Source organism: Pseudonaja textilis, chromosome 3, assembly GCF_049901715.1.
Source record: "Pseudonaja textilis isolate UNSWEBS1 chromosome 3, rPseTex1.2, whole genome shotgun sequence".
NCBI lineage: Eukaryota > Metazoa > Chordata > Lepidosauria > Squamata > Elapidae > Pseudonaja > Pseudonaja textilis.
The window spans coordinates 119,455,837-120,032,552 of NC_141992.1; the positions used below are offsets into that span (position 1 = coordinate 119,455,837).

The following is a 576,716-nucleotide window of genomic DNA, read 5'->3' on the forward strand; positions in this document are numbered from 1 at the left end:
CATGCAAATGATAAATCAGGTGTTGCATGAACATTTATACAAGGGGGTGTTGGTTTATCTTGATGATATTCTTATCTATATGGAGACTCGTGATGAACATGTGAAACTAGTGCGTTCAGTTCTGGAAAAACTTGGAGCTGCTGAACTGTACGCGAAGTTATCCAAATATGAATTCCACCAGGATAAAATTGACTATTTAGGCTATCGCATATTACATGACAGCATAGAAATGGATCCAGGGAAAGTTTGTGCTGTTTTGGAATGGGCCCCTCCCTGCACCAAGAAACAACTGCAAAGTTTCTTGGGATTTGCTAATTTTTACCATCAGTTTATCCTGCTTTTGTGAAGATTGCACTGCCTATTACAAATCTCCTAAAAACCAAAGGGGAATTGAAACCGAAACCTAATAAACCCCTGCAGTGGTCCATGGAGTGCCAAGCTGCTTTTGAGAAGCTGAAATGACTGTTTGCTGCTGAGCCGGTGCTCAAGCACCCAGACATGGACACCCCTTTTGTAATCCAAGCCGATGCGAGTGACGTAGCAGTTGGGGCAGTGTTACTGTAAGCAAATGAGATGGGGACTCTGCAACCATGTGCATATACTTCCCGTAAACTAACTGAGACTGAAAGAAGATGAGCCATCTGGAGAAAAGAAGCTTTTGCAGTTTGCTGGGCTCTGTTAACCTGGATGCATTTTCTAGAAGGGGCAAAACACCCTTTTGAGGTGTGGAGGGATCATAAAAATTTGGAAGCTTTAAAAACGCCTCAGAAACTGTCTCCCAAGCAAGTTTGCTGGGGGCAGTACTTCAAACACTTTAATTTTTCATTGAAGTACATTCCAGGGGGGAAGAACTTCATGGTGGATACTTTATCTAGATTACCTCAATATAATAGTACCTGCCCAGAAGTGGTTCAGCCTATTGTCACCACCAAAGTTGGCAGCTCCAGTGGTTACCAGAGCTCAGAAAAAGAAGGAAGTTGAATTATCAAATGATTTATCTTCCCAATTCAAAGAAGCTCTGAATCTTGATGATTGGTTCTTGGCTCACTCAAATAACTGTATAGTTAGAGATGGATTGGCATGGGTGGGGGCCAATTTATATGTTCCAGAAAAGTTGAGAAACCAAATATTACAGCAAGCTCATGACTCTAAAGTTGCTGGACATTTTGGATTCGTGAAAACCTTACACTTGGTTAAAAGGCAATTTTGGTGGCCTATCTTGAAAAAAGACCTAGGGGCTTATGTGGCTAGTTGTCCTATCTGTGCCTCAGTCAAACGGCCCCTTGGTAAACCAGAGGGCTTGCTACAAAATGTGGCTAGGCCAACTGCCCCATGGAAAGAAATTTCTTTGGAATTACCTGAAAATGGGGGAAATACAGTTATTTGGATAGTAACAGATTTGTTTTCCAAACAAGTACACTTCATACCATGTGCAAAGATCCCACCTGTGAAAACCTTGGCTAAACTGTTTATTTTACATATCCACAGGTTACATGGTGTTCCTGAATGCATAATCTCAGATAGGGGTGTCCAGTTTACCTCAAACTTTTGGAAGGTGTTCCTGAAGTTATTGGGCTCTGCCCAGGGCTTAAGCTCCACCCACCACTCACAAACCGATGGAGCTTGTGAGAGAACTAACTCTGTATTGGAACAGTATCTTAGATGTTATATAAATTATCAGCAAGATGATTGGGCTGACCTATTGCCATTCGTTGAGATGGCATATAACAATTTGGTACATAGTAGTACTGGGTTTACTCCATTTAAAGTGGCTTCGGGACCTATATCTGAGCTTCCACAGGAGAAACCTAACATTCAGTCACTAAATGAGTGGATAACCCAACTCCAGCTTACCTGGCCCATTACCCGTAAAGCATTAGATGATGCTCATCAAGCTCATAAAAAATTTGCAGATAAAAGGAGAATTCCACAAAAACCATATCAAGTGGGTAACAAAGTCTTCCTATCCACCAGATATTTGCAGACTACTCAAAAGTCAAAAAAGCTTGGACCAAAGTATGTTGGACCTTTTCCAATTGAACAAATTGTGAATCCTGTGGCAGTCCAACTGCAATTACAGAAAACCCTCTGACGAATCCACTCTGTCTTCCATGTTAGTTTGTTAAAACCTGAACATACCTCCGACCTGAGACCGGCTCAGGTTGATCCCCCTGTGCCTTTGCTAATTGAAGGTGAGCAGCATTTTGAAGTTAAAGAAATCTTGGATTCTAGGAAACAAAGAGGTCGACTCCAATATTTAGTTGTTTGGAAACATTTTCCTCCTTCCCATTCCAAATGGGTGAATGAGAAGGATGTTCGAGCTCCTAAGCTTGTCAAGGCATTTCGTACGAAATATCCTGATAAACCCTGAACTTTAGTATTATGATGTTATATGTATATTATTATTTTATCTTTTATTCTTTCTCTTTTTAGGACTAACACCTCTTTTTCAGGGGGGCCAAATGTCAACCTTCAAGATTTTCTTCCTTTGCTTTGCATCTTTCGGCTGTCATAAGTAATGGGAAAGGAGGGGGGACATGATTATGGGAAGCGAGCTGAAGTTTTCACAAAACAGAATTGTATAAGTTGCGGGGGTGAAGTTTCTTACTTAGGCTTTTATCCTATGCTATGCAACTCTTTATCAAAACATGTCAAGTCAACAGACAAGAGGCCTCATCACCACCTGGAGATGCCCACATGATGCTATACACAACTTTTAATTGGATGACCAATTGAACTATTGGGGGTGGGAATGTTGTGATTTACGCGCTCATTTTCTCAGATTCAGAATTCTTTTGTTGCTACCACTTGATTTCCAGTAAAAGATATCTTTTCTCTAATTAATGGAGTCTAAGTATTTCTTTCTTGGATTTTGAATGGAGCACCATCTGACACAACGATTTAATCAGAATTCGTGGGCTCATATAAGAACATCATTCCTGTAATATGAATTTCTTCTAGAAAAGTTACTTTCTCCACATTGAAGTATTCCATCAAAAGAAACTGATTAGTTTGAAAAGGCAGCAAGAGACAAAACTGCAGCGTTGTTCATATTTAATTTATATTTAATATATTTAGTGATGTAGATGAATTTGGAAAGAGGGAAACTTTCCTATTTAGAAAGTGTCAGTGATGAACCAGGACAAATTATGGTAAAATTCCAATAGAATTTAATCTCAAACACAAATGTTCTGAGGAAATACTATAAAAGTCAGCAGTAGAAATAACAAAGCTTTTTCACATGGAGGTCTGCGTTACTTTTTAGCTATCTTTCTAAAGATCACACATAGTATTACTGATAATGGGCAAGTCAACCACTCCCCCACCTACCTCCACACATGCAATCTTAAATAATAATATGCTTTATAGTCCAAGTTAATAATTTAGCATGTTGTTAAACCAGGTTAGGATTGGATTGGCTCTTAGCTAATTAGCATATCATTCAGTTTGCAGTCCCAAACTGCAGTTTTACCTACTCGGAAGATGCTCTAAGGACCTCAGACATATTAACAGGGCCCACAATTTATACATCTGTGTTCTAACTTTTATAATTGCATCTCTAATGTATATCTGCTATCAAAAATGATATAGCCACATATTACTGCAACTTCTGGAAAATTAATCCTCATATCCGGTATACAGCAGCTCTTTGGTTCAGACCTACTGTATAATTCTGGGTTCCATGAAGGCTAGTAGAAAAACTTTTGTTTAAAAAGAATAGCTTCTTCTATGTTAAACTTTCTACATGTTCCACAAAAATTACTTGTCTCTGCTTGTAAAAACAATAAAGTTAGTGGACCCAGTGAAGAAGCAGCATCATATTTAAGAAATTCCACTGGAGATATTCTATTACAAGTCTTTCAATGTTCTAAAAGTACTTTATTTACTAGTGCTTTTATTTTAGTAAAGATTTTATCTAAATACCGTACAAGAGCTTTTATTATAAATATTTTAATTATTGGGTTACATTTTATATGTTTGTTATTGAGGGCTATTCTTATCAGTCTTATGACTAAGATAGTTTATGTTTTTGTTGCATATATTTATTATTATATTTTGTATTGTATTATATTAATTATATTACATTATATTATATATTATATTACATTACATTACATTATATTACATTACATTACATTACATTATATTATATTATAAGTTGTTCCCTTGGAAAAATGTATGAAGTAGATCTTTAGAACATAACTCAGGGTAAAAAGAGAGAGAAAGGAATAAAATAATAAAATAATTGTTTTCTTGGGCAGCTATGTATTTTAAATAATACATTATTTTACTGAGTTCTGAGAAGATTAATCTTGAATCCTAACACATACCATCCCCAATCTGGTTAGTTTTGGTCTCCACTTTATATTTCATGAAACTTTTTTTTTCCAAAGAGGGGAGTTTTAATTGAGTTGATGTATCTCCTATAACAGATTTGAAAAATAAGGCTAGAAGTGGACATGTGTGAATGATTTTAATATGTATACTGAGGAAAGTGTGCATAGATGCCAAAAATGAAGCAGTCCCTCTGTACTGTCCAGAAGCAACAACCTGACTTTAATTAAGCCACAAATTAGCCTTCTATTACAGCACTTGTAAAGTATGGGAAACTGTTGAACACATTCTAATTGACTTGGCCTTACCTCATACCCCACATGCAGAACATCCCTCTGGCAAAGTCCAGAATGAATTGTGGCCACAGAATTGGAGGAAATTGTTTTCCAGACTGTGCAAGTCTGCAGCGCTCAGGGTGCAGTGATTGTGCTAGCTCTCTTCTTGCCAGCTGCATTTTCCTTCATGGCCCAAAGCAACGGCTGCCCTGATGAGCTCCATGAGGCGTACATAGTATTGTAACAGACAGGATGATTTGCTGTTTTTCTTCTCAGCCACATGCTAGGCAAGAGTTTTACAAATATCTGAGGTGATTTATGACGGCTTGAGAGAGCTGGAGATAGAAGCTGAGAAAGGAAGCCCCAACTCCTTATCCCGACTGAAAAGGATGTATGGTCTGAGTTCACACATTGCCCTGAGCTGTGATTTGTTTAAAGTATGGATTATGCAGTAGTGAACTATCATACTATTATTTATTAATTAAATTTGTACACCACTTGTCTCTTTACCAAGTAACTTTGGGTGGTTTACAATGTCATAGATAATCGACTAACACAATTACAGGATTAAAACATTAAAAAAATCAGACATTAAAAGATAAAACATTTAACTTAATATTTAATTAAGAGTCTTAGTGGCGCAGTGGTAAGAATGCAGTATTGCAACTAATTCTGCTGATTGCCAGCAGTTCAATCCTTACCAGCTCAAGGTTGACTCAGCCTTCCATCCTTCTGAGGGCAGTAAAATGAAGACTCAGATTGTTGGGGGCAATATGTTTACTCTGTAAACATATTGGAGAGGCCTGTAACACTCTATGAAGCAGTATATAAGTCTAAGTGCTAGTGTATTGCTATTAACTATGTTTAGTGATAAGCCCCAATTTATCAGTACAAATCACAGAAGCCAGTTTAGTTTGAAGTGCCAACTAGTCAATACTGTAGGTTAGGACATTGTGTGAATCCAATCATTGTGGATATGATAACGTACCAAATCATAAACTACAGTATATTCACTCAAAGCCTATCCCACAATGTGAACTCTTTGGTTTTATTTTTTTTTGCCAAGTGATTATAAGTTAACAGGTATAACATAGTTATGAATCCATGACCCTTGACCGCTATGCCAGAGACCTCAGTCTAAAAAGTGGGCAACAATAAGACAAAAAATATTTTAATATTTACTTCTCATTCACATTGAATCTACTTAAATACCATTAATATAGTTATTCTTTTATATATACATTCAATAACTTTTTATTTCTATTACCTCAACAATTACAGTTTGGAAGTAATCTTTGGGAGGTCCCATCTATGACATTTGGATCTGAATGTGCTTCTGAGACCACAATTTACACATCTCAAACAAACAATAGAGCTTTCCAAAGACATTATGGTAGAATGACTGTCTTTTAGCTGCACCACTCAGGTGAGGAACAATATTCATAGATGAGTAGTACATACAAAACAAAAGAATGGAATATTCTTTAAATAGAATAAAATGCATTTCGCGTCAGGGAAACATGCAGCCAATGCAAAAGGTGAAACTAAGTTTTCTTTTCCAGTACTCTTGGATTAGATTTTCTTAAAATAATTATTTACAGCTGGGAAAGAATTAAACATACTAACAAAATCCAAGGACAATTTAAAAAAAAAAACTGCTGAAAATTAAACCATTTCAATGAGATCAGCCAGGACTTTTTAAAAATGCTTTGCAGTAGTGAGCAGTGAAATCACATCATGGAATTGAGCTTTGAGATTACTCAGTTTATAGTTCTTAGACTTAAAAACAAACCATACACACTAAACCAAGAATGGTCATGCATATGTTATAAACTAATTTTGAAATGGAGCTCTTCTCATTTCCTCCACCAGAACCTGATATGCCATTTAAATGATGTGGGAGTGTGGAATAGATGTTGAGTGCAGAAGCATTGTGATTTTTGTTGTTATATAATTTCAACACTTCTTGTAAATTCCCAGAACCAAATACCTATTTTGGTAAACATTTTTCCCTAGCCAGTTCATCAACACATCTGGCAACAGCATGGAAGTAGTTTGGCACTGCCTTCTTTTGTGATGCAATTTCAACTTTCCAGCTTGTCTTAAAGACTCTGGGATTTCCTGGTTGTCACCCATTCAAGATTCATCCAGATGCTACTTGCCCAGCTTTCCTAACTGCCATAGGTTTTCCTAGGAAAGGAGGGAGACAGAAATTATAAATGTTAATATATGTTTAATTAAAGATTTAGTTTAATATATTTTGTTATTTAATATTTAATTAAGTATTCAATATTTGATTAAATATTTAATAACATTAAATGTTTTAGGTAGTACATTTCATATTTTGATAGGACACATTAACAATACAGCTATTTATTTGCAGACTATGTTCTCTTGAGTGATGAGATCTTTGCGGTTCATAAATCATTACACAGAGGCTGAACTTTAGGCGAGAGTGATTGATCTAATATGAATGATTGTTCCATTGTATTTTGTGGACCTCAGATAATTGTCATGAAAATTGTTAGAGTTAAAAAAAATAGGAGTTTGAGAGCACCATTTCTTGCTAACAAATTTTATTCAAAAGCATAAACTTTTACAAACTGTAGCTCACTTCATCAAATGTAGCTTATGAAAGCTGCTGGGTAAGATCATTTGTCACCATGGATTGAAGTATCTGCTGTAGGCTGATGATACCCAGTTGTATATCCCCCACCCCCAGGGATCCAACTCTTGCTGTTACTTCCCTCTTGCAGTGCCTGAAAGCTGCAGGGGCCTAGATGGGGCAACAGGCTTTGACTGAACCTTGGTGAGACCAAATGACTTTAGGTGGACCCCCAGATTCAGGACTTTGTCATCTTTAATTCTGGATGGGATTACACCATCCCAGACAGATCTGGTCCCACATCTTGGGGGTTCTCCTGAACTTGTGACTCCTGCTCAAAAAAGAGAGACTTTGTGCAACTTTGGGTTGCACGCTAGTTGTGGCCTTTCTTGGAGCAGGTGTCCCTGTATTCAATCATTCAGGCCCCACTGCAATGTACGTTACCTGAGCCTAGCCTTGAAGAGCATTCAAAGTCACAGATAGTGCAGAGTGCAACAGTATAGGCAGGCAGTTTTGGGGGCCCCAAGAATGGACTATGTAGCACCACTATTGGCTGACAGTTTGCTTCTGGGTGCAATTTAAGGTGTTGGCAATCGCCTTTAAAACCCTCCATTGTATGTATCCAAGGTACTTGAGGAATTGTCTCATCCCACTGGATTGGCCCATCCTATCCATACCCCACCCCTGCTGATAGAGGAGGCATGCTGTGGTCCCTGTCAACTGATTATTCCGTCTGGTGGGAGAAGGGCTTCCTCTGTTGTTGTACCTGCCCTCTGGAACATCTTACCTATCTTGCCTGGAGTGAGGTTCACTCCAACCCTCCTGACTTTCTGGAGGAGCCTAAAGACCTGGCTCTGCCATTTTGCTTGGGGTTCCAATGGCGTGCATCACAATGGAGGTGGTTGATTGTCTGGCAACAGATCCCACTTCATCTCCCCTCTTGCTCCAGCCCTCCCCATTTTTAATTAGGCTGGAGTGTTTGGCTGTTGAATTAACTTATTTATGTTTTTAGTTTATAGTTTTTAGCTTTTATGATTGTAAGTCACCAGAGTTACTTTGAGGTAAAGTGAGCAGTCTATAAATTTTATAAGAAAGAAAAGAAAGAAAATAAGTAAATAAGTAAGTAAATCAATAAATCTTATACCTTTTTGTAAAATGCATTATTTGGAAAAGGTGTTATCAGACTCCTTCCTTTTATTTTATTTTTATTTTCTTCTTTTTCTTTTTTGCTATATAGACTGTCACAGCTCTGCTCCTATATTGTCACTGCAGGCACTCTTAAGGAAAAGTGGGATAGAAATGCAATGAATATAGCTTTCTGACCAAATAGTAACCTGGCCCCATTCTTCTTAAGTGTCTGAGCCAAGAGTGACTCATGGGAAAAATAAAAATAATTTCTTGTGCTCACGACTTCCCAGCAACATGTTGAAATCTTTTGAATATATTCAATGCGGATTAATGTGAATCTTGGAATATTTTGAGCAACATAATAAAAAAGCAAGTTTTTAGATACAAAAAGCAAGAAGACTGTGATTCCCATTGTTTCCTCTCATGCTTATTTTGGTTCTTGAAAATATAAGACAAAATGAGATCTTTTAAAGGAAATTGAAACTAATAGGAAATTTAAAACACTTTTGTGCCTTAACAGGTTTCAAGATCAACAGGCAGGAGACAAAATGTTAACAAAGAAAAAAGAAAAGAGAAGAAAAGAAAACAGGCTATCAAACAGAATTGATGAATAAAACAGGTTTTAAGATTAAAAAAATCTGACAGTGTGAATTGTATATTATTTCAAAATATTAAGTCACAGAATGAAGTTAAAAATATGTTAAAATGGAATAAGCTACATGTAGAGTTGTAATTGCAGGAATATTCCAATCTTGGATGGCAAACCTCAGATAAAGAATGTTTCCAAGCAAATACAACTCAGGCAAACAAAGTCACTAATCTAAAGGAGGATTAGAGAGAGGAAGTAAACATATGTTAGACTTTAACTAGAGATAATTAATTGTATTAATTACTATACTAAACAGTAACGAAAGTTAAGCAGTAACCAAAGTTAACCAATGATGGGGAATAATTAAAAATGTGTATAAATGCAAGACTAGACTCCAATAAAGATCATCATGATTCAGTTGATCATGATCAAACAACTCGACTGCCTCGTCATTACAACAGCTACAATTTTCACTGCTGTGAAGAATTTCTGTGATAAAAATGAATGTCCTGCCTGCAATGATGTTCTTGTTGCATCAGTTAAACAGTGGCAAAAGGATATGTCTAAATTTATGTGGCAGGGGAAAAACATGGGTTAAGGTTTAAAGTATTATAGAATGGAAAGGAAATAGGAGAATTGGGTTTACCTGGTTTGAAATTGTATTTTGCAGCTTGCTGTTTGGTTTAGATGGAGGCTGTTAAAAACTAGAAGGCTTTTGGCATTAGAAGGATGTGGGACTTGGGAAACATGGGTATCTATGGTACAAAAAGTCAAATTTGAAACAGAAGAACAGGAGAAAGGATACATGATAAAGAGGGATAACATTTTGGTTATAACATACAGATAGAACAATGGGAAAACACAGTTGAGAATCCTGACATTTATACTATGTTATAATCTTAAAGAGAATTTTTAGAAAATAATACACTGGAGAAGTTGTCTGGAATGTATAAAGGCACTTCAAATTCACATTGGAAAGGTGAACAATAACTCATTATGATTAATGCAAAAAAAATGAATATGTTTGGTGTGAATACTGTACCTATTCCCCTATCACATTGGTAGTAGTACAGCTTGGATGTAATAGAGAAGATTATTGGGGAAATAAATTTGACTGAACTTGGGAGAAATGTCATAATGATACGTATGTAGACTGACAGCACTAATAATCTAGTACAAGCTTTAACTGAGAGAGGGATTGTAATTTGTCAATAATGCAAATATTTGCACTGATGAACCCCATTAGGCAATTAATAAATGGGTATCTTCTTCCTTCCCTCTGCCCATCTTTCTCAGTATCTTTCTCATACTTTGATATCCTAAAATATAGAGAATTCTACCATTAGCAGGATGGAGGTAATATTTAAATGAGATTCTTCATCTTGATATTCAACTGTACTACTAATTGAAAATATTCTGTCTAAAAAAAAAAAGAAGGGCTGGCTCACATATCCCACTACAACATATGTTGTTTATTTGGCTTTAGTTTAACAAAGATGTGTAAGCTCAGCCATATTGGATTCTAAAGCATGGTTTGTGGCTCAACTGATGTATGGTTCAGGTAATCATGACTTGGTTAACAATGCATAATTAAACAAACCATGACCTAGTGGGATGTGTAAACATGGTTTGTGAACTTATTCATTCCTCATTTTTGAAGCTGGGAATATTAAACTTATTAAATTTATAAGTCATCTTTATAAGTGAACTTTATGAGACCTCTTCAGGATAGAAACTTGGGTTATCCAGGATAAATGAGACAATTCTATTTGAAATGATGCAGACACAGATACTAAACAAAGATTTCTAAAACATCTTGTAGATTTTAAAAGTATATGGTTACCAAGGCCTTGTGATGGCAGATTAAGAGATGATAAAAATAAAAAAACAGAGAATTTAAATCTAAATTAAAAGCAGAAAACTGAAACTAGACCACCAGCTTGGCTACAAAAGCAATTTTTTGTTTAAATTGATGATTGGGAATTTCGCCCAAAATTGTTATAATCTTGGCTCTTACACACATGCATATTTTCTCTGCAGCTCTCCCAAAGAAATCTGTCTTCTAATTTATCAGGGGGCTTATTAATGAGGGTCATTGTGTGCCTATAATTCTGCTGACTCCTGTGAGGACATTTAAAATCCACCCCCAACCACCCCCAGATGAGATTCGACAAAAGCTGCCAGAAGAATCTTTAATTAAATGTCCGGTTTCAATGGGATTAACTGCTTGATTAATCCTACCTCTGTCTGTGTGTCAATCATGCCTGTCATTATAATTGTCTGCTTTATAGCTGCTAACTATGTGAAAGCTGAGTCTGGCCGCTCTTTATTTAAATGGGTGGTTTTATATTTATTTATTTTTAATTGGCCCACGAGAAACATAATTCTCAGTTTCCACTATTTATTATTGCAGTCTGTTTGTCAGGAAAGAAACCTGACTTGTGTGCATGCTACTTTTTTCCATGTGGCCAGTCTGATCATACCCAGCAACAAAACCTACTTGGTTCAGAACTGGGTTGTTCAACTTTGTTCAAATTACTTGAAATGTGATTGCACAGAGAGCTTCACATTTTTCTTACAGGTGCAAATTCTGTCACTTGGTATGTATTCTGATGTACTAAGTTATATAGGATAATCCACTGGCTGTCTTCTGTGTTCCTAAGATTACTTCCAAATGAAATTTCATGCTCTGTCCTCCCTTTTCTATTCCAGACCGCTCGCATCTCTTTCTCTGCATTTTACCCTTACTAATTCCCATCTTGTTACTCATTAATTTGCTAACACTAGAAAACAGACAGCTATGGCTTTCTCCTGTCATGCGCATCTATCCCATAACTGCCTATGACAACACCAATTCATAACATTCCCCCCCTACAAACAAGCTTGCTTCTTTAATGTTAAACTTATCTCAGCTTTTCTCAATTTGGTATAACCTCAGGTAAAAAGGTTATGTTCTAGCTATTGCAGTAGTAAATCACCTACCGGCAAGATCTTAAATGCAGAAATTCTTTAAAATTCTTTAAAATCCAATTAACTTCCCTTTCCCACTCATGGGAAATGCACTAAATATACTTGGTATGTGGATCATACTACCATGTGTGCCACTCACTCACCATGATGAGTTTTTCTGAGAAGTTGTGTCTTCATTGGTGAAAGACATATTCAGTCTGTTGCACAGAAGAGGCAAAATATAGTATTGGACAATAGCTGAGTACCATGGATAAAACTTATGCAGCCTTGTAGCATCTTTACTGTGGCTGCAGTTAGCCTCAGCCTCAATTCTAAACATAATGCTCTTTCCCAAACAGGAAACAGCAGCAGAGAAAATACAGATTGTAATGTTGGACAGGAAGGCAAACGATGCCAAGTAGACTCTGACTACACTTGGCACAGTCAATGAAAGGCTATTTGATTAACACTGTGGACAGCAAAATGGTGTTTCTTTAGTGAATTGTCCACCATCCTTACTTGCTTTGCTGCCCACTGTGATGGACTGAAGAAGGCAGTACCAATGGTGGGTCCCATGAATGGTTGTGGATCAGTTAATTAATAGATGATCAGCCATAGTTGTTATCTCTATGTAGGAATCTAGACTGAAGGCTAGTATTTTGCCTTCAGACTGCCTAGTATTCCAGAATCACTCTGCTGTTCCATACTCATGGGATCCAAGTCCTAACAGTTTCTCACAACCAAGGAAGTTAGATCCTTTCTCATTTCTCAAAGCCTCATCAGCCAAGTTTGTCAGTGGGATCCCAAATCATATAAACTGCATGTATACTTAGCCTCCTCATTTTCTCTTTATGAAAAGTCTCCTTGATAACTTTATCTTGGTCCTCTTCTCTAATTGAAAAAGAGACAAATAGTTCTGCATGCCCAGCACAGAACTCTTCCATGCCCTACGTGTGTGTGTGTGTGTGTGTGTGAGAGAGAGAGAGAGAGAGAGTTGAAGTTAGAACTGAGGGTGAATTGTAGCTACTGGGAATGGATATGAGTGTGAACAAGGGACAAATACCATTTTGACCTACAGAAGCACCTACAGAGAAACAACAACATATGAACATATAATGCTACTACTGTATCTGTACTAATAGCAATGACTTATTTATCCATAGCCAATGTCAAAAGAACATTTCAGTTCATCCTGCATGGAGCTGGTGATGGAGAAGAGGAACAATGAGCAGCAAACAGCAGTTCTTAAGAAGGAAAGAGCAGAAGAGAAGTCAGGATGGGAGACAAGGCTCCCCAGAACTTTCAGAGGCTTCTACTCACATCAGCTGGTACAGGGTGGGTCTTATGTGCTTCATTTGCATAAGCAGCACCTAATGACTTCAGAGGGAAGTAGCAAGCAACAGTATTTAAGGAGGAAGGAATAACAATACATCTATGAGAGCAACCAGGATGAGACTCAAGGCAAGGCTCCCTAGACCATGGAGAAAGCACCTACTGATATCATCCCGCAGCAGGATAATCTTGCTATGCCTGAAGCACAACTTTAACATAACCAGCAGCACATAAGAACAAGGTACCAAGCCATTTCAGTGATGGAACCAGGGTCCACACATGCTCACAGTCCCCCAGACTTTGAAATGGCATATCATTATGTAATGGGCAGAAGGAAATTGCTGCAACATAGTTTCTCCTCTAAACATAGCTACCATCTTCTTCTAACTCCTTGTGTAAGGGATGTCTGCCACTGCAGCTCTATTCCAAGTAATTGTAGCATGCCTCTGCACAACTATGGAACTTGCCTATGGAAGTTGTTGAACCTTTGTGTAGCTGCTATGAACTGCCTGAGGGACCACCTAATGAAAAATAACAGGGAATTTGTATAATGCATCTTTTAGATGGCTAGATAGTATTGTAGAAACACGGTGCCCACTGCTTCAACAGCCCAAAAGTGGAAGGTCTGCATGCCAGATGTATCCAAACAGAATTCAGAATCTGGACAGATTACAAAAGGATATTTCAGCAACTCCTGTTGTCAAAGCTTGATGAGAATTGTGTTCAACAGAAGGATGACATAGAGCCCAAAATAGTTGTTTTCCATGTGGACCAATTGTTCCTATAGTGGATATAGAAAGTTTACACACCATTCTTAAAATGCCAGGTTTTGGGGATGTAAAAATGTCAGTCCAAAATAAACGACTTTGGACTTTTTTCCACCTTTTAATATAACACATAGGTTGTACAATTCCATTGAAAAACAAACTGAAATAACAATAAAAAAACTAGAATAATGTGGCAGCATAAAGACGCACACCCTTAAACTAATACTTTGTTGAAGCATTTTTTGATTTTATGACAGCATTCAGTCATTTGGGGTAGGAGCCCAGAGCGTGGCAGATCTTGCCTTGGAATTTTTGCCCACCATCCCTTGCAAAAGCACTCCAAAACTGTCAGATTGTGAGGGCGTCTGCTGTGCAGAGCCCTCTTCAGGACACCCTACAGCAGAGGTGTCAAACTCATTGAGGGCCATATCAGGGTTGTGTTTGTCCTTGGGGGGGGGGCGGGGGGCATGGCCAGCTCGATGTCACTTATGTCACGGGTGCATGTGGTGGTCTGAGTGCTCTGCAAGCAAAAACAGGACCCCGAGCTCCATTTTTGGCTGTGAGAGCTCTGTTTTCGCTGGCAGAGGGTTGCAGGAGGCCCTCACAGCCAAAAACAGAGCTTGGGAGCCTGTTTTTGCTGGGAGAGGCACAGCAGGCTGGTCCTTCACTGTTTCCTGGGTGGCCCTGTGGGCCAAATGTAGGCATCTCAATGGCCCCTGGTTTTTGAGTTTGACACCCCGTCCTACAGATTTTCAATTGGATTCTGCTCCAGGCTCTGGCTGGGTCACTCCAATTTTAATATTATTGTGGGGAAGCCATTCTTCTATTGATTTGGAGATATGCTTTGGGTCATTGTTGTGTTGAAAGATGAAAATCCTCTTCCTCTTCATCATTTTAGCAGAGGCCTGAAGGTTTTGTGCCAGAATTAACTGATATTTGGAATTGTTCGTAATCCCTCCACCTTGACTCTAAGCCTCAGTTTCCAGATGGAGACAAGCAGCGCCAAAGCATAATGCTGCTGCCATGATGCTTCACTATGGGTTTGGTGTATTTTCAGTGATGCATAGCATTGTTTTTGGGACAAACTCAAAAATGTGACTTTGGTCTCATCAGACATAACACATTTTCCCACATGCTTTTGTCCATATTGCCATCCTATCCCATAACTCAGACACATGAAGAATATGGGACACTAATGTCACATATAGTACACAATCAGTACTTGCCAGAAATTCCTGCAGCTCCTTTAATTTTGCTGCAGGGCTCTTGGCAGCCTCTTGGACTAGTATTCTTGTTTTTTTCAATTCTGGAGAGGCATCCAGTTCTTTGTAATGTCACAGTTGTGCCATATTTTCTCCACTTGTTAATGACCATCTTCACTGTGTTTCATGGTAGATCCAATGCCTTGGAGATTTTTTGTACCCTTCTCCTGACATCTTCCAGCAATAAACTCCCTTGATGCTTTGTAACATCTTAGCAGACCATGGCTTTTGCTGTAACAGGCAACTGAATAAATGTCAGGAAAATCCTACTAGAACAAGCTGAATTCTATATGAGCTTGATCAGAGTCACTTTAATTGATGACATCTGTGTGCTGACTACTATTTACTATGAGTTTGAATATGGTTTATTAATTCTGAATGCGGCCACATTCCTATTTATAAGGTTTCACATCTATGCAGCAATATTATCCTATTTTTTATTATTTTCCTCTCTAAAATATTTGTTTGCTTTCCAATTGAATTTTATAGCTTATATGTTATATTAAAGGTGGAAAACATTCTGAATTGATTTATCTTGGTCTGGCTTTTTTACATCTTAAACACTGGCTTTTAAACAGAGATGTGTAGACATTTTATGTTGACTGTAACTGTACAGTTGGGGACGTGGCATCATTGCCATTTGCTTTCTCCTCAAGAGAAGGCTACTTGCTAGGTGTCTCCCCTGCCTTGCTGCATTTTCTATGGCCAAAAAATGTCTTGGATATTCATATCTGGAGAAGACACAGAACACCTTGCATGGAAGAAACAATGAGCATCCAGACCCAGTCCAGAAAAAGACGCTGTGTAATTTAGTGGTTGGTATGGATCTAAAATTGTGGCATTTGCATCAACACAGTGGCCATGCCCATTGCATATTGAAGGACTGTCAATTGTTGTCAGGAAAGAAGGCCCATATCTGCAGCCAGGAAAAAAAAAATTAGTTCCTTATGCCATCCATCTGGTAAACTTTTAAGGTTCATTTTTCTCGCCATGTACACGTATACATCCAAACCAGACTGTGTTGTTTCTCTGTGCCATATAACATATGTGGGTATATGCACAATTTATTTATTTATTTATTTATTTATTTATTTATTTATTTATTTATTTATTTAGTCATGTTTATATAATGGATATTGGAGGTGGTGACCCTTTGAGAGCTGTATGCAATGAAATGTCATTTTAATGTATGTCGATCAGTGTACATTCAAAGTGACAATAGCGTTATTCTAAGTCTAAATCTAGTTACACATAACTATCCTTGCTGAAAATATTTCAAAAATCAGGTGAGGGGTTAACAGCCTGGGCTTCCCTTCTCTGGCTCGTGGTTTCCAAGGACATCAAACAAAAGTGCAACCCCTTCAGCTACCACTTAAGGCCCTTCAGACCACATTTAGTGACACAGCAACTAAATGCCATACAGGTAAGCTGTTGATCAGCAAAATATCAACAAGGTTCCCCCTGAGAAACCCAGCCACTTTCTCAGCCAGTCTTATTGCAGCTCCAAAAGTTCCTTCTTATAGCGCCACCGTGACCCAAGGCATTGCTGAAGCAGCAATAGGGGTTTGCAGAGGGAAAGTTTAGGGAACGGCATTAGACATTCATAGGATTTGCAAAACCCTACCCTATTCTGAAAGCTATTTCAGGTACTCTTGTGAGTGATGGGGGATAGTGTCAAATCTACATGTCAGACAATTCAAAGGACCTTTAGCAGTGTCGAAAAGAATACCCTAGGCACATGCAGGATCTTTTGAACTAGACTTAGAGTGCAGAGTTTCCAATTTAAAAGGATTGTATTTAGAAAAGTGCATGGATCAATTCCCCAAACTGCTCAGCCACGTCTTCATAAATATTCTCGAGCTTCCTTGAAATACCTCCCTTAGGTCAGAGAGGAGGTGGAGGAGGAAGAGGAGGAGGAGGAGGAGGCGGAGGCGAGAGAAAGAGAATGTGACAGAGAACACAAGGGAGAGAGGGAGACACAGAGAGGGGGGAGAGGGAGGGAGGGAGGGACAGACTGACCAAGACAGAGAGAAACAGAGAGAAAGAGGAGGGAAGGAGGGAGAGAAACAGAGAGCGATAGAAACAGACAAAGAGGGACTGAGAGACAGAGACAGAGGGGGGAGAGGGATGGAGAAAGGGAGAGACAGAGAGATAGAGACAGAGATAGAGAGGAAGGGAGGGAGAGAGGGAGGGAGAGATAGAGAGATAGGCAGAGATAGGGAGAGAGGGAAGGAGGGAGAGAGGGAGGGAGAGAGAGACAGAGATAGAGAGACAGGGAAGGAGGGAGAGAGGGAGAGGGAGAGATAGAGAGAGAGGGAAGGAGGGAGAGAGGGAGAGAGAGGGGGAAGGAGGGAGAGAGAGAGGAAAGGAGGGAGAGAGGGAGGGGGAAGGAGGGAAGGAGGGAGAGAGGGGGAAGGAGGGAGAGGGGGAGAGAGAGAGAGGGAAGAAGGGAGAGAGAGGGGAAGGAGGGAGAGAGGGGGAGAGACAGATGGAGATAGGGAGGGAGAGAGAGATAGACAAAGAGAGGGGGGGAAGGAGGGAGATGGAGAGAGAGAGGGAGAGGAAACATCCCTTGGAACGGATCACTTCGTTAATCAAGGGAAACTTGGAAGACTGCAAAATCGACCCGAGCATCCTTTGTCTCTAATCGCAGCAGCTTTGTCTGCTCTCTCTGTCTCGCGCGCGCCGTTCGCGCTCCGCTTTAAGGAGAGATTGACACGGGGAGGAGGCGCCTCCCGGTGACCAGAAGTCCGAGGCGCAGGACTCGAGGAGGGCTGGGTTGCCTGGGCTGGGTGGGAGAGGAGCACAAACGCGGTAACTTTCCGGCGAGATTCGACCACCAGGGGGAGGTGGGAAGAAAGAGAACCGCGGCGGAGTTGGAGCGCTTGGTCGAGAACACTGCCATTCCTCAGTCAGCTTTTTTGCCGAAACGAGCGCGCCTCGCCTTCTGTTCCTTCCCGCCTTGGGCTGGCGTAGCCTCCCCGTGTGGATTATCACCGTCCCTCGTTTGCGTTCCTCGTTCTTTGGGGAGACTCGGTTGCTTCGGCTTGTCAAGTTTGCTCCGCTGCCCTTTGCAAGGAGGAGTGTGGGGGTGGGGGAGGGGGGGAAGGGGAAAAGGAGCATCTCGGAGGATACAAAAACCACCACCCCACTCACCCATCCCCACTGGTGGTCTTTCCCACACACCTTTTGTCTCTTTCCGCCTTCCTGCCCAACCATAAAACCTTTTGGCTTCGACATGGTGGCTACTGGAAGAAGGAGGAGGACGAGAGCATGAAGCCTCCAGGATGGGCGCAAACAATGGCAAGCAGTACGGCAGTGACGGTAAGTCCCGCTGCGCCGTCCCCTGGATGTCACCCGGGGAGCGAGAGTCGATTCGCGCGTGCGGCCGCCTGCCTGGGACGGCCAGCCCGGGCGCAACTCCAGCCGCTTTCGAAGGGGCTGGAAGCGTTTTGCAGGCGCTCCTCTAGGAAGAGCGAGGGAGCGGAGGTGCCCCCCCCCCCCCTCCTCTTGCAACGCCGCGATCCGGGACGGCAGCTTGTTAAAGTTCAAGGCAGGGTTTGCGGTTTCCTTTCTTAGTCTGGTGGCGCATCTGCCATTTGTCGCCGCTCCGGAGTTGCTGCAAAAGGGTCCGAAGTTGATGGCTCCGAAATGTTTGCAGTACAACTTGTTGGCGTTTGCCACCCGGAGCGGGACGGACTGGACGGGACAAAGGGCTGCTTTTGGGGGAGGGGGAGGGGGGACTGTCTAGCGGGGTTGTTAAAGTTTTGAGGTTGGAGGAGCTGTTAAGGCTGAATAAGAAACAAGAATTGTATACAGGTAAGTCCTCGACTTACAATAGTTTGCTTAAATGACTGTTCAAAGTTACAGTGACCACTGGGGGAAAAAAAGTGACTTATGATCGTTTTTCACACTTACCATGGTTGCAGCATTCCCCATGGTCACACTGATGTTTGGCAACTAACTCACATTTCTGTCAGTTGCAATGTCCTGGGGTCATGTGATCTATCACCTTTTGCAACCTTCTGACAAGTAAAATCACTGGGGAAAACCGTGTTACTAATTTAACAACTGCATTGATTCAGTTAACAGGTGTGGCGAGAAAAGTCGTAAAATGGCTCGCTTAACAAATGTCTCACTTAGCAACATAAATTTGGGGCTTGATTGTGTTCATAAATTGAGGACTACCCTGTATATTAGGGCAGATAACAGATAATCAGAATTGGAAGGGATCTTATAGGTCATCTAGTCCAACCCCCCCCCCACCACCACCACCACCCAAGCGGGAGACCCTACACCATTTCTGACAAATGGCAGTCCAATCTCTTCTTGAAAGTCTCAAGTGATGAAGCTCTCACAACTACCGAGGGCAAGCTGTTCCATTGGTTGATTGTTCTCACTGTCAGAAAGTTTCTCCTTATTTCCAGGTTAAATCTCTCTTTGTTCAGTTTCCATCCATTATTCCTTGTCTGGCCTTTGGGTGCTTTAGAAAACAGCTTGAATCCTTCCTCTCTGTGGCAGCCACTCAAGTATTGGAAGACCACTATCATGTCTCCCCTGGTCTTTCTCTTTACTAGACTAGCCAAGCCCAGTTCCTGCAACCCGTTCGTTGTATGTTTTAGCCTCCAGCCCCCTAATCATCCTGGTTGCTCTTCTCTGTACTTTTTCTAGAGTCTCAACATCTTTTTAATAATGTGGTGACCAAAACTGTAGTACTCTAGATGTGGTCTTACTAAGGCTTTATAGAGTGGTAATAGTACCTCACTTGATCTCAATTGCATCTCTGTTAATGCAATTTAGGATTGCCTTAGCTTTTTTGGCTGCTGCTGCACACTGCTGGTTCATATTTAGGTGGTTGTCCACTAAGACTCCAAGATCCCTCTCTCAGTTACTGCTATTGAGCCTGGTTTCACTCAGTCTATATGTGCACTTTTGGTTTTTCTTGCCTAAGTGTAGGACTTTACTTTTCTCTTCATTGAATTTCATTTTGTTAGATATGGCCCAGTGTTCTAGTCTGTCAAGATCCATCTGAATCTTGAGCCTATTTTTTGGGTGTTAGCTATTCCTACCAGCTTAGTATCATCTGCAAATTGGTAAGTTCCCCTTCTATTCCCTCATCTAAGTCGTTAATGAAGATATTGAAGAGTACTGAGCCTAAGACAGAACTTTATGGCACCTCATTGCTTACTTCCCTCCATGTAGACTTAGACAATGCATAGCATTGTAGCTTCCCTGGCCCTGTATACCATAAGCTAAATAAATAATATATATCAATAGGATGAACCTACACAAGAGCACCATCATTGCTCATTCTATAACACTGTGCAGGGCATGTCTCCGGTGTTACAGAAATATTGTGTGTCTGTTGCATACTTTTCTTTCCTTTTAATCAAGAGTCATATAGAATTTATCGTATACTCTAAAAAGAAATCCTTCTGGCTCATTCATGTTGATGGTCTCTTCCAGCAGTGATTAGTTTGTTAACTTCACTAACCAAAATTGTGAATAGGGCATTGACAACTCAATTTGCCCCACCCATTTATCAGGAAGCTCAGATCAGAACTATATACTAACTATTCTATGAAGGAGCACATTAGTATTAATTAATTCAACCCAAATAAAGAATACTGTTGGTCTAATTAATGTGAAGATAAAGAACCCTCATCAGAAACCATGGTGTGCTAAACTGAAGCACTTGTGAAAGTCCATCCTATTCATTCAGCCCATTGCTCAAGTCTGCCTAGATTTTTTTCCCCCTCTTCTCTTTCATCTAAAATATTAGCTGCCCCTCACAGCTTTGTGTCATTTGCAGACTTTATAAGCATTGTCTCAGTTCCTCAGTCAAGACATTGATAAACTTTTTAAACACATTGGATCCAGGACAAAGCCCTATGCCACTCCATTTAGTATTTCCCCTGAAGCTAGAGCTATTCATTAGCATTGTCTGAGTTCAGACATTCAGTCAATTGTGAATCCGTTTGCAGTAGCAACGTCTAATCCGGTGGTTCCCAACCTTTCTGACACCAGGGACCGGTTTTGTGGAAGACAATTTCCCCCTCAGCTGGGGTGATGGTGGTTTCATGCGCAACCTAGATCCCATGCATGCACAGATGAAGCTTCGCTATTCATCGACCACTTGTGCAGCCCAGTTCCTAATGGGCCACGGACCATTAGCGGTCCGCAGCCTGGGGGTTGGGGACCACTGATCTAGTCCATATTTTATAATTTTATTAAGGTGAAGGGCTTGCTAAGGTCCTGGTAATGTAAACTAATTTTCTGGCATTCCTCTGATCTACTTGCCCAAAAATTACATCTGAGAAAAAGATATAGATATTCTGCAACAAATTCATTCTGGCATCTGTTAATTGGGGCATGTCTATCCCAAGTGCTCACAAACATGCTATTTACTAATCTGTTCAAGAACATTGCCTAATATAGATATTAAGGTTTGTAGTTTCCTGGATCTTCCTCCTTCCTTCACTAGTCCTCCAGGAGTTCTCAAAGAAGACCAAGAATGATAGGATGTAGTTGATGTGGCCTTAAATACGTGAATCTGTTTAAATTGGCTAAGTTTTATTTTGCCTTTTGCTTATCTGCTATATTTTCAGTTGCAAATCCCTCCTTCCCCCAGTGGCATAACAATGACCAATCTTTCTGCAAGAAGTCAGAGGCAAAATAAAAGCCAAGATTTTTCTTTTTCACTTTTGCTCAGATCCAATTCATTACTTTTTCTTCACAGTGGACCTACACTCCTTTTGGCTTCCCTTTTGATTCTAAACAACCAACAAAACCCTTTGTGGTTTCTAATAGCTGTCACAAGCCTCAGTACATTCTGAGCTGGAGCCTTTCTGATACTTCCTACAATTTCTGGCGACTGTTTTGACTTTTTTTTGGTTATGTATTTTCCTTCCATTTCCATGCATAACCTTTTTTGTCTTTAACATTTTAGAACAGGGGTCTCCAACCTTGGCAACTTTAAGCCTGGTGGACCTCAACTCCCAGAATTCCCCAGCCAGGGAATTCATACCTGGGCACTTTCAATGGGATTTCTTTGTTCTGATTATTAAATTTATATTTACAATGCTGAGTACCATCCCACCAAATTTTAGTGATACCTATCATATCATACCTGTTTTCTTGAGTTTCATTCCCCATATTCTTTGTATTGGTGTAGAAACATCTGAGGTTTTGAGTAGCACCACTAACTGGGTTTTCTGATAGTTCCCTACAAACCCTCGAGCCCACATTTTGGCCTGTTTCTCCCTTTATATTCTCCTTTCCAATCCTTGGGTAGAACTTTGCATCTGGGTTTTTGCCACCCTTCCCCATTTATTTTAGTTTAACGCCCTCCTGATGAGATTGGCACTTGCCAATATTTCTTTCCATATCTTCATCAGTTGTAGCTCATCTCTTCCCAGGAGATCTTCATGAAGGCAGCATAGTTCATCCCAGAATCCAAATCCTTCTGGATAGCAGTACTTATGTAGTTAGTTGTTGACTTTCAAGATTTTGTTTTTGTCTAGTGTCATGGCTTTTGTCTGGAAGTATTATTTAAAAAAAAGAAAACTACCTCTCTTCCAAGTTTCTTCCTGCTTAAAACCTCACAGGGTTTTGTCAAGCTTTCTTCTTCTTCATATGAAACAAAAGGAAAGAATTGGCTTTGAACAACATCAATAACCTCTCTGCTACATCCTGGACACAGACACCTAGAAGACAATATATTTCCCATGACATCATACTGGGCCTGTATATAGTTGCCTTTCTCTCAGCAGGGCATCATTCCCTTATTGGCTAGTTTGGGGTTTATTGTTAGATGCAACTGTGGCATTTAACTTCATTAACAAAAGGCCAATGCTTATTTAACCTTGATGATTTTTTTAAAAAAATAACCCTATCAATACATTTAGCAGAAAGAAAGAGGAACATATAAAAGGTTAAAATCACATTGTTTTGATGTAATATGCTATATAAAAGATGAGGCCATGTGTGCAAAATGACAGAATAATGGAGGATAATTTGACATCTTTTATAAGCTTAAAAGCTGCCTTCAACCTTTGCAGTCTTCCAAGGCTAGTTCTGAATGCTAGTGTGTTCTATGTATTGGGGTTTGTGCCTGCCTCGTAGTATTACGAAATAAACATTGGGACTTTTGTATTAATCATATTATGATGGCAAACATTGAAGAGCCAGTAAAAACCAACCTTTGCTTTGGATTTTTGAGCAAGTACCACTTGCATTCTACGTCACCTTTTGTAGTTTGTTTCTGCTATTTCACAATTCTGTACTGTACGGTATGGCACAGAACTGTTTCCTGACTAAATGGCAAGTTTTTCAACCCCAGGGACAAAGCAGGAGAGAGGCAGTGTTTAATGTACTCCAGCTGTTCTGTTTAAATGCTACCTCTGCAATTTCATTCCACTTACATTTTTTTCTGAGCCTGCATTTAGATATGTAACATTGCCTCATATAGAATCCTTTTAGTGTAGAATTGTAATGAGAGCATTGGAATAATGGTGTGATAGCTCAGTGCATCTAACAAGTATTGGGTTGGGAAATAAATTATGGCATGGCACAAATAATTATTAGAAAAACTATGTTAAAGTCAATCACTTTATTTAGTCCTTTTAATACAGCTAGTCCTTGACTTATGACAATGGAGGCCAACATTTCTGTTGTTAAGCAGAACAGATGTTAAAATAATTTTGCCCCACTTTATGACCTTTTTTGCCACAGTTGTTAAGTGAATCACTGCAGTTGATAAATTAGTCACGCTGTTATTAAGTGAGTCTGGTTTCCCCATTGACTTTGCTTGTCAGAAGGTTGCAAAAGTCATAAGTCATAAGTGTGAAAAACGGTCATAAGTCACTTTTTTCAGTGCTGTTGTAATTTTGAACGGTCATTAAACAAACTGTTGTAATATGAGGACTACCAGTATAGACAAAATACTTCTATGTATGGTAACTTGCCACAGTAAATTAACTTTCTTCCATCATACATGCCTCCTTCCTAAATCAATTTTATTATGAAAGAGGAAAGTAGATTTGAGACACAAACTATCAGAATCATCCTGACTGTAGGCTACAGGTTGAAGCTTTTTGTCTGTGCCTTTGAGCATTCCTGAGTATCCTGAAAGCAGGAATCTGACTGAAACAATTGTTAGTGAAGCAGAAACTCTATATCTATAAGAGAAAGGAAATTTAACAGCTAATACATTACTGGTAAAGCTTAGCACCTAACCAGCTATATCCTATCAGGAGAAGAATCAAGGAACATGGATTCTCTATGTATATGTGTCATGGGAAAAAAGGTAGGAGGGAACAGTCTGTTTAACAAAGAACAGATGAAATGTTAAAAAAAGGACACTGGAGTAAATCCTTAACTCTTCAACTGCATTCTACAACCTGCTTATGGTCATAGGTGCTGAAGAATCTGTGGCATTGGACTTGGATCTCCAACAACATGATTGTTTTACATGACCCACTAGCCATGAGATAGCTTTGCAATTTATCTTGTAAAGCTTTATCAATTGGGCAGCTTGACTTTCCACATGACACAAAAGGAAGTCCCAGTAATTCAATTAAATACCCTTTTTTCAGCTATCATAGAAAATTACTGCCATCAAAACATGGTAAATAAGATAAATAAAATTGCTTATTCCTCCTGGAAGTTTTCCTCAAAGTATTATTTCCAGGACAAGCTGGATGTATTGGCTGGGTCCAAACATGGCTTAACTATGGATGGTTTGGTAAACTCTGATTAATTGGATTAATGCAGTATGTTGAGCCATAAATTTTGATTTACAAGCCATACCAAGTGGGCTCACATATTGCACATGGCCAGAAACAAACATTTAGAGGAATCCAGTTGTTGTTCCTCAAGACTGTACAAAGCCCTTATCTTTCCCCATGCGACTAATAGTACTCTCTGCTAAGATTTTTTTTCCTATTGATCAGATAGCGACTGACTCTACTTTAAAATTTTTGAAGCCATATTCTTTTGCTTATTCCAGAGTTGATCCACCATTTCGCATTTTAGAAGGTAATAATAATTTTATCTGAAGTCTTTTCATTGGTGAAAGTAAAAATACAATAGAAAAAATTATATTTGGTTGCTTTTTTATCTTCTTCCTTGAGGGTTCATCACATACTAAAATATTATTTGTGCCCTTCTATAAAACCTCCTTTGGAAAGGAAATGTTAACCCCTCCATTATACCAGACACCAGAAAAATAAATGTTTCCTGGAATTACACCTCACTTCCTTAGAGGAACAGCTGTGTCTGCTGTGTTTTCCAGCTGTGGAAGCAACAGTGGATGAGAAACCCCAGCTTGGAGGGGGATGGGAGAGCCAGGTCCTTTTCATTTTCCTCACTGCTGCCCCTTTTGTGTCAGTCAAGAGAATCTTCCTGGGCATTGCTATCCCCATTTCCATTATAATATCTGAGAACATTATGTGCTGTTCTTCAACATTCTGTCCAGATGACTTCTGGATGCTAAAGTCCTGAATAGCAACTATTAAGAAAAGTTCTTGCTCCTCCTTCCTAAACCCACATTTGGTTATCTGCTCAACTGATGTCCCTGAATTGTATTATTTCAATATTTTCCACTACAAATGGGGCAAGTTTGCTCCTGTAGGTTTAAAATGGAAGGAATTTGCTGTGGCTTCCTGGGAGGGAGATTTTCTATTGCAAATTCCTCTTTTTCTCTAGAGTAAGGTAAACTTTTTGCCTCAACATCACTAGAATGAGTTCTAGATCAAGGCCTCCTTTATAGATGCAAGTGACCTTCAGTTAGCTCTGATATTTTTTTGGCTGCACTTAGCGTGTTTTGTTTTGTTTTTTAGCCCTTTTGATGTCTCATTTTTTTCTCTTTTATTTGTGGCTCACATGGGATTTTTCTTATTTCCATTCTTGCCTGGAAGATAACCTTCTAGATGATTCTTACAGCAGTATGTTCTGGCCAAGCTCCTGTCTCAAGTAGGAAAGTCAGCCTTAGAATGGAAGCATGTCCTCTTCCAAGAAGAACATAAGCATTTATGGAAAAATCATTTAACTTTTTTCCTCAATATCTACTATTGTTAAGTGAGTTTTGCCCTATTTTATGACCTTTCTTCAATCAAAATAAAATAAATCAGAATAGAGCTGGAAGGGACCTTGAGCTGAAGAAGCTTCTTGGATGAGAAGTATACATCTTCAAAGAAAAACCAGAAAGTCCAGTTGCCTCTTGAAAAAGCACATTTAGAACAGTGCTCTGTGATGTCATGCTGACCACATGACCATGGAAATGTCTTCGGACAGCACTGGTTCAATGGTCTTGAAATGGAGATGAGCAAGGCTCCTTATAGTTAGCAATGACTAGCAGAGTAAAATCCATAAGGACTCCTTTCCCTTCCCTTTACTTTTTAAATTGGTACATTCCTAGATTAGCAATGGCCAAGTTCAGTTTGTTTCTCTACATAATTTTTGGTAAATAAAAAGGGGTTGCCTTTGTTTGTCCTTCAAGTTCTCCCCCATTCTCCAGTTAAGGTATCATCAAAGGAAGGTTATATATTAGCAAAGGTTAACATAGTTAATTTTCTGGTAAGTGCCTAATTGGGAAATAAATAATTGAGAAATGATGAGCTAATTGAGGTGAAGGAAGGAAAAAACTAGCTCGTTGGGGCAAGTCTTTGTGTGCAAATTAAAACAACAGTTCAATTCCATAACAATTGGGTCAGAGGTGTGCAGTTGAACTTAAATGAGAAAAATAAAAATGTGATCATCTCCGTCTCTCCCTCCCTCCCCCGCTCCCTCCTCCCCTCTCCTTCCCCCCATTACCTTTGGTTCCTAGACCAGTTATTTAGGCATGTATAGGCTGGAAGTTTCTTGTATGTCATATGTATGGTTGTTTTTGACGAACATCAAAAACTTCAATTGTTCTAGATTGTTTTTTGAGTCTAGCCAAATGATGTATTCACTCCTGTTTATTTCTGATCTTCCTATCCATTTTAGCAGTAATAGCAGAATGACTGTTAATTGTGACCAAAGGTTATGCAGTGATGACTCCAGAGACTTGACATCTCCAAAACACTTTGATTGTTTGAAGGAAAGCACAAAAAGCAGCACCACACCAAATCTTGCTTCAAAGTAGTATCCATCCAATATATGGGATAACTATAACTCCCACATAATCATACAGTAAAAATAAGTTTTTTTAGACTGAGCTAAAGTTCTATTTCAAGCATAAATTGATTTTATGTAAAGTAGAGCATGGATATCTAGCACTGTTGTTAACTTTTTTAAACGTGCCTCTGGCCTCACATAGGCTTGGCTAAAAACATTAAAATATTCAATGGCTGTAACTCAATGCTTTGTTTGGAAGGGTGCCTATCTATCTATTTTTTTAAAAAAAGACAAGATAGTGAGGGAGATGGCTTCCTCGAAGAACAAGAGAGGCCTGGAGGTTACTTCACCAGCTTACTTTCTGGTAAAGGAGGGTTTATAAGTGACCATCCCTACCATGACAACTATTTTATAAATAGCAAACCCCTCTATTTTGTTAGACCATCCATTAAAAGCTCTCAGATATGCCCAGACACAGATAAGTGAGCCTGTCTAGTTGTACCTCTCCAAAATGGGATAAGGAGGAGGTTGTATCTGACTGAGTAGTAGCTGCACTTTATGTCTCCTGATTATCCAATCTTTCCTTGTTGGTGCTTTCATATATCATGCAATACTGGCTCTGCTTATCTTTACATGAGGCCCAGGGCAATCATTTTTCTCTAAGTACCATAGTTCAGGGAAGACAGCTTTTGTCACATCCATATCTTTCCAACATGCTGTCTGGGCACCATGCCAATGAAGTTGAAGTCCTGGCCTCCCTTCCATTCTTAAATGGGAAACACTTTACTTCATTGAGATTGCTGACTTTTCTGTGTCATTAGGCTCATATTTCAGATTACCTACAAATTGGCTCTAGAAGGCTGTATTAGCCACTATGAACTGACCACTCTCTAGCCCCACACTTAAATAAAATATGCATGAAGTAGTTGAGGTAGTCATCAGGAGTTCTGGAATAAAGCATCACAAGTCTTTGTACCATTTGAATCTGGAGAGGCCAATTAGAGGTTTATATGCAGTAGTGGGCTGAATAAGGATCAGGAAGCTGAGACTGAATCTTGATAAGGTAGAATATATGGACAGTTTTGATGTTGGGGAATTAAGAAAAAATGCATGCTCCAGATAAAAGTTCAACTCCTTCCAGTGGAGCAGTTGCGTAGCCATGCAATGCTCCTGATTCCATCATTTTCAATGGTGAATCAACTAAGTCCCATGGGGTAGGAGCACTGTTTCTTACCTCCAGCTGTTTCTGGGTAGTGACAACCTGGCCATTATGATTCATAAGCCAGTAGGTCAAAACTAGAACTGTTAAATGTGTCCCAAAGGTGTTTTTTTTTTTCAAGAGGCAACTGGACTTTCTGGTTTTTCTTTGAAGATGTTTCACTACTCATCCAAGATGCTTCTTCAATTCTGACTGGAGGATGAAAAATGGAAGGATTTATACTATTTCCCACCATCCAGTCAGAGCTGAAGAAGCTTCTTGGATGAGAAGCGAAATGACTTCAAAGAAAAACCAGAAAGTCCAGTTGCTTCGTATCTTTGGGACAACCATGACCTGGATGACTGAGAATCTCCATAGACAACTATTAAATGTGTTTTTATAGGGCTAATTTTGAAGCTGGTCTGAAAAGTGCAGCTAATCCAGAATTCTATGGCCAGGGGGGTGCTAAAGGGCAAGTGATGATGGACAAATTCGCACTTGCAAAAGCCAGTTATTACATTTTCTAGAATTTTGCGAGTTGGTTGAAAGCAGTGCTGAGCCACTCTGCCTTCCATGCCATTCAGCTGCTCCCTGGCTAATGGGGCTGTGGGCACTAGCAATGGAGCTGGCAAAGCCAGTTCTTAAACATTTACTAGCTCATCCCTGGACACATTATGCTGAACATATTTTGAACAAGGTGCACTAGCCACCTGCATTCTGGTGGTGGGATGTACATTGTTACATAAAATCCTGCATATCATGGGAACTTATTATTGCTGGATGACCTTTTCTCTTGAGAAGTTGTCTGATCAAATAGGATATCTTCTTGAAAATGCTGCCATTTTCAGAAATGGTATTTTCAATAATAATAATGTGCTAATTCGTGAGTTTCCATCCTGCCCAATTATGAATGATATACAGTTGAATTAAGTGTGGATATCATGCTGTTGTGTCATTTAATGTATTTCTGTTGTAATGGTTTAAATTTTTGTAATTTGTATGGTTTTCTTGGTTGGTTGATTTTGGGATTCCTTTTAATGGAAAGGAGACAAAAATTGTGTTTATTTGTTTATTTGTCATTAGATTTTTATCCTAGCTTTATTTTGATTAACTCAAGGAAGCATCCATACCTAATGGTCTTGTATTAGATTTGTGTGTGGAGGGGGGATGTATTTTTCTATTCTATAGGTATAGGAGAAAACATCAAAACTAAGCTGATAAAGAGTAGAATTATTTTAAGATCCAGCATACTTGATACATCTCATTTAAATCCTAGAGCTGCAGTTTCCTAACTAGATTCTCTCATGCCCTTCCCATTGTTCCATAGAAATCCATAATAATGAAAGCTGGACTTAGTAAAACTTACACATACCTATTTGCATTTTATTGAGTCCTTTCTCTCAAACTTTCCTGCAGAGTAGCTTTTCCTGGTTTTTGGCAACTGAAATCTGAAACACTTTTTCCTTATACCTCATTTTACATTTTAGCTGAAGTCTTCATGAGAGTTAGTTTTTTGTAAATTGTACTTGGGAATATGCAAGGGAGACTACTACTTAAAAAAAAACAACTTTGTCCACCTATAATTGGTGGCTGTAGAAACTAAGATAGGTGATTTTACATATATGAGAGTCTCTGTATCATTATTTCCTCAGATTTGTAACCAGAAAGACACCATTGATACTTTGACATGCACAAAGAAATTTAAGATTTGGAGATATACAGGTAGATTACAATTAGTGTAAGTTCAAACAGAGCAATATCTGATTTAGTGCGAGTTATAAATTGATAAAGATTGCACTTAATGTGAACTATAATTTAGTTAATATTACGTGAGTTTGTGTGTACTTGAGGCTAGCACTACATGGTTGCTTTTGGGGTTTTAGACACTAATCATTGTGTGTACAAAATGAAAAAGGAAGGTTCCATTTGAAGAAAGCTCAAAAAAGAAGAATCTCATTTTGAAGAACTGCAGCAGAATATAGCAGATATGCTCTAGCTAGCTTGTTCTTTGTTGACTTTATTTTAAATATTAATGGGATCTATCTATCTAGAAAATACATAGTAACATTATTTAGATATTTCTTTTTTGCTTTCTATAACTACTCAATAATTTTATTAAAAATAAATGTAAGTTGTAAGCAAGCTTTTGTTGTTACACTTTACTAATAAACATAAAACTTAGGTAAAAACATTGACTGTTTCAAGCTGGCACCAATTTTCCTATTTTCACTAGGAATATGTTGAATTCAGTGGTGTAAATTCAAATAATACAACTAATTCATGGGATTTTTTTTAACACTAATTGGGACCTACCTGTTATACTGGGGAGAAAAAAAAATCCTTAAGGAGTTGTCCTTGTAAGATGAGAGCCATGTTAGACTATGGTGGTAAAAAACCCCAAGAGTTTCATATCTCTTTTCCAGCTAATAAATTTTGTTAAAACACATTAGATTTTGTGAGTTGCTGTTACTTCATCACATGTGTAGAAATTGGAAATTGTTGAAGTCATAATGAGACTTGGTTTCCATGGGTACAGACGATGATGAAAACATCATAGTGGAGCTCAAATAAAGTAGAGGCTTCAGAGGGTAAGAGGTTGTAAAATTCTAGGGCAGCCATGAAGATACTGGCATGTGAAACCTTCCACTTACTCATTGACTATTGTGAAGATGTTCAACTGAAAAACGAGAATGGAGAGAATATTAGTCAGCTTAAAGGTAATGGCTGGAACTCCGGAATGTTACATTTTGAAGAAAAGATATACCACAACATTATGGTTCATGTTCTATTTATTTGACAAATTAAGTATTGTTGGTGGTTTGCCATATATTTAAAAGTTGTTGGGTTATGGCATTCTATTTAAGAAACTCATACAAACATGTTGTATTTCCCTCTTTGCCTTTGAGAAAATAATGTTTATTGCTCCCTTTGTTTCTTAATCTAGTGGGAAAGTCAAAGGAATTTTTTCTTCTGTTTTACTGTCACGCAACCACAAAAATGTTAAGTTTTTAAGAAATAAGACTTCTTGCATCCAAAACCAAGGAAGGAAGGGGCAATTTATTGTTTCATTCTTTACTTTCATTTTGCCATCTTTCAATATCAAGTTAGGCTCTTGAAACACAATACTGGCTGTTTTTAGACTGTGTGGGATGGTTATAACAGAGTGCAGGTAGGTGTGGATTTCTATGCTAACCAAAATGTGATGTCTTTAAAAAATAAGCAACATAACTTTTAGTAGGAATAGAACTAGGTCAACCTCTGTAGCCATTTGAGCATTTATTTTACTCTTGAAAGGAAGTGTAGTCTACCATTTTAAATAGATGCAGGTTGTTCTTGAATCTCAAGTGAAAATGGATACCAAAGATAGATCTAACCTGCCAAGGTGATCCACATTTTATATCTTAAAATTCTTCTGCCATAAGATTTAGATGTTTGGGGCATGTGTGTGCCAGAGCTGGATATTCTACTAAGATTGTCATGGGATGGATTCTACTTTATTCTCTGAGGAGGAAGGAATCTAACAACGATGTCAGGGCCAGCATCTTCATCCTGATGTTGACATGATTATTTTTGGGATCACATACATATACATTCCTAAGTCCTAAATTGTATTTATTCATTAACTTATTTATATGATTTATTTTCCACCTCAGTTAACTAGGACTCTTGAAGATATACAACTTGAAATGAATAAAATAGTATAATAACATAAATAATGCAGTGTTCTGGAATTGATAATGTCACACTGGTCAATCTCAAGTGGACTTTCAGAAGAATCAACGTTTTATAAGTTTCTGGCTAGCCATGGAAATGGGGCCCATCCTTGTCTCTTGTGCCAAGCTACACCACAGGAAAGAAACACCTGCCCTACTGTCTATTTTACTTCATAATAGGAAAAAAAACCCTAATAAACACTTCCTGGGCAGATTGTGATAACCTCTAGTCAGGGGAACAAGAGTTGCAGCATTCCTCATTTGGTTTGGAATGTAGATACATAGCTGGGCATCATTTGCATATTGATGATACCACATTTGAACTGGAGGATGACTTCTACCAATTCCATGTAGACATAAACCAGGATTGGAGGAAAAACAGATCACTAGGTACTCATTATGAACTGTCTTGGGTTCCAACCTCCCTGTTCCTCCCACATCAACTAGATTTTCATACACAAGTAGGAAGTGAACTATTCCAAAATAATATCCAACCAATCCAAATATTCCTGTAGATATTGTGGTTAGCAGTACTGAAGGTTGCTGAGTGGTACTTTAGAACAACAATGATCATTCTTATATCAGGTCATCCATAAAAGTGACCAGTGTGGTATCCACCCCATACCCATGCCTTAATTTGGTCTGTTCTAGGTACAGATAAGCTATATCCTCTGAAGCAGTGGTGCCCAAACTTTGCGGGATGGGCTGGTGCACACAACTCGCACAAGTGGCAGGCTGGTGCACATATGCATGCACATGTAGCTCAACTTGCTCTTGTGTAGCCCAGTTCTGAATAGGCCATGGCCTAGTAGGGGGTCACAGCCCGGGGATTCAGGACCCTGTTCTGGACCTCTCAGTAATTTCTTCTTTTCTGAAATAGTATGTTATTTCTTTTGATCTCAGCAGTGTGACTTTGATTGCCTCTGAGTAGCTAAGAAGAGGCTTGGAGCACTAGCATAATGAGCTGCTTCTGCAAGCATATCTAGCTTTTCTTCAGGGGTGGGATTCAACCGGTGTTACTACCGGTTCGGTGACTGTTTTGCATGTGCCTTAAGCATTTTTACAAGCCTAATATTTAATTATTAAATTTACCTCAGTTCTCAAAATATTAATCGTTTACATACTCATGACATATCAGATAAAAGTGACTTTACACACAGATGTGCATTGACTTTGTAATTAGTTATATAGGCCTTTTTTATCACAGATAAGTTCATTGTTGACACGAGTGAATGCCAAATAATAGTTTAAAATACTTGTTTGTTCTAAAGGTTGGAATAATAGTTTCTTGACATACAAGAAATATTAGAAACATACTTTTACACATTTAATTTCAATGAACTGCAGAGGGAAGAGAGAAAAACTAATTTATTGGCAGCCTTTAAAGTGGGAAACATTAACTATAATGTAAAAATACAGGTATTTCAAAAGTGCAGGCTTTTATTTTGAATGCAATGCTGTATGTCATGCTGAGAAAGTTGGAACTTTCTAAATGTTGCTGAACAACACACTAGCTAGTCAGAGGTGGTATTCAGCAGGTTCTGACCAGTTCTGGAGAACCAGTAGCGGAAATTTTGAGTGGTTCGGAGAACCAGCAAATACCATCTCTGACTGGAGATTTTACAGTATCCTTCCCCTGCCATGCCCACCAAGCCACGCCCACAGAACCAGTAGTAAAAAAAATTGAATCCCTCCACTGTAGCTAGTCCCAGTGAACATGGCCAATAGTGAAAGAAGTTGGCAATTAATATTCAGCAATGCCTAGCAGGCCATTGGTTTCTGGCTCCCATTTACGGAGTACTTTCAAATACTGAGATGAGAAACATTTTTCTGTGACTTTCCTCTGTGTAATGAAATGGTTTGTTTGTATTGTTTTTCATACCATGTTGGGCCCTCCTCCTAAGTTAAAGGAGCAAGGATAAGTTTTCCTTTTCATTTTATATTTCTACAACTTTTTTTAACCCTCCCACTTCATGTAAAAAAGGATAAGGGCTGTTTCTCACTTCTGTCATGGGATAGTTGATGGCTTTATTTTAATTGATTTCCTCACCAGAATATATAACATATTTTCAGCCTTTCATTTCACTTTCTAGTTTGATTGTAGTCATAATGCAATATAAAATCCAATACTGTATAGGACTCTATTCATATACAGTTTCTATGTAAGTAGTAAGAAATGAGTTTTTTGAAATATTGGCTTTTCTGAGCCATGCAGTCTGTTCAAGGATTATATTCTCAAGCAAATAGGGCAGAAGGATTCACAGGAAAGGGCCAATTTGCACAATTTATTTTTGCCAGTCATAATACAGCAATAGCATTTTAAACTATTGTGTAAGTGTGATATACCAAAGAGAGAGGTGTATATTAGGGTATAAGATTTGTGCTACAAAAATCAAGATGACTACTAGGTGGCAGCCAAGAACTCAACATCTTGAGATTTTGCTTCCATCTAGTGGCCATTTGAATTTCTGTAATCCAGATCCGGTAGCTCTAGGACAGTGATGGTGTACCTATTGGGCACTGAGTGCCCAAAGTGCACGCATACTCAAAATGCAAGGTGCGAGCCTCCTGCACATGCTACACATGCATGCCCCCCATGCATACACGGCCCCCACACATGCCCCCAGATTTGCCATAGGTTTGTCACCACTACTGTAGGATTTAGCTTATTTCTGAGATTTGGAACAGTTGTTGTGATGAAGCAATTTAATGCTAAAATCATTAGATACAGATCCATTAAAATGTACTTTTATTTTTAGAATGGCTGAACCTGGAACTTCAAGGATATATGTAACCACATTTGGGACTGGAGCATCTGTTGCTAAATTATGCTTTGTTAAGTGAGTCACATCTGATTTTAGATCTTTTTGCTGGAGTTTTTAAGTGAATCATGCATAAATCCAGGTTCCCCCCTTGACTTTGCTTATTGAAAGACCTCTTTGAAGGTCACAAATGGTGATTGTGTGACTCCAGAACATTGCAACCATCATCAATACATGCGGTTGCCAAGTGTCCAAATTCTTGCTAAGTGTCCAAATCATGAGACCATGGGAATGCTGTGACAATCATAAGTCATAACTGGCCATAAGTCACTTTTTTCAGCAACATCATAACTTTGAACAGTCATTAAAATGCTTATAAGTTGAAGACTACCTGTAGAAATCTTCCTTTTGAGTCAGGAGTTTTTAAACTGAGCTTTTTAAATTTAATTTTAAGTTATATTTAATTATATTGCTAATTATTAAGGATTTTAAAAACATTTTTCAACCTAAATGCTCCTGCAGTTCTTAAGTTCTGTATTCCCCTTAATAATCTTGGCACATTTAAAAACAAAGTATTGGGCTGTACAGTATTCACCCATCATTTTTAGTTTTTAAGCATATGTGCTTTCTAAAATTCCACAACCACAGATTTCTTAAAAATTGCAGAAATCCTGAAAACCATAGAGGTTCTAGGTCATCCGGAGTGTCCCTATTCATTTGTAAAGAGCAGACAAACTTTTTCCTTGGCTGGCAAAATATATTGGAGTACAGCCAAGGCTCTTAAGCAGCAGCATTTACATCTTTTGGTGAATTACTGCTGCAATTTACCAGACATTCACTAAAACTAATTAATTTGAAAGCTACCCTAAAATTGCAAATAGTTCTGGCAAAGAGAACTGGTGATGAAAATGGCTGAGCAAACAGTACTTGAGTAAGATCTAAAGTAGATTGTAGGCCTTTAGTTTCTTGCAGGATGTCTATTCTCAGTAGCTAATCTTGCACAAACAATTCCAGCCTTGAGATACTGCTAAACCCCACCTGGGCCTAAAAGGATCTTGGATCTCTATTTCACTGAGCTGAGACTCTTTGTAGCTTATACAGTATTTAAAACAGTAGCATGCAAAAAAAAAAGGGGGGGGTTAACTCTGGGCATTCAGCCACAGTAAACGGGATGGGAGCTCTTTTGTGTTTGAATCTGAGTTACAATAAAATAAATACTGTCACAAATGAGGCATAAGATGAAGCCTGTTGGTTCTGTCTCGTTGAGAATTACATAGGTTAGCTTTTCAATGTAATAAATAAAATGCATGGGTTATGAGTGAAATACTCCTGTGCAACATGCTAAGGTGCTTTTAACAATACAAATTTGCACTTGACCTTGGAGAGTCTGCATTTAAAATACTTGGCTATTCTAACACTAATGAACATTGGGAAAGGTAAAATGAAAAATCCCACTAATTATTTTAGTCCTTTGCCAAGAAGTATTGGCTCTGAATGTTTTAGTTCCTTCTCCTTCTCCAGTTCAGCCCATGGCAACATGGAAGAATTCACTAAAAGGTAACAATTGGTATGGATTACAGAGTCTCACTTTTTACAAGAGTCAACTTAAATGGCACAGAATACCATAATTAAAATAGCAAATGCTTTCTGCTGTTGGCTCCCAAGACTATATTTTGTGAGTACAAATTTGCAGGATAGCAGTGATCCACTGAGCCAGAATAAATGCTGTATTGGGGAGAGATGGGAAAGCATAATCTTGCTCATATTTCTGCCCCTCCCCACACTGTCCAATGTTCATTTCCAAAGCAGCAATAAAGCATTTTGGATGTCGAATCAGCAGTTCCAAGGAATAATTAATTTCCAGGCTACAAGATGTAATGCTAATCACTTCTTTGGGTACTTTTAAAAGGATGGGACTGGACCTACTCATAGAGAATAGAACTAATGATAGCCACTAATCACGATGGCTATAGAATATTCCGTTTCAAGGAAGTATCATTCCTTTGAAAGGAGAGGTCAATTTTCCCCATGTTTATATGGATATAGCCATCCTCCCTGCTCAGGCAAGAGCTATCAGCTGGCTTGGAAAAGTATGCAATGTTATAAGGTGAAGTAATTTCCTGTCCCCCAAATAACAGCTTCATGATATCTTAATGGTTAGAATGTTGACAGATTGAGGGAGGAGAGGAAACCCTGGCCAATGGATGGGAAGTAGATAAGGACTGGACAGGGAGGAGGGTTGGAGACACGTAGTGATTTTTAAAATGTTGAAAGAATACCAGCTCTTTGTATTGAGAAGAACTGGTAACTCTAATGTTATTTTTATGAGAAACTTTCTTCAGGTCCTATGATCTTTCTTATCCATTAAGGAAAGCAGTGTCCTGGCTGGAGCAGAATCAGACTTGTGACCTAACCTAACAAGCTTTTTTGTCAATATTCAAGAATATATTTTGAGGAAAGAAGCAGTTCCAAAAAGAAATATCCTTTTTGTTACTTGGGCATGCAAACCAGAGTTAAAAATCCTAGTTTTCCAGAACTGCATTATTTTTCATTGTCATGACTGACTAACTTCCTTTTCTTTCCTTATCCGGAAGGACAGATTTTTAAAAAATAAAGTGTAGTGATTTGTAAATGGAAAGGTATTATTTCCATTAAAAGTATAAGGCAACTAAATTGTTCATAATTATCTATCTATCTATCTATCTATCTATCTATCTATCTATCTATCTATCTATCTATCATTTAAAATTAGAACTCAGGTTGAAGAGTAATCTTCCTTTGTATTATTAAAAGCATGGAGTGAAGTTTCTATCATCCAAACTACCTTAGTAAAGTTCCCTGACTGTGAACACTGCATCTTATCTGTTTAATCGCCCAATTATAGGTAATCCTAGGGATACGACAGGCTACTTAATGAATGTTTAAGGTTACAAAGGCACCCCAAAACTACATATGACCCCGTTTCACAGTTATGATGGCTGCAGCAACCCCACGATCATTCACCTTTATAACTGACAATAGGGATAGTGCAGCACCGCTTGCTCTCTCTTTTCTCCTTCCCACCCTGATGGGACCCTCAGTGCTTGGACCTGTCTCCATGCTTACTGGAAGCAGCCAACATTTTCAGTGCTCCCACAATTCCTTGCAGAAAATGGTGGCTGCTTTCAAAGCTTTCTTCCCTGTTCAGCTGGCCATTGGGTGATTGCAAACTTCTCTTGCCTCCTGCTAGGCTTTGGGAAACCAAGTCCTACATACTAAGGTGAGAAGCTTCCCAAAACCTTTCCCTTGGTTAATCCGTTCTGTTCCCCAGAAAGCCACATTTCTTCAATAAAATGAGAGATTTTGGGCTTAACGGAAAGAGTCTTGGGGGAAAAAAAACTTTTTCCGACGCCGACAATGGATGAATGATTGATTGCAAAACTTGATGGATTTAGCAGAAATGGCTAACTTGACTGCTTTGATCAAGGAAAAAATAACACAAATATTTTTATTTCTACCTAGAAACCGCTTCTGGACTTTGTGCTAGAGTAGAAAAAAAATGAAACTTTGATTTTAGGTTTTACCGATTATATAGATTTGTTGTTGTAGACATGGCTCGTTTAAACTATTACATAAAAGTAAAAAGTTGTGCTTCTTCCCTATTCTACTGCACCAACGGGAGTCAAAAGTCAATGCCTCCTTCTTTTTCCTTCCTTTTTCTCTTCCTTATTTGTCCTACTATTTGCTTTTATTCCTTTATTTTATGTTATATTATAAACCAATAAAATTGTTCAAAAAATTAAGAAAGAAAACAAGAAAAGGTGGGAGGAACAATTTGTTGATATTTCGCCCCCCACACACCCCCCAAATAGGTGCTAAAACTAAACTCCCCACTTCTGTGCTCCAATCTCTATCCCCTTTAACAACAGTTGTTAAGTTCGGAAAGAAGGGAGGCCACACCAGAGCTTCAGTCATAACACACACTTTATTCATGGGAATAAAGGGGGCTGTCGCGTCTGCAGCTAACAGCAGACCTACCAGTGAACAGCAGCTGGCTCAACCTAGCAGCCGGCTTTTATAGCCGACTGTCGAAGGGAGCCAGCCAATGGGGACTACGAACGCCCCCGCAAGAATTACGGACCTGATGGGGAACTGGTGTCAGCCCCAAGGACATAACAACAGTAATTTGCAGCTAAATTATGGCATGCCTGAAAAGAGGATGTAAGTTACTTACTTTGATGCCAGGCTGAAACAGTAGAAAGGAAAGATATGAAGCAACCAAAGGAAATCTTTCTGCAGCTTTTTGGATTGAGGAGCTGAAGAAAAAAAAATTCAGCTCAAAAACTTTACAGTAGCTTTTCCTGTTCATCAGACTCTCTTTAGGATCTAACTAGTCATGCATAAGTGTACCAACATGCCTACTGTCCCTGTCCTAATGTTCCTTTTTATTTTTATCCATTTCTTGTATTAATAATCATGTTTATAGTTATATCTGTTATCTAGTATATCCTCGACAAATAAAATCAATAAAATAAATAAAATAGTCCTTTGCAAGGACCCAGCTTCTATCCCATTTGCTGCACCTGTGCTGTAGTTGGCTAAAGGTTTTGAGCTGAGTTTTTTTCCTCAGAAAGATTTTCTTTGCTTGCTTCCTTCCTTTCTCTTCAGCCTGGAGTCAAGGTAAGGTTTTTTTTAAAAAGAATAGAGATTGGAGGGCAGAGGCAGAGGGTTTAATTTTAATAGCTAATGTGGAGGAGTTGGGGGGAGAAAGATATCAACAATCTGTCCCTCCCAGCTTTTTTTCATTTTCTTTATTGAAGAAATCTGGCTTTCTGGAGGACAGAGGGGTTACAGCAAGGTAAACATTTTGGGAAGCTGGTGCTGAAGCTGCTGACTTATCATGCAGGTCTGGTTTCCCAAAACCTAGCAAGAACTAAAAATTAGATATATTTTCTTAGATGGGAGATAAATAAGTGTACTTTTTCATGAAGAATATAAATATTTTTCAAGCCTTTTGATCAAGTGTTCAGTTCATATGTTGCCTCCCCACTTAACTATTTTTTTTTAACTCAGAGGTTTTTTATTTCTTCTTTCATTCCTTCCATTTAATTCTATCCTTACAAATCTGCTTTTTAATTACTTTATTTATGGCCCTCTGTAGCCTGCTGTTGACAGAAAATGAAAGTGAAAGTGGCATATTAAAAATTGATTGCAAACTGACTGCTAACATTCTGTAAAAAGCTTAATTTTTGTCAGCCTTGGCCAATGAAACATAAACCTTATTTGGAAGTGATTTTTGATGTGTTGTTTTGAAGAGATAAAAGTGTGTTTTGCCTGCTAGCTGAGCACAGTTGAATGTTTTAACTTCATCCCTGTGGGTGTGGGTGGGTTTATATGTGTATATAAGCCAAGTAACCTTACTCTAAGTGTCAAATGGTGTTCAGTTCTTAATGTTTTATAACCTAATTAAGTGCCTGGCTGAGCCTTTTTCCTCCAAAACTTAGTACATACATTGTTTAATGGGCCTTCCTGCTGGCAGGACTGTACACTTTGTGTAAATAATATTGGCCTTATCTCAGAGGATGGGAATTCTCTATCATCATAGCCTCCATATATATCATCTCTATCATAGCCTCCATATATAAAAAAGTAGATAAGGCAGATCCCATAAATTATAGGTCCAAAAGCCTTATCAATATACTAGTGGCCAAGATCTGTGTGGAACATTCCTTGAATAGGATTGAGGACTAGGTGGTGGTGAAGAATCTTACTTAAACAAAAGGACTGTGAATCCCACTGCCACTTAAAAAGAAGACCAGTAAGGGCTCAGCAAGTTCCAGAACGCTACAGGTAGACCTTGCTTGATGGAAATTCCATCTCTAAGCAATGCAGTCATAACATACAATGTCACATGGCTATGCTGACTTTTGACAGCAGTTGCATCTGTCTAAGTCATCTTGGTTAAGTGAATCCTGCATGGTCACAGGATCCCATGGTGATGGGAATCTGCATTTGCAATCTCCTGCTGGCTTCTCCATTGACTTTGCTTGTTGGAAACCAGAGGTGAAGGTTGCAGTTGGTGATCATGTGACCATGAGATGTTGTGACTGTCATAATCAGCCATTGCCAAGAGCCTGAATCATGATCACATGACTACAAAGATGTTATGATAGCCCTAACTATGAGGAGTGGTGGTAAGTCCCCCTCATTCAGTGGCATTGTAACTGTGAATGGTTAAGTGTGGACTACTACTTAAACTATTAAGTTAGAATTATCCAGTATCATGGTCCCTTACAAGGAAAAAATAGCCCGCTGTACAGTGCAGAATGGTGAGAATCTAGCAAAGGCCTCTACTTGAAGAGGTTTTTTAAAGAGGAGATTTGTTAAGACTACACCAATCCCCATGGTAAGAACTGTGTGAGATCTTTATTCCCCAATAAATTGGTCAATAATTAAAGTATTTAACTATTGAGGGAAGGTTCTCCTTGTGGGCCCTGATAGACTACACAAAATGTGCCTAGCATAATCAATAACTCGATAATATTAACCAATCTGTTAATATTATTTTGCAGCTCAAATTGTCAACACAACATTTACTTTCAGCCAGACACTAGATCAAGGATAATAGAAAAATACCCAACAAACATTTTGACAGTGTCTTACAACAATACTTGTCAGAGCAAGATACTACCTCGCTGGGCTCCAAAGTAAAATACAGGCAATTCCATTTCATACTATACTATGAGAGAAAGTGTACATGTGGAGGTCCAAATGTAGCAGTCAGTGTATGTCTTACTTGAGTGGCAGTTATATGCCCCAGTAAGGCTCAGTATTTAGAAACTTTATTGACAGAACAGCCCACTGTGACTTCAACTGCAGATTGTGTTCTACTTCCTTCAGGGCACTAATAATTATGCAGCTAGCAGAACTGTCATTGTTAGTCAGAAATGTTCATTGGGGAGCCCATTACATGGAAGAGATTGGGGTCCCATGCAAAGGTGATCGTCCTTTATTCCAGAGCTTATAACGATTTTCTCCTATTTTTAGTTAACACCATATTAGGTCTTGATACACTTAATCTTCTAAACTCATAAATACATTATCTAACCAATTAAACCAACTTGTCATTTCTTATTAACACTGATTTCCTATGTTCTTGTTGCTTCAGATTTTTTATTAATAAATCTGAACATGTGCAGATGGAAGCAACATTAACTGGCAAGCCAACCCCGGTGGGATTTATTCTGTTACACTCGCCTAACCACCAGCAGCTGTGTACTTTTGGATGACGGCTAATTTTTCCAGTTTGCAGTTTGCCATTGCCAAATAATAGGATTCAAATGGAATTCATTCCCACTGACCAACCCATGCTTACACTCTGATCATCTCCATGCCTTTTTCAATATGGTAAGATGAAAGCCAACATTTTACAGATGGTACCAATCTTTTCACAGCTTTCAACTCCTAGGATTTTCTGAAGAAGCAGCGGGAGGAAAAACACTGAGAGAAGGAGCATGGACGATTTAAGGGATTTAGAAAGTGAAGTTTATTTTGAGGTAGAAAAAAGTTATTAGTCTGGAACTGAGGAAAGATTCCCCTTAAGTTCGCTTAGGGGAAATTTCATTCCAGGATTTTAATCATCTTCCCAAAATGTGTAATTTTATCTTAGTTCACCATGTTGTGTTTCTAGGTTTTAGGGTGACCTATCTGGCCTGATACACCATGTCTTGATCATGTTTAATGGCTACATAATCTTGGTTTTAAGAAATGATTTACTGCCTTAATGACCTTACATTCTTTTGTGCTGATTCTGCTATATGTCAGTTGGCAAGCTTATTTAGGCAGATTGGGGGGTTACCTATCAAGCCTCTGCTGTCAAGCAGCCTGTGCTTTTCAATAGTGCAGTTTTCAATTGCTATTAAAATTTTAGTCTAATCATAAACACATGATTAACTACTTGCCATTTTCTCCTAAAAAAAAGGAGAACTCCCTGTGCTCACATGTATCCATTTGCTTACCTTTTGCATTTAATATCCTATACTGGTTTCTCTATTTATACTCATCCTATTGTCTAAGGTTTGGGTTTTTTTTCTTTGATCAAAGAACATGCTGCCCTTTGTGTATTTTGACTGACTCATGCACGCATATATGTTTTTATAAATAAAATCTGGTCTCATCACTTTGTGGACCAATTCATTCATACCTCTCAAATCATAATTTAGCATTGCACACATGAGTCAGAAAGTGTCCAAATGAAGCTATGAATCAGCATTTTCTCCTTCCCCTTACTTCATCATGAAGCAATTAACTCAGATTCCATTTCAATTCTACAACAATCTAGCATGTTGTTGTTACATAGGAACCAGGAGTTTTGGTACAAAAGGAACTCCAATTTGCTAAAGAAATAACAAAATATTCCCATAATTTAAAGCTGATTTGTTTATAAATTGACCTAAATTTATTTTAATGTGCAGCTCCTAATTTGTGTATAACGTTGAAAATGGAAACTGTAACATGTGATTAATGTTTTATTTTCCAAGCTAAGCAGACAAGTCCTGCCTTTTAATAGCAGTGCTTAGAGATTGTGGGGCATGAATGGGGCACAACAGGCTTCAGCTGAACTCAAGCAAGGCTGAGTGACTTTGGGTGTTTGGACTTTCCATTGCTGGGGATCTTCCATTTTCAGTCCTGGATGGGATGGCATTGTCTATATCAAAGGTCTCCAAACTTGGCAGCTTTAAGACTTGTGGACTTCAACTCCCAGAATTCTCCAGCCAGCTATGCAGTGATTCCAATGATGTCTGGGAGTTGAAGTCCACAAGTCTTAAAGTTGCCAAGTTTGGGGACCCAGGTCTATATAGTGCACAATCTGGTCCTCCTGAAGAGCTTCATGGCTCCTACTGGAAGAGCAGGTGGCAATTGTGATCCAGAGAGCTTTTACACATCTTTGGGTTGTATTGTAGTTATTCCCTTATTGGACCAGCAGGTGCTGCTAGTTCTATACTGGACCCTCAATGTTTGAAGGGTCCCATTCCTGGTTGGGTTAACAACTATCCATTATGACCTCTTCCTCTCCTGTTATGCATTTTAATTTTTATATTTGTAGTGGGATTGTTTTTCATTTATTTTAAGATTGTTTGATGCCCAGAATTACTTGTTGAGAAGGGCAGGTAAACAAATTGAATAGATGGATAGATAAAAGATAGATAGATAGGTAGGTAGGTAGATAGATAGATAGATAACCATACTTTAATATTTTCTGTGAATAAGCACTTGTGAAGCCAAAATGGAGATGAAAGAATGTTCAAGTCTGTTCCATTGGGAATAAAAAAAAAAACCTTGTAACATTATAAGGTAGGCTTATATTACAGCCACCACAGAAATTTGAGCAATCAAAAATTTCCTATGCTTATTTTAGCAAACATAAATAAGTACATAGTATAAAATGAGTATGTCATAGGTTTGCAGCTGAGCATATCAAACTGTCAAATTAGATCCAGACTAAATAAATTGAATTATTCCCACTGATTGTAATGGGTGTTAATATCCTGGCTAAGAGAGCCAGTTGGGGTTGTGGTTAGAGGCATTGGGCTAGAAATCAGGAAAGTGTGAGTTCTAATCCTACATGAAAGCCAGCTGGGTGACTTTGAGCCAGTTGCTTTCCCTCAGCCCTAGGAAGGAAGCAAGGGCAAACCACTTCAACTATTTCTGAAAATGTTGCCAAGAAAACTGCAGGGACTAGTCAAGGCAATCACCAGGAGCCAAGACTGACTCAAAGGCTCCACATGTCCTGGCTAAACTCAGTCCAAACCTTTTAGGGTTTTTGCCATCTCTTACATCTGTTCCTTCCTCTCCTTGTTCACTTATTTAAACCAGCTTCCTGCCAGTGAAAGGAATAATTTAGCTGCTCCAGGTTAAAAATTGATGAAAAGATAAAATCTTCAAGCTTCAAATGGGTTTGTTTGCTAGGAGTTCTGGTGTTGGAAAGAATTGACACCGAAGGCTTCCACAAAAACCAGGAAGGATTTTTGCAGATTGATATTACTCTAGCATGATGGATGGAGCCTCAGGAACTCTATGACTACAGCTTTAACCAAATTGCCTACCACTATTTGTAAGGTATTAAATTGTCAACTAAATGTATCAAAAAACTTGCATCTGAAGTGCTCCACAGCTGCTCTTGCAGAACCATTTGTAAGCTGCCAGTGGGATATCACAAGCTGCCAAGCATGCAGTTCTTTTCCTACCACGTCGGGAAGAAAGTGCTTTCTTCTGTATGGTATCAAGCCTCTACACTATGACCAGAGTCTCCATTAGGCCCTGTGCTTCCCAGCATACTATTTACAAACTGCAGGAAAGGAAGTGCCTACGAAGATCAATGGCTTTGTTTACTTTCTGTTCCAAAGGCTGGTATGATAGTAAATTTTATAAAATTTGCTGATGTAATTTGTTGTATAGTACAGTGTTTCCCCAAAAATAAGCCCTACCATGTTTTTTGTGTGTGAGCCCAATATAAGTCCTATCCCCAAATAAACCCTACTTAAGTCTGGTTGCTTACAGGACCATAGCAGCAAGGTGGGGGGTGGAGCTGTCTCAGGTGCCCCTCACCAGCTTACCTCTGTGTCCCCGCAGCCAGGCCATCCATGCCCTGACACTTGCCTTACCTCGTGGTTGTGGCTCCACCACCCCCTTCAAGCAGGACCTTGCATGGCCACTGGTCACTTCTGCTTGATCACATGGCTGCAACAGAGCAGGAAGCTGAGTGACATGATGGTGCCACAGCTGTGAGGTGAAGGTGTTGGGGCATGGATGGCCTGGCTGCAGGGCTCCTGAGTTGAGCCAGTGTGGGGTAGCTCCACCCCCATGCCTCATCTCACAGCTGCGGCACCAGCACATCACTTATCCTTCTGCTCTGTTGCAGCTGCACGAGCAAGCAGAAGAAGTGGGCTGGCGGACACACAAGGTCCTCCTGGACAGGGCTGGTGGAGCCACCACTGCGAGATGAGGCAGGTGTCAGGCATGGGTGCCTTCAGTGCAGGGTCTCTAAGGTAGGCCAGTGTGGGGTGCGTGAGGCAGCTCCACCCCTCCTGCCTCATGGTGGCAGCACTGGTGAGCTGCTTGGCCTCCTGCCCTGCCACCAGCAAGTAGAAGAAGTGGTCCTCCCATGTACTCTTAAAGTACACGGGGGAAAAAATGACATCCCCTCAAAATAAGTCCTAGTGTTTATTTTGGAGTCCAAAAAAAAATAGACCGGGTCTTATTTTGGGGAAAACACAGATGTTGAGTAAGTGACTTGAACAAGTCTTCACATTATGTATCTGCTTATTGAGTGATCATCAATGCATCTCTGAACTCCTCCTAGTTCTCTGGTATATTACTAAGGAGCTGTTATGATGTTGATAGATCATTAAGTACCCACTGAAGGTGACCAAATAGTAACATTACACAGTGGATTATGTTTGCCACAGAAGGATGCTAAGATTGATGTATCAATATGCATGATGCTGTTGCACTTGTGGTACATAACATGTAGCTTTTAAAAATGGGTCTTCTAAGGATATCTATCTATTAAAATGTGGACAAGTGTATCAGGTAAGACTTCGGCTGCTGTTACATTTTAATTTGTCTACCTGGAATCAGCTGATATTTACAGAATCTACTTTCAATGGACTGAATAATGTTTTAATATCAATACATTGTGTATTTTTTTATAAAGGACTTTATAAAACAATGCACCTCTTTGCTATGGAAATTGATAGTGATTGCTAGGAGGAATAAAGTGCAGATTTTTTACTTTGCATCCATACAAGAAGCTGTGACATAACTTTGTTGGGATTTTTTGTGTTGGGGTAGTTATGCAGAATTATGAATAAAGTGAAGCTGTAAATGCTGATTATTGGAAACATCAACTGAATCCCATCTTGGCTTCAGAGAACTTATGTATTGATATGTTTCCAAGCTTGTAGTTGCAAGTGCAAGATTTCATACAAAAATGGAGATTATCATAATTTTTGAGTTTTGTGGTTGTGAGAAGTTGCTAGATACAACGTGGTTTGAATTCAATTTGTGATTACTCACACTCAGGTAATAAGAGTCCCACAAATCAGAACCAGATAAATGTTTTTAGAAATGTAGAGAAATTACCAAGACAAGAGGAGTAACTAGCCATTTCTTTCTGTTTCTTATTGGATCAGATTTCCAGAGGGAGTTTATTCAACCCCTTATGACCTTGGATTGGAAATCTCCTATTAGCCAGCCTCTTTTAGGAGTTCATTTCAGTTTCCAGTTAGTAGACATATGATGACCAGTCATTGCAGAGATTACAGTTGATATGAAGGACTCATGTGGTATGGTTGGTTCTCTTTTAGGTTTTCACGGAGTTGAAAAGTGGCATGTCAGTAGCTTTTTATATACAGGTAGCCCTTGACTTACAACAGTTCATTTAGTGACCATTCAAAGTTACAACAGCACTGAAGAAAAATGGCTTATGAAGGTTTTTCACACTTATGACCTATGCAGCATCTCCATGGTCACATGATAAAAATTCAGATGCTGGACAACTGGTTCATCATATCTGTGACGGTTGCAGTGTCCTGGGGTCAGGGGATGAGCTCTTGCATGGGACCAGCTTTTTTGATAAGCAAAGTCAGCGGGGAAGCCAGATTCACGTAACAGCCATATTACTAACTTAACAACTGCAATGAATCACTTAACAAAGGTGGTAAGAAAAGTTGTAAAATGGAGCAAACTCACTTAACAGATGTTTCACTTGGCAACATAAATTTTGGGCTCAATTGAGGTCGTAACTTGAGGACTGCCTGTATATAGCTTTGGGATAAAGTTCTATTGCACAATCAGCAATATGGTCTACATAGAGCAGGAAGGAGGCTTTTGGAAGAAGGTTTGTCTGGGACTGGGTGATTGAGCTCTCTGCATTCCACTCGTCTTTCTTTCCCAAATAGTTAGCTGGTGTTGGAAGTTTAATAATAAGAAGTAGGAAAAGAAAAACAAGGCATCTTTTTTTAACCTAAAGCACTTTTGTACAAAAAATCTAGACCAGTTCAAAGTTAGGAGGGCCATTCTTTCACAGCTAAGTAGATTTATTCACTTGCTTTACAGTTCCAATTATAATAAAAGTCTTTTTTTGTTGTTGTTCTGGTGAAGCTGCAGAATTTACCAATTTCCCTGCTGTAGAAACCTCCTTTCTCATCCCTTCTGCCTCCTGAATTTAGCCATCCTCGCAGATCCTTTAAGGCAGGGGTGTAACCCCTAATGCTCCCTAGCTCCCCTACTGTATAAAAATTAAAAAAGAGGAATATAAACTCCAGGCATTCGCCAATGATATGGCATTTATATTAGAAGAACCCTTAGAAACAAGCCCTATACTACTAAGAGAAATAGAAGAATATGAAAAGGTGGCAGGGTTAAAAATTAACAAAGAAAAAACAAAAGTGTTAACAAAAAACTGTACAAAGGAGCAGAAGAAAGAACTAGCAAATAAATTAGGTATGCAGGTGGTAAATAAAGTAAAATACTTAGGGATCTGGTTGACTGCTAGATGTTCGTCGATTAAAAAAGATAACTATGATAAGTTAATAACGCAAATAGTTAAAGATTTAGATAATTGGGCCAAATTGCAGTTATTGCTATTGGGACGTATTTCGTCAGTAAAAATGAATATTTTGCCAAAACTGTTGTTCCTGTTTCAGTGCCAGTCAAGTTGGAAAAGAACTTTTTTGTAGAATTAAACAAATGGATATTTAAATTTATATGGCAGAGGAAAGAAACCCAGAGAGAAATATAAATTATTACAGGATGCCAAGCAAAAAGGAGGATTTGGCCTTCGAGATTTTGAATTATATTATGATGCTGCTATAGTAAACTGGCTTAAGGATTGGGTTAAATTAGAAAATAGAAGGTTATTAGTATTAGAAGGTTTTGATCTCCAACTTGTCTGGCACACCTTCATGTGGGATGGAAAATCTAAACAACATTCATATTTCCAAAGGCACCATGTAAGAAATGTGTTGTTCAATATCTGGGGAAAGATTTAAAAAAAAACACTACCCAAAGGTTCCATTGTGGCTATCTACTTGGAAGCAGTCACATATCCAAATCTATTGGATTATGAAAATATTGTCAGGTATAAAGATTTACTATATGATACTGGAGAGCTTAAAAATAGGAACCAAATATAAATTCAAGGAAAGGAGATAGCATGGTGGCCCTTTGCACAAATACAAACCCATTATAAAAAAGATAGAGAACCATTTGGCTTTAATATGATCCCACAAGAATTAGATAAAATATGGCTAGGAGAGGAAAAGAAAACAATTAGTAAAACATATATATATCTTTTGGATTACAAATTATAAGAAGAAATAGTCACAGAATCTATGATAATTTGGGCTAAAAACGTGGGTCATAGTATTGAATTAGAAGTGGGAACACATTTGGCAAACAAATTACAAATTAACCATGTCAGTCTCATATAAAGAAAATTTATATAAAATGGTTCATTGTTGGCACTTACCTCCTGCGAGACTGGCTAAGATGTTCCCCAACCTACCACCCAACTGTTGGAAATGTAACTATGCACAAGGAACATATTTTCACATGTGGTGAACTTGCCCATGTGCTCAGAAGTTTTGGAGAAATATTAGAAATTGGATTTTAAATATAATAAAACAAAATTTAAAACTTGAACCTGAAACCTTTCTGCTAAATATGATAGATTTAAACATGGAGAAAAAATATCAATATTTAATTTTGCACATCATAACTGTGGCCAGAATAATCTATGCAAAAAACTGGAAACTGTCTTTCATTCCTTCAGAGGATATGGTAATTAAAAAAATACGTGAATGTGCTGAGATGGATAGCCTAACCAAATTGTTAAAAGATAAACAAGATAGTGACTATTATGAAATATGGACCATTTGGTATGATTGGTTAAAAAAAGGTAATATTTGATATTTGGATAAGTTATGGAAATGACAGAAGATGTGCATTTAATTATAAACTATTATATAGAGAAATTAAAACATTAAAAGAATGAAGGAGTTATTGTAACAAGGCAGATCACGTCAATGATAAAGATAAAGAAAAAAAAACCATTGCTCAATATACACTGTAAAATGTATGTGTGTGTGTGTGTGTATGTTGATTTGTCTTTTAAATGTATGTCAAATGTTTTTTGTGTAGAAAAAAAAGAGGCAGGGGTGTCAAACTTGTATCATCACAGCATCATCACGTGACATGTCACAACTTTTTTCCCCTTTGCTAAACTGGGCATGGGCATGGCCAACATGTGATATATACGGCCTGTGGGCTGCCAGTTTAACACCCCTTTAATGGGAATGCTTAGCAAAATGAGTCCACTGTTTTCCCCTTCCTTTGGGCAGGGAATAAAAAGCTGTAAAAAGTCCCCAACCTGCTTCACAAATGGAAACAACGCAGTGCAGTATGGAAGGAGGTATCCATAGAAAAAGTTCCAGAAATATTCAGAATTCACACAACATATTCCAGTTCTCCCAGAACTCAATTTTGAGGTCTATAAGGGCATGGTTTCTAAGCCCAACCCTAATTGGCAAATAGAGAAATGAGGTTCAAACTTCCTCTTTTGGCTCTGGAATCATTGCATGATTTTATTATAAGAAATCTGAAGAACTCTACTGTTGTGTTCTTTCTTGTTCAAGCCTGCATTCCTTCCTTCCTTCCTTCCTTCCTTCCTTCCTTCCTTCCTTCCTTTTATTATCATATTTATATTAACAGTACTATTTCAGTTCCAGATTTGGCTGTAAGCTGATCCTTGTGTGTCCAATCACACTTGCCCAATCTATTCTAGTCTATTCAGATTTTGACTCTTTTATCATAATTTGACCATTGTGGATCTTTAATACATTTAATGTATCAGCTCAATATGACTCCTTATACCTGTACCTAAGAACAAAATCTTCTAGAGCAGGTGGAATAACCATATATTGTGAGCTTTTTCTGTGCTAACATTATCTGTCTCAGAAATTTAGAAAGTGCTGGCAGGGTTGAATCCTAGTTTGAAATTCTTATTATGACCCAAGATTTCTGATAAGGAATAGACAGAAGCTGCAATGTTGTAGTGGTTCTCATGCAGTTTGACATTGAATTGAGAAAATTTATGATGCATGAGGATTTAAGCTATCATAGTCTTGTGTTGTTTTTATAGTGGAGAAAATAACTTCCTGTGTGTCTCTCCCTGCCCTCTAGCCATAATATATGCCTGTATCTATCTCTATAGCTCTTTATGTAAACATAAAACTGAACATATATGCATGCGCATGGATAAAATACCTAAATATTTGTGCCTGTGAAGTTGATTTCATGATGAATGCTTATTTCCCTCAGTTGCTTGCATGAATTATGTAACAAGAAGGAAAAAATAAATAAATACTTACTTTTAATATCTAAAATTATGAGTCAATTTTCTGGGGCAAGAGGCAGAGATATTTCTTTTAATTTATGCTGTAAACATTGGTACCTACTGATTTATTATAATTTGAAAATATGCTTCCTCAGATGCCTGACCCACAAAATATTTACCTGTATACTGTACCAACATATACTGTACCTCAAGTATATTAATTAGATAAGATTCATGGCTTGAAAAAAGAAGTAATTAGTTTTCTTCCAGTGTACGGGAGCTTCCATATGTGATCATCTAGAATTAATTAATTTCATGATTTGCAATCGAAAAAAAATGGGATACCTGATCTACAGTAGTTTCCTATTTATAGCTGCAATTGACATGTACTGTTGCATCAACCTCTATTCAACTAAAATGATGTTTCTGTTTACTCTACTTATACCACCTTCTATGTTTAGGAAACTTAGAGAACCAATAGAATATTTTGTTCCACACAAAATTGGGAATAATACCACAAATCATATTTAAGCTCATATTTGAATGCTCCTTTTTTGGGGAAACAGGACTACAAGACTTATCAAATCCTTTGCATTACAAAAGAAGGCCAGTGTCTAACTTTAAAGAGAGCCCTTCTTCTTATATATGCCAGTTGATGGTTCAATTCCAAAGAATATGAAGGTTTGTTTTAGAACTTTAGGACTGAAATGCTGATCCATATTACAAAGTTCTATCTGATAGATCTAGGAAGCATCTTATCTTTATTCCAAAGCAGTGCTTTGAATGATGTATACATTTACATATCCATCCTCTATTACATATATGTATTGCTATCCTTTTCAGTTTCCATACTGCCTTTTAGTTGATCCACATTCCCAGTGGTGTTTATGAAATTATGGACCTGCTAGCTGCTCAGCTCCAAGTGTTAATTCTTGATGTCTTACCATAGATTTTCAGTGATCTCCTGGTTGTCTGTTAGTTGCTTAATTACATTCTAATTACTCTTTAAAAATGTTTGCTGCTTTGACTTCTGTGTCAGTCTGCAATATATTTTTTTCTATTCATCTCATTGCTCATTATCGAGACATCAAAGCAAGCTTGGTTTGCCACTGCTTAAAGTAGGTGAAATAATATATGCTATCATCTAAAGCAGAAATGTATCCCGGGTGGCAGCTCATCTATCATAAGTTGAAGTGAGAGTTGTGTGATCCATTTTTTCTTTTACCACCAGCCAAAGATCCATTAGTTTAAGCTTGATGCAAACAACTGAATTACATTGAATTAAACACTGAAATAGAATAAACCTTAAAAAACAAGACCAGTTCATCATGAGAACCAGACAAGACCCAGACTGAATTATTTCCTTCATTCAAAAGTCAACTTCTGTTTATTCTTACCTTCATCCAACTCAACAGAAGAGCTTAGGGCAAGCAGAAAGGTAATTGTTGCATCTACAGTTAAGTAATTGAAAAGCAAACATTCTTCCTGTTTTAAAAATATTGAGATTTAGTTCTGCACACTAATTAAAAGAGTCGTCTTCTTCTTCTTTTTTTTTTTTTTACAAATAAAGCCAAAATCTAAAATTGCTTAACTATTCCAGTAGGCTTACAAGCTGCACTACTGTGATTGTGTTTAGTGATGGTGCTTAACATATAGGAATATGTGAGCTTCCAACATAAAAAATGTCATTGTAAAAAAACCTAACATCTGCCAAAACGCTTTATTTTCCATTACAGAGAACCCTTCAGAGCATATATTTCTAAGTCTTGTGCAGAATAAATCTTGGTCTGCAGTGCAGAAGGAAAATCATCTTCCTTTCTCACTCTTTTTTTTTTAGTTTCTTCTAAGTAGGTGTAAATTAGGCATCAGGGATCTATCTGAGACTGGCACCAGACAGTTCTTCCTTGTCTTGACTTCAGAGAATATTTCCATCTGTTTTCAGGTGTTCTCATAGAGTAAGGGTGGGATGTTTTTGCTTAGTATAGTTTACAGTATTTTTTCAGCAGAGGGTTTCATGAGAACCATATGCTGGGCAGCATATAAAATGGTATCCTAGCATTATGTTATACAGCAAAGGTTATGTACATTTTCCCTTGTGCATAATGGTACTTCTGCTGGTGATGATGATGTCTAAAACTATATACTAAATGTAAGGAATGAAGCTGGCAGGGCAGGAACCAGCAGTCTCAGAAAACAAAAAACAAAATTATATTAATAAAGAGCAGATGCCTTTGCATGAAGAGAAGAGCTAAGCATCTTAGATGTTCAGAAAGCAGGAAGATAAAAATGAAATTCAAAACCTGGAACATATAGTAGACTAAGGGAAAAAAAACTTTTCTCTATACTGAAGTCTGCTTAATTCTTGTCTATAATAAAAATAAATAAATAAATGAGAAATTTCTGATAAATAAACAGTCTCCTGAATGAGAGTCTCAGCTGCTCTGTAGGTCAAATGCGTGGATCAAAGAAAATACGAAATCCTCGTTTTGATAAACAAAAAGTTTTAATTCCTTCATCTGCAAGGACACCATGAAAACAGTCAAGTAAATAAAATTAAAGTCAGATCTAAACTGGGTTCAATGGAACCCTGTATTTATGGTAATTTCCCCCTTATTACCCACCATTATCCATTATTACCCCTTATTACCTAATCACATTCATGGTTAATTCCTATAGCCTAATGTTCGGGCAATGTTCCTGTATCAATCATAGGTTGAATAACCTCATCTTTACATAAATTGTATTGGGGTAGTTGAGATAGTGCATCTTCCGTGATGTTTTACCTCCAGGAACATATCGCAGTTGGAAATCAGAACATTTAAAATACAAAGCCCACCTCACTTGTTTAGGGGACACTTTTCTCAGCTTTTGTAGAGCCTGCAAATTTTTATGATCTGTCCATACTTCGAATTTGTACTTTAATCCTTGTAATAGGTAAAAGTTTGCGAAGCCTAGAAAACTTTGTAACTGCTTTCTTGTCTTTGGGCTTTCCAGTTGACTACCGCTTTTACTTTATTGGGATCCATCTCTAATGCTTTATTTGATATTCTATACCCCCAATTAATCTAACGACGTGCAATAAAACTCGCACTTTGAAAGTGTCACATACAGCTTAGCCTCAAGTAATTTTTTCAGAACAGTTCACACCAATGCTACATGTTCTTCCATTGCTTTAGTGTAAATCAGGATGTCATCTAAGTATACTAAAACGCCGCGATATAAATTTTCTTGCCATACTTCATTTATAAATTGCATGAAGATGGCAGGTGCTCCCTGCAACCCAAATGGCATAATGTTAAAATGGAAGCTTCCAAGGGGGCAATTGAAAGTAGTTTTCCACTGATCCCATTCTCTAATCCGAACTCGATAGTAAGCTTCACGTAAATCCAATTTAGTGAAATAATGGCCGGTTGCTAACGTTGCTAACAAATCGTTGATTAACGGTAAGGGGTATACATTGTCTACACAAATGGCATTGAGCCCATGAAAATCAACACAAAGGCATAATCTACCATCCTTTTTCTTGGAGTCATGACGTACATTCTTGGTTTCAGAAACTTTGCCCCAGGAATCAAATCAATCGCACAATCCGTTGTTCTATATGGTAGTAATGTTTCACGTTCTTTTTCACTAAATACATCTGACAAATCTTTATATACATCAGGGTAGGGTATTGGTTCTAATTCAATCACAGCTGTTATAGCTTCCCTATTTTGCATAAGGAGGAGGCGTAGGGCCAACTACAATTCATAACTTCCAGAACCCATCTTCCCACCATACCGTGAGTTTCCATTTGTCCAACCATACTAAACCCAAAATGAGCACCTCCCACATGTCTGGTACCACAATAAATCGTAAAGATTCCCAATGATTCCCTATCTCCAGCTTTATAGGGGTTGTCATTAAGTGGCAGGACCCCCACCCGATAACGAGACATCCACTTGCTCAAATCACACAGATGTGGGCAAATCCTCCACTGATAACTCCAATTCATCAACTATTCATTTACTAATTAAACATCTAGTACATCTGGTGTCAATTAATGCTCCATACTGACCTCTTATTTTTCTTATCTGATTCTCCAATACTACCGGTATAATAAATGGTCATACAGGATTACTCACCGAATCCTCCTCTTCCGGAATGTCCTCTCCGCTATCATTTAACCCCAAGACTACTCTGGGTGGTTGGGCATCATGTATCTTCCTCCCACGACCACTCATCATTACATCTGTATCCGCCTTTTGTGACACACATTGAGATTTTTCAGAGCTACCCAACCCTTTTCTCGTACCATGTGCCATACCACTACTTTATATATTACTACTAGTGGGGCCAGGAACCCTAGCTACTTGCTTTCTATAATCAGTTTCTATAGATGGACACTCTATCGCCTGATGTCCTAAACCTTGACACTGAAAACACCTCATCAAAAACTCTTCCTCTAACATTACCTTTACCCTCTTCTCCCGTCTTTCCTCTTGCTGTTAATGCTCCCTTATTTTGTTTTCTGGGGCCTTCGAATGTAGGGCAAAATTCCCGTAACCCAACATCCAATTCTACAACCGTTTTACAACATTTCCCCAGTTTCTGGGGAACCCCCACTGTAAAGACAAGCTTGCCTCAATGCCTTATCTAAACCAGACCTAAACTCCCTAATCAATAATCTTTCAGGCCAGGTGTGCAACCTAGTTGCCAACTTTCAAAAATCTCTTACATATTCTACAACAGGTGTGCCCTCCTGCCTTAATGACATTAACACTTCTTCATACTGATGAATCCTAGACCTATCTTCAAACTGAACCCTAAGTGCATCCAAATATAATCCAACATCAATCAATTTCTTTGCATGCACACTGTGCAATTCTGCCACCCAATTGGCAACGTCACCTGTTAAGACCACCGTTATAGCGACTATAATAGACCACTGCGAAGGGTAGCAATTTGAATATAACTCCAGGTGGTTCACAACTTGGCTTAAAAATAATGCCAGCCTGTCACAGTTCCCATCAAATGACGTGTTTACAGGAGGTGGTCCCCAAACCATGCATTGGGGCCAATATCCAGATGCTCCAGATGGACCCCAGGATGAGACTGGTTGCCTACTCCCCATATGCCCCTCTCTACAGTCTACTCTGGAGCTTACTGGTTTAGAAGTTTTTCTGCGAGCTCCCGATATTCCTACCACTTCTGCTAATGATTCATCTACCTCCGCAGAAAATTCTCCCTCTGACGTCCTACTCAAATCCCTACTTTCTCTTGTACTTGAACTGAAAAGGGATGTGTCCTCAGTTCTAATTCCCTGCCCCAGAGTTTCCCAACCACTCCGGGGTGTAGAGCCTCTAAGGCTCAGTTCACCATACTTGACACAAAGCAATTCTAAAGTACTAGTGTTTAAGCTGATGGTGGAAGTGCTCCACTTGTCCTCATCAGCAATCTGATGTTCCCGCCATTTGTCAAACATTCTGGTAGCCATTGACACAAAAATGGGAGGCTTCTCTTGCAAAGCCGTCCCCACAGTATCTTCCTTCAACTCCAATCTTGACTTCCATTCCTTCCAGATTTTCGGGCGTACCACGCCTTGAGAATCCTTCTCACGCCTTGCATTATCAGAATGCACACTTTCAAGGGGGAAAACAGTATCATCCAATTGGGTTGAGGGTTGCTTAGGAAGCGCTTCAGCTCTGCCAACTGCAGCATCCGCCCCCACCTCCGAAATGTCTGCCAACCCCCCATCAACATCGGTACCTTCAGCCATGATATTGTAAAGAGATAATGGAGTAAAGAGCTGACTTTCCTCTCAACCGCTCTGTACGTCAAATGCGTGGATCAAAGAAAATACAAAATCCTTGTTTTGATAAACAAAATTTTAATTCTTACATCTGCAAGGACACCATGAAAACAGTCAAGCAAATAAAATTAAAGCCAGCTCTAAACTGAGTTCACTGGAACCCTGTATTTATAGTAATTTCCCCCTTATTACCCACCATTATCCATTATTACCCCTTATTACCTAATCACATTCATGGTTAATTCCTGTAGCCTAATTACTCCACCATTAGCCACATTAACATTGCCGTAATAAAAAGGTTCTCTCAATACACCCTGCGTATTTATTGTTCAGGGTCGTTGCTGGTGAATTTGAATCACCCTCCTTCTTGATCAAGCCATCACTGGAGTTCTGTTGGACTTTTGTGTTGAGTGGTCATGACAGAGAGGTTAGGTGTCTGGAGAGTCAAGATTTACAACCAGGCCTGATGTAAAGATTGATCTTATTATGTTACCTTACATCTTAGTTTTATGTTACTTATGTCACTTTGATTTGGATTAGGAACAGGAGGAAATAGGATGACATGTTCCCAAGGGATCTGGAATATACAGTAGCTGGCGTCAGAAGCAACTTCAAGGGAAACAAATTATGATGTGTAATAACACCATCATGCAAATGATATTATTTGTGTGTTTGCATCAGACATTGTATCATTACATATACATATCATTTGTGCAATGACACATCATCACGGCTTGTAACAGACATTGCTGAATAGCATTAATCTGCTTTCTGAATTTCTTACAAAATGTATTGGCCCACAGAATTTCTTACACTTATCAATGCACTGTCCTCTCCTGTGGAAAAGTATCCTCCCACCCCCCATCTCCCAAGATCTAAATGGCCTTAACCTTGTTGGCCTTTTGTAAGGTAATCAAGACTTGGATATTCCCACAGGCATAGGGCCAGGAGGATAAGCAAGCCCCATTGCCTGGTTACAGTCTCAACCATCTGAAGTGGAACTCTAGGCATGTACACTCCTCTCTCTCTCTCTCTCTCTCTCTCTCTCTCTCTCTCTCTCTCTCTCTCTCTCTCTCTCTCTCTATATATATATATATATATATATATATATATATATATATATATAATTTTTGAACTTGCCATAGTTTTTGTTTCTTTTAATATTTGTACTCTTCCCAGAATCCAGAGGTGCTCCAACACTGGAGATTTTCAAGAAGAGATTGGATAAAATATTATAGGATTTCCTCCTTGAGCTGGAGGTTGCACCTCCAAGGTCCCTTCCAGCTATGTTATTGGGGAGATGAATGGCTATGTAAATTGCTTCAATAAATGCACCGTGGGGGTTGAGCAGTCAGTTCTCCCAATAGGAACTAATCTCTCTCTCTCTTTACCTCTCCCCCCAGATACAGCCTTCTGACTTGGATAATGAAAATACTTTTTTCTGTTTCTAAAGTAAGCTGTGAACGCAGAAATACATTATCTTCCTCTCTTCTAGTATTTAAAAAGATGCTGTGTTTTTTGTCTTTTTAGAAGGCTTTTGGTGCCTAGATTATTTGGAAGAGAGCATTATATATTGTGTTGTTGTTTCTTGTGTTGTTGGATCTTTCAGGTGGTAATTGACACAGTCAGAATGCCACTTTCGGGTCATTTTCTATTGTTTCTATTGTTGTACCCCACCCAAGGTCTTGGGATTGGGTGGTACAGAAATGTTTGAAATAAATCAAATTCATAAATGATAAACTTCACTATGAAGTCATTGTTGGGATTTTCATGAGGCCCCATTGATTACCTAGCTGGCTGAAGGGAGGAAGTGAACCTCATCAGACATCTGTGAGATGGGCCTTACGTCTCCAGCTTCCCTGAAGAATCGGTCTTTCACAATGATTTGTTCTGACATCCTGATGCTGCAAGTGGTCTGTTCTCTCTGTATGAAATTCTTGTCTGGTTTGCAAAAACCCTTCAACATAATGTTATAAAAAATGCAGATTTATTTATTTTTTATAAAAAAAGACAAATGTTGTATATATGACTTAGATAAAGGACTTGCAATCTCTTCTTCTGGAATCTGTATCAGATGTTACTGAAATGTATGGTATCAAAACACCTATCCTACATAAAACCATTTTTTTTTTCAAATTTGAAATGAGATTAAAAAAAACAACATAGTTCTTCTTCTACCCTTCTTGTCCATATTGCACAGTGCTGTTTAGGGTGGCAACTTTTTTTGGAGGGAAAGCAAAACTCTATTTTTTGGCAGACATTTTGATGTTCTGCTTTTTTAAAAACAGAGGATTTTATTATAACACCCATTCTGTGAACTCCCTTTCCCATCAAGTTAGCTTTCTTCAGCTTAAAATAAGAAAAGACAATGAAAACTTTAACTCACTATGATGTTTTAGAATTAATAAATGAATTATTTTCATCTGAATGCTTGTGATCCCATTCTTTTAAAATCTTGAATTTCATATGTTGAAATGTTGTATTGTACCATAAACTGGGTTTGAAATTCCACAGCAAATCAGTTTGTCTCACAGGTGGCTGAGGTTGTGGAAAATGTAGTGATTACAACAATCTAGAAGAATAAGAAATGGTTAATGGATCTATGAGGAAAATCAAGTGCAAAAGTGGACCATATTTTTATTTGATTTTTGTATTTGATTTTTATATTCGTATATGTTTATATGTTTTTCCTGTTGTGTTTTTTAATGTTTATTTTATGCATAGAATTTTAATAATGTTTATAAAAACATTTACAGTTCTGTGCTATGGCTCTTAAGAGCCTTTTCCTTCTCTATTTTAGATTTCCAGAATGTGCCTTATGATCTAATTTTGGAAACCAGATATTTGGTGATAATTAAAGCCTTGTTACCTAAAGTAAAAGGGTTTTTTTTAAAGTTCCAATCTTTCTTTGCAGGTAAAGGCAGCTCAAGCATCTCATCCGACGTGAGTTCAAGTACAGATCACACTCCAACCAAGACTCAAAAGAATGCCGCCACTAGTGAAGGTACGCAAATGAGTGTCCTTTTTCTGTTTGGTCCTGGGACACTTTTAGAACCACTAACAGTTCTCCATTGATCCTTAGAAATCCCTGTCTCTGGCAAAATCAGGCAAGAGCCCAAAAGCAACATCATGCCTTCTCCCAAGTTTAGTTTGTCATAAGTTATATTTTAATATGTTATACTCCTCCAATAGGGGCATTGAAGGAATACTTTCCAAATATAGGTAGTCCTCAGGTTGCAACAGCAATTGGAGCCAGAATTGCTGTCACTAAGTGACAATTGTAAAGTTCAATGTTATGTGACTGCATTGCTTAGTGATGGTGGTTCCAGTTGCTGTTGTTAAGCTAGAATTGTTCAGTTCACTAAGCAAGGCCCTCATGTGACTTCGACTTCTTCCTGGCTTGTCCATTGACTTTCCTTGTGGGAAGCCAGCAGGGAATGTCAGAAACAGTGATCAGGTGAGCACAGTGATGGTGTTACACCTAGAACTCTGAGGACCAGCCGTAAGTACCCCTTGTTCAGCACTGCAGCAAATTAGAGCAGTTGCTAACCAAGAGTCTGAAGCCCAAAGACTCCCTTTAATTCTGTATTAGTGTGGTTCAATTTTCTTGCTACATCTTATGTTTAAACAAAAAAAGATTCTTTCAGGATTGCGCTTGGAAGAGCTGCCATTTATTGCTAGAAAAAAAGATAAAACAGTGAGGATTCACCCAGACTCAGTGGCACCTAGCTAGCTACATTTCTTTGGATAGAAATGGCATTATTCTGGAAGTTGATCTATAGATAACATTTTTTTGCTTCTTAGAAGTGTATGCCAAGTGAATTAATGTACATAAAACTAGAATAATGGGTTGTTGGAAAACACATGGATGAAGTGCTTTAGAGTTGGGAGGAAATTTGGAAAGCTCTATGCTTAAGTGGAGGAGTAGAGAGTGAGATGGTGAGAAAAAGTCACTTTAAGAAAATATTTTATTTATTTATTATTTTATTTTATTTTATTTGCTTACAATTGCTTACAAGATAACAGGTATAAGTAAAAACATAGTTATGAATACGTGGATACATATAAGAAAAACATTATATATATATATATGTGTGTGTGTGTGTGTGTGTGTGTGTGTGCATATATATATATATATATATATATATATATATATATATATATATATATATATATATATATATATATGAATGAAACAATAGGACAGGGACGGTAGGCACGTTGGTGCGCTTATGCATGCCCCCTAGGAAAAAAAAAAGATGCAAAGCACACTGACTCTTACAACTGAGTAAGTCATTCAGGCATAATATATCCAGTTATGTTTATATCAAGAACTGATACAAAAATTATACAAATACTTTGTAGCGTTATTATTAATCTACACATATTGAGCACAGTTGAGTATAATTAACAGTACAACTAAAGTACATGCTCTGATTGTTAGATGAGAATGATCAATTATTCTCTAAAGCGTGCTATTTTATTAGCAGAATGAATGCAACATCTCTCATGATCATTTGCTTTATTCTCTATTTTTCCTTTCATAGTGTAGAAAGTATGAGAGGAAATATATTTTCCTCTATAACTTTCAAAGCTGTAGGCCTTAGATTTATGGAATTCCCTGGTGGGGAACTTCCTAATATAGTAGGAAGAGAGTTTTCTGTGATTCCTCATCATTACTGTTTCTTTACTTTTCTAAATGTGTGAAAAGCTTCTATTGAAAAGTGTTATAAAAATACATGCGTAATTCATCCTGAGTGATCAAGGCCATTGCGAGAAATTATGTTCTTTTATGATTTGATTTACAGTGAGAAATAGTATGTTCTTTCTGGAAGGTAAAAATATGTATTTTGCCAATGAGTAATCTCAAAAAGTCTGCTCTGAGAGTTTCAGCTGGAATCTCAGTTGTTTTTTTTCCAGATGTGTTAAAAAAACAAAAACTGAAGAGTTTTTTTTTTAAGTCTATGGAACTTTCTCCACTTCTTTTCCCTAGAACTCCAAATGTATCCCTTTTCAGTAGAATTTTATACCACATTAGTATGTTTTGGTTTAATTTGATATCCCTGTTTTGTAACAGCTGCCTTATGCTTGCTTTTAAAAAATTTCTCCTATTAATCATAACACTCAAAAGTCATTAAGCCAAATTTACTGCAAAGGGTTCCCTTTCTGAAATAGGAAAAATGCCCCACATCTATATATTATAAAAAATAAAAGGGACACATTTGTAGCTAATTGTTAAGTTTGAGCAATGAGAGGCTGAACCAGAGCATGAGTGCAACAGTACTTTATTTTACAAATAAAGGGCTGACCGTGCTTGCCAAGCCTGGAACTGGCTCGCAGCAATCAGCAACCAGTTGGACCCCGCAGCCTGCTTTTATAGCTGGCTGCTGGGGAGAACCAACCAATGGGAATGGGGGAATATCGCCCACACAAAGTGAGTGGACCTGAGTGAGAACTCCTTGAGTCCTCAGGACATAACACCCCTTCCCCCCAGATGCGAACATGCATAGTCCTTGAGGTAGACGGGGGGTTTGTGTTGGCGCCCGGAGCGGCGCAACTCGGGAACATTGACTGTCCGTTCGGTATCAGTCTGTGACGGTTGAGCTGGCATAGTGTCGCCAACACTCTCTCTGGACTGGGCATCCTCGGGAACCACCGGGTTGGTTTCTGGGTCGAGCTCTCGTGGGTTGGACCAGGTTGGTCAACTCTCTGGGCGCTGTTGTCCGAGTTTGGGCTGACCGGAACGACCGCTGGCGCAGACTGGTCGCTGGGTGCGGTGTGGCTGGGCGGCGGATGAGACGGTTCCCCTTCGACTGGAGGCTCTGGATTCTTGTTTGCGAGGTTGCTGAGGCGCCTTCTGAGTTGGTCTATGTGCCTCCTCCAGACGCGACCATCCTCCAGCCTGACTCTATACGATCTCGGCCCGTGACGGCGATGACCTCGCCCGGAATCCAAAGCGGGTCCCCAGCGAAATTCCTTGCGAATACCGGCTCCTGTAACATAAAATGTCTAACCCCCGAAGTGGAAGCGAGGGGAGAGTCAGGGCAGTATTGTGGGTGCAGTCTATCTAATACAGTCCTCAGGCGCCGGCCCATCAGAAGTTCCGCTGGGGACTTATTGGTGACTGCACAGGGGTTGAGTGCTGGCTCATCAGGAACCGTGAGAGTTTGTGGTGCCAGTCATCTCTGCCAAACCTAGCGAGGGCCTCTTTGGTGGTCCTGACGGCCCTTTCAGCCAACCCATTACTCGCAGGGTGAAATGGGGCTGTGAAAATGTGGCGAATGCCAAGGTTGGCTGCAAAACGGCTGAATTTCTACTGATGCGAACTGTGGGCCATTATCGGAGACCAAGGAGTCGGGTAGTCCATGTGTAACTAACAGGCGCGTTAACACGCTGGTGATTGCTAGTGTGGTGGTCGTGGATAGCTGTGCCACGCCTATCCACTTGGAATAAGCGCGTCACGACCACTAGGAACATCTTTCCATGCACGGGCCGGCCAGATCGATATGGATTCTAGACCAGGGCGCTGGCGCTCTCCCATCTGGTAGGGGTGGCGATGGGGGGAGCAGGACGGGATTCCTGGCAAATGCTGCAGGAACTTACCCAATTGACAATGTCCTCGCCTAGACCCGGCCACCACACGTAGCTGCGTGCCAACGCCTTCATTCTCACAATGCCGGGTGTCCCTCGTGCAACGCTCCAGGACTCGGGTACGCAGCGAGGTCGGAATGACCACTCGAGTGCCCCACAGAAGACAACCCTGCAAACTGGACAGCTCCTGCATGCGAGTCTTAAAGGGTGCGAATTTGTTATCAACGTTGCCTCCCGGCCACCCCTCCTCACCCAGTCGAGCACCTGGGCGAGCGTTTGGTCTGCCTTGGTTTTGGCGGCGATGTCAAGGGTGGTGATGGGCAGGTCCAACTGTGTGATTTCAAAAATGGCATTGACAGGAGCTGGGTCTTCAGCCGGAGCGGGTAAGGGGCAGCGACTGAGCGCGTCAGCGTGGGATAGAGTTTTGCCCGGGCGGTGGATAAGTTTGTATGAGTAGGCCGCTAGGAAAAGTGTCCACCGTGTCATCCGAGGGGAGAGGACTTGAGGTGTCTGTTTGTCGCCGCCAGTAGGCCCAGAAGGGGCTTATGGTCGGTGACCAGTTCAAGAAGTGGCCAAAAGGAATTCGTGAAACTTTTTCACGGCTGCAACAGCTGCTAGGGCTTCCTTGTCAATTTGGCTGTAATTTCGCTCCGTGGCGAGAGCGTCCTGGAGAAAAAGGCGATGGGGGCCTCGGCGCCATTGGCGAGTCGGTGACTAAGGACCGCCCAATTCCAAAAGGGGATGCGTCTGCTGCCAGTACTAAAGGAAGGTTGGGGTCGAATTGGATGAGCACTGCCTCTGACGTAAGTAGTGATTTGACGGCGTTAAACGCCTGGTCTTCTTTGTGCCCCCAGTGCCACGGTGACTTTTTGTCTAGTAATCTGTGTAGGGGTTCGGCTACTGAGGCTTTATGGGGCAAGAAGGATGCATAAAGTTTAGGAGCCCCAAGAAAGCTTGTAGCTCCGTTTTGGAGGTCGGTGTGGGAGCTTCGTGGATCGCCCTAACCTTGGACTCCAGGGGGTGAATGCCAGAGGCGTCAATTTTATAACCCAGAAAGTCCACCTGTCTAGTGGCAATGGCGCATTTTTCTTTTTTTTTAACTTGAGGCCATGCTGTCTGAACCTCTCTAACACTGCTCGCACTCTCTGGAAGAGTTGGGGTCTGTCCCTGGCCGAGACCAAGATGTCGTCAAGTAGGGTACTACACCAGGGAGGCCCTGTAAAATCCGCTCCATGAGGGACTGAAAAATACCCGGGGCAACACTTACGCCAAATTGGAGACGCTTGCATCGGAAGGCACCCCTGTGAGTGACGATGGTCTGAAGTTCCGCTGTTTGGTTATCAACAGGGAACTGTTGATATGCTTGAGACATGTCCAATTTAGCAAAAATACTGCCCGGTTCGAATGTGTGCAATAAGTGCTGAATGACGGGCACAGGGTAGGCGCTAACTTGTAAATATTTATTGATTGTTGTCTTGTAGTCCGAGCAAATTCTCAGGCTACCATCTTTTTTGAGGGTGTGACAATGGGCGTCTCCCACTTGGCGAAATCTGTTGGCTCAATGACCCCTTGTTTTAGTAGTTTATCCAATTCAGCGTCTAGTTTTGGTCGAATAGCAAATGGAACTCTACGTGGTTTTAATCTGATTGGGACTGCCTGGGGGTCAACGGTGAACGAGATGGGGTTCCATTATAACACCCCAGCTCTTCGCTGAACACATCTGCGTAGTCAGCGAATAAGGAGTCAGTGTCTGAGGTTGAGACAGCATGGACTCCTGTTAACCCTAGGCCGAGGTGGGGAAACCAATCGAGCCCCAATAAGGTGGGTAGATTGCCGTTAACTACCACTAGAGGTAGGTGGCCTTTAAAAGCTCTAAAACTGACAAAGAACTTGCCTCTGCCGATCACGGAATGGCCTTCCCCTGGTAGTCCTTCAGACCGAACTGGCATCTCTGAAGCCGGGTAGTAGATAGGCTGGGGTGGAGTCTCTTGAGGGTGTTCCACGAGATTATTGAGAGCGCTGACCCTGTGTCAACCTCCATGTGGCACGGTTTACCTTCTAGGGAAACGGAGAGAGAAATTTTACTAACAGTGTGGCCAGTACGCCTGGCAAGGCGGTGCGTGCGACAGTTTAATACTTGCCTCTGTGGTCCCGAGTGCGAGGACGGGGGTCTGTGTGCAGCGCTTTGGGGGCTTGGCAGACTCTCGCAATGTGCCCCCTCTTATGGCAGTTGTTGCAAACGGCTCCTTTAAACTTGCAGGTGGCCCTTTGATGTGATCCCCCACAGGCTAGGCACAGCGTGATGTGCTTGGGTGGACCGGTGTATTCTTGTTTGGCCCCTACCTGCGACCGTCTGTCATTGGTGAGGCGATGGACATCGTTCTCATCGTTGTGGGCTTCCTCCGCTTCCACCTCTTCGGAATGGACTGGGAACGATGCTAGCTTGGCACTTGGGCCCTGAATTTCGGTGGCTGAGTTCGTTGCTAGCTCGGCTGCTAGGGCCTCCTCTACCGCTTGCGCAAGGTTGAGGTCTTTTTAGCTAGCAGTCGCCTCTGTAGGTTGAGATCCTTGACCCCACAAACTAATTGATCGAGGAGCATGTCCTCCAGGTATGTTCCAAACCCGCAGTGCAGGGCTGCTGTTCTGAGGGCGGCCATATATTGATTGATGGTCTCCTTACTTGATTGCTTCCTCATACGGAACGTGAACCTCCTGGCGATTTGTGAAGGTCTGGGAGCGTAGTGGTTAGTGAGGATCTCAAGCAACTCGGACCACGGAACGTTTTTAATTCTCTCGGCGCTACGAGTGCTGCGGCGGTATCGTAAACAGTGGCTCCGCAGTAGATTAAGAAATAGGATTTTTCCGATGCTCTCCCGCATCCGCCAGGCCGACCGCATCGATGTAATGATTGAAACGGTTCTTATACGATTCCCACTTCTCTTCGTCTGGTTTAAACGCAGGGAATACTGGGTTGGAACTCATGGTGCTGGAACGGCTGGGCTACCTGCGGAAAAAATCTCTCTGGGACTACGAGCGCTCGTGAGTTACTAGTGAAATCAGCTCTGGAGAGGTTTTTTGCTAACCTCTCTTTCTCTCTCTGGTTACCACGTTGGCTGCTAGCCGTTGGAGGTGTCTAGATTCGCGCCAAAAAAGTGGGCGTTAGTGACTCTCACAGCGCTGTGCTGTGATTCCTACTGGCTCGAAATTCAAATGACACCCGTTTGAATTTCGCGCCAAATGCAGAGCGGCTGCGGCTCGCAGCGCTTCACTTTCCCCGTAGCGGGCTAACAAGCGGCTACAGACGCTTCTAACTTTTGACTCAGACCGCTTTCTCTGGCTGCGGATCTGCGTTTGCTCTTTTTGATCGCTCGTTTTGTTAGCTGACCGCTCTCTCTGGCTGCGGATCAGCGTTTCCCTTATCGCCAGCCGATCGCTCTCTCTGGGCTGCGGATCGGGTGGCTAGTGACTCAGCGGTTGCAAGGTGCATCTGGTAGCCATCCCACCCTCGTCGCCAGTGTTAAGTTTGAGCAATGAGAGGCTGAACCAGAGCATGAGTGCAACAGTACTTTATTTTACAAATAAAGGGCTGACCGTGCTTGCCAAGCCTGGAACTGGCTCGCAGCAATCAGCAACCAGTTGGACCCCGCAGCCTGCTTTTATAGCTGGCTGCTGGGGAGAACCAACCAATGGGAATGGGGGAATATCGCCCACACAAAGTGAGTGGACCTGAGTGAGAACTCCTTGAGTCCTCAGGACATAACACTAATACTGGTAGAAGCTTTTATAGTTGCTGCATTATATATGAAGCAGCTTAGCAAGAGATCAGGAGAGGATCTTAAACTTGTACAATATCTTGTTTTCTCCCTAGCATCCATTGTGGGAAAAGTTATTGAAATTAATGGGGAAGATATTGTCAAACATAAGAAACCAGGAGTTGAAATAGAGTTTAAAAGTACTGCAAGTTTATTCCATGCTACCTATAAACAAGAATTTGATCTACTGATGGCCAAGGCAGATTCGTGCTAGATCACAGTCAGTGAATTTCATCAGTTGTCATTCATGAGGAATTGGACTTCGATCTCTTGTGGGAGCATAGTGGCTCCAAACTGATGATGCGTTTGATCCTGCCCTTGGGTTCAGCCTGATAGGTTTCTGGATATTTGGGATCCAAAATCTAAGCATGATAAATCCTGCTTTTTAAAAACAAGTTTAAGAAACTGCTTTCTGTTCTTATTCTGTTTTTTAAAATGTTTAAGATAACCTTATGTTGGCCTAGGACAAAAACCTTATTTATGTTGTACTGAATTATTTAACATATGTGGATATCATAATATATATGATATCATTGCAATAATCAGTGTGCATTCCTTCTGTAGTTAAAGTAATACAGGATAGACATGGTATTGAATCGGTCTCAATTCAGCAAGAGTTTGTAAGAAATTGTACCATAACCTGAGATTGTTATTTAACAGTCAGTCCTATTTTTTTCCATCCCCTTTGAATCACCAGGAAATATAGAGTTAATGTACTCTCTTCTAATTACAAAAATGGAATGTTCAGGTTCATTATAACTTTACTCTTGACTTCATTTATTTAAACAAGCAAACTGGTGGAAATATTTTGTTAACTTGTTCAGCAAATTCGTGTTAACATATTACCAATTGCAGCGAAACCTGTAAATGTTTAATCAAAATAGTCCCCCACTGTTAGTCATTTTCAGAGTTAACAGAGTTGGAAGGGACCTTGTAGGTCATCTAGTCCAACCCCTCCCGCCCAAGCAGAACCTACGCCATTATTTTACAGATGGCAGCCCAGTCTCTTCTTGAAAGCTTCCAGTGATTCAAAGCTTCAAGGTAGGTCAGATCAGGAATCAAACACAATAAATGCATTTGGCATTCTATTTTATTGTTGTAGGACATATTAACAGAATCTTGAAAGTCTACCAGAATTTCAGTTTGTTCTCCCTTATATTACACAGAATCCAAGTAGGGTTATTCTGAATCATATTCTTATGCTTATTTCTTTTTCAAAGCTAAATTTCATTTACTGTCTCTTTTTATTGGTTAATAGCTTTTTCATTCCACTTCTTTGACTCTCTAGTGTTATTGAGAACTTATTATTTTTGTCATTATTTAGTCAAAAGTCTTGTTACATATAAGATACAAACAACTAAACAATAAAGCACATTTTAGCCATAAAAATGTCAGAGTATTATTCAAATAAGACAAAGAGTGTTTCACACAGGAGTGCTGTGACTCTACTGTGAAAATCCTGAAGTATTTTTTTCCATAGAGTAATTCCTATGTGCACCGAATATGCAACATTCACTAAGTAGTAAATTTATGGGGGGAATATATTCTTGTCAACATTAAATAAACCATTATTTAAGAACTGTCCTCAGATTCACATAACTGGTTAACCTCCACTGAGTGAGTGAGTGAGTGAGTATGTGTGTGTGTATTTATTTATTTCTGTAGCTGCCCATCTCTTTAAATGTACAGAAGTATTTGTTGAGGTATTCCCCATTAGGAAAATGAGTGCACTCAGGGAAATATAGTGAGAGTGGTGATGAATAACACACAACCAGCACACAGATACACTGAATAGTAAAATGTAAGTTTTACTTTCTGTAAATGAATAAACAAAGTCCAACAAAAAATCCAAATCATACGCAGTTAAAGCAGTTAGTATTCAAAATAATCAGTCCAGGGGTAATCCAAAAATGAAATCCTTTTCTTTACCAGTATCATAAACAAAGTTCAGTAAACAGAGTTTGCGAATAGTTGCAAGACTCACGGCAATTCAAGCAGAATGACGATCCGTCAAAAGGCAAAAAAAAGCAAAAAAGAACAAACCAGGTTTCTGGTTCCATCTCATGGCTGTTGGAGGAACCTCAGCCAATCATAATTACAACATTCTCTTAAAGATACAACAGTATTAAATGACTATCCTGGTTTATATATTGCCAACCCAACTGTTAGGTGACCATCATTCCTAACATTATTGATAAAATTAATTGTAAATATAAATACATAGACACACACATATTGTATTTTATATTGTATTGTATTTTATTGTATCATATCACACTGTATCACATCTTATCATATTAGATGTGAATAAATGCCAGATGCAACATTTGGACAAAATCTGAAAACTAAAGATGTTGCCAAATTATTAAATTATTCTATTTCCTGGGCAAAAAAATAGTGTCCCCCTCCCCCAATAATTATCTACCGTGTTTCTCATAAAATAAAGCTGGGTCTTATATTTTTTTGAGCCCCCCAAAAATGGCTAGGCTGTCTTTTTGGGGGTGACTTAATTCCCCCCCTTGCATCCTCATCTAGAGTGTCCCACAGGCAGCCTCGCCACCAGCCACTCCTAACGGGTGATCATGGCGAAGCGCAGAGAGCTCCCTACTCCCACCAAACACCTTTGCTGCAGACCCAAGACCTTTGGCACCCGCCACTGTTGCTTTCCCTTCTGCCCATTCCACTGCCACGTTTGGAGCTGCCGCTTCCATGTTTGGAGTGCTGCTGCCATTTGGAGTGCCGCCACCATTTGGAGCACCGCCGTCATGTTTAGAGATGCCACTTCCGCGTTTGGAGCTGCTGCCGTGTTTGGAGTGGGGGCGGCGCTCCAAATGGCAGTGGTGCTCCAAATGGTGGCAGTGTTCCAAACATGGAAGTGGCAGCTCCAAATGCAGCGGCAGCTCCAAATGCAGAAGCGGCAGCTCCAAACGGCAGCGGTGTTCCAAACGTGGAAGTGGCAGCTCCAAACACGGCGGCGGCATGGGCAGAAGGGAAATCAACAGTGGCGGGTGCTGAAGGTCATGGGTCTGCCGCAAAGGTGCTTGGCAGGAGTAGGGCGCTCTCCGCGCTCTGCCATGATCACCCATTAAGAGCAGCTGGTGGCAAGGAATTGCTACCCATGGGGCGCTCCTAACGGCAAGTCCCCCCGTCCTTCCCCCCATTTTGCATGTTTTAAAATAGGCCTAAATTTGGGGGAGGGGCTTAATTTCATTTTATGCCTAGAAAACATGCTGGGTCTTTCTATTGGGGGAGGTCGTATTGTTGGAGAAACACGGTATGACTTAAGGAGGACTGTTTTACATTCCCTAGTAAGAGCAGAAGAGCTGTTGAACACAAAGGAATACTAGTGGTACAAATAACTGTAGGCATCTCTTCTTTCCTTTGAAAATCAAATTAGTCTTGGCTGGGTAGGTGAGGAGCTGCTGTTTTCACACCACAGATTTTCTGCCCTTTTCTAAATCCCACAGCAATGTTTCTCTTTGTTTCATTCTTTCCCTCTCTAACGATCTTGTCTCTGTTTTAATTTACTGTGAGTTTGTTCTTATCTCAATGCAGCCACCGCCTTCTCCATCTTAATCACCCCGCTTTTCTTTTGGTTGTTGGTGAAAGAAATATTGTTAAAAACATGAAGAATGTAAGATAGCTATGTTTTATTACTTCATTTTCAAGAAAACCTCAAATAAAAATGAACTCAGAACACATAAAGAAAAAAGGGAAAATAACACAAGAAATAAAAAGGAAAAAGAAAAAACAACACAAGAAATAAACAAGTAAAAACTCAGTGTAATTATCAATATACTACAAGTTTATGTGATTTTATAATCTTTGAAAAAGCAAACTAAGCTTTCAATAGTCATCAAATTTATCCAAGAGTTTTTTTTCCCAAGGCAGAGACAATGTGATATTTTCTGATTGACAGAATATATAAATGAGAATTTATTAAATGTACTATTGTATGCCCCCCCAGAGCCATGTAACATGAGAAGTCTGGCTGTATAAGTTTGATTAATAAATAATGTAAAAATAAATGAGATCGGGTAATTTAAGACTCCAAATCTCTTGGAAAATTTCATAAATATCTACAGCCAAATTGTGTATTTAAAATGTATTTTATTTGAATTATTTCTTTATGTGCAAGAATGGTCTTGTCTTCAAAGTGAATTAATCATATAAAAACAAAAAGAAATAAAACTGCTCAAATTAATGTAACTTATAAACAAGAACAACTGAAATATGTGCAAGGAAGCATCATCAACCAGTCAAAACAAAGCCACAAAAGGAAATCTTATTGCCTCTTGACAATAACTAAACAGATCAAATAATGTTAAAATGGGATAAGGTCAGTGGTGGGATTCAAATAATTTAACAACTGGTTCTCTGCCTTAATGACTGGCTGAGTGGGCGTGGCCATGGTGTGCGTGGCCAGGGGTGTGTGACAGGCAGCACTCGGCCTCCTGCACCCCCCTGGGAGCAAAAATGGGCCGCAGGGAGGCACTGCCCCCACATCCAGTTTTGGGCCTAGTAGGCCTCCCTGAACTTACCTGGGAGCCAAAACAGGCCACATGGGGACTCCTGGAAAAGGAGGGGTGAGGAGGGGAGGGGCCAGCCAGCAATTTAACAATTGGTTCAAGCGAAGTGGTGTGAACCAGTTGAATCCCACCACTGGATAAGGCATCTAAATTTCTTCCAAAGAGAAATACCTTGGTCATACAGCAGAAGTCCATAACAGTATAATTCCTTCAAATAGGAATAAGGTATTGTCATTAATTAGCTGTATGAGTACATTCAATCCTCATTATCTGTGGTGGTTTCATTCTTGAAAATCTCTGTGGAAATGAAAACCACAATTATTGAAACATTGTTCCTAGTGAAAACACATGATCTAGTATCAGATGGGAATGGAGAGTTAATAAACACCACATGAACAAGAACATTAGTGTAGCCCATGTCAGCACTGGGCAGGAAGGCTCTCAGACATTATTCTCTACTGTACATGACTGTATAGCTGGATTAAGGCTATATTTGAAGATAAATGGGTTGCACTTTTATAGAAGTCTATAAGTGAAACCATGGAAGCCTAATTCTGGAATAACAAGAATTGAATGTATATACAAGTAGTTCTTGACTTACAACCACAGTTGAACCCAAAATTTCTTCTGCTAAGCAAGACAGTTTGTGAGTTTTGTTCCATTTTACAACCTGTCTTCTCACTGTTGTTAACTGAATCACTACGGTTGTTAAGTTAGTTACAAAATTGTTAAGTGAATCTGGCTTCCCCATTGACTGTGCTGTCAGAAGGTCACAAAAGGTGTTCACATGAGCCCAGGAAACTGCAACTGTGATAAACGTGAGCCAGTTGCCAAGAGTCTGAATTTTGATTACATGACCATGGGGATGCTGCAACAGTTGTGCGAATGTTTTCAAACTGCTAGGTTGGCAGAAGCTGGCACAAGTAATGGGAGCTCACTCCATTACATCTACAAGAAGATAATTCAACAGTTTATTTATTTATTTTTTATTTTATTTATTTATTTTAATTTGTCAATCACTTACAAGATAATAGGTATAAGTGTATACATAGTTATGAATAATGAAATGGGTACATATAAGAAAAATAAAAGAAACAATAGGACAGGGACGGTAGGCACATTGGTGCGCTTGTGCATGCCCCCTACAGACCTCTTAGGAAAGGGGTGAGGTCAATAGTAGAAAGTCTAAGGTTAAAGTTTTTGGGGTTTGGGGAAGAAACCACACAGTCAGGTAGAGTATTCCAGACATTAACCACTCTGTTGCTGAAGTCGTATTTCCTGCAATCAAGTTTGGTGCGGTTAACCTTGAGTTTGTACCTATTGTTTGCTCTTGTATTGTTATGGTTAAAGCTGAAGTATTCATTGACAGGTAACTCATTGCAATGTATGATTTTATATACCACACTTAGATCAGACAGAAGATGGCGTAATTCAAGGTTTACTAGGTCTAGAATTTCAAGTCTGGTGGCAAAAGGTATTCTGCAATGAGTAGAGGAGTGGAGAACTCTTGTGAAATATTTCTGGACTTTCTCAACTGTGTTAATATCAGATACGTAATGTGGGTTCCAGACTGATAAGCTGTATTTGAGTATTGGTCTAGCAAATGTTTTGTATGCTCTAGTTAGTAGTGTGATATAACCAAAGAAAAAGCTACGTAGGATTAGGTTAACAACTCTTAATGCCTTTTTGGCTGTGTAGTTACAGTGGGCTCTAGCACTTAGATCATTAGAGATGAGTATTCCAAGGTCCTTGACAGAGCTTGGATCATCAAAAGGTCTTGACTATTCAGCTTGTATTTTATTTTCTGATTTTTTTTGCCAATATGTAAGACAGAGCATTTATTTGTTGAGATTTGAAGTTGCCATTTGTTTGACCATTCTGATACATGGTCAAGATCTTTTCGAAGGGTAGCAGTATTGCCTGTGGTATTGAACAGCTTTACATCATCAGTGAAGAGAATGCAGTTGCTCTTAATATGATCACAGAGGTCATTTATGTAGAGTATGAAGAGAGTTGGTCCTAGAACACTGCCTTGGAGGACACCACTATTGACAGGTACAGAATTTGATAGGACACTCCCAATTTTGATCATTTATTGTCTGTTTGACAGGAATGCTTCTATCCAGTTATGAAGGTGTCCAGTGATACCATAAGATTTTAGTTTTAGAAGTAGTTTGCCGTGTACAACTGAATCAAAGGCTTTACCTTTGATAGATTGTGTCTATTGCTTTGCCCTGATCGAGTTGTGTAGTCCATATGTTTTTGCAGTGTAAGAGTTGCAGATTACAGGATAGTTTTTTTCTGAAACCAAATTGCTTACTAGAGAGTAGATCGTTTGTCTCTAAGTGGAGGATAATGGATTGGTTAATAATTGATTCCATGATTTTACAGGTGATACAGCATAAGGAGATTGGTCTGTAATTTTCAACTAGGCTGGAGTCTCCCTTTTTGAAAATGGGGATGACCATGGCTTGTGACCATAGGTTAGGCAAGGAGCTGGTCCTGAAAGATTTTTCAGAGATTATGCTTAGAGGTTTGGCTATGGCAGTGGATAGCTTTTTTAAGAAGTAGGCACATATTCCATCCGGTCCAATAGCTAGAGATGGTTTTAGATTCCATAGTTCTTTTTCAACATTGTCTTCTGTAAAATCGATATATATTAGATCATTGTAGTTGTCTGTGGTTTGACTAGGAAATATTGGGCATGATCCATTGCTGTTTACAAATACTGAGCCAAAGAATGTGTTAAAGAGGTTGGCTTTAATGGTGTCATCATTGCAGTCTTTACCATTAGGTCCTATCAGGGGTGGGATGGACTTTGAGTCTTTTAGTTTGTTGTTTACAAAATTGTAAAAAGCGCAGGTGGAATTGGTGCGTAGAAGATTGTCCTCTTGTTTAATGTGATAATTGGTGCATTCAGTCTTTATCTGGTGGCATAAATTTTTGTATTGCTTTTTGAAGTTGGCAACATGACCAGATTTGTTTTTCCGCCAGAGTGATCTCTTTTTGGATTGAAGTTTCCTTATTGTTATGGGTAATCTGTTTTTTTGTTTGTTTTGGAAGTTGTTATTGGTACATATAGTTTGATGACTCTTTTGACTTCAAGTAAAAATATGTTGTAATGGTATTTTACAGTACTGCATCCAGTGAATAGAAATTGCCAATCAAGGGATGAGAGATCGTTGTCTATAAGATCATCGTTGCCTTTTTTGAAGTTATAATTGGGGATTACATCATTGTGATGATTTTTGTGTGGGCATATGTTGAGACAAAAGTCAATCATATTGTGGTCACTGTTGGAAAAGGGTTCTTTAGTATGTATTCTGTAAATTAAATTCAAACCATTGCAGAAGATGAGATCGAGGTAGTTGTTAAGTCTAGTATTGTTGGTTACTAGTTGTTCCAGTCCCAGATTTGTAACAGCATTGTAGAAGGTTGCATGTGTGGGTTCAGTTGTACATTCATTTAGGGTCCAGTTAATATGAGGTAGATTGAAGTCACCAAGAAAGATAAAGTGTGTGGGCAGGATGTTGCCCATGTTAGTGAATTTAGCTTGTTTAAATGTTTGATATCATAATCAGGGGCTCTGTAACATAGTAAGAATCAAAATGTGATATTTAAGGTCAGTTCACAGATGATGGTCTCAGGAAGAGCAAGCTCCTGGGTAACTTGGATGTTTTTTAGATGCAAGGACTTTTTATAGAAGATAGCAACACCACCTCCTCTACAAATTTCATGATCTGATCAGTAAACATGATAGTCTCTTACTGTGATAATGGAGTCAGGGTTTGAGGGTTGAGCTCTTGAATTCTTCCATAAATAATTTTGCCTTAATCTCAGCCTAAACGGGACTGTGAAGGATATATTGAAAATTATTTTCCTCTTGACTAGTACCAGAGAGATGCTATTTGACAGGAAGCTTACAAAATTTTCCTTCAAAGTATGCCAAAAGCATGGTCTAAAAGCTTTTCTCAGTGGGTCATTGGTGATATTAACCAGATACTGGGAGAGGCTTCTTTGTTTTTATAGTAATGCAATCAAGATGAAAATTTGGATGTCTGTACTGTAGAAGTGGTATTGAGGGGAGATGAGGGGGGATGATGGTTCAGCAGTTAAAGATGCTGATTCGAGACTTGAATGCCACGCAATGAGATGAGCTCCTGTTTCTTGACCCAGTTCCTGCCAACCTAGCAGTTTCAAAGCAGGCAAATGCAAGTAGATAAATAGGTACCACTTCGGTGGGAAGGTAAAAGAATTCTGTGCACGTTGGCACATAGTCAGGCTGGCCACAATACAATGGAAATGTCTTTGGACAACATTGGCTCCCTTAGTAAAAAACAGAAATGAGCACCATCCCCTGGAGTTGAACACAATTGTACTTTTTACTATAGTAACATTTGTATTGCATCCTTTTCAAAAACTCTAATATTTCCTCTGTTCCAACAGTTGTATATACTCAAACAGTGGTTGGGAATACATATGTAGGATAGGTGACAAAAGTTTGTTTATCAATATGAAGAAAATAGTTTGGCAAGATGGCTTTCTACCTGACTTTCCAGTTCTGATCTTCATCCTTAGATAAGGAGCAGGAATGCCCTGGGAGACTTCCCAGAACTTCCCTATGAAGTTGTTTTGGTCTATATTTAATTGGGCAACAACCTCCTCATCCCACCCTTGCATCTCAGCATACTACAACATCGGATCTATCACCTTGGAATACTTTAAATGCAGTGGCTCTAGAGCTTTGTATGCATAAGTGTGTGTACATTTATATATAATAGGCACCTGGCTTTATCTTTCACTTAATAGCAGATTATCAAGCCTGCTAAACCACTAAAAGTTTTATATGTCATTCTCTTAGTGCACTGTGTGAATCTTACTATTAGATGTTGCAAACTGTAGCTTGTGGGATAATATGTGTCAATTGTGGTTGATCTAATAAAACATGATTAACAATAATATGGCTTAAAGTGATTTATGAACCACCTTGACTTGTACATGAAGACATGTTTTAATTGTTATTTTTAAATTTTAACCTCAACTGGTTCGGGTTGTATATATTATGAACCATGGTTTACAATCTAAAGTGGAAGAGTGTTAAGCCAAGGCAAAACAAACCAGATTAACGCTTAGTGAGATGTGTGAACTCATATTTGGCTCTCAACCTGTAGGTGCAGGATGCTTTAGGAGCAATTTGAAATAGCCAGCAGAAGCACAGAAGGCTGGGGTGCATCATAGTTACATAAATGAGGGAAGTAAAAGCTGTTTGCTGCGATCCTCCATCCTTCTTTTTTTCTATTATTTTAACTGTCCTTTAGCAGCCAATGTTCTGTTACAACTTATTGTATCACAGAAATCCCTGGAATGTTTTGCTCAGGTGTAGATATCCTGATTCCCTCCAGATATTTGGACCATCTCCCATCAGCCACAGACAATTTGGCCACAGTCAAAAGAACTCAAAAACATGGAGAGAGCACCAGATAGCCTGTTTCTTTCAGCCGATCAGGGAAGCAGGGATTCTTTCATATGGATGAGGTGATCTAGCTCTTCAGCTACTGAACTGAGAGATATATGTCTCCAGCTAAATTGGCTACTTACTGACTCTTGGAGTTGCATCACTGGCATATCTGCCTGGTGTGTGGTCAATATTTCTTTCTGCCTTTAGTATAGTTTTGAAATCTGTGAGTTATGATGTGTACCTTGAACTTAATACCTGCTGGACCAAAGGATATATTAGGCATCCCAAACCTCTAAAATATTATCCATGCTTTAAACCTGCAACAAGAAACTGGTTGATGAGAGAACCAGACCTCTATGCTGAGCCAGGATGTCCATGTTGTTCAGGCTTGCGGTGATTTTCCGTTGAGATTTTTTTTTTTTCAGAAATACTTTCTGAAAAGCAAGTAAGAAGAGCTTGTAATTAGTTTGTGGTAAGGACAGAAGTCAGATTTGTTTTTTTAATGGAAAATGACTGGAATGTGGAACTGAGGTTTTTAAAAACATGTTTGCAAATCATTCCTTTGACACTATTTGCATCACCAAATCTACTTTTGATCATACTAACCCTAACCGAGTCACTGAAATTAGAGTCCCAATGTACAATAGGAAGTGAAATCAAGGTGTTTGCTAACATCCTTATGTCTCGTCCTGTCTGCGTCTGAAATAAGCAGATTTTAGATAAGTTTATACATACTCCCTCCCCCTCTCTCTCCCTCCCTTGCTCCCTCCTTCCCTCATTTTAAAAAACTGTTCATCTCACTCACAGAGCGACTCTGAGTACTGTACAATTAGAAATGAAACAAACCATATAAATCTTATATCCCACTAGGAGGCAGCTGCAATCAGAGTAGAATTATTAGAGAAAAAGGTTGGTGTAGGGCCTTCAGGGCTCCAACTAACCCAAAGGTTGTGTTCTACTCTGCAAGCCCTCAGGGATTCAGCACAGTTAGGTTTTCAGATACTTCTCAAAGGCCAGGAGAGTGGGGGCCTGCCTTGCCTCTGGAGGGAGAATATTCCAAGCTATGACTGTCACCTGTTCTTTGAGCTGTTTTGTGCCCAGGAAGGATCGTGACAGAAGGGGAAAGTCTGTATTGTATATTTCCACCACACTTGATAGTTGTTGCTTAAACAATGAATCTTGAATCTTAGACCCGGAGGTAGAGAAGGTCTGAAGAGTAGTGCAAGAAGATCTCCAGATGATTATGGTCAGATGCTCTAAATCCTAACTCCGGTAGAGTAGATAGAAGTAAGGTATAAAGAAAGAAGAAAGAACCAGGGGCTTCAGAAGAAAAGTGACATTATAACAGGAAGGCATTTAGGAAGGATTGAGAGTGAAAAAGAAGAAAATTAGTCTAAGGAACTCATTTAGAAAAGGGAAAGAAGGTGGAAAGAGAACCGAGAGAGCTGTAGAAACAAGGGCAATATCCATTCTGATTTGAAAGAGCAAGGCAAATCCTTAACTGCAAGCTTCTTTTTGTAATGTTAATCTGTAGAGTATTGCCAGGTTCCTTGCTGTAAATACTGGTATGTTTACAGAGAGGAGCCATAAAGCCTTGTAAAATTACCTTATTGAAAAATCAAACATTTTTCTTCTGCTACCCTTTTCCCACAATGAAAGCTCCTCTTGTTTAATATGGGAAATTGGGCTTCATCCATGGAAAACACTAATTGCAATAAAACAGGGTGGAGATCTCTTTTAGGTGAAAAATCTGTTTCACAGTATGTATGTATGTATGTATGTATGTATGTATGTATGCATGTATGTACTTTTTCCCCTAAGATCTGTAAATTGAAGCTCACACATTTAGCCACTTCATAATCAGGTAGCATGTCGTTTATTTGACTGCTGGAGTTTTATCTGTTCTGAGCATCCTATATGGGGATGAGTCTTGCCTCCATTTTTCTAAACCACAGCCTGCTGCCTCCCGAAAGTGGGATAAAGCTTTCCTCGCAGCCTGCTCATTCGCTCCTTGAAGTGCTGGCCAATTTGGCTGAATAAGGCAGACACAAATACATATTACATTTCCCTTGCTGCCAAGTTCTAGACTGCTTCAGCAATATTGTGGAGAAGCCAAGGCAAAGAAAAAGAGAGGAAATTGCAATTAATTTAATCTTCTCCAAGGCTATATTAAAGCATGGCCACAAGATGCAAAGATGCTGCATTGGAAACGGGAACGTGTTGACGTGTGCCTATGTTGAAAACCATTGTAGTTCATGGTGGCAACATGACAGACAGAGGTCAGACTTTAGAACAAATGTGTCAAAATGAATATAGCAAACTGGTCATCACAGCAACAGCTATATTTATGGGAACCCTTTTTTCTACAGCCACTGACTTGTATCCTGAAATATACCAAGTTATTTTGGCATGATGAGGCAGAGTTGGCTCCATTTGGCAGTAAGAGTGATACAATTATGGTACAAACGTGTTCAAGCCAGTCTCAGAAAGAAATGTGATATTAACTTCAGTTTTGTTCTCTTTTCTGCTCATGAAGGAAGGCACAGATTATTATTTAAAATTTGCTGCTGCTGATGCTTTGGAAACTAAATCTGTTTAGTATGCCACTAGAGACCTAATCTTGAAAGAGGTAATTGTTTACTTCATTATAATAGTAACCACAAAGATAAATAGTAATTACAAAAGATAAATGATTAAATAATTACAAAAGAAAAAATAACCAAATAAATTAATTCAATAACTAATAAATATCAAAATGATAATTATATTACTAAATAAATCAAATTGAAAAATGATAGCAAAAATATATCTGTTTAGTTTGTTTTAATTTTCAATTTTAGAATTAAAGGGTATAATGCAAATGTTCTATTTCAGTGTATTTTTCCTCCTCTTTAGATGAGCAAAGCTTACTCAGCCGAGTTTGCCTCGCCTTACTTTTATACTGGGAGCCCTATTCTTTTCCCAGCACTTTGCAGATATCAGTTTCTCATTGCTCCCTTTTGAGTACATATGTTTTGGTACAGATTCAGAAATATCTGGGATGAAAAATAGTTCACCTTAGACCTGAAGGTCTAAGCTCTAAAATTCCCTAATATTATCAGGCTCAGGACTGATCGTAACGTTCATTTTTTTTCAGAAGCTTAATCTCAGGATTGCTAGTGCAAAGATGTACTATGGGTCATCCATTTGGATTTTGAAGCAAAACACAGATTCTGCCATCTGTGTTTACTGCAGATTCTTTCCCGGCTGAGGTACAACAGAGCCTATATACAGCATATTCTGCCTTTTTCATTTATAAGTATCCTGTTTGAGGCAGGTAACTCAGCTCCATTCTTCCATTCCCATTGCCAATTGTTACCATAGCATAGGATTTCAGTGAAAATAGGGTAAAAGTCACTTGCCAAGTCTTGAGCATGAACTAGGTTTCAGTTTTCATTCTTCGGATGCCTAGGTAGAGAATGTGCTAAATGAAAATGTGGAATGTTTTCACTGTCGTGGACTTATTCAGTGATTAAAGCAACAAAATGCAGGTTCTGGATGGACGTATTACATAGAAGTTTTAAGCTTCTCTACACCCTGGAATTCATCTTGTATTAATCAAAGTATAATGGGAAACATGAATTTTGACACAAATTCATACTTCTCGTTACACTTTGGTTAGCATAAACATGTCCAGATGTTTACTCGAAATGGTTGAGACATAGCTCAGGGACTGATCACCAAGTTTGAAAAGTTGAACATCCTAGTAGCCATTCCTGGCATTGGAGTGCAACACCATTTCTCAAAATAGTTGCTACTTCCTTGTTTTTCCAAAGGCTGAAAGATAGCGCCTGGTCAGAAAGCAGGTCAGAAAGCAGTTTACTAGGACTTCAGAAGTTCAAGGATCAGTTATATCATAAGTAATATATTACTGTCATTACAGTTTAAGAAATGTCACAATGCATACTTTCCCCAAACACTGCTACTATTTTAGTGTCTGTATTTTATATTCCTTACGTTTCATTTTTATAGAGTTTTAAATTTTACCTTATTCAGACTCATTAAAAGAGTAGATGGCATATAGATTTTCTAAATGAAGCATATAGAAAATTCACACAATCCCTACAGTCTAGCTGTAGTGAGTTGGGAAATAATCAGCAAAGGCATAGGATGCCACTTATTATCTAATACAGTTTCTCTTTTAGTTCATCTTGCCTTTTTCTTTTTTGGTGAGGGGGTAGTAAATAAAAAGTATCAAATTAGTATGTTAAGTGAGTGCTATTTCTGTTGGGAAAAACAATTGAAGGTTTACTTAAATGAAAGTATACTCAGAAATAATAATTTATGTTGCTGTTAGTCTGAGGCACAAATAGATTTTGAGAGATGAAGGGAAGAAACAATTCATTTCCTGCTTGTATACTACTATTATGGAGTCTATTGGTAGAATAAGCAATTCCCATTAAAGTTCCACAAAAAAGAATTTCCTGCTGCTGCTGATATTGTATTACGCTGTTTAATTGCAAAAACCAAGCATTTTAATGTTCTGTAATACACTTGCCCATTGTTCAGTTAATGAGGTGTAGTAACCCTGCCAGTGATCCAAGAGAGTTAATTGCATACTGGGTAACTTCCAGTATTTACTGTAAGATTTAATATAACAGCAGATTCTAAACCTTGGGTAGGTCGGGGGTGGGGATGAGGGTAGAGAGGCTGGTGAGCAGGACTGATCTACCAGTTCATGTATTCATTTTATGCACTTAATTTATGCCATATGATATTTTCATTGGGGAAACTGGAGAAAGGGCATCTTGGAGAAGATCAGGACAATTAATTTGTTGGGCTCAGCCATCTCAAATCATTTTTTTGCTCTGGAGCATTTAAACAGATTTCTAGACTAGAAGAGGACTATTTAGGGCTGATTTGTCCCCATTGCAGAAAAGTGGAAAAACCAACATAAAGGTTAGATGAGATGAAGCCACTTGATTAATGTAGAATACTTTTTAAAAAGCCTGTGATGTTCTGTCCTTTATTCACTTGTCCATACTTTCAGTATGAAGTGTTTTTTTCATTATTTGGTATCTGGCATGCAAAGTCTTCTAAAAGTTTGGTGTGCAAAGGTCAAACATTGCAATGTCTGTTATTGTATAAAGCAATTTCCTGTCACAAGAAAATATATAATTCAGCTTGTAGCTGGCTGCAGGCCTTGAACCATAGACTTTTACTACTCTTCAAGATAACCATTTGAGAAAGCATGAAAAAAGACTCCTCATTTTCTCCTATTCCCACTCACATATCATGCAGTAAGGACCATGGATTCTCCCCCCCACCCACACTCCTGTTAACGTTATAGGAATAGCAGTAATTACTCAAATATCCGACTTCAAAAAGCTAAGCAGGTTTGGACCTGATTAATATTTGGATGAACAATCCTTCAATTGTAGGTTTAAAAAGAGGCAAACAACAGGCATTCACAAACCTATATTGTTACCAGAAAAACCCTACCTGGATGTGTCCAAGAAGCTATCAGAAGTCATCCTCAGATTATTAGTGTATACAACTTTAAATCCTTCAGAATACTAGGGGATTCCTTTTTCTTCTTTGTCCTTCCATTTTCATTTTTCCCTTTAGCTGTCAACTCAGCAAACAGTCTGTCAGAACATCTTATAACATCGCTTGGGGCTTTTAATATTTTTCTTTTAATTTACAGATTGCTAATAAATGCCCCTTTACTTGCATGAGAATTCATCCACTTAAATTCATTATTAGAATGCAAAATATACAGGTGAAACTCAAAAAATTAGAATATCGTGCAAAAGTTCATTTATTTCAGTAATGCAACTTAAAAGGTGAAACTAATATATGAGATAGACTCATTACATGCAAAGGAAGATAGTTCAAGCCATGATTTGTCATAATTGTGATGATGATGGCTTCACAGCTCATGAAAATCCCAAATCCACAATCTCAGAAAATTAGAATATTACATGCAATCAATAAAACAAGGGTTGTACATAGTACAATATTGGACCTCTGAAAAGTATAAGCATATGCATATGTACTCAGTACTTGGTTTGGGACCCCTTTGCAGCAATTACTGCCTCAATGCGATGTGGCATTGAAGCTATCAGTCTGTGGCACTGCTGAGGTGTTATGGAAGACCAGGATGCTTCAATAGCGGCCTTCAGCTCTTCTGCATTGTTTGGTCTCATGTCTCTCATCTTTCTCTTGGCAATGCCCCATAGATTCTCTATGGGGTTCAGGTCAGGCAAGTTTGTTGGCCAATCAAGCCCAGTAATCCCACGGTCATTGAACCAGGTTTTCGTGCTTTTGGCAGCTGGACAATGAAGTCAGCATCCCCATAAAGCTCATCTGTGGAAGAAAGCATGAAGTGCTCCAAAATCTCCTCATAGATGGGTGTGTTGACCCTGGACTTATTGAAGCATGGTGGCCCAACACCAGCAAATGACATGGTTCCCCAAATCAACATAGACTGTGGAAACTTCACACTGGACTTCAAGCATTTTGCAATGTGTGCCTCTCCATTCTTCCTCCAGACTCTGGGTCCTTGGTTTCCAAATGAGATGCAAAAGTTGCTCTCATCAGAAAAGAGGACTTTGGACCACTGAACAAAAGACCAGTTCTGTTTTTCTTTAGTCCAGGTAAGATGCTTCTGACATTGTTTGTTGTTCAGGAGCAGATTGACAAGAGGAATACGACATTTGAAGCCCATGTCCAGGATCCATCTGTGTGTGGTGACTCTTGATGCACTGACTCCAGCCTCAGTCCACTCCTTGTGAAAGTTCCCAACACTTTTGAATGGCCTTTTCCTGACAATCCTCTCCAGGCTGTGGTCATCCCTGCTGCTTGTGCACCTTTTTCTTCCACACTTTTCCCTTCCACATAACTTTCTATTAATGTGCTTTGATACAGCACTTTGGGAACATCCAACTTCTTTTGCAATTACCTTTTGAAGCTCTTCCTCCTTATGGAGGTGTCAATGATGGTTTTCTGCACAACTGTCAGATCAACAGTCTTTCCCATGATTGTGCTTCCTACTGAACCAGACTGAGAAATCATTTAAAGGCTCAGGAACCCTTTGCAGGTGTTACAGATTAATTAGCTGATTAGAATGGGACACTTTGAGCCTAGAATATTGAACCTTTTCACAATATTCTAATTTTCTGAGATTGTGGATTTGAGGTTTTCATGAGCTGTAAGCCATGATCATCTCAATTATGACACATCACAGCTTGAACTATCTTGCTTTGCATGTAATGAGTCTATCTCATATATTGGGTTCACCTAAGTTGCATTACTGAAATAAATGAACTTTTGCACAATATTCTAATTTTTCGCATTTCACCTGTATGATAGATTAGAGTGGATCTCCACTAATCTCCACTCCATCTCCAATTAACTTACCACAAGGTTTGTTCATTTTTCCAAATTTAATGCTGAATTGAAAGGAATGCTTTTGTACCCACTTATAAAATGGATTGACTATTTTTCCTGTCTGTTGAACGGAAGCAGAATCCTAGATCTTTCTTTTCAAAGCATTTCGTTACATTATAGTATTATTAATCTTGGATTCCTTCCCCATCATTAAATTTATTGTCCTTGTATTATTCTCCCATTTCTGTTAAAACAGATGATAAATAACATTGGACATATTGTAGAGCCAGAGGGCTTAAGCCATCTCTCTATGTCAATAGAGCTGTAGTGTTGTTCAATTTTTAACAATCAACATGTGGCTCTGTGCCATTTTTTTGTATAATGAAAACTAGTAAGACAGAGCTGCTTTTTATTGTTGTATAGTGGAACATTAGTGCTACATTGATGCTTCAGTATAAACATCTAGTTATATGGATGTTCCATATGTCTGCAACAAATCACTTCTGAAATCTTGCCAAGAAAACTGCAGGGACTTTTCCAAGCAATTGCCAGGAATCATAACTGAATTGAAGGGGTGGGGGGGCAGCATAAGCCACTCAGAATCTTATTCAGCAGCATGCAAAAACTTAGTAACATAAATAAATAAGTCTGTTATTGCTCATAAGACATCTTTCATGACTGTGACCAAACCAATACTGCCAAGTTACATGACCTATCAGGCAGTATAGACTTGAAACTAGAGCCGCAAACCATATCCAACACTTTTACCTTAGTTCTGTCAGTATCTTTTGCATTACTGGTTATGGGCACTTGCTGTTAAAAAAAATTAAACAAATCCAAAACTAACATTATTTGAGAACAATTTTGACATATGTATTTACTAGAAGATAAGGCGCTTGAGATATTTGCAGCTTTAGTGGTCTGAGATTTGAAAGAATAGATTAAGGCCTAGTATTCTAAAGGTTAATTATATTCTGATACACTTCATAGACATTTCTTATGTGGTTAGTTTTTTTCCTGATATACTAATATACAATAAAAATATGTGCCTGCATACATATTTTCAATTACTCTTTTTCTCCTCAGATTTAGCCTTCAGGTTCTCTCTAACAAACTTGATTCCTCTTAGGCTATGTAATATGTAACAAATTGGAACTTTCTGGCTTTTCCTTAACCCAAGTACACATAATTGGGCAAGAGAGTACAGTACAGGCAATCAAGCAGTATCTCAAGGACATTGACATTCAAACAGACTTGATGTCCTTTCCCAAAGATATATTTTTAAGCAGTCCTCACATCCCATACAGACCTACTAGTCAGGGGTGTCAAACTCGGTTTCATTGAAGGGCACATCGGGGTTGTGTTTGACCTCGGGGGCCAGGTGGACATGGCCAGCTCGATGTCACTCATGTCAGGGGCACATCTCCCAGGCTCCATTTTCAGCTGTGATGGCCTCCTGCAGTGCTTTGCCAGTGAAAACAGAGTGGCCCTCCCAAGCTCCATTTTCACTGCCAGAGTGCTGAAGGAGGCCGTCACAGCCAAAAATGAGCTTGGGAAGGCCACACACGGCACTCCATTTTCGTTGGCAGAGGCACTGTGGGCCAGTCCTTCCAGGGCGGCTCTGCAGTCCAGATCTAAGCACCGGATTTGGCCCATGAGCCTTGAGTTTGACACCCCTGCACCAGATGCTTAAACTATCTAGTGGGTTTGCATGCTTTAAACTAAGCTGGTCCCTAAGGTGGTTTTAGAGGTAAGATACAAACAGATTGCCTTCAAATCCAGTCTCTGCCTGTGTGGTAAAGGAGCCATTGAAACCATCGAACATGCCTTACTGTATTCTCTATTTCTGCCTATTTCTGTGCTTTTGATTGGGACTTTGCTTCTTAGTTTGAGAGATGAATTATTATCAGAAGCAGTATAGCAAAGATATCTGGTTTCCCTTACCAGCTGCTTACCAAATGATTCTGCTTCACATTGATCATGAGAGTTGGCATAAGCCTTGGTGCTTTGGCAGAATGTAAGAGGGAGAATAAAAGGGGGCTATCTTCAAAGGTACTATTCTAAAAGAGTGAAGCATTCCTGGCTGAAAATCTAAGGAAATGTTAACAGGGTACATGTGAATGTCTGGCAATTCTCACCTTGCAATGCATAGGCACTGGTGACATCAAACTAACATTATGCTTGCATGAATTTTAACATAAATTCAAATTGCTTTGCCCTTTGGCTGGTTACTTTAAATAAAGAAAAAAAGAACTAAGTAAAGACCTCTGATGGGGTACATGATGAGTACATAATAAGTGAGATTAAGTGAGATTATAAGTGAGATTATCAGATTGATATTGTTGCATTAAAACAATTGTTTTTGTAGTGGTGACAGAATAAATAAGCAAATGTAAATGGACTATGATACTGAATGTGCAAATCATGCAACATTTGAGTTGTATCCAAAGTCTGCTTACAGAAAAATTACAAGAAAATATGTTTGGCAAATAGTTATGTATTTGGTTTTCAGTTGCTGAACTACTAGTGTAACAAGACAAGAAACTAGTAAAATAACACAAGAAATAATACAAGGGCCTTTCACATGTTCCATTACAACTTCAACTGGCCAGAGTGCAATCACTGTAATGGAACATGTGGATGATCTTATGGGACAAGGGGAAGCTGTGCTGCCTAGGAAACAATCTGGCAAAAGAGACAGAGCCCTCAGTGCTTTAGCAATCAGAGAAAAAGACTTAGGAAGGAGACTTCTAATGGATCAAGTGGTTAAAAATAGTGGTGGGGACTTTTTACCTTCAGACTTGTAAGATTCTGTTAGTGTCGCCTTACAATAAAGTAAAATCAGTTCATCTGGTGATGTATCTTGTTTGGCTTACCTGGGAGGGCTGGCAATGGCCGACATATTTCTACCACTGTGTTGCTTTGCTGCTTCAGGAGCTGCAGTGGCCGCCAGTATGCTTTCAAGTGCAATTCCAGGTGCTGATTACTCCCTTCAGAGACCTATATTGCACTAGGCCTGGGTATCTAAGAGAGCCTCTTTCCTGAATGGTCTCTGCTTATTTGACCTGAGTGATCAAAGAGCATCATACTAAAGTTCTCCTCCCCCATCTATCAGGAGGTGAGGCAGGAGAGGGCCATAATGTCAAGCATTCTTGACGGCAGCTCCCTTCTGTGGAGCTGTTTACCCTCTGAGATACCAGGCGTTACTAAAAACTTGTTTTTTCTAGAAGTCTGTTGGAGAATGACTGTAGAGCCACAGGTGTCTATTTGTGTACATATATAAATGTATGTGCTTATTTTTCACCCAAAGTTCCCACTCAAGGCACAAATGACCAGACACAAATTATCCTATTTCAGGCACAGTATGAGAAGACCTAGCTCTCTGGAGAAGGATCTAATGTTAGGGAAGGTTGACGGAAAGGAAAGAAGAAGACAGCCACCGGCAAAAGTGATAGGCTGTTACAGTAGGTATGAGTGTACTGTTGGAAGAGCTATATAACCAGATTAGAAACAGTTCATATGAAGACAATCTATATGCTCACTAGGAGTCAACAATGACTCGATAGCACATAATCAAAATGTGTATGTTTTCTTATTATTTTGTTGTTAGTCATTATAAAATAATTTTGTGACTGAAGTTTTACAATATAATTTTATCTATTTCTGCTTTGTTACCATTAAACCATTCACAGTCTGCAAGATTGAGGCAACAGATTATTTGCAGAAATAAATAAAAACAAATACATAAATGCCAAAAACCATATCAGAAAATTCCAATTCATGGTTGTTCTTCCAGATAATAGGAAAAACAGACTAATTACAGTTTGCTATGGCTCAAAACTGTTTTTTCAAGGAGTGACTAATGAGCATAACAGATTGTCGTAATTCTGAAGTATTTTTTATTTTGGAAAGAATACTATTAGGCAATTTATCCTTTTCCTCTATAAGAATTAGGACAATACTGCTGTTCTGACAACTAATTATATAGCAGAACAATTTGATTTGATGACTGCCCACAGCCAAAGCCAAATGAAGCCACTTTATAGTGTTTACTCACTTAATAACTTTATGCTGATGAACTTTCAAGATTTCAGAATCATACAGAGAATCCACATGAGTCTGTAATGGACTTTTTGGTCTATTCAAGTGATCTCCATTCTATAATGACCTAGAACCAACTATCTGCTTGTACAATGGCTCTTTGTATGATGGGCAAGATAAATCAGTTCAAAGTTGAAATGATTTGAACTGAGAACTTTATATAAAAGTAGATTGAGAGTAATCCTCTCAAAGGAATAGTGATAAAAATATTTTAATTTGAAAAATAAGAATAGGAATAGACCATATCCTAACTAGTCAGAAAAGGCAAAGGGCTGTAGAAGAAAATGGACAATCTACTTGTCACTGGAAGAAAAACTATGGAGAAAATAGTATGTCCATTCATTTCTGTGCTCCTGGGGACTCCTGCTTCTGAGTCAAGCTAGGGCATTGCTTTATTGTATAAAAGAACAAAGGCAGAGCAAACAATGAAAAAACAGTCATATGAGGAAAACCAGGAAATATATATATAAATCCCTGAATACAAACTTTATAAAAAAAAAACAGAGAAAAACATACTGTGACTTGGTGTCATTCTATACATCAAAGAACATAATTTGTGCTCCCTTCCTAATACAACTAGGCATATGGGTGGGTGTCTTTTACAGTAGCTGAGTTTACAATTCACTGAGCTATCTGGTGTGACAACACTGTCACTCCCAGTTTAGATCCTCATTAATATTGTTTGCGTATGCATTTGTGTGAGAAAAAAAGGGGGAGTGAATTATTATTTTGCTAACATGTATCAGTTTGCACTGCTTTACACTGAATTGCATTTTACAATTTTTAATGCTTATTCACACAATTTGAAGATTTCCATCTATAGTTCTTTACAATCTCATTTGATTGATTTCCCTAAACGGATCAACAACCTCAGCCAACATGGCTATCTTTCTGTTCATAACTAATTCTAGATTATAAAAGTAATGGCCCAAACATTGATTTGGGCATCATTCTGCATTAAACATTTTTTCCAATTTGAAAATTGTCTCTTTATTAATACACTGTGTTTCCGTTCTTTACCACTCATTAAAACATGGGTATTCTTATTCCACAGGAAATCAGGTTTTAATATCTTAAACTCTTTGAAAATCCAAGTATGTAATATCTTATCTGTCATTATAGATTATGTGCTAATACTAACCCTAATATACATTGTTGTTAATGGAGAATCCTTATAATGCAAACAAACCTCTCTTACCTTTCGGGGCAATTAGGTCTATGACATCCATTCACTTTTAAAAGCCCTCAAAAGCTGAGATGAATTCACAGGCATGGGTCTCTGAAGATTTTAAACATACTGTATATGACTAAAGAATATATGTTTCTCTTTAATTCATTTGCTGTGGTTTTTCTTCTTGTTAGCTCTGCTCACTCTTCCCAGCCTTAATTGTTTCTTCTGATTCTACCCTTTCCCATGTCTTTCCCCCTGTGTTGCTGCATTTCTTTCCTTCGCTTCTGGATGCTAGCTCCTCTTGTTAGGGCTCTTCCTATGTTTGAGGTGCAAAAAATGAAAATTTGGTTTTACCAATTAGATGAGTGTGTTGTTATAGAAATGGCTAGTTTATACTGTTATGTAAAAGTAAAAAAAATGAAATTTGATATTATTCTCTTATTCTACTGCACCAAAAGGAATCAGAATGCCTTTTTCTTTCTCCCACACTTTTTCCTATACTTTTCCCTTCTTTTTGCCCTCCCCTATTTTTTCTACTATTTTCTTTTGTATGTTTGTATTTTATATTATAAACTAATAAAAAAGAAAGGCTTTTCCTGTCTATAGGACCATCTCACCATCTCTTCTGTCTGAACTATAGGGTTTGCTCTCAAGCAAGCTTTCGTTGGCACAGATTTCTCCAATGTAAGCCTTCTCATGTGACTTCTCTTCCAGCTTTCAGAAATAAATGGCTTTTTGATGTGGTTTTTAATTGGAATACAGGTAGTTGCAGATTTTTCTCAGATGTTCATGTCCACAGAATTCTGTGCCATATTTTTTATGTCTCCATATACAATACCAGCATCTAGGTTACTGTAGGCTTGGATTTGTCTGTGAATAAACAAACTAGAGTAGCAATAATACATTTGTTATCAGAACAAAAATATGAATATCAGATAAATTAAGAATTCAGGAAGCCAGTTTTAGAACTGACTAGAATTGAAGCTAAATGAAGTTGTAGTGTCTTTCTTAGCTAAAATCACAGAATCCATCAAACTCATTTTTCCTCAAAAACTTTTCCAACTCGGTATTTTTTTAAAAAGGCAGGAAATGCAAGTATTATGAAGGTTTTTATAATTATCTAAATTGTTAAAATGGAACTTTCTGTTTCAACAGGGTCTTAGCTAAAACTAAAATTATTTCATTTGGTGAGGCAGGAGAAAGGAAGAAATTAAATTAAAAAAACCTCCAAAAATGCTGGATATGTTTTACAACCATAAATGGTAAAAGCACTCTTGTTGTTCTGCCAGAAAGCAGACCAATAACGTAAGGTTTTGATTTACAGAAACAGCTTTGCACAGACCCTTTAGAGAATGTTGTGCCTGTTATAAGAATGTAATTAACTTTTTTTCAAAATACTGAGATTTTTTTTTAAAAAAGTAGATTCATATTTTTGACAATGTTGGGAACAAATCAGAGGAACAAAGATGACAATCAGGTTAGGAGATACCCTGGGACTGAATTAAAATACATTTTTTTTCTCTCCCAGAAATAAAATATATGATTCAGGATGAGTTAGGTCACTACACAGAGTTTCTAATCCATAGGCCCATTTGTTCATGACATAATCTCTTTGGCTACAGACATCTACTGTTGAAATGCCTTTTTTTTTTACTATCTTGCTTAGGCTCACTGTTTGGATTCTTGTGGTTCCTCCATTTTAAACCTAGAGTGGACTTGAAGTGCCATTTTTAACCTCTCATTATATTTGGAATATCATAATGTTCTTCTGAATTATCAGAGATAAAACCAACAGTGAAATGTTAACTATCTGTTTTAAGCTAGAAAGCAATGCTTAGGACTTGCCCTCTGGAAGAAAATGCTGTCCAAAGTTTGCAACTGAGAAAGCATTATACTTCTTCCTTTGGCATAACTAATGTATAACCTAAAACATAAGATAATAATTTTATTCTTTTTTTAATAAAGTTTTATTTGGGTTTTCACACATACAAAATACAAGTAAAACATCTTTTTTGAAAATAGCATGGTCCCGGGTTGAACTTCTTTATACAGACACAAAACTCAATTTCATCCTCCTTTTTGTGTTCTATTCCATATCTTATATTATTCTACATTTTCTATATAGTTTTTCCCCTCTTTTAATTTTCACAATTTTATTGTGATTATCTCACCTCAGTTCAATATAATTATATTTATACTTTTGTCTGTTCTGTTTCAATTTCATATTATCTTTTCTCAAACAAATTTTCTCCTGTAGTTACTAATTGGAGTATGACACCTTTATATCTTTTGATTACATCTATTCAACTCTTATTTAAACTTCAATGTATACCTTAAGGTTATGACCTTCAATATAATACATAATACATAACTTCCAACCGAATTCTGCTTGGTACATTCTTATAATACATACTATATTCTTTTTTTAAAAAAGATTATAAATATATATATAATGAAATAGATAGAGAACTGTGATGGATTTTGCCATATCATTGATCATCATGAAACTGATGTTATTTTGGATGCAGATGATTTAAGAGATCGTGAAGAGTTTGTCTGTGCAAATTGGTGTTAGTTGGGAATGGCAAATAGTATAATTTAAGGAGCAGAACTTAAATTCAATATGTGTGAAACTTTAAATTACATGTGACTATATTTAAAGACATATTTATTTATTTTATTTTTATTTTATTTGGTTTGTCAATTGCTTACAAGATAATAGGTATAAGTAAAAACATAGTTATGAATACATGGATACATATAAGAAAAATAAAAGAAACAATAGGACAGGGACAGTAGGCACGTTGGTGCGCTTATGCATGCCCCCTACAGAACTCTTAGGAAAGGAGTGAGGTCAATAGTAGACAGTCCAAGGTTAAAGTTTTTGGGGTTTGGGGAAGAAACCACAGAGTCAGGTAGAGTATTCCAGACATTGACCACTCTGTTGCTGAAGTCATATTTCCTGCAATCAAGTTTGGTGCGGTTAACCTTGAGTTTGTATCTATTGTTTGCTCTTGTATTGTTAGGGTTGAAGCTGAAGTATTCATTGACAGGTAGGACATTGTAATGTATGATTTTATATACTATACTTAGATCGGACCGAAGGCGGCATAGTTCTAGGTTTTCTAGGTCTAGAATTTCAAGTCTGGTGGCATAAGGAGAAAGAAACGAATAAAGGAGTGGAGAACTCTTCTTGTGAAATATTTCTGGACTTTCTCAACTGTGTTAATATCAGATACGTGATGTGGGTTCTAGACTGATGAGTTGTATTTAAGTATTGGTCTAGCAAATGTTTTGTATGCTCTAGTTAGTAGTTTAATATTACCAGAGAAAAAGCTATGTAGGATTAGGTTAACAACTCTTAATGCATTTTTGGCTATGTAGTTACAGTGGGCTCTAGTACTTAGATTATTAGAGATGAGTACTCCAAGATCCTTGACAGAGTTTGGATCATCAACAAGGTGTTGACTATTTAGCCTGATTTTTTTTTTTGCCAATATGTAAGACAGAGCATTTATTTGTTGAGATTTGAAGTTGCCATTTGTTTGACCATTTTGATACATAGTCGAGGTCTTTTTGAAGGGTAGCAGTATTGTTGGTGGTGTTGAATAGCTTTACATCATCAGCAAAGAGAATGCAGTTGCTCTTAGTATGATCACAGAGGTCATACATACACATATACATACATACATAGATACATACACACACACACACACTTATTTTACTCCCTTTTCTGAGTATCCCAATAATATTTCACATTCCTAGATGAAGTAGCCTCTACTTGTTTTGTGAAGTAACCAAACACAATTCCTTGGTGCTCTTTGGAAAAAGGAAGGGACAGCCTCAATGTGTGTGGCCACAACTATTTCTGCATTATTTACTCTAACAACAAGCTAGACAGATAAATCAGGTTCTCTTCAACTTTGGCTGTCTTGAGCTGACAACTGGATAAACATTAATTACATACAATGATGTGGGGTTTTTTTTCTGCTTGTGTTCCATGTCAGTTGTGTTAGAAAGGTATGTCAAAGTTTACTAAAAATGCTGATGGATGAAGGTTGAGTTACTGAGGAGTGCTGAATAGATAAAATGGTTATTTAAAGCCTGATCCGGAATGACTTCATTGCAACACTGTAGGCGCATTTCTTGGAAGGATGATGTTTCAAGGATGATACTTATGAATTGCTAATATTAAGCTTAGAGATAGATATTGTCATTTTACAATCCCAGCACTCATTTGTTAACTTATTCTTTAAAAACACTTAAACAAATCATTCTTGTAATTCTCAAGACTTATTTATTTATCACATTTATATCTCTACTTTATGGTGACCTATGTGGTTTCAGATAAAACTGCTGCATGACTTGCTGAAAAAATAATATACAATGGAATGACCTTTTAGAATCACTAATATTCACACTGTTGCGGAGACAATCTTGCAGTAAGAGAGGAATTTCTGGAATTAGCAGTCAAGCCATTGTCATGTAAAGTTGTCTTACAAGAAACATACATAGCCAACAGGTTGAATGATAGAAACATACATAGCCAACAGGTTGAATGGTAGGTACTTTGATGTACATTTTTTTTTTTTGCACAATGGTCTAATGAATCAAGGGGAGTAGCTATCATATTTAAAGCTAGCATAAACTTCAAGACTGAAAACATTTTTAAAAATAAGGATGGTTGAAATATATTAATGGAAGGGGAACACAATGATAAAACATTAACTCTAGCAACCATATACGCTCCTAATCAGGGTAAAATTGGTTTACTATAAAAGGTTATGAATAGAAAAAAAAGCAACATTAAAACAAAAAAAGCATTTTAAAGGAAGGTGCTGTAATATTTATGCAGTGAAATCTCAAATGTATCAGAGTCCTCTGAAATTAATGTATAGAAAACTTTTGCTAACTGATCTAATGGAAGAAAAGCCAAGAGAACTTAATGTGTAAACATCACGTTATTATTTATTTTTATTTATTTTATTTATTTAGGAGATTTATTTTTATATTTATACTATAGAATCTGCATCCCTGTTTGACACCCTTTTTCATTGGTGCTGATTCAATCTTAACCATGAAGCTTCCAAAGAAGATGTAAAAGACACAGTCATAGATAATAACCTGAGTTTACACCAAATTTTATCCCTGTGAATAACATTAAAAGCTGCTTAAGGCCAATAAAGACAACAAATAGCAAGGCATGGAGAACACCTTAGGAAAAATCTCTTACAAATTTCCCCAATAATTTATTTAAACTGGAGACAGGACACAATATACCATTGAAGCTCAGATGTTTTATTATGGTACTAGAGGAAACAAAAGCAAAACTAAGAAGGATGAAGATGCAATAAAATACACATTTGACTGACTCCAATAAGTCTATTGAATATGATTGGATATGGGAGCATCTTATATATTAATGAGGTCAAATGTGGGATGGATTCTATGAGGCAAAGGGGTGGAGCTCTAAAATCAATGGTGCATTGAGAGTACAAACACAGAACTGTATTCTCTGAATTTGGTCACTTCTAGTGAGCTACTTTTAAGCATTTATCTTATACTGGCTTTGTTTCAGGAGCTATGCTTGCTTCCTAGTTTCTTCTCCCAGCTTTATCAACATTCCTTGGCAATTTAAATGTTTTATGGCTGAGGTGACGGGATTTCTTGTCCCTGGAAATGTCATCAGGGAGAGTTATGTTTTGCTTTGTCCTAACCAATACCTTATTTTCTTTCCGTGGCCTTATGACTTATATACAAACTGGACTCTGGCAACATTCTCTCCTGCTGTGCCTTGATAAGCTGGCAACTGGCCTGCCCAAGCAAAATTCAGTTTTAACAGAAGGTGTCTGCTCTTTATCCCTTCTTCCACCCCCCTGGTCAATAACAGTTACATTTGGTGGAGGAAAGGATGGGGAGAAAGAAAGGGGCAAATGAAATTTGGGGTCTTTTCAGCCCCAGAACTATAAGTTTATTAGCTGGCATTTACTTTTTTTGGCTTGTCCTTGACTGTTTCTTGACTGTTTACTTCTCTTTGAAATAATAGAAAAATGCTTGCCTTCAAAAAAAATCTCTGGGAAGTTTTCTCTGAGCTGTTCTTCTGGAATAGCATACTTCTTTATTTTGTTTTTGTTTGTACTATTTTACTATAAATTAATGACTTCTATTTGTGTTCAACCTTTCATCCACCGATAGCTTTTATATAGATAAAAGATTCTGTTTTATATGCTGCATCCTGTATAGTGAGTCCAAAGCAAATCTTCCTCATCAGTTACCTGAGTCCACAGGCATGTTATCTCTTCTTGAATATACTATTTATTTTTCACATGCCCAGATGTTCAGACTAAACGGATTGAGACTTGTTTTATCTAGGAAATCTAATCATGGAATTTTATAAACAAGCAGTTGTGCTAATTTTGCATGTTGAAAAATTTTGCATGCTGAAAACTAAGGAGCATTTTACTTTATTTCAGTAATTCTATGCTGTCCTGTCCCATCCCATCCTCATTCCATTCCATTTCATTCCATTCCATTGTTCTTAGTGATTGCTTTTTTTTTCTTTGACATCCTGTGTCTTCATCTTTTTTAACTTTGAGCTTCAGGTTATTTACTGTGTATCACATAAACTTTAAGCATATTTTCTGGTTCTATTACTGCTATCAAATTACTGAAAAACTGAAGTTGTAATTGAATTTATTTTCACAATTCTATCCCAAAGGATTGCATTCAGCATTGGAGTATATCATACCTCTTTTGTTCGTCTTTAATTCATTCATTAATCCTTGTCACTATGGCTAATTCAGCTTTCCTATTAAAGCTATAGTATTGGGTATTCGGTAGTCTTGGATTAAGCAGTAAGGTACAGATTGGATATTGGATTCAGAATAAAAGTAACACATTTTACTAAGTATCCAAAACTGTATGCATACTATTAACTGACATTTTAAAAAATTTCTTAAACTCTTTTTGTTGTATAAGTGCAGAATACACTGGAAGTAAAAATATCCCCTTTGGAAATTTATAATCTAAATTGTGATTCTTTGGGATACAACAGAGACAAGGGGAGTCAGGAAATTCCAGAGTAACAGGAGAATGCTATCAATAAATACAGCTATCTATAGCTGAGTTTGTTTGGATTTGAATTTGAATAGTTTGACATTTTTGTCTTTTGCTCCTCCCTTTGGAGGAGTCCAGATCAAAGGGTAAGCTTCCCAATCAATGAAGCAACCACTTATATGTTGGCAAGCCTGCAGGAATAACCTCAGAATAACCTCAGAGCCAAGGCCGATGCCTCAACCTTGAAAGGGGTTTGGCAAACCATACCTGGTCAGGAAGACCGGCAAGCAAGTATGCCAATAGTTGCTTTGCTACCGACCAAAATAAAAAAAACAGCTGAACATTAACTGATTAAGCATTAGTTCTGCAGTGACATTTCTGTGTATAATGCGAAGGAAGAAGTTTTCCAATTGACAGTTCTTCATCTTTTCACTATTTCACTCTTTTTCCATTAAAAAGAGAGAGAGAGAGAGATTTCTGAACTTAGAAAATCATTATATTTATCAATGTGGGCTGAGTCTTCAGTATATCTTGATATGGTAAGAGATATTAGGTAAGGATAGAGTTGCTCAACTGTATTTGTGTTGTTATATGTGACATGTTCTTTGTATGTTGTCACTTTGCTGTATTGAGTGAAGGTTGGCTGTTGATGTTAGGGGAGAGGTTTTAGAAGCTCAGAATACCGTTCCTAATGATAGCATCTCTTGTTTAACAGAATTGATGTGAATCATTAAGCTACTTTTTAATTTATGTTAGGTATTTTTCTGCTAGCCAAAGCCTTTCAAGCTTATGGAGTGAGGCAATTTTCTCATAGAGAATTATTTTATTCTTTAAATCTGTTAAGATCTAATTATTATGAAGTGCACTAAATCTCAAACCCAATATTTATTATTTGATTTTTGCAAATTATCTTCATAATGTCTCAGTTCGTCCTCTTTGTTATAGTAGTTCTTGGTTTGTAGTATTATTACAATTGTAAACATGTTGTGCTTTGTAAGGTTCTTTGAATGATGCCAAGCTTACTTTCTTGTGTGTGTAGATTGCACTATATTCTATTTACTCAAGAAGAAAACTACATATAAGTTAATATTTCGGGACAGTGGGAGAGACAAACTGCCTTACATTCCTGAATAGGACCAATTTAAAGGCATTATTAGGAGGAGCAAATGACTGCAGGTTAAAGGGAAATGCCTGAAGATGGGCTTGCTTCCAAGTGAATTTTAACCCTTTCTATCACACATATGCAGTGTTTTTGTTTTTACGTCCAGTTGTCTCTTCAATTTTCCTTTTTAAATGATGCAAGATTGCCATAGAAGCTTGGTCCACTGTGTGTGAGTTCCATTGTATTGCAGTGCAGTAAAATAAGGCTTCGTTCTATTAAATTCAGTTTTATTTACTTATATCCCACATTTCTAAATTCAGTTTTGAAATACAACCCATTCTTGCAGTGGCAGAGCTCATGTAGCATGAACTGGAAATAATCAATAAAGCTCGGTTGCTCTTTTCAAATAGTTGGCTGCTCTAGTCTAGCCATATCCAATTCCTGAAACCATTTGTTATATCTGGGAGGACGGTTCAAGAACGGAGGCAAGACTCAGATAGTAACTAAAGCTCTTTATTTGTGACTTCAGATCTGAGCAACTAACCCCAGCTGCAGCAGCCCCTTATATAGGGCTGGCTGCGGCTAGGCAGCCAATGAAGGCGATTTGAGTTTGCCGCTCTTGGCAGGGCCAATCGCGGCAGCCCGTTTACTGGCCAATCGCATCAGTCTATGGCGACGAATCACGATCGGCTTTCAGCGGGCCAATCAGATTTGCAGGCTACAAGCCTGCTAGTCCGGAACACCCCTCCCCTCTCGGTTCCGTTTAAGGGGTGGCGTAATATAGTCTCACAGGTAGGCAGGTCTTCACACCTGTCTGCCTGACTTACGCAGTTCCACTTGACCCTGTTCAAACCCGGGTTCAGATGGACTGCTTGCTGGATCAAACAGGAACGGTGAACCAGTGTCATGGTTAGGGCTCTCCTCTGGTGCTCCCGGGGTGATGGAGTCCTCAGCCTTGCTGTTACTGCCATGGCTCCCGGGGCTCGCTGAACCTGCCTGGCTGCTGCTTCTTGGCGAAGCATTTGACTGTCCAGTCTCAGCTGCAGCTGGTGAGTGTTGCCAACCATGGTGCGGTGATCTCGGTGTTAGCTCGGAATAAACAGGTGTTGGTTCTAATTCTGAGTTCACTGCTTCCCTCCCCCAGTGTCAAAGTTAGGGTCAGGGTTGGAAGATGTGGTTAGTCTGGAGCGCAGTTGGTCAATATGGCATTTCCATGGTCTGCCATCAGTGGTGAGTAGACGGTAGGAGCGGGGCCCCGTAACTTGAGTTACCCGGGCAGGAATCCAAAGGGGGTCCCCAGAAATTTTTTTTTGCAAAAACAAGGTCTCCTACCTTGAAAACACGGTGCTTGCTGCTGGAACCCAGGGGCTTTTCTGGGGTGTAGGCAGGGTGCAAATGATCTAGAGGCGATCTGAGTTTCCTGGCCATCAGGAGTTCAGCTGGGCTCTTGTTGGTTGTGCTGTTTGGTGTGATGTGTTGCAGGAGCAGCATTCTAGTGACTTTGTCGTGGATGTTGCCTTGATCCATTTTCTGCAGGGTTTTCTTTGTAAACTGAACCATTCGTTCAGCCTTACCATTCGCCGCAGGATGAGCCGGCGATGTGAGTGCGTGTCAGATGCCCCGTTCTGCTAAGTACTGTTCAAAGGCTAAGGCAGTAAATTGGGGCCCATTGTCAGAGACCAGGACATCTGGTAACCCGTGTGCGGCGAAGAGTCTGTTTAGTTTTTTAATGACCGCCTCAGTTGTGGTTGCTTTCATCTTATTGACCTCAAGCCAGTTTGAGTAGGCATCAACAGTTATTAAGAAGGTGTGGCCTCTCGTAGGTCCCGCAAAGTCAATATGAATGCTGGGTGTTTCCCATTCTGTTGGTGGGGCTTTAGGTGGAGCTGAGTGTTTTTCCTGGCATTTGTTACAAGAGGCGACCCAAGTTTTGATTTGTTTGTTTATACCAGGCCACCAGGCGTAACTTCTTGCCAGCGCTTTCATGCGCATGATGCCCGGGTGTCCATTGTGTAGCATTTGCAAGACACTTTTTTGTAACTTAGTTGGTACAACAACTCGGTCTCCCCACAAAACGCACCCTTTTTGTGAAAAAAGTTCAGTTTGTCTGTTTTTAAATGGCTTAAACAGTTCCTTAGTGTCGTAATCTGGCCATCCCCTTTCTACCCAGCCAAGAACTCGTGCCAAACAAGAGTCTTTTTTAGTTTCAAAGGCGATGTCTTGAGCCGTTAGTGGAGGCGATGGCATTGTCTCTATTTGCAGTACCGGGAGTGTGGGAGCTGGGTCTTCCTGTGGCTCGGGTAGTGGTGAGTGGCTCAAGGCATCTGTGTGGGAATAGATTTCCCGGGCGGTATTTTAATTGATAGTCGTAGGCGTCGAGAAATTCTGACCATCGCGTCATTCTGGGGAGAGAATGTGTGGAGTAGGTTTGTCGCCCGCCAGGATCCCAAGTAGTGGCTTATGATCCGTTATAATAGAAAACGGTCTCCCATAAACATATTCATGAAATCGTTTTATTGCAGAGACAATAGCAAGGGCTTCCTTATCTAATTGGCTATAGTTTCTTTCTGTTTTTGATAGAGTTCAAGAAAAAAATGCAATTGGTGCTTCTGAGCCATTTGGTAGGACGTGGCTCAGGATGGCCCCTACCCCAAATGGTGAGGCATCACACGTGGCAGTCAAAGGTAGTATCTCGTTATACTGAATTAGTACTGCCTTTGAGGTAAGAGGTCTTTTACTTGCTGGAAGGCATGTTCCTCCCGACGTCCCCAAATCCAGGATGCCCTTTTATCAAGTAGTCTATGGAGGGGCTCAGCAACAGTCGCCTTCTGGGGTAGGAAGATGTTATAAAAGTTAATAAGTCCCAGGAAGGCTTGGAGGTCGGTTTTGTTTTTGGGTCTTGGGGAGTTTTTGATAGCTGCCAATTTTTTTTTTGTGGGGTGGATTCCTTGCTTGTCAAGGAGGTAGCCAAGAAACTCCACCCTTTCTGTGCAAAGCTGGCACTTTTCCTTCTTAACCTTGAGGCCAGCGTTTTTGAACCTCTGTAGGACTGTTCTGAGACGTTTTTCTAATTGGTTTTTGTGGGTGCTGCTATTAATACATCATCAAAATAGGGCACGATCCCTTTTATCCCTTGTAATAGTCTCTCCATCAGGCTTTGAAAGATGCCTGGGGTTACACCAAACTGGAGCCTGTTGCATTTGAATGCACCACGATGTGTGACTATAGTTTGGGCTTCTGCAGTCTCAGGATCAACTGGTAGCTGTTGATACGCTTGGGCCAGATCTAATTTTGCGAATATTTTGCCACCCCCAAGTGAATGCAGGAGATGTTGAACAACTGGCACTGGGTAGGCGCTCTGCTGTAGCACGTGATTGAGGGTGGCCTTGTAGTCACCGCAGATTCTTATGGACCCGTCAGGTTTTATGGGGGTGACAATTGGTGTCTCCCATCGGGCGTGGTCAATAGGTTCTAACACGCCTTGCGCAATTAATTTGTCCAGTTGCTCGTCAATTTTGGATTTAAGAGAAAAGGGAACTCGGTGTGGCTTTAGACGAATGGGTGCTATGTCGGGGCGAAGATTAAATGAAATAGGGGACCCCTTGTTCTTGCCTAGGCTTTCGTTGAACACTTCTTGGAAGTCGTGGACGAGGGCTGCCTCCCAGTCATTGTCTTCAGTGTGATGGATGCCAGCCATTCCGATTCCTAATGGCGCGAACCACTGAAGACCCAATAGACTTGGCCGGTCTCGGTCTACGACGGTGAGTGGTAGAATTGCCTTATGTCCCTTGAACGAGACCTGCACTTGGCGGGTACCTGCGACTGGAATCCGGTTACCTTGATAGTCTTTTAGTATGAGTCTCTGACTGCTGAGGTCTTGGCATCGGATGTTGGGGATTAGCTGCTTGAGTGTTCTCCAGGATACCATGGATAGAAATGACCCAGAGTCGACTTCCATGTTGCATGGTTTGTTTTCAATCGTGACCTCTACTCGGATCTTTTTAGCATCAAGTGATGAAGCATGGCCAATGGTGATGGTTTGATGAGCCTCCTCTCGTCTGGGGGCATCGTTAAACCTTCGGGGTCTGCTGTACCAGTTCCACTGATTGCTAGGGTGGTCCCTCTGCGTGGTGGCGTTGCCATCGTTTCTCTTTGGGCTGCTCCCTCTCCATCTGGGGCTGGAATTTCTCTTGTTTCTGCATACCTTCGTGATGTGTCCCCGTTTCTCGCAAAAACGGCATATGGCATCTAAGAATCTGCATTCGGATCGGGGGTGGTTTCCCCCACATCCAGCACATTGGTAGTTGGACTTGCGACCCCGCTGGTCCCATTGCTCATGTTCTGACCGGAGCCTGTGGACTTCTTCCTCGCTGTCTGAGGATGACTCGACGTCTTCATGATGGGTGGTTGATGTGTACTTGTCTGAAGGTTTCCCAGCATCATTGGTGGGTTGGCGGTTGGTCCTGCTGGTTCGACGCATTCGTGCTGCCGATTTACGAGTGGCTTCGGCTGCTGTGGCGTCTGCTATGGCATCTGCAAGCGAGATGTCTCCCTTGGCCATGATCTTGCTCTGGACGGTGGGGTCTCTGAGGCCAAGGACGATGCGATCTCTCATGTCTTCTTCGAGGTTGGTGAAGCCACACAAACCACCCAGGTTCCTCAGGTCTGCCACAAATTCCCCAACGCTCTCACCTTCACGTTGGTCCCTCTGGTAGAACTCATGCCTGCGAATGAGAGTTGGCACGGCTGGGGCATAATGGTTGCGCAGGATGGGAGCAAGGGTGTCCCAATCCATGGTTTTAACTTCAGCTGGCTTGGCTAAGGCTTTAGCCATCTTAAAAAACGGCTGGCCCACAATGGGTTAGAAAAACGGCTCGTTTCTTGCTGGGCGTGGCATCTTTGAGGTTGTTGGACTCCAGGAACATTTGAAATCTGTCCAAGTATGAGTCCCAATCTTCGCTAGCTGGATCGAATGGTGCGGGTGGTATAGTGCTGCTGGCCATGTCGCCGTCATTGCGCTCTGTCAGCCACGTGCTCCTTCGGCTAGCTCAATTTCAATAGCTTTCGTTGCCTCCGCATCCCATCCTCGTCGCCAGTGTTATATCTGGGAGGACGGTTCAAGAATGGAGGCAAGACTTAGATAGTAACTAAAGCTCTTTATTTGTGACTTCAGATCTGAGCAACTAACCCCAGCCGCAGCAGCCCCTTATATAGGGCTGGCTGCGGCTAGGCAGCCAATGAAGGCGATTTGAGTTTGCCGCTCTTGGCAGGGCCAATCGCGGCAGCCCGTTTACTGGCCAATCGCATCAGTCTATGGCGACCAATCACGATCGGCTTTCAGCGGGCCAATCAGATTTGCAGGCTACGAGCCTGCTAGTCCGGAACACCATTCTTCATATGTTTTAGTCTCCAGACCCCCAGTTATCTCTGCTGCTCTTTTTCTGCACTCTTTCCAAAGTCTCAACATCTTTTTTATAACGTGATAACCAAAATTGCTAACAAAATATACAGGTGATGTATTTATTTGTTTAGGGTGCTTATAGAGTCACTTACAAGAGGCCCAATTAGTCACCAAGAGAATCTATTGCTAGTCTCTGCTGGTGTAATTATAGCCATTTACAACTTTTTTGAATCAGTCTTGATTTCAATCAGTCTTGATTTCTGGTAACTGCCTGAATATGTCCCTGTAGTCTGTAGAGATTCTCAGTCATCCAGGTCATAGCTGTCCTTTGGGACATATGCCATTAGTTTTCTTTGCAAGATTTTGGTTTTGCCATTACTTCTTTCCTAAGACCAAGAAAGTGATTGCTTAAAGTCACTCAGCTGACTTTTATGCCTAAGGCAGAACTAAAACTCGCAGCCTCTTGGCTTCTAACCTGGAACCTTAATTAGGGAAGGGACTCAGAATGGTACATAGGAAATCGCCCTGTCTCAGCATCAGTCTGCCTGTGCCACCCCACCTTGCTGTGAGTGACATCGAGTTGGACATGCCCACTCAGTCACATGACACCCCCCAGCCATGCCCAACCAGTCACCAGGAGGAACCGGTTGCCCAACCAGTCACTAGGAGGAACCAGTTGTTTAATTACTTGAATCCCACCACTGGTTTTTGTCCTTGTATTTTTAAGCATGTGACTTCTGGTCCATAGCGGTATGCATTGGTATGTTTATAGATGATAGGCAGATGGGCAGGCAGGCAACCACACTTGTAAAATATAAAAGACCAGGACAAAATAATAATAATAAAACATAAATAACTGTTAGTTGAAAGTAGTTGCCTGTAAAATAAGAGATCCATTCCTAAAGGAAATTGATTGCCTGTTTGTATTTCTTCTTTTCTCTCTTTGTACAGAGGCAGATACATAGATGTAAAAATACAGACAGGCTATGTGCCCCTTCTCCTTCCAGTGGAAATAACATAAAAGAGGGGGAAAGCAGATGGGGGGAAGGAAAGGGGGAAGATCGACTGCGAATGGAAAGAAAAGGGAGAACAAAACTGGAAGAGAAGGAGGTGAGAGAAGGAGATTACTGGCCAAGGATGGATGGAAAAAAAGAGATTGCTATCTACAAGTAGAAAGTCAACAAACCACGGATTTGCTAACTGAAGGAAGAGCCCAGGTGTCTTTGGCAGTTCAACTATTACTGAGCGTTGCTGCAGAGAGACAGATGGCCATTTGGCTAAGAGATGTGTCAGCTTTGATGCTTACAAGCTTTCTTTTAATGTGAACAAGTTCAATAATTGTCTTCTTAAACAGTACTGTCAAATGTCTGGGCTAATTGCAATAAAGATGATTATCCTTTTGGATCGTCTGCAAAAGTTGAGGATTAGAGGTATAGTTTTGCAGTGGTCTTGCTCTTTCCTGAGACATCATATCCAGGCGGTGTTACTGGAGAGATATCCAACCCTTGAGCACCATAATGTGGGGGTATTTCCAACCCCCTTCCCTAATTTAACCTCTTCATGAAATACCTGGCAGGATTTTGTTCAGTTTTATAGAAGACAGCAGCAGATTTAAATGATTTTAATATTGACAGATTTTGTTGTTTTTAATGCAACTGTTGTAAACCATCTAGAACAGTGTTTTTCAAACTTGGCAACTTTAAGATGTATGGACTTCATGCCTGTTGGCTGGGGAATTCTCAGTTGATCCACATATCTTAAAGTTGCCAAGATCGAAAAACACCGACCTACAGTCATTTAAATAGGCAGCCTACCACTAATCATAGCTATTAACTAACTAATCAAATATACTAAGTGCTTTAAAAAGAATAAACAAGACAAACTTTGTATACATTAACATATTTCAGGAGTAATATAATTTGTGGGATGTGTTTATGTAGATCGAGGATGAAACTTGGTATAAGGAAATTCCCCAGTTGGCAGGACCCATGAAAAACTGCTTGGTATTCATATGTTTCTCAATATTCATATATTTCCTCTTTGCTTTCCTTGGTGAACTGGAAGTATTAATTGATACATCTGTGGTAAAAACAAGATTAAAAGCATGATTTATTTCTTAATTACTCAGATCTTAAATCAATTCTTCATCCTGCCTGATTTCAAACAGTATTTTTTAATATTCTTTCCCCAAAGGATTTGTATGTGTGTAATACATTATTCATAATTAATGTGGTATCACAGGATGACTTACATGTATGAAATAATAATTAGAGATCCAACAGCATAAGACTGTTTTAAACCCACATGTTGTTCAGTGGCAGCATATATATTTTCAGTTAGAAGTGAAGTAATAAAGTGGCTTCTTCAATTAATAATATCAGGTTTACTTCTCTTTAAACAAATTCTTTGTCATTAGGATTACATTTAATACGTAATCAATTTATTTCTCAGTAAGCTGTTTAGTGATTCAGCCCAACTGATTTGTTATTTGTTTAGCAATTACTGATATACAAAATTAGTTTAAATAAAGCAGCAGTATATCCGTATATAAGATTTGTAGACAATACAATATAGGAGATAATATATTAAATTAAGATAAAACCATAATAAAACCAATAAAATATGGAGCCATAGAATTGCATAGAATTATCCACCCAACTGATAATAAACAATGAGATTAATATGATACTTTAAATTCTGAGGATTTTCCCCTCCCCCTCATATTCTCTCACAGCCGTTCTAACAATAGTTCAGTAAAGTAGATCAGTGTTGTAACTTTCTGAGATTTATATGTTTACATGAATTCTGAATTGATAGCAAAAGTTGAAAATTGAATCAGGCAGTTGATTTAACTCAGTTTTTAAGGCAAAAGCACCTTACCCCTATCCCCATTTCTATGGTTTAATCCTGTTTTGCTATAAGGAGCCTTTTGTAGGATTAGTTCACAAAAAACCATTGCAACTTGAGTTCAGAAGAGTAGTTTGCCACCCCTTACTTCTCAAACATAGCTAGCATCTTCACCTTCCATTAACATCATTGTGGGCATCTCCATATGAGTCCAGAATGGATTCTTGCCAGAATTGAAATATAGAAGTGGAGGGGATTTATGTCATGTGACACACAGCAGGCCTTGCTTGGTGAAGGCTGTTGCAGCATTGCAAAAGTTAAATTTAGATGTGTTGGAAAGAGCAAGTGGGCCTTGTCTTTCATGAATTTCTGCCTTGCTTGTGACCGTTTCCTCATTATTCTTTTTTTTTTTAACTTAAGAGCATGAAACAGATTTAAATGAATGGAGACAGGAGATGTGGAAAAGAGGAAATGAAGCTGGGTTCCGATTAAATTCTGGATACCTTTTAGCCATTATTGATGTCTGTAATCCTCAGTCACCTGCACTGTTCATTGTTTGAGGTAGCTGTACTTCAAGTTAGACTAGGGAAAATGGGACTTTATAAGAAGTAACATGCTATGTTGCTGTTGGAGAGAAACCTGCTTCTTAAATTTCCCTTCAGTGACTTGGGTACACAGCTCAGCAAGCTGAAGTCTTAATTGTTTTAGCAGGTAATTTTCCTTTTTACTGCGAAAAAAATACCCCCCCCCCACCATTACATTTTGTGTGTGCCAAAAATATTACTGCCTTAGTTCTAAAACAGATATGAATAAATAAATAGCCAGGTTATTACAAGCTACAACCAAGATGATAATAGTTGAGTGGTCTTTACATATGTATGAACAAGAGCTTGGGGAACATTTTCTGCTGGAAAGAAAATAAAATGTAGAGAATTCTTGCATTATATACAGTCAGTTACATTGCAGCAGCATATAGATTGATTGATAAGGCAACACCAAATCCATATAGACTCTTAGTCCCGTAGATAGACTGCGTCTGATATGATTCATCCCCAACTTTCAGCCTTTCTAACAGTGTACTTATGTGTATTGTAATTGAATCCATCCATCTTGCTGATGGACATTCTCTTTTCCTTTTGTCTTTCCTAGCATTATTGACCTCTCAAAGGATATGACTTTGCAAAGTATGCCTAAAGTAGGATAATCTGAGATAATTAAGTGGCAGGATTGATTTGATCTGTTTGTTGATTTTCTTATCTAGCCAGAGAATTCTCAGCATCTTCTCCAAAACCAAATTTCAAAAAAGTTAATGCTCTTCTTTCTTTCTTCTTCAGAGTCCAAATTCACTTATCTAAAGTGTCACAGGGAAATACCATGGCTTGCACGATTCTGATCTTTGTAGGTATAAACATCATGATCATGATATCTGAATGTCTTTTTCAAGGGTGTTGTGACTTTCTTGACTATTTGTTCCTTTACTGTTGATGTATGATCCTAAAAGGCAGAAGATAATCTACCACTTCATTGTCAATTTTAAGTCTGGTTTTTGTACCTGTTGTCATTAGTCTAATCTTCTTTATATTTAATATTATTCCCCTTTTTCACGGTATTTCTTGACTTTCATGACTAGAGCTTTCAGATAATTTGTGTTCTCGGCTATTATAGTATCATCAGCATACCATGGGTTGTTGGTATTTCTTCCTGTAATTTTAAGATCATACTCATTTTCTTCCAGTCTAGCCTCTCTCGGTATATATTCTACTTATAGGTTGAATAAGTAATGGAAGAGTATGGGGCCTTGTCTTACTTTTTGATCAATCTACGGTCAGTCTGCTTCACCATATTCCATCCAGAGAGTGGTTTCCTGAACTGTGTATAAATTTTTGCATGAGAACAGTAAGATCTTCTGGGAGTCCCATTTTCCTAAGAATATGACATAGCTTGACATGATGGATATAATCAAAGGCCTTTTTTTTTGATGTATTGATTTGTTTGGGGTATTCCTTGGCTTTCTCATTATCCACTATGGACTAGCAATCCCGTTTGTTCTTTTTATCTTTTCTAACACTAGCTTAAATATAGGGAATCTCCTTTTCTAGATTGAGCTCTACTCTATATTGAATTATTGTAAGCATCATTCTGAATTAAGGGCATCAAATTTTGTGTATCCTGTTAAGCCTTATTAACGGTTTTTTAAAAAAATCATTTCACATTTCCTCAACTTCTCTATCAGTGCTGCTGAAAATGATGGATATATGGTTGAGATGATACGTATTTCCCACTTTACTAATGGTAGAGCTTATTTGATTTTTATGTAGTCATATTGTCATCTACGCATATAGCTGCTATTTTGGCTGTTTATATTGGGTTAATAAAATTGCCAGAAATTGGAAAATCATTATTCTGCTTCATTTCTGTGTCATAGGCCATGCAGTCAACTATATTTTCCTCCTTATTTCCAACTTTGACACTCCTGCTATAATCATAAATAGCACATCAGATTTCAGATTGACCCTTGACCATAAAACTTGTAAATTTTCTCTTCTTCTGCATCTGTAGTTGGAGCATAAATATGAATAGACTTCATAGGCACATTAAAGGGTTGATGCCTAATTGATATTATTCAGTCACTGACTGTAGTGTACTCAAGTACTATCTTTGTTGTATCTTTTCTGGGTACAAGACTAATGCAATTTTTTCTTCTTTTTCAGTGGCTTGAGAACTAACATCTTCTGAATGAAAGTGTAAAGTTCTAGTCTATTTTAATTTCCGATGCCTAGCATGGCAATATGCTGTTGATTCATTTCATCTTTTGTTGTGTTGAGCTTTCCCATGTTCATACTACTTGCATTCTGTATTCCCACATTAATTCTGTCTTTTTTCAGCTTCAGATTCCCTACATGGCACTAAATGTCCTGAAGACTTTCATCTGTTCTTACCATAAACATCCTTGGCACTAAAAAAGATTCATAGTTCTACCTCAGTAACATGTGAAGACAATCCAACCTAAGGAGCTCACCAGTCAGCACTATATAGTCAGGAACAATATTCAGTATGTGTCCAGAAAATAAACAAATATTGGGCATGGAAACATTAATTTTCCTTGGAAATATATCTTGGACTATAAAGAGTTTAAAGTGGAATATAATAAATGTGACTTTCTGAACATAGCAGGCAGATGAAACTGATTGTGGGGGGGATATACAATATACTAGAAGGATGAGCTCAAGTTGCAGCGTGGACCATCTGTAAGACATGGAATGAAGCAGTCTTGTGGTCTTTGAGGTTAGCTGAGACTGCCATTTATTCTATTCCTTACACCCAGTCTACAAATGAAGAGAACACTGAGGGAATCCACCAATTACATATATAGAATTTCCCTTTGTTGAAGAGTTGCCAAATCCAACTCTGATTATTTTAAGAGAAGGTTTTGACATACCATAACTGCGCTAGTGCTGATTGGTATGTATGAAATATTTTTAAATGTATATATTGTGGATACAAATGAAATGTTCAAAAGCACACTTATACAGGGGTTATCTTCTATCTGCATGACAGATCAGAGCATTGTTTGGTTTAAAGTATCATCTGCATTAAATAAGATGTAATAAACAGCAGATTTTCAATTAGGTATAATTAGTAGACAATTTTGCTACATAGTTCTTACATCTTTGTATTCATATTCCTCTGTAACTATTTATCATTTTACTAACATTGAGATTTAGATCTCCAACCACCCCCCACCAAACATCAATGAAATCAAATTGTATTTTGCTAATTGTTACTGGAAGGCATACCTAAAGATGTATTTATCTGTAACTGAAAAGGCTAACTAGCAAGCCACATACCCCAATATTGTGGTATCTTGTCCTTTATTCTAAATATGTGCTTCAATGTCCTCATAAGAAACATGGTTGTGTAGAAAGAATGTTAAATGTTTTGTAGCAAAGCATGGTCTAAAAAGAGTTTTGATGGTCTTCAGAAGGCCATATCTTTCTATTTAAGACATGGGTTTCTTTTCTAGCCAAATAAAGTTTGAAACAAGATTATATAGGACAGGGCTGTCAAACTCCCAGACCCTGGGCCAGATGTTTCACACGCTGACCATGCCCACACCCGGTTTAGCAAAGGGAGAAAAAGTCCTGATACATCACATGACGCCACTGTCACGACGTGAGTTTGACACCTGATCTAGGGGTTGGGAGGGTGGCAATGTCACATGCATGAGTATGGCTTGTATCACAATGACCTGCCAATATTGATACACACAAACTTGGACAATGCTGGTTTGCAACCCTTGAAATGCTGTGTATCAGAGGTAACAGCAGGATGCATGTGCATTAGACATCGGTCTTCCTTTTTCAGGCAAGCTCACTTCTCTCCATCACTCTGTTACTAAAACTCCTTTTCCAAAACTGACAACTCTTTGAAAAAGGCACCCCCAAACCTTTGTTTGCAGGATTGAGAGGACTGAGGACTGAAATGGGTAACCTAGACATTGCAGAGGCCTAAGGCCCTTAAACCTCTCCCCAAATGTGGGTGATACTTTCCATTCCTTTTAAATCTAAAAGAAACCAAAAATATATATTCCACCCATTCTGATAAGAACTTGGTATTACTGGCCCCAATCACTGTGCCTGTAAGAAGCCAAAATAGTAACCATTCTTAAAATGCATAATGAGAAGAAACTGCTGCATGTTTGATTCATACTGTTAGGTAAGGTTTTGTGATACTGAATGGAGACAGGCACTTTTTAAAAAATTCCAGTATTGGTTGTACAGATTTTCAGGGGCTGAAACTTGAGTTAGAGATAACATTCTAAGATTTTAATTTATTTAAAAAGTTTTAAGTATTAACTAAAAGTATAAACTAAGAAGGAAAATAAGAAAAAGTATCTCATATTTTATATTTATCAATTGTCACTGGTTTACTAATGAATTTATTACTTTAATATGAACAATATGCTATTTGTAAGATATCACAAAATCTCTGCCTCCTTTTTCAAAGCATGCAGATCACACATTTCCAAAAACCATTCCTTGAATTCTGGAATAATACCACTTTCCAATGTTTAAATAATACTTTTAGTCACAGCCCATGCTCAAAACAACCATAATTCCTGATAGATTCTGAAGCTTTGGTATATAATTCAACTTTACAGAAGATGGACAGCATTCAATTTAATAAAATAAATAAGCATCTTTAACATTTAAATATTTTACCATAAATCTTTAAATGTTTATTATATTTAATATACCATCCCCCCCCCCAATACCAAATGTTTATATGACCTTATCACATCAGTCAGAGAATTTTCAAATTTCTTACATATCCAGCATAGAAAATCTGCTGTCCATCTTTCAGATACATTCTTTGGACAGTCCAATACACCTTAAATACAATTTTTGGCTAATCAAACTCAAATCCATAGATACCATTTTAACATTTCTAAGAACATAAAGCCATTGATGGATTTTGTTAGAAATTCTAGTTTTTTAGTCCATGCTTGAAAATATCCCAGAAATGTCAGCTTTAAAATATTTTTGATAGACATATAATATAGGTTTTATTTCTATTATTTCTATTCATAATTGCATTTATCTTCACTTTGAGACATCTCCATGCTTTGTGGACACTGTCAGCCACAACAAAACATGTAGAAACCAGAGATGTTGAACATCATGTAAATTAGGGATCAATAATGAAATGGTTTGATCTTCTCAATAATATCGCTTATCTTTTTTTGTTTTGAAATAGCACCACCTGTTGTAAACAGGAAGCATATTTTTAGATTGCACATGGTAAAAGCTGGCTCATGTCTGACATAGGAAAAGGTTCAGACAAAGAAAAAGATACAAACTGCACGTGTACAGGAAATATAGTCTCTTTATTTCATCAGCCAGCATGTCTTGAGAATTTCTTTTGATAGATTCATATAAATACCACCTGTGATTTGTAGCGTTCCATTAATAGAATTGAATAGGTTCAGATGTCCTGTTATTGAAAGAACACACACAAACACATATGCATACATAGACACATACATATATACATAAGTATACATTAATTCAAGTATTCTAACTTCTTGGTGGTAATTGTTTTGATGCTGCTACAAAACCAAGATATTCAAAATATTCAAACAAGATCAGAGAATATTGAAAAGAGAATAGAGAACATTGAACAAAGAACAAAGAACATTGAACAAAGAACAAGGAAAACCAATGAAAAAGTGGAGAACATCCAACAAATGATGATGAAGTATGATGGGAGACTCCAAAAAATTGAAGAAGAAGATAAACAAAGAGACAAGAAGATTGGAGACATTGATAACAGATTAGCTGTGGTTGAACAAGATAAAAGTGGTATGCTGAGATAGGACATGGACAGATCAGAATTTTATCTTAGATTTCAAAACATAGAGGAAGAAAAAGGACAAAATCTAGCTGAGATAATGATAGAAATATTGGCTGAAGCTTTGGAAATAACTGAAGAGAAGATGATGGATGGAATAGATGAGGTTTATCGAGTCTTCACAAGATATACAATGAGAAATAGCTTACCAAGAGAAGTTCACATCAGATTTACAAAGATATGCGATGAGAAATAGCTTACCAAGAGAAGTTCACATCAGATTTACAAAGAAAGCCATTAAAACACAAATATTGCAAGTGGTAAGAGAGAAAACATTGAAATACAATTGTGGTCTTGAAACAAATACCCAGAAGAGTGAGAGAGATGAGAAGGGAATACCGATCCTTGACCAAATTATTACTTTAAAAAGAGGTGAATTATAGATGGCTGATTCCAGAAGGTTTAATGTTTACATGGCAAGAACAGAGATATAGAATTGACTCAGTTGAGAAAGCTGAATCATTTTACACAGAATTTTTCAGAGGGGAGGAAGAGGTAGAAAAAGAAATTTCACTGAATTCCAAGAGGACTGCCAAATGATGACTGAAAAAGAAGAAGATGCAGTAGGTGGAAAGGTGGAAGCCAAAGAACAACGTGAACCAAGATCTACGAGAGCTGCTAAACCTAACTACAAAATATAACCATGGAAGAGAAAAAACTGATTACAATTAATATAAATGGACTTAACTCAGCCGTTAAAAGAAGGAAAATCTTTCATAAATTAGAGAAATTAAAATTTGATATAATCTGCCTATAAGAAGTACATATTAAAAAACAATATGAACAATTGTTGATACAGCCAAAATCAGGGAAAATATTCACTTCCTTGACACAATGTAAGAAAGAGGAGTGGTTTCATATATTAAAGAGACCATCTCAGCAAAATTGATTTATACTGATGACGACAGAAGAATATTAATGGTGGAAATAATGGACAATAATATGAAAACACTCCTGATTGCAATTTATGCCCCGAACGACAAACAAGAAGAATTCTATAAAAAATTACATATGAAAATAGTTGAACTGGACTATGTTAATATAGTTATGATGGGAGATTTTAATGGAATTGTAGAAAATAAACTGGACTACACATCACAGAAAACAATAAAGCAAATTAGAAAGACTCTCCCTAAATCTTTTTCTAAAATGGTAGATGAAATAAACTTAAAAGATACATGGAAAGAAAGAAATGCTAAAACTAAACAATACACCTTCTACTCAAATAGAAACTTATCATGGTCCAGAATAGATATGATATGGATATCAAGAGAATTATTAACTAATATTCAAGAAATAAATATTGAAACAAGTACTTGGGCAGATCACAATCCAATGACAATTAAATGGAAAGGACCAAGAAAAAGATCTAGATGGACGTTAAATAATACTATTTTAAAGGGAAATGGAGGATGGAATGGTTGGAGAAAGAATTGGCCTTTTTCTTTGGAGAAAACAAAAAGGAAGATACATCAATCCAGAATGTTTGGGATACAATGAAGGCATATGCCAGAGGCTTGATAATAGACTATACAAGGAAATGAAATACCATGAAAAGATTAGCCTTTAAGGCATTAGAAAATGAGTATAAAGGACTCGAAAAAGAGCTACAGAAAATGCCACAGAGAAAGGACATTAAGTTAAAAATGGATATAACCAAACATAAAATGGGTCTAATAGAAAAAGAAGAATTAGCACAAAAAATTAGAGGTGCCAAAGAGAACTATTTTGAAGATGCAAATAAACCAGGTAGATGGTTAGCATATAAATTGAGAAAGGAGAAAGAATCAAGGAAAATACTGCAATTAATAGATGACCAAGGCCAAGTGTGTTATGGTAGTAAAGAGAAGAAGGAAATTATTCGAGATTATTATGGGAAACTATACACACAAGAGAATATTGATGAGGAAAGAGTTAAACAGTATTTACAGAATGCTAATTTACCCCAGATACCTAAAGAGATTGAAACAATGTTAGAAAGCAATATAACGATGATGGAGTTAACTGAAGCACTTAAGAAACAAAATAATGGAAAGGCACCAGGCCCAGATGGACTTCCGGCAGAATTTTACAAAACATTACAAGAATCATTGAATTTTCCACTGCTAGAAGTTATGAATGAAGTTATGTTAAAGAAGAGGATACCTAAATCATGCTCAGAAACTTATATCACACTTGTTCCAAAAGAGGAGACCGATCCATTACAAATCAAGAATTATAGACCTATCTCCCTAGTAAACGCAGATTATAAAATCTTTTCTTCAATATTGGCAGAAAGACTTAAAAAATATTTAAATAATTTTATCCATCCTGACCAAAATGGATTTCTGCCAAAGAGACAAATCAAAGACAATATGAGAGTAATCTTGGACACTTTGGAATACTACGAGGCACATCCTGAAAAACAAATGGCTTTGATATTTCTAGATGCACAGAAGGCATTTGATAATGTGAATTGGCGATTCATGTTATTACTGCTGGAACAGATGGGCTTTGCTAGAAAATTTATTCAAGCAATAGAAGGTATATATCATAAGCAGACGGCAAAGGTAATGATAGAGGGAGAACTGACAGAATCTATTGATATAAGAAAAGGAACAAGACAAGGGTCCCCACTATCACCTTTGTTGTTTGTGTTAACTTCAGAAGTGTTAAACAGAAATATTAGAGATGAAAAGAATATAAAAGGGATGAAAATTTAAAAGAAAGAATTTAAGTTGCAAGCATTTGCAGATGATCTGGTTTTTATCTAAGAAGACCCACTAGAAACAGCATCAAAATTGATAGAAAAGATAGAGATATATGGAAAGGTGGCTGGTTTGAAAATAAATAAAGATAAGGCAAAGATCTTGACAAAGAATATGCTATCAAGACAAAAGGAAGAATTGGCAGACCTATTGAAAATTCAAGTCACAAATAAGATCAAGTACTTGGGGATATACTTGACAGCAAGATGCAGTACACTAAAAGAGAATAATTATATCAAATTTAAACAGCAGATAGCGTTAGATTTGGTGAAATGGGAAAATTTACAACTGTCATTAATAGGGAGAATATCAACAATCAAGATGAATATATTACCCAGAATTTTATATTTGTTTCAAACAATTCCAATTAGGCTTGGAAAAGACTACTTTGAAGATTTAAATAAAATTGTGTTGAAATATATATGGCAAGGTAAGAAGGCGAGAATAAAGTTAAAGCTTTTGCAAGATGCTAGAATAAGAGGAGGATTTGGTTTGCCTCATTGGGAGTTGTATTACCAAGCTACAAATTTGATGTGGGTTAAGGAATGGACAACATTAAGAAATACTAGATTATTGACATTAGAAGGACATGACCTGTTGTTGGGATGGCATGCTTTTTTATGGTATAAAGGAACTAAAACACAGGGGTACTTTAGAAGACATTATATACGGGAGTCTCTGTGGTTAAATTGGGAGAAGATTAAAAGACAATGTTATTTGAAAATTCCAGTCTGGCTATCGACTATTGAAGCATTTTCTTATCCTGTAATATACAAAAAGGAACAGTTAGATATGGTAAAATATTGAATGAAAAGGGTGAACTTAAATCTATACAAAAACTAGAGGAACAAGGTATAAAGATGAATTGGTTTTCATATACGCAAATACATTCAAGGTATGATAAAGATTCTAAAACAAAAGGTTTCTATGATAAACTGACTGACTTAGATAAGATTTTGACAGGTACTGATGAAAAGGTGATTAAAAAATTGTATGGATATTTATTAGAAATTAAACTAGAAGAAGAACAAGTTAAAGAAACTATGATTGTTTGGGGGAAGAATTTTGGATATGGGATTGATCTAGACAAATGGCAAAAATTGTGGTCTCAAAATTATAAAATGACAATGTCAACAGCATATAAAGAAAATTTGTATAAGATGTTTTACAGGTGGCACTTTCCCCCGACAAGAATAACAAGAATGTTCAAGAATAAATCCAAAAAATGTTGGAAATGTCATCAGATACCTGGCTCATATTACCATATGTGGTGGACTTGTGCGGATGCTGGACTAAAATCCACACGTGGTTGGAAAAAATGACAAAAAAAGCATATAGATTTGAAACCAGAGATATTTTTATTGGGAATTTTACCAGAAATATATAGTAAAGACTTGAAATATCTGATTGTAAATGTATTAACAGCGGCTAGGACTGTATTTGCTAAAAACTGGAAAAATGAGAAAATACCATCACAGGAGGAAATCATTAAGGAAATATTGGAATGTGCTGAAATGAGTAGATTGACATTTGAAATTAGAGAACAAGATGATAAACAATTTTATAAAATTTGGGGTCTATTCTATCAATGGTTAGACAATAAAGTACAGTAATGAAATATGTAGACTTTTAGAAAATAATAAATATATAAAGATGTATTCTTTTCTTATTATATCTACAAAATGATTCTAGGATAGATCTGGGATGATAATCTGAATTGCCATAAAACAAATTAAGTAAAATATGATCATTTTGGAAAACATGAATGAATAAAAGTATAGTGAAATGATTGATTAATAATGATATTAATGTATTTAATATATTGATTGAAAATATGAGATTATATACAATGTAATTATAATTGAAGACTATGAAATGGAAGCACAAAACAATTTGTAAACCAACCGGCACACTGTATGTACATATATGGAAGATGATTTGATGTTTGTATGTTTTGTTTGTTTATGTTTGTTTAAAAACCAATAAAAATTTATATATTAAAAAAAAAACACCAAGATATGTTTGGCCAAAAATGTACTAGTATGCTATATAATCTATAAGCAGTATGCCCCAAGGTGATTTTAAGGCCTTTTCTTTAAAATGCTGCTGCTTCCCCCATTCCCCCTCACCCCAAAAAAGATCAGTAATGCAAACATTGGTGATCAGTCTTATGTTGCTGTTATCCCCTCTTGCAGAATCTGTTCTTTTATGGGCTTCACAGCATCTTTAGTCATAGGCTGTAATCCTTTCTATATCCCATTTTTCTAAGACAGGGGTGTCAAAGTGGCGGCCCGTGGGCCCGGATGCATCACACGCTGGCCGTACCCACTCCCAGTTTTGCAAAGGGGGGAAAAAGTTGCGATATGTCATGTGACGATGTGTCATCGCAAGTTTGACACCCCTGTTCTAAGAAAATGACAGATGATTAAAACTTTCTTTAATAGTAATGTAGTAGGATTGTACAAACTATGTATATAATAGTTTCCTTTAAAGAGGTACATCACTAAATCTACCCTTCTCTATTGACAGAAAGATGGGCTGCCGTGTTTTTTCTTTCTTCTCTCTCTTCCTTTAGCTTATTCCATATCCCTTTTCATTCCCCCCCACACACACCCTCTATTCAAGAATAGTCAGTTCCCTTTCTCTCCTCTCCTCTTCTCTGACTCTCTTCAGGCCTCTGAGCTTTCTGGCAAACTTCTTGATAAGCAATTCCACTTAACCCCTTATTTGTGTTCTGGCAGAATAAGAAAGTGTGTCTGTGCCACCACCACTACTGCAGTAATGATGACATCTAGGTTGGTTGAAGGTTCAGAATGTATCTCATTTTGTTCAGTGCATTCATGGACAAACAAGCAAATCTTGTTTTCTTGGATCATCATAACTCTGAAATAAGGAAACCAGCTGTGCAAATGACTATAATCCTGGTCAGTCAGAGAGGTAATCGGGAATCAGTGAAGGATGTCATACAGTTCATGTAAACTCCATAACTTCATTCCTTAAAGCTAAACTAAAGGGAGAGGAAAAGCTTTTGATATTGCTTCAGGTTTTATAGGACTGTACCATGACTGAATGCTGGTAGGACTCCCTCTGTTCAGATGCTGCCCAGTGTTAACATCACAATAACAGAAATCTCTTGGCTTACAGAAAACTCTCAGACTTTTCTTGATTTCATATTTGAAAATTTGGGGATTCTAGTTTAAAAATCATATTCTAGATTGCAATCCCTCCCATCATATTCTGGGCAGTTATTTTAGTAAGGATGAAGTTGTACAGTTGTAGGCATTTTCTGAGCATTATAATGGTTCTAAGCTTGCTTTCACAGTGGCAAAATGGGAAAGAAGGTATATTTTTGCCAAAATCACCTGCGATTGTCTCCTTTTGTAAATCTGTGATGCTGAACTGATTTTCACTTCCTGCTTAGCCTTAGTGCAAAGCTTTAGAAGAGCATGAAAGGATGACATATGCCTCAGCCTGCCCTGTCCTGCTGAAAATACAATCACCTTGGTATCAAAAGTAGTGATTTCCATCCCTGCACTGGCACAAGCTGGGCAGGCCAGCCTCCTGCTGCGCCTCATTCCATCTTAGACAAATGTCTCTCTTCAAGTTGGCTGGCATACGCTCTAGTGGGCATAACCCTCATCTCCATTTTCTGCCTTCAACAACCATTTCTTATTGGACTGCTGGGCTGCCTGCCCTGAAAAGCTGAACATTTGTTTGGATTTTGTTCTTTTTTACAGGCTCCATAGTAAAACGGTGAAATGCTGTTTCTTTGTCCTCCTTTTCCTTTTTACTGGATAAAATAGACAACGGCTGTGCCAAGTTTTGTCTCCTAGCCCAAGTGACAAGAAGAACTGTAAATTTGTTGTCATCCTGAATAAACATGCCCACAGAACAGAAAGTAATTGGAGCTTGCATGGGGAAAAGAAGCAAGGATTCCAGCAATGGGGGATTGCATTAACCTCTCTTCGGGCAGAAAACCTGGCCATCCTGCTGGGCAAAGTGGATGAAGAGATTGAAATTCTGAAAAGCACTTCTTAATCTGGCTTCATTTCCAACCGTTTTATACGCAGGAGACAAGCAACTGAAGGTTGCAATATAGAAAAGCCTGCAGATTTAATAATATTACTAAATCAAGAGATTCTAAATGTTAAGGGGAAGGAAAGATAATAAATGCGTAAGTGCAATTAGCTTCCCAAAATATTCTGGAATAATTAAAATTAGAGTTGACTTTTACAGTAATAGCAGGTGATTGTACTGGATTGGTTGTTTTAGGAAGTAAGCAGAGGCAGGGGTGGGATTCTACCATTTCGCACCTATTCGCTAGAACCGGTTGTTAACATTCTAAGCAGTTCGGAGAACCGGTTGTTAGAAGAAATTACTGGCCTAACTCTGTAAGGAAGGCAGGAAGGATACATTCTGGTGTTGCTTACAGAAACTGCCTCTCCGTTAACCCTTATTACATTCTTGGCAGGACTAGACTTCCTGTCTTTGGAACTTCTCTGGAGTTTTTCCCCCCTCCTTTGCTGGTACTTTACTTGTGTGGAGTGACTATTCAAAGTTACAATGGCACTGAAAAAAATGACATAACCATTTTTCACACAACTGTTGCAGCATCTCCACAGTCATGAGAGGCCAGGTGAGGAGATGAGTGCCTCAATGTGAGTGATATTGAGTTGGCCACACCCAGCCAATAACATGACCACTAAGCTATGTTCACCCAGTCACATGACCACCAAGCCATGCCCACCACTTAAGCTATGCCCACAGAACTGGTTGTTAAAAATTTGAATCCCACTCCTGAGCAGAGGGAGTGAGAGAGTCCAGGCTCTGAGCTCACTGAGGAAGTAAAGAGGGAAGCTAACAGGAGTTTGCTAGAATTGTTGAACAGGAGGGGCAAAAAGGTCTGTGTGTGTGTGTGTGTGTGTGTGTGTGTGTGTGTGTATGAGAGAGAGAGAGAGAGAGAGAGAGAGAGAGAGAGAGAGAGAGAGAGAGAGAGAGAGAGAACAGTGTGTCCTGAAAAATTGTATTTTGAGGAGAAAGAGAAAAAAAGCTAGTTGTTGATTGCAAGGAGTGTATTCTGAGAATTGTCCATTGTCCATTGTGGTAATTAAGTGATTGCCTTCTTCTCAATAAGAAGGAAGCTAAGAAGAAACAATTAGATTTAATAGGGACTTTCTGGGGGGAGAGATTTAAGGCAAAGTCCATCACAAATTTTACCTTCACAAGGGAAATGCATTTGGCTTAAACTTCAATAAGAGGCCTTTAAATGACTCCTGAGGGGAATGGAAATTAAAACCCTGAAGTAAAGACTTTTCTGTAAGTAGTTTCAGAGTCCCATTTCATCCACTTCTCCATTTCTACATGTATAAATCTTTTTCTAAATAAATTCTATCATTAATATTAATATTCATTAAAGTCTTAACATCTTTAACATTACTTTTCAATTAAATATCATACTTCTATGGAAACAATTATAAGCTTTCCATAGTTAATTCCACCCCCCTTCACTTATATTTTATAAAACATTAACTAATTAAAATGTTCCTGTTCCTTCCTAATTCAATTTTCTCACTTATTTTATTTCACTTATTTTATTCACAAACAGTTCACTAAATTACAGTATTTTATCCCTGATTTTAATAATACGCTGTTTCCAATTTTCTAAAGTTATTTCTATTACTAATATAACAATACAATCTTATGTACCTTTACAGAATCCCTTTTTCAGTTAGATTTTCACCCATTATCTCTAAATAAGTCCTGTTTCTCTATATCTTGCTCCGGTCCTTTGTAACTTCTTTTCCTTTCCTTCTTCCCTCTCTTCTTCTCTCTCCCCTTTTTACCCCCTTGTCTCTCTACCTCTATTTCTCTCTTCTGTATTCCCCTTTTCTGTTGCTTTCCAGTATTATACTTATTTTTTGAATTATTTTTCTTTTCTTTGGTTGTTTTTTTAAGTCTTAAATTCTCCATTCTCTTTCCCCCCTTTCCTTTCTCTTCCCCACATAAAATTGCTTGTTCATTAAAGATGGCTTCTTCTTTGTCCCAGTCTTCTTGTTTTGCAGTCGTTTCTTGTTGTTTCTCATAGTTCCAAATCTCCATTTCTAAGAATTGAAAAATGAAGCCAAAAGAACCCTTCCCTTCTTGTACATCTTCTTTGTACTTTCTAAGTTCCATTTCCAATTCATCCAGAAGTGTGCCATTGTATAAAGTTTTAAACAACCACCTGATTGATTTTAGTCATTCAAATATAATAACCCAAAATCCAAAGATCACCAAATAATCCAAATACACGCAAGCTGTTTCTTTTTTGCTCTTTTTTTTCACTTTCTCTTCCTGGGGTTACTATTTAGTTGCAAAGTTTCAATTATCTTTTAGAAGTCTTGTTGAAGTTTTACTGTAGATTCTTTTTAATTCCAGGCAGTCTCCTCCCTCTTCCAGATCCTGCCCTTATTCTTTTTCTCTCCCTTCCTGCTTATGAAAAAGAAAAATTTTAATGTCCAGAAATCTTTATTATCCCTTTGGCATTTTATTTTATTTTCAGCTTAATTGCCTATTGATGTCAAAGCGGATTTTTCCGATTTCTTATTTAAGTCTCTTAGTTGTCAGTATAGGGAAGGAGAGAGAAGAAAAAAAAAGCCAAACCTTTCCCTTTTCACTTTCCTTCACTGCTTCCGACTCTTCTTTGGGAGCAATGTTATTTTTTGTAAGTTTAAATTCCAGGTACCTTGGTTGTTGCTTTTACAATTTAATCCGGTCAGCCAAAACTTTCACTTCTTATCTTCCTTCTGCACATTCTTTTCCAGTTGAGTTCTCCTTTGTGGTGGCCATTTCTGACCACCGCTGCAACCGCCTTCAGGAAAGGGAGTAATGGCCAGCTGAGGAGGAGAGATGCAGCTCTCCTCAACCCTGCTGGTGGTCTCCCCCCTCTTCACCACCTCTACGGGGTGGCTTAGCCCCAAAACCAGCTGGCTCGGGGCACTCCAGTGGTGAGCCCAGATAGAAACTGTGCACAATCACGGATTTCTGTCTGTTGCTGAAGCCCTTCAAACCAGAAGTTCCAAGTGCTGTCTGTGTTTAACATCCTGCTGGTCTCATGATTTTCTTTATTGGGCAAAGTAAAAAATGCATTAAAGCATACACTCATTCATTATTCACTATGTATAATATCAGCAAAGAATGTGTGCAGTATCCAAATTTGACAAAGCATGTGGAATTTGATATTAGGCTCATTTTATTACCTCCATGGTGTTCAGTATCATAAAATCACCTCTGGTGATTTTGGCCTCTGTTGCCAAGTGGCAAATTTGTTTGATTTATCAGTCAGAGTAGAGAGAGTGTTTCCACACCCTCCATAAATCAAGTCCTGTGTTTCTTTTTCTAGTATCTTATGGCATACATTTTGTTTAAACCTGTGATTTAATTTGGTAGAGTGATATCCTCAGGTCAGTGTTACCATGGAAACACTTGATCAGAAACCCTAAGCAAAAAAAAAGTGACTATACAGCTGCCAAAAAGTCCCCAAAAAAGAAAACAAGAAAGCCAGAAAGAGCATATATGAAATTGTTGGGCTTGCAAAAGACTGTCAAAAACTTTGCTGGTTGGTGCCAACTTGCCAACGCTCCTTGCCAGCTATTTTGTCTTCTTGAGCTGTTAGTATATTTTTGAGTACACATCTTGCACCCATTTGGTAAAAGCACCATCTGTAATGCATTTTGAGAGGATAATTGTATCTGGTTCACAACATTTGTGATTTTTTTAAAGGCTTTTAAAAATCACATTCTGAGTATTGCTTCCCTCATATGTTTTCTATAATATTATGGCAGCAGTAATGGAGAAATCAAATCTGGGAGTGAGGGGATCTTGCATTCTGTTTCACCCTTTTCCATCAACAATATTTTAAAATATTGCTCAGACTTTTTCATCTTTCTGCATAGAGTAAGCAGAGTAATTTTGAAGTACTGGGGTCTGTACAATTTTCATTTTTTTGCTTAGAGAAGCAGCATTGAAGGTTGTAGCAGGACAGCTGGAAGTTGGAAAGTCAGGAAGAAAATCTACTGACAAATAAATGACAAAAAGTATGTTAATCCAATAGAATAAGTTACTTCACAAACTGAAACATTGCGTCCGAGCTACAGTGATACCTCATCATTAATCAGTTCTAGGAAATATGATTAGTACCAAAAATGCTGAGTACCTAACAATTTTTTTCCACAACAAATAATGTAGTGAATCACAAATCACCCAGCACCAACAAGTTCTAGCTTGTGTGTTTAGTACCAAACAAACAACGAGTACTGGGACAAAATGTTCGTGTCAAAATGCACTGAGTTCCAAATTTGATGAGTTTCAAAGCAGTTGAGTACCAAGGTACCACTGTACTTATCTTGTTGATTTAGCAATTGTTAAATTTGCAGTCTAATAAATTACTTAGTCTACTAGTCTCTTTACCACTGAGCAGATAAAGCAGTAATTGAGCGGTAATACGGGTGAAAATTAAAAAATTAGAATATCGTGCAAAAGTTCATATATTTCAAGTAATGCAACTTAAACGGTGAACCTAATGTACGAGATAGACTCATTACATGCAAAGCAAGTTAATTCAAGCCGTGATGTGTCATAATTGAGATGATTATGGCTTACAGCTCATGAAAACCCCAAATCTACAATCTCAGAAAATTAGAATATTGTGAAAAGGTTCAATATTCTAGGCTCAAAATGTCCCACTCTAATCAGCTAATTAATCTGTAACACCTGCAAAGGGTTCCTGAGCCTTTAAATGATTTCTCAGTCTGGTTCAGTAGGAAGCACAATCATGGGAAAGGCTGTTGATCTGACAGTTGTGCAGAAAACCATCATTGACACCTCCATAAGGAGGAAGAGCTTCAAAAGGTAATTGCAAAAGAAGTTGGATGTTCCCAAAGTGCTGCATCAATGCACATTAATAAAAGGTTATGTGGAAGGGAAAAGTGTGGAAGAAAAAGGTGCACAAGCAGCAGGGATGGCCACAGCCTGGAGAGGATTGTCAGGAAAAGGCCATTCAAAAGGGTTGGGGACATTCACTAGGAGTGGACTGAGGCTGGAGTCAGTGCATCAAGAGCCACCACAACAGATGGATCCTGGACATGGGCTTCAAATGTCGTATTCCTCTTGTCAAGCCGCTTACCTGGGCTAAAGAAAAACAGAACTCGTCTGTTGCTCAGTGATCCAAAGTCCTCTTTTCTGATGAGAGCAACTTTTGCATCTCATTTGGAAACCAAGGACCCAGAGTCTGGAGGAAGAATGGAGAGGCACACATTGCAAGATGCTTGAAGTCCAGTGTGAAGTTTCCCCAGTCTGTGTTGATTTGGGGAGCCATGTCATCTGCTGGTGTTGGTCCACTGTGTTTCATTAAGTCCAGGGTCAATGCAGCCATCTACCAGGAGATTTTGGAGCACTTCATGGTTCCTTCCACAGACAAGCTTTATGGGGATGCTGACTTCATTTTCCAGCAGGATTTGGCACCTGCCCACACTGCCAAAAGCACCAAAACATGGTTCAGTGACCGTGGAATTACTATGCTTGATTGGCCAGCAAACTTGCCTGACCTGAACCCCATAGAGAATCTATGGGGCATTGCCAAGAGAAAGATGAGAGACATGAGACTGAACAATGCAGAAGAGCTGAAGGCCGCTATTGAAGATCGTGGTCTTCCATAACACCTCAGCAGTGCCGAGGCTGATAGCTTCCATGCCACGCCGCATTGAGGCAATAGTTATTGCAAAAGGGGCCCAAACCAAGTACTGAGTACATATGCATGCTTATACTTTTCAGAGGTCCGATATTGTTTTATGTACAATCCTTGTTTTATTGATTGCATGTAATATTCTAATTTTCTGAGATTGTGGATTTGGGATTTTCATGAGCTGTAAGTCATAATCATCTCAATTATTACAAATCACAGCTTGAACTATCTTGCTTTGCATGTAATGAGTCTATCTCATATATTAGTTTCACCTTTTAAGTTGCGTTACTGAAATAAATGAACTTTTGCACAATATTCTAATTTTTTGAGTTTCCCCTGTATATTTTGCACTTTTTATATTTTTAAACACTTGGCCTGATCAGGGTTTTATTGAAGGCACTTATTATGAACTTTGGGCTGAATAAAGGAATTATTTTGCCTTTCCTTCAAATTCTGAATGAAGATGAAGACATTGAAGAGGAGAAATGTTTCCTTTTAAACAAGGATTTTATTTGCTTTCTTGATTTTCTTTTTTGTTTAATATAATCTTTATTAAGAATTTTTGCTATAAAAGTGAAAAGTAATACAAATTAACAAAGAGAAAGAGAATAGAAAAAAAGAATAAAAACATAGGAAAAAAGAAAAGAATATAATATAACATGAAAAAGAAAAGAAATATGTGGAGAAGTGATTTCCAACCATCACACTATGTTTAAACAAATATAGTAACTTTTCACCCACTGTAAGGTTACTGATAGAGTTCTCTTCAACCTATATACCATCCCTTATCTATAAGCAAACTTATAAAACATCAACTTTTCAATCCTGGTATCAGTAAAAAGATTCACCAGAAATTCACAAAAAAAGGTCTTATTTTAACTTTATTCAAACCAACTTTATATTCCTTAGTTTTGCTTCTAACAGTCTTAATCTTTCATTCAAACAAATATTGTCATAAGATTTCATTTCTCTTTCATTCTTATTTTCCCCATTACACAGATTTCTTCAAGCTCTAACAAGCCTCTTTTATAAATCCAACAAAATATATTTTCCAAGTAATTCTCTTGGTTTGTTATTGTATTTCCCTTTTACTTTTTAAAACTTCAGCCAGTTTCTTTTGTGTACATAGTAAAGTATCTGTTTCCAAATCATTCTCTTGACCTGTCATTTGTAGTTCCATTGCTGGTATTTTTTCTTATCAGATAAAATTTGTTCCATATCTCTCATTTCTTTATTAACCTCTTTTGGACATAGTCTACCAAGGAAGCAAATATTATTACGGAATGAATATGTTGATATGCTATAGGTAGTCCTCATTACCCCAATTGGGACCAGAATTTTCATCATAAATCAATGCAGTCAATCAAGTGAGTCATCAAGTAACTGGACCTGGATTTATGACCATATTACCTTGGTCATTAAGCAAATTATTGCAGTCGTTAACTGAATCCAACTTTCCTAATTCACATTGCATGATGGAAACCAGCTGAAAAGATTGCAAATGAGGATTACATGAATGCAGGACATGTAAATGTGAGTTGGTTTTCAAGTACCTAATTTGCAATCACATGAGTGCAGGGATGGTGTTATAGTTGCAATTGTGAGGACAGGTCATAAGTTACTTTTTCTGAGATCATTGGAACTTTGAACCATTAAAAATGGTCATAAATTGAAAATAACTATAAATTGCTAATTTTTGGCTCCATTAATCAAAGATCTCCTTTAATGTTTCCAATGTTTTAATGTTTTGGGTCATTTTAAAGTCTTAGTACAACATCAAAAACAGGCTTTTATTTTTATTTTGTTCCAACTGCTTAGTAGCTCTCATCCTTCTAGTGTCCAGTTTCTAAAATCATAAAGTAACATTTATTATGGCTTACAATAGCCAGGATAGCCAAAATAAGACTATTTCCCACAAGAAGCTGTTTATTTTTTATTATTAATTCCAAAAATTTATAGTAAAAGTTGACCAAACAAATTTAACTGTCCCTCTAATCCATTTATAACTTTCTTAGATCAAAATCTTATTTAGCTTTTTGTTTTTCATTTCATATTCTTTTAAGTTATTAAGCTTATAATTCATTTTTGTTTTGTTCAAAGTTGAAGATAAAACTCATCTATTGACTTTTCAAATTTGTTCCAAAGTTCTGTAGTTACTTTTTAATATGGTTAATAAGCCATTTCCAAAAGTGATTAGAAAGTGTGGTTAGTGTTGTTGTTTTTAAACATCCTGCTACAGTTGTGAGCAAGATGGCTTATCCCTTCTACTCAGTACTCAAATCCATGGAAAGCCCCTGTCCTGTGTACTTGTCAGAAGGAGCAGCCTTAATAGCCCAGGCAAGAGATCCCCCATCCTCTCCTTATCTGGAAAGCTGTTTAAAAACTGCTCTACTTTCTGTTTCCTTGGATTTTGCTGCAGTGGTTGGCTCTTTTATGGAGAGGTTTTCAATTCACCATACTTCCTCAAAAGGTTCCTTGCCAAAACTGACTTTGGATGTCTTTAAATGATGTGTACAAGTATAGATGTCCTGTCCTAAAATTTTAAGGCTGCAGTGTTTTCAGATATGTGATTTATGCAGCAAGGATTCCAAACATTTTTTAGGTTTGGTTAGGTTGAGGAACTCATCTGAGCAATATCTAAATTTTCCAGATTGTGAATGACTGAGGTGGATTTTAGGTTTCTGTTCTTGAGAAGAAGATAGCAGTAATGACTTTGATAGATAGTACTGTAAGGAAGAATGTATAATGCAGATTATGTCCAATAGATTAGCATATAATTATAGAATCACATTATTATTTCTATGTAAATAATGAACTAGATCAGATATCAGTGATTTTGAATTATTTGCATATTGTGCTTTTCATTAGGATAGCCCAATGAACCGATAAACTAATATAGCGAGTATATAAGCACAAACTATGTGTGAACCAATTGCATGCTTCCTGGTGTGTTCTTTTGCCAGTTTGTGTTGTAATTGTAAAGTCGTCTTGCAGGGTCTATATCTGGAACACTCTTTTTTAGATTTTTATGCTTTAATTACATTGTGAGTTTTTCATTTTGGCAACAACGGTTATCATAAATCTAACATGAATAGCCTGCACTGCATGTATACATTCTATTCAAACTCTCCTGTCTCTTTGTAATCCTTAATTGGGCAAAACGGTGCATCATATAGCAACAATTTTTGAATTGATATAAATTAAGTGGGCTCACTTAAAGAATGTGCCCAAAATCTAGGACTCATTACACCCAAGGAATTGAAGTGTAGTGAAGTTGTGTCTGCTTCAGTGCTCCCATGCTGCTGCATTGCCACACTGCCACAGTCAGCCATAGGCAGGTAATTTTCATTACGAGTCTGCAACCTATGGGCATTCTGTTTCTCTTGTTTACACAAGGAAACATCTCTGAAATGATGACCCCAGTGGTTTACAGGCTGTCCAGTTCTTCCTGTAAGCCATTAGACAGAAAATATCCTCCATAGCTAATGTTGTTGATACAAGCATAATTCTAGCAGAAAACCAATGTGTGCTTTTCCAAATCATTTTGGAAGTGCTGCTCCTAAATTTGGAATTAAAAAATACATTTCACTGTTCAGTCAATATACTTGAACACATATTAGTAGAAAAAGTCCATAATACAAAACATTATGAACCCGCTCCCCCCTTAGCTACATTTACTGGCAATATGAATCTAAAGTAATTCCAAAAACATCTTGTTTAAAGTTCGAACTTGGTAATACTGGGAGAAGGTTGGGAAACCGAGCCCACATTGGCTCCTTCTTATATAAACTATAATTCCCTGAGGTCCTATATTGTTCAGACGTCTCTTCCAATGTAATATATTTTATATTTGTTAGTCCATTAAAGTTTGGCTATTCTGTTCTTTATGCTGTAGTATGTATTTATAGCAATGAGCTTGTTTATGGTGATTACAGACAATCAGCACTGGGATAAATATATTGAGTTATGGCTTGGTTAGAGAAGGTCTGACATCTTTTCCTTAAGAAAAATTCAAGAATTTTGCAGTCAGAGAATAGGGTTGATTTTTAAAAATGTCTAATCAACCTAAAGGTGAGACCGGTAGTAAATTCCTATTCGAATGATATATGTCAACAGATATTTTCTTTAAAAGGCAGTGTCAGCTGACATTTGATAGCAGTTTTCTTTGTGAATTGGGAAAATGATCCCTTAGCATTTTTTTTTTTACTGTAATATAATTCAAATAGTTGGGAGAAGCTTAGAATGACTGATATCCTCAGAACAGTATTTGATATTATTACAAAACAGCTAAAGATGCAGCATCAAAATTTACTGTAGGCAAGGAAGCTGAATGACTGAATATAGAAAGTAATTCATTGAGAAAAGCAGAATTTAAAAGGAAGGCAAAAATTACACGATTTTAAGTAAAAGTAGTACAATCAGCTATTTAAACTTAAATAGGCCAGTTTGGATTCAGTGCCTGTTCAGAATTTATTGCAAAGAAAATAACTGATGACAGATCATCAGGTCTTCTTCCTGTTTGGATGTTGTTAGGTGGGTCTTTGCTTACCCAGGATTCCTTGACCATTGTTATTCTGATATTATATTCAATTTTACAGAATATAGAAGAGGAGTGAAAATTTGAGCCTCCAAGAGACTATTGTTGTATCAAGCCAAGGGTTCCACCTTGATGCCCTTAATCATTCTAGCCAACTAATCGGAAATTCTGTACTGGCTGAACTCCACGACCTTCTAATAATGCTCTAGCAGAAAAAGAAAAGCAGAAACTTCTTTTTGCCAAGCATGTCATTGTATAAAAAGGATTGCATGGAAAAAGATTGTTGAGAGAGGGAGAAATTAAAAATGGATTCTAGCTATTCAGCACCATTACTTTGAGTTGTGACTAACTCCCCAAATGTTTTAGAACAGGGGTCCCCAACCACCGGGCCGCTGGTTTGCTGGGTGCCGCCATCTTGTTTGACGAGAAAGTGCTTCCGGGTGAGCTTTTCCGGTTGGAAAGCGGCGTTTGGGTCCTGAAGGAATCCTCACGCCTTAGTTTCATCAAAGGGGGGGAGCTTCGAATGAAACTAAGGTGCGAGGATTCTTTCAGCACCCAAGGCAAGGCGAGCCGAGCGACTGTCCCGAAGCCGTCCCGAAGCGAAGCCCATCGACAAAGGTACAAAGGAGGAGTTGAAGGTGGCGGGAGAAGCGGGGGACGGCTGGCTGGCGGTCGCTCGGCTCGCCTTGCCTTGTCATGCGTGCTGATGCCGGTACCGGGCCATGGATCATTTTGTGATGCCGGTACCGGACTGTGGCACAAAAAAGGCCACTCTTTTAGAAGACATCTTTGTGCCATGACAAAGGTAGAAATAGGCAATTTATTTTATTTGTTATATTTCTACACTACCATCTCATCCAACTGACACTGGCAAGCAAAACAACACATTTATTTATTTTTTATTATCCATGTTATGCAATTACAGGTAGTCCTTGACTTATGATCACAACTGAGCCCAGAATTTATATTGCTAAGTGAGAAATTAGCTAAGTCATTTTTTCAGTGCTGTTGTAACTTCAAACGGTCACTAAACGAATTGTTTTAAGTCGAGGACTACCTGGGCTCTGATCATCCAGAGCTAATTGGATAGACTTTTTAAAAATTGTATATACATGCATGCACATGCAGTGTTTGATCACCCCTGTGTCAAGTTCAGTCAGTTATAACTGAGAATGCAACCTATAGGAGTACTTCATGCATGAATATTCACTGCATAATGAATTCAGTCTTAACCGGTGGTGGGATCCAGCCAGTTCGCACCAGTTTAGGAAACCGGTTGTTAACTTTCTGGGAAGAAATCATTAGGGCAGAGAACCAGTTGTTAAATTATTTGAATCCTACCACTGGTCTTAATTATCTAAGAAAGACAGATTCTGAAAGTTCTATGATGGATAAAACATTATAGTAAATATACAGATTCAACACATGCATATTTACATCTAGAGTCACTGGGATTTAAAACCATAGCTCAAGAAGGATTGTGCATAATGTTTTTCAACATCTTCTGTTTTGTTGAATTGAGAAATGAACTGTGTGAATAAGGTCTAAGAAGAAAGTTGTGGCATCATCTATTTTGCTTCTGAGAACATCTCTAACCACATCTCAAATGGTGCCTGTGCTAAAATAAACACATGAACACAGAATTTCCCAAAAAATAAATTTCTCTTTACTCTCTCTTATTTACTACAATGCCAGAGATTTATCTACAAAGGAAGGACTTTAAGGGTCTTCCTCCAACCTCCTGTTCTAAAACATTATTATTGTGTGGAGAACAATGTCTCCGTTGTTTTATGTCAAGAGCACAGGAGATCTTGTATCTCGGTATACAATTGTGTGATCATCGCATATGCTTGTGTCTCAAGTTGTTACTTTGGTGTTGGCTGCAAGATATTGTCAACTGAGGTTAATGAGAAGAAAAAAAAATAAAAAGAAAAGAAAAGCAAGATTTAGCAATTTTTGCTCCTCCCATGCTAGATTCATAAATGTTTAAATGCTTATTTTTCTCTTTTGGTCCTTTCTGCAGTCTTTTCTACTGAAGTAGAACAGGTGTGAATTGTAAATGCATTGTATTTATATGATTTATGACTCTGACTGAAGAGTAGTAGGATAAACAAAAAATGCAAACTTGTAAAGCCTTGAAACATTTGGTCGGTTTCATTATTTTAAATAGTATCGTGTCACTAGATATTTCTCTATAGCGGGAAGAGCCTAGGGTTTGATTTGTAAAATGCTTATTCAGTCGGATTTTGTCTTTGTGTCACTCAAAGGAGTGTGAAGAAGTGCTTCCTTTTATCTGTTTTAAGTGTCCTTCCACTTGGAAGACTCTTAGTCCTAGTGTCTTAGAAATGGAGGTTTTTCTAGGAAGTTTTATTTTATTTTATTTGTTTCCCACCTTTATTGTTTATTTTTTTATAAATAAGGCAGAAAATATATGTAATACAGGTAGTCCTTGACTTTATTTTTTATTTATTTTATTTATTTATTTTATTTGGTTTGTCAATTGCTTACAAGTTAATAGGTATAAGCAAAAACATAGTTATGAATCCATGGATACATATAAGAAAAATAAAAGAAACAATAGGACAGGGACAGTAGGCACATTGGTGCGCTTATGCATGCCCCCTACAGACCTCTTAGGAAAGGGGTGAGGTCAATAGTAGAAAGTCTAAGGTTAAAGTGTTTGGGGAAGAAACCACACAGTCAGGTAGAGTATTCCAGACATTAACCACTCTGTTGCTGAAGTCATATTTCCTGCAATCAAGTTTGGTGCGATTAACCATGAGTTTGTATCTATTGTTTGCTCTTGTATTGTTATGGTTGAAGCTTACAACAGTTCATTTAGTGACACTGACAAAAGTGACTTATGATCGTTTTTCACATTATGACCTTCACAGCCTCCCCATTCTCATGTGATCAATATTCAGATGCTTGGCAACTGGTTCGAACTTTATGACCTTTGCAGGGTCCCAGAGTCATGTGATCCCCTGACAAGCAAAGTCAATGGGGAAACTAGATTCACTTAACAACTTAACAACTTTACTAACTTTACAACTGCAGTGATTCACTTAACAAAACTGGCAAAGAAGCCATAAAACAGGGCAAAACTCACTTAACAAATCTCACTTAATGAGAGAAACTTGGGCTGAATTGTGGTCGAGGACTACCCGTATTCCTTCTTTCCCACAACAATTCTGTGAGTGGGTTGGGCAAGAGAGTATGATAAGCCCAAAGTCTCCCAGCTGGCTTTCATAGCTAAGGTGGAACTTGAACTCACAGTCTTCCATTTTCTAACCAGCTATCTTAACCACTCAACCAAACTGGATATCATCTATCCACTTTCTCAATGTCATGCCTGATTTTGTACACCTGGTCCTGTCCCCCTCAATCAACCTTCCGCCTCAAGTTAAAGGAGCTCAAATGTTCTACTCATTTCATGTTTTTAACCCCATGTTTAAACATTAAGATCATTAAACAAAAATTACCCTCTTTTCCACTTTATCCAGTTCTGTATTATTATTATTATTATTATTATTATTATTATTATTATTATTATTATTATTATTATTATTAATTGAATTTATATTGTCACCTATTCATCCATGGCGACTCAAGGTGGCTTACAGAATGTAAAACCATATTTTAAAATAAATAAAAACTAACAAAAAGAATCAAATAAATTAATAAAGTACAATAGAACAAAATCTGGGGGGAAAATCACCCCCCCAACTCCCACCCCCTGCCCAATGGTAGTAGATCACATGAGTCATTTGATGGGCTCCATCCCTCTCTGGGTTCCCCAGGCCCACTTGGCAGAACAGTGAACAGTGCTTCAGTGCCTTCCGGAAGAGTATTAGAGTGGGGGCCATTCTAATCCCTGGGGGAATGATGTTCCAGAGAGAGGGAGCAACCACAGAGAAAACCCTTCTTCTGGGTCCCACCAGGTATATCTGCCTCAGGGATGGGACCTGCAGTATTCCCTGCCTCCCTGCTCTGATGGGTTAGGTAGATGTGATATGCATTTTAAAATATGGCAACCAGAACTGCATACCAGATATTAACATATGATAGATTTGTATACAGACCTTACAATCTGGCACTTTTATTTTCAGTCCCTTTTTTAGTAAACAATTGCCCAGAATTTGCTTTTTTAACAGTTACCACCTGCTAAGTTGGCATCTCCATTGAGTTATCCCCTTTTCCCCCAAGCCAATTATCAGCACTCAGAGACCACTAGGGAATACATGAACTTTTGCCCTAAATTTCTTATTTTATACACTTACATAAACCACATTTGTCATTTAATTGACCATTCAGTTTGAAGACATCCTCCTGGATTTCTTCTCAATCACTTTGAATTTTTACCTCACAGAATATTATATTATTGTCCATAAATACGGTCAGCGTACTGTTTATAAAATAAGGCAAGATATTTTATGAATAAATAAAAAGCATCAGCCCCAATTCTGGTCTTTGAAGGGATCAATTTCTTACATGCCTCCATTAATACCGTTTTCTAATTTTTCCAATTAGTTTTATTTTTAAACCACTTAACAATCTGTAAAAGGATGTATCTTGTTAAGCCCTGGTTGCTAAATTTACTCAAAAGCATTTGATGAGCAATTTTGTTAAAAACTTTATGAAAATCTAAGACTTTAGCATTGATAGTTATCTCCATCCATGTGCCTGTCAACACTCTAGAAGAAAGTTGGTGAAGTAGGATTTACTTACCATCCAGAATAACATTTCCTCAACAAGGCTTATTTCTTTGTGTGTTGAGTTACTTTTTCTTTGAATATCATTTCTACTAATTTACCTGGAAGAGACATTAAGTTAACCCGCCTGTAATTTTCCAGATTTCCCCTAGTTCCCTTTTTAAAGATTGATATCACATTGGTTACCTTCTAGTTCTCTGGCACTGAGCCTGATTTCAAGGAGAAATAAGGAAGTCAGCAGTTTCATGTCTGTGCTCTTAAGAATACTTGGGTGAATGCCATCAGGACCTGGTGATTTGTTATTTTTTAATTTCTCAAAATGTCTTATAATATGGTTAAATGAAAAAATCATGCCTCCACCTCTATAACTGTAGTTTAAATTGGGATGTTTTAATCAATTATACAAGAAAATAATCTTGAAATTAGCTCTTTTGTCATCTGTGCTTATTTCCACACATAGTCTTTGCTACACTTCTGCCAACAATGTGCATGTTTATTAAAGCCATCACAAAAGAACTCCCCACTTTACTCCTTTACTTAAGTCAGCAGATCCTATGAAGGCATTCCTTTAACTTTGGGAAAAGATGGAAGCCCCATGGCACTGATTTAAGACTGTATGACAGATGGCCTAAGATGGTGAGAGCCAACTGTACAATTGCTTCATGGGAGGTTCATGAAGTGTGAGGCCTAGCACTATCATATTGCATCAAGATTTCCTTTTTCTGCTTCCAAACTCTGCTTAATCATTGATGCAAAATCCTGAATGTTTCAAAGGAGCGCTCTGAGTTGATACAGTACCAGATCCAAGGAAATCCATTTGAATAACACCATCTGTGTCTCCAAAAATTGAAACCACAAGCTTCTTGCTGAAGCTTGGATTTTTTATTTTTTATTCCACAAGTGAAGCTTTGTGATGATATGCCATGGGCTGATGCTTTAATTCTCAATCGTAATAGTGATTCCATGTTTCACTGGTTGTCTCAATATTTGGGAGAAATATTATGGGTTACTGTTTGGTCAAAGTAATAACATAAGCATGTGTATACTATATACCGTGTTTCCCCAAAAATAAGACCTATAATGTTGTTGAACACATGCATTAAAATTAAGCCCTACCCCCAAAATAAGCCATACTTAAGTGCCTGCCCAGCAGGTTGCCTACCATTTCCTCTGGTTGCTTGCAGTGCCAACAACACAAGGTGAGGAGGCAAGGGGGGAAGGGGGAGGGGGGACTTGATCCATGTGCCATGCATGCCCTTACCTAATGGTTGCACCAGCCATCCATGTGAAACAGCCTCATGGAAGACGCTTCGGCAACCCTGGCCACCTGGCTGCTTCTGCTGTGTAATTGCAGCTGCAAAAAGACTGGTAGGCCGAACAATGCACCGGCTGAACTAACAGTTGCACCAGCCATTGTGGCAGTGGCCATTCCAGCAACCCTAGCCACCAGCTCCAGCAACCCTAACCACTGGCTCCTGCAACCCTAGCCACCATAATTAGGTAAACCGCTGTGAGGCACATTGGGCATGTCGTTCTGCCTCCCGGTCTTTTTCTGGCCACAATTACATAGCAGAAGTGGCCAGGTGACTAAGGTTGCTTGAATGGCCACCACAAGGCTGTTTTGTATGGATGGCTGGTGTGACCATTAGTTCAGCTGGTGTGAGGAGCATGGGGCATGTTGCTCGGCCTCCTGGTCTTTTTGCATCCACAGTTACACAGCAGAAGCAGCCCAAGGCTGTTTCACGTAGATGGCTGGTGCAACCATTAGGTAAGCCGGCGTGAGGTATGTGGTGAAGCTTGCTCCCCCCTCATCTTATACCAGTATATTTGGGGGGGGGGAATTAAGATATCCCCTGAAAAGAAGCCCGAGCCATTTTTTCAGGGGCAAAAGAAAACAAGACTGGGTCTTATTTTGGGGGAAACACAAAAGTACATCAATATCATGAAATTATCCATTATAAACTAACAAACATTTTAAATTTTTAAAAGAATTATTCCGTAAGCCAAATTTTGTGTCATACCATTAACTTCTTCATACTGATACTCTTGATCCTACATATGCAAATTACATAAGTAGGTAAATTTAAGAGATTGATCTAGTGAATTACCTGATCATTGCCTGACAGAAGAGGCAACCATCCTTTAAATTAGCAGCATCAGGAGGAGAGGGTCCAGTGAAATTTAAAAAAAACAGGATTAATAAGAACAATATAGATTCTTAATAAGAACAATAAAGACTTTCCTATAAAGGGCAGTATAGTATGGTATGTTCTACTACAGCCTCAACTTCATGGTTCCCACGAGGACATGTAGTTGGTTATAGTTTACTGTTTAACTTCATCAGGGATAGAGCATTATACCTGATACATGCGAAGATACAAATGCTATTTCAATAATGTAATGTAAGATGAATATATACTTATCAGTAAAACTGTCCTGCTCATTCATTCTCCACAATAATTTTCTTTATTTCCTTTGGACCAAGTGGCATAATAAATTTCTAGAAAATCCATAGAAATGAAGATTATATTTTTCCCCCGGCCTAAGAAATAAAATTTCCTTTGAGACACACTTAATTCCTAGTGACTTAAATGGTTGCATCCATAGATTACAGATAGTTCTTGTTTACTGACCACTCATTCAGCAACCATTCAAATTTATGATGGTGTTGAAAAAAGAAACTTATAACCATCCTTAAAGTTATGGCCATTGCAGCATCCCTGTAGTCATGTGATCATCATTTGGATACTGCGCATTGTGTAGAGTTGTAATTGCAGGAATGTTCCAATCTCAGATGACAAACCTCAGATAAAGAATGTTTCCAAGCAAATACAACTCAGGTAAACAATAAAGATCATCATGATTCAGTTGTTCATGATCAAACAACTCGACTGCCTCGTCATTACAACAGCATTGGTACAAATTTATGACAGTTGCAGTGTCCCAGGGTCTCATGATTTCCATTTGCATCCTTCACATCCAGTTCCGATAATGTCAGTGGGGAAACTAACAGAAAATTGCAAATAGCAATTAGCTGAAGTCACATTTAATGACCCATGGTAATTCACTTAATGACCATAGCTGAAGCAATGCCATTAAATCAGTGCAATTATGCAAAATTCCACTTAACAATGGTATCCCTTAGCAAAAGAATTGCCAGTCTAAATTAGAGTCCGTGAGTGAAGATTATCTTTATTCTAATTACATGAATTAGGTTTTCTGTAAATTATCAGCTGGGATTAATAGTTCAATTAGCTGGAGGAAAAGGAAAACCATCCATTCTAACCAAATCCATATCCTGATTTCTACTGAGATATTATTGTGTATAAACTCAATATAATATTTGATACCTGCGGGCAAAATTGACTGATGAAGTTTGGCTTGGCGAGCTTCTCTTGGGCTATAATCTTTACATATATAAATTTGAATGTCTCAAAATCTTTGAAAGCTTCAAGGATGAATAACCACCCTCTCACCAGAAAAAAAAAGGTTGAATAATAGCTCAGACTTCCTTTGGCATTTTTAGTTGTATAATGGAAATAGAGTTTCCATATTGCTGAAAATGGGAAAGCAATCCCAAGTGATTTAGAGGGTCTCATGTGATTTAGAAGGTTCTCCAGCGATAATCTTTGGTTTTACCTCTTGCAAATATGTGTCTCTCTCTCTCTCTCTCTGTGTGCATGTGTGTATACTGTATACATCCCTCCCCCACTCCCTCTCTCTCCTTCTCCCTCTCCCTTTCCCTCTCTCTGAATACATAGGTTTCTTTTCATTCAACCAAAAGTAAAGAAGAGGATTGCCAAATAATTTGCATATAGGATACCAGCCAACTGCTTTTTAAGCCAAAGTAAGAGAGTGATTTTTATTTTACATCTGAACCTAGACATATAAGTTTCTCTAGTAATTAAATAGCAAGGAGTTGTAGCCATGACTCACCCCCTTTGGGCTGGATCACTTCTGTAAGATACCCTTGTTGAGAATATCCATTTCTTGATGTATTTCAGGTAGACTTCTTATAAGCAGGAGGATACATTTATCAGTAGAATTTTCCGTTACTGTATTCCAACTTTTTTCCCTCTAGAAATGAAAAGGTGATTTAAAGTTAATGAAGGCCATATAAAAAGGTGTTCAATCTGGAAGCCTCAGTTAATTTTTGCCATCTCTCCATCTGGGCATTTTTCTTTTTCAGCTTGAGAAATGCCATATATTAAGATGTAAAGAGGAAGGGATGTTCCCTGTAGGTTTCATAAATGCCAATGACTTTTGGCATTCTCACTCAAACCAGTGTGGAAAATTATATAAAAGAAGTAAATGATAAGTGCCAGACACCGAAAACTGAATTTCAGGGAACTGGTTTTCAACAAAATTCTGTGGGAAAAAACACCAGGAATCTTGAATATTATATCAGAACATACTGTATAAAGATGTGCGTGTGTGTGTTTGTCAATTTTGAGTCCTGATGACTGCTTGCCACTATCTCTTTCTTAAGGCTGAGAGAGAGAGACTGGCCCAAGGTCATCTAGCTCAGGGGTCTCCAACCTTGGCAACTTTAAGCCTGGAGGACTTCAACTCCCAGCAAAGCTGACTGGGGAATTCTGGGAGTTGAAGTCCTCCAGGCTTAAAGTTGCCAAGGTTGGAGACCCTGAGCTAGCTGGCTTTGTGCCTAAAGTGAGACTAGAACTAGAACTGGTGTCCTGGTTTCTAGCCTGGTGTTTTAACCATTACACCAAACCGACTCTCGCATATGAATCTACAGGTAGTCCTTGACTTACAATGATTTGTTTAGTGACCATTTGAAGTTATGATGGCAATGAAAAAGAGACTTATGACCAGTTTTCATACTTAACAACCCTTCTAACATTCTCACGGTCACATAATCAAAAGCTAGACTCTTGGCAGCTGGCATGGATTTATAACCGTTGCACTGTCCTGGGGTCATGTGACCACCATTGTAACCTTCCCATCCAATTTCCAACCAGCAAAGTCAATGGGAGAAGCTAGATTTGGTTAACAGCCACATGATTCACTTTAACAACTTTACAAATTTAACACTTTAACTTTGGAAAAAGGATCATAAAATGAAACTCAATTCCAGGGGTGGGATTCAAATTTTTTAAAAACCGGTACTGTGGGTGTGGCTAGGTGGGCATGGCCACGTGACTGCTTTTTTTTTTTTTTTTTGCAGCATTTCCCCAAACTCCGTCTTTGGCCTTCTGGGCCTCAGGGAAGCCTCCTAGGCAGATGTTTTTGCTCCCAGGAAGCTTCCCTGAGGCCCAGGAAGGCAAAAAATGGATCATGGGTGGCCGGGGTGCTACACAGTTCTCTGAACTGTGCAGTATCATAACAACCAGTTCTATAGAACTGGTCTGAACCACTAGAATACCACACCTGCTCAACTCACTTAACAACTGTCTAGTTTAGCAATGGAAATTTTGGGCTCAATTGTCATTGTAATTTGAGGACTACCTGCAGTACTTTTTATAGAAAACACAAGAGGTGTAAAGTCCAGATATGTAAAACCAAGCATTAGAATTATTTATGCTTTATGCCTCTCTCACTCACTGATAAGTGATTTGCACACTGTATGTTGCACAGCCTCAAACCTGAACACTTCCTAAATTCAGCAGTAGGTATCTCTTCAGTAACAATTAGGATTGAAATTAATATATTTCAGTTGCTTTACTTTAGTATTTCTGAGTTTAAAATATTCTCATTGTGAAGAAAAACAGCCCATTAAATAATTGTCACTTTCTGACTGTTGTGTTCGCTTAAAAATTGTGTTCACTTTACAGCCACTGCAAAAAAGGGCAATAAAATTGGGTCAATCATGTGGGTGCCTCAACTTATTACCATTATGACTTATAATAGAGCAGGGGTGCTCCAACCTTAGCAACTTTAAGACTTGTGGACTTCAACTCCCTAAGTTCCTCAGCCAGCTTTTCTGGCTGAGGAACTCTGGGAGTTGAAGTCCACAAGTCTTAAAGTTGCCAAGGTTGGAGACCCCTGTAATAGAGAATCCAGGCTCTATTGTGGTCCTAAGTCAAGGACTACCTATATTTAAAAAGAATTGCTTAGCCATCTCCCTTCCAGCAGGTAGCTATCATGGACCAAGTTACCTAAACTCCTACTGGATACCCTGGTTTACAGACTATGGTAATTTACCTTGCAATTTACTTTAAACGGCTCTAGGTTTTGACTTTTTTATCTTCTACTGATAGATTGTCAACAAAAAAGCAGGAGTTGTTGGTGAAAAAGTCTGAGACAAATTGTGGGAAAAAGAGTGGTATCATCTGTTTATTTACATTTCTCTGGAAATTTTTAAAAATCCATAAACATTAATATTTTGTCAGTTGTCTGACAATACAACTGACATAATAGTTTGTGCTTTGTCAAGTAACAAAGCCTTTTAAAAATTACATGGCAACATGCTGTCACAGTAAAAGTCAAAACCAAGGTCTTGCTTGAGATAAGCTCTTTCAACATGTTATATGAGCGGCTGGAAAACTCTTGCATTTTTGTTTGGACCCCTATTGTTCTCTGCTATTGGCAGGCATCTTTCTCTTCTGTTTGGAATGGCAAAATGCCAAACACTGCTAAACACCCATCCACCCACACCACACAGAGCATTAGATTTGCCAGATTTCATGCACAAACCTTGATTTGGAAATTTCCCATTCTCTAGAGTGCTAAATTCAGTTTACAGGAGAAACAAATCATCATAGGCTTTCCCCACTCCTCATGTAACAATATATTGTTTTTCTATATTATATGGAATCCGTCTCCTCCATGGTCTGTGTTTGTAGATAACAAATACTGGTGTCTACAATTGTTCCACATTTAAGGAGGTACGGAAAGGATTGTATACTTTAGGACAGTTTAGTTTTGCTTGAGTATTTTACCAGTAACTTCAGCTCACAGAATAAAATATTCTTTATGGATAAAATAATTTCTAAAAAAAATCACTTGTGACTTATGAAAATAAGTGTATTGTAGGTTCCAGAGTCCTTGGCTAAGAGACCAGCAAGAGATGAACTAAAACTAACAAATGCTGTTGAGTTTGGGTATTGTCCCACATCATTCTAGTTGTGCTTTTAAAGTTGTAGCAATGTTTCAGCAGAATCTCATCTGCCATCATCAGGCTTCTGTATTGTGTGAGTCTGTGACGAACTGTGACAAACTTCTGCATTGTGTTCGCCACAGACAAACACAATAGCAGAAGTCAGATGATTCATGAGTCCAACGCTGTTACAACTTTAGCACAACTAATGATGGAAAACCAACAAAGCTGAATACCATATACATATACATATACATATTTTCTTAAGTTTTCGCGGGTACTTACATGTATGGCATTTGGCTTTGTTCGGGTATTTTCCCACGTCATTGTAGTTGTGCTTTTAAAGTTATAGCAACGTTTCGGCAGAATCTCATCTGCCATCATCAGGCTTCTGTATAGTGTTCATCTGTGAGTCAGACTTTTACAGTGGTTTCAGATTTAAATTTGGGGCAGCCTATTGCTGTGCCAGAATGGTTTTTTCTACATCCTGATTGGTTGGGAGTCTTGGCCTGTTTTTATCGGTTTTGGAGTTTGCTGTGTTCTGCTTGATTGGTGTTTCTAATATCTTCTGTCTGTTTTTTGGCTCGTTTTGTATCTTGTATCTTTGTATCTTGTATCAAGATACAAAAAGAGCCAAAATATATATATATTTGTTTTCTGAGGTTCTCGCGGGTATTTGTATGTGGATCTTTGGTTGTTCGGGTTTTCTCCCGCGTAAGATTCGAAGTATCTAGGCAACGTTTCGATGAAGTCTCATTCATCATCTTCAGGCTTCTGTCAGAATATTGCTACAACTTTAAAAGCACAATTACAGTGACGTGGGAAAATACCCGAACAAAGCTGAATAAGCCTGAAGATGATGAATGAGACTTCATTGAAACGTTGCCTAGATACTTCGAATCTTACGCGGGAGAAAACCTGAACAACCAAAGATCCATATATATATATATATATATATATATATATATATATATATATATATATATATATATATATATACACACACACACACACACACACACATACATACACACACACACACACACACATACACACATACATATTTTCTTAAGTTTTCGCGGGTACTTACATGTATGGCATTCAGCTTTGTTCAGGTATTTTCCCACGTCATTGTAGTTGTGCTTTTAAAGTTATAGCAATGTTTCGGCAGAATCTCATCTGTATATATATATATATATATATATATCACATATGCAAATAATGAGTTTTTTTCTTTTTCTTTTTTCACGAGTCATTTGCACATAAAATTCAGTCACCTCTGAGAACTGATTTCTGCTGGGGAGCAGAGATAGGGTCAGTCTAAGTTAGTTTTGTCTTTGATGCCTCATGTTTTTCAGAGTCCTGATCCTAATTAAAGACCCAATGATTATTAAGGGTGTAAGAATATAGGTAGTTCCAAGAAAGGGTTTGTTGTTCGTTTGTTTCTAAAAGTAGGGTGTTCAGGTTTGATAAATTATTCTGCTGATTAATAACCATAGTAAAGTTATTTGATTTGATTCGGTAAATTCAGTATTTCAAGATATCAAAGGAGTAATTTAGATATTGCTCACAGGGCGATAGGAATAACGATAGATTTCTTTTTCCATAAGTGTTCATCTTCAATCTACGAGTATTTCATAATTTTTTTACAATTGTTTTCCTCAATCCTAGTATTACCAACATAAATGAACCAGACTACAATAATTATAAAATTATAAGGCAGAGATGACAGTAAAAATATAAATGATAAGCAAGAGATGAAAAAAGATCTTTGATTGGATTTACAAAAGTTTTCTGAAGCCTTTAACAAAATATTTGAGAAAAAAATTGTTGTAGATTCAATCCTACTACAGCAACTTGGTGAATTAAAGATCAAGACTGTCAGAAGCAAAAAAATAAAAATAAAAGGAGTATTTTGTTTGATCAAAGTTAAAGTAAAAATATTTCTTTAAACATTCTATTTTCTTTTCCTTTTTATTTCCTTTATTGTGTACTTTTTTCTTTATGATACCTGTTTGTATTATCTTTTAGTAATGTTAAATTCTTCAATACAAAATAGGATTATCATAATGCAAAATAGGGAACTACGTATAGTGCTTGACCAAACCTGAGAGCTAACAGACGTGGGTGGAGAATGGTTGTGAGAATAGCAGAAATCCATTGATTAAAAGCCAAAAGATACAGGAAGATAATGTGAAATATTTGTAACTGAAGAAAACATTTTGGAGATGATGAAAAAAATTCCAATATTATTCTTTTCAAAGAGGGAGTAACACTATAATGATATCCAGGTTTGGGTTAGTTGGAAATTTTTGTTCATAGTCCAGCACATTCTCTTCCTGAAGAATAAAAGACAGAAAAGAAAAAGAGACCATAGTAGTTAATTCAAGTCTTTATTAAGCTCCTCGTTCAAGTTTGCTCCAACTATCCATTGATAGGTCAAGAGCTTCACTGCCCATTAGCTCTTCTGTCAACTGCAGAAGAGGTAATGTATGGATGGTGGTTATCATATGGTTGTTTGTATTAGAAATGAGAAGTGTATTAAAAGGGCAGCTTACAATCTCTGCACCTGTATAATTATTGTCCTCAGTGACTGCTGTACCCACTAAGGATAGAGATCTTAAACAAGCTTAAGATCCACCTAGTCTATCACCATCAGTCAGGAAGGTGAAACAAACAAGTTTATATTGGCAATGAAGAAAAATTGCTTTGTAAGAAAGGGTGATTGAAATGTGGTGGGATTGAGTCTCCAGTTGTTTTAAATTTACCATTTGACAGGTCTGTTCAGTTCACTAATTTTCTCCATGCAAAGCAGATTGATCCGAGTGACAGGCTGACCTCAACAGTAAATATGCTTAAGATCACCCAGTTTTGACTTGTGCATTCTAGGGGCCATACTTAGGTTGCTGGTTACCTATTCCTGCCTTAGACCAATCAAATGAAAGAGCGGGATTCCTGGGTGGTTTTTCTGAATCAGTCACTGTTTTCTGCACTAGAGGAAAAGCTGTTCATGCCAATCAACTCCTAGGTTCCTTTAAATCAGTGGGATGTCTTAGATGAGGTGGAGAGCATTATCTTGTTAGCAGTATTATATTCAACTATCTGTCCAGCTGGCTCAGGAAGCAAAATAGCAAGAATCTGATAACAATTTTGCCTTGCACAAAAATTATTCCCTTCAAGCTTAATAGTAAATTCTCAGGTTTTAATAATCAGTCATTTGTAGTTTGGACCTTCAGTTTCTGAATTTTCCTTTTGATTGGAGATTCTGACCAATCAAGGGGAATGTCTTCATCTGTTTGAATAGGTATCCATAAAATATATTCCAGCACTTTTTGAAACAAATCACTTTTCTACTAAGCGTAAAACTGCCTTTTTGTTACAGAGAGAAAAGTAACTAATACCACATTTGCTTTTATTGCTGTTAAATTTTTATCAGAAATATGTGGCTGAAATACATAGAGGGTTGTATTGATTTTTAGGAAAATGGACTGTTTTTTTTTTTTTCTAGTGGAATTCTGTAACTAAGAATGTATTATAGTTTCCATAAATGAATGCTGTGTGTAGAGCAATAGCGTGCATAATTATGTATTCATGTTAGGAAGTCAGAATAATACTAACATAAAGTGCAGTTTATTCAGTGTGAAAGTCTTGAGTACTTTAAACCTCCAACTGAGCTGCACATACCAATTCAACGCATGTAGAAAACCGTCAAGTCTTTTTACTCTATTATATAAACTGCAACTTTGTTTTCTTTTTAATATATACAAATGTACATTGTTTTTCTCTTAGGAATGGTCTTAGACACATTCATCACTGAAGATTTGGAATAGCTTTAGAAACTTCATAATTTGTTTTGCTTTTAATTTTTATGAGATCATACACATTTATGAATGTAGAAATAAATAACTGATCAAAATGTGCTTTAGCTAACAAGCTTGTCCTGTAGTTTCATTTCAAATCTATTTCTGATATAAAATATGATACAGAATAATTATACTCAAAATCCTGTATCAACTGGAAGGTCAAATATTCCTCAGAAATCTATAGTAACTGGAGTACAAGTGTGTTTTAGCTGCCTTGAAGTCCTGAGAGATCTCAATTCCCTCATGATGCTTCACTTCCATATTCTAAATATATGCAGATTTTTTTTTTTGCAAGTTCTGCAAATAGGGATTGGATCTGATTAATACTTGGATGAGATTCTTCCAAAGGGTGGGACTATAGATAGAACAGGAAGTTGAAAAACATCTCCAGAAAAAGTAATGTGGAACCCAAAATATTTTGCTACTCCCATTAAACTGACACAGAAAAATAAAACATGTGCATTTAAGATTAATTTGAAAAATGGTATTTAAATTTATTAATTTCCATACTCTGCTTACATCCTGTTAAATTCCATTTATTGTGAGAAAGGAATAACAACAATTTTCCATTTTTACTTGCTTCTTAATACTACTATAAATACTTGGAATTACTTGTCAAAATAGATTTGCAAACCCTTTTATAACTCTGATGTTTAAAACATATTTTATAAATTACTGGTCTTTATGATGCTTTAATTCATTATGATTATTTGTTCTGTTTATGCTAAAAGTATTTAGCATTTCTGTTTTAGGGACTATTTTGAATTCAACTATCTATAAGTATCTGCAAGCAATTAGCATCTTATGGCCAGATCTAATGGCAATTCTTAATCAATGACTCCTAAGTGAATGTTTTCATCTGTTTGCAGCAATATTTTTAGAAAATATATTGTTGTGCTCAGGCATCCTTCCTTTCCATCATCCAGTTCCACAATTCAAAACACAATTCAGGCAGCAGTTGAAAAACTAATGACACATTTACAGAATTTGGAATGAGAATTAACAGTTGATCTCTTTTTCACTAGTATGCATCTAGCTAGCAGATTAGCTAAGGGAAAAAAATGAAAACAGTGTCTGGTTGCCATATTAAAAAATATAAACCAGAAATTACCCCAGCATTCTTTTCTTGCAAATCCAGAAGTGTGAACAGTTTTCAAGATGAATGGTGGGAAGGATAATCTCATATTAACTGAAAATAGGGTACTAGAGAAAGATGAGTTTAAAGTTAGAAATTAGGTTGGAAGTGCAGTTAACGAAAGCAAGAGACAAAACAGTAGTAGGACATGAGGAGAAATGGCTTCCTCAGCCAAGCCACCTAGCTCTGTTCTTTTGTGGCCCTTCAAAATATAGGGAAATCAGGAGTCTCAATTGATAGAAAGGCTCCCTGAACAAAAAGAATGTTCACTGTGGACACTCAGTCACTTTTTTTTTTAGCATATGGCATACATGGCCAAGGAAGTCTACAATGCTTTTTACCACAGAGTAGTTCTGGCAGCCTATTTTTGCTAGTTCAATTTGTTCACACGTCCATGGTGCATCACAGTGGCAAACTAGTTTCGCACCAGCTGGCTAGCAATGTTTGCGGGATGTCAGGTCATCCAGGTTTTCTTCTGCCAACCTCTTGCCTCACATCCGGGCAGAATCAGTGCCAGGCCCCGCTTCCACACAGATTGCTACTAGCTTTTCCCATCTGAGTGGCACCTACTTGCATTTTTACATATTTTTGAATTATAGGTGGGCAGAAGCCAGAGGCTAAAGATGGGAGCTCACTCCACCACATGATGCCATGGGTTCAGACCACTGGAATGCTGATCACCTCTGGTCAACAAATCCAGCATATTGAAGCTGCTGCATCACTACAAAACATAGAGGGAAAAGTATAGGGGGAATATTTGACAGGGTCACCTTACATTCAAGATTATATTTTACATGAAGGAATTTTTTTCATATTCTTTTAACTGTTTTTCTTGGGATAAGGCAGTTTCCCCTTGAAGTTGGGTTGTTATGAGATAATGATTGTAAATGATGGTGGCTACTCACCATCATCTTCTGGGCCATTATTTTATAAGGTTTGTAATTAATATAGTTTCTGTTGCATTATGCAATGTCCTGCCAATTTCTGGATATTATCCAAACCTTTAAAACAGTTTTCTTTTCTAGTTCAAATAGTTCAAGAGATGACTTCATATAAAAGAATAATAAACAGAACAAAGTACACAGATCAGGATTCAGGGTTGAAAGCTTTTGGACTAAGACCTTCCATTTTTCCATCTTTCTGGTGGCTATAAATGTGGTCAGCAAGCAAGTATTATTTTGATGCAGAAGATGTGCTTTGTAACAGAGCAACATTTTTGCAAGGAAGTTTAAAAGTTTAAGGATTGCCCTAATACTGAGCCTGTTTAGAGAGAGATATTTTTTAACTCGCTAAAGCCGGGTCCTTATTTCATAGTTATTGCCAAAAAGCAAAAACTTAATGTGTCCATAACAATAGCCTTGCATTAAAAATTTGGATGTTCTTCAGCATATACAATAGGGTAAGAAGCAGTTAATGGCAATTTATGTTGATTCAAGTGGTACTAGTATTATTACTACACAATTCAGCCAGAGAAAACAGCCTCAGAGCCAGAAAATAAGTTTTCATTCCATTTCTTCTGAATCTTTTCTCTTTATGCAAAGGGATTGGCAATGCATAGCATTATCAGAGCCAAATACAATTGAATCCTGTGCAAGATCTTTGCAGTTTAGATCATTGCTAGGGAACCATTAGTTACTTAACAACATGCTTCATTGTAATTTAAGTGGATTTTTAATTGGAATCCTAAAGATGTAGGTACTTAGCACTATGATAAGAAAAAGTGTTAATTGAATTAAAATAGTAAATTTTCAAACTGAAAAGTATTTCTAGGTAAATACAGTTTGATTTATATACAACACTTTTATTTAAATAAATATACTGATATTTATAGTATTTTTGTTGAATAGTAGGCACAAAAGAGTAGTTGTGCACTAAGGTTAATATGGAAGTATACGCGCATAAAACTTTAAGAGGAAATACAGTCATACAAACATGAAAGTCCATCAATATATTTTGTTTGTTAAACTTGATAAGTCATAAAAATAGGCAAAGCAGTGGATTTTATTGCAACCCGATTTAAGAAACATTGTCATAGAAGGGTGAATGTAGCAATTTATAACTTGAATAACCAATTTGTTAAAGAATATGCTTGTGCTCCATGGAAACATAATTTTTAATTCTGTAATGCATTATGTGTTAAGCTCCTTTAATATCATTTTTTTGAAGTTCTGAGAATTCATGATAATAGTAATTTTCATTTTCACTGAGTTGATAATCCACTCATAGATTCAGAAATACACTGTTTAAAAAATCTTATGTGTATTTTTTAACAAAGTAGGAACTTATGAACAGCTCTAAGAGAAGCTTCTTGGATTAGAAGTGAAATGTCTTCAAAGAAAAACTATAAACTCTTGCAAAAGCACCTTTGGGATTGCTTCCCATTGTTACCATTTTACAATATTAAACATTGGTTCCTCCTCAAAATGGTTGGACCAATGTATATGTAAAATGTTTTAGTTTGGCTATCCCAAAGATTAACCACTAGATGTGATTATCTCATATTCTTATTCTAAGAGCTAGATTGAGCAAGCATGACCATAATTAGACCAAGCTTTACCAAGAATCACTTGGACAGTTTTCAGTAGACTCTGCATAGCATAACTTGTAAAGATAGTTAGCTATCACTTCTTCCAGCAGTCTAGCAAGACATCTCTTTATTAAAGAGGAGTTTCTTGGACGACCTTTAACATTCTTTGTGTAGGTCTGCATTATTAAAAGATTGGTATTGTTTTGTAAATTTGAATCAGTGGACTCATTTTCTGTTAAAGCACCTACTTCTTTTAATGAGGGACATTCAAAGAGACCCACTATTAATAAGAAGGAGATTTCCAACAAAGATGGATCCAGGGTATTGATTAAATTTCTCTACCATTCCAGACTTTACATCTTTCAGAGTCAGTATAGTTTTCCTACTTGAAGAGTTGATTGATGATTGCTAGCTCATATTTGTACTCTGTGGGATTTGATCGAGACTGGTATCCCTGTAATGAGATTTTACTAAGTCCAACCAACCAAGTACATGTTTGCTTTAGCTTACATTGCATATTTTGGCGCCCAGCCCCGATTTGAAATACCTTAGAGCTTTCTGTGATTACTAATAATGTGAATTCCTAAGGATCATGCTTTCTGAATCCAAAATGCTGTCATGTTTCTGTAGGTGATCATAGAAATTAATAACTTTATTTTGGCCTGCCACAATGTTTCACAGCAAGATCCTCACATAGAGCAGTTGATTAAAACCTGATTTCACTATCAGATAAAAGGCCTCTATCTTTAGTCCAACACTTTATACCGATACCCTTATCTTTTAGGCATGAAAGTAAGTTAATTTCAAAACCACCTGTGCTATCGGTAATCTAATTTTCTTTGCTATCCTTTTTAATAGGAAATTAGCTGGCTCCTGAAAAGAATGAAGTAATATGTATAGCAGGGAATGAGTAATTCTTTTCAAGTGGTAGAAAACAGTTACAGTTTTGAAACACAGGACAACTTGTGTTCTGTTGAATCTAACAGTATCAAGTTTTGGGGGGGCTGGTAGAGTTTCACTTAGGCTAGAAAAATGAGATGCTTATCAACATTCTGAACTTTAACTTTTCACATTATTTTAGCCTGTATCTTAATTAAAGGGACTTGATTCCAGGGATTGGATTTTCTGTTTCCCAACTGTGTTGACACAGGGCATTTTTGACTGTTTTCAAACCTATTCAGAGTTCAGACCAGGGAAATTTGCTTGCTGAAATCTACCAATAGTCACAGTTGCTCATTCTGTCCATAACTCAGAACAGACAACTGTCAGCCTATCAGTTCCCATTTACTATCTAACTTCTGACTGTTGGTAGGTTTGCCAATGAAGCAAAAGTCCTTCAAAAAAACTAAGGCAGTTGTGCATTTGAGTTTCTTTTCCTTTTCCTTTTTACATGCTGTGTGATCCAAGAAGCTGGGATATAGCAGTTGCCAAGCATCTCCTCCAAGAACAAAAAATGCCCTGTCAACATAAGCAACGATATTCCAACAGGGCCATTGGACCCCTTGAAACAGCATTTCCTGTCTTCAGATACAGTGCAAGTGGCACACAGATATATTGAAAATATTCACAATGGCAACTCCTCCCTGACAATTACAGCAACATGGGCCTAGGATACTTGGCGATGGCCACATTATCTCAGCTACTTGATCATGTACTCCAGGTTCTGGAGAACAGATAGCGGAAATTTTGAGTAGTTCAGAGAACCGGTAAATACCACCTCTGGTTAGCCCCGCCCCCATCTATTTGCTGCCTCCTGAGTCCCAGCTGTGCGGAGTCCCAGCTGATCGGCTGGGTCTTCTTTTGCTGCCCTACACAGGAGAACAAAGCTGGAAAGCAGGTTAGTGGGGTGGGGAGGAAATGGGGATTTTACAGTATTCTTCCCCTGGAGTGGGATGGAAATGGAGATTTTGCAGTATCCTTCCCCTGCCATGCCCACCAAGCCACATCATGCCCACCAAGCCACACAACACCCACCAAGCCACACCCACAGAACCGGTAATTTTAAAAAAATGAATACCACCACTGCATGGACCCCTGGCTCAGGTGATCCGCTGTAGCCCCTGTGTCCTCAGTGCACTGCCATGGCTACCCACTCAACCCCTGCTTCACTACCACAAAATCATTTGCTGTATTGCTATAGTGTTATCAATAATTAACTTTTTTTAAAGCAAGTGAGGTCTTTTAGAACCTAATGCAAGCGACTTCTTGAATAATGCAAAGTATTTTATTTGACTTTCACCAAGTTCTTCAACAGGGAGCAATTTGATTTTTATGGATCACTTCTTCATAACATAGTTCATATGATAAGACTCAGCTGCCTAAAAAGTGGAATGTTTGTAAGCAATTTCAGTAATATGTGCATTTGGCTTTCCTTATTTTGGAATACGTTAGACATACATTTCAAATGATTGTATTTGGACTGTTCTAATGCAACTTTGTGAGGATCTTTACTATTTTGTTGATTTTCTTCCCTGCAAGTTGAAGTAGTGTTCTTGTTATTCTTGGTCAACTAGAGCCTCCTTATTGAAGCCCAGCCACTTACAGTCCTATGGGTTAAAAACTGGATAATCTGTTTGGTAAATGAATCATACAGTATTATTTACAAATATCCCAGGCAGCAGCCCAATCTTGTGTTGAAGTTGTAGGTTCTAGATTTGTAATGCTGAACACCATCACATACTTAAACTGCATAACTATGAGAATACCCCTCACTAAAACTGAAAAATAGAATTAGATAAAGATATACAATTTTAAGTTCATGAAATCCAGCCTGTTGACTTTTAGTTTATTGGAAATTGTAGGAATTAAAGCTCAATATCTTTGGACAGCATCAGGTTATGGAAAGAATCAGCCTTGTTTTCAATGGAAATTTAATTCTGAATAGCATCAATTTTATTGTTAATTAGGCTGATATTGTCAGGATCTTGCAAAATATAATAAGAATAAGAAGCCATTACATTTTCCTTTGTTTTTGTGCTCAGAATATGTCTGTGTCTGTTATGGTCATACTGTGGAAGTGCTTTATGTGAATGGTATTTGTGTGGTGTAAATAGTGTACTAGGATACATCAGCACGTGTGAGAATCCTGATCTAACTTCATAGGTGTTATAGTTCCTTCTCTTATCCATATTTATTCTCTCATTTTATGAAGTTTGTGTGTATTTGCTGCTTACTATTTTATTATGTGGGTAGGCAAAATTGTATTATTCTTCCATTTCCACATATTTTTTTAAAAAATCAGTATTTTTTTAAACCTTCAATTGGATTCTTCTTCCCTGTAAATTAAATTTGTTGTTTTGTGGCATACACTTGGCAACAAAAGAAAAAAGATTTTGACCTACTCTGTGACATCTTTTGGTGTATTTGAAGAATATTAGCCTATCCCGTCTCAATTTTGTTCAATTCTCAACACTCTTAGTTCATCAATCTCTTTGTAGAACTTTGTCTCTATGTTTAATTCACTAATTAAACCTTGTGGCCTTTTTGCTGAACTTGTTCCAGTTGTCCTGAATCCTTCTTAAGTGTGATGCCCAGCACTGGACACAGCAACCATGAGAGAATCTGACTAAAACAGCAGAAAGTAGAATTATTCCTTTCCATGATTTGGAATCTGTAGTTCTGTTGATGCAGCCTAAAATTGCATATGATATTTTTCCCCAGCAATATTATATTATTGTCTGAAATCAAAATTTCAGGCAACTAATATTTCAAGATATTTTCCACACAAGGACTAACTCAGTTATCTACTATAATTCTCCCAATGTATATTTGATTTCTATTTTGTAAGCAAAGAAAGAATTCACATATGTTAAATTTAACTTTTTTACTTTAAACCCATTATTCTTTATTCATCAATATCTTTTTGATTTATTTATGTCTATCTCATTCAGTCTTAATTCTTTTGCAGTCTGGTGAGAATTCTCTCCACTTTTTCATCCAACTCATTAAAAAAATTTTTTAGTAGAGGACACAGTACCGAACTTTGTGGCAGTCCACAAAATTCCTCTCTACAACTTGATGAAAAACATTGAGTACACTTTCTTTGAGTACAGTTTTCAAGCTAGCTATGTATTGACTTAATTATCATGCCACTCAGCTCACGCTGAGCTAGCTTGTTGCTGCCTTGTTGTTCAGGACCATGATGGGAGAGTAAAGCTTCTTTATATTGCCTACTTCAAAAGTATTTGTTTTTTTTTTAAAGATTACTATTCTTAGATATAGCTCTTTATTTGTTCAGGCTCAGACTAAATCTGCATCTGTTCTTAATCATTTGCCAAGATGTTAAAAATAGTTAGAGTGTTAGCATGATTTCATCTTTAAAAACTACTATATTTCCCATTTAGTAAAATAGGCAGATGGGCACTCCCCCCCACCTTTTCTCGCTCCGTTCTTGATTTTTGGTTAAGTTTCCATATACATTCTTGCTTCTATTGCAAATCCCTTTTTCTCCCCCCAACTTTGGATAGTTTTTTTTAGTTTTAAGAGCACTTCTATTTATTTAATTGCTTTTTATATTATGACATTCCACTAAAACATAGCATTTAAAAATATGGGAATTTTGATGGTATTCTATAATATATAATTAAAATGAGACTATGATGTATTTGCATACTGTCTTAATATTACATATGGTACTCAGATTCTAATTTGTAGCCCAGAGTAATTGATCACAGGATTCACTTGTGTTTAATGAGGATTAAAATGGTTTTGGTTTAATTTGGACCAGCTTTAAGACAAGTATGATTCAAGAAAAGGCAACACATTAAACTATTCATCGAAAAGGATACTTCTTTAGTGTGCATTTGTTCTTTTCATAATTTGTTAAAGGCTCCATTCTGCATATCTAGGCCAGAGTAGTGCTGAACATTCTTTTTCCAAGTTTTTTTGTTGGTATGTTGTAGAACATTTATTTATTCCAAAAAAAGCAGCACATAACAATAATTAACAGAAGAATGTGGAAGAAAAAAACAAGAATGTTTTGAATTGATTTTGTTTATTTCATTTTAGTTGTGTTTCCTTAAGCAGTTTTCTCCTAGTGAGTTTATACGGAAATTATGAGGTAGCCAAGCTTGTAATTTTTCTCATTAGAAGCACTTTTTGCTAGGGATATTCATCTTGTTACCAGGGGTATCTATCCAGCCTTTTTGTGGTGGACAGTCTTGGACTTTTGAAGGCATATCTCATAAAATGGGTGTGGCACCAGTCAAAACAAACTGGTGAGACCAAAATAAAGCTATCTCTCTATTGCATATCTTGAAACAATGCAGTCATTTCTTAGTGGGAATTCATCTCCTTCCAAAGCAGTTAGAAATCATTGATCACTTTGGAACAATCTATATTTGAAAGAGGAAACATTTTTAACAAAGATTAATACTTCACTTTTATTTAAATGATCTTAAGGATATTGGATTTTCATGCCAGGAATGAAATGACTCAGTCAGCCAGCAACATTCTGCCTAAATTCAGTAGTTAAACTAGTGAAGACTAAACAACATTACTCAGATTGTTTTTTTAAAAATTTTTTAAAGGTCTTTGAAAAACTTACCAGATTTCAATTAAATCTGATGTGGCTCAGATTATATACTACTATACATTTGTTCCCATAATCTTTAACTGATTTTAATGGAAATGATGTATTGCAGGGCAATGAATTTTTAATCAAGGTACCTCAAATTATGCCCAAAACAGTTAGGTGACATGCTTAAAAAAGGATATTTATAGAGAACTTACTCCAACTGGGCCAAAATAGTAATTGTAATAATTCCGTGACTACCATTGGTTTCTTGATATTTGAAAAGAGTGGCACTTGAGGACATACAAGATCAGCCTAACTGCATTTGTGATATTTATAGCTTTTTGTCCTGAATGTAATTGAAAAAGTAATAATACAACTGAGATTTCATTCTAGAGATTAAGACTTGTAGCTCAAACATAATATTGAAGCAAATTTAACTGCAGCTATTTTTCTCAATTATGTATCTTTCTGTCAAATTCAGTAATATTTATTTTTCTATTCATCAGTCTTATCAGATTTATTTTCACCTTCATATTAGTACAATTGTACAAGCCAACTACATTCTATAAAATGAAGGGCAGATTTTAAGGTGACTTAATAGGGATCATATCAGGAACAACAAGAATTCATCCAACACCCAGAATCAGTTTTTAAAAGTAAACTACTGAAATCAGCATGTTAGAAGAAAATATCCATGCTGGATAAATTATATACTAGTGGATAAAGAAACCAGCAAATCCAAACATCAAGAAGATCCTCATAGTTAATGTTCAACATTGCATAATCATTGCTTAGCTTGGATCAAGCTGCTTTCAGAACAATCCCAATGATGTGGATTCAGTTGATTTTGTGAATGAAGGTAAACATATGTGGCCATGGATAATGTTTCAGGATCCAATCTGAGTTGGTTACCAGAACCAAAGGTTTGTCCTTCCAAGCTTTTAGGCTTGTGCTGGAACCCATCATCAGAGAACTTCATTTTCTCCAGAAAATGATGTGTTGTGGGATATTCTAAGTGTTGAATTTATATGGTTGTGTGTAGCTTTTAGTTGTTAATTAGGTTATTGATGGCTGGAGCTGTGGTGGTGCAGTGGTTAGAATGCAGTATTGCAGGCTACTTTTGCTCACTGCGGCTGCCTGAAATTTGGCAGTTTGAATCTCAATAGGCTTAAGGTTGATTTAGCCTTTCATCCTTCCAGGTCAGTAAAATGAGGACCCAGATTGTTGGGGGCAATATGCTGACTCTGTAAACCACTTACAGAGCACTGTAAAGCACTGTGAAGCAGTATGTTGTATAAAACTGCTATTAAGTCATTAGTTGTTGTTTCCTTGTGCCACCACACCCCAAAATAGTCAGATAAATGTTTGAAGCTTGGGAAATGGCCTCTTGTCAGTCAATAGGAGTGCTGATTTATCAACCTATCAGGTAATTTTGGAGCCAAGGGCAGACAGCATAAGGAAACAACAGCTAATGACTTAAATAGCTATCCATCAACCCGCTAATTAACAACTAAAAGCTACTGCACAACTAGGAACCATATAAATACAATGCATAAAACAGCCCAGTGCACTTTTTCTGGAGAGAGGGAAGTTCCCTGATGATGGGCTCCATCATAAGCTCAAAAGCTTGGAAGAATAAACCTTTGGTTCTGATGATGGACTCAGACTGGAATCTCAGTTGATTTTGTTGTAAATTCTGTTGTAACTATTAATGCTAGAATTTATACTTTCAGTAAGGCAAGGGATGTTCCTTCTCCCCAGGAAACTTTGGGAGAATTCCAGGGGTAATGTAACAAAAATATGAGCTTAATGAAAGTCTAAATAAGAATCAAATAATGAACAGTAATAATCTCTCCTTAATAAATGTCCTCAATCCAATTCAGAATAGAAACTGATGCAGATCAGCCCAATTTCTCTCCCTGTTTTTGTCACGGCTGAATTCTTGGAAACTCTAATACTTACAAGTGTTTGTAATTCTATATATTTAAAATAGAATTGTAATTACAGGTAGCCCTTAACTTATGACCACAATTGAGCCCAAAATGTATGTTGCTAAGTGAAACATTTGTCAAGTGATGACCTTTCATGCACATCTGTTAAATGAATCATTGCAGTTGTTAAGTTATAATATGGCTGTTAAGTGAATGTGGATTCCCCATTGACTTTGCTTATCAGAAGCTCTCAAGTATTGATCACATGACCCTAGGACACTGCAACCATCATAAATATGAATCACTTGCCCAGCATACAAATTTTGGTCACGTGACTGTGGAGATGCTGCAATGTTTGTAAGTGTGAAAAACAGTCATAAGTCACTTTTTTCAGTGCCATTGTTAACTATGAACAGTCACTAAATAAACTGTTGTAAGTCAATGACTATCTGTATTTACTGTTTTTTTTTCATTTTTCCATTGTATTTTTAAATTATTTTTGAAAGCATTTTCTGTGAGTTTTTTTTCTGTGATCAGGTATTTTTATTGTAATTATCCTTGTTTTTCCTCTTTTCCTTTTTTGTCAGTTTAAACAATAAGAAATATTTAACTTTATGAGCAGTCAACCTTTTCTTCACCATGGACCCCCTTAAAATACCTATTGTGACTACAGACCATGGCCACGGACCCCTCCCCCCAAGACTTAACTCCAGCTTTAAATCACAACATTTCTTCAAGCCTCCACAAACCTCCTCTGACAACATCATGGCCCCTCAGGGGTTCACAAACCACAGGTTGAGAACCACTGCTTGCAAAAATTTTGTGAAACCTGAGTTGATTTCTTAAAGATACTGTTTGTCATAATTTTAAATGTAGATAGGGGAAAAGCAAAACTATTCAAATGTCACATTGGGGATTATTTGGAGGGGAGAGTTTGCAGATTGGAAAGTGGAGTTGGATGCGGCCTTATAAATTGGAATTGTTATGCAGAGGTAGAATGCGGTTGTATAAACTGGAATTGCTATGCAGATATACTGGGAGACAAAGCAGCTGGAAATCCCAAACAATGCAGAGGAGAAGCAAAGGCCCATAGGAGCAAATCAGATACAAAAATGTAGATACAAAAATGAAAATAAAAGATCTGTTTCTAATAGGTGATAGAGGCTTAAATGATAAAAAACAATCAACATTAATGGAAAAGAAGAACTTATGATTGCCACACCTATTTCCCTAGGTGTATTCATTTGGCATGAATGCTTGATTTATAACATGCATTGCCATTGCTTGTAAAATATGATATTGTGGCTTGCCTGCTAGAATGCTTTTTCTATATAAAATTCACTGCATTGTTTTGCTTAAGAGAGAACTATCCTGCGTCTATATTGCTCGATCTGGACACTCGTTCCCTACTATTCCCAAATGATAAGCAGACCCTATTGCCTTAAAATATTGCCAGCACTCAAATGAAGTCGAACATGTCTTTCAACACATGTTTAACAGAGTACCACAGCATTCAAAATATTTTCTTTAAAAAAACAACAAACCTGGGAGTCAGGGCTGCATTTATTTTTCTCCCCAAGTCACATGGGAAAGTCTTCAGAATGTGCTGATATTTTGTTGGTTGCTTTCCTTGGCAAGGATGTTAAAAGTAATGTTGTCAAGAATAAACGCGACCTTTCAGCACTGATAAAATAAGGTCAGCCTCAAAGGTCAGTGGGAACAATGCACTGAATGGCCTACTGAAGACAACAGCTGCACATGGAATTCTGTCTTTTAAAAAATAGACATTATATGAGCAGCTTTATACTTTGTGAAAGGATTGCGTGAGCCTAATAAAGCTATACTGTATTCCAAAGGAGCCATCCCATTCATAAGAAAACCATAATTATCCTCATGGACTTCTTTCAACTTGTCTTGCTGTCAACCTTTATTAAAACAAGAACTGATGAGAGTCTCTGTACACAGCAATAGTAGATTTCTAAATAATGGACACTGGGGTGAGGCTGCCACCTCCTTATGCAGTGTGTGAGTTTCCATAGGCTGACTGGCTGCCATTGAAAATCAATTGTGGGTTTGCATGCTCAGAGAAAACTAGCAACAAGTTGCCTCTATGGTATTAAGTCATTAATGAAGCAATAGAAAACATGACTGCCCCATACCAATAATTATAACTCATACCTTTGGGTTAAACAAACCATGAAGCCCCTCCCCTCTAGCTTCATCCTTGTGTAGTAACTCAGTAAACACATCGTTCCTTTGTTCAGGCTCTAAAACTTCAACTCTGCCCTTTAAATGCTCCGTTCCTCTTAGTTCATCAACGGTGTAGGGCTCTGACTCTGGGGGCTTATCTGTCTAAGAGAATTTGTAATGCAAACATTCTTCCAGTGAGGCCACAAATGAAATTGTTGCATATGCCTGAGACAGAAACATATGTTCTCCTATTGAATCTCCATGTCAAATTGGCATTGCAGATTGCCTGAAAAATTCAATATCTCCATTTCATTTTGGAAGTTAAAGACATCTTGGGATGTGAAGCAAACATTGTCTGTGGCCAGCTCGTAATTAAAAAATATAAACAGTGATTTGTTTGCTTTAGGCAAAGAAAATGAGAAACATTGAAAAATATAGGAGACAGATAAATACGTCTGTCTAAACAAAAGCTAATTGCTCTCATAAATGTAGGGACCTTGTTGTTTAAGACCAAGAGTTTATGTATTCTTATGAGAAAAAGAGTGGACTTAAAAAAAAACGGATGAAGTTGCATCTCATAAAAGAGTTGGACTCCATGGGTCCCTCAGTTGTTTTGTTATACAATTTAGGTGCCCCGCCAAGTTTACATTCTCAGTGATTTCAGTCTATGTATTTATAATAGCACAAAAGAAATGGCTCCAGAAATTTCAAGGGGACGTCAGTATGGTTGGTAGTGTAACTGAGAGCCAAGCAAGAGAGAAAGCACTGGGTTGTTTGTTTATCAAACAGCTAAGTGTATCTGTGAGGGTTTATTTTTTACATTTTCTTTTCCTATGCTGAAGAACAAAGCATAGCAAGTCTACTGAGATCCTAATGAAGCATTTCTAAAAATCTCCCTTCCTCTTCCCCTTCCATGCTTTAACTGATTATAATTATATAATTATATTCAGTAAGTCTCTCCAATTTCAGTGACTGTACATTCACCATGTTCAACCAGTGTACACATATTTATTTTATTTTTTAGATTTATATCCTGCCTTTTATTCAACTACTCATCCTAGCATACACAGTGCCCTCTTCTACTTTTCCTCACAAAAAAGATAAATATGATATATTGGATTGAGAGAGAATAACCAGCCCAAAGTCACTCAGTGAGCTTTCATGGCCAAAGGTGGATTAGAATCCTATGTCTTCTAGTCCACTATGCTACACTGGCTCCTAAAAGATGTTCCTGAATCAAATACTTTAATAACTTTACTGCAAATAAATCCTATTGAACTCATTGTGACTTGTTTCCAAAGCAAAAGAAGTGAAAATAAATAATGAAAATAAAAGATTTGACGAAGAGATAGAGCTGGTTTACATGAGCAACATAAATTTGGGGAAAAAACATCAAAATTAAGATCTAGCTGTTTCCAAAAAAAATTTATATATAACTTAAAAAAGATTTCTCTAGACTATTCTAAAATCTGTGTCATTAATTTTGATGGACACCTTTATATTTCTGGAGGAGTGTATTTTTATACTGCTGGGCTGCACCATTTTTATAGGATCTACATTTTTAGCTGACTGACAACATTTATTTCCTATCTATTTCCTACCTATCCACTTTTATTGATCTATACAAAAGACATCATGTCACTTTTCAGATTTCTTCACTGTTCATGCATACAAATCATGGCAGAGACATGAAAATAAGTACTAGTGGTACTGAAGAGAGAACTCCAACAGAAATTATAATTAAATCTAGTTCTAACAATAAACTCCCCTCTGTGAAAGGGCATGTCTATCATTTGGATATATATACCAACTTCTCTACTGGACTAACTTCAGAAGAAATCACTCGTTCCAGTTGGTTACAAAAAACCACTGATTGATTGGTGTTCATCATCCTGATTCATCCTGGAGAAATTACTCCAAAACTTGAAAGGTTATGACTATGCCCTTTAGAGATATAAAAATAGAGGGGAATAAATATCACTGTTTAGTAGTAAAGTCCTATTCCTGCTTGAAGGTACCGTCTTATGGAATTAAGCCCTCTGTTCACTCTAGAGGTAGAATATTTTCTTCGTTTCAATTCATATGAAAGGTACAGAGAAGTCTAAGAGAGAGGATACATCAGATTAGATAATTTTCTGGAGGGTCACAAAGAAAATCCTCAGAGGCTAGCATTGTTAGAAACAAATCTTATTCTTCACTATGTATTGAAACAAATTCATGGAAGCCAGTGATGGTCTCACATTTTATGAATTGCAAACTAGAATCCATGACCAAGCACGATCCAAATGTTCTGGGACTGTAAATGGGAGACCTCCAGGTGGCTGGGGAAATTTGAGAGTTTCATCCAAACATCCCTGGAAGGTTCCTGTCACTAATATATGCTAAGGAAAACTTGGGCGTTATTGTTATATGTGTTTTCTGAAAAGAGGAGAAAAATAAGAAAGTGAAATCTACTGGGCCAAAACACTACACTAAACACAATCCTCAAATACAACCCAAATAAGGACTAAGAATGCTTTTTTAAACAGAGAATTTGATTATTGGGAGCGGTATACAGAAAATTGTGAGGGAAGTTGTCCAAAAACCTTCTGTAATTTTTATTGAGATGTATTATGGAGATGCCATTGCTTAACTCTGTAATGCTCTGCTCTTAGGATACTGGACCCAGGGCCCAGATTTTAGTCTGCCATGGAAACTCTGGTGAATTTGGGCTGGATGAATTGGTTAATCTGAGTCAGTAAATTGGCTTTTTTCCTGACCAAGCTTCCTCACAGGATATCATTTGGGGGGGGAGGGAATACTGCTAAGGGTAATGTTGAGCATCTGAACAGAAGGCAAGACAGGAAGCAGATAAATACAGTTTATTTCTCTTAGAGTTATGCCAGTATGATAAATTTTCAAGGTTCGTCCTCCCTCAAGTGTATGGTAATGCAAACGTATTGTATGTGTAAATGTATCATTATCCTCCCTGTTTCTAAGCTGAAAGAATGCATCCCCTTCCCACCCTACTGCCTTTTCCTTTCCAAGGTACTTTGTGGTAGTGATAGACTTTTCACAGGCTTGTCATGTTGGCAGAAGCAAAGATGCTGATGCAGAAACCAAATATGTCTTGGCAGACCTCATATATGCCGATTGCTGTTTTTTGTTTGTTAAACAAAGGCAACTGTGGTATTTTTAGTTCTATTCAAAATACGGGAAGCAAAAATCATTTCTGCCAAGTGGCAAGGGACAGAACTGGCCAGGGGCAAGAAATGGTTTCCATATTTCTATAAAAGAATTTGAAAGCTTCAGTCACATGCTTCAGTATATTTCCATCATACATATTAAAGGCAGGTTCTTGCTTTTAACTCAGGGCCACATGGAAATTGCAGAGTTCATGTCCCCAACGTGTGAATCTTCAACATAATGACGTGTTTGTGTGGTGAATGTCTATGGAGATTCTCAATCATCCAGGTCATGATTGTCTCAACGGTGCTTTTGCAAAAGGCAACTGGACTTTGTTTTCCCTTGAAGATGTTTCGTTTCTCATCCAAGAAGCTTCATTGGTTCTGGCAGGAGTGTGTTTATGTGGTGGTGGTGGGATAGGAGATTTTGCTGCCACTCTATGAGGTTCTATGCATACATACACATTGATGTACAGTCCTAGTGTTAGAAGTAATATATCACTGAATACCCATTGCTGGAAATAAAAGATGTAAGATAACATTATACCTGTTGTCTTATGTTCTTGTTGATTTCTCAGAAGCATCTGAATGGCTTGGAGATCAGAATGCAGGAGGAAATAAGCCTTCAGCCAATATATCTTGAGGGTGAGCACAGGGGAAGAACTCTCTTCCCTTATATCTTCTCTTCTGCTTCTGCAGTGAGCATGAGGGTAGCGCCAACCTATGCTCAGGATAATGCTCAGGATAATGGATTAAGGAGCAGGAAATTTACTTATTTACTTCTTAAATTTGTTACAAGAGAACAAGAACATTCAAGCATCCTGACCTCAGGCCTAGGAGCAAAGCCAAGTCTTAAGGGACATCTGGAACACTTGAAGAACATATCCTTCCTCAAGTGTGCTTATTGGTTTGCTTGTTATATGTATATTACATACAAGGTGGCATGCATAGTATTTCCTCCTCTCTGACTTTTCTCCAGAAAAGTAACCTCATTTTTAATGATGGCCACTAATCCACACAACTGACATCCATAGCTGAAAATGAGCATAAATTGCCTCTCCCACAATAGTCCATTCCTGTAACCATTACACCACATTGGCATTGGCTTCTGCCATCCCCAATAGTCTCTTCTGCATTTTGTCTCTTCTTTTCTCTTGACCATCTTCCTCTCTGTATTTCTGTTTCTCTTGGTAACATAGAGGTCTATCCTGTTCTCAGCTATTCCCTTCTAGCATCTTATTATGCTTTGAGTTCTTCTTCTTATGGATCATTATTTTTCCTTTGGTTGAAGTGCTAAACCACTTCTCCTGATTCTTTCTGTTGGAAAGAAAATCCATCTGGTTCAGGTCCAAGGCAGAATAAAATAAAATGGAGGCTGATTGGAAAGAAAGTTTAATGATGAACAGGACCAACAGCAGTTCTGGGTCAGCTGAACCAATGGTTTGATGAGGTTGTGCAATGTCTGAAATGCCCCTAGGAGATTGTGCAATGTAGTGAGTTCTGCTGTCTTCTGCTAAATAGTAGTGGATTAATCCTATTATGTCCTGAAAGGTCATGTCTTGTTCTTCTTAATCCCATCATCCTGGAGCTGAAGGTCTTTTGTTTTGTAGATAGGATGGCCCAGTCTTTCTTAAGGGCACAAAATATCTGCGGGGGGGGTGTGGCTATTAAGAAAAACTGAATCTGCTTGGGCATGTTTCTCCATTTCTCTCTTTGGGGAAATATAATATTCTGCCTTTTTAATATTTCCCAAAATATTTCCTTCTTCCAGCCCAGGAGGGAAGGGTGGGGGCTTCTCACAATTCAATTATTTTCAGCTTGCGGATGATCAAGCTTCTCAGATTTTTCTTAAATTTAAAGAGATTAGAAATGAGATTCAATCTGCAGCCATCCCATAGTTGCTAGCCTGATCAAATTTTCAACCTCTGACTTTGATGTCATGCATTAGCACTTGTGGCTCTTCTAGACTTAAGCAGGGAACTGCATGAAGATTCAGGGAGCAAATCTATTGAGGTATCTGGGTACTGGCATCAACAATAGCTGATTGTGGGTTTGTATTATGTATTGTGTGATGGTAGCTAAATGTCGGCCATTTTTCAACTCTGCTTCTACTTCTAAATATTTTTATGATTTCTTAAAATAAAATTCATATTTCTGACTGCTGTTGATTACAACAATCCTGTTAAGGAGGAAAATAAATGTATGATAAGGTTATGCATCAAATCCTTTTCTTTACCATGGCATTAAGACTCTGAAATTCACATCTGAACTGAGGATGAGAGCTCTCACAATAGTAAAATTGCAGGTTCTACAAACAACCACTGCTCTCAACGGTCTTGTTTCAGCGTCAACAAACAATCCTGGGAATTGGAAGGAAGCTATAATTACAATCATCCTGCACTAGAGGATTGATAATCATAGAGGAGTACAATAATAGTCTGGTGTTTTTTTTTTTCAATGTTGAATTTCTTCGGTCACCATAATATAAATACACATTCCCCTGGACTTTTTAAACATGTGGCAATTAAGTGTCTATTTGAAAAAAATATCCAATTATATTGTTCAGTAAAAAATAACATTTAATGCATGCATAGCCATCTCAAATTGCCCTCCTGCTATGCTTTACAGAATCCATACTGTCATTAAAGGTCATGCTTTTGATGCAAATGTTGCTTAGGTAGGTGTGGGTAAGAATTATGCAGTGGTTTAATATTGGAGGCTTAAAGGTATTCATGAAAATAAATGTTGGTGTTTTCTTCATTCATGCAAATGGAAGAGGTTGTTCTCAGCTTCTTCCTTTTCACAGACTTGCCTTTTCTACTAAACAAAATGAGTTTTATGTGTACAGTTGTTCTGGCAAGGATTTTATCTGGTTTGGATGCACTTTAACATTACACCAATTTGCTTTTTTTCCCTTCATTTTCATCATAATTCTCTTTCTTCAGCCACGAAATTGGCATTTTTATTTACTTAATGAACATGATTAAAGATTCATAGAAGGGCTTTTTGCAGATCATTGCATCCCCTGCACAATTCAAGTTGCCTAATGCCCAATGTTTATATAGCTGTTCTTAAGTATTCAAAGTACTTTACGCATATTCTTATAATGAGATGATCATTTTACTCACTTTCCAATAATAGTGTCTATGAAGATTCTCGGGCATCTAGGTCATGGTTGTCCCAAAGGTGCTTTTTTCAAAAGACAACTGGACTTCCTTGTTTTTCTTTGAAAACCTTTCACTTCTCATCCAAGAAGCTTCCTTAGGTCTGACTGGATGGTGGAGAAGGATTTCTTCCATTTTCCACCATCCAGTCAGAGCTGAAGCAGCTCCTTGGATGAGAAGCGAAACATCTTCAAAGAAAAGCAAGAAAGTCCAGTTGCCACTTGAAAAAAAAAACACCTTTAGGATTTCCACTAGGAGGCGGATGCTACAGCCGAAGCAGTAGATAAAAGGGACTTCAGCAGAAGTGAACATAAATGAGGAAATAATCCTTGTGGATCACTTGTGTTCACACAAGAAATGCTGTACAGTGTTGGTGGGAAGAATCACATCAGTTTATGACATGTCAGAAGTTCCCTTTCCAGATGAAGGAGCAGACACTGAGACAGGAGAGGAGATTGTTTTTGTCAAATATATTTATCTTTTGTGGAGGTTTAGTGATATTATACTATATATGTGGTATTGGATCATTTGAATTTTGTGTGCCTGTTTTGGAGCTTTGTTGGCAAATGCAGTCATACTGTTGACAGCTCTAATCATTGTTTTTTCTGTTTGGAAATCTCAAATGAATGACTAGAATTGTTTTTAGATACAGATAGCAATAGTTAGCCCTCCTTCCCCCTTTTTTTAAGTTTCAAGCAACTCACTAAATTATTTTTCCTTATATGTATTTGTAGCTTCATTTCTTGAATATGGCTAAAACCCTTTCCTTGCCTTCTGGTTAAAAACTATAGGTTAACAAGACCCTTTCCACCCTGATTTGACTGCCATTAAAGTCTATGTAGAAAATTGGCCAGATCTATTAATCCTCACCTTTGTTACCTTTATGAAAAGAGAATGCATAGAGAAGAAAGCCAGAATTACCCCACAGTTGCCTAGTTGCAGAAAAGAGTTGTAGTGCTAAGCTATCTTATCTTCATTCATCTTTTTTATTGAAGGTGTTGTGAATTTTAAGAAAATTCCAAATACTTTGGATCCCTGAATTGCTGAACTCTCAATAATCTCTATTCCAGATAATAATTACTTTTTTAAAAACCCAGGTAGTTAGATTTCCCCAATATATTTTTGTTGTTTTCAAGCCTTATTCATACATTTCCTCCACTCTGATCCAAATTATTATTATTTAATAGCAAAAGGATACCCTTTTTTATTTCATATACATTAGTTTGTATTTGTTCTAGGATTTCAATTCTAGCGTCATATTTCCATAGTTATATGGAAATATCTTTTGGTAGTGGAGATAATACCATAATTGGAAGTAAACCTCTTATAGCTTTAAATAATCTCCATGACGAAGTGAGATTTCCTACTAGTACCCTTTAGATATACTGGGAGTCCAGATCCCAGAATCTCCAACTATATTTGTCTTACAAAAATTCTGGCTATTGTAGTGGTGACCCATGTGGAGGGGATTTGAATGAAGAACTCTGATTTGGGTGTTGCAGGGTATCTGGCAATACTGTTCCAGGAAATCACTCATGCTAAGTACTCAGCAAAGCACTACTGTGTTTCTCAGTTCTAAACTTAACATGTATTTTCACATTGTTTTGCAAAATAATTGTAGGAAGCAAATTGATAAAAAGTTGGTGATACTTTTTTGTTTGTTTAAAAATCCATCATCAGGCACTAGTCTGAGCTTGGCAACTATTGATAATAAATGCAGACAGAATCTGCTTTTATACATGCAGCCTTCTTTTAGTATGAACCATCCTTGGGAGCCCTTCATGGCCATGCAGAATGTGGCTTCCAACTTATGAAATAGTCTCCTCATTGTGTCCTTTGGTGTCTTTCAGATTCCGACCTGAGCATGCGCACTCTGAGCACTCCCAGTCCTGCATTAATATGTCCACCAAATTCACACAGCTTGCACAATGGAAAAGAATCTTCTACATCTTCCTCTTCGGTCACCGGAGAGACCATTGCAATGGTTCACTCGCCTCCTTCCACTTGCCTCACCCACCCTTTCATTCATGCTGCCTCTCGACTTCAAAAAGAACAGGCCAATATCAACCGGCTTCCCGACCTTTCTGTGATCCAGATATTTTCTTTTTTGCCCACCAATCAGTTGTGCCGCTGTGCCCGTGTGTGCCGCCGCTGGTATAATCTTGCTTGGGACCCGCGACTTTGGAGGACTATCCGTCTGATGGGTGAGACAATCAATGTGGACAGGGCTCTGAAGGTGCTGACACGACGACTTTGCCAGGATACCCCAAATGTCTGTCTCATGCTGGAGACGGTAATTGTTAGTGGCTGCAGGCGTCTCACAGACCGAGGACTTTACACCATTGCTCAATGCTGCCCAGAACTGAGGCAACTGGAAGTCTCTGGTTGCTACAACATTTCCAATGAGGCGGTTTTTGATGTAGTATCCTTGTGTCCAAACTTGGAACATTTAGATGTATCAGGTAATGGAAAAGTCTACATTTACACTCTAGCTGAAACTTTTTGGATAAAGCATGTGAAATTTAATGGAGAAAATATTCTCAATATTTTTTATCACAGTCTCGATAGTAACTTTTTCACTCTGTAACTAACATTTTTTAGAACATCTCTCTGTTCTCTCTCCCTCTCTCTCTCTTTCTCGGCTTTTTAAAAAATAATAATATTATGGATTTCTCCAAATAATCTTCCATTCAAATCTCAATTTTAATCTTGCATTTAAAATTGTACTCTGTACCATTAAATACTTCAAAGGGTTTGTAATTGAGCATGAGTCTTTAAAGAGTGCCAGGTTTAGCATGTCAGAACAACAAAGGTCCCTGCAACTCTTTAAACAGTCACATATTATTGCATAAGCATTTGTGGATCTCAGTCCATTTCATTATTTGTGACAGTACCAATGTATTAGTGTTTAGATGAAACAACACTTTCCAAAAGAAAACAATGTGATGTTGTGGTTAAGATTTCTGAACTATGAGCAAAGAGATCCAAGTCTACCCACATGGAAATTCACAGGACACATTAAGAGGGCCAATTATTTTTTCACAACCCAACTGAACCTCCAGATGAGTTGTTGGCAAATAGTGAAGAAGGGAATGCCCTATATGCTTCTGGGAGGTCTTGAGATCAGGCAGGATAAACCAACGAAAAGTTATTACTGTCCTTATGGAAATTCTTATGTGACCTGGGCTCACTTCAACAGGAATATCCAATTTATCCGTTTAGTCTGCTTATAAAGAGAATAAGCAACTTTGATCATAGATTCCTTGTGTGTCCAAACACACTTGGCCAATAAAGTATTCTATTCTAGATTAATTTTCTGGGTTGGATGAAGTGGAAGGCAACATCAGCTAGGAGAGGTTTAAGCCGGTATACCACTTTTGACTTGCAAGTCAAAGAAAGGAAAAAGTAAAAAAAAAGGCAAGTCAGTAACAGTAAGCTTTGATCCTCAGGTCTCTATACTGTCCCAAAGACATGATAGGATCTCTCTAAAAGAGATTGTGTTTTCTTTGCTATGTTTGTAGCCACAATCATCCTTGCTGAATTCACTTTCTCAGTATGATGTTATTGGGAAGCAATGCTGCCCTCTGCTGAGAAAAATGCCCAAACTAACAAGTGTGTGTGTGGGTATCTATGTGTGTCTGTGTGTGTCTCTCTCTGTGTGTGTAGAGATTAGATGATAGATAGACAGACAGACAGACAGACAGACAGACACACACACACACACACACACAGAGGCACAAAAATTCTTTCCCTCAACCTCCCCTCCTTCCCCCCTCCACCTTCCCCAGATTATTTTAATGCATTTCAGCAACCTAGTTTCAGTCACTTGCCAATAGATCAATTCTGTATTTGCACAATTGCAGCTTCCTGAGTCTAGTTTAGTGCCGTATTATAGGGTAGAGAAAATTCAGCATTATATCCTAATGTAAAACACCATTCATTTACTATTGATCCCCAAACCAGCAGTTCCTTCAGACTGTGTCATAAATAAAGCAAAAGCCCTTACAGAAAAACAAGTAGGAAGTAAGAATATTTGTCCTTAGGAGTTGTTGGAAGGGGAAAGAAATAAACTCATCTCACTGCCTGCAAGAACTTTGATTCAGAATGTCTTGAAATCTCACTGAACTGGTTTAGAAAGAATACAGGCATAGCAGCATAAAGCTCTAGGAACAAAGACTGTTTAAAGCCAGAAGAAAACACTATATGGTAAAAGGGTTACAAAATTTACAAAAAAATTTACACAACAGACAGAATCTTTCCATAATCAGATATGGGACACAGACATTTTTATCCCTGGACACCAGTGTTTTCTAACATTGGAAAATGTTGTGAGTATACATGCATGCCTGTATGTAACAGATTTTAGGACATATTCATGGTGCCAACAGATAGCTGACCTGTAAAATATTAATTACAGGCAGTCCTTGACTTATGACCACAGTTGAGTCCAACATTACTGTTGTTAAGTGAAACATTTGCTAAGTTTCCCCCCATCCATATGACTTTTCTTGCCACAGTTCTTAAGTGAATCACTGTAGGGGATAAGTTAGTAACATGGTTGTTAAGTGAATCTGGCTTCCCCATTGATTTTGCTTGTCAAAAGGTTGCAAAAGGTGATCACATGACCTTGGGACACGGCAACAGTCAAAGTTATGAGCCAGTTGCCAAGCATCTGGATTTTAATCACGTGATCCTGGGTCTGCTACAAAGGTCATAAGTGTGAAAAATGATCCTAAGTCACTTTTTTCAGTGTCGTAACTTTGAATGGTCACTAAGTAAATCATTGTAAATTGAGGACTACCTGTATACATAGAGTTTTCTACAGAGAGCCAGTTTGGTGCAGCAGTACAAGATGCTAGACTAGGAGCAGGGAGACTTGAGTTTTAGTCTGTCCTTAGGCACTGATGCCATGTGGGTGACTCTAAGCCAGGGCTATCAAACTTGTGGCTCCCAGGGTGGATGCATCATGCACTGGCCACACCCACGCCCAGTTTAGCAAAGGGGGAAAAAGTTGTGATACATCATGTGATGACCCTGTGACGACGCGAGTTTGACATCCTGCTCTAAGCAATCAATTCTCACAACTCTACCTTGGGAAGTTGAAAAACATCCTTTAATAAAGTATTGACAATATACTTTCAAAAAAATCCTGCCAAGAAAACTGCATAGATCCATCCACATAGAGTTAGGCTTACAATGTGGAACAGAGTTTTTGCCAGCTGCCACCTTTCTGCATATTTGCCGTTTTAAATTTCAAATACATCATGCAAAAAGATATTTATCAGGAAGCATGCGTTCTTTCATTCAGCAACTGGAACAAACATTCTGCTAAATAAGCAAACCTGAATGTGGTACGTAACTTTTCAGTGAAAGTAGACAAAAGAATGTAAGAAACAAAGAGATGAAGATAAATGGGAATAGAAGAATGCAGAATCTTTGGAGTGTATAGCTATAGTGTAATCATTATAAAAATATTCTATAAGGTATAGCTTGCACGTACATATTTCCAAGTGTCTGGGAAGAGTCCTTGGTTTCAGCTGGCTTTAACTCCCCAAATGTTTGGCGTAGAATAAAATGGGATTTTATAAAATGGGATTTTATTACTATTAACATGACAACTTATCTGTTAGAATATTTTGCAGGCCTCACGTGAGACCTAGTTTACTTTGAAAACTCATTGTGGAATCTTATGAATTATGCATCCTAGAAATTATACCATTATGTCAAAAACCACAGAAAAGTTGGATATCAGAGTTTCCAGATTTTTAAAAGGTCTCTCTCAGTTTTCAGCAGAATGCCTATACAGATGGACTAGACTGTGACCCATTATCTCATAACTGGCCAAAGTTCATTCAGACTTTCAAAGTTCCCTAAAACTTTCTCATTTTATTTAGAATCTTTTACATTTTCTCTATGGAAAGACTGTTGCCAAGAGCCTATATGTTTTATTAGTATTAGTATTATTTTATTATTATTACTTCTATTCATTAAACATGAAACGCAGCCAACTGAACAGTTAAAAATGCATCAAAAATATTGACTGGTGCTGATGGTTGACATGGGTCGCTGCCAGCATCCTAGTTTGTTGTTGTTGTTGTGATGACGATGACAATGACAATTATATTTATAAAATGCTTCCAGACATAAGAGTAGGTAAATATATTAAACTACAGAATCTGTAAAAAGAATTGGGATAGACACATTTAAATGGATTCAGAACATAACCAGCCCTGAATTCTGCAGTATCCATCAGGCAAGCATGATTTTACCTTCTGACTTTGCTTCAGGAAGTAACCAACCAACAGCCTGCAGACCACACAGACTGGAAAGCCAAACTTGGCATTACTATAGTCAGCCATTGCCATCTTCTATTAATTCCAGAAGGAGAAAAAGAGAAAGATTAGGAGGCAAATATAAATGTAAGTTTGGAGTGTCAACTCTGGAACACATCAACTAAAGCAGCATGTTGTTATTGGAAAGACTATGCTTCATGACTTTCACATGCTTTATGATTAAACTTGTAAGCATCGTTGCGAGTGTGCCTATTTACCATTTGGTCTGTTTCTCTGTTGTCTTCCTCTGGCAAAAATCGCAAGAAGGTTGCTATGGTCCACAAGTGTCCAGTGAACTGACAACATTTTCATGGAGAATGAAAGAGAAACAAAATTGGGGAACTAGAAGGAGGATGAAAAAGAGAGAGAGAAGAAAAATAGGGAGAAGATTGAATAGATAGATGTATCTATCTAACTAAATAAAGAATATAAAAAAGAGAAAACTCCATCAGATAATGATGATTATTATCATCCCCACCCCATGTGCTTTATTGTTTTAACTCCTAGTTTCTTTCCTACACCATCTCATTTTTTTTAAATTCGTTAAGAGGAAATTGTGGGGAAGAAGCAGGAGGGATGGTTTGAAGTGGTGATTATATCTGAGAACTAAAACAAGTTTGGAGGTGTTTTGACCAGACCCATTGTCAGAGTCTTGCTTTCAAGATATTGTCTCCGGGGACTTTTAAAAAGTTGTTCTTCCTTTCTCTTCCCTTTCTTGATGATGGCAAAAGTCAGTTTTATCATTAGCCCTATCGATCATCTGCACCTTCCTAAGAGTATCAATAGCACGTGAACCAGACTTTTCATTTTCTCATTTTCATGGCCCAATGAATTATGTATAAGTAATAGCCAATTTCTATATTTTTAGAGATTAATTTCTGGATAATAATAGCCCAGGACAGAAGTGAATTTTCTATCCATGCCATACATCAGTTCCCACAATAAAGCATGAAGAAAGCTTTAAACAACTCAGGAATTCAGGTGTGATATTACCTAAAATTGATAGACATTTACTAGATATATTTCTTGAATATTGCCTGCAGTTTAATGAAGGAAATATTACATGATTTTATTTTAAAGTGTGACTCATTGGGTTATCTTTTCAAATATGTTTATCAGATTGCTCAGTGGTTCCTTTACTGGAAAAAGTGGGATAACGTTCAGATATGTATCTGTCTTGAAAATGCTCAATGTTGAAATGTGTAACACAGTCAAACATCAGCACAGGAAATATTTTATGACATTTCTGTTTTATGATGCTTACAGCATAATCCGTTTGATAAAATTTGCCAAATTTTAGTTCCATGGGAATAATTGGCCTCAGATTTTGGAGGCATTCTGTAAATTAGCTCATTTGAGGTACCTTGATTCAAAATTTGTTGCCCTGTAATGCATTGTTTTGCTTAAAATTAGTTTAAGGTTACGGTAACAAGTGTATACAGGTAGTACTCGACTTACAACAGTTCATTTAGTGACTGTTCAAAGCTACAAGGGCACTGAAAAAAGTGACATGATTGGTTTTCACACTTATAATCTTTGTAGCATCCCCTTGGTCATGTGATCAAAATGCAGATGCTTGGCATACCGACTCACACTTATGACTGTTGCAGTATTCCAAGGTCATGTGATCACCTTTTGCAACCTTTTGACAAGCAAAATCAATGGGGAAGCCAGATTCACTTAACAACCATCTAATAACTTATCAACTGCAGTGATTCACTTAACAATTGTGGCAAAAAAGGTTGCAAAGTGGAGCCAAACTCACTTAACAAATGTCTCACTTATCAACAGAAATTTTGGGGTCAATTGTGGACATAACTCAAGGACTACCTATAGTAGTATATAGTCTGAGTCACATCAGATTCGATCAAAATCTGGTAAGTTTTTCAAAGGCCTTTAAACTTTTTTTCAAAATATAATTTGGGTAATGTTGCTTAGCCTTTATCAACTACTGAATTTAGGCAAAATGTTGCTGGCTGACTGAGTAAGCACTAGTAGATCATTCCTGGGATGAAAATCCTATATTATTATATTTATTTATATAAAGGGGAGATGGACCATCTTTGTTAACAATTTCCACCACCACCCTTTCCAATATAGGTTGTTCCAAAGTGACGTGCATCAGCTTATCTCGCGAAGTTTCCATCAAATTATCTCCTTTACATGGCAAACAGATTTCTATTCGCTACTTGGACATGAGTGACTGTTTTGTCCTCGAGGATGAAGGACTGCACACCATTGCCACCCACTGCACTCAGTTGACCCATCTCTATTTGCGCCGCTGCATCCGCATTACTGATGAAGGCCTCCGATACCTGATGATTTACTGCCCTTCCATCCGGGAGTTGAGCGTGAGCGACTGCCGCTTTGTCAGTGACTTTGGCATGCGCGAGATTGCAAAGCTGGAGTTCCGCCTGCGTTACCTCAGCATCGCCCACTGTGTCCGCATCACTGATGTCGGTCTCCGATACATTACTAAGTACTGCAGCAAGCTGCGTTACCTCAATGCGCGAGGCTGTGAAGGCATCACAGACCATGGAATAGAGTACCTGGCCAAAAATTGCACAAAACTCAAGTCACTGGACATTGGGAAATGCCCTCTGGTCTCTGACATTGGCTTGGAGTTTCTGGCTCTGAACTGCTTCAATTTGAAGCGACTGAGCCTGAAGTCATGCGAAAGTGTCACCGGACAAGGCCTGCAGATTGTAGCAGCCAATTGCTTTGACCTGCAAATGCTGAATGTTCAGGACTGTGAGATTTCAGTGGAAGCTTTGCGATTTGTTAAGCGCCATTGTAAGCGCTGCATTATAGAGCATACTAATCCTGCCTTTTTTTGAAGCGAGAGTCATACTTGGTGCTGAAACAAAAGATTAAAATTGTTTGTATGTACATGTGCACAGTTTGTCCGCATATGCAACTGTGCCTTTCTTGTACCAGGAGTAGCAACATAGACTTTGGCCATCCACATTGGTCCGTATATGAAATCTTTTAGCAGCCTTACTCAACTCTTCAACTTCTGAAAACTGCATAAAGTCATCATTCTCTAGCCTTTCAGGTTATTGACTGAGTGATATATATGTAGAGTTCAGAAATCACAAGGCAAATAGCGAGTCTAAATTGGTTGTTGACATCAAATAACATGGCATCTAATTCAGAGAAAGTTTAATTTTAACTCCTTGAAAACTTGTTGGAAAAGATAGTTATGAAAAATCTCTGTTGTTCTCTTTGGAACTTTGTCATGGCTATCCTTAGCTAAATTGGAATGATAAAAACCTACCCTCTTTTAAGACTGTGTTTGGTTTTACATATTTGTGCCATAATTATTGCAACTAATAAAAGTTACCACCAAAGGGCAATACTTTTAGCACCTCTGCCATTTCTAGCCATTGTAATTATGAAACTATCAGAGATTAAGCACACATGTATTTTAATTGTGGTTCTCAGTTTTGAATGAGTTCCCTACTTTTCCTGCTCTCTGGTGCCTCTCAGGAATTCTAGTAAGAGTTTTTCTCTAATAGAAAAATGGCTGTAGGACACCTTCCTTCAGAGTGTCATAGCATATCCTGTTATTTAAAAGAAGCATATATTTAATCTAATCTATGACAATCCTTTATCTCAAAACATATATAGTAAAGGAGGCCACTTTTGACCTCCCAATCCCCTTTTGTGCCTCCCCCCAAACTCTGATTGACCACGATTGCTGAAAAATGACATCACAGTTTCCTACTCTGTTTGGGCTGGAAACAGATGAAGACTACTGTAAGAAATAAAGGAGAATATTTGTAGCTCAGGGTTGAAATGAGAGGTTCTTTGCACTCTCTGAGCTTGGTTATTTTCTTGCAGATATTTCCATTACCCAAATTAGGTAACATTGCTGATATTAGCTAGTTTGGATAATCAGATGTCTACAAGAAAACAACCAAGCTCAGACTACTGTAAGCCCTAAAACAAAAATATCTCCCTCCTACTTCCTCCCAAATCACAACCAACCTACAGATTATAATTAGGCCATATTCAGCTGCTTATAACAAAAGGTGGTCATTGACATTAAGATCTGGAGGGCCTATGGCACAATGAAAGAATATTCATAAAGTCCACAATCACATGTGTGTGATTAATGTCAGTCATCTAATTCTATAGCATTTTTCCTTGGTTTATCATTCTAGAAACAAACCTCAATTAATGTTCAAAGGACTATCTATGGAAATCCTGTCATGGAACTGACATAAATTTATTAGATTGAGCAACGTTAAATTGGAGCAAAATAACGTGTTTTCTCAATGATTATTCAAGAAAAAAACTTATTACAACTTATTATAAATATTGGGCACTTGTTAGATTTAACAAGAGAAAAAAATAATACTGAGAAAAATACTCATCTGACACTTTCAGCTTAGTACTTAAATCCTCATAGATTCAAGAATGCAATAAATCGATATTAGTATTATAGAATAAGTTTTCCAATCAGTACATCCATCATATTGTTCTCAGTCTGATGAGACAATGAAAATTGTCCTGTTAGGAAGTCTGAAAATTATTTTAGACTAGAGACCCTGCATACTAAGGAAATGTTTTAAAATATGTAACTTTCAGTGCTTTGAGATTTACCTGTATCCCTATTTCAGAGTTTTTCCTTCCCACCTCTCATCCCTGTGTCCTTTATTCTGAGTGCCTTTCAGATGTTTCACAATTCATGATGGATCCATGCAAAACCTTAAAATCCAGAAATATGTCAAAAGAGAAAAGAAGGTGATCATAGGTTATAGTCTCAGCTTCTAGACCAGAGAGCTCTGTTTATATACATTTTTGTAGCATCAATATTTTTTTTAAAATGGGAAAGTTCTATTTCCAGAGTGCTAATACTGGTTCATTTTTCAGACCAATACTATAACCATTACATTCTTCCCAAATATTTCTGATACAATAATTAATTCAGTGTGTCTCCAAGCTCCATATGTATTTGGTCAAATCTGAGCAAAGGTTTTATATATTTGTGCAGAGACTCAGGCTATTTTATTTGTCATGGATAATGTTATAAAAATGCTACCATTTTTTCCATGTCTAAAGCACAGATGACTTTCTGGATTCTAGCTGCTGTGCAAAAAACAGTCCAGGGATTAATAAAGCAAAGCAGAGAGCAGTTTATTCTGTTAAATTTGGGAAAATATTACAATTATTAGAAAAATTTAGAAAAATAAATAAATTTCTGTTATTCTTTTTTTTTACTCTGACAGGAAAACAGGAAATCTGTATCCATAAATCTGTAGAAATAATAGATTTCTCAAAGTTTCTGTAAGAAATAAGTTTTTCTCTAAGCCTTACTAGCATGATATATTTAGTATTTTTTTGTAGAAGTAACAGCCATAATATGTTTGTTTCTCAAGGACAGAGGTATCTCATGCTGTTAAAAAAAAAATCATTTGGCTCACGTTCTAATATTCTTTCTCTCAGACCGAGCAATGTTTTCCAGACAGTAAAGCAATTAATTTTTAAAGCCATTTCCTTAGAGAACAGAGATTTAGGATACTCCATTGTCTAGTTAAAGAAGAAGAAGGCAAATTGTAAATGCAAGCCAATCTCTACTGCGTGTATGCCACACTGGGAAACACAAATACCAACTCCAAGCATCTTATAAGGTCATGAAAAGCTGTTTTGCAGGGATGTTCTGAAAACACTGTTCATATCCTCTAGTAGTGCAAGGCCAAAGCCTGAAAGGTGTGGGACCAAAGCCAAATGCTCTCCATGCACACATATCTCCTTCCCCAGACACCCTCATGTACAAAACACGTAGGAGCTATTGCAATCAGATTTGATAAATACCTCCTGTTGGAATCATGGAAAGTTTACTTTCAAAGTACAATTGCAGAGTGTAAGAGGAATGTTCAGGGAGGCCCCAACAGTCAGCAGTTGCACTGAAATTCTGTACATCTGACCTGCAGCTTGGATCCACAAATCACAGGAAGCTGTAATGTGGTTTGTTTGATTTGGGCTTAGCCTATTATGGCAATGCAGTTACGCAGTTTGACCTGCTATCACTAAGAAAGCATTCTTTTAGTTGCTGAAGATCAACAGATGTTAGGAAGCCTAAAATCATAGCAGAGTAAGCGTCGGTTGTCTCAAGAACCTGAAAGAATTGGAGAATGGCAATGTTGGACATAAATATGGAATTTTCGCTCTTAAAAGCTATGTTCCAAAATCAAGGGTGTTCACATATTTTAGCTTCATTGGTTCATCTTTGGGGAACCTCAGTGAAATTACCCCAGAACTCTACGTGTCATAAGCCAGTGCAGCTTACATAAGAATGCAGAGTTAGTTTTTTTTAGGGCCCTGACTAGGGGTGCAATTCAACCGGTATAACAACCGGTTCAGTGAGCACGTGCATGCTCTGCATTTAAAAAAGCTAATACTTACCTTCAACTGCAGCTAAAGAAAACAGCTGAGGCATGGCAAACTGTTCTGTGCTCTAACAAAAAGACATAAAGCACAGGAAAGATGTCTCCCACATGTTTGTCGGAGCAAACTGGTTGCTGATGGTCAGAACAAGGGGTTCGCCCGAACCAGTCCAAACCAGGAGAATCCCATCCCTGGCCCTGACCGAGCATGTAACTGATCTGTACTTTTTTTACCCACATAAGCTTGTTTCACATAACATACTAATCCATACTGTGGTTTGTTTGTTTTTAACTTTGCACGTTGTAACAACTCAGACATAGTGTTTTATTCAATAAATCAGGTCAGAACCACAGAAAAATTCAACATGGGAATAACCTAAATAACTCTCCTTTAAGTTGTTCATCATAAGAGAAGCATCTTGAATTTTAGAGAAGTTGTCACCTTTATTCTGAATTACTGAAATACCCTAAAATGTCATAGCTTATCTCCAAAGTGTAAATACAATACTTAAACATTGTCTTTTAAAAGTATTTTCATCTTATTGTAATCAAGTTTTTCCTCTGCAAACGTTTTCACAATTTCTATCTGAAGAGGCAGGCTGTAATATGAAGCTCGGCAAGGCTGGTTGTATCTTCATATGGACTTCCTCATATATGACTAACAACTGGGTTATGAGAATTACTGAAAACATCTCTTGAATAGAACTGTAGGATGGGAATCCCCCTGTCTGGTTTTAATTTTTTGAAAAAAAAAAACTTAACTAGAGTGTCTCCAGATGTGGAACAAACATACAGAAAAACATTCACGTCCTAAGGAACAAACAGAAATGCACATCATTAGTAACAATTCTCATTTTTTCAAACCCTTTTAAAATGACAAGTGAGAATGTTAAAAATTGTTTCCATTTTTTATTAAATGAATCAGACAAGTAAACAATCCTTATATATTGCAATAGCAAGTATGCTACAATATTCAGATGTGTTAAACTGCAATGCCAATCAACTTGACCAAGGCAAATAAGGTATTGGTTTTGATCATCATCTAAAGAGCCATAGATTGTCCATCTTGTGTTTACTGTATAGACTTTTTATACATATATAAATGTCTTCTTAGACCAGTGTTTCTCACCCTTAGCAATTTTGAGATGAGTGGACTTCAACTCCCGGAATTCCCCAGCCAAAATACTGGGGATTCTAGAACAGTTGAAGTCCTCACGTCTTAAATTGTTGAAGTTGAGGAACATTTTCTTAAGATACATATCCAAAATACTATTGCCTCTCACTAAAGAATACATTCAGTTTTTTTATTATATATTGAGTATTTATATCAAGCAATAATAATGGTAGAACTCTGCTGTAATCCTAGAGCAAATTTTGAGAAACAACACTATTAATAGCCATTTAATTTCCCCCTTTTTTCATTTATGGGTTGATTATTTTGTACAATATTACCCTTGCCCAAAATAGTCTTCACTATTCTTTGCTCACAGAAAGGATAGCTAGAAATTTAAATTGTGATTTGTGTCTTGAGGAAAACTAATTGTTATCTGAACAAGTCTTTCTTTTTTCAAGGTTTCAAACAAGATTGACGGATGCTTTTAAAAAAAATCTTTTTGAAGTAATTTAGTTTGCTGATTAAGTTACAAGGAAAAAAATAACACTTCTTGATTCCTAAAGGGAGTTAATATGTAGACTGGCTTTTATTGTGATTTCCTATAAAGCCTTAATTCACAACTAGCAAGAAATAAATTAGAATATTAATATAATGCCTTGATTGATCAATGAGTAAAATACAACTCTTTATACAAATAGGGACAATGTCTCACTTTAAGACATGCTTCATTTTACATAAAAAGGCAAGGAAGTGGCAGAAAAATGTGATGTGTGTTGTACATTCCAGATGGCGGGACAACATCCCTAGCTAGGCCATATTTTAACAGAAACTTCACCTAGTCACCCTGGCAATTTGAGGAAAAACAAAAATTTTCACATCACTGGTCCTATTAGCTACCCAAGCCTTTCTGGCTAGGTATGCTCTTTAAGATGTTCAGTTCTCAGGATATTCAACCAATCAAAATAACTAACTTTCATGGCTAATAACCATCTCATGCATATCAGTTACAATTAAGATGTATTTATTTTTTATTATATTATATGTATTTATAATTAAGATACATACAGTTAAGATGATACCTACTCAGCTTCTGACTCCATTTCTCACTTGTCCTTCCAGGCTAAAACTATCTAATTGCAAAGAACTTGGCATTAGAATTATATTTGCAAGAACAGCAACTATTTAAGGTGGCTACACATGCTGATACATGTTGCCTGTTAAATGGGGGAATAGGAGTGGGATTCAAAATTTTTAACAACCGGTTCTGTGGGCATGGCTTAGTTGGTAGGCGTGGCTTGGTCATGTTACTGTCTGGGCGTGGCTAACCCAATATCACTCACATCAAGGCATGCATCTCCTCACCTGGTCCCTCATGACTCTGGGGATGCTGCCACAGTCGTAAGTGTGAAAAATGGTCATAAGTCACTTTTTTCAGTGCCATTGTAACTTTGAATGGTCACTCCACACAAGCAAAGTACCAGGAAAGGAGGGGGGGGAAACTCCAGAGAAGTTCTTGAGACAGGAAGTCTAGTCCTGCCAAGAATGTAATAAGGGTTAATGGAGAGGCAGTTTCTGTAAGCAACACCAGAATGTTTCCTTCCTGCCTTCCTTACAGGATTAGGCTAGTAATTTCTTCTAACAACCAGTTCTCCAAATTGCTTAGAATATTAACAACTGGTTCTAGCGAATAGGTGTGAACTGGTAGAATCCCACCCCTGGAGGATAGACAGATTGTATGGTTCCAGGACAGGTCATGAGGCCAGCACACAGTGAAACCTTCATTCATAAAGGGCCTGGTAATGTTCCCAAACTGGTTATTGAAAAACTTATGTGATGAAATATTTCCCATTATCACATGTATTTTGTGTGATACTTATATACCAGACTATTCATTTAACATAAGGATCATATAATTTTACATATATAGTTTTATCTCTTTTTTAAAAAATATAGCTTTCTTCAACATTTCCTATCCCAGACCCTACCACTATCAACTTTTATTTACTCTTCCCAGACTTTTAAATGTAAGCACTAATTATTTTGCATTTCTTATACAGAATATTCCCCAAGTACTATGATACTATTATACAAGTGCTTACATAGTTGCATTATTAAAATACAACCAATAATTTTTAATATAATTTTAAAATCTAAACATTGTAAAAAGTTTGAAAAAGTGACTCTTTTTTGTTAAGTAGATACTATAATGGTTATGCAGCTCCAATATTTTGGAGAGTAGCCCTGATACATTTTTTTTCTGAGACAATACAGGTAGTCTTAGACTTATAACCACAAGTGAACCCCAAATGTCTGTTGCTAAGCAAGACAGTTGTCGAGTTCTGCCCCATTTTATGACATTTCTTGCCCCTGCTTTTAAGTGAATCACTGCAGCTGTTAAATTGGTGACATAGTTGTAAAGTGAATCTGGTTTCCCCATTGACTTTGCTTGTCAGAAGGTCCCAAAAGGGGATCCCATGTTCCTGGAACCAACATGAGCCAGTTGCCAAGCATCCAAATTTTGATCACGTGACCATGGGGATGCTGCAGTGATTGTGTGAAAAACAGTCATAAGTCATTTTTTTCAACTTCAAAATTTTAAGTGAAGGATTACCTGCATTGATTTCAATGTAATATTAACTTACTGGTCACCATTTTTTATTACTAGTGATTGATTGTGCCATGACACCTCTCCCAAAAACACATTAAAAATATCATATTTATGAAATGAAATGCTCATGTTCTTTTCCTATCAGTAATTTTAAGTTTAATAGTCTGTTGTTCAATATTGTTTTAGCATTGAACCATATCTTGGGTCATTTCCTTGTTTTTTAAAATCGTTTCATTTCAATAACTTTTCTTAGCTCCACTTTCATTTCTACCATGCAGTTCTAAATATCCAGTCACCACTCTTTATTTTGACATGAGAATCTACTATAGATTTTAACCTTGAGGAAATGGAATATGCCCAGAAATTCAATTAGAGGTCTGAAAGCTAAATTATCATGAGAACTACTGCATTAGCCTGAGGGTGAACATTAAAATCCTTTCATACATTGATGCATGAATCTCTACTCACTAAAAAATAAAAGTATGATGGTGTGGCCTATGAACATATTTACTAAATGTTAAAATTTCATCATGAAATAGAGCTACTTGTAAAACAGAGCCATTTCACTTTAGCTATTTTTTCATTAACCAGCAGACTAATATTTGGTTTACTATTAGATTGATCTGATCCAAATCTTCCTTCCTTCCTTCCTTCCTTCCTTCCTTCCTTCCTTCCTTCCTTCCTTCCTTCCTCCCTCCCTCCCTCCCTCCCTCCCTCCCTCCCTCCCTCCCTCCCTCCCTCCTTTCTTTCTTTCTTTCTTTCTTTCTTTCTTTCTTTCTTTCTTTCTTTCTTTCTTTCTTTCTTTCCTTTGGTGTTTTTTCTCATTTACTGTTCCTTCCACTGAGCTGAGCACTGCCAGAAAGCAGAATCTACTATGTAGCATGTAAATAGAGAAGGGTCCTGGAAGATGGTACTGCTCATTGTGAGAGGCCCTGAGATGCTACCATACAGGAGGCGAACCAGTGAATCAGACGTGCCTCTGCCTAAAAGCTGGATTTCTTCCCCTGGCTCAGTTTGCAAATCTTTACAGAACTCAGCTTCCTGGTACCTGCTTGTCCGGCAGCAAGTTTGGTTCCATGTCTAGGTTTAGGTATAGGTATATGTAGGTGATGAAGTATAATCGTGTGACACAACTATCTCATATCTAAAGGACAAGATCCTTGACTGAATAAAATCATCCCTAGAATCTATATCAATAAAACTGCCTAGCTGGGAAACACAACTCATTTCAAAGTAATGAAGGTCATAATCCAGTAACATAACTTGCTTTTGTCACACTACATCACTTTTGACTGCCAAAGGACTACAGATTACATTCCTCTTGCACCAAATTAAAAAAAACAACTACATGTACAATTAATATAATGGTTTTTAATCTGAATATTCATTCGTATGCATTACCATGTTTGTTTATGAGAGCACTTAATCCACATCCCAAAATAATCTAAGATAAATCCATGCAGCATCCAGGTATTAAGTTTCCTCGTTACATCCCAACTATTTTGGAATTCTCTCCTAAGGGAAGTAAATATGGCCTCCATGTTCTTGTTTGAAGAACTGAAGCTTGACACTATTTGTAATGTGTTCAAAATAATGCTGAATGTTTATGGTCTTTTAGGGCCAATAATCTTATTGTTTAATTTTCTGCAGCTATTTTTGTAAATAAACACTACTGTAGATTTCTTCAAGAGAAAAAGTAATATAAAGTTAGTAATTCAGATGCATTCAGAAATGCATCTGAAGAATATACCTGAAAACAAAGTTTTGCATAATGAGAAATGTTCAAGGACTTTTAAATTACCACTTTTATTCTGAGATTCATTGATTTTATCCAATAGCTCTATTGCCAAGGACGTTTTATTTTTCTCTTTGATATTTTATATAATAAGAATAATAAACATTAATGGCCATTCTCTATTTGAGAAGCACCACATTAGGAAACAGGAAATGAAAGAAGAAAAAAGAACAATGAAGAGATAAGCACCAGCACTTCAAGTATAGGGATATCATTCTGGTTTTTTTAAAAAAATAAAACTAAATTATTCCATATTTGGTGGATGAATTCATATCCTGCAATAAGGCATAATGTAACTTTACAGACATAGCTTTCTCTATGAACCAGATCATTGCTTCCTTACACAAATGGTCACTAAAGCAAAATATTACTTAATATGTTGTCTGAAGCTAGAGAGCAAAGGGGATGCTATCTACTGTAGGTTCTACGCTGCACTGTCCAAGCTTGTATTATAATAATTCATATGACACCAGTCAGAGTTATTTTGGAATTAGGAAAGAAAATCCCTTTGACATCTGATACCCAAACCCAGCCAAGGCTTGGCTTTAGAAAGAGGAAGGAGGATATAATGGTATAGTAAAGGATTTTCAACCATGCTGATGAGACTCACTGCAGGTTGTGAATATTTGGCATTCTGTTTCTTTTTACTTCAGCAAGAAATCTATGATGAAACATAGCTCTGTCAGGATATTGTTGTTTAAGCCTTTCTTAACATGGCAAAATGTTAAGCCAAAAAATAATGAGGCTTAGAATATCTGTATTACAGTCCAAATGATCTCCAGCAAAAAGATACCAAAAAACAGCAACCTGTTCAGAGTCCAGTCTATTTCAGTCCATCAATTACTAGTCTGAAACTTCATTTAATCATTACTGGTTATTGACTGCAGCTGTAGCTATTTCAATGTGTAAAAGGGTTCATTCACATTTCTAAGGTAATGATTTATGCAGTGAACCACAGAGTACGTTCCATTTAGCTTAATATGATCCATCCTCTTTCCATTCACCCACTTTTAAACACTAATTCACAATGAGTTATTTAAAGGGGCAATAAAACTCTGCGTAAAATCCAGTGAAGAGCACATCAACTTTCACCTTCCTTAAGGCAAAGTAATTTAATCTACTAGGTATGAAAGATGGATTTAAGATACAAGAAAAAAATTAGCATTTCTCCTTCCATTTAAGAGCTGTGAACAAGAATATTGAAGTTCTAAGCATGATTTGCCTAATTTTAGCAATATTGATTAAAGAATAAACCAATATAAAAACGCAGCCCATGAAATTATACACCACTAAATCTGAATTTATCAATTACATTGACATAGCATAGGTTGCACCCTATTTGCCTACAAATTCTACAGAAATATTTAGCAGAGTGACAAGACACAGAAAATAACAGAATTTAATAATTCTGTAAACAAAGGAATTTTCAGCATATGTAACATCGCATGCCAGAGAGACATACCAAATGCTCCCTTCTACACAAATGTTAAAAATACAAATGTCCTGTCTTATTTTTCTAAATTGATCCAGTCTTTTGAGACACTTGTATTTCTTGCCTTAGAATGAACAATTCTTAATGCCAGATTTTTCTGACACCTTTAGGAAAGACAAGGTCTTTTTGTACAAAAAAACAATTGTAGAGTTAAAAGAATAAAATGGCAAAGACTAAGCTATGAATTACCCCTTTTGAAATCAGTTATACTGTAATTGTTTCATACTTTGTATAAAAGACTTACCAACGCTAACCGTTTTTTGAATTGACAAAATTAGATAGCCAAATAAAATCATACAGCATTTTTCCTTTGCTAATTAAACAAATAAGTTTTTTTTTTGGGGGGGGGGACATTTTCCAAGGTTTGGTGCAGCTGCAGCAGCTGGGGCTTTGGCTTCTAACAGACAATTTGAAGTTCATCTTGCTATTTTTGAAGCTTCCAAGCTTTATAAATTTTTCTGCTTCAAGATTTTGGCTAGTCAGTCTCTTTTCTGTTAATACACAAAATTGCCCAAAGAGATAATATAAAATTCAGCATGCATTCCTTCCAGCATATACTTACTAAACTAGAAAGGGATGATTCCAGTTTTCTAGAATGAGTAAGTTGATGATGACATCTATGCACAGATCTTTCAACTAAGCATTGTGGTTGCATCCAAATTTATTCAAGAACATGACCTGCTAATTACAAGGATCACTTGTGCTGTCATATATCTTGTATGTATATAGTGTTTACTTCAAACTTAGATATCTCTATTTACTCACCTGTAAAGACTATCGGTGCAACAACTTAAAATTAGAGCCACATTTGTACAAAATTATTTGAAGACTTCAAGAAAAGAAGCTATGTCAAAATGCCTGGGAAGACTTGAATAAAGAAAAATTAACAAAAATAAACACTCATTTATAATCCTATTCTTGTGCTATTGTTTTACATGCAAATATTATTTTAATTCTGCATTTTTGAAGCATGTGGTCTTTAACCTGCATTCCCTGGACTATTTGTTTTCTTTTCTTCCTCAACTTAATATTATTCTCAACTGACAAAAAATATTAAAAAGCAGAGATATGGGAATTTTAGTTTGAAACTACAAATTTTAGTACAATGCACAATATACTTAAGAAATCTAAAATTCATACTTTTATTTATATAAGTTGGATTCCCTTTTTCATTGTTAAATGTTATCACAAAGCAGATTGCACACAAATATGAATGTTTTATTTAAAAATGTGTTATTTTTTAATTTTTTTTCCTTATTTAAACTATTGGTTGAAGCAAAAAAATAGGACTTGTAACCCACATGAACTCATCCTATGAAGATTTCTCCCACTATACAGAACCCTGTAAGTATTTAAATTACATATTTTTTTAAAAAAAGTTGATTTGGACCTTGTGTCTCGGGTTATATCTTCAAGTGCTGAAGTGTCACTTGAGGGGAAAAAAATTAGGGGAAAGTGGAAGAAATATAGTAAATATTCTAAAAGAATGGGAACTGATGTGGGCAATTAAAGGTAGTGAGATTTTTAAAGACAGGTATCTTTATGCTACACAAGAATGTTTCAAAAGGAAAAAAAATAACTTTTGTTTCATTGCCCACTTTCTAGAGATATACTTGGAGCAATAAAATATTCATGACTGAGCAGGGGTGGAATTCAAATTTTTTAACAACTGGTTCTGTGGGCATGGCTTATATGGTGGGTGTGGTCATGTGACTGGGTGGACATGGCTTGGTGGTCATGTTACTGGCTGAGCATGGCCAACTCAACATCACTTACATCGAGGCATGCATCTCCTCACCTGGCCTCTTGTGACTGTGGGGATGCTGCAACAGTTGTAAGTGTGAAAAATGGTCATAAGTCACATTTTTCAATGGTCACTCCACACAAGCAAAGCACCAGCAAACAAGGGGGAAAAAAACTCCAGAGAAGTTTCAGAGACAGGAAGTCTAGTCCTGCCAAGAATGTAATCAGGGTTAATGGAGAGGCAGTTTCTATAAGCAACACCAGAATGTTTCCTTCCTGCCTTCCTAACAGGATTAGGCCAGTAATTTCTTCTAGCAACTGGTTCTCCGAACTGCTTAGAATGTTAACAACTGGTTCTAGCGAATAGGTGCAAACTGGTAGAATCCCACCCCTGTGACTGAGGCTTTCCTTGTTCTAGTTATTTTTTAATTATATATCGTGCAAGGGGAAGGCCTCTTTTCTTGAAAATCCCTTTCCAAACATGAGCTCAGGATAGAATTCTTGCAAATCATGCAGTAGACATAATAAAGAAAGAGTAGTTGCTCTCTTTGTCTGGTACACACAACTTAATACTTTTCAGATACAATATTTTGAAAATACAGTGCCCCAGATTCCCAGACAATTTGCTGTTAATTTATTCCCTAATTTATCTGCAGGGCATATGGTTGCTAAAACTGCTATATACCAAACAGTTAATCTTACAAAAAGTCTTTTACATTTAAATGAGAACACATATGTATATATATATTGCTATTACAGAACATTATTACTGTAATGGCCTGGTTTGTTGTATTTGTTGGTTAAATCATAAATATATATTGTAGTGCATCCTGACAGTTTTGTAACCAAAAGATTAAGTTTGAGTTGAGCTTAAATAAAAAGGAAGTAGGATTTTCAACAGAAGATTTACTAAGTGTAAGACTTAGGGCTACACTATAAATATTGCACCGACTTGCCAGGATATATAGTGTGTTAATCAGTGAAACTTGCAACCAAGTAGGACTGCAAAGAAATATAATACTCATAAAAATTGCAAATATCTCTTTCAGCTCAAGCCCACACATTTTTACTTAGATATTTCATTATATTCCACAGGAGTAACACTAATGTAAAAATGTGCAAAATTAGAATTTTAAATATCTTAAGGCTAAAGTTGTAGTTATTTTGGAAATCCTTGAATGTTAAATGAACAAGCATTCTTCATAGTTAACTTCATAATTTTTGAAAACAATGAAGAATTATTACCGTGTTTCTCCAACAATACGACCTCCCCCAATAGGAAGACCCAGCATGTTTTCTAGGCATAAAATGAAATTAAGTCCCTCCCCCCAAATTTAGGCCTATTTTAAAACATGCAAAATGGGGGGAAGGGCAGGGGGACTTGCCATTAGGAGCGCCCCGCGGGCAGCAATTCCTCACCACCAGCTGCTCCTAATGGGCAATCATGGCAGAGCGCTGAGAGCTCCCTACTCCTGCCAAGCACCTTTGCGGCAGACCCAAAACCTTCAGCGCCCACCACTGTTGATTTCCCTTCTGCCCATGCCGCTGCCACGTTTGGAGCTGCCACTTCCACGTTTGGAGCACCACTGCTGTTTGGAGCACCACTGCTGTTTGGAACTGCCACTTCTGCATTTGGAGCTGCTGCTGCGTTTGGAGCTACCGCTGCATTTGGAGCTGCCACTTCCATGTTCAGAGCGCTGCCACTGTTTGGAGCTGCCGCTGCTTTTGGAGCTGCCACTTCCACGTTTGGAACCCCACCGCTGTTGGGAGCACTGCCGCTGTTTGGAGTTGCCATGTCTGCATTTGGAGCTGCCGCTTCCGCACTGGAGCACTGCCACTGTTTGGAGCACCACCGCCATTTGGAGTGCCGCTGCCACTCCAAACACAGCGGCAGCTCCAAATGCAGAAGTGGCAGCTCCAAACATGACGGTGGTACTCCAAATGGCGGCAGCACTCCAAATGGCAGCGGCACTCCAAACACGGAAGCAGCAGCTCCAAACGTGGTGGCGGTGCTCCAAATAGCAGTGGCACTCCAAATGGCAGCGGCACTCCAAACGTGGTGGTAGAATGGGCAGAAGGGAAAGCAATAGCGGCGGGTGCCAAAGGTCTTGGGTCTGCAGCAAAGGTGTTTGGTGGAAGTAGGGAGCTGTCTGCGCTTCGCCATGATCACCCGTTAGGAGCAGCTGGTGGAGAGGCTGCCCGCGGGGTGCTCTAGATGAGGATGCAAGGGGGGGAATTAAGTCATCCTGAAAAGACGACCTAGCTGTTTTTTGGGGGCTCAAAAAAATATAAGACCCGGCCTTATTTTATGGGAAACATGGTATTAATGACAACCACATCTGAAAAAGATCAAAGTGAACAACTACAAATTAGCAAAATTACTACGGTGGCTTTCCAGGATATAATTCAGATATATTTTCAGTCAACTTCACAAATGGTAAGAAATAACACTGAAAATTAAACTGATTTTGCAAACTTGGTTTTTTTTAAAAAAAAACTCTAAATAGTTCCTATTCTATGGTTGTTTTAAGCATAAAAAGGTGTAATAAAACAATGTCACAGAAATTTAAAATTCCTGGATCTTTCTAATGTAAATCAACATTATTTCTTATTACAAAATGATTTTGCTGAAATTCTGGCCAGTGTGCTTAGATATTTTTGTGTGTGAAGAAGTTGTCTCTGATATAATCTCAAAACAGGGTATTATATAATCTGATCCTGCTGCATCCAATTTGTATAGAATTAAGGACAATTTCCCCCCTTCGTCTTCATAGTATGCTATGAAGAAGATGATCAGGTAAACTTATTTGATACAAATTATCTGACCAAGCCTGTGCTGTCTTAATGATTATAAGAATTTTATCAACCTCTTAGATGAGATTATTCAAGGAACATGAAATTTTGAAAGAATACAAATGAATATTATTTTTTTTCTTTTAAAGATATGTGGATTTCAAACAATTACTTTTACTTTTTCATCTTTGAACCATTGAGAATGAATTGAAATGTTAAATGCAGAAGAAAAGATACAAACAATTTTTAAAAATGGGAATAAAGTAAATTTCAGTATAACTGAATTTAATTTAGCTAATTTGAAAATAAAATCAAATAGAACTGTCATGAAAGTGAGAAACAAACCATCTTGCTAAATGCTTACAGTCAGAAATCCTGAAAACAATTGTGGAACTTTTCTTTTGTCCTGCATGAAATGTTTATTTAAATGCTGATTTCCCCTTTTTTCCATAAAAGAACTCTAAATTGCTTCATAGAACCTATTGTCATTAAATATGGATAACAACATCTTGGAACCCAGATGATGTGTAGCTCTGTGAATCATATTTCACAGATAATTAATTTCTTTATTTTCAAGAATGCAATATTTTGTTTTTCACGTCTTGGTTTACAGCACCAGACTCCTATCCAACCCCAAAATAACACTATCTTTGTCCAAAGACCAAAATGAAACATACTTATTCCGAAACTGAAATTATGTAGATGAATTTCTATTGTTTCTTTATCTCAAGTCATGTCATTAATTTAATTTGCTATGACTGGAAAATTATAGATGACTTAAAACTTTAAAAATACATTTAAATCTATCAAAAATAGTTGTAGTTTAAAATATTTGTATTCACATTATTAAAGCTACTGTTAAATTATACTTTTATAAATGCCAAGTACAAATAGATAAAAAGTAATAAATCATGGTATAAAAAGAAAGAAATACTTTCTTGGGAGAATGTATTTGCAATTCAACTGATCATATAAAAGCATAAACTAAAAAAGTTTATATAGTTTTATGTGCTATGGTTTCACATTCGTTGCATTACATTCTAGAATATTTCACAAGTTCTGGGCAAAATGTCCTTGTGTATAAAGCAAAATGATCATAACTTTTACACTGAAGTCACTCTCATAACAACCTCCCCAGAACTGTTGTCATCTGATGAATCCTCTGGAGGTCTCATTCGACTGAAGAGTTGTAATAAAACATAGCCACATTGAAATCTTGGTGAAGTTAACTGTGTTGAATGAACTAAATTTCTGTTTCTCAATGCATTTAGTGGTAGCCACAAAGTCCTAGCTGTGGAGGATTCTCCTTGAGTGCTCTCTTCTATGTCTGTTGCTTTGTCATAATTTTGTACATCCCAGTGCAAATTGACAGCCCTCCAACGCTTAAATACTCTGCAAACTGATGCACCTTCATGTACAATAAGTCCTGAAATTAAAGGAAACAAATTATTGAAGCCCTTAGTTCTGTACATCAAATGTACTTTTTGTAAAGAAATACAATTAAAATTGAAATGCTGGCTTGAATCAAAGCACAAAGACTTGAGTTATGGATAACTGATTCCCACATATCCACTGTATTAAACGTTTACATCCAGATATATCTTTTTTGATAGCTTACAGTATGTATTACTGATAAACAGAAGAAAGATAATGCTTTTAGTTAAACATTTAGATATTAGCCTAAACTGGGGCCCATTATTAATTTTAATAGGTACCATTTATATATGAGAGCTATATGAGAGAGAGATTAGATAGTGTGTGTGAAAGAGAGGGGGGGGGAAGGAGAGAGAGAGAGAGAGAATGGAGAAAGAGATAATAGATGATAGATCGATATAGATAGATAGATAAGTAGATGGGTAGATAGATAGATGATAGATAGATAGATAGATAGATAGATAGATAGATAGATAGATAGATAGATAGAAGAGATAAACAGAGCAGAGATGGGAGAGTGATAATCATTGGACAGGGAGAGAAATTCTTTCCCTCCCTCTCCATCTATCCAAAAATCCAGAGCAAAAAACAGCATCAAACTACTACAGGAAGCGAACAAACAGGAGGCAGTAGAATGGTCAATGCTCAGGAAGTTTTGTTTTATATATATAGCAAAGTTCAGAAAGTTCAGGAACAAGAGACATCACAAGTTCAGTAAACACAGAATTATTTGCATTGTCTGAGAAAGGATCATCTTCAAAAAACAAAGGTGTCAAAATACAGTTGTGCAGTGTTGTTTCAATGTTTAAAAGGACCAAGGAGCAGAAGCTCCTAGTCTCCAACCAAACAAAACTGTCTCTGTTTGAAATGAATTTTAGTCAATGAACTACATGAAAAAGCAGCCTACTTCAGAATAAAATAGTAATCCCAAGACATTTTCCCCCCCACAATACGATATTTATATTTTTCTGTTCTCTGCTACTGAAATGAAAGATGGAAGCATTATTATAGATTTGTGCCTCTGTCTTTCCTTCAGAATCTGCGTTAATGTAAGTAGAGTCAGAGGTTGTTGAAAGTGACTCCACCAAGACCTCAGAGATAGAACTAACTTCCTCAGTTTATACTTGCTAGAATCCTAATTCTCATCCAGTTGTGCTTCTCTTCAGAGGAGAAGTTATTTCCCTTCCCAATGTATATCTTTTCCAGTTGTGTGAAAGTTAGTTTATTTTAGTTTAGAGGAAAATAGTTTGTCAAGCTGAGAGAATGCATATCTAAAGCACTCCAAAAGAGAAGCCGCCTAATCCCTTCCCAGATACTGCACACATCAATAATAGAAATGAAAATTAAAAATCTGCACTACTACATAATCTTCTTGTCCTTTAATTAGCATTGTTAGAGGATAAAAGAGGCTGACATGACCAGGCTGGGAAGGAATATCAAGAACAGATGTGTAGTTATATAAATGTATCTGAAATCCTGTAAGATTAATTTGGGCAGTTATCTTGAAGGCTGCTATGAAGTATGGGCTTAGATTTCTAGTCTGAGCATAAAGCAGTAGATGACTCATGGAAAGTCAGACTTGTTACCAGCTATGAAAAAAAGTTCTATTTTGTTTCTTCTGGTCTGTATAGACATTGCAGTCTTGCTAGGCCATTCTTGTTCTATCCAGGGTATCTAATCCACTGTAATAACTGAGGAAGGAATAATTCTATTGGGAAAAAACACAAATGAAAACCTGAAATGTTACTCACCTACATTTAACAGAGATTATAATGCATTTGATAATTTCTAATTTGAGCCATCAAAGGTCACTGGAGGTACAAAGTCTTGTAGTATCCAAAATGTCCAGAAATCAGATTATCATGATGTAATTTAATTTGATTTTATAATTCCATGGGTTATATTTATTTGGATTTGTGATAAGCAATTTTGGATAGAGTATAAGGTAAAATGGAAACTGGCCTGGCTTAAAATATTCTCACAATTTGACTTGTTAATGATTCTTGTTATTGATAAATGTATATTATCTCAAACATAAGTGGAGGTTCCAGAAAATAATACAAATTTTCCAGGTGCAAGTTGGCGGTTTCCAGGACCTCTTCATAGGTTAAACTACTGAACTCAAGTTTATATGAGAAAATATGTGGTTTTTAAATAGTGGCAAATATCAGTAGCTTGGATGTAGGATGAGGGTGAAGGTTCATTCTCCAAGCTTATGGGTTGGTTTCCGAACATTTCGTTACCAGTCTAAGGTAACATCTTCAATAGAGTTTAGGGGATGCCGGTGTTCATCTGTTTATAAGGGCTTCAGGTTGGGTGTGTCAAGTGATGGTCCGGTGTGAGTCATCAGTGAGTCTTGTGATGGGTCTTATGATAAGGAGATTACATGAGGTCATTGAAAGGTGAACTGCTGGTAGTGGATGGGTTGGTTGAGGGTCAGTGCTATCTCTGGTTGGCTGTATGATTGATTTGGATTCTGAGGGGTTCATTAGCTGGTAGTAGGTCAATATGTCTGTTGATGGAATTGCTTGTGAAGTGCCAAGTTCCGATGCACTTATGAACATGGCAGGTGGTAGTGTGGCCAATGGTTTTTGTGTTGCTGCAATTGAATTGGTGCCATTTGGTGCCAGTGTGGTTAGAGATTAAGGATTTGGGATCATGGCATTTGACTGCCAGCTGGTGTTTGTGGATCCTGTTTTTTAATTGATGTGATGTTTGCCCCATGTAGAATTCACTGCAATGGTTACAGTTGAATTTGTAGATTATATTGTTTCTTTCATCCTTCTGTATTTTGCCTTTGGTTCTGGATAATTCCTGATGGAATGTGGCTGTGGGTTTGTTGCCTATTGTTATTCCTAGAGGTTGGAAGATTCTGGCTGTCATTTCTGACACCCATTTTGGGTACAGTAGGGTTAGTTTTTGTGTGATGGTTGGTTTGAGTGTTGTGTGTTGAAATATGACATTTTTTGGATAGCCATTATGAAGAAAGATGTCAAGCAGCCAAACATCACGTCAATTTTAAAATGGGATCCATGAATACAATTGCCACGATCTCAAATCTTTAATCTCTACCCACACCAACACTAAACAGCACCAATTTGATTGGAGCAACACAAAAATAATCGGGCATGCTACCACCCGCCATGCTTGTGAGGTCATCAAAGAGTGGCACTCCATAAGCAGGTCCATCAACAGACACATTGACCTGCAACCAGCCTACAAACCCCTCAGAATCCAAATCAACTGCCCAGATTGCTCCCAACAATCTGGCTTCTCATGTTACTGACCTTGGAAGAATGGAAATCTGAATCAATCTTGAATTCAGGTTCAAACTTCTGGCTATGGTCACAGTTAGTCTGCAATTCTGCATTCTAACCACTGCACCACCACGGCTCCTAGTATACCATGATAGTTATGAACTACTAATCAGTGTTTACTGGTGTATATATACCTACAGATTTCTGCCCTACACCTATTATGTAAAGGTGTATAATACAGCTTTTCACATTTTCAAAAATCCTTACAAATTATTTACATTACCTTTGCAAAGATGTTTATATAAGGTGTGACAGATTTGGAAGCCGGATTCATCTGTGTCTCTCTCCTGTCATAAGTTATCCAGTAATAGTAAAGTCAACTGGTTTCTCTTTGTGAAATCTTTTGCTCTCAGCATAGAAAGTATGCTGGTCAAGGGTTGCTGGAAATATTTCAGTATTCCCATGAGACTTTCCAGATAGATTTATTCAGAATTTGCATATTGGATGCTTAGATGATGAAAATAGTTAAGCCCCAAGCTGGTTCAACTAACTTTTCATAGCATTGGTGACCATGGCAAAGAGTCATCCAGATCCTTAGAACTTTATCCTGCTATTTAATCTCTCCATCTGTGCTTTAGTGGCTGAAAAAAAAAGCCTGCCCTTTTTTAGTACTACTATTTCGGAATGGTAACTTAAACTAAGAGTTAGGCTTTCTGTGTTTCTTCACCGCCATCTAGTGATCTTTTTTATCTTTCCAAGTCAATAGTTTCTTTTGCTCTGTCATAACAGTGCAAGAGACATAACTAGACAATCCAGGGTGAAAAAGCAGCAGTAAATATTTACAGCAAAAATACTAAAGAAATTCTTAATCAAGATCTGATCCAGAGTTTAAGGAATATTATTTTGTTTGTAAAACAGAATTAGGCAATAATTGTGGGAATGTTCTGTCAGATATCAAGTTATCTGGATGATCAAAGTAAAAATGCATCTCAAGAAATAAAAATACTTTCAATTAGACTTTTAGAAATATTATGTCAGTACCTTATGAGCCCTTTGTCCCAGAAACTCCCACTCTCCGTTCAAATATAGTCAGTACTGCTTCAGTTGAATTGAGATTATAAAGCAGTTATAGAATTGTAGAAGGACAGCCTACTCAAAGCAACATTATTTCTGTGTGGACAAAGTACTCTTCCTAGAAATCTGAAACTTCACTTTTCTGCTCCCAACTTTAAGGAGGTAGTACTCTCTTAGACACTGTCCTTTCTTTGGAAACTTAGTTCAAGGATGTAATGCTGGCAGCAGTAGAAAATGATTTTAGTAAGCTTAAGGCATACCTGGGCTTCAGAATCCAGACCACAAGTTTATACCATTGCACACATAGGATTTTTTTTACCTCTGCTATAACATAGCTGTCCTCTAGATTTTTAAAAATCCAAATATGGGAGTCCTAAGGCCATAAGGTAGACCACAACTCTTTAGGAGTGATCTCATCAGAAACTTTTTTCCCAATCAAGTTAAAATTCTATATCTTTTTAAAAATAAATAAATAAATAAATAGGAATATCCATAGCAATGGAAATAAAGGCACAATAGTATTTAAAATATTTTAATTATTTTCAAGCAAAAAATAATGGTACCAAAAATGTTATGGAAAAGTATTTCAATTCCTGGAAGCACTTAGATAATAACTTACTAGTATCTCACATAGTGAGAAAATAAAGCCTTACTTCACTTCATTGTGTGGATTCATTCTTACAGAAACCTATAAAGTACAGTTGGGTGTAACCTAGAAGAGCCCTTAGCTCTAAAAGATGCAGCTTGCAAAACTGTGGGAATGTCCAGGAGCTTTCCTCTCTCGTCAAATGACTGATAGAGAACTTATTATTATTTTCCCTTTGCTCTTAGCAATAGAAATTGCTTTTCTGTTTCCCATCAGGCATTGATCATGTTGATCAATTGCCCTGTGAAAGTAGATGCATCACTTTCTGCTACTAATGCTAGAGAAAACAGCTTTCCTGCTTTCGGATAGGGATGAGGGATATTCTCTCCATAGACTAATTCAAAATTACTATAAGGGAAAGGAATTGTGCTTCTATTCTCCTTCTCAATACCAGCATCATTCCTGTTACATAAACCCAAGGATCTTGTGAGTTGGAAAGAAGAATACCATCTCATGGGCAGGGAGGGTGGTGAGAGAGGGATATACATGTAGTTCATGAAAATGGAAGAATATCAATATTAATCATCTATTCAAATGCAAAATGAGAATTGGGACTGAAATCATACTATAAGTCAATACACTTTATACTTCTTTTTTTTTTTTTGGCTGGGCCTAGTTAGTTTGCTCACAACCACATTTTGAAAAGGCTCAGTTTTTATAGACACTTAGAAGGCATGATGATGTAGAATATTAATAATCTAACCTGAATGTAATTCAGTCATATGTGATTGTAGCTCAGTGTAATGTTTCTTGGAAAGGCAGTAACAAACATACAAACAAATTTCCAGTTCACCACCAGGCAGGGGTGGGATACGACAGGGTTAACTATCAGTTTGGTGATTTACGAGGTTCAGTGATTTATGATGTGCTTCCCTGCACAGAGTGTGGCTGTAAATCGTCATCAGCACACTGCGTGCAGAGAAGCAGCCTTTGAAACAGTCCTCTTTTCCTGCTTTTTAAACTGTAGCTATGCCTCGTTTGGCAGCTGAAGTTGAAAAATCAGGAAATAAAAGTCAGGTAAGAGTCCAGGTGGGCGGGTGGCCAAAAACATCAGCAGACATAGAACCAGTTTTATGTCTGTTGCTCTTCAGAGCTACCGGTTCTACAGAGGTGGACAGAACTGGTAGAAACCCACCCCTGCCACCAGGGCACCACAAACTGTTTATTCTTTTTCCCAAGTTGCAAACCTGATCAAGATCCCTGATCAAAGATCCATCTACTGTATGCAATATCTTGTTTCTGATTTAAAATTCTTGTCAAGGTCAATCTTATTCAAAGCAAATTGAATATAAAATCATATAATAATGTTTCTATTCATGAGTACTTAACTTCTTTGTTCAATATTGATTCTATATATTTATTTAGGACTTCCTAACCTATTTAAAATCTAATAGAAGAGACAGTGCCAAAAGTCACTTATTAGAAAAAAGTAAATATCCATTTATGTATTCACCAATAATTTCAAATAGTTGTTAAATAATATGATAGACCAGATGAATTGGTGGGATTCCATGGCCTTTAGCTGTTTCTAAGCATACCCTTCAGAAGATTAACCACAAGGAAGAATAATAGAACCACCGAAAATAATATGTCAACATCTAATTTTTAAAAGTGTAATTGAAAAATCAATTGCATTGAAAATTGTTAAGTTCTCAAAAACCAATAGCAATGAAATAGTTATCTGTGCAATTTATAGCTTAGTCTCCAGATTACCCATCTGTAATGAATGGAACTAATGAATATCATTCAGAAATATGTGAAGTTTATTCACTGATCCAAAGACATTTGAGTACCTTGCCACGGGTGCCTTATCTCAGTACTAGACGGAATGTCTCAAAGAAATAAATATAGTTACAAATCATTAAATGTGATGGGATTTTTGTCAATATTTGTATACAAATACTATATATGTATGTATTCAACATGTATAGTACTTGCATACAAGAATTATATATTTTAAATAAAATAATAGGTGGAATTCTTTTTCAAAATAATAGATTAGGTTGAGATATAGTGACATGACTATAAAGATTAAGTCAAATTTCGATCCAGTCTTTCTTCTTTTATGATTTTTGTCACTTTCCTATTTGTAACTATATTAATATGTACTTTTTGTGAATTCACACTGTAAATAATATTAATATTACTGTTTTTAGTGTTTTTTTAAGTTTTTTTAAAATTTCACCTTTATTATTTTTATAAATAAATCAGGGTAGTGAATATATCGAATATTACTTTTTGCTCCTATTTTCCCCACAACTGTCCTGTGTGGTAAGTTGAGCTAAGAGAGAATGACTGGCCCAAAGTCACCCAGCTAATTTTCATGCCTAAGGGAAGACTAGAATTTACTAGTTCCTGCTAATTTTGGGTGGTTCTAAAAGTATGTGACCCATGATCCTCTGATTGATTGCCCCTGATATTCTTTAAGGCTGCTGTAATTTCATTTAACTTGAGAGTATTATGGATCTTTCTATGGGTATTGTGGGTAAGCCTAATTATCAGGCAATTTTTTAATGTTATTGTTTATCTGAATAATTGCATCTTTTATATATATATATATATATAGCCATATTCATTATTTGTCTACTCTTAATTTAATACTGATATACTTAATACAGTATATCTAATACTGTAACATTAACAAAAACAAAAGCCTCATCTTAACCTATTTAATTCTATTGATGTATTTTCTATATTTCACTAATCTGCTTTTATTTCTAATGTTCATATTTATTCTCTAGCCATCGGTAGAATAGTTCCCGTATCATAGAATATTTGGATTGCTCCTTCTCTTTAATTGCAAGTATTAACCTATTCATTTCTGCACATTCTAATATTTTCCTAATCACATTATCATCTGTAGGAATCTCTTCACTTTTCCAATTTTGTGCAAATACAATTCTAGCTGCAGTTAATACATGAATAATCAGATACACACTTTCTTTACTATAAGTTTCTGGTAAAATCCCCAGCAAAAATATTTCAGGTTTCAAATCAATGTGTTGTTGTATCATCTTCTCCAACCACATGTGTATTTTTGACCAATATTTTTTGACTTCTGTACATGTCCACCATATATGGTAATATGACCTGGGTTTCTGGTGGCATTTCCAACATTTAGCTGATTTGTCTTTAAACATCAGTGCAAAATGCCATCTATAAAACATCTTGTACAAGTTTTCTTTATATGCAGTTGACATTGTTAATTTATAGTTTCTATCCCATAGTTACTGCCATTTTTCTAATTCTATTGTATAACCAAACATTTTTGCCCATGCTATCATCGTCTCCTTCACTTGTTCTTCTTCTAATTTGATACCCAATAAGTAGCTATACAGTTTTTTATCAGCCTCTTCTTTTCCTGTTAATATATTATCCAATTCTGTCAATTCCATATAAAAACCATATAGTTAGCACCTTATAGCACCTTTCTCATATCTAGACTGTATTTGCAGCTGTGTATACCAAACCATATCAATCCCTTGTTCGTTCAATTCTTGTTTAGTTTTGAACTCACCATTTTCATTCAAAATGTCTTTGTATCTAATGATATTTCACATATTAATAATATTTGGATGAATAAGTGCTTCCATTGTCCAAAGCCAAACTGGTATCTTCAAGTAAGGCTGTTAAAAATTCTTGTTATATCTAAAAGTGACAATACTCACGTACATTTTATTTTTTCTAGAAAATATCATGTATGTAAATCAGATATATTAAAACATGGTCTCAAATGATATCATACCACATTTAGTAAAATGAATGATTGAATTATTTTTTAACTTACCTATGCATACTAGATCCATAAAACCATACATCCCATAGCAGATTTGAAAAAGGAGGTCCTTTCTTTGCCATACTGCATAGGGACTGAAGGCTGACCACAGAAGCCAAGTTACACTTGCTACTAAGAATAATGATCCCAAAATTACAGCAATCATCTGTACCTTCTCAACCAGTGTTACAGTAATGCTCTGCCACTAAAAGGAAGAAAAAGTAATATGAATGAAATATTAATCAAAAAAATCTACGTCTATTTAAACTCATCATAACAATATTCACAAAGTTCTATTATATTTGTTCTTAGAATTTTTTCATATTCATTCTGAAGAAAGAAACTCTATTCATTTAATTAAATTGTCTTAAATTGAATAACTTTAATAGTTTAAAAATGCCGCAAATCTCTATTTGGACATTACTTTTCAATGTTTGGTAAAAACATGTCCTTGTCAAAACTGGGTTCTAGAACAAACTTTTAACTGGAGAGAGTCTACTGTGTGCAGCACAGTGAAGAATGCTAATAAAAATTGTTATGTTTCCTTTTTGTCTGTCAGGATAATTGTACACATTTAGAAATCCAATTGTAAAGATACAGGCAGAAAATGCTTTCACTTTATATAGAACAGGAAACAAAGAAAAAATGTGTTTGAATGATGTAGTGCTTAAGAATAAAGCTCTAAAAATTTATGAGCATATTTAATACAATACTCTACAATCCCCATTTCAGTTTCTAAATTTATATGAATATGCTTTTTGAGAGGTTTTCAGGAAGCATAACCCTATCACAAAGAGAGTAAAGCCTGCATAATTAAATATATATTGTTTATATACACATTAGTCTTTTAAGCATGCTTATATATACAAATTCATTGTGATTAAATACTGTATAACAGTATTTATACATTCAAATAGAATGTGGAGAATTTTTATTCATGACAATTGTAAATAATTTTCCCTTCAGTGACATATTATCTTTGCATATATAATTTTACACAAAGGGACAAAACAAAGTTTTCCCCGTTCTTCAAAGCAGAACTGTCTCTTATATGAGAGTTATTTTTATTCAACCATATACAGTAGACTCATACAAATTTATATCCCATCATTTTACTCAAATGGGCAACTAACATTTCTTTTTAAAAAATAAAAACATAAATCAAAATTATTACCAAAATTAACAGTTATAGATCTTCTGAAAGAGATACAGAATGGTTGAAGAATGGATGGTAACCTGATTTCTTACAGCCTCATCTTATATATCTGACATAGATTCTATATTTCCATTCTTGGTGACCCAAGTGATGCTGCAGTCACCCTTTCATGGTGTCTGAAGGTTATGGAGGCCTGGATGGGGAACAAAATGTGTCAACTGAATCCTAGTAAGACCAAATAGCTTTGGGTGCAGGAGTTTTGTCATCCTTGACTCTGGATGGGGTGGCACTATCCCAGAAAGACCCAGTCTGCAACTTGGAGGTTCTCCTGGACTTGTGACTCCTGTTTGAGGAACAGGTGGCAGTTGCAGCTAGTACAGTCATTGCAAAACTTAGTTGTGTGCCAGTTGCAGCCATTCCTAGACCAGGATTCCCTGCACTTAGTTGTTCAGTCCCCAGTCATCTCATCACTGGACTATTGTAATGCACTCTACATGGGGCTACCCTTGGAGAGCATTCAGAAGCCACAGCTGATGCAGAGTTTGGCAGCATGAATAGTTTTTGGGGCCCCAAGAATGGCCCCTGTAGCACCATTACTCTGCAAGCTGCACTGGCTATCAATCTGCTTCTGGCTGCAATTCAAGGTGCTGGTGATCATCTTTAAAGCTCTTCATGGCATGGGCCAAGGTTACTCACCCCACTGGGTTTGGCTGGTACCATTCATGCTGGCAGAAGAGGCATGTTGCAGGTCCTATCAGCCCAGGTATTCTGGCTGACAGGGTCCAGAAGGAGGGCCTTCTCTACTGTTGCTCCTACCCTCTGGAATATCTTGCCCCCCCCCATGTGAGGTTGGTCCACAACCCTTCTATCTTTTCATAAGGGCTTAAAGACGTGGCTATGCCAGTAGGCTTGGTGCCCCAGTGGGGGATCAATGTAATTGAGGTGGTTGGTTGAGTAATAAGAGATACCCTATGGTAAGATGGATGGCCAATAAATTTTATAAATAACTAAATGATTAAACAAACAAATAAATAAAATAGACTAAACAAGAAAACAAACAAACGAACAAATAAATAAGAGGAAGATTGCTCATCACACTGTTTGAAGATCCAGCCAAAAAGGAAGAAAACTAATTTTAAGTGCAAACATTTAACTCCAGAAGAAATCTAGGTATTTGTTGTTTTTTGCTGGTTATCAATATATTTTGGCTATTGAACTGAATAGTTCAAAGTTTATATGAATTGCTTATCATTTATATGAATAGGCGCATACCAGAGAGCTAAAGCAGTAAGAATTTGAATTTCTAGAAATTGTTAGAATTGTGTAAAATAGTATCATGGATGAAATAGCATTGCCAACATTTCATATTCTAATTCTTGATAAGGACACAAACATTATCATAAATACTGATATTTTACTTTAAACTGTGATCCATATATTCCTCAAAATATAAAATTTTACTTGAAGAATATTACAGTTTCAAGTTGATGATGCTACAGCAAGAATCTCTGAATTCAAATAGCTTAATTAACATAGAATGATGTACTGAAAAGGATGATGCATCATGATATTTCAAAGACTCAGTAGTATAGCCATATAAATGAAAAATGATATTCTACTCACTCTAGCAATAGGGCATTACATGCTAATTGAGTTGTATTACCAGACTAACTGACTGGAATTAACCTAATGTACTTTTGAAAAAAAAATTGTTTGTTAGTTTGTGTTCTGCTTTTATCACTGGACTAACTCAAGGTGGAAAACATATCCAATATACCTTCCTCCTCCTATTTTCCCACAACAACAATGCTGTGAGGAAGATTGGGTTGAGAAACAATGATTGGCCCAAAGTCACCAGCTTTCATGGCTAAGATGGTACAGCTTCTCACTAACCATCAGACCAAAGTGGCTCTTTACACACCATACTAAAATTGGGAGATACATTTATGTAGTTTATAGGCTATTCAATTCATAAATAATTTTGGGTAACAAGTTTACAAGTTTAAACCAATGCCTGAGAGTAAAAGGGGGAGGAGGAGGAGGAGAATGATAACCCATGGACTAACATACCCAACATATTAATAAAACCCCTCCCCCATGCTTCTTTACCCAGAGTCTGGGAAAGAACTAGATTTTCAAGGCTAGTTTAAAGGACAATAGGGTTAGGACAACTGAAACCACCAAAGGAACACTATTCCAGAGCATTGCTGCCATAACAGAGAAGGCATACTATCTGGATCAATAACTGTTTTAACTGACACCGTACTAGAACATGTTCAGCATTTAGTTCAACACTCAAGTGATTACCAAGTTTGCTAATTACAGGAATTGATGAACTATCTATAGATATATAGCACAGTTACCACAGATTGAAAGACATTAGTCAATACCAAAGAAAGGAGACTTAACAGAATATGCAATCTATTACACAATTTCACATGCTAACAAAATGATGCTTAAGGTTGTCCAATACAGATTAAGGCCTCACATGGGAAGGGAGAGATGCCAGATGTTCAAGCTGGTTTTACAAATGACCAAAAAACAAAAGGCATTGCTGTTGATGCACACAAGATAATTTAGAAAGTCAATATATGCCTCATTGGTCATAGAAAGGACCTTGATTGTATCAGCCATGAAAAGCTACTTGGGGAAAATGGGATCCCAGAACTTCTCATTGTCCTCATGAGAACCTTATACACAGGAAAGGAAACCGTAGTCAAGAAGGAAAAAGGATAAAACAGACTGGTTCTAAGTCAGCAAAAGAATGAAAGAAGGTTGTATACTCTCCCCTTATTCATTCAATATATACACTGAATATATATTGAGAAGGGTTGAGCAAGAATAAAATGAAAGTCTGGTTTTAATACTAGAGGAACAATCATGAATTACCAGTGCTAAATTGAGGATACTAGTCTGATAGTTTATCACATTTTGGGCCCATTACACAAAGACCCAGAACTCTTCAGAAGTCTAAAATGCTGGGAAAGGAAGAAAGAAAAAGAAAATGATTAGCAGCAAAGTGGATGGACTCAATTACAGCAGCAATGGTTATACCTTTGAAAGATCTGAAGGGCCAGGCTGGGGCAGGTCATCCTGGAGAAGGTTTCTCTGTGTAATTTCTAAGAGTCAGCACTGACTTGTGTCATCATTTATCAAAGCAGGTGCATTCTAATTAACTCCTTTTTTGTTTTGGTTCTATAATGTTGCTCCTAGAATTTCTCCCTTGGAATACATTCTGGGCCCAATTTTAGAGAATAAAATCACTGTTTATTTAAACAGAAAGTTATATAGTAATAAATAAAGCAACATGGAATAAATAACTGATTCCTGAACTAGATGTTTCAGACTACAGTGACTATAGTTCCCAGCCATTATAATTTGGGATTAACCAAATAGTCCAAAATATCTGAGAGTACCAGCTATGGGAAAGCTGGAGCAATTAACAACATTTTGAAATCAAAGTAGCCCAGTAGGAAATGAAAACTTTGCATTTGCAATTTGATGAAGAAATAAAGATTTCACAGCAGGATTTTAATAAAGTGCTTCCTAAATTGTAGAACCTCTACTGTGGGGGAGCCTATATGACTATCTCACCACTGGCATTTTCGCGAGCAGTTAAGATGTGGCTTTTAAATAATATTTCTGGCCTAGCTTATTATCATTATTTTGCTTTCTGCTGTCCATAGTTTTATATTTTAAATGATTGCTTTTAAATATTGATTATAAAAGGAATTTATGGTCACTGATAAATTAGAGAGAACATGCATAATGTGGCTTTTGGAATTCTTTCCAATCCCTTAATAGCAGCTCCGCATTGGGCCACATGATCAGGAGAGAGGAGGGAGGGACTTAAGAGTGAAGAAGGGGTGTTTTTTTCTGGCATTTTGCATTGAAATCAGGTCCAGTCCGTTTTCAGACTAGATATTTCTACTGGTGTGTGGGAGAAACAATTCAAATATATGAATTATATCTGTCTTAACACTGGTGCTCTGTTTTGGGAGGAGGGATTGTGTATATGTAACCACTGCATTTTCTAATTGTTGTGAGCTTTTCTTTAAGAGTCAACAGAAAAACAAAATATAATGCTACTAAACAAATTAATAATTAACATTTGTCCTATTACTGTAATAGTAATAATATTGAAAACATGGCAGAAATGACCACAACATAAGATATGCGGGTAGGCTTAGCTTAGAAAAAGAAAACAGAAATCTTTAATACTGCCCTCTTATCTCAGCTAAATTCACCCGAACAATTTAATGGCCAAAATATGGAGAGCATATGTTATGCATTCTTTTTTTAGGGAATTACAATGTTGAAAAAAATGATAAGAGATTTTGGATGTTCAGAATATATATGTTACAAATACTAGATGCCAACTTCATTGTGTATGCAAGAGATGCAAAGCCAAAAATAATTTGCTTGCAGCATGCAGAGAAATGAGAAAACCCAGGGATAAGAAATGCTTATCCCCTATCCTATTCAATCAGCTGAGTTCCATTAATCCTACAGATTTAACTGAGTAATGAGGAATAGTCAGACTTGTAGAACTCTGGGTAACTGTTACTCTCATAAATGTAATAGAACGTTCAGTTCAGTATAAATAAAGATGCTATACAATTTTAAACTAGAAATTGTGAGGTATAATTTAATTTTGTTGTATCATTTTATTCTATTCTAACGTAGGTATCCTGATGCATTTTAGGACTGCAAAAATATAGATGACCATTAACCCAGAGAAAAGAGGTAGAAAAGTCTGTACTTCTTTTCTGATACTTATGATAGCTAAAGAAGATGGATAAAATTATTTTAACTGACAACAAGAAGCATATTAATGTATTTGCTTAATTAATAGCAGTGCTTAATTAAGACTTGAAGAAAAGCTAATAGCACAGTTTAATGAAATTTTCCTTTAACATTAAGAGTTTATTAAAGTGAACTAGTAGTAAGAAATAGTAATAAGTGGTTGTAATTGGCTATTCTGAACCATTTGCTTCCCCCATCCCATGCAGTTCAGGTTGTTCAGGCTCTAATCTTTGGTCCCTCTCTGCCTCCTTTCTAGGAAAATGCAGTACTACTGCCAACATTCCCCCTCACTCCTTCTTCAAGTACATTCCAAATTAAATTATATTCCAAGTTAAGAAGCAGTAGAGATGGAGGGCTATTGGTTAGAGAAGGGATTGCAGATAGTTAATATGCTATAACGGTGAGTTGGAAATGGTTTAGAGAGATAAAAAGAAAAGGAACAAAGGGATAAGAAGAGACGTCACACAGAAACTAAGAACCACAAGGCTCAGGATTAAAAGACAAAATAGTGAACTAGGAAAGGGAAGTTACTGTTAGAAATATGGATATGTGTAAGTAACAAATATGGAGAAATTGTTAATCAATTCAGCAATCCATCAGAATAAACACCTCAGGAATTCCAGGCAAATCTGACCTGGGACAAAGAAGATCTTGTCATTTTGCCAGCTCTTTATTATTCAGAATCCATTAAGAGTAGTGATGGTTATTGGCTCAAAAAGGTGGTAGAAAGCAATTGTGTAGAATCCATGAGGGTTAGGATAAACAACCAGACTCAGTTGTAATCAAAGAGACATACATAAGCTTAATAATGATAAAATCCATCTTCTAGCTTTTAAAAATTGAGAAAGATTCTTCCTGTTTGATAGATAATAAGAAAAGACAATTGCTCTTCCTGTGTAGCCAAATAACATTGGAATAATTTCATTATTCCCTTGTCCTACTGAATATTGCATGTAGCTATTGTATGATACTATTGTACATGCCCTCTGTGTTCTGTGAGTTTCCTACATCAGAATAAATAGTACATGTTAAGCTGCTTTTGTTTTTAATCTTTGGCATAATCCTTCCTTAGTTTATCATGAGCTAGAGTCTGGGTGGTTATTCTAACAAATCCAACAAAGATTTGTTCACTTTACCGACTGCCCAGCTCTGTGGAAACCTGTGTTCACCTCGCTACCTAACAGGGAATGAAAGGAGGGCAATTTATTAGTCCATTAGTGGGGTTTTGTGCTTCCAATGCTATCTCATTTCCAGGAACTTATTCATATTTATATGAATTTAAGCAACACCCAGCTCTCAAGATTCTAAATGCTTCATAATAAGATTAAAAGGAAAATATATATAAATCCGATATCCATATTTAAAAAAACAGAAGCTTAAACACCATGTAGTCATAACAGTACTAAAAATCAATCCCCAAATGCCTGCTGGAATAAAGCTGTTTTCATTGCTCTATGGAATGCAAATATATTGGGTTCCTAGTGTATCTCTAATGTAGGGTGTTGTATAATCAGGGGATTATGATACAGAAGGATTGCCTTGTTCTTTGTCCCTTTGTGTTTTATGGGAACAGGACCCTAAGCATCCCCTTCCTGCTTGTGCCTAGGCTGGGCAGACAGTCTATAAAGTATCCTTGAACTTAAATGTATGTCTTTATGAGCCAAAAAAACACATTTTGAATTGGATTCACTCACTGGAGAATTGACTTTCAACATTAACAGTTGTGCCCACTAAAATTTCTGGGACCTCGTAAGAGGGAATGGGATGCAGAGTACATAACAAAGGCTAATCATATAGTGACGAGGGCATGAGTCACTGTTAGCAGATAGGGCTGCAATCAGCCCAACTGGGCAAATGCCTCTCTGGTCATGGCTTCCATTTCCAGTAGATGTCATAAGTCTAGAAGGACACCCAAAATTCAGAACTGCTCCTTCAAAGGGCAAGAGCAATCATCAGAACCCTGGCTATTTCTGTTTTGTTGAGATTCAGATTAAAGTTGTTTTGGCTCATTTAGACCTATACAATCTCAAGACAGCAGGTCAGGATTTCCACACCATTTCTAGCATGGCTTGAGGTGGTCATGTATAATAGACTATCAATCATGATTATCTTTCCAGATTGAGAAACAACAATCCTATTGATTAACACCTCACAAACAGCACAAATAATCATGAACACAGATTTAACTAAACCACGTGAGATACAAAAAGGAACAAGAGAAAGTTGCCCACTATCTCTTTCCTTACTTATTTTAGTTCTTGAAATACTAAATAGAGATATAATACAATATGAAAAGATCACAGGTATTAAATTAAGAATTATAAAAGTTAAGAGCTATTTTAGATGACTTAGTTCTGATTATGGCAGAATCTTTAGAGCAGAACCAATGCTAATAGGTGTCTTGGGTACAATCCTAAAACATATGGAGCATCATTTGAACACCATCAACATTGACAAAATCACCATCAGTCAACTCTAAATAGCATCTTTACTTGGAACAGCTAATGATACCAAAAACACCATCAAACAAGAACATCTGCCTATTCCAGGTCCTTAGGAAGAAATTAATAGATGGATAAAATGCCAAATTCATTCTAAACATTTGGCTTGACTGACTATAACAATAATATAGGCAGACATGTCACAATAAACAGCAAGAATAATGTCCTAACCATTCATCCCCAATACAAATAAATTACTCAAAATAAGACAGCTGCATACCATTCTATGAACCAATTAACAACATACTATTGCATTGCCTCAAGATAGGCCCAAACATAGGCTCTTATCCACTGTTTATTTCTCACTATTTTTATTCTACAGATCTCTTCATTCTTTTCATTTCTCAGAGATAAATCAATTGACTTTTCATATTGGCAGCACTCTTGTCACTTCTTTATTCTACAGAGTAACTGGGATTGCCTACCACGTTACAGGAAAATCCCCAAGCACCCTTGGGAAGCCTTCTGGATCCCTCAGCACCCAGGGCAGACCATACAAAAGTCTACCACTTTTGCAAAGAAGAAAGGTAGTATAAATGTAAAGCTTGTATTTTAATTGCCTCATATCTCTGAGGAATTTTCTCAGCTACTTCAACAAAAAGAGAATCTGTCCAGCTGACCTACTTTACAAGGCAACCAGCATATTAGGGAGATAAATTCTCTTTTCTTCCTCTTAATAAAAGGAAAAACCTTTTATTATTTGGAAGGAAATTTTCTGTTGATATGCTTATGAATTTTTTTAAAGCTAATTGCAGATTGAGAAGATGGGTTTTTCTCTAAATTTTAGCATGGGAAGAAAAGGTTAAATGAAATGTGTTACATTGATGTGACATGTTGATAATGGAAATTATTTTATAGTACCTGGCAAGGCCTTTTCATTTTAATTGCTATAACATGGTATCTGTAGCAGCAGAGTTCACAAGTCCATGATCCTCTTTCACTGATCCACTTCAGTAGGCAGAGTTGATGTGTATATCTTACAGAGCCATCACAGCGACAAGGATTTAGCAACTCACCCTAGAAAAAATTAAAATTTTAAATAAATGTTACACTTTTAAAATTCCAAAATACAACACATTTTTTTTAAAAAAAGGTTTTATTGGCTGAATAAAATTAATGTTTCTTTTAATAACATCATTATGCAGATTCATTTGCAATGATTGTTACCTTTCTTGTTCTCAAATTAATCTCAACCATGGAATGAAAAATACAAATTTGTAACTAAAAATTCTTCATGTTGTTTTTCTTAGAATTGAGTTTGTTCCATATTTGAGGATCTATTTTTGCACTATGTTTGTTTGGTTCTCACAACAAAGTTTATCAATGTGTGAAGCAACAAGGGGTTTTGCTTTTCAACCAGCTTGTCAGTCTGAGAGGGCTGAGATGGAATGACTAGTCCAAGGTTACCAAGCTGGCTGTTTTCTTAGGGAGAATTTGGTCTTCTTGCTCCTAGTCTAGCAATCTACACCAAATTGCACTACAATACACAGGCTCTCAAAAACATTGATTATTTATCTAAAATTGTTTTACAGTCTATTTTTATTTCATCATTTCCAAGAAATCAAAAGTGGCTCAAAGATTGATACAATACAAACATTTATGTTGCCTCATTTATCAGATTTCAGACTTTAAGTAAATAGACATATGCATGTAACAACTGTAAGGATATATAAAAATTCTAACAGAGAAGTAATTCAGATTGTAATTCTTAATTATTAGACTACAAGTAGTCCTCAACTTACAATCATAATTGAACCCAAAATTCAAGTTGCTGAGTGAGAAATTTGTTAAGTGAGTTTTGCCCCATTTTATGACTTTTCTTGACACAGTGATTAAATTAATCACTGCAGTTGTTAAATTAGTAACACGCTGTTAAGTGAATCTGGTTGGCCCTTTGACTTTGCTTGTCAGAAGATCACAAAAGAGGACCACCTGACTCTGAGACACTGCAATTGTCATAAACATGAGTCAGTTGTCAAGCATCCAAATTTAAATCATGTCATGAGTGCTACAATGGTTATGGGAGTGCTGCAATGGTTATAAGTGTGAAAAATGGTCATAAATCACTTTCTTCAGTGCCATTGTAATTTTGAACAGTCACTAAATGAACTGTTGTAAGTGGGGACTATCTGTATGGCATCTATGAAAAGAGAAATATTATGATTCTGAAGATACATATTTCATACTTTCCCATTTAGGCTTTCAATGTAGATTCTACTCTGAATGAAGATTATTGTGTCAGCAGATGAAGACCTGCTCTAAAATAGAATATAGTGTTCTCAGTCTTCTCAGGTTCTACTGAATTTGGTTCAAGATGTGAGAAAGATCAAGCTCTCACAAAAAACACTTCCCTCATACCAGGCTAAATTTATGAGCAAAGCAGCTAAGAGTTTTTAATTGAGGAGATTAAAATTGGTTCTGCCTTTCTCTTTCTGTTAGATTGCTGTGACTGCCTCTGAAATCAATGGAGCAATGAACTCAACCCAACCTTGGTTCACAGACCAAGCTGCAAGGGAAACAGCTAAGTTTGTCTAGGTCAGGAAACAATATATTTAGCATAGATGTCAAATTTCAGAACAGCCATTATTATCTAGACATGAAATTATATGTTAACAGAAAAGATGGCCAAGTAGACTGCCAATTAAAACATATTAAAATGATTGGAAAAAAATGCAGAGTGCTGTGAAAAGAGAATGAGTAGATTATGAAAACACAACCATAGCAGAATGCTTAGCAAAATGCTTGTAACTATTTGGGGGAAAAATGAAATTTAAAGGAAGTGGAAGGGCAGTTACTGTACCTAAATTTAATTAATGTATTCAGCTCTACGCATCTGGGAATTAAACTAAAAACAGTAGCACAAAGTTGCAAATTTGAAAAAAAAACTATTAAAAACAATAAAAATAAATGGAAATAATATTTTTGCTAATTAAAAATATATATAAAAAGACTACTTGCATAAAATCTAAATGAAATCAGATAGGCAACTTTGCTGAATTTCCTAAGTTTTGAATGAAGTAGCTAAATAAAGCAGCATATTTACAGATCTCAGTTACTCACAGCTTCCATCATAGGATGTTGTACTTCCTGTTACAAAGACTTAGAAATATTGTAGGATCTATCTCTCACTACTTATTAGAATAATTAGAAGTTGCTATGTGGAGTTGGTATCTGGTTCGTCTACAAGCATGTTTTGAAAGATAATGTAAAAAGGGACAGGAAATAAATACAGAATTTCAAATATGTAATTATGATTCTTATATATTAAACAATTTAGACACCGCAGCCATATTTAAACACTTTTAATGTCACATTACTTCAAAAGAGTTCTATTACTTTCGTGGACCTACTCACTGGCCAGTTTATGTATATTGCTACGCTAAAGTGTGATTTACCTAGTTGCACAAACCCAGACAAGTGAAATTCAAGCAAATGAGTCTTAGTATGATGCATAAACACACTCTGCATATAGCTATAACTCTGAGAATGTTTTACTTATGTATGGATAAACCATTAGTTTTATTTAGAAAGAAAATTATTAAAAGTCAGCAGTTTTTATTAAAAACTAGACAACAATCTCTGACTGTTTCAGAGATTTCCTTTCCGGATTCCTCAATGCTTTCAGCTGATCATCATCTGCATCTCCTCTGTTAGGAGATGAACTTCTTTTGGGCATCTTTTTCTTATTATTTCCCAAGAGACTAGGGCTTTGCCAAAGAGTCTTGACACTATTGCTATAGCTGATAGAAGTCATCTAGTTTCTCCCCTGTGCTATTGTTAACTGTATTTTCTTGTAATATTTTCAAGATTTTCTGTCAATTTTTCTCTTCTTTTACTGTATTTATTGTATTTATTGTATTATTGTTTTCTTTTATTTGGTCTTGGATCATAAATACATTTTAACGTGACATAAAGTAATATTAGTTAAAGAGTAGTTCACTGACATAAAGTGGGACCCAGCTCCATGGGTAAATGTGAAATGAAAAGATAAAATGAATTAAGTAGGACAAAGACAGAAATGAAGAATGAAACTTTTTTGTAGTTTAAGGGTTCAAAGCTTAATTCAAGGTCATTAACTGATAAATGGGATGTTGTGAGAAAATGCTAATGCTATTGATTTTAGAAAAATCATAGCATTCATTAATGAAAAATAGTATGTAATAAGCAATACTTTTAAACATTCAAGAAATAATGAAAAATGGATGCTTTTTCTTTAAAAATAGGATACAATGAGAAAAAAACTATTGTTTAATGTCAAAAAATCTTTTCATACTATATTCTTACAGAGAAAATGTGTGAAGATATAGGGTTTCATCAAACACCTACAAAATGCCAACAGTAGGGACTTCAAGAGAAAGAGTAGTATAGTGTAGAGAGAAAGCATGACTATCCATGAATTATTATAAAATGATATTCTGTGGTAGTGGGAACTTACAATACAATATCTTCCAATTATTCTAAGGACTGAGTAAGTCTGTAACATTGCAAGCGTTCTATCAAGCATCCTGGTCCCAAATTGCTTAATGCTTTATTTGTTATAACTAAAATTTGGCTTGAATGCTAACTGGCAGCTAGTGCAATTGCTTCTACAGAAATTTAACATGCATGTGAACAGGCACTCTACTCAGCAATATGGCTGCTATATTATGCCTAGCTGTAACATCCAGATCAAGGGCAACGTTAGTTCTATGAACACTACATTACAAAAATGAAACTTAAGATTGGCAATACATGCACAACAGTAGCTTGGATGGTTCTGTTCAGGAAAAGGCATAATTAGTGCATGTACCACAGAAGTTATTTGGGCATTCAATGACAGCTCTGAGTTTATGGCTACATTCAAATGACAAACAAATTCTTGTTGAGGGATTGCAACCAATTGAGAATTTGGGAACTGCCAACATAATCTTCCACTTGTGAAGATTTAATACAGATTTTTTTGAGGTCACTAATGTTCATAAAAGCTGTGTTTCTGAATAAATCAACCATTATTCTGAGAGAAACATCTGCTGTAGGAAAAATCAATGGCAAAAGCCAATGGGGAACATTATACATTTTATTTAAATAAATTTATTTTTAAATTTTACAAAAACTGCTCTTTTATCAACACATGGGCATTGACTTCATGATATTAATTTCTCAAATATATTTCCCCAAAAAGATTTTATCTTAATAGGACAAAATTTTCTGAACATAGAGACAACCTCTTCAGGAATAAACAAATCACTGACTCCTTTAGAGCTAGTGGAACTATTCCATTACATAATGCATCTACAACTCTCTGTATCCATTCAGAGAATAGACATTACAAACATCTTGCCCATATCCTATGAAATCTGGAAACAATCCCATTCATTTACCCCAGATGACACGTACTGGACACTTCAGTACAATGCATATCAAAAGCAATGCTTTAAGGAGCATGAAAATAAGTTATTATATCCTCAAAATGTCTCACAAATCTGTTACAACGGGTGCCTGAGAACCCCTGCACTGGGCCTTGCAGAGTAAATGACAATTAAAAATTATTTGTTTATGGTCAAGAAATTGACCACTCTGAAGAATTATGCTTGGCTACATAAGAAGGCAATGGAGGATACAAAATAAGCATTTACAGCCCTCTCTAAGTGGTTTACAGAATCAGCATATTGGCCCCAACAATCTGGGTCTTCATTTTACCAATCTCGGAAGGATGGAAAGCCGAGTCAACCTTGAGCCAGTGAGGATCAAACTGCCAAACTGCCAGCAGCTGACAGTCAAAAGAAGTAGCCTGCAATTCTGGATTCTAACCACTGTTCCACCATTGGTCTTCAACAGTGTCGAAAAGGACATTTAGTGATTGTCTCAATGGCTCTTTCAGGGTCTAGCCACATATATAAAAATCCTAAGTAAATGAACCTATCATCTTAGAAGCTGAGGAGCCTAATGTAACATGAGGCAATGGATACAGACCTTTACATTCCTGATCTAATTGTAGAAAAGGCAAGACTATCTAGGATTGGGACCAGTATCAGATCTGGATTAAAATATAAAAGATTGAAAGCTGGAACTGAAACTAAAGCCTATTATGAGATGTCCCTGGATGAGACAAGAAAATTACTTGGGTATTCTGCCAATGGCACCATTTCTAAAATTGTACTTTTTCTGATTCTCAGATGATATATGGCATCTTCTACCCTTGAATTTGATATTTTTGGTACTACTTGCTGGAACTTTAATTCTTATCATGAATTAGAAACATTACTACTGCTTGGTTCCCTGCTATTCTCAATCTCAATTTTCAGGATGATGTACAATTTACAACCATTAATATCTCTGTGATTTACAACCCACTTGTTTGCAGTTCATTGAACTGAGTTAAGCTTTGAAAGGCCCTTCTGTTTTCTCATTCCATATATCATCAGAAACATTAATGGAATAACTGATTGTGCTTTAGGAAAATAGACCAAAAATTCAAGAATCCATCAGATTTCACAAACCTCTGGAGTCAGATCATTTTAATAGATCCTGCTTCAGCATGGAGGAAATGAAACTGTGAAATGAAACTTCATCCGATGTTAATCCAAGCATATACTAACTTCCTTAGTATGCATGCAGAAAAGATATCTACATCTAAGGGGTACACAACCTAAAAACCATGTGAAAACTTGCCACAAAATTATACTTTTTACTGTGGCATTGGGATAGCAATAATATTTGTTGTATTAAATTACTTTGTTCTAAATTAAAGCTCACATTAAATCAATTTTTATTTTATTCCTGGTCTTGTTAACTATTTTGGAATGTAATTCTTGCTATACATACAGTAAATGTGATTCTTGATCTGAATGAAGGTGCATCCTGATCTCGGCTGCACTCGTATTGATACTCCCATGTAAAAATTAACACAGGCCAAGTAATAAATGTCTACATAGGCACACAAACACATATATCACAATATTATTTCAGTACACAAAACTAGACTGCTATAAGGTGAGAGTTCACAATTTAAACTGATCTAAGCCACCTATTTATTTAAATGAGTTGCATAAGTTATCTTGACTGAAAGGCATTCATTCCTGTTAACATTCTCTAGATGTTGCAGCTGTATGTCAGAAAACAGCTGATGGTTAATTAATAACGGATTCTTTGATCTGCAGGTGTATTAGCAAGCCTCTATGGCAACTTGTCATTGTAACAAGAAAGTTACCCTTACTTGTTCTTACTGAATGCCAAAAGGTGCCATCACCATGCTATCACCTCGTCGTATAATAGGTAGCATGTCTAGTCTGGGAGCTTAACCCCGCCTACTACAATATTATGATGATTCAACCCAGCGGCGAACCGAGAAACCGGATTCTTCACTTCCTCTTTTCTGCAGTGCTTTTCTCAAGCAGCCCCTGGCGCTGTCCGTGGTGCTGATGAGCAGCCCGTGTAATGACTACTATTTCACTAATCGTACTTGAAGAAGCAATATTCCTTAACGGAGACAAAACAAGCGGGGCGGGGGCGGGGACGCGTGCGGACCCCCCTCCTTTTAAGCTTGTTCCCCCTGAAAGTCATTTAAGGCATCTCAATCTGTCATTCAGAAGCATGAGACTCTCTGTCTTTCCCAATCGGGTCTCCTGACTATAATTGCTGCCTGATTTGGGGTGGGGATGGGGGTAAGGATGGCAGGCTGCAAATCTGCCTGCCCACCCTTGCCAATGGAAGGCTTCCCTTCACCCCCCCACCCCACCCCACCCCCCCACCCCACCCCCGCCGCTCCTCTCTGAGCCCGTCTCTACCCCAGCGCTCACCTGCTCAGCGCCCTGGAAGCAGATCTTGCAGATGGGGCCGGCACCGCCCCCGCCGGCTTCCCAGCTGCTGTTACTACACACCGAGCGGGTCTCGGGTTTCTCACTCTGGCCAGTCCCGCCCTTCGCGGAGCGGTTACTGGGGCCCGGCCCGGGCGGGACTCCAGTCGCTTTCCCAGCTGCTGTCCCAGGCGGCACAGAAGGCGAGGTGGTGTTTTGCCGCGGTAGGTCCCCGTCGCCGGGGCTACCACCGTCTCCCCCACCAGAGCTCATGGGGGACACCGGTGTCTGACAGCCTCCCCCCGCTTTTTTTTTTTTTATCACCCGCCTGCCCTGCCCGGTCGCCGCCCCCTCCTGCTCTGCGGAGGGGACACGGCGAGAGCGAAAGAGAGGCGAGGCGGGCACGAGCCGCCTGCTGGCTGGCTGGCTGGCTGGCTGGCTGACGAGGGCAAGCGAAGCGGTGACCGCGTGTCAGCGTCCTCCTCCCTCCCAGCCAGTTCCCCCGGTTTGGTGCGGGCGCGAGATTCCCCGCTTCTGACGCCAGCGACTGCCTCAGAATGCGGTGGGTGAGAAACCGTTAGAGACCGTTACCGGGCGCGAGCGAAAGGGGGAAGGAACACGGAGACGGGGGAGTGAGGAAACTCCGCCACCTGCACGCGGCACGTGCCTCCTCGCGACCACCTTCATCCCCCTCCACCCACCCACCCACCCCCTCCGACGATAAATGCTCTTCTTTCCTCGAACGTCTTTTCTACCCTCCACCCCCACCCACCCACCCCGCAGCCAACGAAGCAGCCATTCCCCTCAGAGGACGCCAGATGCCTCCTTTCGACTTCACCATGGGGCCTCCTAGGGGCCCAGTGCTCTTTCCTTTTCCTCTCACAGAAGCCCCGAAGGGCCCTCCAACCCCGCCCCCCTCAACGCATTGAAGACCTCTTTTCCTTAAAAGTGCCTTCACTTCTCGCACCTGTCCTGCTCGCCTTGACACAGATTTTCCCCCTGCACGTTTAAACATGTTTCTCGCAGCTTGCCTTCAGAAATTGGAGGTGCTTCACCACTGGAGGTTTTGAAGAAAAGGCTGGACAGCCCACCTGTCTGAAATAGTATAGGGTCTCCAGCTTGAGCAGGGGGTTGGACTAGAAGACCTTCAAGGTCCCTTCCAGCTCTATTCTGACTTTCATGTCCCATCGTTCAAATATGAGGACTGGCTTCAGACTAACCCTTCACGTTTGTTTGATGACCCTTTAGTAATCATAATCTCAAACTCTCAAAAGTCTTGAGTATAGTAAGAATTATTCCCATGAGTGAAGGAGAAATATCACACATTTCTTTGTTTCTACTGGGTTTTTTCTTCCCCATTTTCTCTTAGGAAAATAAGGATTCAGTAAATATTGGGGATGGAAAAGAGATCCAAAATGCATAAAGGCAATATTTCTCTAAGTCCAAGTGGGATTTTAGAAAGTAACTGTGATGTCATCATGGCACATTGTTTAAGAAGCACATTCATTTATTGTATTTCTAGTTTATTCATTTATGCATTTATAAACCTCAGTTAAAGTTAAGGATAATCTCAGTGCTGCACAAAAGCAACAGCTGCATTTGAAGAAAACGTAACACTAAAAAACAAGTATATAGAATAATAGAAATACAATGTAATAATTTGATTCATCGTCTTCAGGCAGGAGACCCTGATGTCATTTTCTCCTATTCAGAACTAGATTATAATGCACATATTCTCTGTCTCCTGCTATGTTCTCAGTTTTTCCCACTTTGCATGAAGTGCTTATGCACACCCAGTGGAAAAACAATTAACCCAAGAATGGGAGGGGTAGGCTTATCCTCCAACTTACTCAATATTTGACATCTATAGACTTCAACTGAATGTCATATAAGCACAAATATATCACATGTGGATGCCTTAATTGTCAAAAAGAGAATTTTAAAGCAGACAGCAAATTATTTATTTAAACCATTTGTTAATATATCCTGAAAGGATCATTTGTTAATATATCCCGAAAGGACCATTTGTTAATATATCCTGAAAGGACCATTTCTTCTGCCTTATAAATGTATTTTGTTACACCATTTGCATAGTTTAAGGGGCTGATTTGGTTATTACATTTATACTTTATATATTCATCCAATCAAGGTTAGCTTCTCTGGACTATAAAAATGACAGCTGCATCCAAGGATATAATAATACCAATTAATAATAATATACAATAACAGAAGTACAATATAAAATTAAGTGCAAATTATAATTAATATAATATTCCTGGTACCAGGAATTCTAGAGGACTTGTCCCAAAGGCCTTTTGGAACAGCCAAGTTTCTACTAGCTTTCAGAAGGCCAGACAGTGGATAATACTCTTTATTTGAGAAGCCAGCAGTTTCAAAAAGGAGTATCATCACAAAAATTATCGCTTTGAGCATCCCTCCCATCATATTTCTTGATAATTTGGGATTTTCAACAGACATTCTCTGTGTCCTATGCATGGGCAGCCAGAATATATACAGAATAGATTCTGTATGTAATAGGTGGTCTTGAGCTTTGACCTATTTAGGGCTTGGATATCTTGCCCTTGTAAAGTGTCAATAACCAGTGATACTTCAAGAGCAATAGTGGTTTGTGGTAATAGTAAGACTGACTTCCAATAAGCATGTTGGCCATTGGATTTTTCACCAACTGAATTTTCCAAGTCGCCTTTAAGGTTGTCCCATGTAAATCTGATATTCATTTATTTATTTAAAATAATGTCCCAGCCAAAAAGAAGAAAAGCCATTCAAAAGCAATGACATAAGCAAGATTCTAACCCAAGTCATGGAGAAAAAGCCTGGTTTTCAAAGCTCTTTTGAATATGGCCAGGGTGGAGGCCAGATGTATTTTGAAGAGGAGGAGGGTGTTCCAGAGAGCAGTGCTGTGACAGAGAAGACATGTTTCTTAAATCCCATCAGCTGGGCCTGATGGGATCTACTTAGTGGATGGGACCTGGGACATGGCAACTCTTCCCAATTGTACAAGCCAGGAGAAATCATGGAAGACAGTCCTTGGAAAACCAAGTTGTATGCTTTGAGAAACTATAGTTTCCTGAATTACATCTGGAAGTCTAATGGTAACCAGTGAAGCTCAAGATACCCCCATAATTGCCTATGCCTCTCTATTCTGGATTAGTTGTAGTTTCATGTATAATGCAGTACAGAATTACAGTAATTCCTGGACCACAAGTTCTTATATTCAGTTACTCATGCCTTGGTTACCTCCTTCTTGGATTACTGTAATGGGCTCTCCATGGAGCTTCCCTTGAAGACCAGTTGGTGCAACATTGGTGGTGTGGACAGTCTGCACCTTACATCAGCATGCAATATGTCTTTGGTCCACAAATTGCATTGGCTACCAGTTTTCCTCTGAATTCAAGGTACTAGTAATTACCTATAAAGCTCTACATGGCATAGAACTGGGATATTTGAGGGCCCACCTCTCCCAATCTCATCGACCTATCATATTAGGATGTAGAAAAAATGGTGTACTATCCACAAAGGAATGTCATCTGTCAAGGCCCAGAAGGACAATATTTGCTGTCATATTACCCAGCCTTTGAAATGTCATGCCAGCTAAAGTGAGATTGGCTCTGACTTTGTAAGCCTTTTGGAAGCGACTGAAGATACGGCCTGAGGATTCAGTGAAGTTGGTGAAGAGACTGGTAAGTGGTTGTACTATTAGGAAAATGAATGGTACACTCCCACAAATCATATGTTTTATGATTTTAATAGTTTTTATTGTTAATATTTTAAAAAATGTTGGTTAATTTTTTTGGTTATTTTTGTATTATTCTTTTGTATTTTCAACTTGGTAAACTGTCCAGAATAAGGAAAGTGAGATAAGCAACTATATAAAACTAATGCATAAATAAATCATGTGGGAGAAGTCAAGACCATGAGTGATTCTCATCAATGTCCCTTGTTCTAAGCTAGCCCAATATTGGTACCCCTGAAATTGGACAAAGGTCAACCTGGACACAGTTTCCAATTGCTATTCTAGAAAAAAATCAGGAGTCCAAGACAAATACCAGGTAGCAAGCCTGTTGTCCATATGAAGCACAATCCTACAAAGAGTCAAAAATGAGTTGGTCAATGGAATAGTCATTCTCTCTTAGGTTGAGTCTATTCCACCTTATTCAGGTTCTGACAGTCTACAAACACTGGATCAAAGCTTCCACAATAACCCCATTCATCTCAAAGTGGAGATGTATAACTGGCCACCATCTGCATATTGATAATATACTTTGTGGGTGATATTGCCCATTGATTTCATATAGATGCATAAAAGGATAAGAGTAGAAACAAGCCCTGAGGCATCACACAATGTATCACCATAGGGCTGAACGTTCCCCATCCAGCTTGAGAACTAACCAGAATGTCTTATGAAGAACTAGAACCACTATAAAATTATGCCACCAACTTCCAAACATCCTAGGCAGTCCAGAAGCATACTTAGTTCAAAAATTCAAAAGCCATCTAGCAAGACAAAGACAGTCATGTTCCTATTATTCAACCTTTGCCCAACTCCTCCATGAAAATGAACAAAGTATTTTTAGTCCTGTGCCAGGATCTAAATCCTGGCTCTCATGAATCTTAATAATCCATTTGTTCTAAGTGTTTTGTAGCTGTTGTTCCACCACTCTCCACACATAGGGGAGATTGAATATAGATAGAACAATATTTGTCAAATAGAAGTGTGTACAAGGCAGGATCTTGAAAATGGAGTGAACACAATGCCTCTTTCAAAGTTGCAGTCATTGTTCTGTCCTACAATGAAGTATTGACAATATTCGATCTCTCCTATGGGAACTCAAAGCAATTGAGATAGCTGCTTCCTTTTAATCATTTTGTTCACACAATAGTCCTATTTCTAATCCTATGAGTGGTTAAACCTTATGATAAAAGATATGACATATATATTATTATATATGACATATATAAAATTTACCAAGGCAAATTTCGTGTAAAACTGAACATCCAACCACGGTGATGCCTCCTTTTTGTGTTCTCAAAACAATCCTTGCTTGCTCATGAAGATTCTTGAAGAAATTGTTCAAATCATAAGGTTCTGAATAAAAAAATGTATTTAATTTTCTTAACATAGATTTTGAAGGCTTCACAACTCATTTAATTAAAAAATAAGGCTATTATTAAGTAATGATGTTTCTGTTATTTTTTTAATTTATTAGATATTTTATCTTTGTATATATGCAATACTTAAGATACCTTAGAGCAATTACCATACCAATGATAAAACATAAGAATAAAATAAAAAACCAAAAAGATCAAGAGAAAATTAAAATCAGGTAAAAGTATGATTTTGGAATATAAGTAATTTTGATTTTTAGATAATTTTATTAACAATGTTTAATGTTTCTATAGTCTTGTTTTTAATGAAATGAGTCACCCAGAATCACTCAACGGTGAGATGGGCAGTAAATAAATTTAATAAATAAATACATAAAATCCTAACAATTACAATTACAAAAGCTTTACTGAAAATTGCCTTATCTAATTACATTTTAGAAATATGAATCAGGGCTAAGAGATAGGGTGTGGAAGTCTGGAAGTCTCTACCTATATAAAGTTTGAAAGTGTGGTATCTTTAGAAACCTGACTGTAGGAGCCAATGCACACAGAACCACACAATTATAAGGGCAATAGAACATAATTCCCAGCTCTGTGAAATAATGCATTTTGCTACATTCCTGACAGATGGCTGCTCAGTCTCTGCTGAAATATAACTAGTGAGAGGGAGCTCATCAATTATATTGTTCACTATAATTTGTTCTTTTGTCAAATTCCTCTTATCATTAGGCATTTTTCCTAACATTCAGCTATAATCTGCTTTTATGTAAGTTATCACTGCTGTACAGCACCTTGCACTCAGGAACAATAGAGGACATATCTTGACCTTTTATGTAAAACTTCTTCAGGTTCAGTGTTATCTCGCTTCACTCATTTTTTTCTCAAGAGTGAATATATCCAGTTGCCTAAGTCGCTCATAAAATTTAATTTCCAGTCCCCTGATCTTTCTTATTGTTCTACTTTGCACTTCTTGCTTCTGCCTATTTCCTGACTATTCAATTGTCCTTAACTGGATTAATGCATCAAAGTACCAGGGTGCCCTTTTTTGTGTCTTTTATTGGGGAAGGATTGCAGCTCTCCTTGCAGTGGCTCATACATTTTTAAAAGTTATTGTGACAATGAACCATGCAAAGATAGGGTAAATATGGGGCAAGAGGCACAGGGTGGTATATTTTGTTCAGTCAGATAGTAGAAAGTGCTGTTCCACACATAAACAGTTCCTAGCAGTTGTAATGAGGACAACTGCAGAGAGCTGTAATTCAATTTATGAGGATTTGGAATGCTTGGAAAATTGGTTGTATGAAACTATCCTAACTCCTGTGTTAGGATCAAAACAAGAGTGACTTATTTCTTTAAGGCCTTTCTCCACTCTGAAAGAGAAAGCTGTCAGTATATTTGTGTCTTGGTTAAGTCAGTATAGATATCTGGTGGATTTTTTATAACAAATAGTGTTTGCACAATCCAATCTCAAACTCAGTTATTGAGTGTACCTGTTGTCATTTTCATACATTGCATTACAAAATTTGAAGTTTACCTTGTCATCCATATTAAAAGACTCCATTTTGGATTTGTGCTAAAATAAGTTTAAAAAAGCAAAATGGAAGTAAATTTGATTAAAGTGTGGCACTTGATATGCAGGATAGTGGGATTTGAGTATTTATTAACCAAATTTGATTTATTATATCAGTGACCAGCCCCTATGTGCAAGAAAATTGTATAGGAAAATGCAGTATTTGTTTTGATTACTTATGCATGAAATACATGAAATCCTGACAAGAGTCTTGTTATAGCTGGGAAATACTACTGTCTGAAAGGGTATGCAGTTTACCCAACCAGGCAATCAGATATGGTGATTGTATCTGGGGTATTAAGTCCCAGGAAACACTGGAGTGCTGAACTATTCACATTCTTCCTGCTCAAATACAGCCTGCAAAAGCCAAACTGAAATATCTTCAATGCAGAATATGATAATTTCCAATTAACTGTGATACTGTGAAATCAGGGAGAAACAACTGCCTACACATCCTCCCCTGTGCATAATTGAGTTGGGTGTGAGCTCCAAATAATTTTCTGTTTCTAATAACTACCAGTACATGAGCAAGAATAACCCTGAAGTTATCAGTAGAACATTAGGAATGAAGGGAAAAGAATATTGAAATAAATGACAAGAAAAAACTGCAGAAAATAAAAGCTATGAAAGGGAATCTGTTGTAATATGAATTTTCTGGACTGCTATTGCTGACATTGTTAATAATACTTTATTATAACAGAGCAATATCCTTGTTCACATAATAGGATTAGATGGCTCAACCTATTTTTGGTATATATGCTGAAATAAATGCTCATTATGCTTGATTAGAAATAAATATATAAACATCTCCACAAACATAATATTTATGCAAAGACACAGAGGTTTGTAACAGGAATCTTAATAGCTCTGACAATCTTCTGACAAGATTAAGACTGCAATTCTCTGTGTGTAAACAATACGGTACATACAACAAGTAGTTTTTCACTGAGCTTGCATACTTACATTGAAACAGAAAAGAAAGCAGAGAGTTAATAAAATAATTTATAAAAAGTGTGTGAATAATAGTAAGATAATAAAAACTTCATAGGTTTCATTGGGAAAACATTACTGAACAGAAAATATAAGATAAAAATTTTATGAGCAAAAGATTCAAACACAGCACACTAATGATGCTTTGTTTCCCGTCTTCTTTTCTGTTTTACTGCCTTGATTATTCCTATGACATTCCAAGCATCCTATAGGTTATATGGATACTAGCATACCTTGTATCAGTCACAAATTATTTGAGTGAGTTATTCAGTTCATTTAATTGTATCATTAACACTGGTGAATTTTTTTCTATTTGCTAATCCAAACTGATTTTCAAATGTGAAATAAAAATAATAAAATAATTTAAAATTTCCTGCAGGAATACTAGCATTTTTTAAATCTGGTTCTTTTTCTTTTTCACAACTCAAGATGGCAAACATACCAATAGTACTTGCTTCTCCAAGTTTCCTGCTACAACAACTCTGTGACAAAGTGATTGACCCAAAGCCACACAGCCGATTTTTCATTTCCAAGTGGGAACTAGAATTCCTGGTCTCCAGGGCAACATTTTAACCACTACATCAAACTGTTTCTCTTTTTCTTCCTGGAAAAGGAATATTTGAAATAATACATAATATCCAGTTTCTGACTTAATAGAGAAATAAATATTTTCTTTTGTTTTAAATTTAAAATATCTGTTTAAACCTTTATTAAAAGGAGACAGTTTATTACAACTATTTTTATATTTAGATAGCTATAAGGTTCAAAGATACCTTTTTAATTTTTCCAAGTTTGATTCAAAACTTCTAAAAGTATTCAGTCACCTAGTTTAAAAATATTTATTATACCTATTTATTATACCTTACAAATTGATATGCTGACATAATAACTTTGTATGCAAGGATATGTGAACCCATTTAAGCTCAAAAAGATAATTAACTTCAAGCAAGTGAAAAACGAGCTGCAAGTCAGCAATGAGCAGAACCATAGCCTAAAGTGAAAGAACTAGACTGCTACAGACATGAAGCTCCTCATGTATGTCAGAAATATAACACATTTATAATGATTTTTCAAACTAATTTAAGGGAACTGTCAGGTGGAGCTCTATTCAAAATTCAAGAAAGAAAACCTTAGATTCCATTGTTATAGAGAAAAGGACTTTTATTGTAAATTGAAGTGGTAGCATCAGAAGAATACAAGATCTGAGGCAATAGGCGCGAAAATCACATATAGAAAATTATCTCATGTTCCTACCCCCAACAGTTCAAATTGGCCATCCAATCTGAGATGTGTATGATGTCATGTGAGGCATCTTCAGGTGTTGTTTCAGACATCTGGTATGCCAAGATGGTTGACCTTGGTCTATTCAGATAAGAAGTACATCTGCGCAGTAAGCAAGTAAACATAGTCAAGAAAACATCCCAACTTTTACATTTCACCAACTTAAACCTCCAGCACTCTTCCCCCATGAAGCCCAATTATTCTTCTCTCCCCCGTTTCTATGGCAGCTGGGAAGACAAGCAGAAGAAGGATTCTTGGAGGCTGACAGGAACATAATGACAACAGTAAATAATATTATATGTGATGAATCTGCATACTCCACTTTATGAAGCATAAAAACTGCAATGAACTGAGTTGTCTTTGAAAACCTTTTTGAACCTGGGGCTTGTACAATGCACAGTAGATGGAAAACGCTTCCTCAACAAGTGTTCTCAGGAATAGAATAATGTTTACTGCTCTTTCTATGGGAGCCAACCTGACTTCAGGAGAAAAAGTATTTCACATCAAGGGGTCACATCAAGAAGGTCTTTCTCAAAATCCCAACTTCTTTAACTTCCTGGCAATAGACATCTCAAACAATCCTTCTCAAATAGACAGTGCAGAGTGGCCAGATTCTATCTGGAAGAGATGGTCCCAAAGATAACCAGGTCAACTAACAATCAGCATTTTCACTAGTAGGATTTAATCCTAGAAAAAATTATTTTCTGCAATGGCCTCAATATAGTAAAATATGTTGCCTCTAGATATTTGCTTGAGGTCTTCTCTATTAGCTTTTCAGATGGTTTTGTTTGGAACTTCAGGTAAGTTGATGGTCTGCCTGAAAATCTCTCCTTTCATAAATTACAAAAATAATGGGTTGTTAGGAAAATCAGAATTATGGTACTAATGATATTGAGTTGCCTTTTGGATAATAATATGTCTTTTTTTCTCTACTAGTCTCCACTACAGAGCAACAGTTTTTGTCAGATGACATTCTCCTTTTCTAGCTTCTGGAGAGAACCACTGTATTGCTGGGATGTATGACTTTCAGTGAGAAATTATTTTTATTTACTGCTTTCAACACTGAGATCTTTAGCTTGAAACTTAAGTACAGATGTGTGATATACAAGATTTTAAATCCTGGGATTTTTTTTTTTCAAACATTTGTGTAAGTAATTTTACAAATTTTGAGTTACAGTTGATGAATCAACACCTCTCTGAATATATTGTTGAAGTGGTTGATAATATGATATTATGAAAATATTTAAGGAACAAGAAGCTTTATATACAAGAAAGAGTTTAAAACTTTGTAAGAGCTAGACAAAAACTACCAAGAGCAAAAAGCTGGATTCCTGCCAAGTTGAATTGAAATGGATCCAAGGTCAAATATCCAGGGAAAAGGAATGCATGTATTTTAAGGTTTCCTTCCCATTGTAGACAGTACACAATCGCTGGAAGTTGCAATTGGGGTGGGGGACAGGCGAATAAGAGCTGTTTCATTTGAACTAAGGTGATTTAGTTGACATAGCATTTTGTGAAGAATAAATCTCTTCAAAGTCCCAATTCTGTAGTTGTTGATTTTGGGTGGTGGGGGATGGGAAGGATATCCAAAAAATATTGTCATAAAGTATGACAAGGAATAAAGAATGCAAACATTTTGGAATGCAAAGGAGAAAGAAACCAAAAATTATTTTTAGATTTGCTTCCAAGAGTCGTAAAGAAGCTTAAAGAGTTTCATCAGGCACATCTCATTGCCAGAAAATGAGATTAAGACTTTCTTCTTATATTTTATGTATGTTGGCTTAGTTCTGGATACTAGTGTGAGAAAATGTTATCATCCTGAAATGGCTATCTAAAATATGAACTATATCCATATTGTGGCTGGAATTTTGCCAGAGTGTTGAGAAATAATTACACCAGGGAGTTATTTCTGTGTATTCCATGCACATATATTTGCAAGGGTGTGTTGATGTCTGGCAGCATCCAGGGTGATTGAGCAGGCCTTATGGGGTAGAACTCCCGATGAGGAAGAGGGTTAGAAATCTCCTTAAGCAGTTGAGAATCAAGGAAAAAAAGAATAAAAAAACCACTCTCATTGTTCAAGCCTGGTTCATACCTTGCTGGATAGAGACAAGGTGTCAAGGCTTGAAAGATGAACAGCACACATAGCACTGACATTGCTGCACTCAATGAAACCAGACTAATAGATGAAGATTCATTACAGGAAGTAGTGAGTGGACATATGGTGAGTTTTTTTTAAATAAACAAACAAACCACAGACTGACAACAGTACTCAAGGAGTAGGTTTTGCAATCAAAGCTGCTTTGTTAAAGTACATCCCTACTCTAAGAAAAATCTTCTGGAGTATTTCAAATATTATAATATTTTGTGTCATTTGTAAAAATCTCTGTACTAACCAGATACCATGGGCAAATTTACACCTTTTTTTTCCATGCCTGGAATCTTAAATCTCCTTCTAGTGTCCAATTTCTGAAATCATAAAGTCTCAAATCTCTGTAATGACTAAACAATTTGGTTCCCATTAAAAGCTGTTTCTTTTATATAATTGTGTCTAAAATCTTGTAATAAAAACCTCAATGTTCAAAATTTGTCTGGACCATAATTTATTTCTAACTTCCTTAAATCAAAGGCTTATTTAGCTTTTTCCTGTTTATTTCCAAACCTGTCTTAAACTTATAGTTAATTTAACTTTTATTCAAGAATGAAGGTAAATACAAACACAGGGTATTTTAGAAGACATTATATACTGGAGTCTCTGTGGTTAAACTGGGAGAAGATTAAAAGACAATGTTATTTGAAAATTCCAGTCCTTTTTGCATCCTATAATATACAAAAAGGAACAAACAGTTAGATAGGGTGAAATATTGAATGAAAAGGGTGAACTTAAATCTATGCAAAAACTAGAGGAACAAGGTATAAAGATGAATTGGTTCTCATATGCGCAAATACACTCAAGGTATGATAAAGATTCTATAACAGAAGGTTTCTATGATAAACTGACTGACAGATAAGATTTTGACAGGTACTGATGAAAAGGTGATTAAAAAATTATATGGATATTTATTAGAAATTAAACTAGAAGAAGAACAAGTTAAAGAAACTATGATTGCTTGGGGGGAAAATTTTGGATATGGGATTGATTTAGAGAAATGGCAAAAATTGTGGTCTCAAAATTATAAAATGACAATGTCAACAGCATATAAAGAAAATTTGTATAAGATGTTTTACAGGTGGCACTTTCCCCCGACAAGAATAACAAGAATGTTCAAGAATAAATCCAAAAAATGTTGGAAATGTCATCAGATACCTGGCTCATATTACCATATGTGGTGGACTTGTGCGGATGCTAAAAAATACTGGACTAAAATCCACATGTGGTTGGAAAAAATGACAAAAAAACATATAGACTTGAAACCAGAGATATTTTTATTGGGAATTTTACCTGAAATATATAGTAAAGACTTGAAATACCTGATTGTAAAAGTATTAACAGTGGCTAGGATTGTATTTGCTAAAAACTGGAAAAATGAGAAAATACCATCACAGGAGGAAATCATTAAGAAAATATTGGAATGTGCTGAAATGAGTAGATTGGCATTTGAAATTAGAGAACAAGAGGATAAACAATTTTATAAAATTTGGGATCTTTTCTATCAATGGTTAGACAATAAAGTACAGTAATGAAATATGTAGACTTTTAGAAAATAATAAATATATAAAGATGTACTTCTTTCTTCTTATATCTACAAAATGATTTTAGGATAGATTTGGGATGATATGTACCCATTATATGTACCCATTTCATGTATTCATAACTATGTATACACTTATACTTATTATCTTGTAAACAATTGACAAATAAATAAATAAAATAAATAAATAAATAAATAAATGATAATATGAACTGTTATAAAATAAACTAAGTAAATTATGGTTATCTTGTAAAACATGAATGAATAAAAGTAAGGTCAAATGATTGATTAATAATGATACTAAGGTATTTAGTTTTTGATTGACAATATGAGGTTATATGTAATGTAATTGTAATTGAAGACTATGAAATGGAAGCACAAAACAATTTGTAAACCAACTGGCACACTGTATGTACACCTATGGAAGATAGCTTGATATTTTTATGTTCTGTTTGTTTATGTTTGTTTTTAAAAACCAATAAAATTTAAAAAAAAGAATGAAGGTAAATACATCAGGTAACTTTTCAAACTTGTCATTCTGATTATCACTTTTAGTTCCTTGAATTTTCTCTCTTTTATATTATTTCTTAATATATGTGTATGTATACACACATACACATACATTTCAGTCCTGTGAATTAATTAGTATTTGCTTAATAACCAAGACCTGGGGTCTGGTCCAATCTTTATTATGAAAAATAAAGTATTTTTGATATGATTGATTTTATTACATGACAATAATATTTGCTTTATGGAACATTAAGAGTTAAGAGGTAAAATCAAATGGAGAAGGATTTTTCATAAATGCAAGAGAATAAAGACTAAAATATTCTTCTTGAAGAAAATTAATAGTCTCCTTAATGAAAACTTTTCAGCTGAAACAGGATTAATCAGATATAAATATGATGAGCAAAACTCCCTACAGTTTTTTTGGTAACATTTTTGGGAATGTCTTGTCATTTCCTTCTTCCACCAATATAAATCAAAACCAGAAGGACATTATATAATTTTGATTGTTAGAGGTTACCCAAAACCTGGATAAATGTTTATACTTCAGTCTGATATTGTTTGTCTTTGTTTACTAAAATGACTCAAAAACATATGGACCAGATTATTATAGTTAAGTATTTGAATGTAATACTAGATGCATTACTGGATCAGAATGAAAATTTTACAAGGAAAAATGTTGGAATATTCTTCATGCATTAGTAACTCCTAACGGATTTTTTGTTGAACAAGGGCTGAAAAGATGACAATTTCTGGATTGCATATAGATAAAAGTTAGGCTCTAGGGAGAAAGGTTTTTTTTATTTGTAACTTTAAAAGGGGGGAAATTACTATACTTGACAAGCTTATACTTGATTGGAAGTCACATTTTTATTATTGTCTTTGTTGCCTTTTTCCTTCTAATTTAGTTTATATTAAAGTTACTAAACTTTATTTTATTTATTTTTTTATGTTTATTAAAAACTTCAATAAAATTATTTTAAAATTGGAAGTAAACCACTGTCTAGTTTACATTAAAAAAAGAATGTAAAATTATGGGTAAATTACTTTTTATAAAGTAAAACATACTGCATTTGTCCTATAATATATTCTTCCCTTATACTTACTTTAAAGAGATGTATTTATTTTTGCCTGAGATAATTTCCTGAATTGGTGTATTTTCTGAAGAAAGATTTTTCTTTTGTTCTTTTTCTTAACAAATCAGCTATTTTAATCCCCACCTCATTATGTCACTGTTTGTAGTCGCCACTTTATAGTCACATGAAATAGTACAAAACAGCTTAGTTTCTGTCAGCCAAATAGCAAATTAGCACATTTCATTTCAATCTTTCTCCTTTACAGCATATCGTAAGAACATATTTAAATCTTCAAAATTCCTGCCAGATAAAAATTAGTAACTCATAAATTGTTGGTTTCTATTAAACTGGTAATTTAGCTGCAAGCTAAAAACTATTGAATTAAAATTAAATCCTTCCTTTTACCAGTTTTTTTTAAATTGAGGTATATTATTAAGATTTGCTGTCTTGCTTGTGCAAGTTATTTTCAGGAGTCTTCTTTAAAACCAGAAGCATCAATACTCTTCCTATCCTGCTTTGTCAAAGTCCAATTTTCCTTGGCATGTGGTGGAATGGAATGGCTTGTATTATTTATGTATGTATTTATCTGTTAATGCTTAAGATTAAACTATAATATTTTCTTGATGGTAATATCATGGCATCATAATTAACGATGGGAAATCAAAAGAAATTAATTGAAATTGTAATTATTGTTATATAAGACCACATTTAAGGAGCTTTGAAATAAAAAATATATAATCGGCTTTTTTGCACTGTGCAGCTGGTAAACTGGTATAGTAATAATATCTTTTTAAAGAAAAATGCACGCAATTGAACAACATTCATTTTATATTTTGATGACTGATGTCTGATCCAAAATCAAGCGTATCTGAGTAATGAAAAAGAAAGATATAAAAGCAGTAATACTAGAATTATTTATCTACAATTAGGTAAGTATAATGATTTCACTCAGTCAAGAATAATTAAATTTACCTATTATGTCATCTCTGAGTTTTAACTAATCATTACTAATAGGATTGTTTTACATGTGATCCATTAATAAAATCTGTTTCCCCCCCCCACACAGGTAAATATAAAATTTGTCCTTACAATTGCCATTATTGGATAATCTGACTTTTGTATCTCAAAACACAAAGTTTATTTTATTTAAAATTTAAAAATAAAATTACATTGAAAAATTGTTTTATTCACTATTCTAAATTATGGCATTATATGATTTTCCCTACGCTTATACAGTAACTTAAATTTCAAGTTGCATATGCTATTGATGCCTTCTCTTTCAGCTAATGGAGGTTATGGTTTGAGTTAATAGTCTACAGCTCCATGTTCATTTATTTTTCCACTAAAGAATATCTCTTGAAAGGGCTTTGTGTGAAAGCTTTAATAACTATAGCCATATAACTTATAAAGCAGTGTTTCTCAATCTTTGCACCTTTAAAATGTGTGGACTGCTGACTGGAGAATTCTGGGAGTTGAAGTCCACATATCTTAAAGTTGACAAGGTTGAGAAACACTGTTCTAAAGCAGGGCTTTCAAACTCACAGCCCATGGGCCAGATGTAGCACACGTTAGCCATGCCCACACCCGGTTTAGCGAAGGGGAGAAAAGTCACAATACATCACATGACACCACTGTGATGACGCGAGTTTGACACCCCTGCTCTTTCTTTTAAATCAAGTTTTTTATTTCAATCTATGAATACACAACAATATATACATAGTGTGGCATCAATATATCATACATTTGGTGTATTCAAAGTTAATAATATCAATCATATCACTTAATAAACATATTAAATCATAATCCTTCATTGCTTATTTTCCACATTTCAATACTGTCTCCTAATGCCAACCACCATATCATTTAAACATACCTAATAATTTAATTATATAATTTCCTCTCCCATTTTTGTTTTTTAAATAATAATTCTCATTTTGCAAGCAGTGTCGTTCCAGGTTTCACATCTCAATACAAACATGACCATAATTACATATTCATTTTATTTATTCAACTTCATATCACATTGTCTTTGTTAATATTAAATATTAAACTTATTTTATCCAATTTCAGTTCATATTATAGCTTATTACATTTTTCTTAATGTTATCTAGGATTGTTGCCTCATTTCTATTTTCATTTCCCATATTACCTTTTTCTGTCACATTTGTAATTCTATCAGTCCTTATTCTATTAAATTCAGAATCATCCCCTTTGGTTAATACTTCGAGCTAGCCGCCTTCATTCTACCTTAATAACAATCTCCCTATTTACTATTTATCATGCATACACATATTTTTTGTCAGATTCCACATTACATTTTCTCATTCACCTTATAAATCATCTATACAAAAATATTGAACTAGTCAGTTAATTATGGCAACTGATATTAATCTTTCCAAAATAATTCTCATTTTTCCCTTTTTACATTGCTAATCATCAATTAATATGTAATATTCTTATTATAAATTCCCATTTCCATATTTATTTCATTAAATTCCATATCTAATATAATGATAATCCTTTAGTAAAGAAAGAAAAAAACTGAAGAAAAAACCATATCAGTTCCATTCTTATCTATATTCAATACATATACCATAACATGTTACCTTGCGGAATTTCCTTCTCTATCTTTTTTTTTAACCCATTATCTCTCACTCTCCTAACAATATAGCTCCCTTTCTTCCTTGTTTGCTTCCTGTTTCTCTTTATTTTCTGGTCCTTTCTCTTTATTCTCTTTTTTCCCATTATTATTCCCCTCCATTTCTCATTATCTCCCTCCCTCTGTTGATCTTTCTTTTGTAGTTCCCCTTTCTGCTTTTTCCCTTTCCTTTTTTTCATTTTCTGAACCATTTCTCCTTTAATTATCACAGCAGATCACAGATTTTTAATTTTAATTTCTTTTTCTCCCTGCTTAAATGATTGTTGTTCCCTTTGTTCCTCAAAGCTGGCTTCTTCTTTGTTTAACTCCTCCTCTTTTGGTTTTCTTTGTTCTTTTCCAAGCTGAGTCACCATTTCTAATTTCTGAAATGCATTATTGCACATTTTAGGTTTAATTTTCATCTTTTCCTTTATATCTTGCAAGTTCAGTCTTATTTCAACAAATGAATCCTCCATTATGTCTACTCCTTTTTTCTTTTCTTTCCTCTTCCTTGATAAATTATTCAATCCAAAAAAACCCAGTATATTATGTCAGCCAGTGTCTTTTAAATTTATTTTCAACAATCAATGTCCTTAGACCTTTGTTTCCAAGTCTTCTAGTTGGCCCTTTGCTGGGTGGTCCTATAAGGATGTTTCTATTATCTCCCCCCTTGTAATATTCTAATATCACTTTCCAGGGTTTTTATTTTATTATAATGGATTTCTTTTGTTTTCTTTCAAATTCCAAAAGTCCAATTTCTTACAAAGACCAAGCACTTTTCAAAGAATCACTGAAATTTTTCCTATACCATCTGGTGGCGCTCTTAATTCTTTTCCACAATCCACTCTTTCCTTTACTTTTAATAAGTTCGCTAATTTAAATTATTACCTATTATTTCTTTTCTTTTCAACACATTCAATTACAACATTTAATTATGCCTTTTAAGTGCCAAAAGCCCAATAGTTGTCCAATTTGATTTACAAGACTTTTTTGTCTTCCAGTATTTTCCTTTAAATTTTCTCCTCTAATTTAATCCATTACAATAATTCAAGGAAATTTCATAAGATCCTATTCCTTCTCATTTTCTCTGGTTGCCGCTTCCCCACACTTTCCTCCAAAATAGTCCTTTATTTTTTTATACCAGGGTACCTTAAAGTCCATGCATTTTGCGTGGTTCATACTCCTCTTGCTTCTTCTCCACTCCAGCACAGTCTTAGTTTCCCAGACTGCTCTTCATCTTCATGGTGGCCATTTTCTATCACCACTACAGCTTGCCTTTGGAAGGGTTTTTTTCTTGTCAGGGAGGGCAGTTGCAGCTCCTTTCGACCCTCCAGGCAATTCCCCCTTTCTTCACCACCACTCCAGGGTGATTCTGGTCCCAATCGGGAACCTCCAGCAAGTTAGCTCGAAGTGAAACCACGCACAATCCCGGATTCTGCTTTGACTCCAACAACGAGCAAACTGGAAGCCGACAGCCCTATTCTAAAGAAAATTACATTCTTCATTAAGTTGGGGAAATATTTGTTTGTGTTCAACAATTACAGGTCATCTGATTTCTTCTTAATGTAGTGCCATTGTAGAAGAACATTTTTTAATTTTTCCTTCATATCAAGATTCTAGAACTTTAGACTTCATGGGGTTGTGGAATATCGAATCGCTTGTCATTTTCCACTCACTAAGATAAGGGAGAAATTTTAACATTGCTCTAATACACTAAGGAGAACCCCAAAATCAATTAAGTTGGCACCGGCTTATCTGTATATTTATCAGACTCTTGGTCTACATCCAGGTACTGTCAATTTGCATAATGAACAGCTATGCCATCTAACTAAGGTCATGCAATTGTCGTGTCATGTAAATAAGGTCAAGAGGTTTTGAAACCAAGTGTAAACAGATCAACCTATTGACAAGTGATTTAGTCCATGATAAGGATAAATGATACTGGTATTGCTGCTTGAGTTTAGAGTTTTGATAGTTTTGGGGTATTTGCAGTTATCCCACTGGGCTGTCAATAGCTGAATGGAGATTTGTTATCATCTTGCTTGGTGTGTTATGTTTTTGTTTTTGTTTAAATCTTGCTGCTGAAGTGAACAATAACAGTTAAAATCTCATTATTAATCAGTGTTTTAATGTCTCTGGATCCTATAAAAGAATTGGGTTTACTTGACAATATACTTAAATAGCTTGTCTATCAAAATAAAGTGCTTTCCTGAATTTTATTCTGCTCAAATACTTTTCCTGCTGTTTCTGCAATATAAAGTAACTAAAGAAACTGAAATCACAAGCTTCAATTTTTACATTTGAGCAACTATCAATTGCTTTTACAATGTTATGACATTGAAATCGTAGTATTTTTTATTTACAGACTATCATTCTGCATTTGTCCTGGCATAACATATTCTATTTTATTAAATAATGTTATCATATTATTTATATCAGAGTAGAACATTGCTCCAATATTAGGTTATTTAAACAATGCACAATTACATTAACTTAAGGTTAAATACTAGTTAAAGAATGAGGTCAAGCTGGAAGTTCAGCTGACAGCAATACAATTTAAACTGATATACTGGAAATATTTTCCAGTTCAATAAGATTATTTGTTTTATTTGTAGTAGCTATTTGGCAGATATAGTCTGAAGGGATTTGTTTATTTATTGATATTATTTTTATGTCACCCTAAAATTAAGTTAATTGTGGGTGCCTTAAAGCAATGTCTGAAAAAAAAAATTCCTAGGACATTCACACTGTAATAATTGTCTTAGTGGCTAAAGAAGGCAGAGCCTCCTCGTTGATGAACCGTAGATCGTGACTCTCTGTGGCTATGGTCCGTGCTCTGCAGCTATGGTCCATGCTCTGCGGCTATGGTCCATGAAACATTGGAGAGCCCCGATCATTATGATTAGGGGCTGAAGCTGCCTTGGAGGGGCAGCGGAGTAAGGGGAAGCTGCAAGCCAGGTTGAGGGGAGCCGCATTTCCCCCCCTGGGCTTGGTCTTTTTCCCCCCTGAATACAACTGCAGCAGTGGTTTAAGATGGCCACCCTGAAGAGGAGGACTCAGCTGGATTAAGATTTGTGCAGGAGGGAAGAAAGAGGTGGATAACATCTGAACCGGGACAACTGGGCAATACAACTAAACAAAAGTACCCCGGGATTACGATAACATGGAATTTTTAAGAAAAGAAAAGTGAGTGGTGAAATTACAAAGGGACAGGGAAAAAAAAAAGAACATATTTTTGACAGCTAAGCAGGGCTTTGAACAGGGAAAGGAAGAAGCTGGAACTAAAGATTTAACTAAATTGGACTAAAATATTTTGGGAATAAACAGGCATAAAATAAAGCTGTACTTAAGATTGTCAAAAAATAATAATAATAATAAAGTTTACAAATTGGAGACTGGACTGTGCTGGAATATTGAGGTTCGAAAAACCCTAAATAAAAAAATAGGGGGAAAAAGGTGAAGACTTTGTATAATGGAGAGTGCCACCTTTTGACAAAAATTTGAGCTCAAACAAAAGGGAAAGCATCCTGTTTCTGAATGAACTTGTGTGGATATAACATTAAAGAAATATTGAAACAAAGTAAGAATCTTAGAAAGTGAAAGCAGAACCAGAATAAAGAAAAAAGCAAGGAAAGACTGACTGTGGGATTGATTGATGTTTTTGGTATAGACCCTGGGCTGGAATAACTGAGAACTTTAGAAAATTGAAAGAAGAAAGAAGGAAAATAAAAGTGTTTTTTTGTGTGGACTTTAACAATCATAAAATATAATAGTGTGTAATGATGATATCTCTTTGGGAATTAAAAATGGAATTTAAAAATATGAGAGAATTACTACAGGAAAGAGGTGAATCACTTTGTTCTGTGTTAGAAAAAATGGAAATGGTGATTGAAGAACAAGAAGAAAGAGCTTCAGTAGAGGAGGAGTCGACTCAAGGAGAAGGCATTTTAAATAGACAATTTACACAAAGAACACTACAAAGAAGTGGGGAAAGAAGGAAGGCTAAAAAGTTGAGATTTAAGAAGGCAATCAAAAGGGGGAATACCTGTGAAGTCAGGAAAGGCAGAAAGACCCAGCAGAAATGGGGAAAGGAAGATATTAAGAAAGAGAGGGATATAAACTGGAATAAGAAAAGATATGGGGAAAAGACGGGGAGGAGAAGCAGTAAGAAACAGGTGTATGAAATAAATACGGAAATAGTAAAATGTTGAAAAGAAATTGTTTTTTCAGAGCTAATGGTTAATGAATTAAAAAGGGGATTCTGCAGGGTGACAAGGGGTAATAAGAATATTTCTGCAATTAAAAATATTTAGAAAATAGGGTTATATAGATACTGATAACTCTTATTAAAAATCAAGCAGGAAAAATATGCTGCAGAATCCAAATGAAAAGATGTAATGTTTATTATTGTAACTTCTTAAAAATAATGGTTTATTGGGAATCAAGATGAGGGAATAAAGGTATATTTTAATCATTGAGGTGTCACACTCAAAGCAGTAAAAGGGGGAAAACCTATACTTGTTTTTTTTTTTAGTGATTGAAAGGGAATATGACAGACTAAAGAATCATCTAAATAAGTTAATTAGACAATTAAAAACAAGGAGAGACATTGGTAACTTTTTAAATAATAATAATAATAATAATAATAATAATAATAATAATAATAATAATAATGCAAACACATATTGTTTATCTTTATTTTTAAAATAAATATTAAAGGATTATATTTGAAATAATTGAAATGAAACAAAAAGATGTTTTGATTGAGATTAATGAAAGAGGCTAGAATTAATGTGTTTGTTTCTCTCCTTACTGAAAATTTGGAATAGAAAAGGTAATAAGTATGCATGTATGAATGTATAATTGCTGTCATATTTGTATGTAAACGTGATGACCTGGAAATACGATGTCCACTAAAAAGAGATTTTTGTTTTTAATGTGAAAAACTGAATAAAATTTGTTAAAATAAATAATAATAATTGTCTTTGTGAACTAGAGATGACTCAAGAAGGTATTAAGTGAGAGCTTGTATGTACAATAAGAAGTCAATGTGTGTTAGATCTACAGCTGAGGAGTCAGTGATTTGTTGCTCTTCACAAGTCCTATGACTCAATAGGTTTCCTTAGAAAGCTGTCAGAAGAGGACTATGGTGAAAAGATAATACTGTGAATGGTTATAATAATCATTCACTCATGTGCACACGATCGGTATCACATTAATGTCAAGAATACTTAGAAATAAAACAGTGATGTAGACATGAAAGAAGACAGATGTTAAGAAGACAGAAGACCATTTTCAATAGAATTGAAAATTTATACACACAGTTTTGGGGAAATATTTTGCCATTGCCTCCTTCTTAAGGCTGAGAGAGAGTGGCCAACTCAAGGTTATCTAGCTGGCTTTGCGTCTAAATCAGGACTAGAACTCATAGTCTCCTTGTTTCTAGCCTGATGCCTTAACCGTTATACCAAATTGGCTTTCATTGGAGGTTATGGGAGCTTATTGACAAATACGGATGAGGTTTAGTTTCCTTTTTCTAACTCTTCTTTTCCTTTTTGCTATTAAAAAAAATCAAACGTTCCCATCCATTTCTATTCATATGTGGCTAAGTATTCCTAAATTTATACCAGAAGTGGGCAAACCTTTTTTTTCTCCATGCCAGTGGGGGGGGGATCCTCTTTCCCCTTTTTATCAATGCAAACACAAACATGTTCCCGTTCACTTCAACTGTTCCTTTGCTTGCACTTATTGACGCATAAGCACACACAATATTTCTCTCTTCCTCATCCACACACTTCGAACATTTTCCTCTCAGGATTTACCCAGCTGACTGGTGTGGGAAAGCTGAACAACACATTGATCCTTGCCCTCGCCAGCTGTTCCCCACAGCACTGAGATGTGGCTTCCAAGGCACATTGCTATCCAACAATGGGAACAAATTGTCTCATCCAGAAGTTTAAAGAAATAAATACATGTGAAAGTTTTGCTAGGTTTCCTGGTTAATGTTGAAGCCTTGTCTTTGCACTATAAAGGGAAGATTGTGCTATGGAGGGGCTAGCTGTACTACTGTAAGCCAATACCACAAAGAGAGTCAGCTCATTTTATTCCTGTTCACAACGATGGAAGTTTAAAATATGTCAGCCCTAGACATCTAGTCTATTAGAGGTAGATTAGATTAGACTAGAAAAGTAAAGTCATGCAGGTCAGTACTATTGTTATTATAAAGTTATGGTGACTCTCTTGCAAGCCTGAGTATGTTTCCCTTCTCCTTCCCTTTATACTTGTGAATGCTAGGAAGAATCTTGTCTGAGACATTTTCTCAGGCTACAGTTCTGCTCTGGATTTAAGTTTCTTTTATCTGATTATTGTCTTGGTAGCAGCTCTTCCTTCTGTTCCTCAAGGTCATTCCTGCTAGATAACTTGGGCCAGTTGGTCTCTCCAATCACTGTACTGAGTCACAGGGTTGTGTGGAAAAATGGGCAAAGAAAGCATAATGTATATTCTTAGAGGACAACCAGGTTATCAATCAATCAAATAAGTTAAGAATATATAGTGGTTCAGAATACAGGATTATTTTATTAGCCTTAGGTTGTTTAAGTGTGTGACAGGCTGGCTTCTGAAATGAAAAAAAAAAAAAAACTTGACATTTCAGTCTGTTCTCTTGTCAGTGGAAGTCCACTACATAGATGAATTTAGACAGGAAATGGATAGTGTGACTGAAGACATTAGGAAAAGTGCAGGAGCCTAACTTCTAAAACTACTTTCAAACCATTTGCCAAAATTGGCAATTGGAAGCATCTACTTTTACAGCGTAATGAAATTGTGTTCTGTGTAGGTTTCTGTTTTCCCTTCATTTTATACTTGTGTATTTACTTGTGCATGCTGAAAAGCACAGAGTGGGCTCCATACCAGGGATGGGATCTGACTGGTATAACTACCGAATCTGTTGCTATGCATCACACGCGCATGTGCGAGTCGCACAAGTCGCACGAGTGCAATTTACAACCTGCTGAGCTGCCTAGACAGCTGAGCAGTGCTGTGTGCGGGTATGCAGTGGTTGGAAAAGCTCTTTTTCCCTGCTTTTTCAACTACAGCTGTGTCGCACAAAGCAGCTGCGGTTGAAAAAGTAGGAAATAAAGGACAGGTAAGAGCCCGGGCAGACAGGTAGGCCAAAACAGCAGCAGACACAGAACTGGTTCTGTATCTGCTGCTCTTCAGAGCTACCGGTTCTGTAGAGCCGGACAGAACCGATAGAATCCCACCCCTGCTCCATACTCTGTATTTGGGGTCACATGAAGACAGAAAGGCCGAGAATATAACAACTTTCCATTCTACTACCTGTCTTTTCCAGTGGGGATATCCATTCAGTCTTTCTTTTGCTGCCTTCTCCCATCTTGTCAAAATTTGACCCATTCTGTTCCATTTTCCTGCTGATGGTCAGACACAGGCAGATGTCCAGAATCCCAAGCCCTTTTCATAATTTCTAATATTCTATTGAATAATAAAGGGGGAGATGAACTAAGCCACACGTTTTTTTTTAAATCAGTGGGGATATTAGTGCATTTTAAGATACTATATAATGCATCCTTAATAACTCTTTCCTAATCACTTTAATGCCTTTAAGGTTATTACAGGATGATATAGCATTTTCAGTACTTCTTGATAGTTTTCCAATCCAATATTGACAAGTACCTTGATTCAGTTTACAAGAGCAGTTCATGACAAATTTGATCGATGAATTCTATTACTCATGTTGCAGGACTTGACATGTTTTTTAATGGACTTGAATCACTGAATCCATCTTCTTCTAAGTAACAAAGAAGACAGTTTATATCCTTTCATTTTTTTAAAAAAACAAACCCTTCTGAGCTTTTAAAAAAAAAAAAAATACTGATCTTGCTGTTAGTCTTGTTGATGGTACTGTAGATTAGTAATTGTTAATCCTTTGGAAATCTGTTACTCTTGCAGAAGATAATCTAGTGTGAAAGAGGCTTAGTATTGCAATATGAATAATTTTGCAGAGATCTGTTGCTCATTTTTGAACAGTGCATTGATTAGAAGCCATTTTGGTATTTGATGCATGTTTGCAGTATTGAGTGTTTCAAGATTAGAGTGCTATATTCAGAAACTGGAGTGAATATTATGCAGTCATTGCTGTCTTGCAACAGAAAGAATTGACTTTCACATAGGTCAAACATGACTTTTTATCAGTTGAAAAAAGTGCTGACCAAACTCCCCAATCTTTAAAATTATATGAAGTGCAGGGGCAAAACAGGCATTAATAGTACACATCATCCTCCATAAAATACAAGTTACTGTGGATAAGGATTTCCAAATTTCCAATGGAATCAACTCAGCCTTTATAGGAAACAGAAACGAAGTATTCAGTATAACTTTGGGCTGACCCAGAAAGGTATTGCTTATGTTTGTTAAGTACAGGTGGCCCCTTGTTTAGCTAGCAGAATTCAGGCCAACAATTTGGTTGTTAAGTGAAATGGTTGCTAAGTGAAAAATTACACGACTGCAACTGTGCTTATGGTTTTAGTTCAATTTTCCTCCCCCCACCCACTTCTCCACCCTTTGGAATGCCCACTTGGCACTGGGATAATTAGCAAGAAGAGAATTAATGTATTGACACCCATTGGAGATTGCAAGAGAATAAGCAGGCAGAAAATGGGGAATACACACAGAAAAGAATATGCTAGCATTGGTATCTGCCTAGCAGGCTCAGAGCCCTGAGCCACTTTGGAGGCAAACAAAAGCTGAACATGTGAAATTGATTAAAGTCTTGTCTGTTATATGCAGAATGATCATGGGTGAGCACAACAGCAATGGTAACAGAAGTTATTTCCAACTTCCTGCCAGCTTCCCCATTGATTTTGCATGTGAGAAGCTGGCAGGGAGCATTGGAAAGCAAGTTCGTATGACCATGGCTGACTTCAGTGGTGCTGTAGGTAGCCCCATGGGTTCTGGATTTTGGAAGCATTAGGTTACTGCCTTTGAGGTAACGTGGTTCAAAAATGTTTGCCCTATGATGCACCATTTTGCCCAATTGAAGGTTAGAGACAGGAGTTTTAGTAAGGTATTTGTAACTTTCCAGAATCAAAGTTCTAATCACCCATTTGTTATTTATTCATAAAACATACAAAACTTGAATTTAAAGCATCTTTTGCAAAGGATTGAAGGATACGCACCCAATTTTCAGACTTGTCAATCCAAAGGTTCCTAATAGCTTAAAAGCAATTAAAAAGCAATTCCCAAAACTAATTAGAAAAGTATGTGAATCCAGTGTCCTTTTGAAGACACCAACTGTGATTGAGCAAAATGGCTATTTCCTTGTCTCAGAGCTCTAAATTTGCTAGAAACCAATGTCTTATGCTCTCCTTACAAGGAGCAATTGTCTGGAGCACTTTTGTGTAATTTAAGTCTTTACTTTGTCCGCAGAGGAGCTACAGCCAGTTTTCTCACTGGTTCTTTATTCTATCACTGTCCTTGTCTTCGTTTTTTGCAGAGGTTTCTTCAGTCTGCCATTTCTTCCCCAGAGGTCCCTAGGACTATACGATTTTTCATGACAATATATAGCATACTGTTTAAAAGGGAAATGTTCTGCAAAGGATAGAATTCTATTGAAATGGATGCAAATGTAAAAAACTGTCATGTCAAGACTGTATTAAGTATTATATTCAGAGGTCAGGCAGATCCATCTCCTGATAAGTCACATTCTCCCTATTTTTTCTCTTTTTCAGCAACATAATTTGACTGTAATAAATGTTAACTGTTCACACAGTCATTTGGCAATGAGAAAGGTCACTTATGATATAGTCTCATATGGTACTGCTTGAAAAATGTCCTTCTAGACAAGATGTCTCTTTCTAACCAATTATCCAAGACTGTTCAGTTAGTTTAATTGGAAGATGTATAAACTCGCCTGTTTTAAATTAGATAGTAGTATACAGATGTGCCTTCTACTTTCAGTAAAATCGTCGTATAAATGCAGCATTAAGTAAGACTCTGTAAACCGCTTTGAGGGCTGTAAAGCACTATAATGCGGTATATAAGTCTAAGTGCTACTGCTATTAAGTTCATTATGAGAATTGTCACTACCCAATATATCAGACCATGCTGTGGCAATTTGTCTAAGCACAAGGGTCTCCAGCATTTTGGGGCTAGTAGCCTTAACCGGAATTTTGGAATATTGCATCCCACTGGCACTTTGAAAAAGTGATTGTGGAGAGGATCTTGCCAATTATTGTATAAAACACTGATTTCTCAGAAGATAAGTTAATGAAATTGTTCCCACAACCCCTTCTAGCCATCTGGAATGTTTTATTACCTCAAATTACCTTTGCGAATAGCAGAGAACTGCTTGAATGCTGTGTTTAATAGTGCAAGGCAGGCAGGCACCAATTCAAACTTATTCTTAGTGAATTTCCAATTAGATGACGTTTTAATGCAATAATGGTTTACCAACCAGTATGCAAAATAGTTCACGAAACTAGAATGTGTGAAATGGTTCCAAGTGTTATGCCAGAACGATGCATATTATCTGAAATCCCCAGAGAAGAGCTACACTTTAAACCCAGCTACATAGAGCAGATGATTGGGATACAATATTGTCACCAAATTACAATACATTTTATGCATATGCTTTATTGAGCAAGTCTGATTGACAACATTCAACTGAAATATTTGAAATAGCAGCCTAGATGCAACCACTGGTAAGTCATCAGCTATACGTTTGCGGCATCACTACTCCAATGCTGAATATTATGATTATGCTCTTAGAACTGGACTTGTGAGCGGAAATGCATCTGCTTTGTAATGTTATTTTGCATGCTAGTTTTCAGCATCCATTTTGCTTTCATCCTTTGAAGGTACTGCATGTCACGTTCGCGAGCCAGAGCTGCTCCTGCATTAATGGAGAAAGAACCAATATCTGAATTTCACCAAAAAGCATAATTATTTTCAAAATGAAAAAAGTTGCTTAAACCTGCTATGAACTCTGCAAAGGAATATTGTGTTCTCCATAATGTCTGTCACTTTTGAAATGCAACTACTTATATACCTTAAATATTCACAAACATTTTGAAATTGTCCTGTATGGAGTTTGTCTATTGTTCTGGTCCTGCTTACTGAACAGCATAGTGACTATCTAGTTCAATGTTCTGTTTCCAACTGTACTTACTGTACTGTATTTCTGAGAACTGAGCTATCAGTAGAATTCTGTAACATTTTTTTGCAGAATAACCATGAGGGGAAAAGGATTCTACCAGCACCCAGAGTAAGTAAAGGGAAAGGCGCACAGATAAATAAGAGAAAACCCTCTTAGAATATAGTTTTGCTTTCACCATGCTGAATTTTCACCTTGTATAAGCAAACAAGGAAGAAGGGGGACGGAAGAACTGGCAACTTGAAGTTATATGCTAAAACATGAATTAAAAATGTGTAAGTTCTTGAAAATGTGACATCCAGTTTGAAATGTGAGAGAAGCATTCTGTCAACATCAGTGTTTAGATTTAACTACTTTCAGGAACCTCAAGGAGAAGCTTTTTATTATTTACATATTTTTACTTGCAAAGATGTTAAAAACAATGAAAAAGCAAGCTAGAAGGACACTGATGTAAATACACTGCTTTTATCTGCCCACCTGAGTTGCTTGTCCAACCAAGGGCTTTATATTGTTGCAGCACTCTGCCCACTGTCTGTTTATTTCTGGAAACCGCTACTGCTCGTGAAGAACCAAATCGCTGCTTGTAATATCTCATCAAGGAACGGTGACCAATCCTGGCACCTTTATTAAAAAACCAACATTCATATATTAAAGTAATAAAAGATATAAAATACCTTTTTTGTTATAATAGGAGTATTTTGTCTCTAGCTGAGGAATATTCTCTTTCCCAAAAGCATGTAATTGCAGAAGTAGCTGGAAATTCACAATGGAATTCTATGCCCACAGAAAAAGGAAATTTGATGAGAACTGCTAGATTTCATTTGGATTCCAATTCTGAAAGCTGATCAATTTCTTTGGGACCTTTGAGCCTATAGTGAGATTTGTCTTGTAATTATTTTTTATTAAAGATTGTAAATTGCAATAGTAAAAAGTCTATAGTGAGATTTGGAAAAATAGCTCCTAGTTTTTACTGATGTTAACTTTTCCTTCAAAACCTGGGATGAAATATGCAGGCACAACAGATCCCTCTGAGGAGATAAATTCTAGAGAAATAACTTCAGGGCTTTGAAAAGTAGGCTACTTTAAATTCTTTGTTTTAATTAAGTTATAGACCTGTGACACATTTTTGTTTTAAAAGAATAAGATTGGCTGCAAGGAAATGAAAGATTCAATATTCTTCCCACAGCAGTCTAATGGAAATATTCTAATATAGTGTCCTGTGATAAGAAAGTAGATTTGTCAATCACTCATCCATTTTTATGTGCACTTCACCATTTTATGGGGAAACAAAATGTAAACACAATATATTATTTTTCCAAAACAGTTTAAAGAGCTGAATCACACCGAAGTGTCACTATAGTCAAAATGGAGAATCACACTTAAATGGAAGTAACAAAAATATTCATAGATTAAAATCTTTCTCTTTCCTTATTACTGCGCCCACCCCCCTCCAAATTTCTTTCAAAATCATTTGGAAAAACAGCCATGAATTACAATTAATCTAAGACTACTACAAGCCAAAAGCACGGAAAAGTCTTTGCATTATTAGAAAACATCAGCTTCCCTCCATTTTATATCTGAGAAAGTTGCTATGCATCAAACATAATTTAAGGTCAGATGAATGAATGAGTCATTGTTGGTAAATGTGGCCATGCAGAGACCTGACAGAATAGTATTCCTGCCCATGTGAATATGCAAATATGTGATTGAGAAATATCTTTTTTAATGATAAAAAACAAGTCTCTAGCAACATGAGTCAAAAGGCCTATAGCAATATGTTTTATATCAATGTCTTGATCCTAATGCTAAGGTTATTTCTTATGCTACATTATTTATGTATTTAATTTCTATATAACATTTGCCAATGTCATCACTTCTAAATATAAAATGCAATACAATAAGCAATTAAAATATTTTAGAGCATATAAACTAGTAATTATGAATAATGGGGCTTTATCAAGTATAATAAGAATAACACAACAGGCTGAATAAAATACATTTTCAAGAATAAAGTTCCAACTATGTATTATTTATTCCAGAGGATATGAGTAATGCCCCATGGATTCTTTAAAAGAAAGAAAGATTCCTGCAGTAAAATGTATTCCAATACATAATATACCATATGTTTGGAATCTCTTTTGTTTACAGGGAACATAACCATTTACTTTATTTCATGTGTATCTCTGCTTTATCAAGGTATTTTGAGATCAACTGTACCAAACGGTAATCCTATACCTTCTTATCTCCAAAATGCTTTTCAGTTAATTGTGAAAAAAATAAAGGTAAGAACGTCAACATTCAATGTTCTGTGTTAGTTCATCCAGATCATTTTAAATTTTGAAGAACAAAGTTTTAAAAATGTTATATAAATCACTTCAGTTTCTGCTATTTTAAGTATAATGCTTTCTCATCTATTAACCCAATACTCTAGCATCTACGTAATTCCAATTTGTTTGCAGGGGCAGACCTGCTTCATGTCTTAGCAGAAATGTGTACATCGAATCACTCCTGCTGAATTTGTGATGTAGGGAAGGAGGGGAAAAAATCTTTATTCATCAGATAGCACATTGGAAGCCAAAGAAACAATTCAGCACAAGGCAGCTCTTAGGGGTCTGTATGGAAATTATCAAGCCAAATTCTGCAAAACAATTATATCACTCTCAATATGTCCACTAGAAGAGTTTACACAACACACTTACCATCGTTTCTAGTTAAAAGTATCCAGATGCAAGTCCCATCTGGTATCCTTCCCTGACCCCTATGATTAAAAACAAGCTGCCCATATGTTATTCAAAAGGGTGGCATATTGCATGATTTGAAAAACTAATCAGCAAAAGGAACTTCAAATAAAGAGATTCTTTTTTTTTTTTTGCTAGCAAGGGCAAAGTGCCACAGGCAGATAAAAATAACAATCCAATGGAGTCTGTTTTTGAGCAGCCTGGGTGAAGACAGGAGCTGGCACAATGGCACACTTACAAATTATAGTAAGGAGATCATATAGATGCAGTTAAAGTTATTTTTTTCATAACACCCAGTCTTCTGAGAACATTTGGTACTTGCAAATTATTTGTTTCTTTATTAATTTGCTTTATAAGGCTGCCCAACTCATAAAGCAATCAATCCTGAATAACTTATAATTATACAGAAGCATGAAAACAAAAGAGTTAGAAAAAGAAACCAGCAAACATGTGGATATCAAGAACAGAATGAACCAAAAGGAAACTAAGCAGGCCCAAAATTATACAGTCTCTGCAAAAAAACTTGAATTCTGAATGGGTTCATCCAATGCCTGAGCAAAGAAACATGGCTTATGGAAAGCCAGCAGGGTCTGAGCCATCCAAACTTCAGAGAGAGTAATGGGCAGGTGCTGTGAAAATGGAAGTACACCTCTGTCCACTCCTGGTAGTCTGGTTTCAGAAAAGGAGCCTGAAGCACACTCATCCTTAAGGATCTTATGGGACAGACAAATGAAGACAATTTAACTGTCTTTTAGTTATCTTATTTAAAACTACTATATAACTGCCATACTGTATATCAAACTCTGGACAACTATATTCACAATTCAGTACCTTAAAGGGACTTTATAGGTGATAATCAGCACACCGAATTAAATCCAGAAATCTATATATAGGGAGTCAACCCAGCTCACAGAGCTCTGGTGTTCATGAATGTACCAAGGTATGCCTTTTATTTATTTGTGCCACCATATTGTGAACTAATAAGAGCTTCTGGGTAGTTTCCAGGGCAGTCTCATGTAAAGTGCATTACAAATATTCAAATAAGACTCCTATATCCAAAAAAGAAGTGACCTAATGATCTAATTATTGCATGAAAAGTAGAACTACAGTTACTTAGGATATCTATAACCCATTTTTTTTCAATAATTAACCCAAGGCAGTGCAGACAAACTTCCCTAGACAGTCTCCCATTAAAGCACTGACCAGATCCAGAGATGCTTAGTTGTTGCTTTAGGTACCAGTTCATATGCTGGATCACATTTGGAAAAAAAAAAATCAGCATTTTAAAGTCCACTGAAATCAACAAGGCCTTGTTTTAATTGTCTGTGACAGTTATGGATTACAATTCCTGGCATTTAGGAAATGGTTATTCATACAGGAGATACCTTTTTTACAGGAGATACCTCTTCAGATTAAAGACAATGCAAACGTCTTTATCGATAACTTTTTTCTGGTGAGATAATTAGTGTAAAAAGAAAATGAGGGAATAGAGAAATGGGTCCAGAATAATGTTACTCTTACAAAATAGTTGCTGGCCAGTCCCCTTTATGAAGGGGCTCTCTCAAATGGATCTCAATTTTCTCTAGGCTGCTAACTGAAAAACCAAAGGATTGTTTTTCTGCCAGTATCCAACACTTAGATTAGCATTTCTCAATCTTACCAACCTTAAGATGCGTGCATTTGAACTTCTAGCATTCCAAAGGCCATAACCTTGTCCTAAACCAGTGGTTCCCAAAGTGGGCGGCACCATGCGGTGGGATGACTTAGATGGCCCCTAAGAGGCAAGGGGGGTGGCAGAGGAGTGCTGGAGGTGGGCCCTCGCAGGGCGCAATTCAGCTTCCCCCCCACCCCACTTGCCTGGCTTGCTGGTGGCCGAGAGGAAGGCGAGCCACGGCTGATCCTTTGCTGCTTGGGTCATGCCTGGATTCTCCACAGCTGCTGGGTCTTGTCTACTAGGGGCGGCAGTTGGACCTTGCATGCTAGGGGCATCCCTTGCCTGCCGCCCCTTCCCCTGCCACCTGCCAGCCTGCATGCTCTGACTGAATGCGCCCGCCGCTGTGAGAATGATGCGAATCAAGCTTCACGAGAGCGGATCTTCCACCCATGGAGCTTGCATAGCGGTGGCCCGCACATGGCCAAAAAGCTTGGAGGGGCCACTGGCAGAGTGGGATGCAGACGGCATAACCCTCATGCTTCCTGGTTGCCCCAGCAGCTGACAAGATGTGGGCTGGCGGGGAGCCGAGTAGCGATGGATCTCACCTTTCCCTCTGCCATCAGCCACGGGAATAAGGCAAGGCAGTCAGGAAAGCCCAAACCGCTGTGGTGGGCGAGGCTGCAGATTCGCTTGAAGTTCCTAGCCCTTTCCCCAAAAGAGGGAGGGGTGGAAGTCCTGCCTGCAACCCCTTTGTTGGACCCAGAAGCCTTGCCTGCCGGCTATTCCGGGCAACTCAGGACCGGGCATGAACAGAGAATCACGCCTGGTCCCTGAGACTCTGGGAGACTCGTCACGAGCGACACTGCCGGGTGACTACCTTGCTGGAAGAGTGTGTGTGAGTGTGTGTGTGTGTTTCAGATGGGTCTCCTAGCTTAGGAGGAGAGCGCAAAGGAAGAAGGGAAGAGACAGAGAAAGAGAGAGAGGGAAAGAGAAAGAAAAAGAGAGAGAGACAGAGAGGATGAGACAAGAAAGTAAGGAAAGAAAAGGGAAAGAAAAAGGGAGAGAGAAAGTAAGAAACAGTAAGATAAGGGATAGACAAAGAAAGAGGGAGGATGGAAGGAAGAGACAAAAAGAAAGAAAAAAAAAAGAAAGAAAGAAAGAAAGGGAGAGAGGGAGGAGGAAGTGAATGAGATATCTAGTCCAACCACCTGCTCAGCAGGGTTAGAAGTGTGTGTGTGTGTGTGTGTGTGTATGGCTGTCAAAACTCCAAAAACAGGTCAAGTAGTTCTGGGATGGTCAGTCATAAATTAGAACACTTGCTAAGCAACCAGCCATTAAGAGAGGACCACTTGTATTTGGTTTGCCAGTTACATGGCCACCTGGTCACGCCCACCCAGTCACATGATCACCATGCCCACCTGGTCACGTGACCAAGCCATACCCATCCAGCAAGCCATGCCCACCCAGTAACGCAACCACTAAGGTACACCCACAAATTAGGCCACGCCCACATAACTGGTTAAGAAATTTGAATCCCACCCCTGGGTGGGAGGCACTGAGGATGACTTTGTTGCACCAAGGTGCGGTAGACTGAAAAAGTTTGGGAACCACTGTCCTAAACCAAATCTACTCTTACAGCAGTTTCCTGTGTTCTGCAATGGAGGGAATAGATACAAAAGTGTACTTTTTTTAATAGGAAGGCAGATCACCAAGCAAGAAATCTAGAAGCCATATATATGTATTCCTGTAGCGATGTGGTGGCTCAGTGGCTAAGACGCTGAGCTTGTTGATTGAAAGGTCAGCAGTTTAGTGGTTTGAATCCCTGGTGCCACATAATGGGGTGAGCTCCTGTAACTTGTTCCAGCTTTTGCCAACCTAGCATTTCGAAAGCACATAAAAATGGAAGTAGAAAAATAGGGACCACTTTTGGTGGGAAGGTAACTGTGTTCCATGTGCCTCTGGCGTTTAGCTATGATGGCCACATGACCACGGAGATGTCTTCGGACAGCGCTGGCTCTTCGACTTTGAAATGGAGATAAGCAACCTTCCTCTAGAGCCAGAAACGACTAGCACGTATGTGCGAAGGGAACCTTTATCTTTGTCCCAGACTAGCAGCTACATCCTTCTAAACTGCAGTAACAAAAAGCTAGCTTTGCAAGACAATCATGGCTCATTTTCATAGTGTCACGTACCTGAAGGTAAAATCAGTTCCATAGTTTCATCATCATAGTCCAATTTCTTTTCTGATGGCAGTTGTTCAGACATCTCTACATCCTCCCCTTCTTGGTAATCAGGATAACTGCTCCTATAAAAGAAAAGGGTCAAAATTTTGCCTTTAAACATGAGAAGATACTGTCTTAAAATTTAGCTGTTAAAATAGCTGACTCAGTTTGAAAATGAAAATCTTCTGCCTCGGAGAAATACTGTATAACTGTGGGAGCTTTGAGGCCAAGGAGAAAAACAGTTTGCTTAAGATGAAAATACATGTATCTGTCCTAATCCTGCTTCTTGGGGAATAATGCATTTAATTAAGGACCAGCACTTTTGCTTCCTCTTCTCACTGAGTGGTTTCCATCCTATTGGTCATGAAGCTGCACTATAGAAGATTGTTGTGTGAATCTTGATCATTAAAATTAGAGCCTTATTAACTCTTTTCCTTGCACCATGTATTTTATCATGGTGAGACTAAGATCTATTTATTTTTATCCTACCTTTATTATTTTTATAATTTAAGGCAGTGAACATACCTAGGGATTATTAGAAAAGGGACTGAAAAGGAAACAGCCAATGTTGTCATTTATGGTATGGCTGGAGCAGAATAATATATATTAGTCTGGTGAAGACATTTATAAAAGTGCAGAATACAGCTGAAAAAAGTACAAAATAATTCAATCAAAACAATATGTCAGTTTGACACACTCCCAAGAAAGAAAAGGCTAGAAGAGTTAAGATCGTTAGCCTAGTAAAAGGCCTATAAAGGGCAACATGATCAAGATGTATAAAATTATATATGGCATGAAAAACTGGCTCAAGGTAAGTTTTTTTTTCCCTTGTTGTAAGCAGCAGGACCTGGGGTTTTCTTAAGCCACTGGAGAAGTGGTTATTCAATAAAATTGATCAGAAGGAAATTTAGAAGAGACAAACAAACAAAAAACTTCTTCATAGGGCTCAGACCAGGGATTATATGTATTATTGATCTGTGAGACACTCCTTGTAACTCCTTCATTATATAATTATTATTATTGTTATTCCATAATTGCTTTGAATAATCAGAAATAGATTGCCAGTGATATTATTTTTCCAAACAGATGATTCAAATGCAATGTAATAATCCTAGGAAAAAATGATTCCTGAAACAGCACTAGTAACTCTAAAAGAAAGTAAAAGCATACCAGATGCCTTTTCTGCTATGGCTCCTGCCCTTTGGAACAATATGCGCCCACCCTCCTGGTCTGCTGTAAGAGCCTCAAAACCTTGCTCTGCTGATTGTCCTGGGTCTTCTATGTTGGATGTAGTTCGTGGACTAGGAAAATCCCACCTCCGCTTTGTAGTATTCTAGTTTTTAACTTATTTAACTTCTGTCCATGTTAAACTTTAACGTGTTAATGTTTTCTATCTTTGTTTTTATGATGTTGATAAGCTGCCCAGAGTCACTTGACAGTGAGATCGGAGAAATAAAATAAAATCACACTGGCAGGATTACATGTAGATAATGTGCAACCTTGCTCTCACCCCAGTGACTTGGTATTTTATATGTAGGGAATTAATGTGGGCTCTTCCAATTTAATCTAAAAGAATACAATTGTAGCAAGACTGGACAACGTGCTCTTCTAGTCTTGTTTAAATCGTACTGCATCCATATTGTGGGGCAAAAGAACAAGGATCTTGTAGAATACAGATTTAATGAATGTATTTTAATCAGGGACACAATATCCTTGACTAAGCCATTTCCTTCCTACTAAATAAGCCATCAGCATATTGTTCAGTATATTTATAATTCATGTAAAAGAAGAAGAAATGTATATACCCCACCTGACTTCTCAAAATGCAGGCAGACAGAATGAAGATGTGCCTCCAAGTTTCAAAAGGCCAGTTCAAATGCTGTATTACTGAATGTGTTGAATCTACAGTGACAATTATCTAGACAACTGTAGGAAACGCAAGGTCTACAAGCAGACACAATCCCAGACACTGCTAGGAAGGAAGCTCAATTCTCCTAGAGCGAGGCAGAGTTGTAAGCAAAGAGGGCCACTTTACCTTGAACAGCTTCGCTGTGGGTCCCATTGGTAAAACCATTGCTGTACGTTCCTTGTGATCCCCAAGTGACTGTTTGTCACAGGATAGTAGCACTAACTTAGAACGTAGCCTTATAAAATTTTGGTCATCCATAAGCAAATTCATCACATACATCGCCCCAAGCCCAGGACTTGGGCCATCACTGTCAGATTTTTACCTAGGCCAAACATTCCATGTTTTTCACCAACAATGCAACTCCTACCTGAAATCATAGAAGTCTGCAAATTCCAAAGCAGCATCTCCCTCAATGAAGAGCTTGCAATGGCTTTTGTCATTCATATGTGCCTGTACAGCTTTAGTTGTGTAGAAGGACTTCCCCTTCTCATTGCACCACAGACAGATCTTCCCAACCCCAATCTTCTCTCCTGAGCATTGAAAGAAAAGAAATAAGAATTGACCTTTGAGCTTACATGGCTTTGAAATATTAATATTAATCTTAACATTTAGGATCAAACTACTTTCTGTTCTCACTGCTACTGCCAAAATCTCTACTCAGCTTTTCCACTGGCCCTGCATTCCCCACCTTCTTTTACATATCATGGAACTACTCCAACATCTTTTGACAAAACAATAGATTTGCAGTCTACCAATGGCTTCATTGTTAATGATTAGAAATCTATTTATCATAAAAAAGGCACCTATAACATCAAAGGCAACTATGAACAAGTACACGTAGTCCTCAACTTACAACCACAATTGAGCCCAAAATTTATGTTGCTAAGTGAGAAATTTGTTAAGTGAGTTTTGCCCAATTTTAAGACTTTTCTTGCCATAGTGGTTAAGTGAACCACTCCAGCTGTTAAATTAGTAACATGGTTGTTAAATGTATCTGGTTTCCCCATTGACTTTGCTTGTTAGAAGGACATAAAAAAGTGATCGCATGACCCCAGCATACTGCAACTGTCATAAATGTGAGCCAGTTGTCAAGCATCCAAATAGAAATCACATAACTATGGAGATGCTGCAATGGTCGTAAGTGTGAAAAATTGTCATAAGCCACTTTTTTCAGTGCTGTTGTAACATTGAACAGTCACTAAGTGAACTGTTGCATGTCAAGGAATACCTGTAAAATAAGGATGAAACGATCTATGTTCCAAACTTGGCCAAGTCCCAGTCAAGGTTCCTTGTCAAGAAAAGGAATGGTCATCACAGATTGTATGTATTGTATGTATTGCAAAAATAACTTCCGTTTCCCGTGATTAACATTATTTTCGCATTAAGCTTTTCAGCTGAACATGACAGCTTACTAGAACCTCTGATGCAGGTCCATTCCACCAGTGAGAGGAACAGATATAATTGTTTTGTAACCAGTATCTATACACTATACAAGGTTATAATTGTCTTTGCCAAGTAATGCAATCATAAAGCACAATATCATGCGACTGGGTCATTTAGCAACAGCAATTCTGGCAGTCCTGGTTGCCATTATCAAGTGAGGACCTCATGTGACTACAACTTCTGACTTCCTGCCAGCTTTCCCATTGACTCTGCTTGTAGGAAGCCAACAGGAATATTGGAAATTGTGATCATGGGACCACAGGGGTGCTGCAACAACTGGAACTACAAGAACTGGTTGGAAGTACCATTTGTTCAACTGTGCTAAATTTTTATGGTTGCTGAATGATTGGTTGTAACCTAAGGTCTATCTGCAGGTGCAATTTACACAAAACCTATAGGTATACTTTCCAATGTGTTTGTGCTCAACCCCATTCTGATGTAAGATCAAGTTTACTAAAGAGCATTAAATTCTAAGAGAAAACCCAACAGTCTACATCAATATAGAATAGTCTTTATTTGGAGAGGTCAACTTCTGTCCAACAAGATGACAACTTATCCTATTTGATATCCATTTAAGATGCCATTCAGAACAACTATAACATAGCTGATGTTAAAAATGCCATTCAGATTATTAAGAAAATGTGATTTAAAAAAAATTGCCATATTTATTAATCAGTTATGTATAAGAAGAATAAAACACTGAGAGAAATTACATATACATCTTTCTTAAAAATCAGTAACAACGTTTATGTATTTACGTGGGGCGGGGTGGTGGTGGTCTGACAGACTTACCCAAATACTTGATCAATCCTCTGAAATCTACAAGATATTCTATGTCTGGAATGAAAAAACTATGGGCTTTTGTCATGTGGGCCACATTCTTCATGAAACAACTTGAATGGTGAGAACAGAATAAGCAGTTTGTTATAGGAATTGCCTCAGGTTCAGCCCCATCTTTCTCAGGTACACTGCTTTCTGCTTGATCTGGGTTTTCCTCTACCTCTTCTTCAGACTCTATGTTTTCATCTGAGTCTATATCCTCCCAACCTTCTACAAGAAATCAGAACAAAACTTTAACCTGGTTTAATTGCATTAAGATGAGGCATGTCAACAATTCAATAAAGCAGCATGCTACAAGATCTTACCATTAAGGATAATATCATGAACTGTTCTAATTTTGTTAAGAAAATGAATTTTTCAAAATCTCTTGAAAAACTTTGACACCAATTGCAATGTTTGACTTTAACCTTCAAGCTGTGCAGTCCCTTACCAGTTCTTCTCTGTGAAGTGTCATTTTCCTAAGATAATACATTAGCTTGAGTGCTTTGGAAAAATATATTCTAGTAGGACAGTGGTTTGAAAATTGAGAGAAAACCTTTTGTATTCTGGTTAAATTGTGGCTGCTTTAAAGAGTTGGCAACATGTACAACTCTTTAAAGCAGCCAATTTAACCAGAAGTATATAGCTAATCTCTGAAGCTGTCATGTTCCTGAAAAATGACACAGTTGCTTTAAAGACTGGAAAACAGGTGCTACATCTGTGAGCTCCCAAAATCTCTTTTGAAATCAAATTTATTAATCCTATATTCTAACTCAGATCAGTATAGCAGTGGTTAGTTTGGTGAATATTCTACATGATGGGTCAAAAGTCACTCATAAATTATATATCAACCAGCTAACAGAGGACAGGAAGCAACTTAGGCCCAATGAAAAAAAAGATTTCAACCAACATTACATATATTGATTCAATCATAACATAATGTAAAAATAAATCTAATTCTGAAGCAAAGAAATTCTTTTGCTTGTACCTTAAGAAATATTTCCTGTCATGTCTTCTAAATTGTATTTAGAGGACATGACAGGAAATATTCTTAAGGTAGAAACAAAAGAAAAGCCTTTTAAAACACTTTTTCTTTTTCACGGTACTTTGTATATTCTATTTTTTTTAAATGCAGGCCAATTATATCACATCATTCTTTTAATTAATATGCTTTCAATGCAGCAATCTTATGAATGTTTATCAAAGGTTATTGTTCAATAAGGATTATTACATAGCATATTGTATTCCATAACTCAAATATCTGATGCAAATCTGCTTGCAAAGTTTCAAACTGAACATTATATAGGGCTTCCTCCCAGCTACAAGATCCACATCTTAGTTTTTAACTTTAGTTTAGACTGCTTTTGCCATTACCTTCCTCCATATCTTCCTCCTTTCCTTCATCGTCAGACTGCTGTTGTGTCAGCCTCCTAGCCTGTTGCTCAAACCAGTGTAATCGAGGTGGCCTTTCCATGTGGTCTTTTCTCTGAAGAGAACTGCTACTTTCTTCCATGAAAGAACCACCAATGGCATCTGCAGACAGGGCAACCTTCTTTGGAGACGAGGATGGCTGAGCTTTGACAGCTTGCTGGATAGCAGTGTTCATAGCATCTTTGTTAACGTTCTCTTGAGCAAGGCCCTTCTCTAAATTCTTCTCATTCAAGAGTTCCACTTTCTTGCTGATAGCTTGGACCGCTTTCTTCTCAAGCTCCAAATGTTTCCTGGATTTCAGGTGGTTCGCATATGCGTTGAAATTGGAAAATCTCTTGCTGCAAGCCACACAATAAGTTGCAGTGGCCTTATTCTGTTCTTCCAGTCCTGCTCTTTGGGCTAGTACTCTTTCTTGAAAGTTCTCAGCAGTGACAGGGGGCATCTCAGCGACTTTTCTCTTTAGGTTATACCTGTGCCAGTCAGTCTTATAGTGGGCTCGCTGAACATCTGCATCCTTGATAGTTACTCGACAAGTGATGCAGGTATATGATGCTGGAGCTGGGAAGAAAGGAAACAAGAAAATACACAACAGAGATTGAACTGAGAGAAATTTGGCTTAATCAGTTAGCTTAGATATAAGCGTTCCCCCCGCCCTCCCCCCCAAGACTCTTGGGACTAGTCAGTTGTTGAACCAAAAGATAAATGTTTAATTTGCTTTCAGTTAGATAAGAAGAACTATTTGCCCTGGATACCTTTTTGGAGAACTTTAACAGGGATACTAGACATTTCCATCCTGGCTCTCTCCAGGAATACTGAACTACAGTTCCCATAAATTAGCCAGCACACCTGGCAATGGGAATTTAATGTTTTTGGAAGTTAAAGTTATATTATTTTAAGAAGTCAGGGGATAGATATTTTGTATGTCAAGAGATGTTTTCTAAGATTTTTTTTATTGTTGCAGGTCACTGCAGTTAATTTAAATTTAAGAATATGACAGAATTTGTTCAAGAATTCTTGAACCTCACAGATTTGGGGAAAAGGTCAGAGACAAACAATATAAAATACATATACCCACCAAATTAAAAAAAAAAACTACCAATAGAAATATCCTGTTCTGCTCTCTTACTTTGGGCTAGAGAAATCAAAGTTACTGCCAATTCTTGGTAAGACTATAGCTGGATGACAAATTGTATTAGACCTCATAGTTAAAAGGTTAAATTTCTCTTCTCAGCATTCAGCACTTGGCAACAGAAGATTCCAGATAGTCCTTGACTTATATCAGTTCACTTAGTGACCATTCAAAATTACAACGGTACTGAAAAAAGTGACCTGTGACCACTTTACAATCATTGCAGCATCCTCAGGGTCACATGACCGAAATTCAGATGCTTGGCAACTGACCCATATTTATGATAGTTGCAGTTTCCTGGTGTCATGTGATCCCCTTTTGGGACCTTCCAAGAAGCCAAATCAGTGGGGAAGCCAGATTCACATAACAACCAGTGATTCACATAAGAACTGTGGCAAGAAAATCATAAAATGGGGCAAAACTCACTTAACAAAGGTCTTACAGAAGTCATAAATGGAAATAGTCGTAAGTGGAAGACTACCTGTATAAGGTACTAAGGTTAGTATCCCCAGTAATAAACACAAAGATGTATCTTAGAACACAACAGTTCACACCACTTCTTCCTCTCCTCTCCACTCTACCCCCACATGGAGATGCAACTGTGCTTTCCATTAAAATCAACCCCAGGGGCCTCTGAGACACAGACAAGGCCCCATTTGAATTGCCACCCATTGAAGAAGTAAGTTTGGCACAAACACAGCCCCCTCTTATTGTACCCAGGACCAGGAGTACAGGTAATCACTTAGTGACTGTCTGAAGTTAGGCACTGAAAAAAGTGACTTATGACCATTTTTCAGACTTATTACCATTGCAGCATTCCTGTGGTCCTGTGATTTACACTCAGATGCTTGACAACTGACTTACATTTACGACGGTTGTAGTATCCTGGGGGACATGTGACTGTTGTGGTTTGCCAACAGCAGGTGCAGACGGCTGAGGTCTCTGACAGCAACGACTCGGATGAGGGGCTTGTGTGTGATGCAGGGATGGGGCTAGGACTATCGGAGAATGGGGTGCTGCCTTCGGAGGTTGTGGAGTCTGGCAGCAGTGACAAAGAGGACCCTGGAGAACCTGTGCTCAGTGCACGTGCACGCAGGGCTGCCTGAAGGAAAGAGCAGCTGAAGCAGCATAGGTGACTCAGGAGTAAGGCTGGAATTTGATGGCCCCTCCCATAAGGGATAAAAGCCAGCCTTTGGGGTTGGCTTCTTTGCAGGAAGCAAAGAAGTTCTTTCTACTCAGAGTCCTCGTTGAAGCCCTGCTTACTCCGGTTTGTTTTTTGAAACTTCTGGCTTTGGAGATTTATCTGCAATTAGTCTTTTGTTCTTGGCAGCCTTTCGCAACCTTGAAACGGCTTGCTCTTAACTGGGACAATTCGTTTTGAGTGACTCTTGGCTGTGAATGCACAGAATGCACAGCGCCGCACAAAAAAGGTTTGCTTTTATACATACTTCATGTTTGTTTGATTTGAACAAGGCTTGGGTCAGAACAGCGACCATCTTTTGTCACATTCCCACAAGCAAAGCCAATGGGGAAGCCAGATTCACTTAATAACGGCATTATTAAATTAAGAACTGCAGCGATTTACTTAAGAAAAGTCTGTAAGGTGGGGCAAAAAAAAAACAAAACTCAACTTCACAAACATCTCACTTAGAAATGTGTATTTTTGGGCTCCGTTGCAGTCGTAAGTTGAGGACTACCTGTAATAACGTTAGCGCAGTACGAGTACACTGTAGCTTGGCAAGACACCGCCATTAAAGTAAGGGGCCTCTACGGCCTGTCAACGTCAGGCGCGCCCTGTAACGGCCTGGGCGTGCTTTAACCTTGGCAACGTTAAGCCTGGAGGACTTCAACTCCCAGAATTCTTGCCAATTCTTGCCAAGGTTGGAGACCCCTGCTTTAAGGGTGCGCGTGATCCCTATCGAGAGGACCGAAGGCGGCCCAAGGGGAGGTGGAGGAGAAAGTAGGAAAGGTCCGCTGGGGCGCGCGCGTCTTTAGCCTACCTGGCGCTCCGAGGGAAGGCGTCACGTCGCTCATAGCCCGAGCCCCGCCGGGAAGCAGTTCGCCTGCTTGTAGGCCGAGCGGCAGCTCAGGACGGCCTACGGGAACTTAAAGCGGGTGAAGGCCTGGGAAACGGGACCCAGCTGCAGGAGAAGGCCGCTCGCTCCGGCTCAACATGCCCCGCGCGCTTCAGGACACGTGGCGTCCTCGCGCTGTTTCGAGGCGAGCGGGCGGGCAGGGTGGGGGGAAATCTCCGAACTTAAACGGCAAAGGCTCTCCCCCGCCTCCCCGCTTGAAGATACTCTTCTCGTTCCCGGGTTAGAGGAGCAGATGGGCCGATCAGGACTCTCCCGAACCTGCTTCCGCACTTGCCTCCCCTCTACAGGCCTGGAGGACCAACTGCTCTGTTATGATTGCGGTCACTTGTGTTTGAGCTCTGGACGAGGAAAGGAAAAAAGCATAGAGGCTTTTAGGAGCCGTTTGCGCGACTGCAGTTAGACTCATAGAGCGTTAGAGGGACTTTTGAGTTCTTAAGAGTGACAATTCGCCACGGCCAACCTCACCATGGCCAACTCGCTGTGGGACACTAATATCAAAGATATGGTGGAATAGATTTTTTTTAAAAAAAGGATGCAAAAGCAGGGACAGAATGAAATGCAAATGACAAAAATTAAAATATTTTTTATTTATTTTAAATAATTACATTGAATGGTTCAATTGACCCTTGCAAGCTGTCCCATTCCAAGGAGAGAAACCTTATTCTGACTTTCTCCTTGCTCCAAGGAAAATCGCCTCACAGTCCTTCCAACAACCTGCTGCGGGTCCTGCAATCTCTCCTCCCCCCCCGCCCACTTCTCAACTGCCTTTTACTTTTCCTCTCTGTACCCTGGCAAGCCATGTAGCTGGCAGAAGTGCAACCGGTGCAGTTCTCCTTGAGGCTGCCCTAGTTCCTTTCTGCCCCCCGAACTGCAAAACAAAGGAACGAGAAGGAGAACGAAAGAGGTGGGGTCCCCCACCCCCAAAGCATCACCCCCAATTCCTCCCCTCGCAGCGCATTTTCCTCGGACGTGGTTTTTCGTGGCTTGAGGGAATTTGGAGAAAAACGCGACAAATAGATCCGAGGTCGACCACACGGAGAGAGTGAAAGAGACCCAGAAGAGGATCACACATCTTTTTTCTTTGTTTTTAATATCAAAGAGTGACTGAAGACAATTATAATGATAAGGACCCCCCCACTCCGCAGTTAATTTTAAGGCTTTTCAACAGATGCTATGTGCAGGCTCACCTGTGGTCTTGAATTACATTTGCCTTAACTGAAAGTGTTGCCCACTTCAATCAAATCAAATTTGAATGTAGAAAATTGTTATTGCAATTGTGACCAGCATCTTACTCAAAGGAAATTCTGATTTGCTCCCTGGGCAACACTAATAAAATGAAATATGACATTTATTGCTGATTGGAAACTTCTTACAAACTTTTTGTGTAAAATGGAAATGAAGTTATGATTTATAGTTTCAATGATTAGATAGAATATAGAAACAAGTTATTTTGTAAACATAGTGTAAGAGATAAATTTATAATTGTACTCAGATGGTGTAAAGATCAGAAGCTACTTTTTCCATTTCTATTATTCTTTCACTTACTTTCTTTTTCTTGCACCTTTAACTTTCTCATTGTGTTCATTTCTTTTTCTTGCTTTACATTAATTTGTGTTAGCTTTTGTCTTCTTTTAAAAAGGAAAAGAAAAAAAGAAAATGATGTGGAGTGTTAAGTTGAAAGAAAATCTGGCTATATACAACCCTCATTTATCAAGTATCCAAAACTGGCACTGCACATCATGGTCAGCTGCATTTCCATAAATATTCTTACTGGCCTTTTAACCATAGAAGATTCCTGCTCTTAATGTCAGTAACCAGCCAAATTGGTGACATGTATGTTGATATCATAGTGCAAGTGTTGTATTTCACTGCCCTTTATTTCTCCTCCTCCAGAAGCTAAAATCATATTGTCCAGCATTTTGTGTCACATTTTGGCCAATTGGAAGAATTTAGGAAACTGACAGGTCTCAATGGAGGGCAATTGATCCTTCTGCTACCATTTCTCAGCAATTAGTATTGAAAGCTGCAGCCTATGTTTCAAGTATTAATAATCACTGTTACTGTAATATTCCATGACCCTGTTCAGTAACTTTTAGAACCATCACATTGACTAGTCACCATGTCTGCAGACTGCAAATTAGTTAATTTTGTGCTCTTTGAAAAGCATTCCTTTTGTTAGACCTAAATGAACAGGTGTTCAGTATTAGTGGATGATCTCAAGTTCTAATCCTGTGAGAGATTGAGAAACTTTTATCTCCACATTATTTATGGTTTTTGTAGGTTTCTGCCACGTGTCCTCCTTCATCCTAAGAATGTCTCCAAAACCCCAACTGTTGCAGTTTTCTCTCATAAGTGACCTGCTGCTGATCCCTAAAAATGTTAATAGGTTATCTTCGTATCATTTCTAGTTGCATCATATCCTTCTTAAGATGTGTACATACTGGTAATACTCAAAGTGTGCTCCCACTAGAGATTTATATAAAAGCATTAATTCTGCAGTTCTCTTCTAATGATTCAAAACATGGCATTATCAATCCTTCTCAGCAACTGTATGTTAACATTTTCATGAAACATTTTAAGCACACTATGATGCTAAGATTCATTTTCTTGTCAGTCACTGCCATATCAGAGATAATTATTTCATGTTTTTACAGATTTGATTTTATTAGAATATTTCACTTGAAGATTATTTCCACAAAAATATGCTTTGCAATTTACCATTTGTTGTTTTGCTATGAAGTCTAAGATACCATTCTTAATTTCAATTTGAATACAGTTGGATATACTTCAGAAAGAATTAAACAAGCTTCAGGCTTTGGAAGAAGCTACACTGAAGATTATGTTCAGATGTCTTTATCATGATGCACTGCTCATAAGTAGATGCATATTCAGAATACTCTTCCTACCAAGTCAAGCACATTGCAAGTAAGAATTTTTAAAAAGTGTGTGGAAGGGTGATGCAAACTCCTTGTCCCAGAAGTATCTTGTTTTTAAAGGTAAAGAGAAATATTACCCAACGCTTGCATACTAATATTATACTGTAATACCATTTGCTTAAAATCTGCCATATTTATGGAGTTAGCATCTTTAACCTTTTAAATTATTTAGAAGCTATAATCACTGTACATTTTCTAAAGTGTCCATTAAGCTTTCTTGAATTGGCTATATGGCGTTGTTTCCATTAGTCCCCAAGAGTAAAGCTAATGTGATGGTATGTGATTATTTACCCCTGCAATGACAGATATGAAAAACTTGAGGATTTAATATTGAACTGTTGGCTGCAGCCTGAAACAATTTTTGAGTCTTCTCTTCAATAAGCTGGTATATATGGGCATGATGGAAAGATTACTAAATTGTAAATCAGAATTGTAAATTCTGGCTCTGCTTATAGCCAGCAAACCCACTGTAAATCAGTGGGTTTGCTGACTATAAGCAGAGCCAGAATTTTAAAAAGCCACACAAATCATACTGGTTGATGGAAGGATCACATTTGTCAAATATGTCAAAAGGGAAGCCACTTTTTAACTGTAGAGCATTTATATTTATTAAATTGATTTTGGGGCTTTGTAGGTAGAATATTTTATTTTGCAATGACAACAATAACAAACTAAGGGGAAAAATCAGCATACTCAGATCTTTGGCGTGTCACAAATAGAGTTTTAGCCTGTATATTTAAAAATAAACACAAAGAAAGATATAAAAGTACCAATTCATTATAATTTTTGCAATATAAACTTCTGAACAATAAAGAAATGAGTGAAATTATATAAATGTTTTGGGTTGCCCAGACAGATATTTCAAAATATGGGGATTATACCTGTTTACCTGAAAACCAGAAAGAATTGCTTACAAGAAGTCATAAGTAGCCCCTTTAGTTGTTTTCAATGATGGAACTTCAATAGTACCTCTGTATCTAACACTTGAAAATCCCTGAAATATTTATTTAAAGAAAATGATAAAGTGCACACAGTTACAGTTCACAACATAATGGGTAGAACTGAGAAGATTCTCTTAGTAGTTTAAATTACAACGGTCATGTGCCTACTCTTTAGACTTACAATCTGCAGCCTGTTTCCTTGGAAGTAAATTCCACTGATTCCTATGTGTTTTGGATTCTGGCCTTATCCATTAAATGGTAAGATCCATTAACTTTATTAGAAAAAGAAAACCCAATTTAATGAGCTTGCATTCTACACAATGACAGAGCCTTCTAATGTGTATGTCAAATGGTGAAACTGCCTACGAGTATCAAAGCTAGAATTATGCAAACAGCTAATACATTTGATTGGCGAGAACTGTCAGAATTCGATACTGAACCAAGCTATCAGAACACTGATTTTGCTGAAACCAGGTGCTCTCCTTAGAAAGTCTTCAGGGGATTTACTTTAAGGACTTTGCAAAGAATTTGAAAAGGACACTGCAAAACACGTAAGATTTGAACATCCCCAAAATTTTTGAGGCAACTATACACAAAAGGCTTCACACAACTGCACTGAAGGTTTTCCAAGGTTGCCTGAATGTCCATGTACATGAGATTGAGATTGTCAGTAAAACAAAGTAGCTATAGATGCACACAGAGATGACATAGAAAAGCCAAATGTACTGCCACGTCTGGGGGATGTAGTACCTTGAGGGGATTGCTTTGTCTTGCACCCTTTCTGAAGCTATGCCGTACCTTATTTATTTTGGAGCAACGGTTATGTGATGATACCCATCTTTTGTTCAGTCGAAAACCACTTTCTCGTATGTGTTATACAAGAAGTTACAAGTCCTTGACTTACAACCATTCATTTAATAACCATTTGAAGTTACAATGGCACTGAAAAAAGTGACTCACGGCTGGTTTTCATGTGGCCATGTGATCAAAATTTTGAGTGCTTGGCACCTGGCATGTACTTATTACAGTTGCACTGTCCCAAGGTCATGTGATCACCATTTGTAAAACCTTCCCAATCCCAGTGGTTTCTGACTAGCAAAGTCAATGGGGGAAGCCAGATTAGCTTAACGACCACACAATTCACTTAGCAACAGGAGAGATTCGCTGGACAACTGTGGCGAAAAAGGTTGAAAATGGGGCACAACTCACTTAACAGCTGCCTTGCTTAGCAATGGAAATTTTGGGCTCAATTGTGGCCAAAGGTCAAGGACTACGTATACAGTAAGTTCCTGCTTAACAACCAGAATTAAGACTGGCAACTCCATCACTAAGTGATACGGTCATTAAATCACTTGTCCATTTTTTCTATTGTTACGTGAATTGACCACATTCATTAAGTGAGGTATTATGTGACAATAATTTGCAATTTTATTCCATTGACTTATTGGAAGCAGAAATGGTGATCATATGACCATGGAATATTTGGTCGTAAATGTCTAGATACCACAAAGTGCCTATATCTTGATCATATGACCATGGAGTGCTACAATAGTCATAAATGCAAAGACTGGTCATAAAATTGCTTTTTAAGTGCAAATGGTCACTAAACAGGGTAGTCATTTAGCAAGGACTACCTGTAATACCTTCCGGATCCCTATGTTCTGGTTTCACTGAGGGATCGCAACCCAGTAATTCTCTACACTTCCACTTCTGAAGCACAGTAACATTTGGTAAAGATATATAGGAATCAAGTGAACAATTAAGAGTTAGTACTGGCACTGGATTAGTGCAGCCTTGAGCATGTGGATTTTACTGAATGTTTACAGAAGGTAGGATGAGAGAGAAGACTTGGAACTAAACTAACTTAACATTTTTCTCAGATCTGCATGTTGCAAATCCACATTTATTTTGCAAGTTACCTAATAAACATCTCTTTAAACTGCACCTTTAGTTCATAGAGTCACACCATTAGTATATATACTAATTAGAAAGCCAGTAAAAATCTCTACAAGTTGGAGATAAATTAGAGCCGTTAATATGGTCCCTCAATCTGCTGGCTTCTTTTAACATGCCAGTCAAAGCACGTTAAAGCAATTTCTTTTTAAAAATTGGTTCACCTTGATAAGGCACTCCTGTGACCCTCAATTTTAAAGGTAAACCATAATGCTTAATAGAAGATTTACTAAGTTTCTTCTCACAGTGAACCACGGGATGTTCAATGTGCTGAAATTAACAGCATTTTATATTTATATATCAGGAATATTTTATTTCTTCTATAATGGTAGTCTTTCAGATATAAATAAATCAGATCTGTATGATTTTATATTTTAATTATAAGATTAAACCATTTTAAATTAATAGAACTGAAAATTTAAAAAATGCCAACTTAATTTCAGTTTTTGCATTTTTTCCTAATCAGTTCCTACTCAACCTAAATTCAATTCCACACAGCAGATACATGTGCTACAGGTAGTTGTACAAAGTGAGTTATGGTACCTGGGATATAGATATTTTGCTTAACTTCAAGGCCTTTTAAGAATACGTTTGAATTCTTAATAAGAAACTTGAATAAGTTTGAAAAGACACTGCCTTCTCTAGCTAACCCATATGAATAACTGAGATTCAGACAGGTAATACAAAAAATTACTAACCAATTAGAGAATGTGTGACTTAGAGATGTACGTTGGAGATGATAGCAGCAAAACTGTTCAGTCTTTTTAAGGTTTGAGTATTCTGCTACATAGGAGACATCTGTAGGATATAATAGCTTTTTGAATTTTGCAAATATTTTCTTTCCCTGAAATATTGCTGGCAAAATGCTTGGGGGAAAAAAAAAAGAACAAACAGGCTGAAAGTGACAAAAGAATTGGCAACAGCCAAAACTGAGCTACATTTGTATAAGAAGCCTCTTAAATTGCTGTGAATGAAAATAACATGATTTCATTTCTGTGGCATCACTATCAGAAACAAAGCTACCAGCATCAATTGATCTAAAACACATTCACTCTGCGTGAAGAATGTTACAGCACATTTAGAATAATAGTTAAAGCTTACAGCTCATAATTTCTCTCCTTGCATTTCACATTGTCTGTATTTATGTCAATATACTATTAAGCAGCTTCTCTTTCCACATTAATGCCCACCAAGCAGATTTGAGAGGAAGCCCGAAGACTTCTTCTTTTCCTGTGGCTCTGCCTTTGGGCTTTTGGTAGGCACCAGTTCACTTTCCATGTGTTCAAGCTCTGACTGATCAAGCAGTTCAAAATCATCTCCTTCTTCTGCATCTGCCTCTTCACTTATACTTGGGACTTCCTGCACAGATTGCAACTGTTCTCTGACAGCTGCTGATACCACTGATGTAACAACATCGCCAGCAATTGCTGTCACCAAGCTGAAGGCCTGGTCATTGATCAAAGACAAGGAAAGGCCTGCTGCAGAGTGCCCCTCCTTGTCCTGCTTGTAATACTGGTCCAATGGGGTTGGGGGATGAGCTTTTTTTCTTTTATGCCGCACTGGCAAGCCAATGCTTGAATCATCATCATCATTTGTTCCAGCACCATTTTCTACAGAGGGAAATTCTTCAAGATCCTTTGCAAAAGCTTCCTCATGGTCACTTGGCCGATCAAAATCTACTGAAGGGTGAACAAAACATGTTGTTATAAACAAATCATCACAACTGCAGCCTTAACATACCTTTCTTTCTGAGGTATGAGGCTTGTATACGTTTCTTTGTACAAGAAAGGGAAAAAAACCCACATTTAGTTTCAGTCATTTTCAGAAATGAAAATGAAAGGCTTAACACACACACACACACGCAAAAAAAAAAAAAAGGCTTGATCCAAAGTGAATTAAATTGTCACATAACTGGATAGGACATTTATCTGTCCAAATACAGGCTGCATTACTATAAATGTTTGAAGAGAAGGAGAGAAAGAGAAACAAGAATAAAGACTGGCAGATCTCAAGAGTAAATATAAATAAATAAATTCCATTTTACAGGTAAGTTTGGAAAAGCCCATGGCCATTAGTTTCATATATATAAATTGCAAACCAACAAAAAATCAACTCCATTTTACAGTTTGTCTGGAAAAGCCAATGGCCATTAGTTATATATACCATATATAAATTATAACCAGCATTCTCATTTAAATTATTGTAACACACTCTACAAGGGGCTGTCCTTGAAAAGCATTCAAAAGCTTCAGTTAGTTGTGTGGGTTATAAATGGCGCTGGCTATTAAGCACACATAACATATTGCTCTATGGGCTGCATTGGTTGCCAGTGTGTTTCTGGGTACAATTCAAGGTGCCGATTGTCATCTTTAAAGTCCCTCATGGCATGGAGCTGAATTAGCGGAGGCTATTTCTACCCATCTAATCCCATCTTGCAGGATGGGCATGCTTGGCCCGTCAGCCAAAGGGACACTGGCTGGCAGGGTTAAGGAAAGATGCCCTCTAGAATACTCTCCTTCCTGAGATTAGGATTCCTTGAAAGTTTGGGAAAACCTCGCAGGCTATGTACCTGGGCCTTGGTTTCCAGGTGAGTGAAGAGCTCCATTTCCTGGTTAGGCTGACATTGATGGATTATAATATTTGTTGGTTGGTACTGGTATTTAATTTCTTGTTTCTATTCTGTTTAACAGTTTTTATGATTGTTCGCCACCCAGAGTCACTGGTTTGAGATGAGTGGTTATACAATATACTTTTCAGAGTTGCCAGTCTTTGTGTGAGTCTACATTCTCATAGGTTTGTGTGTGTGTGTATTTCTATTATTGTTTAGCCTAAATGAGTTTTCATGAAAACCTTTTTCAAATTTAGAAGTTAAATCTAGATTACAAGTAATATTAAGCATGTATTAGAGAATCATGGTAGAATTCCTTTACTTTTAAAAGAATTTAGATAGCTAAAAGTAATCTGCAATTAACAGTAAAATCTGGAAGAATTCAAATAACAGAACATACCATCAGATGTGTCTGTCTGTGGAGTGTTTCCCTCAGATAAATTAAAAGTTCCATTGTCAGTCCAAGATATCTCTGAGATATCAGTGTCTGATACAGACATCTCCTTGGCTGCAGTGGCTGAACTAACCTGTAGATTGGAAAACCAAACTATCAAACATACTGCAGACTAACTATTGCTTCGTACACATCATTTTCAATACCATAAGCATGATCCTGTCATTACAGAGTGAGAATAGTTGTTTCTTTATTTAGGTGATGGAGATATACCAATAAATATTTAAACGTTGATATATTTAGGTCTACTTTTTTTTAAAATACAAGCTTCTTAGATCAAGAGATTTAGACAAAAATGTAACTCTATTTCTTTTATTCTGCAATACTGTGCATATTTATCTGGAAAGGAGTCATACTCAGTGCACAGTTCAGCAGGCAAAGTTTAGATTATTCCACCTCATTTTTATAAAGGGAGGGAGCAGAAATATGTTCTGTGAAAGCAAATAAAAGTTCATGTGCTTCACTGTCATCCAAAAACATTTAAAAAAAACACATGATATTAGAATCAACCAACCTTAGGACATAAAGCTGATAAGTCTAATTCACTCTCATCCTCACTTGGTTTTGTTTTGATCATTTCTGGAAAACAAGAGTCTTATCAGTTAAGGATTTCTGCTTATTATACCAGTCAAATATTTCTATTTTGATTTATTTGCCATATTAATAAAAAGGCATGCATTACAACTCAGTTGTGCCCTTTGGCCACAATGCACCTTTAAAATCAGCTGATCAGCTGCATAATCTTTATACCTGTCTACTTATTTATAGGGCATTTTACCCTTGTCAGGATACAGTCCTTGAAAAGACATACATGGAACATCACTAATTGGTACAGAAAATAAAATATAATCAGGTTTTGAAGCTTTATTTTTATCTTTCATAAAGATGGTAAGAATATTTTTGTACTTGGATATTTCAGTGGATCAAGTGCAATTTTTAAAAAATATTCATCAAGGAAGCTGAAATTGCCAGCTGCTTACCTGCTCTCTCTTTTAACTTTTGGTTGATGAAGTCTTGTATTCCAAAGTTGAGTTTCAGCAGATATGACTTCATGTGGCTATATATCTTTTGTCCAAATTCATTGCATTTGAAGAATGGACATAAAAAGGCACATAATACTGTCAAAGAAAGAATAAATATAAAACCATGCAGAATGTTATATTTTTGACCCATAAGACTTTGAAACAGATATTACAAATAACTATGTATCAGTTTAAGTTACATAAAACGATTTGCAGATTTTCAAGGGAAAACTTGGTTGTATTCACGCTAAACAGTTATTGTACAGGCCAGATCACTATAAATTCTAAATGACCTTTATCAGGCTTTGCTTATTACTCTTAATCTGCAAAACTGGAATAATAATGTTATGACATGGAAATAAATAAATTGATATAATTGTTGCACAAATGACTGGTATGTTTATTAGGTGCAGTCATCTGAATACTAACAATGGAATTGTATGCATTTCTGATTGAAATTAGGACTACTGTTTAGTGGAACATGTGCTCATTAGAAGTGCATCAACATAATCCCTAAGGAAATAAAATGTAATAAAAGTACTTTGTCAGTAACCTTTTAATTAATTGTTTTTATTTATTTTATAAACAACTTTCAAATTGTTACTTTGAAATATATGAGCAATAACAATAGTACTTAGACTTCTTTTCAGCTTCGTAGTGCTTTATAGCACTCTCTAAGCAGGTTACAGAGTCAGCATTTATTCCCAACAATCTAGGTCCTCAATTTACAGACCTTGGAAGGATGGAAGGCTGAGTCAACCTTGAGCTGGTCAGGATCAAACTCCTGGCAGTGAGTTGAATTAGCCTGCAATACTGCATTCTAACTGTGCCACCATAGCTTGAATATTCAAATATTTTCATATTATACATTTGTATAATATTATACAAGTAGGTATTTTCAACAGGTATTGTATTTCTTAGGACTTCAGTCACAATACAATGTGGAAAATGGATTTTTTAATTTGCTTCTTCGCACACATCTTGTTGCACTTATGAACACTGTGAACATGGTTACATACTGCAGTGGGCATCTATGATGCCACCAAAGAAATTCTAGATCCAATTCCTTAAGCATTTGAAAGAACTTACACAGAAGATAGGAGAGTACAATTCCAGGAATGTAACTTCCCAAGACTGTGAAGAATGTGCATATGCTGCAGACCAGAAGGCAAAACTGTTTTTGAAAAAGAACAAGCATCAATCAGATCAGTCAGTAACATTCAGTACCTATAACATATACATCTTTTAATGTGTACTGAGATAGAATGTTCCATCAGAATTTCTTCTTCCCTAAAACAGTTGGAAATGTTTTAGGGAGGACAGACAGGGAGCATAAGCTGTATTAGATATTGTAGGTGTGAAAAGCATAGGCAAAAACAAAGGAATTTTGTTTTGTCCTTTTCTTTTCCTTTCTTTCCCCAAAATAGGAATAGGAATAATAAAAGATTCCTAATAATTATCAAATCAATGGCTCTTAAATTGGTTATGAAGGTATGAATTGTGAGTCTATGCTGGCATCTGACCACGAGACCTCTGATTTTTCAGATATCCTTTAGTGTTATGAGATATTTATGCATGTACAATTCAATTAGGTTAATTTGGTGGGGGTGGGGAAATGTAGGAATTACAGATAACACTGAACTGAACTGACAAATGGCAGTCCAATCTCTTCTTGAAGGTCTCAAGCGATGGCGCTCCCACAACTTCCGAGGGCAAGCTGTTCCATTGGTTGATTGTTCTCACTGTCAGAAAGTTTCTCCTTATTTCGGACTTCCGGTTTGAGCTTCTTCGTCCACAGACTGAAACCTCGTCTCTCCGAGGCTTCGATCCGTGCTCGCTGCTGGAGTGCCCCGAGCCGGCTGGTTTCGGGGCTAAGCCACCCTGTAGAGGTGGTGAAGAGGGGAGAGACTGCCTGCAGGATTGAGGAGAGCCGCATCTCTCCTCCCCAGCTGGCCATTACTCCCTTTCTCAAAGGCAGTTGTAGCAGTGGTCAGAAATGAAGAAGAACTCGACCGGAAAAGAATGTGCAGGAGGAAGATAAGAGAAAGAATTGGTTGTTGCAAAAGCAACAAATAACAAATAAGAACCTGGAATTTAAACTTAACAATATTGTTCCCAAAGAAGATTTTGAAGCTGCGAAGGAGAGAGAGAAGGGAAAGGATTATGTTTTTCTTCTTCCCTTCCTTATACTGATTGCTAAGAGACTTAAGCAAGAAACTGAAAAAAAAAATCCACTTTGACATTAATAGGCATTTAAGCTGAAAATAAAAGTCAAAGGGATAAATAAAGATTTCTGGACATTTAAAAGTTTTTAAAAGCTGGAAAGGAGGAAAAAAAAAGAATAGAAGGGCAGGATCTGGAAAAATAGAGGAGACTGCCTGGAATTAAGGAATGGAACTGTAATTAAAAGGAACTTACAGTGAAATTTTAACAAGATTCCTCAAAGATACATTTTAATGGAAACTTGGTAACAAAATAATAGAACCCCAGGAAGAGAAAGTGGAAAAAAGAAGCAAGTAGAAACAGCCTTTGATTATTTGGTGATTTTTGGTTTTTTGCATCTAGATGACTAAAATTAACTGGGTGGTTGTTTTAAAAGTTTTTAAAATGGTATCACTCTTAGAAGAACTGAAAATGGAACTTTAAAAATGGAAAGAAGACACACAAGAAGGGGGAAGTTCTTTTGGCTTCTTGTTTCAATTCTTAGAAATGGAGATCTGGAACTATAAGAAGCAACAAGAAACACTTGCAGAACAAGATTGGGACAAAGAAGAAGCCATCTTTAATGATCAAATAATTTTAAGTGGGGGGGGAAAAGAAAAAGGGGGTAAGAGAGTGAAAGGTTTAAGATTAGAAAAAACAACTCAAAAGAAGAACAATTTGAAAGATAAGTATAATATTAGAAAGTAACAGAAGAGGGGATTACAGATGAGAGAGTTAGAAGTAGAGAGACGAGGGGGTCAAAAGGGGAGGGAGAAGAAGAGGGGGAAGAAGGCAAGGAAAAGAAGTTGTAAAAGACAGAAACAAGAAATGGAGAAACAGGGAAAAGATATAAGGATTGTAACCATAAGTTTGTTTAGAGATAATGGGTGAAAATTTAATTGTAAAAGGGATTCTACAAAGGTACATAAGATAGCTTGTAATGCAGTGGGATGTTTGTTAATAAATAAATGAATTAAAATGATTGAATTACAAGGGAACATTTTTAATTATTAGTAATGATTTATAAAAATATAAGTGAGAAATATGGGGGGAAAAAGAATTAACTAGGGAAAGTTTATAAGTGTTCCCAAGGAAGTATGATATTCAATTGAAAAGAAATGTTAAAGATGTTAAGATTTTAATGAATATTAATGATAGAATTGAATTGGAATGGAACGTGTGCTTTATTTACATATATATATAATTTTTTCTTTTTAAGAATATAGTGTCTATTTTAAGAAGGTACCAAGCAGAATTCGATTGGAAGTTATGTATTATATTGAATGCTATAATCTTAAAGCTATATATTGAAGCTTAAATAAGAGCTTGAATGGATAAAATTAAAGGATACAAAGGTGTCATACTCTAAATGGTAACTACAGGGAAGAAATTGTTTAATAAGAAAAGATAATGTGAAATTGTAACAGGACAGACAAAAGTATAAATATAATGATTTGAATTGAGATAATCAAAACAAAGTTGAGAAAATTAGAAGAGGGGAAAAACTATGTAGAAAATATAAAATGGTAATAAGATATGGAATAGAATATAAAAATGAGCATGAAATTGAATTTTGTGTCTGTATGAAGAAGTGATAACCTGGGACCATGCTATTTTCAAAAAATATGTTTTATTTGTATTTTGTTTTTGTAAAAACCCAAATAAAATTTTCAAAAAAAGAGAGGAAGTTTCTCCTTATTTCCAGGTTAAATCTCTCCTCGTTTAGTTTCCATTCATTATTTCTTGTCTGGCCTACAGGCGCTTTAGAAAATAGATTGACCCCTCCCTCTGTGTGGCAGCCCCTCAAATATTGGAAGACTGCTATCATGTGTCCCCTGGTCCTTCTCTTCACCAGACTAGCCATGCCCAGTTCCTGTAATCGTTCTTCATATGTTTTAGTCTCCAGTTCCCTAATCATCCTGGTTGCTCTTCTCTGTACTTTTTCTAGAGTCTCAACATCTTTTTTATAATGTGGTGAACAAAACTGGATGCAATACTATAGATGTGGTCTTACTAAGACTTTATAGAGTGGTAATAGTACCTCACTTGATCTTGATTGTATCCCTTTGTTAATGTAATTTAGGATTGCATTAGCTTTTTTGGCTGCTGCTGCACACTGCTGGTTCATATTTAGCTGGTTGTCCACTAAGACTCCAAGATCCCTCTCACAGTTACTGCTATTGAGCCTGGTTTCACCCAGTCTATATGTGTACTTTTGGTTTCTCTTGCCCCAGTGTAGGACTTTACTTTTCTCTACACTGAATTTCATTTTATTAGATACGGCTCAGTGTTCTTAGTCTGTCAAGATCCATCTGGATCTTGAGCCTATCTTTTTGGGTGTTAGCTATTCCTGCCAGCTTAGTATCATGTGCAAATTTGGTTAAGTTCCCCTTCTATTCCCTCATCTAAGTCGTCAATGAAGATATTGAAGAGTACTGGGCCTAAGTCAGAACCTTGTGGCACCCCACTGCTTACTTCCCTCCATGTAGACTTAGACCCATTAAGGACTACTCATTGAGTATGGTTTGTCAGCCAGTTGCGAGTCCATCTAGTGGTGGTGCTATCTATTTCACTTTTTTCTAGCTTGCTGAAATCTAAATATATTATGTCCACAGTATTTGGTGGTCTATTAATTTAGTCACTATGTTGAAGAATGAAATAAGATTTATTTGGCATGATATGCTTTTAACAAACCCGTGCTGACTACTAGTTATTACTTTACTTGTTTCTAGATGTTGGCAGATCTGTTTTTTTATTATATTTTCCAGTATCTTCCTGGGTATTGATGTTAGGCTGATTGGTTTATAGTTTCCTGGGTCTGGTTTTTTTTTCCTTTTTTGAAGATGGGAACCACATCAGCTTTTTTCCAGTCTTCTGGTAGTTTCCTGGTGCTCCAGGATTTTTGAAAGATATGGTGCAGTGGTTCTGAGATAATCTCTGCCAGCTCCTTTAAAACTCTGGGATGTAATCCATCAGGCCCTGATGATTTGTGTTCATCAAGATTAGACAGGTGTTCTCTTACTATTTTTTTTTGCTTATTTTAACTTTTATTTCTGGACTGTCTTTTACAGTTATGTTTTTGGTGGGTTGAGCTCTAGTTTCTTTTTCTGGGAAGACTGATGCAAAGAATGAGTTAAGTAGTTCTGCTTTCTCTCTGTTGCCTATTACTTTCTTGCCGTCTTCTCTCTTTAGTGGACCGATAGTTTCCTTGACTTTTTTATTGTTATGCATATGTTGGAAGAAATTGTTTTATTATCTTTGACTTTTGTTGCAATTCTTTTTTCGTTCTGAGCCTTTGCTTTCCTGACTTCATCTTTGCAGATTCTGGCTATCTGCTGATATTCTGCCTTAGTTGTATGTCCTTATGTGACTCCTTACTATTTTTACCATATCTTGGTATACCCCCTTTGGGTACACACTCTCTTTAGAAATGTCCATATAAAGGACATTATACAGACATTATCTATTTATTATGTAGAAGGGAGCCCCAATAACCAAAAGAAATCACACAGAAATGCTAGGACATTTGATTCACATAAAGATGTACTATTTTTAGATCTTGCAGGAAAACAATTTGCAAAGCCTGATTGTGATTAAGCTTAGAACATCTCATCATTTCAAGCAGTACTGTATAATCCAAAGGTGCAGAAGAAAATATTATATATAAAACTGGGCTGTGAATGTTAGAGCATAACTGGGGACCACGTTGTCTTTCTAGCATCTTCTGCAACATTTTAGTAGATTTTAAAAAAAGACTGGACTGCATACATACAATATATTATCATTTCATACAAATGCCTTGGAATGTTAGACTGTCTATGTCCATAAAAATGAAACTACTCATTCAATTGGACAACTTTTTTTTACTGTTAATGCAACTGTAGAATATTTCATAATTTTTTATATGACATGCCTACAATACTAGGTTCTATTGAACTTAATGTGACTTACTTATATATAGCTATGTGAAAAAGCAAATCTTTTCCGCTATTCCATCCTGGCGATTTCATAGATATGTATCTATGTAGTGTTTTTTTTTTTAAGCAACAGATCAAAAGTCCTTTGCCACTGTCTTCTTCCAGGATGTTTTTAACTTCATAATCTAGTTTATGGACCTGGGATTCCCTAATACTAAAACAAATTATTTAGTAATCCAGCATGCACATAGGATGGAATAATAAGATTTTTACATAAAAATATTGCCAAAAGTAAAAAAAAAAGTCAGTGAAATGAAATGGAAGACATTGAAAGCCTAATTTTACCTTGCCAGGGTTCTGTTCTTTAAAATGAGACATTTCTTGGAGGAACAAGAAGAAACTCATCATTGCTTCTTCTATACATTGGTTCAGTCTAAGGCGATTTTCAGATTCGGACTCACTGACTTTGTAGCTGAAGACAAATAAATGAATAAAGAAACATTAAGTCATGAGGCTTTTTTTTAATGAAAACTAATTTTTTACTCTTGCAGAAATGTATAGACTCTTATTTCTTAAAATTAGTAATTATCCTTACGGCTTGTCCTGTAACATATGCCATTGTGAGACATTGGAATGAGATGGCCAGATTTTATTTGGTACATGACATTTTTTAGCTTCAGAGAAGTACATAAAATATTTCCTGAAATTTATGAAAAATATCATCATAAGAATCTATTTCTCAGAGAACAATATAACTGCTACCTAATTGTGGAAGTCCCAGAAAAACTGTACAATTCAGGAGAGATTATTGGAGTGTGTAGGGAGGGTTTCATTTTTATTAAAAAAAGATACCACAGCAATTTATGATCATAACAATGAAGCATATAATGGTGTCACTGGAACATGTAAGGCTGGAATTTTATGCCCACATTTCTTCCATTTTAAAGTTGTATTTCATATTTTAAAAAACAAGAACATTCTCACATTATTATTTGGTGGTTTGCCACTGAATTTTTAGTTTATGATCTCAAAAATCTGGGATTACATGTAGTTCAGATCTATTCACATCTCTTTTGCTTCCTGAAAAACCAATGGAAAGCTTAAACCCTAAACCTAACCCTTAAATTTACTTTGTCCTTTTACCCTTTAATTTACCAACCCTCATTTGTCTAGTGATTTTCTGTAACCTTAATATCTAAATTTTTCAAATTAATCCATCTACTTTGCTTCCCTGTTTTCTACAGGTATGTTCCTTGCTGTTTTTCTTTCTGTCCCTGCTCCTTTAAAAGCTACTCAGAACTTTTGTAAGCTTAGGGCAATATTGGCCCTTTCCCCATACTTATTCTCTCCTCTTATTGCTAAGAAGGGTAAACACCTTACAAATTCAATTTTACAGTTTCTATTTCTACAGTATGTGCACTGCAGGAGGAGCTTTTATTATTATTAGTATTAATAAGAGATAGCATAAACGAATTATATTATCATAGTCAAGGATAGTACTGTACTTTGTACTGTTCCTAATATATTAAGACATCAAAATATCTCTTCCACAGCTATATAGTTTTATTATAGTTTTCTTTCAGACAATGAATACTGATCAGAATTCACAAGGCATTTGGTAAGAGCAGTGATTTTTTTTTTCAAGTATCTATCTGATCATAACCAAATGTCCAATCAAATTCAGTCTCTTCTCTTCTTCACTTGGAATTTTGTATTACATGTGCAAAGATGACCATCTGCTTTAAAATGTAATATTAAAATGTCCCATTTTGTTCCTTTCATCGAATAGAATAAAGCATCTTATTTTTTTAAGACAGATGAAACAGAGTGGACAGCAGAATTGCAACCATTCATTCCAATACAGTATCCCCTTGTTAATGGCTTTCCGTCTATGGTAATATGCCAAAAACCCATCACTCAAAATTGGAGTTATGGGAACTATGAGTTCTAAGATATATAGGTATTCTGTACAGTCCTAAACTTAGGATTATTTATTGCCCTCAAATACATCAGAGGTGATTTGGAAGATAGGCACCCGAAAGGCCACAGTATACCCTAAGGATTCTAGCCATAATAATAATTTAAAAATTGGCACTTACTGAATGAACAGGAAACAAAACAAGAATTCCAAAACAATGTAATAAAACACAGAATGCTGGCAAGAAAAAGCATTATACGGTCAATTTCTACAAATGTGTTCAGGGAAACTGGACAAAGGTAAAACCTGGCAATGGCTTACAATTGGAACAGTAAACAAAGAAACTGAAGGCTTGATTGTGGCTGCTCAGCAGCAGGCTATTTGAATGAATACAATCAAGAAAAGTAGTTCATATACTCAGCTTGTGCAAGAAAACCATACAAACTGATTATAAATAACACACCACAGTTGCCAAAATAATTTACTGGAATACCTGTAAAGATTATAATGTGCCAGTCCTGAAAAATTGGAAACATATAGTTGAAAATGAGCAGGTTAAAATACTGTGGGATTTCTGAATACAAACTGATAAAGTCTTGGCTCATAACACTCCAGATTAAACTGTGGTTGAAATGAAGGAAGCATGGATAAGTATGGCAAAATAACGTGGACAGTATAACAGAAGAAAAGAATTGGAGAAGACAACAAAGTATCAAGATCTGAAAATCAAATATGAGAGATTATGACAGTGGTGTCAAACTCAATTTCATTGAGAGACGCATCAGGGTTGTGTTTGACCTCGGGGGACTGGGGGGACCATGGCCAGCTCAATGTCACTCATGTTGGGGGTGCCTGTGGTGGCCCAAGTGCTTTGCCAGTGAAAACAGGCTCCCGAGCTCCATTTTCAGCTGCGACAGACTCCTGCAACCCTCTGCCAGTGAAAACGGAACTCAGAAGGGCTGCCCGGGGTCCTCCTGATCTCCGTTTTCACTGGCAGAGGCACCATGGGCCGGCCCTTTGATGTTTCCAGGGTGGCCCCACAGGCCAGATCTAAGCACCCCATGGGCTGGATCTGGCCCCTGGGCCTTGAGTTTGAAACCCCTGGATTATGGCATAAACCAGCTGTGGTGGTCCCAGCACACCCAGTATCATCCCCAAAAATCTTAAGACAGTAGTTAGAAAATCTCCATCTATCAAAATTTCCATCTGTCAATTAAAAAAAGGCCACACTGCTTGGGTCCACACATATACTACATTGATACATTATGACATCCCAGGTTCTTGAGAAGAATTTGATGCTTATGAAGACAACACTAGCTTAACAACTGGTGGCTGTGACTTCATATTGTTGTTAATAGATAATAATAATACGATGACACTACTTAGTTGGCTAATAAAACCTCTGCAATCAAACAATCAAGCTCAAAGAGCAGCAAGAACGCCACAACAATAGTAACAAGAAAACAATAACAACTGCATCTTCCATTATGTATTAAAAATAGAGTCCTGCTGCCTGTCAATGCCAATTATATCCAATTTTCCCTTTTTGTGGACAGACCTTTGGTAATTTAGTGACATATTCTTGCGTGTCTATTCTAAGCTAATCCTATCCAATTTGAGAGACTACACTTGTTCATACCAATAGAAATATTTAGCAGATGGAGCCAAACAAGAATATTTTCCTCTAAGCTTCTGGCTTTGTTTCTGTGGTGAAAGAGCTGCTTAACTCCTGAGCTGAAGTGCCTCATGCCCAAACAGTTAAGACAAGCAGATGCTGCAGCCCATCACAATTCCAAATGCTGGCCAGGAGATTTGGTTCCCTCAGGTTCTCTGAAAATGACTAATGCTCTCATGCTGCTAGTGTGTAACCTGACATTTGCTCCAGGCAAAATAAACCACTGGGTTTTTCTTAGAAAGGTCAATAACATCTCATGTTACAAGAAAGAAAGGAAGGAAGGAAGGAAGGAAGGAAGGAAGGAAAGAAGGAAGGAAGAAGAGAGGGAGGGAGGGAGAAAAGAAAGGAGGGAGGCAGGATCTTTCTGAGGTTTCCCATAATTTTATCGTCACATGAATTGGTCAAAGTACTCATGAATGATGCCCTTGCTTTGTTCCACATTAAAGTGAATTAATGGCATGATGTGGCAAGTAAGAGATTATAAAAACATAAACAAATGTTAGTAGTTACACAGCTTCCGGTTATATCAACAACTCTAGGTAATTGACTCAGGACTGAGAGATGAACAACCAATGTTTAATTTAGTGACAGAGTTTGTTTCTTTCTCATATTCTTTACCTCAGTAGACTTTACTTGTCTGGAAATCCATTCTCTCCTATGAATCAATGGATATTTTAAAATCTTACTGAACACAGAAAAAAAGGCAGAGAGACAAGAACTGAAGGGGAAAAAAATAGTATTCCTATTTGTATTGGTTCTCATGGGAACAGAGGATAATCTATCATGCCTAGGCCTCATATTCATAACAAATATGAAAAAAGCAACAAAAAGAGACAGTCTCAGGGCTGTGGACCTCAGAAAAACATTAATCGAAAGTGGGAAACTTCTGAAACTTCTATTTGTCCTGATGAAACCTTTCATTCATATACCCTAAAGTTCCCTTCAAAATATTTCAACTGAAAGACCAATCTTTTAGTGTCCCTGCCCATTAAATTATACAGCTGTTAAATATGGGGCAAGTTTTCCTGAAAATTACATATCTATGATTCAGGGACATACACTGTTTCAACCCATGTACTATTACTGATAAACCAATGGCACCGCACGTGAGCATTTACATAATTTTCAACAGTTTAATTTTGTGAAAACGTGTGTGATAACACATTTTCACATAGTGGCTATTGCAGGTCCTGAACCAGAGGTGGTATTCAGCAGGTTGTGACCAGTTCTGGAGAAATTTTGAGTAGTTAGGAGAACTGGCAAATACCACCTCTGACTGGAGATTTTACAGTATCCTTCCATTGCCATGCCCATCAAGCCACTCCCTCAGAACCGGTAGTAAAAAAAAATGAATCTCACCACTGTCCTGAACTTTTGTAAAATAGTATTAATTAGCAGCAGTCATTGTAATTCACAATACTAAAACATTTTGGTCCCTCCATTGTTGCTAGTCATGAGATAGGAGACAAGGGAAGGGATATACTGTGTCATGTGAATGTCCGATCAATAGCAGAAAATGGCTCACTAATGACCAACACATTTTAAATAATGACTTCCCTATTCCATTAATTTACCCATTAAGCATTTATTTTCATGCCAGCAAACTAGCATGCCAAATGGTGTATTCATTGTATTAGCGTTCATTAAATTACCATAGTAGTATAATAACACTAAATAGTCTATTTTTCCTCTTGATTTTGTCTTTTGAAGACATGACTAATCCCATTAATACTTTCTGACACTTACTTAAAGACTGTTTTAAGACAAACTACAAATGAAGCTATTAAAGGATGGTGGAAACAACAGTCTTTTGAACTCTGAAATTATCTAGACTTGTCTTGCCCCTGAGTTATGTTAAATGTAGAGAACATCACCATTTCTTATACTACAACATGAACAAGGAAACAAAACACTTCATATTCACGGATTAAAATTAAGCATATTTTAATATAGATTTTTAAAACGTGCTTATTTCGCATTGCAAATATATATATGTGTGTGTGTGTGTGTGTGTGTGTGTGTGTGTGTAAAAATACAAATTAGGTATTGTGAAATATATTCAACTGGTTATACATTTTAGCTAAGCTACAGAAGTTTCACTAAAATCATAAAGATATACTATAAACTCGTTATTGTGATGCCTCTCCTCTGCAACTTCATTCCCCTTGGTATTTCATATGACCCTTAAGACCTGGCTCTGTCCTTAACCTTAACTTAAAGAGAATAATGGATTCCTTCTACCTTCTACCTCTGTTCTTTTAAACAATTCTCCCTCCCTCCCACATTTGGTGAGGCTTGCAGTTTATAGTATACTTACTGTCCAATCAGTAAGTTAGACTGGGTTAGCCTAAAAACATCATAAATAAATACACACATACACATCAACTCAAATCTCACCTAATTTCAGTGTACTTATATTTTCATTCTTTAATCTGTAAGATTGGTCAGAAGATTTGTTAGAACTGCATGGAATTGTCACCACAAAAAGGGTTTGTTATTGTTGACTCATTACCTTGGCAGGGCTGCTCCCAAGGACCTCAATGAATGACAAAATCTATTAACAGCAAAGGAGATCTGACAAGCTCACATGATCCCAAGCTGTTCAGTGACTTGGATGTCATAAACAAAAACTTGAACGTTGCTTGGTGGCTAATCAGTAACCACTGAAATTGCTTCAACAATGTAATGTAAACAGAAAGTTACCAACTTACATCCATTTGTAATTTGATTGACCCTGTCGATGGGCCACAAAGGTCTCTTGGGCTTCCAATAACAGTGATGACTGTAGGAACACCACCCCCACAACCTAACCCCATTTTGAACAAATGAACTCCCTATGTCCTATCTGTAGGAACTATCCATCTACAAAATCTCCATCTTGTCATGACTCAGCATCAATTTTTTGGCTCTCATCCACCTCATTGCTACATCTAGGCATTATTTCAAGATGTGCACAACCTCTCTGATTCAGATATTATGGAGAAGTAGACATGAATGTTATCAACATATAGGTGACACCCAGTTCCAAAATCCCTGACTGCCCCGGCAGTTTCACATAGATAATAAATACCACTTGGACAAATTGTGCCTTATAGTTTGTCATACAGGCACTAGGGTGTGGATGCATAATCAACCTATGCACCTATGTTCCTGCAAGTAGGAATGAATTTACTATAACATGGTGTTCCAGTACCCAATTCCCTATGGTCTTTACTGGAAATTCCCTACGGTCTTTTCCTTTATTGGAAAAGAAAATAAGAGTGCTTTTACTGCAGAAACAAATGAACATTAACTATAATGATAGTGATAATTTAGCCACAGAAGCTGGTAATCCCAGAGTAAGAGGCTAGGTTGCCTCAGAAGATCAAATGCTGAAGCTAAATTGGACTTACAGTCAACCAAACGTACATACGAGTCAAGTTACAGCACAAAACTGCTTGTTCAAGTTCCAGGAAAGCAGTCTAAGGATTGCAACATTGCCAATAAATATCCTACATCTTTTTGAGTCATATTCCTCCATGATGACAATCAAAACTTTACATAAGAAAACTGATGGTGAATGAACCATTGTACATTTTTTAATATGAAAGCAACTAAAAATTCATTTGATAATTATACAATTTAATCCGAACTACCATAATTGCTTGATGAGCAATTGCAAAGATGAGATATATTGAAATTAGAACAGAACACATATTATAGAACCTTTCAATCATTTTCAATTATTTTTTGGCTGGATTAAAATTCATGTGTTTCATACAGAAAAAAAAAATGTGCTATGTGTATCATATCCTATCGTGCATCCAATGAACTTTCAAACCACCTATATATGTGTACCTTTTGAGTTGAACTTGAGTTCTGGTAAGTACTATATGTGGGCAAGCTTGCATAAAATTTAAAAAAAATTATCATTCTAATCTATGGTCCTGCAGTGTCCTGGAATATTTCCCACTTAGGTGTTACATATATAGCAGGTAAGTGACTGTAATCCTTAAAAAACTGAGGAAGGTTGGATCTGGTCCCTGCTATATGCATCATGTATATAAATAGTCCTTGACTTTCAACCAGAATAGAGATCAAAATTTCCATTGTTAAGCAAGGCAATTGTCAAGTGGGTTTTGTCCCATTTGATGACCTTTCTTGCCATAGTAGTTAAGTGAATCACTGAAATTGCAGTGTCTCTTGGTCATTTGTGATGACCTTTTGTGACCTTCTGAGAAGCAAAGTCAGTGGAAAAGCCATATTAACCACCATTTTACTAAGTGAATATGGCTTTCCAACTGACTTTGTTTCTCGAAAGGTCACAAAAGGTCATCAAGTGACTGAGAAACACCACGACTATCATAAATGTATGCCAATTGCCAAGTGTCTGAATTTTGATCACCTGAAATGAACATGGGGATGCTACAACAGTCATACATGTGAAAAATGATCATAAGTCACTTTTTTCAGTGGTGTTGTAACTTCAAACAATCACTAAACAAATTGAGGATTAACTTACTGGCTTTTTCTCATATTTCCTCATGTATATAACCTTGAAAGTTCTTTGTAGTTTCATTGTTTTGTGTACTATCAGAAGTTGCCAGGCTAACAAGGGAAATGTCACAACCTCGAATATTTACTATGTCTTAATTTCCATAAGTGATTTTTTTTACAGCCTTGCCTGTGGAAAAACATATGTGATATGGCTGCTTGTATATCCCAAAATTGAAGGCACAGATAAAGACGCTAAAAAAAATTGAAGGCACAGATAAAGAGGCTACCAAAAAATAAAATCACTAAACACATGGACCTTAACTAACATTAACATAACATTCTAGCTGGACCTGAGTACACTTGAAATGTAAAACCGCTGGAGAAATGGAGGCAGATATCCTCAATAATATATAAAAGTGGAATCAGGAGAAAAAGGAGGAGGCAAATGCAGATGTCTTCATCATACATTCAACTCCCAAATTCTGCTCAATTTCACTGAACTGTTTTATATGAAAAATGAGTAAAAGGAGAAATGGGAATTTTAGGAAAAAATGATATAGTCACCCCATAACGTTACTTATATAAATAAGTGGTAACTTCCATCATCAGCCTGTCCTAATAACCAACACACCTGGATATCCAATTCATTCCTCATGATCAGGACAGGAGTATCAAGAGTACATTACGATTACCTGAGGCAGCAAGTATTGTTTTGTATTAGAAGGCATGGGAGCAAACTGGAGACTTGCTCATCTGAAATCCTAATAATTAAAGTACATGTGGTTTTTGCTTAATGACCACTCATTCAGCTTTCATTTGAGCTTACGACAGTGCTGAATAAATAGTACTTACAAGGCTATTCTCACACTTATGTTGACTGCGGCATCCTTATGATCATGTGATTGCAATCTGGGTACTCATTGCCTGGCTCCCAATTATGTTGTGGCATCCTGTAATCACCATTTGTGTCCTTTGCTGGCTTACTACAAGAAAAGATGGTGGGGAGGCCACCAGAAAATTGCAAACGGCAACTGCATGGTGTCCTTCTTTAATGACATGGGGGAATTTGCTTAATGATGGCAACTGGAAGTGCTGGAATTCTGTTACTAAGCATCATGGTCACCTGATATTGTGCTTTACAACTGTTTTTGCTTCCAGTCCTAATTCCAGTTGTTAAGCAAGGGCTACCAGTAATAATAAAATGTCTATAATGACATCACATTATGTGTATTTATAAAAATTAGTCCATAATCTAAATTGAGCCAGATATATCTTGCAATTACATCTTACAATGGTAGGTACATTTAAGTTTAATTATTTAAATACATTTTATAATACTATAATACAATACAATAATACTTAATAATCAATACTTAGTAAAATAACAGCAACAGAACATTAAAGACATATGCCTCTTCTTAATAGTTGGAGTAATATTTTAATTTTTGGTAATAGAAAATCTGATTAGATTAGATGACTACATCACCTATACAACCTTGCACATCAACCGTCTCTAAGTCTCTCCAGGATAGATGGTTAATAATTCCAATAATTAATTCCAAATATCTGGCCAGTTAAAAATCAAGTTCAATTTCCAAATAGTCATTCTAATCCAAAGAAAAATGAGTTATTTTCTAATATCTTTCAACTCAAAGCCTTAAAAACCTCTGTTACAACCTGCTGATTTGATGATCAGAGAAGCAGTCTAGTAGTAAATTATGTGTCTATCAGTAGCAAACTACACTAGGATTATCTGTAGGTCTGATATTTCAAGACTTCTATGACTGTAGGTTCAGAAGAGGAAGAGGGTAACAGTGATTTCTTTACAAGTTAGATCATGTAATGTCATCATCTTAGGCATCTATTCAGCTTTAACAAATCATGCATTTTTTGTACTGGCACTGTCATGTAACAGATTTGGATTAATTTCTACACACATAATGAAATTATCTATAGGGCCATGGTTAACATTCAAGTTGAAGCTGATTTACTAAACGAGAAGAAAACCATTTTCAAAAAGTAAAATTACACTACCTCTCACTCTGGACAGGTTCTTCCCCTTCCGACATCCCTATATATATGTTTTTTTTGTATCAGAAGTATTAATCCAAAGTCCAAGAAAAGATTTCAGGATGAAGAAATTCAGTCTACAAGTCTCCTTTGTAAACTCCTGTTAAGTCTCTCTGATAGGAGGTATATTTACACATTTACAAAGTGTCTGCTTGTCTTGAATGAAGTTCACCCAGGTCTGTTTTGATTGGCTAATTCAGTGAATAAACAGGTCACTCCTAATTCCAAACACTGACAGGCTGTAAGGCTGCAAGCAGTGTCCAGAAGCCAATACTTTTATAGTCACATGAGAGAGAACACTACCCAGTTATTAACTTCTACTTGTCTAACTATGAGTCAGACATGGCTTTCACATGGCTAACTCTATAAATAAAAGAAAAATAAGGTCTGTTGGTCGTATTTTTTTTATTTTGTAGAACAAACAATCCAGTCTCAACTAGTTATCTTTCTTAGTGCCATTGCTGAGATCATTAGATACTAGTACTATGAAAGGAAAAATGAATGGCCAATGCTGTATTTTTTCCAATTAAAAACTACTTCCTTCTTGCCTCGGCAACTTGATACATCATTCAGAATCTTGCAAATTAAAAGCAAAGAAGGCAATTTCATAACGTGATAGCTTTTTTTCCCCATGAGATGGTCAGTCTGATTTAAGACTTATCCACCATGGCAGATGGTCAACACAATGTCACATCACCTAGTTGCAACACTTAGGTAAGGAGTAGCCACAACAAAAACAAAACAGAGGTTGTAATATTATAATCTTGGTAAATAACTGAGGGCTTGGCAGATATAATTAGTAAATGAGGTGAAGAAAGCTACAACAAAATTGAGAAATGAACAAACGTGGTATAAAATGCCTTCAGTGAGGATTTTCTATGGGAAATCAAGGAAATTAAATTGGGTGCTAAGAATCTGGTTCTACAGGTCTGTAATGGAAGAAGTCAGAAGCAGAAGAAACAGGTTCCTCAACTGCCAAGGCAAATAAAGATCATGGAAGGAGATAAGGGGATTCTCAGTAGACATAGAGCCTGCAAGAAACTCTCTGGAAGGGAGGGGAAGAACAGAGAATAATGAAATTTAGAATTCGAGAAAGAGACCCATTTAGGGGACTACAGGACTAGGATACCACTGGGCCCTGGCAGACTGGGCACAAACAGATCCATAAGGAGAGAAACAAAAGTCAGCTTAGAAGCAATGGCCAAGAAGAGGAGAAAGAACAGGAAATGGTTAGTATGAATTAAGAAGCAGCTTAAAGAGACAAAAGCAATAATAATCAGGGATTATTATTCAGCAAGAGGGATAAAAAAAAATCTAACACTGGTACTTAAGAGGTAGCTTAAGGAGATAAGAGAGAAAAAGGGAAAGTCTATTCATGGAGAAAGGGTAAAATGGAGAAGGCTGATGGCTTTCCTCCCTAACTGCACTGTGCCCTGCTGGCATAACTTCCTTCATGTACAAAGAGACAGTAGCTTAGAAGGGTGCCTGGGCTGGCAAACTAGCCCAATGGGGGACAAAATGAGGCTGGCAGTTTTCACGTATTAGGTGCCCCCAGTGTGTGGCAAGTGAGGGAATACTTTGGTCCAGAAGAAAGAGGAGCAAAATGGATTTCAGACAATCCAGCAGACTTTCAAGAAGGATCAAGCAGCTAAGGTCAGTCTGACCAGTGAATTCTTTAGAACACAGGTGTCAAATTTGTGGCACCATGTTGCCATCGCATGACATTTTACGATGTTTTCCCTATTCAGGGAGCTGGGGTGGGTGTGGCCTGAGTATGATACATCCAGCTTCACGGGTTGCCAGTTTGACACCCCTGCTATAGAAACTGAAGGGATCCCACTCAGAGACCCCAACAGGTACCAGCTTTTTCAATTAAAGACTAGTTAAAGGGGGGTGATGCATGAACTCTATTAATCCAACTATCCTGAATGGATTCCTCTAATTAAAATAAGATCAGTATCTCCCCCTTCACAGCACTGTATGAACACTGTATACTTTTTTAACATCTAATGGTACATTCATTTCACTTCTATGGTTACTTTTCATTGTCTAAATTTTCAGACTTAAATTCTAATTTGCTGGACCCTGGGCATGTAAAGAAACCTGAAGGCCAGACATCAACTTGCCAAAACGTTTCATCTATTTGTACTAAAACAAATATTAAGACTGTTTTTCCCCCTTTGTTTTCAACTCAGATTGCACTAGGAACTAAGAACAAATGCTCAATACTATTAAATGGGAATAGACATATATTCTTTATGCCAAGGAATAACATTGGTTTGTATGATTTTAATATTATTTTTTATGAACTTCGCACAGTCAGTTGGAATCGAATTGAATTACATAAATACACAGTATGACAAATTATGAATGCGTTCTTGGATTCAGATTCCAAAATAGCTTGGCAAAGTTCACATAAAAAGCAAAGTTCAGAGACAAATATTTCGATTTGGATTTTTGTTTTTTGCTAGAAAATCACTAGTAGGAAAGTGGCGTTTCAGTGGCAGGTCTTCGTGCTCTTTTTTTTTGCTAGGCAAATGAAAGGACATAGCCAGAGGATTTCATATAACTAGGTATTCACATGCCAGGAAAAGGAGAAGTAATCAATTTGTTATTTGTATTCATTCAGTGGATCCATACATTTTGACTGTACCTTGTTTAGTTCATTAAACTGAACTAACTTTGCCTTTTTTTATTTATTAGATAAATGTTTCCACTCTGCATTTGTTTTCATGCATATAGAGTAGGTAAAGATCTGAGTAAAATGTCTACATGCAGCTTCAAAAGTAATATAGCTTGCTGTTGATTAGGAAATGAAGGACAAAGATAGGTCAACACAAAAGGAAACCATAAGAGTCTGTTAAATATTTCAGATGCGTAATTTAAACTAATATGCCAAATGGATAGCTAATATACAACTTATTTAACAATTTTTGGAAATCAATTATTATTTATAAACTACTATTTTATATTGAAACAAAGAAATGCTTAAATAATACAAGAAGTTTCTATTTCATATTTTGCAAAATATGTTGTTGTAGTTCACAGGTCAAGTTTGCTGAAAGAATGCCATTATATTTTCTATTTTAAAAAAATGTTTTATTAGAATTAATGCATTATTATTGGAGATTTTATATTCTTTATATTCTGTTGCAGTTATGTCCAACCTGCAGGCCCTGGGTGATATGCAGCGCTGGACAGCCAGTACTTGGCCCCACAAGACTGCACACTTTTATTATTATTATTTGATTTATATTAGGGTTCATGTAAATTGATTTTATTATCTGTAGTAATAATGACATATAATCATATCTATATTTAGAAAGAACTGTTACTACTGCTATGGAGATGCCTACAACAGCCTCAACTTGTATGTACAATTGGAAGAAGGTTTTTTTTACAATTTATTCTGTTTACGATTTTTAAAGGAGTTTTAAAGGAGCTGGCAGAGGTAATCTCAGAACCACTGCACCATATTTAAAAATCCTGGAACACCAGGGAATACCAGAGAAGTGGAAAAGAGCTGATGTGGTTCCCATCTTCAAAAAAGGGAAACAAAAGAGACCCAGGAAATTATAGACCAATCAGCCTTACATCAATACTCAGGAAGATACTGAAAAAGATAATAAAAAACAGATCTGCCAACATCTAGAAACAAGTAAAGTAACCATTAACAGTCAGCATGGGTTTGTTAAAGACAGATCATGCCAAACCAATCTTATTTCATTCTTCAACATGACTAAATTAGTAGACCACCAAATACTGTGGACATAATATATTTAGATTTCAGCAAGGCATTCAACAAAGTAGACCACAACCTACTTCTTAGTAAGCTAGAAAAATGTGGAATAGATATAGCACCATCACTAGATGCACTTGCAACTGGCTGACAAACCGTACTCAACAAGTAGTCCTTAATGGGTCTAAGTCTACATGGAGAGAAGTAAGCAGTGGGGTGCCACAAGGTTCTGTCTTAGGCCCAGTATTCCTCAATATCTTCACTAACGACTTAGATGTGGGAATAGAAGGGGAACTTACCAAATTTGCAGATTATACTAAGCTGGCAGGAATACCCAACACCCAAGAAGATAGGCTCAAGATCCAGATGGATCTTGACAGACTAGAACACTGAGCCGTATCTAACAAAATGAAATTCAATGCAGAGAAAAGTAAAGTCCTACACTTAGGCAGGAAAAACCAAAAGTACACATATAGACTGGGTGAAATCAAGCTCAATAGCAGTAACTGTGAGAGGGTTCTTGGAGTCTTAGTGGACAACCACCTAAATATGAGCCAGGAGTGTGCAGCAGCAGCCAAAAAAGCTAAAGCAATCCTAAATTGCATTAACAGAGGGATACAATCAAGATCAAGTGAGGTACTATTACCACTCTATAAAGTCTTAGTAAGACCACATCTATAGTATTGCATCCAGTTTTGTTCACCACATTATAAAAAAGATGTTGAGACTCTAGAAAAAGTACAGAGAAGAGCAACCAGGATGATTAGGGGACTGGAGACTAAGGCATATGAAGAACAGTTGTAGGAACTGGGCTTGGCTAGTCTGGTAAAGAGAAGGACCAGGGGAGACATGATAGTGGTCTTCCAATACTTGAGAGGCTGCCACAGAGAGGAAGAATTCAAGCTATTTTTTAAAGCACCCAAAGGCCAGACAAGGAATAATGGATGGAAACTGAACAAAGAGAGATTTAACCTGGAAATAAGGAGAAACTTTCTGACAGTGAGAACAATCAACCAATGGAACAGCTTGCCCTCGGAAGTTGTGGGAGCGCCATCGCTTGAGACCTCCAAGAAGAGATTGGACTGCCATTTGCCAGAAATGGTGTAAGGTCTCCCGCTTGTGCGGGGGGTTGGATTAGATGACCTATAGGGTCCCTTCTAACTCTAATTATCTGTTATCTGATTTCCAAATTCAGTGAATCTCCCCTTTGTTGAAATGACAACTAGTTAATTAGGAGTTTAGTATTTAATAAGTAAAATCAAAAATCACAAAATCAAAATAGGTCCATAGTTAACTATGCTGGGCATATAAATTGAAGATAGTAAGCTAAGGAGAATTATGTAAGGATAACCTATATAGCTATCATTTTTATTTTTAAAAAAGGCTCCCCAAACAAAAAATAAACACCAAAATGAAGCAGGAATTAATTCATGTGTTATAGTACTGAACTACTAGACAATTGCATTAGATTTTACTCTGTTTAAAATAGTTTTCATCGATCAAAAAATGCTATGGCAAATAATTGCCTGATTGTTAGTTAGTAGGTAGAAAAATATTTATAACATCTTGAGACTGACAAAGTTTATATGAATTTTTTGTATCCTTTGCTGGGAAACTCCTTTGATTCCTCTATTTAATTTTCTTTAAAAAAGAAAAAAATGACCATGGATATGCAAAATCCTTGAAACATCTGTTTCATGCATGTCAAATGTGAAACAAAACCTGGCTATTTCAACTGGCATCATTGCAAGTATTTCAACTGTTCAGAGCACTGTGATTGGGCTGTTTGGGGGAGGTTGTGACTGGGTTCCCTTTTTCAAACTTTTTTTCTTTCCAATCCTATGAAGCAGCAGAGACAATCATGTCTGTCACTACTATTAGTTTATGTGGAATGGGTGATGTGGGATTGGATTATTTAGAAGCAGCAGCAGTTAAATGTGTAGCCTGACAAAAAAGGAAACAGGTTGCTACTATCTGCATACCTGCAAGCCTGTTTGGTAAGTTATAGCTTTATTTCTTTTAAAAACTACCATGAGATAAATGGATTTTATTATGATGCACTCTGGCAAGCAGGCAATGGAATGGTACAATGTGGTGGTATGTCTATGTGCATATGTATTCTGTGCATGTTGAGGCTGAGTTTCAGGATACACTTAAAAACACAAACTTTCTATATTAGTCAGGGCTGGTTTGCTAAGTTTGGTGTCTACTCTCTGCATGCTCATGTCCAGTAGTGCCTCTTTTTCTTTCAGCTAGCAGCAGTACTCCTGCCTCAAAAAAAGCATACACTTTTTCATTTTGCTAAGTAAAAGGAATATTAGGATTTATCCTGATAGTCCTTTTACTTAGACCAAAGAGAGACTTCAAAAAAACATGTACAAAAATTCATAACAATGGGAAAAATGCCAATGAAATTTGCTACAGGCCGTTTGATTTTATTACTAAATAAAACTGATAAATTACTTAATCAGTTTGGGCCTTTTTATTTTCAGACTGGGAGATGAATGTTAAATGAATGGCAAATGAATGTTAAAAAACAATAATTGTTTTCTGTCTTGTAATCTGTTGGCTGGATGCCTCAAATGGCACCATCAATACTTTTGTTTTCTCTATTGAGGTAGAGGGTTCTGATAATTTGTTGACATTTATATTTGGGTATTTTTTTTTTCAGCAAACAAGACAGGGTTGTGTTATTATAGTTTTCTGTGGGAGAGTCATGTTCATGTTTTTAACAATGTTTTCAAAATAATTCTTTAGATCAATTTTTGCTTTTCAGGCAGTAAGTATTCATTATGGATTACCATCCCACCTTCTCTAGTGATCTGGAGGTGAAAAATCAGAGACCAAAAACTTACAGTGGTATTATAATACTGACAATAATAGTCTGTATTATTTTAGCTTTCTTTTATGTTTGGTCCACTTTTTTATTCTTAAATAGTTCATTAACTATTTCATTCTATAATGGCCTTTGACAGAAGTGAAACTGGTCATGTAGTCAGCCAGAAGTTTATAATGGATTTGGCATTTTTATTCATCTGTCAAATCCATTTGATTAGACCTGCCCTGTGAAACACTTTTTAAAAGATTGAGATTTATGCTGATGGTTCCTAAGGACTGTATCAGCAGCAGTATGATTGGAACAGTATCATATGTGTTCTTTAAAAAAAAGCTAGCTAAGCCTATCGACCTGAGGAAAGGAATGTGTTTTTGAAACAATATCAAGATTATCTATCTATCTATCTATCTATCTATCTATCTATCTATCTATCTATCTATCTATCTATCTATCTATCATCTATCTGATTTTTTTTCAAAAGCCACATCCATAGACTGAGAGAGAGAAAATGCTTTGGGGGACAGGGGCAAAAATGCATCCTTATAATAGCACAGCCAAGCATTTTCAAGTCTGGTGCCCTTCAGATCTTTTGGCAGTTGCCATTCACTATGAATTAACTACTTAAATACTTCACCATCAAAGTGAAGTATTTCACTTCACTTCATACCCACTGTGAACAATCTCCATTAACTTAATAATCACTACCAGTTCCACTATGTGTTTTAACAGATCTGAAGGGCTCCAAATTGGGAAGTGCCAGCTATGGTAATCATTGATATAGTATTTTCAAACATTGAAGACACATCTACAATTCCATTAAGCTATCGACACCTTCCCTCACAAAACTCTGTACAACCCCTTCCCTCAGAAAACTCTGCTGTTAGATTTCTCTCAGCAGATATTAAAACTGTTAATAGCACAGGCAGAGACCTAAGAATGTAAATCTCAATTAAGCACATTTATTGCAAAAACTAATTAAGCCATTATGAAAGAATTCCAGTGATGGTTCTGTATCAGTGTGAGCCCAATTTATAAGGATATTAAAGTATAAATTATTGTGTCTTTTTCTTCTGCCCACATCTTGCAATAACTAACATTTCCATCTGTCTCTTATTAGAGTAACAAACTATAATGGCTTTTGGCTGCTTTTGGCCTTGCCAGGAATTAGCTGTAAAATATATCAATTTCTAAAAAAGTATTAATCCTGGCATATAAAAATAGGAAGTTGTGTTTAGATATCCTAATTACTTAGGGTATCTAAACATATTTGCTACTTCAAAAACACCCTATTTCCCCCCTACTCTACTAAATGTAAACATTAAATAGAAAAACAAAAACCCGAAACAACAGAATATTGTTAGAATATTTTGCTGGATGTAACAGAACAATTCATTGAATTAAAAAAAAACTTTAAAGTAAATCTTTAATTTCTTTAACGTTAAACACATTTTCATCTACCACAGTCCAACTACAAATATAAGTCAATTATGAGACTTTACATCCACAGAATATTCAAAATAAGGTACTGTACGACACTTGTTTTGTTTCAAGCTTTGAACAAAACCAGTAGGTTGTTTTCAGCCTGGTCGGCCTCCTGTAGCACTCTGCTGGCCAAAAGGGGGTACGGAAGGCTGCACACACACTCCCGTGCCCCGTTTTGGCCAGCAGGGTGCTGCAGGAGGCATTTGTCCCATCTCCTCTCCCTCTCCTGGCCAGCCTGTGGAGGAGAACTACGATGCTGATCTGGCTCTCAAAGAAATCCAGTTTTGACACTCCTGGTCTACATAATCCTCCCTTCTCTTATTTTCTTCATAAATAACTGGCCTAAAATTACACTGCAAGGTTTTAGGTCTTGACTTGAATCTGTGCGTACCTGGTAAATTGTGCAAATGGAGCTTTGCAGCCCACTGGAGGACCCCTGTTTTAAATAATATACCTTTTATAGAAAGATTTATTCCATTAAATTGGATATTCTAGAGCAGGAGTGTCAAACTGGATTTCTTCGAGGGCTGAATCAGCATTGTAATTCTCAGAGGGCTGGCAGGAGGGGGGGGGGAAGGGACAGGACTGATGCCTCCTGCAGCACCTTGCCAGCCAAAATGAGGTGCAGGGGACTGCGTGGGATCTCCTCACATCCATTTTCGGCCTGGGTGGCCTCCTGCAGCAACCTGCAGGAGGCCGTCCAGGCTGAAAATGGGCACAGGGGGCTACACGTGCCCTTTCCCCACATCCCATTTTGCCAGCCAGAGGCACCATAGGCCGGTCCTTTGCTATTTCCAGACCGGCCACATGGGCCAGATTTAAGCACCCTGGGGGGGCGGATGTGGTCCATGGGCCTTGAGTTTGACACCCCTGTTCTAGAGCATCTAACTCTCTATCTATCTATCTAATAAGGTGAGACTCGGGGAATTTTGTATTGTAATGTTGGTAGTCTTTCCAGTCAGAGCTATGTATCATGTTGGGAAAATAATGGAATGTATTCTGTGGCATTATATAGAGTATCCCCATTCAGCTCTAACTTGCTTTTCTGTTATTCAGTATATAAAATTTCTGGTGAAAATCATCGATTAGGATGATTTTAGGAAAAAAGTGCCATCAATATTGATTTCTTACTTAATTTGAAGGAATCTATTGATCTTTGTTCTGAGGGAAACCTCTTCCAGAAAGGATTGTACTCCTTGAAAAAGCACTGTAGCCTGGGAGTATTCCATAACTTATTAATATTCTTGAACCTTCTGTACAGGCAGTGCAATACCAGCTGCAAAAAAGTCATTCTGACATGTCAGTAGTAAACAAAGCCATAGTTATATTGACTGCCATAATATGCTCTATGATGAGTTACTTTTGGAGAGTATCAAGGTGTTCCAATTGCTGGAAAACATGGCAGTTAAGCTGCTAACCAGATCATATAATTACAACACATTGTAGCATCTAGAAAAGCCCAAAGGTCTTAACACTTCATCTTAGTAAAAATATAAGAAACCGTCAGCAATATTTGTGATATTGGTCTTCAAACTTTTAAAATCCTGGGCCATTTGGAATTTGATTATGTGAGGGACTATATATTTTGTTTTGTCTAATTACTATCATGTGCACGAGAGGCTCTTTTGAAAATAGCTTTCTAAGCACATGAGAAGATTTTCTTTTCCATCACTAAAAGACTATGGTGAAACATATTTAACTCTCCCATTTTTCTGCTTTCAGAAAGAGAATCCATTTTTTAAATTTAGCCTTTAAAGTTGTTACTGGCTTTAATATTGTTTGTAATTACTCTGATGTTGCATAATTATGTTTTTTGTATTTCTGCACATTATGCTAGAAAAATAAATAAAAACCGTGTTTGAAAATAAAATGTTTTGGGTTTTCATTGCCTTAAATCATTTAAGAAAAAAAGGAGCACCCATAAAAATTAAAGTATTGTTATGCTTTCCTTATTCTTACTTTAAAAACTTGCATAAAAATACTGTACCTTAAAAACATACAAAATAAGACACTGCATATCCTTTAGCTATGAGAATTTAAAAATGAATATTATGAAACTGAAAGCTAGAAACTGAATGCAGTGCTGAATGCTAGAGTGTTATCATTTATAAATTGTATCAAACACTGAATGAGTGAGATAACGATATATGTCTGCAAGCAAGTTTTGCCTGCAATAATTATTATGTTTTTATTTTATTTCAAAAATCTGCATGTCATCTACCCTTATGACTCTAGGCAGTTTGTAATACCTACATTCATTATTAACATCTTTAATGTCATTGACCATAAGATTTTTTTTCTTTGCAATAACTACATTTTATGGACAATCCAGACAAATTGATTTCTGCAGAAGTCTGAATCCAAGCCTAAATAGCATATTGCTAAGAATTAATATGTCAATTGTCTATATTGTTGCACACTTTTTAAAAAAGTAATTGTAGCATTTATAATGTTTCTTACATTACGTATGAGAGAAGAGAGGAATAGGAATATGGAGAGAAATTCTTTTTCTTCTAACATTTGAAAAATGTTTGCTTTGACACTCCCCCTCCCCAACCCCGGAATTATGTGGAACAATTAAAGAAAACTATTATTTTTTGTTTCAGAAAACTTTCCTAAAAGTGTTCCCAAAGTTAATCGCATAATAATGAAACAAACTATTTTCCTTCCCTTCAAGAACACTGTATGTAAGCATTAAGAACTGATTTAATATGATATAAATTCTTAAAAGAAAATGAGTTATATTTGGCAGCATAAATACGTAACTATTGTTATATGCTAGAATACAAGTTTGGGTGGCGTATAGTATATTATAAAACGAAATGACTGATAATATGCAGTGGCAATTATAAAAGTCACACGTTGTTTTCTTCACAACAGAATTTGTCTCATGTAAATTCTATCATGCCCAATATATTGGTCTTTCAGAAATATGGCTAATGACTTAAACATGGACAGAGTTGCTATATGATTAAGGGCATCAAAGGACATACAGAATGTGCCAGAAATATTTCACTATTTAAACATTCATTGATTTCTGGTACATAAACAAACTATGTCTCTGTTTACTTGAGAAACCCACTTCACAGAAAATATGTTGCAATAGTTTATTTCCATGTATAGTACAAGACTGCGTGAGGTCAGGCTTTAAGCAGAAAATTGTGAAAGAAAATAAACATGTTTTTTTGCTGAAGCATTCACATGCTGTGATAAACTTGTGCCAGGACATTCCTGCCAAAGTTAGCAACTAATCAGGTCTTCTGATGGAAAACACACCCTCTAGTATCATTATAACCCAGATGCTGTGCCTTCTGTAAAGAGAGTGTTTTGTAACACTTGCTTGTGTTTTATAAATAATTGTATTTAGCAAGCCAGGCTACAAGTAAAAGTCAGGAGGCTAATGCTTTATTCTTCAGCAGTGACTATGCTGACAAAACCCTTCCGACATTCGCAGTCCTCAACCCTGCATACTTTTCTTACTTATACTACTGCTGGATGACCATTTGGAAGAATTAATAAAATTATTTTTTCACCTGTATGCAAAATGAACAAAGACAACTCTTGTCTTTTTGTTTTTTACCTTCAAATCAGTGTTGACACCTAGCAACTGCATGTCTAGTCCCTGTAGGATTCGGAAATTGTTTGCCATTGCCTTCTTTCTAGGGGTAAGAGAGAGTGACTGGCTCAAGGTCAATCAACTAACTTTGTGCCTATGGTGGGACCAGAACTCATGGTCTCCCAATTTCTAGCCTGGTGACTTAATTGCTACATCAAACTGGCTGCCAAAACTTATAATGTATCTTCTTTTTTTCCTAGGTTTTAAAACTCTTTTTTCTTATACAATATAAATAGAAGTGAAGAATTACAAGTTTTAATATAAAAAATCAAAGTTTTAAAGACATGAAAAAGTAAAGGATCTAATACTTAAACTGTGACCTTCTTACAGTCTTAGGCATCTGTGGAATTATTTATAATCCAATTTTACGGAAAATCCAATAGAACAAGAGTAAGTTAAACAAGAATTGTAGATTGAAATAAACGTGTTGTGTATGTGTGTATTATATCTGTTTGCCCATCTATCGTGTGTCAATTCCTCAAGAAGAGAAATTACATAAAAGCCTACATATTGTTTCTTACAACATATAGTGTACATTATATTTGATACACTTTACTGCCCTCTTCAGGATCTTCACACCAATGACCAAGAATGTTAATTTATTCTTTGGAACCGACAAAAAAAAAAAAAAGAGAATATTTCAGTAAACATTCCTGCAAATTGCCATGCTTCCAATTAAAAGAGCATTATCATTTTTTGATGTTCAAAAGTATGGATATGGCATGGGAAGCTTCCAACCTATTTTCCCCAGTATTTATTGAAGGAACTTTGAAGAATGGCAGCAATAGAATTTGGCTCAATATGGTCATGTTTTATACTGAGAATTGTAAGCAACTTCAGCAAAAAGTGCTGGTGAAGAATACTGCGAAGTTGGGAGTGAAGGTGAACATGGCTTAACTTTTCTCCATGCTTACTACTTCTGAGTGTTCACAAAGGATGTTTGGAAGGCTTCATCACCTTCCTGTAATTTTGGGGTGTTTGTGTACACATACATCCATGCACACGTGTGTGCATGCACATGCGCATGTGCATGCATATATGTATATATCAGTGGTGGGATTCAAATATTTTTCCCACTGGTTCGGTGGGTGTGGCTTGGTGGGCACGCTTTGCGCGCATGCACACACTTTGCATGCACGCACATGCCAGATGCACTTTGCGCAGGCGCAAAGGTGTTCTAACTCACCTCCTGTAAGCTTACACGATCCTAGTTGCTTCAGCAGCTTCCACGCAGCATTCTTCTATGCTGCGCAAAACAGCTGCGCTTCAAATTCAGAGGATAAGGGTGGAAATGGGAGCCCAGGTGGGTGGGTGGGCCCAGCAGCAGAATAGTAGAGAGAACTGGTTCGGTCTGCTCATCTCCGCTGCTCATCGCTGCTACCAGCTTGGCAGAACCGGTAGAATACCACCACTGGTATGTATGTTAGTAACTTCATAGTAACTTCTTAGCAGGATTTGTTGCTACCCTAACATTTTTTTTATATTGCATCCAGTTTTCATAACCTCTATATAAAAAAAGATGTTGAGACTCTAGAAAATATTTCTTTCTAGAGCTTTTAAAATGTAAATAGTGGTGTATAAAGTGTACAAAGGGAACTTATTCAGCAGGTTAAAATATATTTGTTGTGATTTCTAGTAGCTATTACTAGGGTTTCTTTTGGACCAGGGAGGCTTTAAGAATCTATTTATAAGTGGGCAGAGATTTATATTTCTTCGTTTCGTGGAGAAAGTGATAAATTTGATTTCAAGTTTGATTTTTTTAACTAAGGTTTAAATACATATGTTACAGCTCTTAATAGGCTTTTGCTGATTAGGACTGAATGATAAATTTTGACAATTTGATTATTGATAAGGGATGAGATGTAGGAAGAAGAGATATTTTAATTGAAATGCTAGAGAAGATGGAAATAATACCTGTTTGGAAGGAGGGGGAATCATCTTTTATATATATAAAACTTTATTTTCTGTTTTCTCTCTTTGCACTGTTATTTTTCATTTTCTTTCATTAGTCATGTTTATATTTGTAAACTTTAATAAACTTATTCTAAATAAACAAATAAATCCATTATCTTTTTTATATAAGAAAAGTACATCCATGCACACAGACATATTATAACTTCAGCATTAGAGAAGCTGTGCCCAGAAACTGAAAAACAAATTGAAATGAAGCTAACATGACCTCTCTTCACCAGTATGTTAAAAAAATGAAGATAAAACTGGTTGACAACTTCTGAAAGCCTGAAGCGTCATTCAATCACAACACACATACAGGTGGAACTCGAAAAATTAGAATATTGTGCAAAAGTTCATTTATTTCAGGAATGCAACTTAAAAGGTGAAACTAATATATGAGATAGACTCATTACATGCAAAGCAAGATAGTTCAAGCCGTGATTTGTCATAATTGAGATTATTATGGTTTACAGCTCATGAAAACCCCAAATCCACAATCTCAGAAAATTAGAATATTACATGCAATCAATAAAACAAGGATTGTACATAGAACATCGGACCTCTGAAAAGTATAAGCATGCAGATGTACTCAGTACTTGGTTTGGGCCCCTTTTGCAGTATTTACTGCCTCAATGCGGCATGGCATGGAAGCTATCAGCCTGGGGCGCTGCTGAGGTGTTATGGAAGACCAGGATGCTTCAATACCAGCCTTCTGCTCTTCTGCATTGTTCGGTCTCATGTCTCTAATCTTTCTCTTGGCAATGCCCCATAGATTCTCTATGGGGTTCAGGTCAGGCGAGTTTGCTGGCCAATCAAGCACAGTAATCCCACGGTCATTGAACCAGGTTTTGGTGCTTTTGGCAGTGTTGGCAGGTGCCAAGTCCTGCTGGAAAATGAAGTTAGCATCCCCATAAAGCTTGTCTGCGGAAGGATCTCCTGGTAGATGGCTGCGTTGACCCTGGACTTAATGAAGCACAGTGGACCAACACCAGCAGATGACATGGCTCCCCAAATCAACACAGACTGTGGAAACTTCACACTGGATTTCAAGCATCTTGCAGTGTGTGCCTCTCCATTCTTCCTCCAGACTCTGGGTCCTTGGTATCCAAATGAGATGCAAAAGTTCCTCTCATCAGAAAAGAGGAGTTTGGACTGAGCAACAGACCAGTTCTTTTTTTCTTTAGCCCAGGTAAGACGCTTCTGACATTGTTTATTGTTCAGGAGTGGCTTGACAAGAGGAATACAACATTTGAAGCCCACGTCCAGGATCCATTTGTGTGTGGTGGCTCTTGATGCACTGACTCCAGCCTCAGTCCACTCCTTATGAAAGTCCCCAACAGTTTTGAATGGCCTTTTTCTGACAATCCTCTCCAGGCTGCGGTCATCCCTGCTGCTTCTACTTTTCCCTTCCACATAGCTTTCTATTAATGTGCTTTGATACAGCACTTTGGAACATCCAACTTCTTTTGCAATTACCTTTTGAGGCTTTCCCTCCTTATGGAGGGTGTCAATGATGGTTTTCTGCACAACTGTCAGGTCAACAGTCTTTCCCATGATTGTGCTTCCTACTGAACCAGACTGAGAGACCATTTAAAGGCTCAGGAACCCTTTGCAGGAGTTATGGCTTAATTAGCTGATTAGAGTGGGACACTTTGATCCTAGAATATTGAACCTTTTCACAATATTCTAATTTTCTGAGATTGTAGATTTGGGGTTTTCATGAGCTGTAAGCCATAATCATCTCAATTATGACAAATCACGGCTTGAACTATCTTGCTTTGCATGTAACGAGTCTACCTCATATATTAGTTTCACCTTTTAAGTTGCATTACTGAAATAAATGAACTTTTGCACAATATTCTAATTTTTCGAGTTTCACCTGTACATACAAAGCAGAGGTGGTATTCAGCAGGTTCTGACCAGTTCTGGAGAACCAGTAGTGGAAATTTTGAGTAGTTCAGAGAACCAGCAAATACTATCTCTGACTGGCCCTGCTCCTATCTATCCTCTGCCTCCCGAGTCCCAGCTGATCAGCTGAGTCGTCTTTTGTTGCCCTGTACAGGAGAAAGGAGCTGGAAAGCAGGTGGGGGGGGGGGCAGAATGGGGATTTTGGAGTATCCTTCCCCTGCCACGCCCAGCAAGCCACACCATGCCCACCAAGTCACGCCCATAGAACCGGCTGTAAAAATTTTAGAATCCCACCACTGATACTAAGTATAGTATTTTCTAAATACTTTTTTTTAAAAAAAGTTCAGAACATCCTTCAGATTTATGGAAGCTGTCTACTTCCCGGAGTTTCTGACAATCCAATACGAATTATTAAGGAAGGCACTCCTTGAATCCTACTCTTGAATGATTGCCGTTATCAATGTTGCACTTTGAGGATGCTTCCTTTCTGCAGTCGGCCATCTTTGGAATAGTGTCCTGGGTCAACATGAGCCCTACTGTAATGGGAAGTAGGAATGAACTTGACGAACAGCAGGAAGAGTCAAATCCAAGGCAACAATGTTAAAAGAAATTTGAGTCCAAATCAGAAATGTAATTTGAGAAGTAAAATTTGATAGTCTCAGATTTGATACTCCCTAGTTCTCTGAAAGATAAAGAGAGGATTGGGGTAGGCACCTTCAGATTTTCAAGAGTCTGTTACAATACGGGAACTTTATAATAAAAGTAGTACAGGAAGTTCTTGAATTACAGCAGTTCATCTAGTGACTGTTCAAAGTTACAACGGCAGTGAAAAAAGAAACTTATAATTTTTCACAATTACGATCTTTGCGGCATCCCCATGGTCATGTGATCAAAATTCAGACGCTTGTCAATTGGTTCATATTTATGACCACTGTGGTGTCACCAGGTCATGTGATCCCCTTTGTGACCTTCTGACAAGCAAAGTCAATGGGGAAGCCAGCCTCACTTAACAACCGTGTTACTAACTTATCAACTGCAGTGATTCACTTAACAACTGTGACAAGAAAGGTCGTAAAAATGGGGCAAAACTCACTTAACAAATGGCTCACTTAACAGCAGAAATCTGGGGCTCAATTGTAGATGTAAGTCAAGGACTATCTGTATTAGCATTCATAATCTTCATTTCCCAATGTAGTCTACCTTGAAAGGCTGACATCTATTGGTTATAAAACCAGAAAAGCTGCCAACACCAGATTCTTCTGGAAAGCCTCTGGGGCTTCATGGTATGGTGAGTCTCCTCTTTGTAGCTTGTCATTATTGCTCATTTTCTCTGATGTTTTAATGTTTACAAATCTGACTATTATTGGGTTGGTTGGTTTCCTATTCCTATTTTCTCTATTTGCATTTGGATTATAGCAAAATGTCCAGAACAATTTTGAAGTATAGTAAAATGTTTAGAACAATTTTGAATTTTGAACAATGTATAAATTAGGTTATATAAACAGAGTGTGGGAGAAAAAAAATGCTGTTTTCCATTGCTACCTATTTTACAGCGGGTACATCATTCTATTCATTCAAAAGCCAATTTGTTATACCAGTTATAGGTGTTGATTTAAGCATACGGAGAACATCTTTCCATCAAATATCCTTTCAGCTATGAATCATCCGAGACAACTTTGGCTCTGCAATTTCTCTTGAGCTAACATATCCCATGCGATTCTATCACAAATGATTAAAACTATGCTCTTTCAGAGGAAGAATACAACAATTCAGTAATCTTGTTTCTCTTGCTAACGAGAGGTAAAAGTCAATGGTAATACAGAGGTGGTAGTTTCTGTTCCTCATCTAGATGTGTCTATTACTATAGCATTTGTGCTGACATCACTTCTCAGATGGAATACAGATTCTTAAAATGCATTACAGCATACGCCAAATAGTCATTTACTAAAGGAATTCGGCAAAAGAAAATTCACCGTGTGTTTTACCCAGACTAACTTCCATTGAAGCTGGTGCGCTTTAGCATTTCAGCTAGAACTTCTTAAAAGAAGGAAATCTGTAATTGTCAACAAACATCCTTCTGAATAACAGGAAAATATAATAGTACTATTAACTTTATGTGCTGCCTGAGTGCTAGCCACTCTGGATGGTTTACAAACTGCTAAGACATTTAAAAACAAGGAACAATGGCAGAAATGATTAAACTGGATGGAGGAAAGAAGAAAAGGCTTCAATCACCCTTGCCAAAGGCCAGGTCTTTAGGGCCTTTTGAAACACCAGAAGGGTGAGGGTGTTTGAATTTCAGGGTAACTTCATCTGAGAAGGTACACTGCTGGAGTCCCAACAGATGAGCCCAGGAGGAATCCAGAGCACACTAACCCTGGAAAGATGATAGGGGAGACAGGAAACTCTTCAAGTAACCAGGTCCTATGCCTTTATAGACAACAACCAGAAGCAAACTGGCAACCAGTGCAGTTCATGAAGCAGAGATGTTACATCAACATGAAGCAGAGATGTTACATCAGTGGTGGGATTCAAACATTTTTACTACCGGTTCTGTGTGCATAGCTTGGTGGGCATGGCATTGTTTGGTGGGCATGGCAGGAGAAGAATACTGCAAAATCCCCATTCTCTCCCCACCCCACTAACCTGCTTTCTAGCTCCGTTCTCCTGTGCAGGGCAACAAAAGACGACCCAGCCAATCAGCTGGGACTCAGGAGTCAGAGAATAGATGGGGGCAGGGCCAGTCAGAGGTGATATTCCAAACTACTCAAAATTTCTGCTACCGGTTCTCTGAACTACTCAAAATTTCCACTACTGGTTCTCCAGAACTGGTCAGAACCTGCTGAATACCACCTCTGATCAGCATACTGAGGCATATTCATCACTGCTTGTGCTGCCATATTTGGATCCACTGGAGTTTCTGGTAGTCTTTAGAGGAAGCCCTATGGAGGGTGCATTGCAGTAGTCAATCCATGACCAGGACATGGATGATATTGGATATTTCACACTGTATCTTTGGCTCAGATGGATCAAGAATAAGATTTAATGGAAGCAGACTCGGTAAAATTTGGGCAAAATTTACATGGCAACTTGACAAATTAATTAATTAAAATATGTATAACATTTCTAGAAAAGTTTATAAAAATTAGAAACCATTCTTCGTCTGAAAATCTTGAAGAAATTCTGATACTTAAAAGTCCCTGGAAAAATAAAGATGTGGATAGGAGTAAGTCAGCAGCACTTACTAGTCAGTGAGACGTCGCCATAACTGCCCACCTGAAATCAGATAAATTAGGATAGGATAAATAATAAAAGCAAAAGGCATTTCCTTTGGTGGCCGAGAATATAGTACTTATGAGCCATCAAGTTGCTCTCTCTTTCACACACACATACACACATACACACACACACACACACACACTCATACATGTGACCTATATTCAGATCATAATTAAGCTATACAAATGCAACACAGGAATCAGCTCTTGCAGCTAAAGAAATCATATCACACTGTACAAACTTTCAAAAATGCTTACGTGAATATTGATCTTTACAATTTAGGAGCTGATATCTGAATATATTCTGGGATAAATTAGTTGATATGAGCCATTTCTCTTAGTGAGCTGATCAATTATCTAATCACAATATTAAGCAACTCATTTATTTATTTCACATGTACGTCACCGATCTTGCAAAAAACTACTCTAGGCTCTTAGATAAAATGCAATGTAAAAGATTAAAACAATAAAGAAGGATCTTAGATTTCAAAATTCAATTAAAATAAAACTATGAATGGAGAGGGAGGGAACTCTTTTACTTATGTGGCACCCAAGGTAGATTACCTGAGACTGTAATTTCTAAATTAGGTGGACAAAGTGATAATGTTTCCAAACTTTACTGATACAACTTTACCTGCTAAACTAGGTAGAAAAACAAAACCTTACCTTTTAGTCTAGACAACACTAATTCCTTCATCGTCTGTATAAAGACTATTCCAAGAAGTATGAGTGAAACCAGGTGGTAAAATTTCCAAGGAGTTAGTGCTAGGAACCTACAAGAGAATTATATCAGAATCATTTCACTGAGCAAACTTAAAGAGTTTTGCTTCCTTAAAAAGCTACATGAAATTACCAGGAATCAAAATCAATTTAAAACACAATCTAATTTTACAGTAAATTTAATATGACTGTTTGCCAAGTTTAATAAAAAAAAAGTTCTGTGCTGCGTTGCCATTAAGCACATGTGGTGTGAAATGTAGAATAGAATAGAATGAATGACCTAGAAGGGACGTGGGAGGTAATACAATTTTAAAAAATTATACTATAAAAAATCCCTCCCCCTCATTCCCAAAAAGAATTCTTTGCAAAGGATTATAAGCCCACTCTTATGATTTTGGAAGAAGTATTACTGAACTTGTGGAAAAGGGAAGAAAATTAAATGTTATTTTTTTAAATTTTACTCTAGATTTAAATCTTCTAAAACCACATTAAAAAAAAACACCAGTCAGAAAATTGATACATTACAGTGTCATCATGAAGTTTGGTTTAGCTTTAATGTGATGTGCAAGCACATCAACTGTGGCTTGTAAACAAAGTTAATGGCATTGCATTATATGAAGCAGACCACATTATTTTATTTAAAATATTTGTTAAATAAATGTTGGCTTAGTGTGCTGTGTAAATTTATCTCTTTAATGTGGGTTTCTAACACACAGTAAGGCTTTGTTTTTGGCAGATGTAAATTACATAGAATGTGTTTATAAAAGATCTAACAATGAATTCTTGCAAATAATGTGCGACTCTTTAAAAAGAAAATACATCGTTTTCTAGTGGAGCAAAAAAACTGCAAGGAAGACATGTCATATTTCCTTGAATATCAGCTCACTTTCCAAATGCATTACTCAATAGTTTCTTACTAGATTCAACAGGTTTTTTTAAATGGAAAAAGAGAGAGATTATAGCACTCTTCTAACCTGCTGATTAATTTCAGTCTCAGAAAAGGCTTTTATATCTGATCCTAACTCAACTATGGCAAACTGCAAATACTGATACTTCATTTGCATTTTTGTTTAATTCATATATCAATGAAATGACAGAAGTATTTGGAGGAGACTGAAGTGGTTACTTCATCAGAGAAAATGCTACAGAAACTTTATTGGTTGTATCACCATTGTCTCAAGTAATAAGTATATTAGACACAAGTTGCTTCCTTAAAAAGCTACATGAAATTACCAGGAATCAAAATCAATTTAAAACAAAATCTAATTTTATAGTAAATTCCCATGCTTTATGCCAGGCCATTCCAAAGCAAATTAAGGATGTTTTTGGCTGCCTCAACTGCCAGTCACTTTAACTGGATAACCCTGGATTCGCACACTAGTTGAGAAAGCATTTTCTTTTTCCCTCCAGTCCATGCAAAAATGAACAGAGATGGTACAGGTCGTCCATATTTAGGGAAAGCCTTGTTTAGCAACTCTCCACAGTTATGATGGAAAAGGAACTTTGCAACAATCTTCACATTTACAACCTTCACAAGTTTGAAAGACCTGCAACAAGCTTCTCCTGGTGGATCTGATGGGATTTGCTAGATATAGTCAGAGAGAAGGCAGTCTCTTAAATATCCTGATTCCATGCCATGTATGTAAGCTAGAATACAGATGAGTACACAAGCAATTGACATGGTGGGAGGACTCAGTAACCTCAGTAACCTGCTGTGTAACTTTGATAACAGTGGAAGTTCTTCATGGGGTTATCTTTGTCAGTAAGGCCATGTGTAAATGGGTGAAATTAAGAATAATGGAAAGTGACAGTAGATAGAACTCTGCAAATATAAATAAAGTCAAGCTACCATAAAAGAAATTCTAACTGGGACAAGAAGCCAGAAAATCAGTTTGGTTTAGTATAAAGGCACCAGGTTAGAAACCAGAAGACTGTGAGTTCTAGTCTTACCTTAGGCATGAAAGCCGGCCACATGATCTTGGGCCAGACATGCTCTCTCAGCTCATCTCACCTCAGAGTTATTGAGGGAAAACAGGAGGAGGCAAGAGTATTAGGTATGTTTGCTGCCTTGAATTATTTATAAAAATAATAAAGTTGGGATAAAAAATCTACAAAACAATGCCTGGGCATATTATTTCTTTATTATTATTAAGAAAAATGCAGGTCGAGGCTGAAATGTTAAAACAAGTCTGAACCCCAGATCAGAATGTTTGAGGACGATTCCTGAACCATTATGCTACTTTCTCAGATGACTAAATAAGTTCTTACAAAGAAGAATAGGTTCATAAATGAAGAAAAAATGCCATATGCGGGAAAAAATTCAAAAGAGACGAAAAGAGCAGAAAACAAGATGGAAAGAAGAGACCACAAGTAACTAAAAATGGCCTACTGTTTCTCTATTGACTACAGCAAGATTTTTGAATGTGTAGATCATAACAGGATATGGCACATACTAAGGCTAATGGGTGTGCCACAGCATTTCGTTATTATTCTAGAAATATATCAGTATTCAATTGGGGGGACAATTTATGTGTATCTTTTTCTTTTTTTTTCACATTTTCTTTTTCTGTCTTGTCCTGACTTTTAACATTTTGAATTAAAAAAATTGGAAAAGAAAAGAACTGTAAGAACTGACAATTAATCTGAACAGAAAAGTGAGATAAGAACACATGCTATTCTCATTTCAGTTTAACTAAATTTATTATAAGAACGGCAGAATTAAAGAAATAACAGTTGAATTTAAAATACAAAGCTATACTACTAACAAATGTGTGCTTAAACTTCTTTGTAAGCTGAAAAGGCCTTAAAATTATGAAACTAAAATTGGAAAGTAAAAATCTGTTACAACATCTGTTACAAAAGATGTCAGTCAACCTGCTTAGCAAACATGAAGCAAATAGTAAAGAAGTGAAGGTGTTACATAGTTTTGTGTTCTTTGGCACAATCAGAAGATAAAAATGGATAACATGAAGGAGAATTCAGTCCCTGGGGAAAGCCATGACAAACTTAGGTAAGTCATGAACAATAATATTTCCGCCTCCCTTGACGTAGGAAGAAGATTCTCATTGTACATGTTTGGTATTAATTGGCTGGATACCATCTTGTTTACGTATACTGTATGTTTTGCAATTTCTTTGATGCTTTGACCTGCTCAGACTTGTTTTGAAGTCAAAACAGTGCCTAGATTTAATAAAATAAATAAATATGGATATATATTTATGATAAGAAAGATCAAAACAGTGTTTCTGATGCTGGAAGCTGGTCTTGAATGAAAAAAAGGACAATGCCTCTGAATTTGGGTAGCGCAGTGGCTCAGCAGTTGAGAAGCTGGGCTGGTTGGCTGGAAAGCTGGCAGCCCAGATTCGAAACTCGAGTGCCATGCAACAGACTGAGCTCCTGTTGTCACCCCAGCTCCTGCCAACCTAGCAGTTCAGAAGCATTCAAATGCAAATAGATAAATAGGTACCATTTGGGTGGGAAGGTAACAGCATTCCGTGATGACACGCTAGCCACAGGAATACAGAAATGTCTTCAGACAGTGCTGGCTCAACGGCCTTAATAGAGAGATAAGGACCACTCCCTATAGTTGGCAATGACTAGCCGAGTAAAATCTGCAAGAACTCCTTTACCTTTACCTTACCTCTGAATTACGAATTTGGAGGTAACTATTAACAGTAACATGGAGTACAAGAAAACCATTCAATATTTGAGATAACTATTGGCATACAAACTCATATTTTGGATGTGTAATATTGTCAGAATTCTATAATATCACCAGAATGAAAAGATAATTGATAAGGTGAATGGACAGTATCAAACAGTTATCCTTTGAATCGCAGCTCTAAGATATAACTGATAGCAGGTTATGATGAGGACCATTTGTCTATATAGACACCAGGAGTTAAGGTCTTACTTGATGACTTCAACTAACTACAGCTACAGTAGCTGACCTGTAAACCTATTATTAAGTTGTTGATTCAACCTAATTTTCTGGGTTTGAATAACACAACAACACTCTGAGCCTTAAGCCAACCCCATAGGGTGGTTTTGCACAGTATGATGTGCTAAAATATGCCAGCTAATTTGAGCTTCCAAAGACATTATTTTTACACTACAAATTTCAAGTTCTATTTTCTTGAGGAAGATTTGCCGGGGGAAAACAGAATAGATTCCAAAAGAACCATCATACTGCTATGTGGTTCTTTCCCCATCGCTTGTTTTGTGCTGTCACTGTTGCTTTTTTTTCCTGTGCACCTGCTTGCCAGTGGAGCAGGAAAATGAAGCTTAAAGGATGTATTTGCGCTGCTGTACAGGTCCCCTCCCAGCTCTGCTCTGCATTTATTTTGCTATTACTTCCCTCTACCTGTATCTGGCTTCTGCTATAAGTATGGCTTTGCTTACACATGGCTTTGCCTGCAGTCAGCTGTTCTGCCCTCCACCCCGCTAATTAAATCCAACAAATGATCACATGTAGAATCTGTCACTATTTTATTTCACATTTCCATGTCAGTTTTAGCTCCTCCTTTCCCTTAAGCATTCCCTAGGTGCTTTTGATGTCCCTAGCATCATCTAGTTGCAGCTGATTCCCCTTCCCCTTCCACACTGCATTCCTTGCCAATTATTATTTTATTCTTCTAGCCATTTTGTCTCTCTCCCCTGCCCCTTCCCCCACCATTTAACTTCTTCCGATGGGCTTCTATTCTTTTCCTTCCAGCGTGTCCCTTAGGGAAATATTTTGCAACACAACCATCTTTGAAGAAGCGTAAGAAAACAGAAAGAAGGATCAGGCACCACCGAAGAGATGCAGAAGAAAAACAACTGATCAGAAGCTCTTAGTTGCTAAGAGGAAATAACAAGGTACCCGGAGCACAAATATCGGAACAGAATCCAAACCTAACCCAGATAAATAAGCTGTCCAGCAATAAAAGACATTCTTCCTAAGGATGAAGAAACCAATTGCGCTTCTTCCACAAAGAGGGAAGGGGAGGAAAAAAAAAATCCTTCCTACTGCGCCTTAACTAAATAATGAAATCCACTATTGCACGATGAAGTGAAGGCTCCTGGCTTAAGTGGCTTATAAGGACTAATAAGCAAACCGATACACTAAGTAGCTAGAATTAGCAGCCATCGCCTAATGAAACCTGCCCACAGAGAACAGGTCTACTACTTCCATCCTCTCCTTTAGCAGCATCCGGACGGCCGCCGTGGGCAACAATCCCCCTAGACGAGACGACGCCGTCAGAACCTCCTAACACTCTGTACATGCTCGAGAGCACCCTTTTCACGAGTGCGCCCTTAACACCGTTTCTTGTATGAGCCAAGGAACAGATGGTAGAGCGGAGCCACTAAAGGGGCGGGGGGAGAAAGAGAGAAACCGGGGCTGAGGGAGGAGGAGGAGATTAAAAAAAAACCCAAATCTATTTGGGTCTACGAGACCCGTCCGGGAAAGTGAGATGCACGGCTGCGTCGCTCACCAGAAGAGCAGGTTGGCGCAGAGGAAGCTGGCCAGGGTGCAGAACGGCCTCTTCCAAGTCAGCGCCTCCATCACCGAGCAATATTCGGCAGCCGGCTGGGGCTCAACGCTCGGCTCTTCCTGCTTCTCCGCCGCTGCCTCCTCCTCCTCCTTCTCCAACCGAGGCCCCTCCAGAGGGCTCGGCGGCAACATCACCTGCCCCTCCCCGCCATCCATGTCGCTTACAAAGCGCCCGACACCAGACAGAGGCGGCGAGCCAGCGGAGGCTTGGGAACATCCGGGCATAGCCAAGCCTCCTATTCCACCCCTTTTGAGAGGCAGGAGCCAATAAGGAGCCTCGGATGGGGCTAGCAAGTCTTGGTGATTGGCTACCTTTGAGGGCAAGGTCTCCAAGCGTGCAAGAAAAGCAAAGCTAAAAGGGGGCGGGTGGAGCGGGGGCGGAGGAAGGTGAGGCCGGTCCGAGCGGCGTCCAAATAACGCGCGTGTATCTGTCTACATTTGGGCGTGTTGAGAAAGGGGAGGACCGAGGAAGATTTGGGGGAGGGTATTATTGATTGGGTTGCTAAACTCACCGTCGAAGCCAGCGCTCCAGGCATTAGAAACACAAAGGAGAGAGCGAGTGGAGGCAGAAGATTTATTGCTTTGCCAGAAAAAAACAAAACAATAAATCACAGTAGTGTGACAACGCGGCAGCCAATAGTGGATATATATTTTTTCTGATTTAACAGTCGGATCTTCTTTCCCATCTGTTTTCTTGTCCAAGTCCGTTTGCAAAAATCTCTCCACACAGATATACATATTTTTACAAAAGTGCATATCACACGCACCAATATCCTCTTTTTTTTAATATTTACCCTCGTTTTCTCAAAATATTTACTTAACATTTTCTTCACAGTATTGCTTATCAAGGGTTTGTCTTGATATTTGGTGTATCAAAGTTACTGGCAAAAGATTCCTAACCCTCCCCTCGGGGATTGGGGAGAGCTGCCACCTGGATTGCACTACATCGATTTCACTCAGTGTTGTTTTCATCTTCATTCATGGGGGAATATCCGAGATGGGCAGAGAAGAGGAAGGCTAATTCTTTCTTGTTATTGTTGTCAACTGTATGATAAACGCTCTTGATAAATAGAACTACAAATAAGTCTATCAGGTAAAACATCTATTTACTGCTAGTATTTTAATTTTGTCACAGAAGAATTTATCATTCTCTTCCTTCATTAAAACAATAGTATCCCGTGCTTAGTGTCTTTGAGTAATCTTTAGTGATTTCTAATATGATCTATCAGGATATGATCTAATATCATACAGCCTTTGCCGTAAGATATCAAATGGCTGCAGAAAATTGAGATGACTACCAGTCAAATTATGAGATCAGTTCCAACCCAGTGGAGCTTACTTGAAAGCCCTTTTTATTTCTTACTGGAATGGCAGCTTTTTCCCATTGAGATAGTATTCTAATTAACATGAAGTTCTGAAAGTGTTTTTCTTTGCTCAAAAAGAAATAAAATCTATAATTAAAAGATTTATTTACAGAGTACCAAAGACACAGCTGAATCAAACTTTTTCAAGACCTGTAAATTTTATTAAAATGATAAATATAATTGTTAATTGTGTGATAGGTTACTACTTTAAAAAGGCTAAAAGAAAATTTGATTTTTGGAATAAGCCATCTGGAATCATTGAGAGTTGGATGGCCATCTAAATTTTCTTAAATGAATAAGCAAATCCAACATTTTGTGTCAGAATTTAAAGTTGCATCTAGAGAAAAAAAAGTTTTTGTCCAAACATTTTTCTTTATATTCAGCAATCAAAATTGTCAAAGACATTCTGTAGTGTGTGCCTTATTTACTTTGTGAAAAACATGCTATATACATGTTCCACTGATTGTATTTTAATCTCCCTTTTGAACCATCATATCTATAGTATAAAACCTTTGATAACTCCATCTCTTTATTGCAATATTTCCATTTTCCACTTATGAGCAGAGATATATGACTTTTCTAAGAATGGAAATAGGGTTTGAAAGCTGAAAATGAAAAACGGTTGTGTCTTTTGAGCAAGCTTTTTCTTAATGCAAATTCAAGATTACTCCTCCACCTTTGGATCCAATCTATAGTACGTGACTTTACATTAAAGATTATAACCTGATACAGATATAGCTTAAATGGGAAACACTCATCTTTCTCTACCTCTTTAGTACTGTGAGTGCCAAATGTACCCTTCATAACTTTTGTATATCTTTTAATCTTAAATAAACATGTTATCTTTCTCAGTTGCTATCTAAATTGTTGACTTTGGTAAGATAGGACTTTCTTGGGGACCACTTATATAAAAACTCACTTCCAACAAGCATGAAAAAATTTAAATTTCCTGTTTTAGTATTACCTGTTAAAGTAGCAATTAAATTATCAGAATATTTCAGGGGGAGCCAGAGAATGCTGATCTCCCACTCCAAATAAAGCATCCTTCCATTATGATTATTTTAAGACGGTCTATTTCTCAACCCTACAGAAAATTCTGGAATCTAAAGCCCAGATTATAAACAGTTTGATATGCGTAATTGTGTCAGTTACTAAATGCTGTTAAATGACTGGGATATAGAAAGGTTTTTTTTTAACATCTCATTTAAATCATTTGGTGATTTCTTGACTAGTCTATTGCAATGTATTAGTGGATCTATTCTTGGGATATTTCTTGTACTACTTTTCCAGAAACCAATAGTTTTGTTGACACAAGGGGGAAAAAAGACCACAGCTATAACTATACATTAATTTAGCACTTGCCTCATATGGATCCAGTGAAAAGGAGAAAGAGCTGTGTATTGTAAGCACCTCCAAATTGGAGTTAATTCTTGTAGATGTTAAAGGAATATAGGACAAACTAAAACACCACCAAAATGCCACAAAATTGAATAAAATACCTTTAAATCAAAGAAGAATGTCCTTGGACTATCTTCTGAATATGGGATTCCAAATATATTCAGACTGTTCTCCCTGTGACTTAGTAACCTGCCTTGATGAGTGCCATAATTCATAACATTGAAAATTACCTGAGAGGTCCAGATGGTTCAATAGAATGATGTTCTTCCTATGTCTTCCATAAAGGGCTAATTTCTGATTGAAATGCTGTAGAAAAGAAATGTAATTCAATATGCCCGTATCTGATCAGCCATCACAATTCAAGTGTCTTGTCCAGCAAAAGAAAACTGGCCACTTGTTAATCAATCAAGACTTCTAGATCTATTTATGTTGCTTTCAGCATTTCTAGACTTAGCCTCTTTTAATCAGGTGAAGTGGATTGTGCCCTTGTTCTGTTCCCAAAAATGTCTCCCCAAAGACTCTGGTGCCTTGAAAAATAGGCTTTCTTATAAGATTTCTAGAGATAAAATTTCCTTCAACAGGGTAGGACGACAAGGTATTCTCTCCAAACTGTATTAATCCTGAAAAAAACAGAATGGGGAGACTATTTCTAGCATTCTTAAACACACACACCTCCGCCTTCAAAGAAAGAAGTCGTAGTATTTTTCCCCAAAGCCCTAAAGGTGGACCTAATTTGTAATGTTCAGGTGGCTAAGGCTATCTTTCCATCTTTCTTTCCTGTTTACAAGGGGAGACGTGAGAGAGATGTAAATGATGTTTATAAAGCATTTCATGTAAAGACTTGGGAGGGCATGTACGATAGTCCTTTCCACAGTTAATTTCTCAAACCTGACATGTGTTTTAATCTGTGTGCACATTCATATTATTTGTTGAGATTTTTACTGTTATTTATGTGTTGTGTATTACTGTTTGTTACTGTTGGCTGTCTTTAACTCAGAGGCTGAACTTTTTAGGTTGGTTTTTATTTACTATTGTTTTATTTTGTATTTTATTTAGTGTATTGCATAAAGAACAGTAGTTATGGGACAAAATAAAAGCAAGTAACTGTTGACTCCATTGCTAATGACTGTATCAACTATTGAGTTATCAGGTACAGAAGAGAAATATTTGTGCATAGTTTGTATCATTTCATTGGACTACTGTTACTGTCTTGAGGATTTTGCCTTTTGAGTTTTCTGTAAGATGTTTTACTACTGTAAATCACATCAAGTATCCTGTACTATAGAAAAACAGGACATGGAACTGAAGCTTTAAAAAACCTCCTAATACCGTATATATGTTGGAAGCCACTATAACTGGAAGAAGGTGAAGAATTATGTACTAATTTAATCATACATAGAATATATGTATTAGCTTCCTCAACCTGACATCAAATCAGGTTTCTTTTACGGAAAGTTTCACAATTAGTAAACTGTAAACCCAGCAGACAAAAATTCCACGAAAGCAATGCTTTTAAAATAAATGTTTACTATTTTTAAAAACAGCTTCATAGACTGAAGACAAATGATTGAATATTGTGCTGGTAATGGCATTTCCATATTACGGGTAGTCTATAAATACAATTTATTTCAACTACATGAATTAAATACAGCAGTACAGAAACATAGATGCGTTATGTATATGTACCAAAGGGCGAAAAAATATCTCTGAAAGAAAGTACAAAAATTGCTATGAAAAATTTGCCAAATTTGTAAATAAAGCTAGCCTAATAAAGACATTCTACCATTGAGACAATTATAGCTCTGAATTATTAAAATATACAGAAAGACTGTTTACACCATTGCACATAATTATTCCCTTTTAATTTTAAAAGTGTATGAAACATGGAATAGTTAGCAGAATTGACCTGAATTGTATCCATGCACACATACGAAAAGTTGTGGGAGAAGGGGAAAATACAACATTGCCCAGTAAAGTCCGTAAAGAAAGCTGCCTGCAGCATTCCAACACAACATTTTCTTTTTCATGAATGAACCAGCCAGTTAGTGCAAAAATGGCTGCATTACGTTCTCTTTACTATCCTAAGTGGTTTATTCAGACACACGACCCCTTTACTAATATAGCATAGGTCGATGCAGTTGGGCTTACATGTTTTAAGGCACTTCTTACTGCTCAGAAGACAGTGTATTAAGGCATGGAGTATGTTATTCTAGAGGTAAAAAAAAATGTTTTCGTGGATTGATGTTCATAAGCACAGGTTGAGTATGGGAATATGCAAGCACTTTATAAGCTTGTTCCGATTCTCCTGGAAGAGGTGCTGATCACCATTTTTGGAGAAAATGTAGACCATGTTCCAACAGCGAGGGCCAAACAAGACAGATTGTCCGACTTCACCTGCAGCTGCTTTGACTTCCGTGACTACTCACTGATCGAGATGTGCTGTAACGTTTTTTCACAATCATGCTAATATAGGCTTTCATCAGTTTGGCAATATCAATGACCTACACAAAGATAATCAAAGCAAAATGGATTAGCGCACATTTCAACTTACTGTCTTTGTTGTAAAGCACATGCAGTGCAAATATAAAATTATACATCTGCAATCACACAGACCAGGAAAACCTGAAGCACATTTTTGTTAAATTGGCCCTTAATTATACAATTTAATAGAAGCAATTTGGGCTAAAGTGAAAACTAAATCTATTCATATTTTTTTTAAAAAAATCAAGAAACTGGTAGCTTTTTATTTAAACAGATACATTGAATGAAATACTTATTTCAGGTAAACCCAACTCCAGGGCCACAGTCCAATACTGGTACGTGGCCTGTTGGACCTGGGCCGCATAGCTAGAGGTGAGTGGTAGGGGAACTGAACAAAACCAAAGCCATCCTTCCCACGGCCAGTGGAAAAACTGTCTTCCACAAAACTGATCCTTGGGCACCACATTTTGGACACCACTGATCTATTGGGTTATAAGAAGCCAGGAAATTGCATATGCAGTTAAAATGATAGTGAAAAGGGGAGCAATACGCTTAAGCTATCATGTTTGAATTTTAATGGAATAAATGATTTTGCAAAATTCTTGTTCAATTCTGATTTTCTCTCACCTCACTGGTTCCAAAAAGCAGTTCTCTCTCATCCACCACAATCTTGTACACATTAGCAAGTGGAGCTCCAAAGGAGAGAATATGTTCATACTGAAATACTTCCAATGGTCTTCCATCTCCACGCTTGTATACAGAAACTGCCTCTGCATTAACGCCCAACCAAAGCTCTTGAGGAAATCCTCCTTCTTTACACTAAGGAAAAAAACAAAATAACATAAAGATGATTGATGGAAACAGTATATATGATTGCTTCTCCTTGTTACAACTGTTCAAATAAATTTGGAATGATTACCTTATCAGTTTCTGTATTAGTTTTCAACATACATCTTCCCCAATACTTTCTCAGTCTTATATTTTGTTTAATGAGTCAATTGCTTAATTCTTTGAAAATGTTTACACAACATTAAACGTTTGAAAATGTTTAAACAACGTTACTCCAAAAAGGAATTGAGTAATGGTTATGTATGTATGTATTACACAACAAAACCGTATGTGATTAACATCCCTTGAACATTTGCTTATTAAAAAACACCTTATAAAATCCCAGGCATGGAACATATCAAAAGACTATTTCCTTTAAAGTTAGATTTCTTAAACCTAAACCTTTCCTAATATCTGGATGTCAATATTAATCCAAAAGAGCCCCAAATGGTTGAACTGAACGTACGGGAAAATGGCAATTAAGATGGGGTATGACCAGGGGTGGGATTCAAAATTTTTAACAACTGGTTTTGTGGGTGTGGCTTAGGTGGTGGGTGTGGCTTGGTGATCATGTGACTGGGTGGACATGGCTTGGTGGTCATGTTATTGGCTGGGTGTGGCCAACTCAATCATTCACATCGAGGCACGCATCTCCTCGCCTAGCCTCTCATGACTGTGGGGGTGCTGCAACAGTCATAAGTGTGAAAAACGGTCATAAGTCACTTTTTTCAGTGCCATTGTAACTTTGAATGGTCACTCCACACAAACAAAGTACCAGCAAAGGAAGGGAAAAAAACCTCCAGAGAAGTTCCTGAGACAGGAAGTCTAGTCCTGCCAAGAATGTAATAAGGGTTAATGGAGGGGCAGTTTCTGTAAGCAACACCAGAATGTTTCTTTCCTGCCTTCCTTATAAGATTAGGCCAGTAATTTCTTCTAACAACCAGTTCTCCAAACTGCTTAGAATATTAACAACCGGTTCTAGCAAATAGGTGCGAACTGGTAGAATCCCACCTCTGGGTATGACTATGCGTGAATGAGTGATTTTGAATTGCTGCTCACTGCATGTACACTGCTCAAAAAAATAAAGGGAACATTTAAACAACACAATGTAACTCCAAGTCAATCACACTTCTGTGAAATCAAACTGTCCACTTAGGTAGCAACACTGATTGACAATCAATTTCACATGCGGTTGTGCAAATGGAATAGACAACAGGTGGAAAGCATAGCAATTAGCAAGACATCCCCAATAAAGGAGTGGTCTGCAGGTGGTGACCACAGACCACTTCTCAGTTCCTATGCTTTCTGGCTGATGGTTTGGTCACTTTTGAATGCTGGCGGTGCTTTCACTCTAGTGGTAGCATGAGACGGAGTCTGCAACCCACACAAGTAGCTCAGGAAGTGCAGCTCATCCAAGATGGCACATCAATGCGAGCTGTCGCAAGAAGGTTTGCTGTGTCTGTCAGCATAGTGTCCAGAGCATGGAGGCGCTACCAGGAGACAGGCCAGTACATCAGGAGACGTGGAGGAGGCCATGGGAGGGCAACAATCCAGCATCAGGACCACTACCTCCACCTTTGTGCAAGGAGGGACAGGAGGAGCACTGCCAGAGCTCTGCAAAATGACCTCCAGTGGGCCACAAATGTGCATGTGGCTGCTCAAACGGTCAGAAACAGACTCCATGAGGGTGGTATGAGGGCCCGACGTCCACAGGTGGGGGTTGTGCTTACAGCCCAACACCATGCAGGATGTTTGGCATTTGCCAGAGAACACCAAGTTTGGCAAATTCGCCACTGGCGCCCTGTGCTCTTCACAGATGAAAGCAGGTTCGCACTGAGCACATGTGACAGACGTGACAGGGTCTGGAGACGCCGTAGAGAACGTTCTGCTGCCTGCAACATCCTCCAGCATGACCGGTTTGGCAGTGGGTCAGTAATGGTGTGGGGTGGCATTTCTTTAGGGGGCCGCGCAGCCTTCCATGTGCTCGCCAGAGGTAGCCTGACTGCCATAAGGTACCGAGATGAGATCCTCAGACCCCTTGTGAGACCATATGCTGGTGCGGTTGGCCCTGGGTTCCTCCTAATGCACCATAATGCTAGACCTCATGTGGCTGGAGTGTGTCAGCAGTTCCTGCAAGACGAAGGTATTGATGCTATGGACTGGCCCGCCCGTTCCCCAGACCTGAATCCAATTGAGCACATCTGGGATATCATGTCTTGCTCCATCCACCAACGGCACGATGCACCACAGACTGTCCAGGAGTTGGGGGATGCTTTAGTCCAGGTGTGGGAGGAGATCCCTCAGAAGACCATCCGCCACCTCATCAGGAGCATGCCCAGGTGTTGTAGAGAGGTAATACATGCACGTGGAGGCCGCACACACTATTGAGCCTCATTTTGACTTGTTTTAAGGACATTACATCAAAGTTACTATCAGCCTGTAGTGTTTTTTTCCACTTTAATTTTGAGTTTAACTCCAAATCCAGACCTCCATGGGTTGTTAAATTTGATTTCCAGTGATATTTTTTGTGTGATTTTGTTGTCAGCACATTCAACTATGTAATGAACAAAGTATTTAATAAGAACATTTCATTCATTCAGATCTAGGATGTCTTATTTTTGTGTTCCCTTTATTTTTTTGAGCAGTGTATATACTGGTTGCATCTGGATTTATTTCCAAAATGGAGATGTAGAGTGTGCAGAGGTATGAGTACAGCACTTGTCTGCTATACTCTTTAAAGCAGCTACCTATTTTTCCAGGATTAAGTGCTAGGTACAGAAGGTAGCTGTGTAATCCCAAGAAAGAATGGGGATACTTTATTAAAGCAGGGGTCTCCAACCTTGGCAACTTTAAGGCTTGTGGACGTCAACTCCCAGAATTCCTCAGTCAGCTTTGCTGGGTGTTGAAGTCCACAAGTCTTAAAGTTACCAAGGTTGGAAATTCTGCTTTAAAGAGTTGCAGACTGGTGCTATTATGCTGCCATGCACTCCAAAACACTGTTTCATTGATACACAATAATCCATTTTAAGGCTGTTTGAGCACCAGTAGATTACTTTCTTTCCTTATTTGCCAGTGTAGATTACATGGAGCTCTCGCTTAATGACCCTAATTGGAACAAGCGCCTCTTATCACTAAGTGAAGAAGCAGTTAAACGAAACATCACATAATGGCCCTGCTTAGCGCCAGTGGTTCCAGCATCCCAGTTGCAGTTATTAAAAGAGACATCACAGGAACATAACATGCGACTTCCTGTTGGCTTTCCTTTTGACTCTGCTTGCAAAAGTCATAAATGGTAATAACATGACCATGGACGCTATAACTGTTGTAAATGTGCGACAGTTGCCAAGCACCTGAATTGAGATTATGTGACCATGGGGACCCTGTGAAGATTGTAAGGTTCAAGAACCAGCTCTAGGTCACGTTTTGCAGTGCTGTCATAATTTGAACAATCACTAAACAAACATTGTTAAGTGAGGACTATCAGTGCTGTCACCTTGTTACCAAAAACGCTGATGATTCCTTGAAGCAGAAAAATAGTTATTCCCTGTGGTATGCTCCCTTCCTCTCTTTCACATGAAAAGTTGCTATCATCTACTAATGTCCTTTTCTCAGTTTTGTATTAACATTCCCCCATCCATACTAGCAAAACAGTTCAGGAGAAGAGGAAATGCAGAAATTATAATGCAGAAATTTTAAGTGCTGCCTGCTACACATTATAATACTTAGTTATAACCTCTTAATCCATGATTATATGGTGGAAAGTTGGCATGCTCACCTCTACATCAAAGAGTGTTGACCCATAGCCAGGCCATTCCTTAATTAAATTCATGTACTTTGCCATTGCTTGCTCTTGAGTCATTCCCTGCATTTTTTTCCATTTATCAAGCATACTAGTCCTGGCTGCAGAGATCTCTTCCCTAATCCACATGTTAAGCATCTGATCGTCTTCCATCTTCTGCTTAGTAATAGAACTGCTCCGGAAACTCCTCCTTAGAGTTCCTTCCAGAAAGTTGTTCCGCTTCCTCTCAAACCTCTCTGTTGGCACAAGAACTTTAGTGGATTGAACAATACGAGACTTCAGCCTCTGCAAGGGGTAGACATCTTCCATTTCCGGTACTGTAACATTAGATGAAGAATAGTCCCCTTGTAAATATTGGAGTCGCAAGGCGGCAAGGACCTGGAGGGTTTCTTCAGGAGCTGGGAAATGGCCCTGAATCATGGCTTCATGTGCCTAATAAAAAGAAAAACTGTTTTTTTTTTTTCAGGAGTATATGTCATAACATTTTGAATTCTAAATCGGCTTCTGTAGACTAGTGACCAAGAGATTGATAAATGAACTAGACCTGCCTGGAATTCATCAACTGCCAGGAACTCATCAACTGGTTATCAACTAAACAGCAACATTCTGCCTGCCCCATCCCTGGCCTGGAGTTATCAATTGGAATACTTGTTTTAGTGGATTGTTGTAAATATTACAGAAAAATAAGTAGACAGCCAGTATGGTGTATTAGTTAAGATACTAGGCTAGAAACCAGAAGACTGAATTTTAGCCCTGCCCTAATGCTGGCTGTGTTATTTTGGGCCAGTCACTCTCTCTCAACCTACAGCATCAGGCTTGGGCAACAAGCTGGTTGATCAAGTCATGTTGCAACCAATGGATCAACAGTCGGTTGATCCAAAAAACTGGATCTTGCACTTGTGACAAAACACTAAAAAGAAAATTAATTATAGTAAGATAAGTGGTGTGAAGGACTTTAAAGTGCTTAAGGTGCGATGTGTTTTTATATTTTTCAAATTGGCTAGAGAGTCTGGAGTTTAAATAGCACTGCTCTCAAGAGATCAGAAACTACCAAAAATAGGAAATGGCATTTGAGAAAAGAAAAAGTAATCAGCACTAGCAACAATTGATCCAAACTATTCCTTGTCACAGTTGCAAATTACGTATCCAGTGACAGCTAAGGGGAAGTGCAACCTCATCCCAAATAGGTCTTATCTCCACCCTACATCTAGGTTTCTTCTTGTCTGTGCCTTGTCTGGATTTAATTGTAGCTTTTTCTCCCATATCAAGTCCATTGCTGAAATTGGGTAATGTTCAATATTGCCAATTGTTTAATTGGAGTTAGCCAGTAAGATGGAGTACAGTGATGCCTTCCCAGATTGACTGTACTCCTGCCAAAGCTCTTAATGACAAACAGGATGTCTGGATACTTGCCTTGGTCTATCTTATTATAGGATAACATCTGTCGAATAAAACAAATGTAAGCATCATTTGCTAATAACTTCTTTATATTTTCCTCGACTAATTTGATCAAAACGGCACTATGTATTATTCCATGTGCAAGTGTGTATAATACGCATGCACACACACACACAGAGTACATCTTTGTCTAATAAAACTCCTTTTTTTACCTGCTCAAACATAAATGCAAATTCCACACTATCTTTTGGTACATGCTCAATGTCTAGGAAGCAGTAGAGTTTGAAATAAAATTTCCATGCTGCATGGTCACCTTCTGAAGTGGCACCAATCCTGGAATGACAACAACAACAACAACAATTGTTATTACTTGTATTCTCATGACTTAGTAATAGAGTTAAAAACTATCTTACCTCTGGTTAAATCTATATAATCCGAGCTTTGCCTCATTCTAAAGCAGTGTGTGCTGTACCATTTTCAGTCAATCACATTTGATTTGTCTCAACAGGAGGGGTTAATTAAATTAATGAAGAAGCAAAAGCTTTCTAATATGGCCACATCCGATTTTTAGTTTATTGTTCCTTTAGTCAGCCAAAGTTTGACACTACAGTTGGAAGTTTATTTTTAATACTGGTTAATAAATATTTTGAATACTGGTTAATAACAGTAACAATGATAGTTAGGTTCATATATAAGATGATGTTTTTGCTGATTCATTGTGTGAAAATCTAAGACACATAATTGCACAGTACTTATAAATAAGTTGCTCATAACATCAACCTTATTTCTAAACAATTCTGGTTTATCATTACATTCAAGCACAACTTAGTAAAACAATAAAAGCCTTCATATAATATCAGTGTGTATGAAGGCAATATTTTTATATACAAGGTTTTCTTGATTTAGAGCATGATAAAAAAAGGCTGTGAATGCTTTAAAAATGTTTTTAAAGAGATGCTTTTTTACATGATATGATTGCAGTACATTTTTGCTATTTACTTAAACAGCTCAACATGGTTTGGGCTTTTTTGTGAACCTCATAATTCTTAAAATTTCGTCACTGTTTTTCAGGGTTGCATGGAAACCTGAAAAATCTTGAGATTCTTTACTGAATGCAGGGAAGTGCTGTAACTGCACAAGGTCTAAATCAATCTTTACAAGGAGTTGAATTAATAACTAAAAGCTCGAGAGAAAATGCATACTGACTGATTAGATTTTAGATTAGATTAACAGAGTTGGAAGGGACCTTGTAGGTCACCTAGTCCAATCCCCCACCCAAGCAGGAGACCTTACACCATTTCTGACAAATGGCAGTCCAATCTCTTCTTGAAAGGCATTAAAATCTGAAGTATGTCTGAATGGCCCATCAATCTAGCATAAAATATAACACTGTTTTTCAAAAGTTTGTTCTTGTTCCAATCACTAGTTTTGTTCCAATATTAGTGACAACAGTGGAGATGTAACCAGCAAACAAAAAGTTCAGTTCTATAATGTCCAATATTGGTTGGTTGTGCTTCTATAAATATACTACTTGTAAGAAGCCCCCTCCGCCTTAACAATCCTGAATGAGCAAAATGAGGAGATGAGAAGAAATTTTTGGAGAGTAGAAATGCAGTGGGTCATAAAAGCATCCTTTGGCAGAGGGGAGAGGAAGGTTATCAATACAAGTAAGAGACATTTGGAAAGCTGTTAGGAGAAATATGAATTGCCTGTTTATGATCAGTGACACACGTACTTTTCAAACTTTGCCAAGACATCAGCCACAACAGTTCTACTTTCAATGGCTTTATTTGTAATTCCATTGTATTCAAACAAGGCAAACATATTTCTGCTGTCTTCCATGCCCAAACCTCGAATTAATTTTTCAACAACCTAGAAGATAAAATAAAAAGACTGATCGTAATTCTTTCCCTTTCTTGACATTTTGTATCAGGTTTTGAGCTGTTTCTTTTTTAACCAAAGGTTGTTGTGATATAAAATTTACAGTTTTTAATTGACAAATATGTGGACAATTGTTAACCTTTACACAAAACCAGATTTACCTTTTCTTCTCAGGAATGTTCTGAATTTGAATACTAGAAATACTAGTGTAAAAATACAAGATCATTTGTAAGAAAAGGTCATGTACATAGTTATTCCATTAAAATTATACAGTTCAGTATGTTGCATAATGATAAATCAATACAATAATATACTGTAGTATTACAAATACAACTAGTTCCACAGTTTTAAACTATTCCTGCTTTCTAAACTATTACTGATATTTGTATTATTTAGTTCTGTTCTGTGAGCTAATATAAACCAATCTGTTAATATGTTCACAATGAAAGATAGGCATAAAACATGCCATTGTTCAGTTGTTCTTTAAAAACATCCTATATTTTATAAAAAGTTGGACAACCTACTTACTCATTAGTAAATTACTCAGACTAGGTCAATTTCACAATCTGTATTATTCCACCTTACTTTACATACTCCAAGAATACATATTAGGAAGATATACCTATTTCCAAAATGTCTAGAAATAAAACAAAGTTTTTTTTTTCCTATTTCACAAGGAGAACTTGTCATGCGTCGGTACATTTTTGCATATCAATGAATGCCCAATATTATACGACGTGGATCTCAAAATTAATCTTTATCAACTCTTTTTGTGTGTGTGCAAAACTACTCACCTCACCAGCAGTGGTGTGAGAGTTAATTGTGATTTTACAGGAACCTCCTCCATGACAGTAGACGGTAGATGTCATTTCCTGTCTGTTGATCAAAGTTTCAATTTCATCCCTGGATGGCACAAATTCTCTGCCTTTGGTTTTTTTAAGGGATTCATAAATAAACAAGGCATATTTTGCCATTTCTGTGCCTGGGAATTGATCGTGGATTCTGTGGGAGAAACATTAAACTCCATTTTCTTATTGCATTTAGTCTTTTCCCGTTATATGGATTTGTGCTCTGAGGTTGCCTATCACTCCTTTCTAAACCATGATTCCATTCTTAAGGCTTCCTTAGGGCAGGTTACTTCCTTAGCAATCTCTCATTACCTTTTCCAAACTTGCTCAGGTTTGAGGTCTCCTCATCTGACTTTGTTTCCGCTGTAGTGTAGTTGGGCCAATAAGGCAGGGTAAAGACTACTTGCATTACCATCCCTATTGATTTTTCACTGAGGTGTTTGAGTATATCTGCCCCTTCCTTCCTTGATATGAAAGATGAATTTTGAGGCAAACCATGGATCTATTATTGTTTTCCTAATAATTCTCTGTACAAGTAGTCCTTGACTTATGATTGATTGCTTAGTGACTGTTCAGAGTTAGAATGAACCTCTTTAAGGGTACTTATGACCTGATTCCGAAGTTCCAATGGCTACTTCCTGGTGGCCATGTGATTGCATGTTGGGCGCTTGGCAACCAATTTGCATTTATGACCATTTGCAGCATATCTCACAGTTGCGTAACCATGTTTTATGGCATTGTTGCCGAAACCTGGAATTTACTTTTCAGCAAAACCAGCCCATCATAGTGAAGAAATGGTTCGCTTAATGACCATGGCAAAGAAAGTTATAAGATTGAGTGAGTCACATGGGTGATCTGCCACACCAACATCACAACTTATGACTGTAATGGGAAGGCTCCATTATGGTTGTAGGTTGTGGACTTACATATCTATTTATCCCAAAAGGACCTAGATGCCAGGATGATATGTATAATAGTGTAGAAACTACGTTTTATCCACCAAAGGAGCCCTTCAAACTACCAATCTTTATTATCTTAGTTCAGCTTACCTTTTAAGATGGAATTTCAAGTATTTGAGAATACTACGACTTGGCAAAAACATGCAGCTCATGCAAGTGAGGATCTGCCAACTATATAGATTGCCAAGGCTCCCTGTGTTAGGCACTTTGCAGGTCTGCTTGATGAGCTGACAGTATAATTCATCACGCAGGGGCCGTAAATCATGTCCTGTCTGGAGAATACCCTGAATAATGGGAATAGGATCTGGTACAGACTCCAGTTGCTGCAGAGAATTAAATATTTTGATAGCTTCGTCCTGCAGAGTTGTGTAGCCTTTGTCTCTTAGTACTAGAAGAAAAAGAAAGAAACATGCAAATGTACCTTAAGTTGAACAGAGACCAACTAAGATATTTCAAAGCATGAAAAGAACTACAGGCAGTCCTCGACTTACAATAATTCATTTAGTGACCTTTCGATGTTAGAACAGCACTGAAAAAGTGACTTATGACCATTTTTCACTCTTACAACTTATGCAGCATCTCCATGATCATGAGATCAAAATTCAATCCCTCATATTTGCAGTCCATATTTGGGGTCTTGTAATCACCTTCTGCGACCTTCTGATAAGCAAAGTCAATGGGGAAGCCAGATTCACTTAACGACCATGTTACTAACTTAACAAGTTCTGTGATTCACTTAACAAATGCGGCAAGAAAGGTCGCAAAATGGGGCAAAACTCACTTAACAAATGTCTCGCTTGGCAACAGAAATTTTGGGCTCAATTGTGGTTGTATGTCAAAGACTACCTGAAGTAATATTCAAACTCAGAACTTACAGAAATTAAGTTTTCTTAATAATTTATAAGAAGTTAACGGTTATTTCTTCACTAAATGATACATTTTGAAGAAGAAAAAAGTCTTTTTAAAAACATTTTATGGTTGTCCTTCTTTGGAATTGAATCCTGAGTGGTTCTGGCCATCATTCCAAGCTAATAAAACTAATTTCCCTTTATAGGAACAGTAACATTTCAAAAGTCAAGTTGTTAGCTATTTCTCAATTTCAGTTTTACTGAATCCAGCTGGAAATCTTTGTGAGGATTATGAGTGAATCATCTTTGAAACAGTTGGACATTAGGTATTACCTTTCCCCAAGTTTATTATCAGCCTAGAAATTGGAAATATGAAATAACCTGGAAAATTAATAAAAGAACCACTGCAATGAGTATGTGTGAAATACTCTCTGCAATGTTTAAACACTCTTTATCATGCTGATAGCAAGACTCCAGAAGATGCCTTATCAATGGGCTATGCAAATGAGTTTAAGACCTCTTGAGAGTGTGTGCATGGCAAAGGTGTTTATTCAGAAGGGGGCTTCTGCCATAACAGATCGGCATGCCTTAAAGGCTTCTTAATCAAAACTTACTGTTCAGATTGATGTCTCCATAAGGAAGGGGTAATAGGGGGGAATGCAACGGATGCTGCGTGTAACGAAGAATTGGGTTCCTCTTATAGATCTGTTCAACAACTTCAGGGTTCAGGCAATTCTCCTATATAAATGTGTAAAAAGGATTACTAACAGTCAGGTAAGAAATTATAAAATTCTAAATGACTGTGAAAGACCAGCAGTAAACCAAATTATGTAAAAATACTAAAAGGGAAAATAGAAATAGCAATTAGACTTATATACTGCTTCACAGTGCTTTACAGCCCCCTCTAAGCATTTTAAAGAGTCAGCATATTGCCCGCAACAATCTGGGTTCTCATTTTGCCAACCTCGGAAGGATGGAAGACTGAGTCAACCTTGGGCCAGTGAGAATCCAACCGCCAAACTGCTGGCAACTGGCAGTCAGCAGAATTGGCTTGCAATACTGCATTCTAACCACTGTGCCACCATGGCTCTTGCCAAATGACTGCCACAACGACCTGGCCTATCTTTAAATTCTGACCTTGAACTCATTCCTTATTGTGAAATTACATCCAAACTGGCAGTGCACAAATATATATATATACACAATTACAAAATGATCTGGAAATTTAAAAGCAGAGAAATGCTACATGCAAGATGTATATTTAAACTGTTCCACAAGTTTTGGGGGAAAAATTTTCATAAGAGATATAAAATAGCTTGCCTTGACCTAGTGACCTCTAGATGGCATCACAGAATGATCAGTATAAAAAGGTAGAAAGACAAATGGTGTTAGTTGGGGTATCAGCAGCTGAACTACGTTAGTAACAAGAATGACAAATCAGAAAAACAATCACTTCCATTCCTGAAAATTATGACATAAAAAGACTATATAATGCAGTAGATTGCCTTTCTCTAATGACACTTTCCACACTGAAAAACTACCTTAATGTCTTGAATAAGCTGCTGTGTGGGAGTATCGATTGCTGCTTTTGTGTCGATCACATTTTGGATTGCACTTGACCAGCGAGTGGCTTCATTCAGTAATTTGGTGTAAAGGCGGTAACAGTGCTTGCGTCCATACACAGTTACATTCCAATACCCTAAAGCAAGAACAGGTAAGTGAATATTTTGTTAATTCACTTTAGAATATGAGATCCCCTAGAGATGAAATAGCTGAATTAGACTGATTAACCCCCCCCCCAAAAGGCAGCTATTATCTATTCTACTATGAGCTGTAAACCTGCAGTTCTCTTAACTAAGCAATCAAAACCCCACAGAGACAGTGTTTTCTGCCTATAGATTAGATGTGTACAATTCCAAAGTAATTTTTAGATTCTTAACAGTCATATTATTAGCTCTACAGACTTAAAATAAAAAAGCGTTCCTGAGGAATTAAGTACCTGTTTCTTTAAAGATTTTCTCATCAGGGGGCACAGCAGAGCACAGGCTGTTCAGCACCAGGGTGCCCAACTTGAGGGCGTTCTTCTCTGAGCTCTTATAATAATCCAAGGAATTGTGTGTCAGAACAAACCAACGTTTCTTCAGTTTCAGTGATGACATTTTTGGACTGTTCTTTACTTCTTTATGTAACCATCCTAGACAGAAGAAGAAAAGGCACTTTCTGAGTTGAGCCTCTGGAAGTTACTGATGTCCAAAATAAATTGCCTACCTGTATATTCATGAAATTGCCTATATGAGTAAGAATGCTTGTTCTTGAATATGTTATAAGCGTGTTTGGCAAGATGCTGCCAGGCTCCAATACACTGAAACAGATACAGTAGTAGCAAAACTTCTGTTAAACCACAAATACATCACTTGTTATGGGGTAGGTTTTTTTTTTTTTTTGTAAGAGTGCAAGTTGCAGAATCATTATTATACCCCTACTTTACCTCTCTGAATTTAGTTACTGTTAAAAAAGACCTAGGGAGCAGAAACATAGCAGATCTTTGTCTATGAACAGGCAAATTGGTATCAGAATTTTACCAATTATCACGTAAAAGAAGAAAATCTTATGCCATAGTCTTTCTAAAAACTAAGCAGATGGACAACTAATCTCCTCTGGTTTAGGTGAGTTATTTTGCAGCGGTGAATTCCAGCTTATACAATTCATTTTCTGGCTATTTTTCAGATATTTCTTTTGATTTTAGTCTCTCAAGCTATAACAATATATAAACTAATTAACAATTTCCCAAATAGTCAATTTTAACTCAACCAATTGAAGGAAGCCAATTTGCCAATTGTGCAAGTACTGCCCAACCAGCTATATCTAGCTTGCAGCTATCTAATTTTATTTTGGTATTTTTTTATGATATCCAAAATAATCTAATACTGAAAATAAATATCTCATCCTGTTTTATGAAAAGGGTGGTTCTACATGGAAAAATGATAAATCTTTGTCAATTTTATATCATTAAATTTTAACAACAAACAAAACTCTGTTCGTGTAGGAGATTTCTTTTTTGAAAAGTTCTTACCTCTCACTATGAATTCTTGACCTTCTACTCGAGTGTCCCCTTTGGATCGCTGTAGCAGAGTGATCCAATGATGCATCTCCTCTGGTGTATCGGCGTTGCAGTGTAGAACACGATTAGCAGTGATGATCACAAATGAATTGGGTCTATAAAGGAAAAATAAAGGAAGAAAATGCCTGTATAGTAAACATGGTTACTGTTTGAAATCATAACAAAGTCTATCTGATTTGTCATTGTAAGCTTTTCTCTCTGGTTTGTACTATGTAATGGGACAATGTTGAATCATTTTCTTCATCAAGTTGTTCTTAAAATCACATTACTCAGCAATTTGGCCCCACCCACAACTTAAGTTTTTTAAATATAAAGGCACTTGATATTTAAACTCTATACAAACTCTATTATTATCATAATGCACCTGATTGATACAATAGTGAGAGAATACCTATTTTGAACTAGTTATGACATGCAAATCTCCCACTGGCAGTACTAGATTTTTATGAAGTGATTGAACAATGAAACTGGAAAACTGAGACTCTAGCAGAAAAGTCCATACAAGTCCATAAAAGATCCCTTAAAACAGAACATTTGACCTACCCTTGTCACACAGAATCTGCATAGAATTAATGTTAAAAGTCAACCTCTAGGATTAACTATCAAATTAAAAAATATCAAAAATACATAAACATTTTAGGTGTCATTAAAATGCAACATTATTAATAGTCTCTTAAAGTAATGTAAACTTGCTTGTGTAACGACCAATTTTAAAAATGTAGGAGAATACCTATTGCTGGGGAACAGCTTTCTTATCCCTTTGCTGGTCTCCCTAAAGTACTTGGAGACTACTGGAAAGATAGCACTGCTGTCTATTGCCTCCCCCCAAAATCTGATATAACCAAATTCATCTATTGTTCTTGAATTATATATTTTAACTGTTGCAATTATTTCTCCCATGTAACTTGGCTGCTGACTTGTAACTATTTAGGATATCAAGAAGGAGGGAGGGGTTAAATCGGACATTAAAAATAAAAAGATACGCTTCCTTTATAGATGGCAAACCTGCTTTGAGATGGAGTGGTGCTTCAAAAGCAGTTTAAGTTGTGCTAATAACAGCCCTCTCATATATCTCAACCCAACTACCAGTTCCAGTGTGTAGATCTCCTACATCAGAGTCCCCAGTTGTAGGGCACAAACCAATACCTGTCTGTGACCTATTAGAAATCAGGCTGCCCAGCTAGAGATGAGTGGTGAAGGAGTGGGCGAAACCAAAATCATCCCCCCACTGGTCCCTGGTACTGGTTGGGGATCATTGTCCTACATGATTAAATCCATAGCCAAGCAGCTTTACCCATTTCATTTTCCCTGGGGTGGGCTATGGAATTATAAATGGTATCAGTCTTCTTTCCATCAATTTCTCAACTTACATAGTCTCAAGAACTAAGAAAAGTTGCTGAAATGTGTAATAGTTTGGAACAAAAGACTTAGGAATAATTATGAGCCCCAGAAGGGACAACTAAACTTACCGATCTGGACTATCCGATGCACAGACTGAATCAATCAGCCCTACATCTAGTGTGCCCTATGTAAAAAGAAATAAAACAAAAATATTGTGTTTATTGACCATGGAATAGACAGCACAAAATGGACAATGATTGAAAGTTGAAAGTATCCCCTATATGAGATACTGAAAACAAATACTGGTTACATGTGGTGTGGGAAAATTTATCTTGGTATGACTTGCTTAGTTTGTAAGGCTCAAAGTGTACCCTTTTTCAAGCTTCCTCTGAAAAAATAAACACTCTGCAAATAACAGATGATTACTGTAGTAATTTCTAGATCCCAACCTATATATATTCCTTGATATGCTGAATGGCACATTTTTAATGGTGCCAATTTCTTTTTGAAGTTTCTTGGATTATTTCTATTACCTCTAGGCCACTCTCAAGCTATTCAATTCATACCACAAAAACAGCCTGCCTGTGCATGTGAAGTGATGGCTACAATATTGATTACCAATTACACTATTTGGCAAATGTGGCAAAGTTGCTTTATAAAGCAGGGAGAATCCATGACATAGTGAATGAACATGATTTCAGTCCTTCCAAAACCGGGCATCACAATGAAGGTAATGGAGAAGCCACCTTCCTAGTGTATAGCCAAATACAAAGGATGCTGCTCTAATACAACATTTTCACTGACAATTACATCCCTAAACATTTTTTTAGCGCCAAAAGAGTGCCTTTTGTTCTTTCCTTACCATGGCATTCTGTGGATTGGCTTGCTCGTCGTGCATTTCTCTGATTTCCTGTTCTGTGGAAGTGAGAACTTGGCTCAGGACACTGAACCATTGACTGCAAAAAAATAAATAAATGTCAGTCTACATTTTTTAATAGTACATTATTATTATTTAAATGAAACAAGACCTCTTTTATGATTTCTGGAAAGGAAGGCTCTTGCAAAGCCATGGAACATCAACATTAATCAACTTAAGAAAAAATATTTTAGTCATAAATACCAAATACAGATTCTGTAAATATGTAGCAGAAATTATTTCCCATTAGGAGAAGGCCAGCTCTTTTATTATAAATGAATATCCTCTTCTGATTAGGACATCATTGAACATCATAGTTTGTATTTTGGTGAGGTTTTTTTTTTTTTTTTGCAAGACAGTTAAACCAGACATATCACTATTTCTAGAAATATGCTGCTATATTTTCAGCATTACTTTCATAATCAGGAACAATACTGCCCATGATAATTCTTTTGATTTAGTAAATACTGCATCATTTACATCATGTTTTCATATTTTATGGTTAGGTGTATAATTGTTTATATTTTTGAAAAAAAATGAAACTATTAAAAACTGGTATTTGCTAAACGAAGAAATAATATTTTAAATAAAATGTCACTTACAAATTATCCAGTTGACTCTATCTTAATATTTTTAAAATTTACTAATAAGTTCTCAGCTACTAATGTTACATTGCTGTCAACCTGTTTCCACGCATATGGAAAATTTCCTTGAATTGTTTATACTCTCACATCTTTCTTCTCCTTGACTCTTTTAGTTTGTTTAGTTTCTGGCACTTAAATGCTTTTGTTTGGCCATTTCTATATTATTCTGTTTATATTTCCTGCAACTGAAAAGCCCCTGATGAATGTCACAACCTGCATTTTGAATGTCTACACTTCCTGGAACTAACATTTTCAGGGCATTAAGCAATTTAAGATCCCTTATAAAGATAAAATCTAATTCATAAACCAACACTGCACATGAATGAATGCATTTCCTCTAGAGTACACCATTCATCATATTATGCTATAGGTTATCTACCCAATATCTTGGCATTCGGAAAATGCTCTGTAACTTTCCATTAATTTTTCTCTATAAAACGGGCAACTTTCTGAGTGTTTACATGTATGTGAAAGATCACTGGGAAGTTGTGATGTCACAACCTTTTTTAAAAAGAACTTTTTGTCTCTGATTGGCAAACCAATCCCCATTTTTATTCTCCAAGCTCTCCTAGCTCTATCCTCATGGGCCAAAATTTTACATCTGAAATTTACCAGCAAAATGGTTAAATCTCAGTGTGTTTGGGTAGTCTAGGTTAAAGCTGTCTTGAGGCTGGTGTTTTTTTTAACATAGAAATCGTATAGTTGATCTAATTGGGATTTCTATCTCCCAATTCCATGCTTATTTTTTGGGGAAAAAAACAGAAGACTAAAAGCATACTATTAAAAATCAAGTATTTTACCTCTGAATTTACAATTTTGGGTTACTATAAATAAACTTAAGGATCATATGCAACTTCCAAAGTTGCTCACCCCTGTTTTATATAGACAAACTCCACTAATTCCTCTCTGCAGTTTTGCCATGTCTCCAATAACCTTTTTCTTCTTTGGATTACTAGATATAGTCAATGAAATGGGGCAATCTGTTTTTTATTAATCTGTCACATTCATTTGACATTTGCCTTTCAAAGCAAAGGCAACTTATATAAATATTACTTTCTCCTTGCTACAAACAATGTGATTTTCCTAAGACCTCCCACTTTCACACACACACACACACACACACTTCACTTATTCACCTTTATTCACAGATCTGAAGGTGGCTTTTGGCTCACTAGAGAACAATTATAAGCTAAGCCAATCAGCTAATCATTAACTTCAAGGTAATGTTTCTATTTAGAATACTTTATGCTAATATTTGAGCCAAGGTGAAAAAAGATGGTTAACATTTTCATGATCAGACCACCAGAACTATTAACTATTAAGAACTATATAATTTTTAGGATGTCTAGGTTACAATAGAATACTGGACAGGCTGAAATTAATTTGCTTAAAATAGCTTTGTTTAGGTGAATATACAGGAAGTTCAACTTAAAATACTAGCAGACATAGGCAAGAGTCAAGACAATGTATGTTATCAGGGCCTCTTATTAGAAAATATTTATTAAAAACAAAGGCTGTGATATAAGAGGGCACAGGTGGGTTGCACTTCTCAAGGTTGCAAGGATTCACCTGAACTTGGTGCTAGAGTAGCATACTGGCTGATGTTGCTGTGGGCTGGGCTGGGTTTCCTAACCTGGTATGGAGACTTAGATCCCCTTTGCCAATACCTTGACCTTTCTGTGGATCATGTGCCAGTGCTCTGAGCAGGTCCAGAATGATATCATGACCAAAGGTATCCAAGACCAGTGAGAAATCAGGGACAGCCAGGATGGATGCAATGAAAGAGAGCTGGGTGGCCAGTTGTTGGGAAGATATGTGGCAGAAGCATATTGATTGAATTTTACAAAATAAAAGTGGGCTAAAATATCCAATAATAAATAAAAACTAACTCAGAAAATGATTTTTGATCTCTTAGTGGTTTCAATACATTTGCCAAGACCACATATTAAACATTCTAATCATATGAATACCAATGCTTTTAACCATTTTTGAAATAAAAAGTTACAAAATCTTTTGCCAAAGCTGTACATTTATTAATACTGGCTTAAGCATAAAAGGTGAGTGTTTTATAACTTGTGGGGAGGTTCTTTGTGTCTTTCATTTATGCTGTCATTTCTACAAAACAAATTAATCTCCAAATTAGCATGCCCTGCTTGTATAAAAAGGTAATTTTTCTGAAACATATTATCACAGATAGCTAATATTTTCTTGGCTGCAAATTTATAATTATTTACCTGGGAGCAAATTTCACTGAACTAAATGGGGCTCATATCAAAGAAATATTCCACGTTAGATATATTGTAATATGAAAACAATTGTACTTCTGGGCTAATGAGGAAATTTTTATTCATAAATGTTTCCACTATCAAGTAATCAAGCATTTCAAAAGAAAACTGAAAACTCTCTAATCGAAATTGTAGTAGCATTACATTATTGAATGGTTAGTCTCATGAGCTTTAACAATAAAATAAAATATAGTACACAGTCTAATTCTAAAATAAAATAGATAGATGGGAGTAGCATGATAAAATACTATCTGGAAATACAAAGAATCAATAACCAGACAAACTCTTAACGATTTTATGTAATCCAGTAGTAGCGTAGGCTGAAGACCAGATTGCTGTGAAATAGAGCTAAGAAATAAAGCAATTCTGTAGCCAGATTAAAAGAATGGTTGTTAAAACAAAATATCAACATTGACAGAATTACTGATATTATGAAAAAAATTAAGTGTTTCCTTGCCTAGACTCATTTTTCATTCATTTGGTTAGATGAGGGACAGATATCCAATTATGCAGTATAGTTATTATTTTTCTTTTAAGAGAACCATTTATTCTGACAAAAATCCCAAGATAGCAAGTGATTGTTATCACAAATAATATGGTTGCTTCGTATTCAACTGCTGAGCCAACAATTAATTATATGCTATCAAACCAAACAAATAGGTGGCGTGTTTCATTTTTCATGTCTTTTTAGGAAGGACTCTCAGAAGGATAGTGTTTCATGGAAAAATAAATCAAGAAATTCAGAAGAGGTGAATTTGGAGTGCAGTTGCTGTTTATACCGAACACATAAAATGCACACAATTATCTTATGTTTTGGAAAAGAAAGAATGTACTGTATATATCTCAGAGGACAAAAAATAACTTATATTATATAATTGCTGTCTATCTTTTACACAAATCTACTTTTATGGGTAGTAATTAAAAAAAGAGAAAGCTCCAATATGAATGTTTGATTGTAAACACTATTAAAGAGAATGGAAAAATACAGAACAAGAAAATGCAAACAAAAAGAACGATTTTTTGTCACTTTAAAGAAAGGCACTACTGCATTTATAATTTATTTTTATTATCTTGTTCAATTTCAAGTCCACATGACTTTACAGCAGCTCTGGGTATTTTCCAATTAAAAAATATAAAAGGAAGCAAAAAGAAAAACCACAGCTGACTGGAAGACAAAACCATGAATTAAAGGGTTTCACTCACTATCTTAACCCCAGAACTGAGTGAACTACCAAGTCTTCAACAATTTATGGAACACTGATGTCATTTTACAGGTTAGAGCCACTGCATGCTTCCTGGGTCCTGCAATTTGACTCTGCTTAATTTGAACTTACCAGATGTGTAGAAAGTTACAGAGACAGACTGTTCCTCAAGTAACCAGACCTTAAGCTATGGAAGGCCTTTTGGTGATAACCAGCACTTTGAATTGCACCCAGAAGCCAGCTCACAAAACAGGCCTGTACTGCCAACAAAATTTGGTGTTATAATTTCTGGAAAGTATTGGAATTTGGGATGCCATGAGATTGTTGTAAATTGTTCACCCTAACCATGAATTTTAAAACTATACCAGTTTTATTTCTTTATGTGTGTGTGTGTGTTTTTAAATGTCACAGTTAAGTTTATCCTTGTTAAATGATACTGGAGTTTACAAATACAAATGATTAAAATGTACACAGAACACAAAAGACACAATTTTTACCTTGCGTCCTCTGGTGATTCAGCGATCAAGTGATATGTCCTATCTGTCATGACAATATCAATCCCATTTTCTTTGCATGTATTATCAATGATATCTCTGAAATGGGGAAGAAAGAGAGAATATTTAATTATATTTATAATGACAGTACTTCAGCATTTCCAAAATGCTCTTTTATTAATCAATAATTTGGAGTTCTTTCAAACAGCCCTGATATTGCCATCTCAGGGAAGGATATCACTGATTCAATCTGTTCCAACCAAGAATCTGGTGCACACTATCCCTTCAGCTAAGATCATGCAGGAAAATGAGAGGCATTTTCTTTTTTCACTCCAGTGAAGATGATGTGAGATAGCAGCTTGCAAATTAGTAAATTTTATTCATGATTATACACTGGATTCGCCTGTTTTTAACTGCAGAAAATATCCTGCACAGACCTTACTTACTTGGCTGATCGTATTTCAAGTGTTCCTTTGAGTTTTTCTTCACCATCATTTTCAAAGTACATGAGTCTGGACTGTCGAAGGACAAACCACCTTTTCTTCCAGTTTCTTCTCGACAGTGTAGACGAACCCCCACCTTTTTTATGCAGCCAACCTTGTTTAAGAGCTTCCTGTTTTGAGCGGAACCATAAGAAGGTTTCATCTTTCAAGACACACCAACGACGCTTCCAAGTATTAATTAAGCCACCTGCCAGGAATGAAGAAGACAGTTTTTTTTTTAAATATTCCATGCTCCTATGCATCACAAAAACCTATCTTTCAGGCATCCTAGTGGAATCACAGAACTTCTGAGAAATCTGCTGAAGAACTTCGAAATTCCAAAGAACATACTGTACAGGGAAACTTTAATTTAATAGATGAATTGGCGAAGGAGATGCCAGTTATTCCTGACTCCATTAAATCAATTAAAACTGGAAAAAAAGCATAATGTGTGCATATAAATATTTTATATGTGTGAATAAGATCTACACTGCATTTAACAGTTGGCGGTCACAGACCTTCAAGCTATCTTCTATTACAACTAACACATTAAAAACCAGCGATCTGTCTTAACTTCAGGGCCTCCTTTAGTATGCCTGCCCTCTGCAATAGCATCTCCACTCCCCAGATTTAAACAGCCCCTTACTCTGCTTTATTTTAAATACACATATATAAAATTGATGAGTAAAGGTGATGATAAGGCATGTGCTATTTCATCAATTACTTTCATCATTGTTAAACAGGTTAGAGATCATGAGAAAGTAAGACAGATGAGACAAAACCAATAAAACTAATTCTAACAGCTGATCATTTAAAAAAATCAATAAAAAAGGAAGATTCTGAGTATTTAAAAATGACTAGACATTATCCCGATTTCCACTTGTTTCCTCTCAAGAGAAATAATGCACTAATATTGGATACTTAAGAAAGAAATTGTTTCTTGAATAAATTACCTTTCATATACAAAAAGCTATGGAAATAGGGTAGGCTGACACAGCTATAGACAGAATCCCTCCGATATGAAAGTTCATCATCTGTATCAAATCTTGAGTCAAAGTCTTCTTCACTGTCTTCAAACTGGAAAATAATCAACATAAGTGAAGTTGTCTGATATTTCAGTCCTAATCTGTAACTTCTAACTTCTATTAATTCTGACAGGTAATTTTCATTGTTTAATAAAACAATGTACCTGTCACGTATGCAGTGCTACCCTTGTGATAAATAAAATTAATCAAATTTAATTTCTGATATACAATGCAGTCACTATAAATATGATTGCAAAATAGCTACTGTCATTTTCCTGAAATAGAAATTTTCTATCATGGCAAAAGAGGATATCTAACTAAATACACAAAGATTTAATTTTAGAGTTGTACAACCTTTTTTTCCAGTCTGAAAATATATTTTAAAAAAAGCTATTTGAGGCCAGAGCAAAAAGGAAAAAATATATAGATAAAACTAAACTAAAAGTAAATTTAATTAAATCCAGTTAAAATTACACCCATATATTTAATACAGTTTTTACTTAGGACACATTAAAAAGAACATTTCAGCACTATTGAGCAGGTACACGCAGTTCTGAACAACAGACTATTCTATATTATTTATATTTTAGCAACAATTAATATTACATGTTAATAAATTCAAATTCTGGCACTTTTCTAAATGACTTTTTAGTAAGTCTGATCATTTAAGACTTCTCCCTTATACAGGATATAGTTTTGAGAAGCATTTCATTGCAGTTTTATTAATGAACTCAAAAGGCCAAGGTTTGCAATACATAGCAGCCATTAAAAGAAGCCTCAGGGAAGACTAGTCATGAATGATGAGAAGACTTTTCCAGCAAAGTAGAAAAATAATTTAGTGGAGAAGTTAATACTTGGATGGCCAATCAAGGGCAGTTTTTGATAAAGAGAACTATTCTGCATTATGTATAACAGTAGGATTTGACCAGATTAAAATTACTCTTAATTTCCAACAGTATGTAATGCAAGAAAAGAAACTACTCACAGAAGACTGAGCTCCCTCAGAACTAAATCTGTATGCTCCAGAACTGTTGTATGTCCCTATGGAACAGCGATAGTCAGGAGACCACTGGCTACTGTGAGAATTAGAAAAGGTCACACTGCTTCCAGATGTGATAGCACCATCCTCATAGTCATCCTGGTCATAATCATAGTCTGCCTCAGGAGAGATGAGCTCTGAAGCATTAGGGGGTTGGCGGGAAACATTTTCTGGCATGCAGTATGTGGATTCCCCGCTTGAAGAGTTGTGGAGACTAAGAGAGTCAAGGATAGAAGGGATAAGGGTATTGTTGCCCGTAGCGGGACTAGCTGGAACGACTGTGTCATTCATATATGGATCCTCTTCTGAAGAGTCATCGCTTGTCCGAATGCCGCTGGTCCTTTGATCCGAGTGGCCATGCTCACTTGGGTTAGGTGAATCCTTGAAAGCATCATCATCTGCTTCAAAGCCCTCATCAACTTCCTCCTCAGGATATGGCTGGCTGAAATTAAAATTGGGTTTTTCAGTGCCTGCGGTGCCACTAAGCTCTGCACAGAAACTGCTGCTTACGGAGAGGGTTCTTTCAATGTTTCGGACACATTCATCGATCTCATCGAAGTTCAGAGACTCCAGGAACTCCTGTGCGGCACGACAGGCTTCATCTTCCAAGCGTTTCAACTCATCATCTCGGAGCTGCTGCAGCCTCTGCAGTGATGCTTCTGTCAATGTCAGTTCTTGCTGCTCCTTCATACGCTGCAGGTCTTCAATTTCTTTTTCCAGGCGTAGGATCTCCTCCACCTGCTTGTTTTCTTTTTGCTTCTCTAGCTCTTGCTTTAGTTCTTTTGGGGGTTTCGGAATAGCTGCAAGTGCTTCTTTAGCCTGCAGAAACAGTGCAAAAATCATCTTTTTCGTAAGTGTCGGTAATGTGCTATTTTTCAAACCTTAGAGGTTTTCCCTCCTTCCAACCGTTATCACAATAAATTAATTTAACATGAACAAAGTAGGAAATACATGGCTAACCTGCTGAGCAAGACGTTCTGCTTCCATCTTTTGTTGCTTTCTAAAAGGATAATTAGAAAACGTCAGGAAGGATGAAAAGGCATCAAAGCAAAAGAAAGGCATCATTAAAGCAAGACATGGCTTCTGAGGACTTCTCAGTAATTTCCACAAACTGTTCTAAAAAACTTATTTAATATCAATTGCTTACCAGATATATTAAAGCAAGTACATATTCCGTACCTTTCCTCCTCTTCCCTTTGCCTTTTTTCCTCCTCTTGCTGTTTCTTTTCCTCCAACAGCTGTCTATAAATTCGGCGAGCAATCAGCCCTCGCATCTGCTTCTGGAAGGTGATGGCAGCTTTCTTCAACAATAGGTATCTCCTCCTTAAGTAAAAAGCTCTGTAATTTTTCTGTATGATAACTATGTAGTAAAGGACTTTTTTGTAGTGTTTTCTGAAATAATATGCAGAGACAACTCACGTGAAGAAGACATACTGTTTGAGCAATCACTACCCATGCCATAAATTAAAGATTCCAGAAAGTAAAAGAAGTCTGTGGACTCAACTCCCATAAATATCCTTTCCTTGTGCTTCACATTTCTGTTCCCCTGGGAAGACTAGAGCCATTACAAAAGGGAAAGATACATCTTGACTAAGCAAACACATTTTCCTAACATTGCCCCAATAGCTTTTATTTGTGGTCTACCTGTCTATGTGTGTATTTATTTGTCCTCCAGAAAATCATTTTCTGCTCTTATAAAGGACATATCATTCAATATACATAGATAGAAATAATATGCACATAAAATGAATGACCTCATTGTTTAAGCAATTATTAGACAAATATTTATTGACCTATGCAGGGAAGATTAAATCACCTCTTCAGACTTCAGTACATAATAATTGACATTAGATAAACAAATCAAGCATAATTCAACCACCTAGTCCTATCATTATTTGCTAATTAAAAAAAACAACTTTATCTATTGGAACACTTTTTTTTCTCTATTACCATAGCAAAAATAATAAAAAACCAGAATTCCAAATCTCCTTTTCCCAAAGAGAATACATTGGAATTACAGCCAAACAAATTAGTTATAATTCACAATTACATGCTTATAATCAAATGATGACACTCAGAACCACCTCCAGATTCTCTAGAAAAATGTCTGATCCTTACACATTGGAATACAACTTGAAGGATTCCAACTATCTTGCAAATTCTAAAAGCTATAATTTAGAAAGGGCCTGATTGGGGAATGCAATTTTACATGATGAGACAACAAATATAAGTTCCAGGTAAGACACAAAACATTCTGTTTATGCAGAGATTATTTTATAAGAAATATTATTTAATATACTGTTTGCTTAGACCTTGTATGAAATACAATTTAAATTTACCTCTCAAAATAAAGAAAAAAGTTCCACTTGAAGCATATTTCAAGTTTTATTACTATGCTTTTTAAAATTTTCAATGTAATGTAAATGACCCGATGTGCTTTGTGAACTTGATGTTCTTATTGCTAAATAGCTTCATTTTTAGTTTTCTTATTTTTGACATAGGTTAAAGACCTGTAAATGGATTCTGAACAATTTAAATGTTAATAATACAATTAACACAATTAATTATTTAATTGGTTATTTAACAAAAATTGATAATGATTATTTTAAAAATAAAAACAATGCAATGTATCTGATCATATGAGTTAAAATTTAATGCAGCATAACATCTAAACAAATGCTAACACAGTACAATACCTTTTCCTGATTTCAGGATCTCTTTTATTTAAAAAAAAATGTTCAAGTAAGGATTGAGAGAATAATAATAAAAATCAAATGTTGCTTTAATCTTGTGCCTCAGGAATTCAAACCTGCAATCTGCAGAGTTTATACTAACTTAAATGTTTTTGAGTTTAACTCAATAATAATACACAACTCCTAATTTCTTACCGTGCCATGTAGCCTAAGACATGTGCTCGGATGATCATGGCTGCTTTGCCAACCTCTATTTCTCGCTGTTTTTCTAACATGTGTTCCAAAGTTTCACGCAGAAATACCTGAAAATATGTGGAACGTGTTTAATTACAATATATGGAAAAATAAATTTCAGTGTCTGGCAAAAAAGTGGACCAAAGTTTGTTTGTATGTGTGTGTGTGTGTGTGTGTGTGTGTACACACACACACACACACACACACACACTGCTCCACTTTTTTCTGGATCTCTTTTAATCTCTGGAGCCCTCTACCTTCTCCATCAAAAGGAAAGTTATAGATTAGATAGACAGACAGACAAATTGTCCAATTTTGTTGGATCCAGGCCTGGTCTTTTAATAAGTAGATAAACCAATACCTCTTTAAGGACCTTTGTTAGCTTCCCCTTCTCTCGGAGGGGTTTGATTACAGCCCAGATCTAACTCCCAATCCCACATTTGGCTGTTTAATTAACCAGGTAAGGTAGGGGTCCAGTTGATAAAGCGGCAGAACTGAGACAGCAAATGACCATGTCCATTTCCTAGGGGTCCAAGGGCTCAAAGGTTTTCCAGATAATACCTCAAGGAATCACTTCTCTTGTCTCAATAGATTCTGTCATCTTGCTTGAAACATGAAGTGGATGCAAACAATTTTATTAAAGAAATGCTAAACCAGATAATTGAAAATTATACTAACTGGATTTTTAACTCATCCTTCTCCAAAAGTGTCCAGTAAATAGGGTAGCTGGCCAGAATGTTGTGAAATGAGAAAAGGGAAGTTATTATACTTTGCTGACCATAATGCCATAGAATAAATTGAATTTAGGACTCTTACTTATGTTTGTCATGTTCATCCTACCCCACCCCCGCATCACTTCAGGGATATCTTACACAGCTTAATTCATGGGCTTCCTAGTAAACCAAGAAGCTGCACAGATCAGTGGAGAGCAAGAGACCATTCAGGAGATCTTGTTAAATGTCCTAGTTACCTCTATATTCCAATGGTCAACAAAGAAGAGAAGAGAAGAGAAGAGAAGAGAAGAGAAGAGAAGATTGGAGAAGTGTGATTGGCCAAGTGTGATTGGACACACAGGGAATTTGTCTTGGTGCAAATGCTCTCAATGTACATAAAAGAAAAGATACATTCATCAAGAATCATAAGGTACAACACTTAATAATAGTCATAGGGTACAATAAGCATCTAACACAATGTGCCTTTAGTAATTTGGGAATTGCCCAAACACTGTCTATAACAGGCCTATCAAACTGGTGGCTTGTGGGCTGGATACGTGCAGGCCATGCCCACCCCGGCTCTGCAAAGGCAAAAACCATCACAATATGTCACGATCTGGCCTGATCAAGTTTGACACCCGTGGTCTATAAGCTCCTGCGTTTATCAGATGTCTGAGGTAGACCATCTTAAATGTCTCCAAATTTGTAAGGTTGGCAACCACAGTCAGCCCTCCTTACAAAGAATTGATCTGTTCATGAAAAATTCCTCCAGAACCATATGATGACACATCTTCTTTGAGGTGAATACCATCTAAAATGCAGCAAACTATGGGCCTTCTGAAAGTCTAAAGAAAAGAGGTTGAAATGACCTAGTATTAACAGTCTGGATAAATCCACAAGGACCTCTACAATGGAATCAACTAGTTTAATGAGGTATGCAGCCATGCAGCTGGATGGCAACCCAAGTTGTCTCTTTGCTTAGCATCATGTGTGCAGGCCTCATGTTTGGCTAACAAATGACCAGCAGTTCTTACAACAGCTAGGGCTGATGAGCACATAATTGTTACATCACTTCCTTGCTCTGGGTTGTGACTAATGCAAAAGATTAAATCTGATTGGACAGATCTAAATATAACGACATGACCACTAACTTCATTCAGGCAAATCTTGGTTAGATATCTCAGGCCTGTCTCTGCATCCATGATTAAATTGTAAATGAGGTCGGTTTTATTACAGACTTGGTATTTAAAAAGCAACAATCTAAGCCCAGTGTGTCAAGTAGTTCAGTTGCTTGGTTCTTAAAATGAGACTGGGGAATTAAAACTAGGAATTGGAAATAGTTTCCAATCTCTCTTCCCCTGGAACCATACGGTAATTAAATAGCTAGCTAAATAAATGGGAGACAGATTAACTTTTCTGTTTATTAAAATGGAAGAGCTCCACTATTAGGTTTGTGTTCACTTATGAAAAATCTTTATGGCCTTTGTTGCTCTGCCAAATTCTCTAAGCTCTGGACAGCCCTTGGATGGGTCCCTGTCAATCAAGATACTAAAAAATCTTTCATTCACATAGCTTACTTGTTAATGAACAGAATGTTTCAATAAGAAAAGTTGACTGTCTAGAAGTCATTAGTCATTTCACATTAACTTATGCTGGCAGAAAAATCACAAATTCTACCTGTAACTCTACTTAACATAGGATATAGAAGCTAAGAAATGTCAAGAAAATGATTGCAGAGACAAAAACTTATGAATCCAGAAGAAATATGTTTGTTGTGCAGATTTATTTACATACTTAAACATGAAAAAGCTTATTTAGGCCACAATTCATATTAAAAAATTGGGAGTGGAAGTACTAATGCTCTGCAATTGAGATTATGCATACTCTGCAGTCACATATAATACACCCTCCTATATAATTTAAGATTAGACAATATGGAGACTGCATGCACCACTGTTGTGCAAACTACTCTTTACCATACCTGCAATGTGTGTTCTGCTGATACTCATGATTAAATAAATATGTACTTGCATATCTATTTATTTGAAATGTTAAATAATGGAAATGTTTTAAAATGAAGTGCTGTTCCCAGCTACCTGCCATCCTTATTCTCTAGGACTCATCAGGGTTAGAGACATTCAAGAAAATGAAGAGAAAATGGGCTAATATTGTGGATGGAAATCACTCCCAGTCACATGAAGAACATCAACTGCAATGGAAAGGGCGTTGGTACTTATCTGATATGCCCCTTCTCTGTGAGCTGTGAAGAGCATCCAGAAGTGGGGGGTGCTTCAGTCTCTTCTGGAAAGGCTAGGCTTAAAACTCCAGGACGCTCCTCCTCCTCCACGGGATACCTCTTCAGCGTCCCCCAGTTTTGCAAAGACTGAGTGCCAAAGTCTGGAACTCATCACCTAATCTAGATCCCTGACCGGAACGGAACCCCACCAGACAGAAAGAAATGGGTGGGGCTGGATGCTCTTCACAGCTCACAGAGAATGGGCATATCAGGTAAGTACCAACGCCCTTTCTCCCATGAGCTGTTCAGAGCATCCAGAAGTGGGACATACCAAAGCTTGGCCTGTCCTTAGGGAGGGACTCCGTCTGGATCGAAATCCACTCCTAAACTCTATGGACTCTCTGCAGGACTCTTCTGCCAAATGAAGTGTCCTCTGAGGTGTAGACATCAATTTTATAATTTCTGACAAAGGGCGATGATGAAGCCCAAGTCACCACTCTGCAAATTTTGTCTATGGAAGCCCGAGTGGCCCATGCTGCTGATGTTGCCGCACTCCTTGTCGAGTGGGCTGTAAAGCCCTTCCTTAGGAACTGAGATGGACTGGCATTCGTAACTTTTAGCTATGGTGGCTCTCAATCATCTACCAATGGTCGTTGACGACACCTTGTGTCCTAAAGTGGATGGGTTGAAGGATAGGAATAGAGCCTCAGATTTTTGAAATGCCGCTGTGCGGTTTAGATAGATGCTTAACGCCCTTCGAAAGTCAAGACGATGCCATTGATGCTCCAGTCTATGAGATGGTTTCAGACAAAAATTTGGAAGCACCAACTCCTGTGCTCTGTGGAAGGCTGAATTTACTTTAGGGATGAACGATGGATCCAATCTGAGAACCACTCTGTCCACATGAAACACGCACAGGTCCTTTCTCATCAACAATGCTGCCAACTTGGAAATCCTCCTTGCTGATGTGATCGCAATTAAGACCACCTTATATGTCAGGAATTTGAGACTAGCGGTTCTTAAAGGCTCAAACGGGCCAGTTGTAAGTGTGGTTAACACCTTGTTGAGCTCCCAAGTGGGATAGCGGTGAATTACAGGAGGTCGTAAGTTAGCAGCACCTTTATGAAAGCTGCGGATATGTGGATGGTGCGCTATGGAATGAAGGTCACCCCAGGATATCACCGAGGCTAAGGCCGCCACCTGTCTGCGTAAAGTATTTGGAGATAGGCCCTTGGTCAACCCCTCCTGTAAAAAGTCCAATAATTGTCCTACTGATGGGACAGTTGGGTCGATCTTAGGCCCCCAGCACCAGCAACAGAAAGAGGACCACATGGCCTCGTATATACGATTTGTAGGGGACCATCTGAATGCTTGTATGGTGGCAATGGCATTCTCTGAAATCTGTTGGGTCCTTAAACGGTTCCGCTCAACCTCCATACGGCTAGGCTGAGCCATTGTGGGTCCAGGTGAAGTACCGGCCCTTGCGAGAGGGAAACCCTCGACGGTGGAATTTTTCAAGGTTGTTCTCTCGACAGGGCCAGTAAGGGGTGACCAATATCAATTCCGCTCATTCCTCCAATAACTTTTGGATCAACCTGGGTATTACAGGGAGTGGAGGAAACACATATAGAAGTCCGGGAGGCCACTGACATCGCAGAGCGTTGACAGCCTCTGCCCCCTGAGTCGGGTACCTTGAAATATACCGGGGCAATTGGGCGTTGAGGGGAGAGGCAAATAGATCAATCACTGGTTGCCCAAACCTCCACACTGCTTCCTGGAAGAGAGATGGGTGAAGGTGCCACTCTGCCTGATCTATTGTGGCCCTGCTGAGCCAGTCCGCTTGTGTGTTTAAGGCCCCTGCTATGTGCTCTGCCTTGAGCGACAACAGATTCCCCTCGGCCCACTTGAACAACCTGGCCATCTCCAGCATCATAAGTTTGGAATGGGTACCCCCCTGTCTATTTACGTGGGCCTTGGTTGTGATATTGTCTGTCAAGACCAGAACGTGGCGTGACTGGAAGAGGGTAGAAAGCTGCGTAACATCAGATGAACTGCTCACAGCTCCAACAGGTTGCTGTTTTGTGATTGTTCGTAAATTGTCCAAATTCCCTGAGCAGTGTGGGATTGGAAGTGAGCTCCCCATCCCATTAGGCTGGCATCAGTCATGATCGTTGCCCTGTACGGTTCCTTGAATTGACACCCCTTGTTTATCGTGTTTTCTGACCACCAGCAGAGCGGTCGAAGAACATTGTGCGGTACCTTTATCCGGACATTGGAAGTGGCTCTTCTGGATCGCTGGAAAGGTAGCAGGAACCATTGTAGATCTCTAGAATGGAATTGAGCCCAAGGCACAATGGAAATACAAGAAATCAGTTTCCCTAACAGTTGAGACAGAACTGCCAGGGAAACCCTCTTTAAGGCTCTGATCTCTCTGGCCAAGCACTGGATACTATTCAACCTGACCTGAGAGAGAAAAACCTTGCCCTCCATGGTATCTATCACTGCCCCTAAATGAACTAGTTGAGGGGATCAAATGGCTTTTATCCCAATTTATGGAAAAACCGTGACCTTGAAGGGTCTCCAGGGTAATCTTGGTATCCAAATTTGATTGATGTCTGGAAGATGACAAAATTAAAATATCATCCAGATAGCATTGTAAACAAATAGATTTGATCCTCAGGGAGGCAGACAAAGCCGCTAGGACCATGGTAAAAGTCCTAGGGGCCGAAGCCAGACTGAATGGTAGGGCGATATATTTGTAGCAAAATCTAAGATATTTGTAGTGAGCAGGTCTAATTGGTACATGTATATAAGCCTCTGTGAGATCTATAGAGGTCAGGACATTGTTCTCTCTGATGCTGAGCAGAATGGACTGGAGAGTAGTCGTCTTGAATTTTTGATAAACCAATGATCTGTTCAGACTTTTGAGGTCCAGAATTGCCCTCCAGTCCCCTGAACTCTTTGGAACCACAAACAATATAGAATAACAGCCTTGACCCCGTTGTTCAGATGGGACGTCCCTAATAGCCCGAATATGCAGAAGATGATTGATAGCCTCCTGCATCAACGCTGTCTTAATGGGGTCCGTGGACCTAGGACTCCTAATGAAAAAGTTCGGGGGGGGATTGAAACTCTAGCGCCAAACCAAACCTAACAGTGTCCCTGACCCACGCATCAGAGGTGGGCCTGTCCCATTGATCAGCAAACAATTTTAGCCGCCCTCCAATGGGAGCTGCTGTCAAGGACTCACTTGGGGCGATGAAAAAATCGGCCTCCGGTACCTCTGGGGTTTCTTCTGTTTTTGCCTCCCTGTTGACCTCTATTGGAAGATTCAGACCTATCCTGTCTAAAACTGGGCCTGTAGCCTGATGTTCTCTGCGATCTGGGAATGTATGGACCTTGACAGTAGGGCCAAAAGGGACCCCTTCGAAACAACTGGGGTGTTCTGTTTTCAGACCTCTGAAAAAGAGTGGGAAGCACTTTTTTCTTGTTTCTATTCTCAATAAGCAGAGGCTCTGAGACACTGCCAAATAATTTATCCCCCGATATTGGGGCTGATGCCAGCTTGCATTTATGCTTGGTATCTGCCTGCCAATGTCTGAGCCAATAGCAGTCTCTGTGCTGACATGTGAGATGCTATGGCTCTAGACGAGAATTTGACTGCATTAAATGTGGCATCGGTGGAGAATTCTGCCACTGCAATAATCTTAGCAATGTCCTGGTGGGCTCTGACATTTGACACCGGCAATATATTCCTCAAGTGGAAGAGCCATCGTAGGGAGGACCGTGTAAAAAAGGACGCAGCTGTAGCTGCCCTAATGGCCCAGGCGTCAGAAACATGCGCCCTACGGAGTGCCAACTCTGCTCTCTTTTCCTCCGGTCTCAGAGCTTCCTCGGCTTCGTTGGGAAAGGCTGAAGAAGAGGCCAGTGCCACAATCTCATCCATCTCTGGTGTTTTCAGAAAATTTGAAAACTCTGGTGCCAAATTATAATATCATTTATCATACCCTGTTGGGGCTGGGTAGGATGCTGCTGATGCCCATTGATTTTGTACTAATTCAGCAAACATATGAGGGACAGGAATAGTTTCTGCCTCATTAGCCGGATGTGAGAATATTAGGTCCTCGGATTCGTCCTGACACCCTGTTGACAATGGATGAGGACTTGATGTGCCTAGTTTAGCAGTGTTCTTTGCTTTGCACAAAGGATCGAGCAGACAGGGATCCCATTTCCGAAGTAGCTGAAAAGTGTCTGGTCCGGATGGATTCCTGAATTCCAACCGCAATGCCCTTCTGAATTGCCATCTCCATCCATTGCCTCATTTCGATGGGAATAGTCTCAGGTAATCCCTCCTCCTGTCTTAAACCGGCAGTAGGGGTGAAAGTTACCTCTGGGCTTCGCCGGGCAGTGCTCCTTGGAGGAGATATGGCTATGGGAGGCTGTCCAGAAATAGCTGTCTGGGCTGGGTAGATAAGTCCAAGGGCCCCAGCAATGGACTTGGGCCCTGATCCGACTGTTATGTCATAGCCATCTTGTCCGTCTCCCTGGCCCGCTTCTGCAACTACCTTTCCAAGGCTTGGTGCCGTCTACAGGCATCCTTATCCGCCGCCTTAGAGGCCTTTTGGGGGCCCACTGACTTATCTCAGGACTAGCTATACAGGTCCTGGATGGATCCTTTCCTGTCAAAAACATCCCGCTGTTTGAAATGGCACTTGAGGCTTCGCTCCAATGTAACGATCCAAAAGCAATTGCGAGAGGGAAAAAAAAAATTCCCGTTTAAGGACTAGCCTGTCTTGGAGCGAAAGACATTGTCACCTTCCATTGTGGAGGACTGAATCTCGTGTCTCTAACTTTAATTTTTTTTTCTAAAAAATTATTATTAGTAATAAGTAGTAGTAGTACTTAGGGGTGATGCCTACCCTTGTGGTTAAAAATAGAGAGCTTCTCAAGGAGTGTAAAGTATATATATATGGTATGTGTGTGTATATATATATATATATATATATATATATATATATATATATATATATATACACACACACACACACACACACACATACATATATACATATATATATATACACACACACACACACACACATACATACATACATACACATACATACAAACACACACATATATACATATGCCTATATCTAAATGTAAGCCTGTATATATGGGAAACAGTATCTAAGGGTCCCCAGCAAGGGAAACCCCCCAAGCGCTCCAAGCAAGAAATATTCAGGATCCCTGGTCCCCAACATGGGAAACCAGCTATACAGGTCCTGGATGGATCCTTTCCTGTCAAAAATGTCCCGCTGTTTGAAATGGCACTTGAGGCTTCGCTCCAATGTAACGATCCAAAAGCAATTGCAAGAGGGGGAAAAAAAAATTCCCGTTTAAGGACTAGCCTGCTTATCCAACGCCAGCAGGCTAAGAGAGAAATAATCCCAGGAAAGTGGAGTGGGAAAGTACTTGCCTCGGTCCACAAGAAGGGAAACCAGCGGGGAATGGCGCCTGTAATATTTAGGCGCGAACTTGAAGCCAGCCATTTAAAATGGCAGGAAGCAGAATCTTCGATGTAAATGCCTGAGCAATTTAATGAGCTGCTGCTGCTGACTCTCTAAAATGTTAGACAAATGATTCTGCAAGGAGAAGTGAGCCGCGGCTGGGAGCATTCCGGCAAGATCGCAAAGATAAGACGATCAGGGAGTTAGATGGGCTAATTGCCTGAAGTAGCTGTCTCAGGCTGCCTGCGAAGTGGCAGGCTCCACCAGTCACAAAGGGCTGCTCTCAACTGATCGGGGGGATAACCTAATAGAGCCACAAGCCTTGAAATCGCCAGATTAATAGGGGAAAAATTTGCAAGCCGAATTAACCCAAGAGCAAACCTGAATCTTGACTACCTGAATCAGAAACTGTTCCAGTCAGGGAGTGCACAATCTCTTACCACGAAGGCTGAGCTAAAACTGGGGGACACTGGGGAGATGTCCCGTGGAGGAGGAACGTCCCGGAGTTTTAAGCCCAGCCTTTCCAGAAGAGACTGAAGCATGCCCCACTTCTGGATGCTCTGAACAGCTCATGGGAGAAAAGAAAGATTACACTGCTGTTAATGGTTAAGTGTCTGAGGATTCACCACCACTGACAATGCTACTATCCTTCAAAGCGACCTTATATAGACCATTATACAGAGTGACCTGAGTCTAGGAAGGGTTAGAGATGGCGGGGGGGTAGTGAGGACCACTAAGTATTAGGAAAGAACATAAAGAAATGTTCTGTGCATTTTGGGTTGGATGAATGCTTATTTCAATTAGGCAATATAATGGGTTAGTTTCTTTGCCTTAGATACAAAAATCGCAAGCAAAAAATGCTCAGCAATATTAGATCATGACTGAACCTGGCTACTGCCTACCCGAAGAGTTAAAAGAGCAGAAATTTATACTATGTCCAGTCTGCTCATTGTACAAATATTTTAGTTGCCATTCTTTTGATATTGCCAGAGGTCAGTTAAATTAATTGTTTTTTTCATGTATACCTCAATTAGGTAGGACATTTTTTTTGAGAATTACATTTCATTTCAGCTGTTTTTAACACCAAAATCTACAATTAGCAAATTTATCATGTATTTTTATGCTGCGCAGGATAGCACAGAAATTAAATAGTTTACGATAGTTAGCTAAAGTTACTTGATAACTGGGCATCAACCACTACAAGCTATCTAGCTTTGGAACTGAGGCAATGCCCAGCTCCCACTGTGTATTAATACAGAAGATGCTTTAATCATTATTCTGGCTTTGCATATCCATTCATTTTTATTTTACCTTAGATTTCCCAAGTTGCCATTCAGTTTTTGTGCTATCATATAGATAGAGGAGGGCAGCACACTTTCCTTTTAAATCCTCAGGGAGAGTCAAATTCCTCATCAGGACTTCATATCTATAGAAACAAACCAATCACATTATTTTTAATTGCTTTACTTCATTTTCCTTTCTTCATCTGCTCTTAAACAAAAACAGATTGCTACCTTTTGTGAAAATCCTGAAATGGCCTCCGCACAGGAAAACCTGCTCTTCGTATCCGTACTGTTTCGAGCATACCAGAGTAGCACAACTGGTTCAAAACCACATTCTGATCAAACTGGTCAGGCATCTAAAATGTAACATAATCAGGTGTATTTCATTAGCTATAAAATTTGTGAATCTGTAAACAAGAGATTCGGGGTATGTCAAAGAGTGATACTAAACATATGACATGCATTAGTGCAGCTGCATTATTTTTAAGTATTAATTTCAATTAATGGAGTCATTCAGAGGGCAAAACAACACCCTCAACTCTTCTCAGGCTTTTTCCGGTGGATTGGGAGAACTTTCTGAAGCCAGTGCAACAGGGGTTAATAAAGAGGAGATACCAAAGAGACGTTTGGTGGTACAAATACCAATCTGCTCAGGTAACCTTAAGCCATTTCTACTTAAGATTGATTATCTTTTTATAATTTATTCTGGGCTACAAATGCCCAAATTCATTCTCACGCCCTCTCTCACTTCTTTTGTATCTCTCTGTGTACATATTCTATATGAAGAACTTGTATGTATAAAACTGATTTTGTTCAGAAATAATGAAGGAGTTACAACAAAACTTGTATGAGAAGTAACAACCTTGAAATCTTTAACAATGAGCATGAGGAAACAAGAATACAGGTTACAGCGGCAGTTGGAGCCAGGACTACCATTGCTAGGAAAAGTGATCATAAGGTATAAAGTTATGTGATCCCATTGCTTAGCACAGGCAAGGATTGGCTTGCCTGAGGATCCCGGTTGCCATCATAAAAACCAGACTATGGAGATCATTAAGTGAAAAGGGGTGGAATTCCCAATTAAGGAGCATGAAATGGTGGGGTTTTCTTCAGACGTGTATTATGGAATGCAGGTGAGATCGTGGGGGTTGCAGGAGGGTGGACAGAGGCCTCAGACAGGCTGGAAGAAACTGGGGTGGGGGGGAGAGGTGAGGCCATGAGAGGGTCAGTAAGGGGTGCAGGTGAGCTGGTGAGAGCTTTAGGTGGGTGAGATCTGAAGAAAAAGTGGTAGGAACAATATATAATAAACTTGCAATATTTCCTGATTGCTTCCCTTTGATTTTGCTTGTGGGAAACTGACAAAGGAAGGTTGCAAATGATGATTGTGCACCACAGCTTGCAACAATGTCATAACTGTAAGACGAGTATCTGAAATGTGACCACATGTCCATAGGGGATGCTGTAACAGTTGGAAATCATGTATCAGTTGAACATCTTTTTTTTCAATGCAACCGTAATAATTGTTGAACGAATGGATGTAAAGCTATTTGTATTATACTTAAATATTAAAGACTACTTGTATTACTCTTGACGTACAAAAAGGAGAGGGTTTTCTTCCTTGCTCATAATACTGAACTGGGGATGATCAACCAAGGAAATGGAGGGAAATTTAGAACATAAAACACATCATATAGTTAAATTGGGAATCTGCAGTTTGATATTGGGGTGGCCACTATCTTGAGCTGCTTTAAAACAAAAGTAGTCAACTCATGCCCCATTGGATCATCATTTCAGAGATATTTCCTGACTTAAATAGAGAAAAAGAATGATTAAGGGCAAAGAAGGAATGATATAGGAACACCTTGTGATTTCCTGCACCTTGACTGACCACCTTTCAGCAACTGATGGCAGGATTGGTCTGCCTGATTTCCAGTGGCCAATGGTGAGAACAGTCTATCAGATCTCTGGAGGGCTAGGCTGGAAGCAGTCTACTGATTTCCAGCAGGCAACGAAAAGCTAGGGAAGGACCAATTTACTGAACCTCTGAGCAGCAATGCAGTAGGACTGAAATGGCCATAACTGCTAAATTTCAAACTCGTAAGAGTCATGGATTTTTGATGCATTCTTTAAGTTAGACCATTTGAGGTATCTTGGTTCAAAAATTGCTGCCCTATGATGTACCATTTTGCACACTTGGAAAGTTATAAATAAACAGTCATGAGAATTTCAGTAGTATAGATACATTTATCCATCTTTATGAAGAACACAAATTATATTATCAGAATGCCTAACTACAGTATATCAGTTGTTAGAGAACATGAATAAGGTGACAACGTATATAATGTTCTATTCATGGAATCCCCATAATATTCTGCAGCAACAAAATGCTGACTTAAATAATTTGCTATAGCTTTTTAATATGTGTGTGTGTGTGTGTTGTGTGTGTGTGTGTGTGTAAGAGAGAGAGAGAGAGAGAGAATTGCAGACTAAGATCTACCTTTTCAGTCTTTTTTCTGTCTAATCAAGTCATCCTACTTAATCCAATGACCAATCCCAACTCACTAGCCTTGATTGCTATTTAGCAATTCCAAAAGCTTGACAGTAATGACAGAGTAAAACGGAGCCTTGGCAAAGATACAATTTCATAGCATCTCTAAGGAATAATAAAATGCCTTAATCTGCATTCCCAAGAGGTAATCAAATCCTATTTGCAAATCAGATGCCACTGGAACAAATATGGGCATAATTCCTTTAAGACTTAATAAGAATTGTGTCATCCATTGAGAAATACTCTCCATTTTTTCCTATTTTTGTGCTATGTGTTTTACATATCTTAGCCAATTTTTCCAAGAGAAATTTGTATCAAGAATTGTAAAACAAAGTAACTAGTTACCATAAGCATTAGTAATGATTTTGTAAGGATTAAAGAAAAAGTATTTGGTGTTTTACTTTTACTAGTACTAATAAAAAACCCATTAACACTATATCCTAAAAATCATGAATTCGTTATTTACAATAAACACCAAAGAAGTTGATGCTATCCTTGTGAAAATTGTTTTTAAATTTGCTGAAAATATTTTGTAGACATGGGCAGAAATTCATAAAATAGAATTGAAATACTTCAAATGCTATTACACTATTACACTTGAAGAAAAAAAAAGGCTAAAATTTGTATGATCAGAGTACAATACTGTCTTCATTCCCAAATTTAAGTAAAAGTCGCAATGTACAAGTGATGATGAGCACTAATATCAGCAACTTTTCACAGCACTTTTAAAGCATCTTGATCAAAATACTTTAAACAGGCAAAAACCTAAGTTCATTAAGATATTTCTTATCACTCCTTTATGAAATAGATTCTATTTTTATTTTATATATCATGTCCAAGTAACACATTTGGAATACCCATGAAGTGCATAAAATGTTTTGTAGTACCATGAAATACATATAGTTATGTTAGGAAACAAAAAAATTCAAGTACTTTTATAAGTTTTTTTTTAAATAATGTAATACTATTTTCCCTTTTCTTTCCCCTAAAATAATTTTAACAGTCCACTAATTTGGGGAGTCTGGATTGTATTTCACTCCATTAGTTAAGATAAAGAATAAAAAAAAGGAAGAAATTTGTACTTAGTATTATTATTAGTAGACAGAAGTATATGCTAATACTTTATATTCAGGCAACAAAATATTAAATTTCTGCCTGGAAACAAAGCAGGATAAATATCAAAACCTCATCTACGATGCAAAAGATCTTAAAATAGAGTTAGCACCGAACATAGTTTTTCTCTGCTGCAAGTTTGCACCCTGTGCAAATACTTTTCTATGCCCAGTTTCTCAAAACATAAGAAACAACTGAAATCTTGCAACAACGAATAAATAAGTTATTACTCACCAACTCATAGGGGTTGTGGGTGCCCTGCAGATTCATATTTCTCAGAGGCAAAATTCATATGGAAAGTAACTCCCACCCTGACCTTTTCCCTGCACTGCTAAAGACACTGAACAATAATGAACACTATTCCTAGTGCTTTAAAAAGTGCTCAGTTGCCATGACAACCCCTCCCTTTCTAAGGATAATTAGTATGGTGTGTCTGTCAGATCTGATTGGGAGGGCTGAACAGAAAAATATGCAAATGAGTGACACTAGGGCAAGTCACTCCTTTGCTGCGCGCTGCAGTAAGAGAGCTCTGTGCATCTCACAAAACAGGACTGAACCCTGGAACTATTTCGTTAAAAGCAATGTCTGTAGCACAAGAGCTAAACTGATACACACACAACTAAAAATTAAGTTGGAAATCAAAAGGCAATTTGTATTAGAAGGGTTGCAGGCTCCAATTTATCTCACTGGAACAAAACTATGCCCTTGAGTTTGAGACAAAACAAGGTCAATACAAATGAAACTTACCTTGCAGCGTTTCTCTTAGTAACCCATGCTATTGCTTCAGATTTATTCTCTGCTGCTTAGTGCTTACAACTCCTGAGAATAAATGCAACAGTTGTAGTGTGGTACAAAGTTGCAGTTCAATGTGCCATCTTTTAGAAAAGACTCAGAAGGAAGATTTCATCCACAGGATTTGGATTTCCTTCAAGTCAGACTTGATAGCAACTTTGGTATGTGTGTGGGTGTGAATGTTTACCCTTCTTTATGGCATAATGATTCAGTTCAGTTGCCTGAATAATTTGAAGCCCTTCGCTTACACAGCTTTTTCTCCATTATGCTTTTACTTAGTATATGTGTGTTCATTATTGTGTACATTGAAATAAATGAATCTGGCTTGCATCAAAATAAGGACTTACGTGATCTCTGGCACTATGTATTGGATAGTAGTTTCAAAAAGTATGCATCTCTAATCTAGCTCCATTGCTTTTTGCAGCCTCATTTCCCCATCCTAATTTGTGTTGCTTTTACATGGTTCCTGAACCAATGCCAAGCCCAATAATCTGTGCAGAATTTTGACAAGAATTTGTACTATAGCAGTCCATTAGCTGGGGGAGTGATTGACAAAGGGGAGTAGTCGAAAGATAGAGGGTCAGCCCAATCTGTTGGTGACATATGATTTCATAGATCATTCCTGAAAAAGAATGGTGCACTAAACAGAAAAGAGATGTTTCGCCATATTCACTTTTGATTTCCCAAACCATAGTTTAGAGATCAATAGAAGCAGCCTGGAGTTTCTTTAATATTCATGGTTGTCCAGAGTCACTAAAAAATCAGATTATGAATTTTATTATTCATTATCATCAGACTCCCTGAAAAATTCTATGTCCTGAATTGCAGCTTCAGTGACATTTTGCACATATAAGTATCATCTGATTTTGTATAGTTTAATAACTTCCACAATAACAGAAGATCTGACTACAGGTAGACTAAGTTTAGTGAACACAATCATGACTGGCAACATGATAGTTAAGAAAAGTGGGCGCTAAGCGATGTGCTCATGATCTTACTTCAACTTTTTGTTGTTTTACTGACCTGTAAAGGTTGTAAATGGGAGAATTGTCATAATTGCATACAGTTGCTAAACAAGGCAGTCACTAAATGAGGACAATCTGTATATGCTGAAAAGCGTCTTGTGTGCAAAGAATGTGAAAGTTCTGGCTATAGAATTTGGATTTCTGTGAATCTAGGTGCAAATCACCATTTGTACATGCATTTTTTAAAGAATGGAGGTTGGATGCATCTTTCACACTTCATTTTAATGAAAAATTTCATTAAAGGAATATAGCATTAGCCTATCATTCATTATAAAGTTAAACTTAACAGGATTGTGCAATGTTCTGGAAATAATCTGCAATGACATTTTGAAGCATCTTGGAACACAAATGCAGCATTTATCAATAACTCTTTAAAGTAGACAGAACTTTGATGAGGATCACATAACTGCTCTTTGACCCAAGGAAAATTATGTAGCTGCTTTAGAAGTGCTAAATTCATAGGTATGGGATCTGTGCACTCCAAAGCAAAAATTGAGATTTTAATCCTAAACACTGCACTATTCTATAAATTAAACTTGTATGCTTGAAGCTAAAATTAATTTCTTACCACAAGCAATAATAAGTATGCCCTAATGATAGTGGGATAACCAGTTCTCTCACGGTACAATCATATATATGCATTCAGAATGGTAGTTTCAGGGACTGTGACTTTGTGTATGGGACTGTATATTTAAATGACTTTTATACTGCATTAACTACATCCCAACTTTATGCTTTCCAACCCATGTAGTCCTCATTTAGTTCATTTAGTGACCATTCAAAGTTACAACAACACTGAAAAAGTGACTTAGACTGTTTTTCACATGACTGTTGTGGCATCCCTATGGTTAGATGATCAAAATTGGCAACCGACTCATATTTATGACAGTTGCAGTGTCCTGGGGTCATGTGATGTACTTTTACAACCTTCTGACAAGCAAAGTCTTCCAAATGCTCTTCAGCAACAACATCATTAATTTCCAAGAGGAAAACCTGCTTTCCAAATAGATGGATTTTGATTAATCACATTTGCTCAAAATCTATTCCACAACAGTATAAACTTTTCCTATTTTGTTTAGGTCAACCTCATCTTCTATATCGGTATATTATAGCACAGAAAATCCAGACAATTGCATCCGCCTTTGAGGGATAAGACAGTGACCATATTTTCAATAAGAATTCAATTCAGGGGGAAAATAAATCCGATCAAACATATTTAAAATTTAATTCAATAAACTACAATGTGATTAATCCCCATCTATTTAGCAATTCCTATCTTTTGTCAGATTGAAATTACAAGTGAATGGAATGTTTTGAAGATTCTTGAGGAAGTCTGGAATTTGCACTGGCTTTCACTTAAATTTTCAAATAGTTCTTCGCCTTCATAAGATATATAGGCTATATACAGTACTTAAAATATGCCACTAATTTCTTTGGATTAATCCATTAAAAGAAATTAAGTTATAAGAGGAATAGTGTTTTTCTAATGTGCAAATAACATACAAAATTATATGAAGCCTAGTCACCAAAAATAAAAATTAGAAAAAATTGCCTGGAACAATGAAGGTAGTTATGAATAGCTAGGCCTTTGGGTATCTAACAAAAGCAGAAATGAATTGCGAAAGAAACTGAGAAAACTGAGAAGAATAAGATGAAATAAGGGCATGTAAAAAATGAAATCTAAACAGAATGAGCTAGCATGAAGAATAATCTGCTAATTGGAAATATTATTTCTTTCAGTTATTCTAAATTGTATAGATTTCAGGTCAAATGTTACTAATTTTGTGAAACAGAATTGCTATACTTGCCTATTTGTTTGTTAAAAAATGAAGCAATAAATGCAGATGACAAAACCATTCCCATTTCTAGAAACAATCTATTTCTACTGCAACTAAGTATTTATTATTCATTTCATATCTATGTGGAAGAAATACTTTTTCAAAGAGGAACTGTTTTATATCCATATTTTATACAGTGAAATTCCTTGATATAATTTTATAAATGTAAATACACATGGCACATTGTTCAAATTAAAGTAGCCAATTCCATCACAACAAAATACAACAATTGTTCATTCTCAAGAAAACATGACAAAGAAAGGGAGATTATAAAAAAGAAAATCCTTCTATATGCCAGGATTTGAAATTCCACCTTAAAAAATTAGTTCTTTTATCATAAGAAAAATAATCAGTCTTCAAAATAAATTCCCCTCAAAGGAAGTTCAAAATATGCAACACCCTGTTTAAAAAGAAAAGCAGTATTGCAGATAGTTACTCACCATAGTTCATTCAAGGTTTCCAAGAAAGATTTCAACTATCAAGCAAATATATGTAATTTCCATTCAGTTAGATTAAAATCTAAGCAAATACGTTTTTAGTTTTTATTTATTTCATTATTTTATTATTTGATTTTTCCCACCAGTTAAAACATTCTTGGTGGAATACAATCTTAACAATAAAATGTATATGGATAATTATAAGAATAAACAATATCCCTCAAATTGAACCACATATAAAATAATAACATAATCAAAGCAATAAAATTAGAAGCCAACATCTGTACATCAAAAGGCTATTATACAATTCTGTTTTTAGTCATTTCCTTTAGGTACATTTCCTGTGCTTTACAAAATTACAAAGTTAAGAGCTGAGGGCATTTCAAGGGATAGGGATATTTTCATGTAGTTGCCAGTTATTTCACAATTCATGATCCCAAATCATTTTCAGAGAACAAGAACAAAAAAGATCTATAATCTATATTCCATTTCATTCATATATTATAAACTAAAATTAAATTTAAAAATGAAGCCAGCCAGGCTAGTTAACTGAACACTTAGCTAAATTAGGATTTTTATTTTAGATTCTACAATTCAAATAAAATACCCAGTCACGACAATTTCCATTTATCTCTTGACCACAGATCAAACAATGTGCTGTTGTACTGCTTGTGTGTGTTTATGTGTGAATGAGAAACAGAAAGACAGAACATGTTAATGTATTTTTACAAGGTGGGCATGTTGCAATTCTGTTTATGGCCAGAGAAAATTACCAATTCTGCTGAATTACCTTCTCAGAGGAGTAAGGCAGTACACCTCCTTTTATTGAAAACAGACACTCATGTCAAAGGAAAATATAAACAATGGGCAATGAGAATGCCACCAGGTAATCATAGTAAAGCAATAATTAAAAAAAATCTTATTATCCCTGCAGGCATGATTTTTACCTATGGAATCCTTTACAAATGCACTGATGAGGTAAGTGAAAAGCAAGAGATGCAGAATGCCTTTCCACTAAATGGGAAACAGACCGTGTTCAATATAATAGCGAGGGAATAGGGGGAAAATGACTTGTGGTTAACTTTAGGGCTGACAAGTCTTTGTACAACTGACAGCAGGGCTTCAGGAAGCCAGCTGGAAACCTTGACAGCCACTCCTCTCCACCTGTGAAAAGTCTGTTGCCACTCCAGTTAAGGTCATCCTAATTAAAGCTTGCAACCCCTGATGGTTGACTCTCAATCTGCCTCTCTCCTCTTTGCCGCATTGTTATCAGTCAGTGGTCTTCCGCTGAAGTAAAATAAATCTGGTTTGGAGATAGTCAGAGATTTGCTCATGGGTGGGGGAAGACATGCTGTGAAATTCTAATTAAGAGACAGCTGTCCTTTCTCACCAAACTCCATTGACCAAAAAAAGCAGAAGCATCGTTGTTTACAATAGTAGCCAGGAAGTCCAAACCATATAGGTGAATAATGGCTGTGCTAACTCAATCAGATTGTCCTAATATTGTAGTGACAGATGTACTTCCCTTTCTATGTTAAACTAACGAAACTGAAGACCTATATTTTATGCTTGTTTCATCTTTCAGCGATGGGAAATCATTTAAACTACCTGGATTAATGTTAACAGTAGATAATATTACATTAAGGCTTAATTTGAGATCTGTTTTGAAATTTAATTTTTTATCTATGTTAGTATGTGCAATTATGTGTGTGTGTTAAACCTATGTTATTTTGTTACTAGTCCCCCCCAAAAAGACTACATTTTTCTTCTTCTTCTTCAATACCAGCATCACAGTGCTTCCAGACAAAGCTTATATTGTACAATTATTTTGCCTTATTCCTAGAATGGAAGGGGTGTCCAGAAATTCATTTGTAAGTAGGTCTCCTGCATTTACCCACAATTTCTGGTTTGTTTTGCTGTTTACCCCCACCCCCACCATGCCTTAACAAAGCAAAAACAGAATAGCTGCCTAAAATGTTTGGGTTGCTAACACAAGGAGTTGTTTATTTGGTAGCAGGATCTTTAATTTTCAATTGGATTTTCTTTTAAACATAAGCCTATTAAGTATAATTAGAGTAATTATTGTACAAGGGTTTTATGAGTTTATGCAGAATAGCAACAAGAAACTCATGGCCCCTAACTGCATATATAAACCATGCTTGCTTTAGTGCTGTTGTTTTGTGTATTCTATTGCTGAATAATGGCAATGTGATTGCCCAATGAGTTTTAATGGAAAACTAATGAAAATGGGGCAGTTATTGCTCTGATGGAATCCAAGCAGTTTTCAAATGTTCCTGTGATATAAGCCTGACAAAGAAAGTGAAAAGAATGAAACGATCCATCTTACTATGCTCCAGGTTACAAAGCTACTATAATATCAAAAGCTGGCTAGAAACAGGAGAATTAATGGTGTTGCACTCTTAATGTAAGACATTCATAAGGATAAAGAAGTAATAATAATAACCTCAAAGCTCAGATGAAAAAAACGTAAAGAGCCTGGAGTTTTATGTCTATAACTATTCAAGAGATACAACTTTGATTCAACGGATACAACTTTGAAATATAGCTAATATTTAAAACTACTATTAATATTATTAAATATAGTTATTGGTATCAATTTATTAATAAATTGGTATATTTATTAATAAATATCAATTTATTATTCTTACAGGAACAGTTACACAATCATCTCTTCAAGGGGCACAGGATGATTTCTGCTTATCAAAGGACAGTGGTTTATCTCTGAGGACTGAGCCAGTCAATCCACTTTTGCTACAGTGCACCCATCAAGAAGAATAAAGCCTGATCCACAGGTGGCAAGCTGCATATCTACAGGAATTTTGCTTGAACTGAAAATTTTTAATTTTTACTTCCCGCTATCCTAAAGAACCTAGGGTTAACTACTGATCACACACATTGAGAAAGGTGCCAAACTAAATTGATGATCACTCATTGGTTCCAGGGTACAGATAAGAAATTATCTCTAGCAACAATCAATCATTGTATTCCTCCTTTAATTATAACTTTCACTGAATTGATCTGTACAGTTTGTGATACCTGGAACCAGATGCTTGACAACATAATTCAATGCTGATCACAAAAATGAAGAAGAATTAGAAGAGATTTTTACACATGTCTGATAGAGTATGTTTGATTCAATGGATCACGCTTTTGTGACAAGCCAAAGGGAAGAAGATCTATGATAGCGGGGTTTTTTAACCACGTGGAATACAATTTCAGCTGTACACTGGTTCCACTGAAACTAAAGATTCAACAATGGTAGCTACAGCAATTCAAAATGTAGTGTTAAAAATTACATATGCAATAATTCCATTGACCAGACAATGGTTTTATTCATTAGGTAAATGCTTCTGACCATTTCAATGAGATTTGAAAGAGGAGCATCCAAGTGAAATTGTTCTCCTTTCTCTGTTGCTTATTAATGGTGTCTGAAAAATCATTATGGGAAATTAGCTTGTCTTAAAGCTAATATTTGATAGTCTAAATTAGGTACACTAAAAACATAGTCTACTGACTAGTTTTATGTTGCTAAGAAACAAAGGTCAGGCAACTTTCAAAGGCCAAATTATTCCCGTCTCCATGGTAAAACTCACAGAACTTTTTCATTTCAAACTTTCACCCTGTAACTTGGGACAAAAAAGATCTACTAGTTGTGTTATTCTCCCAAATAACTATACATTACATTGGTTCCATAGCTGATCTTCCATCATGTCAATATATTAATACCTGACAATGTTCCTTGTGCACAAGAAAAGAAAGAAGACATTATATTGCCACCTGCTAATTTCCATCCTACAGCCAGGTACTTGCACGTGCACAGTAAGCATTTTTGGATGATGAGGGAATCTGCTGGCATCATTTCAAAAAAGCAAGAAGCTTCTCAAAAGAATGGCTGACAGAGATTTATAATTGCCTTGGTATGTTTATATTAACTAGAGTCAACAGACTGTCTACTGTAGATCCGAGAAGAACTCACATTAAAAAAATATATTGGTGCCTATATGTTAATGTACTAGAATTGTTTTTTCAGTCAACTGCCTAGTAAAAAATTTAAGGCTGCTGCTTTTGTAATGTTAAAGGCTGAAAGAACCTAGGAGATTGCCTGAAAGTGCACAGTACGTTTTTCCCAAGTGGACCTCTCCTCCTTTTCTTTCTTTGCATGGTTTAAGCATTACAACTGCATCGATGCCAACTATGTTTAACATTAACCAGCCTCTTCCTCAATTAAGATTTGCAACCTCCCATCAAAGACTGATTTAAAATTCTAGATTAACCTGGATTTATCTGTGCAATTAAAAGACTAGCTAAGGAAAATCAATAATAATAAAACCCCAAGGATTTATTCAAATAAAAAATATTGTCCTAAATCTAGCCTCTTGATTTGCAACCAGGTATGTGCAATGGAATCATCAAAGGATTGCTTTGCATGTTCTTTTTTGGCTGACTGTGGCACTTGACTGAAGTAGCAAGGCCCTGTATTTTTAATCTCTGCCAACAGTAAGGGAGATGAAAGTACCTTCTTTGTACATGTTTCTGCTGCTAGTAAGTACAATTCAGGAAAACCAGTATAGAACAGATACCTCTTGATTGATAAAAGGACTATGATGGATCAAAGATTTGGTTCTCTAATAAATTAGGAAAAGAATAAGTGGATAATAGATTTTTGTCAAAATTCCAGTGTCCCTTGTTTTGTAACCTGTAACCTGTAAAATTTAGGACAGCATGAACTAGGCACACAAGCTACTCTCAATCCTTAAAACTAGGTTAACCAAATCTAATTGCTATGTTTATATATAAATATGCATGTCATAATTTACTGTACAAGTAAGCACGTTATTATTTACTGTGGTGACCTAGTTTACCCAACATGTTTAGTTTAGTTTACTTTATTGTCATTGCACCTCGTACAACGAAACCAAACACCATTTTTAGTTTGTAATTTGTTGAAACCCTCGCCACACCTGCCTCATGTTATAGCTATAAAAATTATCCTCAATCTTCTTCTTATAATCAGTCTTGGCCTTCTGAATACCTTTCTTCAGATTAGCTCTGGCAACACTGTATCTTGCCCCAGCACCAGACCTAAAGGCCTTGGTCCTGTCACGCAAGAGGCGCTGGACTTCCTTAGTCACCCAGGGTTTCTGATTGGGATAGATCCTAATACATTTATCCACAGTGATAGTATCTGTGCAATGTTTGATATAGCACAGAACAGTTGCAGTGTGCACCTCTAAGTCAGGGTGGTAAAAGATGTCCCAATTTGTGTTCTCAAAACAATCTTGAAGTTGTTGGGAAGCATCTTCTGGCCAAGATTTCACTGTCTTTATTATAGGAAGAGCCCATCTCCTAAGAGGGATGTACGCTGGTGCTAAAAGCAGTGACATTTGGTCTGATTGTCCCAAATGTGGTAATTGTATAACCTTATAGCCATGTTTGTTGTTGGTATACACTTTGTCCAATATGTTTGCTCCTCTAGTGGAACACTTAACATGCTGATAGAATTTAGGGAGCACTTCTTTTAAATCAGCTTGATTTAATGCACAGCATGCTATGATATGCACAGCATCAGGATACTTATTCTTCTGATTACTAACAATGTTGTACAAGAATCCCAAAGCTATGGTAGTATTGGCATTAGGTGGGACATAGACTCCAGTAATCAAAACCATGCTGAATTCTCACGGAAGATATATGGGTCTACATTTAAGAGTCATATACTCCAGATCCATGGAGCAGTGGCTGTCTACAGTCTTTGTATTGATACACTAGCTTTTGTTCACATAAAGGCTTAAACCTCCCCCTTTGGTCTTACTAGAATCTCTACTCCTGTCCTGCCAGTGAGCTGTGTAGCCTTCCAGATCAACAGCTGCATCTGGAATGAGTGAATGAAGCCAAGTTTCTGTGATCAGCAAAATATTTAGACAATATTTAAAACCAATCAACTTTTTTAGACAGTGCACCAAACTGAGGATCAATGTAATCACAGTTAAGCAAGTTTTAGTACTAGGGATTTTAACAGAAGCCATTTAAGTACTTTAGTTCTTTGTACCTAATGCTGTAAAACACTGTAGCCTTTCAAGATTAAATGCCGTTAATCTTATTGGGTCTTATTTTGTTCAAATATATATTGGATTGGGTATTTAGATTTATTTATGAAGTATACTTTCAATAAGTTCAAAGCAATACCCAGGGCAATTCTTACTCCTACTTTTCTCCAAAATAAAGCTGTGAATTAGCTTGGCCTTAGATAGAACGCCTGGCCTAGAGTCACCCAGTGAATTTCCATGATTGTAAAAGTATGGAGCGGTTTTACCCCAACATTTCTATATCTTCTGATGAATTTGGAGCAGTCTTTCTTGTGTGAAAGTTGATGCTACACAAGAATTAGCATTTAATAATGTCTTTGTTTAAGAAGCAAAGTCTTTTCACAACCATTTGTTTTATCTTTCTATTAGATTATTCAAAAACTGTAGTCCTGAAGATTTATTGGTGACAATGTAATACATTAAAATAGAACTGCTATATATAGTGATTAAAATGTACTATATAAAACTGTGACATTAATACGTACAGAACATTAAGGATGTTGGTCTTTCTATGCATCTTTTATCTGTAATATAACTATATTAGGCTAAATTAAAGGCCCATTAGTATAATCTGAGATAAGTTACAAGGTTGCATATTTTCTTATAACAATTATATAAAACAATTATACTAATATATTGTTATTCATAAATATCTACAAATGGAAATCACAAATATTTAATCTTCCTCAAGGTAAATTATTTATTACTTAGATCTGATTTATGGCATAGGTACACCTTAAATGAATTCCCATTTTCCCAGTTATGAAACCAACTGCAAACTAGTCCCCAGGGACAAATCCACTTTAAGAACTGAGTAAACCAGCATTTATGTTACTTTATGCCTCCCCTGGGAGAGCTTCCTGCAATTAAGCATTTAAAAATCATATGATCAGCAGAAATGCAACTGATTCACTTCTCCCAACATTACAATACCAAGTTGGGCAAAGCTGTTTAAATTCAGTGCCTTGGACATAAATATAGAGACTAGTTTCTCAGCATGGAAATTGAGCCTTAAAAAAAAGCTGCTCTCACTGCATGTTACCCAGTCATGTGCTTTTGAATGTCGCTGTAATCCTTCAGATATAAATGTTGAAATTCTACATGTATTTATATATTACAATCTCATATTTTAAGGGAATATGGAATTTATAATTTTATGGGGATATTTTGAAAATATAACACATAAAGGAATCTTAAAACATCCATTTATTCAGCAAAAATACCACATCACCCTTTGAGAAAGAGCAATGTGTCTAAATAAAGTTTTAGGTTTTCAGTTCTTGCCAGGGTTTTTTAGTTAATTTTTGTTGCAAGATTTTTAAAATGAGTGTTTATATATTGCAGGGTAGCAGGCAATGGGGAGGAAAAGGAAGGAGACTAACTGTAACTTATTAACACTCTGGATTGCTTAACACAATGCAACTTTGTCAAAAGTTTTATATGAGATAACCGTGTTTGTCTTAATTTAGTACTAACTCGCAATGCACTTTGGGATACCTAAAAAAACCTTTGCTAATAATCTACCATGAAGCAAGATTGCATTATTACCATGACCTGACACATATGGTTTAGCAAAAGATAATCCTGTGAAATGATGTGATTTTTGGCAAAATGGAAATAGCTAGAGAAATTAGCAATAAGGCAGGAAGCAATTTGGTGCTGGACCTGCCATTTATACCATGCTCCTTGAAAGAAAAAAAAGAAAGAAAGAAAAGCTCTCTTGTTACTCATGGCTCATCTATCAATTCTCAGATTTTGGCTACTGTGCCTAAACATACTCTGGGCTTCGGAGTGTAGAACACACAGTCTAATTTCACAGGTAGATTCTATTACTTTAGACATCTTCTGGTACAAGGTTCTTCTGGTGATATGGATGACCCCTGTTGTTGTTTAGAAAAGCTGTGAATAGCTGACTCTTCATCCAGGCCTTTGACAAAGGAGAGAGTCCTCCTTCTTCATTGTATTTGCCATCTTTTATCTTTAACTTTTATATTTTATTGATTTTATTGACATTTCTTTATTTAATTGTAACATGCCCAGAGTTGTTGAGAGTTGAGTGGCATACAAAATTAATTAATTAGTTAATTAATAATTCTGACAGGCAGTACTCCTGCTGTTCCTTTCTGCTAATAAATTGCCAAAATCCCTTGAATCTTAAAAGTTATATTGCCCATAATCTCAGCTATGACACCAGAACCTGGAAAAAGTCCGTATTTTTTTAATTTTGTAAAAAAAAAGTCTTCATAATTTTGTTAATAATTCAAAGCAGTGAACAGACCTAAGATTCCTTCCTCCTCCAACTTCCCCCCCACCCCAACAAAAATAATTCTATGAGGTGGCTTGGGCAGAGAGAGAGACTGGCCCAGAGCCACCCAGTCCAGCTTTCATTCTTTTAAGGCAGGATTGGAACTCACGGCCACCAGTTTCTAGCCAGGTGCCTTAAGCAGTAGACCAAATAAGTTCTATTTATACTGAGCTATAGATCTTTGGAGAAAATGAAGCAAAACTTAATTCCTCAGTTGAGTTTCCTATTTCTTGAAAGCAAAGATATCTTTACCAACCTCTGCCTTGCTCTATTATTATTTTTATGATTATTATATATAAAGTTTTTTTCTCTTGCTGGCGGAGCTTGCTATGCAGTAAAGCATCTTCCAAATTCTACATCAAGAAGACCAATGCACCAAATAAATATTTTGATTATCACCTTTCTCCAGTTCACAGCAGTTGAAACTGGCATCTTTTTTTCAAGTTCATGGTGGACCACCATTCTTGGCTGATGAAATGTACTTAACTTGGAAGCTTGAACATTGTTAGACCATATCTATTTTGTGCAGAAAGGTTGGTTAATTACAGCTCTGGAGATGATTTTTTAAAGTTTGTTGGTCAGTGGGCTCTCATTGGTTTATTCTGAGTAATAAAGTCTAGTTACCCATTACTTTTCTACAATACCACAGACTGATGCTAATTCAGGAATACTGTAGGAAATTATACACTAGCTCAGTCCAGCTTCTGGCATTCCCTGGAATGCTGGCCTAGAAAAAAATATAACCAGGGTCATGGAAGGTAAGAGGCCCTTGCCAACTCTCTAGAGATATGAAGTACTGACAACTGTCCTATATTGCAACTTAGACTGAAAACTTCATATCACTTTGTCTGCTCCTACCTTGTTCTTCAAGCTTAACCACCTCAGTCTTGTTCCCTGCATCAACAAAACCATTATTTCTTGGAAGTGACTCCACCTATAATCTTATCTAAACGTCCACTGCTTGTCTTGGCCTGACTCACTCAAATAACAAATTCCCTCACTGTTTACCTTGCAAACATCATTTTCATCATTATCATCACAACAGCTAACAGACGACAAATGTGGTTGGTCTCTGCAATGAATCTGAAAGAACAGGGGACCATCTAGTTAGGCCAGAGGCCTCCAAACTTGGCAACTTTAAGACTTGTAGACTTCAACTCCCAGAATTCTGGGAATTGAAGTCCACAAGTCTTAAAGTTGCTAAGTTTGGGAGGCCCTAAGCTAGCTGGTGGGAAATTGCTCAGAGTCATTACAAACAAATGGCATGACAAAGTAGCAACAATGGTGCATTGGAATATCTGTAAGAAATACCATTTACTTGCAAGTAGGAACTGGGAGGACCAAAACATAGAAGAGCAATAGAAAATAAATAAGCTAAAGTGCTCTGGGAATTTAAAATTCAAACACACAAGGACCTGATACGTCGAGACTTGACAATTATTGATAAGAAAGATTTTTTAAAAATCTAGATAGTGAACATTGCAATATTTGGAGACAGCAGATTAGAACAGAAAGAACTGGAGAAATCACAAATGCAAATACCTGCAAATAGAAGTAGAACTGACAAAAGAAAGCAAGATAGAACCAATCTGGGGTATAATTTCAAAACATCTGACGCATCATCTGAATACCACTGACATTGGCAAAATCACCACCAGTCGATTGCAAAAGGCAGTTTTATTGGGAACAGTTTATATCCTGTGATGATAGCTTTGACATTATTATTAAATAATATTAAACAACAATATCTGCTTAACCCAGATCCTTAAGAAGGACTCGATGGATTGATTAAAAATGCCAAATCCCATCTAAACACCTGGCTGACTGTGCAACCAACCATAATAAAAAATTAAACGCATGCTATCTAACTCTCAGTAAGTCTGGGTAGCTCTCAACAATCAAAGAAATGATAATAAAGTCAATAAAAGGTAAAAATAAAAGATAGCAAGCACCATAGAACAGATGGAATGAAGCTAGCGGTGTCACTCTCCTTCGTCAGTGTGAACAAACAATAGCAGAATTGGGGAAGTTGGGTTCATGTGGATTTCGGGCCCAACCTTATTCCAAAACACAGGTACTGGTATAAAAAAGTTTATAAATAATAACCAGCACCATGAACTGCACCCAGAAGCAAAGTGGCAACCAGTGCAGTTGGTATAGCAGAGATATTACATGGGAATACTGAGGCATGCACATTAATGCTTTTGCTGATGTATTGTGGACCATGTGAAGTTTCTGGGTAAAACAGCCCCATGCAGAGCACATTGTCAAGAACAGCCCCATGTAGAGCACATTGTCAAATTACAAATTAACCAGGGAATGACTAACTGTCTGAAAGACTCTCTGGTCTAGGACATATGCTGTAAGAGAAGTGGATGGCATGATACAAACTTAAATTAAGTTTTATTCATCATTTGATTGGAGTCACTAGGTCTTTCTCTCTATTTAATACTTAGCACTGAAATTCATTTTTGTATCAGATATGAGTTTAATTCCACCACTGTAATGAGACTAGCTATTTCCACTTAATAAATCTATTAAATGAACATAATTAAGATAAAAATCTTGCATTTGCTCTGGGAGGAGCCAGATAGAATTTTAACAAATCTCTCTTGTATTTCCATTTTATCAGCATAAATTTTTCGTTTAATTATAAATGTCTTTCTCAATAGAAAAATTAGTTAGAAAACCTAATTTATAGATTTAAAACATTGCTGCTAGCTAAAATCTAATGAAAATATAACACGTAACAAATAAGTATATTGGACAAAGTGGTTTCTCTTTTGCAACTACGTCAAGAATTACAAAAGAAGGTAAGTCCAAATTCTTCCAAAACAGTACCAATATTCAAAATAGGCTTCTTTCAAAAGACAGACTTTAACTGACAGACTTTATTTTCTACTTTACATATTTAAAATATTCCAGCCCTGTTAAACACTCACATAAGTAATATGAAGGAAAAACAACAGCAACACCCAGATCCATAAATAAAAACCAACCTCCATTTTTTGTAAGGTCAAGTAAAATTAAAATTTCCTTCTTGTGGACCTGGAATTTCATATTCAACTAATGTGTACCATCAACATTTGCTACAAAGATTGTAAAAATATTTTTCACTTGTAGCAACTGGTATAAAATAAGCTTACTATTTATATTTTTTTTCAATTCTGTGCCCTTCTGTGTTACCTTCCTTTCTTTTCCTGAAACTTTTATACAGTTCTGAAATCCAAATATTATACATAATCATATGGGATTAATATAAAAGTATACAACTTAACTGCCTGGCACATTATGATGATAGTTTTCTCACTTTCTAATTGTTCACAGAAAGTATATTTTAATGCAAGGACCTGTGGACTGAGGTCCACTACTGGGCTGTGGCCTATTCACAATAGGGCGGGTGTGAATGGTGGGCTGATGCACATGCACAGTCTGATTCACACCAGCAGTGGGCGCTGGCAATTGCAATCCCACTCACGCAAACAGCAGTGCTCACAGCCCCATTCATGTGAGCAGTGGGCGCTGGCATTCACAGTGCCTCTCACATGACCGGCAGGCGGGTCTTTATGTCCTCCGCTCACACAAATGAAGCCGTGCATGCATGTACACCTGCTCCCCGCACAAAACCATTCCCTCTTCTACCAACCCCCTCCGCACGCTGGACTGCCAACCAGGAAAGATTGGAGAACGCTGCTTTTAATGTTTTCATTTTTCTATTTCTCCTAGTGAACAATTTAAGAGCTTGCTTAAATAGCCAGGCTGAACTTTTCACAAATATCAAGTGATTTTATTTTGAAATGATCCTGCTACAACCTAATTCTATTTGCCATATGACTGTGGACTCAAAATAAATTATTTAAAAGTTGTATCCGTAGGAGATGACCTTGACAGTATCCGTCTATTAGAGATTTCTCTTACTTTCTTGAAATGATTCCCTCTTTTAGTTCTTAATCAATGGCAAAAATCTGCAATTCTAACCGCAGCAGCTGCACATGCTAAGCACATGTTCAGACAGAGACACCGAGAGTTGCACACAAAACAGGTCTTTCTTCAGATTGCTGGTATTTGGAGAGTTTCATGTGATATATTTGGCTATGTTTCTTTTAATTCATTCCTGCTGTGGCTCAGAGGAAGTCATGCCTGGCCAAGACTCCTGAGGGAGGGTGGGCACTAATCTTCCTTTATGAGTGCCGAAAATGTGAACAATGTTGAAAACAAATATATTCTTTAGAGGCCTTCAGTGATAAGACATGAACAATATGCTGGCAAACAAAATCTGGCATAGGGGATAGGAACTCTAAATATTTTCACTGCAAGGAAATAAATTGCCCTTCAACTGTGCTTCATTTCTAACTTCTCATCCCCAGCCTTCGTATCTTCCTGAATTGTTACCATGTCTACACACAGAATCCACTTAGAATGTAAGCCATCTTTCTAGAAATCCTTGACAAGGATTTACTTTTTGTTTGCTTGAGTATTCAGAAGAAAATACAAAGGCTTGCAAATGGAACTTATCAAGTCTACCTCTATTTCTTTCAAGTTTCAGTTGTAGTCTGTCCTCTTTCTTACAACAACATGATGTGACCAGGAGGCAGTGATAGTCTTTCTATCTTCCTTTGCTTGAATTTTTCAGTAGTAATTTTGCCAATTATAATTTATGCACCAATACAGAAACTCAAAACTGAATAATATCAATAACAACCCATCCGTTTCAGTAATTAAGTGAACCTGAAGAATAATGAGTGAGAATTTACTCAGTTTGTTTAGCTATTCTGTTTATTTTCAAGTGCTTCTGGAGAAAGAAAAGATGAACAGAAGACAACTCTGCAAAAAATAACAGAGCTGACAACTTCAATGAAGAGCTGGTGGATAGATCAGCTCTTCAATAATTCTTATCCGGAATAAGAGAGGACTTGGTATCACCCAAATGCTGGATGTAAGCAGTGTAAGTTGTTCCTTACAAAGAGATCAAGACAGTAGTCTCTATCAGGTTTAAGAGTTCTGGGAGATGGAATAACCATCTTGCTGAAACCATGGTCAGCACTTTTGAAAAAATATCAAGTTTGCATAATTCTTTTTCAAATCACTTTTAAGAATTGCTTGCTAACTGTTTTTCGGATATTGGAAACCTTTGACTGAAGAAATTTGACAGCAGAGGCGAGCTTTTTTCAATCCTTAACCAAAGAAAGTTTTAAATGCAAGGTTTTTTAAAAAAATAAATAGCAAAAGGGTGATTAAAACTTTTACTAGTTACAAATGGACTAAGGGTCCAGACAAATTCAAAATAAGATTATGGAATTGATTATGAAGAAGCCTTCCCATGGGAAAATGGTTTGTTAATTTTTTTGTAAAAAACTACAGTAATAGAAGACTAAAATTTGAACTGGTTAAAGGTCACCCAACTGGCTTTGTGCCTAAGTAGGACTAGAACTTTAACTGCTACACCAAACTGAATATATACTGTATAAAAAGTAGAAGAATCCCTCTCATCTTTCCCACCAAGGGGTAGTGCAAAACCTAATGAATGTTATTTTATAAGAAAATTGATGGGGAAAATTGATGCTATTAGAGGACATTTGTTTTGCAAGTTCCTACAGGCAGTAAATGAGAACTTTTATTCTAGAGAACAGATATATGTCAAACCCACAAAATGTTTTCATGTAAGTTGTTCATGATGGAGTCATATGCATTTTTCTAATACCTAATTTAAAAAATATACAGTTCTAATAAAATTACCTTAAATTAAATGACCAAAAGTTACTGCACATTATAAGGATTATAGACTTCAGGTTCAGTTAAGGTCAAAATACTTAAATTGATCACTATGCTTGGAATTTTTCAAATAGATCCTTATCAAGTTAAAAAATGTTACTCAATCTTCTTGTTCTTATTAGCCCCTTAGAGCTTTCATAATTTAATTTTGAAGTCAACTCTGTTCCAGCAACTGACAGGCAGCTGAAAATATTTCTCCAAGATCTTGGTGGCTACTAAAATTTCCTGTACTTCCTTTGTCTCTTGCATCCAAATCACATAATCTGCATGTGGACAGAAGCAAGGAGGGCATACCCAACCATCTAAAAATGGGTAGTTGGGGTGAGGAAGAGGCAGTACAATATTTGTCTAAACTGATTTAATCAGATTTTACATTTTCCAGGATGCAAATGGAAGCATTATCCCAACAGAGAGGTTTCTGTATGTGAATACATAACCAAACACATTCTTTTTCTTGGAAGGATATATACTATAAGACCATACAGAAGTGTGGTTCCATTCCTTCTCCAAGTATATACCTGTTTCTCCGATTGATGTTTCCTACTCCTGATTCTTTAGTAAAAATGCTTCACGGTGCAGCACAATTACATATGTACTTCAGAAGTTTGTGAGCAGAAGGAAACAATGCACATATTGCACATACTCACTTCATTCAGCTGTCTCCTTTTCCCCACAACTGAGAAGTCCCTATAAGAACAAATCTGGTCATGTCATGCTTCCTGATTATCAATATAATTTAAAACTTTGGTGTATATAATAAATTCCATGTATTATATGCAAATATTATACATTCATATGCAAATAATTATTCTCTTATTTCACTGTAAAATATTTATTCTACAAAGCATTACTATTTGACTTTTCAGAAAATAATATACTGTATCTGTTTATCAGTTTTCATAAACTTGAATGTCTATTAATTTTGAACACATTGTTGTGATTCATGCAATTTCAGACTTTACAGAACATCATATAGTTTGCAGACCTTTGTTAATAAACACTTTTGGTAACCTATCAGTACCAGCAAGCCTTTTTGTTAAAGAAGACACTATATACAGGGGTGTCAAACTCAAGGCACGGGGCGGAGTGCTTAGATGGGGTGCTTAGATCTGGCCCATGGGGCCACCCTGGAAATAGCAAAGAATTGGCCCGCAGTACTTCTGCTAGTGAAAATGGGCTTCCAAGTTCTGTTTTCACTGGCAGAGGGTTGCAGGAGGCTGTCCCAGCTGAAAATGGAGCTCGGGAGCCCATTTTTGCTGGCAGAGTGCTCAGGCCGCCATAGGCGCCCGACACAAGCGATGTTGACCTGGCCATGCCCATTCTGGCCACACCCACCTCGGCCCTCTGAGGTTGAACACAACCCTGATGCGTCCCTCAATGAAATCGGTTTGACACCTTGGCTATCGTACATTACTATACCACATTATATGTACAAATGGTATCTGTGCATTGGGTACATCAAGCACAATACATGTAAGATTATTTATCCACCTTTACACTATCATATTGTACATTTCCCCATCCTTGGTATATATTACAGACTGCTTTTGGAAGATGCACATCATGAATTTACAACACAGAATAGCAGAGATGAAATATAGCCTATCATACAGTACATAATAACTTATTTGCCTGCAATGTAAATTATTCTTCGGGGTGATGGGGGGGGGGGCTTCAAATCACTGTTAATTCCTGGAAACTGCCCGGATAAGTTCCAGCCATTTTTTGGCAAGATTTCAGAAGCGTTTGACATTGCTTGCTTTCTAGAGCTGAGAGACAGTGACTGGCTCATGGTTACCCACCTTAAGGTGGGTCAGGAATTCATGGTCTTCTGTTTTCTTGTCTGGTACCTTAACCACTATACCAAACTGGCTCCCATCCTTCCTATTACTAAGGCTCATGTTCTTGTGCTTTCTGATATCTAACAACAGGGAAGGAAAAGTTTGCATTTTTTAGTTTCAGATTATAACATCCACACTCCACAAGCTGTGATTAAATAAATACAATAATTGATTTCATATCTACAGTTTCACTATAGTTATAAGTATCATGGTGGCGCTGTGGTTAGAATACAGTATTGCAGGCAAATTCTGCCCACAGCCTAGAGTTCAATCCTGAGAGCTCAAGGTTAACTCAGTTTTCCATCCTTCCAAAGTTGGTAAAATGACCCAGATTATTGGGGACAATATGCTGACATTTGGAAACCGCTTAGAGAGTGCTGTAAAGCATGATAGAGTGGTATATAAATCTAAGTAGTACTGCTATTGCTACAATTAAAGCATAATTCAGTCAAAATATTCATATGTAACCACAGCTGGAATGTTTTGGGGAGGGTTTTTTCGGCAAATCTTTATAACACAAGATTATATACTCTATCTCCAAGAAAGAATATTGATACCATCCTAAGGAAGAATATTGATATTGCCTATATAATAATGGAAATAGGATGACTATTTTTAAAACATGCTGATAGTAGAAAACTATGCATAACAATAGCAACAACAATTAAGCATTCATCACAATCTCTCTCATGTATTTGAGGAAAAGAGAAGTAGGATTCTTCTCGTGTGTCCTTTATTGTCTGTAAATGATATCTAATATGTTTAAGAATGTGATTCTTCATAAAAGCTTTGACCTTACATATGAGTCATCTTGAAAGGTAAATGTCAAATGTTAGTTAAACTTGATATACTGGTAATACATGACAATGGTACCAGTATAGTTTAGATCCTGTCTTGACAACTAGCCAACCTTTCCATCATTCTTTTTTGCCTTAACACACAGTATTTCTCCATTTAAAAATATTGAGAGCCAAATTCAACAAACTGGGACCCCTGAAATCCAATCTATCCCTACTCCTGCTATATAGCCTTGTTTCCTTTAGATTAGGTAAACAATTATCACAAATGGCATATCCCACCATGGCCTCCTTCCTATGAAGCCTTTCATCTGTCATCCATTCTAAGCCAAGAGGGAGAGTTTTTCTTATCATTTCCTGTAGTGATTTTTCTTTTCAGAAAAAAAAATGAGAGCAGAAAACATTATTTTCCTCGAGATATTTATAGTGTTCATCTGATAAATTCATTTATTAGAATAAATGAAACTTTATTTACAGTGCTCTGATTCATTGTTCATTATTCTGACCATAATAGTTGGGCAAAGGCTTATGTACTGAAAGAAAAAAACTTGAAAACAACTGAACTGAGAAATGAATAGAACATGTATAACTAGGAAGAGTCCAGGAAAGTAATAATCCAAAATCAGGATTCAACAGCAGACATTAAGCTCAAGGTAAGTAAGAATAATTTATATCAATAGTTCTGGAAACCATGTCTGTTACCTTCTCAAAAACCGGCCTTCCCACTACAGATCCTATGACCTTTAGGGAAATGCAACTGTTTGTTCCATAAGAAATAAATTTTAAATTTAGAAATCACAGATTTCGAGAAAGGAAAATGTAATATTTTTGCTCTTCTAGTTCTCCCATACTTTTAAATTTTTGTATTTGGAAAACACTGGTCTCAATGTAAACAACAAAAAACAATTGTAATCAATAATATTAAATATGGTAATTTAGCAAAAAGGTCTAAAAATAATAATTTCTAGAAAAACTACAGTGGCATTTTCCTAAAAAAATCACAAAGGTATTTCATTTGTTCTAGAATGATCTCTGAATCATTTACATATATAGGTTACATATTCATATAATTACAATTCCTCTGTACAAAAGAATCCTTAAGTATTTATACAAACATATATATGGCCTGAATATCTGGGCTGAAAAAAATCAAGATGACCCTGGAAAGAATGAGGGGTATAAAAAAATCTTCTATTTGCTTCCATCTAATGTTGGTCTCAGTTTTGAAGCCCAGATATTATAACGTAAACATTTTATTTGTATATTATTTGAAAATTAATAAAAAAAACACCTGTACATTAGAATAGAATAACAGAGTTGGAAGGGACCTTGGAGGTCTTCTAGTCCAACCCTGTTTCGGCAGGAAACCCTACATCACTTCAAATGATTATACAATCTCTTCTTAAAGACTTCCAGCGTTGGAGCATTCATAACTTCCGGAGGCAAGTTATTCCACTGATTAATTGTTCTGTCAGGAAATTTCTCCTTAGTTCTGAGTTGCTTTATTAAAGGTTGCTTTAATAACTATTACATTCTGACTGGAATCATATACAGGAAGTCCTCACTTACCAACTGCAATTGGAACCAGCAATTCCATTGCTAAATAACACAGTTATAAAGTAAAACATCATGTGACCACACTAAGTTTACAAAATTAGTTTTGGCTGGGATTAAGCAAATCCCCTGCGGTTGTTAAGCACATCATATGACCACAACTTGTGATTTCCTGCTATCTTCCCCACTTACTTTGCTTATTGGAAACTGGTACACACACACACACTCACACACACAATCTGAAATAATGTGCATTAAACTCAATAGAGGTTACTTCTGATTTAAACATTTCTGGAAGTGTTTTCTAACGTCTGTCTTACAAGATCACCTAATATAGACTACAAAATTATGTACTTTCTTTATAAAGATAAATTATTTTTGCCAATTATTGCTCAGTTGCTTGTTAGATTCTATTAATGTATATAACCTTTAGAGTGAACACAGCTTTGAAACACACCAGTAGATAAATATTTTAGATAAAAGAAACTGTTATAAATGCTTGTTAAACAATATGTAATGTATTAGAATAGAGTACTACCTTTCTAATTGCAAAAACAGTCCCTGAAGATATGATTTGTATCTATGATAGCAATCTATGGATACATGGTGAATGATCCAAGGTAAATGCAATCTTAAGCTTACCTTTTGCATATTTGGCTTGATACAGCGAACAAAGAAAGGGTTAGATGTGCTTAATGTTGCCATTAAGGAATGCAGCGAATCCTAAAAAAAGGGAGAGAGAGAGAAAGAAAGAAGCAAAGGAAGTGTTAAATTTCCAAACTATCTCAGCAAAGTTTTCCTAATAATCACAACAGCATCACCTGGTGGCACAGTGTGCAAACTGAACTATAATTTTCTTATACTTTTATTTAAAATAAGCTCTACGACAAAGTAAAATTAATCATCAGATAGATAAAAGCGATTTTGCTACACTATGCGTAATGAGCTTATCCTTATCTAGTGAGCGGTGTCAATGGCCTTAAAACTCAGAACTGAATATGTTAAATATTTAAATCAATTCTCATTTATCAAATTTACAGTGGAAAACAATTTTAAATTGCTCCTGAGTCTCAAGGACAGAGATTTTTTTATGCACAGTACATTTGCCCATAGAAGTTGCTAAGAGTAAAATGTCAGGTTTTGCTTTATCAAGAGATAAAACTAAAAAAGTCTGCTTTACCTATATGGCAGGCTTACACTTAGAAGGAAGGCTATTGATGATTATGTATGGCATCAAACCAAGTAGGAAAACAAACAGTGAACAACTGGTTTCAGCCAAGAAATAAATATTTTATTTTAAATGATCAGGAAAACATTCTGGAAAAAAATCCATATTCATAGCTGGAGACAACAGACATTTTTTTTCTTAGCTGAACATGATTTGATAGGAGATTTAGGCAACAATGTTTTACAAAACACAATGTCTGGAAAAATGCATGAAACGAAAAAAACAACCACCTTAAATTGTAAGCTGACTGTGGGCTTCCGATGCTTGCTCCCACACTTCAAAGTATCTTGACCGCTGCGGCTTGAAACATGCTCAAATAGGTCATATATGAAATCGAGGCTGAAACAGGAATTTAAATAATGTTTAAATACATAATGAAAACAAAGACCCTTTTATACAAGGACTGTTCTTTCCTTTAAAAAATATGGCTGCTTTTTTATTGATGCTTCCCCACTGCTTGCCTGCTTGAAACGGCGGACAATCTAAAATTAGACACCAAGTAGATTTAGGTACTATCATTATCATTTCCTCTGAATGTAAGAGCTGAATCAAGATAAATATGCAATGACTAGAAAGACTGCTGGCACATTACAGAGAACACAGCATTTAGACGAGACCATTGCCCTGTCATGTGATATTACATTAAATACTATCTCTCACATTTTGTGTATCCCAAGGGTATTCTTCTCATACCTATAAAGATTTAACTTTACAGCATTTTGATGAATAGGCACATAGTGTTGAAATCATATTCCATAATACTTTTGTTAGCTTTTAAGAAGCTACAAGTCTCTGCTGTTAATAAACTAACTAGACCTCTTTGATCCTGTTGATGGGATGACCAAATATTTTTATTTATCAAATTTATTTGCCGCCCATCTCACAATTCAGGTGATTCTGGTATTGCAGAAATACAGCAGAATCTGAAGTTCTCCAGGCATTCCTGAACTGTCACTAACGTCCAGGCCAATAGTGACAACTTCTATAAGTTGGTTAGTCAGCAAAATCTGGAGAAAAGGGGCTACTTATCTCTGAAGTACAATAATCTCTTGAGTATGGTACTGAGCTTCTGAGGGAAAAGGCACAAACAAAACTAATTGTATTTTTGCTTAATTTAGAAAAAAGTTGTGTTATCATTCCATATTAGAACTACTGCTCGAGGTACTTTACATTATTTGTGTAAAGAATGTTGTGTAATATTCTATTAAAGAGCAAAATGTGGGATAAAAACAAATTATAAAAGATTCATCTAGATTCTGGGTGTTTATAATAAATATTTGATTTATTCTAATAACCATGAATTTATTAATATCAAACTCTAATACAAAATAACTTCCTAGTCTATATTATAGATATTAGGATCCTTTGCAAGAAATTATTTTAACACCTTTGTGTTATTTCACAAATTATGCTATAGTTATGTGTTTATCTTGTTTGGCATTTGTCTGTCTTGGAAAACCCACCGTACTCAGAGGAATTAAGAAGCTTAAACAATAAATATAAAAAGCATATCAGAGACTCCTTTTGCTCTCCAGTTTAGGGTTGCATCTTTAAGAATTAATTTAACATAACTTATATGTAAGCTTTTATCTTTATTGCATTTTTCTCTAATTTATATATTTGCACGCATTTAGACATCTAATCCATTTACCTATGTTTGCCAAATATTTCTTTAGTGGTTGTACTTCTCATAAACTGAACAATTTTTTACATATTACCCCAAAATTCTCACTGTCCAAAATTTTGTTCTGAAAGTGCTCATGAATTATTGCTAGAACGACATTCAAACTCTACCTTAATGTCAAAAGCATATATGCCCAATGAAATGTATTAGAAATATTGTTTTAGCTGGATTCATCAAATGTGCTCACTCCCTAAATCAAAAAACATTTGGTTGTTTCTTCTGAATATCACTAAGTCAAAATTATAGTATCTCTCATGTTTAGAATACTCTTTTAAAACGCCATGCTATTACAGAGAACTGGGAGAAAGGTAAAAATTGTTAAAAAAGAATCTGAATGTCATTTTAGCAAAAAACCCACTGCCTTGACCTGCAACATATTGGCAAACTATCCATAAAATTAACTCCATCCCATCATTTAGAGAAAACAATCTATTTGACTAATCAGAGTATATTCAGAAACCTAAGTTTCATATGATGGTAAATCTACAACATTTGTTCTTCTCTTTAGAAATACAATATTTTCAAATGTACAAAGTATATTCTAGGAGATAAAAAGATAGACAGATAAATAGTTTAGAACTGAATTCTATATTTTCTCCATACTCCCTTCCTTCTAAAATTAGTTTTCAACATCTTGACAAGGTCAGGATCTGCAATTATACTATGGGCATACCTGCTTTCTCGCAATAAGTTCAGAAGATCATCCCTAAAAGTGTCTCTGTTTTTCTCCAAAATTCCTCTTACATCATACTGAACCTGTTTGAAAGAGTGAAAAAAAAATATTTTTTTAGTTATCATAAAGAACAGAAAAATACCAATTTATTAGTTTTTTTATACCATTATTACTTCATAAAAAACTGAAGTTGGCAAACATACCTAATACTTCTACTGTTCCTATTTTCCTCACAACAACAACTGTGATGCTGGTTGGGCTGAGAATGAGTGAGTGGTCCAAAGTCACTCAACCAGCTTTCTTGCCTAAGGCAGGACTCAAACTTGGTCTCTTACTTTCTAGCCAGCACCTTAACCACTACACCAAACTGGGTCTCACATAAAGCTTCTTTTAATTTGTAAATTGTTGCAAGACAAAACTAAGCTGCTCCTGAAACACTGTTTGGAAGAATTTCAATAAACATAGGAAAGAAAGATTACCTCCCCAGCATAGTGTTTCACTCCAAAGTTGTGGACAGCAACTCTTGGTTTCACATAAAAAGGATTGTTCTATTAATAAGAATAACAAAAATAAGTCAAATATGTTTAATTATAAACAAATGAAATATAGAAAAAGGGAAAATCTTCTGTCAAACTATGTTTCTCAGAACTTGCTTGAAAGATGATTTTTTTCAAAAAAAAACCTGCCACGTTTTAATTATTGGACTTTTTAAACATTGTTCCAAAACATAATTTCTATACAGGCACTGTGTAAAACTAAATCTTTCAGGAAAAATGTAAATCAAAGATGCATTGACAAAACATATCCTGATCTATTAATTTCAAGTATTAATAGATAAATGTTTTAACTTAATAAATAGATTTGCTCAGTGAAAACCCAGAATTTTAACGATCAAAATTTACATTAGCACTGCATTTGAAATTCAGGGAATTTATAAACAAATTAAAAGAACATTACTTACTGCATGCTGAATGTGTAACTTTGCCAACAGGGTTTTATCAGTAGCTTGAGGAAAGTGGCTCTCCTCATTGATCAGAGCCAACAAACCAAGTTTCTAAGCAATCAAGACACAATAAAAAAATATGTTAAGTAGGCCCCATATTGTTCATGTCCCTCTCTCTCTTCCCTTTGTGTGTGTGTGTTGTATAAGTGGGATATGCGTGTGTGCATGTCTATACACACACACATATACATATATATATATATATACATACACATACACACACACACATACATACACACACACACACACACACACACACACACACTGCTCAAAAAAATAAAGGGAACACTTAAACAACTCAATGTAACTCCAAGTCAATCACACTTCTGTGAAATCGAACTGTCCACTTAGGTAGCAACACTGATTGACAATCAATTTCACATGTTATTGTGCAAATGGAATAGACAACAGTGGAAAGCATAGGCAGTTAGCAAGACATCCCCAATAAAGGAGTGGTTCTGCAGGTGGTGACCACAGACCACTTCTCAGTTCCTATGCTTTCTGGCTGATGGTTTGGTCACTTTTGAATGCTGGCAGTGCTTTCACTCTAGTGGTAGCATGAGACAGAGTCTACAACCCACACAAGTGGCTCAGGTAGTGCAGCTCATCCAGGCTGGTACATCAATGCGAGCTGTGGCAAGAAGGTTTGCTGTGTCTGTCAGCGTAGTGTCCAGAGCATGGAAGCACTACCAGGAGACAGGCCAGAACATCAGGAGACATGGAGGAGGCCATAGGAGGGCAACAACCCAGCATCATGACTGCTAACTCCGCCTTAATGACCTCCAGCGGGCCACAAATGTGCATGTGGCTGATCAAACAGTCAGAAACAGACTCCATGAGGGTGGTATGAGGGCCTGACGTCCACAGGTGGGGGTTGTGCTTACAGCTCAACACCATGCAGGACGTTTGGCATTTGCCAGAGAACACCAAGATTGGCAAATTCGCCACTGGCGCCCTGTACTCTTCACAGATGAAAGCAGGTTCACACTGAGCACATGTGACAGACGTGACAGGGTCTGGAGACGCCGTAGAGAACGTTCTGCTGCCTGCAACATCCTCCAGCATGACCGGTTTGGCAGTAGGTCAGTAATGGTGTGGGGTGGCATTTCTTTAGGGGGCCGCACAGCCCTCCATGTGCTCGCCAGAGGTAGCCTGACTGCCATTAGGTACTGAGATGAGATCCTCAGACCCCTTGTGAAACCATATGCTGGTGCGGTTGGCCCTGGGTTCCTCCTAATGCAAGACAATGCTAGACCTCATGTGGCTGGAGTGTGTCAGCAGTTCCTGCAAGACGAAGGCATTGATGCTATGGACTGGCCCGCCCGTTCCCCAGACCTGAATCCAATTGAGCACATCTGGGACATCATGTCTCGCTCCATCCACCAACGGCACGATGTACCACAGACTGTCCAGGAGTTGGGGGATGCTTTAGTCCAGGTGTGGGAGGAGATCCCTCAGAAGACCATCTGCCACCTCATCAGGAGCATGCCCAGGCATTGTAGGGAGGTCATACAGGCATGTGGAGGCCACACACACTACTGAGCCTCATTTTGACTTGTTTTAAGGACATTACATCAAAGTTGGATCAGCCTGTAGTGTTTTTTTTTCACTTTAATTTTGAGTGTAACTCCAAATCCAGACCTCCATGGGTTGCTAAATTTGATTTCCATTGATAATTTTTGTGTGATTTTGTTGTCAGCACATTCAACTATGTAATGAACAAAGTATTTAATAAGAATATTTCATTCATTCAGATCTAGGATGTCTTATTTTTGTGTTCCCTTTATTTTTTTGAGCAGTGTATATGTATGTGTGTGTGTGTGTGTATGTGTGTATGTATGTATGTATATATGTATGTGTGTGTGTGTGTGTGTGTGTGTGTGTATATATATATATATTTATATATATATGACATATGTATATATGACACATATATATATGACATATATGTATATGACATATAGTATTATAATTCAAGTATGTAGAAAAGGGTCAGGGTTTGGATATCATCTAGTCTGTATTCATGTATATGTGTACAAACACACACACATACACACACACGCATACACACACATACCATTCCATGAAACAGAACAGTAACAGGAAACATGCAGCATTGTGACATAAGTGGCACACTATGTATTTTTCAATGTGGGGCAAAAGAAGGGAAACATGGGATTGTTTTTTGTCCCTCAAAGTTCCATATGTATGTGATACGCCATAGGAATTTTAAGACAACTGTTAAATTATGCAGTTGTGTTTGTATCCTCTGGCAGAACAGACTTACTGTTGAACAATTAGAGGAAAATGTACCAGGAAAGACCCTGGTATTTCAGATAATAAGCAAAATTAGATATCATAAGTAAAATTAGATATTATAATAAAAATGTACTTGATTCTCTTGATTAAAAGACAAGGGAGTAAATAAATATTTTTGTATTGAAAAGAGCTGGGGGGGGAACACAACTGTGACCCAGGAACAAACATGAACCCTATGTATTGATAAACAAGAATTAAAAACATATGATGAGGTGAAATTTGTTGTTCAGTTGTGAAAAAATAATATACTTTTCAAACATTCTGACTGATCATATGACATATGCAATAATTTGAGGTAAACAATTATTATTAGTAAATCAATATTTACAAAATCCCCCTTAAATTTTAGACTACATATATATCTACCTTTTCAATAAGATCCAAGCATTCCCCATTATCTGTCCAGTCAATGTCTTCCCACTGGAGGCCTTCTCTAAGAAAACCCAAGAAAGAGATTTTACTACAAACTGTTTTAGTTGTCCAAAAGAAAGTTGGATGAAAACATGCATCCTTACAATATTGGTACAATGAATTTTATGGGGAATCCAAAATCTCTAAAAGAACTATGTTGAAAATGAAATTGACACAAATATTCAAGTTATGGCAGAGAAAATAAATAACATTTAACAATTCTTACCTACTATATTCTAATTGCTCTAATGAAAAAATGTGCTTGTTGAAATATTCCTGAAGTTTTTCATTTGCATAGTTAATACTGAATTGTTCAAAACGATTAACCTGGAAAAAGACAAATCATAATGCAACATTGAGTAACTGACATTCCTGATGAAGTAATGGAAGAGGAAAAGGAACAATGTTTAACATAACAGCATTAGTTATGTGTAAATATTTGGAACATACCTCAAAATTTTCAAATCCAAAAATGTCTAAAATGCCAATTGACTTGAAGTCGTCCTTGCCTTTGATTCTGCTGTTGATTTTTTTAATAACCCAGGCAAAGCACTGGGAGTAAAGTGCCATAGCTGCTGAATCTCGGCTATCTATAGCCTGGTGGTTGATAATAAAAAGTAGATTATTTTATGACCTGATGGCATTCCTCAAAACAATGTTTCTAACAGACATGACAAGCAATGTAATAAATATACATAACACACATATATCCCTATACCTTACTCCCTTCACAACTAAGTTTTCCCTCTCATTTTGTTGCTGCTATATCAGAGAATCAGTGCTGATTCTTGGTGACTTGCCTGGGGAAGTCCCTGCAGTTTTCTTGGCAAGATTTTGGAAGTGATTTGCTATTGATTTCTCCCTAGGGGTGAGAGGGAGAGACTGGCCAAAGGTCACCCCAAACAGTTTTGTGCTTAAGACAGAATTAGAATTCATGCTCTCCTGGTTTCTAAACTGATGAACTGCTGGTTCTCTTTTTCCCTCCTCTAACTTCTGCCAAATAGATACACATTTTCCCTTTCTTCCTATCCCTGACTTATGATTATAATTTGGATTGGAATCTCAGTCATTGAGGGAAGCGGTCATTAAACGAGATGTCCACATGACTGCTTCAATCAACAATTGCAATCCTGGCATTTCTGGTTGCAGTTGTTAAGCAGAGTGATAAAAGAGCTGCCTGCCAGGAGGATTTCCAGCTTTGCAATGCAGGTAGTTCTTGCTCTCAAATGTTCCTGCAACCCACCAAAGAAGCTCAGTTCCTCTCTATGCACTCAGGGGAAATCCTTTGAGGTACTGCAGGAATAGAGGTGAAATCCTGAAGAGTTCATCTCCATTCCTGCTGTCCTTTCCAAAGAATTTCAGTTCCACTCCGTATGTAACATTCTCTGCCAGCTTCCCTGCTGAGTTTCTATGGAAGCTAACAGAAAAAATTGCAAACAAGGATCACATGGTCACAGGGTTCTTCGTAACCAGTCATAAATGCAAGCCAATTGCCAAATGCCTGAAATGCAGTCATGTGACCACTGCGTGTGAGATATTTACAACTGGCAGAAGCGCTTTACAGGCTGTAAACCATCCTTTCTGAGGCCATTGTAATTTTAAACAAGCAGGTGTAATCTTCCTTCCTGAACAGAGCTGATATTTCTACATGAAGCTAAGTGCAATTCATCAGGAGTGGAATGACCTGCCCTAGACTTTAATGTAATGTTGTCTCTCTGTAAGAGTACCGATGGCAGATTTTTCATTTTAAACATAGTATCTTGGGCATGCATACTCTTTAGACGTCTGGAAACTACACCACAGTAGAAATAAAAAATGAGATTATTTTTCAGAGATCCTAAATACTATACGCAAAAACTTTCTAAAGTGATTGGATTGTACCTGCTGTATATTAAGAGGTGTTAGAATTTCTTCTCCCCTGAGTATCATTGATCTCTGTGTCAATGCTTCAGTTAACTGTGTTGAGTCCAGCCCAAGTAACTCTGCAGATCTATTCAGAGCTAAGAACAATAGAGCAACAAACTGTAGTAACAGAAAGAAATACTAAAAATGCAATAGTATTATTTGGGAAGATTAAAAAAACCCTAATAAGCAATTTGCCATTCATAAGTATTGTTTTCCCTCAACAGAATCTTTTTCTTACGTAATGCCATTCTCCAAATTATCTAAATTACATTTCAGAGTAAATCCATGCCAATGAAAAACAGATCTAGAGGACTGAAGAGATAGGAAGTTAACTGAAACTAATTTTGTAATTTGTCCTAATTTAAATTACTCAAAATTTGAACTAGAAAGACAGGACAGACATATTCATATTTAGTAAATAGCCATTTTTTCACCTGTTTTGAAGGACACCTGTGCTCCACCAGCTGTAATAAATTCAATATTGCCAAGATGCAAAATGCCAGCAAGGAGCCTAAGAACATCTCGTACCTCCTCAGTGGTGAACTGCATCACTTCCATTGCCGTCTAGAAAAGACACACAATATGATTGAGTTTTTGAGCTCATTCGTATCACATAATACCATCCAAGTACTATCTCCCATATATGAAGTCTCTTCAGAAGGACGGGTTTCTCCCAAATGAGCACGATTTTGACCACATGAAGCCTTTCCTTATTTCTTGCTACTTCAATGTTGGGTTGCAAGGAGAAGAGATTCAGATCAGAAGAAAAACCCACCATCATTCGGCACCATCTGCAGGCAATTAAAGTAAGAGTACCAAGAACTCTGCAATTAAACCCTGAGCTACACATATTCTCTTCTATTGGAACTACCTATGGTTTTCCTTGATGGAACCTTGATGGGAAAGGATGAAAAAAACTGGTCAAACTCACAATGACTTCTTTGAATGCTTCTGCATCATTGATTGTCTTGTCTGCTACACATCCAGACTGGTTCAGGTAGTGATAGTTCTCAGGTGCAGATAGGTAAAATGCATCTGAATGGAGGAAAAACATTTCTATCATGCTAAATCTAATACTCAAATTTACTTAAAATCTACAGGAGAAGTAACAATCAGAATTTGTATAGATTTCTTGGAATAAAGAGCTCAGACTTGTTCTACAGATTGATGATTTTCTGGAGACTAGTATCAAAGTACTGATAGTATTTTCTACAGATGTCCTTCCACTCACCCCCAACTTCTCAGCAAGACTTTGTCAGTGAAACAGTTCAGAAGTAGGGATTGTAACTGCAATCTACGTAAGATTTAAACTCAGGTGGGTTAGTGATTGGAGTCTTCCTGGCAGGTGCTAGTTAAATGGATGCTAGAAATGGTGTTGTCTCTAATTGTGATTGGTTTGCCTTGCCTGCTTGCTGAGCTGGATATGATCCACTACCCAGAGAGACAACTGCTATACACAACAACTCCTACAGAGACACCCACCCCTAATATTGCTGGAATTGCTGCATTGAAGAGGACATGCTGGGTCAGGGGTGAAATATCTGTACAAATCCTAATCAATATCTTGGCATTAATCTCCTAAAGCCTGGAGAACCTGATTATGATGTGTGTATGTACTTCAAAATTGGTTTCAATTATTTTTAATGATGCTTTATAACAGCACCTGAAGTATGAAAATAGATTAAAATGGGTTGCTCATCAAGTAACAATGTGCTTATGGACTTGTTATGTGTTATATATGTTATGGACCTTGGCACTCAATGTCTTAGTAGAAAGTTATCTGGAGAACATAAGTACACTAGCATATTCTCCTGTCTCCCACTTTACAAAAAAAGCTACTTGCTATACTATTTCTACTCTATTCAGAAAATTATCTGTCCTGTTGCTACTCCCTCATGATTCAGCTTCTCATGTTTAACAGGATTTATAGCACAGGCAGGAAAAAGTTCAAATTTTCATGATTGTTATCATCACTTGAAGAAAGCATGTTTTTTGAAAATCAGTAATTTCTTTTGGAAAGAGCCATTGTTTAAATATAAAACTGAGTCCCACCTTTCTTTTCTCCCTCAATCCCTGCCAGCAGGGCATAGAATATGTGATAATTTCTCTCTCCTGGATTTTGCCTTACTACTCGATTCTATGAGACAAAATATTTAGAAATATATTCAGCAAAATCCTTTACATTTTTAAATAATTCAAAATATTAGAAAAACAAAAACTAAAAAATTACCTTTTCTAATAAATCTTTATGAGGCATCAAGTGAATAGGTCAAGGAACAAAATGGTTCAGTTGAACTTGTAATGTATATATTATTTTTGTTAGAATGTTTAGTCAGAAGAATGTTCAATTGTATTAGTTTCCTTTAATTTAAAAAGTTCATTTATTGTATATAAATATTAATTACTATCATTTTATTGGCAGCTGAGCTCCATGTCTGGTGATGAAATATATTTGTAAAAGAATTAAGTAAATTACACAAGAAACAGATCCCGATATAATATGTAAAACTCTCTTTTTCTTTCTCTCACATGTATCTTTTTTTGCTATGAAGAATTAGTAGAATACTATCAATCTTTCTGGCAATATTTAAAAAACCCAGGAAAATATATCCACTTTAAAAGGATTAGTTACTTTTATACTAAGGAGTACTACTAGAAAATAATATGTTCCTAATAGAATATTTTCCTGCTGAGCCAGGCAGCAGGACCAACACAGACTGAAAAGGGGAAACATATCTAGGATTAATTAGAGCAAACCTGGCTCAGATTAATCACTCATTAGCTGACACACTGCACAATAGAATTGAGTGGATTATCTTCTTGATTTATAAAGCTGAATATAGAGCTGTATTTTAGCTTTTCCTAGGCAAAAGTTGCTACCTAATATTAAGTTTGAACAGTTTTACTTTGAAGATTAACAGAAATGAGTGATAAAAAAGATAAAAATGTACATTTTCTAATATTTTGTCAAGACAGCTTCCTACATTAAACCATGAGAGAAAGAGAAGAGGATTTTCAGAGGTTCTAATATTCTAATGAACAATTTTGGAATAAAGTAAAACATACAAGTTGTCTAACATATCTGTAGACACACACACACAGAGAGAGAGAGGGAGAGAGAGAGAGAGAGAGAGAGAGAGAGAGAGAGAGAGAGAGAGAGAGAGAGCTCGTACAACAATTACAAGGTACAGAAAATACAGGATACAGTCTACAATTTTTCCTCCCTGAATATTGCCTTCCTGACAGAAGTTCAGCTGAACAAATTTCCCAAAGCGACTAGAGTTGTTGTTGTAAACAGTCTTTGCATTGCCAAATGCTTCCATAATTGGGCTGCAGTAAAAAAAAAAGACAAAGTTACTAAGTGTTTATTAGTCCCATAAAAATTATAATAAATCTTATTGATGGAAATATTGTAACACTAATGTTTTTAAAAGGTCTATTCACAGTATAAAATGCATCAAGTCATCTCAAACAAGTCATGAACATCTAGTACATTTTTAAATATTCCTTGAAAGAATAATATACCAGAAGAGGGAGGGAGAAGCAGGGGGGAACTTGTTGGGGTGTCAGTGTACAAAATAGTCCAGACAAGAAGTCTCTCTGTGAAATGGACATTCTCTAAATTTGATTTATAAATAAATAAACAAATATAGGCAAGAAGCTCATCCAGAAGGACTAGTTCTACTTTACTGTATGGTTACACTGACAGAATCTTGCAAGTCTGAAAGTGTCTTTGCATTGCCTTTCTGACCTTTGCTTGGAATGACCCACTTTAATTCAGATAATTATGTTCTATTAACAACTCCCAAAACCAGAAAAAAAAAATTACCCATAACAATAAGGAAGCTTCAATCCAAAAAGAGATCACTTTGGCGGAAAAACAAATCAGGTCACATTGCCAACTTCAAAAGCCGATACAAAAATTTATGCCACCAGATAAGGACCGAATGCACCAATTATCACATTAAACAAGAGGAAAACCTTCTACCCACCAATTCCACCCGTGCTTTCTACAATTTTGTAAACAACAAACTAAAAGACTCAAGGTCCATCCCAACCCTGAAAAGACCTAATGGTAAAGACTACAATGATGACACCATTAAAGCCAACCTCTTTAACACATTCTTTGGCTCAGTATTTGTAAACAGCAATGGATTTCCTAGTATTTCCTAGTCGAGCCACAAACAACCACAATGATCTAATACATATCGATTTTACAGAAGACAATGTTGAAAATACACTACACAATCTAAAACCATCTCTATCTATTGGATCGGACGGAATATGTGCCTACTTCTTAAAAAAGCTATCCACTGCCATAGCCGAACCTCTAAGCATAATCTTTGAAAAATCTTTCAGGACCAGCTCCTTGCCAAAACTATGGTCACAAGTCACGGTCATCCCCATCTTCAAAAAGGGAGACCCCCAGCCTAGTTGAAAATTACAGACCAAGCTCTTTATGCTGCATCACCTATAAAGTCATGGAATCAATTATTAACCAATCCATCGTCTTCCACTTAGAGACAAACAACCTACTCTCTAATAAACAATTTGGTTTCAGAAAAAAACTATCCTGCAATCTGAAACTCTTACACTGCAAAAACTTATGGACTATACAACTCAATTAGGGCAAAGCAATAGATGCATAGTCTACATAGACTTCTGTAAAGCCTTTGATTCAGTAGTACACGACAAACTGCTCCTAAAACTAAAATCTTATGGTATCTCTGGACACCTGCATAACTGGATAGAAGCATTCCTGTCAAACAGACAACAAATGGTCAAAACTGGGAGCATCCTATCCAATTCTGTACCTATCAACAGTGGTGTCTCCCAAGGCAGTGTTCTAGGACCAACTCTCTTCATACTCTACATAAATGACCTCTGTGATCATATTCAGAGCAACTGCCTCCTCTTTGCTGAGGATGTAAAGCTATTCAACACCACAGACAATACTGCTACCCTTCACAAAGACCTTGACTATGTATCAGAATGGTCAAACAAATGGCAACTTCAAATCTCAACAAACAAATGCTCTGTCTTACATATTGGCAAAAAAAATCAGAAAATAAAATACAGGCTGAATAGTCAAGACCTTGTTGATGATCCAAACTCTGTCAAGGACTTTGGAGTACTCATCTCTAATGATCTAAGTGCTAGAGCCCACTGTAACTACATAGCCAAAAAGGCATTAAGAGTTGTTAACCTAATCTTACGAAGCTTTTTCTCTGGTAATATTACACTACTAACTAGAGCATACAAAACATTTGCTAGACCAATACTCAAATACAGCTCATCAGTCTGGAACCCACATTATGTATCTGATATTAACACAGTTGAGAAAGTCCAGAAATATTTTACAAGAAGAGTTCTCCACTGCTCTACTCGTTGCAGAATACCTTATGCCACTAGACTTGAAATTCTAGACCCAGAAAACCTAGAACTACGCCGTCTTTGGTCTGATATTAGTATATAAAATCATACATTGCAATGTCCTACCTGTCAATGAATACTTCAGCTTCAATCATAACAATACAAGAGCAAACAATAGATACAAACTCAAGGTTAATCGCACCAAGCTTGATTGCAGGAAATACGGCTTCAGCAACAGAGTGGTCAATGTCTGGAATACTCTTCCTGATTCTGTGGTTTTTTTCCCCAAACCCCAAAAACTTTAACCTTAGACTTTCTACTATTGACCTCACCCCTTTCCTAAGAGATATGTAGGGGACATGCATAAGCGCACCAATGTGCCTACCGTCCGTGTCCTATTCTTTCTTTTATTTTTCTTATATGTATCTATAACTATGTTTTTACTTATACCTATTATCTTGTAAGCAATTGACAAACCAAATAAAATAAAAAAATAAAAAATTCAACAATAGATTGACAACTGGGAATTAATAGGGCAAGCCAATTCAAGCTTGAGTGGAAAGGGTATCTTTTCTTGCCTTGCTAAATTGCATGAAACATAGTTTGATCAATGATAGCTGGCTGCTGCCATGAAATCACCTTACTGAATACTTTATGATATACCACATCAATCTTTGAAAGATATATTTTCAAGGAAACAGAAAAATACATAAAGTATTATGTCAACATGTAGCTTTTACCTAAGTTAAAAATACTTGTACTGAGAAAATAAACTTTAAAGAGCACACACAAATTCTAATTTAATAAATTATCAACAACTCTTTTGTTGTTGTTGTGAAGTTGTGTCCGACCCATCGTGACACCATGGATAATGTTCCTCCAGGCCTTCCTGTCCTTTACCATCCTTCGGAGTCCATTTAAGCTCATGCCTACTGCTTCAGTGACTCCATCCAACCATCTCCTTCTCTATCATCCCCTTCTTCTTTTACCCTCAATCTTCCCCAGCATTAGGCTCTTCTCCACTGAGTCCTTCCTTCTCATTAGGTGGCCAAAGTATTTGAGTTTCATCTTCAGGTTCTGGCCTTCTAAAAAGCAGTCAGGGTTGATCTCCTCAAGGATTGACCAGTTTGATTGCCTTGCAGACCAAGGAATGTGCAGGACTCTTCTCCAGCACCATCATTCAAAGACCTCAATTCTTTGGCGCTCAGCCTTTCTTATGGTCCAACTTTCACAGCCATACATTGCAAATGGGAAAACAATAGCCTTGACTATGCGCACTTTTGTAGCAGGGTGTTGTCTCTGCTTTTTAGTATGCTGTCTAGATTTGTCATAGCTTTCCTCCCAAGTAGCAAGAATCTTTTAATTTCTTGGCTGCAGTCCCCATCTGCAATGATCTTGAAGCCCAGGAAAATAAAATCTATCACTACCGCCATTTCTTCCCCATCTATTTTCTAGGAATTGAGAAGGCCAGTTGCCATGATCTTAGTTTTCTTAATGTTGAGTTTCAAGCCAACTTTTGCACTCTCCTTCTTCCATCAAGAGGCTCTTTAATTCCTCTTCACTTTCTGCCATTAGAGTGGCATCATCTGCATATCTGAGGTATTAATATTTCTCTCGGCAATCTTAATTCCAACTTTTGATTCATCTAGCCTTGCCTTTCTCATGATGTGCTCTGCATATAAGTTAAATAGGCAGGGTGACAGTATACAGCCTTGCCTGATTCCTTCCCCAATTTTGAATCAATCAGTGGTTCCGGGTCTGATACTTCCATCTCTTTAAGAACTTGTCACAATTTGGTGTGATCCACACAATCAAAGGCTTTAGCATAGTCAATGAAGCAGAAGTAGATGTTCTTCTGGAATTCCCTAGCTTTCTCTATGATCCAGCCTATCAACAACTCTACCAACTATATATAAAAATCTAAGAGAGGCTCAGTTAATGTCCTTGTTTGCCCACTGCTTAGGAAATCCCCTTATAGTAGGGGTGTCAAACTAGTGTTGTCATGGTGGTATCACATGATGTATCACAACTTCCCCCCCCCCTTTGTTAAACTGGGTGTGGGCATGGCCAGCGTGTGACGCGTCCGGCCCACAGGCCACAAGTTTGACAGCCCTGCCTTATAGGATATTATATGGAGTTAGATGATATAAGTTTAACTACTCATCCCTGATACTACTAAGAGTTTTGTATTCTATCAGCAAGCAGGCAAGCTTATTGTGAAATAACTTCCTTCCATAAGTCTTGTTTGTTGTTTTCCTTATGAAAATGCCACAGCACATATATACCTGCTCTCCAAAATTGCTTGTTCAACACTAGCTATTTTCTCCATACAAGAGAGTTCCAGAGAATGTTGGCTTACGGCAGACAAAAACTTGAGAATCAACTTAGTGCTCTCTGTTTTACCGGCACCACTTTCACCACTGGAAGACAAAAAAGAAAACAAGCTACAGTTAGTCAGACCAAATACCTTGTGAAAAGATGGACATTTGATGGATGTAGATGAGTATTTTCGTACGGAAAAGGCTTTCGACCTGGGAGCAGTGAACATCTGTGCCATTTCTACAAGCTTTTATATAGTTTTTACACTGTTTATGCTAAGAAAATGTGTTTACAGTAAGTCAAGGACAATCTGCATTGTAAGTTCACATCTGGTTTTAACAACTGCCCTTATCCTAAACAATGGTCCTTAAACCAGAGGTCTCCAAACTTGGCAACTTTAAGACTTATGCACTTCAACTCCCAGAATTTTCCAGCCAGCATAGCATAGAAGTCCACAAGTCTTAAAGTTGCCAAGTTTGGGGACCCCTGTCCTGAACTATCAATGAGAGATGCATGGCACCACAAAAGGAAACAAGGAAAACAATGTACACCAGCAAATATTCCTAAGATAAGCAACCAGATCATGCACCCTACTGGTACTACTGCTGGCTGCAGATGCAAGGGAGCAATGGTATATCACATCCTAATGCTGATATGTTGTTCTCGTCACCCTTTGGCTAAGTTATTATATACCGTGTTTCTCCAACAATACGGCCTCCACCAATAGGAAGGCCCAGTATGATTTCTAGGCATGAGATGAAATTAAGTCCCGCCCCCAAAATTTAGGCCTATTTAAACCATGCATTTCCCTGCCATTTCTCACATCATTCATTAGAACTACACAAGGTGAAGAGAAATGGGGGGGAAGGGCGGGAGGGGAAGAAAACTTGCCTTTAGCAGTGCCCTGCAGGTAGCCTAGGCTAAATACCCCGATAACTGATAGAAGCTCCCTGAAGGCAGAGTCCCCAGCTGCTTCAGGGCGAGGCGAGGCTGCCCGTGTCCCCTCACCTTTAGGCAGTCCATTTGGGTGATGAAAGCTCCCCAAGTGCAGTCACCAGCCACTTCAATTGGCCGGTAGAAGCGGCCTTGGAGCGAGGGGAGTGTGTGTATGTGCGCTCACCCCGAGGCCGCTTCTACCGGCCGATCGAAGTGGCTGGTGACTGCACTTGGGGAGTTTCCATCGCCCGAAAGACACTGCCTAAAGGCGAGGGGACATGGGCAGCCTCGCCTTGCCCTGAAGCAGCTGGGAACTTTGCCTTTAGGGAGCTTTTGTCGGCTGATAGAAGCGACCTCGCTGCGAGGGGAGTGTGTGTGTGTGCACTCATCCCGAGGCCGCTTCTACCGGCTGATCAAAGTGGCTGGTGACTGCACTTGGGGAGCTTCCATCGCCTGAAAGAGACTACCTAATGGTGAGGGGACACAGGCAGCCACACCACGCCCCGAAGCAGCTGGGGACTCTGCCTTCGGGGAGCTTTCATTGGCCAATAGAAGCGGCCTCACGGTGAGGTACGTGCATATGGGCCGCTCTAGGTGGGGGAGGAAATTAAGTCACCCCCGAAAAGACAGCCTAGCCGTTTTTTCAGGGGTCAAAAAAAAAAATAAGGCCCGGCCTTACTTTGTGAGAAACACGGCATTGTTGTACTCACCATGGGAACCTTTAACTCCAATATTTTGAAAACCTGATTTCTAAATAGCAACGTGCTTCACAACCAACAGAAAAAAGCAGTGTGTTTCAAATAAACTTCACACATAAATCCTTGGGCTTGACTTTTCTGTAAGGTTCTAATAATCAGCGAAGTCATCATATTAACATTTTTATTTTGATATGGCATACTAAATCTTCCCATGAACAGTTGATTCTTGTCCGAAATGAAGTTTTCCTTATGCTTTTGTTGGAAAACAGGAGTGTTAGAAAGTTTTCAAAGCATAGCTAGAGGCAAAAAAATCAAATAACAGAAATATGCTATACTTTGGGTATGATCACTTCACCGGTAAGTTATTTCTTCCTGCTACAACATTCCCCTAAATCTTAGCTGTTTCGGAATTTTAAAAAAATCTGAATTATTTTACTTATATCACCTGCCTTGTTCGTTAACAGCAATCATTATGAGCAACTGCAAGGGGCACTGACTATGTACAAGGATAAGGCAAAACCTGTATCAAATATGGCACCAGGCTAATAGGAATATCAGTTACCGACACCGTCACACATATATACAAACACTCCTTGCATTTTATCCCTTCCAGAATGTCACCTTCTCTCCTTCCTCCCAATGAGTTAAGTGAAGCATGAAGCATATCAAATATCAATCACCTTTATGTTGTAAATATATCAGTTGTGTATGAGGAGAGAGGGTGATGTAAAGGCAATGGTAGTGGCCTAAATCCTGAGGAAACCTAGTTTTATATGTCTTTTATATGTGTTTTTGAAAGTCAATGAAAATAACACCTTTTGCTGAAGTTATTAAAGAGTGCAGAGAAACTTTCCCATTTACACCATATGTTCTGATGAAAAATCCCAAAGAAGGAAATAGCTATTACATTTTTATGGCATTTCAGTTGGTCCTCATAAAGATATTGCCCAACTGTATATATTGTTTCAGTAACACAATAGATACCACACAGCAATAAATCCTAGGACTACACTCCTCATACTTTAGTTGAATAAAATTCAATTAAAAACAATCCAATAACTCATTATAATTATATAGTCATTAGAGCATGGTCTAATTTCAGTATGATCTGCAATAAAATGATAAATTACAAGCAGGTCCACTAGAGGGGGTTTGCTGTCTTTAATGAGCAATGCACCAAATACATAGCTATGATTTCTATAACCCACACAAACAAAATAATTATACTAACATACTGTATAACTATAATCAACCAACCAACCAAATAATTTATTGTAACTGCAACTCTGGAGAACAAGTATAGTACAACAACCAATAATATCATGGTATAGAATAAATGATATTAAACAGAAACTCCTCATTTGTAGCTATAAAATAGCCAGTGTGCTATGCAACTCTGATCAGGATCAGATATTGTATTTCTGTTTGGAAACAAGTCCTGCAAAATTTGAACATCAACATTTTCAAATCACTGTTTTATTATCTCTTTCATTTTTAAATAGCCTAGAAAAGTCATAGCCCCTAGAACAAATTTCTGCCCAAAAGCCTTTTATCCACTAATTTGCAAGCCATACGAAGCTTTTTTTTGTTCCTAAGCTTTCAAAATCTTTTGTAAAATGGGTTCAAAACATTGTAGACAATTGAGGTAGTGATTCTTTCTAGCTATAGCAGAAATTGGCTCAGTCAGAAATGGAGTCAATCAATAACACTGGCAATACCAGTTCAGATGTGTGACAGCTAAGAATGCAGTACATACTCAATCACCTTTATTGTTTGCCCTGAACCTAAAGAAAACAATCATGATATACAGTCCCTACTGAATGTGGAATAAAAAAAATCACTAATAAGACAACATGGTAGGTTTTATTAGCTGGTGCCAAAAATTGGGCTACTGTTGAAAAGATTTTCTGCTCTCCCTGGAAAGATGCATTTGACAGTTTCAACACACCCAACTTTCTCTGGCAACAATATCAGTCTTCTGCTTTTGCCTATACTCTGCAGCAACCTGCCTACATTTAAATCAGTCATTAAAAAATAAAAACCATAACAATTAGCATTTAATCTCTAACTATCATCAACAGATAGGTGCCTTTTCATCCCAATTCACAGCAGTTTTTGAAAAATCAATCTTTATAAAGAACAGGCCGAGCTGCTAATAATGATGAGAGGTACAGTTGAATATATATGATAGGGATGGTAAAATTAAGATAAAAAAACTAGAAAGTTTCTAGTAATAGCTCAAGTTGCTTTAAAAGCTTTTACAGTTTGGGACTACATTATCTAAAGGGAACAAGTCTTCTTAGGGTTTTGTACCTGTACCTGTATTTGGATAGTAAGATGAATGATATTTAAATGTGATAGACAGAAGACAGGTGATATCACTTTGGGTTATCTTGCTCAGTGTCTACTCAGGAGGTGGCCTTTCTCATGAAAATCTCCCAGCTTTAGAATTGCCTCCCCACCCCACCCCCTCAGGGCAACTGAATTGCCTTTTCAGAACCAGTTGAGATTCTTTTCATCCCCACAGGCATTTGAATATGCTTATTATAAGCTGCCCTGGAAAAACAGTAAAAAGTAGTATAGTATTTTAAACGTACAAACACTTAAACATATCCAATTTAACTCATTTGAAACATTAATACGAATAATGATACAAATGAGATCCTGGAGCTATCATTGCCTCCCAAGTAATCCTATCAAAGAAGATACGGTATGTTAAGACTTTGAGGCAAGGACTCTACAGAAGAAGGATTTCAAAAACCACGATGGGTACAACCACACTATCAAAGCCCCAATCTTTTATATATAGGTTCATGTGGCATTCACATACAGAGAAAGGGCATTGGTCCTTACCTGACATGCCTGTTCTCCTTGAGCTGCAAAGAGAATCCAGTAGTGGGAGGTGCTTCAGTCTCTGCTTATCCAGGCTGGGCTTAATTTGAGGAACACTCCTCCTCCTCCATGGGACTCCTCCCCAGAGTTTCCCAGTTTTGGCGAAGATGAGAGAAACAAACACCCTCACCCTTAATACTGTACCCTTAATACTGTAAAAATTCAGTGGCCGAAACAGGATCCCACCAGACGGAAGAGGGTGGGGCTGGATGCTCTTTGAAGCTCAAGGAGAACGGGCGTGTCAGGTAAGTACCAACGCCCTTTCTCCCACGAGCTGCTCAGAGCATCCAGTAGTGGGACATACCAAAGCTTGGCCTGTCCTACGGGAGGGACTCCGTCTGGCCTGGAATCCCCTCCTGGTCCCTGTGGACCCATTGCAGAACTCTCCTGCCAAAGGAGGCTTCAGCAGATAAAAACACATCTATTTTGTAATGCCTAATGAATGGCAATGGAGAGGCCCAGGTTGCGGCATGACAGATGCCAGTGATTGGTGCCTGCGTGGCCCATGCTGCCGATGTTGCGGCGCTCCTTGTTGAATGAGCTGTTATGCCCCTGGGCACCTGAAGTCTGATACGTTTTCGCTATTGCAGCCTGTAGCCAACAGCCTATTGTGGAGGATGAGACCTTGCATCCCTGATTGTTGGGCTGAAAAGACACAAATAAAGCCTCCGTTTTTCTAAAAGAGGCTGTGCGGTGAATATATATTCGTAACGCTCACCTCACGTCCAGCTGATGCCATTGTTGTCCTAGCCCTTGGGATGGCCAGGGACAAAAATTAGGAATCAGTTCTTGTGCCCTGTGAAAGGCTGAATTAACTTTGGGTATGAACGTAGGATCGGGACAAAGGACAACCCTGTCGGAATGGAAGACGCAAAGATCTTGTCTTATCGACAAGGCTGCCAGTTCCGAAATACGATGAGTGGAAGTGATCGCTACAAGGAAAAACTACTTCATAAGTCAGAAATTGGAGACTTGATGATTGCAAAGGCTCGAAAGGTCACTTAGTAAGTGCAAGAAGGACATTGTTAAGGTCCCAAGTGGGATAATGGTGAATCGTTGGTGGGCGTAAGTTTGTGGCTCCTTGAAGGAAACACTGTATGCGTGGATGATGGGAAAGAGATAGGAGACCTTCATAAGTGACGACTGACGACAAGCTCGCCACTTGTCTTTTCAACCTATTAGGTGATAATCCCCTGTCAAGCCCCTCTTGTAAGAACTCTAGGATCTGAGCCACAGATGGACAAATGGGATCAATTTGAGACTTGGTACACCATTTACAGAAACTGGACCACATGGCATTGTAGATGCGAGTTGAGGGGCATCTGGCAGATTAGATGGTGGCGATAACTCTGTTGGAAAACTTTTTGCTCTTCAGACGACTCTGCTCAACCTCCAGATGGTCAGGTGCAACCATTGAGGGTCTGGATGTTGAAGGGGACCTTGGGTTAACAAGACCCTGTCTGGGCCAGTAGGGAGCTACCAGAAGCAGTTCCGCCCTCTCGACGAGCAGTTTCTGGATGACCTTGGGGATCAGTGGAAGTGACGGAAATGCATACAGAAGCCCCAGGGCCAACGGCAATAGAGCGAATTGAAATTCGCCGCTTCGTGTGAGGGGTATCTGGAAAGAAATCTTGGGAGCTGAGCGTTGAGGGGGGAAGCGAACAGGTCTACTACTGGCTGCCCAAATGTCCTGGCCGCCTTTTGAAAGAGGGTCGGATGGAGGCGCCACTCTGATGGATCTATCATGGCCCTGCTTAGCCAATCTGCCTGTGTATTCGAAAGTCCTGAAATGTGTTCTGCTCTGATGGAAATCAGGTTGTTCTCTGCCCAATAACACAAACACTCCGCTTCTCTCATGAGGTGTTTCGACTGAGTTCCCCCCTGTTTGTTTATGTGAGCTTTCATGGTTACGTTGTCAGTCAATATTAATATGTGTTGGTTGCGTACCTGTGGAAGGAAGTTGCGGAGAGCCAGATGTACTGCTCGAAGCTCCAGCCAGTTTATGCTGCGCGATCGTTCTATGGAGGACCAGCGGCTTTGGGCTGTGAGCAATTGAAAGTGAGCTCCCCAACCAATCAGGCTGGCATCGGTGGTGATGTTAAATCTGTGGGGCTTTTTGAATAGGCAACCTTTGTTTATGGCTGGTCTGGTCCACCAGAGGAGAGATATGAGGACCTGTGATGGAACTTTGACCTTGTATTTGGAGTTGCTTCGGTCTGATCGCTGGTACGGGAGCAGGAACCACTGGAGGGATCTAGTGTGGAGCCGGGCCCAAGAAATAATAGATATACATGAGATCATCTTGCCTAACAATTTTGATAGATCAGCTGGGGACACCCTCCTATGAACCCTGACCTCCTTAACTAATTGATGAATGCTGTTTTGTCTATCTGGTGACAGGAAAACTTTGCCTTCCACTGTATCTATGACTGCCCCCAGATGGATTAATCGAGTCAAAGGTCTTAAATGATTCTTTTTCCAATTTATTGAGAACCCATGTTGTTGTAGGGAGTGTAATGTGGTCTGAGTATCTATGACTGATTGATGAACAGAAGATGACAAAATTAAGATACCATCGAGGTAACACTGCAGTCCTATGGGGACACCCCAGAGATGAGCAGCAAGGGCTACGAGAACCTTTGTGAAGGTCCTGGGGGCAGAGGCTAGTCCGAAGGGAAGAGCCACATATTCAAAATGGAGATTATTATAACAGAATCATAAAAATTTATAGTGTGAAGGCCAAATTGGAATATGTACGTACGCCTCCATCAGAACTATAGATGTAAGGACGTCGCCTTTTCTGATACCAAGTAAGATAGATTGTAGGGTGTGCATTTTAAATTTGCAACATACTAAAAATTGATTAAGGCGTTTCAAATCCAAGATTGCTCTCCACCCCCCCTGAACTTTTGGGAACAATGAAAAGATGTGAATAGAAAACTTGCCCTCGTTGGTCGGTAGCTACTGGTTGGATGGCTCGTATGTCCAGTAGGTGCTGAATAGCTGTTTCCATAAGATTTCGTTTAACCAGATCTCTGGAAAGAAGGCACGACATAAAGAAGTTTGGGGGGGCGGACTGAAACTCCAGTGCGAGGCCGAATCTGATCGTGTCTCTGACCCAGGAATCAGACGTTGAGGAGTCCCATTGGTCCCCAAATAATTTAAGGTGGCCACCAATGTGAGCCGGGTCCATGGGGTTATCTTGGACGCCAGAAAAATCTATTTTCTGCTCCTCGGAAGGATTTCTTGGGTTGGCCACCCCTTCTGTTCCTATCCCCAAAGTCTGACCTCTCTGGCTGTTGCCCTGGTCGGAAAGGTGGGGGTCTCTGGTATTTGGTTGGGAACGGTCCCTGATAAAAGGGCTGAAAGGATCCCCTCCAAAAGGAGTGAGGGTTTCTAGGGTCTGACTTCCAAAAAAGGGAGGGTAAAATTTTCTTTTTGTTTCGAGTCTCAATGAGTAGCCGATTGAGGGAAGGGCCAAACAGTCTGTCTCCCACTAGAGGAGGTGAAGCGAACTTGCATTTATGTTTAATATCCGCTTGCCAATTCTTTAACCATAGCAAGCGTCGTGCTGTGACATGTGAAGTGATGGCTCTGGCTGAAAACTTAACTGCATGAAAGGTTGTGTCAGCTGAGAATTCGGTGGCTGTTATAAGCTTTGCAATGTCTTGATGTGCTCTAGTGTTGGAATTGGGGACATGCTCCCGTAATAGCCGGAGACATCTAAGGGAAGAATGGGTAAAGAAGGAAGCGGCCATGGCCGCTCTGATGGCCCACGCATCAGACTGATGGGCCCTGCGTAGGCCTAGCTCGGCCTGTTTGTCCTCCGGCTTTAATGCCTCCAGCGCCTCACTGGGAATGGAGGACGAGGATGCTAATCTCACAATGGGTTCATTTACCTCAGGAGTATTCAACAATTTTAAAAAATCTGGGGCCAAATTAAAGAATTTCCTGTCGTAACCAGTGGGGGCCGGGTGCTGCAGAAGCCCACTGTTTCTGTACCAGGTCTGCAAACATGTGAGGGACTGGAGTCACATCTGCCTCAACTACAGGTTGGGTGAAAATGAGATCCTCTGGTCCCTCGTCTGAGTTGGAGTGGCTTGTCCAGTCGCGCAGTATTTTTGGCCTTGAACAATAGAGATTTGATAAGTTGTGGCCGGAACAACCCTGTAAATACAGGTTGGTTGGGAACGAGGCCCTCATCTCAGAAATCCCCCTTTCTAAGGGGGTCTGCTTCCGACATGGCCGGGTCAGTATCATGCATTGATTCTGATTCACTCTGGTCCATGTGCTCAATGTGTTCCACCTCTTCCGCCTCGTCCTCCTGCTCCTCATCCTGCGGCTCCTGTAGGAGCATATCCCCTTGACACTGTACCTGGGTATAGTGTAGCTCTGACCTGGCCAATGACCGAACTGATTGCAAATCATACTCAGCGGGTACGGGATGATCCCTGGTCAGAACTGCATGTTGCAGGCCTGCTGCGATTCCCTGACACATAGCCATCTCCATCCAGGTCTTCATTCTCACATCGTCTGGAAGAGATTGTTCCTATCAAAGACCGGCAGCCGTTGGTGTGAATGTCGCTTCGGGTATTCTTTGCATGGTTGGTGATTGAGCTGACTGGGCTTGTTGACTCAGGGGAGCCATGCTGCACCTGGATGAGAGGGAGAGATCTAGGGGGTAGGAGGGAGGAAAGAGGAGGACAGCTCTGGACTGTGGGGTGAGAAGGCTTGAGAGGTCCTGTGTGCCTCCCTTGTGCACTTATCTATTTGTTTTTCCAGTGCCTTGTGGCACCTGTTGGCATCCTTTTCTGATGCCTTAGAAGTCCCTTTTTTTTGCTTAGGATTGTGTTGAGATTTGGACTTGCCCCTTGAAGTTGAGGAGTGTGAACCACTACCCCCTGCCATTCTGATTGTGGAAGGACCAGTACGCTCGTTATTTAATGCTATATTGTGTAGGCGGTTGGCACACCCAGGGACCTGGCCAAGAATGGACAGGGTGTCCTGAAATGAAATCCCCCATTTTTTGTTTTAAATATGAATATCTGCTTCAAAATTGAGTTGTATGTCAACAAATAATTTATTATTGTTATGAAATTGCCAGTATTATTATATTGGTATGATTAATATTATCAGAGCGTATGGGTATGCAAATATATATCAAATTTGGATGTCCCAATCAGCCAAATTGAGAACGCCTAGCAGGCCAAATAATCACTCACAGGCCTTCAACAGCTTCCCTGCACAGGCGGACGCTGGCCTAGGTGCTCATTGTTGTGCCGCTGGATAGGGAGAACTCTGAGGGTTGAGCCAACAACATAAATTAACAAAAGCCTCGAATATGTTGGAAACAAGGTTGTAATGATTCCTCGGGGTATTTTGTGTAGAAAACCCCTTCAATCCGGAATAAGGATTACCTCACACAGTCTACTGAATTAGCACTCAACGCGGCCACGCGGTCCCTTTACAATAAAAAAAAAAGGCGACCAGACGTTATCTGTGGCGCACCCGCCAGCAGCAATCTCCCGCCGAGAAAAAGAGATAAGCTCCAACAGCCTTCCCTTGGGGCTAAACCAGCATGGTGGGATGAAATAACGAGGCAATTATACCTCCACCCCTAAACAGCATTCTTCGGGGAAAAAAGAAACTGCGATACGACTCAGGAGAGAGCGAGAGCAAAAAAGCCTCGCCGTTTAAATGATAAAGAGGCTCAGCGATCGTAATGGCAAGGGTAGGGCTAGCAGTTGGGGGACGAAATGAAATCAAAGCCTCCATGCGCTTAGGAGCGCAAGGAGCACTTCATGATAATGCGATCCCCAACAGCCAGATGGCAAGGGCAACGTTGGTAAGAAAGGAACAATTGACTATCTGCAAACCTTAAAGAGAATTCTCCTGTTTCAGCCAAGGATTAACAAGAAGCACTGCCTACGAAGCTGAGCCAAACTGGGGAACACTGGGGAGGAGTCCCATGGAGGAGAAGGAGCGTTCTGCAAATTAAGACCTGCTGGAGACCCAGAACACTGAAATAATTATTGAGACTGTAATTGATTAATCTTCTTTTAGATGAGACCCCTTCAAAACATGGAGTCCAAGGCAACTGTCCCTATCAACTGCTCTCCCAAAGCCCTATCCATGACATGCTACTAGTATGAGTGATAGTAAATAAAGATCTGTCATGTGTCCTAGCACATGTAGGGAACTGAAGTGCAACATTTCATTAATACAATAACTGAAATGTCATACTTCAGAAAACCACTGAACATTAGGATCTAGTGACATACTATTTTATCCTCATTGAATAAAAGTGTAGGTTAGGTTAAACAATAGAGAAAATAAATAAGCAAGCTGAATTAAGGAGATTAAACCAACCAGTACATTCAAGAATTTTCCTTATTACTGCTGCTGTTATTTATGAGGTTTTTTAAAGGTCTTTCTTTGATCAATGTACTTATTCATGAATAGTGTTGACAAATTAATCTTCTGCACAGCATGACATGACTCAATAAGAAAATCAAAGTGTTCAAAGTGAAATGAAGTCTAAGTTAATTGACCCAAATAAACTATATAAAACTAGAAACATAGTTTTTATTGAATGACCACATGACATATATTAAATATGAAGATGTTTGTCTTCAAGAAGAGATTGGGATCCTGTAATGAAGCTATACCTTCACGTATTTCATTTTCAATGAGATCTTATAGAAAAGAACTAAGCATATTCAACAATGCAGAATTCCATATATAATCACAATTCAGCAACAAAAGCTGGAGTAATTCATTATTCAAAATACCTGATGAGAACACACTGGTTGTCATGACGTTTCCATAGGCAGCGATAGCATTCATTAGCAATAGCAAAAATATGAGGTGAAATCTCTCCCAGGTGATGACGGCTGTAGTGTTCTATTGTGCTCTGATCATAAAGACCTGCGATAGTCTTATAGGGGTTAACTGAGGCAACAATGGAACCAATGTAAGTCTGAAAGAAAAAAAAATGAGGGATATTTTGGTGACTTGACAAGGCCTAGCATATACAAGCAGAGTAAATCCCCAACTCTGAAGGGGGGAAATCCCCAAAGGCTGATGATAATTTGATTTCATCAACTGAAAAAGACAAACAATTAACATTGTTTGGTAAAAGCAATTCTATGTAGAACTTTTCACTAAATATGGCTCACTCTTAAGTTAAATATGGTAAAATGGCAGCCTAGGATTATAAAATGCAGTAGAAGATGTGAGGCACAATCCAGAACTTATTCTGAGATGTTTTCCAGCAGAAGCCTAAGGGCTGGGAAAGGCAAGATGTGGGCACTGGTAGGCCTGTGAACATCTTCATTGATTCTTGTCAGGCTCCCTGTCCAAAAATTGTTTTTTTTTAAAACTTAAATATTTAAATTAAAAATAAATGGGAAAATGTCAGCATCTAGATACAGGCAGTCCTTGTTATCTGTGGTCCAATTATCTGTTGTCTTGTGTATCTGTGGGAGGAAAATGCCCACCAAATCCTGATACCATAATAAGTGATTTCATGCATCTAAAGTTTATTCATTTGCATGAGAGGATAATTGAATGGAAGTCCAAAGAATCAAAATTGTATTGTAATAAATAAAATGTTTAGCTACATGATTTCCATTTAGCTCATTGAATTAAACATTAAGAAATGTATTCAGTTGAACGTTTGCAAATATTAAACCACAAACAGTTTAACTAAATTTTGTTTCTTACAGACCCTTCATGTAACTTTACAGTTACCTCACTTTTCAAATTCTGTAGAACTTATGTTTTAGACAAACTCTCAAAACCTCTTAAATGCCAAACCTATTCAAAAGGTAGCGAGGCTATAACTTTGAATCACTAAAAACTTTATTTTAATATTGGCAAAGATACATATCATCAAAAAACATTTTTCAAAAATACCCAGTGGATGGATATAAAGAAAGGTCCATCCAGTTCAGGATTTTGGCCACAACCCAAAGTACCATTCAACTAATTCAACATACCCAAGTCTAGTTTGTGTTTTTGGAAAAGTATGTGCCTAGACACACACATGCAAACATAGAGAAGCAACATGCCAAATGTGGAATTTCAAAGGCAGTTTATTATATGGTGTTGTTGAAGAGTGTGCTTTTTAATGTAAAAATAAAAGTAGTGGTCAGCCAGATTCCTTTAGGGAACCCACAGAATAGCATAGGAATTCAAAGTAATGTCTTGTTTCTGAGTTTCTGCAATCTGTGTCTGAATACAGAGAACAGAAGGTCCATCTTTAGCAATTTGACCCAATCGTTACTGATAAAACAAATTACATTGTAATCTGAGACACAGTATGTTTGACTTTGTCTCACTCTGTTGCTTTCCATTTTGCAAGCTCATATTTTTTGTGAGCCAAGTAGGTCAGCCCCTGAACACAAGTTAGTACAAAAAAATATGTAAGGCAGCCCAACACTTCATAGGCTGTTTCTTCATTTATATCCTACAGTGAGTCATAATCTATGGTTGCATGCATGCAAAGTATCTTTGATTTACCAACACTCAGTATTCCTTATGCTTAATTTGTTTACCTAATTTGTAAGGGATAGAGTCCAATTCTCTCCCTAAATTATACGTTAAATGTTTGAGGTCAAACATTTTTTCTTAAAAGCAATAGGTTAACATATGATTATACGTTTATAGAAGCTTCTACCTATAGTAGTTACATCATTTGTTATAGAAATCTCCCCAATCATTTAATCATGTGTTGTGATCTCATAACAAGATGCTATGCAAATGGCAGGTGCAACGTATTAAAAATATTCCTCTATAAACAAATTAAATTAATACTGTTCAAGAAAAAAAATCTCCTTTCACAGGAAACACAGAATGGATTTCAAGAAAGTGTCTTTATAATTTATTTGAACATTTTGGTGAAATGCAGCACACACACCTGCAAATATATGACAGTCAACTAAATAGCAAATATTGTTGTATTCTCAATTTCAAGAGATAGGGCACTGTTGCACAATACGGCCTACCAGGATTCCCAACCCTTGCACCTTCAGAACTGGTCCGAAGAAGCAATGTGTGTGTGTGTGCACACACAGCTGCACTTGTGCATGCACTGGGCAAGTGCAAATAGAGATGCTACAAGTGTACATGCTCACCCACCGCTTGCACAGAACCATCCCTACTGGTCCACAAAGCTGGAAAGTTTGGAGAAAGCTGAGCTAGACTCATCTTACTTATTTTCTGCTCTGCATGTATTTTATTAAGTTATTTCCATTTTTTGTTTGTGATACTTTCAGATCTAAAAACTGAGAAATGAAAGAATGGGCACCTCTTGCAGCCAGAGAATGTGTTTTTATGGCAAAAACTAAAACGAAACATACATGCACGCACACAGAGGCACACATACAGACACAAGATTTTAAATGAAGTCATGGGAAATAAGGATACAGGTCATATATTTAAACCCCTTGATCATTTATATCTGCAAAATTATCTTGATCTAAAGAAAAAGCAGAGACAACCAGGAGAAAAACACATAGTGGTTTCTAATGAGTATAGACTAAAATCGCTATATATGCCTGGTGGTTTCTCATTCCTTGGAAGATCAGAATATCTGAGAGATGACTAGCCTCTACTTTTGTCATAGGTAAATCACCCATCATCCACATTTAATTATGGCTTCCAAAATATTAAATGGATTTAAGCTCACTTGTAAATCAGAATTAGTATGCCAAAACCAGTATCTAGAATATGGATACTTCTAAAACAAAATTTAGCAGATTAAGATAACAAAGGTCGGAATGTCTACAATGCTTTTTTTGCATTTGGCTAGAAGCCAAAAGAGAATAAAACAATTCATTCTTTAATTTATCATTAATATATAGTCATTAGATCCCTGAAAGATCTCTCTTGAGAATAAAACTAGATTGAAAAGCATTCCATAATTAGATGGATCAAGTGTTATTAGAAGAGTGTATTGAACCAAAACAAAGATATAAAGCAAATGGAGATCTAGTTAAAGTTGATGATAACTGTTCTATATATTATTCTAAACATGCTATACTAAAACAAGTTTCATTAGTTCTGGGATATAAAACAAATCATCCAAATACAGTACTACCTAGAATGTTTAAATAAAATTAGTGCAATGGACAAAACAGCCATAAAAAGTAGGAATGTATAGAGAAATAAAATGGGCATTGTTTACCATTTGTTCTTCCTTTGATCTAGGTCACTTTCTTTTTTTCTATCTCTTCTTCTCTTAACTATCCCTTTACTATCACACTTAGGCCTTGATATCTCTTAAAATCTTTTCTTAGGTTCTCTGCCTATTTCCTGAGTTTTCCTTCAGGAATATCCACTAGACAAAACAAATAGTATATAGGAAAAATCTCGTTCAAAATGCAAACTGTGGCAGCATTTGGTCTGTTATCTGCTTATAATCATACTTTAAATGCTCAACTCTATTTTTCTTTTAGGCATTGAGAACTACAGGTGAAACTCAAAAAATTAGAATATCATGCAAAAGTTTGGTAACATCCAACTTCTTTTGCAATTACCTTTTGAGGCTTTCCCTCCTTATGGAGGGTGTCAATGATGGTTTTCTGTACAACTGTCAGGTCAGCAGTCTTTCCCATCATTGTGCTTCCCACTGAACCAGACTGAGAGACCATTTAAAGGCTCAGGAACCCTTTGCAGGTGTTATGGCTTCATTAGCTGATTAGAGTGGGACACTTTGAGCCTAGAATATTGAACCTTTTCACAATATGCTAATTTTCTGAGATTGTGGATTTGGGGTTTTCATGAGCTGTAAGCCATGATCATCTCAATTATGACAAATCACGGCTTGAACTATCTTGCTTTGCATGTAATGAGTCTATCTCATATATTAGTTTCACCTTTTAAGTTGTATTACTGAAATATATGAACTTTTGCATGATATTCTAATTTTTCGAGTTTCACCTGTAGGCACACATTAAAAACAAAGCTATCTTAAAATTATTACCTCTAAAAAGAAATCAATTATCACAAATAGGAGGGAACTCTTTCATCACATTAGTAATGAGATAAAATTCCTCATTGATAAAACTGTTCCATGTGGTAAAACCTTCATTAACCTCTTAGTTATGCCTAAAATAATATATGTGCTAAAAGGCAATGCTTTTGGCTTGAATCACAGAGGTTCATTTCCAAAATTTATTAATCATTTTTATTTTTAGCTCTAGCATAAACTTGTTTCAATCACTTTCTTTCATGCTGTTTTGACCTCATTTCAGCTTGTATTTATCCAAACCAGCTGACAGTCTGCAATCTGTGGGAAACAAATACATTCTGAGCCAATTCTTAACACCATAATTAGACTACCCTTGCCTTTTAACTATATCGTATATGTACTTATGTGGTTTTAAGTTCTCTTTCCCCAAAAATTTTCTGTGTAAAGTGCAACTATCTCATGAAAGAGTAACTTCTACAGTACTTTTCAGACACACTGTCTTTGATAAAGCAAGCCACGTAACCACCATACTGCTAGCACATCTAATTTTGGAACCAGGCTTTTGAATGTCAAAAAAATTACAGTCTTTACCTTATGATGTAGACAACTTTCTTTACTTTAGATGAAGTATCTCAAATAACAGTCTTAGCAATTTATATTTGGGGGCAATATGCTGACTCTGTAAACTGCTTAGGGAGGGCTATAAAGCACTATAAAGCAGTATATATGTCTAAGTGCTATTGTTATTTCAGAGTAGCATCCAAATATTGTCTATGGAAATCTAATATTTTCAAGACTAGGAATTACCGTATTTTTCGTACTATAAGACACATCCGACCATAAGACGCACCTAGGTTTAGAAGAGGAAAACAGGGGGGGAATCAGGCAAAGCCTGAGAAGACCAGAGATAGGTGTCCTCTCATGTGCCAGCTCTGCCTATTGACTCCTGCTCTGCGGAAAAGAGACAGAAGAGGTGGGCAATGACAAAGACAGAAGAGGCGGGATTCAGCACTGTAAAAGGACCCTGCTGTTCTGGCCCAGCTGCTATTTACCAAAGGACCAGCACTGATGCACAGACATTTCCACCCACTTTTTAGAGGAGGAGTGCATCTTATAAAGCAAAAAATACAGTACATATCAGAATAGCATCCAAATATTGTTTATGGAAATCTAACCATCAAATAACAAGAACAGTACTGATCTAGTATCTGAACATAGGATGCATTCTACCATCATGTACAAATGGGCTTGAAAGAAATACCTTGAATGAGGAGAAGTGCTATTCAAAATTAATGGAATTTTAGTTGAATTATCTGAGAATTATAGTCATATCTTTGAATAAAGAATTATACTCCATCTTCTTGAAGTGGGGATATCAGGGTAGAGGCTAACCAAACAAAAAAACAAAAAACACCTGTTGCTTTTCACCGACATAACAATCCTAGTTTTTAGCATTAATATGAACTGATTTGTAAGCATATTACTAAAAAAAATAAAAATAAACAATTTCACCATTCTAGACTGAGAAATAAGGCTAGACAAAATGTCTCCATCTGAATAGCCTAAAATGGCTGTTCATCTATTGGGGTAAGCAACAGTATTAAGGAATCATTTCTACCAAATTGCCATATACCTTACACCATATTTACATCATATACCCTAGAAAGGAAATTTTCTTAGTGCTAGATTAACATGATCTTTCATGAAAAATATTAATGTCTTATTCTGCTCTTCTAAGCACTTACATAGATTTTGTCTTGTTGATATCGCTGGAATAAATTATACATGATTGCACCCTCATGGAGATCTATCAGCGCTGCCATATCTTCCAGACCATCTGTGCTTGTAGGCAGCATAGGTGTAACTTTTTGGTGTGTAAGTGATCTCTGTTTGTATGTATATACCTGGAAAAAAAATAACAACAGGTCATTAAACAGCAACATTAACATTAAACATTAAACAACAAAAATATCAAAAAATACAAATAAAAAATAACAACAGGTCTTTAAAAATGGACAATTTTAAAAATATGAATTCTGTTTTTGCTTTTGAAAAATACACACGTCTTGTAGGCGCTCATTAAAATATAAAATGCATCAATTGCCAGCTTCTTAATTTTACAGGGATATTACCCAGCAAATTAATGCAAACTAAAATCACCCTATCTATATATAACTTAATCCTGTATCTACTGCGAAATAAAAACATACATTTGAAAATGAAAAAAAAAAACCATCAACATGCCCATAATTGTGATTCTAATTTAACTCTACTTTTCTTAGTTAAGGATGAAATAAATTTATTTAAAAAGAAAGCAAAGCATTTGTACTCAGAAATGTTCCGGGGGGGAATCAGTATTTTATCCTGAGAATTATCAGGTTGAAAAATTCTTTACACTAGAGAACCCAGTTCTTCAAAACTTTATGTGAGTTCACTCAGGGTTTTACAGTTTTTTTCAGTCATGAAATCTATTAGTTAAAAAAAACCCCTGGAAATCCTAATCAAAAAGTACATATTTATTGTTCAATTTTGAGGCTATCTAACTCCTCAATGACTTTAGATGGCTTACAAATAAAATAAGAAAAAAAAAACTAAAAAAGACACAGCTGACCAGAAGGCTAACTCAAAAACAAAAACAAAAAGCAGCAAAAACAAACCACAATCTTCTTATCGCAATGCTTGGGGAAACAACCAGGTGTTTAATAATTTTGGGAAAGTCATTAAGGATGAGAACATTATGGATCTCTGTGGGAATGTCATTCCAGACAGCAGGGGCTCAGGCTGCCATATGCTTCTGGGATCCTGCAATATTAGTGTCTAAGTTAGGGGTGGGTAACTATGTCCCCTTTATGACCTGTGGACATCAACTCCCAGAATTATTGAGCCAGCATCAGAGAGTTAAAGTCCACAGGTCATGAAGGGGACATAGTTTCCCACCCTGATCTAAGGTCTCCATTGCTCATTCTGTAGCCAAAGCCTCAGTTGGACTGCCCATGTTGACCTAATGGGACAGGTAAAAATGGAAAAGCCCAAGTTCCCCCAACTTCTTTTACTTGTCCTTCAACTCCAGTGTTTGCTGGTTGATTATTTCAGTTTCTACAGCCTCCCATCTCAAATAGATGATTTTCTGCAGCCCACAATTTAAAAAACAGTATAACTTAAAAAACAGTATAAAAACATCAAAACAACAGAGCAATTTAAGAACAATAAAAATAACTCAAAAAACATACTACATATTCATGGCTGAGGCAGTCCAGCATCCATCAATATAGCCATAGCACAAGCAGTAGCATGCTCCCAGATCCCTGTGCCTGTTGCAAAATGACATTTTTAGGGCCATACGGAAAGCTAGAAGGGTTGGGAGTCAATTTAACGTGCAAGAGGTGATGCTTGAAAAGGCAAGGACGATGACAGAAAAGGCTCTCTTCTTGGGGGCCTAATAGAATCCAAGCATGCCCCTCCTGCCAGACCTGATGGGACAAGAATTTGTGATTGAACCGAGGTGGTCCCTGAGAAGAAGAGTCTGTTCAGCTCTCGGCTTTGGAAATACAATCCTTTTACATCTTTTAAAATCTTTCCATGTCTGTGATTTAAGTGTGAGCTCTCATTATCAGCCTTACAAAGCAGATGTTGCAACTGCCAGAGCTCAAAGGCAGAATCACATCTCACGTATTCACAGCTGAGTGTTTCATTTCTTTGAATACTGATAAAAACCTTCTGAGAACCAGCTTAAGAGTAACGTGGATTGCATTCAGAAGGCTTTACTATAAGCAGGGATGGGATCCGACCAGTATAACTACCGGTTCTGTCACTCTGCATCGCATGCGCAAGTCACGCGAGTGCTATTTACGACCTGCTGAGCTGCCTGGACAGCTGAGCAGTGCTGCGTGCAAGTGTGCAGCGGTTGGAAAAGCCCTTTTCCCCTGCTTTTTCAACTACAGCTGTGTCCCACAAAGCAGCTGCGGTTGAAAAAGCAGGAAATAAAAGTCAGGTAAGAGCCCGGGCGGGCGGGTAGGCCAAAATAGCAGCAGACATAGAAGACACAGAAGTGGACAGAACCGGTAGAATCCCACCCCTGACTATAAGTAAAGAGATTCAGAGTAAATATTCAGAGAATCAAGCATTCTTATCCAAAATCACACTCATGGCTGTCAATCAAGAATCTGCAATTAATTTGCATGCTTTTGGTGTGTAAGTGTTAGTTTGATTAGATGAATCCAAGTCCTAAAATTAGGGGAGTGGGATTTTAAAAAAAATTGGAAGAATTTGCCACATATAATTATAAACATATAATAAGCATGAAGGGTCATGCATCAGAAAAATTCTAGGCTTGATAGAAATTCCTGAAACTAATTTATACATCCCTAATTTGAATTTGTTGATATTCTACATATTATAAGGTTGGTGATATAAAAGCATTTCTATATATCCACAACTCTCTATTATCTTTCAGGGTGTGAATTGCCAATTTATTGTATACAGTGGCATTGAAACACAGAACTTCTGGTTTTATTGGTGACAAACTTTATAGCTGACAGTTTGATTCTCTCTCTCTCTCTCCCAAGGTTTCATTCCCTTTCTGCAGGCATGTAGCAGAAATAGCACCCCATATACAGTATATACAGTAGTAATGTCTTTGAAAGGTCTACTCAGTCTGACTTGTTCCATATATGCCATCCGGACAGTAGCTGTAATTTTGTTGTAATGATACAGAGGAACTTCCTAATTAAATATATAAAATTAAAAACCTTGTTCATATAAAGGCGATCGCTATGTGGGTGTGATGGAATGTGCACCTGCAGTAGCAGAGGAGGAAGACTTTGCCAACTCAGAGGTTTCCCAGGAGACCCAAATCAAGAGACTGCGTTGGATGGGGCTGAGAGGAAGAGATTCAGGATAACCACACCCCTTATTGCATATATTGAGAAGGTTAGAAGATTATAGCTTTAGTTTGGCAAGATTCTGTTTATTAGATTGAAGCAAATAAAGGCTGATTTGATTGGATCTCATCTTTTTTTAGCTGGACTTGGGCCTGATAACTTGCCATGAAACTTTGAGGCTTCTTAAACAGAAATAAACTATCATTTGGATTCATTAAATATGAACCTCAACCTCATGTGAGTCGGAAGCACTCACATTCCAGCTGTCTTAACTATACTGTTCAAGGCTGCAGATTTTTTGTACAAGTTTGCCAAACAGCATAGCCTCTAATGTGATTCTCACTAGGTTTGTTTTCTTCCCAATTCTTCTTTGGCTCCTACTTCCAGTTCTTTTATTTTATTTGTTCTTCTCCTTTTAACTTTTTGTCAGCTGTTTCTAATTAGACAAGCAGTGAATAGCAAGATTTGGGGGCACACCAACAAGAACAAAAGACATCACATTTGATTCAAGAAGACTGACCAAGGAACCGAACTCTTTCTTTGAAACCCAGAAAAGGAAGAGGACGACTACTTTAGAAGGTTTTGCTCCTAAAGTAAACTCCATTTAACAGACTTCAATTTAGCAGACTTCAGGTGCAATGGACAACATGTGTCTGTGCTTCTGTAAAATCTCATTCACCATTTCTGCATGAAGTCTTATTCCTATTTTACTCATGGGTAAAATATTTTAAATTCCATTTAAATTTAATAAACTTTCTCTTTTAATAGGTACCCTATTAGTCCATTAAATCAAGGTTTTACTTCTGTACTACTGTAATTCTTGCTGATCCTTACTCTTTCCCTCTTTTGTTATAGTTGTCACATAAATTTATTTATTTTTATTTATTCATTACATTTCTAAACTGCCCAGCTCCTTCAAAGAGCAACTTTAGGTCATGTGCAATAAAATCTGTACCAATAAATCTGGGTGTTATGAGTAGTAAAAATCTTAGATTCTTGTATTCTAAATGTAGATTAAGAGTTTACAGGTAATCTTGCTGAATAGGAAAACTACATACATATATGCAACTTCATTTTGTCCATTTGTTTCAAATGTAAATCTTTCTTAACCTCATTGTTTGAGTTTCTTTTGAGTAATGCAACATCGGATATTCTATAGTACCTTTACACAAAAAGGTCATTTTCATACCTTGTTTGGTTTTTTTTTGCAATCTCTTTGGCTATTTGCATTTGTAGTAACTTTCTGTTTTACTTTCTCACCCTATAAACTGCAATTTGCTTGTAGCTTTCTAAAAAGAGCATCAAAAAAACCTCAGTACTGCTAGAGACAAAAGTTTCTCTGTGTTGAAAAAGTGTGATCAATCAATTAAATTATACTGCTATGATTCAATGATGGTAATGTCAGACATGGCCAACAAGGGATTTTTACAACAAATAACATGAGCCAGGGACTAAATTCCAAAAGAACACAAGATCTCTTGTTAGAAATTTATACAAATTAAGGTCTAATTTTTACTCTAATGGTAAACCTGCATCAGAATTATCTCACTTTTATTTGTAAGCAGGGACTCAATCAAGTCAATGTTCCACCATATAAAAAATTTAAAAAAATCTGCACTGAGAGGAAAAATGACACATCAAGAACATGAGATTCAGACTAGCCTTTTTCTTCAGATGTTAATATCTTACATAGAGCAGAATATTCTCTAATCAATTTTCAAGCTAAAGGAATAACTCAGGCATCAGTTTACTATCTCAATTACTTTCCTGCCTTTAAAATCAAAATGTAAGTATTTTTGCCCTGAAAAAGAGAATTTGGGAAAACTATTAGTCTAGATTGATCAATGTATCTTTTTCCATATCAAAGTGGGAGATGAAGACATTTTTAAAAAAGAATTATTTTGATTGAATTGTGCTGTAACATGTGAAATACAGTTGAATGTAGTCAAATACTGGAGGGAAAACAAAAAATTGCAGTTGCATTTCACCTGACAGTAATCAATTAGGACATCAAGAAATAGATTGTGGAGTAATGTGGGGGGATAATTCAATGCCACACTGAAAGAGAAAAACATTCCGTGTGTGTGTATGTGTGTGTGTATATACATATACATACATACGCACACACACACACACACACACACACACACTTATGGTATTCAGCTTTGTTCGGGTATTTTACCACGTCATTATAGTTGTGCTTTTAAAGTTGTAGCAACATTTCAGCAGAATCTCATCTGTCATCATCAGGCTTCTGTATTGTGTTCATCTGTGAGTCAGACTTTCACAGCTGTTTCTGTTTTAAATTTGGGGATAGCCTACTGCTGTGCCAGAATGGTTTTTTCTTCATCCTGATTGGTTGGGAGTCTTGGTCTGTTTATTGGTCTTGGAGTTTGCTGTGTTCTGCTTGATTGGTGTTTCTAATATCTTCTGTCTGTTATGTGGCTTTTTTTGTCTTGATTGGCTGGCAACATTGTGTTTTCTGTATTGGAGGCTTTTAGTGCAGCTTGGCTCTGAGTAAATGGATGGCTATCATTTATTAGGAAGCTAGGTTTCATCTGGGTGCCTGGTTGGGGTGTGTTTGAGCTGGAGTATCAGGGGGGATCTGTTTGTGCCCAGGTGTTTGCCTGGCTTGTGGTGTGGAGACTTTTTGGTTGTGAGTGCAGGCTTCCAAATAATTGACAGTCTGGTGGAATCATCTCTTCTATTTATGCTTTCAGGTCTTTTTTCAATCTCTATGGCTTCTCTGATAATTCTGTAGCTGGGGTTTTCTATAGTGGCTAGGGTTTTGGTGCCATTGAAGTCGATGCTATGACCTGTTGCTTTCATGTGTTGGACTAGTGAGGAAGTGTGTTCCTGCTTTTTTACTGCATTTTTGTGTTCATCCAGGCGGGTACTTATTCTTCTATTGGTCTGTCCAATGTATGTGGCAGGGCATGATGCACAGGGGACTTCATATATGCCTTGGTTTTCCATGTCAATTTTATCTTTGGGGTTTCTTAGGATGGCTGCTATTTTTCTGTCTGTTTTGAAGGCAGTCTTGATGTGATGCCTGTGTAGTATCTTACTGATTTTGTCTGTAGTACCTCTTATGTAGGGCAGGACAGCTGTTCCATAGGTCTGTTCATCTTCTAGGTCTCCATTATGTCTCAGTGTGTTTTTGTGTATCAAGCTGGGGATTTTGCTTTTGTGGAAGCCGTTAGCTGTCAGTACTTTAGTCAGGGTGCATAGTTCAGTCTTTATATGTGTCTTGTCTGCCAGGCGTTTGGTTCTGGCGATTAGTGTTTTGGCCACGGAGTTTATCTGTGCTGGGTGGTGGTGGGGTTGGGCATTGAGGTAGGGGTTGCTGTGTGTGTTCTTCTGGTATATGGTGTGTCCTAGTGTGCCATCTGTTTTTTTGTAGATTAGTACATCTAGGGATGGTAGTTGTTTGTTTGTTTCAGTTTCCATGGTGAATTTGATTTTGGGGTGAGTGCTGTTTAGGTGTCTTAGGAAATTGTTTAGGTTTTCTTTTCCATGGGGCCAAATCACAAATGTGTCATCGATGTATCTTAACCATAGTTTGGGTTTGTGGGTGGCATTAGCTAGGGCTCTGGATTCAAATCATTCCATGAACAGGTTTGCAATGATGGGTGACAGTGGTGATTCCATAGGGGCTCCTTCAATTTGCTTGTATCTTTGTCCTTTGTATATGAAATACGTGTTGGTTAAGCAGTGTTCTGCTAGTTCCATGAGGTGTTTAGCTGGTTGGTATTATTTTTGATGATTTCAAGAGTTTGATTACCATGGCTTTAAAAAGTTGTAATAAACTTGGAAACTCTACGAAAGATTACTCCTGGAGAGATTCTTCTAACAAATTTGGTATTCTTCTTAAAAATAATGGTATTAAAAATTAAGGTGGGTGTGGAAAAAGTAGACGGGAAAAAATCCTCCCCTTCCGAATAATCCAAGGTCATCCAATGGAGCTGAATTAGTCAATAATCTAAGGCAATCTAAAGTAAATGGTTCTTCACATAGTACAGTTTTCTCCCATAAAGTATAATAAGGTATAGTGATAGTCAATAATCTTGAGAATTTTAATGTTAATATTTGGAGGTGACCTTGGGGTTACAAAAGAATCAAGAAAGACACTTGATGGAGAAACAAGTGTACAGCAAAGTATAAACTATGATGTAATGTAAGCTGCTGCATAATGTTGAAGGTAAGAGTCAAATGGAAAGGAATTAATCAGGAATTACAAGTGAGGTACACGAATAAATATAATATATGACCTAATGTGATCCAACAGAACCTTCCTTTGAGGCACTGAAAGAAGCAAAACCAGAGAAGAGAGTTTCAATTAAGATATTCAATATTGATTTGATTACATATTTAACTCAGTTTAAAAATGTGAACTCAATCAACTTGCTGAAATATACTCAACTGCAGACTGGACACACTACCTTATTTTCTACTCCTGTCTCTTTCTCTTGAATTTGGAAGGGCAGGATGCATCCCTTCAACCTCCTTCTACATGCCATATAATCATCAGTTGAAGAATACTAGATGACATCCAGTTCCAAATCCCAGGTATATGATCAATAAAAGAGTATTTAAGAATCAAATGTAACTATCTTATATCAAAACAGCTTCTGGCAGCTTTTCAATACAACAAAAGTAGCAGTATGTCACTGGGCACATTTGCATTTACTTTATATATTTGTATTTATTTTTATCCCATATAAAATTATTTTATACAAATAATTCAACGTGATGAACATATCCAATGCTTCCTCCTCCTATTTTCCCTGTGAAATGAGTTGGGCTGAGAGGAAATGACTGGCCCAAAGTCATCCAGCTGACTTTCCTGGCTGAGGCAGGACTTGAACCCACAGTCTCCTGCTTTCTAGGCTGCAGCCTTAAGCCCTACGCCAAATTGGTTTTCAGCTGCTTTCAGCTGTTGTTTTCTGGACCAGTTACATCCTCTTTTGGTTTTCAAGGATAGTCCCATATAGAGTGCATTGCAATAGCCCAGTTGAAAAGTAACTAAGTGTAAGTGACTGTGAACAAGGACTCCCAATCAAGGACCAGTCACAACTGGCATGCAAATTAATTTATACAAAAGCCCTCTTGGATTTGGCTGCCACTCGCTTAACCTCTCTTCATTTCTCAAAGTAATAAGGATTAATTTAAGTTCTATTGTAAATACACTTAAATTATCAAGTATTGTACTAAGAATATTTTAAAGCTAAAATAATGGATTAAAATCAAGCCAGCACTTCTGATTAACCAATAAGCAAAGGTTGTGATATGCTCACTGAGAAACCTTTTAATGTAGTATCACTTGACGCATACTCACATATATCTTTTCAGTGGCCCAAAAGCAAAAGTGGGCTTACAACAGGAATAAGAAATATACTTCTTTGAAGATTGTGCCACATCATTCTGGACCAAGTATCTTTCCAATGTTTATGGGTATACAGTTCTCCAGAATAAACCCAAACTACAGCAAAATAAACCTATCAGTGACTCATATTATCCATACTCTTTCCAAATCTCATTTCCTATGAGCACTCAGAAAAAGGCAGTTTTCCATTCAATATATTCCCAAACCTTTTATTGAAGACGAATTGATGGAGATTAGTTTTTATGAGAAACCTGACTGCTGATTTGACACTCTACAGCTATGTTTTTCAACCTTAGCTAGTTTAAGATGGTTGGACTTCAACTTCCACAATTTCCCAACCAGGAGTTGAAGTCCATGTATCTTAATCTTGCCATGTTTGAGAAACACTGCTCCAGTGAAACTAAAATATTCTAATCAACATTTACTCCCATTACTATATAGTTTCCAAAAGTTTACGAAACCTATTTTATTATTGGCTTATGCAATGAAGACTTTGTCATCCCTTACACCTAATGCAAGGGCAATATTTTTTTAAAGTGTATATATCAAGACATTAAAATACACAACTGAGCCAATAAAATTGGAAAACCTTTCTCATTCTCACATTTCTTGTCAAACCTGCAATACCACTTACAAAGCATATCTGATTTATCATTATTACAACATTAATTTAGTCTGATTCCTCTATAAACAATTCCCATAATACATTTATTAAAAGGGAACGTGCTAGTAATGAGCATGGAGAAGTCAATTCTTTAAGATTAAAATCAAGGCTTATTCAGATCCTTAATTTGGTATTTTGACAAGGGCATGGAATCTTTTTGTAGCCAATAAGGTTACTTTCTAATCCCATATCGTTATTGAAAGCTATAGACAATGGAAGCAATAAGATGATATCAATAGAAAGAGCAAGCTGAGAATTTTCAAATCATGTTTCTTGTTTTCAGAGATTCTGATCTTTTTCTTTTATTGATAATTGGTGGGTTAAGCAAACTGGATTCTTACCACATATATTTCTTTTTCTCATCATAAATTAGTTGTAATTGCATAACTGCTAATATATAGCTTTTCATCGAATGTCCCTGGTACAGTTTTGAGGATTTGTGGGATTGCAAAAAAATATGTTACATGATCCTGGATTATAATAATAAATCCTCAAGAGGCACAATTTCAAACACTGCTCCTTACTTCATTCACAAACAGATTTGCTTTCTGGTTTATACAAAATAAAATGAAAAATTGTGGTTAAAATTCAGTGTAAGTCAGTATCAAGTCCTTGTTTATGCTCCTCATCTGTGGACAAATTCAAACTACATTCTATTTGCTAAGAATAAATAATAAGTTGTAGCTAATAGCAAAAGTGAATTGAAATGTAGATTCAGAAAATGTCATGTGAATCATAGGCTTCCTGGTGGTTTTATAAAAAACATCAGATTTCTGTTTGAAGTTACAACAGAATAGGCCTCAAGATAACATTACTGTATTTTTTTTTCCTCACATGCATCACAAAACTTTACACATAAATAAAATAGTTCTCTTAATGTATGGATACTCCTTAAATGTTCCAACAATTTAAGTTTTCTTTAGCAATTTAGTGCTGAGTGTTTTATTCACAGAAACTCACAGGCACACAATATTTAGAGCAGCCAACCAATCAAATACTACAAACAAAACCGGAGAAAAACATTGTGAGAGGATTTTAACATAACAGACGTCCAAGGTTTATTTAACCTTGAGAAATCTTTTTAGTCCAGCTGTGATAATAGGTTCTTGTGAGAAGAAAAAAAATATTGAAACATTATTTATTTATTTTAAGATTCTAGGTCAGAGTGTATTTTACAAAATCAGAAGGATTAATCTCATGCTTTTAACCAGAACGGCCCTTTTCTTTCAATCTTATTTTTCCTATACCTTTTATTTTAGCCTATGGCAATCTCAGAATGAAATATTTTAAGCAAAGAAAATTTCATTCATCAGTTTTAAAAAAAAAACTTGGATAGTTCTTCTGCAGCTTACATCTAGGGCTTAGTTCTTCATTTCAAATGATCAAATAACAATATATAATACATTTGTTAATGTGTGATCCTTAAGGGTGCCTTTGAGTAGACTACTGTCTGTTGAACTTGGTGTCATTCAAGTTGTCGTATTTAGAGACTTTATCCACTTGCCATACACTTATGCTAACACAGGATGCCTGTGTTAAATACTTAAAATACTGAAGTTTGCTGATGACGCAACAGTGATTGGTCTCATTCGAGACAACGATGAATCTGCATACAGACAGGAGGTTATACAACTTGCCTCATGGTGTAACCGGAACAATCTGGAACTGAACACACTCAAAACTGTAGCAATGGTGCTAGACTTTAGAAGAAACCCTCCCATATTACCACCTCTTACAATACTAGACAACATAGTATCAACAGTAGAGACCTTCAAATTTCTAGGTTCTACTATATCACATGACCTAAAATCAAAAACATCATCAAAAAAGCACAACAAAGAATGTTTTTTCGGCACCAACTCAGAAAGCTCAAACTGCCTAAGGAGCTGCTGATACAGTTTTACAGAGGAATTGAGTCTATCATCTGCACCTCTATAACTGTCTGGTTAGGTTCTGCAACCCAACAGGACAGACACAGACACAGAGGATAATTAGGACTGCAGAAAAAACAATTACTACCCACCTAACTTCAGTTGAGGACCTGTATACTGCACGAGTCAAAAAGAGGGCTGTGAAAATATTTACAGACCCCTCACATCCCGGACATAAACTGTTTCAACTCCTTCCCTCAAAACAACGCTATAGAGCACTGCACACCAGAACAACTAGACACAAGAACAGTTTTTTCCCGAAAGCTAAACAAATGCTAAACAAACTTGCTAAACAAATAATTCCCTCAACACCATTCAACTATTTACAAAGTGTACACTACTATTACTGTTAATCTTCTCAACAATCCTTATCACCCATTCCCTCCCACTTGTGAGTGTAGGACTGTACCTTGGTTGCTTGTATCCTTATTGGCTGTTTCCTAGTATGATTTGATTGTTGATTGTACCCTATGACTATCATTAAGTGTTGTACATTATGATTCTTGATTCTTAACGAATGTATCTTTTCTTTATGTATACTGAGAGTATTTACACCAAGACAAATTCCTTGTGTGTCCAATCACACTTGGCCAATAAAGTATTCTATTTTATTCTATTCAAGCACAGACTACTTACTGTAGACTGAAAGCAGGTTTTATTCTTAATCGTATCACACATATGTGGGCAACAAAAAAAAGGTGCCTTGCTGCCCAAGCGTGTTGTTTTCCTATTGCCCCCTAATTTCTTATCAATAATAACTATGCAGAATATAGTGCATTGGGAAATATTTCAAACTTCCATAATATATTATATACGGCTGAGTTCCAATCTGATCAGAGGATATACAGTAGATCAGCTATGCAAAACAAAAGTGATCTACAAACAAGGTCAAATCTGAAATGAGGGGACAACTCCAAGTCCCTCTCTGCCATTCTTTTTTATGTTGAGAAGAAAGTTTGAACACACAGATAAACTCAACATCGTTTCTGAGAAACTATTATGATTTTAACCATTAACATGCACACATACGTAGGCATAACAAAATGCTTTTGTTGTTTAAATATTCCTCATAATTGTATTTTTTCCTTAAGGGCTGTTGATCTATCTTTAACATGATCTTTGTGATATCACAATCAATATAATTCAAAGGTGAAGACTGTTGCTTCAAAGCCAGACCAAAACATTAAAACCATTTTTATTTGTTCATTTTAAAAAGGAAAATTATCAATAAAAAAGCAACATCTTTTTCCTTACAAGGTAAGAGTTATGACTGTGCTTTTACAGCAATCACAGTGAATGGTGGTCTAAAAAGGTATTAGAGCAAAAGTACATTTTGAAAAATCAAATGGTTTTTGAGTTGGCTTGTTTGTTTTTATTGAAGTATGAATTACTGATTTCACATTAAACTAAAGACTTCCTGCAATTCTAGAGAATTCACTTAGCTTGTTCCCAAAAGTAGAAATATAAATAATGCGACATAGCAAAAGTATATATAATTTGTACTGTTTAGGTGGGATTAATTTGACGTTGATATAAATTGCAAGTTTCACATGTTTCTTAAATTGGTAATAATGAAACATGACTCCAAGTATAAATTAAAATTCACTTAACAACTATCATTGTCATCACTTGCTCCTATTCTATTGTGAACTAGCTACTTTTCCAGCATGCAGAGACATTGGTGAGTCACTAAAACAAATGTTTTATGTCATAAGAAAAGGACTGAGACAAAGGTTCCCTGATATATTTTAGGTTTCACATACAACTAGATGAAAAATGTATACAAACAGCATGAAACTGGCTGTCTGTCTGTCTATCATCATCTATCTTCCACATACAAAACAGCAGTGAAGTGTTTTCTTGATGTGAATATTAAATAGGAAAAACAATGAAAGCTGGGGATCTTCATTTGAAGAATACACTACTGAATATTCCAATACTAAGAATGGAAACAATAAATTTATTTTTAGTGACTAATTATAAAGTACTTCTAAACCCCAGTTTGAGTAATGAAACATCTGCAAAAAAAAAACCAACCAAGCTCAGAGAGCATCAAGGACCCCTCATTTTAGCCCTGAGCTACAAATATTCTCCTCTGTTGGTAAATTATTTCTCCTTTAAATAAATGCTAGAGTCACAGAAAGAAGTTTTGCACTATCTGCAATCTCTACTGCAATAAGCTAGCTCATCTAATCAAGGTCACTTAGGGTTTTTTTTGTCTATCTCATATTTTAGGGTTTTCCTCCATGCTCCTACTCTCTATCATCCCTCCTTCAAATTATATCTGGAGTTCAGTGTCTTCAAAAGGCTCTTAAAATGCCTCTCTTTGCAGGAACCTTATGAAGTTGGAAAACATATCTTATTTATTCTAACGGTTGTTATAATATTAGGAAATATTTGTACTATTACATAAGAAATTATTTTCCATCGTTTTATGATCATATGCATTTACACTGTGTATAATTTTTATTTACCTATGCTAGTGCAGTTACTTATGCTACCTACCCATGAAATGCGCACACTAAATAAAAGTACTAAACAGAGCTGAGGGATTCATGAATGGTACATGCAATTTGTCTGGCAGTGACTGGTTGAATTGCCAATATCATGGGAATGGGAGTATTGAGCAGGGAGAAGTCCCTGAAAAAATGAGGGAAAGCAAGAAAATAGGCTGGACTTAGACTAGTGAGGAAGATGCCGGTGGAGGGAGTATCAGATGATGAGGAAAGAAAACTAGTAGAGAAGAAAAAAAAATCAATAAAACTTTGGAATGCATTAAGAGTTCTTGGCAGAAATGTTTTAGATCGGGTTTCTTGCCGGCCAATCATGTTCTCCTCCAGGATAATATTGTGTACTTTATGCAGCCAACAGTTCAAGCAGGTCATTCCAAATCTAGTTTCCATGCCTTTTCCCCCCTCAAGTAACACTTCACTGAGTTTGTTGATTTAGAATATTTATTTTACGGTTCACAAAAAAGATGAGTCTCCTAAACACAGAGGTTCTTTCCGTTTTATTTCTCAGCACCTCTTTTGCTTCTATTTTTGGCTGGTTTCTCCATTGACAGGAATAGTGCTACAGAGTAAAATCAGACCAAAATCAAATAAAGCAGCATTACCACCACTGCTACATTTTCAACAGCGGGAAAGTTTTTGTGTTATAACTATGACCAAAACTAATTTCACAATCTCAAATATTCTGTCTCAAAATTCTGTTCCATAGATTACTGACTTAGTTCTAGAAAGGGCATTGGTACTTACCTGACACACCCGTTCTCTTTGAGCTCTTTGAGCATCCAGTAATGGGAGGTGCTTCAGTCTCTGCATGTCTAGGCTGGGCTTATTTTGTGGAACGCTCCTACTCCTCCATGGGACTCGTCCCCAGTGTTCCCCAGTTTTGGTGAAGACAAGAGAAATAAACGCCCTCGTCCTCAATGCCCTAACAATTCGTTAGCCGAAACAGGACCCCACCAGATGGAAAAAGGGTGGGGCTGGATGCTCTTCACAGCTCAAAGAGAACAGGCATGTCAAGCAAGTACCAATGCCCTTTCTCCCATGAGCTGTTCAGAGCATCGAGTAATGGGACATACCAAAGCTTGGCCTGTCCTACAGGAGGGACTCCGTCTGGCCAGGAATCCCCTCCTGGTCCCTGTGGACCCATTGCAGAACTCTCCTGCCAAAGGAGGCTTCAGCGGATAAAAACACATCTATTTTGTAATGCCTAATGAATGGCGATGGAGAGGCCCAGGTTGCAGCTCGACAAATTTCTGTTATTGGTGCCTGTGTGGCCCACGCTGCTGATGTTGCGGCGCTCCTTGTTGAATGAGCTGTTATGCCCCTGGGCACCTGCAGTGATTGAACCTGATACATTTTTGCTATCGCGGCCCATAGCCAACGGCCTATTGTAGAAGATGAGACCTTGCATCCCTGAGTGTTGGGCTGAAACAACACAAATAAGGCATCCGTTTTTCTGAAAGTCGCTGTGCAGTTAATATATATTCGCAATGCTCGCCTCACACCAAGCCTATGCCATTGTAGTTCCAACCCTTGGGATGGTCTGGGACAAAAATTAGGAAGTATCAGCTCTTGTGCCCTATGAAAGTTATACCCAAGTTAACTTTGGGTATAAACACAGGATCAGGACAAAGGACCACCCGGTCAGAATGGAAAACACAAAGATCTTGTCTGATAGACAAAGCTGCAAGTTCCGAAATATGACAAGCGGAAGTGATCGCTACAAGGAAAAACTACTTTATACATCAGAAATTGGAGCCTTGACGATTTTAAGGGTTCGAAAGGGCCCTTAGTGAGAGTGACGAGGACCTTGGTCAGGTCCCAGGTGGGATAACGGTGTACCCCTGGAGGGCGTAAATTTGTGGCCCCTCGAAGGAAACTCCGTATGCGTGGGTGATGGGAAAGAGATAGACCTTCACAAGTGAGAACTGACGCCAAGGCCACCACCTGTCTTTTCAACGTATTAGGTGATAATCCCTTGTCAAGTCCCTCTTGTAAGAACTCTAGGATTTGAGGCACAGATGGAGAGATGGGATCGATTTGAGACTTGGTACACCATTTGCAGAAACTGGACCATATGGCATTGTAAATGCAAGTTGTTGAGGGGCGTCTGGCAGCTTGAATGGTGGTGATAACTCTGTTGGAAAACTTTTCGCTCTTCAGATGGCTCCGCTCAACCTCCAGGCGGTCAGGTGCAACCATTGAGGGTCCGGATGTTGAAGGGGTCCTTGGGTTAACAAGACCCTGTCTGGCGGAATTCTCCATGGTGGTGATACAGATAGACTGCGGAGGTCTGCAAACTACGACCGTCTGGACCAGTAGGGAGGTACCAGAAGCAGTTCCGCCTTCTCGTCGAGCAGCTTCCTGTCATATCTAGTGGGGGCTAGGTACGCCGTTGCAGAGGCCCACTATTTGTGTACCAGGTCCAAAAACCTGGGAGGATCACCTCTGCCTCGACTACTGGTTGGTTGAAAATTAGATCTTCTGGTCCCTCTTCTGAAGGAGCTTGAGTGGTAGAAGGGGTCGACTTGTTCAGGCATGCAATGTTTTTTGCCTTAAACGAGAGATCTGAAAAGTTGCGGGCGGAATAAGCCTGTAAATACAGGTTGGTCGGGAACAAGGCCCTCATCCTCAGACATTCCCCCTTCTAAGGGGTCTGCTTCTGACAGGGGCTCGCTGTCATGTATTGATCCTGATTCAATCTGTTCCATTTGATCAATTTGATCCACTTCTTCCTCCTCCTCCTTCTCCTCAGTTGGCCCTTGGAGAGGGATTTCCCCTTGGAAATGTACCTGGGTATGGTGTTGCTCCAACCTGGTCAACAACCTTAGCGATTGGGAATCATAATCAGCAGTTACAGGATGTTCCCTGGTCAGAACTGCGTGTGGAAGACCTGCTGCGATTCCCTGGCGGATTCCCAGCTCCATCCAGCCCTTCATCCTCTCTGGAACTTCCTCTGGAAGAATGTCGTCCTGTCAAAGACCGGCAGCCGTTGGAGTGAATGTAGCTTCAGGAACCCATCGCGTGGTCGGTGTCCCAGGTACTTGGGCCCATTGGCTTTGGGGAGCCAAGCTGCGCCTGGATGAGAGGGAGAGATCTAGGGGAGGAGGAGGGAGCGAAGAGGTAGATGGACCTGGACTAGAGGAGGGAAAGTCCTGTGAGACCTTGTGCGCCTCCCATGTGTACTTATCTATCTGCTTTTCTAATGCTTTATGGCACCTGTTGGCATCCCTTTCTGAAGTTTTAGAATTCCCTTTAGCCTACTTTGGTTTGTGCTGTTATTTGGCTTTGACCTTCAAGGATGAGGTCTGAAAACTGCTACCGCCTGCCATTTCGATTGAAGGAATTGCAGTATGCCTGTTATTCAATGCAATACTGTGAAGGCAGTTGGCATGCCCAGGGGCCTGATCTAAGGACAGACCGGTTGCCCTGATGATGTTTTTATTCCCCCCCTTTCTCTCTTTTTTTAAATAATAATACCTATCTATAATGAGTCGTATCTCAGTAATAATATTTTATTGATATTAAAATATTCTCTGAATAAATTATTATTATTAATAATAATAATATATGTGGCTATATGTATATGAATATAAATTAAATAGCACGAGGCTATATGCTGAGAAACCAAACAGCCAAATTGAGAACGCCTAAAGGCCCAAATTGATAAAGGTAGAGGCCTTCAACAGCTTCCCTGCACAGGCGGACACAGGCCTAGGTGCTCGCTGTTGTGCCACTGGGTTGATTGGGCTGTGAGGGTTAAGCCAACAATTTAAATGTAGGAATAGCCTTGAATGTAGAAAAAAACAAGACAAGGGTATAATGATCCCAAGTGTTCCTAAAGGAAATCTCTGCTCGGGACAAAAATACCTCACACAGCTTGAAATGAAATGCAGTCAGCGTGCCCACAAGGTCTTTGTAAGAAAAAATGGCCTCCGGACGTTAATCTTTTGGCACGCTCTCCAGCAGCAAACTCCCACCATGTGAAGAAGTAGCCTCCGAGGGTTCTTCATATAAGGCTAAACGGCGGGGAAGGGTGGAAGGCACTAACCGTTTGAATCTTCCACCCTAAGCAGCGTTCAGAGGGGGAAAGGAAGGCGATATGACTCTGTTGTGAGCAAAGAGCTCACGCCGCTGTTCAGATTAAAGGAACTGCGGCTATCTGTCAGAATGGCAGGGGTAGAAAGAGTGTTTGTGGGGAAGGGGTACGGAGCAGCGCCGAAGCTCCCTCCGCTTTGAGGCGCAAATCAGCGCTTCCCTGTAATGCGAATGATCTCCGACTGCCCGATGTTAAGGAGCCAACGTCCAGAGATCGTAATGCGATTAGAAGGCTAAAGAATTCTAAAGACAAGCTAATCAATTCACCAAACCTGCTAGTAAGAAAGGAATTTCTCTCTTTCGGCCAAGGAAGAATCACAAGCACTGTCTATCCCTCACAAGGCTGAGCCAAAACTGGGGAATGTTGGGGAGGAGTCCCATGGAGGAGGAGGAGTGTTCCACAAATTAAGCCCAGCCTAGACATGCAGAGACTGAAGCACCTCCCACTACTGGATGCTCTGAACAGCTCATGGGAGAACAAGTTATTAAATGCCTGCAATGGCATGATTAAAAAACAACACTCAAATTTATTATACAGGTTATCAGTCTCATTGATTTTCTTTGAGTTGCATACATTTCTCCTGAACAACACAACATCCTTCCTTATGCAAATCAGAAACAGTGTTTTTGCTGTTCCTAAGCGAAGTCTTACACTTCTGTGACATTCAAAGCTTTAAACAATTAACCCAACTTCCCATCTACATATTTTTACTCTTGTGCTTCGCGTGTCTGAATACCAGCTATGAAGACACATATGTATGGAAAGCACACATGGGGAGCAGACTGATTTGTGTAAACAATTTTTTTTCTTCTTAGTCTTTTTTTTTCCTGGAAGTGCAGGGTCCACATTTTTTAGATCAACCAAATGTTGATCCATTGGTTGCAACAGGAATTGATCAACCAGCTTGACACCCTGACATCCTGGGCTGAGAGTGAGTGCCTGGCCCAAAATCACCTACCTGGCTTTCATGCCTAAGGGATGCCTAGAATCCAGAGTCTGCTGTTTTCAAGCCTGGTGCCTTCACCACTAGATCAAACCACAGGTTTGTGTAAATAACTAAAGTATGCCTTAAAATTTAACCTTTTAAACTATAACTATGTATGTCTGCATAACACAAAAATAATCCTCTTTCTTTAATATAAGAGAAAAGCAGGAAGGACCAGGTGGGATTTGAACCTATATAGAGAATCAGCATTTTAAGTATTTGCATAAATAAATCTTAGACGCTTTTGTGAGAATTTATAAAGCTACTCCAATAATTTATAAAGATTTAAATTGATAAAAATTATAAAACTAGTCCAGTTTATGTAAGAGTAAGCAAGCATTCAAGCTATTACTCTCTTTGCTCTGTGGAGTAATCTTCATTAAGCTGAAAAGTTATTATTTCTGGGCACATTTGATCATAGGATTGCACTGTTAGATACCATTTTTATCTATATAGCACCATCAATTATCTGGCACTTTAACATACAGGTGAAACTCGAAAAATCAGAATATTGTGCAAAAGTTCATTTATTTCAGTAATGCAACTTAAAAGGTGAAACTAATATATGTCAGTCTATGCTCCATTCAAAATCCAAGAAAGAAATACTTAGACTCCATAGATTAGAGGAAAGAAATCTTTTACTGAAATTTGAAGTGGTAGCTTCAGGTAAAATTCTGAATCTAAGAAATTAGGCGCGCAGATCACATATACAAAGGGATGGAATTGTCCCCCCCCCGCTCCCAAGTTCAAAAGATTGTTCCAATCAAAAGTTCTGGATATGGTCATGTGGGCATATTCAGGTGGTGATGAGGCCTCTGTCCGTTGAGCTTGACATATTTTGATAAAGATTTGCAGTTGCGCAGAGAGAAAAGAAGGCTAAGCAAGGAATAGAAACTTAAGCAGGAATTTATACTCCCCCCCCCACTCATTTATACAACACAAGAATGTAATACCTCCAGCTCTCTTCCCAGACATAACCCCTCCCCCCATTACTTATGGCAGCCAAAAGATGCAAAGCAGTAGAAAAGATCTTGAAGGCTGACGGGTAGACTCATTACATGCAAAGCAAGATAGTTCAAGCCGTGATGTGTCATAATTGTGAAACCCCAAATCCACAATCTCAGAAAATTAGAATATTACATGCAATCAATAAAACAAGGATTGTACATAGAACAATATCGGACCTCTGAAAAGTATAAGCATGCATATGTACTCAGTACTTGGTTTGGGCCCCTTTTGCAGCAATTACTGCCTCAATGCGGCGTGGCATGGAAGCTATCAGCCTGTGGCACTGCTGAAGTGTTATGGAAGACCAGGATGCTTCAATAGCGGCCTTCAGCTCTTCTGCATTGTTCGGTCTCATGTCTCTCATCTTTCTCTTGGTAATGCCCCATAGATTCTCTATGGGGTTCAGGTCAGGCGAGTTTGCTGGCCAATCAAGCACAGTTATCCCACGGTCATTGAACCAAGTTTTGGTGTTTTTGGCAGCTGGACAATGAAGTCAGCATCCCCATAAAGCTAGTCTGCGGAAGGAAGCATGAAATGCTCCAAAATCTCCTGGTAGACGGGTGCGTTGACTTAATGAAACACAGTGGACCAACACCAGCAGATGACATGGCTCCCCAAATCAACACAGACTGTGGAAACTTCACACTGGACTTCAAAAGTATCTTGCAGTGTGTGCCTCTCCATTCTTCCTCCAGACTCTGGGTCCTTGGTTTCCAAATGAGATGCAAAAGTTGCTCTCATCAGAAAAGAGAACTTTGGACCGCTGAGCAACAGACCAGTTCTGTTTTTCTTTAGCCCAGGTAAGACGCCTCTGACGTTGTTTGTTGTTCAGGAGTGGCTTGACAAGAGGAATACGACATTTGAAGCCCATGTCCAGGATCCATCTGTGTGTGGTGGCTCTTGATGCACTGACTCAAGCCTCAGTCCACTCCTTGTGAAAGTCCCCAACACTTTTGAATGGCCTTTTCCTGACAATCCTCTCCAGGCTGCAGTCATCCCTGCTGCTTGTGCACCTTTTTCTTCCACACTTTTCCCTTCCACATAACTTTCTATTAATGTGCTTTGATACAGCACTTTGGGAACATCCAACTTCTTTTGCAATTACCTTTTGAGGCTTTCCCTCCTTATGGAGGGTGTCAATGATGGTTTTCTGCAAAACTGTCAGGTCAGCAGTCTTTCCCATCATTGTGCTTCCAACTGAACCAGACTGAGAGACCATTTAAGGGCTCAGGAGCCCTTTGCAAGTGTTATGGCTTAATTAGCTGATTAGAGTGGGACACTTTGAGCCTAGAATATTGAACCTTTTCACAATATTCTAATTTTCTGAGATTGTGGATTTGGGGTCTTCATGAGCTGTAAGCCATAATCATCACAATTATGACACATTACGGCTTGAACTATCTTGCTTTGCATGTAAGGAGTCTATCTCATACTTTAAGTTCACCTTTTAAGTTGCATTACTGAAATAAATGAACTTTTGCACAATATTCTAATTTTTCGAGTTTCACCTGTACACTTCAATTTCAATAGCCATAGGACTAGTATTATAAAGAATTATTCAGTAAACTCCATAGACAATAACATACATTAATTGATATTTTGTTAGGTATTATTCCATTATAAATCATCCAAGTACTTTAACCAGAGAGCCAGAAAGTCCATTAAGAAAGATAATCATCATTGCTTACTCCCAGATGTTTATGTTTAAATTGGCGAAGCCCTGAATTAACTTAAGTGTAATAGATTTATATCACTAAGAGCAAGATCGTTTTAAGAATAACTTTTTAAGATGAATGGGATACTGCTGTGTCTTCTCACAGATCACAAAGCCAAATACACAGAATGGAGATGAAACAAATAAGAATGGCAAATGGGGAGTTTTAGTAATCTCTGCATATTCCAGCTTCCATTTTAATGTAAATGGGTATAAATCTAGGTATAAATCAAAACACAGGTCTGCTTATGTTAATTTGATCTCATTTGCTGTAAAAGGACAAAAGAATTCCAATGGGAGGGGAAGAACAAATAACTTCTATAAATGTATAGAAAAGTTAGAAATAAGTTACAAAGTTAGAAATGCATTCCATTTCTAGAAGATGTTATGAGTTAATAAGGTACATGTAACATCTGACAATATGCTAATACCGTATAACAATCAACATGATACAACAGAAATCCATTAAATACAAACACAGGGACATCCACCGGAGTACTTCAACCTTTAAAAAGTGGTCAAATTTAATTCAAAGAAGTGACTTTCAAAGAATGAGGGAAGTTTCATCAGAAAGGCTTTAAGGTTCCAATTCCTTTGTCCTTTTAGTTCCCAATGACCCCCTCAGAGGTCATGATCCCAACATTTGGGAAGTAATAAATAGTTCTTTTCATATCCTTTAAAACCTATTTTGAAAACCCATACAAAACCTGGAAGATAATTCTAGTTACAAAAACCTGGTCAGTTTACCAATGAGTAACATATGTTTTTAGCCATTATTTTGTGAATATGGGTCTCCAAGCAATGCTCAGTTAACATCTGCTAGTAGCTCTCTTTCACACTGGCACTAGGCAGAGGCTTGAACGTTGATAACTTGCCTGGAGGTGCATATCATTTTTAAATAAAAAGCTAAACAACTTCAAACACAGATGAATCCACACAATACTGACTTCTAACGCTGTGTTCACATTTTAACATTTCAGATATAATAAGGTAAGATTAATTCTTGCTAAACTGAACCCCATGCAACTCTTGTCATGTTTTATATAGGAATTTCTACTGCTCCAAGAAGCTGATTATGTTATTCATGGTTCTGTTTTCTCCCATCCTTTTTGTATTCAAAAGGTCTAAACTTTGCATCTGTATTCTTTAGTTGCTTTATTAATGCAATTTTTAATATTGGATGGTTGATATCGTTATAAAGTATTTTAATAGTTAAAGGGACTGATTATTATATCACAATCAGTAACAATGTATATATTGCACATTTTATTATTTTTTTTATTGTTTTTATGTGCGCTATAAACTATTTTGGATATCCAAACATGGTGAAGTAATTTGTAGACCCGAAGAATGAATGTGTTAAATTACAATTTAGCAACTGAAAAACTTTTTCCTCCTTTGGAGAAGTAAACATCTTAGTAGAGACCTAGCATTTTAAAGTTCAATCTGCAAATTTGAGATGAGGTTCAAATCTTTTTTTTTTTTTTGAAAATTTTATTGATTTTTAAAAACAAACATAAACCAACAAAACACAAAATATGAAAACATAAAACATCTTTTTTGAAAGCAGCCTGATCCCGGGTTACATCTCTTCGTGCAGACACAAATTCAAGTTCATGCTCATTTTTATATTCCATTCCATATCTTATTACCATTCTACATTTTCCATAAAACTTCTCCCCTCTTTCAACTTTCTTATTTTTATTTTATTTATTCCATCTCAATTCAGATCATTATACTTATATTCTTTGTCCTGTTTCAGCTGTCTATTATCTTTTCTCATTAAACAAAATTTCTCCTGTGATCACTGATTGGAGTATGACGCCTTTATATCTTTCCCCTAAAATTATAACACTTAATATAATACATAACTTCCGTTCGGATTCTGCTTGGTAACATTCTAAAACTACACAATGTATTTTTTAAAAAAGAAAAAATTATAAATATATAACATAATTAAAACAACAATCCATACCAATTCAATTCTATCATTAATATTAATATTCATTTAAATCTTAAACATTTTACACATTACTTTTCAAATAAGTATCATACTTCTATGGGAACACTTATAAACTTTCCAGAATTACTTCCCCCCCACTTCACTTATATTTTATAAAACATTGAGTAGTTAAAATGTTCCCATTCCTTCGTAGTTCAATTCTTTCATTTATTTCATTTCATTTATTTTATTCACAAAAGTTTCACTAAATTACACTATTTTATTCCACTTTTTAATCATATGTTGTTTCCAATTTTCTAACATTATTTCTATTACAAATATAACAATACAATCTTATGTACCTTAAGAGAATCCCTTTTTCAGTTAAATTTTCATCCATTATCTCTGAATAAGTCCTCTTTCTTTACATCTTGCTCCAGACCTTTGTAACTTCTCTTCCCTTCCTTCTTCCTTTTCTTCTTCTCTCTCCCCTTTTTACCCCCCTGTCTCTCCACCTCCATTTCCCTCTTCTGTATTCCCCTTTTCTGTTGCTTTCCAACATTATATCCACTTTTCACATTATTTTTCCCTTTTTTGGCTGTTTTTTTTAATCTTAAATTCTCCATTCTCTTTCCCCCCTTTTCTTCCCCAGATAGAGTTACTTGTTCATTAAAAATGGCTTCTTCTTTGTCCCAATCTTCTTGTTGCGCAGTCTTTTCTTGTTGTTTCTTATAGACACCAATCGCCATTTCTAAGAATTGAAAAATGGAGCCAAAGGAGCCCTTCCCTTCTTGTTCCTCTTTTTTATATTTTTAAACTCGATTTTCAGTTCATCCAGAAGTGATGCCATTGTAGAGTTGTTGTTTTTAAACAACCACTCAATTGTTTTTAGTCATTCAAATATAATTTCCAAAAATCCCAAAGTCACCAAACAATCCAAATACACACAAGCTGTTTCTTTTGACACTTTCTTCTTTTTTCACTTTCTCTTTTTGGGCTACTATTTAGTTGCAAAGTTCCAGTTAAAATGTATCTTTTAGAAGTCTTGTTAAGATTTAACTTTAAATTCTTTTGAATTCCAAGCAGTCTCCTCCTTCCAAGTCCTGCTCTTATTTTTTTCCTTTCCCTTCCCACTTATAGCAAAAAAAAAAAAAAAGAATTTTTTAGTATTCAGAAATCTTTATTGTCCCTTTGGCATTTAATTATATTTCCAGTTTAATTACCTCTTAGTGCCAAAACGGAATTTTCCGATTTCTTTATTCAGCTCTTCTTGTTGTCAGTGTGAGGAAGGAGAGTGAAGAAAAAAAACCTTTCCCTTTTCACTTTCATTCACTGCTTCCGACTCTTCTTTGAGAGCGGTATTATCTTTTGTAAAATTGAAATTCCAGGATACCTTAGTTGTTGCTTTTTGTCCCGGTCAGTCAAAAACTTTCACTTCTTAACTTCCTCCTGCACTTTCTTTTCCGGCTGAGTGCTTCTTTGAGGTGGCCATTTCTGACCGCCGCTCTTACCGCCTTTGGGAAAGGGAGTTTAGCCAGCTGAGGAGGAGAGATGTGGCTCCCCTCGACCCTGCTGGGTCTCCCCGTCTTCACCACCACCACGGGGTGGCTTAGCCCCGAAGCCAGTTGGCTCGGGGCGCTCCAGCGGTGAGCCCAGGCAGAAACCACGCACGATCACGGATTCCTGCCTACCACCGAAGCCCTGCAAACCGGAATTCTCGAGATGAGGCTCAAATCTTATCACCAGTTCTAAGGGAGCACTTTTGTTTATTGTGATGCACCTATTTTCAGCCATGGCTTCTTGTTGGCTCTTCCTATATTCATGCAGACACCAAAGCAAACTGGACTAATTCGGTGCTAAACTTTGCTGATAATGATCTGTAAATAGAATATTGTTTAGGTTCTCTTAGAACCCAATGTCCATAGGAAAGGAGAGGCTATAAGTCAGATATCCTTAGTATTAGTTGCCATGCAGCCATTTTAAACCCAGAAAGGAGAATACTGGAGGTGACTTTTGGCAGCTAAAATGGGTTGAACAGGATTTAGTACACTATTAAGGTTGGGTTGTTGGTTTTAGTAAAACCCAGTATGGGCTGGTAAGCCTGAGTTAGATTAGTTCATAAGCAAGTGGAAATCCTGTTACATTCAACACTCTGCACAGAATGTGTGATCTGTACCAAATCAGCTTTTAGTAAATAAGGACTCAAAAGTCTGGTCAGCAACTAGCTTTCTCAGTGAACAATCCTGAACAAATAGTGTGAAATACTCAGGCATATTTTCAGTCCCAAATCCTCTCTAAAAGAGTATTCCCTCCATGGTTTTCCCTTTTCCTTGTACTGGCAATCCGAAAGAGGAGCATAAACTACAGAATTTGATTTAAACAGAAAAGCAAAAAGGGAGGTGAACCACAAACATTAGTTTGAAGGTGACCGCCTACACATTTCAACATAGTAGCTTCAAATTCTCCTACTTCAAAAGAGTTCAAGGTCTCCTAGCTGTCTATTGCTGCCATCTGCTTTAAAGATCCATCTAAAATGAATTCTTAAGGCATGCAGGCTGGATTCTCAAGACCCTATGATAGTCATAAACTTCCATTACTTCTTGCTCGTCACCTCCCACATACTCCCAAAGAGAATGAGAAAATAAAGCGTAATCCCTGTAGACAGGAATATATTTGAAGCTAACCACATCACTCAGTTTCTGCTGAAGTATTTTTAAATTAAGTTCCCAAGAAGGAAAGGAAAAAGCCTCTTTCAAAAATCAGAAAAAGAAATGGGAGCTGGGAAGGGACGAAAGATGGAGAAGATTTTTACAGGTATTATTATTTAAAGCAGAGGATACTGGATCATGTTATTTTCTAGCCTAATGCCATTCCATGAATGATTTCTTTGTTAAGCAAATTCAGGGAAGATTTTTGAATGTCAAGGTCCATGATACTTACCATCTGTGGTTTTGACTGGGAAATGCACACATTTTACATTTTTTAGATATTAAACCTCAGCTGCTTCTATTTAGAGCATTGAGAACTGAAGCCAGGCAACATGACCCCCACAGCCAAGCTCTCGTCCACTAGTGCTCTAATTAAACATTCTTTTGTTTGATGTTATAGAGGCTAATCAGCTTGCAGTCATCCACTGGACACCCCCACGCCCCCTTCAAACTATTGCTCATTGCATTTCTGTTTTCCTTTGTGTTCCGGTCTTGTTAGATTTAAAATAAAAATTTATTTTTATCCCCTTCTGTTAGTGTAAAAACCAACAAAAATAGAAATATATCATGTGATTCTTTTGTGTGTAGGATGTTTAATCTTTTAAAAAGGAAAACCCTTTTAACATTATTCACAGAAACAATCATAATCAGCCAAGAAAAAAAAAGTGCTATTCTTTTGTGACTCTATGCATGTTTCAGAAAAAGAGAGATAATATTTTCAAGGCAATATTGTCAGACACAGAACAATGGTCTTAAGTTCCATGCAACGTTTTGATTGCATGTTAGGAAAAACTTCCAAATAGTTAGAATAGTTTGACAGTGGAACGAATTATGAAGAAGAGAAGTCTGCTCCCATTCATTGGAAGAGTTCCAGTGGAGGCCAATCAGCCATCTGTTGGAGATGGTTAAACTTGGATTCCTATATTGATGTAATGGTCCTTTCCAATTCTATAATTTTACATTGTAAGATAAGCTATAAAATCTTACTATCACTTTGACTGCCATTTACAGTGAAAGTGATTAACTTTCACTTCTTTTTCTCTGAATAAGCATACACTCTTAAAAGTACTGTATAATAAGCACATTTAGTTGTTTTAAAAGACAGATGACATTTCCAGTGTAGTGATTGACATACATTGAGATGATTCGGGAGAGGTTGGTCATTTCTCTGCACTGGGTGTGATAAAAGCTGAAGAGAGGGAAGGAAATCTAGAAAGATTATACAAACTTAGAAGACTTTCCTAAAACCTCTCAGGGTTTCTTGATGCCTTTCTATTTATAAAGAATAATAACAGTTACCTCAGGGGAATTATTGTAAATAAGAAATAACTGGTCTCAAAACTGGCCTATGAACAGAAAAAAACTATAAGAGTTCATAACAATTCATTCACTTACCAGGATATGGATAGTACAAACAAAACATATTTAGAAGCAATGCATTTACCTGTCCATAATCAGTCCTGAATACAACAACTCCTTCTGCACAGGAAAGTACAGTGCTTGGATTATGTTGGCCATTTTCTCGCAACCAAACTCGTACTCCCTAAAATGGGGAAAAAACCAAAACCAGCATTAATCAACAATGAATTTTAAAAGTATAATCTTAGTAATTTATCATATCTCCCACACCCAATAGATATATGCGGATCCCATTTAATAAATAGCAAAACAGGTACAAAAACCCATCCAAGAGTGCATGTTCTTGTTTCTATTAATAACCCTAACAGATTATGGAGTAGTTTTTTACCTTTAAAAAAAAATAGAAAACCACAAACACATGTGATTCCAATTCCCTGCGTCACACAGACGAGCTACAGTTACATAAAATTACACATAATGTTCATATTTATGGTACAGCATATGGGATCTTTTGAAACTTAAGATCTTCATAAAAACTATATCCTACTTCATCAAGATTATTTTACAGAATAAAGGAATCTTTTAGCTTTTCCATCCCATGAAGCATTTGAGTCACCATTTTTTGTTGTTGTTCATCACTAAGTTGTGTTTTTGTGACCACATGGACCATATCATGCCAGCCCCCACATCCTCCATTGTCTCCCAAAGTCTCTCCAAACGCATGCCCACATTATTTAACTATATCATCCTCTGCCACCCCCTTTCTTCTTTTGCCTTCAATCTTTCCCAACATCAGGGGTTTTTTCCACAGTGAATCCTCTCTTCTCATTTGGTGGCCAAAGTATTTGAGCTTCAGTTTCTGTTGGTTCACCACTACCTACTTCATAAATAAATTTAGGTGGGTGAAGGGGTTAAAGTAATGTATCAAGGTGGTAAGTGTTAGATCATAACAATTTAACTGATTTGTCTTGAAATGAGATTACACAGAAAGAAAGAAAAAGTAAAAGGGGTAAAAAAGAACAAGAAGGCCATAAGTTGAATTATTTGTATGCTTTATCAGTGGATGCTTAGAATTTGAAAACTAAGAAATTATAATTATGCCTGGGAAAGATTACTTAAAAGTCATAAATACATGTTTTGATTCTTACAGTTACACACAATTTCTACAGGAATGTACTGTTAAAAGTGATTTTTTTTTCCTTTACAGAACAAAGATAATTCTTCCCATATAGTTTTCAACTAGCAGTTTGAGTATTAATTGAAAATTCATTCATTTCAAAGTTCCATTGTCTTAAACACATTGTTCTTTTTGAATCAAAACTGCCCTTGGGCCTGCTATAGATGACATACAAGTTCCACCCTGTTAAGAAAAAGTTGGTTTGGTCTACCTGAACAGGGTTATCATTCTGATGTAAACTGTAAAACTTGTGAACCTGAAATCATCCTGGATCATCATCTTCTGCACAAAGCTATCTTCTATGCTAACTCTCAACAAATACTGTACTTAGGATATTCTATACATATGTTTTATTTCCCAAACTGGATTATGTTTGGTTTTTCTTATGATGTTTTGTATCCCAAATTTCCCAAAAGAATTTCTTTATAGGATATATCATTCAGTATATTCAGGGAATAATAACCGGTAAAACTGGGAAATTTATTATGATAATAGTCAAACAGAGTGGAAGATTTGTTAGGATCTAATGCAAGGTTATTGTTTTTAGCATATCTCCAAATCAGAAATTGCAAAAGGCCTAGGAAAGTCCTAGGAAAGCCTAGGCCTTCTGTAGTCCTAGGAAAAGTGTACCCCCACCCCTCAAGGATAACAAGGAAGAAACCAGCACTTTGCAGATGTTCATTTTCTAGTTGATGTAGGGTGCCCTTTTTGAGGAGAAGGTACAATCCCTAGGACTCAGTATTCCTTTAACAAATGAGGATACCAGAATACCCTTGCAAGGTAGCTCATTAAGTATAAAGTTCTTTGAATCATTACATCCAACTTGTTTCCTAATTGACTAAGATCAGTTTTGCTTCAGAAATATTCAAGAGGAAAAATATACTGTAGCCCAAACAAACACATAGTTCAAGCAAATCACTGAATATAATGATAGCCACTGAGGTTATAGAATAGCTTATTTGATTTGAAATATAAATGTGAAACAATCTCACTCTTCCTAAGTCATTAAAAACTTACATGAATGGATATATTTAATCTGATAATAAAATGCAATTCCCTCACCAGTTTAATGGCAATGCTGTAAGCAGATTTCTTCATACAGAAATCAATTACTATTATACTTCAGGAATCAGTAAATTAATTTGATTTCAGATCAAGTAGGTAAAATATTGGAGAATAAGGAATGAATACCTGTAGATCCTTTTTTATTATTTTAAAAGATCTAGTCCACAAAAAACAGATCAAGAATAGTATGTGCAATATGTAATACAGAAAGCCAAGATGAATCAATATTAACTGATAATAGCTACACACAGACTCTAAAAGTTAGGGTCAGTGAAGGTCTGACAAAAAAAGTGGAGGGAGAGAAAGGAGATACTTTATCTGATTGTATTTATTTTATTTATGAATCAAATTTATAAAGCCACCCTAGACAGCTTTATGTCCACGTTATCTTTCCCAAACCAGTATCAATAATGATTGAAACTAAGAGTTCTATGCAGTCAGATCTTCCCAAGAATTGCAAAAGAATAGTCAGGCGAGGAAAAACACTAAAATTCTTGGGATGCACATCGGTCTAGATTCTCTGGTGTTGTGATTTGGTAGAAATTATGGGCAGATCTGGATGGATCATAAGTAGGTTGTGTGGGATGAGAGAAAGTGCTTCATGTATGCTTGGGCTGTGCAAGCAACTATAAGAAAAAGAATATATGCATATATAGGAATTGTGTGAATGTGTGGAATATTACAATCGCATATATATACGCAAAGAAGTATGGGAGCAGGAAGGAAACATGTATGTGGAGAGGAAGAATGGAAAAAGGAAATCTCATTCCTCATTGCAAGTCTTCCATAAATTTCAACATAAATTTATCATGTTATTCATAACAGAAGAACTGGACTATAATAGAAATCATGTTATTATAAATGAGTGTAATCATTATCTGCAAGCATTCTGGTTGCCAACACATTTTCTGATGCTTCATACAGCCCATTAGCACAAAGAGAACGACAGACACTGATCATGTTTACTTATAGACCAGGCTTATTGTTCCACCTATCAACGCTCTCTCTGTGAGTTCAAACAGCTTCAACTGCTGACAAGGCAATACGGAAGACAGCAGTAGCTTACAGAGATAAAGCCAACTGACACTTGCAGCTGCCTGTCAAAGTCCAGCTAATTCAGTTATCAGAAGACAGCTGCTCTTTGTCCACCAAGCGCTTTTAAAAAAGAACAATAATGCTTGTTGCCTGGAGATGAAAAGCAATATGGCTTATGCAAGTCAGAAGCACAGGCACCTGGGCTACAGCTGGTTCTTGTTCTAAGGTGCATTCAGGAAAGCACACACATCTTTCCCATCCATTTAGGATTACTTTTTCATTCACCATCCAAAAACACTTCCTGATTTGAACGATCCCATGGGGGAACATAATACATTCAGAACACATTTCTGTACTATCCTCCCTCAGAAATATGTGGAAAATTTGTCAGGAATTGGGGGAGGGAGCAAGCAAAAGAACAAACAGCAACTGATAGTCTAGCAATGTTTCCCTAATCTTTGGTGAGAGAGAGAAGACGCCTCTTTGGACCATAGTCATTGAATCCTATTTAATCAGCCAGCCGCCTAATCATCTGCAATGAGCAAGAATCTCCTTTAACCAGTCAAGCGAGGAATTGATTTCAAAAAATAAAACTAAACTCTGATTCCCCCCGCCCCCTTCTTTTGGAATGTCAATATGTAAGGTCGGTGGGTTGAGAAAAAAGTGATTCAAAGCCTTCATTTATTTCTGAAGAAAGACTGTGAGTTCTAACAGCTGATCGGCTGCTTTAAAGAGTGTTTGAATAATGTAGCTGTATGTTTGGTTCTGGCCAGAGGGTAGAAATGTTTGCTTTCTTTGTGAAACACGTGGTCTGGCAGGAGGGGTTTATATCTGAGGCCAATTCACTTTTTAAATGAATTAGCTGGTGCACAGAATCATATTCCTCGGTTAACAACTCAGTCCCAGAAAGCACATTTCAGAAACAGAAAGACAAGTCTGCAATCAGGACAAGCAAGAAGAGGCTTGCAAAGAAAGAAAAGGAGGAAAGGAGGCCACTGAGGTGTCCTCTCCAGAGACTGTTAAGGTGAGTTCAGTGACTGTGATACAGACAGGTCCCAAACTTTATAAAACTACAATAGAGAGGCTATCTTTTTTGGTCAAATAATTCCCAATGAAGAAAAATATTATAATAATAACTAATGAAAGAAGAAGCTAGGAAGAGGAGTTGTGCCGTGTCAAGAGTAGGATTACCCACCTATTGGGAGTAGCAGATAGGTTACTTGGTAGAACAAGCTTTTGGCCACCAGAAAAACAAGCATGCTGGGTTTATTCCTTGGATTATGAACCTGCATCATTTTGTACTTGGGATATTTGGAAAATGGAAAGTTGGGTTATCCCACAGAATCACTATAAATAGCAATATTGGACACAAAGGTAAATTAAATCTAGGAATATGTTGTTGATCACCTGTTCAAAACACTGACAGTAATCTTGGGATGACTGAAAAGGAAATCAACCTAGAACTCATCCTAGAAAGGAAACGGACCAGGTATGTGTTGTGGAAACACTGATTATAATGCTATTAGATTTTGCATATATGAACATGGCAAACTGCCAGGATTGTCCAATACAGACGAAGAAGTTAATGTATACAGCAAAAATCATTAAGGGAAACACAACTCTAATATATTTGAAGCAGAAAACTGGTTAGGAAAGTGCTGGCCATTAGATGACAAAAGGAATGAAAAAAAAAAACTTGATGACAAAAGGAATGAAAAAAAATGCTTGGGTAAAGATTGCATATTGCTAAAAGTACAGATTTATAAAAAAGATGGAAGGAATGGAGAGTGTAAAAAAAACTGAATGATTTTTTTTCTAATTATCTGATCATGTACTGACTTTTCCAGGAAAGGAATCAGAATGACCAAACCGAACAGAAAAAAAGAAAATACTTCATGGTATCTGAGATGCTATATAGAGTAGTAACAAATCATGGCATTAATGTCTTAATGGTATCAGCCCAAGAATTTTTAAGATACTCAGATGTAAAATTGCTAACTTCCTACCAAAGAAGTAGAAAATAGCCAAGGTGACATCTGCTTTTAAAAAGAGACTGAAGGATATTCAGAAAATGATAGCCCAATCAGTTTAACATCTGTTTGGGACAAAATGATAGGGATTGTCAAAAATAACATATAAAGCACATAAAGAAATAGTCTTGTTTGATGAAATAAAATCAGCATAGCTTTTACAATATAAATCCTGCTTCACTAGTCACCTGACTTCTACTGTTATTTTGAGAATGCCAGTAGCCATGTGAATGGAAATAAACCTATCTAGTGTATACTTGGATTTTTCAAAAGGACTGAGAAAATTCCTCATCAAAGGTTCCTTAGAGAAAATAGTGATCATGGGCTAAAACAATCTGCCTTTTTATCAGTTATAACATCTTTCTGAAAGGTGTTTGATGGAGTTGAAAGGTATTGAAGAACAGCTGAGACCTGGCAGCAATGATTAAAGAAGGGACGGCTTGTTGTGACAGCATCTCAATAGCAATTTGGAGATGCTGGAAGGAAAAAAAGAAAAGAAAGGAAAAGAAAAACAATTGGATAAAAAGAGAGGATCAGAAGGTACAAAGTCCATAAAAAGTAAACATGACTCAAAAAAGTTATAAGGAGAACAAGAATGAGGTGGTGAATGGTGGAAGGAAGAGTGCTGATGGAGATCTAAAGATGAGAAAGGAGGAGTGAGAATATTTGAAAGGTCTCAGAGGTCAGTGGGAGAAAAGTAAAGGCAGGAGACAAGCAACTGCCGTTTTAACAACCAACTTCAAACCCAGACGCTTGAACAAAGAAGTTGGACGCAAACAAGAACAAGTGACTCTGAAGAAAGAAGTGGGGGAGAGATAAGAGATAGTCAAAACAACTAAAGCAATAACAGCTCTAGGAACTGAGCTGTAGAAGAGCCAAGAAAGTGTGAACAGACTAATAACCGTGGAGGACTAAGAACAAAGTGAAGTGGACAAGTTAACATTATAGCAGCAGAGAAAGATGTTTAATATAGAAAAAAACTTTCATGGTTAAAAATAAAGTCTAACGAAAATAAATCAAGTTCAAATTATACAGAAAAGAGCTAACTTGCAAATATCAAACCTAATCTCTGTCTGTCATCTCCCCTTCTAAAAAAGATCCATGACACCAAGTTTTGCAGATAATACCAAGCTATTTAGGGTGATGAAAACTAAAATTGGTTATGAAGAACACTTTAAACAAAGCAAATGGCCACCCCAACAGCAAACATGACGTAATTTAAGTATCCTGGGCATTTTTATTTTATTTTTTGTAATAGTATTATTCTAGAAAAAAACATTTATTTGACATACATTTAAAACTGGGCATTTTAAAATACTAAAAAAATTACCACCACCACCCAAACCCTAACTTCATATATACATAAGGTCTGAGTGGAGTGTAACTAAACAAGGAAGATATTTTGGGTCAATGAAGATGTCAACTTTTTGTGCAGCAGCTGCAAAAATCCCATGATAAAGATCATTAAGAAAGGCACTGAAAATAAAACTGCCAATGTCTTTATACAAATCTATGGTGTATATGTACCAGGAACAGGAACAATATTGGTGGCCGGATTTGAAAAATATTATTTCACAACTGGAAAAAATACAGAAGGCAATCAAAAGGCTCGTAAAGTTTTGGTCACCTTTCTTGTAAGAGAACAATACTGGAATCTCTTTTGCTCTTAAAAACATATAAAAGGAGTTTCCAATGGCTTTCATATGTACAGTTAAGAGAAAGACTTAAAAGATGAAAAACATTCAACAATATAAGCAGAATTTGAAATTCAACTGTGCACAAATAATGAACATAATAATTGCTAAAATGTATAAGCTCAGTGAAATTGGAAACAGAAGAACAAGTTAAAGCTAAGAACTTTAATTATAACACACAAATGGAGCCATAGGAAAATATGTGTAGGACTGGAATTTATATTATATTACAATTTCAAAGAGAATGTTCATTTTTGGTATATGACACCAAAAAAAACTTTTTAGACTGTATACAAATACTTCAAATCTCTGTTGGAAATGTCAAAAAATATGAACGATCATTTTATCATGCTCATCAGGGCTTGTAGAAATGTTTTGGTTCAAATACACATAGTGATACAAAGGTCCATCCAACTTTGTTATTCTGCTGAATAAATTTTAATTTACTATTTATTATTATTTAATAAATTAAATAAGAGTTGAAAAAAAACAATTCTCATGTGTACTATTGAGGGATGGATTCTAGAAATACTTTCAACATTATTAATGCTAAAAACATACTGAAACTTTCCATTCAGATTTACATTCACAGCCCTCAGGTTGGGAAAGAGTGAGGAAATGCCGGTATATTTAATTTTTTTTAAATGGCTATCTTCAAAAAGTTACAGAAATATCTAACAGAATGAAGTCATCACAATTAGTATCAATTGATATACTTTCATCTCTGAATTTATCTAATTTATCTAAAATCCACTCAAGTTAGTGTTCATCACTATTATATTAGTGTATTCTACAGCTTAAATACGCACTATGTGAAAATTCTTGACTTTTGTCTGTTTCACATCTTTTTTCCAGTCAAGTTCTTTCATGACCCCTAGACCTCACATTTTCAAAGGGGAAAATGAAATGGACAACCATGACTTGGATGACTGGGAATTTCCATAGACAAGAAAAATAAACTTGTAATTAATGGGTTTGACAATTTAAAAGGTAGAATAAGGAAAGAAGGGAACCACAATATAATTTCAGAAAGAGAGGATAAAATATAAATACTTTTATTACTGTTGGAAGTTTGGAAGCTACTTCTTTACATCTTTTTTCTTTTCTTTTTCTTACTTTTGTCCTTTCTTATTTACTGATTTCTTTTCTTTTTCTTCTCTAAATTTGTATTGTTTTATTCTGTAAAAAAATCCTCAATAAAAAATAAGAAAGATAGATATATAAAAGCATACATGGCAAGAGAAATTGGACTAGAGAAATATCTTCCAACAAGGACGCAAAGGAACAAAACTTTGGATAAAGCCTTTCTCCCATCTCAGAATAAAAAAAAATACAAGAACAGAGATTAAAAATTGCAAAGCTGTCCAGCTGTGCTGTGGAAGTGTTTCAGAAGAACACCCAAGGCAAGACGACCTCTATTACAAAAAGATTTTTCCCTACAATCTGATTGAGTGACAGGAGAAAAAAAATACAGCAAAATACTCTCAATAATCCCTCCTAACAACCAAAAATCTCTATGCAATATTGGGTGGGAGAAAAATAGAAGCCTTAAGTAAGGAAAATATAGTTTAATTCAGACATCAATCTGGTGCCCTGCAAATGTATTACAATTCCCATCTCTAGCTCTGCTAGTTATGGTGGGCATCAAGTTTAGAAAGGTTGGCTTAGCTGCTTAGTATTTTTTCTTTAAAAAGGGAATCAAATGAAAGGTAAAATGACATAAAACAATGTTTTATTTTGAAAAGAATTATTTCTGTCACAAAGAAGTAGATAGTCCTCAAGTTACATCCACATTTGAGCCCAAATTTTCTATTGTTAAATGAGAGGGTTAAGTGAGTTTTGCCCCATTTAACAACCTTTCTTGCCATGGTTGTTAGGTGAATCATCACAGCTGCTGAATTAGTAACATGGTTGTTATGTGAATCTGGCTTCCCCACTGACTTTGCTTGTCAGAAGGTCACAAAAGGAGATTACAATAATTCCGGGATGCTGCAACTGTCATAAATATGAGTCAGTTGCCAAGGCACCAAATTTTAATCATGTGACTATGGGGATGCTACAATGGTTGTAAATGTGAAGAATGGTCATAAATAATTTTTTTCAGTCCCATTGTAACTTTGAACGCTCACTAAATGAACTGTGGTAAGTTAAGGACCACCTGTAGACTGTTAGTAACCAAACAACAGTGTCCTGCTGAAGTGAAAGCAGAAAGATACTAATAACAATCCATACTGCTTTTTGACATATCTCCTAGTAAACTCCCAGTTATTTTCATAACCAAAAGGTAACTCCTAAATGTATCTGCATTTTAATGATGAAAGAAGCAATCCTTAGCCATCTGCAGCATGCCTGAAAGCAAACCATGGGTAACAAATTGAGCCAACTTCATGCAGTTATCTTTCCTTTTCAGAATGACTTCCTTTTCCCTCCCATTCTTAATATTAACCATTATTTCCAGTATGGGTGCATAGAAGAAAATACAATTAATACAGGATAGGATTCCCCTTGTAAACAGTCCTGGATTAAAAGCATGATTTGAAGTAGATCAACAAATTGTAGCTGCTGAGTTCATGCTGACCAGTTTGACACCATGCAAATGCAATAAAAGGGTAATTTAAAAAAATCAAGAGAAAGAATTAATAGAAAGTATCTGAACAGAGACAACTGCAGATATTTGTTTGATTGCAGAAACAGGAAGTGGAAAGAAATGAAGAAGTTAGCACATGACTGGAGAAGACTACAGATCTTAAATATTTACCCAGGAATAAAAGCAACTGAATTCAATGTGATTTATTACTCAATAAGCATGCAACAGCTTGTTTGTTCAAGTTAGCACAAAGCTCTACTAACTTCTTCTGTTAAAAGCAAAAGGAAAAATAATTTAATATCCCCAAAGAATTCTTCTCTGCTATCTACTCTTGGTTTCATAGAATGAGATGGGTTGAGCAGATCCATCCACAGAAGAACAGCCTATGCATCATTATGTAGAAGATCCACCAAACATAATTAGTTTCCTGAAGAAGCATCTATGCAGTTGACTAAACATATTTATTTATTACATTGATATGACCCCTCCATCATGAGGTTCAAGACAACTGAGTGAAATAATTTGCAGAGATTAACAGATAGACTATATGATGAAAGAAGGAATATGCATCTGAAAATTAATGTACCAAAGACTAAGGTAATTGACAAGAAATTTGAACAATTCTAATATATACTTCTCAATCAACTGTTATAGAACTCCCCAACAGAAGAATTTCAATTTCTAAAAATAAAGCAACAGCCTGGGTAATTTCAATTTCAACTGCTCATTGCTTGAGTACCAGTAATTCAGCATGATCTTGTTGGTTCATAAAGTATCCACAGGACTATTTTATACAATTAGATCAGCCTTTCCCAAGATGACTGGTGAACAATGAGGATATATTTAATATATTTGCATGGGAAAAAGTACATCAAACTGTATAAAGCAACACACAGAAAGCCTACAATAATTTTGAAAGAATCTCCAAAAATGTGAGATTTCTACATCCATTTACTTACAAGTAAAAGCAAAAGAATTAAGCTATGCTGCCATCAGATGCAAATTCAATGCATGTGCTAAAGATAACAATGTTGTCTTCCATGTCAATTAGCATGACAATGGTGCATAATCAGTAGGTTTGTTGCTTTTACTTTTAATATATTAATCCAAATTGTGCAGGAAGTTAAACACCAGTCATTTTGTAATTAAATCAACAATAAATAAATGAAACTGTAGTCCAATAAATTAAAATTGTAATCCAATCTCTTGCAATTAAAAAAATTATGCAGCAAATAAGGGCAAAAATTGAAAGGAGGAGAAACATACAAACAATAATAAAAGAAATATACAAAGCGGGGTGGTGGTGGTGGTCTGAGTATCTTGGAAAACTTGGAAAACACAGTATCTTGGACCATTGATCAGTCTCCTCTGTCCAACCTGCCAAGGCCAGATTTTACACATTGGGATAGAAGCATCAGCTACCCTCACCTGGTTTGGACCACCTTCCGAATTAGTTTACTGCAGTGTGGCCATTATATGTATTACAGCTACTCAGAGCAACTAGTGACCACTGACAACCAGGTGGGTATGAAAGGTGACTGAGCAGCCCTAAAAAATTCAGACAGACCCCTTCACCAGAAGGGCTACCCCTCCCTGAAATGAGAGAGGGAGGAGGGAGGAGGAAGGGGAGGAAGTAGTAAACATTTAGTTGATCATAAAAAATTCTTACAATTCCTGGGGGGGAAACAGGTGCTTATATATCAATTATGTAGGCATGATTCTGATGCTATAGCTCAGGGATGGCAAATTCACGTCGTCACAGTGTTGTCACATGACATATCGGGACTTTCCTCCCCTTTGCTAAACAGGGTGTGGCCGTGGCCAGTGTGTGACACATCTGGCCTATGGGCCAGGAGTTTGACAACCCTCTATAGCTGGTCCCCTAAAGACTTCATCTGATCAGTTTATAGTAACATATTTAAAAGTTTGGGAATCTACCATATGAACAATATCTGATAATGTTAAGAGCCTGCTTGTATTAAAAATCTATATGCAGAGTTATAGATATATGAATATTATAATTCTTTGTCTTTGAGAAGTAAAGAAAGATGCTTATGCTCCTTGTGGAATTTAATATCGGACATCCTTTATTTTGTTTCAAGGGAAAGCGGGGGTGTTCCTTTACATAGAAGTATGCATGAAAAAATACATGCTCTGAAAACATTGACCTAATAAAAAACTAGCAGGCATCTTTTATTTTTAAGGAAGTAGAAAACAAATATTTTTGCAACTTAATTCCTTTGAGCTACCCAATCCCATGGCAAACAATTATTTTCTTCTTTGAAATTAATGGAGACTTAACAATTTTCCAATTCAAAATGTTTTGCTCTGATTTTTAAACAACATATAAATAGTTACTGCAAAGATATAAAGAAGCAAGAGACCCGTTTCCAATTTTGCATTGTTTGAAATTGTAATAGAATTGTTAATAAAAATCTGATTTTTTTCAGATATTAAAATTTGTAAATTGGCTGGCTTAAATCAGATAAACCAAAGACATCATTTCTTATTATGTACTCTAATCTTTAATTTTGTGCTTTAATTTTCCCAAATAAATGTTCAGTTCCTGAGAAAAATAACAAATCTCATAGAGAAATCAAATCAAAGTAACCCCAAAGGATTAAACAAGTAAATAGTCAAAGACTAATATTCTTCTGCCTGGCTAACATTGAACTTTTAAAAAATAAACACTAAATTATATTAAATATTCCCAGCATACCATCATTTAATTTTTTTAATTCAAAGAACAGTTTAAAAGGCCCAGTTCTAATTACAAAAGAAGTGGAGTTAGAAAAATTGGTCTTTTCCATATCCTACTTTACCATAAATAAAATTGTCACTCTATCTCAATCAATGTGTTAAGATTTTGCTAAACAAACCCTGAAACTAGTGTGCCTGTGATTGAGAAAACAATGCAAGCCATAATTTACAAAAGTCTATTCACAAAGAAAGGTTGTTCAAATTCTGCCCATTAATAGGTATTGTAGAAGGAAAAACTGCCAAAAAAATATATTCACTATACATTACCTCAGAGGCACAAGTCATATGAAACACAAGTTCTCTCACTTTTTTCAGGTTTTTTTGCCATTTCTAGGTATCCATTTGAAAAAAAAAAAAGCCATTAATGCAGCATGCCAGTAGCACATTACTGTAATTGCGTAACTGTAAAAGGAAAAAAAAATCACAACTGTTTTTACCCAACATCAAAGTAGATGGTAATGCAACCATGCTTAGAAGAACACAGCTGCTAAGATTTTATACTCCCTTCCTGCAGCTGTCTAAAACACCATTTTCCCTACTGCCCTTATCTGAAATAAAGGTTTGGCATCATTTTTAACTGTAATTAAGGCTGACCAATATTCAGGAGAAAGGCAAAGAGAAAATGAAAAAGTGAGTCATTTTATAGACTGTATTGTCTTCTGGTTTTTTCATAAAGTTAGAGTTGATTCAACTCAGTAGCACCAGAAAGTTTTGTGACAACTTTGGAGTTATTTCACTGCTTGATATCACCTGTATCTGGACTAAATGCTGATCCTGTCAAATATTAATGTTTCAATCCATTTTCATTTAGCTTAGCTTTGGTAATCATATTTTAATTCAGTATCAGATGAACTATTTTATCAATCTGTGCGATAGCATAGCAACCTGCATTTTAATATTAAAACTCATACACAAACTTTGCTGCCAAGCTATACATGCATATTTTACTAGGTCACTTTCTACCTAGGATGAAATGCAAGGAGCATTTATTTGCATAAAGAAACAAGGGGTTCATTTCCTTGCCAGGTATTATGAAGTTAGTGAAACTCATATTCAGTTTCAGTGTCACACACAGAAAGAAATATTTTCTCAGTATCACTACTGAGGGTAAAGCACTAATCCACGCTAATGTAAATACCCCTCTATGTAGACCAGGGGTGTCCAAACTTTTTTCAAGGAGGGCCAGATTTGGTGAGGTGAAAATGTGTGTGGGTCAATCATTCAGCCTGACACAGCTGTGTGGTAAAGGGAAAACCGCTGGCTGGTGGGGATGAGTGACAGGCTGAGCTGGCAAGAAGAGGTTGCAGGCCGCTTGAAATTTGAAAACAGGCTGCAACTGGCCCTAGGCCAGACTTTGGACATGCCTGATGTAGACCATTGAGAATACAGGTAGTCATCAATTCACAGTTAACATTTAACAACTGTCCACAATCATGGCAGCCTCAGAATGGATGTTTTATGAACTGTAAAGCATTTCTAGCCCTCATAACATGTCCTGCTACCCCATCACATGACTGTATTTCAGGCTCTTGGCAACTTGTTTGTGTTTACAACCAGCTGCCAAATACCCTGTGATCATGTGATCACCATTTGCAATTTTCTCTTGCTGGCTTCCCTAGAACTCAATTAGAAGAGGTATGTTAGAAATATGTTGTTCTGCTAAAGAGCTACATCTGACAGGAGCCAGTAGATGTGCCTTTTCTACTATGGCACCCAAAGCCAAGGTTTCTTTCTTCTTTCTTATCACAATGTATCAATGCTGCCAGTAAGTTTTCTGCTGAATTAGCGAGTTGTTGTAAGGAACTCCTTGAAGGAAGAATGGAATACATATATGCTAACAATATTCTGTTCCTAAGAACAGCATTATTTCAATGCACGAACCCAACAGAAGAATGTTTGTGACAATACACATTAGCATATTATTAGGAATATTACTAAGATTGTGATATTCCAATTTAAATATAAACTGATTCAAGAAGTTAGTTTCAGACAAATGACTCATACTTATTATTGCTACACACTTAAGTAGACAAGCTGCCAGTAAATATAGGCAGCAAAGATCAGCATGTATTCACTTTGCCCTTAAGGTCGGTTTCCACATAAATATTTACTACCCACCATGTCATAGTTAAGACAAACCCCAAGGAAATGTTTCACAAGAGACTGATTTGTTCTTCTGCATGTTCATCCCTGAAGTGTTATCAAATATTATTTTAAAATTATGAATTAGGGAGACTGATGATATAATCTTTCAGTTCGAGATGAATATATTGGTATTAAATGATATACAATAGTAAGTGCTATGAGCAGTCTTCAGCACTAAACTGCTTTATGGAACTCCATTTCACCAAAGTGAAACATGTTCTACGAAACATATACTTAACACCAAACTATTTATGTGCAATTGTTTCCACTGAATCTAGCCTGAACAAACCTAATTTTAATTTCCCACATATATTTCTCATTTTGTAATTTCATTCATTTATATTTTTCCTAAAATGTATACATTTTTCTGCAAATTATTATTTCAACTATACATTTAAAAGATTATGGTAGTACATGAAGAATTACCAAACAAAGCATTTAAGAGGAAAATCAAGTTACCATACACGCCTAAACGTTTTTTTTGCTCATTCAAATGTATCCCACAAGTCAGGATACAAGGGAAAATGGTGGGTGTAACTTTTGATTCAGGATGACACTTAGTGCTCCAAGAACATAGTGTTTCCACAAAAGATCACCTAATCCCAATCTGATTTTTAAAAAATCAAAAACTTGATAAAAGTGCCAAGAAGCTACAGAGAAATCAGAAGATCCACTTCATAGAGCCTCGGTGGTGCAGTGGTTAGAATGCAGTACTGCAAGCTACCTCTGCTGCAGCCAGATGCCTACAATTTGGCAGATCGAATCTCACAGGCTCAAGATTGACTCAGCCTTCCATCCTTCCAAAGTGGGTAAAATGAGGGGCAATATGCTGACTCTGTAAACCACTTAGAGAGGGCTGTAAAGCACTATAAAGCGGTATATAAGTCTGAGTGCTATTGCTATGGCTCTAAAAGTCTAGCCCTTATTTGATGAGAATAGAAAACCTATTGTAATCCAGGTTGCTTTTTTATTCATATAAACATGACAACGAACTTTTTTTTATGGAAACAGGGAACAGGAGACACACCCATACCCACCACACACGCACACCTATATATTGTATACACACATACATACACCCCAAGGTCATAAGAAATATGCAGATGTTAGATAAGAATGATTACTATTCACATATTATTCATTTTCATATCAGCTTTTTAGAAAAATGACAGTAGTAAATTATTCTAATATCTGTATAACAGTGGCAAAACCATAGATTAAAAACCTCCAGGATATTTGTATAACTCTTAAGTTGACTAAGTGAAAAATATGTGCCATTAACAAGCCTTGGCAAGTCTTAGCAAGAAACTGAGGAAGCTATGAGTTTATTTGCAAATTGCTATGACCCAAATCTTCCCAAAATATAACTTTCAGGATCATTCAACTCCCCAGAAGTTAAGTTTCTGATGTTTTTTCATTGATAAAATACAACTTTACCGCCATAACAGGAAAACATGAAGAAAGAAATCCAACATATATTGTAGTGATTAAAATAAATGACAAAAAGGATTTTTAACAAAGAAAAAAATATCTGTATAATTACTAACAACAATCATACACAGTTGGTTCTATTTTTGTTTACTGCATCTTTTTCACACTTTTAGAACACAAAGGCTTTTCAAAAATAAGGAAGAAACTCATAACAAGCTTCTTTTAAGTTGTATAAAATTAATACCTTTGCCATGCCTAGTCAGGCATCTTTATGAACTGACAAACTCCATGTTTTAAGAATATAGTTGAACGCCACAAAATCTTTAACTATGATATTAATTCTCAAAATTCTATTGATATACATACCATATGTAGTTGATTCAAAACCAAAACAAGACTATAGCTGCACATGACTAAATCATACGAATTAAGGAACATTCAAATTTCTTACAATGTAATACTAAAACTCTAATGTCTATCCTTTTAAAAATATACTTTGTGAGGTCTAATAAACATAAAATAATATCTTTTAATGAATTAATTTCATTTTTAAATCAGAAGAAATATATTTCATATATTTAAACAACAGAAACATTAATTTCTCAGAACCAGATATTCTAATTCTTCATTCTATAAAGTATTGATCCCTTTTTAGCTCAAGCATAAAAAACCCCCTCCATACATCATTCTTCCTATTTGATGTTCAAAGCAATCAACAGCAATTACCTTTCTCAGTTCTTAGAAAGAAAATACTACAGCACATTTCTCTTGGTTAATTTTTTTTCTAGATATGTATAAACCAGGATCTATCAAAACAGATACTCATTGGAATAGCGATATTTTAAATCATGAAATAATTCGATTTTGCATTGAATTTCCAGTCCTAGGTGCCATTCTCTGTTCGTTTTGTTCTTTGACTGATAGTTTCCAAAATATATGATTTCCTAAAAAATACCCACATACATAATATATGTAGGTATTTTTAACGAACAAAAGGAACAAAAATCATATACTTTGGCAACTACCATGGTATATTTGTGTGCCATAGGGCACACAATAGATAACCAGAGTTAAATTGTAATTCATACACTGCAACTGAAATAAATTTCAGTAAATCTAGGATTAACATCAGCAGTAGGTTTCTGTGTTGTTAACAGCACCAATACAGTGCTGAATAAATGCCACATTTAAATTTTGAGGGTAATAATCAAGGAGGTAAACTTATGTTTAAATGATGAGCAAGAGAAGGTAGAGCAACAGTCTTTCATTAGTTATCCAAAATAATGGTACTATTTCATTTTTGAATGCATTAATTGATAATCTACCATATCTACTCCAAGCCAACCCTCCAAAAATTATAACTTACACTTTAAATGGACCTATTTCGTATTTGAGTGCTCAGCTTGATTAGCTTGCTCCATAAATGACACACCCATTAGGCAAGAACATACTCATTCTCTATGATAACAAAACCATTACATGTATATCTACTGTACATGCAAGCACATTCATAGTAGATTGATGTAGCCTGTTTTTTAATTTGGTTGGTCCAAGGAACTTGTTCTAGGCATAGCTGGGAAATAAAACGATCAGTCAGGGAGAAAAAGAGCTTTTAATAAAGAATAAAAAGAAAGGAGGAGAATCACAAAGATTAGATTCAACACATGATCTCAGGAAGTATTTTCAGAGGTATTGGGATTGTCATTAGTAGTAAATATAGAAGAAATGTGTTACTACATTTTTAAATCTCTGACTCAATAAGTTTTTATTTGTAATAGAAAAGATACCTCATTCACAGTATTCTTGTAACATAAACATAAGCAACACTGAGAAATGTACAATGGGACCAGGAAGAAAGAAATGAACCAGTCCTCTTTCAAAAGAAGACAGATATTAACATCTTAAGACATACATTCATTTAAAGAGGATCACGCTACAAAGTTAAAAGAACTGGAATCTTTGTTTTTCAAAAACAAATCCTTGTTTATTTCATTATAAGTAAAAATGAACATTACTGGTCATAGTGAAAAAAACATTTTAACAATTATTCACTACATTTATATTTTGCTTTTGTGTAGTAGTAATCCCTATCCAATATTGTTTTTACTAGAATCCAAAAATTACCCAATCAGCTTTTTCCTAAATGAATAGGGAATTGAGGCTAGATCATTTTTAGCCTCAGTGTTCATTCCTTAAAATCAACAGCTAGCCTCCAATATCAGTTGCCATATTTTCTAAATACTCAATTAGTGACAACAATTTGCAAAAACAAAGCAAGGCTATTTTGAAGTTCATCAAGAGACCACAATCAACATATTGTATACCATAGATGTTACAAGAGAGGAAGCTTAACTTTATGGTGCCCCACTTAGCCATACAATACCACTTGTATTTTCAACATATATTTTGTCCTGTACAATACCATAGCTTCTGCTATTACTGATAAATATTCTGTTTATATCCTGAGATGGAGAGCTGCAATGATCAGAGTCTTTTTGGTTGTGATTTGTTCTCTGTATGTTGGCTTTCAAAAACCATATGCACTGATTTTTTACCTTGTTTTGTTTGAGATACTCACTAAAAACATTTTCTACTTTTACAATTTGTGGCTAGCTAATGGGAGCTGTAGTTCAAGATGATGCCCATATGTCAAATTCCTTGTATAGATCCTGTCTTGAATCTTCAACAATGGCAACCATCTTCCCATCTTATTTGAAGGTAGTGTTCTCTGAGCTTGGTTGTTTTCTTCAGATGTTTCATTACCCAAAATAGGTAACATCATCAGTACTAGCACTGATGATGTTACCCAGTTTGGGTAATGAAATGTCTGTAAGAAAACAATCAAGCTCAGAAAGTACCAAGGACCCTCCCCCCTTGTTTTGGAAAGTATTCTTCAAATAGTTTGCCATTAGCAAAGGAAACTTTTAGACTGTTAAGGCTGAAGATTCCAATTCTACCTAAGTAAAAGCGTAAAAGATACTACTTTAAATTCATTTCCTTTCATCTTTAATCGGTTACAATCGAAGACATTTAGGCAGTACATTTACATCAAACTGTTTTTTCGATGATGTTTATATTCAGGTTTTTTTTTTTCCTTATTCATAATCTGTCCAATGTTAACATTTTGTTCCTGTGCCATTTTTTTTTCTACGATAGCTATTATTTTTTCAGAATGGTAGAAATATTTATGGTAAATTACATATAGCTGTAACTCCATGTTAATTGAAACGTCAACGCATGGCAAAATACTGGATCCCATCATAGGAAAAATAAGGCCTCCCATGATCCATGTTATTGTTTTAATAGCAGCTGGCTAATAGCATGCATCTGAAAAAAAAAACCCTATTGTTTTCCCTGCCATTTCAAATAACATATTAAAATAAAAAAAACTTTAAGAAAAACTACAGCTGCAATAGTTATAATATCCAGCTTATACAAAAAATAACCTGACTTGTTTATTTCGACCACTTCTCATGGCATATTGTTATTCTATTATTTTAAAAAAACAGTTCACTGGTATTATTTTCTGCTTAGTATACATTTAGGAGAAAAAAACAGGAAATACCAGTTTGTGGAATAATATATACAAACTATAAGAGTGTTTTAGCTTGTTTTCCTTCTTTGTGAAAGCATATTAAAGTAGTTCTTAATCCTATATGTTCCTGCACATATGTGAAATTGGAAAGACACACAAATAAACAGAAAAGAAATAGATATTATGCTTTCCATTGGAATGTAAGTGAAAATGGAACACTGACAAGTTCTCTCCATCTTCCAATGTAATACAGGTAATCGTCAACTTATGAGCACAATTGAGCCCAAAATTTATGTTGCTAAGTGAGAAATTTGTTAAGTGAATTTTGCCCCATTTTATGACTTTTCTTCCTATATTTAAGTGAATTGCTACAGTTGTTAAATTAATAATACAGTCCTTAAGTGAATCTGGCTTCACTATTGACTTTGCTTGTCAGAAGGTTGCAAAAGGGGATATGATCCCGAGACTCTGCAACCATTACAAATGTGAGTCAGTTGTCAAGCATACAAATGTAAATCATGTGACCATAGAGATACTGAAAAGGTCATGTGTGAAAAATGGTCATAAGTCACTTTTTCAATGTCATAACTTCGAACGGTCACTAAGTAAACTGTTGTAAGTCAAGGACTACTTGTATTGAGGAGTGCTTATCATATGACAGTGTGCCACTATGTGGTGAATTTCTCTGTTTCTATCAGCCAGATCTTTCCTGTAGAACAGAAATGGGAAAATTCATAATGTGAACATATGAGATCACACGAAGAATCTCCAAAATTTTATTTGGAGGGGGTAGGGGAAAAAATAGGGAAACTTGTTTACTCATACAGCCAGTTTTATACAAATCAGCAAGATTAAACAATACTCTTGAATTGTATGATTATTGTAACCAGGAAGTAAAGAGCCTGCATACTTCAAACATTTGGGGGGGGGGTGTTTCCGTCCATTAAGATTAAGGTCCTTCAAACTTGACAAATTTAAGACTTGTGGGCTTCAACTCCCAGAATTCCTGAGCTAACATGACTGGAGGAGGAAGTCTGGGAGTTGAAGTCCACAAGTCTTACAACTGTCAAGTTTGAAGATTCCTGATTAAGATGAACCACAGCACATATAAAGGAGACTGTCTTGTAAGTGGTCTTTTTACTCCCACCATTTTTCCCATGAAAAAAGATTCAACCATTTCATTTCATCTACAGTTTTTAAATAAGCATTTTAAGAAAAGCTTTAGTTATATGAATCAAGTTAATATACATGGGAAATAATTCTTTCCTGAGACAATGTGTTGCATAAACTTAAGTCCCATACCTTGACATCTGTATATCCATATAACTCAAAATAAAAATATGGAAATTTAGTTACCCATCTCCCAAAACAAAATACACCTCAAAAAACCTTTTAAAGACTACACAGGCCTGGAATTCATCACAAAACCACAATTGAGCATGACAAGCTAAACATATTCGTGTACCTTGTCCTGACTTGAACTCTGCAATCTTTCAACACTGGTTCCACCCCCCTCAAAAAAATATTGCAATATTATTCTAAATAGAAGAAAGCCATATAGCTTGAACTTAAATTACTACTTTTGTCATTAATAAAACATTCAACAAGTACTTTATTTAGACAAGTGTGTTATAGAGATTAAACTACTCAATTAGCAAAGGTATAGATTCAAGTCTTTTCTTAGCTATGGAGTTAACTGGATGGCTGTGGCAGTCACTATATCACAACTTCCTATTCGCCTACCTAATAAGTAATGAAGAAAAGTGGAACAAGGAGTCACAAATGTTTTTATGACATTTTGTTTATTCAATGTTATCTATTTTGATAGTATCACTTTCACCAGTATTTTTTTAGTAAATAGCCAAATGATCCAATAGTTTAAATAAAAACAATTTAAAACAGAAGTTCATAGTGCAATTGGACTAGCTCTCTAGTTTAGAAGAACAATGATGATTTTTAGCTGTAAACATACTGAACTCAGCCTTCTCCACTCTAGCAGGAGATACTTGATTATCCAATTTGGGTGCAAGGAATTGCACCTAAACTGCATATTTTGAGTTGAAGAGGCATGCAAGGTACTTGGAAAAAAATGTAGCACCTAACCTGCTAAAATACAATGTCATCAGTACAGTAAAATAGAGCATTAGATTTCTCAATTATATATGTCATTTCAAGAGATAAATTATTAAGCAGATGAACTCACATCATAACCACTTCCAAAATTTGTATCAACAGGTACCTGCCAAATGGCCCAGGAAAACAGAAAATATGCAAAAGAGATGGGAATAGTCTAAACATTTGCTATATAAAGGCCTTTCCTAATCTGATTATAGCCAAGCCCTATTCTTTTTTTTAATCAAAATTCTAACATTGCCCTCATAACAACTCAAAAATTCAATCTTGCTGTTTTGACTATCAGAATTAAGTGAACATGCCCTTTCATCCTGCAGATGTGGACTGATAATAGGTTGCATATATAAATTGAAGTTTTTCTTCCAGCCTAGTCAGATCAACCACATTACACATCCAAAGTATTCACAAATTCATAAGGATGATTGAGGAACAGTTAGTGATTCATTTTAAATTTTGAATTTGTAGCTGTGTCAATATCATTCTTCTAAGACATAAATAGGATTTGACATCTAATATGAGCCAGACAAGACTTGCCCATTGTGATTATATTTATATGTGAACATGGCTCTATTAGTTCAAAACTATGAGTGCAAAAATCTAATTCAATTCAGTCATGGATACAGCAATAGATTCAAACAGATACAATGGAAGAAAAGATCTCCTGAGGAAACCCTGCTGAAATAAGTGTGAAGTAGGAGAGCAGGAAAGGGGCGTTGGTTCTTACCTGATACGCTTCTTTTCGTAGAGCTGTTGAGAGTGTCCAGGTTGGGGGGAGCTCCAGTCTCGGCTCTTCCAGGCTGAGCTTGAAAATTGAGGAACGCCCCTCACCGTCACATGGTCCTCGGGCACTCCCCAGGTTTTGCACAGACGAGAAGGAAAGTCCTGTTCTCATCACACTCAGGAAAAAAATATATTAGATTGCTCGGTCGAACAGCCAGGTTTCCCACCAGACGGCCTACGGGTGGGGCTGGACACTCTCAACAGCTCTACGAAAAGAAGCGTATCAGGTAAGAACCAACGCCCTTTTCCATAGAGCTGTCTCGAGTGTCCAGGTTGGGACATACCAAAGCTTGGCTAGTCCTGCGGGTGGGGCCCCGTCTGGTATAGAATCTCTCCTGGAACCCTGATGACCCGCTGGAAGGCATGCCCAACAGGAGAAAACCCTGGATATTGGAATGTCTCAAGAAGGGGCCTAAAGAGGAGGCGGAGCTATCCGGGAGGAAGTCCCGCCAAAGAGGCCAACAGGTGTGCACTGGGACCGGGATTCAAGAAACTGGGAAGATCGACCCGTGTTGGGAATTCCCCTGGGAGAACTCTGGGACAGAGAGAAGGAGGGGAGGCGCAGGGATCTGTGTGAGGCCGGGAGCGCAAGAAGGGACCCGGCTAGCATTGAATGGGGGTAGATGTGTTGCCGACCAGTTGCCCAGGGCAGGGTGAGGAGGACAAGAGTGCTCCTGGGGTAGGAGCCTGTTGCAAGCAGGGTTAAAGGTCGGAGTAGAGAAGGCCTTCTCGCACTCCTTCCCTTTTTTTTTTTTTTTTTTTTTTTTTTTAAAGGGACAAGCGCCTGAGGCGACTGCATTATCGAGCAGCCACGGAGCGAACCTCTCCCGGATCCCGGGAGGGCTTCCTGGAAGAATTACCTCCGGACCCATCCGGCTCCGCTCGGTAGGGAGATCTATAGGGAGAGGATCGGTAGTATCTGGCAATGGAGGAGGAGTGAGAAGAACCCTGGCGAGGAGAGGGGGAGCCTCTGAAGTCGGACCTCCTAGAGAGGGAAGGGAGGTACTTGCGCTTGTTCCGGGTCTCGGCCAGGAATGGGTCGAGAACCGGTCCAAATAACTTCCCCCAGAGATAGGGGCTGTTGCTAGCTTAGTCTTGTTTTTAACGTCCGCTTGCCAGTGGCGGAGCCAGAGAGTAGACGGCGGGCGGTAACCTGGGACGAAATGGCCCTGGTGGAGAACTTGCCGCCTGGAAGGTGGCGTCTGCAGAAACTCGGCCGCGGCCAGGATCTTGGCAATGTCCTGGTGCGCCCTGAGATTGGCTGTGGGGACATGCTGCTTGAGCTGCTGGAGCCACTTGATGGAAGACCTGGTGAAAAACGACGCGGCAGTGGAAGCCCTGACTGCCCAAGCGTCAGAGAGGTGAGCCCGGCACAGGGCCAGTTCAGCTCGCTTGTCCTCGGGCTGGAGAGCATCGAGTGAGTCGCTGGGAGTAGAGCGGGAAACCAGGCCCACCACGGGCTCGTCCACGGGGAGGGTCGAGCAAGGTGGAGAACTGCGGTTCCAGGTTAAAAAACCGCTTGTCCTGGGCGTTGGGGGAGGGGGCCCCGAGGAGGCCAGCTGCCTAGAAACCATGTCTGAGAATATGGGCGGGACAGGGATCACCTCAGTTTCCGCCACGGGCTGAGAGAAGAGAGAGTCGGGAGGAACCCCTGCCGCCGCTGGGTTGGGTGGGGGAGGGGGTTCAGACCCGAGGTGGTCCTGGCTTTGAACAGGAGGGACCTAAATAGGTGCGGTTTAAAGAGCCCTAGAAAGCGGGCTGACCTGGAGGGAGGCCCTCGTCCTCCGACATGTCCCCTTCTAGGGACCTGTTCCCGAAAGGAGTTCACTGCCTATGAGGGACCTCGTGTCAAGGTCCTGCTCGTCCCCAAAGAGGGAAGGGTCCCGGGTTCTTGGGACTCCATTCCCTCCAACTCCAAAGGTAAGGTTAAGTCCTCTTGGGAGTTGCCTGACCATGCGAGGCCGCTGATCCTAGGGCCTCGGGGCCGCGGGCCGAGGAGCCAGACCGGCCAGCTGCTGCATCTGTTGCGCTACCCTTTGCCGGATGGCCAGCTCCATAGCCTGCATTAGGTTTTGGGTATTTCCGCCATGGGGAGAGACTCCTCCGGGCGCAGTTCTACAGCAGTGGTGGGCACGGTGACCTCAGGGGCCTGTCCAGGCTGTGGGGAGAAGCAGAAGCAGGAGGGGAGGGGAGAGGAGGATGGGTGGAGGTTGATGGAACGGAAGGGTCCCGGGACACAGAGCTTGACTCCTGAGAGCGTCTGTCAATTTCCCTTTCGAGGGCCCTGTGTCGCCTGAGGGCATCCCTTTGGGAAGCTTTGGATGGTTCCTGTGCCTGTTTGCGCAGGTGGTGGGATTTGGCCTTGGCCTTCAGAGAAGTGCCACGAGAGGTATTGTCGTCTGCCATCTGGAGAGGAGAGAAAAAGGAAAAAAAAATTTTCTGGTTAATGCGAGGCGGTTAACGGGTCTGGGTACAGCCTAAGCAGAGGCTGGAACTCCCAGTGCTCGTGTTGCACCCCCTTTTTGTCAAGGCCACAGAATTGTTCTGTAACGTGTTGGGAAGTAGGGCCTAGCCGGGGCCAATCAGCCAGAATAAACGCCAAGCTGTCCCTGCCGGGCGAACCGGGAAGAGACATGGCAAGCAACTAACTCCTTAGTTGGGTGGAGACTTAGGCAGGATTGCAAGGTATTTGAGCAGTCCCAGGATCTGCCCAGGAGTCAGGAAACAATGCAGCCTACTGGTAGGCCTCTGAAAAAAAAAAAAAAACCAATGACCCTGGGGCCGCAGGCAGAAGGGAATAATGTAAGCTGAAGCCAGGTCTGGATGCGGCCTACGGGAGGCCGGGAATCCCAACGCACGTTCCACGCCCCTTTTAGTCAAAAATTTTTTTCTGTTTAAAATAGAGGTTTGGTACGAACCAGGGCCTAGCCCAGAGACCAATCAGCCAGAAAGGTGAGCGCCAGGCAGCTACCCCTGCCGGACGGACCGGGAAGGGGTGGGGGGCAGAGCTGCTACTTCGCCTGCTGGGGAAAAAGGCTGCAGGGCCAACAGACCCTATTTCTGCAGGAGGCCTGTTGGTAGAATAAAGACAGGCTGAGACGAGGGAATCCCAGGCTGCCTAATAGTCAGTTAAGGCTGCGGCCTGTAAAAGGGCCTCTAGTAATGGCGGACGGCCATGCGGCCACTCCCAAGATGGCGGCCGTTCCAGGGCACACCCAAGATGGCGGCCGTTCCAGGGCACACCCAAGATGGCGGCCGTTCCAGGACACACCCAAGATGGCGGCCGTTCCAGGGCACACCCAAGATGGCGGCCGTTCCAGGACACACCCAAGATGGCGGCCATTCCAGGGCACACCCAAGATGGCGGCCGTTCCAGGGCCCACCCAAGATGGCGGATGCCACAGGGGGCCCGAGATGGAGGCCGCAAGTAACGGAGGCAGCCCCAGCGGCGGTAAACTCCCAGGAAGATTAGAGCCTTTGGGAGAACCAGGAAGCGTACCCTGGGCTAGAAGGCGTTCGCGGGGAACGGCGGCTAAGGCGAGAGAGGCAGGCAGAAAGCAGGCGGCCTCGCGCGGAGCGGTGGGCGGCAAACGAGCGGGGGGAGCGCTCGAGCGCTCGTTTCTCCCCTTAAAGCGGCTCGGATATTAAAAACACTCCCTGGGGAGTTCAAACCTGAGTTCCTGCGCTGCCTGCGGTGATCCACGTGAAAAGCGATGAGAGAAGAGGCCTAGAATGCTGAGCGACCGGAGCAAGGGAAAAACAGCCTGTTAGCCACGAGGCTGAGCAAAAAACTGGGGAGTGCCCGAGGACCATGTGACGGTGAGGGGCGTTCCTCAATTTTCAAGCTCAGCCTGGAAGAGCCGAGACTGGAGCTCCCCAACCTGGACACTCGAGACAGCTCTATGGAAAAACTTCCTTGTATTTTTATAGCAAATAGCAATTATATGTTCGCTTTCTGAATCCTGCTACTTTGCTTTTCTGAATTCCAATGCCATACTGCTGTATGTTTATGCTCAGTAATAGAAATTTGGAATGAGATTAAAAGCAAGTTATAAAGAGAAACAGGACAAAAGAACTGTTTAAAGTAGTAGCAGTATGTTAGAAGACCTAAAAGATCTTAAACAAAATCATCAAAGTTGCACGCTTGACATGAGCATTTCTTTAAAAAAAACCTGCGCTATTCCAAAATATGACTCACTTCGTCTCAGGTGAGTAATTTTCATTAGTAAGCAAGCACTTAGTCATGTGTAATACTCTCAAACATGAGATTAATAGAATCATATATATTTGAGAATTTCACAAGTTTTTCTTTCCTTTTGTGCTAGTCCTGAAAAAAAGCTACCAAAGATGGATTGCCTACCGTTATGTTACTCAAAAAGTTACAGAAAATCTTTCATGGTAGGAACCCAAGAAACCTACATTTCATAAAATTCTGCCAAGTCACTTTTGCCATGAGAAATACTGTTCCCAGTGCTAACCATCAAATAAGGAACAAAGACCAAGTTATGTGCCTTCTAGTCCCCTATTACAGTGGAAAAACTGAGAATGATGATTAAATTTCTTTCCTGGTTCCCCTGTATGATATGTACTATATATGATTCTCTCAACCTCTGTCTTCCTTTGCAGTTAGGCAATAAAAATATTGGTGAGTATTAAGGATTGCTTATACTGCAACGATTCTTAAAATATGCTGACCAAGAATTCTGTTAAGCGCAAGGCCAATCTCTCTTAATGATGCCAGATTGAGGAGTTAACTTTTTAAAATTAACAACATTCCATTCAACATGTTATAATCTGTTTTCCTGCTCACCCAATGCAGCTTTTAGCATTATGTCTTTGAAACCGATGATGCGAAAAAGGCTCAGATTAAGTCCTTAAGAAGACCCCTTACTCTTATTTCACTAATTACCCATTCTGAGATTTGAAGCAGCTGGTTTTTCTTACTGGAGCAGCAAAAAACACTAAGAAGAATAAGGGTTTCCTTTTAGGAAGGAAAAGGTCAGGATGGCAACTAACTATAGGAAATACACTTAGTAGCAGACTTGTAGATATATATCCATTTTTTTAAAAGAATTTGATCCCTGCCCCATTTAAGCAACACAATCTTCTTCAATCAGGAGCCCTCCAATTATGTTGGATTAAAAATACAAATATAGACAAAATGAGCTGCCAATCCTAATTTATAATTCCTACTTTTTGAAACTCATTTTTGCTTAAATTGTGTCTCAGAGTTCTGTCTTGCTGGATATGAATATGTTTTCATGTTTGAAAATTACTTGTCTTCTACTTTCCTAAATTTAAAGGTATATACAAAATAGGTGCCTTTTTAAAAAATATCAGAGGGCGCCACTGCAGAGGTTCCGAAAATTTGCATTTTCTGAATTTTTCAAGTATATTAAGAAAGTATAATTTTCATGTGCTTTTATTGTGGAGAGTAAAAACTTTTTAAAAATATACGTGAAAAAAAGACAAAGGGACAAGAGAAATTAGTAAATAATAAAGGCAGAAAAATGCTTGAAAATATAAAAATATGTTTGGTTATGATTTTTTTTACAAGGAAGAGGAAAAGAAGACAACACAAGGGAGGAAAGCCCCAGGCAAATATGTGTGTTGCTGTTTTGAGGTGGGTTTTTTTTTGCAATGTGTAAGTTCTGAGTGAACTTTTTAATCTTTTGAAAGTCTGCTGAAATGTCTAATTCTTTCAGGTTGCTCTATATAAAATTGCTGCCTAAAGTCTTTATTGGAAACTTAGGAACACCTGAAAAACACGTTGTCTTCACAATTTGCTTCTTTCAAAAAATTACAGTAAATTAACATGTAGTTAATTTACAGATGATCTAAACTTGCCTTACAGGTACTAAATACTTTATCCTGCTCATACATGGGATATTCCTGGCAGAAAATAAATGGATAAACTAAGAGAATCATTCAAGATTATACAGTAAATTGTTGTAAAGGCCTATATGAGTTCCCAGATCTTCAAGAGTAAATCCAGTATCACATGAACATCATTCCCCTTTCTGTGAAACAGCCTAGTTATTCAAATAGAGTAGCTTGTTCAAATAATTTTCAGCAGTATTTGTTTAAAAAAAACATTTGTTTCAGAATAACTGAACGAACAAGGAACATGTTAACCGAACATCCAAGCTACATATTCAGAATTATCTCATAATATAGCACTCAGAAGGCTAAATGAAGATTCTGAACATAGTCACACATTGCACCAAGCCATGGTTTGTTGAACAAATCACCACTGCCTGGAATTATATAATATGCTTAACCATAAACTATGAGTTATAAACCACAATGTTGGATTCACTGAAAACATTAAACCAATACTCGATTTAGTCTTGTCATAATTAGCCAAGGTGTTTGTATAAATGAAAGCCTGCACACACAAAAGTTATGAATTAGAAAAGTAGATCTAGTTTAAGGATATGTTAATATTTTTAGATTTTTATTAATATATTTACAGCATAGTGCTTTATATGATTAATCGGAAGTCTGCCCCACTGTTATTGAGATTTCCAGATAAATGACTACAGATAAATGACTACAGGATTGAAGCATTAAAACATAGGATTTTTACAATTTATATCAAATATTCTTACCTTAGAAAGATATTATATAATATATCAAATAAACTCATCGTTCATGAAATTTAAACTTTTTGTAGTGATTGATTTATAATTGTTTATTATTGTGCCTTTGATTATGTCTCGATCTTTGGGGACTCCTTTGATTCCAGGGACTATCTAGTCTTTGCAGTTTTCTTGGTAACATTTTAAAAAATTGTCTACTTATTGCCTTCTTCCTGGAGCTGAGAGTGAGTGACTAGCCCAAGTTCACCCAGCTAGCTTCATGCCTATGACAGGACAATTCAGAGTCCCCCAATTTCTAACTTGGTGCCCTAGACACTATATAGCACACTAGCTTTGTTTTGTTTATAGTATCTTGCAATTTAAAAAAAAAATCAGAATAATTTAAAATTGATCATAAAACACAACAAATCATTTTGAATTCTGAATTGAATTCTACTTACTTGGAGCTATAAGGAAAAGTACTACATACTTAAACACTTGCTTTATCATCTATACTAGGGCAAATGGCAGCCCACAGATCAAATAAGGCCTATTGCCTATTTTTATACTGATTGCAAACAGATGGGCAGATGGCAGATTACCAGGCCCAAGCCTCAGCCCAACTTTCAAAGTTGGAGGATTGCTGAGATTAGGTGCCCTGGACAGCAGTAACCTATCAGTGACCTCCTTACTGTTAGGTTGGCATCATCCAATGGATGCTGGGCTGTTTAACCTCCTGGCCCAGCTTCAGCTGTTCCCACAGAGGTACAAGATCTGGTCCTTTAGAGAAAAGGTTTCCAATCCCTGATTTACGCACATTCTCTAATTTAGACCCTCAATAATTAATACTGAATTCTAGCATCAAGTGATACTTAAAATTATTTCCTCTAACTTAAAAACAGTACAGAGTAAAGTCATCCTCAAACCATGCTTAATTCCTAGTGAACAGAACATGAATAGTATGTTAATTCCAGATAAACAAGCATATTAAAAGAATGTCTTTTCTGGTAATATTTATCTGTTACAAATATGCATATCAAAATGCATTTCACTGTATATCCTTCATCTTAAACCATAAATAATGAAACAAGTTAAAACAACTGGAAACTGAATTGATAATATATCACAAGGTAATTGCTATTGTCTTAATCAGCTACAGAAGTGTTGCTGAATTACAGCAACATCTGCAAGGTCAGGCAGAGAAAAATTAAAATCTAAGAAGTTAATTCAGATCTGTCTGTCGTTTCCTTAGAGGAGTGCTTACCATATTCCACTTGCCAAATATTGATTACTCCTACAACATAACATGAAGAGCAGTTTCAAATAAACAAGTAGGAAATTAACAACACATCAATCTGCTAGTGACTTTATACAAATTGAATAGTTACATTCATGTATTTTACATAGTACAAGGATATGAGGAAACTTTTTGAAATCATGCAAATTCAACTTTCACAAGATCCTCCCTAATCCTTAGAATTAAATTTGATTGTTACAAATCTTATCCAAAAGAATAGTTTGAAGTGAAAGAAAAGTTAACCAAGCTTAACTATTTTTACACAGTAGAATAAAGATTGAATCAGAACATACACTAAGTTTTGGCCTAGTAATCTGCAAACCAATCCTAATGCCCAAAGACAACTCTTGCTCAGTCATGCACATATTTAAAATATATTTCAATTAAAAGCATGACTCTTCTACTAAAATCAATGAAGCTTCTTAATCCTGCCATAAACACACACACTTTTCTTCTGCAAGAGAGATTTTACTTTGTCATGCCCAAATGTCTTGGCAAAATATACATGAACTAGTTGACATTCTGCACCTTTAAACAATTTTAAATTGATCTGCAACCAACTACAAAAAGGAACCTTAAGATAGGTTTTAGATCAGACTCTTCCAGCATTGTTTGCTTATTTTAAAATTTTAATTTAAAAAAAAGGGAGGGGGTAAAACATCTGGTCAACATTATAAACTGGATACCAGAAGACAAAAGAGGAAATGGACCAAAATGAAATAAATCCTTCCTCTAGTCTTGGCTCACCCATCCCATCTGCTTCTTCCTTCTGCTGACATGGAAGGCTTTGAACCCCTGCAGTGGCCTGTATATTCCCCCTTCGCAGGAAGCCTGGTAAGGAAATGCCAGACTGCTCTCTGCGAGAAGCTAAGCACTTAATATGCCTTGCTGGAAAAGTAAACTTTCCACAAATTTTCGACACAAGGATGATGTTACAAATCCAGGAGTTTTTCTCCTGGCACTTGAATGTGCTCAATGGGCCAAGGCTAGACCCCCGCCACCGCACCTCCAATTTTACGGACCTAAATGCAACAGGCCAAACAATAGGAGTGAACGAGGCATTGCAAAGCAAGGCGATTCTCCATAAAAGCAGCTCACCTCTGTTCCGCACATCCCGAATAAAAAGAGAGAGATGAGAGCATGTGCCCCACATACATGCTGCAATTCACGCCCCACCGAAAACTACTTCCCCACTGGTTTTAATGGTATATGTGAAGTCTATCCTCGACAGTACCTCCACCAATTTACCTACAGAAAAGGTAACCATTTGACAATTCACCTATGATCCTATTTGGACCACATTAAATAACGTTTAAGATCTCTCCCCTCCCCCCGGACTTCAGATCAGATTTAATTCCAAGCGATTCCGGCTTGCAACTTTCACTGACACCCCTCCTCCCCCCCAAAATGTTAAGTCTATAATTCACTGTTTTCCGCATCGCGTCTCCGGGTCTTAAGAGACTAAACTTTTTATCAAGCCCCCTTTGACAGGATCGCTGGGAGGGAGCGGAAAGCGGCTTTACTATATTTCTTCCCCTCTTGAAATCCCCCAAAGGACAATTTGGGATGCAATCCTATAGCTCGACCCCCTCCAGGGAGTTCAGCGGGGGGTGTATTACACCCATGCAAACCTGCGTGCACGGCAGACTTCCCACGGCGCCCGATTCCCTGAGCCACATTTCAAGGAAGCTCAACACGCGTCGGAGGAGAGCCACTGAACATCGCCCGGGTCCCCTTCACAAACCCTACTCACCTCTGTGAAGAAGTTACTCATGGCTGCACCAACTCCAAAAGAGTCGAGTCAAGGGAAAGGCGGCTTCAAGCATGGGTGGCAAAAGGACGATTCTGGCTTCTGGAGGGGCGAAGGGGGCTGGAGGTCCTCACGCCCTTTCTTCTCCTGCTGCCATCCCGCGGTCTCTCCCTTCTCCTTAGCTTTGCCCTCTTCTTCTCTCTCCCTCCGGCCAAGTGACCCGCAGTATGTTCATTCAGACGAGAGCGGAGGCTTTTGTTCCACGCGGTCGTTCGGCTCAACGCCGCAGCGAGAAGCGGCCGCCGAAGGAAACCCGGTAGCACATGGCTGCCTTCCACCACCACCACCCTCTCCCTCGCCCTTAACGGGTAAAAAGAACAAGCCTGCGCTGGATTTGTTCGAGACGGAGGAGGGAGGGTGCAGGGGGGAAGTCCACAGCAGGAGCCGGACCGAGGACGTCCACAGCAGTTTCCTGAGCAAGAAGGCGCCGGCAGCTCGCTAACTCGCTACGCGCAAAGTGGCTGCGGAGGTGGGGGGGGGGGTGAGGTGGAGTTGGGAGGAGGAGAGGGGAACGACGCACACCTTACGGGCAGGACGCCGCTAGGTTTGCGTTATTGCTGGTGCGAAGGCGGGGGCTGTTCAAGGGCCCTCTCGGGTCACAGAGGAGTCTCTGCCGAGATTACGGATTCTCCGCCCCGAAAAGCCAGCGCCTCAGCCAATCCCAGGCGAGCGCCTCTTTGGAATTTTGACCCAGGAGGCGCGCGAGCGACTTTTTTCCTCCTTTGGTTCGTTCGTTCCTGTTTCGCGCTTTTTCCCCCTTTCCTTCCTCACTCTTTGATTGCAGCGCTTCGTGTGTTTCTACCGCTGCTACCTAGGGGGTGTATGTGTGTGTGTGTGTGTGTGTGTCTGTCTCTCTCTCTCTCTCTCTCTCTCTGTGTGTGTGTGTGTGTGTGAGAGAGAGAGAGAGAGAACCTGCTTGCTGTGACGACTGGGGACGCTCCTTCCCCTCCTAACCCCGTGTCTAGTAAGTTAGTTTCAGACCCAGTCTCTTTCTCATCCTTAAGTAACCAGCTCAATTTGTTAGACTTTATCCCTCCCTCTGCAAATTCCTGGCAGTTCCAGTGTGGCTCCCAGGGTGGGATTTTTTGACATGCCCTTGCTATGCTATTAACAATAGCACTTAGACTTATATACTGCTTAATAGTGCTTTACCGCCTTCTCTAAGCGGTTTACAGAGTCAGCATATTGCCCTCCCAACAATATTGCATGTTATAGAGACTTTCCACACTCACAGTCTTATCATCCACTGCCTGGGGTGAGAGAGCTACAACTGCACCAATCTGCTTGCAGATGAAAATAGGTCAAGGGGGACCTTAGAGGCTCCTCCAGCCCCCACATATATGTATCCAATGCTTTATGTACATTCTGGTTTGTTGCAGCAACATGGCAGCCCAGCCTTTTCTGATACACGTATATGTGCTTTTGCCTGGCAATAGTCCACGACTAACCTTTGTGACTGTGTTAGATTGCCCTGTACAATCATCCAAGCTGCAACTCAACCATGGCATTTATTTCTATTGACCACATGGTCACATTGCAGAAGCACATGGAAAGCAAGATTTCTGAAATGTCTGATATGTTTGGATAGTAACAGAACTCACAGACACAAATCCATAGGATTGGATGTGGAAAAGTAGAGTTTTTCACCTACTTCAACAAGTACATTATTACTATGCAAAAAAATTGTCCAAGGTATACATACCATAGCATGAGAAAGATTGCATGCCTTCTCCTTAAAACAGCCTCTTAGGGATCATTCATATTTCCCAACCTGGAATTCTCCACAAACATCACAATTCAGCTTCAATAATTCCCCAAGCAGCAAAGTTTTGGTGTTTGGGATTTAAAAGAGTTGAAGTTCACATATGAGACCATCATGGTTGAAAAGGCTGAGATAACACAGCATGAGGCTCTCCAAGTATTTCACAGGAGTTCCAACACTTATGTCTCCTTCATTCTTGTTCAATATGGCTGGTCAGAATGGAATTCAATAATACAATGCAGATTGCCTAACCTTGGAGTAACAATTAAACATTCTTTTTTACTTCTTTAGTATGACCAAGCTGAGCCTGAGGAAAAGGTCAAGCCAAGTGCAACTTCAATTTGGAGTCCCTTCGCATCACAAAGATCTAAATCCAGCCCACTTAAATTTCATTAACCCTCATCTACCGCCAATTTGCCTTGACCATTTATAATTCAGATTCTTGTAGACAGCTAGCATGGAATAAACTTGTATTCATTTGAACAGCCTTGGTTCCTGATTTCTTGAGCCTGACAACCTCCCATTTTCATCCCTGCTTTCCCGATTCTGTCAGGGTAGAAATGGTTAGCCAGTGTGGTATTGCATCCAACCCAACAGCATCAGGAATAAGAAACAGTGAAGAGCAGTTTTCTTTCCAACTGTTTGGCGCTTGCAAAATGTAGAAACAGAAGTAGTACTGCAAGCATTAGTATATTATTGCTTCAAAAATTTCAAATGCTAAGTAAAATGCTTATTTAGAATGTGTGATTTTAGCATAGGATGGACTGGCATCCCTTGTTCTGGTTCCCAAAAATATCCAGGATGTAAACAAGATTGCTCAGCAAACACTTGATCAAATACCATCCCCTCCTCCAAACTGTGTATTCACAAGAGTATAAACTATGCTGGAATTAATTGAATCAATGGAAATTGCTTCTAATCATATACACTAATTTTAACTGCAAACCAAGAAACCTCCAAGTTGTAATTAAGAGAGTGATTATGCTGTCTAATGCAAAATGATGGTAAAATTCCAGTAAAGAATACTGATTCATTCTTGTCCCAGGTTTTGCAACTTGTTTAACCACAAAGTTGTCTGGTTTTTTTCCCTACTACTCTGGATTAGTTCATTAAATTAATCTAAATGACTCTAGTTTAATTATCTGGATATGTTATATGAATCCAAATTTTGGCTCTGTGTGTGTGTGTGTGTGTGTATTATATAATACACACACACATATAAAATTAGTCAGTGAATGTCATCACTTTGCTTTACGCTGTTACGTGTGTTGGGGGGAAATGAATGTTCTGAAAAACTGAATAATATATTAGAGGAAAAGTCTAGTAAGAACTATATGGCTCATTAATGATGACAACAGAGTGACTTGCCTAAAGTCATCCAGCTGGCTTTCATATTTAAGAAAGTCCTAGAACTCATAGCTTTCTAAGCCAGCACCTTAACCATTGCACCAAACTTATCTCATTATCATTCATTATCTCATTTTCCTAAATATTTTTTTGGGAAAAATGCTAAAGAAAATAAAGAATACCAAAAAGGACAGTTCAAGAAGGATCCGGGTCTTATTTTTCAGCTCCAGGATAGCTTGGGCTAATGTATCTTTACCTGCCTGAACTGCCTACTCTGCTTGGACTCTTTTTTTGTGTGCCTCCACCAAATGAAACCAGGAGAAGACCTTCTCAACAGTGTGAGCTGACGTTGGGAATGATTTATGTGGGATACATAGATGCCATCCCCACGGATGACTTTGCATTCTAGATCAAGTGTCAGCCATTCAAGACAGGGAAGGTCAGCACAAAATTAGTTAAAATGTGTCCAAATTTATCCCCTATTTGTTGAAAATGCTCCCAGAAAAACAGATCATATTATCTTATATGGTGGACTGGTAGGAAAGCCAAGGAATTTTGGTATAAAATTCAAAATTAGTTAGAAGAAATTGGTGAGATTTTTTTTGCTGAGAATAAATACAGAGAGATACAATAAGGAACTAATACATCTAATAATACACGTGATCATAGCAGCAAGATTAGTTTATGCTCAAAAGTGGGAAGTTAAGGAAATTCCCGATGAAACCGAGATAATTTGAAAGATATGGACATGTGCCAAAATGGATAAATTAATGTTGGAAACAAAAAATAAGGATGAGACTGAATACTATAAAGTATGGGATAAATTTTACCAATGGTGGGGAAAAAGGAAGGACTTAAAATCAAAATAATGATATTAAGATAGTAGATTAGAAATATGGAAAATTGCTGTAATGTATAAATGTGTATATTATGTAAATGTATATTATATGCTGTCCACAATAGATATGTATGACAAATATGTTTGTCAGGATGATTACATTATGTTCATTGTTTTAATGTTTTTGTTAAATAAAAATTTATAATTAAAAAAAAAGACAGGCAACAGGTTAGGAAACAGGTTCCACAAATTTGGATAGACCCGTATTTTATTGATTTAGTAATAGAAATTTGAAAGCCTCATTTATACCCCCCTTCCCTCTTTCTTATACCCAAGTGAATTAAAATAGAGACAGACTGAACTTTTTCCCTCATGTTTTCTTGGTTTCCCAGGCTTCAAGCATGTTTTTGCAACCATTGTCTCTGTTTAATTTCTCCAAGGTCATCTCCTTGGCTCTCCACATCAGATTATTTCTTATTTCCTGAGTACTTTTACTCTGCTGTGTTGTCAGTGTTCACACAAGTCTGATCCAGCCACTCACCTGGCATAAACAGATGAATTTAAAGGACACACACAATGAAATTCTATTCAAATTAAATAAAGACCAGCCATTTTAGACTGCCTTAAACTCTCCTACTTGGAGAGAGATTGAAGACCCAGGTAGTCCTTGATTTATGACCATAATAGGGACCAGAACTTCTATCAAGTGATGCAGTTGTTAAGTGAGTCATATCTGAGTTTATGATTATTATTTTTTGCCACAGTCATTAAGGGAATCCCATAGGTGCTAAGTGAATCCAGTTTCTTCCATTCACTTTCCTTGTTTGAAGCCCCCCAAGAAGATTGCAAATGATGAGGATTGCTACAACCACGCTAAATACATGCCAGTTGCCGAATGCAAGGATGGTTATAAATCACTTTTTCCAGCACTGTCATCATTTTGAAAGCTCATTAAACAAGTATGTTAAGTCAAGGACTACCTATCCACAAAAAATATATGGTGGCCAAATGAGATCGATACCAGTACAGATAGTATCAGTACCCATATTCATCCCATTTGTGTGTGTGTGTGTGTGTGTGTGTGTGTGTGTGTGTGAGAGAGAGAGAGAGAGAGAGAGAATGTAGTCTGCATACCAACCCATTCTCTAACCTCATTAGCCAAATAGCAAAAACTGAGCCAGTAAGTAGCTTTGTAATCCACCAAAAGAACTTCAATTATTAACAGGATTCAAAATGTACTATATAAACAAGTAAGTGCTGATACTTATGCTGGAAGAACAAGGAATGTCTTTCTTATACTGAACACATGGGCCATCTTTTTAAGCTGCTGACAGCTGAAAGGAACATGGCGATGACATGCAGTTTTGCAGTTTCTGCAAAACTGAAATGTCGGGCCCCTTTAAGAGACAGGCTATTGCCTACTTCTACTGCATTGAATACGTGATAATATTGTGTAAATACTTTTTATGTACCCATTTGGCTTGATTACATAGCCCAATGAATTGTGAAAGCTGTTGTTCTAATGATTATTGGAGAGTTAATATTAAATAACCCATATGGATTTACACAGTACATCAGCAGTACAATACTGTAATCATTTGCTGGAAATTGAATCATGTATACTGTTCCACAAACATGTAATATATAACAGGGGTCGCTAACCTTTTGGACTTCAGGGACCACCAAACTCATAATTTTGAATCCCGCAGACCACTAATATGAATTTTGACTGACAGTGGCTTGCTGACGTTGGTGGGAAAGTCGGTCCCATATTCCAGAGCTGCAGTAGATCACAGGACTGGCCCTTTGGACATCCTGGAGCAGCTGCTCCTCCACTCGGGTGCACTGGCCTGCAATGGATTGGAGGAGCTGCTCCGGGATGACCAAAGGACCAGTCCTGTGACTACTGCAGCTCTGGAATATGGGGCCAATTTTCCTACTGTCAGCAAGCCACCCCGGGGCAGATTTCCCTCCCCCGCCATTGGTCTTACCTTCCAGTTCCAGCTCATGTGGCTCTACTCAAGGTAAGGTTTGCGCTGTGCTGAAGGGTGGGGGCCAGTGGGTGGGTGGGCCATGTGGGAGGAGCAGCCTTGTGTTCCCTCACAGCCTGGATTAATTGCTTTGGGGGGAGTGCTTTGGGGGGATATTTCTCTGCGGACCACCAAAATTTTCTCACGGCCCATCAGTGGTCCCTGGCCCACCAGTTGGTGACCACTGATATATAAGACATAATGTCTGAATTACAAAGTCATATGAAATAGTAAGAAGATGCACTAGTTTTATGGGGGTTCCTCAGAGATTTAAGTCATAAAAAATTGTAGGAGACAAATGAAAATTTCAGGGGCTGACTAGAAATTAAATAAAGGTCTTTTTAAAACTGTTTTATCTGACATAGTTCTAATCATTTTATATTACTTTCTCTACACAATGTCACTTGCGTTGTTTTAATCTTCACAACAGACCTATTAGTCTAAGGATAGGAAAATTTCATGGTTCAATAGCAAAATTGCACTTAAAAATAATCCTCAACTTACTAACACCATTTCCATTGCTGAGCAAGATGGTTCTTAAGTGAGTCACACCCAATTCTATAACCTTTTTTGCTATGGCTGTTAAGTGAATCACGGTATTGTTAAGAAAATCACACAATTAAACAAATACTACTATCACTGCAAAATAGTATCCTTTACCTACTGTTAAGTGTTAGCATCAGGTTTCTCTCCTGACATCCCATTCTTCCTCTCTAGAATTTGAAAACGAAGTTTATTTAATTCTAAAAGTATAATTGTAAGTTTTAATATGCATTACAAGCTATAATTTTAATATAGTAGTATTTTGTAAATTTATTGATAGGTATTATTTCAAACATGAGAGGCACCACTCTTCAAAAGTACTTGGTAGAAGATAAAAATCTGCCACATGATTGTTTGTGATACTTCAAGGGAAAAAGGAAAACTTTCCGGCCACAAAAATCCATAATCAGAAATTTGGTATGTGCCTAGAATGTTCACATGATATATTGACTAGCCAACTGCATCTTAATCTAGTGTATTGTACAAATTCTGCCCATATTTTGGTTCCATATAGTGCGTCAATGCAGGATGCTGGGTTAATTAAGTAAACCATAGTTAAATTATCAGGAGTAACAACCTGCAACTGCAGCCTATGTATCTGCATATAACATATACAGTTTTAAAGGCACATTAGGATATACTGTGGGAAAATCAATTGATTTATTAACTTTAAGAAAGAATATGTGAAATTCATAGATAATTCTCAGTGGCTATTAACCAGGCTTGACAGCTATATAGATATCCTTGACATTCAGAAACAATAATGCCCTTGAACACCAGTTGAGAATGTTTGGTGGAATATATTTCAGCTAGAAATAAGGTATTGTTTTAAACAGATATGTGGTCTGCCCTGAGTCTCTTATATCCTTTTCTATGGTCGAAAATGATATTTTCAGTAATTCTTTATTAGCACCTTTTACTTTTGAACAGATCTGCTCAGGATTGAACTGTAGCTGCTAAAATTATTATTTTAAAATGCATCCCAACTACAGTTTACAATTTATTTTGCTTAACTGAATTAAAGGCAACGTACATGGTTCTCTCCTATCCTACAGACTGGAATAATTGAAATTAGGCACTTTCTAAACGAACATTTTCAGTGTAGGAAGGCTGATTCAGATTCATAAGTAGGGGTGTGGCTTCATGTTAATACTGCATGAAGAAGTGGATTTGCAAGAATTAAGTACATGCTTTAAGGAATATAGAAGGCTTAAAGTATCTGAAATAGCATTTTGTGATGAATATGTAGCACATAAGCAACTGGATATGCCTATTTGCAATTGCATTATAGATTCCACAAATTCATCTGTATATATTTTTCTTATTTTTATCTGTCAAGGATTAACCATGCCGGACATAAAATGTTATCCAATGAGGAAGCTAGGATATCTTTCTCATTATAGGACATAACTATAACATTTAACTGGTTTTAGCAATCAGCTATAGGAATATAAAAAAACCACAACAACCAAGGTGCATTATTCAACCCGATCATTAAAAGAACTGATAAAAAATCTCTATGGAATACATTATCAAGAGTTGTTGGATTTTATAGCTACTTCAAAAGGTAACTTTCCTTAATGGCACAGGAAGCTATTGTCATATATGCGACATTATCATAGCCAAGAAGTAGCATTAATTCATTCTCTCACTGGATTTTTTAACTGCCTAATCTGACTAGAACTCCAGATAATCCACAACATTCCAAATTACTAAAAGAACACAAACATAGTAAAAAGCATTTCTGGTTCTATTGCATAGGCCTTCTGAAACACCCAACTTCTTACATGCTTTTGGAAGATCATTAGAGTAAGATACTCTATCACCATTTCTTGAATCCCTTGTTATGTTTTAAACATAGAAATGCGACAGAATAAAATGGTAGAAACCTCTAAAGGAGGGTTCCAAAAAATACAGCTGAGCACCACAAGTGGCCTTTTAGCATCATTTTTTATGGTCTTACAGCCTCTCTGAACGTATGAAATCAACATTTTAACTCCTTTTTTGCCTCCTTTTTGGTGGTTTTAAAATACAAAATATATGTCCTAGGGTTTGATATGCCTTCACCTTTTAAAATGCCTGCATCCCCCTCAGTGGGCCCTGACCCTTTGATGTTTTGGGGTGCAGCCTTTGAGATCCTGCAGTAAGCTTGGCTACTGGAAATAGTATACTTTGCTTTAAAGTGATTGTAGAATGGACCTCTTGTTTCAGACTGCAGCATCATATTGAATACCCTCCAGGTTAAAAAATACAGGCTATCAAAATAAACAAAAAAAAGTGACAGCTATCTTTGTTATGGTTAATTTCTACCAGCATAGAATTAACACCATAACACTTCAATCTATCATCTAAAGCAGGGCTCTTCAAACTTTTGAGCTCATGGATCCCTTTCATGAAATTTCAGATTGTTCATTGATTTTCCCATACGTTTATTATATGAAAATAATTTAATAGATACTACTTTCGCAGCCCTGCAAATAATAATAATCAACCCTTTAGATAGTCCCATCAACTCTTGGGAGGGGGTTGATATTGACCTCTTTGAGGAACCCTGACTTAAAGTCTAAAGAGGCAGAATCTACTATACCAAGGGTTTTCAAAGAACTTGATGGGGTTCCACGGGACAGACAGAAGACAAACAAACACATCACTAAGACTCATCTGTCCCCAGAACTCTGCCTCTTAATCAGAGTTCTGGGAAGGATTCCTTTTTAATTATTGGCTAGAAACCTTTAGCAGCAAATCCTGAACCTATATGATATATCACCAACTTCTCAGGGTAGATTATAGTAGAAAGAGCAAGTTCAGTGCCTCTAAAGACTGCAAAGAAAGATAGGCATTATCCATCTAAACGAAGGAGAAAACAATCTGTCTAAAGCAAAACATGAAACTGGACATTTAGCGCTACAGGATTGTGCTGTGGGTAAAAATAATATAAAAGCACTTCAATTACTGAAATGGCTGTGGGATTGGGGGGACAGGAATATCTATTATGTTTGGTTTTGTGTTCTGTTTCCATTGGTAGATCGAAACCAACAGCTCTCCACAATGTTGCCTTTCTTTTGTTGTTTTAAATGCCAGACCAATATTTGTTTCCCCCTTTTCTTTAATTTGCTCAAAGCACTTGTAATTTAGTCCTTCGTTGTGTTCTCCTTCCTTCTAATTTCCTTTTCAGTCATATCCTGAACAAGTTTACCACTTGAAATTGGCAGTAGATCCCTGACAAAAGGAAGCATCTCTTAACAAAACATATGATTGTTGTATGGAATTCTAGACTCTGCATGAGATATTGTCACTAATCTAGCTATGCTTTTAAAAGTAGTATCTGAATTACATATTAGTGATTGCTGGGCAATTCAGCCCAATAGAAATCCAGAGATAATATACCATTGAATACCAGATGGTAGGGATAAGAAGAAGTCATCATTTTCATGCTCAGTTTTTGAATGTTTAGAACCATAAGGCTGGGCATTGAAAAAATCCTGGATTAAAATGAGCTTTAGGGTTCAATTGACACTCTGATGATAGAACAGGGAAATTTCTAATTCTGAAGCTGTGTCATAATACTTACATAGTTTTTTTTTATTCTTGTAAGCTGCCTGGAATCACTGAGAGTGAATTGGGTGGCCATATACATTTTCTTAAACAGACAAATAAATAAATTATCCAGAAATGACTAAAATCTAAAACTCCAGAAATGGAGTTTTAGATTTTAACTCCCCTGTTTTGCCATTGATCATTGAGCTAGTTAAATCTAAACAGAGTTGGGGAATAGTTAATGCCTCTTCCTGTGCCAAGTCATAAACCATGGATTAAAAATAACAATAGCTGAAATGGTATATCATTATGAAACCAAATCCAAACAAATCACAGCACAACTCAAAATGGTCATCTTGTAGAAACTGCAATTATGGGCCATTGATGAAATGTGTATTGTAAACTCATGACACAAACCCACACTTTTGTCCTTGTGTGGATTCAAAGATGGCTTTTTGTTCGTTTATTGCCCGCCAAAGAGTTTTGGCCTGCCAGTGAGTTTCACACACCAATTACATTCCCTTATTTTGGCTACCTTGCCCTTTCTCTTCTGTCAGATGGGTTAACGGTTGTTGACTGATAGCTGACAGTTACCTCTGCAAATGCTTGCACCCATGACACAATCACCATAAAGATAGTGCATCAATTAATTATGTTCTGCGAAGGCAAAACATTTTGACCTGAGATTATAATACTAAGCCCAGAAAAAAATACCAAAGCCCAATATGAATCTCATAGGTTTTGTGTCATAACATTATGAGACACTTTTCATGTTGGGCTTCTTGTGTACAACCCCTCATCCCACAACCCACCTATATGGCTCAGAAGAGATAAACCCAGTATACCTTGTCCCAAAGCTTTGGTTAAAAAAAAAAAAAAAGCCCTTGGCTTATCCATATATGCAAATGATCTTATTAAGGGCCTTGTGGCCTCTTGCCATCCACATTACAACATGTTAGAGGAAAGGCTGAGGGGGAGAAGGTGTTGTTGTCAGTTTGAATTCAAAAGCAACAAAGGACCCAGCTGTGAAGAGAGGACTAAAGGCAAGAAAGCTACATCAGTAGCAGCTGAAACAACAGGTGCAGAATCCTTTAAACAAGGTATCACACCTGGAGAGCTCTTTGTAACAGGAGAGGTGATAGACCAGCTGGGAGGCAGATAAGACTCTGGTCTTATAAACAGAGCTTATAACAGGGGAATTTAAATGAGCAATTCCAGCAACTGTGACACTAAGTCATTTGCACCCAGATTCTAAATGTTATTTTCAGTTTCTTAAAAAGACTGTGTTTAAACAGCTGCTCTGAAAACAAGGTGCTTTATATTTTTATTAATTGCAATTCCCCTGTAACGATTGAAAAATGACATGTCCACAAAGCCACATGTGCTATATACAAAATTAGACTTGTTCATGTCATGCGATGCAGTTATTGATATCTGGGAAAAGTTGCAAAAACATTTTTTTTCATTGTGGCATGTTGGAAATTAGAGGTAACATTGGCTGCTTTTCAGCCTCCCCAATAATTCCAATAGTGCAACTCCTTAAATTAACAACAAAAATTAGCCAATGTTAATTGAGCTAATGGAGACATTTCACCTCTGTCCAGATTCTGTACAAAGTTGTCCTTTCACATTAAATTCTCTAACGTGGTTGCTAGGAAATCCTTTTCACAGGTTGAATTCTCATACCTTCCAATATAAAAATACTGCGTGGTTAATCATTTTTTTCTATAAATCTGCCTACTAATGCAGAAATCTAAGAACTTCATCATTAGTTTCACAAGACTTTAGTGTGAAACGGCACTAGCTGTAAATTGAGACTGCATAGTTTTATCACCACATCATGTTTGTTTTGACAGTAGTCAGCCTAAGGTGGCACCATATGTCTTGTATCAGTACCAGATATTAGTTGTATGTACATAGCTTTGCCAGATGTCATTAAATGCCAGATGTCATTAATATTAGTAGACCATGACCTAGAAATGGAGTATGGAAAACTATCAAACCCGTCAAATCATTTGTCACATCATTTTATACTATGGGAAGCTATAGATCTCAGTTCTAATTTAGGGATCAAAACAGCTTGATGATGATGAGATGATAATGATGATGATGACGGTGGTGTTGGTGGTGTTGGTGTTGGTGTTGGTGTTAGATGTCTATTTGGTCTGGTTGTTTAGAGAAATAGATCTAAGTTTGGGAGTGATTGAAAATTGGGTGTTTTCCTTCAGGAAATGATAATTATTTCAGAAGTGCTTTTCCTCAGGATGATATGATAGATTTATATTTTTTGTTATCCATTATCTTGTTTATTTTGGAGGCACATGATGTTATTATATTTCAATTGTCACGAGATGTATGCCACTTGCGGTCATATATATATATGTGTGTGTGTGTGTGTGTGTGTGTGTGTGTGTGTGTGTATGTATATGTATATATATGTTTTATTTGCAGTTTTCCTTTAACAACCAACATTTTTTGTGGACAGTGTAGTGACTAGGTTAACATATTTTTCTCACAGTGCTCACAGTAATAATACAATCACATATACAGAATTTTTATCTTCCAACTTCTAACCTTAGTGTGCTCATTATAATTATAATATATTCTTTTATATATCGATCTATATTATACTATTTTCCCAATTTATACTTATTTCTTTATTTTTCCCATTTGTTGGAGTTTTTCTATTTTCACCTCTTTATATTTAAACAATACTATTCTCTTTTTATGATTTTTTATCATTTTCTCCAAAAGTATATGTAAACATCAATAACATTTCTTTATAAAATATACCTATTCACCCCTATTAAGTCAGTAATTCCACTTGCAGTCAATTTTATGACAGAAGCTGAATAGAAGCCCGAGAAATAAAATAATTTGATTTTGTTGGACCTAAATATTTTGGATAAAATACATATTTTTTTTCTTAAATATAATGTACCTTTCTTGATACAATACTATTTTCATTATTAGCTTGGACTTTGATTTTTTTTCCAAGGACTGGATTCAGAAAACACAGTAATTTGCCTGTTTATGCAGTGTATAAATTCAGACTATTGATTGTAAACCAAGGTTCATAGTTTAGTTTTTATTTGAACCAAGCCTACTACTGTTTATTCAGCTTATTCATGATTAAGCAAACTGTGACTTCATTTTTTTTACATGTTTACTTAGGTGTGAGTTCTATTTAAATAAGGAATTTGAGTTCATACATTATGGTAAATCACAATTGTGTTAGTGTCTACCCATAAAGGAACTTCATGAGTTTATTTATGTGTGAAATGTATGAATCAGATAGGCTTTGCATATTATGCTAAACTATGATTAGTTTTACCATGACTTGTTGATTAAATCACAGTTATTTGGATCATACAACCATTATGTGGCTTGTTTAGTTCTGGACTTTGTGTATTATGCAAACCCAATCACTACAGAAACTACTGTTTCTGACTACTGTTTCTGTATTGTATGAATCAAACCAATTATTGGTTGAATAGCACATTGCTACAGCAAAGTTTCAAATGCTACAGCTGCTATATTTAAACAAATAAAGTTAATCTTATTTTCAGAAGATATTGGTGGATTTCAAATGTGGACAGAATCAGTGTTTAATAGAATATTTTTTTAAAAATGTTTTTAACACTGAACATAACATAGTACTGAACTCTTCTGCATTCTTTGGCCCATAACATGAAATATATTTGAATTTATCCTGTTAGCTGTGTGGATCATGAATCCTCTCCTTTCTAGCCATCAGTTTTGGAAACTGATGCAGCTCTAATTTACACCATTTCTGTACCAATGCGTTGAAATGCCTCTGTGTATACAAATATTTGTCACTAAGGTCAGATAGAAGTAAGCATTGGCATTCTGCTCAAATGTTTCCCAATAAAATTAAACTTGTACAAATCATTTTTTTTTCTGTGAATTTCACCATTCAGAAGGGATGATGGCAAGGAAGATTGCCAACAAAACTGAAGTCCTCTTGTTTATATTCCAGGGAGCTGTGGGAACAGCAAAAATATATATGAGATTTTTGATTTGTAACAAAAGTGCTTTCCAAATAGCAAAATGAATATTTCAGCTTATTTTTGCTGGCTTTCTCTTCTCTGAAATGCTGATGCAGGACTAACAGTACTTGTTAGTAATGTATATATGAACGATATTAGATCTAAATGTAGATCTAATATACAAAGGTAAACTTAAGCAGAAAACATTGTCTATCCAACACCATAGCAAAACACCTCCAAAAGATGAAATCTCAAAACAAATAATAAAGTATAATGGTGATGGATTGAAGGGCTGTACCATTTCCTCCATTTGATTCATTTTTCTCCACTATGTAAACCTGTATAAATACGTAGGTTTTTTTTAAATCAATCCATTCATTTTTAAAGCATGCTCATAATGTATTCACATCTTTATGTTTGCCTCCTTCTAGGCTAGCCCCCAAACATTTGGTTTCTTATACTAAAGCTTTGTGCGACACCTCTGTGGTCCCATAAAATTCAGTATAGCTACCAACACAGACAAGAACATAATTTGTTATTACTATCAGACATCTTTGTCATGAATGCAGAAGTTGTGGCTTTTCCTGAATTAAAGCTTCCAGGACCCTCTATCAGTACAGCCAGCAGCAAGCATGGGTATTTTAGTACATCAACAAGTTCCATACCTTGGCTTCTTAAGTCAACCTCAAGTATTTTTTTGAGTAAGTGAGTCATCAAAAGAAAGATCGGCTCATCTGCAGGAGGGCTGCAAAATTCCAGACACTTATTAAATGGTAGCAAATATATACCGACAACGCCAACGTTTTGGTGCGATTGCCTGGATTTTTGCAACCTAATTGAGATATCCCTATGGGAACCTGCATAGAATTGCACTCTTAATAATGCAGGCAGTCCTCAGTTAATGACTATCCTGCTTAGTGACCATTGAAGATTATGATGACACTGGAAAATACCTTTATAACCAGTCCTCCCAATTACAGCCCTTCAGAATCTTGTGATTAATTGCACTATTTAGAGCAGGGCTTTCAAAATCTGGGCCTGTGGACCGGATGCATCACGCGCTGGCCACGCCCGGTTTAGTGAAGGGGGGAAGTCCCAACATGTCATGTGACCATGAGTTTGACACCCCTGATTTAGAGTCTTACTAGAGAGGTTTGAAGGAGCCTGTTAATATGCCAGGTTGTTCTCCAGGTTGATTGCACTCCCCCCACCCCAAAAGACAGCCTCTAGATTAAAATATAGTACTAAGGTAAAGCACTCCAGAAATACAGGTTTCCCTCAGACTTCCCAATAAAGATGTTGCAGCGTTAGTGTGCTGTCCCAGCCAGTCTATGGGAATTGGATAGTTACTTAGGAATTATGAGCTGTCCCCTTAAGGGAATGCATCATGGTAAATGTAGCTAAAGGTATCCTGGGAAATGTAGTTCATGTCACATGACCACATCTGTAATCCTGATTGGTCACTAGTTTGACCCTCGTGAGGTTGGGGGAAGTTTTCCTCATTCTTTGTCTGAACTCTCTTACTCATAGCACCTTCTTTCTATCACTATGAGATGGGTTAGGAGATAACCATCTTTTACTGCAAGGCTGATATATAAAGGATTGATCATTAAAGAAGAACTTCATCACAAATGTGAGTTATGAAGATGGTACCTGATGTACCAATAAATGTACTTTGTTATGGAAGTTTTGTGGAATTTATCTATCTGCATCTGCACAGCTACAAATCCACCTCTGTGTAAGAGACAGAAAAGTAAAAGATGCTTCTGGAACCCATCTCTATAAAACTGTATAATTTGGATTTATGATAAAGCAAAGTGATATTGAAGCCAGGAGTGAATATACAATATTAATATAAACCTGCATTCCCATTGTCTCTCTTTGTGAGCATTGGAACTCTTTACATGCTGTTTACGTGGTGACAGGGGCTGGAGTTCCCCACATGCTACAAACAAATAACTTTCTAACCCACCCACCCCCCTCTTCTCTGCTCAACTTCTCTTCCTGCTATTTCAAAGACTCATTTAAATAACAAGAGGGAAAGCAAACTTCCCATCTTTCAAGGGACAGACAAGCAGCTTCCTTTATTTCATCCCTCCCTGAGCTAACTCTATGAAAACTAATTTACCAAACTAGCTTGTGCCCTGGAGTAAAGACAAAGGATGTGTTTTCCTCTATCTTAGCCAGCTTTTGCCATGAGGCCTCCTGCCATTTACAATTCAGGCTGTAAAACCTTCTCTGGCCGGTTTTATTGGGTCTATAAATCAAAGCTCCAGCAAGTAAGCAATGTGAACAAAAAGCAATTTCCTTTCCCTCACGAAGTATACAGTTTATCCATCTTATTTCTATGCTAGGAAAATTTTAAGCATAACAAGGACTGCAAATAACCCTTTGAACTGTTGTACTTGTTTGATTAATTTCTCTTCCATCGAGTAAGGATTAAATACCTTTGAGACCCAACCACCCCTCTCCTAATGGGCAACACCACATCTTGGTAAATCAGCCCACAGCCCCATCTGGTGGTCAAGAAGAAATTTCCCAGAGTTTGATTTTTTTTACACAATTTCTTAAGATTGACTAGAGTGTTTCTCCAATTATAACCCCCTTTGAAACTATCGTGGACAATTTATTCAATTTGACCAGAGTGGTTATCCAATGTCAATCTGGACAATTTATTCAATTTGACCAGAGTGGTTATCCAATGTCAATCCCTTTTTTGAAACTATTGTGCACCATTTAATCAACTTAATTCAAAGGTCCCAAGAGTAACTGCAACCTAACATGGGTGTAGCAACAGCATCTTCCCGACCCTCTGCTGCTACCTTGTGAAGCAAGTGACCCTTATAGGCATATTTCTGCGTTCTGCCCTCAAGTCTTCAGACTACACAATGCATATTTCTGCATTCAGCCTCTAGTCTTCAGACTTCACGATGCAACCTCTAGTGCTCCCTTCTGTCGCAAACTCACAACGCACCCTAGAAGCAGCCATACTGTGTGGTGTGCTAGCATCGCCCAGACTCTGCAGTGCCACTGACATGCTCAAGTATTAAATTCAGCCGCAATTCTACTATCTGCTACCTGCTTGCAGCGCACCCTAGTACAAAAAAAAAAAAAAAAGGAATTGCACGGAAAACTCACTAAATTTTCCAAATTCTCCCTTTGCCAATTTGAAACATGGCAACTTCCTCAGCCATGACAGATGTCTCTGACATACCACAAGACCCGAATCCTCCACCCACACTTGATGTAAACGTGTAGTCATACTTGAGGGTGGATTGGGACTGGGAGTATCGATGCCATACAAATTCGTGGAAGCTGGAGAAGATCTACGATACCCCCACACACAGGCTGCCCCTTGAGATAATCTGCAACATGATCTATTTTACCTTCGTGTACAATGGAGAGACAGCAAAAGTGAACTCAAGTTCATCCAGTCAAAGCTGGGTGACCCAAAGCTCCAAGAACACATTGAATGCTTCGAGGAGCTACACAAGGAACATGAAGAATGCACTGAGAAAAGCAATAAAGCCCTCCAGGCAGCACTCCTCGATGTGCTTCAAAAGGAACAAGGAGCAAGGGAGAGGACCACATCCGAACTAGGTCTTCAATCACAAGCAGCCTCTTCCCACCATTCTAAGAAAGCCTCCTCCCTCCATCCCAAACCGGCTTGCACCATCCTTCCAGAACATGCAAGTTATGTTGACTGGGCTGCAGAAGCTGCAGTAGAAGCTGCTGTCGCACACGCAAATCTTCACGCTGGAGAGGAGGTAGCATGGCAGAAGATGGTAGTAGCGGCTCAACAAGCAGAAATGGCCAAAGCCCAGGCCAACCAACAGGCAGAATTGGTCAAACTTCAGGCCAAATTGGAGTTGGCTGAATGGCAAAGAGAATCCGCAACAAAGATGGCACGGGCTGCAGCATAGCAGAAGATGGCCGACAACACCTCCTTCAACTTAAACCTTGGAAAATTGGAAAGAGAGAGCCCAGATAAATGTGTCAAGGCCTACTTGGGCAAGCGAACTGGCCCACCAGTTACATCAAAGATTTCTCAACAAGTACATGAGCAAGCAGCCACAGTTGCCACACTCAATCCACAGGCAAAAGAGTTCCTACCAAACCCTCAAGACAACACAGATATGGGTCGAGATGAATGTGGTTCCCACACCCGGCAGCAAGAGAGATCACCTGTGCATGTGTTAACAGATCACAACCTCCTCATAAAGTACTCTGAGGAGAACCATGAATCATCTACAACACATGCCCTCGAGCCAGAATGCCACGCCTATAAGAATGCAGAAAGCAACGAGCACCCAGCCGCTCTGCATCCAGACTCCAAGCCACCACAGCAGACAACCCATAACCCTCCCCCGGCCAAGGAGCCTCAATGTGCTACAGAGGCACCCCCGGAGCCAGTGGTGAGTGTCAACCGCATGGCAGTGTGTGCCGACTCACCATGCCCTCCTTCGTGTCTTCCCATCTGTTTAGCCAAAGTGTACCCTGAAGGACGCCCTGAAGATGCCATGAAAATGTACATGCAAATAGACACTCAAAGCACCTGCACCCTGGCCAGACCCACATTCTTCCTCCTCTTTGAAGTGCAGCAGAACAAACTTCTCTTCACTGTATAACATGCCATGGACCAAGAAGCACAGCGGGGAGGAGAGGTACTGGACTCTGCATAGAGTCATTGGATGGAAGTTCCCAGTTCTCACTGCCCCCCGTGTTTGAATGCAATGGGATACTGAACGACCGCAGTCAGATTGCAACACCTGAGATCATAAGCAGCATGCCTCACCTACAGCACCTGTGAGTTATGAAGATACCTGATGTACCAATAAATGTACTTTGTTATGGATGTTTTGTGGAATTTATCTATCTGCATCTGCACAGCTACAAATCCACCTCTGTGCAAGAGACAGAAAAGTTAGCTTTGTTATTTCCAGATTGTCTTTTGAAACATTCTCCCAGTAAGCCTCGTGTTTATTTGCCTGTAGTCTCAGCAAATGACAGGGATCATAAATCTGGGCCTGTGGATTACACATTCTATATCAAGATCACTAAGCATCACTAAGATGTTTCCAAACTTCAGGTGGAATAGCTCTATCTGAGATCCAATTTATGCTTTACACAGGGGATCTCTTGTCTTTTCCTTTTTAACTGAAACATAACCATTTCTGATGTGTCATTTTCTTAGTCTTCATCATCCCTAGCCAGATCTGTCCGTGCCTTGTGGAAGGTGTATTTCGTCACGGGGCAATCTGCAGAAAATAACATGAAGATGGAAAGGGGAGAAGAGCTAAACAATCACTTCATCCTCTCTGGGTATACTCAGTTCCCCTGCAGCTGGATTATATTCTTCCTATCCCCTCCAATGAAGAAATGATCATGGATAGAAAGCATAATGTGCAGCTGTTTTTTTTTTTTTTTTAAATAGTGCTGACTCGAGGCAGGGAATGCCTTACCTAATTCCATGCTTCAAATCAATATATAAATCATGGCTTAATTAATATTAAAAAAAAATATCAGTACTCAACATTTTGCAATGTAGGTTGACAGGAAGAAAAAGAATGTATTATGAATCTTAAGAAAACATTCCTACAAATAAGGTACAAAGATAAGTTATTTGCATAAGATGTGTGATAGATAAAATCCATGTCTGAAGAAGTAAATACCTAAATGTATACATGCCTAACTTTTTTTTTTTTAATTTTGACTGGTGAAGTTACTTGGATGTGTAACAAATGTATTAGCTTAACAAACTCTGGTCCAATTGCCATGATTTAACCTTTTTAGATATTTTTGGCCTGGATGATTGTGATCCTTCATTTACATATCGCAATATATTTTGGGGAGAAACCGCTGCAGTTGGTGTGGTGAGAGTTAGTACATTCCAAAGACTCTTTGACTCTTTGCCTAACTAATATTTTATTTTTACTTGGATCAGTGATGAAATGTCTCAAATTAACAAACTTAAGTCCAGCTGCCATGAATTAACCCAGAAGTCACAGCTGGCTGGAGGATTCTGGGAGTTGAAGTCCACAAGTCTTAAAATTGCCAAGTTTGGAGACCCCTGATTTAACCGTTTTAGATACTAAATGCACATACATTTACTACAAGTGTATGAAAATCCTCAGGTCTTATTTCTCTCATCACCCCTGCTATTCATGATAAAATTTCATGTCCATTTTTTTTTGCCTGACAGCAGATAAATTCACAGTTCTGCAAATGTCTTAGTCAACAAATCCATTGCAGATACATCATGTAGACTGGCTGAGAGAAAATACACAAGACAATGGAACTAAGTGGCCAAAATTCACTGGTGGGTAGAAACTTTTTGGCAGGCCAAAAGGGAGCAAGAGCCAAATTCTTGTCATTTAATATGGTATACTTGATGGAGTTATAAAAATTAGGTAACAGGAAGCAAAGCTGGCAGATTGACAAGAGTGAAAAACAGAATGAAACCAAATCTATCCAATCTCCTCTGGAGCCTAGATTTCTAACACATCAAACTATATGGCTGAAGTCTAGAAAAGAGACTTTCATTTGAAAGAGAGAGAATGCAGTATTTTCTTTGCAACCTTCCCAATGACAGGAACAATAAACTTTAGGTCACCAGACAGAGCACAAACTATATTTGCTTGTTATTAATGATGGATGGGAAAAGTTTGGCCTTCCAGATACTACCAATTTACAACTCTCAGCATCTTTTCCCACTGATCATGGTGACCAGTGCTGCTGGAAGTTATCGTTCAGCAACATTTAGCCGTAATTTTCCCCACTTCTGCCTTATTTGAATCAAGTTTAGTGCTTTCTGTTCCTTGAATTCTGTAAAATAAAAGTTATTGATGATATCTGGAATTAACTGGATTTTGGGAAAATTAGGAAGCTGGTTCAACAAACTCTATTCAGTTGCACTTTATCAGATGTCCACATGGAACTAAAAAGCATTCAAAACTGCATGATTGAGGATATTGTTCATCTTCCTCTTCCTCTTATACCTGTACATGGTGTCAATCATATCCTGCCATTCCACTGCTTCTTCCCCTCTTATATTTTTCTCATTCTCCATTTTCACACACAACCTGTAAGGCTAAACAGAGAGACTATGACTAGCCGAAGATCACCCAGCAAACCTCATAGAGAGAGATGGTATCATTGGGGTGTGAGATGCATGGCAGGATCTTGAGACTTAGTCCTACTTGTAACTAATTGGAGAATTACTATGGACAAATGAATTACTATGTCCTATAAGACATAGGTTAATATCTGCTTCTCCCTGCACCAGAAGTATCTTTATAGCATTTCTGAAGGAGAGAATCAGTTTGGTGTAGTAGTTAAAGCTCTAGGTTAGAAACTAGGAGACCATGATTTCTAGTCCCACACTACATAAAAAAAGACCATCAACCAGTCACTATCTCAGCCCTACAAAGAAGGTAATGGCAAGCCACTTCTAAAAATGTTGCCAAGTAAACTGCAGAGACTTGTCCACAAAGTCACCAAGAGCCATGACCAGAGGTGGTATTCATCAGGTTCTGACCAGTTCTGGAGAACTGGTAGTGGAAATTTGAGTAGTTCAGAGAACCACCAAATACCACCTATGACTGGCCCCACACCCATCTATTCTCTGCCTCCTAAGTCCCAGCTGTTCGGCTGGGTCTTCTTTTGTTGCCCTGCACAGAAGAGCAGAGCTGGAAAGCAGGTTAGCTCAACTTCTGCAAGTGATGTGCTGATGCAGGCGCAGCTCAACTCACACAAGTCGAGCTGCATGTATGTATGTGCCGGCCCGCTGCTCATGCAAGTTGAACTGTGTGCCCAGTTCCCCTCTCCCTTCCCCCTTCCATTTGTGCTACCAAGTCACAAAGGTTGAGGACCACTGCATTAAAGGAAAGGAAAGCAGGTCTGGACTAAAAATCAAATCCATTCGCACAAAATTACATCCCGTCCTGCAGCTTTCTTCATCTGCCTCGCAGTATAAAGATAAGGAGTTTTTGCTTTCAGTAAGTCAAGTTAATATTCAAGCAGAACTTTTAGTTTGTAAAAGATAGAGACAATAAAGCTATTGTAGTTGGCTATTTAGTTTTTGTAGCAGACAGTAATCTTAGCATTTCTTTCATATAATTAACCTTAAAATAGGTATCCTATAGAAATTAGAGCTGATAGAAGATATGGAAGGTGATTGAATAACAAAGCATACTTTTTATGAAAGCTACTTTTCAGAGGGCAGGAAAGATTATTTTCTCGTTTATCATAAGGCTATGTACACAGAGGCAATCTGTTCTCTGAATCTTGAAATGGTACAATCCAGAAAAACTTTCATGTGTAATTTTATGATTGTGAGGACCGAATCAGTTCTACCCTTATACTTTCTTTAAGGACAATTTTACATACCCTGGACATACTTAAATGTGGGGGGGAACCATGTGGGTAAAATTAAGCATTCCCTATGATTACACTTTTATTACCCAATTTTTGAAAAGGAATTGGTACATATGATGGGTGGTATGCCTGTCCATTGTGCATCTATAATTGATGCCACCTGCGTTGAAAGAAGTAGGGATGTGCCATATTTGGTCATGTTTGTCAACTTTGACTTCTTTCCAGCCTTCCTTTTTGAGTACAATTGTTGAGAACATAGTAGTTAAGTTCTCAACTATCAATTGATTAACGGATTATCTGAATCACTTCTAATCAGAATATATGGGAAAAAATAGCACTGCCTTCACTGGGTGAAGTGCCTTTTGTAGCAACCTGGATGGGAAGATGCCCCATTCAGTTTTATTAGATCTCTCATCAAGCATGGCTACATCCCTATGGACTACCTACCATAGTTGGGAGTTCAAAGGAAGGTTTTCCAATGTTTAGAATAGAATAGAATAGAATAGAATAGAATAGAATAGAATAGAATAGAATAGAATAGAATAGAATACTTTATTGGCCAAGTGTGATTTGACACACAAGGAATTTGTCTTGGTGCAAATGCTCTCAGTGTACATAAAAGAAAAGATACATTCATCAAGAATCATAAGGTACACCATTTAATAATAGTCATAGGATACAATAAGCAATCAAATCATACCAGGAAATAGTCAATATAAACCTTAAGGATACAATCAACAAAGTTACAGTCATATAGTCAAAAGTGGGAGGTGATGGGTGATAAGGAGTGATAAGAAGATTAATAGTAATAGTAGTGCAGACTTTGTAAATAGTTGAACAGTGTTGAGGGAATTATTTGTTTAGCAGAGTGATGGCTTTTGGGGAAAAAACTGTTCTTGTGTCTAGTTGTTCTGATGGGCGGTGCTGTATAGCATCGTTTTGAGGGAAGGAGTTGCAACAGTTTATGTCTGGGATATGAGGGGTCTGTATATATTTTCACAGCCCTCTTTTTGACTCATGCAGTATACGGGTCCTTGATTAAAAGCAAGTTGGTAGTAATAGTTTTTTCTGCAGTCCTAATTACTCTCTGAAGTCTGTGTCTGTCCTGTTGGGTTGCAGAAGCAAACCAGATAGTTATAGAGGTGCAGATGATAGACTCAATAATTCCTCTGTAGAACTGTATAGCAGCTCCTTGGGCAGTTTGAGCTTTCTGAGTTGGCGCAGAAAGAACATTCTTTGTTGTGCTTTTTTGATGATGTTTTTGAAGTTAGGTGTCCATTTTAGGTCATGTGATATAGTAGAATCTAGAAATTTGAAGGTCTCTACTGTTGATACTGTGTTGTCTAGTATTATAAGAAGCGGGAGTATAGGAGCGTTTCTTCTAAAGTCTAGCACCATTGCTACAGTTTTGAGTGTGTTCAGTTCCAGATTGTTCTGGTTACACCACGAGGCAAATTGTACAACCTCCTGTCTGTACTAACTAGATGCCATAAGAGAGTAGATGAAGATAAATATTAGATGAAACCTAGTATAATAATGGAACTGTTCACTTATAAGCACCTGAGGTATTCAGGAACATTTTATGGTTCATTCTGCCCCTGAAAAGAGGCATGGACCAGAGGTATGGACAAGAACTAGCCCTTATATTGTGGATCATGCATGGCTCTAACACTTCTGTTCTTTTAGAAGCATTTAGGACTGTTTTAGCAGGCCATTGTCTCGGAGTTGAAGGTTCTGAGTGGCCATTTAGTTTCTTATATGTGTTATATTGGTTTCAACTTTTCTTCTTCTTACATTCCATCCAACTTTTGCTGGGATGATCTATAAATACCATAAATGAATACTAAACAAATGATTTGCTTAGACTCAACCAGGGATTTTGTAAGGCAGCTGATAGCCAATTTGGCAATAAATTTCTGTCTCCACTTGCCTCTTTGGAACAAGGTGTGTGCACTCTAAAACAGCAAATAGCAGAGTCCCAAAATGGGAAGTCTGCAACATTCCTGCACAAGTATCAACTAGCAGGTGGCAAACCTTTTACAGCCAGTTCTATATTCTGCCTGTTCTTTGTGTCGGATGTCAGTTTATCCATTTGCTCTATTATATGAGTATGATGTTATCTATTTTATGGCAGACTGATTAGGTATTCAGAGAAATAATGGTAGAATCTGTGGTTGCTTGATCTGATTTCCTCCATAAGTAGAAGAAATTGACCCAGAATTATTATATCCCAATGAGTTCTATTTGCCTCATGTCTTTCCTCTGCATTTCTGTTTGCCCCATCGATCTTGGATAGGGAAACTGGGCTCCTGGAGGAGAACTAGCTCTTATATACAGGATGCAAAAACTGGGATGGCCACTGGACACCAAAAATGGTTTAGATATTTTTGTGTCTCTTTGCTTTCATTTAGTAGTTGGCTAGATTATTGAAGCTTAGAGATGGAAGTCCAATCAGAGTTAAAGATAACCTTTATTGTCATCCTTTTTCTGTGTGCACTCAGGCACACATTAAAAATGAAATTCTGTTTCCAGAATAAAACCATTCTTATTCAGGTCATAATAATATTCTGCCCTCTAAAACAATACTATAACAGGGAAACAGGGAAAGGACATTCAAGAGGGAAAAAGAAAAAAAAAGAGCAACAGTGTAGGAGTGTAATAAATGGAGGATGTTCAAAAATATCCTTTGAGCAATTTGAAATAATTTGTAAAAGACACATCCTAAATCTTACTGCCCCACCACACTTTCTGAATGAAAAATGACACACCCTGAATAAAAAATGACCCACAATTCCCTGTCCTTCTTGCTCTGTTGCTACTTGGCATTGTTGCTGCTCAGTAACAAGACTTATTTTAAGAGATCCCTTCTGCTCTTCCAAGCCAGGCTAGAGTTTTGCACTGGCTGGATGACCAGCCCAAATGATATTCTGCCAGGTTTGACTTGGCACTCTTTAGAGCCTCCTGGAGACAGTGGTCTTGAAGGAACAGTGTTTACAAGCCAGAGAGGAAAAGCTTTTTTCCTGAATTGATTATCACTTCCTTCCTGCTAAATTGAGAGGAGAGATGGCAGATTCCATTCCCTGCTTACTTCCTCACTGATCTGTGTGTATGTTGTGCCCTGCCCTCATCTATAGAATTTAAAGTGGAGAAAAGTTGGTGGAGAAACAGACAATTAGATTTTGAAGCAAATATTTTGGTGCAACTTATCCAAATAGCTGAGGTTTGGCTGCAACTCTTATCAAATGTATACACTGAGGAAAGGTAGGGAGAGGAAATATACTTAAAAGGTATTACTTTGGGTTTTCATTTCATCATATCATTTTTGTAAATATTTTTTATGATGGGATTTAACATTTTGCAGTGACTTATTTCCTCTCTGGAGGCTTTAGTGTTGTTGTGTAGGCTCAATTTATCCATCCGGAACTGAAAGCAATTGGATTGGGCTGGGTTTTTTTTTTTAACATTTGTTGTGGACAGCAATGGAGCAGGAAATGGGGAACGTGATATCCTGTGAATAATTGGTATGAAAACCCATTGGAAGATAGAGGAAATGAGGCAGATTAGATGTTGGTTATCAGTATCCTTTCAGCCAGTCTTCCCCAATCTGTTGCCTTTATAGGGGTGTTGGACTTCCTTTAGCCCAACAAACAAGTTTCTTGTTTGTTTAGTTGAGGCTGATGGGAGCTTTAGTTCAATAGACCTGCAGGGCATCACCAATCTTATTTTAAATGAAAGGTGTACTATGAACATGGCTTGGTGGGCGTGGGGTGGCTTGGTGGGTGTGGCAGGGGAAGGATACTGTAAAATCTCCATTCCCTCCCCATTCCTGTGGGAAGGTTACTGCAAAATCCCGTTCCCTCCCCACCCCACTAACCTTCTTTCCAGCTCCATTCTCCTGTGCAGGGCAACACAAGAAGACCCACCCAATCAGCTGGGACTCAGGAGGCAGAGAATAGATGGGGGTGGGGTCAGTCAGAGGTGGTATTTGCTGGTTCTATGAACTACTCAAAATTTCCACTACCGGTTCTCCAGAACTGGTTAGAACCTGCTGAATACCACCTCTGATACCAGGCAATAATGTTAAAATCTAATCCAAATAAAAACTGAGGCATTTGCTTCAGAAAGTAATTCCACACCCCACACACCCCACCCCAATAAGGGATATTTAGGAAACACTTGGCCATGTTTTATTTTCCTAGTGTGCCTCTTTCATGAAATCATGCAGAAGACTTCTCATTGGTCTTATAAAGCTCCCACTCCTTTCTTCTCACTTTCTATTTCAAAAGGGGAGAAGTCAAAATAGCTGCACCGGGGCCTTTTGAATGGCAGTGCTATGAGTTCTCTGTGTGGAAACACCTAAAAATGTTTTAATTACACTTGGTGTCACTTAAATATATGAATTGGGTGCCTAGTTACTAGTGACAATCCATTAGACTTTTTACATCATTATCTTGTTCTTGCAGTTCTTAGAGGCCCAGAAAAATAAAAAATAATAATAAAATAAAATAAAGATTTCTGTAATACAGGTACTTCTCGACTTACAACAGTTCATTTAGTGACTGTTCAAAGTTACAACGGCACTGAAAAAAATAACTTATGAGCATTTTTCACAGTTACAATGATTTGCAGCATCCCCATGATCATGTGATTAAAATTTGAATGCTTGGCAACTGGTTCATACTTAGGACCGTTGCAGTGCCTCAAGATCATGTGATCAGTTTTTGCAACTTCCTGACAAGGAAAGTCAATGGGGAAGCCAGATTCACTTAACAACCAAGTTACTAACTTATCATCTGCAATGATTCACTTAACTGTGGCAAGGAAGGTTATAAAATGGGGCAAGACTCACTTAGCAAATATCTCACTTAACAACAGAAATGTTGGGCTCAATTGTGCTTGTAAGTCAAGGACTGCCTGTATTGGTCAGATATACACACAGTATAAACACAATACACACAGTGGGCCAGAGAATAAGTTTCCATTCATTCATTAATTTTATATAGCTTCCCATCTGACATAATGACTCTGGGCTGCTCACTTTATTTATCATTTCTAAAACAAAGCAATTTGGATGTTGAATTTAACTTTTATGTTACTTTAGGCTATCTATTTATTGTATTATAATTCACCCTTTCAGAGAAAATGTCTTTGTTTCATGTCTCTTTTCCCCTACAACATTTTTTTCTAAATTTTTCTCCCTCATCGGGCAAACCCAGAAAAGACTGATAAAGTAGTCCAATTTTACAAAAGTGTTATAAATGAATGATATGGAAAGGGTGGTGAAAATTAAGAATAGAGAGATATTTTGAGATATCAATGATCTTGGGAGGGAGGATGGATTGAAGATGGGGGCATGTTGAGAGCAGAAACCTTTTTTGTTACCATCAAATTCTCAAAGTAAATATACAATATACATTTTTTTTTCATTTTTATTTGCAGGAAATACAAAGGGTGAGGTTTTCCTTTCAAAATATTGCTTGGGATATTGATTTTGGCCTATAAACACACACAGAGAGAGCGGGGAAGGGAGGGAGGGAGGGAGAGAGAGAGAGAGACAGTAAGCTTTGACGAAATGTAGTTATGATGGGAATGTATACTAAATCTATTTGCCTATTCTATTGTACCCATGTTGTTAGTGGTTGTGGTACTACTGACTCATTGGATGATTGATGTACTCATGGCTGGGAATATTTTTGTCCTAGGAATGATGGCATCCGTGGTAATTCCTCTCTTTTTTCTTACTGTTAATGAAACTATAAATGTTGCGGTTTACTGTTTAACAAAGGAGTAATTGACTGAATCATTTGCTTTCTGGCGCTTCATCACAAAGACTCATCTTGAACTTGGAAACCTAGAAAATGAGAACGAATAATACTGTTGTATCTTAGCTCAGCCTATGAGCCCCAAAGTTGCTTGGCCCTCAAGGAGCTTCAGCTGCCGTAAGCATTGTTTGTCATCTTCTGATGCATCAAAAAGGAGTCAACCTGGCTGGCTTTCATGTTAAGTAGGAATGACATTTGTGGTAGGGCTTAGTGGGACTCCTTTAATCTCCCTAATCTGAGACTTGCTCACATATGTAGATGCTCTTATGCTACTTGTGTTTATATGCCCTTTCTCTTTGCTTCTAAATATTAATAGCAATCTATAGAGGCTGTTTTTTTTGGGGGGGGGGGTTGTGGGGGAAATGTGTGGAATGTAAAATAATAGATTTTTTTTAAAAAAATAGTTATTTGTTTTGTCCAAGGCTGTTTACGTTAAAAAAAGGAAGACACTTTAACAGTGCACAGAATTATTTCAATACCTCCATATTGTGATGAGAGAAGATGTCTATACTACACTGCATGTTACCCTGAGATACTCACTATGACAGCTGTTTAGAATTATCTGAAACTTTAATTCAGGCAGATTATACCTCCCTATCTCTATATAAGGAGATATATCCTTCTGTGGCCATTTTAAAGACAGTCTGTTGTCATTCTGTTTTGGCAGTTAGACTGGTACGGTTTTGTGACCTAGTTTTGAATGTCACTGAGGAATGGCCTGTCTTTTAAAACATGCATTAAATGTAAAACTTCAAAAAAGAAATACAAGTATTGTCAAGTATTTATCTATTGAGAATGAGGGATTGGTGGGGGCTGAGGGCTCATCTAGATAGCTTTCCTGCCCTGACTCAGAGAAAGCCGAGTTACTGTTTGCTGTGGTTATGTCCTCACAATGATACTTCCATTTTTATTGCCAGTCTGACACTAGCAATGGGATGTTGCAATAGAATAGTAATATTCTAAGTGTTATGGAAAAGGAGCCTCTTGGGGCCAACAACCTGTGGAATTCTAATTAGTCTGCTGTAGACCTCCCCTGACATGTCCTCTCCATGGCCATTTGTGCTGAGTTTGTTAGAGAGACTAAAACAGTATTTCTCAACCTTGATGACCTGAAAATATATGTACTTGAACTCCCGGAATTCCAAAGCCAGCTTGCTAACTGGAGAATTCTGGGAGCTGAAGTGCACCATGTCTTCAAGATACCAAGGTTGAGAAACACTGAACTGCATCTTTCTGTTTCACCATACATATTTTTTTATATTTGGTGGTAGGGTAGAAATGTAGGGCCAATACAGGTTTACCAGGAGGTTGACATTTCTACTGGTAAGTAATCAAATTCCTGGTTTTCCCTCTTTCCTTAGGCAGAGCAAATTCCACCCACATTTCAGGATGATATAAAGCAAAGAAACAGCCATCTCTTTGGAAATATGTCTACAGTTTTGTCTTTGAAGGAAAATAGTTGCTTCTTTCTCATTAAACACTTTTTATTTTTTTTCCCAATTCTCACTCCCACAATTTCTCCTCTCTCTACCCGAACCCTATTGTTGTTTTAAAAACAAATATATGAAGAATTTAAAAAGGTAAGTTTGAAGATGTGGTGATGAAGCAACCTGTGATGGTTATTATTCCTTTCTTTTCTGAAATAGCTACATCAAAAATTTGCAGCATTTCCTATCTACTCGCTTCTTGTAGAATCCCTTTTAATTATTTTCATTTTTCTTGAAACAATAAAGCCTGTGTAGATGGGGATGAGCCAATTTCATTTGAGTTCTGTGTATCTACTTCTTTATTAAAGATGCTTATGTTCTAGATCAGAATTGCACTTGCACACATGGGTACATATATGCAGGTATACAACTCCCTTCATAAACATTGACTTAATTTTAGAAACCATGTAGAAGGGAGAAGGCAAACCAGCTTTCTACAAACATGGATCTCTGATGTTGAAGGTGGAAGGATAAAGAGAAGCAGAGGAAAGACTGAAAGAAGACCAATTTCTTCCCTCTTCCAGTTTATTCCACAGAATAAAATCATCACTACAAATGTCTATGGAGATTCTTAGTCATCCAGGTCATGGTTGTCCCAAAGGTGCTTTTCAGCTCTTCAGAGCCGAAGAAGCTTCTTGGATGAGAAGTAAAAGTCTTCAAAGAAAAACAAGAAAGTTCAGTTGCCTCTTGAAAAAATTACCTTTGGGGTATCAGTACAAACTGTACATTCCCCCTTCTACCATCTTTCATTTATTTTTAGGAAAAAAAGAGAGGATTCTTCAGGAAAAAATGGAATCCTCAGATATCCCAGAGAAAGAAACATTCAAGGCCAAGGAAATGCAAGGAGAAAGTTGGAATGCAAAAGTAAGGCCCAGGGTATGTATTTATGTATGTATGTATGTATGTATGTATGTATGTATTTATTTATTTATTTAGTCAAGCGATTATAAGATACCAGGTATAAGTATAAACATAGTTATGAATACATGAAATGGATACATATAAGAAAAAGAAACAATAGGACAGGGACAGTAGGCACATTGGTGCGCTTATGCACACGTCCTACAGACTTCTTAGGAAAGGGGTGAGGTCAATAGTAGACCGTCTAAGGTTAAAGATTTTGGGGTTTGGGGAAGAAACCACACTCCTCCCATGGAACTGTTTTTTCCAAGCCCAGCCCAGCAAAACAGAGAACTCATCAAGATCTGAAAAGAAACCCTGTTACTTTCTGTGAGGTCAGCAACAGCACTTGCCTTGAAGCTGAGGCATGACTAAAAGTTGATTCAGGGGGCAGTATATTTTCTACTAGCATTTCCTGGAGGGTGGGAGAAATTAGGAAAGTACATTAATTCTGCTCTGTGAATGAGCCCTGAATGGTTCTGAATTATTGACTTTATTTTTCCCTAAAGTTTGCCTTCTCTGATTATTTTCATAAAATCTGTGTGAATGTTGTCCCATGAGTATATACATCAAAAGTTGGATAACCAATTTTGGAAAAAAAGCAAAACCATTCAATGGTTAGATTCAAATCTTTTTACTACTGATTCTGTGGGTGTGGCTTGGTGGGCGTGGTGTGACTTGGTGGGCATGGCAGGGGAAGGGTACTGTAAAATCTCCATTCCCTCCCCACTCCAGGGAGAAGGCTACTACAAATCTCCATTCCCTCCCTACCCCACTAACCTGTTTTCCAGCTCCGTTCTCCTGTGCAGGGCAACAAAAGAAGACCCAGTTGATCAGCTGGGACTCGGGAGGCAGAGAATAGATGGGGGCGGGGCCAGTCAGAGGTGGTATTTGCCAGTTCTCCAAACTACTCAAAATTTCTCCTACTGGTTCTCCAGAACTGGTCAGAAATCTGCTGAATACCACCTCTGAAACTATCCAAGGAAACCACCATTTGCCACTGAGTTAAGATCAATGAGATATTTCTCCTGATACACCCCAGTTCACCTTGATGATGAGCATCAGACTATAAACTATTCCAGCTTTGTTGAACCCTGAGGATAACAAAATAAAGCAAAATTATAACTTTATTGGGCTACATTTTATTGCTAAGAGAGTGAGCAAGCTGTCATATTGCACTGACATTTTATTGAGTAAAGTCAGACATCATGGTTGCCCAAAGACCTAGGTATACTGTACTCAAAAAACAACAGCAGAGATAGTTGTTAAAAGATGATGGATCTAGGAGCTGTGAAAGAGTGGTTATTTGGTTCAGAAGCCTTGTGTTGAGCCTGAACTCCAGATCAGAACTGGAAGACATCCTGCTAATTGGTTCCCAATAACTTAAACTATGACCTAATATTATATAACATTAGAAGCTAATGCAGGAATATTTAAAATGCATCATGTCACCTTTTTGTTTCCTAGTTTCATAGAAAATAAGATATTTTTCTCCCCAGGAATTCACTAGTTCTTACTATTCTCTATCATATTTATTGGCTTGTGTTGACTGCCTCAAAAATTCTGTCAAAATGGCCACCACATAGAGTTAGATATTGGATAATGGAGACAACACCAATACAGGAAAAAAGCGACTAAATGAGGTAGCATGTAAAATATAAACTGAAATGTAGCAAAAAAAGAGTAACGAAAACCCTGGACTGCATTGGATGATATTTATTATTATAGAAAAGACAAATTTTGGGGGGCGGGGGGATAAGGTTTATTTTTGGGTAGTAATTTGAACTCTATTATTAACATGGCCTTGATTTGGTGTAGGCATATGAATTTTTTCCCTCATTTAGATGGAAGATAATATGTTCTTCTTTATTATAAGAACAAATGTAAGAGAGTGTACAATCCTGCTTACAAAACAGTCACTTGTTGAGATGGTGGCTATAGAAATAAAATAAATACATAAATAAATAAAACATAGCCTGGCTGGGATGGAATTTATCCTACTCTCCTTTTGACACTTCAACATCAAACTAAATTTTGAGAGGCGGCCTTTATGGAACGTTCTAAAACCTCAAAATAGCACAGCACATGGTGCCATCTGTGTCCTGAAGCGTGCCTTGTTCCCATATTTTCATTCTATTATACACATAGTTGGATGAACATAGATGGAGGTGTTGGGTTATACATGGTCAAGTGCCCCACCCCCATATTCTTAAGGAGAGAGTTTAGGTGAACAAGTATGTCATTGGAGATTGTGGACACATGAAAAATTTACCTCCTCATTCTTAAGGAGATGCAAATCATATATAAAAAGTAGTATTTGGGATTAACCCATTAATTGCCTCAAGTAAGGAACAGGAAGAGAAAGAAGAGTTGCATGAGATGGGAACAAAGCAGTATAGGTAGCCCTTGACTTACAACAGTTCATGTAGTGGCCATTTGAAGTTACAATGGCCCTTATGACCATTTTCACACTTACAACCATTGCAGCATCCCCATGGCCGCATGATCAAAACTCAGATGCTTGGCAACTGGTTCATATTTATGACATTTATGACATTATGACATTTATGAGATCATATGAGCAGCTTCTGTGACCTTCTGACAAGAAAAGTCAATGCAGAAGTCAGATCCATTTAACAACCATGTTACTAACTTAACAACTGGAGTGATTCACTTAACAATTGTGGCAAAAAAAAGTCATAAAATGGGGCAAAATTCACTCAACAAATGTTTCACTTAGCAACAGAAATTTGGGGCTCTATTGTGGTCATACATCAAGGATTGCCTGCATTCCTAAATATCATATGGGTAGCTATCAATTGATCTTATTTTCATGGAAATATAGGAACATTAAAAAAATATTAGGACTTTTTGCATTAATAGTAGCTGGTAAATTTTAATTTTTATATTACTTAGAATTGACCCAGAAATATAAACAGGGGAAAAAAAAATCTGATGCTAAATCAATCAATCATCATGACATTTCAGAGAAAATATTTGGTATATTTGGTAATCCCTGTTGTACCAGAGCACTGCAATTAATCCCTTTTACCAACAAGGACAAGATGACATATTCCTGAAATAACATAGCCGAGTTCTTCTCAATTCCCACACACAGAAGCCATGTTCATGTGTGTAAAAACAACATCAAAGAAAAGGAAAACTCTGTTTTTTAACAAAACACAGCCTGATGTTTTTGGTGTCCTTAAATTCCCCCAGTCCTAAAACATGTGATATAAAAACATGTCATGCATTAGCCACAGGCAACTGCCTCCTGTTGCCCTTTTCTATGCTCCCCATCAACCATTTAAATCTTTTGCATCCAGCGTGTTCACAAAACTTTCCTTTCTTAATACTGTTTTAATTTAGAAAAGAAAATTACAAAGACTGAATTGATTTTTTTTTTAAAAAAAATCCAATGCCAGCAGGAAACATAGAGACTGGTTAGTTCTCGGTTACAGAATAAGCCAACAAAGAGAATATTGTAGTAGTTTGGGTAAGCTTACCCAGAATTCTTTGCTTTCAAAGCGCATGTATATTTCATTTAGTAGCACAATGGAAAATCAGCAGCAGATGCACACTGGTTTTACAAGTTTGTAATAAAATATTCTCACAGGATTCCGTATCGCTGGATATTTTGAGAATGTCAGGATTATACCTTATAACTTAGTCATAAAAGTGAGTTATGAGTTTTAGAAATACAGTTAAGTACAGCAGGACTTTTTGCAATCAGTAAAAGGTATCTGGCAAAAATTTCATTCTATCTAATGTTCAACGTTTTCAATCCCCCTCCCAATATTCTATGAGAAATGATGTATCTTCAGCACCACTAAGATTTATGAACAATCCTGTATGTTCAAGTTTCTCAATCCTATATCTTCAAGAGTCATGCCAAAGGTTTAAGTGCAACTGATATTTTATGAAGTAAGCTGCATGATAACCAGATGAATAAAAAGTCATCTCCAGGTAATAGTAATATATCAAAATTCTATGCATCAATAGTTCACACTGGGTCTTTTTATGGAACTATTGATTAGTTTAGTTCAACTACTATTAAGTATGGGAAATAAGAGGCTGAACCAGGGCTTAGTGCAACAAGGTTTATTTACAAGGGCTGAACGTGCTTGCTCAGTCTGGGACTGGCTCGCAGCGAACAGCTGAAGGGCTGGACCCAGCAGCCTGCTTTTATAGCAGGCTGCTGGGGAAACCCAGCCAATGAGGAGGGGCAGCCGCCCCCGCAGTGCGAACGGACCTTGGTGGGAACTTCTTCAAGGTCCAGGGACATAACACCCCTTCCCCCCAGATGCGAACACGCATAGTCCTTGAGGTATACGGGAGGCTTGTGCTGACGCCCAGAGCGGCGCAACTCTGGTGTGCTGTTCAGTGGATCAGAGTCCGTCGGTGACTGTTGGCTCGATGATGAGTCCCAGTACCACCCTCGGTCGGAGTAGGTCCGGGGTCAGTAGGGCTGGACGCTGGGAGTGTCCTCACGCCGTCTGGCTCGGATGGGTTGGACGCTAGGTCGCCGCAGTCATCATTTGGATTCGCTGGTCCGGCTGGAGGCGTTAGCAGGTCACCGGAGCCGATGTCGCTGTGTGGAAGTTGCAGCGGACTCTCACCGGTCTGTGCCCCGAGTCGCGGCTGACAAGGGTGCCCTGGCGTCTCGAAGCTGGTCCAGATGTCGTCTCCAGACCCGGCCATCTTCCAGCTTAACCCGGTATGATCTGGGTCCTGTGATGGCTACGATTTCTCCTGGGATCCATAATGGGTCGCCAGCGAAGTTTCTCATGAACACGGGTTCCTGCAAGACAAAATGCCTACTCCCGATGTGGAGGCGAGAGGAGAGTCAGGGCAGTAATGTGGGTGGAGCCTGTCCAATACAGTTCGCAGGCGTCTGCCCATCAGAAGCTCGGCCGGGGACTTGTTGGTTACTGTGCAAGGGTTGAATGCTGGCTTAACAGGAAACAGGATAGTTTGTGGTGCCAGTCATCCTTGTTGAACCTGGCCAGGGCTTCTTTAGTGGTCCTAACAGCTCTCTCTGCTAGCCCATTACTGGCAGGATGAAAGGGGGCCGTGAAGATGTGACGAATGCCCAGGTTGGCCGTAAAACGACTGAATTCGGTTGGCGCGAATTGGGGACCATTGTCGGAAACAATGGAGTCTGGTAGACCGTGCGTTACGAACAGGCGAGTCAATGCCTTGATGACTGCTTGTGAAGTGGTCGTGGATAGTTGTGCCACATCAATCCACTTTGAGTAAGAGTCTCGACCACGAGGAACATTTTGCCATGCAATGGGCCCGCGAGGTCGATGTGAATCCTGGACCAGGGTGCGTTGGCACTTTCCCACTTGGTGGGGGTGGCAATTGGAGGGGATGGACGGGAAACCTGGCAGGGATGGCAGGAGCTTACCCATTTGTTGATGTCCTCGTCAAGGCGGGCCACCAAATGTAAGCCGGCGCCAACGCCTTCATTCTGACGATGCCAGGGTGGCCTTCGTGCAACGCCTCCAGCACTCGGGTGCGCAGAGATGTCGGGATGACCACTCGAGTGCCCCATAGCAGGCAGCCCTGTAAGCTCGACAGTTCCTGTAAGCGGGTCTTAAATGGCGTGAATTTAGCTTCAATGTCACTGCCCGGCCACCCCCTCCTCACCCAGTCCAGTACCTGGGCGATTGTTTTGTCCGTTTTGGATTTACTGGCAATATCAAGGGCAGTGATTGGGAGGTCCAGTTGGGTGACTTCAAAAATGGCGTTGACCGGGGCAGGGTCTTCAGCTGGGTCAGGCAGGGGGCAGCGGCTAAGAGCGTCTGCGTGGGACAATGTTTTACCAGGGCGGTGCACAAGTCTATACGAGTATGCTGCTAGGAAAAGGGTCCATCTGGTCATTCTGGGGGACAGAATTTGAGGGGTCTGTTTGTCACCTGCTAGTAATCCTAAAAGCGGTTTGTGGTCGGTGACTAGCTCAAAAAAGTGGCCAAAGAGAAATTCGTGAAATTTCTTCACCGCTGTAACAGCTGCCAAGGCTTCTTTATCAATTTGACTGTAATTGCGCTCTGTTGCAGAGAGTGTCCTGGAAAAAAAAGCGATAGGGGCCTCGGAGCCGTTGGGCAGTCTGTGACTTAAAACTGCCCCAATGCCGAAAGGAGATGCGTCTGCTGCCAGTACTAATGGGAGGTTGGGGTCAAACTGGATAAGCACTGCCTCTGATGTGAGTAGCGACTTGACTGCGCGGAAAGCGGAGTCTTCTTTGAGTCCCCAGTGCCATGGTGACTTTTTATCCAATAATCTGTGTAGGGGTTCAGCTACTGATGCTTTATGGGGCAAAAAGGATGCGTAAAAGTTCAATAGCCCCAAGAACGCCTGCAGTTCTGCTTTGGAGGTTGGAGTGGGTGCCTCGTGTATTGCCTTAACCTTGGACTCCAGGGGGTGAATGCCTGAGGCGTCAATTTTATAACCCAGAAAGTCCACCTGTCTAGTGGCAATGGCACATTTTTCTTTTTTTAACTTGAGGCCATGCTGCCTGAACCTCTCCAGGACTGCTCTAACTCTCTGGAAGAGTTGGGGTCTGTTCCTGGCCGAGACTAAGATGTCATCGAAGTAGGGTACTACTCCAGGAAGGCCCTGTAAAATCCGCTCCATGAGGGATTGAAAAATGCCTGGGGCAACACTTACGCCAAACTGGAGACGCTTGCACCGGAAAGCACCCCTGTGGGTGACAATGGTCTGAAGTTCTGCCGTTTGGTCATCAACAGGGAACTGTTGATATGCTTGAGACATGTCCAATTTGGCAAAGATAGTGCCAGGTTCAAAAGTATGTAATAAATGCTGAATGACGGGTACTGGATAAGCGCTAACTTGCAAGAATTTATTGATTGTGGTCTTGTAGTCTGAGCAAATTCTCAGGCTACCATCTTTTAGGGGTGTGACGATGGGCGTCTCCCATTTGGCGAAGTCTGTAGGCTCCAGGATCCCTTGTTTTAATAATTTATCTAATTCAAGGTCTAATTTAGGCCGAATGGCGAATGGCACTCTGCGAGGTTTTAACCGAATTGGGACTGCCTGGGGATCGACTGAAAATGAGATAGGGGTGCCATTATAACACCCTAACTCATCACTGAATACGTCTGAGTAATCAGCAAACAGGGAGTCCGTGTCAGAGGTTGAGGTAGCATGGACTCCTGTTAGACCTAACCCGAGGTGGGGAAACCAATCAAGTCCCAAAAGTGTAGGGAGGTTGCCGCTCACTACCACTAGAGGTAGGTGGCCCTTAAAGGTTTTAAAATTAACAAAAAACTTGCCTCTGCCGATTACAGGAATGGTCTTCCCCTGGTAGTCCTTTAGGCTAAGCTGGCACTTCTGGAGTCGGCTTCTTGATAGGCTGGGTTGAAGCTCCTTGAGGGTGTTCCAGGAAATAATGGAGAGCGCTGACCCCGTGTCAACCTCCATGTTGCAAGGTTTACCTTCTAATAAGACGGAAAGAGAGATTTTACTAATAGAATAGCAAGTTTGATTAGTGCGGCAGTTTAATACTTGCCTTTTGGGTCCGGCATGTGCGAATGAAGATGCCCTTTGTGCTGCGTTGTGTGAGGCTTGGCATACTCTTGCAATGTGCCCCTTCTTATGGCAGTTGTTGCAAGTGGCTCCTTTGAATTTGCATGTGGTCCTCAAGTGGGGTCCACCACAGGAAAGGCACAACGTGATGTGCTTGGATGGCCCGGTGTTATCCTGTCTGGTTCCTACCTGAGGGCGCCTGGCGTTTGTGAGGCGGTGAATGTCGGCCTCGTCACTCGGGTCTTCCTCATTGATCACCTCTTCTGAGTGGACGGAAACTGCTGTTTGCTTGGTGACAGAACCTTGGATCTCGGTGGCTGAATGAGATGCCAGCTCCTCTGCCAGGGCTTCCTCGATGGCTTGAGCGAGGTTACGGTCTTTTTTGGCGAGCAGCCGTCTTTGTAGGTGCGGGTCCTTGACCCCGCAGACCAGCTGGTCTAGGAGCATGTCATCAAGGTAGCTGCCAAACCCACAATGGAGTGCTGCAGTCCTGAGGGCAGCCATGTACTGATTGATGCTCTCTTTGTCCCCCTGCTTCCTCATTCTGAAGGTGAAACGTCTGGCAATCTGTGAAGGTCTAGGAGAATAGTGGTTAGTAAGGATTTCTAACAGTTCTGTCCAGGGGACATTTTTTAACTCACGTGGAGCCACAAGAGCTGTGGCTGTATCGAAAACGATGGCTCCACAGTAGGTCAGGAAATGTGCTTTCTTTCGGTGTTCCCCTGCCTCAGCCAATCCGATGGCGTCGATGTAATGATTAAATCGATTCTTGTATGATTCCCACTTCTCCTCATCTGGCTTGAATGCTGGGAAGGCTGGATTGGCGTTCATGTTGTAGGTCTGCTGGTTAACCTGTTGGGGAAAATGCTCTCTCTCTGGGTAGCAGTAGAGGTTTGGTGCCTGTGCTAGGCAAGTGCTCTCTCTCTCTGGGGTAGCAGTAGAGGTTTAGTGCCTGTGCTAGGCAAGTGACTTCAGCTCTGGTGAAATTTCGCAATTCCCTTCTCTCTCTCTGGGGATCAGAAGGTGTTTAGACTGCAACGGTCGTTGGTAGCGTCTTTTGAAATTCGCGCCTGTGTGGGCGTTAGTGACTTCGTAATACAACGCTGTGTTGTATTTGAATGTGCTTCAGCTGACAGCTATTTGAATTTCGCGCCTAAACGGCACGAGCGGCTGCGGCTCGCAGCGCTTCTCACTCTCGCTAGCTTGTTTACTGATCGCTTTCTCTCTGGGCTGCGATCAGCGTTTGCCCTTATTTTAGCTGACCGTCCTCTCTCTGGGCTGCGGATCAGCGTTATAGTGATTCAGCGTTCGTTCTCATTTCGGGCTGATCGCTCTCTCTGGGTTGCGGTCAGCGCTTGCCCTATTTTGGCTGATCGTTCTCTCTCTCTGGGCTGCAGATCAGCATATTAGTGATTCAGCGTTGCAGTTTGCCTCTGGTAGCCATCCCATCCTCGTCGCCAGTATTAAGTATGGGAAATAAGAGGCTGAACCAGGGCTTAGTGCAACAAGGTTTATTTACAAGGGCTGAACGTGCTTGCTCAGTCTGGGACTGGCTCGCAGCGAACAGCTGAAGGGCTGGACCCAGCAGCCTGCTTTTATAGCAGGCTGCTGGGGAAACCCAGCCAATGAGGAGGGGCAGCCGCCCCCGCAGTGCGAACGGACCTTGGTGGGAACTTCTTCAAGGTCCAGGGACATAACAACTACGAAAAGGTTTAAAGGTTTCCCCTGTCTATTCAGGGGGTGGTGCTCATCTCCGATTCTCAAGCAAAGAGCCTGTGTTATCTGAGAGATGTTTCCATCATCACATGGTCCACATGAAAATATAGAACACAATAAACTTCCCTGCTGAAGTAATACCTATTTATTTATTCTCATTTGCATGCTTTTGAGCTTCTAGGTTGGTAGGAGCTGGGGCAAGTTAAGGGAGCTCACCCCGTCACATTGGGCACTCAAGTCTCGAACCTGGGCTGTCAGCTTTCCCGCTGACAAGCTCAGTGTCTTAACTGCTGAGCCATCATGCTGCCTGTGCTGGTTAGACAGTATATAGTTGGTTTAGGAATAAGAGCTGCCCCCTTAAGGGAATGCTTCATGAGAAATGTAGTTGATGTTTCATGGGAAGTGTAGTTTATGTCATGTGGTCACATCTGTACTCCTGATTGGCCAATGGGTTAATCTCTGGTTGGGCAGGGGGAGTTCTTTGGCATTCTTGTCTGGAACCCAGCATCGGTGGGAGATTTATTTTGCTCTTAAGCCATGGGATAAAGGTCATCTTCTTTCACACTATTAAGGCAAAGATCAGACGAATTTTGGAAGAATCTCTGCATGACTGTAAGTTATGATGTGAGAATACCTAATGATCCCAATGAACTAATTTGTATAGAAGCTTTGTAGTGTTTAACTGCCAGTCCCAGCTGTTTGGAAGCATTCTGGAGCATGTGGCAGGAAACTGCCCAATCATAAAGATATGGATTTTTAAAATTATAAACACACACACAGAGAGACATTCACACATACGATATTTATATCTTTTCTTCCATAACAAAATTAAAGTTGACTCATACTGGGAATTCCAGATTTTCTATCTCTTCCCCCACCCCCAACACACATACCAGCTATACTGCCTCATTGTGGCAGTGGGTATTTTGAGAGTAATGAATGACAAACTCTGCCAAAAGTATCTATTCCCAGAAGTGTCATCTAAGTGTGAAGGTCATCCCAGATGCCTGGCTAAAACATACAAACATATGTATTGAGTAGCAGCAATTATAGATTCTGTAGGCAGATGATCATTTTAATGAGAAAGTAATGCTAAACCACATGGTTAGAAAATTTTAAAATGATAAAATAGTTCTGGATGATGAACCCTTCAAGTAGGATGGCACTCAACATGCTATTGAGGAAAAGCTTAAGAGTATGAATGATGTTGATAACATGGCTAGATTAAAGTAGTTGGGACCCCTTGTTGCTGATATTATGATGTAGGAAAACAAAACCCCAAACTTTCAAGGCAAAATTATAGTGGGAACGTGGGATGTAAAAAGCATGAGCACTGAAAAGCTCCACACTGAAAAATGAAATGGAACAATTACACATTGACATGTAAGACATGAACATGTTGAGATTAATTGATTTTGAATGCTTTCAGTAAGAAAATCACATGGTTATTACTCAGAACATAAAAAACAAAGAAGGAGCAACATGGTTTTATAGTTATGAAGAATATACCAAGAATACTACTTGACTGCAATGCAATCAATAACCAAATAATATGGATTAGATTTCTTGGATAACCCTGTTACATGACGATGATCCATGTTTATGCTCCAATGAATGATGCAAAAGAAGATGTTCATCAATCTTATGATCACGTTCAATTTTAAATCAATAGAACATGCAAAACAAGATGTGCTATTTGTGATTGGAGACTGGAGGGCAGAAGTTGGAAATATTAAGGAAGAAAATGTAGATTGTATGACTTAAGAAATTAAAAGAAAGCAGGAAAATACTTACCCATTTTTCCTACTCTAGTGATTCCTTCATAAATAATACTGTCTTCAGACAACCAAAACTATGCCTGTGTATATATATAGACATTGCCAGATGGAGTGCATAGAAATCAATTTTGCTGTATTATTACTAAAAGATGGTAAAGGAGCTCAGTTACAGTATTAAAGACATGGCTTAGGTGCCAACCAATTTCACTGATATTCTCTTGAGCACATATCCACCATTTTTTATTTATTTATTTATTTATTTATTTATTTATATTTACTTGATTTGTCAATTGCTTACAAGATAATAGGTATAAGTATATACAAAGTTATGAATACATGAAATGGGTACATATAAGAAAAATAAAAGAAACAATAGGACAGGGATGGTAGGCACGTTGGTGCGCTTATGGACTCCTCCTACAGACCTCTTAGGAAAGGGGTGAGGTCAATAGTAGACAGTCTAAGGTTAAAGTTTTGGGGGTTTGGGGAAGAAACCACAGAGTCAGGTAGAGTATTCTCTAACATTGACCACTCTGTTGCTGAAGTCATATTTCCTGCAATCAAGTTTGGTGCGGTTAACCTTGAGTTTGTATCTATTGTTTGCTCTTGTATTGTTATGGTTGAAGCTGAAGTATTCATTGACAGGTAGGACATTGCAATGTATGATTTTATATACCATGCTTAAATCAGACCGAAGATGGCATAATTCAAGGTTTTCTAGGTCTAGAATTTCAGGTCTGGTGGCATAAGGTATTCTACAATGAGTAGAGGAGTGGAGAACTCTTCTTGTGAAATATTTCTAGACTTTCTCAACTGTGCTAATATCAGATACATAATGTGGTTTCCAGACTGATAAGCTGTATTTGAGTATTGGTCTAGCAAATGTTTTGTATGCTATAGTTAGTAGTGTGAAAGAGAAAAAGAACAGAAAAAGAGAAAAAGAAGAAGAATACAGAATTTCAAGGAGAAATTTCAAGAAGAATATCAGAAATTGCTTTGAAAACCTGAATCCTATTAAAAGAGAAAAAGAGGAACTGTGGAATGAACTTAAACAAATTATGAAGGATGAATGTGAAAAGAGATTGCCAAAAATGAATACACAAAAGAAAGCAAACTGAATTTCACAACCTATCTTGGGAATTTCCAAGAAGAGAAGAGAAACCAATGCCAAGAAAGATAAAAATCTCAGGAAGGAACTTAACATAATGTTATAGACAACTGTTAGAATAGACAAGAAATATCTGTAAAGGTGGGCATGTAACTGAATGAATTGTCTTTAGGACATAAACCCAGACAATACAAAACCACATTGTAGGAAGAACTATGATCATGCTCGATTTCCTTTGCTATCAACAAAGTTTGAATTCCTCAGGCTAACATTTCAAACTCATCAATGGCAAAAATTATCTTCATCTGCTAAAAGAAGCTATACATAGATGTCTTCTATACATCTGGAAAAAGAATGTCCCTATGGGTTTTACTCCACTAGTTATAACCAACTTTATGGGGCAGTGCTAATCCCCATTTCTTTAAGCCAGGGCTGTCAAACTCATGGCCCACAGGCTGGATGCATCATGCACTGTCCACGCCCATGCCCAGGGAAGAAAAAAGTCCCAATATGTCATGTGATGATGCCATGACATGAGTTTGACACCTCTGCTTTAAGCCAATGAGCCAGCACTGTCTGAAGATATTTCTGTGGTCATGTGGCCAGCCTGACGTGACATCACAGTGCACAGCATATGGAGAAACAGAATGCTGTTACCTTCCCACCAAAGTGGTGCCTATTTATCTATTTGTTTTAACATGCTTCAAACTGGTTGGCAGGAGCCAAGGCAAGTGACAGGAGCTCACTCCATCATGCAGTGGTAGGACTCAAAACTGCTGAAGTATAGACCCTCTCTGACATTTTTTTTAAGCCACTGAGCCACAGCTCCTCTGCATCCATCTGGAATATGAGCTTAAAATGGTATTGGAGCTCATTACAAACATATTGGGAAAAAGTACTATAAAGCAAAATATGAACCCGAGATATAGTACTCCTAAATTCACAAGAACAAAGCTGTTCAGTATTGAATGTTTCCTGGAATTTACCCTCTACCAACTGTTGATGACAAAAATAACCAAACGGCAAAAATGAAATCCCCCTCCAAACTTTATTGTTTGTAGGATGGTCCAAATACATTGCTTGTTTGAAGCAAAATTTGCTGTGACCCAGTGGGACTCTGAGAGTGAAGCTTACTGTATTCTGTTTATAATTCTGTATTCACAATTCTTTGTTTCAGAATTTCTATTGATTGTTTTTTGACAACAATATCTGGCTGAAAACCCAACATTTCTAATTTATCTTCTGGGGCTGCAACTGAAACACATTGCCTGTGAGCTCCTGCCCACTTCATCTAATGCACCTGGAGAATCATTAAAAGATGTTGGTGGCATATGTACTGACCTGTGGATTAACTATGCTTATTCTGAGAAAGCAATTCTGTAAGTAGTTCTGTGCAAAACTATTTGAATTTTCTCTAACAAAAATAGTACTTGTGTGCACCTGGAAACCTATTGGTAACCAGTGCTGCTGCAGCAGAAAAACAGAACATTCGTGGTACCAGTGTAAAATAAGGCTTTGTAGATCCACCTGGGGAGGTTATGTTCTAATTTTGATTATAAAATTTCCTCATTTCCTCCCTTCTGCAGCTGTGTGCATGCTGATGCCATTCCAACACTTGAGTCATAATAGCTTTAACTAAAGGTACAATATACCACATGGATCTACTGGCCATTGCCATTTCTTTCAGTAGTCTGTATAAAGATCTATAACAAACTAGTCATTTCCATGCATTGTTTGTTTCATGCAGCCTGGTTCTCTAGGCAGAGCCCAAAACATCTGGAACATCTGAATCATCTTATGTCTGGATAATCATGGGATTCTTTGAGGTTATGGCACCTGGGGGTGTGTGTCCAAAGATTGGGCATTGTCCATGGATTGGACATTGCCTTCCAATTTCTTGACTCTGTACCACATTATTGATAGGCAGCACATACTGCACGTATATGCGTCTTATTTCTGTTAGGAAAATCCTTATGATTGAATACATTGATAAACGCATGTTGCATTTCAAATCAGGGGCTGTCAAAACATGCCTTTGGGACCCTCATAAAGTGCCGTTTGTCATAATTAAAAATGAAAGGGTCGAAAAATGAAAGGGTTGAAAGGATACAGAGCTTTTGAAGCCAAGCCAGGTGCTCTCATACATGATCATTCTTAAAGTGCTAATGGAGAAATTGTTTCATATACGTAATAGTTTTCACAGAAAGCTGGAAGGAAAGAAAGAGAACAGTCAAATAAATGGTAGCTATAAAGTGAATTAAAGTCAAAGCTGCCAAATCCTAATGAAATCCTGGCTAGACCAGACTGATGTATATGATCTAACTGAAGAATCTGCTCTCTCTCTCCATTATCACATTCAGGCTTTCAGCCTTCAGAATCACCTGTTTCTTATCCAGATTGTCCAGTTTTGAGTGCTCTGCACCCTTTATAAAATAATCTTGGCTTCACAGGAAAGTGTGAAAGGAAAGTGAACTGGTAGACATAATTGAAACTGACCTGAGAAGAATTCAATGGCAGACACATTTTATGTTGGTTCATATCCACATTGGCATCACAGAACATTTATTTATTTATTTATTTTTATTGTGTGTTTTTTTAAAAAATTAATAACAAGGAGGAAAACAAGTCAAAAACAAAATAAAATGATAGAGATACATATACGATTGAAACTATTAGTTATAATGTACATTTGTTTGTTGTATTTCTTTCACATATTTTGTTAAAGCACTTTTCATGTGTTCCTTTCCCCCCACCCTCTTCTCTTTGACAATGTACAGTATCTCCATTACTATTATCCTTGTTTTGACATCACAGAGATTTAAAGCTGGAGCTGAATGTGGCTTGGCTTATCTAAAAATTATCAAATGTGTCTTGTGAGAAAACAAAGCCTACTGAAACTAGAACTGCAGATTAAAAATGTCTACACTGTCAATCTGAACGCAAATACCAGAAGATGTTCTTTTCCAAGTTTGTTATGTAACATGGCAAGTTTTGACATAAACAGGTCATTGTGCCCAGAATATACATGTCTAGGGAAAGTGATTATGTGTAACCTTTTTTCTCGTACGTCCTCACACTGAATGGACTACAATGAGTTGCTAATCACACAGTGGGTTCACTTTTATTTCAATCTTATGAAGTGCAACCAAACTATTACAGGAAGGGGAGATAAAATGGTCTACATTTTAAAGTCCTCATCCATATTCCATAAAATATAGGAAGATAAATACTGCCAAACTAATCCAAGGAAAAAAAAACCAGACACATCCATCCATCCATCCATCCATTCCTCCATCCATCCATCCATTCTCTAAGCTTTTGAAGTAATATAATTCATTCCTGTAAATAGCAAAATGCTTCAGGATTAAGTAAAATATATATGTTTATCTACAAGAGAAAAAAACCTTTTATAGTTTGCATTATTCACTATTTGAACTTTTTAGTCTTTTATTAATAATGTTTTCAACTTGCTCATTGCTAAATAATATTTCACACAATTGCAAGACCATTTTTCACAAGAAAATTTCTACTAATGTAGAAATGTAGGGACAATTATTTTGCACATGAGCTAAAGTGTGCCAAGCCAGACTGTTTGCAAGTCATATTGAAGGCATCTAAAAGAGAAGAGCTTGTTCCAATTTTAGGGAATTGAAATATTTTGGGAATGCCCATATATACTTTGCAGTACAGGAAACAAAGTCATAGAATATGAATGAAGGAGAATATATATGTCCTAGGATCCAATCTGAGTTGGTCACTGGGATCAGAAGTTTTCTTTTCCAAGCTTTCAGACTCATGATGGAGATTCAGGGAATTTCTAGAATGCTGACTTAGTATGCAACCATTGGTCCATCCAACTTAGTACTGTCTGTGATAGTACTCACAAAGTGATAGTATTATTCAAGATTTCAGACAAGGAACTTTCTCAATCCTCATTTAAGATGCCAATAACTGGACTTGGGTTCTTTTACTGTGCTATGGATCTTTTGCAATTAATGATTTAAAGGCTGGTTTCTTCTGTGGAAGACATGACTCATTTCCCACATGGAAGCTGTCCACCTTGGCTGCAATTTCATTTAACTGTTGCAATATAAAAATTAGTGTTTTTGCAGAGGAGGCAAGCCATTTGGAACAGTTTAGTGATATAGATGTTAAGGGGGGGGGTGTTCCTGGGAACTTGCTCCAGGAGGTTATCTCCCTGTTCTGGGGGATGATTTGGGCAGATCTTTGGAGAGTTGAGGACCTGAACTGTGTTGTGGCTGGGTTCTGCATTGTTATAATCTTTGAAGGCGAAGGGGGTCCTGGAATTGTGGATATATTACTCATATTTTTGTGCCTCTGAGATGAGGAGGTAAGAGTTGATCCTCACCTGTTTTTCTGTTTTGTTAGATTTATGGGTTCCGGTAATGTTGCTGGTTGGGGTTCTTTTCTTGTTTTTGGTGGTATTTGAAGGGGGATGTCAAGTTAAACTAGAAATGGTGAGGCCTGTCACATGCTGGAAGCTTATTTCACAAAGTATCACCATTTTAGCTCCTTCCTCATATCTTATATGACGGATTTCCCCAGAAGGACAATAGTTGGGAATGATCTTTTTCATTTTCTTGTTTTAACATATTTATCATATGCAAAAGGTAAGGAGAATTAATTGTTTGAATAACAAGCTAATTTGTTTCTGTCATATAATAATTTCACCAGGCTCATACATTTTGTCCTCAGGCTCCTCAAAATTATTACATGTGGCTGGTAGTCACCAAAGCCTCTCTGGTTTATGGCCTGTGAAGAGCATGTCAGAACAGTGTTACAATATCTAAGGGGCTGCCATAAAGAAGAGGGGTCAATCTATTGTCCAAATCACCTGAAGGGAAGAGAAGAAGCAATGAATGGAAGCCAATCAAGGAGAAAACCAAGCTAGAACTAAGGAGAAATTTAATGACAGTCAGAACAATTAATCTGTGGAAAGATTTGGCTCCAGAGGTCAGTGCTTCATCACTGGAAGTTTTAAAGAAGAGATTGGATAACTATTTGTCTGAAAAGATATAGGGTTTCCTGCTTGTGCAGGGGATTAGATGAGAAGACCTCCAAAGTCCCTTCCAACTCTGTTATTCTGTTATATAACAATGACACTACTTATGGCAGCTGAATATTTTTTTATAGATAAATCATGACCAGAGATGTTTTACTGAATCATCATAAATTCTAGCATTCTAGGATGTGCTAATTGCCAGCCCATTTTGCAACTGATTTCCAGTGAAATCCCTTGGAGATTTTTGTCTGCTCCTGAAAACTAGAGGAGAAACAAGAGAAGGAAAGCTATTTATTCACTGATATTTATTCACGCAATACTGGATATTGCCCTTAATTAAAAAGCAAAAGAAACTATTTTTTTGCTTAACTTGAATTGGATTGTTGGGATACACAATGATCTCTAAGTATCATTTTTCCTTATTTGCTGTTCTTTAGCCAAGTAACATTTAATCTAAGGTAGCACAATACTTCCTGTTGACCTGCTTAAGCACTAGGAGTCTAGGACTCTACTATACAATGGGCTTTTCCCATTCATGGTATTATAGTGCCAAACAATTAAATACATTGTAGTGGGAACCATAATTTGAATAAGGTTAGGTTTTATTATTCAATACTATATGCTAGATTTAAACAAACGTTAGAGGTAACCATTTCCTTTTATTTCCTTGTCACCAACAGGAATTTCAGATGAGCTTTTTGACTATATAAATAACATGTAAATATCAGTATGGCCTGTAGCATAAAATTGATTAATATAGAGCTAAAAAAAAAAAGTAAATTTTTGTAGGTGACAGAAAAAAACAATTTGGTGAAAAGGACTACATTCCAAAGGAGTTTATGAAACTTTATCTGATTCTTTCTCTTCCATTTCATGCTGTGAATGTTTTAAGCCTTTAGACCAGTTTTAAGGCAGTTGCTTAGTTGTTTGCATTGTTCTAGTAAGTTTCTCAAAATTACTGTTTACTTTGGCTGATACAAACACTGCCATTTCATTGGATTTCTATTTTCTTCCTGGATCAGAAGCCTCATCTATAGCAAGAGACAGAGCTGAGAAGTAGTTAGTTTTTATGTTTATAGGATGGGGACAAGATGTAAGCTATAGCTTTTGGATACACCCAGTATAAGTTAGTAACCCATTCATTTTGCAGTTGCTATCTTGAATTGGACTTTAAATTGTTGACTCCATGCTTAGAAGAATGAATTTAATTGGGAGAGAGGCCCTCCTTCCACAACTTGCATTTGAATCATTTCCAAATATGTGCAAGCTTTTGAGTTTTCCAGAACAATTCATCAGACCTAAGGAATTGTTCTGGAAAACCCAAAAGCTTACATATATTTCTGTGATAGAAATATCTAGAAATAGATATAGCCCAGCTGTGGATTATAGGTTTTTCTGCTTATGGATTTACATGGCTATCCTTGGACTGGTTGGTATGCTTACATTTCCAATGTCTATGTCCACTTTGTTTCTAATTGGCTTTTCAATAAAACCCAGGCTTTAAAATTAAGATTGGATAATTTCTCCACGAAGTAAAAACAGAAATGTAAAACATTAATGCATCATATACTGTATATTTTCTTGATATTTGTATTTGTAGTGTATAAAACAAAATATTGAAATAACAACATATTGAAATAACAACAGGAGACAGAATACTGTAGCATTATTTGAGAAACTTTTGATCTGTGGATTGCTGTAACTGTAGAAAAATTAATGCCACAGCAATGGGACGTGTTCCAAGATTTCTGATATTATCTTTTTCCCTTCTCTGGAATTGCCCTTTAAGCCCTAGATTTTCATCAACAGAAAGAGGAAACAAGGATTTCCTTCCTTTAGCTGACTGGGCTTCAACCAGGATTCAAGATTAGCTTTGAAAAACTCCTGTCAGTCACATCCACCCTATTACTTTAAAAACAGTTCAGTAAAATAGCTTCCCCTTTTTTTAAAAAAAAAATTATATTCAGACTAAATATTCATCTTTCTTTATGGACTCTGGGAGTCGAGAGAATAGTGCTTCATCCCAAGAACAACAGCTTCATTATTCTGACTACTTCAACAGCATAATCACTGCTGATGTGTCTGATCAAAGATTATGATATCCTATTTAACTCAAATATGACAACTTTCCCTCCAACCTCCTACTCAGCTGTATTAAGCTACAACATTCATTGCAGCCAGTCCATTTGATCATTTTGATGAGCTGTAGCTCAACATACCTGGAAGTAAAAAAGGCCTCAGGACAGAATCAAGGTAGTAGTTTTATCAGTCTCATAGCTGACTGCTCACATAAGCACATATCTGATTTGGTGATAGTGATGCATAGTTGAATGTGTTTCTTGATTGAAAGCTATTTTTCATAAATGATACAAGTAGACCTTGACTTACCATCACAATTGAGCCCCAAAAAGTATACTGCTAAATGAGAGTTTTGCCCTATTTTGCCCAAATTCTTGCCACAATTGTTAAGTGAATCATTGCAGTTGTGCAGTTAGTAACATGGTTGTTAAATGAATCTGGCTTCCCCATTGACTTTGCTTGTCAGATGGTCACAAAAGCTGATCACATGACCCCAGGGCACTGCAACAGTCCAGTTGCCAAACATCTGAATTTTGATTACATGACCATGGGGATGCTGGAATGGTTGAAAGTGTAAAAAATGCTCATGTCACTTTTTTCAGTGCTGTTATAACTTTGAACAGTTAATAAATGAACTGTTATAAGCCAAGGACTACTTGCATTAAATCTCTCCTTATAAGCTTCTTTGAACAATGTGATGCAGTATTGTAGGTTAAAAAAAACCCCACTAATATAAAGCCCACCATAAAAAAGCTGTAGAATTAGGGGTGCTAAATTGTTCAATGTTATCACTCTTTGAAAAAGGGTTTACAGTAGTGGTGGGTTTCAATTTTTTTTTACCACTGGTTCTGAGGGCCTGGCTTGGTGGGCGCACTTTGCGTGTGCGCAGAGGATTTCTATTCCCCTTCTCCTGCAATCCTGTACTCTCCCTGTGTCTTCAACAGCTGACATGCGGCAATCTGCTGTGCCACACGAAGCAGCTGAGCTTCAAAACCAGGAAATAAAGGTGAGTATAGAGTTGGGGCAGGTGGGAGGGTCCAGCAGCTGATCATTGGAGAGAACTGGTTCACTCACAGATGATCCTCAGAGCTACCGGTTCAAGTCAAACCGGTAGAATACCACCACTGGTTTACAGCCATAATCTCATTCTAGCAGCAAGCAAACTTGCAAAGAGCATGAAAAGAAGAAGTATTACCAATCTAGTCTGCATTATGGACAGAGCCAACAGGATAAAACTTCTTTATTTTCAGTAGTCCATGCTGACTTCTTATAAAAGACAAATCCATAATTCAAGGACATTAACATCAAAGGGCAAAACTACAAAGAAATCTGTAAAACAACATAAGTTATTTGTGTAATTAGTATTACAAACAAATGAATTCCCCTTTGCTATAACCACTAACATGTTTTAAATATCCTGACTTAGTTACACATAGGATCATGTGAGGTAAGGTTGGAACTGTTTTAGTTTTTGCTGACTTTGAAAAGGAACGGGAAATCCCTTTTTATCTGTACAGTTTTGTGTGTACATCAAAACCTTCTAAAGCTCTCTGGATTGTGTCCAGGTTGAGGAATTCACGAGGATATTTTTGAGAACAGAGAACTCGTGACTATATGGTTTATATTCATATGCCGATAAAGAGCTTTGGGAATGACAATCCACTTCATTGGATTAAAGCTGACATAGTGACCTACTTATGTGAGGTTAAAAAAACCCAAACCCAAAACAAAACCTTTAGATTCCTTCTTTTTCCCCGTTCTCTTTGAAAAGATCTCAGTTCGAAAGAAACTGAAAGCTTCACACAAATTGACATGGTCAAAGCATATTGAACAGGATATAATTAAATACACTGCAGCATTTTTTAAAATTTCATTCCAATGTTATGCTACCCTCTTCATTAAAAAGAAAAAGGAATTCCCAAATATGAAATTATGTTCTGTCAGTTTGGTGACATCTAATTTTGATGTATGTTTTTTTATTAATCTAAATGACAATAATGTGTACAGTCTGTAATTATTACTAATACATTTTGTTCTGTTATTTATATTATATTTTGGCAAATTAATGTAGACATTTTATAGGCATCAATGGAAGCTTATAACTGGGGAGACGTCTGCCAGCATATAGTGTATTCATAAGAAATTATTCTTTTATTTGTATGAAATGATTCTCTTATGCTTTGGGATCTTATGAATATTCAACTGTGCAATTAGCAATAGTTCTGTTTTAATTTTTATTAAGTAGAACAAATATATTATTGATTCATTATTTTTTTCATTTCCTTTAAAAGTTTAGTAATCTTCCATTTGCATTTCATTTACGATCTTGACTGCTTGCTCTAACCATGTAAACAGTGTCATCATATGACAATTTTATATAGTGAAAATATAATAGGGCAATAATTTAAAAAAAATCAAACCATTTGTAGAATCTTAGATTTTGAAAAAAAACCAGCAACCTTACCACCAAGACATTTTACCTTACATTTAAATGAAATCTACATATCTCCAATTTATACTTTTCATTTTCTGGTTCTGGTTTTTGTGACCTTGGAAAGTAATTCTTAACTATGTACCCCATAGCTTCTCTTTAGCTACCTGAACACAGCTAACATGTCTTCCCCTTGTAATGATATATGAGAATAACCTTGGGAGATGAGGTAGGGGTGGAGACATGCTACCTTGGGAACAGTCAGATAAGAGAGGGCATAGCCCGCAGCTGCATATTGGTCAGAGAAAGAGCCTTAGAAGTTCAAGTTCTCAGGCTGTAAAGGAGGAGGATGGTTTGTACATTCAGACTTGCACTACTGGTCAAGTTTCCAAAGCAGACAAGACAAAGACGGTAACTAGATGAACTGGCTGTACTTTACTGTAATGCTATATTAATAAAATATTGCAAAAAACTGGAAATGGCTTGGAGGCAGGTGGCCAGGAAAAGCATTTTCTCTTCCCCAGACATGGAGAGCCAGTCTACTGGAGTGGTTAGGGCATCAGACTAGAAACTGGAAGTAGCTGTCCCATCTGAGGCTTAAAGGTGACTTTGTAGTAGTCACATTCTCTCACCCCTAGAAAGGAGGAACTGGCATACGCATATGTTTATAAGAGCCCTCGTGGTGTAGTGGTTAGAATGCAGTACTGCAAGCTACTTCTGCTGACTGCTGGCTGCCAGCAGTTCAGAAGTTCAATCCTGACTCAGCCTTCCATCCTTCTGAGGTCGGTAAAATGAGGACCCAGATTGTTGGCAACATGCTGACTCTGAAAACCACTTAGAGAAGACTGTAAAACATTATGAAGCAATACATACATATATGTATCTGTGTGTGTCTGTGTGTGTATACACATACACATACAAATACACACATACACTTACATATCATTCTAGCCATTGTCTACCCACTGCAGGATGAAGGCCTCTTCTGCATGTTTCCAACTAATATGGTTTTGAGCATGGGTGTCAAACTCAATTTCATTGAGGGCCACATCAAGGTCGTATTTGACCTTGGGGAGGCCGGGGGGGCGGGGCCAATTCAACATCACTCACTGAGACTCTGTTTTCAGCTACGATGGCTTCCTGTAGCCCTCTGCCAGTAAAAATGGAACTCAGGGAGGCCACGTGCAGCCTGCCTGAGCTCCATTTTTTCTGGCAGAGGCATCGCGGGGCAGTCCTCTTCTGTTTCCAGGGTGGGACTGCAAGCAAGATCTAAGCACCCCGTGGGCTGGATCTGGCCCGCGGGCCTTGACTTTGACACCCCTGGTCTTCAGCTTTCTTTTGCCAGTTAGGCCTGCTGATGTCATACATACTTTATACATATGTATATACATATATAAAATAATCTCCAGTATAATAAGTCATTCCTAAATAGTGCGGACCTATTATAATTTCATTTCATTTCATTTCTTTTCTCTTTTTCTAAGTGGAAAATAGTCCTTTTTCTAAGTGGAAAACAGTCCTATATATTATGGGAAAAGAAAGTTCATAAGTATTGCGATTATAGTTGACATTCCCTTCCCTTTGACATTAGATTGCAGCATTTTGCTTATTGTTGACAATAACAATTTGAGAAAGCAATTGTTGATTCTCTGAGCTACTGAATAGCAAAAATAAATTGAACAGCCTTTTTTTTTTCTTACCAGCCAATTTCTTATCTGTAAATAGTCTTTACTTCTTACCTTACCCTTTAAACAATAGTTGCACACTGTAATACTTTAAAACTGGTCCAACACAACAGTGCAACACAATCTCTTTGTGGGAAACAATGCACTCATAACATTGACTCAGGATGGTATCTATAGCTAACTGTTTTTGTCAAAAGCCGGAAAAGTTCCAATGAATAGTAATAACTTTTCCCACAGTATTGGGTCTTATTATTTTTCAGTTATGAGTAAATTGTTTTAAGAATGCTGTTGGATTTCTGATATATCTTGACTGAACTGTGCCTGGCAACATACACAATTCCTTATCACATATGATTATTATGTGCAAATTTATTTATTTATTTATTTAAAATACTTATATAGCCATTCACTCATCTTATTAAACACAGCTATGGGCAAATCACAGCAATAATAAAACTCAAAACAACAACACCTAGAAAATTAGCAATCTGACCCACAATCTCCAATATATCAGACTATGCAATCCCCAGGCCATCCTGTGACCATCTTTTCATAGCGTGGAAGCCCAAACAACAGCTTTTGTTGTCATCACTAAAACTTTGGGTTTTTTTTTTTTAAAAAAAAATGATCTTCGGAAAGCCAGGATTTCAAATTTACATTTACAACAAAACCATTTACAACAAAAATCAAAACTCTTTCTGGCATTTTCAACAGATTCCTGAAATGAAGTATGCTGAAACTCCTTGTGCTGACGAATGCCTTCCTAGAATGTAAGGCAACCTCTGAATACAGGAAGACATCAGTATATACCACTGTTCTACCACCACACCACATGAATTGTGGTTAATCATTCATTGCAGTCTGGAAGATTTACTGCCCACTTTGCAAGGACCATGAGAACCAGTTTGGTTTAGCGGTTCAGGTACCAGGCTAGAAACCAGAAGACAGTGAGTTCTAGTCCTGCCTTAGGCTGAAACCCAGATGGATGCCTTTGGGCCAGTCAGTCTTCTTTAACTCATCACACAATGTTATTGTTGTGGAGAAAATAGGAGGGAGGAGTATTTTTGTTGCCTTGAGTCATTTATAAAAATAATGAATAAAATATAAATATTTGTCAATTTAAGAGCTATTTTCCTCCTGGAGGTTATCCATTCTTGATAGAAGGAATACGTTTACCAAATACTTTTTAAAGCCAGTTCTAATGGCAAAAACTATAGCTTCCCTTTATATGGAAGAATTTATCTGCCAAAATCAATTTTGAAATCCAATATAGTTTCTTTTATAAAGTCAACATGGTAGTTACTGAAAGGAATAGTGTCTCTTGAAATGCATTGCTTGCATTTTTTTCTTACCTGATGGCATTATTTAGCATGTAAGGCTGGACAAGCATGGAATGAAGCTCAGTTAAAAGCCATGGTATTTTGCCAAGCAGGAAACAAATTGAAACAAATTGGAGATTGTCTACTAGAGTATAATTATCACCTTTCATTTTTCTGCTGGTCTGTAGGCATGTCTTGCTCCCTGTTAACTTAGCTTTACACGAAGTAACTTCAAAATGGCAGCAATTTCTTGACATGATGGTGATGTTCTGTGCTATACAGACTGCAAAATGTTGGGCACACCAGGTAGAATTCATAATCCTAACTCTCACTTGGAAAAATTACAAGAAAACAGGGAAGCTGAGGAGTAAATATAATCTTTGTTCAGCATTACAGTATTTATTATGGGAAATTAACATGCCTAAGCAGAAGAAAGTTTAAATAGAAAATTAATTTACAATTTAGCATATCAATCTGTTTAAAATGCATTTTATCTTGCTCTTCAGTCAAACAGGTTCCAAGAGCTTCTTGTATAGAGACAGTAAAAGGCAGAGCCCAACCCCAGGATTACAATTTAAAATACACTAAAACAAAAGGAAGGAAGAAAATAGAAGACTATAATAAACCTAAGCATTAATCTATGAATGTTTCCTGGTATTAATGTAATTACCACTGGTTCTTCTTTCTATATTTATGAAGCTCATATATTCACTTACGCTCCATGTATTAGAATTTTAAATGTCACAAGGCTCAGGTTTTGGAGTCTTTTTCCTGTCACAGATTAACAAGGCCCAGTAACCACTTTGGAAACGGAAGAAGCAGATACAATAGTTACCAAAGACTTGGCAAAATTCTTACTGAATAATATATATACATATATTGCAGAGGTAGTTTTCAGCAGGTTCTGACCAGTTCTGGAGAACCAGTAGTGGAAATTTTGAATAGTTCAGAGAACTGGCAAATACCTCCTCTGACTGGAAATTTTACAGTATCCTTCCCCTGCCATGCCCACAAGTTATGCCCACAGAACCAGTAGTAAAAAAATTTGAATCCCATCACTGATATATTGGCTATTTTAATTTTAACTAATTCTCTTTGCAAATTTCATTTTACTTTTCTCTTATTGTTAGTTCTCATTCCAAACCCACTATCTGTCTCTAACTCCCATTTCCTCAGAAATCTCAAAGGGCTAAAATTAACTTTTCAACATCAGAATAGTCAAAATAGCTATAATTAACTTAGTTGTTCAGCTTGAAAATCTTGGGTGGGTGGGTTGCAGACTAACTTTAAGATGAATGCAATAAGAACAGAATAGGGCTATTCTATTCCTTGGCAAAAAATGTAACAAAATCTTGCACTTTGGGATTACTTGTCATTTGGTAAATGCTATTTCGATTCACTTAGTGAATAAAATAGTGTTGTACATAGTTTTGACTATAGATATACTGATTTAAATAGTTTGCTATAACTTCATACAAATTGCTGTATGAAATCAAGGATACAACCGGCAAATTTAAATGGACACAAAGTATGGCAGTTTAAGATTTTTATTTTTTTCCCAGTAAGACCTACTACACTCAGATAGGAATTCTATATTTTTGTTCACATTCTCACTCCTTTAAAAAAAACAGTGATTTTTTTTTTGTTCAGATGGGTAAAAATAGTTCTCACATCCTCATTAATGGAATGTTTTAACAAATTTCAAGGTCTCCACAATAGTTGTATGTACACAAATGATTAATGGAAAGAAAATACTTTTATCTAAGGAACTCTGGGCAAGGTCATCACATCACACAGCTTTGGTTTAAAGATTTAGTAAAATAAACAACTCATGTTAAATATAAGTCAACAAGCAAAAATTGATAAAGCTAGTTGAAATACGTGAAACTCATTCCTTCCCCTTCTCTGACTTTTTCTGCCCTTGTTGCTTGGTCACAATTCTATAGTTACTGTAAAAACAACCATAAGCATCAAAGATGCTGAATCTGGACTCCCTGGACTTACTGATCCAACCTCCCAAATTCTCCTGCTGATAAATACAATCCCATTCCAGCTTTTGGGTTTTGCCACAAGCCTAGTTTCTACTTTGTCATAATTATTTTCATTTTGTTTACAAATCATACTGTGATTTGCTTCTTGCATCATATACTGTATCTTGTATAATTCTCATCCTGGAGAAAATCTGTGTGGTTGCTAAAAGTGGACACTGATTTGATAGCTCCTTATTGTGTAAACTCAACCTCTTTGTTTTGCACCCATGGTAAGTATGGGGAAGGCAAGTTTCTGAACATCTTTTCTGAGCTCTCAGAACATTCTTTACTTCTACTATCAAATTTAGGTGGCACAATTGGCAAGAATTGGTAGGTATCTTGGCCAGCTTTCCCAGCATTATTTTCCCCTCCTCCTACCATATAGTTTCTCTAAAATAGAAACATTGATATTTTTCCTGAACTTTCTTTTAATAATCCCTCCTGCTTCTTCTGTTCCCTTCAGACTGTACATCCCACTCCCTATCCCAGCTTTGTTGCTGTACCACTACCCACTTAATGTTCAATTTCTGTTTTCCTGTCTTTTTGGTTCCTAGGTCCCAGCATCAGTTCAGACTTTGCCTTCTAATGGTACTACTCAACCGAATGAATGAAATTTTATTCCCTGCAAGTTTCTCTCAGAGAAGCCAGGTAATCACCAGTTAACTTTCCAGATCCACTAAACATTCTTAGCTGATCTGTAGCATCCCTTCCACAAATTCAGTAAGTTATAAATAGACTTGGGAGGGAGGAGGGCTAACATCTAATTTTAGTTTTAATCCAGTGGACCACCTGCTTTCTGTCTGCTGGAAGTGCGACTCTGTAAAAGCTACCTCAGAAGCAGTTGAAGAGGAAGCTTATCATAAGTTACAGCTCTGCAACAGTTGAGCTTCCTGGCTAGATTTTCATATAAAATCTGGCAAGCATCAATGTTTTGTGTAGTGAAAATCTGTTATTTATTCAGAACACTGTGTATGTAGAGATAGAGTGATTCCAGGCCAAGCACATACATTTTGCTTTGAACAGAATTTTAAAAGATCTTTCATATTTTTGACAAATAAAATAAAATAAATAAATAAATAAAATAAATATTTAAAATGTTCTGTTTTCTTTAAAAAGAAATGGAATGGAAAGAAAGAAGCTAGTGGTTATTTATGCTATTACACAGACATCATCTAGCAGGGATTGGAATAGAAGCAAGATCTCTTAACTAAGTCACCAATTCAAATTGAAACTGGGTCTCAAAAATGGCAAAAGAGGTAGGATTTTTGAGAAACGTATATAATTAAAATATGACCATGGAAAATGGATGAGAAGGAGAAAGGTACTATTATTAGAGAAATAGCATTTAAAACATGAATGAATCTATAATAAGAATATTTTCCTTTTTTCTCTTCTTGGCTGGCCAAAAAAACAAGGTTGTATATTGTGTTTATCTAATATAGGCTCCGGAATAATCACCTGATTCAGAAACAAGTTCATAAAAAGTTTTCTAAGTGTTCTGTCCTCTTGCATTCAAGTGATTAGTTTTGGTGATAATTACAATCCAATCAATCCTCCAATAGTAGTATAACTATGTACTTTCTCTACCCTGATCAAAGTTCTTTCCTATGAGCATTCCTGGCATTAAACTTGAGCAAAAGATTATTTTTGAAAGTGTGTGGAGATTTTTCATAAAGATTACTCTGAAATACTCCCAGGTCTCCTTAAATATCTGCCATTTTACAAAGGTGAGTGTTTCTGATTAAACTTATTTTTTTACATCCAGTATCACGGGCTATATATTACTCAATACTAATTGCAGAAAAAGAGAAACAGGAAGCTACTTTTTAAAGTTTTCTTGTTACAGAGTTTTCAAAGACATCTATTTGATATGCTGTCTTTGAACTAGTAGTACTAGTATCAATTTGTTCCCTTGTACCTTGGGAGTTGTAATGTAATGAGACTTCTAAGAATACTGTTAGAAATATTAATAAGTTTCTATGCACTACATATCCCATGATTCTCTAGATAGTGTAAATAAAAGGTTTGGGATGAGGAGAAAAAAAACAAATGCAAAATTCACTCTAATAATTAGGTTCCATTTATAGTTGATGTCATTTACACCTGATATAATACATCCCTGTTTGTCATTCAAAACTCCACCGAGCACTTCTAGCAGTATCAGTAAAAACTGAATTATAACAGTAGCTATAAAATCCATATTCTGAAGATGCTTTATATTTGAGCAAGGAATCAGAATTTAAGTGATGTCCTCCTCTTCTATATTTTGAGAAGACAAGCAGAAAAATTCAGGTTCTAGCAGGAACCAGAGTAAATTTGTTAAAGTCTCATATTAATCTAGTTGCTAGAGTTGTGTTCCTTAATGAGCAATACCCTGCTAACACTTAGAGGTTAATTGATAAAAGCCACTATTCTATATAAGAAATCTAATCAAAGGGAATGAATGCATTGTGTTTGCAGTAATTGCTCTAACCATTTGGTAAATGTGTAATCTCCTGGTTTATCTTGTGAATACACATATTCCTTTAAAAAGTAACTGCTTGAAATCTCAAGATTTGCCCGTTTGTTTGCATTGTAAAAGACTGAATAAGTCTCCTGTGATACTGTATCCAGAAAAAAACACAAAAAAACATTTTACCATGTTGTTCAAGATTATCAAAGGCTGATAGTAAGAATAAAGGTATAAATTGCAGGATATGAATGATTTGCTGTATTAATTGTTTCAATTTGCATATCATATGCCAATCTGATGCCATTATGCTTTACTAATAAAAATATTTTAATTCAAGGGTAATTCTTAGGTAGTTAAATGCCACTGGGAAATTAAATTGTACCTACCTGGGTGCTTTACAGTATTATTCCAGTAAATAGTTGAATTTGGGTTGTTGTTTTATTATGTAATAAATACAAATGGTGCTTCAAGTTTTCAAAACATTAATATATTGTATATGCATTCAATATAAATTCATTTCATTTGGAGGTGAGAATTATGTCAAAGTCTTAATAAAAAGAGGGATCTGGGAAGAAAAGAGAGAAATAGAACCATACCAAAGAGTTCCAAGGCTGCAGGCCATTAGGACAGATTGGAACTACAAGCATTTTTTCTAGTAGCATAAAGTAGGTCTGACTGGAGTACTCAATGAGCCTCATTAGTAAATAAATTATGGTAACGGCTATATAACTGTTTTCAAAACTCTAAACTACTGAGATTTGAATTACTACCAGCCAGATGTGTTCTGATTATTATCACTCCAAGGAACACCTTCCACCACAATGAGGCAGGATAGCAGGATTTAAAGGTTCACTTCTACTATCTTAAGTTTTTTTTAAATTCATGAAGTATTTGGGATAATTATCCCCAAATGATTAGATTGTATTGGAAAGTGTCAATTTAGAATCAATTGCTCAGCAATTGATCTGTCCTTAGTTAAGGTTGTTAAAAGTCAATGTACAACAATGGTTTTCCAATGCCCCCATTTTGCTAGACTCAATTCTTCTAGACTGGGACTGCCCATTTAAATGTGGCAGCTGAATTTCAAAGCTGACACCACCCCTGTGTCCATAGATGAACTGAAAAAGGGCATTTCTTCTTCAAATCTGAAGGACTATCATATCGCTATGCCTAACTCTGCCCATAATACCACTTACAACCACAATGGAGCCCAAAATTTCCATCACTAAGTGAAACATTTCTTAAACGAGTCTTGTCCCATTTTACAACCTTTCTTGCCACAGTCATTAAATGAATCTCTGCAGCTGTTAAATTAGTTACATAGTTGTTAAGCAGATCTGGCTTCCCCATTGGCTTTGCTTATCAGAAGGTCACAAAAAGTGATCACATGACTCTGGGACACTGCAGCCATCATAAATATGAACCAGTTACCAAGCACCTGAATTTTGATCATGTGACCATGAGGATGCTGCAATGGTCGTAAATGTGAAAAACAGTCATAAGCTGCTTTTTTCAGTGCCGTTGTAACTTTGAACTGTCACTAAATGAACTATTGTAAGCCGAGGACTACCTGTAATCAATTCTAGGCACAGTGGAATTTGTTAGTTGGCACTATTAAACTCTACATTCATTTATTTATTTTTATTTTTTAGTCATATGTAGCCATGACTTAGCACCTTTGGGGGTGTGTTTGTTTTTCTACTTGTGTTAAAAGAATAGACATAGAAAAAAAGGACGAAGTTTTCATTTGCAAGAGACTGTTTTAATGAGGAATAGCTACCTATGCCAGTGTTTCTCATAAGCAATGTGCTCCACACATACACTGTTTTGGGACTGGATATTTCCACCTGCGAATATAAAACGTCAAGTCAGAATTCACCAAGGAGTCTCTGAAACTTCACCCGTCCCTATGATCTCCACAGATGGAACTCTGGGTAGCCTTTTTTCTTCCCTGGAGAACAGTAATTTTAAAATGAACTTAACACAGTGTTTTTTAAAGTGCAAGGTCAGGAATGTCTCCCTACCCCCCTGACCCGCTACATTTTTGAGTGCCAGGCATAATTGCTTACACAAGGCCGAACTCCAGCATAGTTGCTCTTTTGAGCCTCAGAGCATTTCAGAAAGGGACAAGCATGTCTGGAAATCTTCTCCCTGTGGAGTCCAGCTGTCTAACTGTAAGACTTCTGGGTTCTTGTTTTTTTTAGAGTTAACATCTGTATTCTCAAAACACGTCAAAGTCCAAATATTTGTTTTAATGCAACATTGTTCTAATTCCACCAGAGGCTGAATTGGATGGAACCCCTTACCTAATATATAATTGATTGGTGGATGAAATAGTCATCAATCTTCTTCACAGATCTGGGATTTTCATCCCAAATCACCAGTGAGGCCACAGAAATGGATAGATACCACAGTAAGTTGTTCCCTGGTAGCTATTATTTTCACTGAAAATGCCTCTGCACATTTTGATTTTAGTATTTGTTATCCCCAGATAGGATTCAAAGTGACTGCATGTAATTTGAACAATCTATCTCTAGCCAATAAAGTAGAAATACTCAAGCGTGTTTTCTCAGCGTGAGTTGAGTTTGAACAGGGAATTGGGCCAGAAAAAATACCCCTGTCTGCCTCCTGCAATGTGAAATTATAATGAAATCATAAACCACATTCTGATGAAGGCAAACTCTCTCCTGCCTGCAAGTAAGAACACTCCCATTATAATTATGGAATTTCCTGGAATACTGATAATTGTTGTATTCATACTGTTCACTTCTGTTCTTAATTTTCTTACCTGGATGGCAGGTGAACATTAGAGTGCCAGTTTTATTCCCAACAACTCTACACACCCAGCTGTTCTAAAGACCTCTGTTCATTTGGTACTGTTGCTTGAAACTCAGCTTCAAGCATGCTTGGCTGAATGGACTCACAAATCTCTGCAGTAAGGGAATTGTAAAGAGAAGTGTTAAACTATGTGGTCAAAAAGTGCTTACAAATGTCCCCCAGCCCTGTTGTGTGAGCATAATACCTTTGGTGAAAGATGCCCTGCTGCCTAAGAGAGAAAAATACTATAAACTCCTTTAGGATTTCTCTGAAAGCTGCAGTGTTAACAAGAGCATCATGGCCATTTATCCTAACTGTTGGGAGGTTATCTGTCAATCTAAGACCAAATGGTGACTGGAAATGTCAGGCCCAGCATGCACTCTCTGAAGAAGGGCTCTTCAGGGTTTGGGCACTGACAGATATGTGACAACTGCTTCCTTGCTCTGGTCTTTGTTATGAAAAACAGCAGTTCCAGCAAGCTTCTTTGGAACTTCCCTCCAATACTTAATAACTCAAGTACAAGACTTGCAAAATGAGGGATTAGACCTGCTCTGAAAACCTGTACTGGATACTGTTCTGCTGTGACTTTTGGCAAATATGGATACAGGTAGTCCTCGGCTTACAATAGTTCATTTAGTGACAGTCCAAAATTACAACGGCAGTGAAAAAAGCGACTTATGACTGTTTTTCACACTTACGACCATTGCAGCATCCCCATAATCACATGATCAAAATTCAGACACTTGGCAACTGGTTCATCTTTATAACAATTGCAGTATCCCAGGGTCATGTAATCAGCTTTGGCAACCTTCTGACAAGCAAAGTCAATGGGGAAGCCAGATTCGCTTAACAACTGTGTTACTAACTTAACAACTGCAGTGATTCACTTAACAAATGCAGCAAGAAAAGTTGTAAAATGCAACAAGTTTCATTTAACAAATGTTTCACTTAGCAACATAAATTTTGGATTCGATTGTGGTCATAATTCGAAGACTACCTGTATTAGCCAGAAATCAGGCAGAAATAGGCAAAAGGCAAAAAAAACCACCCTAAATGAAGAACTATCAAGAAGAACACTGCATCCCTCCCCAACACAAGCAAGGCAATTTACTGTATGTAAAGAGGCAGTGTGATGATTCACCGTGGGATACAAAACAAACACAGTCACAGAAAACAGGTGAATCCCCCTTTATTCTTTCACTTTGTTTCCAAGCTCTGAATATTCTTGATGGAAGACAAAAAACTCCCACACAAACAGTTACAAGATGAAGGGAAAAAGCAACACAAACCAGGCAAGATAAGGGCTAGAGGACGTCCACAGATAACACACACTGGAAAGGAGGCCAAACTCAGAGAGGAAGCATAAACTAGAAATATTTCCACATTTTGTTTCCAGCATTCGCCGTACACATGTCCGTCCTCTTATTCAGTTGTCACAGCTGCAGCCCATGAAGAGGATCAAGGCCCTCTCCTCCCGAGTAGACCACATCTCTCCCTTATCCTCTCCTCTCTGCGTGCCCTAGGATGGAGAGGGGATAGGCCTCAACTGCCCAGCCGGCCTCTGCCCTTCCCCAGACTCCTCCACAACCTCCGGAGCCACACTTCCACTCCCTGTCAGCTGTTCCTCTTCTGACTCAGAGTCAGTCTCCACCAGGGGCATGACAGAGTAAACTCCACCTTTACTCACACTGATCATGTTACCTAGTATGGTAATGAATAGTCTGCAAACAAATAATCAAACTCTGAGAACACCAAGGACTCCACAGGAATCAAACAGCACACACACTAATAAATCAATAATTGAACCAGAGATTAACAATTATTGGACTAATCTTTTGTTATTTGTTACATTATCTTAGACCTGAATGGAACATTCAGGTATAGAGCATATTGAAGTTTGTGGAGTCCTTCAAATTAGGATAGTTTAAACCAGGGGTGTCAAACTCGCAGCCTGTGGGCCAGATGCATCATGGTCTGGCCACGCCCACCTCCGGTTTAGCGAAGTGAGGAAAAAGTCATGATACATCATGTGATGACAACGTGACTCTGCAAGTTTGATACCCCTGGTTTAAAGTAATGCTGCGTCTCCTCCTGCAGCTAATACAGTCTCTGGTTTCACATCTGGCATCTAAAACAAGGCATGTCAGGATTCACCTGAATCTGTGAAGGTTTGAAAATGGATGGTCAGTTTACAGTATAATATCCCTGTTCTCCATGTCTTCCATCAGGAGCTCTGAAATAGATTTTGTTGTATATTTGAATATTTGAATGTTCCATTCTGATTGGTCCGGCTGGACGGCGGGAAACTTGAATAGCTGTCATTCGCCGAGAGCCGCGAGCAGCCGCTATAAAAGAGGCTGCTGCGGCTCCATTGAGTTCAGTTCCAGAGAGAAAATTAAAAGCAACTAAAGATTAACTGGTCTCGAGTCGTCTTTCCCACAACTTAACAGATTTCTACCTGTATTTGCTTCAGTACCAGTACATGTAATTTCAGATTCCAATAAAGCAGGTCCTAAATCATATGGAAAGTGCTGTCTCTCAGATTGTCTAACTGAAAGGTTAGAGATCAGGGACAGAAAGCCATTAAACACATCTGATCTCTATCCACTTTCAACCTGTTATGTGTTCAGATATATAAGGTGTAGTAAATTAACAAATTTAGAATAGTCTACATGAATGTACATGCACACATTAAGCACAAAATCTGATGTAGCCTTGGATGTAAACTGAGGCCCACCTTCATTTGCTGAACCTGCACTTAAAATGATAATTAACATATAGTAGGTATAACAATTTAAAAAATTTACTACATTTATAATTTACAGTACATATATTTATATAGTAAATTATCTGAAATCTACAAAAAAGGCATAATTTCCCACTCCAGTTCATTAATCTATAGAGTAACTCTACAGTAATGTAATTGTTTATTGAATTTGCTCCAATTTTGCCTGTGCACAAATAATGTTAACAAACATGTGTTAACATTCTTAATGAATTCAGACATTGTACTGAACCATTATTTTGTTTCTCTACTTGTTGATTAAGCTTCAGTAAGTTGAATTTGCACATGATGCTAAACCACAAACTAAGAATGAGCAATGTGAGGCTCCCAAATTTCCTTTTTGTGGCCTCAAATACATTTGCCAAATATTAATGGTGGGTTTTCTTGTCATTTGAAGCAGAAAAACAAAACAAAACAAAATAAAAACTATAGTGTACACTCTGAAGTGTTTATCTATATAAATATAATGTATATATTATATTCCACAATGTGCTTATTATAATTTATTTATTATACTTTAAAGAACCCCTCATTATTCTCCCCCCCCCCGCCAAAAAGAACCTTGTAACACCACCTATCTCTGCCTTTTTAAATCACATTTTCTGCTTTGCCACCAGCCTCCTCCGTCTGGCACCCAGCCATCAAAACACTGTTCATCCTTGTCATTAATTATGTGACTAAAGCTAAGTGGCTGAGTTTATAAAATCATGTTAAACAGATTGTATTATGATCTAGCACAAGGTGCAAACACATCCATTCTTCAGCTGAAGTAACTTGCAACGCAATGACATGGCACTTATATAAAACCAAAAGTTTCTTCAAAACAGAAGGTGGAAGGGAAAAGAATTTCAGATCTAATTAGTATCTCAAATCAACAGAATCTCCAGATGAGAACATTTATTTATTTTTCAAATTTATATGGCTACCCATGTCACAGAAAGTGATTCTGGGTGGTATAAAGCCAGGGTGTCAAACTCATGTCGTCACAGTGGTGTCATGTGATGTATTGGGACTTTTTCCCCCTTTGCTAAACTGGATGTGGGTATGGCCATCATGTGACACATCCGGCCTGTGGGCTGGGAGTTTGAAAGCCCTGGTATAAAGCAAAAAACAAGTATAAAACAATAGACATGTCAAACAAAGTCACCTCAAGATTTCACTAGTCCCTTCAGACTTCCAGGTTTGATGACAAAGCAAGGTCTTGAGAGACTTCAAAATAAAACAAGGAGGGTTGGAGTGACAATAGTTCGCAGAGGAGAACGTTCTATAAGGTGCAGAGGTGGTATTCAGCAGTTTCTGACCAGTTCTGGAGAACCGGTAGTGGACATTTCGACTAGTTTGGAGAAGCAGAAAATACCACCTCTGACTGGAGATTTTACAGGATCCTTCCCCTGCCACGCCCACCAAGCCACGCCCACAGAACAGTAGTAGAAATTTTTGAATCCCACCACTGATAAGGTGGGTATCACATCAGATAGCCCACTTCCTTGGCTTACTAAGTGCAGTTCCTCAAGACATGGGACCTGCAGTATGCCTCTCTTGCCAGATCTGAAGGGAGAAGCAAAATTCCTTGGTAGACTTAGATTTAGGAATATCACATCCCATAAAACAGCTTCTCCTAACTACATATTACTGACTTCTTGTTTAGAACTTCTATTAAAGATGAAACCATAATTGAAACTGATCTATGTGGTCAAAGAAGCAAAACAGGTCCACCATTTAATGGTAACTCAAAGCTCCTTTTTTGTGCTATTTCTAGATAAATTAGAATTGTTATGACAAAGTATAAATGTAACTTTCAGATAATCAAACCCGGGTTAAAAGTACAGTTGTGCTATAAACCTTGATTGTGTCCATAGTGTCTATTGAGCTAAACATGTGTATTGTTCACCAATGTCATGTTTCTAGAGATATCCTTGACCTAAGTCAAAGGATGTTAGAATTACTGGAAGGATCTCCCCCACAACACACACTCCCCATGATTAGAAAGGCTGACCCAATAATTCAAATTGACCCAATGTTCAGTCAAATTATGTTAGATTTACTTGAAGTTTGGGACATTTCCCCCTTTTTTGTACATAGTTTTTTGCTGTTACTCTGGATGTATATTTTTCTAGGTTTTTTGCTTAATATAACAGCATAATGACATAATTATTATGTTGATTATATATACACACAGAGTGAGGTTCTAGCCTTTCGTTTGCATCTGGACAATGGATGAGATCATTGAATCATAGAATTAGAAGATATTTTGGAATTTATCTCTTATAAATTCTGCATTAAATTACCCACAATTCAGACCAGCCTATATTGGAAATGATGTTCTTATGGATTCATGGCTGCTGTGAATGCCCTGAATCCCTAATTTTTGAGTTCTTGGGCTTTCTCTGAGTTCTTCATTTAGGCAATAGATTCTGTTTGAGGTTCAGGTTTCCAACAAACTTGATCTATGACCTTTGTCTGACTCTTTAAATGTTAGTAACTTATGCTGGGTTGATTCCTGCTCTGATTGCTGGCTTGGCAGCTGCTATTCCCAAGCCAAGGCAACCATAGCAAATTCCAGCAGCTGGCCCAGGTAGAATATAAAGCTGTTTGTTAAAAAGTTTTAAGTCTGCGAAATACTGTTCTATTAGGTACAGTATCCAGCTCTTAGAAATTGACATAATTCTAGACCACTGTTTTTCAAACTTAACAATTTTAAGATGTAAGAACTTCAACTTCCATTCTAGCTGGGGAATTCTGGAAGTGGAACTCTACAAATCTTGAAGTTGTCAAGCTTGACAATTAACAAATTAGACAGCAAAAGAGCTTTGATTGGTTAATGAGGTCTTTCGGCCAAGTATAACTTGTTCTTCATATATATCATGGTGTATCGATACTGGATTAAAGATGAAGGTAGATTTTTCTTTCTGAAAATGGATGTTCCATATGTTTCACTAGATAAGATATGACTTCTATATGACATACTTGCTAGGAAATAAGATATGGTGTTCTTATGCCAAAAAAGTACAAGTAGTCTGTGACTTACAACAATTCATTTAGTGACCATTCAAAGTTACAATGGCACTGAAAAAAGTGACTTATGACCATTTTTCACAGTTATGAATATTGCAGCATCCCCATGATCATGTGATCAAAATTAAGATGCTTGGCAAGTGGCACGTATTAATGACGCTGGCACTGTCTCAGAGTTATGTGACCACCTTTTGCAACTTTCTGATAAGCAAAGTCAATGAGGAAGCCAGACTGACTTAACAACCGTGTTACTAATTTAACAAATGCAAGTGATTCACTTAACAACTGTGTTAAGAAAGGTCATGAAATGTGACAAAAAATCACTTAACAATTGTCTCACTTAGCAACATAAATTTTGGGCTCAGTTGTGGTTGTAAGTCAAGGACTACCTGGTTATATATGTCTCTTCTGTGTATCCGCTGGGCAAAAATATTTTAAAGCTACATTGTCAACATATATTTTTGATTAATACTCTGCCTTTCCCTCAAATTGTAAAAGTAGCATTGTGACATTCAAGTGCAACTGGTCTGAGAACTCCAGCATCTTGCCATTATAAAGCATTCTGGCCAATTTTAAAAACCAATAGATACCTTCAGTGTTTTTCACCACCTGACATTCACTAACAGAACTGCTTCTGTTTTAATAAACCTCCCATAAGTTCCTCAGAGTTGAATGACAAAGTCATTGGTATAGAAAACAAACTTGTCATTACAAAATAAAATGTCCACAGGAGGAATTTTGTTCTGGAAAGTTCCAGAGCCGTCTGCTTGAGCAGAGAATTTGACTAGAAGACTTCCATGTCCCTTCTAACCCTATGATGGATAAAATGGTGCATTTGTCTGTAGGAAGCTCTTTAAACATATCACATCTCATATTCCTAGTCAATCCTTACAAGAAAGACATTTTATAAAATGCAGGTTCATTTTTAATCAAGTAAAGCCAGACTTAATATAAATTTTTAATCAAGTAAAGCCACACTTAATATCAATTACTTCAACCCTAAATCAATATGCATGGTCCTTACTAAACAAATCGTGAGAAATAAAAAAACCCCTCCAAATAGCACTGAGAAGGGCTTGGGTTTTGAGGTTCAGTCAATGTTTAGCAAACAGAAAGAGCAGCATTGCTTAAACCACTTATTACACAGATGTTTGGTTAATGTCAGTTGAGTTTATGTCTAGCATTCTGCTCCCAGTCTCATACTGATACCTAATTCACTGAAACAGTTCAATTTCAGCCAAGCATATCACTCCTTCCAATAGCAAATTCACCTAGTCTGTGCCAGCAGGACTGAGTCCAAAATGGGGCCATAGAGAAATAAGATAAACATTTGCTTGTTTGTGGGAAGTCCAAGGTTTGCAGAAATATGGGGGAAAAAACACCCTGAAGGAACAAACAGAACTGAAACCATGTTGAACATTTTACACCAGAAAGATGAGATGGGATTAGCAAATGCAGCCCTGATTTTCAACTGGAAATGAAATTACGTAAGAGTCCAAATACGGTTGGTTATATGCTTCATACAGATGGGGAACACAGACTATTTGTGAAGATATGTCACTAAAGATTTGAACAAGTTTATTTTGAATGAGCACAACCGTAGAATTTATGCTACAAACTGAGTTTGATTTAGAAATAAGGCAACAGGCCTGTATTCTCTTCCATAATATCTTTTGGTAGCTGATAAAGACTAATCCAGTATTCTCACTGAACACCAGTTCTCTCCACGAAGAACAAGCTTATTTGGTCAATGGGTTTGATTGTCACAGAGCAAGGGGCAAGCAGGCTGCTTAAGCTCATTTTTCAGCTGGTGGTATTTTAGAGAGCTTTTTCAAAGCCTTAAATTCTTCTTCAGTTCTAAGAAAACAGATCAAAATCAAGTCTGCTACTTGCTGCAGTTGTTTTGGGGAGTCTGTATTCAAATAATAAATCTGTTCCCATTACCAACTCTCCACCACATTCTGGTTGGGAATTCTGGATGTTGTAACCCCACCACACCTCATTGAAGAAAGCTGCCAGAGCCATTTCTAAATAATTAATTCTCTGGTTAACTGTTTCTGTGGCAGATTTATTGCTCTGCTCTTAGGGTTCCCTGAGTAGCAGGACATTTCAGAGTTAGAAACAGCAGAAGGACTTTCCTAAGTGAGGGTAGAGAAAGAGATCTTGCAACATTATTTTAGTTGGGAGCAGGGGTGGGCTTCAAAAATGTTAGCAACGGGTTCTCTGCCCAGTTGCTGGGTGGGCATGGTTATGGTAGGCGTGGCCTAGTTGGCCTCCTGCACCATGGTGGGAGGCGTTTTCATCCTCCTCGGGCTTTGGAGGTTTTCCTCGAGCCTGCGAAGGGTGAAAACGGCCTCCCCAGGCTCTGGAAGCTGAAAACAGGCCCATTTCCAGCCTTCTCAATCTTCCAGAAGGCCTGTTTTGAACCCTCCCCGAGCCTCGGTGCACATGCTGCACTTACCTGCATCCAAAACGGGCTGCGTGGGGACTCCTGGGAAGGGCGGGGCAGGGTGGGAGTGCCCCTCTCTAGGAGTGAGATTGGGGGTTCTCCAAACTGCACAGAACCATAGCTAGTTGCTCTCCCAAACCCCTGCGAACCCCCAGCAGCTCACCCCTGGTTGGGAGTACATATTGCATATGGGAGAAGAGTAAAACATTCAGTCTCCACTAACATCAGTTCCCAGGAAATAGGACTCTTTTAGAGTCCAGGATATAATTCTGCTTTTAAAATTTGAATAGCACTTCACACTTTGTGTTCACAGAATGTGTTCTAGGAAAGTTGTAAAACATGCTCTTTGAACATGCCACATCTTGTTTGTGAAAATATCTTGGCCCTTGCCCTACTCTAACTGCTATTTTCAGCAAACCTCCAACAGTTACAGTCAAAAGTGGGTATCATCATGCCTGGCACTCATCTCCTCTTGCTTCCAAATCTGTGTTAGCTGAATTCTCTGATTCTAACATCATGGCAAGCCATTCTGCCAATGGATCCATGAATCGTTGCAATGTACTCATAAAACTTCTCATATCTTTTGGAAAGTATTTTTTTTTTAAAAAAAGCTATGATGTTTCATCCATCTAATCCAGGGCCTTGTGGATATGCAGAATGGGATTAGAAAATTTAGAGCAGTGGAATGAAAACACTGAGAAAAGTGGCTATAATGCAGGTCCTTTTTAATACTTGGGGAGGCCTAGAGTGGAATGGATTCCACAACCTTCCTTCTCTCTGTTGCCTGGGTCAATGTAAATTTTCTTCCATTGTTTTTTGTCCAATGAGAGAAAATTCCCCCAAATGAAATGTCTCTTGGATTTGTATCTCTATTCAAGGCAGTAAAGCAAACACTGAAATTATAAGGCCACTGTTATGGGATCCCATTGTCCCTTTCACCCTCATTTAAAATGGCCCTACTGCAACCTTAGACACAACAGCAGTTGCAACAGACTTAGTCTTCATGCTTCACTTTCCACCTCACTTACAAAGAGAATTGGTTGGAATCCACACGGCCAGTAAACAACTCTGAAAGCTCCATTAATAATACCATATACGGCTTCAATGACTGTCCTGTTAAGGTCCCAGCAACAAAGGATCGACTTCAGAAGTAGAAGGACAGATGCTTATAGCACCAGAAGAATCCTGCAATCAAAGGAAATTGCCTCCAGGAAGGGGATAATAATGAAGCAGCATCCTGTTGACTCCAATTTAGGCACAAAGACAGATTCAAGTCAGTAGAAGAAGAAGCTGAGGTTTGGCATGCAGCAGACTTGTGTTGGACAGAGATGTTTTTGGACAGAAGGCTATTGTCTCTGTTTATCTTTGTTTGCTAGGAGTATAGCTTTGGAATCATTAAATATATTATTTTTTAATCCAACGTGAAATGTTTTTGTTAATCTTCCTTTTATGAATCAACTGATATCCGAAAGCTAAAATTGGCTGAAAAAAATTGAATGGATGGCAATGTTTAAAAGAGTCAAAGCCAAGGAAAATATTTGTAAACCTCCCTGTTGGAAACTTAAAATAGCCCAAGCCATTAAGTTGAGAAATATAGCTGCTTGGTTACAATCAACAGCCAAGTTTTCCTCTGTGTGCTTCTGTGAAGCTATTGGAAAACTCTATCAAGTACATAACAAAACAAGCTGTAACTTTCTGGACATTTGAAAAAAATTTTCTTTGCAGATTCCATCTCTTTTTGATAGAAGGGAATGGACTTCAAAGCAAAAGAAAAGACCCAATGATTGTTTCCACATCTGTTGGAAAATGCAATTATCTGCAGCTTTGTAAGAACATTCACAAGAAATAGTCATTATCTCCTGTGTTGTATGTTTAATACTATGAATCTGATGACTGCAAAAGTAGCTAAGACAGAGTTTGGAGCTCAGTGGTAGCCATATATTTTGTATGTGAAAGTCTGATCTTAAAAGTCTGGGTATAAAAGAAGAAATAATTTATTTAGTAAGACAGCCTGCTATGATCAGAACAATAAGCTACATTTGTCTGGGGTTGATCATACAGTATTCTTGATAAGACTATGGTTATTTCTTCTCTGAATTATAAGGGGTTTCAGGTGATCATGAGGCCAATATATCTGATTTTCCATGTTTCTAGAACAGGGGTGTCAAACTTGATTTTTTTGAGGGCCAGATCAGCATTTCAGTTCTCCTCTGTGGGCCAATGGGGGGAGGGGGCATGACAGATGCCTCCTGCAGCACCCTGCTGGTCAAAATGGGGCATGGAGGTTAGTGCATGGCCCCACCGTGCCTCCTTTTCGCCCTTCATGGCCTCCTGCAGCACTCTGCCGGCCAAAAACAGGCAGTATGGCCCATTTTCAAGCTGTTTGGGGGCTGCTTTTCAGCATAATTTTCAGCCTGTTTTTCAGCCCATTTTTGACCTGTTTTCAGCCCAGTTTTTGGCCTGGTTTCTGGCAGAGTGCTGCAGGAGGCCATGAAGGTTGAAACTAGGTGCAGGGGGGCTGCAGGTGACCCGTTTTAGCCTTCAGAGGCACCGCAGGCCAGTTCCTTGATATTTCCAGGCCGGTCCTGCAGGCCGGATTTAAGCACCCTCTGGACCAAATCTGCCTCACAGGCCTTGAGTTTCACATCTCTGATCTAGAATAAGCAAGTCTCATTTTCCAGCCATCATTTAGAATTCTTATAAATATGATTGATATGTGAAAACTGTTTTGAATTAACAAAATTTTTGAAAGACTCCCTCCCTTTTGACTAATTGGAAAAGCTGCCAATCTCAGTGCAATGTTGGTGGGTGGAAATGTGCCCATATATGTCTTGTACTGGTCATGCTTCCTTCTTACTGACTATTCCATCCATTCATCCACCTATCCATCCATCTATCCATTCACCTGCTTCAGGAAGTAGCAAGCAAAGGAAAGCTATCACTGAAAGGCCTGGCCTCACTAAGTAGAAAAAAGAAATGTTTTTTGACTAGCTGTAGTATGAAAATTTAAAACCCGGTTCTCATAAACTATGCTGAATCAATGAGATGCCACCTCTGGGGCCTCTGCTTCTCATATTAAAAACTGCTTTGATTGTCCAAGAATTGCCTACTTCTAAGATAAAAGATGACCAGAGTGTAATAAACAATTTTCATCCAGCTTTCTAAGTCCCTTATCGTTAATTTACCCCTGTGTAGTGCTGCTATTTTACCCATAAATATTGTTCTAAGTTAGCCATTGATCCCATTTCCACAATGTTCCCATGAGAATAATTGATTTCAATGCATTTTAATGAATTTCAGGAATTCGTATGAAGATCATTTCTAACCACTGGAAGAACTGAAGAAGTCATGCTGGGCCATGAATTCTTTGGAATACTTGCAGTAAATCTGGAAACATTTCTTGTGCTGAACCATAGAACAACAGACCATTTATATTCTGAATTTTTAATCACGATAAACCTACAATATATTAAATGTGTTTTATCATCAACATTTATACTGAGACAATGCACCATATGTATGAGGTATTAATGAGAGCAGTAGGAGTCAATGCCATTGTTAAATTTTAGTAAATGAATGTGGGCTTGTGCAGCTTGCATTTGTGCAGATTTTAAAATGAAGAAGACATGTGAATATTCTTTTCATAATGGTAAGGATTGAAAATTAGGCAGAAGAGCCTGATCATCTACACCCAAACTAGAGGAAATGAAAATAATCTGAAGTCTTTTGTCAGAAGAATCATTTCCCTGCCTTAGATCACGGAAAAAGATGGAGGAGAAAAATCTGAAAAGCTGGATCTATAAAGATTCTTTCCCTGTTAGGAGTTGCAATACTTCTAGATTAACTCATACTTAACTGAGCAGGGAACCTATAGCCAAAAATAATAAATGCCATGAGAAGGTTTATTATAGAAGATGTAGCATTAGGACAAAGATTTGAAATGGTCTTGTGTCACAGGAATGCAAGAGAAACTGCTGTCCAAGAAGAAAAAAATATTGTGTACCTTGGATATGTATTTGAGGTGGATCTGCTTCTTTCATTTTAAAACGGTTGTCTTTCTGCTTGAAAAATGTTATTATAGACTTCATTCATTTTACAGAATTTTCCCTAATAAAAGTACAAAAACAATGTCATTGCATAACTCTGCAATGTAAATCTAGGCCAACAGCCAAATTTAGCTGAAGATGATTCCCCAAGGCCTCAAGGTGGAACAGGAATAATGGGTGTAATGTATGAATGCATGCTATGTATAAAGTGATGATGCCAAACCTTGGCAAACAGGCAGAGGCATTGCTAAGTCAGGAAAAAGGGAAGGAAAGGAGTTCTGCAGATTTTACTCCGCTAGTCATTGCCGACTATAGGGGTAGTGCCCATTTCTGTTTCAAGGCCAATGAGCTAGCACTGTCCAAAGATGTTTCCACAACCATGTGGCCAGCATGATGTTGCAGAACACTGTTTCCTCCCCACTGAAGTGGTACCTATTTGTCTACACACAATTTTCATGCTTTAGAACTGTGAGGTGGACAGGAGCTAGGCGAAGATTGGCACTTAACCCCGTTGCACAATGCTTGGGTCCAAACTTGGGCTGTCGGTTTTCCAAGTCAGGAAAGCATGTGAATAAAATATTTCCATCAGGTATCTTCTCTACAAAATTCTACAAATTTTCCAAATTGAAGCACATCAAATCCCAAATCCAGAGTGTTTATTTTGTACTTGCTAAAAGTGGATTTTGTCTTGATTAGGTAAATATAGGTTAAAACAATGAAGGACACATTTCACATGTAGTAAATTTGCTCCCCCCACATAAAAGCTCTTTTCTCACCAACACATGTGTTTAAGAAAAAGACAGACAGGTATGTAACACCCATGCCCTTACTTGTAAGATCCTCATGTATAGCTTGTAAGAATAGGGAGATCAGCTGAAGGGCTGCTGAGAGGGAAAATGCCTCTGCTTCAATTTTCTTCTTATATGCAAAGTAATTCCTACTACTTCGGTCACTACCATATCTCTTATACAACATATCAATCACAAAAAACATTATATATCTGTGGCCACTGTTGGGGCCACCTTTCTGGTGCCTTCTATATATGACTGGACATTGGTAATATCAGCACACCTGGAAAGTACCAGCTCAACATACATAAAGTAGCCATTAATTTGGAGATCACTAGAACATCCAGTGCCTACTATTTGTTTTTAAATATTAGTCGTAAAACAGGGGTGGTATTCTACTGGTTCGTCCCAGTTTGGCCAAACTGGTAGCTCTGAAGATCAGCTGTGAGTGAACCGGTTTGCTCCAATGATCAGCTGTTGGGCCTGCACGCCTGCCTCGGCTCTAGCCTGTGCTTTATTTCCGGGTTTTCCAGCTCAGCTGATTCGCGTGGCACAGCACATTGCTGTGCGTCAGCTGTTTTACGCACAGGCTTGCAGCAGAAGGTGAGTTGTAAACGCACACATGCACAAAGCATGTCCTCAATGAACTGGTTGTTACACCGGTTGAATCCCACCCCTGGCTACCCCCTCAGAAGGTTGAGAGTTCAATCCTAGACAGCAACAGATTTTCTGTGGCACAAAGAGGAAACATCTGCTGTGAACTCCATGTAGGCATCAGGAAGGGCATCCAGCCAGTAAACACATGACTTCATTCAGTTGACCCGATTCTAATATGAATTAAATGATTGCAAGATCATAAAAAGAAAAAAAAATACTGGCAAAACAGACCAAGCCCTAAAGCTGGATTCTACTGGGGTTCTCCTGGGTTGCCTGGAAATCAGCATATGAAATATTTTTACTTTTGCAAATTCATCTGTGCCAATTTTTTGATCTAACAACTAAATATTTTCCACTTGCTACCCATCTCTCCTTTAAAATCCTTTTCCTACTTTGTTTTCACCTTCTAGACTTCAGTTCAGACAGCTTGTCCTTGATCTATGACTGTATCTCTGTTTATCTCTGAACAAGGATCAAAACAGATGGCTCTGGATTGGTCCGGGCAGACTTATCAACTTTGGTCTCTTGAAACAGAGCTGTCCAAGAACTACATAGGCATATAACACAGAATGACACAACAAGGACTAATTGTAAATATTGTTTTAAAATTATAATGAATTTCGGGTTATGGCTCCTCGGATTATTTTAATGTCCTTATCATTCTGTAATTTTGATGGAATGTGCACCTGCAGCAGCAGAGCAGGAGGATTTTGCAACCCAGACCTTTTCCAAATCAAATCAAGACCTTTTCCAGATGCAAATCAAGAGACTGCCACTCTGAGTTGGATGAGGGAGGAAGGAAGAGGATCAGGGTAACTGACACTGTAGAATCTCTCAGAATGTATCTGGCATTTTAAAAAAGTTACAGCTTTAATTTGGTAAGATTCTACCCATTAGATGTAAGTAAATAAAACATTGGATTGGATTTCATTGTCTTGTCTGTGGGCTTGGGCCTGATAGTAATTGAGTTTCATGAATCAACAAATCAGCCCAGTTTGCTTACTCTGTGAGATAACAAACATCTTTTTTCAACTTGATATCCATTTCAGAAAAGATAATAGTGTCTTGTAGGATATGAACACTGCACAAAAAGACTTTGAATAGATTTTGTTTTTTGCTCAGACAGCTTGACAACCTGCTTATTCTGTAAACCAGTGGTGGCTAACGTTTTGGGGCTTCTGTGCCAAAAATTGTGTGCGCGCTTGTGCGCGCATTCTCACATACCAGCACCCAGAAGGCAATGCATGCATCCCACACATGCACCCTGCACATGCAGTGTGTCACACAGCTGATTTTCGGCTGGTTTGAGGCCTTTTTGGCCTCCCAGAGGCTTGAAAAAAACCTCTGCAAGCTTTGCAGGATGAATAATAGGCCTGTTTCATCATTTCTGGTATTACAGGAAATGATGAAACGGGCCTATTATTCATCCTGCAAAGCCTGTAGAGGCTTTTTTCAAGCCTCTGGGAGGCCAAAAAAGGCCTCAAACCAGCACAAAAAATCAGCTGTGAGGCACGCACATGTGCAGTGAAGTAAGTTTGTTTGTGGCTTGTGTGCGGCACAAATGGCTCTGCGTGCCACCTATGGCACGTGTGCCATAGGTTTGCCATCATGGCTCTAGTAAGTCAAATTCTTCAAGTAAGTCAAATTCTTTTTCAGTTATCAAATTTCATGGCTTGCTTTCTAATACAGGTAGTCCTCAAACCTACAACCACAATTGAGCCCAAAATTTATGTTGCTAAGCGAAACTGTCATTAAGTGAATTTGCCCCATTTTATGACCTTTCTTGCCACAGTTGTTAAGTGAATCACTGCAGTTGTTAAGTTAGTCACCCGGCTGTTAAGTGAATCTGGTTTCCCCATTGATTTTGCTTATCAGAGGGTCACAAAAGGGGATTGCATGACTCTGGGACACTGCAACCATCATAAATATGAATCAATTGCCAGGTATGCAAATATTGATCACATGACCATAGGAATGATTGTGTTGTGGAGCGAAGGCATAGACGAGGCTTAGACCAGAGCATACAACTAACAGTCTTTATTCAGGGAATAAAGGGTTGTCGCGTCTGCTAGCTAACAAGGCAGACTGCAAGCGAACAACGGCTGGCTCCGCTCGACAGCCGGCTTTTATAGCCGACTGTCAAACGGAGCCAACCAATGGGAGCTGCTGATGCTCCCGCTCAAACAGCGGACCTGGTTGGGAACTCCAACCAGTCCTAAAGACATAACACTCCTCCCCCTAGCTGGGCACATGCATAGTCTTTGAGGTATGAGGGTGGACTTCGCTGGCGACCGGGCGTCGTAGCTCAGGAGACTGCTGGTGGGCATCGAGTCCATGGAGCAAGACTCCGAGGTCGCCGGGGTGTCATCTTGGCTTGGTGTTGGATCCTGGGAATGAGATGTCTCCCCTCGTTCGGGCTGGCTCGGCAGAACGGCTCGGTCTGGATGGTTGGTGTTCCTGCTGGGTGGATGTGATGGAGGTTCGGGTTGGCAGTCCGGGTCCATTCTCGGCTCACTCGGTTCGAATGGGGATGTCTGGTCCCTCAGGAAACTCCCATCTGGAACCTGGGCGAGGACTTGAGGGCTGGCTGGTGGATTCGGCTCACCTCTGGTCAGGTTGTTCCGCCGCCTGCGTAGTTGGTCCAGGTGCCTCCGCCACACGCGACCGTCCTCTAATTGGACCCGGTAGGATCTTGGACCGGTGATAGCCACGATCTGTCCTGGCACCCACAATGGATCCCCTGCGTAGTTCCTTGCAAAAACTGGGTCCTGCAAGGCAAAGTCTCGTACCTGGCTGTCCGATCCCAAAGGAGTATCCGGGCAGTAATGAGGGTGCAGCCTGTCAAGAGTAGTCCTTAAACGTCTCCCCATTAAGAGTTCAGCCGGGGATTTGTTAGTGCTTGTGCATGGAGTTGTATGCTGGATGAGGAGAAAACGGGACAACTTGGAATGCCAGTTTTCCTGACTGAATCTGGCTAGTGCCTCCTTGGCGGACCTGACTGCTCTCTCCACCATCCCATTACTAGCAGGATGAAAGGGGGCTGTGAGGACGTGTCTGATGCCCAGATTCGTGACATACATGCTAAATTCACAGGACGTGAACTGCGGCCCGTTGTCGGAGACTATCGTGTCTGGAAGCCCATGAGTTACAAAAAGTCAGGTCAGGGCTTTAACAACTGCCTGTGTGGTGGTTGTGGGAAGCAAGGCAATGTCTATCCATTTAGAATACGAATCCACGACCACCAAGAAAGTTTTGCCATGCACAGGCCGGCCAGGTCGATGTGTAACCGTGACCATGGGGCATTGGCGCTTTCCCACTTAGTGGGTGAGGCTGCTGGTGGGGCTGCCCTAGATTCTTGACAGGGTTTACAGGAGCTTACCCACTCTGCGATCTGATCGTCCATCCCCGGCCACCATAGGTAACTGCGAGCCAATGCCTTCATTCGCATGATACCTGGATGGCCCTCGTGCAGCACCTTCAATATGGGCACGCGAAGAGTGGTTGGGATAACGACTCTGGTACCCCACAGCAGGCATCCCTGGAGTTTTGATAATTCCTGTTGACGCATTTTAAATGGGACAAAGTCAACTGAACACTTTGTATCCGGCCACCCCTCCCCACCCAGTCCAGAACCTAGGCGATTATTTTATCTTTCTTGGAGTGTGCCGCGATGTCATCTGCAGTCACAGGTAGCTTAAGTTCGTTGACTTCGAAGATCGCATGCACCGGAGCTGGGTCCTCAACTGGGGTCGGTAAGGGGCAGCGGCTGAGAGCATCTGCGTGGCTTAAAGTCTTACCGGGGCGATAGACCAGCTTGAACGAATAGGCCGCCAGGAACAAAGTCCATCTAGTCATCCTGGGGACAGCACTTGTGGAGTTTGCCTATCCCCGATAAAAGTCCCAAAAGTGGCTTGTGATCGGTAATGAGTTCGAAATGGTGGCCAAAAAGGAATTCGTGGAATTTTTTGACTGCTGCTACTACAGCCAGAGCCTCTTTGTCAATCTGGCTGTAGTTTCTTTCAGTCATGGAAAGGGTCCTGGAGAAAAAAGCAATTGGCGCCTCGGTGCCATTGGGGAGTCTGTGACTTAGGACAGCTCCTATCCCGAAAGGGGATGCGTCAGCGGCCAAGACCAAGGGAAGGCGTTGGTTGAACTGAATTAGAACGGCGTCAGAAGTGAGCAGAGATTTGATCGCTTTAAATGCATGGGATTCTTTGGGGCCCCAGTGCCACGGAGTGTCTTTATCTAATAACCTGTGTAAAGGTTCAGCGACTGAAGCTTTGTGTGGTAAGAATGAAGCGTAGAAATTTAATAAACCCAGGAAGGCTTGTAGTTCCGTTTTATTGGTAGGTGTGGGTGCCTCGTGGATGGCTTTTACTTTTGACTCCACCGGGTGGATGCCTGAGGCGTCTAGTCTATATCCTAAAAAGTCCACTTGTCTAGTGGCGATGGTGCACTTCTCCCGTTTGAGTTTGAGACCATGCTGTCTAAACTTCTCCAATACTGCCCTAACCCTCTGGAGGAGCTGGGGCCTGTCCATAGCTGAGACCAAAATATCGTCAAAGTATGGGACTACTCCTGGAAGACCTTGGAGAATTCTCTCCATTAGTGACTGAAAAATACCTGGGGCTACGCTAACGCCGAATTGGAGGCGTTTACACCTGAATGCCCCTCTATGAGTTACTATGGTTTGTAAGTCTGCTGTGTGGCTGTCGACAGGGAACTGCTGATATGCCTGTGACATGTCTAGCTTGGCAAAAATGGTGCCGGGTTCGAAAGTGTGCAACAGGTGCTGGATAACTGGAGCGGGTATGCGCTAACCTGGAGATAACGGTTAAGGGTCGTCTTGTAATCAGCACAAATTCTCAAACTACCGTCCTTTTTGAGTGGGGTGACTATGGAGGTCTCCCACTTGGCGAAATCTGTGGGTTCAATTACCCCTTGTTTGAGAAGTTTGTCCAATTCCGCGTCTAATTTGGGGCGGATAGCGAAAGGTACTCTACGGACTTTCAGGCGGACAGGAACTGCCTGGGGTCTACGGAGAAGGAGATGGGTGTGCCATTGTTGCAACCCAGCTCGCTACTGAAAACATCGGAATAGTCGGAGAACAATGTGTCTACATCAGAAGTTGAGACAGCATGAATCCCTGTTATGCTAAGGCCAAGAGGGGGAACCAATCTAACCCCAAAAGACTAGGGAGGTACCATTAACCACCACTAAAGGCAAATGGCCTTTGAAGGTTTGGAATTTAACAAGGAACTTGCCTTTCCGAGGACAGGGATGTTCTTGCCTTGATAGTCTCTCAGGGTGAGGTGGCACTTTTGCAGCTGCTTCCTGGTCAGTCTGGGTTGAATCTTTTCAGCGTATCCCAGGAGATGATTGAGAGCGCTGAGCCGGTGTCCACCTCCATGGTGCAAGGTTTACCTTCTAGGGAAAGAGAGAGTTTAATTTTATTTGGAGTTTGGGAAGTGTGGTTGGCGTGGTAACACGTGTAACAGTCTTCTACTTGCCTTTGGAGGCTAGGAGATGAAGGAAACTTCTGGGGAGGAGCGCGTGCTGCCTGGCAGACTCTTGCAAGGTGACCTTTCTTGTGGCAGTTTAGGCAACTGCGTTTCTAAACCTGCAAGATGCCCGGGAATGGGAACCCCGCAGGTTAGGCACAAAGGGATCTGTTGTGGGCCACTGCTGTTTCTCTGCCTCGCTCCTACCTGTGGCTGTTTCAGTTGCTTGAGGCGATGGACATCTGAAATTTCAGAGGGTCAGCTTCTCTCATTACCTCCTCTGAGTGGACGGTGGAAGTACCAGGCTTTGGTGCGGTGCCCTGAATCTCAGCTGCTGACTGGACGGATAGTTCAGCAGCTAGGGCTTCATCCATCGCAGGAAAGATTTAGATCTTTCCTGGCCAGCAGACGTCGTTGGAGCCTCTGATCTCTTACCCCGCAGACAAGTTGGTCGAGAAGCATGTTGTCTAAGTAATTCTTGAATTCGCATTGAGAGCGGCTGTCCTCAGGGCGGCCATGTACTGGTTGATGGATTCTCCTCGGCTTGCTTCCTCATCCTGAACGGCGTGGCGTCTTGCGATCTGGGAAGGTTTAGGGGAGTAGTGGTTCGAGAGTGTTTCTTGTAGCTCACTCCATGGAACGTTCTTGATGTCACGTGGTGCAAAAAGTGCCGTGGCAGTGTCGAAAACTGCAGCCCTGCAGTAGCTAAGGAAGTACGACTTCTTCCTATGCTCCGCAGCGTCGGCTAACCCAATGGCATCGATGTAATGGCTAAAGCGATTTTTATAGGAGTCCCACATCTCCTCGTTGGGTTTGAATGGTTGAAACGCCGGATTGGCGTTCATCTTGGGCCCCTCGGTGTCGTCGGTAGACCGGGCTATCTCTCAGGTTGGTCGTGGCCCTGGGGCTGCGCTATCAGGAGTGCTGGCGGATGTCGCTACAACGCCCTCAACTCGCTCCGTGACTCGGCTCTTGCAAAAGCAGCCTGCGTTGCGCGCTCTGCGCTCGTTGGCGGCGGCAGCTAACAGCGCCTTAACTGACTTCAGCTCAGTGATAACAGTTTGAATTTCGCGCTCTCTGGGGAGCGTTGGTGACTGTGGCTACAGTGCCGTACTTCACTTGAGTAACTAATTCAAACGACAGCGGTTTGAATTTTGCACCCTCTCGGGCGTGGGCGGCTGAGATTTCAGCACCGTGACTTCAGCTCTTTCACAGCGGATGAGCTTGAGCTTTCAGTGCGAAGCGGTTGTGGTTCAGCTCCGAGGCTTCGCTGGCATGACTTTCAGCTTTTTTTTGAATTTGAGTGCTTCTGGCTAGCCTGCGTTCAATCCCACCCTCGTCGCCAGTGTTGTGGAGCGAAGGCATAGACGAGGCTTAGACCAGAGCATACAACTAACAGTCTTTATTCAGGGAATAAAGGGTTGTCGCGTCTGCTAGCTAACAAGGCAGACTGCAAGCGAACAACGGCTGGCTCCGCTCGACAGCTGGCTTTTATAGCCGACTGTCAAACGGAGCCAACCAATGGGAGCTGCTGATGCTCCCGCTCAAACAGCGGACCTGGTTGGGAACTCCAACCAGTCCTAAAGACATAACAGATTGTAAGTGTGAAAAATAGTCTTTAAGCCACTAAAAGTAGTCTGAAGTCAAGCAGATTGGCTGTCAGTTCTGTATAACTTTGTAAACTAATTCCATTGTGCATTGACAGTTGTTATTTTTGCAGACTTGTTAATTCACAGCTGCATGTATGTAGAGACTTCATTGAAAATGTGATCCTGCAGTACAAGATCCGATACATGTCCACCATTCTCTAAGTTGGGAAGGGGAGGAAGTACACGAGATATTTATATGCTTTTTTTAACCCAAAATAAAAGAACCCCAAATCTTTCACAACCTTCTTCATCGTTACTAAATACATGAATCGGTAGAGGAGATTGTATCAGTTAGCCATGTCATTGACACTCGTGTTTTCTGTGGAACAAATAGATATGAAGATTTGGTAAGAAAGATACACCAATTTGGGGTGGGTTATCAGGTAGCGTGGTCTCATTCTCTTTTGCCTTCATTGTGGAAAGAGAAAATTCTTCTCTGTTATTGGACTTTGGAAACAATTTGATATGCGTTGAACAGCTTCTGGAGTGAAAATCGATTATTAGTTAAGCATATGTGGGGTTTACTGTGGCTTTTTTAAAAAACTAACCCTTTATTTTTTAAAAAAACTTTAGTTATTATTTGCCATCAGGCAGAAAATGGAGATGTCCTCAAACAGCATTCAAATTCCAAAAAAGGGCTCTGTACCATAAATGAGTGTCAATCCAACTTTGTAACCTTCTCTCCCATCCAGTGTCTCTGTGTGTATGCTTGTAAAAAAATCAAAATACAAAATAAGAGCAAGCAATGTGCAGTGATAAGAAAGAATTGTTTTACCACTGCAGTTGCTGATGGAAATATAGTCATGAATTAGGCACAGTTTAGGGTTAGGGTTACAAAGGGAGTCTGGCTAAATTTCATGATCTGATTCATTTATTCCATCATGTTGCATGTAGTTGTGATTAATTTATGTTTCCCAGATTGTGTTGCTGATTACAGTATTAATTCAGATGATAATTTAATCAATCCCAAATCAGGAAACACTTGGTCTAAACTATGAACCTGGTTCTGGTTATTATAATACATAAAGATAAATTCTTTCTGGATCTCTATCTGTTTAATTAGATATCATTTACATACACAAACACATGAACACTTACATATTACACTTCAAAAATCAAGAAATGTGGGTGTGTTTGTATGTGTGTGTGTATATGCATACCTCCTGGTGAATGTCTGAACATGTCCCTGCAATTTTCTTAGCAAGATTTTGGAAGTGATTTGCCATTGCCCCCTTTCTAGGGTTGAGAGAGTGATTGGCCCAAGGTCACCCAGCAGGCTTTCTGCTTAAAGTGAGACTAAAACTCACTAGTGTGAGTTCTTAGCCTGGTGCTTTAGCCACCACACCAAACTTGCGCTCCAATATCTTTATTAGGATCAAACAAAATTATGCCAAAGCTCATGCAAGCTTTAAGTTGACCTTAATAAAGAGTATTGTAGAGTATGGACTTTTTAATGGGTGACTATGATAATTTTAAAACAAAGATATGAAAGCAGTTCAAGTTGACAGACTAAAGAAATAAGATGGAAAAAAATATCCTCTATCCAGGGATTTCTTATGATGTAAGGTAGCTGGGAAATTCCCTACAGCAGTAGCTTCCAGAAAGATTAAAATCAGTTTTCATAGTTCTTGTCATTTCCATATAAATGTAATATTAAGCAACAATAGTGCTGTAACTTTTGAAGTGGTTGCCTTTCAAGACAGCAGCATATATGATATGATAGGTATTAAGTATGGGAAATAAGAGGCTGAACCAGGGCTTAGTGCAACAAGGTTTATTTACAAGGACTGAACGTGCTTGCTCAGCCTGGAACTGGCTCGCAGCGAACAGCGAAAGGGCTGGACCCAGCAGCCTGCTTTATAGCAGGCTGCTGGGGAAAGCCAGCCAATGAGAAGGGGCAGCTGCCCCTGCAGCGTGAACGGACCTGGGTGGGAACTTCTTCAAGGTCCAGGGACATAACACCCTTCCCCCAGATGCGAACACGCATAGTCCTTGAGGTATACGGGAGGCTTGTGCTGACGTCCAGAGCGGCGCAACTCTGGTGTGCTGTTTGGTGGATCAGAGTCCGTCGGTGACTGTTGGCTTGATGATGAGTCCCAGTACCACCCTCGGTCGGAGCAGGTCCGGGGCTAGAAGGGCTGGACGCTGGGAGTGTCCTCACGCCGTCTGGCTCGGATGGGTTGGGCCTAGGTCGCCGCAGTCAGCATTTGGATTCTCTGGTCCGGCTGAAGGTGTTAGCAGGTCATCGGGTAGATGTTGCTGTGTGGTAGTTGCAGCGGACTCTCACCGGTCTGTGCCCACAGTCGCGGCTGACGAGGGTGCCCTGGCGTCTCGAAGCTGGTCCAGATGTCGTCTCCAGACCCGGCCATCTTCCAGCTTAACCGGTATGATCTGGGTCCTGTGATGGCTACGATTTCTCCCGGGATCCACAATGGGTGCCAGCGAAGTTTCTCGCGAACACGGGTTCCTGCAAGACAAAATGCCTACTCCCGATGTGGAAGCGAGAGGAGAGTCAGGGCAGTAATGTGGGTGAAGCCTGTCCAATACAGTTCGCAGGCGTCTGCCCATCAGAAGCTCGGCCGGGGACTTGTTGGTTACCGTGCACGGGGTGGAATGCTGGCTTAACAGGAAACAGGATAGTTTGTGGTGCCAGTCATCCTTGTTGAACCTGGCCAGGGCTTCTTTAGTGGTCCTAACAGCTCTCTCTGCCAGCCCGTTACTGGCAGGATGAAAGGGGCCGTGAAGATGTGACGAATGCCCAGGTTGGCCGTAAAAGCGACTGAATTCGGTTGACGCGAATGGGGACCATTGTCGGAAACAATGGAGTCTGGTAGACCGTGCGTAACGAACAGGCGAGTCAATGCCTTGATGACTGCTTGTGAAGTGGTCGTGGATAGTTGTGCCACATCAATCCACTTTGAGTAAGAGTCTACGACCACGAGGAACATTTGCCATGCAATGGGCCCGCAAGATCGATGTGAATCCTGGACCAGGGTGCGTTGGCACTTTCCCACTTGGTGGGGGTGGCAATTGGAGGATGGACGGGAAACCTGGCAGGGATGGCAGGAGCTTACCCATTTGTTGATGTCCTCGTCGAGGCCGGGCCACCAAATGTAGCTTCGTGCCAACGCCTTCATTCTGACGATGCCCGGGTGGCCCTCGTGCAACGCCTCCAGCACTCGGGTGCGCAGAGATGTCGGGATGACCACTCGAGTGCCCCACAGCAGGCAGCCCTGTAAGCTCGACAGTTCCTGTAAGCGGGTCTTAAATGGAGTGAATTTAGCTTCAATGTCACTGCCTGGCCACCCCTCCTCACCCAGTCCAGTACCTGGGCGATCGTTTTGTCCGCTTTGGATTTATTGGCAATATCAAGGGCAGTGATTGGGAGGTCCAGTTGGGTGACTTCAAAAATGGCGTTGACCGGGGCAGGGTCTTCAGCTGGGGCAGGCAGGGGGCAGCGGCTGAGGGCGTCTGCGTGGGACAATGTTTTACCTGGGCGGTGCACGAGTCTATACGAGTATGCTGCTAGGAAAAGGGTCCATCTGGTCATTCTGGGGGACAGAATTTGAGGGGTCTGCTTGTCACCTGCTAGTAACCCTAAGAGCGGTTTGTGGTCGGTGACTAGCTCGAAAAAGTGGCCAAAGAGAAATTCGTGAAATTTCTTCACCGCTGCAACAGCTGCCAAGGCTTCTTTATCGATCTGACTGTAATTGCGCTCTGTTGCAGAGGCGTCCTGGAAAAAAGCGATAGGGGCCTCGGGCCGTTGGGGAGCCTGTGGCTTAAGACTGCCCCAATTCCGAAGGAGATGCGTCTGCTGCCAGTACTAATGGAAGGTTGGGGTCAAACTGGATAAGCACTGCCTCTGATGTGAGTAGCGACTTGACTGTGCGGAAAGCGGAGTCTTCTTTGTGTCCCCAATGCCAAACCGTTTTTATCCAGAAGTCTGTGGAGGGTTCTGCCACAGAGGCTTTATGGGGCAGGAACACGCGTAAAAGTTCAAGAGCCCCAAAAGGCCTGCAGTTCCGCTTTGGAGGTTGGAGTGGGTGCCTCGTGTATTGCCTTAACCTTGGACTCCAGGGGGTGAATGCCTGAGGCGTCAATTTTATAACCCAGAAAGTCCACCTGTCTAGTGGCAATGGCACATTTTTCTTTTTTTAACTTGAGGCCATGCTGCCTGAACCTCTCTAGGACTGCTCGAACTCTCTGGAAGAGTTGGGGTCTGTTCCTGGCCGAGACTAAGATGTCATCAAGTAGGGTACTACTCCAGGAAGGCCCTGTAAAATCCGCTCCATGAGGATTGAAAAATGCCTGGGGCAACACTTACGCCAAACTGGAGACGCTTGCACCGGAAGGCACCCCTGTGGGTGACAATGGTCTGAAGTTCTGCCGTTTGGTCATCAACAGGGAACTGTTGATATGCTTGAGACATGTCCAATTTGGCAAAGATAGTGCCAGGTTCAAAAGTATGTAATAAATGCTGAATGACGGGTACTGGATAAGCGCTAACTTGCAAGAATTTATTGATTGTGGTCTTGTAGTCTGAGCAAATTCTCAGGCTACCATCTTTTTTGAGGGTGTGACGATGGGCGTCTCCCATTTGGTGAAGTCTGTAGGCTCCAGGATCCCTTGTTTAAGTAATTTATCTAATTCAAGGTCTAATTTAGGCCGAATGGCGAATGGAACTCTGCGAGGTTTTAACCGAATTGGGACTGCCTGGGGATCGACTGAAAATGAGATAGGGGTGCCGTTATAACACCCTAACTCATCACTGAATACGTCTGAGTAATCAGCAAACAGGGAGTCTGTGTCAGAGGTTGAGGTAGCATGGACTCCTGTTAGCCCTAAACCGAGGTGGGGAAACCAATCAAGTCCCAAAAGTGTAGGGAGGTTGCCGCTCACTACCACTAGAGGTAGGTGGCCCTTAAAGGTTTTAAAATTAACAAAAAACTTGCCTCTGCCGATTACAGGAATGGTCTTCCCCTGGTAGTCCTTTAGGCTAAGCTGGCACTTCTGGAGTCGGTTTCTTGATAGGCTGGGTTGAAGCTCCTTGAGGGTGTTCCAGGAAATAATGGAGAGCGCTGACCCGTGTCAACCTCCATGTTGCAAGGTTTACCTTCTAATAAGACGGAAAGAGAGATTTTACTAATAGAATAGCAAGTGTGATTAGCGCAGAGGTGTGTGCGACAGTTTAATACTTGCCTTTGGGGCCCGGCATGTGCGAATGAAGATGCCCTTTGTGCTACGTTGTGTGAGGCTTGGCATACTCTTGCAATGTGCCCCTTCTTATGGCAGTTGTTGCAAGTGGCTCCTTTGAATTTGCATGTGGTCCTCAGGTGAGGTCCACCACAGGAAAGGCACAGGGTGATGTGCTTGGATGGCCCGGTGCTATCTTGTCTGGTTCCTGCCTGCGGGCGCCTGGCGTTTGTGAGGCGGTGAATGTCGGCCTCGTCACTTGGGTCTTCCTCGTTGACCACCTCTTCTGAGTGGACGGGAACTGCTGTTTGCTTGGTGACAGGACCTTGGATCTCGGTGGCTGAATGAGATGCCAGCTCCTCTGCCAGGGCTTCCTCGATGGCTTGAGCGAGGTTAAGGTCTTTTTGGCGAGCAGCCGTCTTTGTAGGTGCAGGTCCTTGACCCCACAGACCAGCTGGTCTAGGAGCATGTCATCAAGATAGCTGCCAAACCCACAATGGAGTGCTGCAGTCCTGAGAGCAGCCATGTACTGATTGATGCTCTCTTTGTCCCCCTGCTTCCTCATTCTGAAGGTGAAGCGTCTGGCAATCTGTGAAGGTCTAGGAGAATAGTGGTTAGTAAGGATTTCTAACAGTTCTGTCCAGGGGACATTCTTTAACTCACGTGGAGCCACAAGAGCTGTGGCTGTATCGAAGACGATGGCTCCACAGTAGGTCAGGAAATATGCTTTCTTCGGTGTTCCCCTGCATCAGCCAATCCAATGGCGTCGATGTAATGATTAAACCGATTCTTGTATGATTCCCACTTCTCCTCATCCGGCTTGAACGCTGGGAAGGCTGGATTGGAGTTCATGTTGTGGGTCTACTGGTTAACCTGTTGGGGAAAATGCTCTCTCTCTGGGTAGCAGTAGAGGTTTAGTGCCTGTGCTAGGCAAGTGCTCTCTCTCTCTGGGGTAGCAGTAGAGGTTTAGTGCCTGTGCTAGGCAAGTGACTTCAGCTGACAGCTGTTTGAATTTCGCGCCTAAACGGCACGAGCGGCTGCGGCTCGCAGCGTTACACTTCCTCTGTAGCTTATGCTAACAAGCGGCTACAGGCGCTTCTCACTTTCACTAGCTTGTTTGCTAATCGCTTTCTCTCTGGGTTGCGATCAGCGTTTGCCCTTATTTTGGCTGATCGCTCTCTCTGGGCTGCGGATCAGCGTTTTAGTGATTCAGCGTTCGTTCTCATTTCGGGCTGATCGCTCTCTCTGGGTTGCGGTCAGCGTTTGCCCTTATTTTGGCTGATCGCTCTCTCTCTGGGCTGCGGATCAGCGTTTTAGTGATTCAGCGTTGCAGCTTGCCTCTGGTAGCCATCCCATCCTCGTCGCCAGTATTAAGTATGGGAAATAAGAGGCTGAACCAGGGCTTAGTGCAACAAGGTTTATTTACAAGGACTGAACGTGCTTGCTCAGCCTGGAACTGGCTCGCAGCGAACAGCGAAAGGGCTGGACCCAGCAGCCTGCTTTTATAGCAGGCTGCTGGGGAAACCCAGCCAATGAGAAGGGGCAGCTGCCCCTGCAGCGTGAACGGACCTGGGTGGGAACTTCTTCAAGGTCCAGGGACATAACAATAGGCAAGTGGGAATCATGTTCCATACTGGCATAAGAAAATGAGACAGAGCAGTGCCAATATATTTAGTAACACAAGATTACAGCTTGGCTGGGTTATATGTGTCAGGAATCTGTGACTGACCCAGGGATAAACATGGAATCTCTTTAGCTTCTCAAAATTAGATGACAAGGTTTCTTTCACTAGGATAAACATAAATTTGGTATTTTTTTTTCCTGAGTCAGGGAATGTAAGCAATGGCTGAGAAGTCATTTGCTCATTGATCTTCAACATTTCATGAATGGGTTCCAGATCATGGGACTGCTTAAGTGGAATATCCTAGGAATCCTTGGTGTGCCTGCTGTCAATCACCAAGCCTTTTATTCTTTTCTGAAGGTAGTATTTCAACCATTTTCCTTGAAGATTTGAAGTCCCCCAAAAGTTTATCAGGCGCGTTCCTTGGTGCTCTCTGAATTTGGTTGGTTTCTTGCAGACATTTTATTATCCATCCTGGAGAATGGAAAGTTATTATTATTGTACTCCACAAATATTTTCATTTCTATATCAATATTCTGGAAACTTTTTTTTTTTAAAAAAAAATCAGATTTCACATATTATGATTGAGATTAAACTAACGAGAGTTTTTCTACATTACATTGAAACTTACACTATAAGCAGAGCAATATAGAATTCAAATTTTGCCCAACATTATTTTAGCAAGATAAACTTAGAGGAATGCTGACAAAATTCAGTTGTGTTCTTCATCACTTGGATTTAAAAGATTGCCTAGTCTGTAAGAATTGCTCCTTGTTCTCTACTTCCTGTTAAAAGGATGCTTTACTAATCCTATAACGTTCCTAGATTAAGGGTGTGTAAATACCAGGCTTCTTATACAGTATTTCCATGTTTTGGAATTTAGACATCTAATGTTTCTTTGTCTAATTACAAATAGAAGGGATAGATACTTAAAATAATTGTATTTTACCCTGGATATTGGGCACACGTTTTCTTTCCACTCTAATATTTACAAATTGCAGTGACCACCCACATATTGAATATCTGTGGATAATACTTTTAATAAGAAGTAACTTTTATTTGATGAATTGACAACAAACTTCCAAACAAGAATTACAAGAATTTCCAACTGTGACTCATCAAGCCAGGTTTCATATGGTAAAGGTTACAATTTACCCGTAACTAATTAAATTATCATCCAAAGGCTAATGATTGCATATATTCTCCTGCCTGAAGAAAAGTGGTGTTTCCAGTGATGGATGAATAAACCAAGTGCCCAATCATTATTGCTCAGCACAGGCCTGCTGCAGATGTCGGTTGGTATTTTAATCACTCTTGGAGTAGTCTTTGTCTAAAGCTACTGTGCAATTCATTTGCTTCTAGCCACACTATCATTATCTACCCCAAAGAATTCTTTTCACTTGGTGGAATTGGTCAAATTGCATAAACATTTAACACACACAAAAACCCCAAGTAATTCAAAAGGCCTCTTGACCTGAAATTGTACCCCTTTTAATTTTGCTAATTATCTTAGTTTAGAATGTTTATTATCTTGTACCCCTTTTAATTTTGCTAATTATCTTAGTTTAGAATGCTTATTATCTTGGAGTTTGTAATGATTTAACAGGCAAAAAAATTCTTCAGGGTATGTTTCAGCACTCCAATTTACAAGGAGAATGTTACATTCTTATTCAAAATCGTAGAAAACTGAAGGAACAACTTTGTCATTTATCTTTTGTTCAGTCAGTGAACCCAGCAGAATTTCCTTCTTACTCCCAGAATCAGATAAGGACTCTTTAACAGTCTAATTAACTCATTGGATACCAATATATATGAATGGGTCATACTTAAAAAAAAACTTTAATTGAATTGACTTTGGCTCCTTGTTGAGGCCTTCTCAGTTATGATCCCACTTGAGAAACGCTTTCCTCATAAAAGTATAGATGGTCCCAACCTTCCTTGTTAATTGAGAATAATAGAGAGTAATTGATTCTATTTCAGCCAACTTTGGCTTATAATTTTGGTTTGGGGATCATCATGATCAGTTGACTGACATTATTTCATGTTTTTAATGCATCAAATTTTTGAGCTGTTGTCTGCCACCCAAAGTCTTCATGGATTGGTGGCTTATAAATATTGCCAAATAAAACAAACAGACACAGCTTTTCAAGCAGCTGAACTCGCCTGCAGCTGTGCAAAGATCTGTTTTCATCTGCTGCTTCCTTGATATTTTTTTTCCTTGACTTTGATTGATCTACCAGCTTTGATCTGTATCAGATGCTCCTTGCTTCTGTGAGATTCAGATGTTCACAGGCATAGCGGCAACTGATACCTCAAAATGATGCTCACATGGAACCTTGGAACTAAATTGGTCATGTTTTGTGGCAAGGGTAATTTATATTTTTAAGTGTTCATGTAACGAGAAATTATTAGTCAGGAAAACCTTTACACTTGGGGTTTCTTGCTCCTCTTTTGCTGAAACCTAAAATAGCAGAACTGTTAAAAACAAGTTTGATACTTTTATAACTCAGTCTCCAGCAGTATGTCCATTAGTCTCACAGGACTTACTCTTAATTAAGCAAGAGTAGAATTATAATACGGGAGGGGGAGGCATGATGACTCAGTGGTTAGGGACATCGAGCTTGTCATCTGGAAAACTGAAAGCTTGGGTTCAAGACCCAAGCATCTCACAATAGGGTGAGCTCCTGTTATTTCCTCTAGCTTCTTCCCACTTAATAGTTGAAAGCATGCAAGTGTGAATAGGTAAATAGGTTCCACTTCGGTGGGAAGGTTACAGTGTTGTGTGCACCTCAGCATATAGTCATGCCAGCTATATGACCTCAGAAAGCATCTTTGGACAACGCTGGCTCCCTCAGATTAGCACCACCCCCTTGAGTTGGACATGACTGGACAGGGGAAACCTTTACTTTTAGAATTATAATTAATATATCCATATTTTGTGTGATTTTTTCTGGAAAGTTCTTATTTTTAACTTTGGAATAAGATAAAGTATAAAAATTAAAAATGGCAGGTTAGAAACTTTTTCTAAACATAAACTTGTTCATGTAAGTAAATTTTAATTTACAATTTATGGAGGTGGTTTAGTCTTATTTTTCTCCAACCTTAAAAAAAGATATGAATTGTGTAATGAAGTGAATGAATTAGTGTAAATAAGACTAAGTATTAGCAATTTTCCAATGACACAAATATTTATATGGTAAAAAATAGAACTGTTAAAAGCACTTATGCAATGTCATGTAAAAGTGAGATGGGAAGATATATAAATTGAATAAATAAATTTGACAGAGATTATGCTTTTTCACGAGCATATGAATTCTTAAAAGATCTTGATGGATTGTAATCTAAGAATTTCCTTTGGGTATATATGTAAAATGCTGACTATTCATGAAAGTGGAGTATAACTCATAAACGCATTTTAGTTGCACAATAGCTGAATGCTGGAATTGAATAGTTGCTTATCTTCTGGAAGGAATTTCCTGTTTAATATACTGTATTTTCCAACCTCATTCTTCTCAAGCAAGTAAGAAAGACAACATTTTGTCAATGTTATATGGTCTGATGTTAAAGCTACCAGATCTGGGCTGCAAAAACCTAGACTATAACCAGAGAGCAGTATCAACATTTTTTTAAAAATTATCGCTTTACAATCTTGTAATTGGTTGGTGTTTTGCAGTTTGGCTGGTAGTTGAGATTTTGGTCCACATACAATAGTATTAATTCTAACTTAATTTTCTAAGGGGCATAAACAACTATATTTATAGAAAACACACCGTTCCAAGCTATATTGGTACACAGACACAGACACACACACAGACACACACACACACAGAGTCAGATATTAATTCTTCTTTTAAATTTCTTACAGTAACTATAGTAATGATCTCAATACAGATTAGTTGGTTATTTTACTTTTTTTCTAAATAAAAAGATTTTTATATCTTATACTGGTAATAGCTGTCCAATATACAAATTAACATTTGGTTTATAATAATAAGTATGTAGAAGTAACCAGGAGGTACAAATGCAATATGGTTTGCTATAGGAATGAGATAGGGAGAGGAAGAGAACAATACCCAGTTGATACTAAATATCTGGTCCAACAGATAAGTCTTACAATTAACGTGCAAGTTCTACGGATAGCATAATTAAATTGACACCCCTGAGACAATTCTCAGAGATGAGTTCACTATCTAGGAATCATTTTCTTTCCTCTATCCTACCAAATTCTCAGTTAAGACTTGGGTTTCAAACCTGAATATGTGGGTTAAGGCTAATGGTGGAATTTGTTTCCTGTCTTTGCTATCTAGTGATTGCCCAGATTTTTGCAACCAAGATAGCCTTGATAAAAGTTCTCCCCACCCTTGTCACCCTGAGAACTAGATGTTCCCTGGCACATTTCAGCTAAAATCCAGTTATCCAGCTCACAGTTATAATTAATGTATGCTTTCAATGAAGAATCCCTTCCAGGCATTTGTGGTGATGCAAATTTTGCAAAACATGTCACTTAAACATCTTCAATGCACTTTCAATACATCTTGCTGCAACAGTGAACAGTCACAAGTTGACATCTTGTGATTTCAACTAGAAGTTAGCAAAAGAAAACCTCCTGACTTGTGTATCCCCTTTGATCTATCTGGCTCTAAGTCAACACAAATGACTAAATCAGACCCAAGTGTTCATAGAGCTCTAAACCTCTTATCCTATTACTGATCTGAACTGGAAGGAATTAAGCACACCTATTGGTTTTGCTGGTAGAATTACTGCAGAAGGCTTTTAAAGGAAAGTCGGCAGTTCTTGATTTTGAGGATAAGCAATTGAAACATTCGGTCAGGGGATGGATTTTTGTCTTAGGAACTTTGTTGCAACAACAGCAACCAGCCAACCTTTGAACTATTTTCTCCATAGAGGGAAAGAATGAATCCCATCCTGAGCCTTTTTAGGAACTTCGTTCTCTAAGCATCCTTTTTTACTTTTATTTGTACTTACCATGTGGCTTCTAAGAAGACAACAGTGGTCAAAGTTATTTATTGATTTGGTTTGAATAGCTGTCTGTGTTATATAAAGTAATTCTGGGCAACTTGTAACTAAAAGGCACATAACGAAATTCCTTTTATACTCAATTAAGACTGTCCCAGTTCCCAGAGTCGGTAAGAACCTGGAGATGGAGAAGAAGCAATTGTGACTGGAAAGACGGAATTCTTCTGGTTCTTTGTCCCTCCCCCGCCTCAGTTTTGGTGAGATGACACCTCTCACTTTGGCTGAGCTAGCACTACAACTGTGGCCGGGGGAGGAGGGTTTGCACAGATTCATTTTGTGCACCAATTACATCACTTCTGGACCTGGAGCAGAGGTGGTATTCAGCAGGTTCTGACCAGTTCTGGAGAACCAGTAGCAGAATTTTTGAGTAGTTCGGAGAAACAGCAAATACCACCTCTGACTGGCCCCTCCCCCATCTATTCTCTGCCTCCCAAGTCCCAGCTGATTGGCTGGGTCTTCTTTTGTTGCTCTGCACAAGAGAACGGAGCTGGAAAGCAGGTTAGTGGGATGGGGAGGGGATGGGATTTTGCAGAAACCTTCCCCCAGGAGTGCAGTGGGAATGGAGATTTTACAGTATCCTTCCTCTGCCACACCCATAAGCCCACCATGCCATGCCCACAGAACCGGTAATAATGTTTTTGAAACCCACAACTGACCTGGAGGCCTTGCCCATGATCACTCATGCCCTAGTCACATCCTGAAAACATGCTCTATGTGTGTCAGTCTTGCCGGTAGACCAGACAGGAAGCATGACCAGAGAAAGTAATTCTACTTTATTGTAAAACTTCATTAACAACATCTTGTCAGTCTGAAAGCACATTTATTTATTTAGAGTATGGCATATCATACATGCACTAGCAATATATATTAACATTTCACCTAGATTAGTAAAAACACAATAAAATATAAATGTTAAAAAGTTCAATGTTCAAATACCAATGTCCAGGCCAGGAGTGTCAAACTCAATTTCATCGAGGACCACATCAGGGCTGTGGTTGACCGGGGGGGGCTGTGAGGCCGTGGCTGACTGGATGGGTGTGGCCAACTGAGTGGGCATGGCTAGCTTGACGCCACTCACTGGGTGTGACTGACTGAGTGGGCGTGGCCACTCCCCAAACTGCTGGCGTGTTTTCTCTTCACACTGGGTAGACCAGTCTGAAGCCACGCTGACCCAATGTTTCCTCTTTGCATTGGATAGACCGGGCCAAAGCAACATTTTCCAGGACAGCTCTGCAGGCTGGATCCGACAACATCACAGGCCAGATTTGGCCCATGGGTCTTGTGTTTTTTAAAAAATTTGGATACTGGACTGGTAAATGCTCTCAGCTTACAGCCAGTCATGATGCTTGACATGTGATCCCACTGTCACATTGAGGGGAGGATACTATGCCCTATTTGTATAGAGAGTCCCAGCAGAAGCCATGTGAGGTGTGAATCCTATTCAAGATTGTCCATTGCTGACATAGTAGTTCAAAGCCTGGCACCTTTTGCGGGGAGGTGTCATTTATATGTCTTCCTATAACTGGATATCCAGTGACCCATTTGGCTTTCCATTGGGAATTAATGTTAAAGTAATTGGGCAGATGTTGTGCAAGTGTCAGTGGAGGCTTCCTGGATTTGAGTCTTCCAGCTGATAAATATAATCCGAAAGTACAATTCTTCTGCTATTACCTTTACAGCCCAAATTGCTCAGGGAGGGTCCTTTCTGAGCCTCTTGCTCTGCTCACTAAGCAGCTACAGGTTTTTATCTGCCTGTTTCCTCGGCAGGATCCCTTCATCCTGTCTCCCAAGATTTTCCCCACATACCATTATAACATGGGTCTACCCTGTCCAAAAATTGCAACTGGCGCAGAGTGCACAGCATGCACAGTTGTGGGCATTCCATAGTATGTTAGTATTACACCACTGCTATGTCAGTGGTATTGGTTTCCAGTTTCTTTGCAGGTGCAATTCAAAGTGGTGGTTATTACCATTAAAATCCCATATGTCACGGGGCCAAGTCAGGGGTGGGATTCAAAAATCCCAGCAACCGGTTTGCTGCCCGGTTGCTGCGTGGGCGTGACCTTGGTGGGTGTGGCTTACCAGAACTTCTGGGAGGGCAATTTTTCACCTTCCAAGGGTTTGGAGGCTTCCCTCAAACCTCTGGGAGAGTGAAAACGGCCTCCCCCAGGGTCCACAGGCCCTTCAGAAGCCAGAAACAGGCCCATTTCTGGACTTCTGGAAGGCCTGTTTTTTCCCCTCCCAGAGCCTCTGCGTGGACCCTGCACTTACCTGCATCCAAAATGGGCCACATGGAGACTCCTGGGAGGGGAGGGACAGGGTAGGTGGGGCCAGCCAGTTGGTTCAACTACCGGTTCGGTGAACCAGATGTAAATTTAACATCCGGTTCATTGGAACTGATCCGAACCGGCTGAATCCCACCCCTGGGCCAAGTTATTTGTAGAATGATTTCTCCCTGAGGGAACCTGCCCATTTCACCTGGTCAGACAGGTTGGCACACTCCAGGTATCTTCCCTGAAATTCTGTTGTGTCATGCTACTTATGCTACAAAATGAAGTAGATGAGCCTAAAACCAAAAGGGTGAGATATAAATTCATAAAATTACTGCTAGTAGTAATTTTGGCCAGTATTATGCTTTTCAAGAGGATCAGAACAAGGATAAACAAAGTAAACTAATATATATGTCTGCCATCATTAGTCCATGGTGTGTTTCTGTCCATGTTTATGCATGCATAAAATTTATAGCCCTTGCATTACCAAGTGGGGCATTTGGAAAATGCAAAATTTTAAATGAAAAGAAATAAATTGCCGAATAGCTTTGAAAAATGAATAGAAAACCCACTCATAAATTTTAAATTCATACTTTCCTAGATTATTTCATACAACAGCTTGTTTTCTATGTTGTATTAAATACAACATAACTCTTTCTAACTGCTAAAGTGCTACCAAGCAGTTTCCTTCCACTTTTGCATACCAAATGAAACGGGTTTCAGAATTGCATGTAACCTGCAGTTAATCGAATATATTCTGACTATTTGTGTTTCCTTCCTTTATAATGATGTTTGCATTAACAATGAAAATAAGAGAGTATAAGAATGCATGCATTCATGTTTATTAATGCAATATTATAAATAGCTTGGTAGTTTGATGTGTTTAAGACCTCTCTGTATGAGTCTTAATTAGTATCAGGTCTGCCCTCTGCCTTATATAGACATGATATGCAGTTATTAGACGTTCCTTTCTTTCACAGAAACAGACAGCTGGTGCCATGCATGACATTCGTTGTAAAAGGCTGAGGTACTTTCTCTAGATCCAATTATCAAAGTTTGCACCTAAAAATATAGGATGAAAATAAATCTCTCTGGAAAAATGGGGTAAGATTTCAAAGCGAGACTTAGGAATTAAGCAGTGTCTCCCATTTCAAGAGTCCTCTGGGTAAGAATTTGATCTCATATGTCACTCTAAGTTTATCTTTGCAGAATCTGGCTTTTCAGCTGCTATGCCACTCCCTGACAAATGCATCCACCCATGGAAATTTAAGTATCAGTGGGAAAAGTTTGGGATAGCTGTTACATTATTGTAACAATTGCAGGGGCATCTCTACTTGGTTTTCAGTGAGCATGTCTGCTGTTTGGAAGGATTTTGGTGACTTTTCAGCATGACTGGCTGGGGATATCTGGGAATTGAAATTCACAAGACTTAAAACTGCCAAGGTTGGACACCCCTGATCTAGGGGAAAGATATGAATTAAAGAAACTATATGAAAAAGTGTCCAGTAATTTGGTTCCAAGTTTTACTAGATGGGTATTTAGACAATTGTTAGTTCAGATATTTCATAATCAACAAATTTGAGAGCTAGGGCTGAGAAAATGTTGGAACCAGAAAAGATGAGACCCAGCTGGAGTTGCTTGGGCCAGTTGTTCCCACTCAACCCAAACTGGTTTCAGACTTTATGAGAAGCCAGTTGATAAATTAAACCTCCCTTGTCACTTCATACACTGATAGTTTCTTTTTAAGGATTGGGTAAATACACTGCAAAATTAACCAAACCCTGAAACCATGGGACAAACCATGGCAAAAACAATGACCAACAACAGAATCTGTGTGGATAACAAAAAGGGCTTATATAACAAATAGTATTTAAATTACTAAAGCTGTGGGATTAGATTGCATGATCAGAATATGTCAGTGGGAATACAAGTTGTAAAGTGAGAACTCTATTTTGATATTCATGATTGAGGAGAACCCAAGGAAACTGGCTTTAAATTGGCTCCTCTCTCATATAATGCTAGCTTAAAATAATTTTGATTACCTGAGAGCTCCACCTTGTGGCTTGTTATTTGCAAAAAAGTAATTCAGAAAGGATGATGTTGCAGGTCTTTTTTTAAAAAAATCTCTCGTTATATGAAATGGACAGAGGAAAACATTTTTATATATAACTTCATTTATACATTAATAAAACCTGAGTTTGGAAAGAGAACTTGGAGTCATAGAGGACAAGTGAATGAAAATAACTGCAGCTACTATTAAAAAGATAAGCAAATTGTATACCTTGCATTATTTGGGAGTTGAAAATTATAAATAATGCCCTTATAAAAAAAATCAGTGTAAAGTTCTTACATTGATACAAAAGCAATTTGTATAATTTTAAAATGGGATGGGACAGGTTCAGGCTACCAATAGGTGCTAATATTGATGGTTATTTACAAGCTTTTGACTGATCAGGCAACAGATCTCCAGTATAATAGCTGATCTGAGATATAACCCACAAGACAATAGTGATGTATTTTCATCAGAAATATTCTCTGCTTTCATAGAGGTCACAATTACCTGTCTTGTAATGCTTTCACAGGTCATATTCTGCCAGATGGCATTTTAACTTTCTCCTAATATTGATGTCATGATTAGAGGCTATTTATTTAAAGATTTAAAAAGTAGAATATTAGTTTTGGCAAGTTCAAGAATATTTGCTAAGGGGTCAGAAAAGCCATGGCGGTGGATGCCACTGTATTATGAAGCCCCACCCTCTTTTTATATGTAGTGTTAATATATATAGATTAAAAAAGCAAGGGACTGCACTGTTCCGGGTTGCAAAATATAAGTGCTGATATCATAGGATATGGGGCCTATGTTTTCTGGTACTTTAAACTGAAACAATTCTTCTTATACTACTGCCACTCTTAATTCTATGAATACTCTTCTACCCCAGTGTTAAGTAACCAAAGCAGTATTGACATTTTCTACATGAAGAAATACCATTTGATTCCTCTACTGACATATTTTCCTGGAATGCATAAAAGCTGATTACAGGTAATCCTCGGCTTACTACCCACAAGTGAGCCAAAAATTTATATTGCTAAGCAAGACAGTCATTAAATGAGTTTTGCTTCATTTTGCAACCTTTCTTACCATTGTTGTTAAATGAATCGGTGCAGTTGTTAAGTTAGAAGCATAGTTGTTAAGTCAATCTGGCTTTCCCATTGATTTTGCTTATGAGAAAGTTGCAAAAGGTGGTCACAGAACTCTGAGACAGGGCAATTGTCATAAATACATGCCAGTTGCCAAGTGTTCAAATTTTAATCATGTGACCATAAGGATGTTGCAAAGGTTGTAAGTGTGAAAAAAGGTCATAAGTCACTTTTTTGAGTGCCGTTGTAACTTTGAATGGTTACTAAATGAATGGTTGTAAGTCGAGGATTACCTGTATGAGAAAGTTCAAACCGGCGTAAATATTCCTTCAAAAATCCAGATAGACTTCATCCCAACTGTGTGTCTTGTTTGTTTCTGAAAAATCCTTAGATGAGGTGAAGTTATTCCAAGACTACAGGTAGAAAAATCCAATACACAGTAGACGGCTGACAAAAATGAGGCCTGAAGATGATTACGATCACTGGAAAAGATGGCTTGCAGAATGATTATCTGATAAATTTAGCAACAATTCCTTCCCAGATTTGGTTAAGATCAAGAGTAAGAGAAAAAAAATCTGAGTCTCCAAGAAGGCTCCAATGTTGCATTTATGTTGCTGGCTATCATGTTTTCTATGTTGCTGGCAAGTGAGGTTTCTTGTTTAATTTTAAGTATTCTCACCTGATGCTACCATTTGTATGCTTCTTCTGATTGTGGTGTGTAATTTATCCCTGTGATATACTTAATTGCTTTTCTTATTTCCTTGGCTTCTGACCTGACTTTTGGTTGACAAATGTTTTAACCTTCCATGGTTTGCCCATGGAGTTGTTGACGATTTCAGACATGAAACAAGATGCAGTGTCGTTTTGAAGGGTAGCTCTCGCACTCTGAATGGTGCTTGGAAGTGGACCAACAGCCAGTGAAGCTCTTTAAGACCCCTCAAGATAATATTTCTTCTCTTGGAGCCATTTAGCAGTGTGACGCCTGTATTTTGAACTGACTATAGTCTAAATGCACACATAATGTACTTCCTCAGTGTGTCCTGAAAGCTGCAAGAGCTGTTATCTCTCTTCTTGTATTGTCATAGGAAATATTAGCAATAGATCAAGAAGATCTGTAGAATCAAGAAGATTCTGTAAAGCCTTTGATTCAGTGGAACACGACAAACTACTCCTAAAACTAAGATCTTATGGTATCTCTGAATACCTGCATAACTGGATAGAAGCATTCCTGTCAAACAGGCAACAAATGGTCAAAATTGGGAGTGTCCTATCAAATCCTGTATCTGTCAACAGTGGTGTCCCCCAAGGCAGTGTTCTAGGACCAACTCTCTTCATACTCTATATTAATGACCTCTGTGATTATATTAAGAGCAACTGCATTCTTTTTGCTGAAGATGTAAAGCTATTCAACACCACTGACAATACTGCTACCCTTCAAAAAGACCTTGACTATGTATCAGAATGGTCAAACAAATGGCAACTTCAAATCTCAACAAATCAATGCTCTATCTTACATATTGGCAAAAAAATCAAAAAATAAAATACAAACTGAATAGTCAAGACCTTGTTGATGATCCAGACTCTGTCAAGGACCTTGGAGTACTCATCTCAAATGATCTAAGTGCTAGAGCCCACTGTAACTACATAGCCAAAAAGGCATTAAGAGTTGTTAACCTAATCCTGCATACCTTTTTCTCTGGTAATATCACTCTACTAACTAGAGCATATAAAACATTTGCAAGACCAATCCTTGAATACAGCTCATCAGTCTAGAACCCGCATTACATATCTGATATTAATACAATTGAGAAAGTCCAGAAATATTTTAAGAGAAGAATCCTCCACTCCTCTACTCGTAGAATACCTTATGCCACCAGACTTGAAATTTTAGACCTAGACAACCTAGAACTACGCCGCCTTCAGTTCGATCTAAGTATAGTATATAAAATTATATATTGCAATGTCCTGCCTATCAATGAATACTTCAGCTTCAACCAAAACAATACAAGAGCACTAAATAGATACAAACTAAAGATAAACCACACCAAACTTGATTGCAGGAAATACGACTTCAGCAACAGAATAGTCAATGTCTGGAATACTCTACCTGACTCTGTGGTTTCTTCCCCAAACCCCAAAATCTTCAACATTAGACTGTCTACTATTGACCTCACCTTTCCTAAGAGGTCTGTAGGGGGTGTGCATAAGCGCACCAAAACGTGCCTACCGTCCCTGTCCTATTGTTTCTTTTTTTTCTTATTCATATCCATTTCATATATTTATAACCATGTTTATACTTATACCTGTTATCTAATAATTGTTTGACAAAATAAATAAATTAAATAAATAAAGAGAAAATATATTCTTTAAAACTTTAATGAGTTTTGATTTGGAGGGTTAATTCAAGGAGTAAAGTTGATAGAAACCACAAATGCACATTCACATTTCTTGCTTGGATGTTCCATCTTATTTGAATTTTCATTTCACTTTACAAGAACTTTCAGAAAGGAGTCCCTCCAGCCCTATATAAAAGCCTTTAAATTTGCAAGGAGTGAAAACCTAGTTATTTGATGTCTGATGACTTTCAGATATCAGAAATCAAATAACTAGGTTTTCACTCCTTGCAAATTTCTATGAGTTTTTACCTTTCTCTTGCTGAATTCTTGCTGACCTATTGTATCACATTAAGGAAGACAAAAATAATTGTTTACTTAATAAAAAAAATATGAGAGTATACAAATATAATTAGTAACCACTTTGGGCCAATATAAGACATTGGCTAAGATGGAGCAACAAATGATGCTCATTCTGGGATCGAATATCAACAACTTGACAAATTATTTTGGAAACTCTGATACAAATGCCACAAACACCTCTCCCATTCTGGAGAAAATTGTAATATCAGATGTTGCCAAGACTATCACTTAACCTAATGATAGGTTGGCTTTTACATATAAAACTCTAGATTGTATTTTCACATACTTTCCATCTCACCATTTGACACTCCATATGCCTTTGAGGCTGGCTGAGAGAGTCAGATGAAACAGCAAGCACAAGCAAGATCACAAAGGTAAAAAAAACAAAACAATGATGCACACTAGAGTTGTACTCACTGACTCAGCTAGAGTTAATATTTTGGGTCTGGAAAAAAATGGACTGCTTTAATAAATATTAGAGAGGTGCTGCATTCACATGAGAGCCAGAGCACTTCTTCCAAACTTTATGAAATGTAAGGTATGTTCAAATATGCCCACATGCACAATATAGCGTAGGATGTTATCCTATTAGCCATAATTCTGCATCCCTGTATGATATGTGGAAATGGCATTGGGTGGCAGGAGGAAGAATGTCTGCTAAGGTCATTCCAACATTAAGTTACAATCCCTGCCCAAGTGGGTACCAAGCTAATGTTCATCCTCTTCCATTTTACACTGTGAAAATCAAGAATTTTCTTCCTCTGCAAGAATTAAATTTTTACCCTCAGGTGCTAGTAATCTTGCACAAGATAAATGTGAGTGACCCATCTTACTGCATTAATAGAACTTCAATTGTCGTTGTGGCAGAGGAAGTGAAAATGTGTCTTCTGGTTGTCGTTGCTGACCAAATTCACATACACCTTACTGTCTGGTGAACATCTTGTTAGTGTATGTATACAGTCATATACTGTATATGACATTCTGTCTCCCTGCTTATACACGAGAGAGTGGGGGGGAGGAAAGGAGGGAGGGAGAAGGAGAGAGAGAGTGTATTCAAATTTTAGTATAGGGGTGTCCAACTTTCACCTTCCCTGGGCCACATTAGAAGATGAAAATTTGGTTTGGGCTGCACATAAAATAAAATAACAGTAACTATACCTGATCATCCAAAAAAACCATAGAAAACATAGTTAACATATTAAATTTATTTGGAAATGAAGTTAGTGAGATGTTTTTATTATTTATTATTAATTATTTATTAAAAAATATTTATTTTTTATCACAATTTTTTATCACAGTTTTTTTTATCATGGTTTATTTTCCGGTCAAATTTTGTGGGGGGATAAAGCTCGCCCGCCTCACGCCTACCTCTCCTCCTGCAAATGGCCGGCTGGATGAGGCAGGACTGGAAGGTAGAAGCAGCAGCAGCGGCGGGGGCAGAAGCCTTCCCCTGCCACCGCTGCTGCTTCTGCCCCTCCACTTCTGCCCCCGCCACTGCCGCTTCTTCCCCCGCCACCACTGCTGCTTCTGCCCCCGCCGCTGCTGCCCCCGCCACCGCTTCTTCCACCGCCGCCACCCCCACCGCCGCCGCCGCTTCTTCCCTGCCACCACCGCTGTTTCTGCCCCTGCCGCGGGGGCAGCGGCGGTGGGGGCAGAAGCAGCAGCAGTGGCGGGGGCAGAAGCGGCAGCGGCGGCGGGG

The 576,716-nt window shown here is 37.9% G+C and overlaps 5 protein-coding genes across 11 annotated transcripts; 1 reads left to right on the forward strand and 4 right to left on the reverse strand.

The window, feature by feature from the left end:
• Nucleotides 1-17,972: 17,972 nt before the first annotated feature.
• On the forward strand, nt 17,973-174,912 carry FBXL7 (F-box and leucine rich repeat protein 7). 2 transcript variants are annotated; one of them, XM_026701051.2, is made up of 4 exons: nt 17,973-18,566; nt 60,098-60,187; nt 167,147-167,758; nt 173,729-174,912. In XM_026701051.2, the coding sequence occupies exons 1-4, from the start codon at nt 18,530-18,532 to the stop codon at nt 174,463-174,465; spliced, it is 1,476 nt and encodes a 491-aa protein (XP_026556836.1). In that variant the 5' UTR covers nt 17,973-18,529; the 3' UTR covers nt 174,466-174,912. The 2 variants fall into 2 exon arrangements, with proteins under 2 accessions (XP_026556836.1, XP_087786846.1); XM_087930720.1 differs by lacking the exons at nt 17,973-18,566; nt 60,098-60,187 and adding an exon at nt 97,450-97,811.
• A 15,625-nt stretch (nt 174,913-190,537) lies between these two features.
• On the reverse strand, nt 190,538-216,420 carry MARCHF11 (membrane associated ring-CH-type finger 11). The gene is made up of 4 exons (XM_026700912.2): nt 215,993-216,420; nt 209,076-209,231; nt 199,764-199,956; nt 190,538-190,991 (listed from the first exon to the last, which is right to left on the reverse strand). The coding sequence occupies exons 1-4, from the start codon at nt 216,260-216,262 to the stop codon at nt 190,669-190,671; spliced, it is 942 nt and encodes a 313-aa protein (XP_026556697.1). The 5' UTR covers nt 216,263-216,420; the 3' UTR covers nt 190,538-190,668.
• Nucleotides 216,421-243,500: 27,080 nt separating this feature from the next.
• Nucleotides 243,501-259,875, reverse strand: ZNF622 (zinc finger protein 622). Of its 3 annotated transcripts, none has more exons than XM_026701053.2 (7): nt 259,386-259,875; nt 256,200-256,814; nt 254,799-255,056; nt 252,931-253,093; nt 250,625-250,737; nt 244,518-244,661; nt 243,501-243,779 (listed from the first exon to the last, which is right to left on the reverse strand). In XM_026701053.2, exons 1-7 carry the CDS (start codon nt 259,417-259,419, stop codon nt 243,652-243,654), a joined length of 1,455 nt encoding a protein of 484 aa, XP_026556838.1. In that variant the 5' UTR covers nt 259,420-259,875; the 3' UTR covers nt 243,501-243,651. The 3 variants fall into 3 exon arrangements, with proteins under 3 accessions (XP_026556838.1, XP_087786848.1, XP_087786849.1); XM_087930722.1 differs by having other exon boundaries at nt 254,799-255,053; nt 259,386-259,829; XM_087930723.1 differs by lacking the exon at nt 259,386-259,875 and adding an exon at nt 258,250-258,726.
• A 3,169-nt stretch (nt 259,876-263,044) lies between these two features.
• Nucleotides 263,045-310,955, reverse strand: RETREG1 (reticulophagy regulator 1). Of its 3 annotated transcripts, none has more exons than XM_026701056.2 (9): nt 310,660-310,955; nt 305,132-305,238; nt 304,433-304,463; nt 275,860-275,986; nt 270,485-270,569; nt 269,354-269,491; nt 268,888-268,952; nt 268,320-268,446; nt 263,045-266,987 (listed from the first exon to the last, which is right to left on the reverse strand). In XM_026701056.2, exons 1-9 carry the CDS (start codon nt 310,941-310,943, stop codon nt 266,491-266,493), a joined length of 1,461 nt encoding a protein of 486 aa, XP_026556841.2. In that variant the 5' UTR covers nt 310,944-310,955; the 3' UTR covers nt 263,045-266,490. The 3 variants fall into 3 exon arrangements, with proteins under 3 accessions (XP_026556841.2, XP_026556840.2, XP_087786847.1); XM_026701055.2 differs by having other exon boundaries at nt 263,045-266,990; XM_087930721.1 differs by lacking the exons at nt 304,433-304,463; nt 305,132-305,238; nt 310,660-310,955 and adding an exon at nt 285,618-285,886.
• A 4,032-nt stretch (nt 310,956-314,987) lies between these two features.
• Nucleotides 314,988-472,146, reverse strand: MYO10 (myosin X). Of its 2 annotated transcripts, XM_087930719.1 has the most exons (41): nt 471,475-472,146; nt 439,557-439,655; nt 412,031-412,189; nt 406,102-406,289; nt 394,751-394,885; nt 390,298-390,422; nt 389,323-389,336; nt 389,145-389,229; nt 388,024-388,127; nt 387,527-387,656; nt 387,069-387,187; nt 385,638-385,784; nt 385,414-385,514; nt 385,143-385,209; nt 382,416-382,508; nt 381,934-382,002; nt 381,455-381,537; nt 379,328-379,436; nt 378,512-378,592; nt 351,972-352,096; nt 351,769-351,883; nt 341,960-342,066; nt 340,251-340,463; nt 340,032-340,071; nt 339,018-339,890; nt 337,961-338,084; nt 336,972-337,215; nt 336,529-336,624; nt 331,847-331,940; nt 331,113-331,168; nt 329,596-329,738; nt 328,522-328,716; nt 328,064-328,221; nt 327,137-327,260; nt 325,765-326,062; nt 324,662-324,869; nt 323,722-323,858; nt 322,199-322,319; nt 320,565-321,020; nt 316,589-316,780; nt 314,998-315,981 (listed from the first exon to the last, which is right to left on the reverse strand). In XM_087930719.1, exons 1-41 carry the CDS (start codon nt 471,493-471,495, stop codon nt 315,871-315,873), a joined length of 6,159 nt encoding a protein of 2,052 aa, XP_087786845.1. In that variant the 5' UTR covers nt 471,496-472,146; the 3' UTR covers nt 314,998-315,870. The 2 variants fall into 2 exon arrangements, with proteins under 2 accessions (XP_087786844.1, XP_087786845.1); XM_087930718.1 differs by lacking the exons at nt 389,323-389,336; nt 390,298-390,422; nt 394,751-394,885; ... (2 more) ...; nt 439,557-439,655; nt 471,475-472,146 and having other exon boundaries at nt 314,988-315,981; nt 340,251-340,394; nt 389,145-389,244.
• Between the last annotated feature and the right edge of the window lie 104,570 nt (nt 472,147-576,716).

Bases quoted from the DNA above. Each gene is read 5' to 3' on its own strand.
- MARCHF11 (XM_026700912.2), bottom strand. From the start codon at position 216,262: ATGAGCTCTGGTGGGGGAGACGGTGGTAGCCCCGGCGACGGGGACCTA. The intron at 199,957-209,075 runs GTACTATAAAAT...TCTTCCTTTTAG, and splicing joins AAATGAAAAGGCCTTGCCAG to TGGCAGAGCATTACTGTAAC. The intron at 190,992-199,763 runs GTAAGTTAAAAA...CTTTAATTTCAG, and splicing joins TATGGATCTAGTATGCATAG to GACTTATTGTACATGAAGGT.
- MYO10 (XM_087930719.1), bottom strand. From the start codon at position 471,495: ATGAGTAACTTCTTCACAGAG. The intron at 406,290-412,030 runs GTAAGTGCTTAG...TTTTTCTTTCAG, and splicing joins ATCAACAAGACAAAATCTAT to ACTTACATTGGTTCCATTGT. The intron at 388,128-389,144 runs GTGGGACTCAGT...TCCTCCATTCAG, and splicing joins GATTGAGGGAGAAAAGAAAG to ATGCATTTTACCTATCTGCA.
- FBXL7 (XM_026701051.2), top strand. From the start codon at position 18,530: ATGGGCGCAAACAATGGCAAGCAGTACGGCAGTGACG. The intron at 18,567-60,097 runs GTAAGTCCCGCT...CTTTCTTTGCAG, and splicing joins CAAGCAGTACGGCAGTGACG to GTAAAGGCAGCTCAAGCATC. The intron at 167,759-173,728 runs GTAATGGAAAAG...TTTCCAATATAG, and splicing joins GGAACATTTAGATGTATCAG to GTTGTTCCAAAGTGACGTGC.
- RETREG1 (XM_026701055.2), bottom strand. From the start codon at position 310,943: ATGCCCGGATGTTCCCAAGCCTCCGCTGGCTCGCCGCCTCTGTCTGGT. The intron at 275,987-304,432 runs GTAAGTGCTGCT...ATTTGTCTTCAG, and splicing joins TGGCGACGTCTCACTGACTA to CTACAAAGTCAGTGAGTCCG. The intron at 269,492-270,484 runs GTAAGTTCTTTC...TTTCTTTGACAG, and splicing joins TGTACTCTCCTATCTTCTGT to TATTATGTGCCTTTTTATGT.
- ZNF622 (XM_026701053.2), bottom strand. From the start codon at position 259,419: ATGAGCGACGTGACGCCTTCCCTCGGAGCGCCAG. The intron at 250,738-252,930 runs GTAGGAGTTGCA...TTTCTTTTATAG, and splicing joins GCAGACTTCTATGATTTCAG to GAGCAGTTATCCTGATTACC. The intron at 243,780-244,517 runs GTGGGCAGATAA...CCATTAATGCAG, and splicing joins TGGTTGGACAAGCAACTCAG to GAGCAGCTCTGGCTCGCGAA.